This window comes from Pristiophorus japonicus, chromosome 11 (assembly GCF_044704955.1).
Source record: "Pristiophorus japonicus isolate sPriJap1 chromosome 11, sPriJap1.hap1, whole genome shotgun sequence".
Classification (NCBI taxonomy): Eukaryota; Metazoa; Chordata; class Chondrichthyes; family Pristiophoridae; genus Pristiophorus; species Pristiophorus japonicus.
This window is the reverse complement of record NC_091987.1, coordinates 99,485,730-100,062,445: the sequence shown is the minus strand read 5'-3', so window position 1 is coordinate 100,062,445 and position 576,716 is coordinate 99,485,730. Positions and strand designations below refer to the sequence as shown.

At 45.2% G+C, this 576,716-nt stretch overlaps 2 protein-coding genes, 1 long non-coding RNA gene and 1 pseudogene across 7 annotated transcripts; 2 read left to right on the top strand and 2 right to left on the bottom strand.

Moving 5' to 3' along the window:
• The first annotated feature begins 136,177 nt into the window (after positions 1 to 136,177).
• On the top strand, positions 136,178 to 157,686 carry LOC139275811 (chloride intracellular channel protein 4). Its single transcript, XM_070893020.1, has 6 exons — positions 136,178 to 136,240; positions 143,092 to 143,201; positions 151,149 to 151,274; positions 152,472 to 152,578; positions 154,837 to 155,018; positions 157,367 to 157,686. Exons 1-6 carry the CDS (start codon positions 136,178 to 136,180, stop codon positions 157,526 to 157,528), a joined length of 750 nt encoding a protein of 249 aa, XP_070749121.1. The 3' UTR covers positions 157,529 to 157,686.
• Positions 157,687 to 280,859: 123,173 nt separating this feature from the next.
• runx1 (RUNX family transcription factor 1) lies at positions 280,860 to 512,485 on the bottom strand. Of its 5 annotated transcripts, none has more exons than XM_070893788.1 (8): positions 512,365 to 512,485; positions 512,084 to 512,185; positions 332,774 to 333,018; positions 331,946 to 332,102; positions 330,730 to 330,834; positions 309,618 to 309,839; positions 290,921 to 291,082; positions 280,860 to 283,650 (listed from the first exon to the last, which is right to left on the bottom strand). In XM_070893788.1, the coding sequence occupies exons 2-8, from the start codon at positions 512,139 to 512,141 to the stop codon at positions 283,142 to 283,144; spliced, it is 1,458 nt and encodes a 485-aa protein (XP_070749889.1). In that variant the 5' UTR covers positions 512,142 to 512,185; positions 512,365 to 512,485; the 3' UTR covers positions 280,860 to 283,141. The 5 variants fall into 5 exon arrangements, with proteins under 5 accessions (XP_070749889.1, XP_070749890.1, XP_070749892.1 ...); XM_070893789.1 differs by having other exon boundaries at positions 309,618 to 309,809; XM_070893791.1 differs by lacking the exon at positions 309,618 to 309,839.
• On the top strand, positions 331,897 to 335,989 carry LOC139276188 (uncharacterized). The gene is made up of 2 exons (XR_011595844.1): positions 331,897 to 332,267; positions 335,397 to 335,989. It is a non-coding gene; the product is annotated as an uncharacterized lncRNA (long non-coding RNA).
• Positions 412,968 to 413,198, bottom strand: LOC139276547 (U2 spliceosomal RNA; annotated as a pseudogene).
• Positions 512,486 to 576,716: the final 64,231 nt, after the last annotated feature.

The following is a 576,716-nucleotide window of genomic DNA, read 5'->3' as shown; positions in this document are numbered from 1 at the left end:
GCTGTATATCAGCAGCCCTGTAATATTCGACTTGTAGTTATTCTTCATGTGTGATCTTAGACAATAAGTATAGACTGGCTGATCAACTTTACCTCAGCTCAGACTGATGGGATGAATGCCTCAGTTTGCTGGCTGTTACCGTCCGACGTGAAATGAATATGTACCACCTCACAGAGAGCTCCCGGGAGGATGGGTCCACTGCACAAAACTGACAATTACTGTCGTACAGTTGACAATTTCATTGAGAGCCCACAAATATGGAAAACAGAAAATTTCAACCTAATGCATATGGTGGTGCTCTTTGAAGTAGGGATTAAAATATTAACATATATAATGCCATTGACGTCGAAAATGTTTCTATGCGCTTCCCACCCCCACCACCCCCCCCAAAAAAAATGGATGCCAAGCCAAAGGAAGAGATATTAGGAAGATTGAGGGGTTTTAAGGAGAGTCTTAAAGGAGGAGAGGTGAAGAGGTGGAGGGGTTTAGCGAGGCAATTCTAGGGTGTGGTGCTTAGGCATGGCCCCTAATGATGGGGTGAAGGGAGGGAATACATCAGAGGTCGGAGAAAAATTGAAAGTTCTTTTTGGGGATGTTGGGGGTGGGTTTGGGGGATGGGGTGCTTGTTGGACCGGAAGAGATTACAGAGATAGAAACGGAGGAGGCAATGAAGAAGCTTAAACACAAAGGGCTGGATTTTCAGGCCCATTTTAGGCCACGTTTTGAACAGCCGTGGCAAAAAATGGGGTATTCAGCTGTTTTTCATCCAGTCACAATCCCCGGCTCGGTTTTTGAAGCGGCACTTAGAAGCACCATCGGGGAGAGCTGCGCCGGGGGTGCAACGGCTCGCTTTGTGACAACGCTGCGAGTTTCAACAATCACCCGACCCGTGCGCAGCGAAACACGCCCCGCGGTGACTGCCAAGTCAAACCTAGCGGTGCTGCCCTGCCGGTGACAGTGAGTTAGATAAACTGGAAAAACCGTAGGTTAAAGTTTTTTTTAAAATATTTTTGCAGCGATTTATCAGGTAAGAGTCTTGATAATGTTTTTTGAATGTTTTTTTTGAATTTTTTTGGCGCAGAGCAGAAATGACAAAAGTTAGGTCATTAATCGGCAACCTTGATTAGGCAGTAATTTTCTCCCCCTGCCTCCGTTTTCACTGCGAAAATGGAGAAGCCGAAAATCCAGCCCATTGATGAGAATGTTAAATTTGAACTGCTGGGGCTCTGGGAGCTAATTTAGGTCAGCAAGGACAAAGGTGATGAGTGATAACAACAACTTGCATTTATATAGCAACTTATCTTTATCATAGTAAAACGTCCCAAGGCACTTAGTGAGACTTGGTGCAAGACAGATTATAGACAACAGTGTTTGGGACGAATAGGACTTTTGATCTGAAGTTAACCTTTGCTTTATCTAGGCTAATAACACAATGCTGATACCACGCACCAAAAATGGAGAAGTGTTCCATTTACCAGATCCGATATTCCTCAACTCACCTTCCCATTTGAAGCCACCTTCTTCATTATTTACTAGGTTTCTGTTGTTCAGATGATTCACCAGGTTACTCCTGTCAATCAATTCTATTGTTTTACATAGGTGGAATAAGACTGCCATTGCCTGTGTCTGTTCTGTCCCCCTCTTTTGCAATATGGGCCTGTTTCTGGTCTACTGGTACTTCCCCAGTGTCTAATGGCTCTCCCAAAATGATTGTCAATGCCTCACAGATCTCCCTAGTCTCTTTCGCCACTCTAGGACAAATACCATTTGTCCCTGCGCATTAATTTGTTTTGAGCACATTTAGGCTGTCTAGGAATGTCATCACATTTATAATGAAGTTGCTGATTTTGCTTGGGATCACTTTATTTGAAGAGCATATTTTGGAGGAAATAGCCATTCAGAATATTGCCTGTTTTATGCTCATCATCAGGTTCAAGCTCATTTGCATCTTCTATTGTTGACGCCCCTTCCCTGACTGCTCTCTTGTGGAATTGAAATAATGTTTTACTGTTATGCTTAGCCTCCGCTGCTATGCCCTTTTCCAGGTCTTTCTTTGCCTGTCGTTTTGCCCTTTTAATGTGTTTCTGCATGCATTTTCTTAGTTATGCTTACGTCTTTTCTGTGGGGGAATGGCCAAAGAATCCCAACCTTGATATTAGCTAAGGAAGGAATGGAACAAATGCAAATATTCAGCAGCTGTTCACCCTCAGTGACATTGCATGCAAAGCATGGCGTTAACCAGATAACACTTTGGGCCCAAGTTTGCGCCTGATTTTTAGGAGCAACTGGTGGAGAACGGACTATCTTAGAAATCGCAATTCTCCACATTTTTTTTACTGCAGTTCTAGTCAGGTAGAACAGTTCTACTTTGGAACAGAATTTTTTCTTCAAAAGGGGGCGTGTCCGGCCACTGACGCCTGATTTCAAAGTTTCCACAGTGAAAACGTACTCCAAACTAACTTAGAATGGAGCAAGTGAAGATTTTTGTAGAACTGAAAAAACCTGTTCTACACATAAAAAAATCAGGCGCAGGTTACAAATTAGGCGTCCAGAACGAGGTGGGGGGGGTGGGGGGGGGCGGGGGGAAGGGAAGTCATTAACTTCTATAATAAATCCTTATTTATACTTATACAAATATTATACAAATAAATCCAACCTGAATAAACATTTATAAGCAAAGAAAAGATTAACTAAACCATCTTCCTACCTGTGTGAAAGTGCTTCAGCCAGCCTCACAAGTTCGTTCGTTCGTTCTCGACAGCAGGGGGTGGGGGGGGGAGGAAGACGTTCCAGACGGCGGGAGGGAGGGGAGTGCGGGCCCGCCCGCCCGAACGCAGCGGGGAGGGGGAGGAAGACGTTCCAGACGGCGGGAGGGAGGGAGTACGGGCCCGCCCGCCCGCCCGAACGCAGCGGGGGGGGGTGGGGAGGAAGACATTCCAGACGGCGGGCGGGAAGGAGACAGTGAGAAGGCTGCAGGAAGCCTCAGTGCTGATGTGCTGATGGCAATGTGCTTTTATTAAAAAATGTTCAAAAATTAAACAGCTACAAAGAACTACAAAATGCCAATGTTTTCCTTCACACTGCGCGTGCGCGAACGCTCCAACGCACACGCGCAGGGTTGCCGGCAGGAAAAAAACTAATTTAAATAGTACCCGCCCCCTCCCACTTACAAAATCGGCGCGAGTGTAGGCTCCGCCCCCTGGGTGCCGCGCCAAACAGACAAGGAGCTGCAGGGCTCTCCAGAATCGCGAGGTTTTTTTCCGGCGCCGTTTTAGGCGCGAAAAACGGGCGCCCAGCTTGGAGGGGCGCCCGTTTTTTATTGTGTGGAAACTTGGGCCCTTAATGATTCAGCCTCTATCCTTGCAAACTAGAGACAGATTTTTCCAGCCTGTATGCAAATTATAGACAGATCTTTGAGCGCTAAGGGAATAAAGGGTTATGGGGAGCGGGCAAGGAAGTGGAGCTGAGTCCCTGATCAGATCAGCCATGATCTTATTAAATGGCGGAGCAGGCTCGAAGGGCCAGATGGCCCACTCCTGCTCCTATTTCTTATGTTCTTATGTTCTACTGTCCCATCTCCAACCTCTCTTATAGATGAACGTACAACCATATGAACAAGGACAGACAGGAAACGACCAATGGTCCAACCAGCCTGTCCAACACAGCTGTGATAACCTCATACATCACAATATATACACTCCCCACCCCACTTGTAAGCCATGTTTTCTCCTGGGGGTAGCAAAAATAAACAGATTAAAAACCCGTGTCAATTAGAGAACAAAAGTCTGCAAAATTCCTCTCTGATCACCTTAGGCGATCGAAACTAGTCCAGGAGATCATTCTGGACATGATTAATGTTATACAGTCCCTATCTTTTTATGAGATGTTCTCTGCCCTGACCAGAAACAGATTCAGCTCTCCCTTGAAATAATTCAGCAAATCAGCATTCACTGCATGAGCCGGCAGTTTGTTTCACAGGCTCACTAGTCTCTGAGAAATGAACTACCTACTAACATCTAACCTGGCTCTGCCTTTACATAGCGAGATTCTAAACCTGGTCCTCCTTAAATTAGTAAATTGAAACAAACTATCTACACAAAAACAATCTAATCCCTTCATCATCTTATAAACCTCAATCAAATCACCCTTAAGTCTACACTTCTCAAAAGGGTAGAATCCCAGTTCTTTCATCCGAGCTTGTGTAATTTTTATTTTACAGCACAGAAGCAGGTTATTCAGCCCAATATGTCCATGCCAGTGTTTATGTTCCACACGAGCCATAACTAAGATGTTTTAAATTGTGAATTACTGTTGCAGCTCTGCTCTGCATGCTTTCCAAAGCATTAATATCACCCACCATGTGAGGAGACCAAAATTGGACGTAGTATTCTAACTGAGGGCTGATAAAATTCTTGTACAGGACAAAGTTCATTCCAAAGTCCTTGGGATCAGTTTCCACAGATACAATGAAAGACTTCAAAGAAAGAATTGCATTACACAGTGCCTTTCATGACCTCAGGACATCCCAAAGTGCTTTACAGACAAGAAGTACTTTTTGAAGAGTAGTCACTGTTGTAATGTAGAAAACGCAGCAACCAATTTGCACACAAGCTCTCACAAATAGCAATGTGATAATGACCAGATCATCTGTTTATAGTGATGTTGTTTAAGGGCTAAATATTGACCAAGATACTGGGGATAACTTCCCTGCTCTTCTTCGAAATAATGCAATGGGATCTTTTACATCCAGCTGAGAGGGCAGAAGGGGTCTCGGTTTAATGTCTCATCCGAAAATCAGCACCTGCAACAGTGCAGCACTCTTTCACTACTGCACTGCTCTGTCAGACCAGATTTTGTACTCAAGTCCCTGGAGTGGAACTTGAACCCACAACCTCTTGACTGAGACGAGAGTGCTACCATTGAGTTAAGGCTGACACACATTGACGACAACAAGCTCTACTTCTCCACGACTTCTCTCATCCTGTTCATTCCCCCTATGCTATCAGACCGCTTGTATGGCACCCAGTCTTGGATGTGCTACTATTTCCTCCAGTTAAACATTGGCAAGACCAAAGCCATATGGGGCTAGACTTCCCAGTAGATGGCCAAGGCCCCCAAAAAATGGGCCTTGTTCCAGCGATGTACGATGTCTCAGCCTTACTGATCGCTGGTACATGGCCCATTTTTTTTGCGATTTTCCACTCGGCTTTAGGCCGGCGATGTGGAATGGACAATCTCATTTTCAGCGAAGTCGCGTTCGCCCACCGAAAGAGGAAGTCAAAAAGCTTCCCTAGCAACGGTCTTGTGCGCATCTGTGAGATTTTTTTTTCCGGCCAGCTGGTTTTACCGCGTTTGAGAGGTCAGGGGTCATCACACATGCTCAGAAGGTACAGGGTGGGATTAGAGCGAGAGAGGAGAGAAGCTGGAAGGTTTGAGTGGACATAATTTGGAGTGATTCATATTGAAAACATAATTTGGAGTGATTCTTAGCAAAAACATAAAGTTAAATCTAATTAAAAATGAATATGGAGACTGAAAATGAGAGGAAAAGGGCCAAACCCTTTAGTGACGAGGCAAACGAAGCCCTGGTCAATGAGGTGCAGGCAAAGTGGGCCAAATTGACACGGGGTGTGTATGGCAAACCGCCTCCCTGTGTCTACCGTACAATCTGGGCGCAGATTGCAGCCGTAGTGTCTTCTGCATCCTTTGAGGCGAGGGGGAGAGACCAGTGCAGGAAATGCTGGAATAGCTTGGTGGCTGCAGCAAGAGTAAGTTGCATTTTATATTTTATAGATTATATTTTATATTTTACTGATGCATGCAAATTTTTATTAGAGCAATGAATCTCCTGCATTGAATCTAATTCTTGAATGTATTGGTTAAACCATGTTAACAGTAAGTTGCATTTTCTATTTCAAATTTAGATGTAATATGTTACTGATGCATGCATGCAAATTCTTAATATTACAATGAATCTACTTCATTGAAATTAAGTTTTGTCATTCGTAAATGTGTTACGTGAATCAGCAGCATGTAACATTTTAAACATTTTAAACTGTTGTGACCTCAAGATACTACCTAGTTCATTAGCTGATGCCATGCCATGCCATGCTCTTTTCTCGTTTGCAGAAGAAGATATCAATCAACCACGTCGAGCAACGGCGGACGGGGGGGCGGCATTGCTCAGCTCCAATCGTTAACCACAATTGAGGAGCGTGCGGCTGCGCTGGTTGGCCGTGAAAGCCGTTCGGCCACCACCCGCGGTCTTGCCGAACCCAGCAATGCGTCTCGTGAGTAATTTGTAATTTGTCGAACTATGTTAAAAACAGTATTAAAAACTTAAGTATGTAACTGATCTAATGTCCTGTAATTATAATGCAAAATGCAATATACTTGTAATGTGCTTATGATGTAATGTCATTTCATGTATGCATAAGAAGTAGGGCATATGAAACAGGGATTGCAGCAGCTACAGCTTTCTGGGGTAGTGAAAACTATTGATTTGTAACGTCTCTTGGTAATGTTCATTGATATGTTCTTATAAATGTCATCATTTCTGTTTTTTAGGTAAACCTGATACACTGGTACAGGTGCAGTCAGCACCAGCACCGTCAACATCTCCATCGGTGGAGCAGGAGGAACCTGAGGAAATTGAGCTGGAGGAACTATTTCCTCACCTAGAGGATGAGGAGGAACAGCAGGAGGATGAGGAGGAGCTGGAGCTCCTGCATGAAGTGCCTTTTGTTGTGTGGGGGGGGGGGGGGGGGAGGGGGGTGAACCTGCGGTCACCTCTATTGAGAGCGATGAGGCACTGGGACCAAGCAGTGTGCAGCTGGTGATGCCAATGCGCGACATATTGCACACGCCAACCCCACGGAGGCCAGGTCAGCAAGGTGAGAAATCGCCTACCTCGGAAGGGCAGACGGAGTGCTTGATCTCCATGTGCAGGGAGACGGTCGCGATAGGTCGAGAGCTAATCCAGGGGTTTCACCAGTTCTCCACAAACTTCTCCAAACTGAGTTAGCACGACAGACCTTGGAGGGGATCAGAGAGCAGACCGCCGCAACCAATGCCCTTCGGCATGCGTTGCTGGCTGGACACGGCGCTGCACCCCAAGGTGTCATGTCAGGTCAAAGTGCAATCCCAAGCACACAAGCGAGTACGGAGGATACAGTTCCTCCTGACTCGGAAGACGAACATCAACATGCTTCATCTTCCACTTCCACACCACCACCACGGCAGGAAGTCTTGTCGTTGCCCACTGCGTCTCAGTCTGCGGGGACCAAAATGGGCGGAAGGCGCTAAAAGACGGGGTGGGAAAGGACATGGAGGGAAACGTGTCGTAGGTAGGGAGGAAGTTGTTTTCTAATTGTTTTCTATATCAATGTTAAATTTTTTAAAGTTCAATTATTCATTACTGTTTTGGGTTGGGGTGGGGGGTTAGAGGGCATTGAAAGAAAAATTCATTGGTGTTAAATAACATTTTTTATTGAGTTTAACAATTGTTATGCATTCTCTTATAGTTACGTTAAGCATAACATTTAACAATTATTCTGCATTTGTTTTGCATTCTATTATTATAACAAAAGTTTAATTAAGTTAAGCATTAATGCAAATGCCAGGCCTGTGCAGGCAAGACAAAAATGTAACTCAACGCAAATGCAACTTTTGGAGAACCTTAACTGTAAATGTAAATGTGACTATCCACAATGTAAGTTCAGGAAAAGCATTCATAAATTAACTGCTAATGCAACAGCTTAGCAGCCGCCTAACTACCACTGGGTACTGGTCTTCAGGGAGAGGGAGCGGGTGGGACCAGGGCCAGATTACCAGGCTGATTGACCTCCCCTAGGTTCTCACCAGCCTCCTCTTCCGCTTCTTCCTCCTCTTCATCTCGCCAGCTGGCTCTTCCGTCTCCCCTCCTTCTGGAGCCCCATCTGGCATTAGTTGTCCTCGCCTTATAGCTAGGTTATGCAGCATGCAACACACCACAATAAACTCAGTGACCTGATCAGGGTGGTACTGTAGGCTACCACCAGAATGGTCCAGGCATCTGAAGCATTGGAAAATGACCACCAATGCACCCACTATTTCTAGGGCCACTTCCTTAATTACTCTGGGATGCAGACTATCAGGCCCTGGGGATTTATCAGCCTTCAATCCCATCAATTTCCTTAACACAATTTCCTGACTAATAAGGATTTCCTTCAGTTCCTCCTTCTCGCTAGACCCTTGGGCCCTTAGTAGTTCCGGAAGGTTATTTGTCTCTTTCTTAGTGAAGACAGAAACAAAGTATTTATTCAATTGGTCTGCCATTTCTTTGTTTCCCATTATAAATTCACCTGATTCTGACTGCAAGGGACCTACATTTGTCTTCACTAATTTTTTTTTCTTCACATATCTATAGAAGCTTTTGCAGTCAGTTTTTATGTTCCCTGCAAGCTTATTCTCATAATCTATTTTCCACCTCCTAATTAAGCCCTTTGTCCTCTTCTGCTGAATTCTAAATTTCTCCCAATCCTCAGGTTTGCTGCTTTTTCTGGCCAGTTTATGTGCCTCTTTCTTGGATTTAACACTATCTCTAATTTCCCTTGTTAGCCACGGTTGAGCCACCTTCTCCGTTTTATTTTTATGCGAGACAGGGATGTACAATTGATGAAGTTCATCCATGTGATCTTTAAATATTATTAAAAATCTGAGTAGATCTATCTATACAGGACTCATAAATCACTCACAACCATCTAAGCACGATTTTTGGGCTGTCTCCCCCTCCTTTCCTCCGATCTTCAAAATGGCGCCCGTTGTGCCCATTCCCTTCTGTAAGGCCCGGGAAAAGCAACTATATCTCATCGATGTTTTCGGCCTTCCATCAGCCCAGCCTTGTGCCGGCGATGTGCTGAAAGTTGGGATGGGCCTTGTGTGGATCAGCTCAGCGATCAGTTTGGCGAAGTGAGCCGAAACTTGGGGGCCTTTTTTACCAGCGATATTTCTTGACTAGTTTCCACTTTTTCCTCAAAATGGGATTTGAGGTCCGTTTTTGGCGATAGATGGGCCTTAGATGGGCGATGGGAAGTGGAATGTCTAGAAATTGTCTTCAGCCCTGAACATGACCATTACCCCAGTACTAATTCCATCCTCCTCTGTGGCCATTGTATCAGGTTGAACCAGCCTGTTTGCAACTTATTTTACACAAGTAGAGCTTCCAACCCCACATTCTCTCCATCACAAGGACTGCCTACTTCCACCTGTATAATATTGTTTGCCTCTGCTTCAGTCTCAACACTTCTGCTGCTGAAACTCTCATTTATGCCTTTGTCACCTCCAGACTCAATTATTCCAATGCTCTCCTGGCCAGTTTTTAACCCTCCATGCTCTGTAAACTTCAGTTCATACAAAACTTTGGTGTCCGTATCCTATCCCATACCTTTTCTTGCTCACCCATCACTCCTGTCCTTGCTGATCGACATCGGCTCCTGGTCCTGCAATGCCTTGATTTAAAATTCTCATCCTTGTGTTAAAATGGCCTCACCCCCTCCATATCTCTGTAAACTCCTCCAGCTCTGCAACTCCGTAGCTCTCTCCATTCCTCCGACTATGGCCTCTTTTCCTTCCTTCGCCCCATCATTGGCAGCCACGCCTTCGAACATATGACCCCTCGAGCCTGCTCCGCCATTCAATAATATTATGACTGATCTGATCTTGGCCTCAACTCCACTTCTCTGCCCACTCCCCATAATCCTTGACTCCCCTATTGTTCATAACCTGTCTATCTGCACCTTAAATATATTTAATGACCCAGCCTCCACAGGTTTCTGGGGTAGAGAATTCCAAAGATGCACGACCCTCTGAGAGAAGAAATTCCTCCTCATTTTAAATGTGCAACCCCTTATTCTGAAACAATGCCCCCTAGTTCTAGATCCCCCCATGAGGGGAAACATCCTCTCTGCAGCTACCCCGTTCAGCCCCCTCAGAATCTTATATGTTTCGATAAGATCACCTCTCATTCTTCTAAACTCCAATGAGTATAGGCACAACCTGCTCATCCTTTCTTCATAAGACAACCCCTTTGTCTCATGAATCAACCTAGTGAACCTTCTCTGAACTGCCCCCAATGCAAGTATATCCTTCCTTAAATAAGGAGACCAAAAAATGTACGTAGTATTCCAGATGTGGTCTCACCAATGCCTTGTACAATTATAGCAGGTCTTCTCTGCTTCTATACACCATTCCCCTTGCAATAAAGGCCAACATTCCATTTGCCTTCCTAATTATTTGCTGTACCTGCATGCTAACATTTTGTGTTTTCTGCACAAGGACCCCTAGATGCTTCTGTACCACAGCATTTTGTAGTCTCTCTCCATTATGCTTTTTTATTCTTCCTACCAAAGTGGATAACCTCACATTTTCCCACATTATACTCCATCTGCCAAATTTTTGCCCATTCACTTAACCTTATCCCTTTGCAAATTATTTGTGTCCTCTTCTCAACTTGCTTTCCCACCTATCTTTGTATCATCAGCAAATTTGGCTACATTGCACTTGGTCCCTTCCTCCAAGTCATTAATATAGATTGTAAATAGTTGAGGCCCCAGCATTGATCCCTGTGGCACCTTGCTAGTTACAGTTTACCAACCTGAAAATGACCCATTTATCCTGACTTCAGTCACCAAAGCCCTACACTCTGACATACCCTTAAACCCTTCTGACATACCAGCTGCCTCTCCTCCTTTAAAACCCGTTTTAAAACCCATCACTTTGACCAATCGTTTGGTCACCAATCTTTCATAGCTCCTTATTTGGCTTGATGCTCATTTTTGTCTGATTATACTTTTGTGGAGTGCCTTGGGATGTTTTTCTATTAGAAAGGTTCTATATAAATCAAATTGTTGTTCTTCTTAATTAAGTCAACTGGATTGCATTGTTTGATTGATTAATTGAACTTGAATTCAATGCAACTTGAATTGAGGGAATGGTTAAAAGAGTGAATTCCTGTGTGAGTCATGTAAGAATAAAAATGTTCAGTAATAAAATTGATTCTGTGTATGTATAAATGTTGAAAGTGTAGACTATACGAAAAGACAGTTTTGAAAGATTCAAAATGGAAGCTCACAGACCTCCAGCTTGGTGTTTATGTATTGTGTTCATTGGAAATCCATTAACCCAATCAAAGAATGCCTCCAGACAGACACATGGGTGAGGAGAGCCAATAAGGAAATGCCCTGGGACCAGGATCCAATCCAGGGGGGTTTCTAAGGAACAATGGCTTTGAGAGATCTAAGAACTCAAGCCAAAGATTTTTGTTGCTCTTCTCCTTCTCTCCTGAGCACTCACAGACCTCCTGCTGAAGGCCAGCCAAAACAGTAAGCTGTGTGCGCAGCCAGCCAGAGGAAAGTGACGTATACCTTTTTAATAAATCATTATTGTAACATTGTATCTGTTGCATCTGTAGGGTAACTGACGACTGCTGATAAATGTGCATGTGTTTAATAAACTATTCCAAATTGTTCGAAAAGAATCAGTCTCACTGTCAATTTAATGCCAGAGATTTAGAAATCTTACAAATTGGTGGAGAGTGCAGGCATCTGGCAAGACAGTTTTTTGATGATTCTTTTGAACAATTGGAAATTTTGAGAGTTACGATTCTAACTTATGTTGCAAAGCATAACTTATAAATGATTAAACGGATCAGGAGAAGTCACGTCTTAAAGAGCAGTCGACTCGATAGTTGTAATTGTTTAAGTGGGGACCCACCAGTGGTTATATTCAAAAGACACAGGATGAAGGGATCGGTCATGGACAGAAAGCCAACAATAAAAAGAAATGTTGAGCTAGTTTATCAGGAGAAATTGTCCAAAAAGTTCCCGATACAAGGCATAGAAGAGTTAAAGGCACGGTACCTCTGCAAGGGTCAACCTGTGTCCTTTGGGGAGCTGGTGGCACTTATCCAGGAGAAAGTAGATAAAGGAGAGCTAAGTAGATAAAGTAGATAAAGGAGAGCTAAGGTCAAAATGGGCAAACGGTCTTGTGGCATTCAGTGTATTTTATTGTGCCTGGAGAGAGGAGGAATTAATGAGGCAGGAGGCCAAAGTGATACAAGATTTAAAAGAATTACAAGTAAAAGAGATTCAACTAAAAGAAAGAGAGATCGAAGGTATAAAACAACAAAAGGAAGAAGGCCTCCAACTTGTGAAGCAGTTAAGAGGGAGAAATACAACATTTAAGACAAGAAATTGGTCAATTAAACCACAGTATTAGGCAATTAGAAAGAGGGGCCGAACAGGCAGCTTCATTGCTACAACAACAAGGCCTCTCAAATTTAAATGCCACAGCAGCCGTCATTGAAGCAAATGAAAACAAATTAGAGTTAAAAAATCTAAATTGGAAAACTTGGGGCTCCAGCAAGAGGTAGAAGATGCTAGAGGAGCATTAAGGGAAGTTATTAAGAAGCCACATAGGGAGGCAGATCACTCCCAGTGCCAACTAGAAATAGCGATGCTAAAAAGTAAGTTGGGGAAGCAGAAGGCCATGATATCCGCAGTAACACGGGGAGCCATAACAGAGACAGCAGAAGGGGACAAGTGGGAGACAGATTGGGAAGAGGAAGGAAGTCACTTTAATCCCCAGTGTGATGGTGTAGGATGGGATACCTTGGAGACACAACAACCAATCGTAACCATAGTAACCACTTCTTCACGACATAATGGCCACATCACCAGTAACCATACCGACTCACGGCCCATATCTGGCGCTGACACCACGGCGTGTAGCCATGAGTTGGGGCCCATTAATGATGGGGATGACCCACTGGAAGTTAATAGGAGGTGGGCAAATTTCAGGAAGGGTCACCCCGAGTTGTAAGAGAGTCTTAACACGAGTCCTCCTCTTGGCCTGTTTCACTTCCCTAAAAGATAATCTGCTAGTAGCAGTCCTCCAGCCTGAGGCAGCGGTCGATGCACTCATGACAGATCCTAAACCATTTAGGGATCCAAAACTTGAACTTAATGGCTCTGCTTAATCAGACCAAGCAGCGCCCAGAAGAGACCCCTAGAGCCTTCAGTAATCGCCTGTATGATATCTATCAACGTATGCAGAACCAGGCACCCGCAAATGCTACAGTAGGAAAGAATCAGGAACAATTTAAATCGATGTTCCTGACTCAACTCAACCATTTAGTTAAAACCATGCTGGACATAGCCATGAGGCTCACCAATCAGTGGACAGATATAAAGACCAATGCTCAAATAGCCTGTGAGATGGTAAAAGACAAGTTAAAGGTGAAATCACCACCCACTGCAAATAAACCAGTGTCAATGGTGGAGGGATCTCGAAACTACTCCTTTTAAGGGACAGTGCTTTAATTGTAAGAAGGTAGGCCACCTAACAAAAGACTGCAGCAGACCCAGACCAGCACCGATCCATGATGCAACGCATAGATATCTCCCGAGGGAGGAATCCAAGCCCTCTGGGACAGATCAATGATTGGATCAATTGATAACTCTCATACAAACCCCAAATTGCTATGGGGAGAATGCAAAATCATTTACCGGTGCACACAATCACTGATGCACACTCATTAGAGAGACCCATTCAAGGATCGACCCTATGACAGGGTTCGGCCCCCAATGATTGGTCGAAAGTGGGGTTCCGTCGTGATGGTAGCGGAAGACCAGTAGTCCTTGTTGTCTTAAAAGGGGGAAGGTAGCAGATGATGCTTATTGATACTGGCTCAGCCATTACCAACATCCACACCCCATACCCTGAACGCCATGCAGCGATGGGCAAGGGTTGTATGATCCTTAAAGGGATAAATGGTGATACAACCACCACGTATACAGGGGAGGCCACTGAACTTCAGTTGGGAGGCCTCACCTGTAAGGTCCTGGCGCAGATGCTGATGACCACCCCTGACAGAAAAGGAATTGTAGGGACTGATGTGTTGGATCAGTATGGCACGGTGATAGATTATAATCAGGACTGTGTTTGGATGAGATTGGGAGATAAGGCAGGAGTGATAGAAATTTCAGATGCTCTCTCGGTTTTTGCTATTAAAAAGCCATCTGAGTATGAAGCTCCAGGGAGCGAAAATGAAGCTGTGGCAAACCTAATTCAGGAACACCTAGCGGTGTTTGCCACATGCAAGCATGACTGTGGAAAAATGGCAGGCGAGGAATCTATTGAGGACCTCCCCCCCCCCCCACTCATTCACTAAACAGTACCCCATCCCAAGGGAGAGTCACCCTTACATCCGAGACACCATAAAATCCCTAGTCGAGCAGGGTGTTCTTAGGATAGGCACTTTCACGACCAATTCACCCACATGGCTGGTTAAAAACCCTGAGAGCAGCTGGCGACTGACTATTGATTACAGAAAGTTAAATTCTGTAACACCAGCCTGCTCACCGGTAGTAAGAGAAACTCCCACTATATTATCCCAAATTCCTGCTGGTTCCAAGTACTTCTCGACATCGCCAATGGATTCTGGAGCATCCCTGTTAAGAGGGAAGACCAGTACAAATTTGCATTCACATTGAGGACCAGAGTTACACCTGGACATGCTTGCCTCAGGGGTTCCACAATGCCCCCACGATATTCCACAAAATAATGGCTGCAATTTTAAAATACTTTTCCCACCCTACCTGCTTGCTACAGTATGTAGACAACCTGCTGGCAACTGAGCATGGAGGAGCAGCTGTCCCTTTTGCACAAACTTTTGACATTGTTGGCTCAGGCGGGACTAAAGGTGAATCCTCGTAAGGCTCAATTAGTAAAAGAACGAGTCACCTTTCTATGAGTGTCCATTTCTCCAGAGGGATCATCCCCCAACTCTCACAAGGTGGAGATAATGCAGCAACTGCCATTACCCACTTCCAAAACAGCCCTGTGATCATTCTTGGGTTTGGTGGGGTACCAAAGGAACTTTATCCCGGGGTTTGCAGATTGTGCAAAGCCCCTGTATGATTTAATAAAACTGCAGATGATGACATATGCCCAGCATGGACTGATGCCCACACCCAGTCCACGGCTAAATTAAAAACTGCAGTGATACAGGCCGCATGTCTGATCCCACCTGATCCCACGCAGCGCTTCCATTTGGAGGTCAGATCCACAGAGCAAAGCCTCATTGCAGTTCTATGCCAAATGCGAGCTGATCGACTACAGCCCATTGTATATGCGTCTCGAATTCTGCAGGGGGCAGAAAAGATGTATACCACATGCGAGCGTCACCTACTGGCCGTCTTCTGGTCGGTACATCACTTTACCTTTATTACTGGGTTACAAGCTACAATCCTGCACAGCGGACACACACCTCTGAAACTACTGATGAAACCTTGAGATTCGCTAGTTTCCTCGCAGCACCTCAGCAAATGGACATTGGAATTTGTGGAGAGAGACATTGATACCATTTTCAAACCCACCACATTGCTGCCACAATTTTTGATCTATGAGGGGGACCCGCATAAATGTCCATTACCCTGATTAACTTTGATACCCATCCTGTGCAGAAAGAGCCCATACAGGGTGCCCCAGATGTCTAATATCGATGGGTTCTCATATCATATCGAAGGACCCCCTCACACCGGATATGCTGTGGTATTGCCAGAAAGAACCATCCAGCGAAGATGCAACATACAGTCTTCACAATATGCAAAAATCACCGCACTTCTAACTGCTGTGAAGGAAACCTCAGATAGACGCGTGAATATTTGGTCAGATAGTGCCTATGCTATAAACACCTTGCTCTCCTTGCCCCTATACCACAAAAAAGACTATTGTATGATAGACTGTAAGGCCCTGGTCCATGGGCCCTGGTTACGCCTGCTCTGGTCATACCTTAAACAGAGATCCCAGCCCTGCTTCATAGGAAAGGTAGCAGCCCATAGAAAAGGGGGTCCACATAGTGAGGGAAATTCCAGAGCAGACAGAGCAGCCAAGGATGCTGCGATTGATGGGGAGATAGAGTTGTTGAGCTCTGCAATGCTGTTAGCAAGGCCTCCCCAACAGATCACCTAGATTTAAAATCCCTGCAGCAGCAATACTGGTCATATGCTGTTGTAAGCGCCTGGGACGAGGAAGGCAGACCCCTTCCTCAACCAACAGCCTGGGCTCCCAACACCATACTAGCCACTGTCCCTGACTCAGATGAGCAGTTGCTGATGTTCAATAGAAAGCCAAATGCCTGCCCGGTGGTTTGTGTTCCACCAGAGGTGGGTCAGGAATTGCTCTCCCTCTTTCACTCCCACGCCACAGCAGGGCACTATTCGGCCCTGGTAACCTTCTATAAGATAGCATCCACAACTTGGTGACCTTCCATGAGGGCCTTCCACGAGAGAAACAATCGATCAATACGTGGCACGATACAGATGATGTCATGAATTAGTGTACACAAACCAGAGGAGTTTCTTTGATTCCATGCATAGATAGTATCGATGATACATACAAATAATTAACATACGGTTAAATGACCAGCTACTCATTATTCTGAAGTCAATTCTCACTGCCATAAATCGAATTCCACCACGAAGTTCTGTAAACTCACAGGTGATCAGATATTTGAATGGCTAAGTGGCTCCATATCGTCTAGCAGCCTGTTTCGATCCAAACATCCTATTTTGATCCAAACTTCAAACTTCAACCTTCAACCCCTTCGATTTCTCCAGACTGCACTGAAGTGTTTCAGAAATATGGGCTCTCGCACGCACACCGGTCAGCTTCCATCCGGGTTATGCATAGGGGTGTCATGAGCCAGATGGTAAGGCCGTACACTTTGTCTCCCAGTAGCCAGCTCTGCCCTTCTGGCTGCTGCTGAAACATGGCAGATATAATGCTCTCGCGTAGGATGAACACATCATGTGTGCTCCCAGGGTATCTTGCATCAACTGACATGATGCGATGCATGTCGTCACACACGTGCTGCACATTAATGGAGTGGAAGCCTTTTCTGTTCTTGTACATCTCGGAATCCTCCAAAGGTGCTCGCAAGGCGATGTGGGTACAATCACTGCAGCCCTGTACCTTTGGGAAGCCAGCAATCCTGGTGAAGCCCACAGCCTTTCAAGCATTGCCAGGGCGGTCATGGGGAACTTTATGTGTCATTTCTCCGGGCATACAGACCCATGATGTGTTCATCTGCAGAATGCAGAAAAGTGTTGCATGTTGAGAAATGGAGCACACATCCCCAGTTGTAGCCTGGAATGATCCAGATGCATAGAATGAAAGTGCAGCTGTAACCATCACTTCAACTGACAAAGCAGTCCTCCTGACGCTTCTGCTTGCAGGTCTACTTTTACTAACTCACAGATCTCAGTTATAACTTGTTTGTGGAAACGCAGCCTTCTGACACAGTCTGCATCACTCAGGTGCAGGTATGAATGCCTGTCTCGATATACACGACGTGGGTAAGGCTTCCTGCCATCACCCTACATGCTCTGAGGTTCCTCATGCGAGGGAGTGCAGCAAAGGCTCACCAGACTGATTCCCGGGATAGCTGGACTGACATATGAAGAAAGACTGGATCGACTAGGTTTGTATTCAATGGAATTTAGAAGAATGAGAGGGGATCTCATAGAAACATATAAAATTCTGACGGGATTGGACAGGTTAGATGCAGGAAGAATGTTCCCGATGTTGGGGATGTCCAGAACCAGGGGTCACAGTCTAAGGGTAAAGCCATTTAGGACCGAGCTGAGGAGAAACTTCTTCACTCAGAGAGTTGTGGCATGTGGAATTCTCCACCACAGAAAGTTGTTGGGGCCAGTTCGTTAGATATATTCAAAAGGCAGTTAGATGTGGCCTCACAGCTAAAGGGATCAAGGGGCATGGAGAGAAAGCAGGAAAGGGGTACTGAGGTGAATGATTAGCCATGATCTTATTGAATGGCGGTACAGGCTCGAAGGGCCGAACGGCCTACTCCTGCACCTATTTTCTATGTTTCTATGTTTCTATGACGTTGAATCAATTATTTCCTCCACAGCACCATCATGCAGAAGGCTTGCACAAGGTATGGCATTGTCAGTGTTGCCCCCATGATTAAATTGTACCTTTGCAGAAGCTCAAAATGGAAGGCAGGACAATGTTCTTTGTTCTTTCTCCCCAAGGTCAACACCCTAATATGGACCACACCCAGGTCTGAGCAGGCGCAATGATCGGGAAACCCCCCCCAGGCTTCCTTTGATGCGTAGTGTTGGCATCTCATGCGTCCATTTGCCTTCCACCCCCCCTGCCCCCCGGGCTTATTTTGAAGCCGAGTCCCTGTGTCCGGGGCAAGGGACCGATTCCGATGGCTGACGCTCCGACTCTCGAGCCCGGTTTGGAGACATTCGGTTATGGCATGTCAGTTTTTAAAAAAAATGAAAACTTAAAGAATTCCATTAAACTTCCATTTCCTGCTTTTTAAGTTTGAAAAAAATTAAGCTTGATAATTCATATTTAATGTGTTCTTCACTCCCTCCAATACTTTGCATAAAAACAAGGCCATCTTTCTGTGCCGATTTTTTAATGTGCGCTCATTTTTCTTAAGTGCCCAGAAGGTTTTTCTGGAGTGGTGACATACGCCGCCCTAGGAGAAATATAAATTGGCCAAACTTCCCTAACTGAAAAATTGGCGCAGACATCAGATTACGCCCCCATGACGTAAAAAAAAACTAACCTAAAAAAATCGTAATTAACTGAGTTACGTTAGCGCACAAAGATTGGGAAAACTTGGATTTTAAAATTTAGGCCAAACAAAGCTTGCACGCCAAAAGAACGGCACAAATTGTAAAGTCCTGTCCCCTCACTGTAGAGTCCTGTCCCCTCAGTACAGATTCACACGAGGCATGTAGTAAAGTCAAGGTCACTCTGGACCTGCACCTTTATTTCACAGCTCTGGAATGCTGCACTTGCCTGAGACCTGTGCTTATATACCTGTCTCTTGCAAGTGCACCCCTGGTGGTAAGGTATGCTGGTGGTTACAGGTCATATCTTATTACAGTCATGGATAGCATGTTAGGATACAGTTATATATAATAATGTAAGATACATGACACAAATCACTGGGGAAAATTGAGCCCTCAGGGCCAGGACCCAGGTTACGTGTACTTTATCTTTAATTCCCAGTAGTTTGTTTTTGTGGTGATACTTCACCCATTTATATCTTTTTTTCCTGTCTTACTCCTGATATTTGCATTTTTGAATCTTGCTCCTAATTGTCTTTAGTCTCATCTGGTATGTCTGTACTATTTTTATGTTACGCCAGTGCTTCAAAGTACAATTTGGTGTCAAAACTTTTGTCTGATTACGTTCCTGTTGTGTGAGGTGCCTTGGGATGTTTTCCTACGTTAGATGCACTACATAACTGCAAGTTGATTTTCTCTATCTCTTTTTTACACTCTTGTATGGCTCTGCTATTTGTTTTCAGTCCCATTCTCAGTTGTTGTAATGTTAATCCAGGTATTTGTTTTTATTAGTGTTGCTCCTATGACTTGTGTTATTTACTGTTATGCAGTGATTGCAGTATTAACTACCTCTACTGCTCCCAGAATTTCTCTTTCTTTTAGCTGTGCTCTCACTCTGGTAGTTTTTAATTTCCTGCTCTATGACTACGATCTCGCTGTCTGGGGTGGTGACCTTGCTCTTGGCTCCAGCCTGCACTGTGAAGAATCTTCCTCAGATGGGACTTGTTAAGCCGCCCTGCAAGGTTCCCGGCCAATTAAAAGGAAGCGGGTCTGATGATTTAATCTGATGACGGGTCATCAGTCAGTTTCCATAAAGGGATCACGTCTACATTGATTGTGACAGTTGTTCTGTCAGCGTTATACAGCATTAAGGTGCTGCAAACACTGATAAGCACTGTACACGCTGCATGCAGGGAGGTTCTCATACCTGGCAATGGGTGGAAGAGACCTTCCCAGGGCACCAATGCAGCCTGGTTGCACATTGCACAGGAGGGCACAAGCAGGGATGAGTTGGCTGCACTGGCACAAACCTTTCAATGATCTCAGTAAATCACAAAACATAATTGCAGAGCCACACTCAACCACACCCTGCTGTGCCACTCATCACATCCCCATCACTCTGCTTTCCCGATCCTACTCCTGCACATTCTTACTCACACCAACTTAACCTTGCACCTCCACCCATTCCTCTCCATCTACATTATCACATCCCCATCTCACTAGCCACAGCTCACATGCCCCTTCATCCTTGCCCAATCATACCAACTAAGAACACACAAGGATACGCACTTGCGTTTTTTTTGCCAATGTTCATGTAGAGTTTCTGCTAATGTGTGTCAAACATTGAAATCTTTATTTTGAACATTTTCCGTTCTTGGACAGATTTGTGTGCACCATTGGAAGGGGCTTAGTGTGTTGTAATGAATGGTGAGACATAACGGTACCCCCTGCAATGGTGATCAGTATGAAAGGAATGACTTGGGCATTGCAGGGATGCTTAGTGAGGTGGTGCCAACCTGGCGCATCATGTGGCAGCAGGGTGTACAGCATCAAGCGAAGTAAATCTGGCCATGGTGAGGTCATCACTGGCCTCCTGGGCATCAATGTAGTTGGGTGCTGATGCCCTGTGCAGCATCAGGTGATTGTGGAGAAGGTTGGTGTTGCTTTTGGTGTGTTTTGTGTAGTGATGTTGGTGTTGGGACAGATCGTGGTGAAATTCTGAGGACCAACATGAGATTTTCTCAAGGGCACCGATGCTAATGGAATAGATAGCAGCTGAAGTTGAGATGACAGAAGTGATCCACTGTTACCTCCTTGGAGCAACCTTCTCTCACCATTGATAGATTGCTTCTTTAAAAACTCTTATGCTAGTAAAAGCAGGCCTTATGCTTGCTTTTACCAGGCGTAAGAGTTTGAAGGACATTTGCTGGGCAAATAGCCCAAATCTCCACCCGTGAAGGCTCTTCTCCTGGGGTTGCGTTGGAACTGTCTAAATAAATGTTGACAGTTCATAAGTGTCGGATTTCAGCGCATGCACATCGTGCACTGAGAACTGGCACTTGCGGGTCCTCTATGGGTCCGTGCGCACACATAGAGACCGCGACTTTTGGCTCAATGTGTCCAGTTTTGCTCTTGTCACCTGACGGGTGATTACTGAGGCTTTGGAAAGGTTGCAGAGGAGGGCCACTAGATTAATTCCCAGTTTGAAGTATCTTGGCTATCAAAATAGGCTAAAAGAGCAGTGAATCTACACTTTTGAGAAGCGTAGACTTAAGGGAGATTTGATGGTGTTTTATAAGATGATGAAGGGAATAGATTGTTTCAGTGCAGACAGTTTGTTTCAACTCAATAGATTCAAGAGGGTGAAGCTCTTTTAGCCTATCTTGATAACCAAGATGCTTTAAACTTGGAATTAATCTATTATATAAAGGCAGATATGTCAGGCTGTGGAAGCTGGGACATTGAATAAATTTAAGATAGAATAGGCAGTTTCTTGAGCAATAAGGGTTTATGGGGAGTGGGCGGGGAAGTGGAGCTGAGTCATGATCAGATTAGCCATGATCTTCTTGAATGGCGGAGCAGGCTCGAGGGGCCTTATGGACTACTCCTGCTCCTATTTCTTATGTTCTTTATGTTTCCCCAGAGAACAGTGCAGTGGATGCTGATTCGCTGAATTCCTTCGTGAGAGCTGGACCTGTTTCTGGTTGGGGTGGAGATCATCTTGTACAAAACGTAGGTACTGCATAACATTAATCATGGCCAGAGTGGTCGTGTGGACTAGTTTCAATCACCCAAGGGGATTGGAGAGGAATTTCCTCCAATTTTTTCCAGCTCTCTCAGGAAATCACATGGTTTCGGATGGGCTGGGGAGTGTATATATTGTGATGCACAAGGTATCACAGTTGTATGGGACAGGCTAGATGGACCAGAAAGTCTTTTCCTGTCAGTCAATGTTTTTAGTTTTTAGCCCTACTTTTTTCCAGTTCTCTTCAGTGTGACCCTGGCCTGCTCTTTCTCCATTTCTTCACTCCCTGCACCCCTGCCCTCCCTTGCTTGGCCCTGAAAGTATTACTCCTCAAACTACTCCCTCTGACTGTCACTTCACACATTTGAACGATAAGGGAATAAAGAGTTATGGGGAGCGGGCAGAAAAGTGGAGTTGAGGCCAAGATCAGATCAGCCATGATCTTATTGAATGGCGGAGCAGGCTCAAGGGGCCTAATGGCCTACTCCTGCTCCTTTTTCATATGTTCTTATTTTAATTTCTATTTGTCTCCAACATTACACATTCTTATTATACTATGTAACTTTCTTGGCTTTATCAAGCCATGTATTCTGCAACTTCCTGTGCACAGTGCTACAGGAGATTGACCAGTAATGTATTCAAAAGTTTTGCACTTTGTCAGCTTTTTCCTTTATAAATTCCTATATCCTCCTTTATAATGGAAACTTCCTATGTCCTTATGTAAACTTATTACACTGTAATTACACCCTCCCTTCCCCCAATGGAGATATTGCAACACCACCACTAGTGGAGAGTGTAATTACAATAATACAAATATACATAGGCCTTTCCATTATAAATGTGCACCTAGGCATTTAAAATGGAAATGTATAAATAAGGGGCGTATTGTGAAATGGAGACTGAACTACTCTTCCCCCAGCCTTTACGTCGTCCTTCAGACTACACTTGGATTTGACTCCTGTGTGCAATGTCATGAGCGATCGGTTTGTATGCAGGAAGTCTCAGTGCTAAACCTGAGGACCAGTCATGCTCTGAATTATACATGGGGAGGAAAAGTTTAATGAAAATTTATATTGGCAGCAACAGACTTCTGTAAGTGGGAGCTGACTGTCTCAATCATGCCAAATAGAGCAAAGTAATGAAGAAAGGAAGTGGGTGACTGCCTGAAAGAGGGAGGGAGGGAGGAGAAGTTGAGATGAACAAGTAAGACAAAACCCTGGCTTGTCCAATAGGTATATATTTTTCAACACCCAAGATGAGGACAATGATGGAGGTACAGCGCAGGGTAATCAAGAGCAAGATCAAATCACTGTGGAGCCAGGGATTACCTATCTGGGGGAAGAGAAGCTCTCTCAATGAGACTAGGAGCATGGTAATTGTGAGGATTTTATAATTAGGGGATAGTCACTCTGTTTTCCAGCTGTGCTGGGGAGCCCTGAATAGTATGTTACCTTCCATATGCCAAGGAAGGAAATATATTGGAGCAGTTGGAACACAGAATTCTGAAAAGGGAAGGAAACCAGACCGAAGTTATGGTTTGTACAGGAACCAAAGCTGCGATTGAATTTTTGTAGACAGCTGGAGGTCTTGGGTTCGAGACTAGAAGTCAAGACCTCAAGGGCAGTAATCTCAGGATTACATCCTGTAAAAAATGCTGGACAAATTAGGGAGATGCAGATTAGATATGTCAATCTGTGGCTAGAAAAATATTGTAGAGGGATGGTTTCAGATTCCTAGTGCTAGGTTCTGTGGTAGGGGGTAGTTTCATGATGGGACCTGTATCAATATCCTTGTAAAGAGGGAGAATAAAGGAGTTTAAAAAATGGATGTTATGGTACTGTATGGTGGTTGGCAGATGATGGTTCAAGTGTAGAACTTCATCATATCAGTATGTAGAGTACAAGGACATGCCCACACTGGGAAATAATATAACTAAACCCTAAACCCATCAGTCTGGAGAGTGGGGGAAAAGGATATCTCCGAACACCCCAGAATCAATTGCGTGCCACATTATTAATGCTGCAATTTATACCGACCAATTACTGTGCCCCCCTACTCTTTGGATTGACCGATAAACCTTTGATAAGTAAATATAATAGCATTCTACAGTCTGCAGTTGGGAGATTTCAAAATAAACATATTACGATTTTTAACATTTTCAGAGCATTTTTAACATGACCAGAGCAAACATCTGAACTCTAGCCTTAAACTCACCTCATGCTCCTGTCTTGTATCCTTATCACCGCCCCCGCCATCCCACACACCCACTAGAATTATGTCAAGCCCAAGGGGACAACCCTACTTGCGCCAGAAGAATGAGAGGTGATCTTATTGAAACATATAAGATAATGAGGGGGCTCGACAAGGTGGATGCAGAGAGGATATTTCCACTTGTGGGGGAACTATAACTAGGGGGCATAGTCTCATAATAAGGTGTCGCCCATTTAAAACTGAAATGAGGAGGAATTTTTTCTATGAGGGTTGTAAATCTATGGAATTCTCTGCCCCAGAGAGCTGTGGAGTTTGGGTGAATATATTTAAGGCAAAGATAGACAGATTTTTGAGCACTAAGGGAGTAAAGGGTTATGGGGAGTGGGCAGGGAAATGGAGCTGAATCCATGATCAGATCAGCCATGATCTTATTGAATGGTGGAGCAGGCACAAGGGGCAAAATGGTCTACTCCTGCTCCTATTTCTTATGTTCTTCTGTCACTGTAAGTGTAACTGTGGCATCAAGTTCATTGGTGTAACAGTGATTTTCCAAATGTGTGTGTGTGTTGGGAATCCTCTGCGAACATTAACACACTCCTGACCATCATGTTATGTATGTAATAACTCGATAGACTGAATATTTGTAAACTCACTCGGGTGCACATCTGGCTCAACTTTATTCGGGCCCAAAGTGCCCGTATTACATGGTGGCTTGCTTTTATATACCTGGCTCGCACACACGTGCGTACAGTACCAATGACCTCTGACAGTGGCACCCCTTGGTGGCAACTAACCCCAAGCATACATACATGACAACATCCCCCTTCAAGATCTTAGTATCAGTCTTTTTACAAGTTAAAACGGTCCGGGGCTTTCCGCTCATGAATTGATCGTCTCAGTTCAACTCCAGTTCTGGACGAGCGTTTGACTGGAGGCTGGGTAGCCGATCTGATGGGAGTGGCAATGTCCATGTCAGAGATTGAAAGTCCAGATTCATTGATGTCCTCTGATGAATGAATATAGGTTGGTTGGTCACTGATCGTATCTTCCTCAACTTTTTCCAGTTCATTCGTGTGCCGCAGCTTTATCTGATCAACATGTTTCCTGCATGTTTGCACATTCTTCAGCATGACAATAAACAGTCTGTTATTCTCCTTGGCCGTAACAGTACCGGTGATCACTTGGGACCGTGACCATAATTTAGCACATACACAGGATCGTTAACAGAGATGTCGCGTGACACAGCAGCACAATCATGATACCACTGCTGATTTTGACATCTGTTTTCAACACGATCGTTCAAGTCAGGATTGACGAGAGAGAGCTTGATCTTGAGACCTCTTCATCAATAGTTCAGCAGGGGAGACCCTGGTAAGCGTGTGGGGTCTTGTCCTGTAACTAAGCAATATGTATGACAAACGAGTCTGCAGTGAACCCTGAGTTACACGTTTCATACTCTGCTTGATTGTTTGGACAGCACGCTCTGCTTGACCATTAGAAGCAAGTTTGAATGGTGTTGACTTCACATGTTTAATACCATTGAGTTTCATGAACTGCAGGTTGTGACATCGCCATCTCTGGTGTGGACAAAAGCAGATGGCTCAATGCATCGGCACAATTCTCGGTGCCAGGTCTATGGCGAATGACATAATCATAGGCAGATAATATCAGCGCCCATCTCTGGATGCAGGATGATGCATTGGTATTGATACCTTTGTTTTCCGAAAACAATGAAATGAGTGGCTTGTGATCCGTTTCGAGTTCAAAACGAAGACCAAACAGGTACTGATGCATCTTTTTAACCCCATATACGCAGGCTAAAGCTTCTTTTTCTACTGCTGTAGGCTCTTTCCGCCTTTGACAAACTTTCTGAAGCATACGCAACAGGTTGTAGTTTACCCAACTCATTAGCTTGTTGGAGCATGCAGCAAACCCCATATGATGAAGCATCACAGGCCAATACTAGACACTTACACGGATCATAATGTACCAGCAACTTGTTAGAGCAAAGCAGATTTGTAGCTTTCTCGAAAGCTCTATCTTGAGACACACCCCAAACCCTGTTGTTGCCTTTTCTGAGCAGCATGTGCAGTGGCTCTAATAAAGTGCTCAATCTAGGTAAGAAATTACCGAAGTAATTGAGTAGACCAAGGAATGAATGCAGCTCCATCATATTCTGAGGCCTGGGTGCATTTTTGATGGACTTAGTTTTCGAGTCCATAGGCCTGATGCCATCAGCAGCAATCTTTCTCCCCAGAAATTTGACTTCCGGTGCCATGAAGACGCACTTCGAACATTTCAGCCTAAGTCTCACTTTGTCCAGACAATGTAGATCCTCTTCAAGGTTGTTCAGGTGTTCGGCAGTGTCACGACCTGTGACCAGAATGTCATCTTGAAACACGACGGTTCTAGGGACAGACTTCAGTAGACTCTACATGTTCCTCTGAAATATGGCTGCAGCCGAGCGAATTCCAAAAGGACACCTGTTGTAGATAAACAGTCCTTTATGAGTGTTGATGCACGTAAGTTTCTTCAATATGTCAACGAGTTCCTGTGTCATATAGGCCGACGTCAGATTCAGTTTAGTGACCGACTTCCCACCAGCTAGCATTGCAAACAGGTCATCAGCCTTCGGTAATGGGTACTGATCCTGTTTTGAAAATCGGTTGATCGTGACCTTGTAGTCTCCACAAATCCTGACAGTGCCAGCACTCTTCAACACAGGAACAATGAGACTGGCCCATTCGTTAAATTCGACTGGTGATATGACCCCTTCACTTAGGAGTCTGTCCAGCTCAATTTCGGCCTTCTCCCTCATCATGTACGGAACAGCCTGAGCTTTGTGATGGACGGGTCTTGCACCCAAGTCCAGGTGAATTTGCACCTTGGCTTCCGTGAAATTGCTGATACCCGGTTCAAACAGTGAGGGAAATTTGCTCAACACTTGAGCACACGAAATGTCATCCACCGATGACAACGCTTTGATATCATTCTAATTCCATTTGATTTTTGTAAGCCAATTCCTGCCGAACAGCGTTGGACCATTTCCTGGAACGATCCATAATGGTAGATCATGAACCGGACCATTATATGATACCTTGAGTACTGCACTGCCAATCACCAGTATGAGTTCTTTGGTGTAAGTACACAACTGACTGGACTCAGCTTAGGCTTCACAGCCTTAGTGTCCCACAGCTTGTCGAATGTCCTTTGGCCCATTATCGACTGACTCGCACCCATGTCCAATTCTGTCGATACTGGCACGCCATTTAGTTTCACATTAACCTTTGTCAGGAACGAATACAGTCCATACACTTCCTCCTTGAGTATCTCGGGTTGCATATTCAGGTCCTCGCTGGACTGATCGTCATCATCCACGTGGTGAGTCGCAGCACGCTTGCTCAGTTGTGGACACATTCACTGAAGATGCCCCACTTTCGAACAGCCTTTACAGATGTACTGTTTAAAATAACACTGATGATGCCAATGATTGCTCCCACAACACGAACAGGGTGAAATCGGATTCATACTCGTTGGCGGACTTTGAGCAGCTACAGGTTTCGCATACGCAGTCGAGTAGGCCCTGCCATAAGTAGCTCTAACACACGATGATACAATCTTGTTTACAATACTTGCCGTGGAGCTCTGACTCTTCGATGATATCTGCTTTAAATTATCATCCATCATCATGCATGCCTGGGCAATTGCGATGGCCTTGCTCAAATCCAACGTCTCCGCAGTCAATAACTTCCGGAGGATCACCTCGTGGTTGATTCCTATTATGAAGAAATCTCGCAGCATCTCTCCCAATGCATCTTCGAACTTACATGGCCCAGCAAGATGTCTTAGGTCACCGACGAATTCCGGCACATCCTGGCCCTCAGAACAAACATGCGTGTAGAACTGATAGCGTGAGATGGTGATGCCTTCTTTTGGTTTGAGATGATCACGTACCAGAGCACACAATTCCTCATAGTCCTTGTCCTTTGGATGTGCAGGTGAGAGGAGATTCTTCATGAGGCCATAGATTTTCGGACCGCAAAGAGTGAGAAAAACCGCCCTGCGCCTAACTGCATCAGTAGCTTCCTCCATTTTGTTGGCCACGAAGTACTGGTCCAGGCGATCGATAAAATCTGCCCAGTCCTCTCCCTCCATGAATCTCTCTAGAATTCCAATGGTGCTCATTTTGCATGCGAAGATTCTTGAGTTACCTCGTCGCCAAATGTTATGTATTTAATAACTCGATAGACAGAATACTGTAAACTCACTCAGGTGCAAACCTGGCTCAACTTTATTCGGGCCCAAAGTGCCCCTATTACATGGTGGCTTGTTTTATATACCTGGCCCGCACACGTGCGTACAGCCCAATGACCTCCGACAGTGGCGCCCCCTGGTGGCTAGTAACCCCAAGCATACATACATGACATATCCCCTGCCTTAACTTGTGGAAGACACAAAAGGTAAAGCTGCTTTCTGGGTATGCACCAACAGAAACAGCCATTTGATGTCAGATGGACAAAAATTGGATGATCTTGGGGACCCAATAGGATCTCCTCATGGAGCTTCTCGGGTTGGGGGCCCCAGTTTGAATTATTATGGAGTTAACAGGCCACTGCAGTGACTCTCTATGCTGTAAGATCCAAATAAAACTCTCTTTGCCTTGCGTGTCTCTCTCTCGCTGCTTGCTGTAATCCCCCTTGTCTCACTGGTATTAAACCTTGAGGAAAGGATTGGGGAAGCATGCGCAGTGTGTGCTGTGAGTGGCTAATCCATCCTTTCCTGGTTCAGTGAGCTGGGGAGCACTGGTTGCTTTCTCCTCCTCCGGCACCGTGAGCGGCAGAGGATGGCGGAGCACGATAGAGAGCTGGGGGTCGCCCTCAACTGCTGGCGAGAGAGGGAGCGCGGCAGACCCGCAGAGGAGGAAAAGGACTCCCAGCAAACGGGCGAAATAGAGGAGGGAGAGCAGGAGTGCGCCAGGGGCAACGGGCTGTTCAATGTCCACCGCAACATTTCAGAAGAATCAGATCATGAGGTCTCCCTGTTCGTGAAGGTACAGTTCCAGCTTGTGTTCTGCACAGAAAGTTATTAACTTACTACTTTTAACAATATGCGCTCTAATACTTAGTTTCACCCTCTTAAATAGAACAAAGAAAATCTCTTGCTGTATTTTCTGCCCTGAAGGAATCAGTGTGTTAAACTGTACGCATTAATGCGTCTGTGGCGCTTAAATCCATTCACTTGCAACTGGATTTGAAGCCACTCATGAGGCTTTCATGAAATGAAAATGTATTTTGCATTCTAAACGCAGGTTGTACAGCACCATCATACACTCGGTTAGTGTGTGTGTGTGTCACACTTACACCAAGCTCCCAGTAAGTGTGTGTTTGTCACCGTTACACCAAGCTCCCAGTAAGTGTGTGTTTGTCACCGTTACACCAAGCTCCCAGTAAGTGTGTGTTTGTCACCGTTACACCAAGCTCCCAGTAAGTGTGTGTGTGTCACTGTTACACCAAACTGCCAGTTAGATGGTTGGGCCTAGGACAGTGTCCAGAGGAACTCCTGCAGCGATGTCCTGGGGCTGAGATGATTGACCTCCAACAACCAATTTCCTTTAATTATATAAGTTCAAGATCTCAATAACTATTTAATTGATTGTTATAGTTATGCAGACATGTTAGTAGGTTTAATGAAAATGGTAGAATTTTATTTATTGAAGTTAATTGAAACTTTTTAAAAGTCTAATTATCTGCTTTGAAAGTAGAATATAGCAATGCAGTTGATGTTTTATTATCTGTAGTTGCCAGCTCTCCAAAATGTTACATCAAACTGAGTTAGTTCATACCTTCTATTTTGTGGGAATTTTGTTGAACTTTGGAAAATGTTTCATATGAACAAAGTTGACACAGCCTAGCCATTTCTTTTTTTAACGAACAGTGCATGTCCTTGAGTTCGATTATCTATAGGTTTTTAGGGGGTGAAATTCCGTTGTGCCCCGTTTGGGGGCGGTAACATCCGAGAGGCGGGACATTTTGTGGCAGGCGCGGAAGTCCCGCCCCACTCGCAAAGTTCGGGTTACCGACCCTGAAAGGAAGTGGGGCACAAAAGAACGTGCTCCACTTCCTTTCTGGGGCGGTCGGGAGCGGGGCGTAGTGCTATGCATTGGGCCACACAGCGCTGCCGCGTAGGAGGGGCTCTTCCCTTCATTAAATGGAAGGCCTCAAGCTGCAAACTCTGCAGTGAAGAAATGGGCCTCCCAGGACCACTGGGGAACAGGGGTGCCATGCCAACAGCCTGGCACTCGAGCGGATCGCGGCACGGACCCCGCGTTCAAAGCCGCAACAAGGCACAGAAGAAAATCATCAGATTTTTTTTAATGGCCTACTCCTCGCCTGTAAGTATCGCCCCGTGAGCGGTCGGCCGCCCTGTATGTGTCCCCTGAAGGTGTTGCTGGCATTGCCCGGCGCTGCTTCAGGGGATGATATCCAAGTTAGGGTCCGGGGCGATAATGGGGCGCTGGCCACAGTGATAACGTCGTCCTCGCCAGTGGAGCGGGACGCGATGGATTACCACCGCCGCGAAACTCCGGCGGAATTTAGGGGGAGTTGTTAGCGGTGCTGCACCTGGCCAAAAACTCATTTGCGCCCCATGAGCACGCTGACAGGAGGTGCAAACCATTCCAATTTCTTTGTTTCTCATTCTCATGTAACTGGCCACCTAGGCTGTAGTTATACTGCAGCTATCCGTGTTGGTCTGTTGTCTCTAGAATGCAATGCTGACTTGGCAGGGGCAGTTCTACCACTGGTTCCCATTGATGACCTATTCCAAGATCATACGCTTTCTTCTAACATGAAAAACATGAGCACTTTAGAACCTTAATTAAGTCCATTGGATCTCCCAGTGCTCTGGTGCATTTTGAAAATGCTGTTTTGCTGAAGTTAAACTGTACCCTCAACAGAAGGGCTCTCTTGCTCCTTACATAGAATGTACAGCACAGAAACTGGCCATTCGGCCCAACTGGTCTGTGCCGGTGTTTATGCTCCACATGAGCCTCCTCCCACCCTATTCCTAACCCTAACAGCCTAACCTTCTATTCCTTTCTCCCTCATGTGTTTATCCAGCTTCCCCTTAAACGTATATTTATGTCAGCTACTCCTTGTGGCAGCGAGTTCCACGTTCGAACTACTTTAAAGCATTTAAAGTTAATTTAATCATTAACCTGGCGTGAAGTTTGTGAGATTGGCATCAAGACCTAACTCCTTTAGTTGTCCTGTCTCTTTTTGCATCTGTGTGCTACTAAAAACAATTTGGCATCCACGCAGTGTAAATCTGTCTATTACAGAGTGGACCAGCAGGTTAGAGGTTTGTCTTAGCATTGTATGAATCCTTTAAAAACCTGTATTCTTGAAGTTGCAGTTTGACCCAGGGGAAAGTGTCACCTTTCCCATCACTTGAGTACGTACCCAGCAGGCCTTTCCGCTGTCAGAAGTCCCCTTCTGACCTTCCCACTCTCGTCAATTCCCGAGGCATTTATTATTTTCAGAACTGCTGCAGTTGCACTCCAAGAAGCATAAATGTCAAGAGGATAAATCCAGTTGATATGGATCCTCATTACATTGAAGCCAAAACTGCAGTAGAAATAAATGTATTTTAATAGTTAATGGCATTACCCCAGCAGCCACAGACCATTTACTGTAATTAGTGGCAATTTTTTCACTTAAAATGAAAGAGATAGATAGCATGATCAATTCTGTTCCAAACTAGTACAGCGCTTCACATATTTAACCACTCTAGTCAACAGATGCATGACTCTTTAAAAAGGTCCAAGGTGCAGCGGACTTTTTTTGGGGCCGTCCAGATATATTTGTGGAATAATGGCCCAGGAAAAAAATAACAGAATGTGAATGACACACATCGTTATTAATGTTGAAATCAGCCAGAAACTCATGGCGAGGAAGAGAAACCCCATAAGCTGCGAATCGCCACAAGTTGCTGGATGATTTGTAAGTACTCTTTTAACGGTGATAATTGTTAATGACTGCCAATTAACCTCTCTTTGGGGTTAATAAATTAAGTAAAAGTGTGGATACTCATTCCATCTGGTTGTGAATCATTGCGCCCAAATTTGCCCAGGAGTTGCTCCGTTTTTTTTGGAGTAACTTGATTTTCCTGGAGTATCTTAAAAATCTCCTTTCTGAACATTTAATTTGCGCCAGTGTAAGTGAGTTAGGATTTTTTTGTTTTTTTTTTCAAAAGGGGACATTACCAGCCACCTACGCCTGTTTTGGCCATTTAAGCCAGTTTGGACAGCTAATAGTTGCTCCAAACTAACGTAGGCCAGCGTATGTGGCCACTTGTGGCCGCACAGAAAACCCTTGTGGAGAGTTAAGAAATCAGCGCAGGTAGCCAGAGATGGGGAGGGAAGGGAAGCACAGAGGACCTTGCAAAGCACTAAGCACCTTTACAACAACATTCAAGAAGCATAAAAACCATCAATAATAAATACGTTTTTATTTATTTAATTTTTTAAGTCCTACCTTCATATTAAAACTCTCCTCCTCCCTGCCCCCACCCCCCCGCCTCCCCATCAAAACAAAGCACAACCATCAATAAATAAAAAACAAAACTCCAGTCCTACCTGGCCGGGGAAGTCAGCGGGCCAGGCCGGCCGGTGTGAGAGGCCGCTCGGCTGGGGATAGGGGCGGAAGAATGCACCGGCAAGCCCTTTGGCCAGTCCTTCTCCGAGGACTGGGCGTCTCCAAGGGACTTCTCTGAGGGTTTCTCCAGGGACCTTTCTGAGGTTGAGGATGTCTCCGAGGGACCTCCGGCTGGGGGCATGCGTTGAGTTGCAGGCACTGTTTTTCATGCAGGGCCCTAGCTCCGAAGCTAATGGACAGACCTGGCTGCACCAAGCCATAGGAGAGGCCACAGAGCGGGGAGAATACGGAGCTACATTTTCGGCGCCGTTTTGGGAGCAGAAAGTCGGCGCACCTCGGGTAAGTACGCCGAAAGAACCGGAGGGCCAAATTTGGGCCCATGGATTTTAAAAATGTCATTTTCTTTTGGTCTCTTTCTCTCTCTCCTCTCTCTCGCTCTCTCAATCCAATGTTTCTTTCCCTCTCTCTTCCCCTTCCTGTACCTGATTTGACATTGAATTTACCCACTCCAATTCACCCTGTTTCTCAGTCCTTCCTCTGATTATTGTTCACTCCTTAAATCCCATTGATTGAGGAGATGCACTTAGTCCTGTTGCTCACCAAGGTCCCAGATGTCCTGTTGCCGTCTTTGCGCTTTTACTAACTCTCACTTCCATCAACTCTGTGGGCAAAAAAACAAAACTTGCAAAAACAGGTCTAACTACTGGGGCATTCTGCGAGATACCGCACTCCAACAATATCGCGGGTAATGTTTCCATGTTATTGCAAGTGATGAGAGAATGAGACAGCAGCCGCAAATTCACCGTACGTGTGTAAATGTTTAAGAACTTTCTTCTTCCATTTAAAAAAACATTTGATTTCACCGATTCTTAACTTGAATGTATAAAGTGAGTTGTTTTGAAATAGCTGAACATCAATGGAATATTTTCTGCTGTTTTTTTTTCAAAAACTGCAAAACAAAATAAGCAGGGAATCCAAGAATATTATGACCCCTCTTGCTTCTCAAAAGCATTAGGAGCAATTGTTAGAAGGATCTTTAGTACAGGGGTAAGTGTGTACTTTTTCCAACGTAAATTGTTTTTTTCCCCTTTCCAATGTATTCAGAATATTTTACAGTATAATCTATTCTCCTGGGCTTTTTGCAAAATCACACTCTTCTGTCCACATATTTAAGTCTTGCCACGATTTACTTGTTGATCTTAAAGAAGCAGGAGGTGGTCAGTTAGTTTACTGAGGCCTTCCTTTTTATTGTGACCCTTGGCATTTACTTCCCTGCCCCCTCTTTTGTTAATTTCAGTAGTCCTTTAGTTTCCTCAGTGCAACAAACATCATTGCAGCTTTGAGATAGCAGGTGGGCAGCCTGTTTCCATGCCTTTGCCAATACCACCCTGTGTCAACTCTGAGCAGGTGTACGAGAGTTGACTTGAGAGCCTTGCACTCTTAATATTTTCTCACCACTTTAAGGAGGTGCTGAGTTGAGCCTCCATCTGTACTCGCCTGAGGGGCAGGTCAAGATTGGGACCTCTCCACATGCTGATCTTGGTGATGAGCATATGTCTTGCGACTGTGAGGCACGGTGCATTCTTCATGTAGTGAGGGAAATGGATTCTATGCATATTGAACAGATAAATTAATCATTCAAAAGCCTATTCATCAAGGTTGCAACTTTCCATGATCTATTATTGCTAAACAAATACAGCGATGAGTGCACGTGATCGTTAACTACAAATATACCGTATATACTCGCGTATCATGCGACTTTTGAAGACCTAAATTGTAACCTAAATTTGGGGGGTCGCATGATACGCGAGATACAAAATTTGCGGGTGTGAAGTGCTGGCCAAGATTAGGCTGTTAGGCTGATAAGCAGACCGTATCCACGCTGAATCTCGGCAGGTATCTCCTGGGCTGGATTGCAGCCTCTATTGTCGCTTGTACTGTATCGGGGGGGATGAGAGAGAGTCGCGGAGGTCGGGGGGGGGAGAAGAGAGAGTCGCGGAGGTCGGGGGGGGGGGGGGGAGGAAAGAGACCGGACCGGATCCCACCTGACCCCCGCTCTCCCTATCCCGGCGACTCAACCTCCGCTCCCCCAACTCCCCCCCCCCCCCCCACCCGGCAACCCGACCTCCGCTTCCCCCCGGTGACCCAACCCGACCTCCTCTTCACCCCCCCCCACCCCCCCGGCAACCCGACCTCCGCCACCCACAACTCCCTCTGAAGTTTGCTGCATTATTAGAGGCTCCATCTATCTCAGCCCATGCTCCTTTTACCCGCAAACACAGTAGAGGCTGTGGCTGAACGACGCTAGTCAAGCCAGCTGGAACGATTGCTGTATCGGTGTTCGATTCGCGAACAGCTTTCACAGCAGAATCCACTCGATGTTTCATGTTAAGGTCTGTATTCGATCTCAAAAAAGTGACTCGCGTGATACATGAGATATATGGTAAAATCATGTTTTGGGGACGAAAATTTAGGGGTCGCATGATACGCGAGATCGCAGGATACGCGAGTATATACGGGTAATCTGATTAGCTTGCGTCTGTAGCCGAGGCTGCATTATACAACCCATGAGATAATGCCCAGCATGAAGCATTTTCCAGGAATTAGTTTTGTTGTTCTTGCAGGCATAAAAGAATCAGGCAGCCCATAAATTTGAAATGGGCCATTCGTCTCCAATCCACACATTAGAAAGAATTGTACAATTAAAGATGTTTTATTTTCAGTCACTGCACTGCCACTGATAATAGCAGTGAAGACAGAAGACCAAAACTAACTGCTCTAACACATTATGTGGAATCACGGGTGCAATAACAATGAAGAATAATCCTGCACTGCCAATCTGGTAGGTTCTGATTCTGTGATACAATTATCACATTTTTGTAATGATGATCTATATGATTACACAGCGTAATGAACATCACCTGCATCCATGGCAAAACCGCCTTCAGTTCTGCTGATTTTGCTAAAGCACGAGGGGAAAATCTACTTGATCTCGTCCTCACCAGTCTCCCAGTCGCAGATGCATCTGGTCCATGACGGTATTGGTAGCAGTGAACACGCACAGCTCTTGTGGAGGCGAAATCCGTCCTTCACACTGAGGACATCCTCCATCGTGTTGTGCGGCACTACCACCGTGCTAAATGGGATCAATTCAGAACAGCTCGAGCAGCTCAAAGCTGGACATCCATGAGGCACTGTGGGCCATCAGGAGCAGGTGAATTGTATTCCAGCACAATCTGTAACCTTATGGCCCGGCATAGCTCACACTCTACCATTACCATCAAGCCAGGAAACAACCCTGGTTCAATGAGGAGTGCAGAAGAGCATGCCAGGAGCACCACCAGGTGTATGAGGTGCCAACTTGGGGAAGTTGCAACAGGACTACATGCATGCTAAACAGCGAAGCAGCATGCTATAGACGGGGCTAAGCGATCCCACAAACAACTGATCAGATCAAAGCTCTGCAGTCCTGCCACATCCGATTGTGAATGTTGCTGGAAAATTGAACAACTAACGGGAGAATATCCCATCCTCAGTGATGGCGGAGCCCAGCATGCGAGTGCAAAAGACAAGGCTTAAGTGTTTGCAACCATTTTCAGCCAGAAGTGCTGAGTGGATGATCCATCTCGGCCTCCTCCTGAGGTCCCTACTATTACAGAAGCCAGTCTTCAGCCAATTCGATTCACTTCATTTGATATCAAATGGCTGAGCGCACTGGATACAGCGAAGGTTCCAAGACAATATCTCAGCTGTCGTGCTGAAGACTTGTGCTCCAGAACTAGCTGCACCTCCAGCCAAGCTGTTCCAGTACAGCTACAAAACTGGTGTCTACCTGACGATGTGAAAAACTGCCCAGGGATGTCCTGTCCACAAAAAGCTGGACAAATCTAATCCTCATCATTCTACACTCAATCACCAGCAAAGTGATAGAAGGTGTCGTCGACAGTGCTATTAAACAACACTTACCAATAACCTGTTCACCACTTACCAATAACCTGCTCACCGATGCTCAGTTTGGATTCCACCAGGACCACTTGGCTCCAGAATTCATTACAGCCTTGGTCCAAACATGGACAAATGAGCTGAATTCCTGAGGTGAGAGCAACTGCCCTTGACATCAGGGCAGCATTTGACCAAGTGTGGCATCAAGGAACCCTAGTAAAATTGAAGTCAATGGGAATGAGGGGGAAAACTCTCCACTGGGTACAGTCATACCTAGCAAAAAGGAAGGTGGTTATTGGAGGCCAATCATCTCAGCCCCAGAACATCGCTGCAAGAGTTCCTCAGGGCAGTGTCCTAGGCCCAAACATCTTCAGCTGCTTCATCAATAACATTCCCTCCATCATAAGGTCAGAAGTGGGGATGTTCCTGATCATTGCACAGTGTTCAGTGCCATTCGCAACTCTTCAGATAATGAAGCAGTCCATGCCGGCATGCAGCAAAACCTGGACAACATTCAGGCTTGGGCCGATAAGTGGCAAGTAACATTCGCGCCGAACCAGTGCTAGGCAATGACTATCTCCAACAAGTGAGAATTTTAACATCGCCCCTTGACATTCAACACCATTATCATCGCCAAATCCCCCACCATCAACATTCTGGGGTTCACCATTGACTAGAAACTTAACTGGACCAGCCACATAAATACTGTGGCAACAAGCGCAGGTCAGAGGCTGGGTGTTATGCGGCGAGTGTTTCAAGTCCTGACTCCCCAAGGCAATTCCACCATCGACAAGGCACAAGTCAGGAGTGTGATGGAATATTCTCCACTTGCCTGGATGAGTACAGCTCCAACAACACTCAAGAAACTTGACACCATCCAGGACAAAGCAGCCCACTTGATTGGCACCCCATCCACCACCCTAAACATTCATTCCCTCCAGCACCAGCGCACCGCGGCTGCAGTGTGTACCATCTACAAGAAGCACTGCAGCAACTTGTCCAGCTTCGGCAGCACCTCCCAAACCCACGACCTCTACCACCTAGGAGGACAAGGGCAGTAGGCGCATAGGAACACCACCACCTCCACGTTCCCCTCCAAGTCGCACACCATCCTGACTTGGAAATATATTGCTGTTCCTTCAGCATCGCTGGGTCAAAATCCTGGAACTCCCTCCCTAACAGCACCGTGGGAGTACCTTCACCACACGGACTGCAGCAGTTCAAGAGGCGACTCACCACCACCTTCTTGAAGGCAATTGGGAATGGGCAATAAATGCTGGCCTTGCCAGCGACGCTGTGATATATTTACAGAGCACAGCGCACACAGCTTCTTAACATGGCAGGCAGCTCTCTCAGAAGTCTCCGGAAATCTGCCGGTTCTGTTTATTATTAACCCTGCACTTGCAGTACACAATAGGTCCACATCCACAGTGTGGAGCTACAAACATTACAAGCTTACAGACATTACACTTCTCCCTGTTTAATGAAGAAGCCATCATAACAAACATCATACATAACTTTCATGTTTATACATAAGAGTATAAATTTTTTTCCATATTTACAAATTTAACTTTACCACTTGTTTTCTGTTTTGAAGAGGATACCTTCGCTCTCAAACAGAACCTTCTAAACATGGTGTCAATTTCACACTCATTCGCGGCTCATCCTGAGGAACGTTTTCCTCCACGGAATTTCCTTGATTTTCATTTGAACTCACTCTAACTTCAGGCTCTTTTGTTTTCCTGACTCGGGCTTGGACTTTCATTCTGGTTCTCTCCTGGATTTGGATTTGTTTCCAGTACATTGGATTTAGGATCTGCTACTGGTATATCAAAACTATCTGACGAGTCAGAAATAATTGAATCATTCCCACCTTCAACTCCTTCCATGTCTGTAGATAAAATATGATCAATATGAACAAACCTAACCTGTCCATTATCAAACATCTTTATCAAATATGTGCGAGGACCACATCTTCACCACTCTTCCTGGTAACCACTTTAACCATTTATGGTGATGGTTCTTCACTCTCACCTTCTGGTTTAATTTCACACTTCTCTCTTTTACTCTACCTCTATCATGATTCTCTTTCTGTCTTAATTGTGTCTCTTCTATGGACTGTGCCAAATTTGGCTTTAACAACGAGAATCTGGTTCGTGGCTGTCGTTTGAGAAACAATTCTGCTGGTGTTCTACCAGTAGTTGTATGAGGAGTATTTCGATATGTAATCAAAAATTTAGCCAATTTGTGATCCAATGACAACTGTCGTTTCCTTGGATTTGGATCTAACATTTGTTTTATGAGGGCACGTTTTACAATTTGTATAGTGCGCTCTGCTGCACCATTTGAAGCAGGATGGTATGGTGGAACCTTGGTATGTTTCACACCATTTTTGCTCGCGAATTGTGCAAATTCTTCTGAACAAAGTTGTGGTCCATTATACGAAACAATCTCTTCAGGGAGGCCAAATGATGAAAATAATTTTCGCAAAATGTCCAATGTTTTACTTGTTGTTTTCCACATTGGAAACACCTCAACCCACTTCGAATGGCTATCAATCACAATGAACAATTGTTGTCCTTCTAACTCAGCAAAATCAATATGTAGCCTTTGCTACACCCTGGGAGGTCATTTCCATGGCTGTAATGGTACTGGTGGTGGTAGCTTGCTTACCGATTGACATGTTGTACACTGACTAACGATGTACTCTATATATCTTTATCAAGACCTGACTGCTATAAATAACTGCGTGCAAAACTCTTGGTCAAGCACATTCCCAGGTGTTGGTCATGGAGGTCTCCTAATAATTTGGACCTGAATTTATTTGGTATAACCACTCTTGCACCCCACATGATAAAATCTTTATCGACTGATAATTCATTTCTACGAATGAAGAATGGGTTTGTATCTTTGTCTGTTACCTGGTTTGGCCATCCATTTGCAATATAATCATACATCTTTGACATCACTGGGTCATGTTTGGTTGCTCTACCAATCTCTTCAGCTGTGACAGGCAGTTCATCAATGTATGAAAAATAAAAGACTTCTTCCCTATCGGGTGTAACTTGTGATGGGGAAGGCAATCTAGACATTGCATCAGCATTACTGTGATCAGCTGATCGTCTGTATTCAATATCCTATATATATGCTGACAAAATCAAAGCCCATCTCTGCATTCGGGCTGCAGCTAATGTTGGAACTGGGGACTTTGGCTGTTCGGGACTTATGGTCCGTAACGATGGTAAACTTACGACCATACAAGTATTTTTGAAACTTCTTGACCCCAAAAATTAATGCCAAAGCTTTCCTTTCAAGTTGCACATAATTACTCTCACTGGCACTGTGAAGCAAAAGCAATTGGTCTCTCCTCCCCACTACGTAATACATGAGATTACTGCCCCAACTCCATAGGGAGAATCATCGCATGCTAGCTTAATATCCTTAGATATGTCATAGTGAACTAACATGGTGCTCTCTACCAATTTGCTTTTACACTCCTTGAATGCTGTATCGCATTCTTTTGACCACTTCCAATGGACCTGTTTTTTCAATAGTTCATTCAGTGGATGTAATACTGTAGCTAAATTTGGTGGGAACTTCCCATAATAGTTCAAAAGACCCAAGAATGAACGAAGTTCAGTGACATTCCTGGGAGTGGGTGCATTTCTAATTGCATCCAATTTTTCCATGATTGGATGTAAACCATCTTTGTCTACTCTGTACCCTAAGTACTCCACTGAGTTTTTAAGTAACTCACACTTACGAGCAGACGCTCGTACTCTGTGCTTCTCTAGCCGTTTGAGAACTTCATTCATTATGTTATTATGAATTTGCCTATTTGGTGCTGAAATTAGTATCTCTTCCAAATAACATACTACCCCTTCAATAGCTTGCAAAATCTGGTTCATCACCCCTTGGAATGTGGCAGGGGCGGAAGACACTCCACACAGTAGCCTATTAAATGAGATAGACCCAAATGAGTACTTATAGTCAAACATGACTTGGACTCCTCCATCTAGTTCAAGCTGTAAGTAGGAATTCGTAAGATCCAGTTTTGAAAAGATCTGACCACCTGTCAGTGTTATGAACCAATCTTCTATATTTGGCAATGTATTGGGGACATTACCCTCTAGAACCTGGTTTACGGTTACTTTATAATCACCACACAATCTTACCTTACCATCGGACGTAGGTACAGCAACAATGGGTGTAGCCCAATTACATCGATCTATCTTACATATAATGTTCTCAGTCTCTAGTCTTTTGAGTTCTTGCTCAACTTTCTCCTTCAGTGCATATGATACGGAACGTGGCTTGTAGTAATACGATCTCACGTCCTTCTGTACCCTGACACTCACCTTGAAGCCTTGGATCGGACTGCCCGATTCACAGAACACCTTCGAATACTTCTTGATAACGTCATCCATTGATGAAAATCTCGCTTCCAAACAGAAAATCTTACTCCAATCCAGCTTCAGTGAGCTCAACCAATTTCTTCCTAGTAAGGCCGACTTGTCTCCTTTCACTACTATTAGAGGCAAGTTCTGAAATTGATCTTTATATTTCACTGGTACAGAGATACAACCTAACATAGGAATTTTCTCTCCCAAGTAGCCTCGCAGCTCTATCTTGGATTTCTCCAGTTGGAAATCACGCAATTTGTCACGGTACAGTGACTCCGGTACTACACTCACGGATGCACCCGTGTCAATTTCCATTGGTATCTTGAATCCCGCACCATCTATGTGGATTTTGATGCTTTCCGAATTGCTGTCTGTTAATCTCATGCTCCTGATGACGTGTAACTCTAACATCTCCTCGTCCTGTTGTTGTTCTTCCATGCTATGTAGTCTCTCGGGATTTCTACTCATAGCTTTGAACGCTGGACTCATAGCTTTAAAAGCTGGTTTACCCTTCAGTCGGCATGCCTTTGCAAGATGCCCAGTCTTTCTGCAGAAGAAACACTCTGTCTTCATGTATGGACAACTTTGAGCAATGTGTTGTCCCAGGCACCTATAGCACGACTTCGACGCTGTGTTAGAATTTCCAGTTTCTGAGACTTTGGGCCTCCACTGTCTTTTACTTTGAACCTGCAGGTGATTTACCTCGGTTGACTGACGACCGTAATTATTATTTAATTCTCGGGAATATTGTTCAGCCATGCCCATCGACCTCTCTGTTTGACAAGCAATCTCAAAAGTCAAGTCATCCCGTCGTCAATAACTTCCTTCTGATCGCATCATTTTTCACCCCACAAACAAAATGATCCCGTAATGGTCGGTTTTGAAAGTTTCCAAAATTATAGTGCATCGATAGCTTTTTTTAATGCTACGATGTAATCACAGATACTTTCATCAGCCTTTTGATTCCGAATCCTGAAACGATAGCTGTCAGCAATTTCTAACAGTTTGGGGTTATAGTGCTGCTCCAGCTTCGTTAATATCTCTTTAAGCGTTGTGTCCTTTGGCTCGTCGGGTACAAGCAGATTTACAAGAGTGTCATATCATGCCGGACCTGCCTCCGATAAGAAGGCCCGGTTCTGGACTGCATTGTCTGGAACTTCGATTATGTTATTTGCAATGATATACATTTCTAGCCGATTCACATATGCTTTAAAATGTTCCCAGTCGTGTCTATATTCCCCCAAATGTCCGATTACACCTGCCATTTTAATCTCTAGCTGTTCACAACGTGTGCTGTAATTTACCTCGGATTTTGTAGCTTTTTTCCAAAGACACAAACTTCCAAAGTGTCTCTGTCGGCTGGCTGAATCCTTCACCAACAACATTTAAGCTTTAAATCATCCGAAAAATTCCATCTTCCATCGCCAAATGTGATATATCCACAGAGCACAGCACACACAGCTTCCTAACATGGCAGGCAGCTCTCTCGGAAGTCTCCGGAAATCTGCCTGGTTCTGTTTATTATTAACCCTACACTTGCAGTACACAATACGTCCACATCCACAGTGTGGAGCTACAAACATTACAAGCTTACAGACATTACAGACGCCCAGATCCCATGAATGAATTTTTAAGAAAATGCCTAAAGATGCTCTTTTTGATATACATGTGTAAATTGAAAATGTATCAAGAGCCTATAAGATCCATGATATGCCCAATCATTATTGACTGCTTCAGAATAATAGTGATTTTCTCTAGTTTAGTCACTGGAGGCTTTTAATAACTTCAAAGAGATGAGATGGGGTAGACTTTGAACTTGCTACCCATGCCTAAACCTACTATTAGTGACCACCATTATCAAAATCATCTGAAATTGATGGAAATGAAAATCTAGCGGTTTCTATAACCATGGCCAATCTGTCAGGCCAGTTATACACTCAGACGCAAGTTGAAGATCTGCCTCATCTATGCAGCAAACTTTCTACAGCTGCCACTTTGGCCACCTGACATCAGAGAATTTTGAATTTACTTCTCCTGTTTGTTCCAAAAGCTGGTTTTATCCAATCGTATCCCTTTCACTAATTAAGATGTTGTACATCAACATTTCCAGGCAGATTACATGGATCAGAAATAATCCAGAGACCAGGACTAATAATCGAGAGAACACTCATTCAGATCCCACTATGGCAGTTTGAGAATTTGAATTCCAGTTTTTTTTTTAGACGTCAGGAAATAAAAATCTGGTACAGTATCAGTAAAAGTGACCATGGAGCTGTTGGATTGTCATGAACTCCCCACTGGTTCACTAATTCTCTTTATGGAAGGAAACCTGCATTCGGAGCTTGGTCTGGCCTATACCTCACTTGACTCTTAACCACCCTCTAGGTGGCAGAGCAAGTCACTTAGTTTAGAGTGCCCACTGTAATGGAGTATGCTCACGGGTTTGTAGTGCGATTGCATTGTGAGTGGCTTAGTCAGTCACGTGATGTTTACAAGACTCAATAAAACCCCAGTCAGTTGGATCTAGGTCATCCATGATGAGGCATGCGGTTGTGTAATCTTATGGATGAACTGGTAATGTGTAGTGTTATTGTTAAACCTTTGTTAATAAACCAACTAGTTCTCAATAGTAATGTGTTGCTATGAATTCTTAAGCTAAGAACCCATGAAGCAAATACATTACAACCACTTACTCGGCAACTAGGAATGGGGAATAACTGCTTGCCTTGCCAGTGATGCCCACATTCCAAGAATGAATTTGAGAAAAAAACATATATAAGTACTGCAACAAATTCAATTACTTTTTTTGTACTGCACAAGTAGTCTGTGCACAAAGCAATGCACAGGTTCCAACTAAATGTGCCTTTCCTCCTGATCCCAATTCCAATTCACCTTATTTTACATGCAGCACTGTGATGCATACTAATATTGGCCTTGACTTGAGAGGAATCCATGGAAATTGCCCACAAAAGTGATCTGCCACTCCTTCAATTTGTATTTAAATCTTCTCCTCTTGCACCATCATGGTCACTTGATAGTAAGCTTTTTAAAAAATGTTCATCTTTTCTGCTCCTTGTTGAATGAGCCAAATGCCCACGGGTATAGCAGCAGATTGCAGTGTAATCTTTGAGATTAGTTGCTGAATTACTTGGGCTTCACCCTTGTGGCTTATTATGTAAACTGGCTGGGTTATATCCTTGTTGCAATCTTTTTTTTCTTTCAATTACTCCATATTTTAAGGAAAACAAATGCAGTTGTAAATTTTTATGTTGGACAATTCCGAGGACAATGTACTTAAAGTGCAACCGTGCCTTCTAAAGTTGATAACTGTCAGAGGACTTGGACCAGTAGGCAAACAACATTACTTGCAGCGTCAGCCCTTGAGTAAATCCGGTATGGTGCTGCTCCCAGACCACACCAAGAGTTCCTAGAACGATTCAGATGGAGATTTCTGTGGGCCTGCACCCAAGTGCACTTGGAGCATACGCCTGGAAAGGAAAGGAAAATTGGGTGGGCTTCTTTACAATTGTGCACTCTTATCACTCAATTGTCTTTTCCCCTCTGATATTCGCTGTGCTCAGGAAATCGTGGGTGCTGACCCATGAAAATCTCCTCTCCAAAGTTCACAGCTACAACTGGCCAGACTGCCCCTTGATTTGATGTCGCATCCACCGACAGCGCAGCACTCCTTCAATTCTGCACTGGAGGCAGAACACTTGCACGCCTTGCTTTCTGTCAGCGTTAAAATGGCATCAGACGCGTACATGTCCGGTTGAGGTCGCGATTTGCGTTTTTTATGGTTTAACCGCACTCTGCCTGTTGTGGCAGGATTAATATCAAGGACTAAATATATATTTTTTATGCAATAGCAGATCTGCTAGTTTCAGGCAGTGGAAGTTTTAAGTGTCTGTTCAGATAGTGTTGGGATTGGAATTGGCTGATTTGTGGAGCACTAATAATGCTATATTTGAGGTTTATTTTTGTTAGAAACTGCAGACTGGTAGGCAGTCTTGCCATACTCCAAGGTGCTATTGATTATTGAACATGACTGGCAGAGTCGATCAGTCACTGGGGCTGGGATTATTCCCAAAGCCCTGAATGGCTAAGGTCGGCTTAGCTGGACAAGCAGCAGGAAGCTTAAGAGACCTCAGTGCCGCTTGTAATCAATTAAACTCTAGACATGACTACATGTTTGTAGCTCTCTAAGCCTTAAATCTTGCCAACCTGCGCTTATGTGAAATATTGACGTAAAGAGCTTGATTAAAAATCATGAGAGTAGGAAGTGCAGTTTTTAGACAGGAAATGCATGCATAAGGAGGAATATTAACATTATAAATAGATGAGTTTATAAACAAGTGGATATGGTTGTGGAGACGGAGGGGATTGAAGAGTTTCGGACAAGGCAGGAAAGTGTGGTTTAGATCAACCAAGTGGAGATAGGGCTGTTGAACCAGATTGCCCTTTCTGCTTTTAATGAGCAAAATAATTTTATGTTGACAGTCAAAGTTAGAGCATGGACGGTTATCGGCAGTCAAGAGCAGACGACAGATATTCTTGTGCCGTTTTTCAATTAAAAGCACATTCTGATAGACTATAACTATCAAGAAAGATTGAACAGACTGGACCTCTTAAAGAAGGCCTAATAAAGGTTTTAAAAGTATGAAAGGCTTCAATAGCGTAGATGTAGAGAAGTTGTTTCCACATGTGGATGAGTTTAAAACAAGGGGTCATAAATATAAGGTAGTCACTAATAAATCCATTGAAGAATTCGGGAGAAACTTCTTTACGCAGAATGTGGTGAGGATATGGAACTCACTACCACAGGGAGTAGTTGAAGATGCATTTAAGGGGAGGCTAGATAAGTTATGAGGGAGAAGGGAATAGAAGGGTATGCTGATAGTGTTAGATGAAGTAGGGTGAGAGGAATTTCATGTGGAGCATGGACCAGCTGGGCCAAATGGCCCATTGCTGTGCTGTAAATTCTATGTAAATGTTGTTGGGGCTTTGGTTAATGGACTTTGTTGCTTCAGGGAGATTCATGTCAGGCAATTGGAAACTCAGTTAACACGGGTTTCTTCGTTTGGTTTAGAAACTTGACTATGATAGTTTTCCATGAGATGTTGGACACCTAGCTGTCCAAAAATAAAAATGATATCCTTTTACGTTGCATATGGCAGCACAGCTGTGAGTGAGACCCCATTAAATCCTGGGTTAGAGAGAATACTTTGTAATGGCTATTATTTTAAATCTTATTAGAGTAAAGATTTTCATGTCAATTTAAAAACCCCATCATTTTTTCACACTGACTTTAATACAGGAGTTGTAATTGTTCTAAGTCACTCTTAAACAGTGATTAAATCAGGCTATTTCTCTATAAAATCCTGTATTGGCTCTTTGCCATGTAATTAAAGAAGGATTATATGGGTTTTTTCCCCTTCAGAATATAATTCCAATAAAACGCACAATGGCTCCCCACTTTCTGGTGCTGTGTGTGCAGCTGTTTGTCTGAAAGTAGAACTCTACTGGATATAAAGTGATATATGGAATTTTACATTTAATCTAAACTTTGGACTAATCTTGCAATGCTCTCCCTTTTTTGTATTAAGTCAATTATATTTAAAAAAAGAAAAATAGCCCACCAGTCTTCATAGGAATTGAGCCTGATTATTCGGGATAAAACATAAGGGCTTATTTTCCAGCTAGTGGGTTTGGTCCCACTGACTGGAACGTGTAACATAGAAACATAGAAAATAGATACAGGAGTATGCCATTCGGTCCTTTGAGCCTGCACCACCATTCAATAAGATCATGGCTGATCATTCCCTCAGTACCCCTTTCCTGCTTTCTCTCCATACTCCTTGATCCCCTTAGCCGTAAGCGCTATATCTAACTACTTCTTGAATATATCCAATGAACTGGCATCAACAACTCTCTGCGGCAGGGAATTCCACAGGTTAACAACTCTCTGAGTGAAGAAGTTTCTCATCTCAGTCCTAAATGGCCTACCCCTTATCCTAAGACTGTGTCCCCTGGTTCTGGACTTCCCCAACATCGGGAACATTCTACCCGCATCTAATCTGTCCCGTCCCGTCAGAATCTTATATGTTTATATGAGATCCCCTCTCATCCTTCTAAACTTCAATGTATAAAGGCCCAGTTGATCCAGTCTCTCCTCATATGTCAGTCCTGCCATCCCGGGAATCAGTCTGGTAAACCTTCGCTGCACTCCCTCAATAGCAAGAATGTCCTTCCTCAGATTAGGAGATCAAAACTGAACACAATATTCCAGGTGAGGCCTCACTAAGGCCCTGTACAACTGCAGTAAGACCTCCCTGCTCCTATACTCAAATCCCCTAGCTATGAAGGCCAACATACCATTTGCCGCCTTCGCTGCCTGTTGTACCTGTAAGCCAACTTTCAATGACTGATGAACCATGACACCCAGTTCTCGTTGCAGCTTCCCTTTTCCTAATCTGTCGCCATTCAGATAATATTCTGCCTTCCTGTTTTTGCCCCCAAAGTGGATAACCTCACATTTATCCACATTATACTGCATCTGCCATGCATTTGCCCACTCACCTAACCTGTCCAAATAACCCTGCAGCCTTCTAGCGTCCCCCTCACAGCTCACACCACCACCCAGTTTAGTGTCATCTGCAAAGTTGGAGATATTACACTCAATTCCTTCATCCAAATCATTAATATATATTGTAAAGAGCTGGGGTCCCAGCACTGAGCCCTGCGGCACTCCACTAGTCACTGCTTGCCATTCTGAAAAGGACCCGTTTATCCTGACTCTCTGCTTCCTGTCTGCCAACCAGTTCTCTATCCATGTCAGTATATTACCCCCAATACCATGCGCTTTGATTTTGCACACCAATCTCTTGTGTGGGACCTTGTCAAAAGCCTTTTGAAAGTCCAAATACACCACATCCACTGGTTCTCCCTTGTTCACTCTACTAGTTACATCCTCAAAAAATTCCAGAAGATTTGTCACGCGTGATTTCCCCTTCATAAATCCATGCTGACTTGGATCGATCCTGTCATTGCTATTTCATCCTTAATAATTGATTCCAAAATTTCCCCCACTATTGAGGTCAGGCTAACCGGTCTATAATTAACCGCTTTCTCTCTCTCTCTCCTTTTTTTAAAAAGTGGTGTTACATTAGCTACCCTCCAGTCCATAGGAACTGATCCAGAGTCGATAGACTGTTGGAAAATGATCACCAATGCATCCACTATTTCTAGGGCCACTTCCTTAAGTATTCTGGGATGCAGACTATCAGGTCCCAGGGATTTATCGGCCTTCAATCGCATCAATTTCCCTAACACAATTTCCCACCTAATAAGGATATCCTTCAGTTCCTCCTTCTCACTAGACCCTCGGACCCCTAGTACTTCCGGAAGGTTATTTGTGTCTTCCTTCGTGAAGACAGAACCAAAGTATTGGTTCAATTGGTCTGCCATTTCTTTGTTCCCCATTATAAATTCACCTGAATCCGACAGCAAGTGACCTACGTTTGTCTTCACTAATCTTTTTTCTCTCTTCACATATCTATAGAAGCTTTTGCAGTCAGTTTTTATGTTCCCGGCAAGCTTCTTCTCGTACTCTATTTCCTCTCTCTTAATTAAACCCTTTGTCCTCCTCTGCTGAATTCTAAATTTCTCCTCGTCCTCAGATTTGTTGCTTTTTCTGGCCAATTTATAAGCCTCTTCCTTGGATTTAACACGATCCTTAATTTCCCTTGTTAGCTACGATTGAGCCACCTTCCCCGTTTTATTTTTACTCCAGACAGGGATGCACAATTGCTGAAGTTCATCCATGTGATCTTTAAATGTTTGCCGTTGCCTATCCACCGTCAACCCTTTAACTGTCATTTGCCAGTCTATTCTAGCCAATTCACGCCTCAAACCATCAAAGTTACCTTTCCTTAAGTTCAGGACCCTAGTTTCTGAATTAACTGTGTCACTCTCCATCTTAATAAAGAATTCTACCATGTTATGGTCACTCTTCCCCAAGGGGCCTCGCACAACAAGATTGCTAATTAGTCCTTTCTCATTACACATTACCCAGTCTAGGATGGCCAGCTCCCTAGTTGGTTCCTCAAAATATTGGTCTCGAAAACCATCCCGACTACACTCCAGGAAATCCTCCTCCACCGTATTGCTACCAGTTTGGTTAGCCCAATCAATATGTAGAGTAAAGTCACCCATGATAACTGCTGTACCTTTATTCCATGCATCCCTAATTTCGAGTTTGATTTTGTCCCCAACCTTACTACTACTGTTTGGTGGTCTGTACACAACTCCCACTAGTGTTTTCTGCCCCTTGGTATTCCGTAGCTCCACCCATACCGATTCCACATCATCCAAGCTAATGTCCTTTCTTATTATTGCATTAATTTCCTCTTTAACCAGCAACGCCACCCCGCCTCCTTTTCCTTTCTGTCTATCCTTCCTAAATGTTGAATACCCCTGGATGTTGAGTTCCCAGCCTTGGTCACCCTGGAGCCATGTCTCCGTGATGCCAATTACATCATACCCGTTAACTGCTATCTGCGCAGTTAATTCGTCCACCTTATTCCGAATTCTCCTCGCTTCATGCTTGTCTTTCTAACACACTTTGCCCCTTTAGAATTTTGCTGTAATGTGGTCCTTTTTGGTTTTTGCCTTGGGTTTCTCTGCCCTCCACTTTTACTTTTCTTTCTATCTTTTGCTTCTGACTCCATTCTACTTCCCTCTGTCTCCCTGCATAGGTTCCCATCCTCCTGCCATATTCGTTTAACTCCTCCCCAACGGCACTAGCAAACATTCCCCCATAGACATTGGTTCCGGTCCTGCCCAGGTGCAGACGGTCCGGTTTGTACTGGTCTCACCTCCCCCAGAACCGGTTCCAATGTCCCTGGAATTTGAATCCCTCCCTTCTGCACCACTCCTCAAGCCACGTATTCATCTGAGCTATCCTGCGATTCCTACTCTGACTAGCATGTGGCACTGATAGCAATTCTGAGATTACTACTTTTGAGATCCTACTTTTTAATTTAGCTCCTAGCTCCCTAAATCCGTCTTGTAGGGCCTCATCCTGTTTTTTACCTATATCGTTGGTACCTATATGCACCACGACAACTGGCTGTTCATCCTCCTTTTTCAGAATGTCCTGCACCCGCTCCAAGACATCCTTGACTCTTGCACCAGGGAGGCAACATACTATCCTGGAGTCTCGGTTGCGGCTGCAGAGACGTCTATCTAATCCCCTATCACTATCGCTCGCCCACTCTTTTTCCTGCCCTCCTGTGCAGCAGAGTCAGCCATGGTGCCATGAACTTTTCTGCTGCTGCCCTCCCCTGATGAGTCATCCCCCTCAACAGTATCCAAAGCAGTGTTTCTGTTTTGCAGGGAGCAAGAAATTGGCAGTGAATCATTTTTGTTGAATCCCTACTTAATTCGCACATCAGTTTCCGACTCTGCTACTGGGAACGGTAGCATAGTGTTTATGTTACGGGACCAGTAATCCGGAGGTATGACATGAGTTTAAATTCCATCACGGCAGCTGGGGAATTTAAATACAGTTAATTAAATACATCTGGAATAAAAAGTTAGAATCTGTAATGGTTACCATATAACGACTGGATTGTTGTAAAAACCCATCTGGTTCATTAATGTCCTTTTAGGGAAGGACATCTGCCATCCTTACCCGGTCTGGCCTATATGTGACTCCAGACCCACAGCAATGTAGTTGACTCTTGATTGCCCTCTGAAATGGCCTAGTAAGCCAGTTGTCAAGAAGCTAGCATCACCTTCTCCAGGGCAATTATGGATGGGCAGTAAATGCTGACTTCCCCAGCAAAGCCCACATCCCATGAATTCATTTTTTTTAAATGGTTTTTGCTCATGTCCTGCATGGATCCTCTTCTCTTTAATTCTGGTCCATTAAAGGTAGGCGATGTATCTAATTTTGTGCTCCCCGCCACAATACACGCTGAAAACTTGTCTTGCATTCTAAATAAGGGCTGATCCTATAATACCTGCAGAGTTCAGGCCTATAAGTTAAAAGCTATCAGCACTCGAGTGCATCCACTTCAGCACTGGGACTGGAAAACGTACTGTATGATCAACCAAATTTACACAGGCACTCATTGGCTTCTTTGATAACCGAAGAGTTCTGTTTCTAGTTAAACAAATGGGAATAATTCCAGATATTGCAACTGATTGCCATAACATTGATTAAGGGCTTAATTTTCCCCAATGCCGTTTTTTGGCGTATTGCCAGAGTTACACCTGTTTTTTTTTGGCCCGCCTACTCCAAAAAAAAATAAGTAGCTAGTTTCCCCGTTCTATTTTTCGAAATTGCCGCCACGCAGCCTTTAGCTTCAGGGGGTGGAGCCTAATGTCTACGCCGAAAAATGTGCTCCCCCCCCTTCTGCGCATGCGCGGGGAAAAAAATGACGTTTTTGACGTGATTGCTATGGGCGCGCATGCCCAGTACAGCTCCCGGTCTAGATTCAGCCATTTTTAAAGAGCCAGTTGTGTGTGAGAACTTTAATTCTCATTGGAAAAATCGGAGCTGCAATACAAGATGCAACATGGCTCAAGGACCAAGAATTTCTTACAGGATGAAGTGGAGGCATTAGTTAATGTAACTGAGGCCAGATGGCATGAGCTGGACACCAGCAGAGGTCACATAAAAGTTTCACCAAAAGAAATGAAGAAACGCTGGAACCAACTTGCAGAAGATTACTGTGCAATGGTGATCACCCCGAGGTCTCGAGGTCTGGAGGCCAGTGCAAAAAGAAGTGTCAGGACCTTGGTCAAGTAGTTAGTGTAAGTAATATTTTCATTTATTCAATGCAATTGCAATTGTAAATGTGACCATCTGTATGTCCCACCCAGCAGAAAGACACCCTCTCTAAAAAGTTATATTTTCATCTTTGCAGAGGAAGGTGGCACACAAAAAAAGGGAAAGAACTCGAACAGGAGGAGGCCCGGAAAATCTGCAGCCACTGACACCCTTGGAAGAGAGGGTCGCTGCTTTGATGGGTCCTGCCTGGAGAAAAGAAACCACCACTGCACAAGCTGGGCCCACACTCGAGGGAGAGGGTAAATCCTGCACATTCCACAGTCTGGCTTTGCTAAATGTTAATGACTGCGCAGGTTAGCCATGCTTCGATTCATGGCGATGTCTCCGTCAGCTACGTTTCAGTTGATGCATGTGTTATCATTCATCATGGTCCTTCAAATCAGCCTACTGCCTGCGCTGTGTGAGCCTAATCATGTCACCCACTCTGCCCCCTCCTCTGTTGCTAAAAATGTGTTTGTTCTGTTATATTTTGCAGAACTTGAGGCCAGCCCTGATAATGCAGAAGAAGATTCAGATGCAGATGAGCCTGAAGAAAACATCTTCCAATCCCATCTTCCAGACCAAGAGCATGGGGGTGAGGGGCAGGGTAACAGTGTGTGTGTGGGGACGAAGCCCCCACTGTTGTACTCACTCTGGAGGAGGTGCATGTGCCACCCATTGAGGTGCCAGGCCCTTTCCTGAGTGGTACGAGTTGTTGGGACATTCCATGGTTTCCCACAGTCCGAGGCTGGGGATTCCAGTGGGGTGCAGCGAGGCACATTCAGGGCCCCACTGTCCGAGGCTGCAGGTCCCAGTGGGGTGCAGCGAGCCAGTTCGACAACGCTCGCCTGAGGTACAGGATCTAACAGATGTGGTTAAGATGATGGCAATGAGTGCGGAGAGCATTGACCTTACACGATCACTCCTGGACACCATCAGTGGGATGAATGATGACGTTTTGGGACTGTCGAGAGAAGTAACAGCGCACTCACGAGAAATGGGAATGCTGTCCGGGAACATTAGGGAGGGAATGTCGCAGGTATTGACACACTGTTGGTCAACATGAGGGTAGGAATGTCACAGGTAGCTGAGACACTGTCAGGGCACATGAGGGAGGGAACGTCTGAATTAGCTGCTGCAATAAGGGAACACGTCCAGACCCCACGCCCATTGACAGAATCAACTGCCACTCCCACTCAAATCCCCAGACCAGCCTCTGAAGAGGCCCAAGCCGGGCCTTTCACATTACCGCCTGCAGCACACAACAGTGAACTGGCTGACAATCTCAGGGTAGTATTGCAAGTAGCCTCCGGAATGGTCCAGGTATCGGAAACACTGTTTTCAAGATGCCAATGGTCCTCTCTCTTATACTGCGCGTCGCAATGTGCGACATGTTGTATTCCTGGTCAGCTTCCGTCCGGGTTATGTGTAGGAGCATCATGAGCCAGGTGGTGAGGCCGTACCCTTTGTCTCCCAGCAGCCAGCTCTGCCCTTCTGGCTGCTGCTGAAACATGGCTGATATTGTGCTCTCACGTAGGATGGGTGCTCCCAGGGTATCTTGCATCAACTGACATGTGCATGTCGTGACACAAGAGTTGCACATTAACGGAAACGCAGCCTTCTCACACAGTCTGCATCACTCAGGTGGAAGTATGAACACGTGTCTCGATAGAAAATATTGAAAAACATGAAAATAGGAGCAGTAGTAGGCCATTCGGCCCTTCGCGTCTGCACCGCCATTCAATATGATCATGGCTGATCCTCTATCTCAACACCATATTCTTGCTTTTTTCCCCATATCCCTTGATGTCTTTTTTGTTTCTAGAAATCTATCTATCTCCCTCTTTAAATATATTCAGTGACTTGGCCCCCACAGCCTTCTGTGGTAGAGAATTCCACGGGTTCATCACACTCTGAGTGAAAAAATTTCTCCTCATCTCGGTCCTAAATTTCCTACCCCGTATCCTGTGACCCCTTGTTCTAGACTTCTCAGCCAGGGGAAACATCCTCCCCGCATCCAGCCTATCCAACCCAATCAGAATTTTATATGTTTCAATGAGATCCCCTCTCATTCTTCTAAACTCTAGTGAATACAGGCTGAGTCGACCCAGTCTCTCCTTATATGGCAGTCCTGCTATCCCAGGAATCAGTCTGGTGAACCTTTGCTGCACTCCCTCTATGGCAAGTGTATCCTTAGGTAAGGAGACCAAAACTACGCACACTACTCCAGGTGCGCTCTCACCAAGACCCTTTATAACTGTAGTAAGACATCCTTGCTCCTGTACTCAAATCCTCTTGCAATGAAGGCCAACATACCATTGACCTTCCTAACTGCTTGCTGAACCTGCATGTTTGCTTTCAATGACTGGTGTACGAGGACACCCAGATCCCTCTGTACATTGACATGTCCCAAGCCATCACCATTTAAATAATACTTTGTCCTTATGTTTTTCCTATCAAAGTGGATAACTTCACATTTATCCATGTTATACTGCATCTGCCATGTGTTTGCCCACTCACTCAGCCTATTTAAATCGCCTTGCAGTGTCTTTGCATCCTTCTCACAACTCACAATCCCACCTAGTTTTGTGTTGTCAGCAAACTTGGAAATATTACATTTGGTTCCCTCGTCCAAATCATTTATATATATATATATATATTGTGAATAGCTGGGGCCCAAGCACTGATCCCTGTGGTACCCCACTAATCACTGCCCACCACCCTGAAAAAGACCTGTTTATTCCTACTCTCCGTTTCCTGTCAGTTAACCAATTTTCAATCCATGCGAATACATTACCCCCAATCCTATGTGCTTTAATTTTTCACACTAACCTCTTAAGTGGGACTTTATCAAAGGCCTTCTGAAAATCCAAATACATTACATCCACTGTTTCTCCCTTATCTATTCTATCAGTTACATTGTCCAAAAACTCCAGTAAGTTTGTCAAATGTGACTTTCCTTTCATAAATCCATGTTGACTTTGTTTAATCCTGTTGATATTATCTAAGTGTGCCATTATCAGATCCTTTATAATAGACTCTAGCATTTTCCCTACTACTGATGTCAGGCTAACCGGACTGTAGTTCCCTGTTTTCTCTCTCCCTCTTTTTTTAAATAGTGGGGTTACATTTGCCACCCTCCAATCTGCAGGAACTGTTCCATAATCTATAGAATTTTGAAGATGACAACCAATGCATCTGCTATTTCCATGGCTACCTCTTTTAGTACTCTGGGATGCAGATCATCAGGCCCTGGGGATTTATCGGCCTTCAGTCCCATTAGTTTCTCCAGCACTATTTTCTTACTATTAATCATTTCCTTTAATTCCTCTTGCTCACTAGACCCTTGATTCCCTAGCATTTCTGGGATGTTATTTGTGTCCTCTTCCGCGAAGATAGAATCGAAGTATTTCCTTGTTCCCCATTAAAAAATTATCCTGTTTCTGTCTGTAAAAGATTTACATTTGTCTTCACTAATCTTTTTCTTTTTACTTACTTGTAGAAACTTTTGCAGTCAGTTTTTATGTTCCTTGTAAGTTTACTTTCGTACTTTCTTTTTCCCCTCTTAATCAGTCTCTCTTGGTCCTTTTTTGCCGAATTCTAAACTGCTCCCAATCCTCAGGCTTGCTACTTTTCTGGCAACTTAGTATTAGATCCAAAGAGGAGTTATACAATCATTAATTTCGTTTGTTAGGCATGGTTTCCTTTTGTGTTGTTACGCCAGAAAGGAATGTATAACTGTTGCAATTCATGCATTCATTCTTTAAATATTAGCCATTCCCTATCCACTGTCATGCCTTTTAATGAATCTTCCCAATCTATCATAGCTAATTCATTCCTCCATACCTTCGTAGTTTCCTTTGTTTAGATTTAGGACTCTAGTTTTGGATTGGACTACTTCACTTTCCATCTTAAGAAATTCAATCATGTTATGGTCACTCTTCCCTAAAGGACCCCGCACAACAAGACTGTTGATTAACCCCTTCTCATTACACAATACCCAGTCTAGGATAGCCTGTTCCCTAGTAGGGTAAGGCCTCCTGTTCATCATCCTACGTGCTCTGAGGTTCCTCATGCGATGACATTGAATCAGTTGTCTCCTCCGCAGCACCATCATGCAGAAGGCTTGCACGAGGTATGACATTTAGTATTGCCCCCATGATTAAATTGTACCTTTGCAAGAAGCTCAAAACAGCAGGCAGGACAAGTTTCTTTGTTGTCTCTCTCCCCAAGGTCGACGCCCTAGTATGGACCACACTCGGGTCTGAGCATGCGCAGTAGGCTTGCTTAGATTGGGACACACCCCCTGATCCCTGCTCCACGGGCTTCATTTGATGTTGCCTGCTGCATAGTGTAATAGTTTTCATCCCTTCAGTTCAGCTTCCCCCACCTCCCCCCATCCCCCTGGGCTTCATTTGATGCTGCTTGCTGCATAGTATAAGGGTTCTCGTCCCTTTAGTTCGGCTACCACCCCCGGGCTTCTTTTGAAGTCAAACCCTGAGCCCCTGTGTCCGGGCGAGGGACCGATTCTGCCGACCGACGCTCTGACCCTCAAACCCGGTTTAGAGACCGGTGGTGGCATAGCATTTTATTTTTTTTAAAAAAATGCAAAATTAAAGAATTCCATGAAACTTCCATTTTCTCTGTTTTAGTTGAAAAAAATTAATCTTGATGCATATTTAATGTGTTCTTGATTCCCTCCAAAACTTCGCATAAAACTAATGGCGTCTTTCTGTGCCAATCTTTGGATGTGCGCTGGTTTTTCTTAAGTGCCCAGAAGGTTTTTTGGGAGTGGTCACATACGGCGTCCTAGGAGAAATGTAAGTTGGCCAAACTTGCATAAATATGAAAAACTGGCGCAGACATTAGGTTATGCCCCCTATGACGCAAAAAAAACAAGCCTAAGAAAATTGTAACTAACTGAGTTATGCTGGCGCACAATCTTTGGGGAAACTTAGATTTTTAAATTTAGGCCAAAAAAAGCGGCACGCGCCAAAATAGCAGTGCAAGTCACTGGGGAAAATTGAGCCCTATGTTCTGAGTCTGGAAATTCCTTTTGTCATAGATTGGAAAAACCTCCGAGTTCCTAAAACTCACTCGCCTCCTGCTCACTCAGCGCTGCATGTGAAATTCCTCCCTATAAATCTCCTTTTAAATACTGCTTGCTGATGGACCCTGTAGTAAATGTGCATAATGACTTAATCGGACCCATCTCAAACAGGAATTGAAGGTTCTCGCATGTTGGGACAGAATCGCTCAAGCTGGAATTTTTTTTTGTTTTTGCTGCCAAACACTTGCAAGCTATGGGGGACTGTTTTCTGTGCTATTCTTGCCAACCTCCATGACATTAGTTATGTATTTTGTTAAACTAATTTTCTAATTTCTGAGCTCCTTCTGAATCCACTGCAACTCCTAGTTTGATATCATTTGCAAATTTAATCATTTTGCCTTGAGTTTTTGAATCCAAGTCACTTTGTAAATTGGAATCAGTAGTGGTCTCAACGCCAAGCTGTTGGGGGAGGGGGGGGCAACACACGGAGTACATTTTGTCCTTCCACCCCAACATACTCCTCTAACAATAATACAAAAGCAAAATACTGCGGATGCTGGAATCTGAAATAAAAACAGAAAATGCTGGAAAACTCAGCGGGTCAGGCAGCATTTATGGAGAGAGAAACTCAGAGTTAACATTTCAGGTTGATGACCTTTCGTTAGAACTGGCAAAAGTTTGAAATGTAACAGATTCTTAAGGGAGTGCTGGGGCCCTGAAAGGGGGAGAGAGGAAAGAACAAAAGGGAAGGTCTGTGATAGGGTGGAAGGCAGGAGAGATTAGAGAGACAAGAGGGATGATGGCCCAAATTGAGGTGGTAATGGCGCAAGTTAGCAAACAAAAGATGAGTCTAGATAGTGTGTGAATGGCGGAATAATTACCAGCTGCCATGGGAAACAGAAATAAAAGAGTTGGGGGGGGGGGTTGTTTTTAAAAAAAAAAAGGGAGGAAAGGGAACAAAATGGGGGCAGAGGTTATGGTCTGAAATTGTTGAACTCGGTGTTCAGTCCGGAAGGCTGTAAAGTGCTGAAGCAAAAGATAAGTTGCTGTCCCTCGAGCTTCATTGGAACAGTGTAGGAGGCCGAGGACAGAGATGTCAGAGTGAGAGTGGAGCGGGGAATTAAAGTGACAGGCGACCCAAAGCTCGGGGTCACCCTTACGGACTGAACGGAAGTGTTCCGCAAAGCGATCACCCAATTTGCATTTGCTCTCCCCAACGTAGAGGAGATTGCATCGTGAGCAGCGAATACAGTATGCCAAATTGAAAGAAATACAAGTAAATCGCTGTTTCACCTGGAAGGAGTGTTTGGGACCCTGGAGGAGGTGGTAAAAGGGCAGGTGTTGCATCTCCTGCGCTTGCACGGGAAGGTGCCATGGGAAGGGGAGAAGGTGCTGGGGGTGACTGCAGAATGGACCAGGGTGTCGCGGAGGGAGCGGTCCCTTCGGAATGCTGAGGGGAGGGGAGGGGAAGATGTGATTGGTGGTGGGATCACGCCGGAGGTGGCGGATATAGCGGAGGATGATCCATTGAACGGTGGAGGCTGGTGGGGTGAAAGGTGAGGACAAAGGGAACCCTGTTGTGGTTCTGAGAGGGAGAGGAAGGGGTGAGAGCAGAGGTACGGGAAATAGAATGGACTTGGTCGAGGGCTATGTTAATCATGGTGGAGGGGAGTTCTCAGTTAAGGAAAAAGGAAGACATATCTGAGGTACTAATGTGGAAGGTGGCGTTTTCAGAACAGATACGACGGAGACGGTGAAACTAGGCGAATGGAATGGAGTCCTTGCTGGAAGAATGTTACACATATCCCACGAAACATTCTTGGTTCCAGTCCTACTCGGGTCCCTTCCCTCACCTCCTTTTCCGCTACATTGATGTCTGTATCGCTGCTGTTTCCTGCTCTCGCCCTGAACTAGAAAATGTCATTGACTTTACATGCAAGTTCCACCCATCCCTCACCTTCAAATAGTCCATCTCCGACTCTTCCCTTCCCTTCCTCGACTTCTCTGTTTCCATTTCTGGGGATAGACTATTGACAAATATTCACTATAAGCCCACCGATTCCCACAGCTACCTGGACTACACTTCATTCCACCCTGCATCCTGTAAGGATTCCATTGTTGGAGGTCAATCATCCCAGCCCCAGAACATCATTGCAGGAGCTCCTAAGGGCAGTGTCCTAGGCACAACTATCTTCAGCTGCTTCATCAATGATCTTCCCTGCTTCATAAGGTCAGAAGTGGGGTGTTTGCTGAGGATTTGCGCAGTGTTCAGTGCCATTCACAACCATTGACCTGAAACTTATCTGGACCTGCTACATAAATACTGTGGCTACAAGAGCAGGTCAGAGGCTGGGTATTCTCTGGCGAATGTCTCCTCTCCTATCTTCCCCAGAGCCTTTCCACCATCGACAAGTCAGAAGTGTGATGGAATATTCTCCACTTGCCTGGATGAGTGCAGCTCCAACAACACTCGAGAAGCTTTACACCATCCAGGACAAAGTAGCCCGCTTGATCAGCACCCCATCCACCACCTTAAACATTTACTTCCTGCACCACCATGACTGCAGTGTGTACCATCTACAAGATGCACTGCAGCAATTCTCCAAGGCTTCCTCAGCAGCACCTCCCAAACCTGTGACCTCTACCACCTAGAAGGACAAGGGTAGCAGGTGCAGGTGAACACCACCAACTCCAAGTTCCCCTCCAAGTTACACACCATCACTGGGTCAAAGTCTCGGAATTCCCTCTCTAACAGCACTGTGGGAGGAGCTTCACCACACGGACTGCAACCGTTTAAAAAGGCGGCTTATTACCACCTAATCGAGGGCAATTAGGGATAGATAATAAATGCTGGCCTGGCCTTGCCAGCAACGCCCACATCCCAGGAAGGAATATTAAAAAAATAAGTTGAGCAGGTTGGTCAGACAGGGTCTTTTCCTTTTTAAATCCATGTTAACCAGGTTGTTGTTGTACAGATGATTGGGTTTACTCCTGATAATGCCATTTTAACATGGAATGGAAGTAGACTTAAAAGTTTACATAAGAACATAAGAAATTGGAGCAGGAGTAGGCCATATGGCTCCTCGAGCCTGCTTTGCGATCACGGTTGATCTGATCACGGTCTCGGGTCCACTTCCCTGCCCGCTCCCCATACCCCCTTATTCCCTTATCGGTTAAGAAACTGTCTATCTCTCTCAAGTTTATTCAATGTCCCAGCTTCCACAGCTGTCTGAGGCAGCAAATTCCACAGATTTACAACCCTCAGAGAAGAAATTCTTCCTCATCTCGGTTTTAAATGAGCGGCTCCTTATTCTTAGATTATGCCCCCTAGTTCTAATCTCCCCTATCAGAGGAAACATCCTCTTTGCATCACCTTGTCAAACCCCCTCATAATATTATACGTTTCGATACGATCACACCTCATTCTTCTGAATTCCAATGAGTAGAAGCCCAACCTACTCAACCTTTCCTCTTAAGTCAACTCCCTCATCTCTGAAATCAACCTGGTGAACCTTCTCTGAACTGCCTCCAAAGCAAGTATATCCTTTCTTAAATATGGAAACCAAAACTGTATGTAATATTCCAGATGTGGTCTCACCAATACCTTGTATAACTATAGAAAGACTTCCCTGCTTTTATACTTCATCCCCATTGCAATAAAGGCCAAGATTCCATTGGCATTCCTGATCACTTGCTGTACTAACCTTTTGTGTTTCATGCACCAGAACCTCAAGGTCCCGCTGTACTGTAGCACTTTGCAATTTTTCTCCATTTAAATAATAATTTGCTCTTCGATTTTTTTTTTCTGCCAAAGTGCATGACCTCAAACTTTCCAACATTATACTCCATCTGCCAAATTTGTGTCCACTCACTTAGCCTGTCTATGTCCCTTGCAGGTTCTTTGTGTCCTCACACATTGCTTTTCCTCCCATCTTTGTATCGTCAGCAAACTTGGCTACGATACACTCCATCCATTCATTCAAGTCGTTAATATAGATTGTAAATAGTTGGGGTCCCAGCACGGATTCCTGTGGCACCCCACTAGTTACTGATTGCCAACCCAAGAATGAACCATTTATTCTGGCTCTCTGTTTTCTGTTAGTTAGCCAATCCTCTATCCATGCTAATATATTACCTCCAACCCTGTGAACTTTTATCATGTACAGTAACCTTTTACGTGGCACCTTATCAAATGCCTTCTGGAAGTCCAAATACACCACATCCACTGGTTCCCCTTTATCCACCCTGTTCATTACATCCTCAAAGAATTCCAGAAAATTTGTCAAACATGACTTCCCCTTCAGAAAACCATGCTAACTCTGCATGACTGCATTATGCTTTTCCAAATGTCCTGCTACTGCTTCTTTAATAATGGACTCCCAACATTTTTCCAACGACAGATGTTAGGCTAACTGGTCTATAGTTTCTTGCTTTTTGTCTGCCTCCTTTTTTAAATAGAGGTATTACATTTGCAGTTTTCCAATCTGCTGGGATCTCCCCAGAATCCAGGGAATTTTGGTAAATTACAACCAACGCGTCCACAATCCTGCCGCTACTTCTCTTAAGACCCTAGGATGCAAGCCATCAGGTCCAGGGGATTTATCCGCCTTTAGTCCCATTATCTTACTGAGTGCCACCACCTTAGTGATTGTGATTGTGTTGAGTTCCCCCACCCCCCAGCCCCTTGACTATCCACTGTTGGGATATTTTTAGTGTCCTCTACCGTAAAGACTGATGCAAAAATTTGCCGTTGTCTGTGTCTGTTTTGTCCACCCTTTATGAATGTGGGTATCACATTAGCCTGCTTCCAGTATACTGGTTTAATAGAGAATAAAACAAGATTTGTAAAAATTTAACTCAACTTCATGTTCTTTTAATCAAGAAATCTGGAAAACTTCCGATCCAGCAATGTTTTAATTGTAAGCAGTATGCCACACAAGTCCAGGGCCCGAGATTAATTTCATCTCCATTTGAATCATGAATATTGCTTGGCTTGTCATCAGAGCAAGGAGAAATTTGCTGTTTTTCTGAAATATGCAAATAATAGGGTTTGTTGTGATGATGCAGCAACTGTATCAATATGTAAATACATTGTGTTTCTGTGTCTAACCTACTTGGGTTACAGTGAAACAACTGTTAATCTCCAATTCAAAGGAGCAATGTGATGTAGGGAAGATTTAATTTGAATGGCTAATAACTCAATTCTACTATTTACCATCTCCAAAATTAAAAGAAGGTGGGAATAATCCCTTGGCCTTGCTGTAACTAATGGGGTACCGCAAGGATCAGTGCTGGGGCCTCAGCTATTTACAATCTATATTAATGACTTAGATGAAGGGATCGAGTGCATATATCCAAATTTGCTGATGATACAAAGCTAGTTGGGAAAGTAAGATGTGAGGAGGATGTAAAGAGCCTGCAAAGGGATATAGACAGGTTAAGTGAGTGGGCAATAAGGTGGCAGCTGGAATATAATATGGAGAAATGTGAGATTATTCACTTTGATAGGAAGAATAGAAAAACAGAATATTTTTTAAATAGTGAGAAACTATTAAATGCTGGTATTCAGCGAGATTTAGGTGTCCTAGTACAAGAAATACAGAGTTAGCATGCAGGTAAACAATTAGGAAGGCAAATGGCATGTTGGATTTTATTGCTAGAGGGTTGGAGTACAAGAGTAAATAAGTCTTGCTACAATCATATAGGGCTCTGGTGAGACTACACCTGGATTATTGTGCACAGTTTTGGTCTTATTTAAGGAATGATATACTTGCCTTAGAGGCAGTGCAACAAAGGTTCACCAGAATGGTCCCTGAGTGGAGAGGCGTGCCCTATGAGGAGAGATTAAGTAGATTGGGCCTATACTCTCTGGAGTTTAGATGGATGAGAGGTGATCTTATTGAAACATATAAGATTCTGAGGGGGATTGACCAGGTAGATGCTGAGAGATTGTTTCCTCTGGCTGAAGAGTCCAGAACTAGGGGACATAGTCTCAGGTTAGGGGACCGGCCTTTTAAGATTGAGATGAGGAATTTCTTCGCTTAGGGTTGTGAATCTTTGGAATTCTGCGCCCCAAAGTGCTATGGCTGCTCAGTCGTTGAGTATATTCATGGCTGAGATAGGTAGATTTTTGGACTCCAGAGGAATTAAGGGAAAAGGGGATAGGGCAGGAATGGAGTTGAGGTTGAAGATCAGCCATGATCTTATTGAATGGTGGAGCAGGCTCGAGGGATCTTATGGCCTACTCCTGCTCCTAATTCTATGTTATGTTCTCACCCCTCCTGAGTATATTTTCATTTGAACATAAATAGTCATATTTTAAAAATCATCAACCTGTACTAAGTTCCATATGATAAGTTAATCTTCTTTATCCGCGTAGGAAATGCTGTCTGAGAAATGAGGTCAGATGACAATTATCTCAAATTGTAGCTTGAAAACGATAGTCCTATGTGGCACTTGGTGGTGTGACACTGCACACTGCATTCGCTTAAACATGGGTTTGAGTCCATCTGTAAGGCTGTGAGCTGTAAGGCTCCAATATGAATTGGATTTGCGGAGTCTAGTGAGCACTAGTCTAGGTACTAAACTGTCCCTGATTTGGCACAAGTGTAACCCATTCACAGGCCAAAAGGGTGACTCGTGATGAAAATAGGAAAGTTTGCACTGGAGCAGTCTGGGCTGGTGTTCAGAGGCTGGGAATAAGGCAGATTTTGGGGGTAACGCAGCAGGAGTTATATTCTATATCCACCAATGCTGTATCTGACCCAAGAACATCCAATGCTGATTGTGCATATCTTAAATTGGAAGAATTTTATTTACCATCACTGATATCCTTTACTTTGATCAGTACAAAAGAAGAACAGTACTCGTCTTGCTTTTCATGAACTTTTATTGAAATCTATTTTCCGATTGTTAGCGGTATAATTTAAGATGGGAATTTCCTCAATGCAGCTCCCTCTCCGTTACCGTAACTTGGCCGAAGGAGTCCAAGGATTTGCCCCCAACACCCCCGTCCCCCAAATCTTCCTCTGATAGCCATCCTTATTCAGGCAAAAAATGGGTGGGTGGCAGCTGAGAATCGCCGCCCCTATCCCAAATTCTGCAGAGAAACCCGACTGTGTGCATTAATTAATAATGCTGCTTATATGTATAGTTTTGTTTAAAAAAAATTTATTTCAATTATTCTGCCTTAAAATTCACCTTGCGTACTATATTTACTCAATGCGTCCCACAGATGAGGCCACCTCATACCTTCCAGGCACGACATCTGAAAATAAATCTATGGCCCACACGAAACACTTTCCATCAGTCATCAGGTCTTCTGAGAATTTTAGCTATGTGGAATGACTGGATAGGCTGGGGCTGTTTTGTTTGGAGCTGAGGAGGCTGAGGGGGAGACCTTATTGTGTATAAAATTATAAGGGGCCTCGATAGAGTGGATAGGAAGGACCAATTTCCCTTAGCAGAGAGGTCACTAACCAGAGGGCATAGATTTAAAGTAATTGGTAGAAGGATTAGAGGGGAGTTGAGGAGAATCCTTTTCACTCAGAGGACAGTGAGGGTCTGGACCTCACTGCCTGAAAGGGCGGTAGAGACAGAAACCCTCATCACATTTAAAAAATACTTGGATGTGCACTTAAACTACTGTAACCTACAGGGCTATGGACCAAGAATTGGAAAGTGGAATTAGGCTGGCTAGCTCTTTTGCGGCCAGCATAGACACGATGGACCAAATGGCCTCCTTCTATGCTGAAAATTTCTATGGTTCCAGGACAACTCAGAAATTGCGGTTGATGTTCAATGTCACTGAAATTGGAAATCTTAGCAAAGTAAAGTGCGGAAATAGCTGACAGCATAAGTTCATAGATGTCTTGATTTTTGGACTATATTCTGGTAAGAGTCGCACTACCATCAAACAATTTGCCGATGCCATATGCTCACCAAGGTCATGCTAAATTAGCCAAAATAAAACTGAGAAAGTAACTTCTCTTCTGATGGAATACAAATGATAAAAGCCAAGTCTAAAGCTGTTGACGAGCCTGTGTTAATACAGGAGCATCGGTAGAAAATTACTCCCTATTCCACAGGTGTTAGGGTTGTGCAACATTCAAACCTGGATTTGTGCTCAATATTAAGAGAAAGCAAGTGCATGGGCTGTACCAAGCTGTGTGCCTTGGAGCCTGAGATCTAAACTGTAGCCACTCTGTCTCTCCTTGTGTAACAGCACTGCTCCTGAATCTGAAGACATCCATTTCTGCTTCATTCATCAGTTGTTACTTTTCTCCATTCCTTGCTTTTTCTGGGTGGGGGTGCAGAAGAATTCCTTACCTGTAAGTGAGATGGGGAGGTTATGCTGATGAACAACGATTCCAGGCAGCTCATGCTGCTGGCAATTGTACTTAAACCCCCAAGCTTGTGCTTCTGTGGTCATTATAGACAGTCCCTCGGAATCGAGGAAGACTTGCTTCCATTCCAAAAATTAGTCCTTAGGTGACTGAACTGTCCAATACGAGAACCACAGTCTCTGTTAAAAGTGAACAGACAGTCGTTGAGGGAAAGGATGGGTGGGATCTCACCAGAGGAGAGCATGTGGCTAACATTGGCTGTTGTCTCTACTTTGGGACAAAGACCTCGCTGGCTCTTATTAGCCCATCAGATAAAGTGCAGCTTGCATTTCTCATGGTGATGGCCAGAAAGCCATATCTAAACCGTTTCAAGTTTCAAGGTTTTTTCTGAGTACCCAGTGCAATGTGAATTACATTTTAATAAGTTGTTTTTTCCTGACCTTGGGATAACTCTTGTATTTTAATTTCATGCATCATTAACAACCAGAGCTGAACGTTTTCCTGCTTCTGTGTCAGCAAATTGAAGATGCGAGCGGCCCACTGTCTCCACACCTACATCAATTAATCCCAGAATGAAATACTCAATACTGTGAGATCGGGGTTCCATCTTGGTTAAATTAACTTGACTGGGGGGGCGGGCAGAGTGGGGTAAAGGAAAGGAGAAACAGCAAAGATGTTCCGTATAACTAGATCCAGTTCACTCTTTTTCTCCCTTCCTCACTAGGGGTGCAGAAAGTTATGGAATTAGCAGATTTTATTTGTGCCATTTACAGACTTGCAGTTAGGCTAAGATAATATACTTCAAACTCAAAGTATAAACTAATCACTGAATTAATCTGAGTATTTCATTCTGTCTGAGCTCCAAAGCAAATTCCCTGCAGTTGCTTTTAATCCCTATTTCGGCAAGCGGCTAGCGCGTGGTCTATAATCTACTTATAGGCTTCTCGCTTTGAGTACTGTTGAGGGGGATGACTCATCAGGGGGGAGCAGCAGCAGCCAAGTTCATGGCAACATGGCTGGCTCTGCTGCACAGGAGGGCAGGAAAATGAGTGGGAGAGCAATAGTGATAGGGGATTCGATTGTAAGGGGAATAGATAGGCCTTTCTGCGGCCGCAACCGAGACTCCAAGATGATATGTTGCCTCCCTGGTGCAAGGGTCAAGGATGTCTCGGAGCGGTTGCAGGACATTCTAAAAAGGGAGGGTGAACAGCTAGTTGTCGTGGTGCACATAGGTACCAATGACATAGGTAAAAAAACGGGATGAGGTCCTACAAGGCGAATTTAGGGAGCTAGGAGCTAAATTTAAAAAGTAGGACCTCAAAAGGAGTAATCTCAGGATTGCTACCAGTGCCACGTGCTAGTCAGAGTAGGAATCGCAGGATAGCTCCGATGAATACGTGGCTTAGGGAGGGATTCAAATTCCTGGGACATTGGAACCGGTTCTGGGGGAGTTGGGACCAGTACAAATCGGACGGTCTGCACCTGGGCAGGACGGAACCAATGTCCTTGGGGGAGTGTTTGCTAGTGCTGTTGGGGAGGAGTTAAACTAATATGGCAGGGGGATGGGAACCTATACAGGGAGACAGAGGGAAATAAAATGGAGTCAGAAGCAAAATATAGAAAGGAGAATAGTAAAAGTGGAAGGCAGAGAAACCCAAGGCAAAAAACAAAAAGGGCCACACGACAGCAAAATTCTAAAGGGTCAAAGTGTGTTTTTAAAAAAAACACGCCTGAAGACTCTGTGCCTCAATGCGAGGAGTATTCGGAATAAGGTGGATGAATTAACTGCGCAGATAGCAGTTAACGGATACAATGTGATTGGCATCACGGAGACATGACTCTAGGGGGACCAAGGCTGGGAACTCAACATCCAAGGGTATTCAGCATTTAGGAAGGATAGACAGAAAGGAAAAGGAGGCGGGGTGGCGTTGCTGGTTAAAGATGAAATCAATGTAATTATAAGGAAGGACATTAGCGTGGATGATGTGAAATCGGTATGGGTGGAGCTGCGGAATTCCAAAGGGCAGAAAATGCTAGCGGGAGTTGTGTATAGACCACCAAATAGTAGCAGTGAGGTTGGGGACAGCATCAAACAAGAAATAAAGGATGTGTGCAATAAAGGTACAGTAGTAATCATGGGCGACTTTAATCTACACATTGATTGGTCTAACCTAACTGGTAGCAATGCGGTGGAGGAGGATTTCCTGGAGTGTATTAGGGATGGTTTTCTAGACCAATATGTCGAGGAACCAACCAGGGAGCTGGCCATCCTAGACTGGGTGATGTGTAATGAGAAGGGGCTAATTAGCAATCTTGTGCGAGGCCCCTTGGGGAAAAGTGACCATAATATGGTAGAATTCCTTATTAAGATGGAGAGTTAATTCGGAAACTTGGGTCCTGAACTTAAGGAAAGGTAACTTCGACGGTATGAGGTGTGAATTGGCTAGAATAGACTGGCAAACGATACTCAAAGGGTTGACAGTGGATAAGCAATGGCAAATATTTAAAGATCACATGGATGAACTTCAGCAAATGTACATCCCTGGCTGGAGTAAAAATAAAACTGGGAAGGTGGCTCAACCATGGCTAACAAAGGAAATTAAGGATAGTATTAAAGCCAAGGAAGAGGCATATAAATTGGTTAGAAAAAGCAACAAACCTGAGGACTGGGAGAAATTTAGAATTCAACAGAGGAGGACTAAGGGTTTAATTAAGATGGGGAAAATAGAGTACGAGAGGAAGCTTGCAGGGAATATAAAAACTGACTGCAAAAGCTTCTATAAATATGTGAAGAGAAAAAGATTAGTAAAGACAAACATAGGTCCCTTGCAGTCGGATTCAGGTGAAATTATAATGGGGAACAAAGAAATGGCAGATTAATTGAACCAATACTTCGGTTCTGTCTTCATGAAGGAAGACACAAATAACCTTCCGAAGATACTAGGGGACAGTGGGTCTAGTGAGAAGGAGGAACTGAAGGATATCCTTATTAGGCGGGAAATTGTGTTAGGGAGATTGATGGGATTGAAGGCCGATAAATCCCCGGGGCCTGATAGTCTGCATCCCAGAATGCTCAAGAAAGTGGCCCTAGAAATAGTGGATGCATTGGTGATCATTTTCCAACAGTCTATCGACTCTGGATCAGTTGCTATGGACTGGAGGGTAGCTAATGTAACACCACTTTTTAAAAACGAGTGAGTGAGAAAAAGGGCAATTATAGACCGGTTAGCTTGACATCAGTAGTGGAGAAAATGTTGGAATCGATCATGAAGGATGAAATAGCAGCACATTTGGAAAGCAGTGACAGGATGCGACCAAGTCAGCATGGATTTATGAAAGGGAAATTATGCTTGACGAATCTTCTGGAATTTTTTGAGGATGTAACTAGCAGAGTGGACAAGGGAGAACCAGTGGATGTGGTGTATTTGGACTTTCAGAAGGCTTTTGACAAGGTCCCGCACAAGAAATTGTTGTGCAAAATCAAAGCACATGGTATTGGGGGTAATATACTGACGTGGACAGAGAACTGGTTGGCAGACAGGAAGCAGAGAGTCGGATAAAAGGGTCCTTTTCAGAATGGCAGGCAGTGACTAGTGGAGTGCCGCAGGGCTCAGTGCTGGGACCCCAGATCTTTACAATATATATTAACGATTTGGATGAAGGAATAGAGTGTAATATCTCCAAGTTTGCAAATGACACTAAACTGGGTGGCGGTGTGAGCAATGAGGAGGACGCTAAGAGGCTGCAGGGTTACTTGGACAGGTTAGGGGAGTGGGCAAATGCATGGCAGATGTGAGGTTATCCATTTTGGGGGCAAAAACACAAAGGCAGAATATTATCTGAATGGCGGCAGACTAGGAAAAGGGGAGGTGCAACGAAATCGGGGTGTCATGGTTCATCAGTCACTGAAAATGGGCACGCAGGTACAGCAGGTGGTGAAGAAGGCAAATGGTATGTTGGCCTTCATAGCTAGGGGATTTGAATGTAGAAGCAGGGAGGTCTTACTGCAGTTGTACAGGGCCTTAGCGAGGCCTCACCTGGAATATTGTGTTCAGTTTTGGTCTAGTCTGAGAAAGGACGTTCTTGCTATTGAGGGAGTGCAGCGAAGGTTCACCAGACTGATTCCAGGGATGGCTTGGCTGTCATATGAGGAGAGACTGGATCAACTGGGCCTTTATTCACTGGAGTTTAGAAGGATGAGAGGGGATCTCATAGAAACATATAAAATTCTGACGTGACTGGACAGGTTAGATGCAGGAAGAATGTTCCCGATGTTGGGGAAGTCCAGAACCAGGGGACATAGTCTTAGGATAAGGGGTAGGCCATTTAGGACTGAGATGAGGAGAAACTTCTTCACTCAGAGTTGTTAACCTGTGGAATTCTCTGCCGCAGAGAGTTGTTGATGCCAGTTCACTGGATATATTCAAGAGGGAGTTAGATATGGCTCTTATGGTTAAGGGGATCAAGGGGTATGAAGAGAAAGCAGGAAAGGGATACTGAAGAAGTGATCAGCCATTATCTTATTGAATGGCGGTGCAGGCTCGAAGGGCAGAATGGCCTACTCCTGCACCAATTTCCATATTTCTATGTTTTCCCTGTGCAAGTTACAAAGGGATTACATAAACCTCTGAGGGTTTGTATTGTCAGATCTTTCAATGGTGAATTTTCACAGGCAGAGAGGTTGTTCTCTTGAGCTAGCGGTTGAATGTTGGTCCTGAGGTAGATTTGCTCAATTAAAGCAACCCGAACAATTGATCTGAAACCTCTCCTAGGGCAATGTTTAATACGTTACAATTAAATCCCAGGTTTAGTGAGCTGTATAAAGATCATGGAAGAGGTCTGTATATTACAGGTACTTCAGCTAATGCTGATTTTTTTTATTATAGAGACCAGATCTGTGGACTTGGTCAAGGTGAATTGGGAGTTTATACAAATAGAGATGCTTTTGCCATGTACATGGAGTGTTCCCAAGGGCATTCGGCATTCGGCATTGGGGAGGCCTTGGGATCTGGGAACACAGCAGTCTGGCAGTACTGGGATGAGGTGTGAAAGCCTAGTAATACATTGAAGGGAGACTGGGAGCACTGGAGAGGTAGGTCTGGGTCCTGGTATTTGGGGAAGGAGACCTGAGCATTGGGATGGTCTTGGGATCAGGGAACACTGATCTAGAGTTTTGTGAGCATGGAGGAAGACGGTGGCAGGGGGGGGGTGGTGGCGGGGGAAGAGAAGGTCGTGGGATTTGGAAGTGGGAAGGGTTAGTTTGAGATCTTGTAGTCCAATCTTTATGGGTGTTCAGAGCTCAGGAGGGGAAGAACGGAGTCAGGCAGTATGGTTAAGGCGGGGTAAGCAAAATCTGTCAGCTTTTGGATCATTGGGCACCACCTTCCCACCATCTTACTGTTCATCCGTCTCCTCCACAACCCCTTTTGTGTCCTTGGGTGCCATCAACGATTATTGATTTAACATTTATGCTTGAAAGAATTTGAGTAAATTTCTGCTTCTGCGCTTATGTCTCATGTCAATACCATATCACCGTGGGAAACTGCTTACCTTCAGCCCATGATGTTGCATTCATTAAAATTAATTTGCACTTTATTGCACTCTTAGTGAGTTTGGCAACTTAAACAGACATTAATATGCATACCATTTCTCAAATGAATGCTCTCAAATACAAAAAGGTTCATTCTTCACCACAATTTTTGTATCCAAAAAAAATCTTTCAGCCTCAATTGTTTTTTAAATTGAATTTTCTATAAAAGTAAAAAGCAGGTGGCTAAATGGGCTGAAATTCCGTGTCCCTAGAGTGTACAGATGGTATTACAAAAGAACATAAAAACATAAGAAATAGGAGCAGGAGTATTCCATCTGGCTTCTCGAGCCTGCTCCGCCATTTAATAAGATCATGGCTGATCTGATCCTGGGCTCAGCTCCACTTCCCTGCCTGCTCCCCATAACCCTTTACGCCCTTATCGCTCATCTCCACCTTAAATATATTCAATGACCCAGCCTCCACAGCTCTCTGGGGCAGAGAATTCCACAGATTCACAACCCTCTGAGAGAAGAAATTCCTCCTCATCTCAGTTCTAAATAGGCAACCCCTTATTCTGAAATTATGCCCCCTAGTTCTAGATTCCCCCATGAGGGGAACCATCCTCTCTGCATCTACCTTGTCGAGCCCCCTCAGTATCTTATGTTTCAATAAGATCACCCCTCATTCTTCTAAACTCCAATGAGTATGCGTCCAACCTACTCAATCGATCTTCATAAGTCAACCTCTTCATCTCAGAAATCAACCTAGTGAACCTACTCGGAACTGCCTCCAATGCAAGTATATCCCTCCTTAAATAAGGAGACCAAAACTGTATGGAGTAGTCTATCTAGGTGTGGCCTCACCAATACCCTGTACAGTTGTAGCAGGACTTCCCTGCTTTTATACTCCATCCCCTTTGCAATAAAGGGCAACATTCTATTTGCCTTCCTGAAGAGTTGCTGTGCCTGCATACGAACTTTGTGTTTCATGCACAAGGTCCCCCAGGTTCCTCTGTACTACAACATTTTGTAATTTCTCTCCATTTAAATAATTTGTTGTTTTATTTTTCCTGCCAAAGTGGATAACTTCACACTTTCCCACATTATACTCCATCTGCCAAATTTTCACCCACTCAGTTAGCCTGCCTATATCCCTTTGCAGATTTTTTGTGTCTTCCTCTCAACTTGCTTTCCCACCCATGTTTGTGTCATCAGCATACTTGGCTATATTACACTCGGTCCCTTCATCCAAGTCATTAATATAGATTGTAAATAGTTGAGGTCCCAGCATCGATCCCTGTGGCATCCCTCTAGTTGCTGTTTTCCAACCGGAAAATGACTCGTTTATCCTGACTCTCTATTTTCTGTTAGAATGAATAGCGGATTGGCTAACTAATATATTACCCCCAACTCCCTGAGCTTTTATCTTGTGCAGTAGCCTTTTATGTGGCACCTTGTCAAATACCTTCTGGAAATTCAAATACATCACATCCACTGATTTCCCCCTTATCCACCCTGCTCGTTACATCCTCCAAGAACTCCAGTAAATTTGTCAAACATGATTTAACCATGCTGACTCTGCTTGACTGTGTTATGTTTTTCCAAATGCCCTGCTACTGCTTCCTTAATAATAGACTCCAGTATTTTCCCAACGACAGATGTTAGGCGAACTGGTCTATAGTTTCCTGCTTTTTGTCTGCCTCCTTTTTGCAGGCATTACATTTGCAGTTTTCCAATCTGCTGGGACCTCTGCAGAATCCAGGGAATTTTGGTAGATAACAATCAATGCACCCACTATCTCTGCAGCCACTTCTTTTAAGACTCTAGGATGCAAGCCATTAGGTCCAGGGGACTTGTCTGCCTTTAGTCCCATTATTTTACTGAGTACTTTTTAGTGATAGTGATTGTTTTAAGTTCCTCCCTCCCTATACCCCCTTGATTATCCATTATTGGGATATTTTTAGTGTCTTCTACCGTGAAGACCAATACAAAATATTAGTTCAAAGTCTCTGCCATTTCCCTGTCCCCCACTATTAATTCCCCAGTCTCATCCTCTAAGGAACCAACATTTACTTTAGCTAAACTCTTCATTTTTATATACCTGTAGAAACGCTTGCTGTCTGTCGTTATATTTCTTGCTAGTTTGCTCTCATAGAAACAGAGAAAAAAAGTGCAAGAGTAGGCCATTCGGCCCTTTGAGCCTGCACCACCATTCAATAAGATCATGGCTGATCATTCACCTCACTACCCCTTTCCTGTTTCTCTCCATACCTCTTGATCCCTTTAGCCATAAGGGCCATATGTAACTCTCTCTTGAATATATCCAATGAACTGGCACCAACAACACTCTGCGGGAGGGAATTCCACAGGTTAATAATTCTCTGAGTAAAGAAGTTTCTCCTCATCTCAGTCCTAAATGGCTTACCCCTTATCCTTAGACTGTGTCCTCTGGTTCTGGACTTCCCCAACATCGGGAACATTCTTCCTGCATCTAACCTGTCCAGTCCCGTCAGAATTTTATATGTTTCTATGAGATCCCCTCTCATCCTTCTAAACTCCAGTGAATACAGGTCCAGTCGATACAGTCCCTCAATAGCAAGAACGTCCTTCCTCAGATTCGGAGACCAAGACTGAACACACTATTCCAGACGAGGCCTCACCAAGGCCCTGTACAACTGCAGTAAGACCTCCCTGCTCTTATACTCAAATCCCTTAGCTATCTAAAGGCCAATATACCATTTGCCTTCTTCACCACCTGCTGTACCTGCATGCCAACTTTCAATGACTGATGAACCATGACACCCAGGTCTCGTTGCACCTCCTTTTCCTAATCTTCTGCCATTCAGGTAATACTCTGCCTTCGTGTTTTTGCCCCCAAAGTGGATAACCTCGCATTTATCCACATTATACTGCATCTGCTATGCATTTGCCCACTCACCTAACCTGTCCAAGTCACCCTGCAGCCTCTTATCGTCTTCCTCACAGCTCACACTGCCACCCAGCTTCGTGTCATCTGCAAACTTGGAGATATTACACTCAATTCTTTCATCTAAATCATTAATGTATGTTGTAAATAGCTGGGGTCCCAGCACTGAGCCCTGCGGCACCCCACTTGTTACTGCCTGCCATTCTGAAAAGGACCCATTTATCCTGACTTTCTGCTTCCTGTCTGCCAACCAGTTCTCTATCCGTGTCAGTACATTACCCCCAGTACCATGTGCTTTAATTTTGCACACCAATCTCTTGTGTGGGACCTTGTCAAATGCCTTTTGAAAGTCCAAATACACCACATCCACTGGTTCTCCTTTGTCCACTCTACTAGTTACATCCTCAAAAAATGCCAGAAGATTTGTCAAGCATGATTTCCCCTTCATAAATCCATGCTGACTTGGACTGATCCTTTCACTGCTTTCCAAATGCGCTGCTATTTCATCTTTAATAATTAATTCCAACATTTTCCCCACTACTGATGTCAGGCTTAACTGGTCTATAATTCCTTGTTTTCTTTCCCTCCCTTTTTAAAAAGTGGTGTTACATTAGCTCCAGTCCATAGGAACTGATCCAGAGTCGATAGAATGTTGGAAAATGATCAATAAATCATCCACTATTTCTAGGGCCACTTCCTTAAGTACTCTGGGATGCAGACTATCAGGCCCTGGGGATTTATAGGCCTTCAATCCCATTAATTTCTCTAACACAATTTCCCGCCTAATAAGGATTTCCTTCAGTTCCTCCTTCTCACTAGACCCTTGGTCCCCTAGTATTTCCGGAAGGTTATTTGTGTCTTCTTTCGTGAAGACAGAACCAAAATATTTGTTCAACTGGTCTGCCATTTCTTTGTTCCCCATTACAAATTCACCTGAATCTGACTGCAAGGGACCTATGTTTGTCTTCACTAATCTTTTTCTCTTCACATATCTATAGAAGCTTTTGCAATCAGTTTTTATGTTCCCGGCAAGCTTCCTCTCATACTCTATTTCCCCCCTCCTAATTAAACCCTTTGATCTCCTCTGCTGAATTCTAAATTTCTCCCAGTCCTCGGGTTTGCTGCTTTTTCTGGCCAATTTATATGCCTCTTTCTCAGATTTAACACTATCCTTAATTTCCTTTGTTAGCCACGGTTGAGCCACCTTCCCCGTCTTATTTTTACTCCAGACAGGGATGTACAATTGTTGAAGTTCATCCATGTGATCTTTAAATGTTTGCCATTGCCTATCCACCGCCAACCCTGAAAGTATCATTTTCCAGTCTAATCTAGCCAATTCACGTCACATACCATCAAAGTTACCTTTCGTTAATTTCAGAACCCCAGTCTCTGAATCAACTGTGTCACTCTCCATCTTAATAAAGAATTCTACCATATTATGGTCACTCTTCCCCAAAAGGGCCTCGCACAACAAGATTGCCAATTAGTTCTTTCTCATTACACATCACCCAGGCTAGGATGGCCAGCTCTCTAGTTGGTTCCTCGACATTTTGGTCCAGAAAACCATCCCGAATACACTCCAGAAAATCCTCCTCCACTGTATTGCTACCAGTTTGTTTAGCCCCATATATATGTAGATTAAAGTCGCCCACGATAACTGCTGTACCTTTATTGCACGCATCCCTAATTTCTTGGTAGATACTGTCCCCAACCCCTCTACTACCGTTTGGTGGTCTGTACACAACTCCCACTAGCGTTTTCTGCCCTTTGGTATTCCGCAGCTCCACCCATACAGATTCCACAGCATCCAAGCTGATGTTCTTCCTTACTATTGTGTTAATTTCCTCTTTAACCAGCAATGCTGCCCCACCTCCTTTTCCTTTCTGTCTATCCTTCCTGAATGTTGAATACCCCTGGATGTTGAGTTCCCAGCCTTGGTCACCCTGGAGCCATGTCTCCGTGATGCCAATTATATCATATTCATTTAGTGCTGCCTGTGCTCTCATAATCTATCTTCCTTTTTTTAATTGTTTTTGTAGTTGTCCTTTGGTTTTTTTAAATTTCCCAATCCTCTGGCCTCCCACTAATTTTGGCCACTTTGTATGCCCTTGTTTTCAATTTGATACCATCCTTTACTTCCTTAGTTAGCCACAGTTTATGCAAATTACCTTGGTGGGTGTAGGCACAGTCTGGGTTGGAAGTTATGCCAGGTGTCTGCGTTTTGTTTTTGCCCCCCCAGTGTGTTAAAATTCTGCTGGATGAGCGGTCAGGTATTATTTGTGTCCACTCCTTCTGTGTGGACGTCACTAAGTGGCAGGACTGAAAGGGCGATTCCTGTCGGTTATGCCTCACGTCAAGCCACCCTGCCCCACCGCCCCCCCCACAAAACAATGTACACTTCCATGATTAACCTGCCAGGACCTGATCGTGGAGGTAGTGACATTTGTGAAAACTGGTTTTCCTATGGCTAAACTGATTGATCCTTTTTTTTGAAGCAGTTTGGAAAGTGGCAAATTCCAAGCGATAATCTCCCCCCTCCCCTCACCATTTACTGAAAATAGCTGCCACCACATTACCGCTATATACTAATGTGCCTGATCCTGGGATTTGGGCCAGGATTCCAGATACACTGAGAAGTTCCCTGGGAATTTCTGGCTGCCATTCTCAGAACAATGTCTGTTTTCTAACCGTCGACATGATGTGACCATAATGAGGTCACGGACGTTGTCTGTGAGCAGTTCGTAACAGAAAAGCGCAATTGGCAATCTATATTTCTGTACAAAATTGAAGCTCTTGTGCCTGCGCGCACTTCCATCAATTTTTTTCCCTACATAAATTCTTCGGTCCACATAGATAATGAAAGCTGCTTATGCAAATTGTTGTGCTGGGAGAGGGGAGGAGCTGCTCTGCTCCCCCCCACCCCCCCTGCCCCCAGCCCTTCCTCACAACAACAAGCCTGCGGGTAGAGGGAAATAAATGGCAAGCATCAGGATGAAAGAGGAAGCAACAAGCAAATTCCATATTGTAAAGCGCAGATGGAAGATGTTAATCTGCCGTTGTCTCTTATGTTGGTTTATGGCGTTTACCTTCGGGCAGACCCTACAACTGTGTCGTGCAATTATGAGCAACCCCCTTTTTCCCATACCAGGAATGCCTGCCATGTTGCTGGTGTATGCAGCACCCAATCTATTGCAATTTCCCCCCTTCCCCCTGTTGTATTCATTACAATCAAACACTTCCACTACCTTACTGGTAAATTTATGAAATTATTTTAACAATCTATAGAAATATAGAAAATAGGTGCAGGAGTAGACCATTCGGCCCTTCGAGCCTGTACCACCATTCAATAAGATCATGGCTGATCATTCACCTCAGTACTCCTTTCCTGCTTTCTCTCCATACCCCTTGATCCCTTTAGCTGTAAGGGCCATATCTAACTCCCTCTTGAATATATCTAACGAACTGGCATCAACAACTCTGTGTGGTAGTGAAGAAGTTTCTCCTCATCTTGGTCCTAAATGGCTTACCCCTTATCCTTAAACTGTGACCCCTGGTTCTGGAATTCCCCAACATCGGGAACATTCTTCCTGCATCTAACCTGCCCAGTCCCGTCAGAATTTTATATACTTCTATGAGATCCCCTCTCATTCATCTAAAAGGAACTGACTGTTCGCAAGCGATATATTTTGGTAGGAATGATGGAGAGACAATATAAACTAAAGGGTTGAATCCTAACAGGAGTGCATGAATGGAGAGACCGGGGGTATGTGTACAAATCGTTGAAGGTGGCAGGGCAGGTTCAGAAAGCAGTTAAAAAGCATATGGGATCTTGGGCTTTATAAATAGAGGCATTGTGTACAAAAGCAAGGAAGTTTTGATGAACCTTTATAAAACACTGGTTCGGCATCAACTGGAGTATTGTGTCCAAATCTGGGCACCACACTTTCTCTCTTAGGCAGTCCCTCGGAGTCGAGGATGACTTGCTTCCACACTAAAAATGAGTTCTTAAGTGACTGATAAGTCGAATGCAGGACCTACAATCTCTGTCACAGGTGGAGCAGACGGTGGTTGGAGGAATGGGTGGGTGGGGTGCTTGTGTTGATGTGCGCTCCTTCCGCTGTCTACGATTGGCTTCAGCTTGCACCCGGCAAAGAGACTCTGTGTTCGGCGCCTTCCCAGCTGTTTTTCCTTCACTTTGTCCGGTCTTGGACCAGGGATTCTCAGGTGTCAGTGGGGATGTTGCACTTTTTCAAGGACGCTTTGAGGGACCACACTTTAGGAAGGATGTGAAGGTCTTGTAAAGGGAATAGGGACTTTAGTTACATGGATAAACTGGAGAAGCTGGGGTTGTTCTCCTTCGAGCAGAGAAGGTTGAAGGGAGATTTGGTGGAGGTGTTCAAAATCATGAGGGGTCTGGACAGAGTAGATCGAGAGAAACTGTTCCCATGGGTTGAAAACCAGAGGACACAGATTTAAGGTGATCATGAGGGGAACTTTTTTACACAGCGAGTGGTTAGGATCTGGAATGCACTGCCTGAAAGGATGGAGGAGGCAGACTCAATTGTGGCTTTCAAAAGGGAATTGGATAAGTACCTGAAGGAAAAAAAAATGCAGGGCTAAGAGGAAAGGGCAGGAGAGTGATACTAGCTGAAGTGCTCTTGCAGAGAGCCAGCACGGGCTCGACTGGCTGAATGGTCTCCTGTGCTGTAACCATTCTATGATTCTAAGTGCTGTGTATCTGTAAAGCATGCACTCCCATGTTCCGCCAGTGAGTGCATCCCCTGAAGTTCCAAGGGATCCCAGCATCCCTTAGGAGCACTGTATATAAGCCAGCCCCGAAGGCCTGTTCCTCACTCTGGAGTGTATTAATAAAGACTAAGGTCACTGTTACTTTAACCTCCCTGTGTGCAGTCTCATCTGTGTTAAGAACACAATAACTGGCGACGAGTATACGAATCCAACGCAAAGATGCAGCAAACTGTGGGCATCCTGGAGAAGTTCTCGGAGGGTGAGGACTGGAAAGCCTATGTCGAACGGCTAGACCAGTGTTTTGTAGCCAACGAGCTGGTTGGAGAAGGAAGCGCTGCAAAAACGAGAGCGGCCCTCCTCACAGTCTACGGGGCACCGACCTACAGCCTCATGAAGAATCTTCTGGCTCCGGTGAAACCCACAGATAAGTCATATGAGGAGCTGTGTACAGTGGTTCAGGAGCATCTTAAACCGAGGGAGAGTGTGCTGATGGCGAGGTATCTGTTCTACACGTGCCAGCGATCTGAAGGTCAGGAAGTGGTGAGCTATGTCGCCGAGCTAAGGCGACTTGCAGGACAATATGAGTTTGATGGCTACCTGCAGCAGATGCTCAGACTTTTTTGTACTGGACATTAGCCACGAGACCATCCTACGAAAATTTTTGACTGTAGAGACACCGACCCTCAGTAAGGCCATTGCGATAGCACAGGCCTTTATGTCCACCAGTGATAACACCAAATAAATCTCTCAGCACACAAATGCAAGCAATGTTCATAAATTAACTGGAACTGGGTTTGCAAGCAGAAATGTACAGGGCAGAAACCAAGAGTCTGCAACTGCCAGCAGGCCTCAGGTGACCCAGATGACTGAATCCCCAACAAAGGATGAATGCAAGGCAATTCACACCTTGTTGGCGTTGTGGAGGCTTCCATTCAGCCTATTCATGCCGCTTCAAATGGTATGTTTGCAAGAGCTGTGGAACAATGGGGCACCTCCAACGAGCTTGCAGGTGAGCTGCACGTTCACCACCACATGGCAGAGAAAGATCGGTCCATGGTGAATCAAAGCAATTTCGAGCCTCAGAGAGGAGGCAGATGCTGAAGTACACTGGGTGCACACACTTTCGACAAAATGTCCACCTGTAATGCTAAATGTAAAATTGAATGGCTTACCCGTAGCCATGGAACTGGACACTGCCGCTAGCCAATCCATCATGAGTAAAAAGATGTTTGAGAGACTGTGGTGCAACAAAGCACTCGGACCAGCCTTGAGCCTCATCCACACGAAACTGAGAACGTACAACAAAGAGCTTATCACTGTCCTGGGCAGCGCCATGGTCAAGGTCACCTATGAGGGCACGGTGCACGAACTGCCACTCTGGATTGTCCCAGGCGATGGCCCCACACTGCTTGGAAGGAGCTGGCTGAGCAAAATCTGCTGAAACTGGGATGACATCCGAGCGCTCTCACATGTCGATGAGACCTCATGTACCCAGGTTCTGAACAAATTTCCTTCCCTTTTTGAGCCAGGCATCGGAAACTTTTCCGGGGCGATGGTGCGGATCCACTTGGTCCCAGAGGCATGACCCATTCACCACAAGGCGCGAGCAGTACCTCACATGATGAGGGAGAGAGTGGAAATCGAGCTGGACAGGCTGCAACGCGAGGGCATCATCTCTCCAGTGGAATTCAGCGAGTGGGCCAGCCCGATTGTTCCAGTACTCAAAAGTGATGGCACGGTCAGGATTTGCAGCGATTTATAAAGTAACTATTAATCGTTTCTCGCTACAGGACCAATACCTGCTACCTTAGGCAGATGACCTATTTGCAACGCTGGCAGGAGGCAAGAAGTTCACCAAGCTCGACCTGACTTCAGCCTACATGACGCAGGAGCTGGAGGAGTCTTCGAAGGGCCTCACCTGCATCAACATGCACAAGGGACTGCTCATCTACAACAGATGCCCGTTTGGAAATCGGTCAGCTGCAGCGATCTTCCAGAGAAACATGGAGAGCCTACTTAAGTCGGTACCACACACGGTGGTTTTTCAGGATGACATATTGGCCACGGGTCGGGACACCGTCGAGCACCTACAAAACCTGGAGGAGGTTGCATAGAGCTGCGGCTGAAGAGGTCGAAATGCGTCTTCATGGCAACAGAAGTGGAGTTTTTGGGGAGAAAGATCGCGGCGGATGACATTCGGCCCACAGACGCCAAGACAGAAGCTATCAGGAACGCATCCAGGCCACAGAACGTCACGGAGCTGCGGTCGTTCCTGGGACTCCTCAACTATTTTGGTAACTTCCTACCGGGGTTAAGCACCCTTTTAGAGTCCCTACATGTGTTATTGCATAAAGGTGAGAACTGGGTATGGGGAAAAAAAACAAATAATTGCTTTTGAGAAAGCCAGAAACATTTTATGCTCCAACAAGCTGCTTGTATTGTATAACCCATGTAAAAGACTTGTGCTAGCATGTAATTCGTCGTCGTACGGAGTCGGATGTGTATTACAACAAGCCAATGTTGCGCAGAAGTTGCAACCTGTCGCCTATGCCTCCAGGAGCTTGTCTAAGGCCGAGAGGGCCTACAGCATGATTGAGAAAGAGGCATTAGCGTGTGTGTTCGGAGTAAAGAAAATGCATCAGTAACTGTTTGGCCTCAAATTTGAGCTGGAAACCGATCACAAGCCCCTCACATCGCTGTTCGCTGAAAACAAGGGAATAAATACGAATGCCTCAGCCCGCATACAAAGGTGGGCACTCACGCTATCAGCGTATAACTATACCATCTGCCACAGGCCAGGCACCGAGAACTGTGCGGATGCACTCAGTCGGCTACCATTGGCCACCACAGGGGTGGAAATGGCACAGCCTGCAAACTTGTTGATGGTGGCGCAGCCCGCAGACTTGTTGATGGTCATGGAAGTGTTTGAAAATGATAAATCACCTGTCACGGCCTGCCAGATTAGGACTTGGATCAGCCAAGATCCTCTGCTGTCCCTAGTAAAAAAACTCTGTACTGCATGGGAGCTGGGCCAGCATCCCCATTGAAATGCAAAAGCTAATCAAGCCGTTCCAGCAGCGAAAGGACGATCTGTCCATTCAGGCAGACTGCCTGTTGGGTAACCGCGTAGTACCACCCAAAAAGGGCAGGGAGATGTTCATCTCGGATCTCCACAACACACACCCGGATATAGTAATGATGATAGCGATAGCCAGATCCCACGTGTGGTGGCCCGGTATCGACTCTGACTTAGAGTCCTGTGTACGGCAATGCAGCGTGTGTGCTCAGTTGAGCAACGCGCCCAGAGAGGCACCACTAAGTTTGTGGTCCTGGCCCTCCAGACCATGGTCGAGGATCTATGTTGACTATGCGGGCCCGTTTCTCGATAAAATGTTCCTGGTGGTGGTGGATGCTTTATCAAAATGGATTGAATGTGAAATAATGTCGGGAAGCACAGCCACCACCACCATTGAAGGCCTGAGGGTCATGTTTGCCGCCCACGGCCTGCCTGACATACTGGTCAGTGAAAACGGGCCATGTTTCACCAGTGCCGAATTTAAAGAATTCATGACCCGCAATGCGATCAAACCTGTCACCTCGGCTCGGTTTAAACCAGCCTCCAATAGGCAGGCAGAGCGGGCAGTACAAACAATCAAACAGAGCCTTAAACGAGTCACAGAAGGCTCACTCCAAATCCGCCTGTCCCGAGTACTGCTCAGCTACCGCACGAGACCCCACTCACTCACAGGGGTGCCCCCGGCTGAGCTACTCATGAAAAGGACACTTAAAACCAGACTCTCGTTGGTTCACCCCAACCTGCATGATCAGGTAGAGAGCAGGCGGCAGCAACAAAATGTAAACGATGGTCGCGCCACTGTGTCACGGGAAATTGATCTGAATGACCCTGTGTATGTGCTAAACTATGGACATGGTCCCAAGTGGATCGCGGGCACGGTGATAGCTAAAGAAGGGAGTAGGGTGTTTGTAGTCAAACTAGACAATGGATACATTTGCAGAAAGCACCTGGACCAAACGAGGCTGCGGTTCACAGACTGCCCTGAACAACCCACTGCAGACACCACCTTATTCAAACCCACAACACCCACCCAAAGGATCAACGACACCACCCCGGACCAGGAGATCTAACCCATCACGCCCAGCAAGGCCAGGCTCACCCAGCAGCCCTGCAGGGCCAACAACAGGCCAGTCCAGCGAGGGCACAGCCAACACACCAGAACAGACATTTGTACCGAGGCGGTCCACCAGGGAAAGAAAGGCTCCCAACTGCCTCACCTTGTAAATAGTTTTCACTTTGACTTTGCGTGAGGAGTGATGTTGTGTATCTGTAAAGCATGCACTCCCATGTTCTGCCACCAGGGAGCGCATCCCCTGAAGTCCCAAGGGATCCCAGCATCCCTTGGGAGCATTGTATATAAACCGGCCCCTAAGGCCTGTTCCTCACTCTGGAGTGTCTGTTACTTTAACCTCCCTGTGTGCAGTCTCATCTGTGTTAGAAACACAATACTAAGGGCTAGAATTTCCCCAGTGTAATGCATGTTTTAACCCAATTTTTTCACGTTAAAAGTGCTTTTTTGTTCTTAAAATGAAGTGCACAAAATTCCCCAAAGCGAGAGCCGTTTTCAAAATATTACCGAAAGACTGATTGCCAATGTGCAACACGAAAATCCCCGCACCACCTAAGTTTCGCCTTTCGGCGAAGCCATACTCGGCTGGAAGACAAGCACACGAGAAAAACAGGTGCTGCAGCCTCAAACATCGGTATGTAGGAACACCTGCAAAAAAGATAAGTTAAAGTTTTTATTTATTCTTTTGCAGCGATCGATTTTTGATTTTTTTGTTTTTTGCAAATTTTTTAAATGTTATCTCCCCTCCCAAGGCCTGTGTTTTTGGCGTAGATAGGCCTCAGGCTAAAGTTGGTGAGATCGCAGTTTTCTTCGCGAATCCTCGTGCAATGCTGTTTTTTAACGACAGGCGTATTTTGTGGCCAAATTTACCCCCTTAAAAATGGTGACATTTTTATTCTTATTTCGTCACAAAATTGATGTTATTTATCAAATAACGACAGGGCTTGAAATTCCCCAGACCAAGTGTTTGATGGAGAATGAGAGCCAGCAGCATAATGGGTGAGATCACCACACCCAACTTCTCCCCTGTCCCCGAATACTGCTCTCTGATTGAAGCGACTGGCTAAAGTCGTTCAAGTACTTCTGTCATATTATCTGAAACAGTGCCTACTGCTTAAATCTGTGGAAAAAAATCTTACACTTACCTTAAATAATTATCTGCCTTTTTAATAAACGTTATATTCATGGCACCTTTTTGTGTATGTCTGGATTATTACCTGAGCCACAAGCAAATTTGAATAGGGTAAAAAAGATCACAGAGATAAATGCATGGCTCAAAGATTGGTGTGGAAGAAATGGATTTCAATTCATGGGACACTGCACCAGTACTGGGGTAAGAGGGAGCCGTTCTGTCGGGACGGGCTTCATTTGAACCAGGCTGGGACCAGTGTCCTGGCGAATCGAATAACTAGGAAATTAACTAAAATAAATTAGGAACGACAGGCAAAAAGGAAGAGGGGGTGGTGTAGCGTTGTTAGTAAAGGATGAAATCAGAGCAATTGTGAGAAAGGATATTGGCTCAGAAAATCAAGATGTAGAATCAGCCTGGGTGGAGCTAAAGAGCACCAAGGGGCAGAAAACATTGGAGGCCTATAGACAACTCCCACCAAACAGTAATGGTAGTGTAGGGGATGGTATCAAACAGGAAATTAGAGATGCATGTAACAAGGGTACTACAGTAATCGTAGGTGACTTTAATCGACATATAGACTGACTAAACCAACTTAGTAATAATACTGTGGCAAATGAATTCCTGGAGTGTGTACGAGATTTTTTTTAAACCAGTATGTTGAGGAGCCTACTGGGGAACAGGCTATCCTAGATTGGGTATTGTGTAATGAGAAGGGGTTAATTAACAGTCTTGTTGTGCGGGGTCCTTTAGGGAAGAGTGACTATAACATAATTGAATTTCTTATTAAGATGGAAAGTGAAATAGTCCAATCCAAAACTAGGGTCCTAAATCTAAAAAAAGGAAACTACGAAGGTATGAGGAATGAATTAGCAATGATAGATTGGGAAGATTCATTAAAAGGCATGACGGTGGATAGGCAATGGCTAATATTTAAGGAATGAATGCATGAATTGCAACAGTTATACATTCCTTTCTGGCATAAAAACACAAAAGGAAAAGTGGCCCAACCATGGTTAACAAAATAAATTAAGGATAGTATTAGATCCAAAGAGGAGTTACACAAAGTTGCCAGAAAAAGTAGCAAGCCCTGAGGATTGGGAGCAACTTAGAATTCAACAAAAAAGGACTAAGAGATTGATTTAAGAGGGGAAAAATAGAGTATGAGTGTAAATTTGCAAGGAACATAAAAACCGACTGCAAAAGTTTCTATAAGTACGTAAAAAGAAAAAGATTAGTGAAGGCAAATGTAGGTCCTTTACAGACAGAAATGGGAGAATTTGTAATGGGGAACAAGGAAATGGCAGAACAATTAAATAAATACTTTGGTTCTGTCTTCACGGAAGAGGACACAAATAATGTCCCAGAAATGCTAGGGAACCAAGAGAGCAAGAGGAATTAAAGGAAATGATAATTAGTAAGAAAATAGTGCTGGAGAAATTAATGAGATTGAAGGCAGATAAATCCCCAGGGCCTGATGATCTTCATCTCAGAGTACTAAAAGAGGTAGCCATGGAAATAGTAGATGCATTGGTTGTCATCTTCCAAAATTCTATAGATTATGGAACAATTCCTGCAGATTGGAGGGTGGCAAATGTAACCCCACTATTTAAAAAAGGAGGGAGAGAAAAAACAGGGAACTACAGTCCGGTTAGCCTGACATCAATAGTAGGGAAAATGCTGGCGTCTATTATAAAGGATGTGATAATGGCACACTTAGATAATAACAGGATTAAACAAAGCCAACATGGATTTATGAAAGGAAAATCATGTTTGACAAACCTGGAGTTTTTTGAGGATGTAACTGATAGAATAGATAAGGATGAACCAGAGGATGTAGTGTATTTGGATTTTCAGAAGGTCTTTGATTAAAGTCCCACATAAGAGGTTAGTGAGCAAAATTAAAGCACATAGGATTGGGGGTAATGGATTGAAAATTGGTTAACTGACAGGAAACAGAGAGTAGGAATAAACGGGTCTTTTTTGGGGTGGTGGGCAGGGACTAGTGGGGTACCACAGGGATCAGTGCTTGGGCCCCAGCTATTCACAATATATATATATAAATGATTTGGATGACGGAACCAAATATAATATTTCCAAGTTTGCTGAAGACACAAAACTAGGTGGGATTGTGAGTTGTGAGGAGGATGCAAAGACGCTGCAAGGTGATTTAGATAGGTCGAGTGAGTGGGCAAACACATGGCAGATGCAGTATAACGTGGATAAATGTGAAGTTATCCACTTTGGTAGGAAAAACATAAGGACAAAGTATTTAAATGGTGATGGCTTGGAAAGTGTCATTGTACAAAGGGACTTGGGTGTCCTCGTACACCAGTCATTGAAAGCAAACATGCAGGTGCAGCAAGCAGTTAGGAAGGCAAATGGTATGTTGGCCTTCATTGCAAGAGGATTTGAGTACAGGAGCAAGGATGTCTTACTACAGTTATACAGGGCTTTGGTGAGATCGCACCTGGAGTATTATGTGCAGTTTTGTTCTCCTTACCTAAGAAATTATAGACTTGCCATAGAGGGAGTGCAGCAAAGATTCACCAGACTGATTCCTGGGATGGCAGGACTGTCCTATGAGGAGAGATTAGGTCGACTAGGCCTGTATTCACTAGAGTTTAGAAGAATAAGAGGGGATCTCATTGAAACGTATAAAATTCTGATTGTGTTGGATAGACTGGATGCGGGGAGGATGTTTCCGCTGGCTGGGAAGTCTAGAACAAGGGGTCACGGTCTCAGGTTAAGGAGTAGGAAATTTAGGACCGAGATAAGGAGACATTTTTTCTCTGAGGGTGATGAACCTGTGGAATTCTCTACCACAGAAGGCTGTGGAGACCAAGTCACTGAATATATTTAAGAGGGCGATAGATAGATTTCTAGAAACAAAAGGCATTAAGGGGTATGGGGGAAAAAGCAGGAATATGGTGTTGAGAGAGGATCAGCCATGATATTGAATGGCGGTACAGATTCAAAGGGCCGAATGGTCGACTACTGTTATTTTCTATGTTTCTATGTTTCTAACTGAATTTAAATTCCCCCAGCTGCCGTGGTTGGGATTTGAACTCACGTCTCCAGATCATTAGTCGAGGCCTCTGGATTACTAGTCCAGTAACATTATCCTTAAGCTACCGTTCCCTCTATAATTGATGGCACGAGAGTGATACCGGGATAAGATCAAACATTTGTTTGTCAAAATGTGAAATGCAGTTTTAATTATTAATGTGCAGTTGAATACATGATTCTGTGTGTATGCCTGTCAATTTTTGCTATTCCACATTTCCTCCGGGTGCCGTTCCAAATGAGACACTCAGGTTCTACAACATCATCTAATTGGGGGGAAAAAGCATTTGCTACATTAATAAAGCATCAGATGAAGAATGGATATAACCCTTAGACCGTGGAAACAGGCCCTGTGCCTGTTGGCACCATTCGCCACATTTTTGTGCGTAGTTGGTGGGCACCGATTGCACGGTCAGGATTTAGTGCATGCTCCGCGAGTACGCCAACATACCCACCGCAAATTCTGGCCCGTTGAGGTTTTGGGCTGGATTTTCGTTTGGATTGCGCCTTTGATAACGCCTGGGCGGCCAACTTCCTACGCCCCGCCAGGAAATTTGGTGCTGGTTTTGCGGCGGCAGCGTCGCCCCCGGTTTTGACAGCGATGTGATATTTACTTGGAGCGGCACCCATAGCGCCCCATGGCGACAGCGCCTTTGAAAGCTGGTGTGTAGAGCTGTCCTGGGACGCTAAGGGAAGGAATGATTGAAAAAGGTAAGTGAAGTTGATATTTCTTTGGGGGTTTTTTGTGCTTCACCTTTATTTGGGGAGAATACTTTATCGGGAATGTTTTTTGTGATTTTTGTCCCGATATCCTCTTTGTAGGGAGGCCTCTCTTCGGGCGCTCCTGAAGCTGGCAGTTTAGCAACGGTTTTTCAGTTGCTCACCCGGTCTAGCACCCTAAGAGGCGTGGAACGCCTCCCTCAGCGCTCCACTTCACCTCGGGGCGCAGCAACCACATTTTTTGGCTGCTGTCGCAAACCATTTTCCGATGCAAAATTTACCGATCTGCTGCCATTCGTGCCCTCCGAAGCCTCCAACTGAAAATCCAGCCCAAACTGTGTCCTTGTGAATTTAAGTGACTGCATGCACACTCAGTGCCACTAGAGGGCAGAAGTACAGCAGCTTCCATTGACTGACATACCTGCATCACCATTTATGAATATACACAGATCTTCCCTGTAACAATTTTTGAAATATGGTTGAATGCTTTTTACTTCAGATTCCCTTTCTCATAAAGAAACAAAAGTGAAATGCCATCAATACACCTCACTTCATGCATAGTGAGTGCCTGTGCACCCACCCGATTACATCCTGTCCTATGTCCTATGCTTTGCCTGTTGTCGAATGTTAACCCTGCCTTCTTTCGGATGCGATGTTCATCTAAGCCCCTGTCTGTTCTCTCAGGTAAAAGATCCCTTGGCACTAGTTACAGCAGGGGAGCTCTCCCCGGTGTCCTGGCAAATATTTGTGTCTCAACCAACATTACTAAAAATACAGATAATTTGGTCATTATCTCATTGCTGTTTGTGGGAGCTGGCTGTGTGCAATTCGGCTGCCACATTTCCTATGTTACAGCAGTGACTACACTTCAAAAATACTTAATTGACTAAAGCAGTTTGAGTCGTCTGGAGATCTTGAACTGCGCTATATAAGTGCACTATCTGTACATGGGGGAAACCTTCCTTCATAGTAGAGCACATTTACTGAAATAGTCTGTACAACTTTGGAAGTTCTGCTAATCCACCTTGGCTAGTTTTAATATACTGTTACTTGATTATAACACCACATCTCTAGGATTGTGCATCACTTTTTTTTTCACTACTTATTTGTTAGCCAGTGCCTCATTTGGTAGCACTCTCGCCTCTGAGTGAGATGGTTGTGGGTTGAAGTCCCACTACAGAGACTTGACCACATAAATCTAGGCTGGCACTCCAGTGCAGTACTGAGGGAGTGCAGCATTGTCAGAGGTGCCGTCTTTCAGATGAGATGTTAAATCGAGGCCCTGTCTGCTCGCTCAGGTGGATGTAAAAGATCCCATGGCACTATTTCGAAGAAGAGCAGGGGAGTTATCCCCGGTATCCTGGCCTATATTAATCCCTCAATCAACATAACAAAAACAGATGATCTGATCGTTATCAGATTTCTGTTTGTGGGATCTTGCTAGCGCAAATTGGCTGTCGTATTTCCTACATTACAACAGTGACTAAACTCCAAAATTACTTCATTGGCTGTAAAGCGCTTTGGGAAGTCCGGATGTTGTGAAAGGTGCTAGAAAATGCAAGTCATTCTTTGTCTTTATTTTTTTCAGGGTATGAAGCTTAAACCACTTCTGTGTGCCACCACTTTCTTAGATCTATACCCCAGCACAGTCTGACCCCACTCTTCCTGTGGGCTTATTGGAGGCCGATCCCTAGGATGGGAACTAGTTACACTGCACGTGGATGCTTTTAATGTTTTATTAAGGAGTGGGATGACTGTCAGTGGCTAAGACTTTTTGCGGTGGATCTCTTGTCCCTGAGGTGACAGAATTGATTCCCTGGTAGATTGTAAGGTTTGAGGCAGGGAAATCAAAAATGCTCTTTAATCTGTAATAACAATAAACTGCATTTATAAGATGGTTTTAATGTAGAAAAACATCCCTGTGTGCTTCACGGGAGAGTCAGAGGACAATGGATGCTTAGCCAGAGGAGGAAATATTAAGAGGGGTGACTAAAAGTGTAATGTATGTACATAAGGTCTGCCTACCACCAGGGGGCACTACCGCCTGAGGTCCTAGGGTCATAGGTACACTCGTGCTGGGCCTGGTATATAACCTGAACTTCACCTTTGTATCTTTACTTCTGGAAGCCATTAAAGACTGACCAGGTTACATCTAGTCACTGGCTCACAGTACGGAGTTCAGTGTATCATTTCATACACCACAACTGGCGACGAGGAAAATACAAATCTACGCAAAAGTATGGCGAGCACAGCACAATCGAGTATTGTTCAAATTATCGAGAGATTCAATGAGGGAGAGAATTGGGGACATTTCACGGATCGTCTTGACCAGTACTTCAAGGCAAACGGCCTGAACAAAGACAAGGATGCAGGGCAGTTCTTCTCACTGTCTGTGGCCCCACGATCTATGCACTCATCAAGAATCTGCTCTCACCCACTCTTCCTATAGAAAAGGATTACAAAGAACTGTGTGCTCTAGTTCGGGAACACCTTAAACCCACGGAAGGAATCCTCATATCCAGATATCGCTTCTATATGCACGTTCGTCCAGAAGGCCAGGATGTAGCGGCATTTGTTGCCGACCAGAGACATCTTGCAAGGTCTTGCAAATTTGGGCCTGCGTTGGAAGACATGCTGCGTGACTTTTTCGTGATCGGCTTCAACCACGAGGCGATCTTAAGTAAGCTGCTGGCTGCGGAGACACCGGACCTTAGCAAGGTCATCACCATCGCCCAGGCTTGCGTGTCCATGCAGAAAAACACGAAGCAGATATCGCGACAAAACAGGAACTCCACGGCAAGTACTATGTACAAAATTGTATCGACGGCCGGCAGAGCTGCACATGGCAGGGCTTACTGGACTGCATCTGCAAGACCGGGAGCTGCTAAAAGTTCACCATCGAAGGCCTACTCGACTGCGTATGCGAGAACGGGAGCCGCTCAAAGCCCGCCATCGGGCACAAATCTGAGCTCAACATGTTGGCATTGCGGGGGCAATCACTGACCCCATCAGTGCCGTTTCAGGCAGCATGTATGCAGAGGATGTGCGAAGACGGAGCATCTTCAGTGGACGTGTCCGCAGCAGAGCAAGCGAGCTGCGACACACCACATGGATGATGATCAATTCAGCGTGGATCTGGCGATGCAGCCCAAGACATTTGAGAGCTCCGAGGCGGAAGTGTATAGCATACGTGCGTTCCTAACAAAGAGCCAACCGCTAATGATGGAGGTAAAATTAAACAGCGTGCCGGTGTCCATGGAATTAGACACGGGTGCGAGTCAATCGATAATGAGCCAGAGGACTTTCGAAAAGCTGTGGGAGATCAAAGCAGAGGGACCCAAGCTGAGTCCGATAAATGCGAAGTTGCGTACCTACACCAAAGAGCTCATACTCTTACTGCTGCACTACCGATCACTGGTGTCGTATGAGGGAGCGGTTCATGATCTATCATTGTGGATTATCCTGTGCAACGCCCATCGTTTTTCGGCAGGAGTTGGCTCGAGAAAATAAAATGGAAATGATACGATATCAAAGATCTGTCATCAACGGATGATTTTGTGTGCTCAAGTGCTGAGCAAATTTCCCTCACTGTTTTAACCGGGAATTGGCAGCTTCAAGGGAGCCAAGGTGCAGATTCATGTAGGCTCAGACGCAAGGCCCATCCATCACAAAGCCAGGGCGGTCCCGCACATGAAAGAAAAGGTCAAGCTCGAATTGGACAGGCTACAACGCGAGGGGGTCATCTCACCGGTCGAATTTAATGAATGGGCCAGTCCCATTGTTCTGGTGTTAAAGAGCAACGGCACGGTCAGGATTTGTGGAGACTACAAGGTCACGATCAACCAAGTTTCGAAACAAGATCAGTACCCGCTACCGAAAACTGATGACCTGTTTGCAATGCTAGCCGGGGAAAAATCGTTCACCAAATTGGATCTAACGTCGGCCTACATGACACAGGAACTGGTTGAATCATCAAAGAAACTTATGTGCATCAACACGCACAAAGGACTGTTTATTTACAACAGGTGCCCTTTTGGCATTCGTTCGGCGGCAGCCATATTTCAAAGAAACATGGAGAGCCTATTGAAATCCGTCCCCAGGACCAAGGTTTTCCAAGACGACATCCGAGGCACGTGCACAATCTGGAAAAGGTTCTGCATCGTCTGGACAAAGTGGGACTCAGGCTGAAACGTTTGAAGTGCGTTTTCACGGCACCAGAGGTCGAATTCCTTGGACGAAAGATTGCTGCAGACAGAATCAGGCCTACAGACGCGAAAACAGAGGCCATCAAAAATGCGCTCCGGCTAGAGAATGTGATGGAGTTGCATTCGTTCCTGGGTCTTCTCAACTACTTCGGTAACTTCTTACCCAAATTGAGCATAGTATTAGAGCCTTTGCACAAGTTGCTCAGGAAAGGAGATGACTGGGTGTGGGATGAACTTCAAGACAGAGCCTTTGAGAAGCTAGAAATCTGTTGGGTTCCCACAAACTACTGGTACTGTATGACCCATGCAAGGGTCTAGTTTTGACCTGTGATGCATTGTCCTATGGGGCCAATGAGTCAGGCAAACTGCAACCAGTTGCATATGCATCACAAAGCCTATCCAAGGCAGAAAAAGCCTACGGCATGGTAGAGAAAGAGGCTTTAGCATGTGTTTATGGGGGAAAAAAAATGCACCAGTACCTGTTTGGTCTTTGCTTCGAGCTGGAAACCGATCACAAGCCACTTATATCGTTGTTCTCGGAACATAAAGGTATCAATACCAAAGCGGCGTCCCGCATCCAGAGGTGGGCGCTGACTTTATCTGCCTATGATTATGTCATTCGCCATAGACCAGGCACCGACAATTGCGCTGATGCATTGAGCCGGTTACCGTTGCCCACACCGGAGGTGGAAACGTCAATGCCTGTAGAGCTACTCATGGTCATGGATTCCTTTGAGAGTGAAGGGTCGTCAATCACTGCTCAACAAATTAAGACCTGAACCAGCCAGGATCCGACCCTATCGGTTATAAAATGTGTTCTTAACGGGGACTGGTCGACCATCCCCAAGGAAATGGGTGATGAAAGCAAACCGTATAGTCGTTGCAAAGATGAGCTTTCCATCCAGTCTGACTGTTTACTGTGGGGTAATCGTGTTGTAATGCCCAAAAAAGGCAGGGCGAGATTTGTACGGGAGTTACATAATACACATCCCGGTATTGTCATGATGAAGGCCATCGCCAGGTCCCATGTTTGGTGGCCTGGCATTGACTCTGACTTAGTTATGTGTGCATCAGTGCAGCACTTGCATGCAGTTAAGTAATGCCCCAAAGGAAGCACCGCTCAGTCTGTGGTCATGGCCATCCAAACCGTGGTCTAGAATCCACATCGACTTTGCAGGCCCCTTCCTCGGTAAAATGTTTTTTGTGGTATTGGATGCATACTCCAAATGGATAGAATGTATGATCATGTCATCCAGCACTTCCACTGCCACCATTGGTAACCTGAGAGTCATGTTTGCCACACATGGTCTGCCAGACATAATTGTCAGCGACAGTGGACCATGTTTCACAAGCCTGGAGTTTCAAGAGTTCATGAAATGCAACGGCATAAAACACATGAGTTTAGCCCTGTTCAAACTGCATCCAATGGTCAAGAGGAGCGGGTAGTTCAAACCATCAAGCAGAGTCTGAAATGCGTAACTCACGGTTCCTTGCAGACACGCCCGTCACGCCATACTGCTCAGTTACAGGACAAGGCCACACACGTTAACCGGGGTCCCGCCTACGGAACTATTGATGAAGGGAGGCCTCAAATCCAGACTCTCTCGTCCATCCTGACCTTAACGATCATGTCGAAACCCGACATCAATGCCAGCAGTGGTATCATGACCGCGTTGCAGTGTCATGTGACGTATCTGTAAATGACCCAGTGTATGTACTTAACCATGGTCAAGGGTCCAAGTGGCTCCCGGGAGGGTAACCAGGTGTATATGGTTAAGCTCAAAAATGGGCAGATGTGCAGGAAACACATTGATCAAATCAAGCTAAGACACAATGATGAACCGGAACAGTTGGACGAAGACACCGCGAGCTTAGACGACCATCCAACTTGTGTCCAGCCATCAGAAGAACCCACTGTGGTCAACGCCCAGCCCCAAGTCGTGAGAGACTCGGAAAGCACTGGGATTGTACTGAGACGGTCAACCACGGAACGAAGGCCTCCGGACCATCTGAACTTGTAATATGGACTTGTGCCAAGAACTGGGCGGGGGGAGGGGAATGATGTAATGTATGTGCCCAAGGTCTGCCCACCACCAGGGGGCACTACGGTCGGAGGTCCTAGGGTCATGAGTACACTCGTGCTGGACCCGGTATATAACCTGAACTTCACCTTTGTATCTTCACTTCTGGAAGCCATTAAAGACTGACCAGGTTACACCTAGTCACTGGCTCACAGTACGGAGTTCATTGTATCATTTCACACACCACAAAAAGCTTGGTCAATGAGGTGGATCTTAAGGAGGCTCTTGAAGGAGGAGAGGGCTAGGAATAATATCCAGTTTCAGTTCTCTCTCTCTCCATTCCTGCAACATGATACATGAGCGCAGCTTGTTTTTGAGGCTGCATATTGCAAAGCTGACCTCGTTTTCTTTGAAGATACATTGGGTCTGAAATCCAGGGTCCGGATTTTGCGGCGGCCATGTGGCAGAATTAAGTGGCCGCGGCGTTCCAGTCGATTGGCCGCCGCGACCCATATTCAGCGTGGGAGTTTTTGGGGCGGTGTCCACTTCCACCCCAAACCCCCGACTTCTGCTGCGGTGTGGGTCCTGCGGCCATGATGATGTCATTACAGTGTGCACTGCTGCCACGCGGCCACGCCACCTATTTACACTATAAAAAAAGTCTGCTTTTTCCTGACAGTGTCCCCACCAGCTTTTTGGGTCGGTGCACTTTGCCGGGCTGCTCAAGAGCGCCAGAGGAGGCAAATGTACATTTAGTGCGATCCGGTATTTTTTGGGCAAACTTTTTCAGATTTTTCTGAGGGGATTTGGTAAACCTGCAGTGGACTTTTGAGAACTTTGAATGTTTAAAACACTTTTTCACTCTCTGATTAGTCGGGGCCTGTGGGCCTCATTCTCTGCTCCACACAGGGCTGCTTGTGAGGGTCGAGCCTACAGACAGAATGCAGGCCTTGTGCACATTGCAAGAGGCAGGGCGGCATGCAGGAGAAGGGGGTGCAGTCAGCAATGGGTATGGAGGCAGTGGCCAAGTGAGGCAACAGCTGTGGCTGCCCAATATGGAGAAGGGCCTGCAGAAGGCCGCAGAGCTCCACATAGAGAGGGTGGTCAGGAGGGAGATGGTGTGAGGAGGAGGGTCATGTACGCTGATCCCCTACACCATATACTGGGCCAGGAGCCTTGCCAGCAGCAGCCTGCAGGGGTTCCCAAACATCACCTGGAACAGGGAGAAGACGATCAGCCAGGTGCCATTGGAGGGGCCCAGCACAGACCTGGGGGAAGGAGGCCCTACCGTCCAAGGGCTTACTGACGTCAGTTTTCATTCCTGGAGCTCAGTGATGAGCAATGTTTGCGAAGGCTGTGATTTAGAAAGGACACAGTGAGGGAGCTGTGCAATGTCTTGCGGGCAGATCTGCCGCCTCACACAAGGCTCAGCACAGCTCTCAACTTTTACGCGACCGGCTCTTTCCGGTCTGCAACTGCAGACATCTCCAACATCTCAATTGTCCACCCATCGCTCCATTTGGCAGGTGACCAATGCTGCTTCCCGAAGACCAGGGAGAAGCCTGTGGAGCAGCAGGCCAGATTTGTCTGGATTGCAGGGTTCCCCAGGGGGCAGGGTGCCATCGATTACGCACACGTCGGCCTGAGGGCCCCAGTCACCCATCCCGAACTCTTTATGAACAGAAAGGGATTCCACTCCCTGAATGTGCAGCTGGTGTGCGACCACCAGCACAGGATCCTGGCAGTTGATGCCCAGTATCCAGGCAGCAGCCACAATGACTTCATCCTGCGCCAGAGCAGTGTGCCCTCCATCTTCACCGGGCTAAACCAGGATTGTGGATGGCTGCTTGGGGACAAGGGTTATCCCCTGTCCTCTTGGCTGCTGGCTCCCCTTCGGAACCCCAGGACTGCGGCCGAGCCATGCCTACAACAACGCTCATTCTGGCACCAGGTGCATCATCGAGCATTACATCGGGATCCTCAAACAGAGGTCCCATTGCTCTGGTGGCGCTTTGCAGTACTCTCCTGAATGGATCTCCATATTCGTGGTGGTCTGCATGGTGCAAAGCTGGCTCTCGGGAGGGGACAGGCACTGGAGGTAGAGCCAGCAGTACCACCTGAGGAGGAGGCGCAGCAGCAGGAGGAGGATGAGCAGGCGCAGGAGGATCAGGATTCCCCTCGCTACCCACCCAGGAGACGTCATCACTGTTGTATATGCAGACTATGGATGTACTCTGTGTAGTCACTGTGATTGCATAAGATGGAGACTTGTTTACCTGATGTACTATCAATAAGGTTTACATTGTTTACATACATGCTGGCACCACTAGAGGGTGCAACTGGTGGAGACTGGATGTTTCCTGCCCTGGTGGCTGGGCCCTGTATAAAAGGCTGCAATCCATGCTTGTAGAGCACTCGAGTTTGGAATGAAGGACCAAGGTCACTATAGTTTGAGTACAACACATTGCCTCGTGGAGTCATTCATAAGTACATCATAGACATAACAACTGCCGACGAGTATAAGGCTACCTTTAGCACACTAAAGGACTTTGCAGCGGGTGATGATTGAGATGCCTTCGCACAAAGGCTCGAGAAATATTTTGTGGCAAACGACTTGGCAAGGGAGACGGACACATTAGCGGAGAAGCGCAAGGCTATACTGCTGACCAGTTGTGGCCCACGGTCTACCGCCTCGTCAGGGACTTTCTGGCACTCATGAAGGCCAAGGATAAGACATACGATGAGCTGACTGAATTAATTCGCAACCAACTTAAACCAAAAGAGAGCATCCTCACGGCCAGGCACAGATTCTACATTCTCAGCAGACCTGGGGGCCAGGAGATTGCAAAATATGCTGCCGACCTCAGGAGACTTGTGGCACCGTGTGATTTTGGCATGCAACTCAACGAAGCATTGCGAGACATCTTCATTATAGGAATTGGCCACAAGAGCCTCCTTCACGAGCTATTATCTGCCAACACCACAGTCAACCTGCAGAAAACCATCAGCATCAGTCAGGCATTCCTGACCTCGACCTGCAGCACCAAGCAAATCGTTCATCCTGTGGACTCAAACCTGGCAAGTATTGCACACAGAATGGTGCCTTTCACAGGCAAGACTGTCGAACATGGCTCTGCCCAGGGCAGACAACACAGACTTCAGGGTTTCAGAACTCTGAGTCCGCCGAGGGGTGCTAATCGACCATGCTGGCGTTGTGGAGGAAACGATGGGGTTCACCAGTGTCGGTTTGCTGAGTATGTATGCAAGCCTATAACACAAAGGGCCACCTCCAGAGCATGTGTAAAAGAAATATAACTCGCCGTCTAGCAGAGGAGTCGGTAGATGACTTTGAATCCAGCGGGGAGTATGATGATTTGGCCAGAGGGCAACTCGGCCCCAAGAAGTGTAGAGTATATACCTGCACCACCGATTGTCCTCCAGTGAAGATGGAAGTCGAGATAAATGGCGTTCCCGTCTTCATGGAAGTTGACACGGGAGCAAGCCAGTCAATGATGAGCCAGGATGCCTTTGAGAGGCTATGGAACAAAAAAACGACCCGAGCTGGTTCCAGTACAGGAAAAGTTGCGCACCTACACCAAGGAGCTGATCCCAGTCCTTGGTAGTGCGGATGTAAGTGTAATCCATAATGGCGTGATGCACAAGTCACCTCTGTGGATTGTTGCAGGTGATGGTCTAACGCTATTCGGAAGAAGGTGGATGGGGAAGATCCAGTGGAAATGGGAAGACCTCTTCACTCCAGCAATCGATGTGCCCCATGCTCAGAGGCAGAGCAAAATCTCACCTTCACTTGGGCCAGGCACCAGAGAACAGGCCAGCACAGCACCTGAGGCACAGACCATCCATCACGACTGCGTGGCAATGATCCGACCGGAACAATCTAAAAATACCTTCCCGGTTCCAGTGGCAGGACTCCTGGGAGTGGGGGATCAAATTCATAGGTACCCTTCCAGCGATTGTGGCAGAATCGCGGGAGAGATGGATCAAGGCAGTCGACCTCGAGGACCGAGGCGGGGCGTTCCTGCTGCAGCGAGGGGCACCATGGCTGAAAAAAAAGATGGCCACAGCAATATCACGAGGTGCAATGCTGAGGGACCAACCAGTGGTGTTCAACAAAGGATTTGATTGGGGTAAAGCCAGCAGGATTCTCTTAAAGGGGACCTGCAACCAACTGACCAACTGAACTTAGAGACATTGTATGCATGGCAATGAATGTAACGAACCGATTAAGATTGTGAATGTCATGTATGTAACCACAATGTAACACCACTGTATTACTGTATACACTCAACCTAGATGCACACCTTGACCACAAGGGGTGAACTTGTGGGAGACACTCCTTACCTGATCACACAGGTATAAAAAGGGAGGTCCCATGCAGGGTCATCGTCTTTGGAGTCCTGTGAATAAAGAGTTAAGGTCACAGAGTGACCTTGTCTTCACAGCGTGCCTCGTGTAGTTTCATACTGTAGAGTAAGGACTTTACATTGGCAACGAGAAATGGGAATTCACGACCCACGAGAATGGCCACCGGTAGCACAGAGGAACGGTACTGTGTTGGGGAAGACTGTGACAATTTTTTCGAGAGGCTTCAGCAAAGCTTCATTACGAAAGAATGGCTGGGGGATGCAGTGGCCGACAAGCGAAGGGCTCATCTTTTGACCAGCTGCGGACCGAAGACTTACGCGCTCATGAAAGATTTACTAGCACCCGAAAAGCCGGCGGACAAAACCTTTGAAGAACTTGGCAAATTGATTGGGGAGCACCTCAAACCGGCGAGTAGCATACATATGGCCTGACACAGATTCTACACCCAACGACGTCACGAAGGACAGAGCATACCGGACTTCGTAGCGGACCACCGCCGTTTGGCCAGCCGCTGTAAGTTCACAGATGCCTGCAGGGGTGGAAATGCTATGGGACTTCTTTATTGAGGGCACCGGTCATTCGTGAATTTTCCGCAAATTAATTGAGACCAAGGATTTGACCTTGGAAGCGGCGGCATTGATAGCTCAAACTTACATGGCGGGGGAGGAAGAGACGAAAATAATATATGCGCGCAATTCTGTCTCTAACGCGGCGATGGATCAGGGAGTCAACATCATCAATGTGACTCAGAGCCCCGCAGACAGGCAGGGGCAGTCCAACACTCCCCAGGCAGCAATAGACCCCAGAGTAGGACTTCAACAGAGACAATGGCAGGCTGAACGGACACTCACGCCATCACAGTGGACATTGCGGCCCGGGATGGGACCATTGAGCAGTCAAAGGGACAGTCAGCGCGGAATGCCTGGCCATAGTCCCTTTGTTCCCAACAATGGAAACTTTAACTCATGCTGGAGGTGTGGGGGAAAACACTCAGCTGGATCTTTCAGATTTCAATAGTTTGTCTGCAGAAACTGAAATCTCAGTGGCTACTTAGCTCGAATGTGCAGGAAGTCTGCATCCAGACTAATATGAGACGGATGGACCAGAAGAGGGTTCTTTGAGGCAGGATGACTTTTGGGGCAAATCTATGGACGCCGAGGTTCAGCGGGTCCATGTGGCGAATATTCACAGTTCATACACCAAAACGCCACCAATGATGATGAGGGTTTTATTAAACGGTATCCCAGTATGCATGGAGCTGGACACTGGGGCCAGCCAGTCACTCATGGGCATTCAGCAATTTGAGAAGCTATGGCCACTTAAAGCCAGTAGACCCAAATTAGCACATATTGAGACACAATTACGGACTTACACTAAAGAAATCATTCTGGTGCTAGGCAGTGCAATGTTGGCTGTCACACACAATGGATTAGTGAATCGGCTGCCACTCTGGATTGTCCTGGGCAATGGTCCCGCACTGTTGGGAAGGAGCTGGTTAGCCGAGATGAACTAGAAATGGGGGGGATGTTGACGCAATATCATCTGTGGAGCGAAGTTCGTGCTCACAAGTTCGACAACAATTCGATTCACTATTCCAACCTGGTGTCGGTACTTTCAAAGGCACTAAAGTAGTGATACACATCACCCCGGATGCCAGGCCAGTGCACCACAAAGCCAGAGCGGTGCCGTATGTGATGCGGGAAAAGATCGAGAACGAATTGGACCGGCTGTTGCGAGAGGGCATCATCTCACCTGTTGAATTCAGCGACTGGGCGAGCCCCATCGTTCCCGTCCTAAAAGCGGATGGCTCTGTCAGGATCTGTGGCGACAAGGCCACCATCAATCGGGTGTCCCTACAAGATCAATACCCGCTCCCGAGAGCGGAGGACCTCTTCGCCACACTGGTAGGCGGCAAGCTGTTCACCAAGTTGGACCTCACTTCATGACTCAGGAACTGACCACCATCACCACGCACAAGGGACTGTTCGTTTATAACAGGTGCCCGTTTGGCATTCGATCAGCGGCTGCGATTTTTCAACGAAACATGGAAAGCCTGCTTAAATCCGTTCCTGGAACGATCGTATTCCAGGACGACATCCTCATCACGGGTCGAGACATCGAGGAACACCTCCACAACCTGGAGGAAGTGCTATGCCAACTGCGACTCAAGAAGTCTAAATGTGTGTTCTTAGCTCCTGAGGTTGAGTTTCTGGGCAGGAGGGTTGCTGCAGATGGGATTCGGCCCACCGAATCCAAAACAGAGGCGATTCAACGAGCACACCCAGGCCCTGCAACACATTGGAGTTGCGTTCATTCCTGGGACTGTTGAACTATTTCGGGAACTTTCTGCCGAACTTGAGCACGTTGTTGGAGCTGCTACACGTGCTCCTACGTAAGGGTTGCAATTGGTTTTGGGGGGACTGTCAGGAACGGGCTTTTGATCGGGCGCGAAACCTACTTTGTTCAAATAAGTTGTTGACCCTGTATGACCCCTGTTTAAAAAAAAAAATTTAAAAAAATTGGTTCTGACATGTGATGCATCGTCCTATGGAGTTGGGTGCGTGTTGTAGCAGGGCAATGCTGAGGGTCAACTACAACCTGTGGCTTATGCCTCCAGGTCGCGCGCTCAAGCAGAACCGGGATATGGGATGGTCGAGAAGGAAGTGCTTGCATGTGTCTATGGTGTAAAAAAAAATGCATCAGTACCTCCGTTAGGAAGTTTGAATTAGAGATGGACCACAAGCCATTAACATCCCTGTTGTCAGATAGCAAGGCTATCAATGCCAACGCATCAGCTCGCATACAGCGATGGGCTCTCACGCTGGCTGCTTATGACTACTCCATCCGGCACCGGAACTGAAAATTGCGCTGACGCGCTCAGCAGGCTTCCACTGGCCACCACTGAGGGGGCAGCAGAGCAAAGCACCGACATAGTCATGGCTGTCGATGCCTTTGATAGCGCAGGCTCCCCCATCACAGCCCGCCAGATCCAAACCTGGACAAATAGAGATCCCCTCCTATCCCTGATTAAGAAATGTGTCCTGACTGGGGATTGGGTGCCTGCACACGGAGCATGCCCTGAGGAGGTCAGACCGTTTCACAGACGGATGGATGAGCTCTCCATCCAAGCCGACTGCCTACTATGGGGCAGCCGGGTAGTTATGCCCCAGAAGGGCAGGGAGGCATTCATCAGGGAACTCCACAGCGAGCATCCCGGCATTGTGCTGATGAAGGCCATTGCCCAGTCACACGTTTGGTGGCCTGGAATTGATTCAGACCTGGAACACTGTGTTCACAGGTGCACGACGTGTGCCCAGCTGGGTAATGCCCCCAGGGAGGCCCCACTCAGCCCGTGGCCCTGGCCCACCAGGCCATGGTCACGCATTCATGTTGACTACGCGGGCCCGTTCATGGGTAAGATGTTCCTTATTGTGGTAGATGCGTACTCGAAATGGATCGAGTGCATCATTCTGAATTCATGCACGTCATTCACCACCGTGGAAAGCCTACGTGCGAGCTTTGCAACCCATGGCTTGCCGGACATCCTGGTTAGTGATAATGGCCCATGTTTCACAAGCTAAGAATTCCGAGAGCTCATGTCGGGCAATGGCTTCAAGCCGGCCTCCAATGGACTGGCGGAACGTGCGGTCCAAATCATTAAGCAAGGTATGTTCAGGATTCAAGGACCCTCGCTACAATGCCGCCTATCGCGTCTCCTGCTGGCCTATAGATCCCGACTGCACTCGCTCACGGGGGTCCCGCCCGCAGAGCTACTAATGAAATGGTCACTCAAAACTCTGTTATCCCTCATTCATCCAGTCCTGACCGACATAGTTGAGGGCAAGTGCAAGTCACAAAACGAGTACCATGACCGTAATTCGAGGGGGAGATGTATAGAAATAAATGATCCTGTATTTGTCCTCAATCATGCCATAGGGCCAAAATGGCTTGAGGGCACTGTAATTGACAAAGAGGGGAATGGGGTTATCGTGGTAAAACTCAGCAATGGTCAGATATGCTGTAAGCATCTGGACCAAGTAAAACAAAAAAGGTTCAGCATCGACACGGAGGAACCTGAAGAAGACCATGAGATGGAGCTCACAACACCGCAAGTGAACGAGCAACAAGAGCAATCAGAAGGATGCACAGTCCCTGAGGTCAGCCCGGACAGGCCAGAATCACCTCAGGTGACATACACTAATGTCAGTGTCCAACAACCAGAGCCCCAACTGCAACGCTCCACGAGGGAGCGTAGACCACCTGAAAGATTAAACCTAATGATCCCAGTAAGACTTCGGGGGGGGGGGGGCGGTGGAGGTGATGTCATGTATGTAACACCACTGTATTACTGTATACATTCAACCTAGATGCACACCTTGACCACAAGGGGTGAACTTGTGGGAGACACTCCTTACCTGATCACACAGGTATAAAAAGGGAGGTCCCAAGCAGGGTCATCGTCTTTGGAGTCCTGTGAATAAAGAGTTAATGTCACAGGGTGACCTTGTCCCCAGAATGTGCCTCGTGTGGTTTTATACTGTAGAGTAAGGACTTTACAGTGAACAAGATGTTGCGAGATATCGGCACTGTAAAGAACAAAATGCTGTTACGAGATGGCGGTAGCAGTCCTACTATAAAGAACAAAATATTGTTGCGAGATGTCGGGAATAGTGTAGCCTCAAAAGTAGCAAGCGAGCGAATTCGGGAGGGTAAAGGCGCTGATCCTGAGACCCTGCGCCAGGTCTATCCCACGCTACAGGCACCCGATGGCACCATTCGCCATGGACCTGGAAACTAAAGCGGCACCAATACGCGCAGTCGGCTGCCGTTGCCACAGGAGCATCCAGTCGTGCCCCGGTAACTGCCCTCAAAGGAAGAGGAGTGTGGGAAATTACAGGGGTGGTAAGGCCAATTCTGCGGCGGGAGCAGGACTTCCTCGCTGGGGGCTAAAATTACCTGCTCCAGAAGGTTACCGCCCCCAAGATGGGAACCTGTGCGGGGAGGCAGAGGGAAGTTGAGGGGAGACGGGGGCCGGGGATGGAGGGAAGAGTGGTGGAGGTGGGGGGCGGAGAAACCCAGGGCGGGGGACAGGAGGGGCCACATTGCAGCGGAGGTCTGGGGGGGCGGGGTGAAGTGTGTTGGAGGGGCGGGCCTGGGGGCTCTGTGCCTCGGTGCGGGGAGTGTTCAGGGTGGGGTGGACGGGTTGACTGCGCAGGTGGCAGTTGGTGGATGTGGTGTGGTTGGTGTCGCGGGGGCGTGGCTCCGGGGTGGCCGGGGCTGGGGGCTCAACATCCGGGGGTGTTCGGCATTTGGGAAGGATTCTGACAGGGCGGGTTGGGTGCCGGGGGGGAGTGTTCCCGGTGTTCGGTGGGTCCGGAGCCGGGGGGTGGCATGCTCTTGGGATGGGGGGTGGGCTGTTTGGGATTGGGAGAGACTTCTTCACTCGGGGAGTTGTTGGCCTGTGGGGTTCCCTGCCGCGGAGAGTTGTTGATGCCAGTTCATTGGATGTGTTCGGGAGGGAGCTGGATGTGGTCCTTGCAGCTGGGGGGCGGTGGGGTTGGGGGGTGTGGAGGGGGCGTGGCAGGGAGGTGCTGGGGTGGGTGATCAGCCATGATCTTGTTGAATGGCGGTGCAGACTCAAAGGGCCGAATGGCCTACTCTTGCACCTATTTTCTATGTTGCCCACCACCAGGGTGGAGACGGTGCAGCCCCCAGACCCAGTCACTACCTCGGCCATGTCCGGGAGTCAAAGGTCAGAACCAACGCATTCCCCAAACTCGACCTGGAACAGCCAGGTTCCCAACACCGTGAGAGAGCAGGCAGAAAACTCTGCAGCCCTCAAAGGAGGACAGGGACGCCACACACATTGGTGGCTATGTCCACCACTAGGCAACGGCAAAGGCCGAGAGTCCTGGCTAGGTGAGCAAACCAAGCCCACCCCGCCAGCAGGGGACGCAGCACCGCCATCAGACGACTAGGACCCCGGCCGGTTGCTTTGGAACTTGCATCCTCTCATACCTGTACTGCCTCAGTACTGACTAAACCATGAATGTAATCTACCCAATCCTGACGCACAACTGTAAAATGTAACGAATATAAGTCACTAAATCTTGACGTCACGATACAAACTGAAAAAAATATTTTCATCCTTTCTTTGTATTTGCACTGTGTCTGATCCTGTACGTTAATGTAACGGGCCAGCTGCATGATCTTGCTGTGGGGGGGCGGGGGGGGAGGGCGCGGAATGGATGTATGTAGCCATGGACACACACATAGATCACACCCAGAACCCACTGGAACTGCCACTGCATCATCGAACCATCCAATCTGATAACCACTACCCAACGTTGTGGCAAAAGGACTTGGGGTTAACAGGGAGAGAGCCAAGCCAAAGCACAGCCAAGGTGCAAGGACTATTGGCACTTAAGTCTGGGGAGAGCTAAGCCAGAGCACATAGTGCAAAGGTAATTGGCACAAAGGACTTGGGGGAGAGTGATTTTGTATTTGCTGACTATGGATGTACTCTATGTGTAGTCACTTTGTGACTGCATAAGATGGAGACTTGTTTACCTGATGTACTATCAAGAAGGTTTATACTGTGTACATACATGCTGGTACCACTAGAGGGTGCAATTGGTGGAGACCGGAGGGTCTCCTGCCCTGGTGGCAGGGCCCTGTATAAAAGGCTGTACACCATGCTTGTAGAGCACTCGAGTTTGGAATAAAGGACCAAGGTCACTACAGTTTGAGTGCAACACATTGCCTCGTGGAATCATTCATAAGTGCCATGCCAACCCTGAAAGGAGGTGCAGAGACATCCAGGGAGGGTTCAGTCTGGCTTGCCTCAGGCGAGGCCATGAGTGAAGGCACTGCCGGAGTGACAGGTCGGGGGCCAGGAATGCTGCGATCCTGAGGGAGCACATGATCCGTATCGTGGCCCGAGGAACCTGACCTCAAAAGTAGTAATCTCTGGATTGCTACCAGTGCCACGTGCTAGTCAGAGTAGGAATCACAGGATAGCGCAGATGAATACGTGGCTTGAGCAGTGGTGCAGCAGGGAGGGATTCAAATTCCTGGGGCATTGGAACCGGTTCTGGGTGAGGTGGGACCAGTACAAATAGGACCAGTGCACCTAGGGAGGACCGGAACTAGTGTCCTCGGGAGAGTGTTTGCTAGTGCTGTTGGGGAGGAGCTAAACTAATATGGCAGGGGGATGGGAACCAATGCAGGGAGACAGAGGGAAACAAAATGGAGACAGAAGCAAAAGAGAAAAAGGAGATGAGTAAAAGTGGAGGGCAGAGAAACCCAAAGCAAAAAACAAAAAGGGCCACTATACAGCAAAATTCGAAAGGGTCAAAGTGTAATAAAAAGGCAAGCCTGAAAGCTCTGTGCCTCAATGCGAGGAGTATTCGGAACCCAGGAGAGGGCTCTGAGCTAGTTAGAGTGGGTGAGAGCTCAGATGAACAGGACCCCAAGCAAGAATGCAAAAGGCAGGAGGCAACAGAGCAGAGTAGCACTAGGGTAAGTGTAAACCACAAGGTGATAGGAAGGGACAATATGTCTGAATATAAAAGGGCTGCAGGAGGGATCAAAACTCAAAATCATGGTTTAAAAACTGGTATTAAAACACTCTACCTAAACGCACGCAGCATTCAAAATAAAGTAAATGAGTTGACGGCACAAATCATTACAAATGGGTATGATTTGGTGGCCATTACAGAAACGTGATTGCAGGGTGGCCAAGACTGGGAATTAAACACACAGGGGGATCTGACAATTTGGAAGGATAGACAAGAAGGGAAAGGAGGTGGGGTAGCTCTGTTAATAAAGGATGATATCAGGGCAGTTGTGAGAGATGATATTGGCTCTAATGAACAAAATGTTGAATCATTGTGGGTGGAGATTAGAGATAGTAAGGGGAAAAAGTCACTGGTGGGCGTAATTTATAGGCCCCCAAATAATAACTTCACGGTGGGGCGGACAATAATCAAGGGAATGTGAAAAAGGAACGGCAGTAATCATGGGTGATTTTTATCCTGCATATCCATTGGTCAAATCAAATCACACTGGGTAGCCTGGAGGAGGAATTCATAGAATGCATACGGGATTGTTTCTTAGAACAGTATGTTACAGAACCTACAAGGGAGCAAGCTATCTTGTATCTGGTCCTGTGTAATGAGACAGGAATAATAAACGATCTCCTAGTAAAAGATCCTCTCGGAATGAGTGATCACAGTATGGTTGAATTTGTAATACAGATTGAGGGTGAGGAAGTAGTGTCTCAAACGAGCGTACTATGTTTAAACAAAGGGGACTACAGTGGGATGAGGGCAGAGTTGGCTAAAGTAGACTGGAAACACAGACTAAACGGTGGCACAATTGAGAAACAGTGGAGGACTTTTAAGGAGCTCTTTCATAGTGCTCAACAAAAATATATTCCAGTGAAAAAGAAGGGCGGTAAGAGAAGGGATAACCAGCCGTGGATAACCAATGAAATAAAGGAGAGTATCAAATTAAAAACCAATGCGTGTAAGGTGGCCAAGGTTAGTGGGAAACTAGAAGAGTGGGAAAATTTTAAACGAAAACAAAGAATGACTAAGAAAGCAATAAAGAAAGGAAAGATAGATTACAAAAGTAAACTTGCGCAAAACATAAAAACAGATAGTAAAAGCTTTTACCGATATATAAAACGGAAAAGAGTGACTAAAGTAAATGTTGGTCCCTTAGAAGATGAGAAGGGGGATTTAATAATGGAAACTGTGGAAATGGCTGAGACCTTAAACAATTATTTTGCTTCGGTCTTCACGGTGGAAGACACAAAAACCATGTCAAAAATTGCTGGTCACGGGAATGTGGGAAGGGAGGACGTTGAGACAATCACTATCACTAGCGGGGTATGCTGGACAGGCTAATGGGACTCAAGGTAGACAAGTCCCCTGGTCCTGACGAAATGCATCCCAGGGTAATAAAAGAGATGGCGGAAGTTATAGCAGATGCTTTCGTTATAATCTACCAAAATTCTCTGGACTCTGGGGAGGTACCAGCGGATTGGAAAGCAGCTAATTTAATGCCTCTGTTTAAAAAAGCGGGCAGACAAAAGGCAGGTAACTATCGGCCGGTTAGTTTAACATTTGTAGTGGGGAAAATGCTTGAAGCTATCATTAAGGAAGAAATAGCGGGACATCTAGATAGGAATAGTGCAATCAAGCAGACGCAGCATGGATTCATGAAGGGGAAATCATGTTTAACTAATTTACTGGAATTCTTTGAGGATATAACGAGCATGGTGGATTGAGGTGTACCGATGGATGTGGTGTATTTAGATTTCCAAAAGGCATTCGATAAGGTGCCACACAAAAGGTTACTGCAGAAGATAAAGGTACGCGGAGTCAGAGGAAATGTATCAGCATGGATCGAGAATTGGCTGGCTAACAGAAAGCAGAGAAGCGGGATAAATGGGTCCTTTTCGGGTTGGAAATCAGTGGTTAGTGGTGTGCCACAGGGATCGGTGCTGGGACCACAACTGTTTACAATATACATAGATGACCTGGAGGAGGGGACAGAGTGTAGTGTAACAAAATTTGCAGATGACACAAAGATTAGTGGGGAAGCGGGTTGTGTAGAGGACTCCGAGAGGCTGCAAAGAGATTTAGATAGGTTAAGCGAATGGGCTAAGGTTTGGCAAATGGAATACAATGTCGGAAAATGTGAGGTCATCCACCTTGGGGGAAAAAAAACAGTAAAAGGGAATATTATTTGAATGGGGAGAAATTACAACATGCTGAGGTGCAGAGGGACCTGGGGGTCCTTGTGCATGAATCCCAAAAAGTTAGTTTGCAGGTGCAGCAGGTAATCAGGAAGGCGAATGGAATGTTGGCCTTCATTGCGAGAGGAATGGAATTCAAAAGCAGGGAGGTCCTGCTGCAATTGTACAGGGTATTGGTGAGGCCGCACCTGGAGTACTGCGTGCAGTTTTGGTCACCTTACTTAAGGAAGGATATACTAGTCTTGGAGGGGGTACAGAGACGATTCACTAGGCTGATTCCGGAGATGAGGGGGTTACCTTATGATGATAGATTGAGTAGACTGGGTCTTTACTCGTTGGAGTTCAGAAGGATGAGGGGTGATCTTATAGAAACATTCAAAATAATGAAAGGGATAGACAAGATAGAGGCAGAGAGGTTGTTTCCACTGGTCGGGGTGACTAGAACTAGGGGGCACAGCCTCAAAATACGGGGGAGCCAATTTAAAACCGAGTTGAGAAGGAATTTCTTCTCCCAGAGGGTTGTGAATCTGTGGAACTCTCTGCCCAAGGAAGCAGTTGAGGCTAGCTCATTGAATGTATTCAAATCACAGATAGATAGATTTTTAACCAATAAGGGAATTAAGGGTTACGGGGAGCGGGCGCGTAAGTGGAGCTGAGTCCACGGCCAGATCAGCCATGATTTTTTTGAATGGCGGAGCAGGCTCGAGGGGCTAGATGGCCTACTCCTGCTCCTAATTCTCATGTTCTTATATGTTCTTATGAGTCACTCACCGAGTACCACCACCACCAATCTGAGCGAGCTCCGGTCGGGGCTGTAGGGCCACACCGAAAGTTCCCCTGTGGTCCGTGGTGGACCCAGCCGCAAAGGCAACACTGAGGTCTCTAGCTGAGACTACATGAGAGCAGCCAGAGTTTCAAAGCCAGCAGATATGGCAGCAGTTTGACGCTCCGTGGCCTGTTGGCCAGAGTGCATAAGAGCATTCTGCGCTTCCAGGGCCGCGGCCGTCCTCTCCAATCCAGCACCGATATGTTTATTCCCTCGCGCCCGTGCTGCAATGGCAGCTGCCACATCACCCACAGGTTGCGGCCTCACAGCTGGATCCACACAGTCTTTCTGGGCGTCCACTATCGCCTGCACACTGGCAATGATGGACCCTATGGTGTGCGCACGGGAGGAAGACTCTTCCATGCTCCTCACCACTTCCGACAGACTCTCTGGCACCCTTGCCAGTGCCCCCAACATTTGGGAATGCATGGCCTCCACCCTTCTCTCGTATGCCGCTACATCGATGGCATCATCTGAGTCCTCGTCTGCAGAACTCCGGTGCAGACTCGGCCCACCGGAGAGATGGCACCTGAAGTTGCCTTGCTCCGTCAGCATGCTGCAGCCCTCTATGCCCCGGTGCAACACCCAGTGCAGACCCCTGTACTATCTGCACGAGATCGGATCGCCCAGTATCTGAGCTGGCACGTTTGGGTAGAAGCAGTGATGCTGTACTGCTAGCAATGTCCTCCACTTCCTCATCACTAAGGTCCCCAAAAGATGGAGTGTGCTCCAGGGTGTCAGCAAGGCTGGAGCCCTCAATGTCCTCGATGCTGTCATTAGGCATTTCGGTACTGATGTCCTCAAGGGTGTTATCGAGGCCTGGCACTGGGCTGACAGGTGGTGCCCCTCTCTGTCCTGTGCTGCCATTCGGTTCCGGGGTTGTCTGCAAGCCTGGCATTGGGCTAACAGGTGGTGTCTTTTTCTGTCTCCTCGGCTGCCATTCGGCCTCTCATCTGCAAGCACAAATGTGAGAAGGGCTGCGGTGAGGGGGAGGTAGGGGATTGACACATGGAGGCTGCAACTAGCACACTTTTGGAAGGAAAGGCACAGTAGGCACTGGCGCATTTGGGGAGAGACAGCTTTAAAGGAGGACCTTCACTTACCCACTTTCAGGGAGAGAAACGATTAAAGGAGGGCCTCACTTACCCATGCTGCCCACATCGGCATCAGCAGTACCTGTTATGTCTTTAATACTCTTATGAATGACTCCACGAGGTCTAGTATTGTTCTTGAACTGTTGTGACCTTAGTCCCATTTATTGTAACTCCAGAGTGAAGCACAAGCATGGTGGGCAGCCTCTTTTATACTGGGCCCTACACACCTATGCAGGTGACCCTCAGGTCTCCCACCGCAGTGCCCTCTGGTGGCACACCTTATGTGACTATACATGATCTACATACATGACCGTACCGGTGGACACAGGGAAGGCAGCATATCTGCCAATAAGCACCTCCACCCTCTCCTCCAAGGGTGTAAGGATTTGGACATTGGGCTCACCATCATTAGTCCTCCTTTGCGCCATTCTATTATGAGTAATTTTGGCCTGCAAAACATAGAATGTTTGGTGAGTACCACTGTGATGTCGCATCAGAAATGAGGTACAAGTGTGTCGCTGACATGCAGCTGTAACTGTGAGATGAGAGGGAGCCTCCATTGTGCAAACCCACATATATATATTTTTTCTATATATTTTTTCTATATATATACACCTCAGCAATGAAATGTTGCTTCAGTGACTATACAGTGAAGGTGAGAAATAAGAGGATGAAGGAAGGAGAGGTTTGCAGATGGAAGGTCAGCAGTTGGTGGAACAGGTACTCACTTTCATCAGATGGATGATGTCGTTCAGCCGTTTTCTGCACTGCGTGGCGGTGTGGTTATGAATGGTGGTCCTGGAATGCTGCACAGCATTGGTAAAGACCTCGTGAGTGGGACTCCCCGAGTCTGGGTACAGGACACTCCTCCTTCCCTCCACAGCCTGCATCTGAAAATCAGCTTGTCCTTCTTGGTCCAGCAGCAACAGCCATCCTTCAACACAACTCCTTCCCTCCTCAGGGCCTTGCTGCAAACACTGGCCTTTAAGAAGGCCGGGGAACAACTGGCTCTTTAGCTGTAAATGACCAGAAGGGTGAATTTCCCCATGGTAATTCCACTCCAATCAACCTACCCACACCGTTGCAAACTCCCCATTCCCGCCGGTCATTACCGCCGGATGCCATTTTTTCCCCAAAATCTGTGAAAATGGATCGAGTGGCTGCTGCAAACATAATGGCGCCAAAAAGCTGGTAGGTGCGCCAGGTTTCTGGCAGGCTCGAATTTCAGCCCCATTCTCTCGGAGGGGAGGCAATTTCTGCGTTTTTTTTGTATGTCATTCTTTCTAGGGCAATGTATTTCTAGCCCCGCTGATTAATTTCCTTGCACAAACATGACTGGGTAGATGCAGAGAGAATGTTTCCCCTCATGGGAGAATCTGGAACTAGGGGGCACAGTTTCAGAATAAGGAGCCACCCGTTTCAAATAGAAATGAGGAGGAATTTCTTCTCTGAGGGTCGTAAATCTTTGGAATTCTCTGTCCCAGAGAGCTGTGGAGGCTGGGTCATTGAATATATTTAAGGTGGAGATAGACAGATTTTTGAATGATAAGGAAGTCAAGGGTTATGGGGAGTGGGCAGGGAAGTGGAGCTGAGTCTGTTAATACGGATTTTTTTTCCCTCGATCTGTTTCAGCGAATACACTGACGCGAACACCTTCTTGCCTTTTCTGTAAAAGACCTTTATTGAAGATTCTCCGGCCGGGACTTGTCAAGACAAAGGAACACTCTCAATCAGAGCCTGTTTACCTTCCTCTGGACAAGCCCCTTTACAGCGCGAAAAGCACAGTAGTTATACATTTTCAAAACAGAACACATTTGATTAGCACTTGGTCTATCCAATCCCTTTCTGCCTCCCCCCCGAGTACGTCCAATGGTAGGCAAGAAAGTCTCCCAATTAGGGCTGGTGTCAGGGTCAGGTTAGTTGTAGCTTCGCTACACTGTCTTCCCTTATCAGTAAAGAACCCAATTAGTTTCTCTTCCCCCTTATCAGTAAAAGCCATTACTTTTTCCCCTCCTATCTAGGATTGCTTTCTTTCTTTGTGCCGCCTTGCGTCTTTCTCATGACCCGTGTTTAACCTCAACCTCAACTCTTGGTAACCCCTTTTTTTTCTGTCAATTCTGCAGTTGTCTGCATCTTGACATTTCTTTAGCTATTTTCCCATGATTCCCTATCTCCATCCTTTTGCCACATTCTCTATCCTTCTATACACATCCTCAAGTCCATGATCAGATCAGCCATGATCTTATTGAATGGCAGAGCAGGCTTGAGGGGCCAAAATGTCCTACTCCTGCTCCTATTTCTTATGTTCTTATGTTATGTAAAATACGTATTTGACGCTTGAGAAGGAACCTGTTGCCTTTTCAGCTGACTTTGAGCAACTTACTGTCAAAGAATAAATCACTTCAAAATGGAAAAAGTAGTAAAGGTCAGAATAAATTGCACACGGTTTATTCATGATCAAAACCCGTGGGCCCCTCCTACTCTATCTGTACAGCTGTAATTGAATTGAATGCAAAACATTCAGATCAAATTGAATATCAAAGGGCTTTCTATAGGAATGAAAAAGAATAAATTCGGATTGCAATTATTGAAAAATGACCTTCCAATACTGTCTTTGGGGGTCATGCAAAAACGTCAAGGATATCTAGGAGAAAGACGCTAGTAATTTCCGTGGCAGTCCTCCTGGTCTCTCCCCGTAACTTGGGCGATAGATTGACGGAATCCTCAGCGGAAAGGTTGATGATGTAATTTCTCCCGCATTTTTGCAAAGTTACAACGGGACAGCAGAAAACTCCTGACGAAATTTTACCCCAATGTCTTTATATTGTTTCCTTATTTGTGAAGCAAACATTGGTTTATGTGGGATCAGATATGCTGGAATATGGTGTTTTGAGGGGAAGGAGTGGAGAAGTTATGTGTCTCGAATACGACCCATAAGCTTTGGGCAATTATTTTTCTCCTCGTTTTCTCCACAGAAGCAAAATATTATTTTGCTCTCCTCTGAATTGCCTTTTTTAATTTTCAGGGGCTTGCATTCATACCATCAAACATGTTGTTCACAAAATGCTCCCAGGAAGAATATATTGGGGGGAAAATTGCAGTCGAAGGCTTCCTCCCTACGAACGCTCCGACCCTTCATACAAAACTACCTGGTGGTCCCGGAGAAATGTAGAATTCCGGTCTGAGGCCTTCATTCGCTGCACAGCCTATGGGGATCTGTCTCCGACATACGGATGTCTATGTTGCAATCACGTGAGTCTGGACCACCAATCACTAGGTAACATTCTCATTGATAATAATGGGAACTCCGTTTGTACGAGTTCCCATTAATATGAATGAGAATAACCCCATAAAACACCAAAAGACAGCACAATAAACAAAAAAAACCTCACATATTTAAAATTAAATGCAATTAAATGTTTTATATAAAAAAAATATTTTGCCGATTTAAAAAAAAATGTATTTTAATAGGGTTAAAAATAAACTTACCTTAATGGACAGGGTTTTTAACATAAAATGAATGATTACATTTAATTTTTCTATGTTTTAAAAGTGTTATGCTGGTAAAAGTAAGCTATGCGCCTGCTTTTACCAGGCGTAAAAGTTTGAAGGGCATTCACTGGGCATGAGTTGGGCAACTAGCCCAATCTCTCCCGCGCGAATGTCCTTTTCCCGGGGATGCGGAGGATTTGTCAAGAGAAATCTTGACAGATCGGAAAAGCCGGTTCATGGCGCATGCGCATCGCGCCCCGAGAACTGGCATTTTGCGAGGCTTCGCCAGGTCCATGCGCACTTTGTACGCACCCAGCGAGGCTGGAATTTTCGGCCCAATGGGGTACTTGGCATGGTTGTGCACATACTGTGCAAGGACTGAAGTAATTTGTTTGTTTTTGGCCCTGGGATTTAGTTGGTTTGGGTAATGGGGAGGAGCAATAAGAAGGGGTCAGCCATGGCTCAGTGGGTAGCACTCTCGCCTCTGAATCAGAAGGCTGAGAGTTCAAATCTCACTCCAGGCACTTGTGCACAAAAATCTAGGCTGACACTCCAGTGCAGTGCTGAGTAAAAGCTCCACTGTCAGAAGTGCCGTCTTTCAGATGAGACATTAAACAGAGGCCCATCTAATCTGTCAGGTTGATGTAAAAGATCCCATGGCATTATTTTGAAGAGCAGGGGAGCTATCCCGAGTGTCCTGAACAGTATTTATCCCTCAATCAACATCACTAAAAACAGATTATCTGGTCATTATCACATTGCTATTTGTGGGAGCTTGCTTGTGTGCAAGTTGGCTGCTGCGTTTCCTACATTACAACAGTGACTACACTTCAAAAGTACTTTATTGGCTGTAAATTGGAACGTCCTGAGGTCATAAATGCGCTATATAAATGCAAGTCTTTTTCTTTTTACAAAATAATGGTTGTGTTGGTTGGGATCAGTGGATTTCCTGTCAAATGTTATTTATACTTTTGAAATGAATTGCTTCACAATTAAATTGCAATACCAATCCTGTATTTTAACAAATGCTAATGCTGCACAGAACAGATTTAAATGATCCTTGTTACATTTTGCTCACCTCACAGACTAAAGTGGGGAGAGAGAGAGAATAAGCTGCTTGACCATTACTTTTGTCAGGATCCATCTTTTGGATGGATGGAGAGATATGTAGATAGATAAATATAAATGATATAAAGGTATAAAAACAGACAGACAGAGACATAGACAGATATTTATCTTACTATATACATACCATTGGGCAAGCAGCACTGTATTGAAATGTACTTTTTAGTTAAATATTAAGAACGTATTTCTGACGAGAATATTATCTGAAGAACTGCAATGATCATAATCATCATAGGCAGTCCCTCGGAATCGAGGAAGACTTGCTTCCACTCCTGAAGTGAGTTCTTTGGTGGCTGAACAGTCCAATACGAGAGCCACAGACTCTGTCACAAGTGGGACAGATAGTTGTTGAGAGAAGGGGTGGTGGGACTGGTTTGCCGCACGCTCTTTCCGCTGTCTGTGTTTGTTTTCTGCATGCTCTTGGCGTTGAGACTCGAGGTGCTCAGCGCCCTCTCAGATGCACGTCCCCCACTTAGGGTGGTCTTGGGTCAGGGACTCCCAGGTGTCAGTAGGGATGTTGCACTTTATCAGGGAGGCTTTGAGGGTGTCCTTATAGTGTTTCTGCTGCCCACCTTTGGCTCATTTGCTGTGAAGGAGCTCCGCATCGAGCACTTGCTTTGGGAGTCTCGTGTCTGGCATGCGGACTATATGGCCTGCTCAGCGGAGCTGATCGAGTGTGGTCAGTGCTTCAATGCTGGGGATGTTAGCCTGAATGAGGACGTTGATGGTGCGCTTGATATTATGCTGTTGAAAGCAAATCTCTATCAGAAATCGGGGATAAGCTTTGGGTGGTGAACATTTTTGGGAACCGAGGATTGTTTAACATACACACAGTTTAGGATTGAGTGAGTTGCCAGTCACATCATAGGTAGTTTGTTTTCCATGGGTCATTACTGATCTAGCATGTGCTTTATTCGTATGACGTGAATATTCCTTTTGTTTCGGAACTATTACAATGATTTCTTTTCATTTAGAATGATGGAGTGTTTACTGAACTTGATTTATGTAGCCGTGGAATGACTGGTTTAATACATTAGTGTTGGTCATTAGCATCTGTTTGTGTGAGGTCTGTGGACGTTGTGACAGAGGAGAGCTCTGTGCTTTTACACAGTTCTCTCCAAGTGCCGGGACAGGACCATCCTGTTTAAAAAAATAAATAAAACGGGTAGATGCAGGGAAGTGCAAAGCTAGGATGATAAGCTGGAGTTTCCAGCGATGGGAAATAAACTGGGAGATGGGAGGCAGGAGGCCTAGAAGTAAGATTCCATCCAAAAAGGGACACGCACTCGGCTGGAGGCAAGTGTTGTGTGTCTGTAAAGCATGTACTCCCATGTTCTGCCACCAGGGAGCTCATCCCCTGAAGTCCCAAGGGATCCCAGCATCCCTTGAGAGCACTGTATATAAGCCGGCCCCTAAGGCCCGTTCCTCACTCTGGAGTGTCTTATTAAAAACTGAAGTCACTGTTACTTTAACCTCCCTGTGTGCAACCTCATCTGTGTTAGGAACACAATAACTGGCGATGAGAATACGAATCTAATGCAAAGATGCAGCAAACTGTGGGCATCCTGGAGAAGTTCTCGGAGGGTGAAGACTGGGAAGCCTATGTCGAACGGCTATACCAGTACTTTGTAGCCAACGAGCTGGACAGAGAAGGAAGCGCTGCAAAAAAGAGAGCGGTCCTCCTCACGGTCTGCGGGGCACCGACCTACAGCCTCATGAAGAATCTGCTGGCTCCGGTGAAACCCACAGATAAGTCGTATGAGGAGCTGTGTACACTGGTTCGGGAGCAGCTTAATCCGAGGGAGAGCGTGCTGATGGCGAGGTATCGGATCTAAACTTACCAGCGATCTGAAGGTCAGGAAGTGGCGAGCTACGTCGCCGAGCTAAGGCAACTTTCAGGACAATGTGAGTTTGATGGCTACCTGGAGCAAATGCTCAGAGACTTTTTTGTACTGGGCATTGGCCACGAGACCATCCTACGAAAACTTTTGACTGTAGAGACACCGAACCTCAGTAGGGCCATTGCGATAGCACAGGCGTTTCTGTCCACCAGTGATAAAACCAAACAAATCTCTCAGCACACAAGTGCAAGCAATGTTCATAAATTAACTAGAACTGTGTTTGCGAGCTGAAATGTACAGGGCAGAACCCACGAGTCTGCAACTGCCAGCGGGTTTCAGGTGACCCAAATCACTCAGATTCCGCAACAAAGGATGAATGCAAGGCAATTCACACCTTGTTGGCATTGTGGAGGCTTCCATTCCGCCTATTAATGCCACTTCAAAGGGTATGTTTGCAAGAGCTGTGGAACAATGGGGCACCTCCAATGAGCTTTCAAATGAGCTGCAAGCTCTGCAAAACCTGCTAACCACCATGTGGCAGAGGAAGATCGGTCCATGGTGGATCAAAGCAATTTCGAGCCTCAGAGAGAGGAGGCAGATGTTGAAGTACACTGGGTGCACACATTTTCGACAAAATATCCACTGAAAATGCTAAATGTAAAATTGAATGATTTACCCGTAGTCATGGAACTGGAAATTTGTGCTAGCCAATCCATCATGAGTAAAAAGATGTTTGAGAGACTGTGGTGCAACAAGGCATTCAGACCAGCCCTGAGCCCCATCCACACGAAACTGAGCGTACACCAAAGACCTACGAGGATACGGTGCACGAACTGCCACTCTGGATTGTCCCGGGCAATGGTTCCACGCTGCTTGGAAGGAGCTGGCTGGGCAAAATCCGTTGGAACTGGGATGACATCCGAGCGCGCTCTCATGTCGATGAGGCCTCAGGTACCCAGGTTCTTAACAAATTTCCTTCCCTTTTGAGCCAGGCATTGCAAACTTTTCCGGGGCGATGGTGCGGATCCACTTGATCCCAGAGGCACGAGCCATTCACCACAAGGCGTGAGCGGTACCTCACATGATGAGGGAGAGAGTGGAAATCGAGCTGGACAGGCTGCAACGCGAGGGCATCATCTCCCCAGTGGAACTCAGCGAGTGGGCCAGCCCAATTGTTCCAGTACTCAAAAGTGATGGCACAGTCATGATTTACGGCCATTATAAAGTAACTATTAATCGTTTCTCGCTACAGGACCAATACCCGCTACCGAAAGCAGACGACCAATTTGCGATGCTGGCAGGAAGCAAGACATTCACCAAGCTCGACCTGACTTCGACCTACATGACACAGGAGCTGGAGGAGTCTTAGAAGGGCCTCACCTGCATCAACACGCACAAGGGACTGTTCATCTACAACAGATGCCCATTTGGAATTCGGTCGGCTGCAGCGATCTTCCAGAGAAACATGGAGAGTCTACTCAAGTCGGTACCACACACAGTGGTCTTTCAGCACGACATATTGGTCATGGGTCGGGACACCTCCCAGCACCTACAAAACCTGGAGGAGGTCCTCCAGCGACTGGATCGCGTAGGGCTGCGGCTGAAGAGATCGAAATGCGTCTTCATGGCAACATAAATGGAGTTTTTGGGGAGAAAGATCGCGGCGGACGGCATTCGACCCACAGCCTCTGTCTTGGCGTCTATGAGGAACGTGCCCAGGCGACAGAACATCACGGAGCTGCGGTCGTTCCTGGGACTCCTCAACTATTTTGGGAACTTCCTACTGGAGTTAAGCACCCTTTTAGAGCCCCTACATGTGCTATTGCGCAAAGGTGAGAACTGGGTATGGGGAAAAAAAACAAGTAATTGCTTTTGAGAAAGCCAGAAACATTTTATGCTCCAATAAGCTGCTTGTATTGTATAACCCGTGTAAAAGACTTGTGCTAGCATGTGACACGTCATTGTATGGAGTCAGGTGTGTATTACGAGAAGCTAATGTTACAGGGTGTGATATATTCACAGAGCACAGCACACACAGCTTCCTAACATGGCAGGCAGCTCTCTCGGAAGTCTCCAGAATTGCCTGGTTCTGTTTATTATTAACTCTGCAATTGCAGTACACAATACGTCCACATCCACAGTGTGGAGCTACAAACATTACAAGCTTACAGACATTACACTTCTCCCTCCTTAATGAAGAAGCCATCATAACAAACATCATACATAACTTTCATGTTTATACATAACACAGGATATAGACATTTTTTTTTTCCATTTTTACAAATGTAACTTTACCACTTGTTTTCTGTTTCGAAGAGGATACCTTCACTCTCGAACAAAACCTTCCAAACATGATGTCAATTTCACCCTCATTCGAGGCTCATCCTGAGGAACGTTTTCCTCTACGGAATTTCCTTGATTTTCATTTGAACGCACTCTAACTTCAGGCTCTTCGTTTTCCTGACTCGGTCTCAGACTTTCATTCTGATTCTCTCCTGGATTTGTTTCCAGTACATTGGATTTAGGATTTGCTACTGGTGTTTCAATACTATCTGATGAGTCAGAAATAATTGAATCATTCCCACCTTCAACTCCTTCCATGTCTGTAGGTAAAATATGATCAATATGAATAAATCTAACCTGTCCATTATCAAACATCTTTACCAAATATGTGCGAGGACCACATATCTTCACCACTCTTCCTGGTAACCACTTTAACCATTTATGGTGATGGTTCTTCACTCTCGCCTTCTGGTTTAATTTCACACTTCTCTCTTTTACTCTACCTCTATCATGATTCTCTTTCTGTCTTAATTGTGTCTCTTCTACGGACTGTGCCAAATTTGGCTTTAACAATGAGAATCTGGTTCATGGCTGTATTTTGAAAAACAACTCTGCTGGTGTTCTACCAGCAGTTGTATGAGGAGTATTTCGATATGTAATCAAAAATTTAGCCAATTTGTGATCCAGTGACAACTGTCGTTTCCTTGGATTTGGATCTAACATTTGTTTTATGAGGGCATGTTTTACAATTTGTACAGTGCGCTCTGCTGTACCATTCGAAGCAGGATGTTATGGTGGAACCTTGATATGTTTTACACCATTTTTGCTCGTGAATTGTGCAAATTCTTCTAATGAAATTGTGGTCCATTATCCAAAACAATTTCTTCAGGGAGGCCAAATGAAGAAAATAATTTTCGCAAAATGTCCAATGTTTTACTTGTTGTTATTTTTCACATTGGAAACACCTCAACCCACTTCGAATGGCTATCAATCACAATGAACAATTGTTGTCCTTCTAACTCAGCAAAATCAATATGTAGCCTTTGCCACACCCTGAGAGGCCATTTCCATGGCTGTAATTGTACTGGTGGTGGTTGCTTGCTTACCGATTGACATGTTGTACACTGACTAACGATGTACTCTATATATCTTTATCAAGACCTGGCCACCATAAATAACTGCGGCAAAACTCTTGGTCAAGCACATTCCCAGGTGTTGGTCATGGAGGTCTCCTAATAATTTGGACCTGAATTTATTTGGTATAACCACTCTTGCACCCCACATGATACAATCTTTTAGCGACTGATAATTCATTCCTACGAATGAAGAATGGATGTGTATCTTTGTCTGTTACCTGATTTGGCCATCCATTTGCAATATAATCATACACCTTTGACATCACTGGGTCACGTTTGGTTGCTCTACCAATCTCTTCAGCTGTGACTGGCAGTTCATCAATGTATGAAAAATAAAACACTTCTTCCCTATCGGGTGTAACTTGTGATGGGGAAGGCAATCTAGACATTGCATCAGCATTACTGTGATCAGTTGATTGTCTATATTCAATATCATATGTATATGCTGACAAAATCAAAGCCCATCTCTACATTCGGGCTGCAGCTAATGTTGGAACTGGGGACTTTGGATGGAGGATTGCTGTTCGGGGCTTATGGTCCGTAACGATGGTAAACTTACGACCATACAAGTATTTGTGAAACCTCTTGACCCCAAAAATTAATGCCAAAGCTTCCCTTTCAATTTGCGCATAATTACGCTCACTGGCACTGAGAGTGCGTGAAGCAAAAGCAATTGGTGTCTCCTCCCCACTAAATACAAGAGAGATCACTGCCCCAACTCCATACGGAGAGGCATCACATGCTAGCTTAATCTCCTTAGATATGTCATAGTGAACTAACATGGTACTTTCTACCAATTTGCTTTTACACTCCTTGAATGCTGTATCGCATTCTTTTGACCACTTCCAATGGACCTGTTTTTTTCAAATGTTCATTCAGTGGATGTAATACTGTAGCCAAATTTGGTGGGAACTTCCCATAATAGTTCAAAAGACCCAAGAATGAACAAAGTTCAGTGACATTCCTGGGAGTGGGTGCATTTCTAATTGCATCCAATTTTTCCTTGGTTGGATGTAAACCATCTTTGTCTACTCTGTACCCTAAGTACTCCACTGAGTTTTTAAATAACTCTCACTTACGAGCAGACACTCGTACTCTGTGTTTCTCTAGCCGTTTGAGGACTTCATTCAATATGTTATTATGAATTTGCCTATTTGGTGCTGAAATTAGTATGTCATCCAAATAACATACTACCCCTTCAATACCTTGCAAAATCTGGTTCATCACCCCTTGGAATATGGCAGGGCGGAAGACACTCCAAACAGTAGCCTATTAAATTGCCTAGATGAGTATTTATAGTCAAACATGACTTGGACTCCTCATCTAGTTCAAGCTGTAAACAGGCATTCGTAAGTTCCAGTTTTGAGAAGATCTGACCACCTGTCAGTGTTGTGAACAAATCTTCTATATTCGGCAATGTATTGGGGACATTACCCTCTAGAACCTGGTTTATGGTTACTTTATAATCACCACACAATCTTACCTTACTATCGGACTTGGGTACAACAACAATGGGTGTAGCCCAATTACATCGATCTATCTTACAAATAATGTTCTCAGTCTCTAGTCTTTTGAGTTCTTGCTCAACTTTTTCCTTGAGTGCATATGGTACGGAACGTGGCTTGTAGTAAACCGATCTAGTGTCCTTCTGTACCCTGACACTCACCTTGAAGCCTTGGATCGGACTGCCTGTTTCGCAGAACACCTTCGGATACTGCTTGATAACCTCATCCGTTGATGAAAATCTCACTTCCACACAGAAAATCTTACTCCAATTCGGCTTCAGTGAGCTCAACCAATTTCTTCCTATTAAGGCCGACTTGTCTCCTTTCACTACTATTAGAGGCAAGTTCTGAAATTGATCTTTATATTTCACTGGTACGGTGATACGACCTACCACAGCAATTTTCTCTCCCGAGTAGCCTCGCAGCTCTATCTTGGATTTCTTCAGTTGGAAATCACGCAATTTGTCGTGGTACAGTGACTCCGGTACTACAATCACGGATGCACCCGATCAATTTCCATTGGCATCTTGAAACCCGCAACATCTATGTGGATTTTGATGCTTTCCGAATTGCTGTCCGTTAACCTCGTGCTCCTGATGACGTGTAACTCTAACATCTCCTCGTCCTGTTGTTGTTCTTCCATGCTATGTAGTCTCTCGGGATTTCTACTCATAGCTTTGAACGCTGGACTCGTAGCTTTAAAGGCTGCTTTACCCTTCAGTCGGCATGCCTTCGCAAGATGCCCAGTCTTTCTGCAGAAGAAACACTCTGCCTTCACGTATGGCCAATTTTGAGTAATGTGTTGGCCCAGGCACCTATAGCACGACTTCGACGCTCTGGTAGAATTTCTAGTTTCTGAGACTTTCGGCCATGCCCGTCTTTTACTTTGAACCTGCAGGTGATTTACCTCGGTTGACTGACGACCGTAATTATTATTTAATTCTCGGGAATATTGTTCGGCCATGCTCATCGACCTCGCTGTCTGACAAGCAATCTCAAAAGTCAAGTCATCCGTCGTCAATAACTTCCTTCTGATCGCATCATTTTTCACCCCACAAACAAAACAATCCCGTAATGCTCGATTTTGAAAGTTTCCAAAATTACAGTGCATCAATAGCTTTTTTAATGCTACAATGTAATCAGTGATACTTTCATCAGCCTTTTGATTCCGAATCCCGAAACGATAGCTTTCAGCAATTTCTAACGGTTTGAGCTGCTCCAGCTTCGTTAAAACCTCTAAGCGTTGTGTCCTTTGGCTCGTCAGGCACAAGCAGATTTACAAGAGTGTCATAGAATGCCAGACCTGCCTCTGATAAGAAGATCGCTTTCTTACGTTCCAACACAGCCTGGTTCTGGACTGCATTGTCTGGAAATTCGATTGTTATTTGCAGTGAAATACATTTCTAGCCGATCCACATATGCTTTAAAACGTTCCCGGTCATGTCTATATTCACCAAAATATCCCAATACACCTGCCATTTTAATCTCTAGCTGTTCACACCGTGTTCTGTATTTTACCTCGGATTTTGTAGCTTTTTCCAAAGACAGAAACTTCCAAAGTCTCTCTGTTGGCTGGCTGAATCCTTCACCAACAAAAATTAAGCTTTAAAGCATCCGAAAAATCCCATCTCAATCGCCAAATGTGATATATTCACAGAACATAGCACACACAGCTTCCTAACATGGCAGGCCGCTCTCTCGGAAGTCTCCGGAATTGCCCGGTTCTGTTTAATGATTAACTCTGCACTTGCAGTACACAATACGTCCACATTCACAATGTGGAGCTACAAACATTACAAGCTTACAGACATTACACGGGAAAGTTGCAACCTGTCGCCTATGCTTCCAGGAGCTTGTCTAAGGCCGAGAGGGCCTACAGCATGATTGAGAAAGAGGCATTAGCGTGTCATGTTCGGGGTAAAGAAAATGCATCAGTACCTGTTTGGCCTCAAATTTGAGCTGGAAACTGATCTCAAGCCCCTCACATTCCTGTTCGCTGAAAACAAGGAGATAAATACTAATGCCTCAGCCCGCATACAAAGGTGGGCACTCGCGCTATTAGCGTATAACTATACCATCCGCCACAAGCCAGGCACCGAGAACTGTGCGGATGCTCTCAGTCGGCTACCATTGCCCACCACTGGGGTGGAAATGGCACAGCCTGCAAACTTGTTGATGGTGGCGCAGCCCGCAGGCTTGTTGATGGCCATGGAAGCGTTTGAAAATTATAAATTATCTGTCACGGCCCGCCAGATTAGGACTTGGACCAGCCAACGGGGATGCTGTCCCTAGTAAAAAACTGTGTACTGCATGGGAGCTGGGCCAGCATCCCCGTTGAAATACAAGAGCCAATCAAGCCATTCCAGCAGCGAAAGGCTGAGCTGTCCATTCAGGCAGACTGCCTGTTGTGGAGTAACCGCGTAGTGCTACCAAAAAAGGGCAGGGAGACGTTCATCTCAGATCGCCACAGCTCACACCCGGGTATGGTAATGATGAAAGCGATAGCCAGATCCCACGTGAGGTGGCCTGGTAGCGACTCTGACTTGGAGTCCTGTGTACGGCAATGCAGCGTATGTGCTCAGTTGAGCAACGCGCCCAGAGAGGCACCACAAAGTTTGTGGTCCTGGCCTTCCAGACCATGGTCGAGGATCTATGTTGACTATGCGGGCCCATTTCTCGGTAAAATGTTCCTGGTGGTGGTGGATGCTTTTTCAAAATGGATTGAATGTGAAATAATGTCAGGAAGCACCGCCACTGCCACCATTGAAAGCCTGAAGGCCATGTTTGCCGCCCACGGCCTGCCTGACATACTGGTCAGTGACAACGGGCCATGTTTCACCAGTGCCGAATGTAAAGAATTCATGACCTACAATGGGATCAAACTTGTTACCTTGGCCCCGTTTGAACCAGCCTCCAATGGGCAGGTAGAACAGGCAGTACAAACCATCAAACAGAGCTTTAAACGAGTCACAGAAGGCTCACTCCAAACCCACCTGTCCCAAGTATTGCTCAGCTATTGCACGAGACCCCACTCACTCACAGGGGTGCCCCCGGCTGAGCTACTCATGAAAAGGACACTTAAAACCAGACTCTCGCTGGTTCACCCCAACCTGCATGATCAGGTAGAGAGCAGGCGGCAGCAACAAAATGTAAACGATGGTCGCGCCACTGTGTCACGGGAAATTGATCTGAATGACCCTGTGTATGTGCTAAACTATGGATATGGTCCCAAGTGGATTGCGGGCACGGTGATAGCTGAGGAAGGGAATAGGGTGTTTGTAGTCAAACTAGACAATGGGCAAATTTGCAGAAAGCACCTGGACCAAATGAGGCTATGGTTCACAGACTGCCCTGAACAACCCACAGCAGATACCACCTTTTTCGAGCCCACAACACACACCCAAAGGATCAACGACATCACGCCGGACCAGGAAATCGAACCCATCACGCCGAACAGCCCAGCAAGGCCAGGCTCACCTAGCAGCCCTGCAGGGCCAACGACACACCGACCCAGCGAGGGCACAGCCAACACACCAGAACAGACATTTGTACCGAGGCGGTCCACCAGGGAAAGAAAGGCTCCCGACCGCCTCACCTTGTAAATAGTTTTCACTTTGACTTTGGGGGGGAGTGATGTTGTGTATCTGTAAAGCATGCACTCCCATGTTCCGCCACCAAGGAGCTCATCCCCTGAAGTCCCAAGGGATCCCAGCATCCCTTGGGAGCACTGTATATAAGCCGGTCCCTAAGGCCTGTTCCTCACTCTGGAGTGTCTTATTAAAGACTGAGGTCACTGTTACTTTAACCTCCCTGTGTGCAGCCTCATTTGTGTTAGGAACACAACAGCAAGACCACGGTAAGTTGGTGCGCTGGCCTCATTGGGACGGTCCCAGTGAGCTGCGGGCATTGGGACAGTCCCAGCGAGCTGCGGGCATCATTCGCGGCCCCGGAGGCAGCTTGCCAGATGTGAGGAGCAGCAAGATCAGCAAGCTCAGACACGGGCCGAGCTCCTCTCGAGACTCTGGGGTGCGGAGAGAGAGAGATGGTACAAGGGGAAGGGTGGTACGAGTGCTCGTGAACACGTTAAGTGTAAAAATACAACTTGCCTTTCGGGTTCTAGCCTCCGGCGCTCCCTTTAAGGACCTATGTTTTGGCTGCTAAGTGCCTGAAGAAAATAACCACAGCACCCATGGCGCATGCATATGATCTATCAGCTGTTTTAGGCGTGTGGCCTGGACACCTACGGAGGAGTCCTAACCAGTTTGGCAGGCGCTGGATATCTGGCCTGGAATATTGGTACCTTAGGCGTCCACTTTATACCTGCAAAGCAAGCACAGCGTGATCCAATTTCTAGGCCAGAATGTGGTGGAGGTATCATTTTGTATGTTCATTGATGGAGAAATCCAGTAAGTAGCAATATTGCACCACACATATATGGCAAAATCTTCTTGTGATTCTTTTGTGATGCAGGTAAGTCAAAGCACCTGAAAACCAGTCCCCCTTTATAACTATATTAACTCATCCCTGGTATGTTTGAGCCCAATCCTACATGGGAGTGTGAAATACTGTCTTTAGTGAATGTAAGAGGGCACAACCTCAGGGTTCTCACTCGAGGAAGTTAGACTTTTCATTCCACACAACATTATTAGGACATCAGGGGCCAATTTTCATCAAGGCCTCCGCCCGCCCAAGTGCCGCCCAAAGTGCCTGCGATGGCCGTCGAGGTACCGGATGATACTTTGGGCGTGATATTCATCGCCGAGGTCCCCCGAAGGTTGGCGGATGGCAAATGGACAACGTACACCGCCAATCTGGGTGGCAGCGGGCGGTAGGGTCTCCTTCTCGGTGGCAAAGATGCTTGCCACACAAGTGCCGCCGAGGATGGAGTCGGGCCCACGGAAGGTCGAAGACCTGGAAAAGAAATTCAGCAGTAAAAAAATTTTTAAAAACTATCCAAAGAACTCCAGGGGACCCCATGCAGGTAAGTCGCTGTGGAAATTGAAAAAAAAAAATGTTCACTTACCTTTTTTTTTTCAGGTTCTTCATACTTACCGTCGGGGACAGTCCAGCCTCCTCGCAGCGGTCCACCCCCATTCTGCCGCCGACTCCCACCCACAGGAATCTGGGAGCTCGGCGGGTGGGGGGTCACTTGCACCACTCGGCCGTCCGCTAATGTCAGCGGGCAGTTCCCGACAGCTCTCCTCTCCTGCCTGCTCCAGACCACCTCCCAAGTGGCTGTGGGCGCATCAAGAGCAACAATGTCGGCTGCAGTGGGTGGTGAGTGATGAAATTTGGCCACTCATGCCTATCGAGGCAGAGCCTAATTTGAAATGTAATTGGATAAGTATTTGAAAGGAAGGATATAAAAGGTTGTGGAAAATTATAATGGGAATTTGGATTCAAAGCATTCGATCAATCTGAATACGGAGCTCCGAACTATAATGCATTGAGTCCCCAACCTCCATTATAAGAACAATAGAAATAGAAGCAGGAGTAGGCCATTTGGCCTCTCGAGCCTGCTCCACCATTCAATAAGATCATAGCTGATCTGATCCTGGCCTCAATGCTACTTCCCTGCCCGCTCCCCATAACCCTCCACTCCCTATCATTCAAAAATCTGTCTATCTCCGCCTTAAATATATTCAATGACCCAGCCTCCACAGCTCTCTGGGGCAGATAAATCCAAAAATTCACGAGCCTCAGAGGAAAAACTTCCTCCTCATTTCTATTTTAAATGGGCGACCCCTTATTCTGAAACTATGCCCCCTAGATCTAGATACTCCCACGAGGGGAAACATCCTCTCTGCATCTATCGTGTCAAGCTCCCTCAGAATCTTTATATGTTTCAGTAAGATCACCTCTCATTCTTCTAAACTCCAATGAGTATAGGCCCAATCTGCTCAACCTTTCTTCATAAGACAAGATAACTCCTTCATCTCAGGAATCAACCTAGTGAACCTTCTCTGATCTACCTCCAATGCAAGTATATCCTTAAATACGGAGACCAAAACTGTACGCAGTACTCCAGGTGTGGTCTCACCAATACCCTGTACAGTTGTAGCAGGACTTCTCTACTTTTATACTCTATCCCCCTTGCAATAAAGGTCAATATTTCATTTGCCTTCCTAATTACTTGCTGTACCTGCATGCTAACTTTTTGTGTTTCATGTACAAGGACCCCCAGATTCCTCTGTTCTGCAGCATTTTGTAATCTCTCTCCATTTAAATAATAATTAGCTTTTTTATTTTTCCTACCAAAGTGGACAACCTCACATTTTCCCACATTATAGTCCACCTGCCAAATTTTTGCCCACTCACTGAGCCTGTCTATATCCCTTTGTAGAATCTTTGCATTCTCACAACTTGCTTTCCCACCCATCTTTGTATCATCAGTAACTTTGACTATATTGCACTCGGTCCCTTCATCCAAGTCATTAATGTAGACTGTAAATAGTTGAGGCCCAGCAGTGGCACCTCACTAGTTACAGTTTGCCAACCTGAAAATGAACATTGCCTGGCGTGTGTGGTTTCAAATACTTTTGCATATAGTTAATAAATGTGCGAACATTTGACATCAAACAATGATATTGCACTCCACTTCCTGTGAGGGGCGGTAATCTGAATTTTCGGCCGATGCGGGACTTCTGCGCGGGGCGCAGGAAGTCCCGCCATGACTCGGTTAACCCCCCCCTCCCCAAATAGTGTGTAACCTAATTTCGCCCCCCATATCTCTATCAAGGCTGTTGCTATATTTTCCAATATCAAATCCTGGATCAGTTGAAATTCACTGAAGTTGAGGTCAATGCTGAAGCCAAATGCCTCAAATTTGCTGACATTGAGGTGAAGTAAATTTCAATGATCCGGGATTCAACATCAGTTGAAAGGTACAGCAACCACAGTGTCAGCTGTGGCTCAGTGGGTAGCACACTTACTTCTGAGCCAGAAGGTTGTGGGTTCAAGTCCCACTCTGGGGAATTGAGCACAAAAATACCTAGCCTGATTCTCCAGTGCAGTGCTGAGGGAATGCTGCACTGTTGTAGGTGCTGTTTTCTGGATGAGACATTAAACCGAGGCCCAGTCTGCTGTCTCAGGTGGATGTAAAAGATCCCATGGCACTATTTCGAAGAAGTGCAAGGGAGTTATCCCTGGTGTCCTAACCGATATTTATCCCTCAATCAACATAACAAAAAAACAGATTATCTGGTTGTTATCACATTGCTGTTTGTGGGAGCTTGCTGTGCACAAATTGCCTGTAGCGTTTCCTACAATACTTCAACAGTGACTATACTTCAAAAGTACTTCATTGGCTTAAAAGCGCTTTGTGATGTCTGGTAGTCATGAAAGCACTATATAAATGCAAGTCTTTCTTGTTCAACGTTCAAATAAAAAACTAAGATTTTGATTTTTGCAATTAATTTATTTTGTGGCTGTTTTTGGATTAAAAGTGTGTTGATAAGGAGTACATTTTTCAGTGTGTTTCCAGCCCACTGAGAGAACATATCTGAACCTGCGTACGTTTAAAATGATGATAGCAAAATTGCGTGTGGCTTTGATTAAAGAATCTGTAATATGGTTTTCACTGGGCGGTGATCCTCACTGGGAGTACAAATTCAGACAATCGCCCCTTATTAGCACGGACTCAGTGACATGGCTCAGAGACATGGACCATGTACAGCAGACACCTCAAGTCGCTGGAGAAATATCACGAACGATGTCTTCCCAAGATCCTACAAATCCCCTGGGAGGACAGGCGCACCAAAATCAGTGTCCTCGTCCAGGCCAACATCCCCAGAATTGAAGCACTGATCACACTCGATCAGCTCCGCTGGGCAGGCCACATAGTTCACATGCCAGACACGAGACTCCCAAAGCAAGTGTTCTACTCTGACCTTCTTCACGGCAAACAAGCCAAAGGTGGGCAGTGGAAACGTTACAGGACATCCCTCCCTGATAAAGTGCGACCTCCCCACTGACACCTGGGAGTCCCTGGCCCAAGACCGTCCTAAGTGGAGGAAGTGCATCCGAGAGGGCGCTGAGCACCTTGAGTTTCAACGCCGAGAGCATGCAGAAATCAAGCACAGGCAGCAGAAAGAGCATACGGCAAACCAGTCCCACCCATACCTTCCCTCAACGACTATTTGTGGCTCTTGTATTAGACTGTTCAACCACCAAGGAACTCACTTCAGGAGCGGAAGCAAGTCTTCCTCGATTCCGAGGGATTGCCTATGATGATGATGATGATGATTAGCACGAGCGAGGAATAATACCTGAGCAGTACTTTTAATCTATGCCAAGGACAGGGGAAGACAATCATCACAATGTGCAGGGTTTCTGGAGAGGCAGTGCCCAATTTGTCATCCTGGTTTAATAAGATTTTGATGGACTCATTGTCTGCGACTCTTTTCGTCCTACCATGGTAACATGTCTGTCTTCATCTCTATTCATGTCCCATGTGATGGAAAGTTACGCAGCGGAACTGTACAGCACTGGCAGTTCTGGCTCGTGAAATTTGCTGTTGTCGTGGCAACGGTGGGTAAACAGGAAATGTCAGAATTCTCTGGTCATGTATTTCTAGAGCGTGACTGTGATATGCTGCATCATTGTAAGAATCGCCAACCCGGCACCAGAAAAGCAGTTCATTTTATGCAAATAAAGACCTTGCTTGACCCAACCATGTGTAGTTTCGATGACTTTTAAGCAAGCTCAGTGAATATGGAAAGGGCTCCTTCACTCAACATCAGCAAAAAGGCGGGGGGAGTGGGGGAGGTGGTGGTGCAGGGAAAAACAAAGTTTAGAGATGTCTCAATTTTTAAATTCCAATTCCTTTGTGTACTAAGGCAGACTGCGAACCACACTCTAATTAACAGATCGTTCAAACCCAGGCTAACATTTATATTTTCCCTTCCCTACCTAGTTCAACTCAATTGCAGGAGGCCTGTCACCACCCAGGCTGAGAACAGCTAACGCAGCATTGACTGAAAGTCAAACCTAGACCTTCCTTCGTCTGTCGGCTTCAGTTATGAACTGGTTAATGTTAGGAAAATTCAATTCTCCTGTTTCTATCGTATACCCTCATTCACTTCCTCTCCATTTTACATCACATTAATTACCATTCATGTCTCGTTCACAATATCTGGAGGAGCTTTAATGTCTAATACAATATTGAAGATAGAAACCATAGATCAAATGTTCTCACTTGGTTCATCAACACATTTTCACACAAACTACATATATTCCACTCAGCAAATTTTGTGTTTTATTTCTCTCGGCACAAAAGCTAAAACTTCCGTGCCGGTTCCATTTTCTTTTTTTTTTAATTGTCGTCTCCGCAACTTATTTTCTAATTCCCAGTTTTTTTCCTTCCTTTGCTGAGTAATCAGATGGGCTAAAACGCAGCTTAGATCTTTTCCCCCCTGTTATCTCCAAAACCCTCTCCCGCCTGCTTAGACTGCTTGTGACTTTTTCTCGATAATAAATACCATCCATTTCGTGTTAGGCTTCACCTATCTGACACGCTCTCTCCCTCTCCCTCCTTTCAGAGAGTAACTCACTCAGCCTAATCAACGATCACGTGTGTTTGACTAAGTTCCCTGGTCTCCTTAAAACTCCTAAGCACTGTGGGGCCACAATTCGGCCTCCCGATAAGGCCTCTTGCCGCCTGAAAGTGGCGGCCTCGGTGCAGTGTGGAATGACCGCCGATTTGCGGCAGACTGGCCGACATTCGTGAAATTCAGTGCAGCGGAGTGACAATCTGTCCTGCTCCCCCCCCACTTCCGTCCCGCTCCTGCAGATGCATCCTTAACGACGTCATCAGCGTGCGCACCGCAACGGAGCCGCCCCAGGAGGTAAATTCACCTCCAAAAATCTTCTGGCCCCCGACAACTTTTTGTGTCGGTGCGCTCCTTGTTGGCCCTTGTTGGTTGGCGGCGCGGGAAAGGGGAGATGGCGCTGTCGCGGCCGCCATTTTATTTTTTATTGATAATTATGTCCCCGGGTTCAGCTGGGCCGCCAACAGGCAGCCTGGCAGCCCCTCTTGGTCCAGTGGACCTAACTTAGAAATATGCAGAGCTCGCAGCAGCTCTCCCCTTTAACTGCAGGGGAGAGAAGTTGCGGCGCGTCAGTGCCATAATGTCATTAGCGTGGCGCAGATGACTGACTGAGGTGGACACTCCGCCCCGCCCCCACTTCCACTCCGCTAGTGACCCCCACTCCGCTCTGCCCCCATGATGAAGTCACTTCGGCCCTGCTGGATAAAAAAAAGTACGAAGAGTGAATTTGGACCGATAGGCCGCTGCATCCATTGCGGCGACCAGAACACTTTGAAAACAGTAGGTGCCCCCCCCCCCCCCGTTTTGGGTGGTGGTGAATTTCTACCCCTGTGTATCCCACTTCTGACACCACTGGAAGGTTAGGATCACAGGTCAAACACCGATAACCAAAGGGTCTTAAGAGTTATAAGGCATTTTATTAAGGGAGCGGTAGTTCCAATATAATCAAAAACAACACACAATCAGGATAGACTTAGTAGACATACAACTGTGACAAGTATCTGTTATTCGTCCCGATCCGACAGACGGCTGGTGGCACGAACAGTTCTTATCTTCACCGTCTTCCCTGAAATCATTTTAGACATCCCTTTTATTGTCTTTGTAGGGGTGAGCTTGGGGGAACGTGACCGGGGTGCCCAATGGCCTTTCGAGTTCTTTATCTCCTCTCTGAGGTGAAACCCTCCCTTTCACATGCCTTTCCTGTTTATACTTTCAGACAGGCCATTCTTGGCCTTCTGATGTTTGGAGCTGCCTGTTATCAGTTATTTATGTTCACCCTGTTCGAGTCGCTTTAGCCATTGTATCCTGGAATGAATCTTTTAATTCTAACACCAGTCTGAAGAGACTTTTTGGTCACAAGTTATTTCTCCCAATTCACAATTTCTTACACGGTTGAGCGTGAGTTGTGATGCTATGACTGGCCTTAGAATTCCTAGGACAAGGAGGGGTAAAATTAACCAGACTTCCCACTCCCGAGTGCTAACCAGTAAACTCCTGCCGCAAGGCATGGGAGCATCGGCCTTGGGTTAGAACAGGATCAGATCAGCTGTACTGCCTTCCATAGTTGAATGTCCTGCTGTCACTCACTAACTACGTCTCGTGTGAAGAATGGTTCCCGGGTTACTGGAGAGAGCCCATGAAACGATACTTCAACTAAGGTTGTACCTTCAGGAGAGAAGGGAATGACAGAAATTGAACGAGATATTAATCAAAAAAGCGACCCTGTTAACTTTTTAATCTGCAAATATTCTGTCACAGCATCAGTTTATTCTCTTCATACCGGCCTGAAGGACTGCATTGTACACTCAGTATCGGTGGGTAGTTTAATGTGTTCTGAAACAGAACTGTGCGCAACAGTTCAATGCGCAAGAATAGCTTTGTTCAAAGTAGCATTTTTCCATTAGCTAGTTATGTTGGCAGAGAGGTTCTCAACTGCTGAATACGAGGTAAACAAAAGAGTTGTTTCTTGAAGTTATTAGCATATGTTGTGAGACCTAAAATCGCAAATAATGGTTGTTCTGTTTTTGCGTGTGTGTGGGAAGAGGGCCTGATGTAGATTTAGTCTCGGACTGAGAAATATATGAAGCACTTTAATGGAGACAAGCAGCATTGGCAATAAATCATCTGTTGTTCTACAAAGACATTTTATATCTCTGGAGAGCCATGTGTGAATGTATTCATACTATAATATTCTTCAACCTGCCCTTATTCCTCATACAGTTATTCCTCATATGTTCTTCAAGCTGTTCTGTTTGACCTTTGAATTCTTCATGTATTTGTTCGGGCTTGGAAAAGCTGGCCAACCAATTACATTTGCCCCTCCGATCCACTCAGCATGTTTTTTTTATAGATTAACTGAATAATTGAGAATAGATTCTGTTTCAATTTAAGGTACGAGTGCATGTTAAATGTTTAATGGAGCATATTCAAATCTTTTTGGAAAAAGAATATCCAGAATGGTGGAGATATAAAAGCAAATTGTCCTAGAGAAATTTCTACAAACTCAGATAGCAAGAGTTTCAAGTTCTTGATTTTTTGTATTCTATCTCCTCATATTTTTAATGTCCTGCACGAGGTAGAAAAGGCCATCCATCAGCTCAAGAACAACAAGGCAACAGGAGTGAATGGAGTCCCCGCTGAGGTGCTAAAGTATGGCAGAGAGGCACTATTGGCACGAATGCATGACCTCAGCTCTCTCATCTGGAAGGAGGAGAGCATGCCGGGAGATCTCAGAGATGCAATAATCGTGACCATCTTTAAAAAAGGGGACAAGTCTGACTGTGGCAACTACAGAGAGAGTGCAGCGAAGGTTCACCAGACTGATTCCTGGGATGGCAGGACTGTCATATGAAGAAAGACTGGATCCATTAGGCTTATATTCACTGGAATTTAGAAGAATGAGAGGGGATCTCATAGAAACATATAAAATTCTGACGGGATTGGACAGGTTAGATGCAGAAAGAATGTTCCTGTTGTTGGGGAAGTCCAGAACCAGGGTTCACAGTCTAAGGATATGGGGTAAGCCATTTAGGACTGAGATGAGGGGAAACTTTTTCACTCAGAGAGTTGTTAATCTGTGGACTGCTCTACCACAGAAAGTTGTTGAAGCCAGTTCGTTAGATATATTCAAAAAGGAATTAGATGTGGCCCTTACAGCTAAAGGGATCAAAGGGTATGAAGAGAAAGCAGGAATGGGTTACTGAAGTTGCATGATCAGCCATGATCATATTGAATGGTGGTGCAGGCTCGAAGGGCCGAATGGCCTACTCCTGCACCTATTTTCTATGATTTCTCTTTGTTTTCTTTGAATCTCCCTGTTATCAGCCACTGGAAAAGTCATCACAAAAATCCTCTTCAACTGTTATCTCCCTGTGGCTGAGGAACTCCTCCCAGAGTCACAGTGCGGATTTCGTCCTCTACGGGGTACAACGGACATGATCTTCACGGTGCAACAGCTGCAAGAAAAATGCAGGAAACAGCACCAACTCTTGTACATGACCTTCTTTGACCTTACAAAGGCCTTTGACAATGCCAACCGCGAGGGTCAATGGAGCATCCTCCTCCGTTTCGACTGCCCCCAAAAGTTCGTCACCATCCTTCACCTGCTCCACGACGACATGCAAGCAGTGATACTGACCAATGGATCCATTACAGACCCAATCCACATCCGGACCAGGGTCAAGCAGGGCTGCGTCATCACGCCAACCCTCTTCTCGATCTTCCTCGCTGCCATGTTACTGGAGACCATCCAAGGACAGACTCTTTCTTTACTCTCGTTTTCTCCATTTTCCTCATGCCCTGAAGGCATTCACTCCATGCTGAGGTATGTTCAGTCGTTGCCCTTCACACTCTTCACTCTTACCCAAATGGCTATTGGTTATATCCTGAGTGAGCCTAACAGTAAGTGTCAGTGAGCAGCTCAACACTGGGTGACATCGAAGCTGAACCTGATCCTAGCCTCTCCAGAATTCCACATTTGTGCTTTCCTAGCTGTGGTTATTGATTAGCAAATCAGTGGTGCCAATGATACTGTCTTCTCCCCTCCCCAACTCTCTCTTCCTCTTCCACCAGCACCCCAGCTGAGATCCGCTAACTCTGCTCAGACTGCTTGGTAACTGGGACCTTCCTGCTCTGTGTGGCATTATCTACTCACTAAATTATAAACTTGCTGCACCACTGAAGGGGGAATAGCATCCAGCCTTTGCTGTAGAGCTGCACCCATTCCCTTCAGTAAATGGTGTGTTCTAAGATTATTTTGCTCTACTCTTGAGAATTTGGATCAAGGTACGTGTCTGGCTGACAGGATCTCACTTCTAGATCAGCAGATCTTATTAGGGGAGTCAATGGTCAATACCCCACCACTCTTTGCTGCAGTTCTCACTCCTGTTACTGCACTCCCGCTCGGGCCTCCAACTAAAATAGCAGATCGGGTCCCGATATTTAAAGAAGGACCTGTTGCCTTCCTGAAGGTGTCCTGCTCAAAAGTTCCCGTTAACATTGGGAGACACGGTGGGAAGGCAGTGAGATCAGAGGGGGTGAGTCGCTAGCCTTATTTTAACCGTCCACCCCCACCTGGTTTCTATCAGGTTGTGGGTGGCAGGAGGGAGGGGAACAGGGACTTAAAATCGGAGCCAGTGTGTTTGTTTTAACTATTGACTACTGGTAATGTTGTTAAAACTGGATGGGGGAAGTAGAGTTACAAAGGCTGACAGTATGAAGGGCGGTAAACTAATGTTCTAACCAAGCTGTGAGCGCGTCTTCCAATTTCTGAGCTATGTTGAATAAAGCGGCCTCTTCGTGCTGACCAGAATGTACCTTTTTGTGTGGACTGAGCACCTGAGCTCTGTTTCGAATTATGGCGCATCACCTTGTATCTGCAGACAGCAGTACATGGTTGGACATATGCAGAGGAACTCTGATTTTCAGAGGAAGCTGGAGTATTCTGCACACAAACACGAGCAGGACCTAACTGGGACACGTCTTAGTTTGCACACCCTCCACTATTTATCAGCCGAAGGAGTTGGGCCTGCATAAAGAGTATTCTTTACGGATGTTTCAACTTTTTAGCACGTATTGGGTTATGGAATGTTGGGCCTACTCACGGTGCTCCTAGACCATTACCTGGGCGCAGTGCGTTTAAGTAAGCATGTAAGCTCCCGTTGAGCATTATGAAACTTACAGATGTAGACAGTTGTAAATTAAAGTGCATCAAGTTGGCCAAAGACTAGTTGTTGACGTCACCCTCCTCCCTTTGTATTCAGCTTTAAGTTATGAACTTACGCCTACTCACAGCAGCTACGCATTTATTGGCGGCTTTGCTCCATGTCACATCCAGTGAACGCTGCCAATGCTTTCAACAAGTGTTTGTCTCTCAGATACAATGAAAATACAAAGTTACAGCAAGTTCCATATTCTTCTGACGAGGGGTGGGGGTGGTGGTTGGGGAAGTTGAAAAAAGTTTGAGTAATGGTGCTCGCTATTTGAGCTAAAGGCACTGAGTTGTGGTACTTTACAGCTGTTGTGCAAGCTGGCAATTGGCTTACCTAACAGTGCTTTGCCACCAGTATGGCTGCAACTAACTCAACAGAAAGCGAACACACATATCCAGAGATTGAATTGTTTGTCAAGGTAAGTTTTTATGAATAAAAGCAGACTTAAATTGACATTTTTATTCGTAGACATTTTTATTCATAGTCTATTTCAGCATTTTAAGCATGTCTTGCCGACATCACTTTGTGCACCTTAAATGTCGAGCTCTGTTTATATGTGAACAATGTCCGTCTTTCAGTACATGCTGCGCTAGTTGTGTTACTCTTTACTTGCAAATGAAACAATCGCTCTTCGGAATGTTCCTCAGGACTTAAGTTGCTAAAGCAAGTGACTCTCTAGAAAGGAAAAGCATTGCTTGGTTGTTGGGCAACAGATTAATATAAAAATGCTGACGTATCAGCTTTGTGCTGTTTATGTATAGAAAACGCGACTGCTTGTACTTTGGAGCTCAAACAGAAGAGATAACAATTAACAATCAGTTTATTATGCAACATCTGACTGTGATTCCTTTTAATTTGCAGTTCTGGTAATCTTTTGCTTTAACATGATTTTTCTTCTGAGATGAAATGCTGACTTTCTTTAAGGTCTGTCCATGAGTTTAATCAGGCTAAAAATTCGCCGACCTCGCTACTGGTTTTTCGGCAATATTTTGCCGTTTTTGGCGAAAAACGATGCGGCAGGAAATTCGGAGAAGTCTTGCGGCGGCCCTTTTCAAATACTGCTGGAGAGAGGAGCGCCGACGTGCAAGACTCGAAATATTGCTTTCGCCAAAAATGTTGGCTCTGAGCGCTCCCGTATTTAGGACGGAAAAAATCGGCAAGGAAAAAGCTGTGTTGCAGCCTTTGGATCAGCGGTAGGTATGAAGACCTGCAAAAAACCTAAGTTAAAGTTTTTATTTTTTAATTCTTTTGCAGCGATTCGCTAGTTAAGTGTCTTGCGAAATGTTTAGTGATATTTAATTTTTTTGTTTTTTGCGATTTATTTTTAGGTGATTTTCCGCCCTCCCTAGGCCCAACGCGCAGCGCTATCGGCCTCGGAGTAAAGTTGGCGAGGATTGGGGTTTGCGCCGTGAATCCTCGTGCAACACAGATTTTTACCGCTGCACAAATTGAAGCTCGAATTTACTGCCTCATAGCCATAGCGTTGCCATAACGAAAATTTTGGCGAAAAAATACAATTCTCGTCGAGAACTGAATTTCTAGCCCGATGAAGTTTTAACATAGTGCCAGTTCATATATTGAAGTTGATGTACAATTATGCTACTCATTGACGATGGTCCTCACATTTTGAAAGAGCCCTACAGTTATGTCTGGCCAATTGTTGGAATGTTGCTTTTGTGCAAGATTTATTAGAACAGTCTGCTCCCAGTAGTAAAACTCAGGATGACATTATTATTGAAGGTTCATCAATGGATTACATTTGTTTGCTGGCATTGCAGCATTGGTTTTAAAAAAACAACTTTTGTCTCCCTTAGCTATATTGCTATAAATCAATAATTCTTTTTAAAAAGAAAGGAAATAGTCCACTGTAATGGCATAGTGAGGTACAATATGAAATTACTTCTTGGATTGATGTGCAATTCTTCTTTAGAACTACCATTGGATTGCATAAAGACAGCATTTGGAGCAGAATAAGGACAGCCTAGCTTTGAAAGGAGGGATTTGGCAAACGGATCTCATGTTGCGTAGCCCTCTATTTTGCAGTATACTGGTCGTTGGAGTTCCCAAGTGAGATCTGTTGGCTGTCGATGTGCTTCTCTCCTACAGCAGGAATGCGTGTTCAGAGGTGTCTGCCCGGTAAAGGGCTACACATTTGCATGAGTTACACAGATACACGGGCACAATCAGTGTACAAATATTGCATGCAAATTCTATCTGCAGGAATACTTCTGAAGTTTGCTGAACCAATAGTTATTGTTTTGTTTCTCCCTTGCAAAAATGTTCCATTGTATGATGAATTGATTAAACTTTGAAAAGAAGTCCAACTGAATCCTTCAAGCTTCTATTTTAAAGTAGTGTCGCCACTTTCTTTGATGACGCTTGCTGCTTGTCAGTAGGAAATGCTGCACCAGGTTACAACAACTACTTGCATTTGTAGAGTGCCTTTAGCTGCGCTTCACAGGAGCGGTATCAGACACAGTTTGGCACCGAAACAAAAGGAAATTTTAGGGCAGGTGACCAAAAGCTTGGTCAAAGAGGTATGTCTTAAATGAGGAGAGAGAGACAGAGAGGTTTAGGGAGGAAATTCCAGAGCTTAGAGTCTAGACAACTGAATGGTGGAGTGATGAAAATCAGGGATGCTCAAGACGCCAGAATTAGAGGCACACAGAGATCTCGGAGGGTTGTAGGGTTGCAGGAGGTTACAGAGATGGGGAGGAGCAAGACCATGGAGGGATTTGAACACAAGGATGAAAATTTCAATGTAGGTCAGCGAGAACAGGGGTGATGGGTGAATAGGACTTGGTGCGAGTTAAAATACAGGAAGCAGAGTTTTAAATAGAAACATAGGAAGAGGAATAGGTCATTCAGCCCCTTGGGCCTGTTCCACCATTCAATGAGATCATGCTGATCTGTAACCTAACTCCATATACCCGCCTTTTCCCCATATCCCTTAATATCTTTGATTAACAAAAAGCTCTCAATCTCAGATTTTACATTAACAGTTGATCTAGCATCAATTGCCATTTGTGGAGGGGAGCTCCGAACTTATACCACCCACCCTTTGTGTGTAGAAGTGTTTCCTAGTTTCACTCTTGAAAGGCCTGGCTCTAATTTTTAGACTCTGCCCCCTCGTCCTAGAATCACCAACTAGCAGAAATGGTTTCTCTGCATCTACCCTATCTGTTCCCCTTAATATCCTGAAAACTTCAATCAATTCACCCCTAAATTCTAGGGAATACAACCCTAATTTGTGTAATCTCTCCTCGTAACTTAACCCTTGAAGTCCAGGTATCTTTCTGGTAAACCTACGCTGCACTCCCTCCAAGGCCAATATATCCTTCCTCAGGTGTGGTGCCAGAACTGCTCATAGTACTCCAGGTGTGGTCTAACCAGGGTTTGGTATAGCTGCAGCATAACTTCTGCCCCCTTGCACCCTCGTGCTCTAGATACAAAGGCCAGCATTCCATTAGCCTTTTTGATGTGACATTTCCTGTTCGTGACATTTTAATCTTTTGAACTGAAACCCCAAATCTCTTTGGACACCTAGGGGCCGAAGTTGCCCCTTTCCTTAAAGCCTGTTACCACCGCAAACCGGTGGCCACACTGCGAAATGGAGTGGCTGCCAACTTTTAGTGGAATAGCCGCTGATAGCCCAAATGTCCTCCTGAGTTTTCCCAGGGATGCCCCGATCCTCCCCTTACCGCTCTGCTGCTGCCGATCCGAGGTATACGTGTCATCACCGTGCGCACGGCCGATCTATCCCCCCCCGCCCCCGACGGCAACATTCCCCTCGGAAAATCTTCGGCCCGCCCAGCGGTGCTAAAACAGGCTTTTGCCCGATCGTCCAGTCAGGCTGTGGCCTTCTACAGCAGCGGTGCGGCTTCCCTTAAAGGGGAGGGCCTACTGCCGCTGCCGCCATGTTTATTTTTCAGCCGACTGCCAGGTCGACCCGACAGATATGCCCCTGGATTCAGACAGGCCGCCAACAGACAGCCTGGCACCACCTCTTGGGTGTCAGGCCACTGGACCGGCCGAAACCCTCCCTGGTGGCCCAATGGGCTGAAGTTTAAAAATCGCGGAGGCCCTCCCCTTTAAGTGAAGGGGAGAGCCGTGGTGATGCGGCGCCGTGTTGTCATCATTGCGGCAGTCACTCTGCACCCGCCCCCAACCTCCGCCCCTCAGTTGCTGTCACCGCTGCGTCCTTGCCCCTCAGGTGTAGTCACTGACTTCCGGATCAAAACAATAAAAAAAAAACAAAGAGCGCAATTTTGCGAAAGCGTCGGCCTGAACAGCAGCTGCAGTAAAAAAACACCAAAACGTGGTAGGAAAGCCCCATTTCGGGCGGGGGGCAGTTTGTACCCCCTACTGTTTTTAGCTTTTTACCATTTAGAAAATACCCTGTTCTATCCTCCTTCGGTCCAAAGTGGATGACCTCACATTTTCTCATCATAAACATCCATTTGCCACTATTTTGCCCATTCACTTAATCTATCAATATCCCTTTGTAACTTTATGCTTTCCATCTACACTGTTGTCTGGTGTCAGCTGTGGCTCAGTGGGTAGCACACTCGCCTCCGAGTCCAGAAGATTTTGGGTTCAAGTCGCACTCCAGGGACTTACACAAAAATCTCGGCTGACATTCCAGTGCAGTGCTGAGAGAGTGCTGCACTGTTAGAGGTGCCGTCTTTGAGATGAAATGTTAAACCGAGGCCCTGACTGCCCTCTCACTTGGACGTAAATGATCCCGTGGCAATATTTCGAAGAAGAGTAAGGGAATTATTCCTGGTCTCCTGGCCAACATTTATCCCTCAATCAACATAACAAAACAGATTATCTGGTCGTTATCACATTGCTGTTTGTGGGAGTTTGTTGTGCGCAAGTTAGCTGCCGCGTTTCCTACATTACATCGACAGTGACGGCACTTCAAAAGTACTTCACTGGCTGTAAAGTGCTTTTCGATGTCCGGTGGTCATGAAAGGCGCTGTATAAATGCAAGTCTTTCTTTCTTCTATTTTTGTGTCATCGGTAAATTTGGATATGTGACTTTCTATGCCATCATCTAAGTCGTTAATAAATATTGTGAATCATTATCATAGGCAGTCCCTCGGAACCGAGGCAGACTTGCTTCCAATCCTGAAGTGAGTTCTTTGGTGGCTGAACAGTCCAATACGAGAGCCACAGACTCTGTCACAGGTGGGACAGATAGTCGTTGAGGGAAGGGGTGGGTGAGACTAGTTTGCCGCATGCTCTTTCCACTGCCTGCGCTTGATTTCAGCATGCTCTCGCGTTGAGACTCAGGGTGCTCAGCGTCATCCCGGATGCACTTCCTCCACTTAGGGCAGTCTTGGGCCAGGGTCTCCCAGGTGTCAGTGGGGATGTTGCACTTTATCATGGAGGCTTTGAGGGTGTTCTTGTAGCGTTTCCGCTGCCCACCTTTGGCTTGTTTGCCGTGAAGGAGCTCCGAGTAGAGCACTTGCTTTGGGAGTCTCGTGTCTGGCATGCGAACAATGTGGCCTGCTCAGTGGAGCTGATCGAATGTGGTCAGTGCTTCAATGCTGGGGATGTTGGCCTGGATGAGAACGCTGATGTTGGTGCGCCTGTCCTCCTAGGGGATTGGTAGGATCTTACGGAGACATCGTTGGTGATATTTCTCCAGCAAATTGAGGTGTCTACTGTACATGGTCCATGTATCTGAGCCATACAGGAGGGCAGGTACTACTACAGCCCTCTAGTCCATGAGCTTGGTGACAGTTTTGAGGGCCTGGTCTTCAAACACTCTTTTCCTCAGGTGGAGGAAAGCTGCACTGGCGCACTGGAGGCGGTGTTGGATCTGGTGAATAGCTGAGGCTCGAAAACAGATCGCTGCGGGACACCACTAGTCACATCCTACCAATTTGAGTACCTACCCACTATCCCTACTGTCTGGGTCCTGCCGCTCATATAATTTACTAACCAGGTCAATCATTTGCCCTCAACTCCGTGGGCTTCTACCTTAGTTAACAATCTATTTTGTGGGACTTTATCAAATGCCTTCTGGAAATCCATATAAATAACATCCATAGACATTCCCCTGGTCCACTACTTTAGTCACTGCTTCAAAAAATTCAATCTGGTTTGCCAGGCATGACCTACCTTTTAAAAATCCATGCTGGCTCCCTCTGACCAATTGAAAATTTTAGAGGTGTTCCGTCACCCTATCCTTACCCGCAACAGATGTTGGGCTAACTGGTCTATAATTCCCTGGTTTCCCTCTCTCACCATTCTTAAAAAGCGGAGTGACATGCGCAATTTTCCAATCTAAAGGGACGGATCCTGAATCGAGAGAACTTGGGAAGATTATAGTTAGGCCATCTGCAATGTGCTCACCTACTTCCTTTAAAACGCTGGGATGGAAACCATCTGGCTCTGGGGATTTATCACGGTTTAGTGCCATTATTTTCTTCATTACTGTTATTTTACTTATGTTCATTTTATTGAGTCCCTGTCCCTGATTCAATATTAATTTATTTGGGATTTGCGGCATGCTATCCTCTTTTAATTATTCAACATGTCCTCCATTTCCCCATTGTCATTCACAATATCAGCGCTTTCCGTTTTTAAGGGGCCAACATTGCTCCTGACCAACCTCTTCTTCCTAATGTAACTGTAAAAATTCTTTGTATTGATTTTGATTTTGAAAGAAAAAGAAAGACTTATAGGTATATAGTGCCTTTCATGACGTCGGGACGACCAAAATTGCTTTACAGCCAAATAAGTACTTTTGAAGTGCAGTCACTGTTGTGAGGTAGGGAAGGGAAATGCAGCAGCCATTTTGTGCACAGCAAGATCTCACAAACAGCAATGAGATAATGACCAGATAATTTGTTTTAGTGATGCGGGTTGAGGGATAAATGTTGGCCAGGGTATGAGCGGATGTTTACTGAAGGCGAAAGATGGGAAGCCGGCTTGGGGTCTGACCTGATTTGAGAATGTCCCTGTGACTCATTTGACCAGTGACAATTTCCTCTTCCATATGTTTCTCTAAAGTCGTCTGCACAATATTTAACAATTAGTAAATTATAGAACGTCGTCTTTACAGCCATACAAGGTGCCTATTTTGGAAGAGATATGTGCCACCCAAAAGGTTCCTGGGCGGTAAGAAATTGCAAGTGCTGTTTGTTGCTTTTTGCAAGGGCTTGAATTTGTTGCAGTCAATCATCCAACTAACAACTGTTCAGAAAAGCAAAATGACGGCCTATTTATGACCTTTCTTTATATTGTGTTGCACAGGCTGGGAGTGACGGGGAAAGCATTGGAAACTGCCCATTTTCCCAGCGGCTCTTTATGATCCTTTGGCTGAAAGGCGTGATATTTAATGTCACAACAGTAGACCTAAAGAGGTAAAAGTTTTACAAAGCTATCCTGACCTTTGTTTTTATTATGCTTAATTAGAATGGAAATTAAATACTAACAGCATGATTTTAGAAATTAGTTTAAAATCAAAAATTGTTCTTGTGGAGATGTATTAAATTTCACCAGCATGGAAGTGGTACACCTAAAGAGATGCTTTGAGGTTAATGTAATCTCTTGCACAACAGGAGTGCAGCCGACCACACGGTGTGGGTCTTGCTCCATCAGCTGTACTCGCAGTGTAACTGAGCCCCCAAGTTCAAGCACTGTGAGAAGTGTAGCATGCTTGCGAAGAAAAAATGGCTCCTGAAGCTTTCCACCACTGGAGTTTTCTTCATGTCATTTCTGGGTCTGTTGTAGACTAATGGATAAAGATTGCTTGCTATGATTAGTCAGCAACACCATTATCATTGTATCACGCAACTACCAGAATAGCAGAAGGCAAACTAGTTGGACCATGGTCTCTTTTTGGTCTAGCAATTCCTATGTTCCTAACTGATGGCGTTGTAAGAACATAAGAATTCGGAGTAGGAGAAGGCTATATGGTCCCTTGAGCCTGCTCCGCTGTTCAACAAGATCATGGCTGATCTTTGATCTCAACTTCACTTTCCCGCCCAATCCCCATATCCCTTGATTCCCTTCGAGTCCAAAAATCTAGCGATCTCAGCCTTGAATATACTCAATGGCTCAGCATTCACAACCCTTTGGGGTAGAGAATTCCAAAGTAGTTCCATAAGGATTCTGCCTTTTGATACAAGATTAGTCTGTAAACCCAGAATGGGTCCCACTGATATGTTGTCCAATGTATCTGCATTAACAGTGGAGCACAGTGTGTCTCAAAAGACCAGCTCCCAACTCCCAATTGTAAAAGCAGGAGAGCAGCACACAAAAGCCCCGAGCATATGTGCAGAATGAAAATGCGGTTAGAAACACAGAAAATAGGTGCAGGAGCAGACCATTTGACCCTTCGAGCTTGTACCACCATTCAATATGATCATGGCTAATCATGCAACGTCAGTACCCCACTCCTGCCTTCTCTCCATACCCCCTGATCCCTTTAGCCGTAAGGGACACACCTAACTCCCTTTTGAATGTATCCAATGAACTGGACTCAACAACTTTCTGTGGTAGAGAATTCCACAGGTTCACCACTCTCTGGGTGAAGAAGTTCCTCCTCCTCTCGGTCCTATATGACTTACCCCTTATCCTTAGACTGTGACCCCTGGTTCTGGACTTCCCCAACATCGGGAACATTCTTCCTGCATCTAACCTGTCCAATCCCGTCAGAATTTTATATGCTTCGATGAGATCCCCTCTCATTCTTCTAAATTCCAGTGAATATAAGCCTAGTCGATCCAGTCTTTTTTCATATGTCAGTCCTGCCATCCCGGGAATCAGTCTGGTGAACCTTCGCTGCACTCCCTCAATAGCAAGAATGTCCTTCCTCAGATTAGGAGACCAAAACTGTACACAATATTCAAGATGTGGCCTCACCAAGGCCCTGTACAACTGCAGTAAGACCTCCCTGCTCCTATACTCAAATCCTCTCGCTATGAAGGCCAGCATGCCATTTGCCTTCTTTACTGCCTGCTGTACTTGCATGCCAACTTTCAATGACTGATGTATCATGACACCCAGGTCATGTTGCACCTCCCCTTTTACTAATCTGTCACCATTCAGATAATCTGCCTTCCTGTTTTTGCCACCAAAGTGGATAACCTTACAATTATCCACACATACTGCATCTGCCATGCATTTGTCCACTCAGCTAATCTGTCCAAGTCACCCTGCAACCTCTTAGCATCCTCCTCACAGCTCACACTGCCATCCAGCTTAGTGTCATCTGCAAACTTGGTGATATTATATTCAATTCCTTCGTCTAAATCATTAATATATATTGTAAATAGCTGGGGTCCCAGCACTGAACCTTGCGGTACCCCACTAGTCACTGCCTGCCATTCTGAAAAGGACCCGTTTATTCCCACTCTTTGCTTCCTGTCTGACAACCAGTTCTCTATCCACGTCAATACATTACCCCCAATCCAATGTGCCTTAATTTTGCACACTAATCTCTTGTGTAGGACCTTGTCACAAACGTTTTCAAAATCCAAATACACCACATCCACTGGTTCTCCCTTGTCCACGCTACTAGTTACATCCTCAAAAAATTCTAGAAGATTTGTCAAGCATGATTTCCCTTTCAATAAATCCATGCTGACTTGGACCGATCCTGTCACTGCTTTCCAAATGTGCTGCTATTACATCTTTAATAATTGATTCCAGCATTTTCTCCACTACCGATGTCAGGCTAACAGGTCTATAATCCACTGTTTTCTCTCTCCTTTTTTAAAAAGTGGGGTTACATTAGCTGCCCTCCAATCCATAGGAACTGAACCAGACTCCATGGAATGTTGGAAAATGATCACCAATGCATCCACTATTTCTAGGGCCACTTCCTTAAGTACTCTGGGATGCAGACTATCAGGCCCTGGGGATTTATCGGCCTTCAATCCCATCAATTTCCCTAACACCATTTCCTGACTAATAAGGATTTTCCTCAGTTCCTCCTTCTTGCTAGACCCTTGGTTCCCTAATATTTTCAGGAGATGATGCAGCTGGCAGGTGCATTGCCCAGTGGTGGAATGGAACCATACAAAGCAAGGCATCCCAGGTTTGGGCATTATTTGTCTTGCCTTTTCGATCTTGAATCTCACTCCTAACAGTTTCTGTTGCAGGTCAGAGCTTAGTGGCAGCTGTTGGCTGATCTCACTTGGGGAGTGGGGGAATCAATATCTGTTAATGTATTCAGACAATCGCAGGTACATTTCACCCATCGTCTGCAAAATTGTTTACAGGAAATGTGACGTTCCCTGTTGTGCACAGTGTGTTTTGCTTTATTTGCATTATTGAAATAGAAGCTCGAACTAGTTTAATCGCGGACAAACCAGGCTTGTTAAGTCTCACTCATACCGGTTTTAAAGTGAAACCTGTTCTGATGTACAGTCTATTGTTTTATTTGAAATCGCTTACTTTGAACTATTGGATCATTGTATGATTTTTTTTTTAGGGCAGAAATGATTTAGAATTATCAAGAGTAGATTGTACCTTACTCTTAAAACAAAAAGCCCCATACATTTATATAGTTTCACAATTTGTCTTGCCTTTTCGATCTTGAATCTCACTCCTAACAGTTTCTGTTGCAGGTCAGAGCTTAGGGGCAGTTGTTCTCAAAACATGTGTTAGTTAAACAGAAGTAAGATGTCGCTAGTATGCCTTTGCAGTGCCGCATTCTGCTGTAGCCTGCGTTCAAAGGATAATAGTGACATCTAGGGATAATAAATGATAGTTAATCAAGTTAGTTTGTGACTGTGATCCTGATAGCTGTATAGCAGTTCTGTTCTACAACCTATTCCTCCCGCCCCCCCCCCCCCCGCCCCAAACTTTCCATTCACCCTCTTATGCCCCCTCCTTAAAACTCACCACCTTGGCCCAAGTTTCTGGTCACCTGTCCTAATTTCTCTTTCTTTTGCTCAGTGTCCACTTTCATGATGCCTCTTTGAAGCACCGTGGGATATTTTCCTATGTTAAAGGAGCATTGTTGTAAATTGCCATTCTGTTTGGAATTGATTTTTCTCAAGTTTCTTTGGGCTCTATTTTCGCCTCCATTAGGTGCCATTTTTTTGGCGTCTGCTGATTTTTTTGGAGCAATCGTGAATTTTGCAATTTTGCTGAAAGTTTATATGCTGGTGGCGACTGTCAGTGCCGGTTTTTTTGTACCCCATATTTTTTGGTGCAGGTCTGGTTGAAAACTGATTTCTGCGCCTTTTAACTGATTATCAGCAACAACGATTTTTTTTCAGGACGGCACACAGTAGCCTTAAGTACCGATCAGAATAACCCTACGGTAACTTAAGGAAATCGGCACTGAGTATATTTGAGTTTTTGTAGCGAGGAAAGAAGACAATTTAAAACACAAATTCATGATGATTTTTTCAGAGGGAACTCGGAAAATTCATTTTTCCCACAGAATATTTCGAGAATGGGCAATTTGCGATTCCACTCCACCACACCACTGAATCTCTGCTCACGGGACTCCAGACACAAGTCGGAGGAGTGCCGGCCAGCCGAAGGATCGCTCCCTTGGCTGGACACAAGCACAGGAGCTCGGAGCATGGATTCCACCCGCCTCTCCCACCCCACCCCAGACTCAGCTTGAAAAGAAGTCAGGGGCGGGGGGCGGTGGGGTGGGGTGTGGAATCCAAGTGCCGAGCTCCTGTGTTTCTGTCTGGCCGAGGGAGCGATGCTGCCGGCATGCACTCCGAACTGTGTATCGGAGATGGCACAACACAGCAGCAAACATAAGCATTTCAGCACAAGCTATAATTAAAGTGCCATAAATCTCTGTGCATCGCGTCTCCATAGAAACAGAGCTTAGTGTTGCGCATGCGCGCAGACCAGGGTATGGTCCGCTCTGCTAGGGCGTCACCCAGCAAAGTTGTGTGTGCTGCGCTTCAGTAAATCTCACAAAAGCAAGAATAACAAAGTGAAGAATAAGAATTATGGGTTACTATGCCTCATATAGTAAGGTTGGTTTATATGCATGGCATATGGAGGCAACGGATAATACCATGACACCGTCGTCACACAACCAGATCATTCGAGCATTAATGGGGAGGAGGCCATACCTTGATCGAATCTATAGGGACAGGCGCTTATACCTACATCTGAGTGAGGCAGACTGCATTTGCAGGCTGCGATTTAGAAAGGAGGTCATCACCAAGATCTGCCAGCTAGTCAGGTCAGCCATCCAGCCAAGAATTGGCAGGAGGACTGCCCTACCTGTGGAAGTGAAGGTCACTGCAGTACTTGCCTTCTATGCTTCTGGCTCATTTCAAGCAGTAACTCAGGACATGTGCTGCATCTCGCAGCACGCTGCACATTGCTGCATTCGACAGGTGACTGCTGCACTGTATGACCATGCAGGCAATGCGAAACAGTGCTGTGGGGTTCTTCAGAATTGCTGGCTTCCCAAAAGTACAAGGTGTGACCGACTGTACCCACATCGCCTTGAGAGCACCTTTGGATGACTCCGAAGTTTATCGGAACAGGAAAGGGTTCCATTCCCTAAATGTTCAACTCTTGTGCGACGATCTGCATCGGATCATAGCAGTGGATGCCAAATACCCAGGTAGGACCCATGATGCTTTCGTCTTATGTGAGAGCATTATATCTACCATGTTTCAGGAGCTGCTAGAAGGGCAGAGCTGGTTGCTCGGGGACAAAGGGTACGGGCTCGCCACCTGGCTTATGAATCCCCTACGCAATCCCCGCACTGAGCCAGAACGTCGGCACAACATGTCGCACGAAACGACATGGAGCATCATAGCGCGGACAATTGGCATACTGAAGCAGCGTTCCGATACCTGGACCACTCTGGAGGCTAACTGTAATACGCCCCTCACCACGTCGGTCAGTTCACTGTCATGTGATGCATGCTGCACAACTTGGCCATCATGAGGGGCCACGGCTTGGACATTGAAGATCCTCCTGAGGGGGTGGGGGAGGAAGAGGAGGTGAGGAGGCTGACAACAAGGTTGAGGAGGAAAATGAGGAGGAGGAATGTTGTGTTGATTTATATTGCATTAATTTAAAAAAATAATGTACATGATGTACATAATGTGTTGGTTTATGTTGCTTTAATTCAAAAAATAATGTGCAGGATTCTCCTTAAATTTAAAAAATAATTAGATTTATTAAACATTTGTACAGTTTTACTTAACTTTAATAAAAAATGTTGTATCAAACTTTAAACTTTTCAATGAAGAAAACAACAAGTAGCAGCAACAAACAAACTCTAGCTGCAGCCATCTCTCCTCTCCTTATTCAAGGACCTTAGCGCTGTCCGCCCCTCTTGCCCCTGTTGTTGCCACGACCCCTACCCGTGCCCATTGTCCCAGACTTCTGCTTCCTCCCCTCGACCCCAAGGTTTTTTGTGCTTTCTGTGCGAAGGCACATTTGTTGTTGGTGGGGTTGGACAGGGACAGACCTAGCAGACAGCATTGTGGAAGGCCTCCTTTCATTGTCAGACTCTTCTTCAGCCTGTGGATGAACGCCCGGCACACTACCTGACTTTGGTCTGGGGATTGGAAAGTGAGTGTCAGCAGTTGATGCTGCCAATTGCTGTTGGGCAATGACAGCCTGGGTGTGTCCACTTATTGCAGCAGCTGCCTCCGACATTCCCTCCCTAATCTGTCCTGATAGTGCACCAGCTGCCTCCGACATTCCTTCCCTCATCTCCGACATTCCCTCCCTCATCTCCGACATACCCGCTCTCATCTCCGACATTCCCTCCCTCATCTGCGATATCCCCTCCCTCATCTGTCCCGACACTGCTCCCATTCCTCCAGGCAGTGTTGCTACTTCTACTGAAAGCCCCCTGCTAATTCTACCCTCACCCCACCCATGGTGGCCAGGAGCAATCTGGTTAGTTCAATGCTCTCCCTACTCATTCCCATGATCTGTCCTATGTCCCCTGCATCCTGTGTTTCAGGTTGAGTTCTCCTTCCCACCCTCCTCGGCCGTCTCCCAGGTGTGGCTTGCTGCAACCCACTGGGACCCGCAGCCTCAGACTCTACCCAATGAAATGTTGTGTCGGTTGTATCGCTCAGCAAAGGGCTTGACATCCTCACGGAGTTCACCCACTCCAGTTGCAATGTGACCATGTCATCATTGGGGTCTTACTGCTGCCCTTCATTGTCCAGCTCATCCTCGTCCTGAAGTGGGTGAAGAATATCTGGACTGACGGCTTCCTGATCTTCTGCTTCAGCTTCTGTCTCTTCCTGCTGCGCAACATCTGCAAAACATAACAGAGCAGATGTTTGGTTAGCAGCAGGGGAGGGGGCAGAGGGGGCAGGGTGACATGAGTACGTGGCAGGGTTTACCCTCTCTCGGTAACCTGGGCCCAGCGTGCACATTGGTGGTTGATCTTATCTTGTGAGATTGAATCATATCAGAGATCCTCTGTTCCACGGCTGTTAGTTGCAGCTTACTTGGCGCACCTCCTCCAGGTTTTGACCTTTCTCGGTTGAGCTGTGACACCTTCCTCTGCAAAGATGAAAATAGAACTTTTTAAGAGAGGGTCCTTCTGCTGTGGTGTCCACACGCATGTCTCACACATGCACCTATGTCACACTTACAAATGTAATTGCAGTGCATAAATACTTACAGTAACTGTTTGGCCAAGGTCTAGCTACGTTTTTTTGACCTGCACGCTGCTTCTCGGGGTTGTAGCCATTGCATTGAACTCTTCTGCAACTTGTTCCCAAAGTTTTGCTCGTAGAGAGGGTTTCAGTTTCTTTTGTCCCATTCTTCCTTTGTTCTCGAGCACATCCCATCTCCTCTCAATGATGTCTAACACGGGCTCAACTTCTGCTTGAAATCTCTTCCCATTTTCCCCTTCCCCCTTCCCCTTCCCCTTCTCCTTGTCCTTCTCCTTCCCTTTCCCTTGGATATATCGTTTGCAGCTAAAATGTAAATGTCCAGATCCAGCTCCGATCCCAATGTGTTCTCACAAGCTGCTGATCCAGACCAGGAAGTTCACCGTGGATACACAGACACACCTGTCACATGAAAAAAGCTTTTTTTTCCCCGGCGCATGTTCACTGATGTTTTGGCGCACACTTGAAGTTCCACTCCCAGATTTAACTTCGGGTACCACAGCATCAAAATTAAATTTTACTTTGGCGAAAATTGTATTTTTTTTCCCGCCGCACACAGGCACAAAAATATCAGCCGTACATCCTCCTGGGTGCCAAAAATCATCAAAGAGGAAAATAGAGCCAATTGACGTTAATGACAGCAGTTCTAGCAGTAGTTGTTGATATTTTGTCTACGCTACTTCATCAGTAAAAATCTTGCATCCTACTCTGTCCCTATAGGAAGCCTGTTGACTTGCAAAATCTGGCCCCTGGCACCAATCCTCCATTTTTGACCTTCAATGGAGAGGTCAAAACAGATGTTAACAAGATAGAAGAATTCCTAGAAGACAAGTTGGTACCACCAAGGTCTGTCTCTGCGTATTGTGCATAAAATTAATTTGAATTTTTAGCAGTACTCTGGCGGACGACCTTTCAATGAACAACTGAATAATTCAAGGAAGGTCCCTCAGCACATTTATAAATGAGTTTGTATGAAGCAAAATCCTTATTAGAAAAGGATACGGGGACAAAATGTTGCTGGAGTGGGGCATCTAGAGCCAAGCACCATTAGTTAGACTTTTCTCCACCCTTCAACTCGAAATGTTTTGCCCTGCGAGTTGCTGCAAGTGCGAGCTGATACTGAGATGACGAAGGTAGCGAGGGACAACGGTCTGTCTCCTTAAACAAGGAGATTTAAGGATTGGGAAAGAAACCGAGGAATGACAGTGAAGGAATTAGGGTGAATTAGAGTTAAATCATGTACAGAAAGAGAAGGAAAGAAAGATTGGATGACGAGAGAGAAAAAAGAGACAGAAAGGAATAGTAAGAAAACAATTTTTAAAAAATGCAAAATTTGAAATTTTTTAAATCTCCAAGAAGAATTTAGTACATGCAGAAATAGATACAACCATTTAAATTGTTCCCTTTCTGGGCCGGAGAGATTGATTGGTATTTCATTAATAATTATCACACGGTTAAATGGGTACTTGTGTTATTAAATGAGCCCTAACTTTCTGTGGAAAGATTAATGGACAATTGTGCAAATCCAACATGATCTTAAAAATAACGGGGAAGTGAAGGACGAGATGACGCTTATGCGAAGCAAATGGCGTAGCGGGGGCATAAATCAACAAGTTACGGAGATTCGCAGCTCACAGGGCATCTCTTCATCCCCTGAACATGCTGGCCGATCTGTGCATTAATAATAGCGTGTGTCGTAAACTCACCATTATTTTTCCAGGAAGATTTAGTCCAATGAAATCCAAGCAGTTCCTCAGTGCAGAAGTGATCCACACACACTGTCAAGCTCCCAGCGTCTATCTCTGGTTAGTCACACTTACAATTGGCGATACTACCATTGGTCTTAGAGTCCCAGAGCTAAGAGGGATTGGCCAGTCACTCCTTTGCTAGAAGTTCCCATGAAGACATTGAGTGGTTACGGATCTTCTGTGAAGTGAGTTCTTTCAGTTAGCGTGGTGCAATGTCCCCACCAGTAAATAAACATGTTACCGAAAGGTGTTTGTTCTGAAAGATGTGTAGTAACAATAACAATGTATTTCCCAGGTATCCAAAGCTTTCTGCCAGATATCCAGAATCTAATTCAGCAGGAAATGATGTGTTTGCCAAGTTCTCAGCGTACATTAAGAACGTCAAGAAAGATACAAATGAAAGTAAGTAAGATGAAATATTAAAACAAAGTGCTGGAAATATACAAGCAGGTCAGTCAGCACATGCAAAGAGAAGAACAGGGTACGCCGTTTTGAGTGTGTACACCTTCATTAATTATTTTGCTTTTAATTTACTACAACAGCACTCTGGCTGAACTACAGACCATTATTTCTTAATTTGAAACAGAAAACTGGTGAGGCAGATTGACGATATGTATTTGTTGTGTTTAAGGTGAAAGATATTAGTGCTGGTGAATGGAACACATTTCCAATGTGGGGTTCCCCCCCCCCCCCCCACCATCAGGCCGGGGCCATTGGAGGGAGCAGTGTGCAGCGGCCCGGCCCGGAAATCGGCACAGTCCCGGCCTGTAAGACCATCAGCAGACCGGGGCCATTGGAGGGAGCAGCATGCGGCGGCATACCACTGCAGGGAACAGCATGTGCTGCTGCAGGAGGGCGACGGCTACGAAGCCAGGGCGCTGATTGCAGTGCGGGCAGGCACAGCAGGAGGGCCAAAGGAGCGGCAAGAGTCTGTAGAGGAAAGTGATCGCGGCCCAGGAGAGGCATGAATCTGGGGCCCAGAAGAGGCGCGGGCCCAGGGGCAGCACAGGCCAGCTCACACTGCGATATGTGTGCAGGCTCTGTCTGTGCAGCAGAGCTGGTCTCCAGTTAGTCTTGGGTAATCTGTTATATATGTGGACTTGTATTTACTTTGTACAGCCACCAGAGGGCTCATTCCCCGGAGTCCCAAGGATTTAAGAAGGCTTCACAGCACTCTGGAGACCTGCAATAAAAGACTACGGTCACACTTTACTTTGAGCTGACAGTGTTCAGTCTGACTCTTTCTCCATACACAACATAATCCTTGCCACTGGACCGAGACCTAGCTCTGTCAAGCCCGTGTGGTGGCTGGTGTGCAACGGCCACCACACGTTAAAAAAATCCATGCACAGGCATCTTCCACCCTTCACGATGTAGTTCGTGATCTGGAATATTAGGTCCTTCATTGAAACACCTGTGAACTCATCCTTTTTTGGCGTGGAAGCAAGTCATCCTCGCTTCGAGGAACTGCCTGTGATGAGAAACAGAAGTAGGTCATTCAGCCTCTCAAACCTGTTCCGCCATTCTGTACCTCAACTCCATTTACCCACCTTTGTTCCATATCCCTTGATAGCCTTACCTAACGCAAATCTATCGATCTCAGTCTTAAAGTCTTGTCCCAACATTCACAGCCTTTTGGGGGAAGAGACATAGTTCCAGGTCAGACACGGCTTGTCCTAGATGGAAAAGAAAGCAACCTGTACCTTAACACTAACCTCAGCAAAGCACCGCTACTGCACCTGTTTCCTAATTCTCTCACCAGCGATCCTCATGGTCTCTTTGATACTTTATTATAGTAGAAACAGGCAGCAAATGTTGGTAAGCAGAAGTAGAAGGTGGGTAAATGAATATCTGATCTTTCAGCCTCTCCTGCTTATGATGAATGTCTTACTGTACCTATAATCTAGCGTCCGGCAATGTATTTTCTATCTGGAGGTGCCCAGTGTGTGTGTATTACTGGATGATGAACAACAATGACGAGTAATATTGCTTTTATCCCTATTTTACAGAGTAACAGTACAAGGCATCAGAATGTCTCAGGGTTGAGATGCTTATTGATTTAAGCTTTTCTCTTGTATTATATGATATCTCTACCCTTCGTTGCTACTTCGTTAGCAAACTCTGTCGACTGTTCTACGTAAAATTTGATTGTTTTTACATGACTCCACCAAGCAGCTTCAGAGTATAATCGGAGTTTTGGACAGTGCCACCAAGTGGCTGAAGTTGTACGATAACACCATATTACATTTCAGTATATTGCAGAAATGTGTTTCCAGTTCCCTAAGTGATGAAAGTTACTGTTCTGTAGAATCTTCGATGGTGGAAAAAATAGTCAGGCTTTGGACCGATGGAGCTTTCAACCCGTGTGTAGTAGGATTTTATTGGCTGGTGTCGGAGGAGAATTGTTGTGAAGAGGAAGGGGGAGAAAACCTAAGCAAATAGAACCAGAAGGGAAGGAAAGATAATGCAAGAAAGAAGGTGGATAGGACTTAAGAGAAGAATAAAGAAAAGATGAAAGGAGAGGAAAATCTGAAATTAGGAGGAAAGGAATGAATTTGCCTCTTTTTCACGGAGTCAGGTAGCTGAAAAATGAGCACGGTTTTCCACTTACTACTCCTTTATTGCTGATCCCTATCTTCATTTCTCTCTCATTTCTTCAGGTTTGGAAAAGGCCTTATTGAAAGCTCTGAAGAAATTAGATGATTATTTAAACACACCTTTACCTGAAGAGATTGACGCTAATAGCGCAGAGGAAGATATTTGTTCTAACAGAAAGTATGTAGATGGAGATGATTTGACCCTGGCGGATTGTAATCTCCTGCCAAAGCTCCACATTATCAAGGTTTGTGTTGTTACCTATTAGCACTGGATGGAGGTTAAGTTCATATTTAATTATGTTCCTGAGCTTGTCTTGTTTAATGTATGCATCTCTGTGTTTTCGCAAACTAAAGATATCCCACTTTGGACCATTTAGATACTTTCTGTGCAAATTTTAAAGTCTATAACACTAGTACTTCATATATTTTCCAGCATTTATTGGACTTGGCCAAAGAGAGTCATTATCAATGTTGGGCTATTGTATTGACATTCAATAGGGAGTAAAAATACAGAAGAGTTGAGATGTATTGTTCACGCACACACATAATACTAAAGGCATTGATTCTTTTTGGTAGGAATAAATTCTGAGCATAGAATCATAGAATAGTACAGCACAGAAGGAGGCCATTCGGCCCATCGAGTCTGTGATGAGCAATGCAGTTAGTTCCACCGCCCCCCCCAGTCTTTCCTCATATCCTTGCAATTTTTTTCTCCTTCAAGTATTTATCTAATTCCATGTTGAAGGCTAATATTGAATCAGTTTCAACCATCCTATCAGGTGTTGCATTCCAAATCCTAACCACCCGTTACATTAAAAAAGTTTATCCTCATGGCGCCTCTGGTTCTTTTGCCAGTCATCTTAAATCTGAGCCCTCTCATTGACAACCCTTCAGCCATTGAAAAGGTTTCTCTTTATTTGTTCCATCTAAACCCTTCATGATTTTAAACAACTTTGTCAAATCTTCTCTTAGCCTTCTCTGCTATAAGGAGAACTACCCCAGCTTCTCCAATCTATCCACATAACTCTAATCATCCCTGCTAGTAAATCTCTTTTGTACCCTCTGATTTTTTTTTGCAATTTGTATGTGTGAGATTGAAATAAACTGTATTGTTGAAGGGAAGGCAATTGCATTTAACTGGATGTCAAACAATTAAGTGCTAGAAATTTAGAAGCACAAAAGATCTAATGTTTCAAATATTTCATTGATGACCGTCACAAAGTACTAAAATGTTGGACTTTTATGCCCCAGTTTTTCTCCCACCCAACATTTTCCACATTATCACTTGGGGAGGCTGAGACCAACCAACCCATGATCAATCTCAGTCAGCCTTCAGTGCTGTTTTTTTAACCTGTCAAAGAAATATTCTTATTCTCTACCCATATTCTTACCCCAGATTTCCACACATGGGGAATGGAACCCTGTTTTTGCTATTTAAGGTCTCCAGCAATTGGCATCAGCATCCCAGGTCAGGTAGAGGCACAAGTAGCAAAACATACCTCCTTCCACTCTGCGTCCAACAACTCTGACATCAGAGGATCACCCCATTCCTCAATTAAAGGGTTTGATAGGGTAAAGATAAAGTATTTCCTCTGGTGAGAACAAGAAGGCATAACCTTAACATTAGAGCTAGGCTATCAGGGTTGATGTCAGAACGCACTTCTTCACACAAAGTGTAGTGGAAATCTGGAACTCGTCCTCAAAAATACATTGAAGCAGGAGGTCAATTGAACATTTCAAAACTGGGATTGATAGTTTCTTGTTAACCAAGGGTATGAAGGGTTACGGAACCAAGGCGGGTAGATGGAGTTAAGATACAGATCAACCATGATCTAATTGAATAGTGTAACAGACTTGAGGGGCTGAATGGCCGACTCCTGTTCCTATGTAACACTCCAATGTGATACCTTAACTTCCTACACCAGTCATACCTGCAGACTTTCTGAAATTGTAAAATATGGGGACGTCTTATACGGCGAGTCCAGATGTATTGAGGATCTGCTTTAAGATGTATCTAAAGACATTTCATGTTGCACCTTTGCAGTCTGCAGAGTTATCCCAACAGTTTGGGCTGGAACTGACTTGAAAGGTCACTGTTTAAGAAAGGAGAGAGAGAGAAAAAGGGGAACTACAGACCAGTTAGCCTGACGTCAGTAGTAACGAAAATACTAGAATCTATTATTAATTTAGTACTGAGATGAGGATAAATTTTTTCATTCAGAGAGTGGTGAATCTTTGGAATTCTCTACCCCAGAGGGCTGTGAATGCTCAGTCGTTGAGCATATTCAAGACAGAGTTCGATAGATTTTTGGACATTAAGAGAATCAAGGGGTATGGGGATAATGCGGGAAAGTGGCGTTGCGGTAGAAGATCAGCCATGATCTCATTGAATGGCAGAGCAGGCTCCAGGTGGCCAAATGACCTACTCCTGCTCCTGTTTCTTTATGTTCTTATGTTCTGTGAACAATCTAGTCCCCTTCTCGTCATTTACATTTGAACAGAAAAATTGTTTTTGTTACGTTAAGTTGCACTGCCTGCATATCCGTTGCAGTATATCAATCAAATAAATGTTTTGTCTCTTTCCTTAATTTAGATCGTAGCAATGAAATACCGAAATTTTGAGATCCCAGTGGAAATGACTGGAATTTGGAGATACCTGAACAATGCTTATGAAAGGGAAGAATTTGTAAACACATGCCCTGCTAATCGTGAGATTCAGGTTGCATACTTAGATGTTGCAAAGAGAATGAAATAAGTCCATTTATACAGCCCAGAATGTACATATGAAGTGTTGCATGTTAAAGTGAGTAAGAGGGCGGTTTATTGCTAAATAATGAATCAAAGTTCATCAATTTCCAAAATGTTTAACAATGCTGCAGATTTTTCACTCTTTGTACTTGAAATATAATTAAAGATGACCATAAAGCAATGATATTAGTTTATAATAACGTGGTTGATCATTTTAGTTTCAAGGGGCCATATTTCCTCCTTTCTCTCATTTTATTGCAAAAGTGGAGCAGTTAAAAGGCGTAATATTGGCAGAAATGAAAACAGGTCATTCAGAATGTGTAGCGCTGCCATGATTGTTCCAATTCAAAAATGGGTTTGTGAAAAGTGAGATTAAAAAGCACATTTTTATTTAAGACCTTGTTAAAAGCCAATCATGAAAGACAATAAGTTAAAAGTGAGTATTTAACATGCAGTTGGTGACCTTGGAGAATGAACTTGAAATATCACCACAGCAGTGATCAAATTGAATTGTACAGAGAAGCCTTCTGCCCCAGGACATGAGCATAGCGGCCAATGCTGTGCATCTTGAGGCAGGAGGAGGAGTTGTCTTGGGCGTGCAAACAACAACAACCTGTATTTATATAGCACCTTTAACATAGTGAAATGTCCCAAGGCGCTGCACAGGAGTATTATGAGATAAAAATTTGACAGCGAGCCGCATAAGTAGACATTAGTGCAAGTGACCAAAAGCTTGGTCCAAGAGATATGAAGGAGGAAAAAGAGGTAGAGAGGCGGAGAGGTTTAGGCAGGGAGTTCCAGATATTGGGGCCTAGGCAACAGAAGGCACGGCCACCAATGTTTGAGCGATTATAATCAGGGAAGCTCAAGAGGGCAGAATTATAGGAGCGCAGACATTTTAGGAGCTAGTAGGGCTGGAGGAGATTACAGAGATAGGGAGGGGGCGAGGCCATGGAGGGATTTGAAAATAAGGATGAGAATTTTGAAATTGAGGCATTGCTTAACTGGGAGCCAATGTAGGTCAGCAAGCACAGGGGAGATGGGTGAGTGGGACTTGGTGCGAGTTAGGACACGGGCAGCTGAGTTTTGGATCACCTCAAGTTTATGTAGAGTAGAATGTGGGAGGCCAGCCAGGCGTATTTTGGAATAGTCAAGTCTAGAGGTAACAAAGGCATGGATGAGACCTTTTGCAGCAGATGAGCTGAGGCAAAGGCGGAGATGGGTGATGTTATGGAGGTGGAAATAGAGGGTAAAAGTGGTAAAAAACATGAGGGTGCACTATGTCAGAAGCTGTTTCTCACCAGAGAGTGACGTACTTGGGCATGATGAGGGAGCAGTCCGAGAGTAGACTCTGGATCAGCATGCAGTCTGTGATTGATTGAGGTATGCCATCTGATTGAAGACTGTCCCTACTTTTACTGTACACACCGGCAGTTCAACTCACCATTACCCTCGAACTTTATGCAACAAAGTCCTTCTAGTTACTCGTAGGGAACCTTAAACATCAGTTGCTTTGTGGTGCCATATTTGAAGGATGAACTGAAGCTCTATATCACCAGTCACCCAGCACCCAGCCACGCGATCTTCAATGTTGACCAGCAGAGCTAGCTAGAGCATTACCAAATGGATGGGTTCTCCAAGATACAGGGTATCACTGATTGTGTGCTATTTCACCAAATCTACTGCAGATTAAATAAAAAAGACTATTATTTCATTAATATGCAAATTGTATGCAGCCAGTCCAAAACAAAAGTACTGCACGCCTATGCCCAAATCCCAGGAGATGCGCATGTTTCCATTCTAAGGCAATCAACCCTGTTGCAGCTCTTTGCATAAAGGAGGAAGGATGGAGAGCCGGATCCTTGGAGATAATAGATTATGTGCTGCAATCGAGGCTGCTGATAGCTCTGTGCTCCAGCTACCCCTCCCTTACCCCAGCAGCTAAAACAAGCACATGAACAGGCAGCTCAGGGGGCTTTACAATATGCCCCGGTAAAAGTCTGCATAATGATAGCAGCGTGCTGTGTAACATTGCTATGGACAGAGGTATGGTCATGGACTTGGATACTGAGCAGCTGTGAGATGTGGAAGAGCGGGAGCAGGCACAGCTCCGACAGCAGCAGATCATTAAAGGCTGGGAGTTAGGTGTGTGGGGAGTTAGGTACGTGTGAGGTTAAGTGTGGTTAGATGTGTGGGGAGCTTGTTTTGCAGGTCATTCAGTGAGCTATGCTGTTGGATGTTATGCTTTCTATTGGATAAATTTAGAATGATGGAAAAGCTATTAGCTTTACCTGTACATCTGTTGTAGACAACTGCATGCATTCAGTCGGATTACTTTAAACAACTATTCCTTTTCGTTTCCTGCGCAATGAAAACATGACAGACTGAGGTATATTGAACGTGAATAAATTTTATTTTGCATTTAGTACTTTGGTGTTTGTGTTTAATTGTACTTTCTCCTTCTTGAAGTTCACCACACACGTTTGGTTTTGATTTCCCCACCTCTGTAACCTCCCCCAAGTTGAGCCAACACGACTGGTGGGCACAGCCAGCAAGCGGCCTGACGTATCTGCCATGGCGCCATGCTCTGCTTTGTTGCCGTTGCCGTGGGCTGTTTGCTTTGATGCAGCATCTAATGTCACTTGTACAGAGATCTGTGACGGCGCAGAAGTGTTGTTGACTTAAACAGTAACTGGCAGCTACTTTGATAGTCCACACATGCTCCTTTTTTGGAAAGCATTTCCTTGCACAGTCTACTGTTCTGTGTGAACAGAGAATAATAACATTAACGAGCGGGGTAAGTGTAACCTAACTTGCCCGAGGGGCAACTGATTGATTGGGATCAGCTACCTGTTTAATACTGCCCCCTCCCCCGGGTTTTACTTTCCATTGACTTCAATTGGTGTAATTCTACTGAAGCTTCAACTCACTCTTCCCATGCCAAACATCCACTACAAGCCCACCAACTCTGACAACTACCTGCACTACACATCCTCCTACCCCCCTTGCTGTAAGGACTCCATTCCATTCCCCCAGTTTCTACGTCTCCGCCGCATCTGTTCTGACGACGCCACCTTCCATACGAGTAATTCCGCTATGTCTTCCTTTTTGCTCAACCGAGGATGTCCATCTACTGTTGTTTGACATGGCCCTCGACCGTGTCTGTTCTATTTACCGCACTTCTGCTCTCACCCCTTCACCTCCCTCCCAAAACCACGATAGGGTTCCCCTTGTCCTCACCTTTCATCCCACCAGCCTCCACGTTCAACAATTCATCCTCTGCCATTTCCGCCACCTCCAGCATGATCCCACCACCAAATACATCGTCCTCTCCCCTCCCCTTTCAGCATTCCAAAGGGACCGCTTCCTCTGTGACAGCCTGATCCATTCCTTAATCACCCATCGCACCCCTTCCCCTTCCCATGACACCTTCCCGTGCAAGCGCAGGAGATGCAACACCTGCCCTTTTATCTCCTCCCTTCCTACTGTCCAGGGCCTCAAAAACTCCTTCCAGTATTTAGTATACTGTACTCGCTGCTCACAATGTGGTTTCCTCTACATTGGGGAGACTAAGCGTAGATTGGGTGGCTGCTTTGCAGAATACCTCCGTTCAATCTGTAAGGTTGACCCCCGAGCTTCCAGTCACCTGTCACTTTTAATTCTCCACCACTCCCACCCTGAGTTCTTCGTCCTCGGCCTCTTACACTGTTCAAACAAAAGCTCAACGCGAGCTCGAGGAACAGCACCTCATCTTTCTATTAGGCACTTTACAGCCTTCTGGACTCAACATCGAGTTCAACAGTTTTAGGCTATAAGCTCTGCTCCTATTTTTTCAGACGGCAGTTGTTAATAGTTCTACCAGTCCCATTTGCAGCATTTAATCACTCCTGCTTCCACCCTATCACAGACCGTCCCTTTTGTTCTTTCTGGCCCCTGCCCCCCCCCCCCCCCCACCCCCATCAGCATTCCCTGCCTCTGCACCTGGTTAAAATCTGTGACATCTCCAACATTTTTCAGTTCTGACGAAGGGTCATTGACTTGAAACGTTAACTCTATTTCTCTCTCCACAGATGCTGCCTGACCTGCTGAGTAGTTCTAGCATTTTCTGTTTTAACTTCTCTTGACTTTGATATCCTTCCTATTGTTGTGTATTGTCCAGAACTGCACCCAGTAGTTCAACTGGGGTCTAAAAATATCTTTAGCAAGTTTAATATTGCTTCCCTGCTTTTATATACGTTTCTCTGCAGTGAACTGCATCTCCCTTCTATCTGCTCGCTTTGCTAATTGTCTGACCTCTTGCAATCTTCCTCGTGCTTTGTCATGCCCCCTCATTTGGTATCATCAGTAAATTTAATATAATTCCTTTTGTGCCTATGCCCAATTAATTTTAACAAACTCAAAACAGAAGAGGCACCTGGGCACATCGCTAAACCTATCCTGCCAATCTGATGAACATCCATTTATTCCTACTCTTTGCTTTTTTCTCCTTAGCCATCTCAACCATGCTTCAATATGATTTGCCTTAATTTTCATCCGTTTTGTGGAGCCCTGTCAAATATCTTCAGAATTAAAAAAAAATTTGTTTCCGGAATGTGAGCGTTTCTGCCAAGGCCAGCATTTATTGCCTATCCCTAATTGCCCTTGAGAAGGTGGTGGTGAGCTGCCTTCTTGAACCGCTGCAGTCCGTGTGGTGAAGGGAGGATGTTCCAGGATTTTGACCCAGCGATGATGAAGGAATGGCAATATATTTTTAAGTCAGGATGGTGTGTAACTTGGAGGGGAACTTGCAGGTGATGGTGTCCCCATGCTCCTGCTGCTCCCGTCCTTCTAGGTGGTAGAGGTCGTGGGTTTGGGAGGTGCTACCGAAGAAGCCGTGGCGAGTTGCTGCAGTGCATCTTATAAGTGGTACATACTGCAGCCACAGTGTGAAGATGGTGGAGGGAGAGAATCAAGTGGGCCGCTTTGTCCTGGATGGTGTTGAGCTTCTTGAGTGTTGTTGGAGCTGCACTCATCCAGGCAAGTGGAGAGTATTCCATCACAGTCCTGACTTGTGCCTTGTAGATGGTGGAAAGGCTTTTGGGAGTCAGGATGTGAGACACTCTCTGCAGAATACCCAGCCTCCGACCCACACTTGTTGCCACAGTGTTTATGTACAGTATCCACTGTGTTCACTTCAGATACTCAGGTTTTCTTTTATAAAGTGTTTTTAAAAAATCAAGCACATCCTGTCCTTCACAATCCATGTTGACTGCCACTGATTTTTCCATGACTCTCTGTGTTCACTAATTTCATCTAGCATTTAGGCCTGACGGCTTTTCTAATTTTAGTGGATCTGCACATCCCCCTCAGATAGTCCTGTGGTTCCACTTTCAAATTTCTCTATAAAATCTTGGGCAATATATTAAGCATTCCCTCATTCTCAATTGGCCTCTTCATTTTGAGGTGACCTCATCCAATTCTTTGACAAATACAAAAGTAAAATACTGTGAATGCTAGAAATCTGAAATAAAAACATAACATGCTGGACATAAAACAAAAACCTGACATCAGTTATCAGAAAAATGCTGGAATCCATTATTAAGGAAGTAGTAACAAGGCACTTAGAAAATCATATGATTAGGCAGAGTCAACATTGTTGTATGAAAGGGAAATCATGTTTGACAAATTTATTCGAGTCTTTTGAGGATATAGATTGTAGTATATTTGAATTTCCAAAAGGCATTTGATAAGGTGCCACATAAAAGGTTGTTACGCAAGATAAAGGCTCATAGGGTGGGGGTTAATATTTTAGCATGGATTGAGGATTGGTTAATGGACAGAAACCAGAGAGTTGGGATAAACGGGTTATTTTCAGGTTGGTAGGCTGTAACTAGTGGGGTGCTGCAAGGATCAATGCTGGGGCCTCAGCTCTTAACAATCTATATTAATGACTTAGATGAGGGGAGCAAGTGTAATGTATCCACATTTGCTAACAATACAAAGCTAGGTGAGACGATAAGATGTGAGGATAGACAAAGAGTGTGCACAGGAATATAGACAGGTTAAGTGAGTGGGCAATAAAGTGGCAGATGGAGTACAATGTGGGGAAATGTGAGGTTATTCACTTTGGTAGGAAAAATAGAATAAACAGAATATATTTTAAATGGTGAGAAACTTTAAAATATTTGTGTTCAAAGAGACCTGGAGGTCCTCATACAGGAAACACAGAACGTTAACATGCAGGTGCAAATGTTATGTTGGCCTTTATTGCAAGGGGGTTGGAGTACAAGAGTCTTATTACAATTGTACAGGGCTTTGGTGAGCCCATATCTGGAATACTGTGCACAGTTTTGGTCTCATTTATCCAAGGAAGGATATACTTGCCTTGGAGGTGATGCAACAAAGGTTCACTAGATTGATTTGTGGGATAAGAGGGTTGTCCTATGATAAGAAATTGAGTAGAATGGGCTCTCTGGAGTTTAGAAGAATGAGAGTTGATCTCATTGAAACATGCGCAATTCTGAGGGGGCTTGACTCGGTAGATGCTGAGAGGTGGTTCTTCTGGCTGGAGAGTCTAGAACTAGGAGGCATAGTCTCAGGATAAGGGGTCGGTCATTTAAGATTGAGATGAGGAGGAATTTCTTCACTCAAATGTTTGTGAATCTTTGAATTTCTCTATCCCAGAGGATTATGGATGCACAGTCAGGCTGAGATCAATAGATTTTTGGACTCTAATGGAATCAAGGGATATGGGGCTCGGGGGATAGTGGAGCTGAGGTTGAAGATCAGCCATGATATTGAATTGCAGAGCAGACTTGAGGGGCTGCATGGCCTACTCCTGGTTGTATTTGGATAGGAAGCACTGAAACCATGCAAGGGCAGTCCCACAGACCTGGATGACGAAGAAGAGGCATTGGAGGAAGGTGGTGTGGTTAATTGTATTGAATGCTGCTGAAAAGTTGAAGAGAAATAATGCTATGAAGAGAGATTGAGTAGACTAGGTCTATATTCTCTAGAGTTTAGAAGAGAGATGATCTCATTGAAACATACAACATTCTTACAGGGTTTGACAGGGTAGATGCAGGGAGGATATTTCCTCTGGCTGGGGTGTCTAGAACCAGGGTCACAGTCTCAGAATAAGGGGTCAGTCATTTAGGACTGAGATGAGGAGAAATGTCTTCACTCAGAGGGTGGTGAATCTTTGGAATTCTCTGCACCAGAGGGCTGTGGAGTCTCAGTCGTTGAGCATATTCAAGACAGAGATCAATAGATTTTTGGATATTAAGGGAATTAAGGGATATGGGGATAGTGAGGGAAGTGGAGTTGAGGTAGAAGATTAGCCATGAACTTACTGAAGGGTGGAGCAGGCTCGAGGGGCCGCATGGCCTACTCCTGCTCCTATTTCTTATGTTCTTATGTTCCTGCCTTTTCCCATTTTGCACTTCACCACTGTCACTTCCGCATTGTTTCGTCACACTTCCTGAAGGAAGAAAATATATTACCCGCCAACTCCCTTGACTTCTTTCAACCGAACTCTTGACCCTTCTCGATGTGTACGTGTCACTTTCCTTTCTTGCTCTGCCACTTTGATCCTCCCCTGTTTGGTTGGATGGAAGGTCATGCCCATGAGATACCATGCAGTGAAATAGCTCTATTAAAGTAGAACTTTTTTGGTACTAGAAACATAGAAATCTACAGCGCAGAAGGAGGCCATTTCGACCCATTGTGTCCGCACCAGCCGACAAAGAGCCACACAGCCCTCGGTCAGCAGCCCTAAAGGTTACATATAAACCTATGAACAATGGCGGAAAGATAAAGAGCACTCAGCCCAACCAGTCCGCCCCACACAACTGCGACACCACTTGCACCGATACATTCTATACTCCACCCCAACCAGAGCCATGTGATCTCCTGGGAGAGGCAAAAACCAGATAAATTCCCAGGCCAATTGGGGGGAAAAAAAACTGGGAAAATTCCTCTCCGACCCATCCAGGCAATCGAAACTAGTCCAGGAGATCACCCTGCCATACTCGATTCCCTGCAGTACTTACCATTGTATCTGTGCCAGCCAACAAGAGGTTATCCAGTCTTAATTCCACTTACCAGCTCTAGGCCCATAGCGCTGCAGGTCACGGCATTTTAAGTGCCGATCCAAGCACCTCTTAAAAGTGGTGAGGGTTTCTGCATCCACCACCCTTCCAGGCAGTGAGTTCCAGACCCCCACAACCCTCTGCGTGAAGAAGTCCCCCCTCAAATCCCTTCTGAACCTTCCACCAACCATCTTAAAACTATGCCTCCATCGTAATTGACCCCTCCACCAAGGGAAATAGGCCCTTGCTATCCACTATATCCAGGCCCCTCAAAATTTTGTACACCTCAATGAGGTCTCCTCTCAACCTCCTCTGTTCCAATGAGAACAAACCCAGCCTATCCAACCTCATAGCTACGATTTTCCATTCCAGGCAGTATCCTAATAAATCTCCTCTGCACCCTCTCTAGTGCAATCATGTACTTCCTATAATATGGCGACCAGAACTGCACAAACTGTACTCTCGACCCTACAGTGGCCCTTCCCTTCCCATGGGGCCTGCACTGATATCACCTCCCCATGTTTGAAGTCAAGAGCAGGAAAAATGAAGACGTAGCCCCAGAGCAGATGATTGGCTGGAACTGTAGCTCTTGATTAGAAAAAGGGAAGAACCCTTATTATTGACTTTTTCTTGATTTGAGACCTTTTCTATAATTAACATTTTACCAGAATTGTTGTTTTAACTTTTCACATTTTGGCATAGATTTTCTTTGAAATAAAAAAGCTTTTTGATTTGTTTTTAATAATACATGAGGCTCTTGCAGTATATTTTACTCTCTAAATGTGGAATATACGTCAATAGCATTTTTACCAATGATATTTTAATATTTAATTCCTTTCTGAGTCAATGTTATGCTGAAATTCAACAATTATTTCATTTTGAACATATATTTATTACAGTTCTATAACTGTTTCAGTTGTAAGAAAGACTTGCATTTATATAGCGCCTTTCATGACCACTGGATGTCCCAAAGCGCTTTACAGCCAATGAAGTACTATTTTTTTTGAAGTGTAGTCACTGTTATAATGTAATACGCAAAATAAACCAATATGTTAAGTTTACATCATCCTTCATGAGGTGTTTTATATTTCACGAAGCTATTTGCCTGTGTTTTAATTTTTCTTTTGTGTGAAAACTACACAGATGTGCACCACAGAGCGGGTATCTTGGTTGACTCGTGTGGTGAGTTGCTACTGGGAGAGGCCCTGAGAGGAGTTGATGTGCTTTCCCCAGAAGGAGGGAGAAAGGGAGGTCAAGTTACCTCAAGCCACTCCTGCGAGCAGAATGTAGGCAACTGGTTGCTTACCCATCCTGCCACCTAGGGTGGTGTTTTGGCGGGGAAAACTAAAAACGGGGAAGAAAGAAAGGATAGCAACTCAAAATAACATTGACAGAAAAAGATGTTGAGGTGCAGCTGTAAATTGCCACCTCAGTAAAAGGTTTCTATAGCAACAAATGGATAAAGAAGTGATGTTTCACTTAGCTTTAAAACACAGTTTTATAGTTCCTGGAAGCTTGTATCCCTCATATGGAAGAAATGTCTTCACACGCTAACTGGCTCAGTTTTTATGTAAAAGCTGAAATTTCTATGCCTAAGTAAATTCAAGAGTTACAGGAAGTATTCACAAAGGAGCCCTTTTAGTTTGAAAGGTAAATGTCAGGATTTTGTACCTAGGAAACCAGAGTGGAATCCGAATGTTAATATATGTTTATATGTATTGTGTAGAGTGCTTTGAAAACCAAGTGCTTAAGCTAACTTGGTAAAAAAAAAGTAAACTTTTATTTCAATAGGGTAATTTAAATACACATAGTTAACTATATTCTTAGATATAATTTTTACACAAGGCAAAAACAATAGTCTGATTAGATGTTTATTCTGTTATTTAAAGGATAATGTTGAAAGTTTTAAAGGTGAAACTTCCGTTGTCAAATGTTTCAATTTCCTTGGTCGCCGATTGGGTCCGTCCGAAATGCAGTTAACCTGGTGCCTTCTAGATGCAGTATTTCCAAAAACATGCTGAAATATAAGGATAAAGCTTTTGAATCATTTGAACATTGCGTTAAGTTATAAGAAACCCATTACTTAACTCTTAAAACTGAATGTCAAAATTATTAATATTAAAAGTCCTGGTTTGTTCCGAATGATTTCTTGATAGGTTTTTAACATTAAATATGTGTACATTTGAGGACTATATCCCAAGGGCTTTGTTGACTGGGGGAAAATAGTAGAGGGTGGAATTTTGACAGGAGGGTTTCACTTGAATGGGAAGAAAAATGTCGGTGAAAATGTTCAGTCCAAATCACAAACTCATCAGGGACAACATTGTTTACTGTGCTAACAGTGTACAAGTTCCAAGACAGTGGATTATATGTACAATACAAAAATTGAACAAGTTAGAATGAGGCCTTTTCTTAGCAGACATCGTAATTACAAATTTACAAAGAGACCATAGTAGAAAGTGTAGTGGGAACATACCAATCATTCATCTGCATGAATTTATCGAGTTTGTTTTACGAGTTATCATTTTCTTTTAATGCACTTCAACCACATTGGATGTGAAATATGAAAGGATTCTGCAATCTATTTAAAGCATTTCTTATTCTCCTTATGTTCCAGAGGAAATGCTATCATATTGGAATTCCAGGGACTATTGGTTGCAGAAAGTTTACTATGTCTAGCATCAATATGATACTTTTTATTCAAAAGGCTATATAGGATATCAGTTGCAAATCTTAAAGTAATTTTATAAATGGCACGCAGGATGACCCCATAAAACTGAACTCCATATCAATATCTGATATTCAACCCCTGAATTGAGCTAATGTAAAACAGACGCCTTTGAGTCAAGCTAAAAGCCTAACATTAATTGACAAAAACAAGAACAAAATAATTTGACTCAAATAATTTGGTATCGGTGAATGACAATTGAATGTACTTTGGCTGACAGGATAACCCCATCTTACAACAGCAAAATAGTCTTGTCCATCAGTACCGCACACATAATAAATCATGGGTTAATTTGAATTGAATATATTCAAGGTGGAGATAGACAGATTTTTGAACTACAGGGGAGTCAAGAGTTATGGGGAACAGGCAGGAAAATGGAGTTGAGGCCAAGATCAGATCAGCCATGATCTTATTGAATGGCAGAGCAGGCTCGTGGGGCCGAATAGCCTACTCCTGCTCCTAATTCTTATGTTCTTACGAAGAAATGCCATTCAGCCTGTCCAACCTGCTCATTTCTCACATCATGTACAATTTGCCTTATCACAGATTTTAAACTAATTTAATCTCTTGAGGGAAAATTCTGCATCGTTTCACTCTGCCCATTATAGGTCATATTTATCCAACTATATAGACCACAGTAGATTGGGCCTATACTCTCTGGAGTTTAGAAGAATGAGAGGTGATCTCATTGAAACATATAATATTCTGAAGGGGATTGACAGGGTAGATGTTGAGAGGTTGTTTCCTCTGGCTGGAAAGTCTAGAACTAGGCGGCATAGTCTCAGGATAAGGAATCGGCCATTTAAGACCAAGATAAGGAAGAATTTCTTCACTCGGAGTGTTAAGAATCTTTGGAATTCTCTTCTCCAAAAGGCCATGGTTGCTGAGTCATTGAGTATATTCAAGGCTGAGATAGATAGATTTTTGGACTCTAGAGGAATCGAGAGATATGGAGATTGGGCGGAAAAGTGGAGTGGAGGTTGAAGATCAGCCATGATCTTAGTGATTGTCAGAGCAGACTTGAGGGGCCATATGGCCTGCTCCTGCCCCTAATTCTTATGTTCTTATCAAAGTATTCTGTCAAGCTACGTTGTGTTCAAGTACTCCAACTGGTCCCGGTATCCTGATCAAAACAATTGACCACGTGGAGCACAGGCAGGTTTTCACATTTGCCTTGAAGGCTAAAGGCAGCTGATTAATCATTTGAGAGATAACTTTAGAAAGTACCTATGTAAAGGTGTTAAAGTGATAGTTCAGTGGGTAACAATTCATCATTCTAAATGAAAGGGGAACGGAAGCAAATTTTCAAAGATCAAGATGTCGTGAGTGAGAGCCAGAATTATTACAATCCCGCAGGCAAAGAGCAAGTTACAGAACTCTCCTTACCAGCGAGTATAATATCAGTTCTTTCAATGGCTACAGATAGGTCAGAAGGAAGAAAACAGCAATTGGACCAGGGAAATGTAGCAAAGAATTTTCAACGTTTGTCCTAGTTGACTGACTTATAGTTACCAAATAAGACATGGGCTGGTTTAAAATGAGATATCTGGTAGATATGAAACAACCAGCGGTGCCGAGACACATGCAAAAGGATTAGAGTTGAGGTTGAGATCTATGAGATTAGCTGAATTACCTGGATGACTTGGGATACAGGAAAGAAGACTGAACAATGGTTTGAGGTTATTGAGGATAGCAAAGGACTTGGCATTTGCTAAAATGTGGCCTTGGCACCCTGGAACAGGGAAGGGAAAAACTGTCGGAGGTTGCCCGGCTGAACTCTCTCCATTGACCCCTGCTAGAAGTGCACATGTATTGGTGATGGCTCAGCTGTGATGTCTCCTGCAGTCAACTAGCCTGGAAAGGCATGATTTAGAAATAATGATACTATAGGGCATCCATGGAACCATATCCCAGAAAGAAATCACTGCTGTCGAAAGAGGAGAGCAATTTATGAGAGAATAAAAGTTGCCATAAAATCCAGCAGAGACTGCCTGTCTCACGTACCTCGCTTGTTCGATTTCTTCCCGCCTTGCTTCTTTGTTTTTTTGGGGTCTTTCTCTTTCAAAGGATTTGCAGCAACTGGTTCATCTTGCATTTCTTCTTCTTTGTCAGGAAGCAGAGCTCCATCTTGAATTTCTTCTACAAATTCCTAAAGAATGATCAAGCCAAACAAAGTTTGGAAATGTAAGAAATGCTTAAGTTTCAGTATTTAATTTTAAGATGGGGGAAGAGGTTCCATTAAAGGGGATCATCACTCTTTTGTGGAATGAGAGCTGTGCTGGGACCCCAGCTATTTACAATATACATTAATGATTTAGACGAAGGAATTGAATGTAATATCTCCAAGTTTGCAGATGACACTAAGCTGGGTGGCGGTGTGAGCTGTGAGGAGGATGTTAAGAGGCTGCAGGGTGACTTGGACAGGTTAGGTGAGTGGGCAGATGCAGTATAATGTAAATAAATGTGGGGTTATACACTTTGGTGGCAAAAACAGGAAGGCAGAATATTATCTGAATGGTGACAGATTGAAAAAGGGGAGGTGCAATGAGACCTGGGTGTCATGGTACATCAGTCATTGAAAGTTGGTATGCAGGTACAGCAGGCGGTGAAGAAGGCAAATGGCATGTTGGCCTTCAAAACGAGAGGATTTGAATATAGGAGCGGGGGGGGGGGGCGGTCTTACTGCAGTTGTACAGGGCCGTGGTGAGGCTACATCTTGAATATTGTGTACAGTTTTGGTCTCCTAATCTGAGGAAGAACATTCTTGCTATTGAGGGAGTGCAGCGAAGGTTCACCAGACTGATTCCCGGGATGACAGGACTGACATATGAAGAAAGGTTGGATCGACTAGGCTTATATTCACTGGAATTTAGAAGAATGAGAGGGGATCTCATAGAAACATATAAAATTCTGACGGGATTGGACAGGTTAGATGCAGGAAGAATGTTCCCGATGTTGGGGAAGTCCAGAACCAGGGGTCATAGTCTAGGGATAAGAGGTAAGCCCTTTAGAATCGAGATGAGGAGAAATTTCTTCACTTAGAGAATTGTGAACCTGTGGAATTCTCTACGACAGAAAGTTGTTGAGGTTAATTCATTAGAAATATTCAAAAGGGATTTAGATGTGGCCCTTATGGCTAAAGGGGTATGGAGAGAAAGCAGGTATGTTGCATGATCATATTGAATGGTGATGGTGGTGCAGGCTCGAAGGGCCGAATAGCCTACTCCTGCACCTATTTTCTATGTTTCTATGAACCTGACTTATCAATGATATATGGGGTAATGGAATGTTACTGGACTAGTAATCCGGGAGGCTTGGGTTAATGATCTGGAGACGTGAGTTTAAATTCCACCACAGCAGCAGTGGTATTTAAATTCAGGGCAGTAAATAAATGTGGAATAAAAAGCTAGTGACTTTTGGTTGTCATTAAAACCCAATCTAGTTCACTAATGTCCTTTAGGGAAGGAAATCTGGCCTATATGTGACTGCAGACCCACACCAATGTGGTTGACTCTTAACTGTTCTCTACGCTTCATGAAGGCAGCTCACCACCACCTTCTCAAAGGCAATTAGCTATGGGCAATGCCCCTGCCAGTGATGCCCACAACCCAAGAATGAATTTTTAAAAATACAAGTGGTGCAATTTTGTATTTGATACAAATTATGGGACCACATTTATAGAACACAAAGAAACTTTGCAAATTAAACTTTTAAGTGATAAGGTTGTGATTAAAATTAATGGGCAGTGCAATCTATATATATATATATTTAAAGCCTTCCCTTTATAATATTGTTCATGAAAGCCACTCCCCCCCCCCCCTCCCTCATGCTGGCTGTCTCTCCAAGGCCAGCTCTTGCTGCTTCTCATTCTCAGCCGTAAGATGTCACAGTCTCCCTGCTTCCTCCTAAACCATGCTCTTTCCTGACACAAACCCACTGCTTGAAAGAGGGACTAATGCGAAGAGAGGGAAGGAAAGTGACAATGAATCAGAGGCAAACATCGAGGTGCACAGATGACAATGACAGAAGTTGTGTTACAGTCATACAATGAGACATAGAAACATAGAAAATAGGGGCAGGAGAGGTTGTCAAACAAAAAGGTAGACGGACTAAGACAGTGGGATATAAACGGGGACAGTTACAGGAAGAGGGCAACCTTGTATTTCTAAATTTTCCATAAACAACACCACAGAATATCAACAACAGCAGCTTGCATTTATATAGTGCCTTTAATGTAGTCAAATTTCCATGGCGCTTCACAGAATTGTAATTAAACAAAAATGGATACTGTGACAAAGGAGGAGATATTAGATAAGGTGACCAAAAGCTTGGTCAAAGAGGTGGGTTATAAGGAGGGATTAAAAGAAACGAGGGGCTGGTGAGGTATAGGAGTTTAGGGAAGGAATTCCAGAGCGTGGGTATAGACAGCTGAAGGCATGAGCTCCAATGCTGAGGAAAGGGGTGGGGAGGGAGGGAGGTGGGGGGGAGGTGAGGCGGGGCGGGGCAGTGGGTACATGAGGCCAAAGTCAGAGTAACTGAGAGTTTGAGGGGTTGTAGGGCTGGAGGAGATAACAGAGATAGGAAGGGACAATTATAATTATATATATTAACAAGATATAGATGAGGAAGGCCATGTGGTCCCTCTTAGCTCATCCATTGAGAAAGATCTGAGACTCCCACCTGTCATGGTATCCAATCATTTCTTAAATGATTTCAGGGATTTGGACTCCACTATTCTAACTGAATGTCCGTTGTATAAGGTAACTTTTCAGTCACTTTCATTCACGTCTGAAAAATCTGGTGTCTACAGTCTATTAATACTTCAGTTCTGAGTCTAAGGATCAGTTTCATGGCTCTTCTTTGATACAGGGAGCTCAGAAACACAAATCTGAGAACCAGCAAGGTGAGATGGAAGGAAAAAATTGGCAATGGTGACGGCAGAGAACTTAGGACAGTTGTAATGAGATAGCTAGAGAAGAACGAGACAGCTGGAAAATATTAATGCGAAGATCAGCAGAAGGACCTGGAGAAAATCTCGAAGCCCAGCACAAAGCTTCGGTTGGTGGTATGTCACCAAAAGATGGCTTTCCTTGTGCTGATAGTGCTCCTTTTTGGTGCAGATGCAACACGTGGACCAACAATGGAGGAGGTCCATTAAAGAATGCATAAAATGAGATTTTGGGCTTTAGTGTCTGATTTTAGTTTGGTGTCCAGAGCTGGGCGCTACACTCAGGCTATGAATGACCAGGGCATGCTTAAACTTCTTCCATTTCATGCTCTACTTTTTCCCATATGGTTTATCATTGTTGCTTTGTTGATCGCTGCTCTACAGTAATTGGTTATATTGAGCATCCATCTAGTAATACCTGTATCCTCCGATCTCATTTAGCTTCACCCCTTGGCTATCACCGCGCCATTCAATGGAGCCCATCGTTACTTGACACTTGCGACAAATTTTATTTCCCATTGTTTTTTTTTTAACATTGTTGTCAAATGCATCTGGTTCCCTATAAACTTCTCACAAAATGAAAAGCGTGATGGTCAGCATTACTCTGTATATCTAGATTTCATCGACTTTGGATATTAATAAAAATTCAAAAAAGGAAACCCACTGTTTGTCTCTCAATGCCTCTCAAACATCACTCATGCATCCTCACCGCCACCAATACAGGGAAACACTGCACTCTGGTCCATATTCGTTCAAAGGTGTTTCTGTTGTAATCACTATAGTGGCTGTGAGATGTGGCAATAAGAGTATGGGATGGCGTTTTACCGAGAGACTAGAAAACCTCAGAAACTATGCGTTATATATTACACATTATTTGTATCATTGATTATCTATCTATTATTCATAATACATTACATATTAAGATGTATATGTTACCTATTGCTTATGCAAAATGTTCCCTGAATTTGGATGGTGCCTAGTTTGTCTTGGAGCCACAAGGGAACCAGAGCTCAGCACTGTACTAATACTGGGTAAGTTTCAGATCTAAACTTTCTTCACATCCATGCAGATCAGTATTTTAATTTCTTACCGTGTCACCTCTTCCTTCAGCTCTCTTCCCGCTGGCTGAAATAAAGTTAGAAACATATAAAACCTCAGAGTAACATTGTGGGCATAAAATATATTTTAAACACCTCCATCGCCTGAAGTGTCATGACCTCTGTCCATCTATGAAACCTTTCAACCTTATTCATATTGGAGTTTTTTTTATGTCATCAAACATGTTGCACACATCTCTTTCTGTAACTTTTTGTTTTACTTCAATTCTAAAGTTGGGCTTCTCTAAAGTGGTGTGAAAGATTTCTGTAGTGCCTGAACAAGTGTTTCTGAAACATCCTAAAGCGCCTCGCATCCAAATGCATTTTTTGGAGAGCGGTGGTGCGCGTATGTGTACCTATCTACTGACAATGTTGTCATTCTATGATGTTGCTGCAATGGAAGCCCATTGAATGACAGTACCATACAATGACAGAATACGTGTGTCTGTCTGTGTTGGCACATGCGGTGGAGCCTGGTCTCCAGTGGTCTTGGATTCCCTTACCACTGGACCAAGACCTTGCTCCGTCAAGCCCTTGTGGTGGCTGGTGTGCAACAGCTACCCCACGTTAAAAGAATTCACAGACAGGCATCTTCCACCATTTAAAATGAGTTCATCAGTCGCCTGAGTAGTCATTCTTAGTGTGGAAGCAAGTCATCCTCGGCCCCGAGGGACTGCCTATAATGATGATGATGATGATGATGATGAATGACAGAATGGCCAGCATTTCTTTGTGCCTGAGTCTCATCCCTTGTGAAATGGTGCCGAGTGGCCGGCTGGAGTGTCTCCCCATTCAGTCTCTAACGTGTATGTTTTCACATTCCTTCTTTTACTTAGCCCTGTATCGCAGCAATAGAGTTATTTCAAGCACTCAAACCCAAAAACATTATTTCTTGAGTATTTACTTATTCCTAAATCTCCGGACAAATGAAGTTAGGACATCTTCCGCCCTGTTTCATTCTCTTTCACTTGGTCCCTGCCACTTAGGTTTTAGATCGATCCTGTCGATTGCCCCTCTCCGAGCCTGGTGCTTTGAAACATTTACATCTCTTCATTTTTCCCCTCTTCAACTCGACTTTTTAACCTGTTCAAATATATTTCTTTTGAATGTCTTTGAAGGTCAGTTCTCAATTATTGCTAATATTTTTGTTACCAGCAAGGTACATTGTGCCCACAATTATAGCATCAATTTTGTTTACTTCCAAATGGAAAGTTGTTGCTATTTAATAATAAAAGCAAAATGAATTAACTCTAAACTTCATGACCAATCAATAAAAACCGCAATCAAGATTCCATATGTTGTCTCCTCCCTCACATTCCTCCCTCCTTCCCTCCCTCACACTCGCTCTCTCCCTCCCTCACACTCACTCACTCCCTCCCTTCCTCACACCCCTCCCTCCCTCACACTCACTCGCTCCCTTCCTCCCTCACACTCACTTGCTCCCTCCCTCGCACTCTTCCCACCCTCCCTCACACTCACTCGCTCATTCCCTCACACTCCTTCCCTCACACTCCTCCCTCCCTCACACACACTCCCGCTCTCCCTCATACTCGCTCCATCCCTCACACACGCTCCCTCCCTCACACTCACTCGCTCCCTCCATCACTCACTCCCTCCTTTACACTCGCTCCCTTCCTCACACTTTTCCCTCCCTCCCTCACACTCCTCCCACCCTCCCTCACATTCACTCACTCCTTCCCTCACACTCCTTCCCTCACACTCCTCCCTCACTCGCTCCCTCACAGTCACTCGCTCCCTCCCTCCCTCACGCTCGCTCCCTCCCTCACATTCACTCCCTCACACACACTCCCTCCCTCACACTCACTCACTCTCTCCCTCCCTCACTCCTCCCTCACATGCTCCCTCGCTCGCTTGCTCCCTCCCTCACACTCGCTCCCTCCCTCCCTCACACTCGCTCCCTCACACTCTTACCTCCCTCTCACACACTCCCTTCCCTCCCTCACACACACTCCCTTCCCTCCTTCATATTCATTCACTCCCTCCCTCACACTCGCTCCCTCCCTCACACTCACTCCTCCCTCCCCCACACACACTCCCCTCCCTCACTCACTCACTGATTCACTCCCTCTCACTCACTCACTCCCTCCATCACACTCACTCCTCCCTCACTCCCTCCATCATACTCACTCCTCCCTCACACTCCTCTCCCTCACCCCCCCTCCCCCCCCCCTCACACTAACTCGCTCCTTCTTCCTCCCACCTCTCTCGCACACACACAGCTCCACTATCCATACCTCTGCTTCTTGTTATTTGAGTTCGGATTCTACCTGTCGCATCTTTTCGTGCTTGGTCAAAAATAGTCAGGAACTTCATAATGTCCTCGCGTCCTTCCGAAGTTAATTCTCCAACAGCGGGCCTCGCAATCTCTTTCAAACACAAATATAAAAAAGAAAGTTGCACATTTAAACTCTGATACACAGTATTCCGTTTGTATATTTGTAAACACTCAGCATCACTTGAGAATAATGATATTGCATCCCTGCTCAGTGTTTGTAGTTCTATCGAATTCGTTTACTGAGACTCCGAAGATTGAGGATTTAGATCAATTCTAATTCTAATCAAAGTCAAGCAGGTAGAACGAATGTTCCCACTGCCAACTTACCCTGGCGGCGCTGGACTTGGTCAGAAGGTATGGGGTTCGATTGGACACGGTGAGCTGCTGCAACACCAAGGATGAGAAGACTCAGCAAGACATTGGGACTCATTCTAACAAACTTTTTCTTTGCTTAATCTCTAGTTCTGTGCGCGCCTTTCAACAAGGCTTGTCAGTGTTTCTGGTCTAGTCTGTCTCCTTTAACTTACCGAGGTCCCCCATATTTAAACCCTGTGGATCATCATTCACACACACAGAGGGGGGAAAAAAACTCAATCAAATCCCACTCTACAAATCTGTACCTTGACATTTGGCGACGTGTCTTTGCGAATTCTGTGGTTGGCTGTGTAACTGGTTGGAGATGGAGCTCCCGCGTCACGTCTCTTGTCTAGCCTAGAGCAAACACATTAAATGTGCGTTATCGCTGCTTGAACAGGACAAACCTACAAATATTTAGGTACACTCTCGCTCACACACTAAAGGAAGAGCATCAGCGTTGTCCACATTCAGAATTGCTGAGCTATCTGCCGGGATTGTCTCCATCCTTGCATGCTAATGATGATGTTAATTACAAAGTTGGCTTCCAACTTTTGGGTGACGTCGGCGGTTGGCAAAGCAAATGTGGAAGGCGGCAGAATAAATAGCAAGCCTCAATGGGCGCCGTTTACCCACCTCATCTCAATTCAACTGGAATTGGAGATGAGAAGTGAGTGACTGTACGAGGGAAACGAATTATCAAACGTGTGTCACCCAAAGTAACCCATCAGTGCAACACAGCATTGTGAAGAATGAGATTGGAAACATTATCTCCCAATTGTTTTAATTAATTTTGCTGGATTTACATGATAAAACGAGAGATTTTTTTTTGGGGGGGGGGTGCGAGGAGAAGGTGGGAAAGGGAGTTTTAAAATAACGAAAAACGGAATTAATCCGATATCAGAAGGGAAAAGATGAAGGGAATAAGACATTGAAATCTTAATTCCAGACAATTTGTGAATGTGGAGCTGTGAGTTTAAGTTTGCCATTTCTGGCAATGGTTGTACGAGGCCACCTTCTTATGCCCAAAGGGATGCCATTTATTGTGTTTTGGGGCGAGACTTTCTCAAAACGAACGAGTTGTTCCTCAAGTCAGAAGCTCCTTGTGGAGCACGCGCTGTTTTCAGGTCAACGCTTGGATCAGTCAGAGAGAAGGACTTGCGAAACCCTTCAACATCTGCATGGAAATCGCTATTACAGTGTAACCATGGAGCAGCTGGATTGCAATGACGTGAATAAGCCAACGTCACCCCCGGCGATTCATCCTTAAAATGAATGGATGGCAAACACACCTCGAAAAGGGAGTTGGAAGAGCAGCAGGTGTCATCAATGGATTAAAACAATGGCACCGCCGCTATGCAAACAGTTCAAGCGGACGTGGATAGACCGAAAAGAAATACTTGTATTTATATAGCGCCTTTCACGACCACCGGACATCCCAAAGCACTTTACAACAAATGAAGTACTTTTGGAGTGTAGTCACTGTTGTAGGAAACGTCACAACCAATTGCATAATAAGTTCCCACAAACAGCAATGTGACAATGAGCAGATAATCTGTTTTTCTTACTTGATTGAGGGATAAATATTGGCCAGAACACTGTGGATAACTCCCCTGCTCTTCTTCTAAATAGTGCCATGGGATATTTTACATCCACCTGAGAGAGCAGACAGGACCTCAGTTTAATGTCTCATCTGAAAGACAGCACCTTGGACAGTGCAGCGCTCTCTCAGCACTGCACTGCAACGTCAGCTGAGGTTTAAAGGCTCAAGTCCCTGGAGTGGGACTTGAACCCACAACCTTCTGACACGAAGGTTAGTGTGCTACCCACTGAGCCACAGCTGACAAAAGTAGTGAATAGGCCTTGAGGGAAAGGACATGGATGCTTAGGAGAGCGGACAGGTACCTGAATAAAGCACTATCTGTGTTGAACCATGTTGGACAAGCTTTGCATTGAACATTGAATGTGATTGATACTAAACCCAACGGGCTCTGACTGCAGTTATATTGAATTGCAGGTAAAGGATGAAAAGTTGCGACTTAACTGGTGATTAAATGTCTTGGAAAGCCTATTGCCCCAATTTTCCTGATGGTTTTCTAAAAGGTCCGAATTTGAGACATTTGCTGTTATATCATGTCCTTTATCTGCTTGCTGTTTGTGGGAGTTTGCTGTGTGCAAATTGTCTGCCACCTTTCCCTACATCACAACAGTGACTACACTTCTAAAGTCTTCATTGACTGTGAAGAGCTTTGAGAGGTGTTGAGGTTGTGATCACTGGAGAATAATGGGTGATCGCCACATTCTCCTGCTTCTTCCAAAAAGTAGAAAATAAAAATGCAGTCAGACCAATTCAGATAGATTTCTTCAATGGGTTAAATTATACATAGGATCAGTAAGACATAGTAAGATGATGAAATGACACAATACTTTAAAAATCCAATAAAATAGAATTTATCCAAAAGGAATTATTTTGCCCTTTTCAGAATGAATTGATTGCAGATTCTAATAAGTAACTGGACTTCTGGATGAAACAGCTTTGTTTACTTTTAGATTACCATCATCATCATCATAGGCAGTACCTCGAATCGAGGATGACTTGCTTCCACATCAAAAAGTTCACAAGTGTTTCAATGAAGGACCTAAAATTCCAGGTCCCGAACTAAATCTTGAAGGGTGGAAAATGCCTGTGCTTGGATTTTTTTAATGTGTGGTGAGCATTGCACACCAGCCACCACACGGGCTTGACAGAGCTAGGTCTTGGTCCAGTAGCAAGGATTAACCAAGACGACTGGAGACCAGCTCTGCTGCATGGACCTTGTGTGCACACATATCACAATGTGGGCTGGCCCGTGCTGCCCCTGGGCCCTCCCCTCTTCTGGGCCCCGAACTCACGCCTCTCCTGGGCCCAGTCATGTCGCTCTGCAATCCCTTGCCGCTCTTTTGCCACGACCTCGTCGCTCCTGCTGTATCTGCCCACACTTCAATCACCGACCTGGACTTTGATGACGTCCCTTTTCGCTGCTGTTGCTCTCCTACTCCAGCACGTGCTGCTTCCTGGAGTGGTAGGCCGCCACACTTATCCTTCCGCTCCCCGGCATGCTCCGATGGTGCTCGAAGGCTGGGGGCCACGCAGATTACCAAGATACAATGAAGTGGCAAATACTGAAAACACATAGTGGGTCAGTCAACATTTATGGGGAGATTAGACAGGCCAGCAATTTGGGCTGAGCCCTTCTCAGAACTGACAGCCTTTACGATGAAGTATTGTGTGTACTTGACATGAATTCCAGTTCACCCCTGGAGTTTGTAACTCATGCTCAAACTAAAGACCGCAGCTAAAACCCACAGTTCTTGTCCATGCAAGAGCCTAATAAGTCACAATCAAATGGCGCAATAAGAGGGACATTTTATGAAATGTTAGTGTACACTTTGCCACTCCTCAGCTGTGCCCCAAATACCTGTTAAGGCCCTAACAATGCACCTCGAACTAAGAGCCTTTAACCTTACTTGGTTCTGTAGATAATCGGACTCCTATCCATAATTTTGAAACATGGTGAGGGAAGATAGTTTCCATTTTAACTCAACATTTTATAAAATAAAAACAGTAATTTTCCTAATTGTTGCACTCTTCCCATTAGTGCCTATAAGTTTTTTAATCCAAAGTTTTCCGCTATTAATGTCAGCCATGACTCAGTGGGTAGCACACTTGCCTCTGAGTTAAAAGTTTGTGGGTTCAAGTCCCACTCCAGAGACTTGAACACAAAAATCTCGGCTGACACTCCAGTGCAGTGCTGAGGGAGCGCTGCACTGTTGGAGGTGCCGTCTTTTGGATGAGATGTTAAACCGAGGCTCAGTCTGCTCTCTCAGCAGGCACTATTTCAAAAAAGAGCAGGGGAGTTCTCGCTGATGTCCTGGCCAATATTTATTCCTCAATCAACATCACTAAAACAGATTATCTGGTCATTATCGCGTTACTGTTTGTAGGAGCTTGCTGTGCACAAATTGTCTGTCACATTTCCTACATTACGACAGTGCCTACACTTCAAAAAGTAGTTCATTGGCTGTAAAACGCTTTGGGATGCCGGTGGACGTGAAAGGTGCTATATAAATGCAAGTCTTTCTTTCTACTTCATGATTTACTTTGTCTTCTATTGAACCTGGTGACATCCTGCATCAACCCTACACCTAGGGGGCTTCTCAATAAAACAAAATGATAACATAAACAGTACTATTTATTTTCTAAAGTTCAAAGTACTGAATACCCTATGTATAGAAAGAACTTGCATTTATACAGCACCTCTTCGCAAATCTCAGAAACGGCCTAAAGTAACATGGTTACTTTGAAGTGTAGCTTTTATATAGGCAAACACAGCTGCCATTTTAAACACATCAAGGGCCTACAACCAGCACTTTGCATTTAGGTGCTTACTGCCCTGTTGCTTCTTTGCTAACATTAAAAGATTCAAACTGAAATTTAAAACATTCTGAACTGTCCAGTAATTGCAGTTATTTTTGTATTTTTTTATTCGTTCCAGGGATGTAGGCATCGCTGGTAAGGCCAGCATTTGTTGCCCATCCCTAATTGCCCTTGAAAATGTGGCAGTGAGCCACCTTCTTGAACTGTTGCAGTCCTTGTGGTGAAGGGAGGGAGTTGCAGGGTTTCGACCCAGCGACGATGAAGGAAGGGCGATATATTTCCAAGTCAGGATGGTGTGTGACTTGGAGGGGAAGTTGCAGGTGTTTTCATGCGCCTGCTGCCCTTGTCCTTCTAGGTGGTAGAGGTTGTGGGTTTAGGAGGTGCTGCCTTGGTGAGTTGCTGCAGTGCATCATGTAGATGGTACACACTGCAGCCAAGATGTGCCGATGGTGGAGGGAGTGAATGTTTAAGGTGGTGGATGGCATGTCAATCAAGCGGGCTGCGTTGTCCTGAATGGTGTCAAGCTTCTTGAGTGCTGTTGGAACTGCACTCATCCAGGTAAGTGGAGAGTATTCTATCACATTCCTGACTTGTGCCTTGTAGATGGTGGGACTCAAGGTCGACAAGTCCCCTGGTCCTGATGAAATGCATCCCAGGGTATTAAAAGAGATGGCGGAAGTTATAGCAGATGCATTGGTTATAATTTACAAAATTCTCTGGACTCTGGGGAGGTACCAGCGGATTGGAAAGCAGCTAATGTAACGCCTCTGTTTAAAAAAGGGGGCAGACAAAAGGCAGGTAACTATAGGCCGGTTAGTTTAACATCTGTAGTGGGGAAAATGCTTGAAGCTATCATTAAGGAAGAAATAGCGGGACATCTAGATCGGAATAGTGCAATCAAGCAGACGCAATATGGATTCATGAAGGGGAAATCATGTTTAACTAATTTACTGGAATTCTTTGAGGATATAACGAGCATGGTGGATAGAGGTGTACCGATGGATGTGGTGTATTTAGATTTCCAAAAGGCATTCGATAAGGTGCCACACAAAAGGTTACTGCAGAAGATAAAGGTACGCGGAGTCAGAGGAAATGTATTAGTATGGATAGAGAATTGGCTGGCTAACAGAAAGCAGAGAGTTGGGATAAATGGGTCCTTTTCAGGTTGGAAATCGGTGGTTAGTGGTGTGCCACAGGGATCGGTGCTGGGACCACAACTGTTTACAATATACATAGATGACCTGGAGGAGGGGACAGAGTGTAGTGCAACAAAATTTGCAGATGACACAAAGATTAGTGGGGAAGCGGGTTGTGTAGAGGACACAGAGAGGCTGCAAAGAGATTTAGATAGGTTAAGCGAATGGGCTAAGGTTTGGCAGATGGAATACAATGTCGGAAAATGTGAGGTCATCCACCGTGGAAAAAAAAACAGTAAAAGGGAATATTATTTGAATGGGGAGAAATTACAACATGCTGCAGTGCAGAGGGACCTGGGGGTCCTTGTGCATGAATCCCAAAAAGTTAGTTTGCAGGTACAGCAGGTAATCAGGAAGGCGAATGGAATGTTGGCCTTCATTGCAAGAGGGATGGAGTACAAAAGCAGGGAGGTCCTGCTGCAACTGTACAGAGTATTAGTGAGGCCGCACCTGGAGTACTGCGTGCAATTTTGCTCACCTTATTTAAGGAAGGATATACTAGCTTTGGAGGGGGTACAGAGACGATTCACTAGGCTGATTCCGGAGATGAGGGGCTTACCTTATGATGATAGATTGAGTAGACTGGGTCTTTACTTGTTGGAGTTCAGAAGGATGAGGGGTGATCTTATAGAAACATTTAAAATTATGAAAGGGATATATAAGATAGAGGCAGAGAGGTTGTTTCCACTAGTCAGGGAGACTAGAACTAGGGGGCACAGCCTCAAAATACGGGGGAGCCAATTTAAAACCGAGTTGAGAAGGAATTTCTTCTCCCAGAGGGTTGTGAATCTGTGGAATTCTCTGCCCAGGGAAGCAGTTGAGGCTAGCTCATTGAATGTATTCAAATCACAGATAGATACATTTTTAACCAATAATGGAATTAAGGGTTATGGGGAGTGGGCGGGAAAGTGGAGCTGAGTCCACGGCCAGATCAGCCATGATCTTTTTGAATGGTGGAGCAGGCTCGAGGGGCTAGATGGCCTACTCCTGTTCCTAATTCTTATGTTCTTATGAAAGGCTTTGGGGAGTCAGGAGGTGAGTCACTCGCCGCAGAATACCCAGCCTCTGACCCGTTCTTGTAACCACAATATTTATGTGGCTGGTCCAGTTAAGTTTCTGATAAATGATATCTCCCAGAGTGTTGATGATGGGGGATCCGGTGATGGTAATGCTGTTGAATGTCAAAAGAAGGTGATTAGACTCTCGTTTGTTGGAGATAGTCATTGCCTGGCACTTGTGTGGCATGAATGTTAATTGCCATTTTTCAGCACAAAATTTTTATTACCACAAAAAATATGAAACCAAATTGGTGTGAAACTACCTCACTTTTTTTCTAAGTGTCCATTAAATGATCTCACACCCAAATGACATTAAACAGTTTGCGCTGATGAGAAACAAAAATCACATGGAACTCCCATCTGCCACAGTTTTGCCCGCTCACTTAATCAGTCTATGCCTCTTTGTAAATTCCTGATCCCATCTGCACAACTTACTGTGCCTCCTAACTTAGTGTCATCTGTAACTGTGGATATACAACTCTCTGTTCCTTCACCCAAGTCATTAATATATATGGTAAAAAGCTGAGGCCCCAGAACAGATCCCTGGGGAACACCACTTGACATATCCCACCAATCATCTCTACTCTCTGTCTCCTGTCCCCCAATCAATTTGCAACCCATGTTGCAAGATTGCCTCCAATAAACTTTCATTTTTGCTAATAATTTCTTGTGCGGAACCATATCAAATGCCACTTGTAGTTACCTGGTACCACAAAAATAAATACAGATAGGCAGGGGTGGGGGTTATCTGTCTTATCTGTTCATAGAAATCTATGATCCTCCTGTCACTGCATCTAACTGTCACTAATGATTCCAAAGTTTTTACCTCCACTGCCCTACCCAGAAGATGATTTGAGACTCTTTGTGTGAAGAAGTACTCCTGACATCAGTCATAGAGGAATTTAACCAGTTTGTACTTATGGTCTTGTCCTGCTGTTGTGCTTTGACTTGAAGCGGTGTTCTGCATTAACATTTTTTACTCTACTTAGTATCTTATATACCTCCATAAGGTTCCCTTTCATTAGTTCCTTGCAAGAGTGAAGAAATGGATTTTTTCCAATCCTTCATGATATCTCAGTCCCCTAACACCACTTCCAGGCTTAAGTGTCTCTTTTGTGCTTCTGTCACTAGAACTGAACACAGTACTCAAGGTGCAGCTCAACCAGAGATTTTACCCTCCTGATTTAGTAATATTACGCAGGATTACATAGGATATATGGCACAGAAACAGGCCGTTCGGCTCAACCACTCCATGTTGGAGTTCATGCTCCACTCGAGCCTCCTCCTGTCTTCCCTCATTTAACTCTGTCGGCATAACCCTTTAGTCCCTTCTCCCTCATATGCTTTTCTATCCTCCTCTTAAATTCCTCTATACTATTCGCTTCAACCACTCCCTGTGATAGCGAGTTCCACATTCTCACCACTCCCTCACACTCTGAATTCCCTATTTGATTCCTTGATGACGATCTTATATTGATGGCCCTAGTTTTGCTCTTCCCCACAAGTGGAAACACTCTCTCTCTCTATCTACTCTATCAAACCCTTCCATAACTTTAAAGACCTCTATTGGGTCACCCCTCAGTCTTCTCTTTTCAAGAGAAAAGAGACCCAGCTTGTTCATCCTTTCCTAATAGGTGTTACCTTGCATTTCTGGTATCATCCTTGTTAATCTATTTTGCACTCTTTCCAGTGTCAGCATTCAGGTGGCTTTGTTGTTTCCTGCCCTACAATAAGAAGACATCTCCTATCATTTCCAGATCTCTTTCAACCTCTTCTAGCGAGTTCAATGCCATCTTCACTGAATACGTATTAGGTAAGTTGGAACGCCACCCCCTACACTCCACCATTAACTTTTCTGATTGTACATACCTTCTTTGTCTTTTCATGGAGTAACTTGCCCTCTTTGTTTTAGCATGGTACTTTATAGAAAATTTCTTTGCACTACATTTTTCTAGCTTGTTGGAAAGCTTATCTTGTACCAACGACTATACTTTCTTTACCTGCACATACAGAGTTATTGTACCTTTTTTCCTGTCTCATTAGCCTTCCTAAACACTCTCCACCCTTGAAGGTTGTCCTAGCATCACTGGGGGTTAACCATGTTGGTGAGATTCCTAGGACACTGAAGTTCTCAACTGTCACAAAAGAACATAAGAACATAAGAACTAGGAACAGGAGTAGGCCATTCGGCCCCTCGAGCCTGCTTTTCCATTAATGAGATCATGGCTGATCTTCGACCTCAACTCTATTTGCCTGCACTGTCCCCATATTCCTTGATTCTTTTAATATCCATAAATCTATCGATCTCTGTCTTGAATATACTCAATGACTGAGCCTCCACAGCCTTCTGGGGTAGAGAATTCCAAAGATTCACCACCCTCTGAGTGAAGAAGTTTCTCCTCATCTTAGTCCTAAATGGCCAATCCCTAATTCTGAGACTGTGACCCCTGGCAGTCCGAGAGGCGGGAGTGCGTGGTGTCAGAGCGGCCTATAAAAGGCCCAGCGGCAGCGAGAGGCGGCGGCACTCCGAGAGGCGGGAGTGCGTGGTGTCGGAGCGGCCTATAAAAGGCCCAGCGGCAGCGAGAGGCGGCGGCACTCCGAGAGGCGGGAGTGCGTGGTGTCGGAGCGGCCTATAAAAGGCCCAGCGGCAGCGAGAGGCGGCGGCACTCCGAGAGGCGGGAGTGCGTGGTGTCGGAGCGGCCTATAAAAGGCCCAGCAGCAGCGAGAGGTGTACTTGTGCAGCTACAGGGAGAAGGCAAAAAAGAAGTAGAAAGAAACAGAAAGGTGACGTCACAGCCAAGTGGGTAAGTGATTGGCTGGTGATTGGTGAGTAGTTTTTCTTTTTTCTCTTCTATAACAGTGAGTAAACTTTAGCACTGTTGTTGCCTATCTAAGGGTTAAGTCATGGCAGGACAGCTCGGTCACGTGTTATGCTCCTCCTGTACCATGTGGGAACTCAGGGACGACTCCAGTGTCCCTGACGACTACGTGTGCGGGAAGTGTATCCGCCTCCAGCTCCTGACAGACCACGTTGCGGAGTTGGAGCTGAGGGTGGATTCACTCTGGAGCATCCACGATGCTGAGAATGACGTGAGGAGCATGTGCAGCGAGTTGGTCGTACCGCAGGTAAAGGGTCCACAGCCAGATAGGGAATGGAAGACCAGCAGAAAGAGCAGTGCAAGGAAGGTAGTGCAGGGGTCCTCTGTGGTCATCCCCCTGCAAAACAGATACACTGATTTGAGTACTGTTGAGGGGGATGACTCATCAGGGGAGGGCAGCAGCAGCCAAGTTCATGGCACCGTGGCTGGCTCTGCTGCACAGGAGGGCAGGAAAAAGAGTGGGAGAGCGATAGTGATAGGGGATTCAATTGTAAGGGGAATAGATAGGCGTTTCTGCGGCCGCAACCGAGACTCCAGGATGGTATGTTGCCTCCCTGGTGCAAGGGTCAAGGATGTCTCGGAGCGGGTGCAGGACATTCTCAAAAGGGAGGGAGAACAGCCAGTTGTCGTGGTGCACATTGGTACCAACGACATAGGTAAAAAAAAGGGATGAGGTCCTACGAAACGAATTTAAGGAGCTAGGAGCTAAATTAAAAAGTAGGACCTCAAAAGTAGCAATCTCGGGATTGCTACCAGTGCCACGTGCTAGTCAGAGTAGGAATCGCAGGATAGCGCAGATGAATACGTGGCTTCAGCAGTGGTGCAGCAGGGAGGGATTCAAATTCCTGGGGCATTGGAACCGGTTCTGGGGGAGGTGGGACCAGTACAAACCGGACGGTCTGCACCTGGGCAGGACCGGAACCAATGTCCTAGGGGGAGTGTTTGCTAGTGCTGTTGGGGAGGAGTTAAACTAATATGGCAGGGGGATGGGAACCAATGCAGGGAGACAGAGGGAAACAAAAAGGAGACAAAAGCAAAAGAAAGAAAGGAGATGAGGAAAAGTAGAGGGCAGAGAAACCCAAGACAAAGAACAAAAAGGGCCACTGTACAGCAAAATTCTAAAAGGACAAAGGGTGTTAAAAAAACAAGTGCAGCAGTTATAATGGGTGACTTTAATATGCACATAGATTGGGCTAACCAAACTGGAAGCAATACGGTGGAAGAGGATTTCCTGGAGTGCATAAGGGATGGTTTTCTGGACCAATATGTCGAGGAACCAACCAGGAGGGAGGCCATCTTAGACTGGGTGTTGTGTAATGAGAGAGGATTAATTAGCAATCTCGTTGTGCGAGGCCCCTTGGGGAAGAGTGACCATAATATGGTGGAATTCTGCATTAGGATGGAGAATGAAACAGTTAATTCACAGACCATGGTCCAGAACTTAAAGAAGGTAACTTTGAAGGTATGAGGCGTGAATTGGCTAGGATTGATTGGCGAATGATACTTAAGGGGTTGACTGGGGATGGGCAATGGCAGACATTTAGAGACCGCATGGATGAACTACAACAATTGTACATTCCTGTCTGGCGTAAAAATAAAAAAGGGAAGGTAGCTCAACCATGGCTATCAAGGGAAATCAGGGATAGTATTAAAGCCAAGGAAGTGGCATACAAATTGACCAGAAATAGCAGCGAACCCGGAGACTGGGAGAAATTTAGAACTCAGCAGAGGAGGACAAAGGGTTTGATTAGGGCAGGGAAAATGGAGTACGAGAAGAAGCTTGCAAGGAACATTAAGACGGATTGCAAAAGTTTCTATAGATATGTAAAGAGAAAAAGGTTAGTAAAGACAAACGTAGGTCCCCTGCAGTCAGAATCAGGGGAAGTCATAACGGGGAACAAAGAAATGGCGGACCAATTGAACAAGTACTTTGGTTCGGTATTCACTAAGGAGGACACAAACAACCTTCCGGATATAAAAGAGGTCAGAGGTTCTAGTAAGGAGGAGGAACTGAGGGAAATCCTTATTAGTCGGGAAATTGTGTTGGGGAAATTGATGGGATTGAAGGCCGATAAAACCCCAGGGCCTGATGGACTGCATCCCAGAGTACTTAAGGAGGTGGCCTTGGAAATAGCGGATGCATTGACAGTCATTTTCCAACATTCCATAGACTCTGGATCAGTTCCTATGGAGTGGAGGGTAGCCAATGTAACCCCACTTTTTAAAAAAGGAGGGAGAGAGAAAACAGGGAATTATAGACCGGTCAGCCTGACATCGGTTGTGGGTAAGATGATGGAATCAATTATTAAGGATGTCACAGCAGCGCATTTGGAAAGAGGTGACATGATAGGTCCAAGTCAGCATGGATTTGTGAAAGGGAAATCATGCTTGACAAATCTTCTGGAATTTTTTGAGGATGTTTCCAGTAGAGTGGACAAGGGAGAACCAGTTGATGTGGTATATTTGGACTTTCAGAAGGCTTTCGACAAGGTCCCACACAAGAGATTAATGTGCAAAGTTAAAGCACATGGGATTGGGGGTAGTATGCTGACATGGATTGAGAGCTGGTTGTCAGACAGGAAGCAGAGAGTAGGAGTAAATGGGTACTTTTCAGAATGGCAGGTGGTGACTAGTGGGATACCGCAAGGTTCTGTGCTGGGACCCCAGCTGTTTACACTGTACATTAATGATTTAGATGAGGGGATTAAATGTAGTATCTCCAAATTTGCAGATGACACTAAGTTAGGTGGCAGTGTGAGCTGCGAGGAGGATGCTATGAGGCTGCAGAGCGACTTGGATAGGTTAGGTGAGTGGGCAAATGCATGGCAGATGAAGTATAATGTGGATAAATGTGAGGTTATCCACTTTGGTGGTAAAAACAGAGAGACAGACTATTATCTGAATGGTGACAGATTAGGAAAAGGGGAGGTGCAACGAGACCTGGGTGTCATGGTACATCAGTCATTGAAGGTTGGCATGCAGGTACAGCAGGCGGTTAAGAAAGCAAATGGCATGTTTGCCTTCATAGCGAGGGGATTTGAGTACAGGGGCAGGGAGGTGTTGCTACAGTTGTACAGGGCCTTGGTGAGGCCACACCTGGAGTATTGTGTACAGTTTTGGTCTCCTAACCTGAGGAAGGACATTCTTGCTATTGAGGGAGTGCAGCGAAGGTTCACCAGACTGATTCCCGGGATGGCGGGACTGACCTATCAAGAAAGACTGGATCAACTGGGCTTGTATTCACTGGAGTTCAGAAGAATGAGAGGGGACCTCATAGAAACGTTTAAAATTCTGATGGGTTTAGACAGGTTAGATGCAGGAAGAATGTTCCCAATGTTGGGGAAGTCCAGAACCAGGGGTCACAGTCTAAGAATAAGGGGTAAGCCATTTAGGACCGAGATGAGGAGAAACTTCTTCACCCAGAGAGTGGTGAACCTGTGGAATTCTCTACCACAGAAAGTTGTTGAGGCCAATTCACTAAATATATTCAAAAAGGAGTTAGATGTAGTCCTTACTACTCGGGAGATCAAGGGGTATGGCGAGAAAGCAGGAATGGGGTACTGAAGTTGCATGTTCAGCCATGAACTCATTGAATGGCGGTGCAGGCTAGAAGGGCCGAATGGCCTACTCTTGCACCTATTTTCTATGTTTTCTATGTTTTTCTATGTTCTAGACTCCCCAGTCAGAGGAAACATCCTCCCTGCATCTACCCTGTCAAGCCCTGTAAGAATTTTGTATGTTTCAATGAGATCATCTTTCATTCTTCAAAACTCGAGAGAATATAGGCCTAGTCTACTCAATATCCCCTCATAGGACAATCCCCCCATCCCAGGAATCGGTCTGGTGATCCTTCATTGCACTCCCTCTATGGCAAGTATATCCTTCCTTAGGTAAGGAGACCAAAACTATACACAATAGTCCAGGGGGCTGAAATTGGTCGGCATACCACCCCCTACCACCCGTGTACCACCCAAAAATGCGATTTTGGTCGAAAAACACCGACATACCTCCAACATACCGCTCGGCGGAATATTCATCATTGACATACTGCCGAGCGGTATGCACACCGTCCGCCGTGCAGGACCGTCCGCATACTGCCGAAAAAGTCCGATTTTCATCGCTTACCGCCGACATACCACCAGAGTTGCAGATTGTCCTGGAAAAGGTGGTTTTACGCGATGTTAAGTGGGCGGGAATGGGCGGTAGTGCTCGGAGCTGCCATTTTTTAATCGGGAACAGCCAGCTAAAGCAGCACCTCTGTATTACTGAGGTAAACAGAGATTTTACAGTGCAATTTAGTGGAAAAGGTATTTTTATTGTTACTGAGTAACTTATTAAGATAGAAGGCATTTTAGTTTTTTTTTTCATCAAAAAATATTGCGGAGATTTAAAAAGAATGGGGTCTGTACTATCTCAGTCTATATTGCTGACAACCTGCCTAATGGAGGAAGCAGATGTGAGAAGATTTATTGAGCAGAGTTATAAGGATAATGGAGGACTCCGCAGACATGAGGAGGAGGAGGAGGAGGAGGAGGAGGCCTTAACCTCAAAGGATTTTCAGGGAAAAGTGTTCATATTTGGACCTGACCAATCGACAGTGCGTTTGAAGGCTGCGCTTCCGAAAAGAGGTGATCACTGAGATTTGCTCATTAAGGCAGACCTGTAGCCCAGTACCAGCATCATTACTGCACTCTCTGTCGAGTTGAAGGTGACTGCGGCACTTTCCTTTTATGTATGTGGCTCTTTTCAGGCATCAGCTGGGGACATATGCTGTATTTCTCAGCACGCTACTCATCGCTGCATTCAACAAGTAACTGAAGCACTGTGCATGCTGGATGGAATTTATAAACTTCCCAATAACCAGGGAGGCACAGAGTGACAGGGCTTTGGGATTTGCACGTATTGCCGGTTTCCCCAAGGTGCAGGGTGCTGTTGACTGTGCCCATATTGCCCTGCGAGCACCATTACAGGAGGCGGAGGTATCCAGAAACCATAAGGGATTTCACTCCCTCAACGTGCAGCTTGTATGCGACCATACACAGTGCATAATGGCAGTGAATGCCAACTTTCCAGGGAGCATCCATGATTAACTCATCTTGCGTGAGAGCACTGTGTCCGACCTGTTGAAGTCTGAGCCACAAGGTAAATGCTGGATGCTGGGGGAACAAAGGGCACAACCTTGCCACCTGGCTCTTGACTCCCCTTCGGAACCCTCACACAGAAGCCGAGCAACGATATAATAAGAGCCATATAGCCACACATAATATAATCGAAAAGACAATTGGAGTGCTGAAGCAGCGCTTTCGATGCTTGGACCACTCGGGAGGCAGGCTGCAATACCACCCTGAGCAGGTTGCTCAGTTCACAGTGGTGTGCTGCGTGTTGCATAATTTAGCAATCATGTGGGACAGGAATTGCCACAGGGGGACTGCGGGACCACCTGAGGAGAGAGTGCAGGATATGGAGGAGTAAGAAGAGAAAAATGAGGGGCAGGAAGATGACAAAGAGCTTCCAGATGAACCCATGGCACCACCCAGCTCATAAATGAACACTTTGCTTGAATGTGGAGAGCTGTGTTTTGGGACCCTAATGATTGTTACCCCAAAAGTTTGACACTGTACAAGAGTGCTTAAATTCAATTCAAATGTTTTGTAAAAATCTCAAAAATATACAACAATTTTAAAACTTTCTAAAACTTATAACTAAAAAACAACTTTAACAACTTTAATAACAACTTTAACAAAACTTTAACAACTTTAATAATATTTTTAACAAAACCTTTACAACTTTAATAAACTTTTACAAATCAAACTTCAATTATTCAATGAACAAGTACAACAAAAAGACCCTTTACTGTCCTCGGCCACGACCTCAGCCCCGTCCTCGACCGTGTGCTACACCACCCTTGGGACTGTTCCCCGCTTTCTTATTCCCGCCCTTCCCTTTCCCACTGCCCCTGAGCCCAGACCTCCCGTGTTGATACCAAGCTGGCGTGCAGCACTGCACCTCGAGTGCTGTTGCTGTCATTGGGGATCAGACATTGCAGGCGCAATAAATGGGGCCTCAGTGATCATATGCGACATATCCTCTGACTGCCGCTCTGATAGAGCCGCGATGTTTGCGGCTATCGTAGTCATGGCCCTGAGCAGTTCTCGACCTATGTCGACGCTGGCCTGTGACAGACGCACCATGTCCTGGTACACGCCTACAGCAACCGACCTTCCCTACAACAACCTCCGTCGCTGCAGCAAAGACGCTGCAACACTGGGGGTGCCTTGCTGCACACCACTTGGTCCCGCAGAATCAGAGGAGCCATAGGGGAATCCCCTGAATACAGACTCCGTGCTGGAGGATGTTCCAGCTGGCCCACATGGAGCTGGTGTATCCTCCTCCATCTCCACTCCCACCTCCACCTCCACTGGCTCCAGGATCAGCGGCTCTTCCTCTTCGTCTTCCTCATCTTTGCCAGTGGTGAGGTCGGGAGAGGGCTGGGTGATGTCAGAGGTGAAGACAGTGGGTCTGTCATCTGGTTTCTCTGTGTCGGTGTGGTCTGAATCATCCGAGTCTGGAAGTACAAAACAACAATTTAAAAAAAGCTTGGCACCAGGGGAGGGGTCAGGGTTACGTGAGTACATAGTACAGTGACTTATTGCAGTCTTACTTAAATGTCCACCACTGCTGCAGTACTGCATTACATATCACAGACAGACAATACATATAAGCATTGCATTACATACCCCCAACATTGCAATATATCACATGAGGCCAACATTACAATGCAATAAACTTACATTACATTACATCAGGCCAATATTACAGTTACAGTTACATTACATGACATGACAGACCGCAATACAGACTGGATTGTATTCAACTTACCATCCTGTGTGAGTGGGTCAGCTCCAATGCCAGTGGTGGCACGGTTGCTGTCCCCAACCAGGGACAGGGCACGGATCTCGATGTCAGTCAGAGGCTCCTGGGTTGTGGGTCCTCCCCCCGTATGCCGCTGATCGGCTGCTATTGTAGATGTCTTCTTTTGCAGAAAGTAAAGTAAATCAAAGTAAAAATCTTCAATCCAATTAACATTGCAGACCCACAGGGTCACACACACGCCCACACACACACTAAAAAACATTGCATTGATCCTCTTGTCATTGCCTGAAAGCACGAATACATTGTCGTAACCTTAAGATAAATAACATCATCTGTGTAACACTGAACCTACATTTACATGGTACATGGCACATGGGGGGTGCATAAATGAAATCATTACTTACTCCTACTAACCTCACCGGGTCGTTCCACCTCTTACGACACCTTTCCCCGGTGCGTACCATGGTACTTGTGGAGGACACAGCCTCCCTGATCTCGTCCCATATTCTGTTGTACTCCTTTGGGGGGGCTTTCCACAACCACCCTTCATTAGCTCGGAGTACTTCTCTGTTATATGCTCGAGAAGGGCAGGTAACTCCGTCTCGTTGAAGGTGGACGCCCTCAGCCTCCCATCCTTTTCAATGTTCCTGCACTTTGACTTTTTTTCACATTTCCATATTATTTCTGTTGTTATGATTTTTGCTTTGTAAAATATGTCTTCTTACACTTCAAACTGTAGAATTATTAGTTGTTATGAATATTTTTTAACTCTGTAATATATTTTTAAAGTAACTGCCCATCAACCATTTTGCTGCTCATTTTCACTCTCTCTCCCTCGACTTCAAACTCACTACACATGCGCTGGTGACCCCTGACCCCCAAAATTGCAGGTAAAATGCTTCTGTGAAAAAAGCAGGGGAAAAAAAATCGCACATGCGCAGTTCAGTACCACACTATCCATCGAAGAGAAAGTCGATCTGGATTACCTACTAGGTAACATACCGCCCGCTGCAGACTGCTGACATACCATCAACATAATGGCGAAAAAATGTTGTCCTCTTTGGTCTCAGCGGTATGCCAGTGGTTTGAAATGACGCACCGTCGGCATACCGCCAAGAAATGGGTGGACCTTACGCATTGACCAATTTCGGGCCCCTGCTGTGCTCTCACCAGAGCCTTATATAATTGCAGTAAGACATCTTTCCTCTTATACTCAAATCCTCTTGTAATAAAGGCCAACATACCATTTGCTTTCCTAATTGCTCCCTGTACCTGCATGTTAACTTTCAGTGGCACCAACATTTCCCAATCTCTCACCATTTAAAAATGCTCTGCTTTTCTATTTTTCCTACCAAAGTGGATAACTTCACATTTCTCCACATTATATTCCATTTTCCGTGTTCTTGCCCATTCACTTAGCCTGTCTATATCCCCTTGAAGCCTACTTGCATCCTCCTCACAAGAACTTTGAGTTTATTTCTCAACCATAATAATTTGTCTACCATTTTATTATTGGTTTATCTCTATGATTATTTGTAATGGAATGATAACACTAGAAATCCATTATATTAAGTTAAACATCAAAGAAATATTGTTTTTTTCTTTGTGTCTTACAGACTGTGTACATTTTAATTCCACTCTCAACAGAAGGGAAAATTTATTTTAAAGAATTGCCTCCAGACTACATTTGACTGGCACTGCCACCTAACAAATGGCTGAGTTAGCAGTTTAGACATGGTTCATAAAAACCTTTCAACCAAATAAACGCAGGGCTAAAATTTGGAGCAGTGAAATAATTACAACATTTTTTATCGGGTCGTCTCTTAATTTTCTGAGTCTAATGGACAAAAACTTCAACTTCACATGTCTTATTTTATAACTGTAACTTTTCACTCTGGGTAGCATCCTAGTGAAATTACACTGCACCCTTTCCAATGCATTTTGCATCCTTTCTATAATGTAGTTCACAAGAACTGCAGACAATACTCCAACTGGACTCTAACCAAGTTCAACATTACCTCCTCACTTTCGTATTCCATGCTTCTGGATACCCAACCAAGGATTCCATTTGCCTTTTTTTTATGGCCTTAACTATGTGCGCTGGCACTTTTAAAGACCTGTGTATTGGCACACCAAGGTCCCTCTGATCCTCCATGTCATAGAAACATTGAAAATAGGTGCAGGAGTAGGCCATTCGGCCCTCCGAGCCTGCACCACCATTCAATAAGATCATGGCTGATCATTCATCTTAGTACCCCTTTCCTGCTTTCTCTCCATACCCCTTGATCCCTTTAGCCGTAAGGGCCATATCTAACTCTCTCTTGAATATATCTAATGAACTGGCATCAACAACTTTCTGCGGTGGAGAATTCCACAGGTTAACAACTCTCTGAGTGAAGAAGTTTCTCCTCATCTTGGTCCTAAATGGCTTACCCCTTATCCTTAGACTGTGACCCCTGGTTCTGGACGTCCCCAGTATCGGGAACATTCTTCCTGCCTCTAACCTGTCCAATCCTGTCAGAATTTTATATGTTTCTATGAGATCCCCTCTTATTCTTCTAAACTCCAGTGAATACAGACCCAGTCAATGCCATTTAAAAGGTTACCACTTAAAATGTATTTCCTTTCCCTAATTTTACATCTAAAATGTATCACTTCACATTATGGTCCAGGAATTTTGATTCAATGTCACCAATGTCACCAAAATCAATGTCGCTGATTGCAGGGCGGGCAGTTACAGCAGGAGCAGCGAGGTCGGGGCGAAGGAGCGGCGAGAGATTGTAGAGGGATGTGATCGGGGCCCAGGAGAGGTGAGAGTTTGGGGCCCAGAAGAGGCGAGGGCCCAGGGGCAGCACGGGCCAGCTCATACTGCGGTATGTGTGCGCACTAGGTCCGTGCAGCAGAGCTGGTCTCCAGTCGTCTTGGTTCATTCTTGCCACTGGGACAAGACCTAGCTCTGTCAAGCACACGTTAAAAAAATCCACGTGCAGGCATCTTACACCCTTCAACAATTAGTTCGTGACCTGGAATGTAAGATCCTTCATTGAAACACCTGTGAACTCATCCCTTTTGGGTGTGAAAGCAAGTCATCCTCGATACAAGGGACCACCTAAGAAGAAGAAGAAGAAGGTACAGGAAGTGAACACCAGTCCCATAAAGTGTGTGCCTCCACTTGCTGTTTTCTTGCAGTAGTGCTGACAGTACCTGGGCTTTCGGGCTGATTTTTCTTACTCACTGCTATTTCAGGAGCTTAATTGCTTACAGCTAACAATGAGGATTACTTCTCCCTTTTTCTCATTTACATGCTGCCCCTTGGCGACATCATCTGGAGACACAGCATCAGTTTCCACATGTACGCCGATGACACCCAGCTCTACCACCCAGCCGGGAGATTCAAACAGCGTGAGATCGGAGGGAGATTAAAGGAACTAACTGGGAGCAGCTGAAACAGATCTATGAGGGGAGGGAAGTAAAAAGAAATCAATGCGGACATCACAGGAAAGCATCCATTACAGAGGCATGGTTTCAAGGTGACCAAGTCGGAGGAGTCAGCTGGTGTAGGGGCAGAAGGTAAACAAATAAATAAAAATAAATCAAAATGTGACGTCACAGCCAAGAGAGTAAGTGATTGGCTGGTGGATTGATGAGTATTTATTTTTTTTTCTTTTTCTTTTTCTTTTCTGATCAGTAAGAAACCTTTGGCATTGTTATCAATTAGGTTAATTTAAGGGTTAAGTCATGGCAGGAGAGTCCAGACCTGTGTCATGCTCCTCCTGTGCTATGTGGGAAGTTCGGGACGCTTCTAGTGTCCCTGACGACTACATGTGCAGGAAGTGTATCCAGCTGCAGCTCCTGAAAGACCGCATTGCGGCACTGGAGCTGCGCATGGATTCACTCTGGAGCATCTGCGATGCTGAGGATGTCGTGAATAGCACGTTTAGTGAGTTGGTCACACTGCAGGTAAAGGTTACATAGCCAGATAAGGAATGGGTGACCATCAGGCAGAACAGTGGAAAGAAGGTAGTGCAGGGGTCCTCTGCGGTCATCTCCCTCCAAAACAGACACACCACCTTGAGTATTGTTGGGGGAGATGGCTCATCAGGGGAAGGCAGCGGCAGCCAAGTCCATGGCACCAGGGGTGGACCTGTGGAATTCTCTACCACAGAAAGTTGTTGAGGCCAATTCACTAAATATATTCAAAAAGGAGTTAGATATAGTCCTTACTACTAGGGGGATCAAGGGGTATGCCGAGAAAGCAAGAATGGGGTACTGAAGTTGCATGTTCAGCCATGAACTCATTGAATGGCAGTGCAGGCTTGAAGGGCCGAATGGCCTACTCCTGCGCCTATTTTCTATGTCTATGTTTCTATGCTGCACAGGAGGGCAGGAAAAAGAATGGGAGAGCTATAATGATAGGGGATTCTATTGGAAGGGGAATAGATAGGCATTTCTGCAGCCGCAAACGAGACTCCAAGATGGTACGTTGCCTCCCTAGTGCAAGGGTCAAGGATGTCTCGGAGCAGCTGCAGCGCATTCTGGAGGGGAAGGGTGAACAGCCAGCTGTCGTGGTGCATATAGGTACCAACGATATAGGTAAAAAAATGGGATAAGGTCCAACAAGCTGAATTTAGGGAGCTAGGAGTTAAATTAAAAAGTAGGACCTCAAAGGTCGTAATCTCAGGATTGCTACCAGTGCCATGTGCTGGTCAGACTAGGAATTTCAGGATAGCTCAGATGAATATGTGGCTTGAAAAATGGTGCAAGTGGGAGGGATTCAAATTCCTGCGACATTGGAACCGGTTCTGGGGAAGGTGGGATCAGTACAAACCAGACGGTCTGCATCTGAGCAGGACCAGAACTGATGTCCTAGGCGGAGTGTTTGCTAGTGCTGTTGGGGAGAGTTTAAACTAAAAAGGTAGGGGGATGGGAATATATACAGGGAGGCAGAGGGAAGTAAAAAGGGGGCAGAAGCAAAAGATAGGAAGGAGAAAAGCAAGTGTGGAGGGCAGAGAAATCAAGGGCACAAATCAAAAAGGGCCACATTACAACATAATTCTAAAAGACAAAGGCCCCAAGTTTCCACATGAGTTGCTCCTGATTTTTAGGAGCAACTGGTGTAGAATGGAGAATCTTAGAAATTGGAATTCTCCACATTTAGTTTTCTGCAGTTCTAGTCAGGTAGAACAGTTTCACTTTTGAACAGAATTTTTTTTCAAAAGGGGGCGTGTCCGGCCACTGACGCCTGATTTCAAAGTTTCCACAGTGAAAACGTACTCCAAACTAACTTAGAATGGAGTAAGTGAAGCTTTTTGTACGCTTGAAAAAACCTTGTCTACACTTTAAAAAATCAGGCGCAGGTTACAAATTAGGCGTAAGGAACGAGGTGGGGGGGCGGGGGGAGGGGGGGGAAGGGAAGTCATTAAATTCTACAATCAATCCTTAGTTAGACTTATACAAATATTATACAAATAAATCCAACCTGAATAAAAATTTATAAGCAAAGAAAAAATTAAATAAACCATGCTCCTACCTGTGTGAAAGTGCTTCAGGCAGGCCTTTCAGGCAGTGGTGTGGTGTCAGTGTCTCGTCTCGACGGCAGCGGCAGGCAGCAAGCAGCCTTCGAGCTGAGCTGCGGTGCTTGAGGCAGGCCTTCATTCCCCGCGAAAATGCAGCACCCGGACGGACTTGAGGCCATTCGGCCATGGGATTGCAGCGGCGTCAGTGGCTGGTCGGGAGCCGAAGAAAGAACAGCAGCAGCCTTCGAGCTGTGAGGGGGACTGACTGAGGCCATTTGGACAGGGAGAGGCAGCCACATCGACATCTTTATATTTAAATTTGCAGAATGGGTGCACCACATATTATGCAATGGTTTGCTTCCTCATGAAAGAAATTCTTTGTTCTTGGTGGAAGTTGATCCATTGCAAAGTTTAATTGGCATTTTTATTTCTCCAAACACACAGTCCTTAATTTGCAGGCATCGGTTCTGCAAGTTTAGCAGTGAAAAGCTGAACTCACTGATTTCAGCAGGTGATTTATTCAGCAGTGCTGCTAAAAGCACTCCCTCACACACAGAAATATCAAGAAAATTAAAATACAAGCCTTTGCAGGGGTCCAAGAAACAAATCTTCACTTTTTCTGCAGTACTTTTAAAAATGGCCGAGTGCCAATGTTTACTTCAGACTGCGCGTGCGCGAACGCTCCAACGCGCACGCGCAGGGTTGCCGGCACCAAGAAACCTCATTTCAATTGTACCTGCCCCCTCCTACTCACAAAATCTGCGTGAGTGGTAGGCTCCGCCCCCTGTGCGCCGCGCCAAGCAGACATTGAGCTCCAAGGAGCTCGAGAATACCGCCCTTTTTTTCCGGCGCCGTCTTCGGCGCGAAAAACAGCCGCCCAGCTCTGAGGTGCGCCTTTTTCACCACGTGTGGAAACTTGGGGCCAAAGAGTGTTAAAAAAACAAGACTGAAGGCTCTGAGTCTCAATGCGAGGAGCATTCGTAATAAGGTGGATGAATTGATTGTGCAGATAGCTGGTAACGGATATGATGTAATTGGGATTACGGAGACATGGCTCCAAGGTAATCAAGTCTGGGAACTCAACATCCAGGGGTATTCAATATTCAGGAAGGACAGACAGGAAGGAAAAGGAGGTGAGGTTGCGTTACTGGTTAAAGAGGAGATTAACGCAATAAGTAAGGAAGGACATTAGCGTGATGATGTGGAATCTATAAAGGTAGAGCTGCGAAACACCAAAGGACAGAAAACGTTAGTGGGAGTTGTGTACAGATCACCAAACAGTAGTAGCGAGGTTGGGGATGGTATCAAACAGGAAATTAGGGAAGTGTGCAATAAGGGTACAGCAGTTATCATGGGTGACTTTAATCTGCATATTGATTGGGCTAACCAAACTGGTAGCAATACTAGGGAGGAGGATTTCCTGGCATGTATAACGGATGGTTTTCTCGACCAATATTTCGAGGAACCAACTAGAGAGCAGGCCATCCTAGACTGGGTCTTGTGTAACGAGAGAGGATTAATTAGCAATCTGGTCATACGGGGCCACTTGGGGAAGAGTGTCCATAATATGTTCGAATTCTTCATTAAGATGGAGAGTGACACAGTTAATTCAGAGACCAGGATCCTGAACTTAAAGAAAGGAAACTTTGACAGTATGAGATGTGAATTGGCTAGGATAGACTGGAGAATGATACTTAAAGGGTTGACGGTGGATAGGCAATGGCAGACATTTAAATATCACATGGATGAACTACAACAATTGTACATCCTTGTGTGGCATAAGAATAAAAAAGGAAAGGTGGCTCAACCGTGGCTAACAAGGGAAATTAGGGAAAGTGTTAAATCCAAGGAAGAGGTTTATAAATTGGCCAGAAAAAGCAACAAACCTGAGGACTGGGAGAAATTTAGGACTCAGCAGAGGAGGACAAAGGGTTTAATTAGGAGGGGGGAAATAGAGTACGAGAGGAAGCTTGCCGGGAACATAAAAACCGACTGCAAAAGCTTCCATAGATATGTGAAGAGAAAAAGATTAGTGAAGACAAACGGAGGTCCCTTGCAGTTGGACTCAGGTGAAATTATAATGGGGAACAAAGAAAAGGCAGACCAATTGAACAAATACATTGGTTCTGTCTTCACAAAGGAAGACACAAATAACCTTCCAGAGGTACTAGGGGACCGAGGGTCTAGTGAGAAGGAGGACCTGAAGGATATCCTTATTAGGTGAGAAATTGTGTTGGGGAAATTGATGGGATTGAAGGCTGATAAATCCCCGGAGTACTTAGGGAAGTGGCCCTAGAAATAATAGATGCATTGCTGGTCATTTTCCAGCATTCTATGGACTCTGGTTCAGTTCCTATGGATTGGAGGGTAACTAATGTAACCCCACTTTTTAAAAAAGGAGGGAGAGAGAAAACAGGGAATTATAGACTGGTTAGCCTGTCATTGGTGGTGGGGAAAATGCTGGAATCAATTAAAGATGTAATAGCAGCGCATTTGGAAAGCAGTGACAGGATCGGTCCAAGTCAGCATGGATTTATGAAAGGGAAATCATGCTTGTCAAATCTTCTAGAGTTTATTGAGGATGTAACTGGTAGAGTGGATACGGGAGAACCAGTGGATGTGGTGTAGTTGGACTTTCAAAAAGCTTTTGACAAGGTCCCACACAAGAGATTAGTGTGCAAAATTAAGGCACATGGTATTGGGGGTAATGTATTGACGTGGATAGAGAACTGGTTGACAGACAGGAAGCAAAGAGTGGGAGTAAATGGGTCCTTTGCAGAATGGCAGGCTGTGACTAGTGGGGTGCCGCAGGGTTCAGTGTGGGACCTCAGCTATTTACATTATACATTAATGATTTAAATGAAGGAATTTAATGTAATATCTCCAACTTTGCAGATGACACTAAGCTGGGTGGCAGTGTGAGCTGTGAGGAGGATGCTAGGAGGCTGCAGGGGGACATGGACAGGTTAGGTGAGTGGGCAAATGTATGGCAGATGCAGCATAATGTGGATAAGTGTGAGGCTATTCACTTTGGTTGCAAAAACAGGAAGGCAGATTATTATCTGAATGGTAACAGATTAGTAAAAGGGAAGGTGCAACGAGACCTGGGTGTCATGGTACATCAGTCATTGAAAGTTGGCATGCAGGTACAGCAGGCAGTAAAGAAGGCAAAGGCATGCTGGCCTTCATAGCGAGGGGCTTTGAGTATAGGAGCAGTGGGGTCTTACTGCAGTTGTGTAGGGCCTTGGTGAGACCACACCTTGAGTATTGTGTGCAGTTTTGGTCTCCTAATCTGAGGAAAGACATTCTTGCTATTGAGGGAGTGCAGCGAAGGTTCACCAGACTGATTCCCGGGATGGCAGGACTGACATATGAAGAAAGACTGGATCGACTAGGCTTATAGTCACTGAAATTTAGAAGAATGAAAAGGGATCTCATAGAAACATATAAAATTCTGATGGGTTTAGACAGGTTAGATGCAGGAAGAATGTTCCCGATGCTGGGGAAGTCCAGAATCAGGGGTCACAGTCTAAGGATAAGGGGTAAGCCATTTAGGACTGAGATGAGGAGAAACTTCTTCACTCAGAGAATTGTGAGCCTGTGGAATTCTCTACCACTGAAAGTTAAATATTGGGAAGACCGAAGCTATAGGCTCTGAAATTCCAGTCGAGGCTTCCTTTGTACAAATGCCTCTGACCCGAAGCTTCTCTACGAAAGTACCTGGTGGTCCCGGTGGCGCCTTTATTCCAGTCGGAGGCCTTCTCTTCCCACGCTTTGCAGCGCATCCACATCTTGGGGATAGGGATGGAGAAGCTGGAGTCACGTGGGACTGGACAACCAATCACGGTACAGTATTCTTATTGATAGTAATGGGAACTCCGATTTTACGAGTTCCCGTTACTATCATTGAGAAAAAAAAAAACACTCAAATACAACATAATAAATTAAAAAACACCTCACATATTGAAAATTAATTGAAATTAAAGTTAATTAAATGTTTTTGAAAAAAATATATTTTTTAGATTTTTTAAATATGTTTTAATAAGGTTTAAACTTAACTTACCTTAGTGAACAGGGTTTTTACTATAAAAATATGTATTTAAATGTTATTTTTATATGTATTAAATCTCATATGCTGGTAAAAGTAAGCCAATTTATATGCCTCTTCCTTGGATCTAACACTATCCTTAATTTCCCTTGTTAGCCACAGTTGAACCATCTTCCCCATTTTATTTTTACTCCAGACAGGGATGTACAATTGTTGAAGTTCATCCATGTGATCTTTAAATGTTTGCCATTGCCTATCCACCGTCAACCCTTTAAATATAATTTGCCAGTCTATTCTAGCCAATTCACGTCTCATACCATCGAAGTTACCTTTCCTTAAGTTCAGGACCCTAGTCTCTGAATTAACTCTCCATCTTAATAAAGAATTCTAACATATTATGGGCACTCTTTCCCAAGGGGCCTCGTACAGCAAGATTTCTAATTAGTCTTTCCTCATTACACATCACCCAGTCTAGGATGGCCAGCTCTCTAGTTGGTTCCTCGAAATATTGGTCAAGAAAACTATCCCTAATACACTCCAGGAAATCCTCCTCCACCATGTTGCTACCATTTTGGTTAGCCCAATCTATATGTAGATTAAAGTCGCCCATGATAACTTCTGTACTTTATTGCACGCATCCCTAATTTCTTGTTTGATGCTGTCCCCAACCTCACTGCTACTGTTTTCTGCCCTTTGGTATTCCGCAGCTCCATCCATACAGATTCCACATCATCCAAGCTAATGCCCTTCCTTACTATTGCGTTAATTTCCTCTTTAACCAGCAATGCTACTCCACCTCCTTTTTCTTTCTGTCTGTCCTTCCTGAATGTTGAATACCCCTGGATGTTGAGTTCCCAGCCTTGGTCACCCTGGTGCCATGTCTCCGTAATCCCAATTATATCATATTCATTAATAGCTGCCTGCGCAGTTAATTCGTCCACCTTATTACGAATACTCCTCGCATTAAGGCACAGAGCCTTCAGGCTTGTCTTTTTAACACACTTTGTCCCTTTAGAATTTTGCTGTAATGTGATAAGATTGGTTTACATGCATGGCATATGGAGGTGATGGATAATACCACAACACTGTCGTCACACAAACCAGATCGCTCGGGCATGAATGGGGAGGAGGCCATACCCTGATCGAATCTACAGGGACAGGCGCTCATACCTACACCTGAGTGAGGCAGACTGCATTCGCAGACTGCGATTTAGAAAGGAGGTCATCACCAAGATTTGCCAGCTAACTGGGCAGACATACAGCGAAGAAGTGGGAGGAGGACTGCCCTGCCTGTGGAAGTGAAGGTCACTGCAGCACTTGCCTTCTATGCTTCTGGCTCATTTCAAGCAGCAACTGGGGACATGTGCCGCATCTTGCAGCATGCCACACATTGCTGCTTTCGACAGGTAACTGCTGTACTGTTTGCCAAAAGGGACCAGTTCATCAATTTCCCTCTGACCATGCAAGCAATGCGAGATAGGGCTGTGGGGTTCTCCAGAACTGCTGGCTTCCCAAAGGTACAGGGTGTGACCGACTGTACCCACATCGCCTTGAGAGCACCTTTCGACGACTCCGAGGTTTATCGGATCAGGAAAGGGTTCAATTCCCTAAATGTGCAGCTTATCTGCGACGATCTGCATCGGATCATAGCAGTGGATGCCAAATACTCAGGTAGCATCCATGATGCTTTCATCTTATGCGAGAGCATTATATCTACCATGTTTCAGGAGCTGGTTGCTCGGGGACAAAGGGTACAGGCTCACCCCCCCTACGCAATCCACGCACTGAGCCAGAGCGTCGGTACAGCATGTCGCACATAATGACACGGAGCATCATAGAGTGGACAATTGGCATACTGAAGCAGCATTCTGATGCCTGGACCACTCTGGCAGCTACTTGCAATATGCCCCTCACCACGTGAGTCAGTTCACTGTCATGTGCTGCACAACTTGGCCATCATGAGGTGCCAGGTCCTGGACATTGAAGATCCTCCTGAGTGGATAAGGGTGGGGGGGGGAGCTAGGGAGGAAGAGGAGGATGCAGAGGCTGACAACGAGGTCGAGGAGGAGGTGCATCAGCAGCAGCAGGAGAATGAGGAGGACCAGCAGCAGGAGGAGGAGGATGAACTCATGCCACCACCTCAACCAGCAGGACGACGGCGGAGGAGACGGCCTCGTGCACCTATAGCCATAGCTCGAGAGTTGCGTCAGCGGCTAATCCATGATCCCCACATTAGTAAAGAAGCAGGAGCAGGACATTTGGATAAACAAAATTCGATCAGGCAGAGTCAGCATGGATTTATGAAGGGGAAGTCAAGTTTGACAAATTTGCTGGAGTTCTTTGAGGATGTAACAAACAGGGTGGATAAAGGAGAACCAGTGGATGTGGTGTATTTGGATTTCCAGAATGCATTTGACAAAGTGCCACATAAAAGGTTACTGCACAAGATAAAAGTTCACGGGGTTGGGGGTAATATATTATCATGGATAGAGGATTGGTTAACTAACAGAAAACAGAGAGTCGGGATAAATGGTTCATTTTCTGGATAGTATTCAGGTACAGCAGGTGATCAGGAAGGCCAATGGTATCTTGGCCTTTATTGCAAAGGGGATGGAGGAGAAACACAGGGAAGTCTTGCTGCAGATATACAAGGTGTTGGTGATGCCACACCTGGAATAATGTGTACAGTTTTGGTTTCTATATTTCCGAAAGGATACACTTGCTTTGGAGGCAGTTCAGAAAAGGGTCACTAGGTTGATTCCGGGGATGACGGGGTTGACTTATGAGGAAAGGTTGAGTAGGTTGGGCCTCTACTCATTGGAGTTCAGAAAAATGAGAGGTGATCTTATTGAAACGTATAAGATTATGAGGGGGCTTGACAAGGTGGATGCAGAGAGGATGTTTCCATTGATGGGGAGACTAGAATTAGAGTACATGATCTTAGAATAAGGGACCACCTATTTAAAACGGAGATGAGGAGGAATTTCTTCTCTCAGAGGGTTGTAAATCTGTGGAATTTGCTGCCTCGGAGAGCTGTGGAAACTGGGACATTGAATAAAATTAAGACAGAAATATACAGTTTCTTGAACGATAAGGGGATAAGGGGTTATGGGGAGCGGGCGGAGAAGTGGAGCTGAGTCCATGATCAGATCAGCCACGATCTTATTGAATAGCGGAGCAGACTCGAGGGGCCGTATGGCCTACTCCTGTTCCTATTTCTTATGTTCTTACGTTCTTATGTTCTTATGATCGCTTTGCTGCCTGAAGGCTAAATGGTCTGACAGTGTTGAGTCTTTGCACCTGTTCGTGTGACAAATTAATATGCATCATATTACATGATGTTGTGTTGGGTTATTGTTATGTATTAATGCTTGGGGGTCACCAGACACCAGAGGGCGCCGTGGTCAGCTGTCATCGGGCTGTACACATGTGGCATGTGTGCTTGGTCACCTGTATAGAAGCTGCGTGTCTTTGTCACACAGACACTCTCGGGCTAGAATAAAGATGATCAGGTTGCACCTGAGTGAGTTTACAGTAACCAGATTCTTGAGTCATTACAATTGGCAACAAGGTAATTTAAGAACCTTCGCATGCACAATGGGCACAGTTGGAATCCTGGAGAGATTCGTGGAGGACGAGGCTTGGGCGTATTTTGTCGATCGCCTGGATCGGTATTTTGTGGCCAACGGCATGGAGACAGCGGCCTGCGTAGTTAAGCGCAGGGCAGTTCTCCTCACCGTTTGTGGTCTGAAAATTTACGGCCTCATGAAGAATCTTCTCTCACCTGTACATCCGGTGGTAAAAGGGTACGAGGAATTGTGTATGCTGGTGGGTAACCATCTGAAGCCACAAGAGGGGATCATCATATCACGCTACCGTTTCTAGACACATGTTTGTGCTGAGGGCCAGGTCATGTCGGGATTTGTTGCCGACCTGCGATGTCTTGCTGAGCCGTATAACTTCGGGAACATGCTGGAAGACATGTTGCATGATGTCTTTGTGATAGGCATCAGCCATGATGCGATCCTCAGGAAGCTGTTGGCTGCAGAGACGCTGGATTTGAAAAAGGCTATCGTGACTGCCCAGGCATGCATGACAACGGATGATAATTTGAGGCAGATATCATCGACGAGTCGGAGTTCCATGGCAATTACTGTAAACAAGATGGCGTCATTTTCGGGCAGAGCTGCTTACACGAAACCTGCCGCTGCTCAGAGCCTGCCAACTGGTTCGAACCAAATTTCACCCTGTTGGCGTTGTGGGGGCAATCATCGGCCTCATTAGTGTCGGTTTAGACAATACTCATGCAATGGATGTTTGAAAGTGGGGCATCTTCACAGGATGTGTCCACAGCGGAGCAAGCGTGGTGCAGCTCACCATGTGGTTGATGAGGATCAGTTCAGTGATGGCCCGGATATGCAACCTGAAGAGGAAGTGCATGGACTGTATTCGTTCCTGAGCAAGAGCCAGCCGATAGTCGTTAATGTGAAGCTGAATGGCGTGCCTGTATCAATGGAGCTGGACACTGGTGTGAACCAGTCGATAATGAGCCAAAGGACATTTGACAAGCTGTGAGACACTAAGGTTGCGAACCCGAAGCTGAGTCCAGTCAACGCCAGGTTGCATACTTACACTAAGGAGCTCATACCGGTGCTCGACAGTGCAGCATTCGAGGTGTCATATGATGGTGTGGTTCATGAGCTACCATTATGGATCATCCCAGGTAATGGTCCAACGCTGTTCGGCAGGAATTGGCTCAAGAAAATCAAGCTGAAAACTGGAATGATGTAAAGATGTTGTCCGGTGGATGATACTTCGTGAGCTCAAGGATTGAAAAAGTTTCCTTCTTTGTTTGAACCGGGCATTGGTAATTTTACGGGAGCCAAGGTGCAGATTCACCTGGACTCCAATGCAAGCACTGTCTATCACAAAGCTCTGTCTGTTCCGAACATGATGAGGGAGAAGGTTGAAATTGAGCTTGACAGACTCCAGCGTGAAGGGCTCATATCACCGGTCGAGTTTAACAAGTGGGCTAGTTCCATTGTTCCTGTGTAAGAGAGTGATGGCACTGTCAGGATTTGTGGAGATTACAAGGTTATGATTAACTGATTTTCAAAACAGGATCAGTATCCATTACTGAGGGCTGATGACCTGTTCGCCATGGTAGCTGGTGGAAAGTCATTCACGAAACTGGATCTGATGTCGGCCAATATGACCCAGGAGTTTGTCGACACTTCAAAGAAACTCACCTGCATCAACATCCATAAAGGATTGTTCATCTACAACAGTTGTCCTTTTGGGATTCGTTCTGCTGTAGCCATATTTCAGGGGAATATGGAGAGTTTACTGAAGTCCGTTCCTAGAACTGCCATGTTTCAAGATGACATTCTGTTTACAGGTTGTGACACTGTTGAACATCTGAATAATCTTGAAGAAGTCCTACAGCGTCTGGACAAAGTGGGACTCAGGCTGAAACGCTCGAAGTGTGTATTCATGGTACCTGAATTCAAATTGCTCGGGAGGAAGATTGCTACTGATGGCATCAAGCCCACTGATTCAAAAATCAAGGCCATCAAAAATGCACCCAGGCCTCAGAATGTGACGGAGCTGTGTTCGTTCCTTGGGCTACTCAACTACTTTGGTAATTTCTTACCCAGATTGAGCACTTTACTAGAGCCACTGCATGTGTTACTAAGAAAAGGCAACAACTGGGTCTGGGGTGCATCGCAAGATATAACCTTTGAGAAAGCCAAGAATTTGCTATGTTCAAACAAGGAGCAGTCAGTCGAGGAGGCGGGAGCTCGGAGCAGCGCGAGTCCGGGGTCGGCAAGAGGCCTATAAAGGCCAGCGGGAGTCGGGCAGTTCGAGCAGTCAGTCGAGGAGGCGGGAGCTTGGAGCAGCGCGAGTCCGGGGTCGGCGAGAGGCCTATAAAGGCCAGCGGGAGTCGGGCAGTTCGAGCAGTCAGTCGAGGAGGCGGGAGCTTGGAGCAGCGCGAGTCCGGGGTCTTCGAGAGGCGTACAGGTGCAGCGGCAGTGGGGATAGAAGGCAAAAAAGTAAAAGAAATCGAAAGGTGATGTCACAGCCAAGAGGGTAAGTGATTGACTGGTGATTGGTGAGTAGTTTTTCTTTTTCTTTTCTATTTCAGTAAGTAACATTTAGCATTGTTGTTGCCAAATTAAGGGTTAAGTCATGGCAGGACAGCTCGGATACGTGTTATGCTCCTCCTGTACGATGTGGGAAATCAGGGACGCTTCCGGAGTCCCTGACGACTATGTGTGCGGGAAATGTGCATTGCAGCTGAGAGTGGATTCACTCTGGAGCATCCACGATGCTGAGAATGACGTGAATAGCACGTTTAGCGAGTTGGTCTTACCGCAGGTAAAGGGTACTCAGCCAGATAGGGAATGGAAGACCAACAGGAAGAGCAGTGCAAGGAAGGTAGTGCAGGGGTCCCCTGCGGTCATCCCCCTGCAAAACAGATACACCGTTTTGGGTACTGTTGAGGGGGATGACTCATCAGGGGAGACCAGCAGCAGCTAGGTTCATGGCACCGTGGCGAGCTCTGCTGCATAGGAGGGCAGGAAAAAGAGTGGGAGAGCAATAGTGATAGGGGATTCGATTGTAAGGGGAATAGAAAGGTGTTTCTGTGGCCGCAACTGAGACTCCAGGATTGTATTTTGCCTCCCTGGTGCAAGGGTCAAGGATGTCTCGGAGCAGGTGCAGGACATTCTGAAAAGGGAGGGTGAACAGCCAGTTGTCGTGGTGCATATAGGTACCAACGATATAGGTAAAAAAACGGGATGAGGTCCTACGAGATGAATTTAAGGAGCTAGGAGCTAAATTAAAAAGTAGGACCTCAAAAGTAGTAATCTCGGGATTGCTACCAGTGCCACGTGCTAGTCAGAGTAGGAATCGCAGGATAGCTCAGATGAATACGTGGCTTGAGCAGTGGTGCAGCAGGGAGGGATTCAAATTCCTGGGGCATTGGGACCGGTTCTGGGGGAGGTGGGACCAGTACAAACCGGACGGTCTGCACCTGGGTAGGACCGGAACCAATGTCCTAGGGGGAGTGTTTGCTAGTGCTGTTGCGAAGGAGTTAAACTAATATGGCAGGGGGATGGGAACCAATGCAGGGAGACAGAGGGAAACAAAATGGAGACAGAAGCAAAAGACAGAAAGGAGATGAGTAAAAGTGGAGAGCAGAGAAACCCAAGGCAAAAAACAAAAAGGGCCCTGTACAGCAAAATTCTAAAGGGTCAAAGTGTAATAAAAAGGCAAGCCTGAAAGTTCTGTGCCTCAATGCGAGGAGTATTCGGAACCCAAGAGAGGGCTCTGAGCTAGTAAAAGTGGGTGAGAGCTCAGATGAACAGGACCCTACGAAAGAATACAAAAGGCAGGAGGCAGAGTAGCACTGGGGTAAGGGTAAACCACAAGGTGATAGGAAGGGACAATATGTGTGAATATAAGGGGGCTGCAGGAGGGGTCAAAACTAAAATCATGGTTTAAAAACTAGTATTAAAACACTCTACGTAAACACATGCAGCATTCGAAATAAAGTAAATGAGTTGACGGCACAAATCATTACAAATGGGTATGATTTGGTGGCCATTACAGAAACATGGTTGCAGGGTGGCCAAGACTGGGAATTAAACATATAGGGGTATCTGACAATTCGGAAGGATAGACAAGAAGGGAAAGGAGGTGGGGTAGCTCTATTAATAAAGGATGATATCAGGGCAGTTGTGAGAGATGATATTGGCGCTAATGAACAAAATGTTGAATCATTGTGGGTGGAGATTAGAGATAGTAAGGGGAAAAAGTCACTGGTGAGCGTAGTTTATAGGACCCCAAATAATAACTTCACGGTGGAGCGGACAATAATCAAGGGAATAATGGAGGCATGTGAAAAAGGAACGGCAGTAATCATGGGGGATTTTAACCTACATATCGATTGGTCAAATCAAATTGCACGGGGTAGCCTGGAGGAGGAATTCATAGAATGCATACGGGATTGTTTCTTAGAACAGTATGTTACAGAACCTACAAGGGAGCAAGCTATCTTATATCTTGTCCTGTGTAATGAGTCAGGAATAATAAACGATCTCCTAGTAAAAGATCCTCTCAGAATGAGTGATCACAGTATGGTTGAATTTGTAATTCAGATTGAGGGTGAGGAAGTAGTGTCTGAAACGAGCGTACTATGCTTAAACAAAGGGGACTACAGTGGGATGAGGGCAAAGTTGGCTAAAGTAGACTGGGAACACAGACTAAACGGTGGCACAATTGAGGAACAGTGGAGGACTTTGAAGGAGCTCTTTCATAGTGCTCAACAAAAATATATTCCAGTGAAAAAGAAGGGCGGTAAGAGAAGGGATAACCAGCCGTGGCTAACCAAGGAAATAAAGGAGAGTATCAAATTAAAAACCAATGCGTATAAGGTGGCCAAGGTTAGTGGGAAACTAGAAGATTGGGAAAATTTTAAATGACAGCAAAGAATGACTAAGAAAGCAATAAAGAAAGGAAAGATAGATTACGAAGGTAAACTTGCGCAAAACATAAAAACAGATAGTAAAAGCTTTTACCGATATATAAAATGGAAGAGAGTGACTAAAGTAAATGTTGGTCCCTTAGAAGATGAGAAGGGGGATTTAATAATGGGAATTGTGGAAATGGCTGAGACCTTAAACAATTATTTTGCTTCGGTCTTCACAGTGGAAGACACAAAAACCATGCCAAAAATTGCTGGTCACGGGAATGTGGGAAGGGAGGACCTTGAGACAATCACTATCACTAGGGAGGTAGTGCTGGACAGACTAATGGGACTCAAGGTAGACAAGTCCCCTGGTCCTGATGAAATGCATCCCAGGGTATTAAAAGAGATGGCGGAAGTTATAGCAGATGCATTGGTTATAATCTACCAAAATTCTCTGGACTCTGGGGAGGTACCAGCGGATTGGAAAGCAGCTAATATAACGCCTCTGTTTAAAAAAGGAGGCAGACAAAAGGCAGGTAACTATAGGCCGGTTAGTTTAACATCTGCAGTGGGGAAAATGCTTGAAGCTATCATTAAGGAAGAAATAGCGGGACATCTAGATAGGAATAGTGCAATCAAGCAGACGCAACATGGATTCATGAAGGGAAAATCATGTTTAACTAATTTACTGGAATTCTTTGAGGATATAACGAGCATGGTGGATAGAAGTGTACCGATGGATGTGGTGTATTTAGATTTCCAAAAGGCATTCGATAAGGTGCCACACAAAAGGTTACTGCAGAAGATAAAGGTATGCGGAGTCAGATGAAATGTATTAGCATGGATAGAGAATTGGCTGGCTAACAGAAAGCAGAGAGTCGGGATAAATGGGTCCTTTTCGGGTTGGAAATCGGTGGTTAGTGGTGTACCACAGGGATCGGTGCTGGGACCACAACTGTTTACAATATACGTAGATGACCTGGAAGAGGGGACAGAGTGTAGTGTAACAAAATTTGCAGATGACACAAAGATTAGTGGGAAAGCGGGTTGTGTGGAGGACACAGAGAGGCTGCAAAGAGATTTAGATAGGTTAAGCGAATGGGCTAAGGTTTGGCAGATGGAATACAATGTCAGAAAATGTGAGGTCATCCACCGTGGAAAAAAACACAGTAAAAGGGAATATTATTTGAATGGGGAGAAATTACAACATGCTGCGCTGCAGAGGGACCTGGGGGTCCTTGTGCATGAATCCCAAAAAGTTAGTTTGCAGGTACAGCAGGTAATCAGGAAGGCGAATGGAATGTTGGCCTTCATTGCGAGAGGGATGGTGTATAAAAGCAGGGAGGTCCTGCTGCAACTGTACAGGGTATTGGTGAGGCCACACCTGGAGTACTGCGTGCAGTTTTGGTCACCTTACTTCAGGAAGGATATTCTAGCTTTGGAGGGGGTACAGAGATGATTCACTAGGCTGATTCCGGAGATGAGGGGGTTACCTTATGATGATAGATTGAGTAGACTGGGTCTTTACTCGTTGGAGTTCAGAAGGATGAGGGGTGATCTTATAGAAACATTTAAAATAATGAAAGGGATAGACAAGATAGAGGCAGAGAGGTTGTTTCCACTGGTCGGGGAGACTAGAACTAGGGGGCACAGCCTCAAAATACGGGGGAGCCAATTTAAAACCGAGTTGAGAAGGAATTTCTTCTCCCAGAGGGTTGTGAATCTGTGGAATTCTCTGCCCAAGGAAGCAGTTGAGGCTAGCTCATTGAATGTATTCAAGTCACAGATAGATAGATTTTTAACTAATAAGGGAATTAAGGGTTATGGGGAGCGGGCGGGTAAGTGGAGCTGAGTCCACGGCCAGATCAGCCATGATCTTGTTGAATGGCGGAGCAGGCTCGAGGGGCTAGATGGCCTACTCCTGTTCCTAATTCTTATGTTCTTATAATTTTGATCTATGTAAGCGTCTTGCATTGGCCTGTGATGCTTCATCATATGGGGTTGGCTGCATACTCCAACAAGCAAATGAATCGGGCAAGCTACAACCTGTTGCGCATGTTTCGAGATGTCTGTCTAAAGCGGAAAGAGCTTACAGTATGGTAGAGAAAGAAGCTTTGGCCTATGTATATGGGGTAAAAAAAATGCACCAGTCCCTGTTTGGTCTTCGTTTTGAACTCGAAATGGATCACAAGCCACTAATTTCATTGTTTGCGTAAAACAAAGGTATTAATACCAATGCATCGTCCCGCATTCAGTGGTGGGTGCTGACATTGTCTGCCTATGATTACGTCATCCATCACAAATCTGGTACTGAGAATTGTGCCGATGCACTGAGTTGTCTGCCCTTACCCACAACTGAGATGGAGACGCCTCAACCTGCAGATCTACTGCAGTACGCATGTGGCATGTGTGCTTGGCCACCTGTGTCTTTGTCACACAGGCACTCTCGGGCTGGAATAAAGATGAATCAGGTTGCACCTGAGTGAGTTTACAGTAACCAGACTCTTGAGTCATTACAGTTCTATTGCTTTAATTCAGAAAATAATGTTGTGTTGGTTTATGCTGCTTTAATTCAAAAAATGACATGCAGAATACTGCTTAAATTTAAAAAATAATTAGGTGTATTAAAAATTTGTACAGTTTTACTTAACTTTAATAAAAAAATTTGTGTCAAACTTTAAAATTTTCATTCAAGAAAACAGCAAGTAGCAGCAACAAATAAACAAACAAACCCTCGCTGCAGCCATCTCTCCTCCCCCTTATTCAAAGACCTGACGCTGTGCGCCCCTCCTGCCCCTGTTGTTGCCTCTACCCCTATCTGTGCCCATTGTCCCAGAATTCTGCTTCCTCCCCTCAACCCCAAGGCTTTTTCTGCTTTCTGCTCAAAGGCGCATTTGTTGTTGATGGGGTTGGACAGAGGCAGATCTAGCACACAGCATTGTGGAAGGCCCGGGTTCATCGTCAGACTCTTCTTCGGCCTGTGGATGAACCTCCGGTATACTACCTGACTTTGGTCTGGGGATTGTAAAGTGAGTGTCAGCAGTTGATGCAGCCAATTGCTGTTGGGCAATGACAGCCTGGGTGTGTCCACTTATTGCAGCAGCTGCCTCCGACATTTCCTCCCTAATCTGTCCTGATAGTGCACCAGCTGCCTCCGACAATCTCTCCCTAATCTCCGACATCCCCTCCCTCATGTGTCCCGACACTGCTCCCATTCTTATAGACAGTTTTGCTACATTTACTGACAGTCCTGCTAATTCTTCCCTCACCCCACCCATGGTGGCCAGGAGCAATCTGGTTAGCACAATGCTCTCCCTACTCATTCCCATGACCTGTCCTATTTCCCGTGCATCCTACATTTCAGGTTGAGCTCTACTTCCCACCCTCCTCGGCCGTCTCCCATGTGTGGCTTGTTACAATCCACTGGGACCTGCAGTGTCATGTAATGTTGCGTCGGTTGTATTGCTCATAAAAGGGCTTGGCATCCTCAGGGGATTCACCGGCACCAGTTGCAATGTGACCATGTCATCATTGGGGCCTTCCTGCTGCCCTCCATTGTCCAGCTCATCCTCGTCCTGAAGTGGATGAAGAATATCTGGACTGACGGCTTCCTGATCTTCTGCTTCAGCTTCTGTCTCTTCCTGGTGCGCAACATCTGCAAAACATAACTGAGCAGATGTTTGGTTAGCAGCAGGGGAGGGGGCAGAGGGGGCAGGGTGACATGAGTACATGGCAGGGTTTACCCTCTCTCGGTAACCTGGGCCCAGCGTCCATGTTGGTGGTTGATCTTTTCTTGCGAGATTGAATCATATCAGCAATCCTCTGTTCCACGGCTGTTTGTTGCAGCTTACTTGGCGCACCTCCTCCAGTTTTTGACCTTTCTCGGTTCATCAGTGACACCTTCTTCTGCAAGGATGAAAATAGAACTTTTGAAGAGAGGGTCCTTCTGCTATGGTGGCCACACACACACACACGTTAGTCACATTTACAAATGTAATAGCAGTGCATAAATATTTACAGTAACTGCTTGGCCAAGGTCCTGCCGCTTCTTTTTGACCTCCACGCCGCTTCTCGGGGTCATGGCCACTGCAGTGAACTCTGCTGCAACTTGGTCCCAAAGTTTTGCTAGTAGAGAGGGTTTCGATTTCTTTTGTCCCATTCTTCCTTTGTTCTCGAGCACATCCCATCTCCTCTTAATGATGTCTAACACGGGCTCAATTTCTTCTGCTTGAAATCTCCTGGCCCTTCCCCCTCCCCTTCTCCTTGTACTTGTCCTTCTCCTTGTCTTTCCCCTTCCCTTGGATCCATCTTTTGCAGATAAAATTTAAATGTCCAGATCCAGCTTTGATCCCAATGTGTTCTCACAAGCTGTTGATCCAGATCAGGAAGTTCACCGTGGATGCCCATCACATGGAAAAAGTTTTTTTTTCCGGTGCATGTTCACTGACTTTTCAGTGCACACTTGAAGCCCCACCCCCATATTTAACTTCGGGTATCGCTGCGCCAAAATTACATTTTACTTTGGCGAAAATTGTATTTTTTCTCTGGAGCAATCGGGCACAAAAAAGTCGGCCGTACATCCTCCGGGGCGGCAAAAATCGTCAAAAAGGAAAATAGACCCCTATTTTTAAGCTGGATGAACTTTCCCCAGCATTGTGACGAAAGGTCATTGACCTGAAACTTTAACTCTGTTTATCACCGCACAGAAGAGTGTTTCCAGCATTTTCCATTTTTATTTAAGAAAAAAAGATTTATTTTTGAATTGAAATAGTTTAACTTTTGGATTCCTGTACAGAGTAAATCCTTTCACATGTGAGCCCATTTGTCAATTTAATTATTAATTAAAAGAGAAAAGGCCTTATTTTGCTGATGTTTTTCTGCTGCCCTCATGTGGATAGCTGCATGTTACTGCATCCGAATCCTACATTGTTACAAATTAAGGTTTCAATATTAAGCAGTTGTTGCTTTGAGTGCAGATGCTGTGGAGGTGTCACAATGGCCTCGTGTAGGGACACTTGTGCCTTGGATGAGTCAGGTGAGGTTCAATGTTCTGTTATCCCTGTGCTGCTTTCTCCTGCTCCTATCGGAACATCGGCAGGCAGAAGCTGGGCTCCTCCTCATCGGGAGTGAGAAGAAATGTTTCATCCTAGAATGTCCTTGTACACCTCCCAGCGGCGAGTTATCAAACAGCATTGAAAGGAGCCTGGGAGCGAGTGGCTTAATTGGAGACCTAAGGGCACCCAGAAGAGGGAGAGCAGGCAGCTGGAAGTCGAAGGATTAAAAAAATACATTTTGAAAAGGGAATATATACCAGTTCCCTGGGGTAGTATTGAAAGAAAACAGAAAGGCTTGAATTTATATAACACCTTTCATGACCTCAGGATGTCCCACAGTGCTTTACAGCCAATGAAGAACTGTTTTAATTTGAAGTTGTAATGTAGGGAATGCGACAGCTAATTTGTGCACAGCAAGTTTCCCACACATGAAAATGTGATAATGACCAGATAATCTGTTTTAGTGATGTTATTGAGGGATAAATATTGGCCTGGACACCAGAGATAACTCCCCTACTCTTCTTCAAAATAATGCCATGGGATCTTTTACGTCCACCTGTGAGGCAGATGGGATCTCGGGCACGTTATCATGGGCCTCAGCACCCCTGGTTTAGGAAAGAAAATAATTTGATTTTGTTCCCTCTCTTGTTTATAGAATCATAGAAATTTACAGCACGGAAGGAGGCCATTTCGGCCCATCATGTCCGCGCCGACCAACCAAGAGCTATCCAGCTTAATCCCACTTTTCAGCTCTTGGTCCGTAGCCCTGTAGGTTACGGCACTTTAAGTGCACATCCAAGTATTTTTTAAATGTGGTGAGGCTTTCTGTCTCTACCACCCTTTCAAGCAGTGAGTTCCAGACACCCACCACCCTCTGGATGAATAAAATTCCCCTCATATCTCCTCTAAACGTCCCCCCAATTACTTTAAATTTATGCCCCTGGTTGTTGACCCCTCTGCCAAGGAAAACAGCTCCTTCCTATCCACTCTATCCAGGCCCCTGCCGCACAGCACTGCCCTCCAATCATCAAAATTCACACCGCGGCCCTCGACAACGTGAACCATTTCCCATATCTCAGGAGCCTCTTATCAACAAAGGCAGACATTGATGCGGAGATTCAACATCGCCTCCAGTGCACCAGTGCAGCCTTCGGCCGTCTGAGGAAAAGAGTATTTGAAGACCTGTCCCTCAAATCTACCACCAAGTTCATGGTCTATAGGGCTGTAGCAATACCCGCCCTCCTGTATGGATCTGAGGCATGGACGATGTATAGAAGGCACCTCAAGTCGCTGGAGATATATCAGCAACGATGTCTCTGCAAGATCCTGCGAATCCCCTGGAAGGACAGGCGCACCAACATCAGTGTCCTCGTCCAGGCTAACATCCCCAGTATTGAAGCACTGCCCACACTCGATCAGCTTCGCTGCGCAGGCCACATAGTTCGCATGCCAGATACAAGACTCCCTAAGCAAATGCTTTATGCGGAGCTCCTTCATGGTAAACAAGCCAAAAGTGGACAGTGGAAGTGTTACAAGGACACCCTCAAAGCCTCACTGGTAAAGTGCAACATCATCACTGACACCTGGGAGACCCTGGCCGAAGACCACCCGAGGTGGAAAAAGTGCATCCGGGAGAGCGTTGAGTTCTTCGAGTCTCAACACAAAGATTGAGAAGAGATCAAGCGCAGACAGCGGAAAGATTGTGCGGCAAACCAGCCCCACCCACCCCTTCCCTCGACAAATGTCTGTCCCACCTGTGACAGGGTCTGTGGCTCTCGTGTTGGACCTTTCAGCCACCAGACAACTCACTTTGGGAGTGGAAGCAAGTCTTCCTCAATTCCGAGGGACTGCCTATGATGATGAATTTTATACGCCTCAATCAGGTCTCCAATTAGCCTCCTCTGTTCCAAAAAAAACCAGACCCAGCATCTCCAGTCTTTTCTCATAGCCAAAATTCTCCAGTCCATGCAATATTCTTGTAAATCTCCTTTGCACCCTTTCCAGTGCAATCACATATTTCCTGTAATGTGGTGACCAGAACTGCACGTAGTACTCCAGCTGCGGCCTAACCAGTGGTTTATACACTTCAAGCATAACCTCTTTGCACTTGAATTCCATGCCTTGACGAATAAAGGCACGTATTCCATATGCCTGCTGAACACAAGAACATAAGAATATAAGAAATAGGAGCAGGAGTAGGGCATATGGCCCCTCGAGCCTGCTCCGCCTTTGAATAGGATCATGGCTGATCCGATCATGGACTCAGGTCCACTTCCCTGTCCGCTCTCCATAACCCCTTATTCCCTTATCGTTTAAGAAACTGTCTATTTCTGTCTTAAATTTATACAATGTCCCAGCTTCCACAACTCTCTGAGACAGCGAATTCCACAGATCCACAACCCTCTGAGCGAAGAAATTTCTCCTCATCTTAGTTTTAAATGGCTGGCCCCTTATTCTAAGATTATGCCCTCTAGTTCTAGTCTCCCTTATCAGTGGAAACATCCTCTCTGCATCCACCTTGTCAAGCCCCTTCATAATCTTATACGTTTCGATAAGATCACCTCTCATTCTTCTAAATTCCAGTGAGTAGAGGCCCAACCTATTCAACCTTTCCTCATAAGTCAACCCCTTCATCTCTGGAATCAACCTTGTAAACCTTCTCTGAACTGCCTCCAAAACAAGTATATCCTTTCGTAAATATGCACGCAGTATTCCAGGTGTGGCCTCACCAATACTCTGTACAACTGTAGCAAGACTGCCCTGCTTTTATACTCCATCCCCTTTGCAATAAAGGCCAAGATTCCAATGGTCTTCCTGATCACCTGCTGTACCTGCATACTGACCTTTTGTGTTTCATGCACAAGTACCTCCAGGTCCTGCTGTACTACAGCACTTTGCAATCTTTCTCCATTTAAATAATAACTTGCTCTTTGATTTTTTTTCTGCCAAAGTGCATGACCTCACACTTTCCAACATTATACTCCATCTACCAAATTTTTGCCCACTCACTTAGCCTGTCTATGTCCTTTTACAGATTTTTTGTGTTCTCCTCACACATTGCTTTTCCTCCCATCTTTGTATTGTCGGCCAACTTGGCTACGTTACACTCGGTCCCTTCCTCCAAGTCATTAATATAGATTGTAAATAGTCTCAGCACTGATCCCTGCGGCACCCCACTGGTTACTGATTGCCAACCCGAGAATGAACCATTTATCCCTACGCTCTGTTTTCTGTTAGTTAGCCAATCCTCTATCCATGCTAATATATTACCCCCAACCCCATGAACTTTTATCGTGCAGTAACCTTTTATGTGGCACCTTGTCAAATGCCTTCTGGAAGTCCAAATACACCACATCCACTGGTTCTCCTTTATCCACCCTGTTCATTACATCCTCAAAGAATTCTAGCAAATTTGTCAAACATGACTTCCCCTTCATAAATACATGCTGAGTCTGCCTGACTGAATTTTGCTTTTCCAAATGTTCTGCTACTGCTTCTTTAATAATGGACTCTAATATCTTCCCAACCACAGATGTTAGGCTAACTGGTCTATAGTTTCCTGCTTTTTGTCTGCCTCCTTTTTTAAATAGGGTTGTTACATTTGCAGCTTTCTAATCTGTTGGGACCTCACCAGAATCCAGGGAATTTTGGTAAATTACAACCAATGCATCCACTATCCCTGCCGTTACTTCTCTTAAGACCCTAGGATGCAAGCCATCAGGTCCAAGGGATTTATCTGCCTTTAGTCCCATTATCTTACTGAGTACTACCTCCTTAGTGATTGTGATTGTGTTAAGTTCCTTTCCCCCCAAAAGCCCCTTGACTATCCACTGTTGGAATATTATTAATGTCCTCTACCGTAAAAACTGATACAAAATATTTGTTCAGAGTTTCTGCCATCTCCATGTTCCCCATTACTAATTCCCTAATCTCGTCCTCTAAGGGACCAACATTTACTCTAGCCACTCTTTTCCTTTTTATATACCTACCTTATCTAGCTGGCCTGATACCTTAAGCGATTTGTGGACCTGCACTCCAAGGTCCCTTTGTTCCTCTACACTTTTCAGTGTTGTACCATTTAATGTGTATTCCCTTGACTTGTTAGACCTCCCCAAATGTATTACCTCACACTTAACTGGATTGCATTCCATTTGCCACTGTTCTGCCCACTTGACCAGTACATTGATATCTTCCTGCTGTCCGCAGCTTTCTTCTTCATTATCAACCACACAGCCTATTTTAGTGTTATCTGCAAACTTCTTAATCATACCCCCAACATGCAAGTTCAGTCATTGATATATACCACAAAAAGCAAGGGACCAGCACTGAGCCCTGCGGAACCCCACTGGATACAGCCTTCCGGTCACAAAAACACCTATCAACCATTACCGTTTGCTTCCTGCCTCTGAGCCAGTTTTGGATCCAACTTGCCACTTTGCCCTGGATCCCATGGGTTTTTACTTTTGTGACCAGTCTGCCATGTGGGACCTTATCAAAAGCTTTGCTAAAATCCATATATACTACATCATAATTACTGCCCTCATCGAACCTCCTGGTTACCTCTTCGAAAAATTCAACCAAGTTAGTCAGACACGACCTTCCCTTAACAAATCCATGCTGACTGTCCTTGATTAATCCCTGTCTTTCTAAATGAAGATTTATCTTGTCCTTCAGGATTTTTTCCAATAATTTCCTACTACCGAGGTTAGGCTGTCTGGCCTATAATTAATCGGTCTATCCCTTCCTCCTTTTTTAAACAAAGGTACAACATTTGTAGTCCTCCAGTCCTCTGGCCCCACACCTGTAGCCAGACAGGACTGAAAAATGATGGTCAGAGCCTCTGCTATTTCCTCTTTTGCTTCTCTTAAAAAGCCTGGGATACATTTCATCTGGGGATTTATCCACTTTCAAAGCTGTGAAGAGTCCCTTAATACTTCCTCTCTCAATATTTCACACTCCTTCTCCCTCATTGCAAAGTCTGCATCTCCCCCCTCTTTTGTGAAAATAGATGCAAAGTATTCATTAAGAATCATACGCATGTCTTCTGCCTCCACGCACAGATTTCCTTTATGAACGCTAATAGGCCCCATTCTTTCTCTAGTTATCCTCTTACTCTTAATGTATTTATAAAACATCTTTGAATTTTCCCTGATTTTACTTGACAACATTCTTTCATGCTCTCTTTTTACTTTCCTGATATCTTTTCAATTACACCCCTGCACTTCTAATACTCCTCTATGTTCCTGTAGTATTAAGTTCTTGGTATCGGTCATAAGTTTCCCTTTTTTTCTTTATCTTACCCTATATGTCCCTTGACATCCAGGGGGCTGTAGATTTGTTAGCCCCACCCTTTTTTTTAAGGGAATATACTTGCTCTGTACCCTCAGGATCTCCTCCTTGAACGTCTCCCACTGCTCTGACACTGATTTACCATCAAGTAGCTGTTTCCAGTCCACTTTGGCCAAATTGCAACCCAGATCAACAAAATTGGCTTTATCCCAATTGAGAACTTTCTTTCCTGGTCCATCTTTTCCTTTTCCATAACTACCCTAAATCTTACTGAATTATGATCATTAACACCAAAATATTCTCCCACTGATACTCCTTCCACCTGCCCCACTTCATTTCCCAAAACCAAGTCCAGAACTGCCCCCTCCCTTGTTGAGCTTGTTACATACTGGCTAAAGAAGTTCTCCTAAATGCATTTTATGAATTCCGCACCGTCTGTACTCTTAAACCAGTTAATATTAGGGTAGTTGAAATTCCCCAGTATTATAGCTCTATAGTTTTTGCACATTGCAGCAATTTGTCCACATATTTGTTCTTATATCTCTCTCTGACTGCTTGGGGGTCTATAGTACACTCCCAGCAGTGTGATCGCCCCTTTCTTGTTCTTCAATTCAACACATATGGCCTCGTTTGATGACCTCTCTAACATATCGTCTCTTCATACAGCTGTAATTGTTTCTTTAATTAATACTGCGATGCCCCTCCTTTTTTACCCCCCTCTCTATCCTGTCTGAAAACCCTGCAACCAGGAATGTTGAGCTGCCATATCTGTCCTTCTTTCGGCCTTGTCTTAGTAATAGCTATAATATCGTTCTCCCAAGTGTCTATCTGAGCTTTCAGTTAGTCTGCCTTTTTGCCATACTCCTTGCATTGAAGGATATACCATTTAATGGTGCCAAACTCCCTTGTTGTGCATTTTCCAGCCCTTGTTTCCTCTGTCTTCCAAATTCACTTTCTACTTTTCTGCTGCCCAATTCCAGCTTTGTTTCTCTCCCCACTGAATCTATTGTCCTGCTCCCATCCCCATGCCAAACTAGTTTAAACCCTCCCCAACAGCACTATCAAACCCTTGTTCATTGCCTTGTGACCTCTGCTGGAAAATGCAAATGCATAGATGTCCAGTGAAGACAGGAATAGTCAGATTGCTTGCCCATATTCATCATCCAGGTTCACACATGAAGAATAGCTATTTGGGCAATTACTGAAGGGCTCCTGGCACATGTGGAACTGTATCCCAGCACATGTGGAATTGTATCCTGGCACCTGTGGAATTGTATCCTAGCAACTGTGGAACTGTATCCTGGCACCTGTGGAACTGTATCCCAGCACCTGTGGAATTGTATCCCAGCACCTGTGGAATGGTATCCCAGCACATATGGAACTGTATCCCAGCTCATGTGGAATTGTATCCCGGTACCTGTGGAACTGTATCCCAGCACACGTGGAACTGTATCCTGGCACCTCTGGAAATGTATCCCAGCACCTGTGGAATTGCATCCCAGCATCTGTGGAACTGTATCCCAGCACATGTGGAACTGTACACCGCACCTGTGGAATTGTATCCCAGCACATGTGGAACTGTACACAGCACCTGTGGAATTGTATCCCAGCACCTGTGGAACTGTATCCCAGCATATGTGGAACTGTACATAGCACCTGTGGAATTGTATCCCAGCACATGTGGAACTGTATCCCAGCACATCTGGAACTGTATCCCAGCACCTGTGGAATTGTATCCCAGCACCTGTGGAACGGTACCCCAGCACATGTGGAACTGTATTCCAGCACATGTGGAATTGTATCCCAGCACCTGTGGAACGGTACCCCAGCACATGTGGAATTGTATCCCAGCACATGTGGAACTGTATTCCAGCACATGTGGAACTGTACCCCAGCACATGTGGAATTGTATCCCAGCACATGTGGAACTGTATTCCAGCACATGTGGAATTGTATCCCAGCACCTGTGGAACGGTACCCCAGCACATGTGGAACTGTATTCCAGCACCTGTGGAATTGTATCCCAGCACCTGTGGAACGGTACCCCAGCACACGTGGAATTGTATCCCAGCACATGTGGAACTGTATTTCAGCACATGTGGAATTGTATCCCAGCACCTGTGGAACGGTACCCCAGCACATGTGGAATTGTATCCCAGCACATGTGGAACTGTATTCCAGCACATGTGGAATAGTATCCCAGCACATGTGGAACTGTATTCCAGCACATGTGGAATTGTATCCCAGCACCTGTGGAACTGTATCCCAGCACATGTGGAACTGTATCCCAGCACATGTGGAACTGTGCCCCAGCACATGTGGAACTGTATCCCAGCACATGTGGAACTGTACCCCAGCACATGTGGAACTGTATCCCAGCATATGTGGAATGGTATCTCAGCATATGTGGAATGGTATCCCAGCATATGTGGAACTGTATCCCAGCACATGTGGAACTGTATCCCAGCACATGTGGAACGATATCCCAGCACATATGGAACTGTATTCCAGCACATGTGGAATTGTATCCCAGCACCTGTGGAACGGTACCCCAGCACATGTGGAATTGTATCCCAGCACATGTGGAACTGTATTTCAGCACATGTGGAATTGTATCCCAGCACCTGTGGAACGGTACCCCAGCACATGTGGAATTGTATCCCAGCACATGTGGAACTGTATTCCAGCACATGTGGAATTGTATCCCAGCACATGTGGAACAGTATTCCAGCACATGTGGAATTGTATCCCAGCACCTGTGGAACTGTATCCCAGCACATGTGGAACTGTGCCCCAGCACATGTGGAACTGTATCCCAGCACATGTGGAACTGTACCCCAGCACATGTGGAACTGTATCCCAGCACATGTGGAATGGTATCCCAGCACATGTGGAATGGTATCCCAGCACATGTGGAATGGTATCCAAGCACATGTGAAACTGTATCCTGGCACATGTGGAACTGTATCCCAGCATATGTGGAACTGTATCCCAGCACATGTGGAACTGTATCCAAGCACATGTGAAACTGTATCCTGGCACATGTGGAACGATATCCCAGCACCTGTGTAACGGTACCCCAGCACATGTGGAACTGTATCCCAGCACATGTGGAATTGTATCCCAGCATCTGTGGAACGGTACCCCAGCACATGTGGAACTGTATCCCAGCACATGTTTAACTGTACCCCAGCACCTGTGGAATTGTATCCCAGCACATGTGGAACTGTATCCCAACACCTGTGGAACTGTACCCCAGCACGTGTGGACCTGTACACAGCACATGTGGAACTGTACCCCGGCTCAAGTCATCACATTCAGAACAGGACAGTGAATATAAGTATATAAGAATTAGGAGCAGGAGTAGGCCATATAGCCCCTCATGCTTGCTCCTCCATCCAGTAAGTTCATGACTGATCTTTGACCTCAACTCCACTTTCCCACCCCATCCCCATATCGCCGGATTCTCTAATCCAAAAATCTATCTATCTCAGCCTTGAATATACTCAATGACTCAGCATCCACAACCCTTTGGGGTAGAGAATTCTAAAGATTCACAACCTTCTGAGTGAAGAAATTCCTCCTCATCCCAGTCTTAAATGGCCGACCCCTTATCCTGAGACTGTGCCCCCAGTTCTAGACTCTCCAGCCAGGGGAAACAACCTCTCAGCATCTACCCTGTCAATCTCCTTCAGAATTGTGTATGTTTCAATGAAATCACCTCTCATTCTTCTAAACTCCAGAGAGTACAGGCCCAATCTACTCAATCTCTCCTCATAGGACAACCCTCTGATCAATCTCGAGCGGAGAAAATTGGGGGAACAGAAAGTTAATTTGATTCCTTCTCAACAACACCAAGAAAGTTATATGGTGATAGTATCTCACTTGTCTAGACTTTAAAGTGTGCCTAACAAATTGCATTAACTTCCATTGTGATCAGTTTAATGGCATTTTGTGTAGGTTTTCATTTTTAATTTAAAAAAAAACTGAAGGGACCAAATCAGCTATCACATTTCTACAGCTTCATAACTGCAGTTCCCTTACAATTACTTCTGTTCATATCAACAGGGCATGCCAAAATCCATCACTGGTTTCGAAACCACGGCCTCAATCTGTTTAGTGTTTAAAGTATTGAAATGGAAAGTTTTCTATATTGAATTGCACGCAGTTTCTTTTTACTTTTGCGATGTTCCACCATCCAGTCTGTCTATCACGACCTCATTGCATGTCGTGGAGAAGAGCCAAAGGGAATGTTTTTTTTAACAGGAAACACATGCTAGATTATTGCTGTGATGTGTCTGGCGGGCCTAAGAGCTTACAGCGGGAATGTCTGTTTGGGAGAATATAAACAGAGAGCTGCTGTGGTGAAACCCTGCAAATGTTTCGTGGCTATTTTCGCAGAATTTAACTAATGATGTTGGTTAAAGTGGCACCGACCTTTTGCTCAATTGTGTCGGGGTAGCTTCAATAGATGGGACGACCTGCTCCCTAAACTCGGCCACCAGCACACTGGACACTACAACAGCAACAACAAAAACCAGCTTGCATTTATATAGCTCCTTTAGCGTAGTAAAACGTCCTACAGTTGTGTAATCAAGCAAAAAAATCGACACCAAGCCAAAGAAACAGTCTCAGGATAAGGGATCGGCCATTTAGGACTGAGATGAGGAGACATTTTTTCATTCAGAGGGTGGTGAATCTTTGGAATCCTCTACCCCAAAGGACTGTGGAGGCTCAGTCGTTGAGTATATTCAAGGCTGAGATTGATACATTTTTGGATATTAATGGAGTCAAGGAACATGGAGATCGGGCAGGAAAGTGGAGTTGAGGTCGAAGATCAGCCATGATCTCGTTGAATGGCGCAGCAAGCTCGAGGGGTCAAATGGCCTGCTCCTGCTCCTATTTCTTATGTTCTTATGTTCTCATGTAAATATTTGGACAAGTGACCAAACGCAGAGGTAGGTTTTAAGCTGAGTCTTAAAGGCCGTGAGAAGGGTCAAGTGGCGAAGGAGGGAGGGAATTCCAGAGCTGATGGCCTTAGATGGCTGAAGGCATGGGCGTCAATGCTGGAGTGAAGGAGGTGGGGGATGCACAAGAGACCAGAGTTGGATGAACGTAGAGTTCCCGGAGGGTCGCAGGGCTGAAGGAGGTTACAGAGATTGGGAGGGGGCAACGCCACAGAGGGATCTGAACACGATGATGAGAATTTAAAATCTAAACATTCGTGGACCAGCAGCCAATGTAGGTGAGCAAGCACAGTAGCAAATATTTCCACCACCACCACGTGATGCCACCACCAAACACATCTTCCCCTCCCATCCCCTTTCAGCATTCTGAAGGGACCGCCCCCTCCACGATATCCTGGTCCACTCTCACCTCCAACAACCCCTCTCCTTCCCACGGCATTTTTCCAAGCAAGCACAGGAGATGCAACACCTGCCCTTTTACCTCCTCCATACCCACCGTCCAGGGCCCCAAACACTCCCAGGTGAAACAGCGATTTACTTGTACTTCTTGCAATTTCTTCGCTGTATTCGCTGCTCATAATGTGGTCTCCTCTACATTGGGGAGACCAAACACAGATTGGGTGACCGCTTTGCCGAACACCTCTGTTCAGTCCGTAAGTGTGACCCTGAGCTTCCGGTCGCCTGTCACTTTAATTTTCCACTCCATTCCCACTCTGACCTCTCCATCCTCGGCCTCTTACACTGTTCCAACAAAGCTTAACGCAAGCTCAAGAAACAGCACCTCATCTTTCGTTTAGGCACTTTATAGCCTTCTGGACAACAGCGAGTTCAACAATTTCAGACTATAACCTCTGCCCCCATTTCTTTCACTTGGCAGCTGTTGATGACTCTACCATTCCCGTTTACACCTCTTCGAGACTCATCTTTTGTTTCTTAACTTGTGTTATTACCATCTCCTTTTGCTTTGTACTATCATACCTTTTGTCATTTAATCACTTCTGCCTTCCACTCTTCCCTTTTGTTCTTTCCCCCTTTCCCAGCCTCTGCACCTGCTTAAAATCTGTTACATCTCTAACTTTTTCCAATTCTGACAAAGGGTCATTGACCTGAAACGTTAACTCTGTTTCTCGCCACAAATGCTGCCTGACCTGCTGAGTATTTCCAGCATTTTCTGTTTTTATCTCTCGTGGACCTGTGGGACTGATTGCTGCTGTTACTCCATTTATTACATAGAAATATATAAAATGTGTTACACAGAAATAGGCCATTTGGCCCAACTGCTTTATTCCAGTATTATTACTCCACACAAGCCTCCCCCACTTTAAAAATGAACTAAAATTTAAATTCATAGGTAAAGAAATATATAGTAATAATTGAGGTCAGTCAATTGCAGCTTTTTGCAAAAAACGAGACAGTCATGGAATTTGTCCCCCATATTACAGACCTTCCCTTGTGTTCTTTCTTCCGCTCCCCCTTTCCCCCGCCTCTGCACCTGCTCAGGGATAGACCGAGAAATTACAGGCCAGTAGGCCTAACCTCAGTGGTGGGGAAATTATTGGGAAAAATCCTGAGAGACAGGATAACTCTTCACTTAGAAAGACACGGATTAATAAAGAACAGTTAGCACGAGTTTGTTAAGGGAAGGTCGTGTCTGACTAACTTGATTGAATTTTTCGAGGAGGTAACCAGGAGGGTCGATGAGGGCAGTTCGTATGATATAGTGTATATGGATTTTAGCAAAGCGTTTGATAAAGTCCCATATGGCAAATTGGTCACAAAAATAAAAGCCCATGGAATCCAGGGCAAAGTGGCAAGTTGGATCCAAAATTGGCTCAGAGGCAGGAAGCAAAGGGTAATGATTGATGTGTGTTTTTGCGACGGGCAGGATGTTTCCAGTGGGATTCCTCAGGACTCAGTACTAGATCTCTTGCTTTTTGTGGTATACATCAATGATCTAGACTTGAATATAAGGGGTATGATTTAGAAGTTTGTAGATGATACTAAAATAGGCTGTGTGGTTGATAATGAAGAAGAAAGCTGCGGACTGCAGGAAGGTATCAATCAATTGGTCAGGTGGGCAGAAGAACAGTGGCAAATGGAATTTAATCTGGAGAAGTGTGAGTTAATGCACTTTGGGAGGGCTAATAAGGAAAGGGAATACACATTAAGCGGTAGGCCACTTAATAGTGTAGATGAACAAAGGGACCTGGAGTGCTTGTCCACAGATCCCTGAAAGTAGCAGGCCAGTTGATAAGGTGGTTAAGAAGGCATACGGGATACTTGCCTTTATTAGCCGAGGCATAGACTATAAGAGCAGGTGGGTTATGCTTGAACTGTATAAAACACTGGTTAGGCCACAGCTGGAGTACTGCGTGCAGTTCTGGTCACCGCATTACAGGAAGGACGTGATTGCACTGGAGAGGGTACAGAGGAGATTTACGAGGATGTTGCCGGGAGTGGAGAATCTAAGCTATGAGGACAGATTGGATAGGCTGGAATTGTTTTCATTGGAACAGAGGAGGCTGAGGGGAGACCTCATTAAGGTGTATAAAATTATGAGTGGCCTAGATATAGTGGATAGAAATACCTATTTCCCTTAGCAGATGTGTTAACAACCCGGGGGCATAAATTTAAAGTAATTGCGGGGAGGTTTAGAGGGGATTTGAGGGGAAATTTCTTCACCCAGAGGGCTGTGGGATCTGGAACTCACCACAGTTTAAAAGTACTTGGATGTGCAGCTGAAGTGCTGTAACCTGCAGGGTTACGGACTTAGAGCTGGAAAGTGGGATTAGGCTGGATAGACTCTTGTTGGCCAACATGGACACGATGGGCCAAAATGGCCTCCTTCCGTGCTGTAAATTTCTATGATTCTATGATATTCTTTCAAATCACCATGAGCATTGTATTGCCATGATAGATTTACTTTAATCTGTGATGAGTGACTTACCTAGTAACCCCTCAAAGACGCTTGACCATCTACAAGACTCAAGCTGGGAGTGTATTCCATCGCATTCCTGTTGACTGGTCTGTGGTGAGATGCTTTGCTGAGTCAGAAGGTGAGCCACTTGCCCCTGAATATCCCGCCTCTGACCTGCTCTTGTAGCCACTGCATTTATGTGGCTGCTTTCTGGTCAATGGTGGCCCACAGGATGTTGATGGTGAGGGATGGTAATACAATTGAATGTCCAAGGAAGGTGCTTAGTCTCGCTCTTGTTGGGGATGGTCATTGGCTGTCACAAATATTGCTGTTCCTTCATTGTCATTGGGCCAATATCTTCGAATTCCGTACCTAACCCCATTGTCAAGGACCTTCAACACAAGGACAGCAACAATTCAAGGAGAAGTCCCACCTTCTCAGGGAAACTGCAACAAATGCAGCCTTGCTAGCTGAACACAGCCATTCTATGGCAACTTTTCTGTTGTGGGGTAATAAACGCCATTCAAATTCACTTCCAGTCCACGATATGAGAATTCTTTAATACAAGCATGCAGGGGAGAGCGTTTAGCAGCCTGAATTCAAGTCTCGAAGTCTCTCAACTTTACAGCACTCGTGGCAATGTATTTATACATAATCTATCAGAAGCGAAACTCGACTGTTGACAAGCTAACATGATCAACAATCAAGCAACAGTCAATTCATCACATAAGCTCTCAGCAGATGTATTCTGCGGAGAGCTTATGTGATGAATCAACTGTCTTATGTTTGCCCATTGCCTCTGTAACAAGGTTTCATCGTACCTTGTAACATAGCTACAGTGTTTTAAAACAACATTCACATTAACCCCATGCTTCCCACATTACTTTCCGACCCCTTCTTTCTAAAAGCATTGATGCAATGTGAGCAATGCCATGGAAGAACTGTTAGTGTATAAAAACAAACTACTTGAAGCAAAAGAAAAAGGAAAGACTTGAATTTCTATAGCGCCTTTCACAACCCCCGGGGACGTCCCAAAGCACTTTACAGACAATGAAGTACTTTTGGCGTGTAGTCACTGTTGTAATGTAGGAAATGCGGCAGCCAATTTGCATATAGCAAGCTCCCACAAGCAGCAATATGATAATGACCGGATAATCTATTTTAATGATGTTAGTTGAGGGATGAATTGTCTGATGAATTATATTCAGTGCTTCTTTAACAAATAATCAGAATTTTACATTTTGGTGCAGTTATTGTCCATCTTTGCACAGATGCATTGAGTCTTTTAGCATATGTGTATGTATTGGCATAATAATGTTATACACTTCAGCATATTTTATTGAGGGCAATTCTATCTTTTTGCTTAATTAATAATTTGATAACATTTCTTTGTGGTTTACGAGGCTACAAATCAGGACACAGCTATATAATTTTAGTTTTCTTAAATTTGCACCTTTTGTTGTGCCTGCAGGGAATTCTTCAATCTTGACTCCTGTGTCCAAGTGCACATTACGATGCAATTTCATTGTTTGCAGATGTGCTTGAATACTGTTTTATAACTTCCATCCGCCTCTCATCTGAAAACTCAGGAAATGAAATTCACTTTGGCATTAAATGGAAATTCTTTGGACATCTTTCGAAGGAGAGGGCTGGATGTGAAGATTAAGCACTGACAGACAATCTGCCTTTTTGCACTCCAACATGGACAATGACTATAAAAAGCCATTCACGTTTTTCTTGGTATTCTGCTAAGTTACTGGCCTGTAATCACACTAATGTGTGTGGTGCATGTGACTAAATGGATCAAACACTCAGTTCTGGGAATGTTCATCAGCATTCCTAAAGCACATGATGAATTGACCCATTGCAAACCATGGTGTGCGTGTCTACAGAGGACATGTATTTTCCACTTTTCCAGTAATATTTATCCAGATCCTGCAAAAGCTATTTCCTTGCCAGGTCTGGCGAACAAGATTTTAACATTGAAAAAGATATGTTGGGATTAGTTGGGCATATGTATGAATGGTCAACACATTTTTTTATATCAGAGTGGGAGCGCTGGACATTCCTCAGCTAATCCTATATTACTTTAACTCTTTGGATGCATATTCCCTAAAGATACACATAACCATGGATGTGCATCAACCTGATTTGTTGAGGTTTGGCCCTTTTCAATTCGAATTTCCTACACGCATTCTCTTTAGGAATTCAGTCCAAAGCCAAGTCTAAAGGCAGGTGACGTGCCTCAACCTGTCACACTATGCACTGTGTAAGGGCGAATGTCAGGGTCCAGATTGCTGTAAGTAAAAAAAAGAAAGACTTGCATTTATAAAGCGCTTTTCACGACCACCGGACATCTTAAAGCGCTTTACAGCCAATTGGAGTCTAGCCAATGTTGTCATGTAGGTAATATAGGAAACCCTGGAAATCGGCATGGTCCCGGCCTACAAGACCATCAGCAGGCCGGGACCATTGGAGGGAGCAGCGTGCCGCGACATACCACTGCAGAGAGCAGCGCGTATTGCTGCAGGAGGGTGATGGCTGACTGCAATGTGGGCAGGGTACAGCAGAAGGGGCAAAGGAGCGGCAAGAGCTTGTAGAGGGATATGATCGGGGCCCAAGAGAGGCGAGAGTTTGGGGCCAGAAGAGGCGAGGGCCCAGGGGCAGCACGGGCCAGCCCACACTGCGATATGTGTGCGCACTAGGTCCGTGCGGCAGAGCTGGTCTCCAGTTGTCTTGGTTAATCCTTGCCACTGGACCAAGACTGGTTCTGTCAAGCCCGTGTGGTGGCTGGTGTGCAACGGCCACCATCATCATCATAGGCAGTCTCTCGGAATCGAGGAAGACTTGCTTCCAGTCCCAAAGTGAGTTCTTTGGTGGCTGAACAGTGCAATACGAGAGCCACAGACCCTGTTACAGGTGGGACAGACATTCGTCGAGGGAAGGGGGGGGTGCGACTGGTTTGCCGGATGCTTCTTCCACTGCCTGCGCTTGACCTCTTCACGCTCTTTGCGTTGAGACTTGAAGTGTTCAGCGCCCTCCCAGATGCAGTTTCTCCACCTCGGGCGGTCTTCGGCCAGGGTTCCCCAGATGTCAGTGCTGATATCGCACTTTACCAGGAAGGCTTTGAGGGTGTCCTTGTAATATTTCCGCTGCCCACCTTTGGCTCATTTACCATATGCGTGTATTGGAAAAATCCACACACAGGCATCTTCCACCCTTCAAGATGTAGTTCTGGATCTGTAATATTAGGTCTTTCATTGAAACACCTGTGAACTCATCCATTTTTGGCGTGGAAGCAAATCATCCTCGCTTCGAGGGACTGCCTATGATGATGATGATGATAATGTAGGACATGTGGCAGCTAATTTGTACACAAGCAAACTCCCACAAACAGCAATGTGATAATGACTAGATAATCTGGTTTTTTTTTTGTTATGTTGATTGAGAGATAAATATTGGCCAGGACACCGGGGATAACTGTAAGAATAAAAGTGTATATTAATGATTAAAATTGATTCTGTGTATGCATAAATGTTAAAAGTAGGTTATATGGAAAGGCCTGTTTGTGTTGAAACAAAATGGAAGCCCACAGAGCTGTCGCATGGGTTTTGTGTATTGGAAAGGCATTGAATCTAATCAAGAGATGGCTGAGCCAGGCCAGACAGCCACATGTGTAAGGAGAGTCAATAAGGAACTGCCCTGGAACCAAGGTCCAGTCGTGAGGCTTTCGGAGGGACAATGGTTTTGAGAGGTATAAAGAACTCAGCCAAAGACTTTTCTCGCTCTCCTGAACCAGCCAGCCAAAGGAAAGTAATGTATATCACTCTTTATTATAACCTCATTGTATCTGTTGTAACTAAGGTGGATGTGCATTTGTGAGTGTTTTTTTTAATAAACTGTTCCAATTGTTTTAGAAGAATTGTCCCATTGTCAAATTTAATGCCAGAGATTTAGAAATCTCACAATTGGTGGAGAATGCGGGCAACTGGCGAGACAGCTTTTTGATAATTCCTTTGAACAATTGGAAATCTCGGGAGTTGCAATTCGAATCTGTGTTGCGAATTATAAGCTAGAAACGATTAAACGGATCGGGAGTTGCGTCTCAAGGAGCAGTCGTCTCGATAGTTGTAACTGTTTAAGCGGGGTAGGTTGTAACTGTTTAAGTGGGTGGGTTGTAACTGTTTAAGTGGGGACCCACCAGTAGTTATATTCAAAAGACACAGGATGAAGGGATCGGTCATGGACAGAAAGCCAATAATAAAAAGTAATGTTGAGCTAGTTTATCAGGAGAAGTTGTTCAAAAAGTTCGCAATACAAGAATTAGAAGAGTTACAGGCACAGGCACAGCACATCCACAAGGGTCAACCGGCGTCATTTGGGGAGATGGTGAAACTTATTCAGGAAAACCTAAGTTAGTAGAGCAGCAGGCCCTGGTATCGCAGTAACACAGGGAGCCATAACATAGACAGCAGAAAGGGACAAGTGGGAGGCAGATTGGGAAGAGGAAGGAAGTCAGTATAATCCCCAGGAGAGTGGTGTAGAATGGGATACCGTGGAGACACAAGAGCCAATCGTAGCTGTAGTAACCACTTCTTCACGATGTAATGCGCACGGCTACATCACCAGTAACCATACCGACTCACGACCCATATCTGGTGTTGACGCCACGAGTTGGGGCCCATTAATGATTGGGACGACCCACTGGAAGTTAATAGGAGGTGGACAAATTTCAGGAGGGGTCACCCCGAGTTGGAAGAGAGAGACTTAGCACGAGACCTCCTCTTGGCCTGTTCCACTTCCCTAAAAGATAATCTGCCAGAAGCAATCCTCCAGCCTGCCGCAGCGACTGTTGCACTCATGACCGACATCCTAAACCATTTAGGGATCCAAAACTTGAACTTAGTGGCTCTGCTTAATCAGACCAAGCAGCGCCCAGAAGAGACCCCGAGAGCCTTCAGTAATCGCCTGTATGATATCGATCAACGTACGCAGAACCAGGCACCCACAAATGCTACAGTAGGAAAGAATCAGGAACAATTTAAATCGATGTTCCTGAACCAACTCCACCCTTTAATTAAAACCACCCTGGAAATAGCCATGAGGCCCAACAATCAGTGGACAGATATAGAGAACAACGCTCAAAGAGCCTGGGAGATGGATAAAAGACCAGTTAAAGGTGAAATCACCACCCCCTGCAAATAAACCAGTGTCAATGGTGGCGGGATCTCGAAACTACCCCTTTAAGGGACAGTGCTTTAATTGTAAGAAGGTTGGCCACCTAGCAAAAGATTGCAGCAGACCCAGACCAGCACCGAACCATGTTGCAACACATAGATACCTCCCAAGGGACGAATCCAAGCCCTCTGGGACAGATCAATGATTGGATCAATTGATCACATCATACAAACCCAAATTGCCTCGGGGAGGATGCAAAATCATTGACCGGTGCACGTAATCGACAATGCACACTCTAGAGCGACCCATTCCAGGATCGACCCTATGACAGGGTTCGGCCCCCAAAGATTGGTCAGAAGTGGGGTTCCGACGTGATGGTAGTGGGAGACCAGTAGTCCTTGTTGTCTTAAAAGGGTGCAGACAGCAGATTATGCTCAGCCATTACCATCATCCACACCCCATACCCTGAACGCCATGCAGTGGCGGGCAAGGGTTATATGACCCTTAAAGGGTTTAACGGTGATACAACCATCGCGTATACAGGGAAGGCCACTGAACTTCAGTAGGGAGGCCTCACCTGTAAGATCCCAGCACCTATGCTGATGACCACCCCCGATGGAAGGGGAATTTTAGGGACTGATGTGTTGGATTAGTATGGCACGGTGATAGATTATAATCAGGACTGTGTTTGGATGGGATTGAGAGATAAGGCAGGAGTGATAGAAATTTCAGATGCGCACTCGGCTTTTGCTATTAAAAAGCCATCTGAGTATGACCTTCCGGGGAGCGAAAATGAAGCTGTGGCAAAACTAATTCAGGAACACCTAGCGGTGTTTGCCACATGCAAGCATGGCTGTGGAAAAATGGCAGGCGAGGAATCTATTGAGGGCCCCCCCCCACTCATTCACTAAACAGTACCCCATCCCAAGGGAGAGTCACTCTTACATCCGAGACACCATAAAATCCCTAGTCAAGCACGGTGTTCTTAGGATAGGCACTTTCACGATCAATTCACCCCATGGCTGGTTAAAAAGCCTGAGAGCAGCTGGCGACTGACTATTGATTACAGAAAGTTAAATTCTGTAACACCAGCCTGCTCACCGGTAGTAAGAGAAACTCCCACCATATTATCTCAAATTCCTGTTGGTTCCAAGTACTTCTCGACCCTCAATATTGCCAATGGATTCTGGAATATCCCTGTTAAAGGGGAAGACCAGTACAAATTTGCATTCACATTTGAGGACCAGAGCTTCACCTGGACATGCTTGTCTCAGGTGTTCCACAATGCCTCCACGATATTCCACAAACGAATGGCTGCAATTTTAAAGACTTTTCTCAACCTACCTGTTTGCTGCAGTACGTAGATGACCTATTGTTGGCAACCTGTCCCTTTTGAATTAACTTTTGACATTGTTGGCTCAGGCGGGACTAAAAGTGAATCCTCGTAAGACTCAATTAGTAAAAGAACGAGTCACCTTTCTAGGAGTGTCCATTTCTCCAGAGGGATCATACCCCGACTCTCACAAGGTGGAGATAATGCAGCGACTGCCATTACCCACTTCTAAAACAGCCCTAAGATCATTCTTGTTTTGGTGAGGTACCAAAGGAACTTTATCCCAGGCTTTGCAAATTGTGCAAAGCCCCTGTATGATATAATAAAACTGCAGGGTGATGACATATACCCAGCATGGACTGATGCCCACACTCAGTCCACGGCTAAATTAAAAACTGCAGTGATACAGGCCACATGTCTGATCTCTCCTGATCCCATGCAAATCCTCACTGCAGTTCTGTGCCAAATGTGAGCTGATCGATTACAGCCCATTGTATATGCGTCTCGAATCCTGCAGGGGGCAGAAAAGACGTGTACCACATGCGAGCGCCACCTACTGGCCATCTTCTGGTCGGTACATCACTTTACCATTATTACTGGGTTACAGGCTACAATCCTGCACAGCGGACACACACCTCTGAAACTACTGATGAAACCTGGAGATTCGCTAGTTTCCTCACAGCGCCTCAGCACATGGATATTGGAATTTATGGAAAGAGACATTGATATCATTTCCAAACCCATCACATTGCTGCCACAATTTCTGATCTATGAGGGGGACCCGCATGAATGTCCGTTACCCTGATTAACTTTGAGACCCATTCTGTGCAGAAAGAGCCCATACAGGGTGCCCCAGATGTCTATATCGGTGGGTCCTCATATCACATTGAGGGATCCCCTCACACCGGATATGCTGTGGTTTTGCCAGAAAGAACCATCCAGCGAGGATGCAACAGACAGTCTTCACAATATGCAGAAATTGCCGCACTTCTAACTGCTGTGAAGGAAACCTCAGATAGACCCGTGAATATTTGGTCAGATAGTGCCTATGCTATAAACACCATGCTCTCCTTGTCCCTATACCACAAAAAAGACTATTGTACAATAGACAGTAAGGCCCTGGTCCATGGGCCCTGGTTACACCTGCTCTGGTCATACCTTAAACAGCGATCCCAGCCCTGCTTCATAGGAAAGGTAGCAACCCATAGAAAAGGGGGTCTACATAGTGAGGGAAATTCCAGAGCAGACAGAGCAGCCAAGGATGCTGCGATTGATGGGGAGATAGAGGATATAGTTGTTGAGCCCTGCAATGCTGTTAGCAAGGCCTCTCCAACAGATCACCTAGATTTAAAATCCCTGCAGCAGCAATACTGGTCATATGCTGTTGTAAGCAGCTGGCACGAGGAAGGCAGACCCCTTCCTCAACCAACAGCCTGGGCTCCCAGTACCATACTAGCCACTGTCCCTGACTCAGATGAGCAGTTGCTGATGTTCAAAAGAAAGCCAAATGCCTGCCCGGTGGTGGGTGTTTCACCAGGGGTGGGTCAGGAACTGCTCTCCCTCTTTCACTCCCACCCCACAGCAGGGCACTATTCGGCCCTGGTAACCTTCTATAAGGTAGTATCCACAGCTTGGTGGCCTTCCATGAGGGAAACAATCGACCAATACATGGTACGATGCCTACCGTGCCTGAAGCACAATCCTCCCACATGCACTAACCGAGCCTTGCTTCAAAGTGCACCCCCCACCTCAAGGGCCATGGACTCACCTCCAGATAGACTTCATTGGGCCACTTCCACAGGCGCAAGGCAATTTTCAGCATGCCCTAGTGGTGGTGGATCAATTCACTAAATGGATCGAAACATTCCCCTGCCGCTCCAACACCGCAATCATGGCAGCCAAAACACTATTGAATCATGTGTTTTGTAGGTGGGGAGTACCAGTACAAGTGGACAGCGATCAAGGTTCACACTTTACCGGTAACATTTTTACCCATCTGCAAAAAATGTTGGGGATAAACACAAATTACATATTGCTCACCACCCCCAGTCGTCCGGAAGGTCAAAAGGGGGGAACAGGACCTTGAAGTTAATGTTAAAAAAATTGTGCGCGGACCACCCCATTCAATGTGCTAACATGCTGCCAATGTGTTTAATGGCAACGAGGTCCACACCTCATAGAACAACAGGGGTCTCCCCATATCAGGCCATGATGGGGAGGCTCATGAAAACACCAGGCCAGCTAACACCAACAGGGATGAGTTCCCTGACAATGAAAACATGTAGTTCCAAGTGGCTGGAAGAAGTGGTAGATCACACAGATCAGATCAATCGATTTGTGGCCACCAAATTGGGGAAGTCAAAAAGAAAAATTAAAAGGTACTTTGACAAAAAAGTATGTCACTTTGAATACGAGGTGGGAGACTCAGTTATGATTCCGAATTATGGGAAAAAGAAGCATGTCTTGAGCCCAGGTGGTGGGGACCGCATAAGATTATAGACCGATTGAACTTCGCGGTTTATTTGATTCAGTTACCGGGGAAAAAGGGAGTTAAGTACAAGAAATGGTTTCACATTAATCAGTTAAAAACTGCCAAAGAGTAAATACTGCACTGATCTTGTTTCCCACAGACCATGTTACGGATCCTCACGATTGTCAGGACGATACTGGTCACGACTGAAGCCGAGGGAAGAAGGAGAAGCGGGAGCTGCAGCATGACTCATGAACATCATCAATCATCAATGTGCTTTGAGAAGTGACGGTGCACTGAAGATTGTACTATAGTAAATCCCCTACGTGGCCTACACCTTACGAGGTGGGGACCAAGTCAGGCCATCCACTTTTCTCTCTCTCCCTCTCAATGTCTATGATATTTGATCCCTGAGGGGATAAACCATATGAGGGGTCAATAAGGATATTTCCCCCTCAAGGTGGGGAGTTTGTAAGAATAAAAGTGTTTATTAATAATTAAAATTGATTCTGTATATGTATAAATGTAAAAAATGTAGGTTATATGGAAAAGCCTGTTTGTGTTGAAACAAAATGGAAGCCCACAGAGCTGCCGCATGGGTTTTGTGTAATGGAAAGGCATTTAAACTAATCAAGAGATGGCTGAGCCAGGCCAGACAGCCACATGTGTAAGGAGAGCCAATAAGGAACTGCCCTGGAACCAAGGTCCAATCGTGAGGCTTTCAGAGGGACAATGGTTTTGAGAGGTATAAAGAACTCAGCAAAAGACTTCTCTCTCCCTCCTGAACCAGCCAGCCAAAGTGAAGTAACGTATATCACTCTTTATTATAACCTCATTGTATCTGTTGTAACTAAGGTGTGTGTGTTTTTTTAATGAACTGTTCCAATTGTTTTAGAAGAATTGTCTCACTGTCAAATTTAATGCCAGAGATTTATAACTCTTACATAACTCCCCTGCTCTTCTTTGAAATAATGCTATAGGATCTTTTGCGTCCACTTGAGAGGGCAGATGTTTAACATCTCACCCGAAATATGGCACCTCCAACAGTGCGGCACTCCCTCAGCACTGCACTGGAGTGTCAGCCTAGATTTATGTGCTTAAGTCCCTGGAGTGCAACTTGAGCCCACAACCTTCTGACTTAGGTGAGGGTGCTAACCACTGAGCCACAGCTGACACTAATAAAAACATTGTAATGGAATATCAAAGCAGATTGAAATGCCAGAATGTGTTATGTTTTAGCTCTGATGGATACGTTTTGAAAAATAAAGTGGGCTTCTTAAACTGGCTTTTAAAATGGTGCTGAGTCCAGTGATTTAAAGTGTTCATTTCCATTTGGAGGCTGATCCACAGTAGTCAGCAACATACACTAGCCATTATTCATTGCCAGACTAGGGGATTATAGCAGTTACTTCATGGAAGGAAGCTGGCAAGTGCTGAGGACAACAACTGTTTCTCTCTCTCTGCTTGGCCGACGTTGCCTTTCTGTCAAAGGGGGAAAGCCGTAGACTCAGTATCAAAGAATCACTTAACGGGAGAAATCAATAAACCTGCAAAACCTGACATTTGGATTGGTTGAGAAAACAAATAAAATTTATTAGACTTGTGGTCTATTTAAGTGACATAAAAACAAGGTGGAAATGTCAAACATGGGAGTGTTGGCCATTAACATTCAATCACTCCTCAGTCTGCTGCTAGATTGGTTTAATGTTTCTCTTAGAGAGGACTTGAAGCATCACCATTACTTTGCAATCATGCTGCCCTGGAATACACTATCAAAGTGATGTAAGAAATATTGATCACGCTCATGTTTTATTGCACAGTGTGACATCTTTTGCCTTTTGTTTTTTCTCTCCAAGAAGCCCAGCTCCACGTTGGCCCAAGGTCTCCACTCATGCTGCTAGTCATTATACGAGTGGCTAAGACACATTTGGGGCACTCATCCTCCGAGCCCCAGACTCTGCCTTTTCCATGAACAGCCTGTTGTCTATAATCGCTGTGTCTGAAAGAGAGGGAAACCACGCACAACATATTAAAACTTGAAATAAATTTCTGGGTGACCTAGGCAATACCAGGAGCAAAGAGTAGGGCTAGATTGTTTCTATATGGTTTGGTAATAGGCTGGAGGATCCATTCTTAATAGCTGGAAGTTCCCTGCAGTTCCGACTCTGGATGCTTAATTGAAGGAGTTATGGGAGGCTGCAACACCAGAGAGGGCAGCCCTATGGTCAAGGGTGTATATCTGGGATATCAGAGTTTGGTCGCTTCACTCAAGCTCTTGCGTCATCCAGGGTCGTTTACTCTTTCACTGATAGCTGACAGCTCATCCCTATTGCTGTTATTATGGATTTTGTTCCGGTTAACCCAGCAACAACCCGGCTAACTTTTTTTTCTTTGGATATAGAAAACAGATGAGCTTCTAACAGTCCTTCTGTGTGAGACAGCAATTTATGCGCTGCTCCTCCAATCTATTGTGGTGTATCTGCTGCTTACAGTGTGGTCTCCTCTACACTCGGAAACCAAATACAGATTAATGACCCTATGTTCCCGGTAAAAAAAAAATTGTCCCTGCACGGCCCTTTAAGGGGCTGTGTGGGCCATTCAAAATTCCGCGCACGCGCAGTTTGTACAATGCAATGCCAGAAACATAGAAACATAGAAACTGTCATGTGTGTACATGCTGTTTGAGCCACCAGATGGTGTCATAGTTGGAGGCCACTGAGCAGCATGCACATGGTGCTGCTCTGGTATAAAAGGCCAGCCATTTTGTGAGTCAGGCACTTTGGGTCTAAATAAAACAGAGCCAAGGTTGTACCTTGCTTAGTTAAACAGTACTCAGTTTGAACCTTTATTGCATGCATAACATTTGGCGGTGAGAATACAAGAACCTTTGTTTGCAAAATGAGCATGATTGTATTTCTAGAGCGATTCGTGGAGGGAGAAGATTGGGCAGACTTTGTGAGCCGTTTGAACCAGTACTTCGTGGCCAACAAAATGAAGGGGGTCGACGATGCAGATCGGTGATGGGCCATGTTCCTCACTGTGTGCGGTTCAAAGATCTACGGTCTGATAAAGAATCTACTCATACCTAGTGATCCAACAGAGAAAACATACGAGGAGTTGTGTACATAGGTACGGGAGCACCTCAAGCCAGACGACGGCATCATCATCTTGAGATATAGGTTTTATACACACGTTCGATCGGAGGGCCAGAGTGTGGCGGAATTCGTTGCCGACCTGAGATGTCTGGTAGGACTGTGCAAGTTTGTGACGGTGTTGGCAGACATGCTGCGGGACTTCTTCATTATCAGTCTGAACCACGAGGTGATCCTGCGCAAACTTCTGGCGGTGGAGGAGTTGAATTTTAAAAGGGCCATCGGATCGCTCAATTATGTATGATGATGGACAGCAGTTTAAAGCAAATATCGGTGAAGAACCAAACTTCGGCAAGTACTGTAAATGCGATTGATTTGGCGTTCGGCAGAGCAGCACATGGCAGGGCCTGACAGCTGCGTTCGTGAATGATTCGGCGTTTGGCAGAGCGGCACATGGCAGGGCCTATCCATTGCATTCGCGAACCTGTGGCTGCCAAAGTCCGCCAACTTCTCCGTGTTGGCGTTGTGAGGGAAATCATCGGCACCAGCAATGCCGATTTAAGCAACATAGTTGCAACGGCTGTCTGAGAGTGGGGCATCTCCAGCGCAAGTGTCCGCAGATGAGCAAGCGAGCTGCGACACACCACGTGGAGGATGAGAGTCAGACTAGCGCGGATCTGGATACGCAATCCAAGATGCTAGAGGAGGGAGTGTATGGACTGTGCTCTTTCATAACCAAGAGTAAACCAATTTTGATTAATGTGAAGTTTAACAGGATACCGGTATCGAGTCAATCGATCATGAGCGAGAGGGAATTTAATAAGCTGTGGGATACTAAGACTGTGAGGCCCAGGCTGAGCCCTGTTAATGCCAAGCTGCGCACATACACCAAACACACACAAAGGACTATTTAGTTACCACAGGTGCCCATTTGGAATTCGCTCGGCTGCAGCAATATTCCATGGAATATGGAAAGTCTACTGTAGTCCGTTCCCAGAACCGTCGTGTTCCAAGATGACATCCTGATCACCGGTCATGACTCCAAGGTACATCTGAACAACCTTGAAGAGGTTCTATTGTGTTTGGACCGAGTGAGACTCAGACTTAAATGCTCGAAGTGTGTCTTCATGGCACCGGAGGTCGAATTCCTCGGGAGGAAAATCGCCGCTGATGGCATCAGACCTACTGACGTGAAAATCAAAGCCATCAAGAATGCACCCAAGCCGCAGAACGTGACAGAGCTGCATTCATTCCTGGGTCTACTTAACTACTTTGGTAACTTCATACCTAAATTGAGCACTGCACATGCTATTGAGAAAAGGCAACAACTGGGTGTGGGGCGCATTGCAAGACAGAGCTTTCGAGAAAGCCACCGATCTGCTTTGCTCGAACAAGCTGCTGGTACATTATGACCCATGTAAACGTTTAGCTTTGGTCTGTGACGCATCGTCATATGGAATTGGTTATGTGTTACAACAAGCCAATGAGTCGGGGAAACTTCAACCTGTCGCGTATGCATCCAAAAGTTTGTCTAAAGCAGAAAGAGCCTACAGTATGGTAGAAAAATAAGGTTTAGCGCCTGTGTACGGTGTTAAAAAGATGCATCAATACCTGTTCGGTCTGAAATTCAAATTAGAGACCGATCACAAGCCGCTCATTTTGTTGTTTTCCGCGAGCAAAGGTATCAATACCAACGCTTCATCCCACATCCAAAGGTGGGCGCTGACATTATCTGCCTATGATTATGTCATTCACTACAGACCTAGCACAGAGAATTGTGCCCAAGCTTTGAGCCGGTTGCTGTTGCCCACACCGGAGGTGGAAATGCCACAACCGTCAGATTTAATGTTAATCATGGATGCTTTTGAGAGTGAAGGTACACTGTCACGGCTCAACAAGTTAAGACCTGGACCAGCCAGGACCCGATATTATTGGTGGTAAAGGGTTGCATCCTGAAAGGGGATTGGGCTGCCATACCTAAGCAAATGTGTGAGGAGGCCAAACCGTAGATTCGTTGTAAGGACGAACTGTCTATTCAAGCAGATTGCATATTGTGGGGCAATCGAGTTGTAATGCCTAAGAAAGGGAGAGAGAAGTTTGTGCATGTGTTACACAGCACACGTCCTGGTATAGTGATGATGAAGGCCATCGCCAGGTCCCACATATGGTGGCCAGGAATTGATTCTGAGCTGGAAGCTTGCGTGCATCAGTGCAACAGCTGCATGCAGCTCAGCCAAGCACCAGCAGAATCGCCACTGAGTCTGTGGTCATGGCCATCCAAACCTTGGTCCAGGATCGATGTAGATTTTGCAGGTCCCTTCCTGGGCAAGATGTTTTTAGTGGTGGTGGATGTTTATTCGAAGTGGATAGAATGCATAATCATGTCATCCAGTATGTCCACAGCAACCATAGAGAATCTCAATGTCATGTTCGCGTCACATGGTCTGCCTGACAGAGAGGTGAGCGACAATGGGTCATGCTTCACCAGTCAGGAGTTTTAGGAGTTTGTAAAACTTAACGGCATAAAACATGTAAGGTCAGCACCGTTCAAGCCTGCGTCCAACGGGCAAGCAGAACGTGCAGTACAAATTATCAAGCAAAGCATGAGGAGAGTAACCCAAGGGTCACTGCAGACCCGCTTGTCTTGCATACTGCTGAATTACAGGACAAGACCCCACACACTCACAGGGATCTTGCCTGCTGAACTCATGATGAAAAGAGGTCTTAAGACCAAGTTATCTCTTGTACACCCGGATTTAAGTAATCATGTTGAATACAGAAAACAGAGTGAACAAGGGTACCACAATCGCACAACTGTGTCACGCGAGATTTCTGTTAATGATCCTGTATACGTGTTGAATTATGGTCAGGGTCCCAAATGGATCGCTGGTACGGTCATGGCCAAGGAGGGCAACAGAGTATTTGTTATTAAGCTCAAGAATGGGCAAACTTGCAGGAAACACATGGATCAAACAAAGCTGAGGCACACAGACAAGCCAGAGCAGTTGGATGAAGAAACCGTCGACAACCAACCAACCTACCAGCAGCCTTCAGTGGACTCAATAGTCATCAGTGAACTCGGAATTTCCATCACGGACTTGTTCAATAAAAATGGACTTGAAATTCTTGACATGGCCACTGCCATCCCCAACAAGTCAGCCATCCAGCCACCAGTCACAACAGACTCTGCACATTCACCTAAGGCCGGAATCGAACAGAGACGGTCAACCCAGGAGCGTAAAGCACTGGACCGTCTCAACCTGTGAAAGACTGTGATAAGATCTCAGAGGAAGGTATTGTCACGTATGTACATGCTGTTTGTAGCCACCAGATGGTGTCATTGTTGGAGGCCACTGAGCAGCACGCACATGGTGCTGCTCTGGTATAAAAGGCCAGCCATTTTGTGAGTCAGGCACTTTAGGCCTAAATAAAGCAGAGCCAAGGTTATACCTTGCTTTGTTAAACAGTACTCAGTTTGAACCTTTATTGCATACATAACAGAAACATAGAAAATAGGAGCAGTAGTAGGCCATTCAGTCCTTCGAGCCTGCACCGCCATTCAATATGATCATGGCTGATCCTCTATCTCAACACCATATTCCCGTTTTTTCCCCATACCCCTTGATGTCTTTTATGTCTAGAAATCTATCTATCTCCCTCTTTAATATATTCAGTGACTTGGTCTCCACAGCCTTCTGTGGTAGAGAATGCCACAGGTTCACCACCCTCTGAGTGAAAAATTTTCTCCTCGTCTCGGTCCTAAATTTCCTACCCCGTATCCTGAGACTGTGACCTCTTGTTCTAGACTTCCCAGCCAGGGGAAACATCCTCCCCGCATCCAGTCTTTCCAACCCAGTCAGAATTTTATATGTTTCAATGAGATATCCTCCCATTCTTCTAAACTCTAATGAATACAGGCCTAGTCGACCCAGTCTCTCCTCATACGACAGTCCTGCCATTCCAGGAATCAGTCTGGTGAAACTTTGCTGCACTCCCTCTATGATAAGTATATCCTTTTTTAGGTAAGACCAAAACTGCACACAATACTCCAGGTGCGGTCTTACCAAGGCCCTGTATTACTGTAGTAAGACATCCTTGTTCCTGTACTTAAATCCTCTTGCAATGAAGGCCAACATACCATTTGCCTTCCTAACTGCTTGATGCACCTGCATGTTTGTTCTCATTGACTGGTGTACAAGGACACCCAGGTCCCTCTGTACATCGACACTTCCCCAAAGTGGATAACTTCACATTTATCCATGTTATACAGCATCTGCCATGTGTTTGCCCACTCACTCAATCTATCTAAATCGCCCTGCAACGTCTTTGCATTCTCCTCACAACTCACAATCCCACCTAGTTTTGTGTCATCAGCAAACTTGGAAATATTACATTTGGTTCCCTCATCCAAATCATTTATATATATTGTGAATAGGTGGGGCCCCAGCACTGATCCCTGTGGTACCCAACTAGTCACTGCCCACCACCCCGAAAAAGACCAGTTTATTCCTACTCTCTGTTTCCTGTCAGTTAACCAATTTTCAATCCATGCCAATACATTACCCCTAATCCTATGTGCTTTAATTTTGCACACTAACCTCTTATGTGGGACTTTATCAAAGACCTTCTGAAAATCCAAATATACTACATCCACTGGTTCTCCCTTATCTATTCTATCAGTAACATCCTCAAAAAACTCCAGTAGGTTTGATCGAACATGACTTTCCTTTCATAAATCCATGTTGACTTTGTCTAATCCTGTTGATATTATCTAAGTGTGCCGTTATCGCATCCTTTATAATAGACTCTAACATTTTCCCGACTACTGATGTTAGGCTAACCGATCTGTAGTTCCCTGTTTTCTCTCTCACTCCTTTTTTAAATAGTGGGGTTACATTTGCCACCCTCCAATATGCAGGAACTGTTTCATAATCTATAGAATTTTGGAAGATGGCAACCAATGCATCTACTATTTCCATGGCTACCTCTTTTAGTACTCTGGGATGCAGGTCATCAGGCCCTGGGGATTTATCAGTCTTCTGTCTCATTAGTTTCTCCAGCACTATTTTCATACTAATAATCATTTCCTTTAATTCCTCTTGCTCACTAGGTTTTCCCTAGCATTTCTGGGACGTTATTGGTGTTCACTTCCGTGAAGACATAACCGAAGTATTTATTTAATTGTTCTTACATTTCCTTGTTCCCCATTATAAATTCTCCCGTTTCTGTCTGTAAAGGACCTACATTTGTCTTCACTAATCTTTTTCTTTTTACGTACTTGTAGAAACATTTGCAGTCAGTTTTTATGTTCCTTGCAAGTTTACTCTCATACTCTATTTTTCCTCCATAATCAATCTCTTGGTCCTTTTTTGCTGAATTCTAAACTGCTCCCAATCCTTAAGCTTGCTACTTTTTCTGCCAACTTTGTATAACTCCTCTTTGGATCTAATACTATCCTTCATTTCTTTTGGCTGGCTGCATGGGTTCCCTGGAGCAGTGCAATGCCACATGGCCACGCAGCTTATAGAGAACACTGATGTGACCTTGAGCTTCCTGTGGCTCATGACCTTAACTCTCCCCCTCAATTCCCACACCCACATCACTGTCACATCCAAAGCTTCAAGAGCAGTATGTCATCTTTATCTTAGACACGTGGGAACCCTCTGATCTGAACATTGACTTTAGTAACTTTAGCTCTATCTTATTTTCAAACCTGTTTTAATTTCATACCTGCCCACACCTCCCCCCCACCCCCCACCCTTCCCATGTTTTCCATCTTTCCCATTTTCTCCCATTTCCTCAGACCTTCCATTCCTTTAGCTTATTACACATTCCCTTGTTTCTTTAATGTTTTAACACTTCCATCCATGACTTAACTGCAATGATCTGTTGTATCATTCCACTCATGGTTTCTGTCTGGATTTATAAAACAATATATTTATTTGTTCCCCCTCAGCCCTTTTCTTTATTTCTGACTGTATGAATAGACCTGTCCTCCTCTTATTTTTCAGTTCAGAACAAAGTTCTGCAGCCTAAACATGGAATCACCTGTTCTCTGCACAGATGCGGACTGACTGGCTGAATGGCTCGAGCATGGCTTTGCTCTTGTTTCAGTTTTCCACAGCTACAGTATTTTTTTTTTTCCTGATAAAATCATTTACTTTGATGAACGCAGTACATAAATGGTTGTATTTTAACTGTGGTTTTAATAACATTTAAAAAGTAAATCAAGGGAATAAAATATTTGAGAAATGGTGAATGCCATATAAAAGGGATGCTTTCTAATTGTTTCAACTGTAAAACATTCAGCAGACAGAATCACCTTTTTGGAATTCCTCTTCTGAAAGTTTGGATTAAGCGTCCAACTTTTAGGGCAAAAGCAAGTTATTCTCAGTATACAGATATCATCTGAAGAAGCCAACTCATTAAAATAGTTTCTTCCAAAGCCAGCTGTGTGAAGCTGTTTAACTTTCCCCCCATTATTCTTTCTTCCTCTCCTATTGAGGCTGACTTCTGCTCCTGTACAGTCCATGGTTATGGGCAGATCTCTAGTACACAGCCCAGGTGGCCTATTCCTCATGTTTACGAGTGAGCGCGAGCAGGATACTTGGCTGAGGGCATCCTAGCTGAGCACAAGTCTAACCTCAGCTAATGTTCGCCCATGGGCAAAGCCATCAGCAGATGGAACCTTAGCTCAGAGGTGCTCAGGCCAGTTGCAATGCTCTTACTGCTACTAGAACTAGAGGGCATGATCTTAGAGTAAGAGGCCGCCTATTTAAAACTGAGATGAGGAGGAAGTTCTTCTTTCAGAGGGTTGTAAATATGTGGAATTCGCTGCCTCAGGGAAATGTGGAAGCTGGGACATTGAATATATTTAAGACAGAGATTGACAGTTTCTTAACTGATAAGGGGTTATGGGGAGCGGGCAGTGAAGTGGACCTGAGTCCATGATCGGATCAGCCATGATCTTATTAAATGGCAGAGCAGGCTCGAGGGGCCGTATGGCCTACTCCTGCTCCTATTTCTTAAGATATGCTGCAGAGCTGACAGCCAGGTAGACCGGTCGAATATACCAACATGGCTGCCTTTGCTCTTCATCAAGGCTAATCTCACAAGTGGGTGAGAGGCCAGAAGTCAATGGGTGAGCTGACAAATTGGGCGATCCTGAGACCAGGGTTCCGTCGTGAAAATTGAGGGTGTTCACAATGGGCCGCACTAGGGAGTCTCCTACCTACACAATGGGACGCACTAGGGAGTCTCCTACCTACACAATGGGCCACACTAAGGAGTCTCCTACCTACACAATGGGCCACACAAAGGAGTCTCCTACCTACACAATGGGACGCACTAGGGTGTCTCCTACCTACACAATGGGACGCACTAGGGAGTCTCCTACCTACACAATGGGACGCACTAGGGAGTCTCCTACCTACACAATGGGCCGCACTAGGGTGTCTGCTATCTACACAATGGGCCGCACTAGGGTGTCTCCTACCTACACAATGGGACGCACTAGGGTGTCTCCTACCTACACAATGGGACGCACTAGGGTGTCTCCTACCTACACAATGGGACGCACTAGGGTGTCTCCTACCTATACAATGGGACGCACTAGGGTGTCTCCTACCTACACAATGGGACGCACTAGGGTGTCTCCTACCTACACAATGGGACGCACTAGGGTGTCTCCTACCTACACAATGGGCCACATTAGGGAGTCTCCTACCTACACAATAGGCCGCACTAGGGAGTCTCCTACCTACACAATGGGCCACACTAGGTAATCTCCTACCTACATATAGCAGAAGAAACTAATATTGTTGTGGAAGAGTTAACAAAGACTGTGTTCCCCAGACACACCGTGCCATTAATGCTTGTATAACCAAATCAATGACAGAATGCACAATACAGTAGGGTGTAAGGGTGGTGGTGGTGTAGCCTATCGGTGTGTCAGAGTGCTGTGCCATGGGTTGGGTCTGACATGGGTTCATGACGTACCCTGTTCACAGCCATGGTTGCTGGGGGAGGCACTGAGCGGAAGCCAAGCAGAGAGAAAAGGAAACTAAGAGGCTTGGGGCTAGAATTTGCACTCTTTCATTGCCCGGTTTCTCGGCAGTATTGGCCGTTTTGGGCGAGAACCGGGTCGGCGAAAAATTCCTCAGCTGAGTGACGTCGGCGGTTTCAAAGTACTGCTGGGGAGCGGACTGCCGGCGTGCAACGTCCGCAGATCGCCTTGGCGCGATCTTTGGCTGAGCGGGGACCAGTAGGTAAGTATAAAAAAAAATGCAAATACCGCCCACAAGGATCAGCGGAGCTGGGCGGTCGGTAAGTAGGTCTGCAAGGAAAAGGTAAGTGGTTGGTTTTTTACTATTTCTTTTCAAAATCTGTTGGGGTGATTTAATGTAAAAGTGTTTTGGGAATGTTTTTTGGATTTTTTTAGTTAGCCTTTTTAAAAAATCATTTTTATTCTTTTTTTGGTGTTAGGTAAATTTTTATAGATTTTTTTATTTTTCGGCCATTTCCTTTAGGCAGCGACCAGTCTAGCCAAAGTTGTACTTTTCCGCCCAGATTGGGGGTGCAAGGCCCATAGTTTTCGCTGAGTGGATTTTTTTTTTCGGGCAGTTTTCGACGGCGATAACCTTCCCAGCCTTAGCGTTTTTTTGGGCGGCAATCGGGCGCTGGCGGGCTTTGGGGAAATTCTAGCTCTCAGTCTCTCCTGTCAGGCTAACCATCAGAGTGAACAGTGACATTAACAGAAGCCAACAGAATAACTTCGCATTCACAGGAGGAACAGTCGGAGGGCATTCAGCCCCTCGAGCCTGTTCCGCCATTCAATTAGATCATGGCTGATCTGCATCCTCGCTCCATCTACCCGCCTTGGTTCCATAACGCTTAATACTCTTACCTAACAAAAATATATCAATCTCAATTTAGAAATTTTCAGTTGAACCCCCTAGTCTCAAAAGCTTTTTGCAGAAAGGGACTTGCGGATTTCCTTAACCCTTTGCGTGAAAAAGTGATTCCTGGGTATAGTATGTGCATGGTATAGTATAGACTTAAAAAATGGAGAAGGAAAATCAATAAGGTAGGCGAGAGGAAAAATAATAGAAAATAATAGAAAAAGAAAATAATAAATAGAAACAGCACTTTCATTTTCTGATGGCTTATTTACCTTGACAGCAAATCATTCCACTTTGAGCCAGACGAGGGCGCTCTTGCAACATGCAGCTTGACAAGTACCACAGTGATTTCGTGTATGATCTGATCTTTTATTATTAAGGCAATTTAAAAATGTATATTCCAAGAACTGAAACAACTTTCTATACTATTCAGTAGAAGCATTCCGAATAAAAATATTCTGAGCTGTTATTGGACAGTATGTTATCATTTAATGGATTATAATTAAATACTGCATAAGTTTCCCAGCAAATTATTTCCCAGTTATTTCTGTGATGCGGATCATCTGCCATTTTGGAGTGTCTTTTACTATCAATGATCCCTCAACAGAGTGTTGTACTTTAGGTGGTCAGAGTTCTTTTAGACTCCAGTTATACTTTCACTTACGCATCAATGTGAAAGGGTTTCAGGGAGATACTGATATGAAAGTGGTTTGCTGGTGTTATCTAGCATCAAGAAGCACTGCTTCTTCGCCCAGTATGTGAAAGCTTAAACTGGGTGAGATAGGCAGAAAAAGACGGAAACAAGCAATCTCCAAGCTCAAAAATCCCTTGGAAATCCGCGAAACACAATAGTGGACAGATCTCAATGCTCAGAGTGGCTGTAGCTGAGTGCCCCTTTAAATAGTGCTTCCAGTGAGTCAGTCAGTGGCTGGAGCCAATCCCGCAAGCTCTTAGGAGGCTGGCTGAAGACCTGTCCAGTTAGAATTACACGGGGCCCTATTCACATCACGGAAGCACGCTTTGCGTGCATTTATGAGGCTACTTCCTGCCTGCTTCAGGTGTCCACTTCAGCCACGTTAGTGAAGTGAGCAGTTAAAATGGCGGCCAGCATGATTACAGCATGGGGCAGTAAACCAAATCGTTCGATTTTAATGCCCGCTGTCTCATTCCCACCGCACAAGGTGGCTTAAATTTGGCCCCACTGTTTGTTTTTTTGCCTTCTCCAGTGGATTGCTTGGCTGCGTGTGTGTGGAAGGCGGGGCGGGGGGGAGAAAGGGAGTGGGAGATGGGGAGAAGGGGAGAAGGGGAGGGGGAGGGGGGAGGGGGGAGAAGGGGAGGCAGGAATAGGGGTGCTGCAGTACAGAGGTTACACCATGCCTGGATAGGACAGTCTCTTGGACCAGCTGGACTTATCCTTTATTTTGTACAGTTGTATGCTGTATTTTGAGATGTTGCTGCCACCTACAGACCGTAGAACCTGAAGGCCAGGTGAAATATTAAAGTGACACTATCGTCATGAACACATTTTTTGGCAGCTGTTATTTGGTTTACAAACATGTGAGACATCAATAAACTGTGTTGACATGCATCATGGTGCTGCTTGTTTGTGATAAAGTGATGAAAATAATGCAAAGCCTTTTCTTAAAAGATGTTTTGCAAACCCTTTTTCATAGAGGCAGTGGCCCTTTAAAGGGGAGTGCACTGTATCTGGAGGATGCTGTAACATAAATCATGCCAGAAATTGGATTGGAGCGTAACATATTGTAAACTAATCAGAAATAGTTCTACAGGCAGCAATTGTAACACATCAACAATCAGGGGAATACATGTTATTGAACCGAGCCATAGCCCCGAGCTGCTCCAAATTGGACTTATTTCCATTTAGAGAATAATAGAAATTTATGGCACAAAAGAAGACCATTTGGCCCATCGTGTCTGTGCCAGCTGAAAAAGAGCTTTCCAGCCTAATCCCACTTTCCAGCTCTTGATCATTGTAGGTTACAGCATTTCAAGTTGTACATCCAAGTACTTTTTAAATGTGATGAGGATTTCTGCCTCTACCACCCTTTCAGGCAGTGAGTTCCAGACCCCAACCACCCTCTGGGTGAAAAAACTTCTCCTCAACTCCCCACTAATCCTTCTCCAATTACTTTAAATCTATGCCCCCTGGTTCTTGACCTCTCTGCTGGGGGAAATAAGTCCTTCCTATCCACTCTATCTAGGCCCCTTAGAATTTTATACACCTCAATCAAGTCTCCCCTCTGCCTCCTCTGTTCCAAAGAAAATAATTCCAGCCTGTCCAATCTTTCCTCATAGCTAAAATTCTCCAGTCTTGGCAACATCCTCATAAATCTCCTCTGCACCTTCTCTAGTACAATCACAGCTTTCCTGTAATGTGGTGACCAGAACTGCACGCAGGACTCTCGCTGTGACCTGACTAGTGTTTATACAGTTCAAGCAGAACTGCCCTGCTTTCATATTCTATGCCTCGGCTAATACTCTATTGTACTTTCTCTGCAAATGTCTGATTTCCCCCGTCCCACTTTGGACCATATTGTGCTTAACGTACACAGCAGACGCTTAACGTGCAGCAGACACATGAGTGGCACACAATCAGCATCAGTGTCGCCTAAATGCTAATACCACTGTACACGTTGCTGCTACAATGATGGGAAGTGACTCCCTAGTTTGTGAGACTGTAGCCAAAGTAGTCGAAGCGGAGACAGGGTGGGAGTGTGTCTGAACCTTTGGAGTGTGTGTTGAGGGGATAATCTGATTACTAATAATCAAGTGGAGGGAGAGATTAGTTCTGCGATAGTCATAACTTTCAACTACCATCTACTTACAGGTGTTATCTTCTCACTGGCCATATCATTGAATCATAGAACCTTACAGTACAGAAGGAGGCCATTTAGCCCATTGTGCCGGCTCTTTGAAAGAGCTGTCCAATCAGAGCCACTCCCCTGCTCTTTCTCCCAAACCCCTACAAATGATTCCTTTCAAGTATATATATGTTAAGATGTAATGGGTGGTTTTTCTGCATTCGCAACTTTATAGCCAATGTATGTGCTTCCCGCTAGAAAAAATGCCACAAATGCCGGAAAATCTGAGAATCAATAGCACACTACATACTGGCTTCCAGACCACTGCCAATGAAGTACGTACTGAAGTGTAGTCACTGTTGTAATGTAGAAAAACGCAGCAGCCAATTTGTGTACAGCATGCTCCCACAAACAGCAATGTGATCATGACCAGATGATCTGGTTTAGTGATGTTGGTTGGGGATAAATATTGGCCAGAACAAGTCCCCTGCTCTTCATTAAAAAAAATCCTTTCCATCCGGCTGAGAGGATAGACAGAAACCCGGTTCAATCTCTCATTTGAAGGACAGATGTGCTGACACTTCAGCACTCCCTCGGTGCTGCACTGGAGCATCAGCTTAGATTATGTGGCCAAATTTCTGGAATAGGACTTGAACCCACAACCTTCTAACTTAGAGGCAAGACACCCTCGAACTGAGCTAAGACTGGCATGCTCTCATGGGCTATGGATGGAATACTTGATGGAGAATTGGTTTTGACGAGATCTCACATATAATACTATAAAGTCAGCCCATTCATAGAATATAAGGGTAAATGCTGCAAAATATGCAGAGTAGGTGTTGGCTGAACAGAAAGAGCTTGCATTTATACATAAGAACATAATAAATAGGGACAGGAGTAGGCCATACAGCCTCTCGAGCCTGCTTCACTATTTAATATGATCATGGCTGATCCGATCATGGACTCAAGCCCACTTCCCCGCCCGCTCCCCATAACCTTATTCCCTTATCGGTTAAAATACAGCGCCATTCATGACCTCAGGATATCCCAAAGCGCCTAACAGTCAATGAAATACTTTTGAAGTGTAGTCACTGTTGTAATGTAAAGAATGCAGCAGCCAATTTGCGCACGGCGCGCTCCCACAAAAAGCAATGTGATAATGACCAGATATTCTGTTTTATGGTAAGTTGGTTAGTAAGAAAAGAGGGGATATGTTCAATTTTAGAAATATTATACTAGCAGGGTGGCAGCTTGATTGTGATTTAATCTGCGAGTCATGGCGAGGAAAGATGCTCGGACCCATTTTTTTCATACCAGTTCATCTCAGAGTAGAGTCCGTCTTAATAATGACTAAACATTGTGGACATGTTTACCTGTATCGCCATTTATTCCACTTAGTGGAATGGCTGATCAGTAAGGATTTGTTTTGATTTCCATTTCTATTTACACCATAGTGTGCACTGTGAACTCCTGTTAATGAATGTTTTTGTTAAAACCCTCAAATTGCATGTTACAGCCATCAGTTGCACAATATTCTGCATGGGTTCTGTCACAGCCACAACTAACGACAACAAAGTGAAAGGAAGCACTATATGAGAGTTCTGTGAATAGGATTATCAACTCTGGTTTGACATATTCCTGGGGATTTGATCATGTGACATTTGATCACATAGCATTCGATCACATGACACTGCTCATGTGACGTTCAATCACATGATATTTGATCACATGACTTTCCCCCAGTGTTTGAGTGTCTCTGTATCACCAAGCCCTGAGAAAAATATTTGACCTTTTGTTTTATAGTGAGATGAATAACATAATTTATAAATCAAGCAAAAAACACAAAAGAATAGAAAGATATTGTAATGTTTAAATCAAATCTAATTCTGTGACATTTCGATAATATCGACTGCAATAAGAAACACCAATTACCACTGATCCAACCAAAACATCATCGATATAAGTACTCTCTAACTAAAGTTTTCGTAAAATTTCATGACTTTTTATAAGATATAGTAAGTTATAAAAACAATAAATAAAACCAACCCAACCCTAATTCAATTTTAATATATTTATGCTTGGGGTCACCTGACACCAGAGGTCGTCACTGTCGGATATCATGCAGGTAATACAGGAAATCAACTCTTGTACTTATCCGAAGTGGGAATAAAAGAGATCGGGTACACACCCGAGGCAGTTTATAATAACAGGCCTCTTGTGTTATTACATTGGCAACGAGGTAAACGAAGAAATTTCCTATTTACAATGGGCATTATTGGAATTCTGCACAAATTCGTGGATAGCGAGGATTGGGTGGATTTTGTCGACTGCCTGCATCAATATTTTGTTGCCAACAAAATGGAGGGGGAGGCTGATGCTGTCCGTCGCAGGGTGGTTCTCCTCACCGTCTATGGCCAGAAGGTTTACGGCATCATGAACAACCTTCTCTCGCCTTTATGTCCAACTGCTAAGTCTTAGGAGAAATTGTGTGATTTGGTGCGTGACCATCTAAAGCCAAAGGAAGGAATCATCATCTCACGCTATCGCTTCTACACGCATGACCATGCTGAGGGCTGGGATGTTTCAGGAATCATCGCTGACCTACGATGTCTTGCTGAGCCATGTAATACGTTCGGGAACATGCAGGAAAACATGTTGAGAAACTTTTTCATGATAGGCATCAACCATGATGTGATTCTTCGGAAGTTATTGGCCGAAGAGAAACTGCACTTGGAAAAAGGCCATCGCGATTGCCCAGGCATGCATGATGACTGATGAGAACTTGAGGCAGATATCATTCAAAGGTTGGAGCTCCAAGGCAGGCTTGTCAGGTACTGTAAACAGGATTATGTCGTCTTCTGGCAAAGCTGCTCATTGCAGGGCCAAGGCAACTGTTTATGCGAGACCTGTAGCTGCTCAGAGCCCAACAACTGGTACGAAGCTGAGTTCACCCTGCTGGCATTGTGGGGGCAATCATCGGCCTCATCAGTGTCGGTTTAAACAATACTCCAGTAATGGCTGTTCGAAAGTGGGACATCTCCAGAAAATGTGCCCACAACTGAGCAAGCGTGCTGCTGCTCATCACATTGCTGATGATGACCAGTCCAGTGCTGACTTTGATGCACAACCAGAGGAGGAAGTGTATAGTTTGTATTCGTTCTCATCAAAGAGCCAGCCGATAACTGTTAATGTGAAGCTGAATGGCGTGCCTGTATCAATGGAGCTGGACACGGTTGTGAGTCAGTCAATCATGAGCCAAGTGACATTTGACAAGCTGTGGGACACTGAGGTTGTGAAGCCTAAGCTGAGTCTAGTCAAGGCCAAGTTGCGTACTTATACGAAGGAACTCATACCTGTGATTGGCAATGCAGTAGTCAAGGTGTCGTATGATGGTGTGATCCAAGATTTACCATTATGGATCGTCCCAGGTAATGGTCCAGCGCTGTTCAGTCGGAATTGGCTCGAGAACATCAAGCTGAACTGGAGTGATGTAAAGCGTTGTCCTCGGTGGATGACACTTCTTGTGCTCAAGTGTTGAAGAAGTTTCCTTCTTTGTTTGAACCTGGCATTGGTAATTTTATTGGAGCCAAGGTGCAGATTCACCTGGATTCTGATGCAAGACCTGTCAATCACAAAGCTTGATCTATCCTTATATGATGAGGGAGAAGATTAAGATTGAGCTTGACAGACTCCAACGTGAAGGGGTCATATCACCGGTCGAATTCAATGAGTGAGCCAGCCCTATTGTTCCTCTGTTGAAGAGTGATGGCACTGTCAGGATTTGCGGAGACTACAAGGTTACGATTAACCAATTCTCGAAACAGGTTCAGTACACATTACCGAAGGCTGATGACCTATTCGCCATGCTAGCTGGTGGAAAGTCATTCACTAAGCTAGATCTGATGTCATCCTACCTGACACAGGAGCTCGTCGATAATTTGAAGAAACTGACCTGCATCAACACCCATAAAGGACTGTTTGTCTACAACAGGTGTCCTTTCGGAATTAGTTCGGCTGCAGCCATATTCCAGAGGAATATGGAGAGTCTACTGATGTCCGTATCTCAAACTGTCGTGTTCCAAGATGACATTCTGATTACAGGTTGCGACACTGTTGAACATCTGAACAATCTTGAGGAAGTTCTACATCATCTGGACAAAGTGGGACTCAGGCTGAAACGTTCGAAGTGTGCCTTCATGGCACCTGAAGTTGAATTCCTGGGGAGGAAGATTGCTGCTGATGGCATCAGGCCTACTGATTCAAAAACCAAGGCCATCAAAATTGCACCCCTGCCTCAGAATGTGATAGAGCTGCGTTCGTTCCTTGGGCTACTCAATTACTTTGGTAATTTCTTACCCAGATTGAGCACTTTATTAGAGCCACTGTATTTGCTACTCAGAAAAGGTAACAATTGCGTCTGGGGTATGTCTCAATATGGAGCCTTTGAGAAAGCTAAAAGTCTGCTCTGCTCAGACAAGTTGCTTGTTCATTATGATCCGTGTAAAAGTCTTGTGTTAGCCTGTGATGTTTCATCATATTGTGTTGTCTGTGTACTGCAACAAGCCAATGAGTTGGGTAAGCTACAACCTGTTGCGTATGCTTCGAGATGTTTATCAAAAGTGGAAAGAGCTTACAGCATGGTACACTTGTGTGTATGGTGTAACAAAGATGCATCAGTACCTGTTTGGTCTCCGTTTTGAACTCGAAACGGATCACAAGCCACTCATTTAATTGTTTTCTGAAAACAAAGGTATTAATATCAATGCATCGTCCCATATTCAGAGATGGGCGTTGACATTGTCTGCCTATGATTATATTATTTGTCACAGACCGGGTACTGAGAATTGTGCCAATGCACTGAGTCGTCTGCCTTTGCCCACACCTGACATGGAGACACCTCAACCTGCAGATCTACTGTTAGTAATGGAGGCTTTTGAGAGTGAAGGAACTCTTGTCATTGCTCAACAAGTTAGGATCTGGACCAGCCATGACCCTATTTTGTCGGTTGTGAAACGTTGTGTCCTCAGTGGTGATTGGTCTGAAATACCTGTGGAGATGTGTGAAGAGACCAAACCTTACACCCATCGCAAGGATGAGCTGTCCATTCAGTCAGATTGTTTACTGTGGGGTAATCATGTCATCATGCCTAAGAAAGGTAGAGAAATATTTGTACGTGAGCTACATAGCACTCATCCCAGTATTGTTATGATGAAAGCCATTGCTAGGTCTCATGTATAGTGGCCTGGAATTGATTCTGATCTGGAATCATATGTGCATCAGTGTAATACTTGCATGCAGCTAAGTAAAGTACCAGCGGAATCTCTTTGGTCGTGGCCATCTAAACCATGGTCGAGGATCCACATCGATTTTGCGGGTCCATTCCTGGGAAAGATGTTTTTTGTTGTGGTGGATGCATATTCAAAGTGGATAGAGTGTGTTATTATGTCATCCTGTATATCTACAGCCACTACTAAGAGCCTTCGTGTCATGTTTGCTACTCATGGTTTGCCTGACATTGTTGTGAGTGATCTTGTTTCACAAGTCTTGAGTTTCTGGAGTTCATGAAACTCAATGGTATTAGACATGTGAGGTCAGTTCCATTCAAACCTGCTTCTAATGGTCAAGCAGAGCGTTCTGTTCAAACTATCAAACAAAGTATGAAACGTGTAACTCAGAGTTCACTTCAAACTCGTTTGTCATGTATATTGCTCAGTTATAGAACAAAATCTCATACTGTTACTGGTGTTTCCCCTGCTGAACTACTGATGAAGAGAAATCTCAAGACCAAGCTTTCACTTGTTCATCCTGATTTGAATGATTGTGTTGAAATCAGACGTCAAAGTCAGCAATTGTATCATGATCGTACTGCTGTGTCACGAGATATCTCTGTCAATGATCCAGTGTTTGAACTGAACTATGGTCGAGGTCCAAAATGGATCGCTGGTACTGTTACAACTAAGGAGAGTAACAGATTGTTCATTGTCATACTCAAGAATGGCCAAACATGCAAAAAACATGTTGACCAGGTAAAGCTGCAGCACACAGATGAACTGGAACCGTTTGAGGAAGATCTAGTCAGTGAACCATAGTTCATTCACCAGAGGCCTCTGTTGTCATTCCTGAACCCGGACAACAGTCTCGGATGTTGTTATTACTAGTCCCACCAGAGCTGTTACTCAACCTCCAGTCACAACTGACTTAGAACATTCACCTAGAACTAATGTTGAACTGAGACGATCAACTCATGAGCGGAAAGCCCTAGATCGCCTTGTATTGTAAAGTGACTGATACTAAGATCTTGAAAGAGGGATGTTATAATATATTTATGCTTACGGTCACCTGACACCAGAGGGCGCCACTGTCGATGTCATGCAGTTAATACAGGAAGTCAACTCTTGTACTTATCCGAAGTGGGAATAAAAGAGATCGGGTACACACCCGAGGCAGTTTATAATAACAGGACTCTTGTGTTATTACACAATTCACTGCTTCTCACACCCCACCGCTAAAGCCCAGCTTCAGGGAAGTAAGGCTTAGTCCTCAACGATAAACACTGAGCTGTAAATTTCTATGATTCTATGAAACACCAAACCTCCTGATCCTGTAATAAAACACATCATACATCAGTGCACATCACAGGCCAACATGAACTCTCCCTCCCTCCAGTTTGTGTTTCTCTTTCTCTCTCTCTCCTTCCCCCAGTTTGTGTTTCTCTCTCCTTCCCCCAGTTTGTTTTTCTCTCCCTCCCTCCAGTTTGTGTTTTTCTCTCTCCTTCCCCCAGTTCATGTTTCTCTCTCTCAGGGGGGCTGAAATTGCCCCTTCCCTTAAGGCCTGCTAACACCGGAAATCCGCAGCCACGCTGCAAAGTGCAATGGCTGCCACTTTTTTGTGTAATGACTGTCGTTATCAAAATTCCACTCCTGCAGTATCCTGGCGGTGACCTGCTCCACCCACCACTCCGCTGCTGCCGAGCCGTCCTAAGTGCATCATCACTGCCGATGTTTCCTCCGACGGCGAAATTCTGCTGAGAAAACCATCCTCCTGCCGGGCGGTGCCACAACATGCTTTTGTGAGAAAGTGCAGTGAAGCTGAGGTCCTCTGCAATGGTGGTGCGGCTTCCATTAAACAGGAGGACGCACTGCCGCTGCCGCCATGTTTTTTTCTTTTGTCAGACGACTGTCATGTTGGGCTGACAATTATGCCCCAGAGTTCGGCCTGGCCGCCAACAGGCAGGCTGCCCCACCCCCCACCCCTCTTGGGTGCCAGGCCGCTGGCCCAGCTGACACCCTCCCTGCTGGCCCAGTGGACTGAGCTTTTAAAACTGCGCAGGCTCTCCCCTTTAAGTGAAGGGGAGAGCCATGGTAATGTCTTCAGTGCTACGGTTATGACTGACTGCGGCAGACACCACACGCCACCCCAATTTCCACCCCTCTAGTGTGCTCACCCCCCCCACTATGGTACACATCCCCCCCCCACTACCCTCTCAAGTGTATTCACCCCCCCCCCCACTACCCCCCCTCTATGGTACTCATCGCCCCCCACTACCCCCCCTCGAGTGTGCTTACCCCCCCCCACTACCCCCCCACTAACCCCCCTCTAGTGTGCTCACCCCCCCACTATGGTACTCATCCCCCCCCCACTACCCTCTCAAGTGTACTCAACCCCCCCCCCCCCACTACCCCCCCTCTATGGTACTCATCGCCCCCCACTACCCCCCCTCGAGTGTGCTTACCCCCCCCACTAACCCCCCTCTAGTGTGCTCACCCACCCACTACCCCACTCTAGTGTGCTCACTCACCCACTATCCACCTCTAGTGTGCTCATCCCCCCCACTACCCTCCTCTAGTGTGCTCATCACCCCCCACCAACCCCCTCTAGTGTGCTCACCCACCCACTAACCCCCTCTAGTGTGCTCAACCCCCACTACCCCCCTCTAGTATGCTCACTCTCCCCCCACTACTCCACTCTAATGTGCTCACACCCCCCCCCCACTACTCCCCCTCTAGTGTGCTCACCCCCCCCCCCCCACTACCCCCCTCTAGTGTGTTCACCTGCCCACTACCCCCCTCTAGTGCGCTCACCCCTCCACTACCCCCCTCTAGTGTGCTCATCACCCCCCACCAACCCCCTCTAGTGTGCCCATCCACCCACTACCCCCCTCTAGTGCGCTCACCCCCCCACTACCTCTCCTCTAGTGTGTTCACCCCCCCACTACCCCCTCTAGTGTGTTCACCCCTCCACTACCCCCCTCTAGTGTGCACACCCCCCCACTACCCCCCTCTAGTGTGCACACCCCCCCACTACCCCCCTGTAGTGTGCTCACACCCACCTACCCCCCTCTAGTATGCTCAACCCCCCCACTATAGCCCCTCTAGTATGCTCAACCCCCCCACTATAGCCCCTCGAGTGTGCTCACCCCCCCACTATAGCCCCTCTAGTGTGCTCACTCCCCCACTACCTCCTCTCTAGTGTGTTCACCCCCCCCACTACCCCCTCTAGTGTGCTCACCCCCCCCCCCCACTACCCCCCTCTAGTGTGTTCACCCCCCCCCACTACCCCCCTCTAGTGTGTTCACCCCCCACTACCCCCCTCTAGTGTGCACACCCCCCCACTACCCCCCTCTAGTGTGCACACCCCCCACTACCCCTCTGTAGTGTGCTCACACCCACCTACCCCCCTCTAGTATGCTCAACCCCACTATAGCCCCTCTAGTGTGCTCATCCCCCACTATAGCCTCTCTAGTATGCTCAACCCCCCCACTATAACCCCTCGAGTATGGTCAACCCCCCAATATAGCCCCTCGAGTGTGCTCAACCCCCCCACTATAGCCCCTCTAGTGTGCACACTCCCCCACTATAGCCCCTCTAGTATGCTCAACCCCTCCACTATAGCCCCTCTAGTGTGCTCAACCCCCCCACTATAGCCCCTCTAGTGTGCTCACCCCCCCCCCACTATAGCCCCTCTAGTGTGCACACTCCCCCACTATAGCCCCTCTAGTGTGCCCATCCCTCCCCCATTACCCCCCTCTAGTGTTCCCATCCCCCCCACTACCCCCCTCTAGTGTGCTCACCCCCCCCACTACCCCCCTCTAGTGTGCTTAACCCCCCTCGAGTGTGCCCATCCCCCCCCATTACCCCCCTCTAGTGTGCCCATCCCCCCCACTACCCCCCCTCTAGTGTGCTCACCCCCCCCCCACCACCCCCCTCTAGTGTGCCCATCCCCCCCCACTACCCCCCCTCTAGTGTGCTCACCCCCCCCCCACCACCCCCCTCTAGTGTGCTCAACCCCCATTACCCCCCCTCTAGTGTGTTCACCTGCCCACTATCCTCTCTAGTGTGCACACCCCCCACCTACCCCCCTCTAGTGTGCACACCCCCCCACCTACCCCCCTCTAGTGTGCACACCCCCCACCTACCCCCTCTAGTGTGCACACCCCCCACCTACCCCCCTCTAGTGTGCACACCCCCCCACCTACCCCCCTCTAGTGTGCACACCCCCCCACTATAGCCCCTCTAGTGTGCACACCCCCCACTATAGCCCCTCTAATATGCTCAACCCCCCCCACTATAGCCCCTCTAGTGTGCTCACCCCCCCACTATAGCCCCTCTAGTGTGCTCAGACCCCACTATAGCCCCTCTAGTATGCTCAACCTCCCCCACTATAGCCCCTCTAGTGTGCTCACCCCCCACTATAGCCCCTCTAGTATGCTCAACCCCCCCCCACTATAGCCCCTCTAGTGTGCTCACCCCCCACTATAGCCCCTCTAGTATGCTCAACCCCCCCCACTATAGCCCCTCTAGTGTGCTCACCCCCCACTACCACACCTCTAGTGTGCCCATCCCCGCCCATTACCCCCCTCGAGTGTGCCCATCCCCCCCCACTACCCCCCTCTAGTGTGCTCACGCCCCCACTACCCCCCTCTAGTGTGCTCACGCCCCCACTACCCCCCCTCTAGTGTGCTCACCCCCCCCACTACACCCCCCTCTAGTGTGCTCACCCCCCCACTACCCCCTCTCTAATGTGTTCCCCCCCCACTACGCCCCTCTAGTGTGCTCACCCCTCCCCCCACTACCCCCTCTCTAATGTGCTCCCCCCCCACTACGCCCCTCTAGTGTGCTCACCCCTCCCCCCACTACTCCCCCTCTAGTGTGCTCACCCCCCGCACTACCCCCCCTTGAGTGTGCTCACCCCCCCCCACTACGCCCCTCTAGTGTGCTCACCCCTCCCTCCACTACCCCCCCTCTAGTGTGCACACCCCCCCCACTACCCACGCTGTAGTGTGCTCACCCCACCACTACCCCCCTCTAGTGTGCTCACCACCCCACTATAGCCCCTATAGTGTGCTCAACCCCCCACTACCCCCCTCTAGTGTGCTTACCCCCCCTCGAGTGTGCCCATCCCCCCCCTCTACCACCCCACTAGTGTGCTCACCCCCCACTACCACGCCTCTAGTGTGCCCACCCCCCCCCATTACCCCCCTCTAGTGTGCCCATCCCCCCCACTACCCCCCTCTAGTGTGCTCACCCCCCCACTACCCCCCTCTAGTGTGCTTACCCCCCCTCGAGTGTGCCCATCCCCCCCCACTACCCCCCCTCTAGTGTGCTCACCCACCACTACCACGCCTCTAGTGTGCCCATCCCCCCCATTACCCCCCTCTAGTGTGCCCATCCCCCCCACTACCCCCCTCTAGTGTGCTCACCTCCCCCCCACTACCCCCCTCTAGTGTGCTCAACCCCCATTACCCCCCCTCTAGTGTGTTCACCTGCCCACTACCCCCTCTAGAGTGCACACCCCCCCACCTACCCCCCTCTAGTGTGTACACCCCCCACCTACCCCCTCTAGTGTGCACACCCCCCCACCTACCCCCCTCTAGTGTGCACACCCCCCACCTACCCCCCTCTAGTGTGCACACCCCCCCACCTACCCCCCTCTAGTGTGCACACCCCCCCACCTACCCCCCTCTAGTGTGCACCACCCCACCTACCCGCCTCTAGTGTGCACACCCCCCCACTATAGCCCCTCTAGTGTGCACACCCCCCACTATAGCCCCTCTAGTGTGCTCACCCCCCACTATAGCCCCTCTAGTGTGCTCACCCCCCCCACTATAGCCCCTCTAGTATGCTCACCCCCCACTATAGCTCCTCTAGTATGCTCAACCCCCCCACTATAGCCCCTCTAGTGTGCTCACCCCCCACTATAGCCCCTCTAGTGTGCCCACCCCCCACTATAGCCCCTCTAGTATGCTCAACCCCCCCACTATAGCCCCTCTAGTGTGCTCACCCCCCACTACCACACCTCTAGTGTGCCCATCCCCCCCATTACCCCCCTCGAGTGTGCCCATCCCCCCCCACTACCCCACTCTAGTGTGCCCACCCCCCCACTACCCCCCCTCTAGTGTGCTCAAACCCCATTACCCCCCCTCTAGTGTGCTCACCCCCCCCCACTACCCCCTCTAGTGCGCTCGCCCCCACTACCCCCCTCTAGTGTGCTCACCCCCCCACTACCCCCCCTCTAGTGTGCCCACCCCCCCCACTATCCCCCCTCTAGTGTACTCACCCCCCCACTACCCCTCCTCTCGTGTGCTCACGCCCCCACTACCCCCTCTAGTGTGCTCACCCCCCCACTACACCCCCCTCTAGTGTGCTCACCCCTCCCACTACCCCCTCTCTAATGTGCTCCCCCCCCACTACGCCCCTCTAGTGTGCTAACCCCTCCCCCCACTACCCCCTCTCTAATGTGCTTCCCCCCCACTACACCCCTCTAGTGTGCTCACCCCCCCCCACTACCCCCTCTCTAATGTGCTCCCCCCCCACTACCCCCTCTAGTGTGTTCACCCCTCCACTACCCCCCTCTAGTGTGCACACCCCCCCACTACCCCCCTCTAGTGTGCACACCCCCCCACTACCCCTCTGTAGTGTGCTCACACCCACCTACCCCCCTCTAGTATGCTCAACCCCCCACTATAGCCCCTCTAGTATGCTCAACCCCCCCACTATAGCCCCTCGAGTGTGCTCACCCCCCCCACTATAGCCCCTCTAGTGCGCTCACTCCCCCACTACCTCCTCTCTAGTGTGTTCACCCCCCCCACTACCCCCCTCTAGTGTGTTCACCCCCCCCCACTACCCCCCTCTAGTGTGTTCACCCCCCACTACCCCCTTCTAGTGTGCACACCCCCCCACTACCCCCCTCTAGTGTGCACACCCCCCCACTACCCCTCTGTAGTGTGCTCACACCCACCTACCCCCCTCTAGTATGTTCAACCCCACTATAGCCCCTCTAGTGTGCTCACCCCCCCACTATAGCCCCTCTAGTATGCTCAACCCCCCCACTATAACCCCTCTAGTATGGTCAACCCCCCCACTATAGCCCCTCGAGTGTGCTCAACCCCCCCCACTATAGCCCCTCTAGTGTGCACACTCCCCCACTATAGCCCCTCTAGTATGCTCAACCCCTCCACTATAGCCCCTCTAGTGTGCTCAACCCCCCCACTATAGCCCCTCTAGTGTGCTCACCCCCCCCACTATAGCCCCTCTAGTGTGCACACTCCCCCACTATAGCCCCTCTAGTATGCTCAACCCCCTCACTATAGCCCCTCTAGTGTGCCCAACCCCCCCACTATAGCCCCTCTAGTGTGCTCAACCCCCCCACTATAGCCCCTCTAGTATGCTCAACCCCCCTACTATAGCCCCTCGAGTGTGCTCACCCCCCCCACTATAGCCCCTCTAGTGTGCTCACCCCACCCCACTACCCCCCTCTAGTGTGCCTCCCCCCCCCCCATTACCCCCCTCTAGGGTGCCCATCCCCCCCACTACCCCCCTCTAGTGTGCTCACCCCCCCCACTACCCCCCTCTAGTGTGCTTAACCCCCATTACCCCCCTCTAGTGTGTTCACCTGCCCACTATCCTCTCTAGTGTGCACACCCCCCACCTACCACCCTCTAGTGTGCACACCCCCCCACCTACCCCCCTCTAGTGTGCACACCCCCCCACCTACCCCCCTCTAGTGTGCACACCCCCCACCTACCCCCCTCTAGTGTGCACACCCCCCACCTACCACCCTCTAGTGTGCACACCCCCCCATCTACCCCCCTCTTGTGTGCACACCCCCCACCTACCCCCCTCTAGTGTGCTCAACCCCCATTACCCCCCCTCTAGTGTGTTCACCTGCCCACTATCCTCTCTAGTGTGCACACCCCCCACCTACCCCCCTCTAGTGTGCACACCCCCCCACCTACCCCCCTCTAGTGTGCACACCCCCCACCTACCCCCTCTAGTGTGCACACCCCCCACCTACCGCCCTCTAGTGTGCTTAACCCCCCTCGAGTGTGCCCATCCCCCCCCATTACCCCCCTCTAGTGTGCCCATCCCCCCCACTACCCCCCCTCTAGTGTGCTCACCCCCCCCCCACCACCCCCCTCTAGTGTGCCCATCCCCCCCCACTACCCCCCCTCTAGTGTGCTCACCCCCCCCACCACCCCCCTCTAGTGTGCTCAACCCCCATTACCCCCCTCTAGTGTGTTCACCTGCCCACTATCCTCTCTAGTGTGCACACCCCCCACCTACCCCCCTCTAGTGTGCACACCCCCCCACCTACCCCCCTCTAGTGTGCACACCCCCCACCTACCCCCTCTAGTGTGCACACCCCCCACCTACCCCCCTCTAGTGTGCACACCCCCCCACCTACCCCCCTCTAGTGTGCACACCCCCCCACTATAGCCCCTCTAGTGTGCACACCCCCCACTACAGCCCCTCTAATATGCTCAACCCCCCCCACTATAGCCCCTCTAGTGTGCTCACCCCCCCACTATAGCCCCTCTAGTGTGCTCACCCCCCCACTATAGCCCCTCTAGTATGCTCAACCTCCCCCACTATAGCCCCTCTAGTGTGCTCACCCCCCACTATAGCCCCTCTAGTATGCTCAACCCCCCCCCACTATAGCCCCTCTAGTGTGCTCACCCCCCACTATAGCCCCTCTAGTATGCTCAACCCCCCCCACTATAGCCCCTCTAGTGTGCTCACCCCCCACTACCACACCTCTAGTGTGCCCATCCCCCCCCATTACCCCCCTCGAGTGTGCCCATCCCCCCCCACTACCCCCCTCTAGTGTGCTCACGCCACCACTACCCCCCCTCTAGTGTGCTCACGCCCCCACTACCCCCCCTCTAGTGTGCTCACCCCCCCCACTACACCCCCCTCTAGTGTGCTCACCCCCCCACTACCCCCTCTCTAATGTGTTCCCCCCCCACTACGCCCCTCTAGTGTGCTCACCCCTCCCCCCACTACCCCCTCTCTAATGTGCTCCCCCCCCACTACGCCCCTCTAGTGTGCTCACCCCTCCCCCCACTACTCCCCCTCTAGTGTGCTCACCCCCCGCACTACCCCCCCTCGAGTGTGCTCACCCCCCCCACTACGCCCCTCTAGTGTGCTCACCCCTCCCTCCACTACCCCCCCTCTAGTGTGCACACCCCCCCCACTACCCACGCTGTAGTGTGCTCACCCCACCACTACCCCCCTCTAGTGTGCTCACCACCCCACTATAGCCCCTATAGTGTGCTCAACCCCCCACTACCCCCCTCTAGTGTGCTTACCCCCCTCGAGTGTGCCCATCCCCCCCCTCTACCACCCCACTAGTGTGCTCACCCCCCACTACCACGCCTCTAGTGTGCCCCCCCCCATTACCCCCCTCTAGTGTGCCCATCCCCCCCACTACCCCCCCCTCTAGTGTGCTCACCCCCCCACTACCCCCCTCTAGTGTGCTCACCCCCCACTACCCCCCTCTAGTGTGCTTACCCCCCCTCGAGTGTGCCCATCCCCCCCCACTACCCCCCCTCTAGTGTGCTCACCCACCACTACCACGCCTCTAGTGTGCCCATCCCCCCCATTACCCCCCTCTAGTGTGCCCATCCCCCCCACTACCCCCCTCTAGTGTGCTCACCTCCCCCCCACTACCCCCCTCTAGTGTGCTCAACCCCCATTACCCCCCCTCTAGTGTGTTCACCTGCCCACTACCCCCTCTAGAGTGCACACCCCCCCACCTACCCCCCTCTAGTGTGTACACCCCCCACCTACCCCCTCTAGTGTGCACACCCCCCCACCTACCCCCCTCTAGTGTGCACACCCCCCACCTACCCCCCTCTAGTGTGCACACCCCCCCACCTACCCCCCTCTAGTGTGCACACCCCCCCACCTACCCCCCTCTAGTGTGCACCACCCCACCTACCCGCCTCTAGTGTGCACACCCCCCCACTATAGCCCCTCTAGTGTGCACACCCCCCACTATAGCCCCTCTAGTGTGCTCACCCCCCACTATAGCCCCTCTAGTGTGCTCACCCCCCCACTATAGCCCCTCTAGTATGCTCACCCCCCACTATAGCCCCTCTAGTATGCTCAACCCCCCCACTATAGCCCCTCTAGTGTGCTCACCCCCCACTATAGCCCCTCTAGTGTGCCCACCCCCCACTATAGCCCCTCTAGTATGCTCAACCCCCCCACTATAGCCCCTCTAGTGTGCTCACCCCCCACTACCACACCTCTAGTGTGCCCATCCCCCCCATTACCCCCCTCGAGTGTGCCCATCCCCCCCCACTACCCCACTCTAGTGTGCCCACCCCCCCACTACCCCCCCTCTAGTGTGCTCAAACCCCATTACCCCCCCCTCTAATGTGCTCACCCCCCCCCACTACCCCCTCTAGTGCGCTCGCCCCCACTACCCCCCTCTAGTGTGCTCACCCCCTCACTACCCCCCTCTAGTGTGCCCACCCCCCCCACTATCCCCCCTCTAGTGTACTCACCCCCCCACTACCCCTCCTCTCGTGTGCTCACGCCCCCACTACCCCCCTCTAGTGTGCTCACCCCCCCACTACACCCCCCTCTAGTGTGCTCACCCCTCCCACTACCCCCTCTCTAATGTGCTCCCCCCCCCACTACGCCCCTCTAGTGTGCTCACCCCTCCCCCCACTACCCCCTCTCTAATGTGCTTCCCCCCCACTACACCCCTCTAGTGTGCTCACCCCCCCCCACTACCCCCTCTCTAATGTGCTCCCCCCCCACTACCCCCTCTAGTGTGTTCACCCCTCCACTACCCCCCTCTAGTGTGCACACCCCCCCACTACCCCCCTCTAGTGTGCACACCCCCCCACTACCCCTCTGTAGTGTGCTCACACCCACCTACCCCCCTCTAGTATGCTCAACCCCCCACTATAGCCCCTCTAGTATGCTCAACCCCCCCACTATAGCCCCTCGAGTGTGCTCACCCCCCCCACTATAGCCCCTCTAGTGCGCTCACTCCCCCACTACCTCCTCTCTAGTGTGTTCACCCCCCCCACTACCCCCCTCTAGTGTGTTCACCCCCCCCCACTACCCCCCTCTAGTGTGTTCACCCCCCCACTACCCCCTTCTAGTGTGCACACCCCCCCACTACCCCCCTCTAGTGTGCACACCCCCCCACTACCCCTCTGTAGTGTGCTCACACCCACCTACCCCCCTCTAGTATGCTCAACCCCCACTATAGCCCCTCTAGTGTGCTCACCCCCCCACTATAGCCCCTCTAGTATGCTCAACCCCCCCACTATAACCCCTCTAGTATGGTCAACCCCCCCACTATAGCCCCTCGAGTGTGCTCAACCCCCCCCACTATAGCCCCTCTAGTGTGCACACTCCCCCACTATAGCCCCTCTAGTATGCTCAACCCCTCCACTATAGCCCCTCTAGTGTGCTCAACCCCCCCACTATAGCCCCTCTAGTGTGCTCACCCTCCCCACTACAGCCCCTCTAGTGTGCACACTCCCCCACTATAGCCCCTCTAGTATGCTCAACCCCCTCACTATAGCCCCTCTAGTGTGCCCAACCCCCCCACTATAGCCCCTCTAGTGTGCTCAACCCCCCCACTATAGCCCCTCTAGTATGCTCAACCCCCCTACTATAGCCCCTCGAGTGTGCTCACCCCCCCCACTATAGCCCCTCTAGTGTGCTCACCCCACCCCACTACCCCCCTCTAGTGTGCCTCCCCCCCCATTACCCCCCTCTAGTGTGCCCATCCCCCCCACTACCCCCCTCTAGTGTGCTCACCCCCCCCACTACCCCCCTCTAGTGTGCTTAACCCCCATTACCCCCCTCTAGTGTGTTCACCTGCCCACTATCCTCTCTAGTGTGCACACCCCCCACCTACCACCCTCTAGTGTGCACACCCCCCCACCTACCCCCCTCTAGTGTGCACACCCCCCCACCTACTCCCCTCTAGTGTGCACACCCCCCACCTACCCCCCTCTAGTGTGCACACCCCCCACCTACCACCCTCTAGTGTGCACACCCCCCCACCTACCCCCCTCTTGTGTGCACACCCCCCACCTACCCCCCTCTAGTGTGCACACCCCCCCACCTACCCCCCTCTAGTGTGCACACCCCCCCTCTATAACCCCTCTAGTGTGCACACCCCCCAATATAGCCCCTCTAGTGTGCTCACCCCCACTATAGCCCCTCTAGTGTGCTCACCCCCCCCACTATAGCCCCTCTAGTGTGCTCACCCCCCCACCATAGCCCCTCTAGTATGCTCAACCCCCCCCACTATAGCCCCTCTAGTGTGCTCACCCCCCACTATAGCCCCTCTAGTATGCTCAACCCCCCCCACTATAGCCCCTCTAGTGTGCTCACCCCCCACTATAGCCCCTCTAGTATGCTCAACCCCCCCCACTATAGCCCCTCTAGTGTGCTCACCCCCCACTACCACACCTCTAGTGTGCCCATCCCCCCCCATTACCCCCCTCGAGTGTGCCCATCCCCCCCCCACTACCCCCCCTCTAGTGTGCTCAACCCCCCATTACCCCCCCTCTAGTGTGCTCAACCCCCCCACTAACCCCCTCTAGTTTGCCCACCCCCCCACTGCCCCCCTCTAGTGTGCTCACGCCCCCACTACCCCCCCTCTAGTGTGCTCACGCCCCCACTACCCCCCCTCTAGTGTGCTCACCCCCCCCCACTACACCCCCCTCTAGTGTGCTCACCCCCCCCACTACCCCCTCTCTAATGTGCTCCCCCCCCCACTACGCCCCCTAGTGTGCTCACCCCTCCCCCCACTACCCCCTCTCTAATGTGCTCCCCCCCCCACTACGCCCCTCTAGTGTGCTCACCCATCCCCCCACTACTCCCCCCCAATGTGCTCACCCCCCGCACTACCCCCCCTCGAGTGTGCTCACCCCCCCCACTACGCCCCTCTAGTGTGCTCACCCCTCCCTCCACTACCCCCCCTCTAGTGTGCACACCCCCCCCACTACCCACGCTGTAGTGTGCTCACCCCACCACTACCCCCCTCTAGTGTGCTCACCACCCAACTATAGCCCCTCTAGTGTGCTCACCCCCCCACTACCCCCCTCTAGTGTGCTTACCCCCCCTCGAGTGTGCCCATCCCCCCCCTCTACCACCCCACTAGTGTGCTCACTCCCCACTACCACGCCTCTAGTGTGCCCATCCCACCTCCCATTACCCCCCTCTAGTGTGCCCATCCCCCCCACAACCCCCCCTCTAGTGTGCTCACCCCCGCACTACCCCCCTCTAGTGTGCTTACCCCCCCTCGAGTGTGCCCATCCCCCCCCACTACCCCCCTCTAGTGTGCTCACCCACCACTACCACGCCTCTAGTGTGCCCATCCCCCCCATTACCCCCCTCTAGTGTGCCCATCCCCCCCACTACCCACCTCTAGTGTGCTCACCTCCCCCCCACTACCCCCCTCTAGTGTGCTCAACCCCCATTACCCCCCCTCTAGTGTGTTCACCTGCCCACTACCCCCTCTAGTGTGCACACCCCCCCACCTACCCCCCTCTAGTGTGCACACCCCCCACCTACCCCCTCTAGTGTGCACACCCCCCCACCTACCCCCCTCTAGTGTGCACACCCCCCACCTACCCCCCTCTAGTGTGCACACCCCCCCACCTACCCCCCTCTAGTGTGCACCCCCCACCTACCCGCCTCTAGTGTGCACACCCCCCCACTATAGCCCCTCTAGTGTGCACACCCCCCACTATAGCCCCTCTAGTGTGCTCACCCCCCACTATAGCCCCTCTAGTGTGCTCAACCCCCCCACTATAGCCCCTCTAGTATGCTCACCCCCCACTATAGCCCCTCTAGTATGCTCAACCCCCCACCCCCACTATAGCCCCTCTAGTATGCTCACCCCCCACTATAGCCCCTCTAGTATGCTCAACCCCCCCACTATAGCCCCTCCAGTGTGCTCACCCCCCACTATAGCCCCTCTAGTATGCTCAAACCCCCCACTATAGCCCCTCTAGTGTGCTCACCCCCCACTATAGCCCCTCTAGTGTGCCCACCCCCCACTATAGCCCCTCTAGTATGCTCAACCCCCCCCACTATAGCCCCTCTAGTGTGCTCACCCCCCACTACCACACCTCTAGTGTGCCCATCCCCCCCATTACCCCCCTCGAGTGTGCCCATCCCCCCCCACTACCCCACTCTAGTGTGCCCACCCCCCCACTACCCCCCCTCTAGTGTGCTCAAACCCCATTACCCCCCCCTCTAGTGTGCTCACCCCCCCACTACCCCTCCTCTAGTGTGCTCACGCCCCCACTACCCCCCTCTAGTGTGCTCACCCCCCCCCACTACCCCCTCTAGTGCGCTCGCCCCCACTACCCCCCTCTAGTGTGCTCACCCCCCCCACTACCCCCTCTCTAATGTGCTCCCCCCCCCACTACGCCCCTCTAGTGTGCTCACCCCTCCCCCCACTACCCCCTCTCTAATGTGCTTCCCCCCCACTACACCCCTCTAGTGTGCTCACCCCCCCCCCCACTACCCCCTCTCTAATGTGCTCCCCCCCCCACTACCCCCTCTAGTGTGTTCACCCCTCCACTACCCCCCTCTAGTGTGCACACACCCCCACTACCCCCCTCTAGTGTGCACACCCCCCCACTACCCCCCTGTAGTGTGCTCACACCCACCTACCCCCCTCTAGTATGCTCAACCCCCCACTATAGCCCCTCTAGTATGCTCAACCCCCCCACTATAGCCCCTCGAGTGTGCTCACCCCCCCCACTATAGCCCCTCTAGTGCGCTCACTCCCCCACTACCTCCTCTCTAGTGTGTTCACCCCCCCCACTACCCCCCTCTAGTGTGTTCACCCCCCCCACTACCCCCCTCTAGTGTGTTCACCCCCCCCCCCACTACCCCCCTCTAGTGTGTTCACCCCCCACTACCCCCTTCTAGTGTGCACACCTCCCCACTACCCCCCTCTAGTGTGCACACCCCCCCACTACCCCTCTGTAGTGTGCTCACACCCACCTACCCCCCTCTAGTATGCTCAACACCCACTATAGCCCCTCTAGTGTGCTCACCCCCCCACTATAGCCCCTCTAGTATGCTCAACCCCCCCACTATAACCCCTCTAGTATGGTCAACCCCCCCACTATAGCCCCTCGAGTGTGCTCAACCCCCCCACTATAGCCCCTCTAGTGTGCACACTCCCCCACTATAGCCCCTCTAGTATGCTCAACCCCTCCACTATAGCCCCTCTAGTGTGCTCAACCCCCCCACCTACCCCCTCTAGTGTGCACACCCCCCCACCTACCCCCCTCTAGTGTGCACACCCCCCCACCTACCCCCCTCTAGTGTGCACACCCCCCACTACCCCCCCACTATAGCCCCTCTAGTGTGCTCAACCCCCCCACTATAGCCCCTCTAGTATGCTCAACCCCCCTACTATAGCCCCTCGAGTGTGCTCACCCCCCCCCACTATAGCCCCTCTAGTGTGCTCACCCCCCACTACCCCCCTCTAGTGTGCTTAACCCCCCTCGAGTGTGCCCATCCCCCCCCCATTACACCCCTCTAGTGTGCCCATCCAACCCCACTACCCCCCCTCTAGTGTGCTCACTCCCCCCCCCACCACCCCCCTTAGTGTGCTCAACCCCCATTACCCCCCTCTAGTGTGTTCACCTGCCCACTATCCTCTCTAGTGTGCACACCCCCCACCTACCCCCCTCTAGTGTGCACACCCCCCCACCTACCCCCCTCAAATGTGCACACCCCCCACCTACCCCCTCTAGTGTGCACACCCCCCACCTACCCCCCTCTAGTGTGCACACCCCCACACCTACCCCCCTCTAGTGTGCACACCCCCCACTATAGCCCTCTAGTGTGCACACCCCCCAATATAGCCCCTCTAGTGTGCTCACCCCCACTATAGCCCCTCTAGTATGCTCAACCCCGCCCACTATAGCCCCCTAGTGTGCTCACCCCCCACTATAAGCCCCTCTAGTATGCTCAACCCCCCCACTATAGCCCCTCTAGTGTGCTCACCCCCCACTACCACACCTCTAGTGTGCCCATCCCCCCCCATTACCCCCCTCGAGTGTGCCCATCCCCCCCACTACCCCCCTCTAGTGTGCTCAACCCCCCATTACCCCCCCTCTAGTGTGCCTCACGCCCCCACTACCCCCCCTCTAGTGTGCTCACGCCCCCACTACCCCCCCTCTAGTGTGCACACCCCCCACCTACCCCCCTCTAGTGTGCACATCCCCCACCTACCCCCCTCTAGTGTGCACCCCCCCACCTACCCGCCTCTAGTGTGCACACCCCCCCACTATAGCCCCTCTAGTGTGCACACCCCCCACTATAGCCCCTCTAGTGTGCTCACCCCCCACTATAGCCCCTCTAGTGTGCTCACCCCCCCCCCACTATAGCCCCTCTAGTATGCTCACCCCCCACTATAGCCCCTCTAGTATGCTCAACCCCCCCACTATAGCCCCTCTAGTATGCTCACCCCCCACTATAGCCCCTCTAGTATGCTCAACCCCCCCACTATAGCCCCTCTAGTGTGCTCACCCCCCACTATAGCCCCTCTAGTATGCTCAAACCCCCCACTATAGCCCCTCTAGTGTGCTCACCCCCCACTATAGCCCCTCTAGTGTGCCCACCCCCCACTATAGCCCCTCTAGTATGCTCAACCCCCCCCCACTATAGCCCCTCTAGTGTGCTCACCCCCCACTACCCCACTCTAGTGTGCCCACCCCCCCACTACCCCCCCTCTAGTGTGCTCAACCCCCCATTACCCCCCCCTCTAGTGTGCTCACCCCCCCCACTACCCCCTCTAGTGCGCTCGCCCCCACTACCCCCCTCTAGAGTGCTCACCCCCCCACTACCCCCCCTCTAGTGTGCTCATGCCCCCACTACCCCCCTCTAGTGTGCTCACCCCCCCACTACACCCCCCTCTAGTGTGCTCACCCCCCCCACAACCCCCTCTCTAATGTGTTCCCCCCCCCACTGCGACCCTCTAGTGTGCTCACCCCTCCCCCCACTACCCCCTCTCTAATGTGCTCCCACCCCCACTACACCCCTCTAGTGTGCTCACCCCTGCCCCCACTACCCCCCCTCTAGTGTGCTCACCTCCCGCACTACCCCCCCCTCGATTGTGCTCACCCCCCCCCACTACGCCCCTCTAGTGTGCTCACCCGTCCCCCCACTACCCCACCTCTAGTGTGCACACCCCCCCCCCACTACCCACGCTGTAGTGTGCTCACCCCACCACTACCCCCCTCTAGTGTGCTCACCACCCCACTATAGCCCTTCTAGTGTGCTCACCCTGCACTACCACGCCTCTAGTGTGCCCATCCCCCCCCATTACCAACCTCTAGTGTGCTCACCCCCCACTACCCCCCCTCTAGTGTGCTTACCCCCCCTCTAGTGTGCTCAACCCCCCATTACCTCCCCTCTCTAGTGTGCTCACCCCCCACTACCCCCTCTAGTGTGCTCACCCCCCCCACTACCCCCCCTCTAGTGTGCTCAACCCCCCCACTACACCCCTCTAGTGTGCTCACTCCCCCACTACCCCCCCTCTAGTGTGCTCACTACCTCCCCTCTAGTGTGCTCACCCCCCCCACTACACCCCTCTGGTGTGCTCACCCCCCACTACCCCCCCTCTAGTGTGCTCACCCCCCACTACCCCCCTCTTGTGTGCTCACCCACCCACTACCCCCCCTCTAGTGTGCTCACCCCCCCACTACCCCCCCTCTAGTGTACTCACCCCCCCCACTACCCCCCCTCTAGTGTGCTCACCCCCCCCCCACTACCCCCCCTCTAGTGTGCTCACCCCCCCACTACCCCCCCCCTCTAGTGTGCTCACCCCCCCCCCCACTACCCCCCCTCTAGTGTGCTCACCCCCCCTCTAGTGTGCTCACCCCCCCACTACCCCCTCTAGTATGCTCACCCCCACTACCCCCCCTCTAGTGTGCTCACGCCCCCACTACCCCCCCTCTAGTGTTCTCACCCCCCCCACTACCCCCCCTCTAGTGTGCTCACCCCCCCCCACTACACCCCCCTCTAGTGTGCTCACCCCCCCCACTATCCACTCTCTAATGTGCTCCCCCCCACTACCCCCCTCTAGTATGCTCAGCCCCCCCACTACCCCCCCTCTAGTGTGCTCACCCCCCCACTACCCATCTCTAGTGTGCTCACCCCCCCCACTACCCCCCCTCTAGTGTGCTCACCCCCCCACTACCCCCCTCTAGTGTGCTCACCCCCCCCACTACCCCCCCTCTAGTGTGCACACATCCCCACTACCCCTCTGTAGTGTGCTCACCCCCCCACTATCCCCCCTCTAGTGTGCTCACCCCCCCCACTACCCACCTGTAATGTGCTCACCCCCCACTACCCCCCCTCTAGTGTGCTCACCCCCCTCAACCCCCTCTAGTGTGCTCACCCCCCCACTGTAGCCCCTCTAGTGTGCTCACCCCCCCACTACCCCCCCTCTAGTGTGCTCCCCCCCACTATAGCCCCTCTAGTGTGGTCACCCCCCCTCTATAGCCCCTCTAGTGTGCTCACCCCCCCACTATAGCCCCTCTAGTGTGCTCACCCCCCCACTTCCCCCCTCTAGTGTGCTCACCCCCCCACTATAGCCCCTCTAGTGTGCTCACCCCCCCACTATAGCCCCTCTAGTGTGCTCACCCCCCCACTACCCCCCCTCTAGTGTGCTCACCCCCCCACTATAGCCCCTCTAGTGTGCTCACCCCCCCACTACCCCTCCTCTAGTGTGCTCACCCCCCCACTATAGCCCCTCTAGTGTGCTCACCCCCCCACTATAGCCCCTCTAGTGTGCTCACCCACCCCTCCACTACCGACCCTCTAGTGTACTCACCCCACCCCACCCCATTATGAGCGACTTCCGGCCCACCTGAAAAAAAAGCCAAAAAGCTGAATTTTGCTCAAGAGGCCACCTCAACTACCGCGGCGGTAAAAACAATAGAAACTGGATGCGTGCGACCTTCCAGTGGTGGGCAATTTCAGCCCCAGGGAGTTTCCAGGCGATTTTCACTGGCCTCAATGCCATCATGCATTGAAGCAGTGTTTCATGATAAGGGGAGACCAGTTGGGCTTACCTCCATCTCCAGATTTACCTTGTTGCCGGCAGCCTCATACTGATGCCAGTAGGTGGTTTCTGGGTCAATTATCATTCTTCCCCGGAGGTCGGCTCTGGCTCTCTGCTGGAAATGGCCGAGCAGCTGACTGGCAGAATTCACATGGGGCCCAGTAATTAAAAGCTGCCGGCCCACCCACTCCCACGTGAGGTACCCGCTGGGTATTCAATCTGCCCTTATGTTGCATTAATATGGAAGTATCCAGGAGAGGGAGCCATGTTCTGGATGTAATGCTGCCATTTATTTGGTCAGGTCCTGGCCAGATGGAAGAAGATGAAAGAGAGCATATTGTACGGAAAGGCTGAGTGGAAGAGGAATGGCGCAGGGGTATATTTCCACCTCTGCCATAACCATGGTGGAAGATCTGCAGTAACTCCAGAGACGTGGCATCAAAGGTTGCTTCTGCCATTTCACCAAAGTTATGATAGACCTGGCAATTCTATCAGATCATTTTAAACCATGAGACTACAGTCCAGTTAGTTTATAACTGTCACCCGAGCGCCACGATGCTTTGAAAACAATCACTTTTGACTCACATTTAGGCCACATCTCGTAGTTATTACTAATGGTGGTGAGGGTCGTGTGATTGCAGGCTGTTGTGTAAGTTCCGACATCCAGTTCAGGATGAGCAGAAATTTTCTCCAATTCAATATTGGGAAGACCAAAGCCATTGTCTTTGGCCCCGTCACAAACTCCGTTCCCTAGCGACCGACTCCATCCCTCTGCCTAGCATCTGTCTGAGGCTCAACCAGACTGTTCGCAACCTTGGTGTCATATTTGACCCTGAAATTAGCTTCCAACCACATATCCACGGTATAACTAAAACCGCCCATTTCCACCTCCGTAACATTGGTCATCTCCACTCCTGCCGCAGTTCATCTGCTGCTGAAGCCCTCATCCATGCCTTTGTTACCTCTATACTTGACTATTCCAACGCACTCCTGGCTGGCCTCCCACATTCTACACTGTGTAAGCCCGTGTCCTAACTTACACCAAGTCCCGCTTACCCATCACCCCTGTACTCACTGCCCTACATTGGCTCCAGGTTCAGCAACACTTTGATTTCAAAATTCTCACCCTTGTTTACAAATCCCTCCATGGCCTTGCTCCTCCCTATCTCTGTAATCTCTTTCAGCCTTACAACCCCCGAGATACCTGCGCTCTTCAAATTCTGTCCTCTTGAGCATCCGATTATAATCGCTCAACCATCGGTGGCCGTGCCTTCAGCTGCTTAGGCCCTAAACTCTGGAACTCACTGCCTCAATCGCTCCGCCTCTCTACCTCTCTTTCCTCCTTTCAGACTCTCGTTAAAACCCACCTCTTTGACCAAGCTTTTGGTCATCTGCCGTAATTTCTTCTTATGCATCTTGATGTCAAATTCTTGTATTATAACACTCCTATGAAGCGCCTTGGTACGTTTTACTTCGTTAAAGTCGCTATATAAATACAAGTTTTGTTGTTGAATGATCGGTGGTGGAAAGGAGACCTGGGATGTGAAAAGGATTTTGGAAGGGCTGTGCCGAGAAATTTGATTCAACCAGAAAAACTTGACAGATTTTGTTTTGTAACATGGACACATTTAAAGGGTTACTTACAATATATACAGGACTCTTCTTAGATTGTAAATGTTTACTGTAAATTTCACAGGCCTTGATTTTGAATTATTTTGCCCTGACAAGAGCTCACAGAGATGATGCTGATGGGCATTGTGCTGAACAATGAGCAACTGCGACAGAATCATTGGCACGTTTCATTGAGAAATACAGTCGCTAGCAATAGATTACCAGGAATAACTATGGCCACTCTCTGTGTAAGTAACAGAAAAGCTTCCCACATGGCCCCACCCCGACTCTTTGCTGGATTTGGGGGAGGGAATGTTGAAGTAGCTTCAACAACACTTCACACAACTTCAGTGTTCCGAGGCTAAAGAGGGGAAAAATCAGCCAGGGTCCCTCCTCTGAAGCGATGCCATGTGATAACTGCTAGAATGTGCATAATGAGCATTGGGTAAGAAGAGGATTGGGCTCAGCTCTGTCACTTCCATAGTCAAGGTTAGGAGAAGAAAGTTGAAAGTACGGAGGAGTGGGGAGGACGGAGGGGAAGGAGAATGGAGAGAGGATGGAGGGAGAGAGGGGAGGGAGGGAGGGTGAGGGGGAAGGGGAGAGGGTGGAGGGAGAGAGGGTGGGGGGAAGAGGAGAGGGTGGAGGGGGAAGGGGTGCAGGGAAGGGGAGAGAGGGAAGGGGAGAGGGAGAAAAGGAATTGGAGAGTGTGTGAGGGGGGAAGGAGAGAGGGGAAGGACAGGGAGGGGGAGAGGGAGGAGGGGAAGAGGGAAGGGTGGAGGGAGGAGGGGGAAGATAAGAGGGAGAGAGGTTGGGGGAAGGGGACAGGGGAAAGGGTGGAGGGAGAGGGGGAAGATAAGAGGGGGGGGAAATATTGGAGGGAGAAAATGAGGGGGAGAGGGGGTGGGGGAGGTGAGAAGGAAAGGGAAATGGGGTAGGGGAGAGGGTGGAGGGAGGTGGGGCAGGGGAAGAATAGGAAGGGAGGAGGGGAAGGGGAGAGAGGAGTGTGGAGGGGAAGGGGAGAGAGTGTGGAGGGGAAGGGGAGTGTGGAGGGGAAGGGGAGAGAAAGGGGAGAGGGGAAGGGGAGAGTGAAGAGGGGAAGGGGAGAGGGAGAGAGGAGTGTGGAGGGGGAAGGGGAGAGAGTGTGGAGGGGGAAGGGGAGAGAGTGTGGAGGGGGAAGGGAGAGTGTGGAGGGAGAAGGGGAAGGGGAGAGTGAAGAGGGGAAGGGTAGAGGGGGAAGAGGAGGTTAGGGTCGAGGGAAGGAGAGAATGTGGAGGGTGGAGGGGAAGGGGTGGGGGGAGAGGGTGGGGGGAAGGAGAGAGGGTGGAGGGGAAGGGGTGGGGGGAGAGAAAGGTGGAAATCAAGTACCATAAGGATAATAAACGGATGCAAGTCAATATTTGTCCAACAAACTAATTTATTAGCCAGCCACAATATAACTATGAAATTGTTCAACAAACTTTGGTACAAAGAGTATGAATGTCAATATGTTCATCAGAAAACCTGCAGCAGTCCAGCCGCTCTGGATACCATTCACCGCGAGAGTTATCTGCTGTACTGAAAAGAAGGCGTCTAATAGCTGGGTTGCAGTGAACAGGAAGTGCTTTCTTAATGCGTGTAACTTTACACCTACAACATCTAGGTTTGAAAAAACAGCAACAAAAACTTTTTGCGAATGCAATTGAGAAGTTGTTTGACAAAAAAAAGTCTCTGGAAAACAATAAGTCTGAAGCGGAGTGGTGTCTGTACAATTACTAGCAACGACTAGCTGGAAGATTTCTTTTGAGAAACAAAAACTCTTGCTTATTTACAAATATAGATACAATAATGAGCTTGACTCAAGAAACTGATAACATTTTCAGCTTATCAGAATCACGTAAATTATCCAGTCTTTTGTCAACACACTGCATACATATTTAAGACAGCTGACATATCTTAATATTGTAAGGTAGCAAATAGACATATATGCCCCTTATATATTGTTTTAAAGAATCAATAAGGAACTCTTGGAAACCAAAGGTTTAAATAACAAATCCAGCTGTTTTGCTGCCTGCAGCCCTAGACCTTCCTCATTTGAATCATGTCCCAGTCTTTGAAACACTGATTTAAAGTCCTGCTTTCCCATGATCTTTTGTGTTGACCAGCAAATGAAATAATAAATTCACAATGTAAATTAAATAACATTCAACCAATTACTATAAAAGCCACGACTTGTTGGCAATTGGGTCCAGTGACCAGAGCAAGACGCGGGTGGATCTGAGATTTAATGCCCCCGCACCTGTCTTCCTCTGGTGCCTGACACGTCTGGAGCCATTTTGATATCGCAGTGTTGGCTGACCATCTTTCTTCGTTCAAATATATGTTTGCAAAGCTTAACGGGCCCACTGTGGTTTAAGTGCCAACTGGCGACCACCTGAAAATGCTACTTACTCGTCTCTACCAGCACTATTAACAGCCACTGGCTGCTGGGGCAAACAAAGTTTAGATGCGTGAGATGTCTCCTTGGGAGGCAAACATCTGAGTGTGGAAGGAGGACGGAAACCAACTGACATAAGGGCCAACTCCAACGCCTCTTCATTCTGCATCAACCCACTTTACAATTCCATACTGCCAAATCCACCCAACGCATGTGCAAGATTTAAAGCTCTCGAGTGCACCAATGTACTTTCCTCCATTGTCGGTGTCACTGTGATCATTTGTTCTGTACCAAATGGGCACAGAACAACCGCTCTCAGAAAATGGGGAAGATGTGCATATGATTCTCGTTGTATTCTACAGTGTGTCTGGGCGGGGACTGCTTCAAGCTCGCCTCAAGGATGGAAACCCCGCCCTCTCTCACAACCAGTGAGTTGCTAAAGACACAGTGTGGGCTGGATATCTGTCCACGCTCTCCCAGGGGGAGGCAGCCATCATTTCATTTTTAAAAAAGACGCTTGGAAAACATATAAAAATACATTTTTAATGTTAATGAACCTGGTGCATTTCAGGCAATCGCTACCGGTCTGAATGTGATGTGCCAGTAGAAAAGTTAAGTAACTAACACCAATGTCGAAATGAAGCACAAAATAACGTCAAGCTTTGCTGCATATATTTGTGGCTATGCAAATTTGTCCCATTTCGGTTGCAAGAGTGTTTTCTGCCTCTTTTTTTGGCTTTTTATTTTAATCAAAAAGGCAATTCAACGTTAAAAAAAAACTATCTGCCCTGCTTGCATTACTGGCTGCACAGTAGTCAATTCAACGGAAAACTGGAGCTGTAACTTTATGAGAAAGGAAAACAGTGACAGACAAAAAGGTAAGCTGGCTATTTCCTTTCGATCTGAAGGCAACAACATCAGTTTATTTTCTCAATGTCAACAGCAGGACGGAAAATGCAAATCAGGCAAAAAAAAAGACAAAAAAACTGCTTTGCTTCATACAAGGTAAGGTGCGAGGCAAATGCCAGTAGATGCAAAACATCGCAGGTGAACCTTAAAGGACGGACAAAAGCTTTGTTTGACTGCACGAATTTGGCAAAGGGTAACCAAACAAATGCAGTATTTTTCTTTCATACCGAATGATCCTGATCAAGGCTTTCGCAGTGTCACCAGTGTTCCCGAATCGAATGAGAATCTTGCACTTTGCTTTGTCATTGATGAAGGGATCGCTAGACTTTCTGATTTGAGTTGAAGATGCGTCATAGTCAATATGGCCGCCACACTGCTTCCTCAAGTCTTCCCGTGGTGCTCATGTTTGTTGGAGAGTTGCTATGGCTACCATCTGCGTCCACCACGTCGCTTTGATTGGGAAGGTTTGGGTTGAGTAGGCTGGATCCTGTTGATGCATTAGTGCAGGGTGGTAGAATCCGGGGCGGTGAGCGGTCTCCCCCTGTCATCATAGAAAACTGGTAGGACCCAGCGGAGGCACCGTAGTATAGATGGTAAGGAGAGGAGCTGGTCTGGAAGGGTCCAGCTTGACCCTGGGCAGAGCCTGGGTAAGGGGGGGGAAGATAGGTGTGGTAGCGCGCTGCAGTTGTCATAGCAGACATGCCAATGCCGATGCCAGTAGTGACTGGAGTGGGCGTGTATGCAAAAGCTCCTGGGTAGTGCATTCGAGGATCTGGGAAGCGGCCATCAGAGAGAGAAGGAAGGCCCGAGAATTGACGGTCGATGCCCATCCTTGGGTCTCCAAATGCTGTGAGCTCAGAGGCACCTGCAAGGAAATATAGACCCAGTTAGTTCACCGCTGACAATCATACATTCACCGCGCCTGAGACCTAACTGTGGTAGTCTTCCTGCTATTTGATGTAAATAGCTTCTTGCAGCCATCATCAACATACACGGGTTAACCTTCTAAGGTCTCAAAACATTCTCATAAGGTGCAAGAATGAAAAAATGTTGCAACTAATCACTCAGCACTGGAATAAGCAATGGCTATGTGACCAAGAATTGCCGACGAGTTATCCAGACATGCAGGTCTGATCCACCACTGCGCTCATGCTCTCTTATGGATTCTGATTATTGAAAATGTGCAATGGACAGGACAGCACAGCACCGCAGTGCACTAGCGTAGGTTCATGCATGTGATTCCACGACTGATGTCCCCTACCTCGGTCATATCACTGCCAGAGTAAAGGGCAACAGAGGTCAGGTGTTTTCCATTGCACGACAAGGGAAAATCAACGGGGAGACAATGCTGGACTTCTGTTAGGGCAGAGTCCCACGGGCAGGTGATCCAGTCATGTACACGGAACCAAATGGCATGCGGTGGCACGAGACCAAGGAAAATTAATGGGGAATTACTTTAAAAGAAGAGCAGGTTGAAATGTTGCTAAGAAAAACCATGGTAGAGATTTGTTTCTCCTTGACCAAACCTACTAAATACCATCAAGTGTGAACATTTTACAGCTGACTCTGGTGGGGTAGAGAGTGGATCATTTGTGACTATAGACAGCCAAACCATGCATGGGAGCGATTTGAATGTGAGGACCACTTCGTCCACAGTGGATAATGCACACAAGGGCAGAATTGAAATCAGATGCTCAATCAGACAAACCAGCACACACAGATTTCCCCCGCCCCTACCCCTGACTGCACAGGTGTGACTAAGGAAAATAACTCTCTGGGTTCCTATACAGTATTTTATTTCAGATCCCATAACACTGAGTAACATTTAACCTACACCAACAGCTATCTGTGTCTGAGGCGAGTTGTCCTTAAATGTCTTTGAGAGTTCAATCTTATGTTTAAGATTGCTCGTATTTGGAATAAATGGACGCTGAATAACTACAGCAGAAAACCTTTAAAGAAATAGACCAAATCAAACCAAAAAGCCTGTAGTTTTATTTTCTCAATGTGCTGCACTCATGCCAGAAATTCTCTGAAATAAGGACAGGCAAGAGCAAAGGCCTGCAAGATTTTAATGGTGCTGTTTACTTCTCTAAACAAATCCCAACCTGTTATAGCAGCATAACGCATACAGATCAGCTGTTCAGTTTGCTTTCTCTCAGAGTCAGCTGTGGTACAACAAAGAACTTGCTTAACTCTCCTGAGTCTCCAATACCTTTATTCAGTTTGCAAACGTTTTCTCTTGAGCAAGGATTAAGGATTTTCTCTGCATTTCTAATATTTATTATTAAGCAGAAAAGTACAAAGAGATTGATATTGAAATATATATTAGTAGCTGGCATGTTAATATATTTGGGGGCGAAATACCCTCCTTCCCCCCCCTGTTAGCTTAACAATGTTATGGGTTTTGTTAAATTAGTGGACAAAGGAGTTTAATTCAAAAGCATTCTTAGCTAATATTGCACAGTGTGATCTAAAGATAAAATCCTCCTGCAGCGCTCCTCATGCCATGCCCAGTGCCCAATCTAAGTGACAAATGCTCCTGCTGACTGCTGGTGAATATTGTGCACTCACACTTTATCACCCTCAGCCTGGCTGAGGCTGTGGCTATATTTTTAATTGTTCTAGGGACGTGGGCCACACTGACAAGGTAGTATTTATGGGCCATCCCTATTTGCCTGTAATGTGGGATGAGAATCTCATTTAGGACAGACCATATAGGAATTAGTGAAACATTGGAATTTGACTACTTTCTGGTAGTTTTCAGCGTTATTTTTTTTGCCGTCAGCCCACAAATTACCAGAATCTATTGAATGACAGAATTCTGGTTTGCTCGTCAACTACAATAACCACATGCTACCATATATCAATAGTCACTATGTGACCATCAACATCCTGGGGGTCACTATTGACCAGAAACTTAACTGGACCAGCCACATAAATACTGTGACAACAAGAGCAGGTCATCGGCTGGGTATTCTGCGGCGAGTGTCTCACCTCCTGACTCCCCAAAGCCTTTCCACCATCTACAAGGCACAAGTCAGGAATGTGATGGAATACTCTCCACTTGCCTGGATGAGTGCAGCTCCAACAACACTCAAGAAGCTCGACACCATCCAGGACAAAGCAGCTCGCTTGATTGGGACTCCATCCACCACCTACAACATTCACTCCCTCCATCACCAGCGCACCGTGGGTGCAGTGTGTACCATCTATAAGATGCACTGCAGCAACTCGCCACGGCTTTTCGGTAGCACCCCTCAAACCCGCAATCTCTACCACCTAGAAAGACAAGGGCAGCAGGCGCATGGGAGCACCACCACCTCCACGTTCCCCTCCAAGTTACACACCATCCTGACTTGGAAATATATCGCTGTTCCTTCATTGTCACTGGGTCAAAATCCCGGAACTCCCTCCCTAACAGCACTGTGGGAGTACCTTCACCACACAGACTGCAGTGGTTCAAGGAGGCGGCTCACCACCACCTTCTCAAGGGCAATTAGGGATGGGCAATAAATGCTGGCCTTGCCAGCGATGCCCACATCCTGGAACAAATATTTTTAAAAAGCCTAATAGTCACTACGTGATCATATCCAATAGTCACTAGTCTACCGTGCACTATGTAGAAGGAGAATTGTAGGTTGCTCAAACTACATTCTAATGCAGACATTGCTAAAGTCACTGCATTTTACAAGCAACCCATTACCTTTTCTCCTCCTCTCCATTAAAATAATCATACTGTGATCTAGGTAAAGTTTAGCTTTTGCTACTCCAGTCTGCAAAGGGTTAAGTCAGGTACACATTTTCAGTTTAGTTCGTTGTTAACAATGCACTGAGGTAGAAAGTGATTCAACTGGCTGAGCCACTTTGTGTATTTGCAATATTTTCAAAGTTTACATTGCCACGCTGACAGTGTGATTTTGGGACAATTGACTGCACTATGAAACGGAGCAATCAGGTAAGAGGTCCGCATGTGTGTGTGTGAGAATCTGATGCTAAATTCCAAATAAACCCTTCTAGCCAGGCCCGGCAACTAACAAATGAAGAGCTGTTCTAACCTACATTGCAGTGTAAATGAATCTAAAATACATGTTGTTAATGTGTGGTTTGTCATTCTCCATCCGAGTGTTTCTGGACAGTACACGGTTGTTTGCTAGCATGGGCTACCTGCACTTGTTTACAGCTCTGGCGAAGACAGCGCTCATTCCAGCTGGATCCTCAGTGAGCTCTGCACCTTTTTGAAGAGGAATTCTCTCAACGTTTGACAGAGATCAACTTGCACCGATCTACATAACTCGCACTGGTTTACCTGCACTCAAAGGACTAGAGGCTGTTTTTTTTTAAGCAGCCAGTTGGACAGAATTTCCAGTATGACTCAGATTAATATGATCTGCCGTAACTATGATTTGGCAGGAAGGTGAAAATGTTTTTTTCACAGGTGACAAGTCCTGGAGATGTCTGTCAGACAAGGTGTGGCGGCTTTGTTAAAGCAGCCAGACTGTTGAAACAGACACAGTGAAACGAGTCAAGTTATGACTTCTACAACAGTGTCTAGCAGACTGTTTCAGACTTTAATGAATCTTGGCTTTATCTTTGAATGACAATTGGTAATAAAAGTGAAGATTGTCTGAAATATAAGCATCTCTTCTGGGCCTGCGCAAAGTCTCAGCTATCGATGAGAATTACTTTTCCCTTGGGAAAAGACCCTATTCTTGATTTTCTTGTCTCTTATTTCACGGATCGAACTCTGATCTGTAGGTGCACCATTCCTTTAAAACTGTTAGTTTCCTACCAATGGCTAACTTTGAAAATGATCTTACAACTCTTGGCTCGATAAATTCTTGAGATTGTCCACTTTATGAAGGGGACTTGTCCCCAAGCTGTGATGAACTGTTTGGGTTGAACTGAGGAATATACTTGCATTGGAGGCAGTTCAGAGATGAACATAAGAACATAAGGAATAGGAGCAGAAGTAGGCCATTTGGCCCTTTGAGCCTACTCCGCCATTTAATAAGATCATGGCTGATCTGATCATGGACTCAGTTCCACATCCCTGCCCAGAATTGATGAGGAAGTTCTTCTCTCAGAGGGTTGTGAATCTTTGGAATTCTCTGCCCCAGAGAGCTGTGGAGGTTGGGTCATTGAATATATTTAAGGTGGAGTTGGACAAATTTTTGAACGAAAAGGGAGTGAAGGGTTATGGGGAGAATGCAGGGAAGTGGAGTTGAGGCCAAGATCAGATCAGCCATGATCTTATTGAATGGCAGAGCAGGCTCGAGGGGCCAAATATGGCCTTCTCCTGCTCCTATTTGTTATGCTATGTGTTCTTATGAATAGTTGAGACCGGAGGTGGCAAAGGTATGGCGGGAGAAACACGGGAGAATGACTCACTACACGTTGCTCTTGTACATCTCTTAGTGCCTGGATTTGGAGCACTGCTGCCTGTAGTCTGACAGCAGCTAGATTAATTCTCCTTTGGCTGGGGAGTCCGTGTGCTTTTGAAAGAGGCCTATAGATAGGGGCTGAGTACAATATTTCTTGACCAATTAAGTCGCCTCCCTTTGGAGTCAGCCACCACACACTGCGAGGCTTAAGATGTTGACAAAATCTTTGCCTGTTACCATGGTGCATTTTTACTCTTCATCCTCTAAACAGCTTCTGAAATGGTCGACCACACTATCCTCCTCCAACGCCTTTCCTTTGTTGTCCAGCTCAGTAGGATGGCGCTCCCTTGGTTTGACTCTTACCTGTCCTGTTGTAGCCAGAGCATCTCCAGCAATGGCCTCTTTTTCGTGCCCTGCAGCATTACCTAACTGGAGTTCCCCGCAAGGACTTCACCTCTTCCTCATCTACGTGCTGCCCCTTGGCAGAACCATCCAAAGACATAGGGTCAGCTTCCACAAGTATATGGATGACAACTAGCTTTAGCACTCCGCCACCTCACCCAGCCCCTACTGTCTCTGTGCTGTCAGACTATTGACCTGATATTTGATTTTTTATGAGCTGCAATTCCACCAGTTAACCACTGGGAAGACTGAAGCCATTGTCTTTCATATCCCAACACAAATGCTATCCTAGCCACCGATTCCACCCTATCCCTGGCCGCTGTCTCGGGTTTGCTACCGATCCCATGTACCCCATCACAGAAACCACCAACTTCCATTGCCCGTGCCTCAGCCTATCTGCTGCTGAAACTCTCATCCATGCCTTTGTCACCCTCACAATCAACTATTCCAATGATCTCCTGGCTGCCCTTCTATCCTCCATGTTCTGCAAACTTCCCTCTGCGGCCTGTATCCTATCCTGCAACAAGTCCTGCTCACCCATCACTCTGGACTTTGCTAATCTCCATTGGCTTCTGGTCCCTCAAGGGCTCCAATTTAAACCCCTGCATGGCTTTGTCCCTTCCTATCTCTGTCACTTCCTTCAGACCTACAACCACCCTCCCCAGACTACTCCGCCTCTGGCCTCATGCGTTTTACTGTCTCACCACTGGTGGCCATCCCTTCAGTCGTCTAGGCCGCACACTCTGGAATTCCTCCCTAAACCCTTCCATCTCTCCACCTCCTTTAAGCCCTCCTTAAAACCCATCTCCTAAACCAAGCTTTTAACCACACCTCCTAATATCTCCTTCTTTAGCATGGTGTCCATTTCTGTCTGATTAGGCCGCTGCAGAGTGCCGTGGGACAATTTTCTATGTTAAAAGGTGCTATACAAATGCAAGTTGTTGTTGTTCTCATTGGCTGGCTTTCTTTCCCTGCATTTTATTTACTTAACTGAGATTGGGATCTCACCGAAATTAAAGATACAAATTCCCATCTACTCAGCCCTTTCATTTTTTAAATTCACAATGGCCCCAGAATAGTTCCATTAAAGGCTGAATATTCAATTACATCAATGACAGCAATCCTGAGAGCACACATAACCTCCAGTGCAGAAATCTTCTTCACAGACTCGACCTGCCCTCAAACACTTGACTTTTGAAGCATCTGCCCCACACCTTACTGGCACATCTGTTCAACATCCTGCATGTGATAAATCCTGTTTAGGCTTTTTAACAAACTAAGACACGAAGGATCCAAATTTTAGCAGCTCTTTGCGGTTACTGATCTAATAAGGGATGAAATTCTGCTGCCAATTATTTTCCTCCGTTATTGATAAGCTGCTCCAGATGTAGGAGGTGAAATTGCCCTGCGCCCCGATTGGGGGCAGTAACAAGCTGGGGCCGGGACTTCCTGTGCCTGGCGTAGAAGTCCCGCTCCCGCTGAATTGGGATTACTGCCCCTCAAAGGAAGTGGAGCGCAATCGCGGCTCCCCACTTTCTTTCAGGGTGGGTTCTGGGACACGACTGAGTAGCGACCCGCGGAGCTGGTGTTGACATCCACTCGCGCCAGTGTCGCAGCCTGCGGGGCAGTAAGGGGTCATCGTGGACTGTGATGATGTCAGTGCCGGTTGGGCGGTGGCCTGGGGCACTAACTGCAGGGAGCGGCGCTGCCATGGCAATGCCTCCACAAACCCCCGGGTAACTTCCCGGGAGCCGGTAGCGCCCCCCCCCCCCCTCCCCTGGGCAAAATGTCTCTCCTGCCCCTGTTAGTGCCTCCCTGGAGGCACTAACGGGGCTTTAAAAAAGGGGCAATATCGCCCCTTAGCATTCTCAGCAGTCACACAATTAAAATCTGCGCGGCACAATCATTTTGTTAGTAGATTGTCAACTAAGGAGAAAAATAGCTTTCTCCTGTTCCTCACGAAGATGGATTTCAACTCCTTTAATTATTTATTTATCAAAGCCGGTTTCAGACTTAATGACTACTCTGAGGCCTTTTAAATTTAGTTTATCATTAAGATACTAATTTGTTTTACTGGAGCTCCAGCATAAACATTATAATAGGTACATATTGAAATGTGTCATGATCATCAGAGCTCATTAGGGTAGTCTGAGTGAGTAAAGTACCTCAGTGCTTTTCTAAATAAGTACACACATTTAATCTGGTGTACATTAGCCAGCCGTCACTCCGATTTAATATGCAACCTGCACTACCTGCAGTAAGCTCATGGGGGCAACCTTGCCCAGAACATTTGTAACTTCTGTGCTTTTTTCCCCCCAACAGTTTAATCTCCGAGGACTTGCTGCTCACCTGAAAGCCTGCTGGAAATTTCTGCTGTGATTGTCGGCATCCCACTGGCTCGGCCGGGGGAGATGGGTGTCGCAGGATGAACAGAGGGTGTTGAGATCTGCCCAAGGTAGGGGTACGACTGGTCATAGGTCCACGGCGGAGAAGGCTGTATGTGCCTGGTATCTGTGAAGAGAGGGGCAAGGGTGGGGGTGGAAGGAGGGGAAAACACAAAAGTATTGGCTTGTTTTACAACTGAAACTTCAGCAGACACTTTGTAGAAAGAAAATCAAGGGACATAATCTACTTGAATTCTAACATAGGAATGGCAGCAACCATAAGAGAAAACATCGAGGTTTTTGTGTATGACATTTGGAAAGGTCTGCTGCCCTTGTTATTTTTAGAAGTTACATAAGGAACACGCGGTGTTCCGGTTGATGCATTTCAGTCAAGGACCACCTGCATGAGGTAAGCTCATCAATTCCATTGCAAGAGCCTCACACATTCCACACGGCACTGATTAGATCGAGTTATCCCAGGCAGCAGTAGGACTGACTGTTAATTTCACCCAGCTGAAAGCGACCAAGGGAGGGAGGGATGAATTCGACGTGGGCTTAGCGGAAAGTCAATTTAATGACACTTCTATCACCCTGCACCAATGTTCCCTCACAGATGTGCGGCCACGTGGATGCACAGTGTCTATGAGGTCCCGCGCAGGGTGCTCGCCGGCTTTTGCATTGTAAAAACCGCGAGTGTACAGAATTGGAATGGCCCGCACATCAAATTTCAGGGAACATTGCCCTGCACTATTTGTAAAAATAGCAATGAAACCTTGTTAGTGGAGACAGAGGGGGGGGAGAAATTTGTTTGCGCCAAAAACAGGCACCACGGGGACGCAGCGAACGATCCCGGTGCACGACTGGATAGGCCGGAGGCGCACCTAATATTGGGCCTCGGGGCCTCATCATCATCGAACCGGTGAGCTGTGGACATCTAATGGGGCATCCTCAGGCAGCTCGCCGGAGAAATAAGCCTCAAAAATCAGGCCACTGCGTTGCCGGCAGTGGCCCCCAGTTAGGTACTTATAGGGGAACCAGGAGAGGGGAACGATAGGGAGGAAGGGTACTGGTGCCTGGGATCGGGGAGGGTGCTGGCGGCTGTGATCATGGGGGCAGGGTCAAGATCCTAATCGGCGGGGGAGGGCGGGCGGTTCCAAATTAAGGTGAGTACTTTTGGTGGCTGCAGCGGCCCCTTTAAGGGCCACATATTTTCCTGAATGCCGCTGGTGCTGGTACCGTCTGCCTCAGGGCAAACCAATATTGCAGAAGAGGGCCTCACACTGGCCTGAGACCTCTTATGTGCAAATACAAAGAGCCTAGCACCTGTTTCAGGTGCAAGCACTGGATACCTATTTTTTTTGCCTATACCAATATGGCGGGCTTCTAAGAAGCTTTCGTTTCCTGCCCGCCATATTGGAGGCCAAGGCGCTGGCTTAGTGCACAGAGCACAGGTGTGGAGCCTTCGAATTTCTAGGCCAGAGTCTCTAGCTGAATGAATAGCTTTGGGCTGGTTGCTCTCACCCTTTGGCTCACACCTAAATGGCGGATGAAGTACACAATCCCTTAACTACAATGCACATTTGCAGTCTACACTGAACCCTGTCACTTTATATGAAGACACTATGCTCGTCCAAGCAAAGAATACTAAAAATGTAAAAAAAAACACCACATATGTTGCCAAAATATATATATAAATCTGCTCGGGGGCGAACAATTTAATGCTTGTAATCCAGTAAAGTACCACACCTAGACTCTGGCATACAGAATGGCTGAACAAACACAAAAAAAACATTCTCATGAGCTGTCTGAGAATATCTGTCCATCTATCTATATATGATCCCTCCTAATATTGCCTCTTATCAGAGCTCTGTTCAAATACACTGGCATGCTGAATTAATCTTGTGCCAAATGTACAGAGTGTACACCAAAATACATCAATCAGAGCTTCTGGTTGCCAAAAGGACAGGATTTTGACTCTCAACCTAAATTCTCAAGAGTCCCGCCAAAGACGTACAGGAGTCACACGCAATATTGTAACAGTTTGCCCTGAAGATAAGCAGCAGAGACTCAGAATATGTACAACCCTGCATCAAAGGGGCTCAGTTCTTGAAACGTTAAGAGGATGAGCTAAAAAGATCGGGAGAGCCAGGGGTCCTGAGCCTTCCACTCTTGTTGTCGGCCACATTTATTCTAATGTTCTTTAACCGTTTCATGGAGCACTAAAAAAAATCTCTTGATGCTTTGTTTTTTCCAGACATGCGTTTTTCGGAAGTACGGACGGCAGGTTTGTTTTTACTTTATGAACATATGTATTTTTATTCTATCCAAGCAAGAGTGCGATTTACTGCTGTCAACTAACACAAACTGCCTCTGAGCTGACAGTGTTAACAAAAGGAACGTTTCCTACAATCTGCCAGACACGGCCAATCACAGAGTGGTAGTCTAAGCAGATTCACCAGTAAGTGGAGCAGGAATGAGGAGACTAGATACAGTTAACCATGCCACCTAAATGCTGCAGCCAAATCGACTCCTCAGAAGGAGTGGCAACGTGTTGAAGTTGGTACTTGTACACTTCTGCTGATACAGCGGTGCGAACGGAGTCTACTTATGGTCTGTGTTTGGAAGCTAAATATGGATTGAAAAAATATGGGGCCGAAATTCCCCTGTTCTGCACCTCCCGTTAGAGCCTCCGGGGGGGGCGCAAAAGTGTTTTCGCCTGCCGGGGGTGGGGTTCCTGGCACCCATGAAATTGCGCGGGAGTTAGCGGAGGGGCGAACACGGTAGTGCCGCTCCCCCGCTGGTAGCGCCCCCGCGCCTCCAGCGATGACGTCATCACCGTGCGTGGCGACCCCTTTTTGCCTCGCAGCAGAAATTGGCTCGCGCCCCGTGAGGCTGCCGTGGCCAATGCCCGCACCAGCCGAGAACCACACCAGCCTCGCAGACCGTGAACCGGGCCGGTGACCCATTGCGGTGGAAGCTTAAAGGGGAGGTTCGCTGCGCCGCGTGCCACCATCTTTTGTTTCTTCCCAACTCACTGGACGGGCCAATCGCCGCTCCTTTCTCGGGGTCCGGGCCACCATCCTGCACCCGGCACACCGTCTCGGGGAAGCCATGTAGCGCTCCCGAACCCGTCCCAAAGGGAAGTGGAGCGCACAACATTATTTTAATGTCACGGTTTAAAATATATAGGCTTAAGCTGGAGTTTAAATAACACCACTTGGAAAATCCAGGCAGTGCGGCATGATTTAGATCTCATAAGTGATCTGATGACTCGCAACCAATGAATTTACGAGATATGTTCATGGTTAGGAGCAGGATATTGATCCGATCTGTACCATTTGTCAGGCGTTCCGGTTAAAGCACGTAGTGCTGATTTTCCTGCCCTCTGTGCCAGAAAATGTCTAGTTCCCCAGGAAAAAAGCTCAATTACAAGGGATGGAAGCCTAAATGGCCCTTTTTAAACTGCCCGAGGATTTCTGGGGCTTTCGTGCAGGGACCAAGCTTGGCCTGCACTTGCAATGGGCACAGGCCCAACAGAACGACATGAATGAGGTTGTAGGCGTGTTTCCGGCCTCCCACCTCCCTTCTCTGTGTGACTGCTTGCCAAGCACCCCAAGGCAGGGACATGCACGGAACACGGTGCTGAGGCCTATTCCAGACCCCCACCGACGGCAGTGTCTCCGGGGATCCGGGGGCAGGCCGACAATCTTAAAGGGAGTTTAATTTGGTTAGCTCCTCCTCCACAGCAAAGAATGTGTTGCAGTTGACAGGTTGTTCCAAATAAATAGGTTAGGGAGGACCAAGGGTCACCATTTTAAGTTGTGCAAGGCCAGATCTAGGTTCGATGTCAGGAGGTGGTTCATTCCCCAGAGAAGAGTGGACCTCTGGAACAGGCTGCCGTCTCGTGCAGTGGATGCTGATTCGCTAAATTCCTGCAAGTGAGAGCGGGACCTGTTTCTGGCTGGGGCTGACATCACCTCTTTCAGAAAATATTTAATTCAGAGAATTCAGTTCCAGAGTGATCTCCTGGACCATTTTCGGTTACCTAGGTGGGTCGGAGAGGAATTTCCCAGATCCGCCCCCCCCCGCCCAATTAACCTGGGCTTTCATTTGGTTTTTCGCCTCTCCCAGGAAATCACTTGGTTTCAGGTGGGGTGGGGAGCGTATATCATAGAACCATAGAATGGTTACAACACAGAAGGAGGCCATTCAGCCCATCGAGCCCGTGCCAGCTCTCTGCAAGAGCACTTCAGCTAGTCCCACTCCCCCACCCTTTCCCCGTAGCCCTGCTATATATTGGCTCGTTCGTACGTTGAAGTATTATTGGGACCCTTTGCATGCCGATGGAGATTGGCCAGAAAGTCCCGATCTCCCAGGCCGCAACACACAGCTTGGGTCAACACGTTAACCCCGAGTGGCCTGCGGTTGTGGCTCATTTCTCTGCCCTTACAACTGGCTCTAGGCCCTGCCAGGGAGGTCCAGGCATGCAAACGTCCCTGGACAGGAAACTCTGCCGCTTCTCTCCAGCGGTGGGGTGGGTGAGAAACAGGAGAATCTGCCCAAGTATTAGATAAATGTCAAAAATTTTAAGACCAAAAGGAACATGTTTTCCTTTTAAGCAAGACTGTGTGGGTTGCAGACATTGTGTGGGTGATGTCGCTGTAGACTGATATACTCGTGGCGCCATCTATTCTGAAGGAAGTAATCGCCAAGAAATATGAAAAATATTTTATCATCATTTGTGGTTAAAATTCTTTTGACACTAATTTAACAGCACCCACAATTTTAATGAGAGAATGTAGTAATCTCAAAGGATTATTTGGTAACAGCATCGAAATCACAAACTATTGCTTTAGGCACAGACAAGATTACGACTGACTCATTGATGATAATGAAAGAGCAAGTCATATTTGTGTCTTCAATTTTAGGGGAAAGCCTATTGCAAACAACCTGGATTTAGTCGTATACAACCTGGACGCTTTGTAGCCAGGGTGAAAGAAAATCTTGCATTTATCTAGCGCCTTATCTCAGAAACATCTCAAAATGCTTCATGTGCATTGAATTATTTTGAAGTACAGTGACTCTTGCAGGCACTTTGTGCACAAGAGTCTGCAAGCAGCGGTAATGAATGGCCAACTCATCTATTTCTGGGGTAAGAATCAATGCTGGCCAGAATAATGAAAAGGAGTCAGGACATTTATAAATGCCATAGTTAGCGATTGATGGCGCCATGAGAAAAACACCATCGTTGCATATAAATACATTAAAACCGATGTTCAGGACTCCTCAATGGATAGATCACTTCACTACAGTGATCTCTTCCCATCTTTCAGATGAGATGTTAAAGTAAGTATCTGTTCAGGTAGATATAAAAGATCCCATGCCACTATTTAAAAACGAGCAGGGGAATTCTCCCAGTCTTGGCCAAACATTTATCTCGCAACCAACATCACCAAAACTAGATTAACTGCTCATTTATCTCACTGTTGTTTGGGGGACCTTGCTGTGTGCAAATTTCGCTGCTGCATTTGCCTACATTACAACAGAGACTGCAGTTCAGGACCATTTCATTTGCTGAGAGGCCTTTAGTAAGTCCCGATGATGTGAGAAGGGCTATATTAAAGCAAGTTTTTTCTTTCTTTTTTATGTTAGTCACAACATTGACCACAAATTGGATTTAAACCTTTACTCGGAGCCCAACACACTATAAACATCAGACTAAGTCCACCCTGCAGATGTACAAAACTGTGTATGTACAAAACTGCTTTACTCATCATAGGCAGTCCCTTGAAATCGAGAAAGATTTGCTTCCACTCTAAAAGTGAGTTCTCAGGTGACTGTACAGGCCAATACGGGAATTACAGTCTCTGTTGTAAAGTCCTTACTCTACAGCATGAAACCACACGAGGCACATTCCAGAAACAAGGCCACTCAGTGACCTTAACTCTTTATTCAGCACTCCAGAAGTGATGACCCTGGGCGGGGCCTCCCTTTAAATACCTGAGTGATCAGATAAGGAGTGTCTCCCACAAGTTCACCCCCTGTGGTCAAGGTGTGCATCTGTGTTGAGTGTATACAGTAATACAGTGGTGTTACATTGTAGTTACAAACATGACATCTGTCACAGGTGGGACAGACAATCGTTGAAGGAAAGGGTGGGTGGGACTGGTTTGCCGCACGCTCCTTCCGCTGCCTACGCTTGTTTTCTGCATGCTCTCGGCGACAAGACTCGAGGTGCTCAGCGCCCTCCCAGATGGTCTTCCTCCACTTAGGGCGGTCTTTAGCCAGGGATTCCCAGGTGTCGGTGGGGATATTGCATTTTATCATGGAGGCTTTGAGGGTGTCCTTGAAACATTTCCTCTGCCCACCTGGGGCTCGCTTGCCGTGTCGGAGTTCCGAGTAGAGTGCTTGCTTTACTAATCTCTTGCCAATTGACATATGCCTTGAAATTATGCTGTTGGACATATTTGTCTGAAATTCCTCTCCCGAGTATTTTAGTGTAGTCATTAATCCAATTAAAATAAATTTGTGAGTGCCTCCCTTAAAATAGAGGAGACAAACATTTTAGGCAAGTGCGTTAGGTTTTATGCACTAGTATCCCACAAGGCAATCTCAGATCCAAAATGTTTATGGTATAAATTGACAGAATTGCCCTCTGGTTTAAGAATCTATTCCCTCTATTCTTTCTCTCGCCCACACACACAAATTTACAGTTCTGTGGACACGAGGCACTCTCCAAACTATACTCTCACATCTAAGAGAAAACATTTCGATTTGTACAACAAACATTGAAAGATTGATTGGTATTGAATGATCCCACTGGAATATATGCACCTGTGAGGATGCTCACAGGTTTGTAGAGCTGTTGCATCACCCCCGGCAACCAAATTTTAATTTGATTTTATATGTTTTAAAGTTTAATTTGTTTTATTGCCGATTTTAGTGTCCCCCTCCGCTTTTATAGGGGGCACTTGTAAAATGTATGATTTTAGTGCCCAAAAAACCACCACAAAAAACAAAAAAAAGAAAGTGCCTTGAAAATTTTTTGGAGTGTCCCCCAGATCGGGGGGCACTTGACTTAACTGTTTTATTTTATCCAACCAAAAGTGTTGTAGAGCTGTTGCATCACCCCTGGCAACCAAATTTTAATTTGATTTTATATGTTTTAAAGTTTAATTTGTTTTTATTGCCGATTTTAGTGTCCCCCTCCCCTTTTATAGGGGGCACCTGTAAATTTATGGTTTTAGTGCCCAAAAAAAAACACAAAAAAAGAACAAAAAAACCCCTAAAAAACAAAAAAAAAGGACCTTGAAAAATGTTTGAAGTGTCCCCCAGATCGGGGGGTACTTGATTTAACTGTTTTATTTTTGTCCAACCAAAAGTGTTGTAGAGCTGTTGCATCACCTCCGGCAAACAAACTTTAATTTGATTTTATATGTTTTAAAGTTTAATTTGTTTTTATTGCCGATTTTAGTGTCCCCCACCTTTTAGCCAGGGGACACTTGTATAATTTATGGTTTTAGTGCCCAAAAAAACCCACAAAAAAAAAGGGCATTGAAAAGTGTTTGGAGTGTCTCCCCCTCCCCCCCCCCTTCCTTGTATTCAGGGGGCACTTGAACTAATTGTTTCTTTTGTTTCACAACTAAAAGAGTTGTAGAGCTGTTGTATTGTGAGTGGCTTAGCCAGTCACGTGATGTTCACAAGACTCATAACCCCCCAGTTAATTGGGTCCTGGTCATCTACGATGAGGTATGCAGTTGTGAGCCTAGTGGATGAACTGGTAATGCGTAGTGTGATTGCTAAACCTTTGTTAATAAACCAATTAGTTCATAATAGCAATATGTTGCTATGAATTCTTAAGCAAGAACTCATGAAGCAAATACATTACACCCACTAACCTCACTCACTCTACAGCTGAATAGCACAGTATATTACACAGGAACAGCAGGAGGCCATTCAGCCCCTCAAGCCTGTTCCACCATTCACTTAGATCATGGCTGATCTGTAGATGGCTGATGTTAGTGCATAACCATGTTCTGTAGATGGTAGGAGTTGGGTATATGTCCAGGATTCCTCACATAGTGACTTCCCACTCGCAGTTTCACCTTCATAGGGTGGTGCTGAGCAGTTCTGAAGCAATTCCCTGCAGGACGGGAGAATAAGTTGGAAGGTGGGCCAATTTACTCTGGTGCTTATCGACCGTCTAGAAGCAGGGCCACAGGCAACGAGTAATTCATCGTCTCGCTCGACTGGGAATTGATGTGTGGCATGGGAAGGGATATATCTCACCTGCTCTTCCTTCCTAATTTATCTTTTGCTTTGAAGGAAGGCATCTGCTTTTTTTTACTGTTGCCTTTTCACAGCATGGCAGTCTCTGAATTTGTGAACTGCTGCTTTTGCACTCCTCCCTCTGCCACCACCTGTAACACTAGAGAAATAGACTGAATCCTGGCTTTCACTGTTTGGATCAAACATCTGAAGCCTCCTGTTAAGAAGTGCTTTGTTATCTGGAGCAATTGGATGGTACTGAGGAACGTTATATATCACCCCCGCCAGCCTTTTGGATACACATCCTACGGCTCAAGTAGCTCATTATTAGCGACTACTTCTAATCGAGAAATGGCTTATAAGGGCCGTGCGGTTTATGGCTTCTATTTATAATTGAGAGATGGAGGTAAGGGTACTGCTGTTACAATTGTAATGGATGTCAGTGCTGGAGCACGTAAGGCGTATTAAACTGTTTAACTTCACTCATGCCTGCTCATAATGGTGCTCTTGTGGTTTGCTCCAGATTTTACAGCACTATTGCTTGTCTGTAGCTAGAACCAGGCTGGCACATGTGCAATAGCACCCTGAATTTCATGGAAAATAAGAGCATGCTTTACCCAGATGCACGGACTGAAATTTGCCTTAGTGCTTTGCGTTTACTGGCCGAAAGGGTGGGCTCCTGGCTCAAGGCTCCTTGTTCACAAGCTTTTCCACAGTTGTTCTACAAGAGGTCCTCTTTTGTCCGACTACTTGTGGAAGAAGTGCAGCAAACCTTACCTTTGTACATGAAAACAGCGCAGTGAAACGATCCTGATCATAATGCAAGAACACGAGGCTTCCCCCCGTAGCTCAATTGACCTCAGTGAGCAGCTGAGCCATGGCGATCAGCAAGGGCCCACGCCCGATCCCTGCAAACCTGCTCTCAGCCACGAGAGTGGCAGCAGCACTCATAGTGGCATCTCGGCTCAGTTGGTAGCAGTCTCACCCTGAGTCAGAAGATCATTGGTTCAAACCCCCCATCAGGACTTGAGCATATGATCTAAGTAAGTGTTGCATTGTTCAAGATGCCTCTCTTTCTGATTCTGAGGGGGATTGACCGGGCAGATGCTGAGAGGTTGTTTCCCCTGGCTGGAGTGTCTAGAACTAGGGATTACAGCCTCAGGATAAGTAGTAGGCCATTTAAGACATAGACGAGGAGGAATTTCTTCATTTAGAGGACTGTGAATCTTTGGAATTCTATGCCCAAGAGGGCTGTGGATGCTGAGTCTCTGAATATATTCAAAGCTGAGATAGATAGATTTATGGAGTTTAGGGGAATCGAGGAATATGGGGACAGTGCAGGAAGGTGCAGTTGAGGTTGATGATCAGCCATGATCATATTAAATGGCGGAGCAGGTATAAGGGTCCATAGGACCTCCTCCTGCTCCTATTTCTTATGTTCTTATGTTCTTTGTTTTCAGGTGGACTTAAAAGATCCAATGGTGCAATTCAAAGAAGAGCAGCAAGTTCGCTTGATGTCCTAACCAACATTCCCCATCCCTGTAACCAACCACTCGCCCCCCCCAAAAAAGACTACACAATTGGCGGCTGTGCTTGCTTAGGTAACAACAATGATTGCGCTTCAAAAATAACTCATTGGGTGTGGTTGTAAGTCTCTTTGAGATACTCTGGGGAAATAATATGGTGCAAGTGTTTCATTCTATCTGGCCTCACTGCCATGACTGGGTTAAGGAGGGGACATCGGGCCTGCTCCTGATCATTATCCAGTGACCCCTGCATGCCCCGCTGGATGTACACGTGTGTAAATGTTGGATGAGGACAGGATCCGTCTTGGCAGTGAAGTAACTTGTTGACATTTACTGTCAAGACTCACACATGAATAATGAGCAGCTTGGCCTAGTAATGGAGGGTGCCTGATGGCAGTGAAACTGTATCCCAGCAAGGAGTGAACATCTTTGAAACAGGAAGGGAGGGAACCACAAACAAACTGCCATAGAACATAAGGGAGTGCGGGGGGGTGGGGGGGGGGGGGGGTGGAGGTGGAAAATCAAGGCAGCAATGGTAATTAAAAGTGGTCTTACAGAACTTTGCTGACGCAGATTGAAGTGTTCAACAGGACACCTGCATCCTCTGTGTGCTGCTCTCCCAGATTTACCTTCTGATCTGCCATTGTTCGTGGTACAGACTCATTGAGGGCTGATTTTGGAATGGAAACCTGACATTGCATGCGTCTGCAATTTTGGTGGTGACACGTGCATGAATTTGAAAGCACCATGATGTCTTGCCGCAGAAGGCACTGCCTCCAGCCCCTAGCCCCGATTTCATCTCCCATGCGGTTTGTGAACACTTTGGAGACGGGATCAAATGTGGAAGGCTGCTGCCATTCATTAGTCCTCACGTAAGCTCAGGCACAAGAGAACGTGAAAATTAGGAATCAGGAAGAGGATCTTCTACACCCCATCAAACTTCCAAAACCTCCCTCCTCGGAGAGATCTATCTGCCCCCATGTTACCAAACAAGTAACCTCATGTACTTTGAGCCCAGTTCAGGGCAGGCTTTACAATCATTCCCATCATGACGCTATTTAAATACTGAAGCAGGTAGAGGTGAAATAGACGCTGCGTGTTTATTCCTGCAGGTAGAGGAAGTACAGAATTCAGCGCCAGCCTACAGGGCCCACGAAAATATGCGTTTGGAAGGCAGAGGTTGGATTCTGTAAAGAGTATTTTCAATGGCAGGAATACCACACACCTGCCATCAAAAGCACTCTCTCAAAGTAAAAGTGCCGTTGGATTCGCCACATGATGCCCCTCCCCATCCCAGGGCAAACAGCAGAATATAGCCCTGGGTTTCCCTCATACACGGTGAGCCTGTGAAAAAAGCCAGGGACTGATCTCCACCTCACTGCTATCAGCTTCTACTAAATGCAGTGACTAAAATATCAATTTGATGATGAAATGCTTGGATTCAAAGTATACCCTTATAATTGCTTTTCAAATCTATCTCATTTAGATTCACAAAAGGAAAACTGCCTGTTGCATTCATAATTGAAGGTTTATTTTCCTGCTGTAACTTTCACTCAGCTCGTTTGTTGCTGGTTTCAGATATTCCACCACTCTGAGAAGTTTACCTCAAAACTTAGTGCCAGTTACCTTATAATTCTTTTTTTACCTATTTTCCTTTTTTTTTTACTTTTCCAAACGGTACAAATATGACCCCCAAAACACAGACAGCTAACAAGACGTTCATTGTCTCAGACAGGTGTTAAATTTGAGTTGATTGGGAGCCAAGGCACAGATCTCGGCCAAATCTCTGAGCTAAAACATGCACCAATCATCCGGTGCTGTTGCTACAGCCAGCCAGAGACTCAACAATTTAAAGCTTAACACACACACATAAATCAGACAGAGATGGTACCAGCCAACAGACCGCTTCTTGGCAAACACCTGCAGACTGTCTGTAAAAGTCAGACCATGCCTGTTTGGCTACTCCCCTCCTACCAAGTTAAATGAACCCCCTCCGAGGTCTAATAATGAATGTAATAAGAGACCGCAAATCTACGCAAAAGACTTTTCTAAATTTCTGATTTGAAAAAATATATATTTTTTAATAAAAGAAAGACCTGAAGGACTTACATTTATATAGTGTCTTTCATGACCACTGGATGTTTCAAAGCGCTTTACAGTCAATTAAGTACTTTTGGAGTGTATTCACTGTTGTAATGTGGGAAATGCGGTACCCAATATGCACACAGCAAGGGCCCACAAACAGCAATGTGATAATGACCAGATAATCTGTTTTTGTTATATTTATTGAGGGATAAATATTGGCCAGGACATCGGGGATAACTCCCCTGCTCTTCTTCAAAATAGTGCCATGGGATCTTTTACGTCCACCTGAGAGAGCAGACGGGGCCTCGGTTTAATGTCTCGTCTGAAAGACGGCACCTCCGACAGTGCAGCACCGCACTGGAGTGTCAGCCTAGATTTTTTTTGTGCTCAAGTCCCTGGATGAGACCTGAACCCACAACCTTCTGACTCAGAGACGAGAGTGCTACTCATTGAGCCACGGCTAGCACTAATGACATTGATAAGCTTTCTTTTTTTTCACTGTGCATCGAAAATCTATGGGTTTCTTCTCTTTTTGTTCTTCTCTGTTCTGCTCTCATCTTTCTATTAAGTTTTGATTGTAAGCAAAGATAAGTAAACATTATTAACTAAAGAAATTGTCTTCATAGAATCTGCAAAATAAACTACAGGTTGGACCTCTCTGGTCCGGCACCCTCGGGACCCAACCGGTGCCGGAACAGAGAATTTTCCGAACCACGGGAGGTCACGCTTACCAGTATCCAGTGACAGCGCACGGACTCCTGTGTGTGTGTGTGCGTGCTGGCAGCCTGTGAGCGGCTCCCTCAGCACCCGCGCACACACTCACTGATTGACAGCCGCTCCAGCCGATCGCCTAACACACTCACTGACTGACAGCCGCTCCAGCCAATCACCGAACACACTCACTGACTGACAGCCGCTCCAGCCAATCAAAACTTAAAAAAAATTAAACCCTCCTGTCCCTCAGGCCCAACTAATGCCGAACCACGGATGTTTCTGGATTAGAGAGTCCCGGACTGGAGATGTATAACCTGTACTAAACAATCTAAAGATTATGGCCCTGAAAGAACACCCTGGGATACTGGCATGGAATGATCAGACTCGGTTATCAGAAATTCCTCTCACTGCTATTTTAGTAGAGGTGTTAACCCATTTAAAATAAATTGCTTAATGACTCTGGTGAAATAGTGGAGAGGAATGCAGATGAACATATTAAATATTTGAGCACTAGAATTGTGGGATGATTTCAGGCCTGTTTATTTTAGTTTGAATCTTTGGTTTAAGATGCACAACATAATTTGTAAATGTCAAACACATTTAAATATAAACTTTGCAAGTGAAAATAAACCCTGAAAATGTACCATTGGTGGAAGTTAGGTACAATTTATATTGGGAAGTTAGTTACAGTAGATCCTCAATTATCCAAATACTATGCAACCGCAGAACATCCCAAAATGCTTTGCAGCCAATTTAAGTGTAGCCACTGTTGTAATGTAGGGAAATGGGGCAGTCAATCTGCCCACAGCAAGGTTCCACAAACGTCAGTGAAATAATGACCAGATAATCTGTTTTTAGGTGTTGATTGAGGGATAAATATTGGCCAGAACACCAGGGAGAACTCTCCTGCTCTTCTTTGAAATAGTGCCATAGGATTTTTTTACATCCACCTGAGAGAGCAGACAGGGCCTCAGTTTTATCGTCTCATCCGAAAGACTGCACCTCTGACAGTGCAGCACTCCCTCAGTACTGCACTGAAGTGTCACCCTGGATTATGTGCTCAGATTTCTGGAGTGGGACTTGAACCGACAACCTTCTGAATCAGAGGCGAGAGTGCTACCAACACGTTGAAGTGTCAGTATATATGGCAAAGATATAGGATTTTAAAAAGTATTACTAAGCTGCCTTAATGGTGGAGAAATTAACTGTATGGTTTGATACTGAGCCATGTAGACCATAAGATCCCAGTTTAAATTCCTGGTACTGTGCTGAGTTAGCGAAACTCAGTCAGAACAGTTATGGGGTTCTACAACATAGCCTCAGCTCTCTTGTGGTGGAAGGGCAGCAAAAGATTTGCCAACATTCCCAGCCCTGATCGGAGTCCAAACCTCTGCTGGGAAGTGTGAGTGTGGACAGGATTGGGCCTGGCTGCAATGTCCTCTCTGACAAAGTAGCCTGCCGACACTCACTGATACTGGAGGAATGAAGACTTGGGAGTGGTGTCGAGAGACTGCCAGAATCAGCGGAACCACATCCTGACCAGGGTTGGCTCCTTCAGGAGATAAGGGGAGAACAGAAATGGGAGGAAAACTATTTCTGATGACAGCATGCTTTCAAATACAGTAAATGCCCAAACCTATCAAAGAAACGATTTACGTGGCACTGCAGTAAGCATTAAAATACAGCGCAGTACTGCACATTGCTATAAAAACTTGCTGAAAGCCAAATGCTGTTTGTTACACTGTATATCCCGTAACTCTGAAGTTACGACATGCTACAATATTACGATTTGATTATTTTTAATCCATAAATATATTTGCATGACTGGTATATAAGAGCATCAGAATTAGGAGCAGGTGTAGGCCATACGTCCTCTTGAGGCTGCTCCGCCATTCAATAAGATCATGGCTGATCATCGACCTCAACTCCACTTTCCTGCCCGATCCGTATCCCTTGATTCCCCTAGACTCCAAAAATCTATCTATATCAGCCTTGAATACACTCAAAGACTTGACAATCACAGCTCTCTGGGGCAGTGAAATTCAAAGATTCACAACCCTCTGAGTGAAGAAATTCCTCCTCACCTGAGTCCTAAATGACCGACCCCTTAGCCTGAGACTGTGTCCCCTAGTTCTAGACTCTCCAGCCAGGGGATACAACCTCTCAGCATCTACCCTGTCAATCCCTGTAAGAATCTTATATGTTTCAATGAAATCACCTCGCATTCTTCTAAACTCCAGAGAGTACAGGTCCAATCTCACTTAATAGGACAACCCTCTCATCCCAGGAATCAATCTAGTGAACCTTAGAAATAGCTTGCTTTAGTTTAGCTAGTTCTTGCAAGTCCATTCATAAAAGACAATAGCAGTTTGACAATAAATCTGTTTCCTTTGGTCTTTTTACATATGATTTAAATTATCCAATTTGAAGTCAGTACAGTGAAAAGCATTGCTTCAAAAACTGCTTTTCTGGTTCAAACAGAAAAAAAATCCCTACAGATAAAATCTGAGTGTTTTTATTAAGACATTTTTAAAATATTTTTTAAAACTCAAAACATATTGAGGCTGAATAAGTAAAAGAGAAAACGGTGTGAACTTTTCCTTGTTAACATTTAAAAAAGTGTTATTTCCAACTTTTCCCTCTTCTAAAAGTGCGGATTCCTGCTGGGTAATAATTCGATGAGTGCCAGCAGCCCTGTGGCATCATGCCCATGTGGCCATTCTTTATATGTCACGCCATCACAAGATAAGTATGGATGAGAAAGACCATTTGGCCCATCTTAGCTCGTTCATTTTGAAAGAAACCTAAAACTCTTAACCCCAGCACAGCATCAATAGAACTATAGAGCTTTACAGTGTAGAAGGAGGCCATTTGTTAGAGCAATCTGAAATTAATCCCGCTGTCCTGTTTGCTCCGCATGGCCCTGTATCTTCCTCTGTTTCAAATGTTTATCTACCCTCCCCTTAAAAGGCACAACGGTCTTGGTCTTAACTGCTCCCTGTGGCAAAGCATTCAATACTATATAAAATCTCTGTATAAAGAATGTTCTGCTAACCTCGCTCCTCACTCTCTTAGTGACAGTTATAACTTGATGACTGCTCCTTACTAATTTCTGAATGAGAGGAAATAATTTTTTCCTATTCACCCAGCTAAACCCTTCATGACTTTAAAATCCTCTATTAAAACTCCACCCGTTATACACTGTGTGATATTTAGCTCCACTGCAGACAATGGACCAGAATCTCAGGCGCTGCGTATAACGAGCGGCAGATTCGATACTGCCCGTTTTGCGACACCGCCCAGACAAATTTCTAACCCCCCATGAGTTTTAATCTGTATTTTCAACAATTCTTGTATTGCAAAGACAATTTTTCAGAATGCATTTGCTGAAGATTCATACATATACACATATTGTATGTATGAATGAATATGTACACACACGGACACACAAGTTGCAGCCCATTTAGATCTGAGGTGTCACTGACTTTTTTTTAGATCTTTGAAAGTTCTCTCAACAATAATCACTGGATCGTAAAATATGAACACATTGTGGAATTCCCCAACATCCCAGTACACACAAAGGCAGACAACTGAACAACAAATGCCTGTCGGTCACAATCCACTGATAGAGATGCAAAACTAAGCCTCTGATTTTACGGCCCCCCCCCCCCCCCCACCTCACCTGATGGACACCAAAGCGGGGCAGTTAACATGGAGTGGGGGGCTTACCCACCCTCTTCGGGCCTCAGCATGCAAGCTTGCTACTCATCCTCACACAGACTGATCCTGCCCCATGATAAAATCGGGGCCCAAATGAGACAAAAATGATTGAAAACATGTACAATTCCAGTGAATATAGCACTTTTGGAATTGGGGTAGCAGTCAGATTCAGAAAAGGATTGTACTTGTGCCTTCCTGGTCATGGACACACTTGAATGGAAATGGGGGTAAATAGAAGAAATATTGAACTCAGCCTCAGCAATGTGGCACAAAGCTTCATAGGAAATTGCCCAACTTAATCCATCAAAACGAGGTATCAAATTAAATTGCGTAAGTATGATGAAAAGAAAGAGTTTTGAGATAAAGGCGATCTTTCATCTGCTGGCTTGTGTGATGTGGTGGACAATCGGTGCTACAACCAGGTAACAACTTGTTTGGTTGAGTTATTGAATGAACAGGTGCTTTTGCTTCAATGGATTAACAGAAACAGAGGGCTGGCATTTAGTGCAGGATTCACTTGTCTGAGCACGTATCAATCAAAGAGACCTTGCTTTGCAAGTAAGCTTTGTCCAGCGTTTGCTCCACATTGTTTTATTGGAATAATAAAAGCAATGGTTTCATTATGTATTGATAAATGTGGATAAAAGGTGGAGAACCAATATTGCTATTGAATATAGATTGCGAAACCATTAACATCCATATTGCCATGTTTTTCTCTCTTCCACATAGATGCGTAATCTTATTAAAGACTGAATTTTATATATAAAACTGGATGTTGGACAATGCATTTGATAGTTGAGCAGCCACATACTACTGTGTGTAGTAAAGTGTGCACAGGTTGTGGAACAGAATCCATCAATCTGCCAGCTGATCCCCAGCTCCTCACTACAAGGGCATGTGCAATCATGTTCCCACTGTTCAATCATACCTTTGATATGATGGAAGGAATTTTTTATTTTTTATTTTTATTTTTTTAAATTTTTCGTTGCCAATCTTTCCAATTCTTTGTCAAATCACAAACGCCAGAGGTCACCTTGCACACATCAAGGATCACTCTGCGCCAATGCTCTTAGCCAAAAGGCCGAGAGCCACTGCACCGTTCCTGGAAGTACTGCAATACCAGGTTCGTGCCATGGAGGTGGATGGGTCTTCAACCAATCAGACTGAAGAATCCTCACTGAACCACGCAGAGTCCAAACCAGGAAGTATAAAGCAAGAAATATAAATTCGACTTAAATGATGTAGAGAAAGCAAAATAAAGAATGTGGAATACAAATGGGTTTAAGGGAGAGAGATAAAAGAGACAAATAGAAAATGTTAAAAAAAAAAAATTAAATCTGCATCATCAATTGCCCTGTCCACAGACGCGATGGATTCCCGGCGACAGGAAGTCTATGCTCTAAAGCCTGTCAAAACTTTGTGGGCACCTGTTAAGAGGTGAATGGCGAACACCGTGACTTTGCCGCTAACAGAAATATCCGGGCCAACATCACACTGATGCAGTAAGGAATGCTCAGTTGGAGCTGAGGCACATTGTTGAGACAAGAAGGAACTTTACTCTGCATCCATCTGAGCAATACCATATCTGAGAGAGTCTGATGCTGATACTGAGAGAACTATAATTTCATCTTGATGATTCTAAAATATGCCAGAAAAAAAATCTACAGCTAGGAACAACTGTTGGTATCAATGCTGTTGAAATGTTTGTGATGTATCTTTCTCCCTGGTATATTAATGGCTTAATTCCTCCATTAATATAATGAGGAGGAATTTGATAAGAGCCCACAAAGTGCTCGTTGCGCACAAAAGCTCCTACTCTCTAATTTGAAAGCTAAAAGCTTATGCAGATTTTTAAGTTTTGTGCATCTAACAGTGAAAATTACATACTGGTGCAAGATTAGGTGCAAATGTCACAGCTCATTCATCGCACACAATGACACCAAAAACAATAGCGTTGGGGCAAACACCTCATGACAGATTACATTGAAATTTTAGGATAGAGAAGAGTAATTGAGACTTGAGGCTAGAAATTACATTTGACAATGTTGTTGTAGCAAAATTTAACACATTCCTACCAAATTCCTCTCTCCGCTAGCCCTTAAAATAGCGGAGAGAGGAACTTGGTAGGAGTACGTGTATGATAAAATTATTGACAGTAATTTCTACCTTTCTCGAGATAAAATCGCCTTTCTCGAGATAAAATAGACTAGATACATTACAACAGCTGCAGATATTTATAACAGATCGAAAAGCTACTTTAGAAAGATAGTTCAACATAGTACTCAAAAAAAAATGATCAGAGAATCTAATCTTGCCATGCCTCAGTCTGCGGAGCTCTCGTGTACCTACCTTGAATGTGGCTCTGTGCCTGAGGGTTAAAGGCGGTTGTGGGGTTCAGTGAGGGCCGCGGATTGGGAGCGGTAGTGGGGTGATGAGGGCTGAGCCTCATGGCCGAGCGACGAAGCTGCTCTAATTCACTGAGCCGTTCTGAGAAGGCCAGGCCGGCACTTTTACTCTGCTCTTCCAACTTCTGTCTATGTCCTGCAGGACACAGGAAAACATTCGGTCTTACTTTAAAGGAAAAGGAAAATAACGTCTCGATCATTTGTGCTGCAGGATTACAACTTCAAACAAAGACTTTGCTGAAAAATTAGAGCCATTTTTTTTCACTCTGTAAGCTTGCTTTGATTCTCTCACAAGAAAGGTTGTTTTTTTTTAACCTCCTATGAATTTGTCTCCTTTATTTTATGACTTTTTTTTTTGCCTGAGTTGGCGAACATTGCACTAACTACCTGCCTGACTCTGTCAAAACTTAAAAGAAAACATTAAACCTAATTTCCATATCAGGATGTGTGGTAAAAGCTAGATCATAAAACACCTTGCTGCAATTCCTGATTCCTTTTGTTTGTTGCCTGAAGTCAAGAAGACAGGGCAGTGTTACGAGATGAAAAAGGAGAGAGCACTGATTCACGACCCAGACAGTTTACGCAGGTGCCAGAATTCAGGTGTTCTCCTGGACAACCTCCAGAGCAGCAATGAGCAAAAAACAACCTCTATTCAGATATTTAGTTTGGCTCGATCCAAATCAGAGTCGGGGGGAGGATCCAGATTCAGAACTGACTCACTAAACATCTGCTTCCCAGTCAGGGGCAAGGTATAGGTTTGTCAGATATCCTTATCTTCCTGTTGCAATATTATAATAATTGGATTTTCTGCTACTGCTAAATCCAGATGTATTCTCGGTGGTGAATGACTTTTGCCGGCCTGTTTTTCCGTGGTTCGGGTCACTTGCATTAATAGGTAAGCTGCCCAACTGAGGTTGGTGAGTTCAACTGTGGGTTGGGTGGTGGGGGAGGGGAGGGGAGACGGATGGAGGGTGGGAAGGTGTTGGAGATTGGCTACAGCAGAGCTGCTACCGCTTGTTGCAATTTGGAAACAAACTGATTGCATTGGCCTTTTGGGGCCTTTCCGCCAAATTGGCATCCCTTATGCCCAGCATTGCCATGTTGCAAAGGATGGAAAATACATCTGATGATTATTTCTGTCGCTTGCATAGCATTCCAATAGGCCCCTCCATGTAGCGTGAAATCCCTGTGGTAGCGGGGTAGGTGGAGTGATAGCAGAAAGGCCTTGAAAGAAGTCTCTGCCTCTGCTTGCCAAGTAATGTTAAGGAGGCCAATGAAAGGTGAGGGGAAATTCTAGCCCAATAGGTCGAGCATGCACATCCTGTCCCCCACATTCCAGATGTCACTTACTATCAACCGGCCCAATGTTTACTGAATGCAAATTAGACTTTGTAACGTTAAAAGAACACAGGTTCACTGTGGCAGCAGAATAATATGCTGTGCATTGCATGGTGTAATGCCCGTCTCCTTATAAAACATCATATCTTGCAGCTTACTATGATAATGCCACAGGAGATCCATGACAGTCACGTTAAAGAACTATTGCTTCCCTGCTTCATGATCAAGTATATACTGTTGCTTATACTGCTTTTTATGATAGCACCTCTTTCTCTGCTTATTTATTTGATACTTTCTTCACAGCAGACCCAGTCCATTTATCAGTAGGTTTCCACACAGATATTTTCTGCAGGATTTAACTGGGCCGCATTATAGAGTGCGAAAACTGGCTGATTTTTTTCTCTTTTATCTAATAGTGGCGCTATCACTGCCTTGGTTTAGATCAGCTAATTCAGTAAAAAGAAAGACTGCATTTCACGACCACTGGACGTCGCAAAGCACTTTACAGTCAATTAAGCACTTTTAAAGTGTGGTCACTGTTGTAATGTAGGAAACGTGGCAGCCCATTTGCACACACCAAGCTCCCACAAACAGCAATGTGATAATCTGTCTTTGTTATGTTGATTGAGGGATAAATATTGGCCAGGACACCGGGGATAACTCCTCCTGCTCTTCTTCGAAATAGTGCCATTGGCTTTTTTACATCCACCTGAGAGAGAGCAGACGGGACCTCACTTTAACATCTCATCCAAAAGAGAGCACAGCACAGCACTGCACTGGCATGTCAGCCTAGATTCTTGTGCTTGAGTCTCTGGAGTGGGACTTGAACCCACAATCTTCTGACTCTGTGTTACTCATTGAGCCACAGCTGCCACAATAAGTGAGGGATCAAACAGGAGATCTTCTTGGCTGGAAGGCTCAGTGACATACTTGATGGTGGATTTAAGCAATGGACCATATCTTAATCATATCTTTTTTAAGTGCCTTTCTCTCAATTTGTTAACTGTCAGATAACGTCAGTTAAAGTGGCAGCTTCCTGTGTTCACTCCACTTTCTCTTTGTCATGTGTCCTGTTTTACCCAGTGTTATTTACTCTACATGTTTATTACAGCCGTGATGACAAATGTTCCTTCGGTGCTGACTGCAAAATCCGGGCCATGATGTTTCTACATGTAGTGTGCTGAACTGCGCACCAGAGTCGCATAACTTGAAATTCCAAACTCAACTGATGTTGAAACTCAGCCAGCCTCATCGGGGGTATGTTTCCTCACTTTGCAGTAAGACAATGCACTTTGTGGCTGATCAGCATCACTCATGGGCCATTGAGAAGCCGTCCTTTTTGGTCAAAAGCAGATGACGATGGCCATGGAGTAGCCCATGGCCCAGAGCTCATCCTCCTCTCCTAGATGAAGAAGGGAGTGCAGAAACAGCAGGAAGTGTGGCACCTTGGAACATAAAAGTGCTTGGTTGTGTGCGGGTGTGTGGGTGTGCGGGATTGTAGAATCTACAACCAAAATCTGGAAGTCCCTATCAGATTTCCGGCATTACTCACTCACAGAGATGATATTTGCGAAAGCCAACTGAGATAATTACCTACTGCAAGACCTGTCCTTTCATGAGGTGTGATGAGTCATCAAAAGTTGTGGCTCAGTCCACCAACTCACAATCCTGAACAGACATGCTTTTCTTGCCGTTAGAATGCAGACGTTGAGGAACCAGTCGGGCCAGAGGTGAATCAGTGGCGCCTACTGTAGCAAAATGTACATCTGATGGGCTATCAGTAGAAAGAAAGCGCAGGTACTTCACTTGTATCACTCGCATCCAAGGGTCTAATAATACTGCTACTTTAGCATTGATGGGATTGTTTTTTAAGCACATGTGATATACAAACTGGCAGTACAATCGGTTCTAATATGACCCCTGAGCACACTAAACTCAAGTGGTGTGAGATCTTCTCCGAGAATACTACCTTGCACCAGTCTGATTTAGTTTGTTCCGTCAGCCTAAATAAACCTCTGATTGTAAAAAGTATTTTTTTAACAGTTTCCTCAGTCAACCGAGGAATTTTTTTGCTGTTGAATAAAATTCTATAGCAAGTTGTCTCTCGCTCGGCAGAAATTCACTTTTGAATTGATGTTAATATTTGTTCAATATCATGCAGATCATTGAGCACAAGAGCTCTCTCTCAAGAAAGCCTCAACTCAATGTGGCAACATTCCCCAGTGCTGTGAGGCTCCACAGGTCTCTTCCTAACCTTATATTACAACAGTAAATGATCTGTGTAATTTTTTCCCCCCAAAGTCAGGCCCAAGCTGGTGAAATCTCTCTAACTATGTATCGTGTCTAACAGTTTTAAACCAATGGCTTATCTGTTACGTAGGCAGCTGATCTCAAATCTTACATCATCATTGCTGGTAAAAATGACTATTTCAAAGGCAATTTGGCTGCCTCACTCTTTTCTGAAGCAGTTACAAAGCTTAACGTCTCTGAGAAGTTAGTGTTGTAGTGCTGGGACCAGCCGATGCTCTCATTGTAACAAGACACATTTTGTTGGTAAGTTCCCCGAATGGAGGGTGGAGCCCAAAGATAGTGAATGATGACACAGTGGGTGTGGAGAGTGAAAAAACAGGAACAGATAAATAAAAAAATAAACAGCGATGGTGGAGAAAGAGAAAAATAGCAGGGAAATAAATAGAGACAAATAACAAGAAAATGTAATGGCCGGGACTGGGGGGAGGGTCATGGAAAGAAAACATAACAGAGTACAAGAAAGAAAAGGAAGAAGAAGAGAATATGAAAGAATGAGAAATGGAAAAACGTGTGAAGGGAATGAAAAAGATACGGAGGAAAATGAAAACGAAAGTGAAGAATAAAGAGACAGAAATAAGGAGCTAATGAATATATGAAAAGAATAAACAGTGAAATGAAAACAAAAGAAAAATATTTGTGCGTGTAAGAGGGAGATGGAGGGAGACAGAGATATCGAAGCAAGTCTCACAGTGGTTTGGTGTTAGACCAACTTCCTATTTCTGGTCCTCATTTTCATGGGCTTTCTCTGTGGGAAAAACACATTTCCAGAGAAAACAAAGTTCAAATTTCACCATCAAAGAATACAGCATGAGCTCAAAATGGGCAAAATCTAGTAGGGCCTGTGCTATCAAGCATATCAGGTTCAGATTGGCTCTAGTTTCTAGTCTGGCTTTAAGCTTAAATCTGTTTCAAATTAGTTTATAAACAGTTAAAATTGTGTCCGGCGGCTCCTGGACAGCGTGGCGGCCCCGACCTGCGAGAGACCATCAGCTGCAGGTGGGGGCCCTAAAAGGAGCGGAGTGCAGCAGCCCCTGGACAGTGTACCACTGGAAGGTGCAGCGTGAGCCAGTCCGGGAGGGCGACGGCTGTGAAGGGGGCGACTGAATTGGACTTCACCATAACCCAGGTTGGTGATTGGAGCGTGGGCAGGTACAGCAGGAGCGGCAAGAGATTGCAGAGCGACGTGATCGGGGCCCAGGAGAGGCGTGAGTTTGGGCTCCAGAAGAGACGTGGAGCCAAGGACAGCACGGGCCAGCCCACACTGCGATATGTGTGTGCACTAGGTCCGTGCAGCAGAGCTTGGTCTCTAGTCGTCTTGGTTAATCATTGCTACTAGACCAAGACCTAGCTCTGTCAAGTCCGTGGGGTGGCTGGTGTGCAACGGCCACCACACGTTAAAAAAATCCACGCACACGCATCTTCCACCCTTCAACATGTAGTTCGGGACCTGGAATATTAGGTCCTTCATTGAAACACCTGTGAACTCATCTCTTTTTGGCGTGGAAGCAAGTCATCCTCGATATGAGGGACTGCCTAAGAGAGACCAAGTTCAGATGGGCTCTAGTTTCTAGCCTGGCTTTGAGCTTGAATCTGTTTCAAATTAGTTTATAAACAGTTAAAATTGTGCAAAGTTAATCTCTCCTCACATTATAGTGAGGGTAAAAACCTGCACTTGTGAGTAATTCATAAAACTCCATGAGGCAACAGAGCATCAGAGTATTCATTGACAATGACATGGTACATGGATAAGATTGCAGTTCATTTTCAGAATTAACATCCTGTATATAAAACAACTCTTACAGGCCTTCTACTTCAAAAATAGTTTTTATTTGCTGATCATTGTAAATGTCATAGAGTTAGTGTTTTTTCACAGAAAGACCCAGAATATTTTCTCCCCAATGTGCAACAATCTTTACTTTGGCCCATATCCATCGATGGATTTGAGCAGTGATGCATGCAAGTCTCAACATTATGCAAACAAGTCACTTAACCGTTATATGTGATATATATGAAGTGACTTATAAAAGGAGTTGCACATATGGCAACAGGAAATGGCTGCATTGGTATTTGGCAATCTGGGACAAACTGGAACTTGGCAGCAAAAATTTGCTGTGATTGGGACTAGATTCAGTTTTTCCTAAAACACTAATAAGTTTAAGGTTTAGTTTTCTTAGCTAAAATATTTAGGAATTGCCTTACATTAATTTGTTCTTTCAGCTCTTTTGGGTACCAATTGAAGAGAGAAATATTTGTGCTTGTTGAAAAGGAATGAATTGATATATTGACCCTTTTGGTACAAGAGGGCAAATGACCCACTTTTGCACACTTGGCATCGAGCTGTGCCTGTGTCCGAATACTGGGCACAGAAGACAGCATGCCCGTTACACAGCCCGCTGAATCTTCCAATCATTTCAATTAAAGAACAGAAAACTGCATAACAGAGTTACGATCCTCTGTGCCTAATATTCTGATATGCACTCTCAGCATGCGCTACTCAATGCTCGGAGCACAAGAGCAAAAATTACACCTTAAATAGTAGTTTACTTATCCACAGAATGCCTGTTATGTAGCCTCTAAAATGGTCTTCAGTGAGGCCAGTGTGATTGCTAAGGAGATGGTACAGGTTGAACCTCCCTTATCCAGAACTCCCTTATCCAGAACCACCCCTCTTCCGGAACCATTCCCGGCCACCGGATGGCACATGCGCAGAACTCTGACTTGAACAAATTGAAGTCCTTCCTCGCTGCCGACTCCCGCGATACCATGATCTCTCTGCCGCACTCCCAGCCCCAAGCTAGCCAGCCCCGATATCCCCTTGCTCAGTACCTGTACCATCCAATTTAACGTGACCAAACCTCATCTGGAAAAATCCCTTATCCAGAACAGGCCAAGTCCCGAGGATTCCGGATAAGGGAGGTTTAACCTGTATCATGACAGGGCATTCACATTGTTGCAGCAATGATTATACTTTTACTGAGCCTACACCTATGCATTAAGAGTGAAGTTCCTCTGGTTCACTCTTTCAACAAAGGCCTTTAACATAATTAAAAGAACACAAAAGACTTTAACCATGTGTTGCAGATGTTGCTCATTGAAAATTCAACTCTGCTTTTAAGATTTTTTGTTGGGAGTCAAACTAACAAACAAGAGGCCACCAGAGGGCAGTTACAGCAGTTTAATATATTTTCAGACTTCTCACAGATGAGATACAGTAAACTCTCGCTTACCCGGAAAACCCGCCATAATGGAATTTAAAATATTGCGAGATTCGGGACAAAATCAGTTAGCGTGAATGTGGAGGAGTTGTGTTTTGTGTGTGTTTCCATGTGTGTGTCTCTGTATAGACACATGTTCAGCACCAGTAGACTGCGCCCAATTGTAGTGACCTCGGAAAAGAAGAAGTGAATGAGTTTCAGAAGAAATGAATTCCAACTGATCGCTCGGTTAAGGGGCCACATGGGGAATTCCACTGAAGAGGGGCTGGGTGAAGTTGACTGATCCCTGCGGACAGCATCAGTTTGGATCCGTGAGTGAGGAGCACATGGTTCTTTGTCATGTCCCGTCAGTGTGAGAAGTGGCGTGCTGTGAACACAGGACAGGAGTGTGTTGGTGGGTGAGAGATGAGTGGGATAGTTGTGTTGGGATGTACAATAATCACCGACGAATGAAGAAAGTCCGATAAAACTCTCAAAATGGACGATAGAAGCCAGTGAGACAGTTTGGGATTGGCCATCCGGACCCAGAAACTGAAGGGGTGGAACAGATACCCAATGGATGGAGGAAGAGTTACAGACAAATAATAACTGAACACACAGCCCGAACAGTTCAATTAAACTTTCTGTTCCATTGTTGCAGTTAGTAAATTCGCCCTATCGGAAAATTTGTTTACCCGGAGTTTCCGAATCCCCAAACAATCTGAATAAACTAGAGTTTACTGTATTTGCAAAGTGTCCATGATAAATAAAAAATATTGTTTCTGAAGCTTGCACTGAGCTTGGTTGGCCAAAGATGGGAGATCTCAGAATAGGAATGGGAGAGGAGGTAAAGTGTGAGACATATGGAGGTCTGGGCCACACTTGTGGGCAGAACAGCAGGGTTTGGCAAGGTGGATATGGAATGGGTGCACTGGTGTCCGCGGGAGTAAAGCTAAGTTGGTATGTTGTCAGAGCCCAGCTCCAACAGGGGATTTTGTGTCTGGGGCGTTGTCCTTTGTTGTTCTTTTCACGACTGGTGGATCTACCAGGCGATTTCACCATATCCTGTTCTCATTTCAGACCTGGTGCCTTTCCTGTGTTTTTCATCATCTTAGTTATTTGCATAATCTTGTTTTTCTAATGCCTGTCATTGCATCACTGGGATGATTTTTTATACCATTTAACAGGTTCCTGCTTCTACATTAAGCAATTTGCAGCTCATTTAACTCAATGTCTTCCTCTCAATAATAAACAGCAAATGAAAGAATGACCAGTTAATCTGTTTTTGCTGGTATTGGTTCAGGTTGGCCAAGATACCAAGAGAACTTCTCAATCTTCTTTGAATAATCCTGTGGCATCATTCTGAGTCTATTGGTTTAATCTCTCATCTGAAACAGGGCACCTCAGACAATGCAGCAATTCCTCAGTGCAGCCTAAATTATGTGCTCAAGTATTGGGACAACTGCACTAGGGAAAGGAAAAGAATAATTCATGGTTTCTGCTCCTGACTGCACTTCAGTGGCTCCCTACTAGAACGTGTGTGTTTGTACATGTTGGGTGGAGATAGGATTGAGTTTTACTGTGATACATCCTGCAGTCAAATAGCCTGTTGATACTCAAAAGAGGGACAACCACTTAGGTGAGAGACCAGAGGGTTGTTCGCCCCAGCAGAACTGTACATAAGAACATAAGAAATAGGAGCAGGAGTTGGCATATGGCCCCTCGAGCATGCTCCGCCATTCAATAAGATCATGGCTGATCTGATCTTGGCCTCAACTCCACTTTCCTGCCTGTTCCCCACAACCCTTGACTCCCCTATAGTTCAAGAGTCTGTCTATCTCAGCCTTGAATATATTCAATGACTCAGCCTCCACAGCTCTCTGGGGTAGAGAATTGAAAAGATTCACGACCCTCTGAGAGAAGAAATTCCTTCTCATCTCCATCTTAAATGGGCAACCCCTTATTCTGAAACTATGCCTCCTAGTTCTAGATTCCCCAACGAGCAGGAACATCCTCTCAGCATCTACCCTGTCGAGCCCCCTCAGAATCTTATATATTAGATATGGCTCTTACGGCTAAAGGAATCAAGGGGTATGGAGAGAAAGCAGGAATGGGGTACTGAGGTGAATGATCAGCCATGATAGTGAATGGTGGTGCAGGCTCGAAGGGCCGAATGGCCTACTCCTGCACCTATTTTCTATGTTTCTATATTTCAATAAGATCACCTCTCATTCACCTAAACTCCAATGAGTACAGACCCAACCTGCTCAACCTTTCCTCATAAGACAACCCCTTCATCCCAGGAATCAACCTAGTGAAACTTCTCTGAACTGCCTCCAATGCATACCCATTTATTTCTATTTGTGCCATCAATCCATCTATCTTGTTACGAATGCTGCGTGCATTCAGATAAAGAGCCTTTAATTTTGTCTTTTTACCACTTTTCCCTAATCTGACCCTGTTTGCTGGTGCGCTCTTATGTTTGTACCATATAATGATTCTGCAGCTTCAGGAGAAAAGCTGTAAAAAATCGGACAATCCCCAAAATTTCCTTAAGCAATTAACTTAAAGAAATCCAAAGAGAGACCGTTTCTGTACTTGCAACTGAAAATTGTGACTGACTGTCCCACAGATCAGTAATAGCCCCTGGTGCACAGTTTCAGTACTCAACCATGCTCCGACTCATTTTTAGTTAGTATTGAGATCTAAAATACGATTACTAAATCAACAACAACTTGTATTTATATTGCGCCTTTCACATAATAAAAAGTCCCAAGGTGCTTCACAGGAGCATTGTAATACAAAATTTGATGCTGTGTCACATAAGGAGATAGTAGGTGAAAGAGGTAGGTTTTAAAGGAGCATCTTAAAGGAGAAGAGAGAGGTAGAGAGACGAAAAGGCGTAAGGAGGGCCCAGGCAGCTGAAATGAGGGCCTGCAATGATGGTGCGATAACATTGAGGATGTGCAAGAGGCCAGAATTGGAGAAGCACAGAGCTCTTGGTGGGTTGTAGGGGATGGAGGAGGTTACAGAAATAGGGAGGGGAGAAGCCATGGAGGGATTTGAAAACAAGGATGTGAATTTTTAAATCGAGGTGTTGCCAGACTGGCAGCCAATATAAGTCAGTGAGCATAGGGGTGATGGGTGAGCGGGACTTGGTGCGAGTTAGGACAAGGGCTGCCAGGTTTTGCTGTACATTCTGCATCGTTACAAAGTGATGTTGGCTTGGTGTCAACACCAATGAGCAGCATAACTCGCTGTAGCCAAACTTGCGTCAGTTCAGGATTTAACGTCAGTTCTAAGACCACCTCGAGGAAGCTGTCTCACACCAAGTAGGCTTCACACCTGCTGTAGCGTAGCTGCAACCGGTGCAAAGCCACCTTTTCAAGGATAAAACTAGACTTTAAAAAGTTCCCAGGCAGATCACCTATACATTGTCAATGCTAGAACAGAACCAACTGTTCTGTTGGCACTTTCCTAAATTTTCAACAATGCTGTTAGCTGGTTAGCAGCGGTCTGCGTGCACGTTAATACACGCAAGCAAAGAGCACTGCTTTCTTCCGACTGGAGAGCAGTGCAGAGCTTGCAGTATAGCTCAGAACTGCCCAATCCCATTCTGGAGTTATACCACAGGTTTAAGATTTTTTTAAATTATTTGTTCCTGGGATGTGGGCATCATTGGCAATGCCAGCCTTCTCAAGGGCAATTAGGGATGGGCAATAAATGCTGGCCTTGCCAACAACGCCCAAATCCCAGGAACTAATCATTTAAAAAATCTGAAACCTGTGGTGTAACTCCAGAATAAGCCTGAAGCAGATGCTCAGGTAACTCCAAAGCAAGGATAGTGTGGTTTATTGTCTCGGACATATGTAAAATGTTGTTCATGCCAACAGACCATTGGAGCACAACAACCAGTTTAAACACAAACATACTTCTATTCACGCAAGCTGTGCATATAATGAAGATCTTTTTACCAAAATCTCAGTTCAAGGCATTTGTGCAGATATGCCCAAAGTAAAGAGGGTGGCCTTTGAAAGAAAAAGTTAGCCATTATTGCAGTAGTGATCTTTTATAATATAGTTGAAAGAAATATGTTTAAATTACTAAAAGATAATGATGCTCTTCAATTTAGTAAGAATGTATCATATTGCTTGGATGGGCTCCAGTTGGCTTTGCAACTAGATCCAGATGAATCTTTGTTGCTGTATAAATCTCAACATTAACCTTGTGAGAACTGAGCGAGTTTTTTAAAGTTTGTGAGAACCAAACATTACTCGTCATCTGTTTGTTTACCCTTTCTGCTTTCATAAACACCCACACACCACACACAGCCACATCTGCCCACACATAAAGCCACGCCACACACACATATACATACACACACAACTGCGTACACATGCAGCCAAGCCACACACATATCTGCCCCCACATAAAAGCCACACCACACACATATACATACACACACGTTCCCCCCCCCCCCCGCCACACACACACATATATGCAGACACATACATAAAGACACAGACAATCTGAATATATATCAGAATATGATCAGAATTATTCTCCTCAGTTCACTATTTTAATGCAAGCATTTACCCATTTATTTTTAATAGATTCCACCAGAATGGAAAAAGAATGTTTTATTAGCCAATATCAGCAACAGTAGATTCTAAGCTATATTGTATTTCCACTGGCCAGGATTTTATGGTTAGAGACGAAGGGACGGCGCTCGCCGCTGACCTCGGAAAAAGCCACCCACAAACATTTAGCGGGCTCTCGAGCATTGATTTCCCCATCTCCAATGTGACTTTCAATCTGGCGCCATCTATAGGGATCTGTGGCGTCCAGAAACAGTGAAGTCATCAAGCAGGCTGAGCAGCCAAACAGACTGAAGTATTCTCACAGACAGCAAAGCAGGAAGTAAAAAGCAGGGATTATACTACACAATATAATCATTGTACAGAAAGCGAAATAAAGATTGGGACATATACATAGGATTAAGGGAGAAGCTAAAATATCAAAAACAAACCTTAAAAAACTAAAATAAAAATTATTTTTCATTTTAAAAATCATGCAATTTTTAAATGTTATTGTGAGGGACTAAGACTCCGCACTTCTAAAATTTGTTTTCAGGGTTAAAGAGGCTGTTCAACAGTAATTATAACTTAGTACGCCGGTAAAAACTCAGCTACTCCTGATCGAACAAGGCTTAGCATATTCATTGGTTTTTGCAGCAAGAATAGTGCATAAAAAGTTGAAGTTCACGTCAAATCACTGGTTCTGTATTTAATGCATCTGCGAAGACTGCAAAAACGCACCCCTTGGAGGAGTAGGGCATCACTGACAGCAACTTCTGGATTTCCGCATGTGCGGATGACAGAAGTTGCTGTGAGTTTTACACAATAATGACGACGAACGCTGACAGTTGCCGTCATTACTACTGCAAATTCTGGGCCAATATGTTTAATGTATGCCATTCCCTTGTCCACTATTTTAACAGAGACCCTATTTTTTAAATTTCAAATGGTTTTATAGCAGACAAAGAAATGCTATATGAATGTGTTAAGTATCTGTGTGCCACTATCACAAGGCTTATGTTATCTATCTGTGCATAAGTAAACCAGGTCTGTTATTAATACTGTGTGGAAATTCTTCCAGGATTTTCAATTCAATAACAGTAGAGGCAAAACCTCCTGGTAGATGTTTGTTTTAATGTAATCACCATCAATCGAACTTTATTTAAAAGAGAAAGCTATTTTCTGTCACTTACGATGACAATTGTATTGTTCATGCAGAGCATACAGAAACAAGCTGCCTGATATTAGCTCATTCATTGATGCTTTTTGGCAGTGATGTGACTGACAGCTTGTACAGAAATGAATAATATCCCTGACACCAAAAATATGTTTGTACATTTAACTAATGTTGACTGGATCCTTCAAGTGATATACACATAGTGTAGTGCTTTCTAGGCAAAATGCAATGGAGCAGACACTAATATGACAATTTCATTGCGGTTACAATCACAGAATGGGTCTTAAATCCAAATCCAATTTGTTTTGAAGTAATTTGTCATTTCTAAAAGAATTGCAAATAAAAATAAGATGAGGAGAAAAATGTTGGGGGTTATGAAAGCATAGCAGTAAAGTTCAAAAGGTGTGGCTTTATATTCAATGCTATAATGATGTGAACTATACAATACAAGAGTAGGAGAGGTATGGAGTGTAGCTAACACTGGCTGTTTTAAGAGTTAGTGAAATTACTCACTTTGGTCAGGGTACCTTTTAATGATCACATATTATAGTTGGCAATTATGCTTTTATGCAAAATTACAAGCTTAGCCTAGAAATACAAGGAGAGTGATTAATCATCAATGTTTATCACTTAGTCTGGAGGGCATTAAACCATCCTGCTCTGTGGTGCGCTATAATGAATTATGTGGTGAGCTAGTAATCCTTCCAGATGGTTCAACCAACAGATACCGTATAAGGAAAGTCAGAAATGTTTCACCCTGAAGATGAAGTCTTACTGCAATTATATAGGGCTCTGCTGAGACCACACCTGGAGTATTGTGTACAGTTTTGGTCACCTTACCTAAGGAAAGATATACTTGCCAAAGACAGAGTGCAACGAATGTTCACCAGACTGATTCCTAGGATGTGGGGGATTGTACTATGAGGAGAGATTGAGTAGACTAGGTCTATATTCTCTAGAGTTTAGAAGAATGAGAGGTGATCTCATTGAAACATACAAAATTCTTACAGGGCTTGACAGAGTAGATCCAGGGAGGTTGTTTCCTCTGGCTGGGAGTCTAGATCCAGGGGTCACAGTCTCAGAATAAGTGGTCGGCCATTTAGGACTGAGATGAGGAGAAATCTCTTCACTCGGAGGGTTGTGAATCTTTGAAATTCTCTACCCCAGAGGGCTGTGGAAGCTCAGTCATTGAGTATTTTCAAGACAGAGATCGATAGATTTTTGGATATCAAGGGAATCAAGGAATATGGGACTAGTGCAGGAAAGTGGAGTTGAGGTAGAAGATCAGCCATGATCCCAGTGAATGGTGGAGCAAGCTCGAGGGGAAAATGGCCTATTCTTGCTTCTATTTCTTATGTTTTTATGAGCCAGTAGATGAGGAAGTGGGGAGGGACAATGTGGGAAGTGGATTAGTAAGGTGTCCTTTCTCCTTCTGGAAGCTTATGTTGAATTTAGCCTCTTTGATAGTTGCTAAAGATTCTAGATACAAAATAGCTCCCCACCCCCATGACATCCTAATCTGATGGATTGTAGACTGTATGTCACTTGCAGGTATGATCACGAAAATACAATCAATTTTAAAGCCGTGGTTTCACATTGCTGAAAAACTATTTTTCAAGATACTGCCCAGCAATTCTGCAGAACATAACTTGCCTAAAAATCTGTGATGTCATATTTTTCTGCCTAATAGCCCCTTATTAAGTAAAAACTGTTTTTAACAAATGAACGCTCCTGTTAAATAATTCTAATCTTCTAGTTATCATAATTAATTGTGTAAATGTCACCAATGTATGGTACTACAAGGCCAGCATTTATTACGCATCCCTTGTTGCCCTCGAAAAGATAGTGGTGGGCCTTCTTCTCGAACTGCTGCAGTCGGTGTGGTGAAGGTACTCCCACGGTGCTGTTAGGGATGGAGTTCCAGGATTTTGACCCAGCGATGATGAAGGAATGGTGATATAGTTCTGTCAGAATTGTGTGGGACTTAGAGGGGAACTTGGAGTTGATGGTGTTTCAATGCACCCGCTTGTCCTTCTAGGTGGTAGAGGTCCAGGGTTTGGTAGATGCTGCTGAAGAAGTCTTGGCGAGTTTCCGCTGTGACAGTACACACTGCAGCCATGGCTGGCGGTGGTGAAGGGGGTGGATGTTTAGGCTAGTGGACGAAGTGCAGATCAAGGGGATTGCTCTTCCCACTTTAGTGTTGTTGCAGCTGCACACATCCAGGCAAGTGGAGAGCATTTCATTACACTCCTAACTTGTGCCTCGTCAATGGTAGAGAAGCTTTGAGGAGTCAGGAAGTGAGCCACTCACCACAGAACATCCAGCCTCTGACCTGCTCTAGTAGCCACAGTATTTATATGGCTGGTCCAGTTGAGTTTCTGGTCAATAGTGATCCCCAGGGTGTTGATGGTGGGGGACTTGGCCATGGTAATGCCGTTGAATGTCAAGGGGAGTTGGGCCAAGGATGCTGCTCTGAGGAACTCCTGCAGCAATGTCCTGGGGCTGAGATGATTGACCTCCAAGAATCACAACCATTTTCCTTTGTGACTGGTATGACTCCAGCCACTGACTTCAGGTTTACTGGGGCTCCTAGAACTTCTATGAAAGGTTTGATTTTTGCTGTGTTCAAAGGCTTTGTAAGTAATAGTAATATGTAATATATGCTATTAATTTTCAGAGAGTAAAACCACCTCCATTATTATAGTGGAAATATCACAACAGCCTGAATCCAGTTCTACAGTGTAAAATTGTTTTACGTGTGTTTTTTGACCCATTTTTCATATTAATTTCTTAATGTAATTTTTTTTCTATCATTCCTTATCTCCTAGATTACCTTTGGATTTGCACTATTTTATAGCTGAGAGAACAGGCCTGTGCCTGGTCATCACAAATTGCTCTTAACGTTGACCCTCCAAAGTGCATTAGATTGGCTGAGGCTGATTTGTCCAGCCACTGTCCCTGGTGAGAAAGGTTCCACTATTCCCTACTCTACCTCTGCTGTGAAATTAGGAATATTCCATGAGTGTCTACATGTGAGGTAGCTTGGTCAGGAGCTTAAATATGTCTTTAATATTGCAGCATACTTGAGCAGTAACATGCTAAATATTGGACTGGATATGATTTTAATATCAAACTTACTTACACCCCATCAGATATTTGGCACTATTGAAGTAAATGGGGCTGAATATCGGGTGGGACATATAACAGGCGATCGACGTGTTACAGCCTGTTTCTGCACTACCGCCCGAGGAATTTCTACCCCTACTGCTCCAAGACATTAGAAACCGATGTAACATAATAGATGGTGCTAATATTACTTTGAAAGAATTGTCCTGCTACAGGCAAATTTACATGCGCAGTGTGCTCTTCCATCTACTTTTAACAGAAATTATCGAGAATAGATCCTCCCCCCTCCCCCCACCATGCACCATGTGTGACTAAATCACAAAGCCCTTTATAAGAACAGGATAATGATTTGTTGCACATTGAGATAGGAAATCTTCCCTATAAAGATAGTTCTCTATTTCGTCTTGGAATCACCATTTTAATGTAAATGTTTGAGCTGCACATCTTTATTATAATTTGTTCAGCAAGCATAACATTTGTGAGCCAAAAGTAGGTTTTCTGAAACGTAAAGAGATAAGTAAAATTTGAATCGCCAAAAAATTTCATTCATAGGGAAAAAAAGGGCAAGATTCAAATGTATACTATCTTGCTTATTTAACACTTCATAGAAGTCAAAGTTCATGCAATTAAAATACCTAACTGCTGCACTGCCTGTTGTCAGTAACCAAGCAATGACACTGAACCATAATCGTTTACAGCACAGAAGGAGGCCTTTTGGCCCACTGTGCCTATGCAGCCTCTTTGCTACAGAAATCCTAAACTAACCCCACTGTCTTGCTCTCTCCTCATAGCCTTGTCTCTTCCTCTCATTGAAATGTTTATGAACTATCCATTCACAGAGCTGAAACTTGAAACAGCATGTTTGTGAAAGTACTGAAAGTGCATCAAGTTTATCCAGTGAGTTGCTGAAGGTCCTAGGTTCAATCTCCAGTCCATGCTAAATTACATAATCTCAGTCAAGGAGCTGATTGGGCCCTACAAATGATCTCAGTCTTCCCTGGACTATGGAGAAAAAATCAGCTAGGTCTCTGTTGGATATACGTGTGTGTGTATATGTGCGTGCATGCGTGTGTAGAGTGAGGACAGGATTAAGCTCAGCTATAGACAAATACCCTGCCATATACTCACTATGAAAACTCACGTGTGAAAAATTACCATTGGGTGAGCTACCTGGAGCTAAATGGCACCCATGGAACCACACCCCAGTGAGCAGTTAATATCTTCAGGGGAGGAAGAATAAAGAATACGGACACAAATAGAATGTAACAAATATTGTATTCATTTTCCCAGTTGCAAGCGCCTCAGTACAGTATCTCTAGATATATATACTTATAAAAAAACTGCAAATAGAAATTTGACTGAACGACATTAAATAATTCACAGAGCTTGAGTTAATGAGTCCCATAAATCAATCAATGGCAATGGGAGTTAAACAGTTTTATAGATTTTGTCTTGTGTAAAAGTGTCAAACACTGACCTAATCCATAAATCAGTTCAAATTTGTACATGTGCTTGTGTAGCAGAAATATAACATCAGTGAACTGCTCAGATCTCACATTGCTGAAAATCTAATAAAATAGCAGGAATCAAGGGCTAAATATTATCATTCCTGGTATTAATATTAATGTTGAATTTGGCAAAAGTTGTGATTTAAACATCGAAATGTATAAAATTGTTGCATTGTTTTTAAACTGAATGGCTATTCTGGTGCTGCTCATATATTGCAGCCCAAAAAGTTTAATATCGGGATCAGAGTTAATATGCATCTTGTGTTTGAAATGGGCTTCTGTGATCAACAGGAGCAATTTCAGGGAAAAGATAAAAATAAGTAAAGTACTATTGTTATTCTTTAAAAAAAATACCATTACGTTTTAGAATATTTAAATGCCATTTTGATTAATTTCCTCATACTGAATTTTAGTAATAATTTCTGTTAAAATATCTCGATGTTTCACATTAGGTTACACTTGACGCTATGACTGCCTGGTTCCAAGTACTGTATTATTTTTTAATCACAGCATTATGAAATTGCCCTGTAAGATCCTGCAAGCCATAGCAAAAATCTCCAAGTCATTCCAACTTGTCCTGCTATTCGAGCAAGTCATTTGGTGTGATATGACATTCTGCAAATTTCTACACTTACCTGTCTACCGTAGGTTGCTGCCTGAGTCATGCAATTTTACATGAAAAGACCGAGAGGCATTGAAAATGCCAGGTTTTTACAAGCAGATCTGAATGATAACAAGTCACTTGCTCTGACTACTGTTTATGTTACTTCTGTTTTCATATTGAAAGTATTTTGAAGATAAAGCAATTACCCAGTGAGTGAAATTGTTGAAAATACATGATGATTCTGTACCTTCCTACAGGATTTTATATATATATCTATCTTAAAAATATCCAGTAAAGAATAACATTTTCAAATTGAAAGGTGCAAACCGTGGATTATAATATTGATTATCAAATCATAATTTCCTCCATTAATAATCATTTAATAAATGCCTGTTTAGCTGATCAGGTACACAAATTGAAGTCGCCTTGTTGGTGAAGCTGCCACAGCCCCATGCAGTTATAGAGATTACTTTGACTCGGCTCTGTGGTTTGGCTGGGAGGTGAGCCGAAGCTTTATCAGAAATCTGTTGGTTTTTCTGATGTTCACCAAACACGAGATCAAAGGTAATTTTGTGGTTTGGATGAATGGGTGAGAAGATAATCTTCTGCTATTCACAAATAAAGAGACTAATTCCACCCTCCACCCCCGCCCTCCCGCCACTGCCTCGTAATTTATTGTAATTGCCTATAGATAAAAAACTTTATAGTCAGATAATGTTGGAGTGTTTTTTTATTCTTACAGAGATTATTTTCAAATTAAAGACTAATTTATATTTCGTGAAACAGAATCTACAAGTCCAATTCAGATTAATATTCTAAGTACAGGAAATAAATTATTGATTGTTTACTAAATAAATACCACTAACAAGTGTAACTGGAAATTCAACCAAATCATTTCATTAATCAAACACTACGATAATGAATTATGATAATTATTTTGTTTCAAATTTTAATTTTGATACTCCCAGAGACAGGTATAATAAGTTTTAGTATATTCCTTTGATTGTGAAAATAACGCCACCCATTTGACCTCTATCCTACACAAATAAACGTAAAATGTCTAGATATGCAGCATTAAACATTTCTAACTAGATATAATGGCCTGGCAAAGAGAGAAATAGAAGAGGAAACAAAGTAATGAAGTTGAGGAAAAAGGAAGGATCTACTGGGAATTACTAGTATGTCTTGTCTTTTTTTTAACCAAAAATAGCCCGAGTATTCCAGCTCACATCAGTTTTGCAATGATTCATTTTGTTAGCTACAATAAACGTGGCCAAAGATTGGCTTTAAAAATCAGAACAAAACAGATGCCTGTTTAAAAAAAATATTTGCGGTGGTCAAAACTATTAAATATAAAATTATATTTGTGCCAGATATGCATTTTAAAAGCAGAGTGTATAAAGAAACATAGCAAAATTAATAACACTTGCATTTTAAATAGACTTATCATATCAAATCATCACAAAATAATGAAAGTACACTAATGGCTGTTGCTGTGTAGTATCTCATAACGATACCTTCCTTATGATTGTACTACTTTATTACTAGGGCACTCAAAATTGTTACTTGTGACAAATTTTGAATGTAATACCTTTGTAAAATACTTCTACATAACTCTATGTTAAAGGTTACAGTTTTAATCTTTCGTTAAAAAATAACCAAACACCCACAAATAATTCCAATCAGTATTTAATGATTAAAATAGAAAAGATGTGTTTAGTTTAATTTGGTGTTCAACGCCTAATCTCATTCATGCATTTACTGAATTTGCAGTCACCTCAGTGCCATTCAGTTTTTGTATCCACGTCGTAGTGTAATACCTACTTCATGGAAACTGTGAAAAAATCGGATAGATCTTAGCTCTTTATCAGATAACTCTGGGAAAAGAAAATTACTAGTCTTTTTGATATACTGCTTTTATATATTATTGACTCATGGCAGCTGAATATATCATGTTTCTTTATTAACTCGAACCAGTATTTTGTGAGGATAATAAGAAACGTGTGCAAATAATTCCTACTGTATTCATTTATATTAATCTTAATACTTTTAGTTACCAATTTTTAATTGTTATTAATTAATTAGTAATAATACTACATCCTCGCAGTGTTTACAATTTGACACAATATTATTAATTCTTTGTGAACAACCTATACAATATGTTTTGCAAATAACTGCAACTGCTCCAGAACTGATCCAAGTGGGCTAGAAGTGTTTAAATTGTACCATACATTAGGCTGTTTGATGTTAACCGGTCTAATTTCCTTAATATTATATTACTGGATCCTGTCTTACTGCTGCACTCGAAAGTAACAAATCCTGAATGTAACCCCATTTATAAAGTCGCACAAAATCTTCCAGTAACCAAATTTACCTGAAGAGTTCTGGTCTGATACCCTTCTTAAAATAACTAAGTACGCACAAATAATTCCTAGCAATATTTGATTACTTAAATAGAAAGAATGTGTGTGTATGTATGTTTATATATATGTGTGTATATTTTTGTTTTAAATGACAATGAGGTATGAAATTGATTTAATAAATGCTCAGGTTTCATATTTTTTAAAGTATTGCTACAAGTATGGTTTAAATACTAATGCCATTAACGGTTCTTTTCAATAATTAATGACTAAAAATGTTTATATTGAAGTATTAAACTAACAATCAGACAGTCCCATAGAATCATGCAGAAAGGGCCAATGTTGCAAATTTCTCAGCCGCAAAAAGGATTGTATTGTTTTGATGGGAAAATTATTTAAAATATTCACTATAAATTAGAATATTTGTTGAATGTAACACTAATTCACTTGAACGCTATCTATACAACCTATGAATTTTATTTTTTTGTTTCCCCGACTATATGCGCTCCAACTATGCATTGTAAAACTACCAGTGTGAACCAAGAAGCGATTTGGTTGAACAAAACATTCCGTTTATCTGTGCAAATCCCACCCCTAAAAATCATCCGTTTCTAGAGTTCGCCAACTGTACCGAAGCTACAATTGCTTTCCCGTGTATTTATATTGCCGGTACAATTGCAGCGTGTGTGGGGCGGCTACGAGGTCCCAGGACAAAAAGACACAAATGCAAAAAGAAGGTGTTCAGCCAATGAGATTACCCAGCCGGTAATATTAAAAAGGTTATAGGGTGGAAAGGTGGTGCAGGACAGAATGACCACTTCCCGTCCGTTCTCATTAAAGAAATGACAACTGAGGTACTCACTTCTGGGCTCCCTGGGTCCGTCCACCGTGATTTTGATGGCTCTGTGGTAAGTAGCGACTTGTGGCGGGTTTGTAAACACTGTGATTGTCAGCGTAAAACTTTTCCCTGCAATGGCACAACAACAAATGAGCAGGTTCCAAAGACGACTGGGCGATGAGAAATAAAGAAAACATTATTTGTTTTTCATACAATTGATTCACAAATGTAGTAGAAATGAAATGCATTAATCCACGGGGTCAATATTTACTATTTAACTCTAACTGGCATCTGAATTACTTCGGAGTTAAGACCGATTGTTACAACATGGTATCATCACATTTTCAGTTCTTAGTTTCTTTATATTTGTACATTTTTCTATTAGTTCAGGCAGTGTATATTTTCTGTGGTATTAGAAGGCTGAATTCTAATTTATAGTGCAATAACAGCATAGGCTGCCTAGAATTCATAGAATTTATACTCAAGGGATGCCAATGTGTTTTTAAAAGATAACCTGAATCTTACAGTAAACAGTGTTTGCACTCTTTAAAAAAAAACTTTTTTAACATGTGTATTTTAAAAATGTGTTGATGTCATTGAAATGTAGCAGTGAACTGTACTGCTGAATATGTGGCAATTTTGAGTGGTTTAAATTGATCTGCAGTGGGTTGAAATTCAGTGTGACCTGTAAAGATGCTAAATATTTGGAGGAGCCGTCTTCAGTTTGTGTGTTATTGGGGCCACTTGTGAGTCCTCCGAGCGGGCTAAAGGAGAGGGAGCCAAAAGGCCAACCGATCTGCTGAAACTATGTAACCTCGCAGACTAAATCGCCCCTTTGTTTCCCCTCCCTCCTCCCACCACAAAAAAAATCGCTGTGTTGATCTGAGAGCCCCTCTCACCCAAATACACACACAAAAAAATCAAAAACAACTTTTGTGCAAAATAACACCATCAGTCACCAGGGCCCTCAGTAGAGAGTCAACAGCCCCAGATATTATACAGGCTAGCTCCGTTTGACTCGATATAGAATCAACAAAATCTGATGTAATCTATACTTGGAGAATATTTTTGAATGTACTTATCAGCCTAGATCACTTTGCTACTTGATACTTTCGGTGCGGGTATTTACTTTGAAGGAGGGTGTAAAAAAACACACACGATCAGGGCGTGGACGATTGAGACAATCTGCAAAAGAAAACAAGTTTTTTGAAAGATTAGTTTCTGCGATGCTTTGCAGTACCTCGTCCGCTTCGTCCCACGAATCGCAGATCGTTGAAGCGGGCGACTTGATTTTTCATGACGGCCGTGGCGTTTCGCAGCTCGGCCGAGTAGTTCTCGTCGTTGCCGGCCAAGACGGTGACCAGGGTCCCGTCAGGAACATCCCCCAGGCCCACCACCTACACCCGGCAGAGGAACACAGGTCAGACAACGCAGCACACACACACACACAGCAGAGCCGGGAGCGGGTAGAAATAGGAAGCTCCACTGAACCTTCAAACAACTTCCAATACCAAAGATCCCTCAGCAAGTCGATTCTTCCAAATATTCCTCTTTTTTTACAGGTCAGTGTTTCCCTCACTTTATTAACTGTTTCCCATACTGACCCCGTGCTGTCTAGTAAAACAATTGGCCTGGAAGATGGTGAGACTTTGCTGTACAGCACTCTGTGTGTGAAGCCACTGGTTCTCCTGACTGCTGGGGCAGGTCTAGGAGGGGAGAACCCGGCGTGCGAGGTTAAATATTAATTCTCGTCTGAATGTGCATTACTCAGCGTGTATCCTTCAAATACAGGGCAGCCTCGTCAGCGACCACTGCAGGACTGGAAACTGGACCAACACATCCCACATCATTTAACTCCTTTTTTTTAAGTCACTCCAATAATATGCACCAAATATAATTATTAATATATATATATATATAGTAGCTATGTAAAATGCTCCCACTTTAAATAATAAATCCCGCTCTATAAATCCAAGTCTTTCTTTCAATTGAAGACTCCAATGCTAGCAGTTGAAAGGCACGTTTAATGACAGGAGAGAGAAGCTGCCGACGCACACGCGGGATTTACCTTGAAGGCGATGGGCAGGGTTTTGTTGCACCTCCAGTGAGTGGGGAGCACGGAGCAGAGGAAGTTGGGACTGTCGGTCCGGACCAACTCTCCGGGATGATCGGCTAAAACGTCGACCATGTTGCGGTCGGCGGATCGGAGTTTGCTGAGGGCGCTCTCCGGCGGCGCCAGCGGCAGAGAATCGGTCATCTTCCCCGTGGGCAGCGTGGTGGAAGGCGGCGTGAACCGGCGGCTGGTGTTCGTATCTACAGGGATACGCATCACAACACAACTTAACAATCTCAAGAAGGGGGGAAAAAAATGGAATGAGAACGACAACAGGCGGGCGGCAACACAAACTTCGGTCTTGTGGGATCGTCTCCCCTGCCCCCCTCAGTCCACCTGCAGTGGAGCGCAGGTCACCATGTATTGGGATATTCACCTTTAACTCGAGAGTTTCAGCGGACTCCCCCCCCCCCCCTCCCTCAAAAAAAAACACCCAAAGCCCACAAGTGCCAGGCTTATTGTTTTTTGCTGGGTGCGGGGTCAGTCACGGATTAAAACAACCAAGTGTCCACCTGTAGAGTTTCTGCTGTTGGCCCCCTCCCCACCGCCCTTTCTTTTCACTTTTCAGTCTCATAGCACGTTTCTGACAGCCGGCTGCTTTGCATGATCCTACAGTTCACACAGGAGATAGTTCTCTCAAACTGTCCCCGCGATCGCGCGGAAGGCCGATTCAAAACCAAGACTTGTCTTTTGAAGAGGGGGTAAAAATAGAAATTGCACGGTAGTTTTATCCAGCGATCAGATTGGCCTTTGGAAAACAAAAATAAGACCAGACAGCTCGGTCCGTTTCAAATGGAATTTTTTTTTTAAATCCAAGAGGCTGTCCTCCTCTCTTTACGGTTTCAGTCACAGTTTGCAGCTTTCGCTTTCGAGATCTTTATTTTTGGGTGCACTTGCAGCGTGGTTTTCGCAGCTCGGTCAGACTTGCGGCTCTTCTGTGGTTGCAGACGCGCGAACACCACACATATATAATCTCCCGACCGAAATTCAAAGCGCACAGAGAGCTGAACGTGAACTTCACACAAGAGACACCCGCCCTGAAGATGACTCTGTGCCAAATAACTCCCAACAAAAAAAATCTTGCAAGTTTTTCCAAAAAAGAAACCTTGGAGCGACTTTTTTTTGTTGCAAAAAAAGTATTAAAAGCTGCAGAAAACCTCTCGGGCTGAAGAAGAAATTAAAATGTTTTTTTTTGATTCATAAATAATTTGTTTCTTCTTCTCTGTATCGGCATTCCTCCTCTTAAACGTCCTGTCTTTCTTGTTACACAAAAAAAGTATATATTGAACAGGCGAGCACACTCCCAGGCACAAGCAGGAGCACTTCAGCCCCTTTATGAATGAGCCTCTCTCACTCACTCTCCTCTATGATTTAAGGTGAATGCCTCGGAATTTCGCCACACAAAAAGCCGCGGCGATTCCTTCTGTCCGCAGGAACCCAGCTCATTTGCATATCGCATGATGCGAACCAATCCGCTGCGCGTTCCAGAATCCGGGCCCGGGCCGGATAATGGGGAGGGGGGGAGTAGGAGGTGGAGCTTTTGTGCATTTACAGCCAATCAGAGAGAGAGAGAGGCCGGACAATTTATTACAATCAAAGTCAGCGCGCCTTTGTGCTTTTGCGGAGCTCGTGCACGAGCTAGCCCTGCTTCCGTCAATGGGATTCCTCTGCGCGCGCCGCCGCCGCCACCTCAACCTCGCGCCCCGCAGTGCAAAAGAGTTGCAAGCGCCTGACTTCTTACACTATCTATTATTATGTTTTTAAAAAGATTGCTTAAAAATAGAAAACCCATTTAATATCCTATCTTCCTCGTCCCTTCTTGATTGACGAGAAAAAAAACAAGAACAACTGAGAATGTCTCTTTATTTCATGTTTCTTTTCCTAAAATATGAAATATGTTTCAATTACCCTTCAATAAACAGGGAAATATTTAGTTTATTCAGCCTCTATTGGTGACCTCTTTTTTCCCCGACGGACTGTGCTGTTTACATACTGACAGCTAAATATTTACACATAAATTCGATTAGGAGTTTATATCAGTGATTTTAGCTCTTTTTGTTTCTAAATATTATGCTATTCGGGATTTCAGGTTTTTAATTTTAACTCCACAACTGTCAGTCTTACACACAAACAGACATGCAATTTAGGGTTGACAAGAGCGCGGGTGCGCCTGCTGGACTACTGTCTCTAGGAATTAGTTTACATAAATTTGTGTCCAGCATAAATATCACTATTTTAAAGTTGTAGAAACCGTCATTTATAATATCTATGCCGAATGAATGCAACTATATATAATATATATAAATATTTCCCCAGACGTGCATGGCATCAAGACACACGCCCTAAAATAGATCAGATGTGACTTAAAGATCAAAAGCGGTTAATTCTCGCACATTATTCTAAAGTTTCAAATATTTCAGGGATCCCAGTGTGCAAAACACAGAGCTCTATATTTTTTCCCACCGATTTCCCACTCTAGGTTGCAGCCACTTCCTGGTCGCTGTTTATTTTTGATTGTGATATTAATGGTCTGGGTGCTGACTGATAATCAAACAGGTATGATTTCAATCCCACACAGGCAGTGGTTTGTGACCCTTTGGAAACCGCAGGAATCCAGCGACTGTCTGCACCACGAACAGCGACAATATAGCAAGACAGCGTGAGACTCTAATGACAGCCGATTCATGGGGCAATGGGCTGAAATCGCACTCCTTTCCTGACGTGGAGGCGAATTTAATAAATAAACCAGATGAAAAAAAAATACACATATCCAGTTTTCTTCGGTTAGGCGTACAGCCAAAGAAAAGCGGCTGTACATGAACAACAGTGCCGACTGATGAGCTCCAGGGGGCAGCAATGGACCTTCAAGAGGAGCTGTTTAGACTGCAATGAGGCCTGGCAACTCGAAAATAACTGGAGTTCTGGTTTTGGCTGTTGGATTATTTTTTTTGCAGGGCAAGCAATACCTTAAAAAAAACCAGAACGTGCATTAACCCCATCCACGTCGTGGGCGACTTTATCTCCTGACAGATTGTACACTAACTGTGTATTTTTATTCCACGTGTCATACATATCATGTGAGCGAACGATGTCTGCATGTCTTGGCAGTACATTTTAGTTTCTGTAACTAAACAGGAAGAGTCTCAATAAAGATATGAGTATTAAGAAAAATGCAGCGACAGCCTTTAAAAAAAATATATTTTCCAGTAGATTTCACAGAATATAACTCTTTGAGGGCTGCATCGCCGAACGTTCAAAAATAACAAGACAATTAGAATTATTGATTTTATTTAACTTCGGAGTTTCACATGAATTAAATTATGTTCATAAGATTGAATTATTATTTGGCAAAATGCACAAGGCGGCAGGATAAATGTCTACTGACAAAATTGTAATAGATTTTTTTTGAAATACCATAGCCAGTCTTTCTAAATTGAATGATTTTATATTGTGACTGTCCATCTCCGTCTTTTCCCCTTTCCCCCTGTTCTTTCGGTATTACCTAAAACCATCCTAATGTAAGGATTTAAATGCTATTTTCATTTATGCAGTCCGTGTAGTGAAGGGCAGTTGCCGATTAGCTGGAAATCAAGTCGTTTTTTACAGTACCTACAATGGCTTTTTAATTCATTTTTTCGTGAATAGCGATTCGCGCAATCGTGTTACATTTTTTCTATTGTGTATTTGATTCAATCCTTCATGGAATCAAAAATAAGCGTTGAATAATTATTTCACATACTCCTCATACGTATAACGCCGGTTCTTAATTATTTTTATTCATAATTGAAAATGGACTTCCAAATTAAATGACTGTCTCAAACACCCAAGGTCCCCGTGGATTTAAGCCACCCACATAAGCTAAATATCAATACTGAACTTCCAAATATAGAATTACAGGATCTCAGATATATTTCCTGGCCAGTATTAAAACGAAGTGGGCATTGGGTACGGCGGCAGTTTAAATGGCAGTCTTGCCATCGAAGTAAGAAATAACAAAAACAACAGTTTAGGATTATTGGAGACAGTGCTGCTTTATTGCAAATTAGTAGTCTAGGCCAAAACAATCAAAACTCTAAGGTTATCAGAAACAGCAGTCTGGGGTTAGGGTTAGATTCAGTGTTAACAGATAGTAGTGGCTTGTGTGAAATAGGTTAGGTTAACTGAAGCTACCAGGATTAGGGTCAGCAAAGAACGGCAGCTAAGATAGGGTCATCAGAAACGGTGAGGGTTATGTTTAGCAGAAAGGACAATTTTGAATTAAGAGTTTTAAGAATCAGCAGAAACCGATTCACCTATAATACTCCCGAAATCCATAGCCTGTCAATATCTCTGATCACTACTGGTCGCCTAACCCCATCCTTTCTCGCCCAACGTATTCCTGAAGGTTTAACGGTTTATTGATAACACCGAAACGACTTACACGACTTTGGCAATATACCTGAATCAAAAACACATAAATATATCCGAAACCAGAGCTTTTCACATGAATTGATGTTGTCCGTTATCACGGAGATATCTGGGTTTAGTGATGTGCACAGAATCAAAGGAACAGCAATGTTCACGTTAGTAGAATTGATATTTTCGTAATTGGAAGGTGTCTTTATAAAAATCAACTGGTGGAACCGGTTATACACCGATAATCTGGAAATTTGTTAATATCATTATTTAATTAATATCGCGGAATTTATGAAGGATTGTAAGACGCATGCAGATTAATACTGTTTGAAGATAACATATTAAAATACATCAACTATATTACCAGAAATTATTTCAATATGCTACCACTGGTTTGACTGAAAATAATGTAAAATAACACAAATTAAAGATTAAGTAATGTTTATTTTGTCTGTTGTTAGCCTATTACCGCCTTTAAGTATCCTATATATAAATATGGACACCAAGGCCTTGTTGTCCTTAATGAGAGGACTGTTTCGTCTGGGGATTATTAAATATTTCCCGATAGATCACACGGTATCTATAAATATTTGATTATTTTGTCCGTGTCCCTCTCTCTGGTCTTTCGTGTGTAAGGAATGTGGAGAAATTACCCCACAATCCAAGCTCGCTTAATCGATTTTCAATAATCCCATTGCCTGGAATAGTTTAACCTCTTACAGAGGAACCAACAATGTAGGTAAAATAGAGAAAGGCAGAGACAGCATCGTTGACGGTTCAGACAAAAAAACCCCACAGGAAATCTGAAAATGCAATTGCTAGATTCTCTCACATGCAACTTGCCCAAATCTACATTTTCAAAGTGGACCACCGGGTCTGATCATTTTAAAACCAAATTTATTTTAAATATGACCACTCAGAGTTTTTCTGGAATCAGTCGAACGTACATATAGTGTAATGTTGCTCTCCCTAAATGGATGGGCACAGCGCAGAGTGAGACAAAACCTTTGCTTTATTTATTTAAGTTTTGTTGAATCTAAAAAGGTCGACCATGATTTTTCAATAAAAAATAATTTAAAATACAATTCTCAGTAGTTATCCTTCGGTAACCATAAATTTGAAATACTTGTACTAGCACATTCTGAGAGTTTTACAGTATAATTTACAATGGGAGAATCGTTTTGTTAGAAGCGTTTAAAACATTTGCCTGATAAATTGCAAATGGCTCAATGGGTAACAACTACAGTTACCAAACCCATTGATTATTATTGATTCAAACATTTCTGTCATCCTGCGCTCAAGTAGCTATTAAATCTGGAACCCTGTTTCAAATACAAAGCTACCTTCTGGTTTTACAACAGTAGAAATCGTGTATATAATTCTGCAGTAGAAATAAGTAAATACATGGGGTTAGCTTTCTTAATATATCTGTCCAGTCCTCTTCCAGATCCGTTTAATTTGCAACTCACTTGCCCGTTCCCTGGAGGGTTTGAATAGATCATCTGTTTCAAACACTCCCTTTACAATGGCCATCTCACTTTTAAGCACGAGAGTTATATAGTTATGATTTTTTAATGAAATATGTCTAACTTTTTGATAACTATGTCCACAATATGATATCAGTGATTGTGTTTGTCATAATACTGCAAAACCATTGCAATGACACCGCCATTCTACATTTTAATTCTAATAGTATTCTGATTACATTTCTCTGCGTACATTGCAGATAAACCAGATGGAAAAGAATGTAACAGGTTCATAATTTAGCACTGGCAGATAACAGCATCATTTGTAAAAAGTCTACGTTGGTATGTTTAAATATCTCTTTTGAACCTACGAGATATATCTCCAATTCGTGTTTATGTATTGCATGAGGAGATCCACGGAGTAAAACCTGTCGTGGAGCGGCTCCAGTTGGAGACGGATTTACAGACCACAAACCCATTGTAAAAGTAAGATTCAATATACATATACCCTGCACAAAAATCCACTTCCAAAGCAATACTGGATTAGATTTCTCCCGTCCCTTCCCCAGCCTGCAACAAGAATTGGTTGGGGAATCTCATCATTTGTCATTAGTAACAAAAAAGACCATTGAGAATTGTATTACAAGCAGCTTATTGGCTTAATAGAACGACCATGGAAGAACGTTTTGAAGATGGCTCATACAAAACAACGATTAGTGTAACATGTTAGCGTACAGCTAGCAATCGTTTCATTCCATCCCGTTATTCTCTTACAGCCAACCTTTCGCTGGCCATGGTACTTGTTTTTTCCCCCCACACGGGTGTTACCTAAGCCGTGAAATATATGAAACTCGTGTTTGATTTTGAGTAGCGAATTACACTTGGCAGTAGGAAAAACATAAAATCACGGGGCCAGTGGCAGTGACAGCTTGTCCCGGGAGATATTTGGCATGTCATTTATCGTGTCAATGTTGATGCAGCGTTTGGAGTCCAGAGCTGCGGGTCCATCCACAGGAGATGTGGCTCGCTCCTGCTCAAATGTGCTACTCCCGGTGTTACATGTCACACCTCAATCGTGGCCAATCTTAAAACTCGAAACACTTACACTTTAATTGTTCTTATTCGATTATCGAGGGAGTGCTGAAGTGGGGATGAGATATTGGAGCTAATTTATATCCTTCGGGGGGAAAAAATCATCAGGTAGCCGTTTCTAAACTCACAGAACAGCGATTTGATCACTGATATTAATTTATTAATTTCCCAGAGTCAGAAACAGAGAAAATATTGGGAAAATGTTTTCGAACGATCCCTAACATCTAATTCCTTCGGAAATATTTCTCGTTCTGGGCATTGAGACAGGTTTAGTCCTAAATTACTAGGAAGTGTTATTCTATAGTTACTAACTATAGTTATGGCCACGGTTTCCGTGTTTGGCCTTCCTAGACTATTTAATATTCTATCAATTTCTGGTTACATACCTGAATTCTTTCCATTTGTTACCACCCACCCTGAACCGTGGGTGTGCTTAAAACAACAGCATTTTGTACGTCTCTTTGAAATGAATACGTCCCATTTTAGTTTTATTTTTCGTAACTTATAGCGGCCCTGTCATTCACAGTGTAATCTGACTTCACTTCCACATACTGCTCGGTAAGGATAAAGACAAAGGGCAAAACATAAAGGTCGCATTACAGCAGCAAATTCAGAAGCAGAGTTGCAACAGTTACTGCTTTATCAAACAGTGGCGTTTAAAATTCTTTAATCCGTGCATGTTTCCTCTTTAATGCAGTTTGTCATCCAACTGCGAGAGTTTCTGTGTAGCGCCATTGAGAGCCCGGGTGTTCACATAGTTCCCCAAACCTCACAGAAATAAATAATCAGTAGCCTTGCCAAAGTTGGAGCTTGTGGCCATGATGGCACACTCTAGGTTACTCCTGCAGCTGAAAAGCAAATATTGAATACTATTGCAAGGAAGTTGCTTTCACAGTTTTTTCCGGTGTGAACTTGAGCTACAAATCTTACCTTGGCCATGAACAGGGCAACATAGCCAGTGAATGCGGAGGACATGGCTATACTATTCTCTAAATTATATTACAGAGTATGCTATTTTCCTTTTGTTACACTGATATTATGCATCGCAAATTAGTACAAATGTGCGAATGATTTAGCAAGCTGTAGTAATGACTGTTTCAATATTATTTTCGCCCAGGGTGCACTGCAGTAATACCTGCTACAATATATTATTATGTTAAACAAAACGCCTTGACATCTGTTATTTAGCTCCTCTGGTCTTCAAGAACTGCATTTGTGATACACCGCAGTCACATCTGATTGAACTGAAGATATTGGGAGGCGAGCTGAAGTGGAAAGGCCTATTAACCACGATCAGCTCCGCTAATGCATCATCACAGCCACAGTTAAAGCCACAAGTTAATCTCATAAACTGTTCTTTCCACTTAACAGACCGATTGCAAGGGCTTTCCAAGAAACGTGTCTCTGATTGTAGTTTAGCCAATCGGAGATTATAGCTGCTTTTAGGTTGTGGTAAACTATTAACACCTTTTCCCCTGTGCACATGCGTGCTCGGAATATGTTTTAACCACCCCCACCCCCCCCAAAAAAATTCTCAGCATCTCCAGATTAAGTTGCGCCTGAAGTCGTGTGAGAGGTACAATAAACAAAGCAAACCATTTGGCCCAGCGTGACATCCCGCGACAAATCCTGTGCATTTGTACACTGAGTACATGTATTACGATTTGATTCCCAAGTACTGCAAGCAGCAGGCAGTGAAAATGCTAGCTTTTAAGCAGATCTGTGCTGAAAGAAGTCACTTGGCCCAAAATAAAGTAATGTGCAAATTACCAACACTTAATTCGAAGAATAATATCATTAAAATGTTGCGATATGTAGTCCCTACATTGCCAATTTTAAACAAAAAAGATCTGTTATTTATGCCATATATTTTAGACAAAGTCACATAATATCAATTTGAATAGTTGGAATTTAACAATTTCAAGCTCCAAGAAAGTAATGAGAAAAAAACAATTAAATTCCACTCTACCGAAGATGCCGGTTGTAGCTCTGCTTTCTCGCATCAGGTACATAGCCCAGGACAGGTGAGAGGGCAAACCAAACTGCCCTTCATTCATTGTGAAGACCAGCAAGTGCAGAAGGTGCTCAGTGAGGGACCAGCTCCGAGTGCTCAGTGCTGGGGCAAGGTGCTCGCTTTTACTGGGTCTCCCACCACCCCTGAGATTATTAAATACTGGCAAATTGGAAAATGACATGCAGTCATGCTTAATAAGCTTTTCACTTACCAAACTCACCAGAGAGTTTGATTCATTTTTGCCTGAGGCATTTAAAACCTAGTAATTTCATTTAAGCACTAAAATGATGTTCACATTTTCCATCATATTAGTTAAAGTTGAGTTGCAAAGTCGAATATCAATTTTTATTCATACTCATGAAAAGATCTTTCAAGAATAATTCTGACAGCTGTTGTGTTGAAACATCTAAAGCAGAGAAAGACTTTCTTGGCAATGCAGTGCAATATTTATCCCATTCACTTTTATAGCCCATTTTACCAATACAAGAATAAGAACTACTGCCAGCATTACTAAAGGATGAGTGCTTCACACATCTTTATGGGGTTCTCTTTTTTAAATTTTTTCATGGGATGTGGGTGTTGCTGGCATTTATTGCCCATTCCTAATTGCCTTCGAGAAGATGGTGGTGAGCTGCCTTCTTGAATACAACTGAGTGGCTTCCTCAACCATTTCGGAGGGCTGTTAAGAGTCAACCATCTTGGTGTGGTCAAATATAGGCCAGACCGGGTAAGGCTGTCAGATTGCCTTCCCCTAAAGGACATTAGTGAACCAGATGGATTAATTACGACAATCCAATAGTTTCATGGTCACCATTACTGATATTAGCTTTTAATTTTTTTAAGGTGATTGGCAAAAGAACCAAAGGCGACATGAGGAAAAACTTCTGGGATGCACTGCCTAAAAGGGTGGTGACAGACTCAATCGCGGCTTTTAAAAGGGAATTGAATAAGTAGCTAAAGGAAAATAATTTGCAGGGTTACAGGGAAAGGGCAGGGGATTGAAACTAGCTGAAGTGCTCTTGCACAGAGTCAGCATGGGCCTGATGGCCTCCTTCTGTGCCATTCTATGATTGCAGATTTATTTAATTGAATTTAAATTCTCCAGCTGCTGTGGCAGGATTTGAACTCCTATTGCTAGATCATTAGTTCAGGCTTTTGGATTACTAGCCCAGTAACAACCATTATGCTACCGATCCTCTATCCACTGCTTCAATAGAGATGTAGGTCTATTTAGAATAAATGGGTTAATGGTGCTGTTAAAACAGCAAAAGGGGAATGTCCTAAAAAGTGCTAAGCATTCAACCATGCTTATTGCCAACAGTAATTTCTAGGGTATAGATTACCAAAATAAGTTGGTGATCTTAGGATTTGCCAGTTGAAATCATTCATTATTGGCAATTTTTTAAAGGGCCAGTGTCTTTACCAATGATGTCATTGAGAAAACCAGCAATGCTGAGTCTTGAAAGAAAGAAAGAGCTTGCATTTATTTAGCGCCTTTCACAACCTCAGGAAATCCCAAAGCACTTTACAGGCAATCAAGTTCTCTCAAATCCGTGCCCAACTTTCCCGCAACTCCATGTTTGAATCCCTCCATCTGGTTTCCGCGCCTGCCACAGTACCTCATCAAAGTCTCATTAAAATCACAAATAGCATCCTTTGTGACTGTGACAAAGACAGATTATCCCTCCTCATCCTTCTTGACTTGTTTGCAGCCTTTGGCACCATTGACCACTCTATCCTTCTCCAACGCCTCTCCACAGTCGTCCAGCTGGGTGGGACTGCACTCGCCTGGTTCCATTCTTATCTACCTAATCGTAGTCAGACAATCACCTGCAACGACTTCTTTTCCCGCTCCACATCGTTACGTCTGATGTCCCCCAAAGATCTATCCTTGGCCCCCTCCTATTTCTCATTTATGTGGTGCTCCTTGGCGACATCATCTGAAAATATAGCGTCAGTTTCTACATGTACACTAATCATAGACAGTCCCTCGAATCGAGGATGACTTGCTTCCACATCAAACAGTTCACAGGTGTTTCAATGATGGACCTAAAATTCCAGGTCCGAACTGAATCTTGAAGGGTGGAAGATGCCTGTGCTTGGATTTTTTTAATGTGTGGTGACCGTTGCACACTAACCACCACACGGGCTTGACAGAGCTAGGTCTTGGTCCAATAGCAAGGATTAACCAAGATGACTGGAGACCAGCTCTGCTGCACAGACCTAGAGCGCACAAATATCGCAGTGTGGGCTGGCCCGTGCTGCCCCTGGGTCCTCGCCTATTCTGGGCCCCGAACTCACACCTCTCCTGGGCCCCGATCATGTCCCTCTACAATCTCTCGCTGCTCCTTCGCCCCGACCTCGCCGCTCCTGCAGTACCTGCCCACGCTCCAATCACCGACCTGGATCTTGATGACATCACTCTTCACTGCCGTTGCTCCCCTGCTCCGCACGTGCTGCTCCCTGGAGTGGTATGCCGCCACACTGCTCCTTCTGCTCCCCGGCCTGCTCCGATGGTGCTCACAGGCCAGGGGTCGCTTAGACTGCTGGGCTAGGCCACCACGCTGCTTCTTCCAAGGCAGTGCTGCCCTCTCAGTCCCTGATAAAGATGATGATGATGACCTCACTATCACTTCTCTCGACCCCTCCATGTTCTCTAAATTGTCAGACTGTTTGTCCGACATCGAGTTCTGAATGAGCAGAAATTTTCTCCAATTAACTATTGGGAAGACTGAAGCGATTGTTTTTGTGTCCCTGCTACAAACGCCGTTCCTTAGCCAATCACTCCATCCCTCCCCCAACCTCTGTCTGAGGCTGAACCACACTGTTTGCAAACTTGGTGTCATATTTGACCCTGAAATGAGGGTTTGACCATATATCTGCAGTATAACGAAGACCGCCTATTTCTACCTCCATAACATCGCCAATCTCCATCCTTGCTTCAGCTCATCCGCTGCTGAAACCCTCAACCATGCCTTTGTTACATCTAGACTTGACTATTCCAAAATACTCCTGGCTGGCCTCCCACATTCTACTCTACATAAACTTGAGGTGATCCAAAACTCAGTTGCCCATGTCCTAACTCGCACCAAGTCTCGCTCATTCATCACCCCTGTGTTCACTGACCTACTTTGACTTCCGGTTAAGCAATGCCTCGATTTCAAAATTCTCATTCTCGTTTTCAAATCCCTCCATGGCCTCGCCCCTCCCTATCTCTGTAATCTCCTTCAGCCCCACAACCCCCCGAGATATCTGCACTCCTCTAATTCTGCCCTCTTGAACATCCCTGATTATAATCGCTGAACCATTGGTGGCCGTGCCTTCTGTTGCCTAGGCCCTAAGCTCTGGAACTCCCTGCCTAAACCTCTCCACCTCGCTACCTCTCTTTCCTCCTTTAAGATACTCCGTAAAACCTACCTCTTTGACCAAGTTTTTGGTCACCTGCCCTAATTTCTCCTTATGTGGCTCAGTGTCAAATTTTTTGTTTCATAATAATCCTGTGAAGCGCCTTGGGACATTTCACTATGTTAAAGGTGCTATATAAATACAAATTGTTGTTGTTCTTGTTTTGAACTGTAGTCCCTGTTGTAATGTAGGGAATCAATTTGATTTCAACAAAGAGAAGACTGTAACAAGGGTGAGCATGTAGGGCAGCACATTTGTAGCTTAGGAAGAACAAAAGAAGAAAGTTCAGGGAGCAATGAGTTGAGTAGTATCATAAAATAGAGAACATCATAATGTTAGGATGGAGAGAGAAAGATCACTGTTGCATGATAAGATTTTACTGCATGGCCCTCAAAAAAGTACAGTTCTGGATGAGATGAAGTTTGATGGCACGATTATTTTATAGCTGTTGCAACTATTATGAGACTCTGCAGACTGATAATAGGAATATGGAATGCAGTTATAGTACAATATATCCTAAGTAAGATTGTCTCTGGTCTGTGCTGAGTTAATTCATCTCAGTGGAGTAGCAATTGGGATTCTACATTTGATTATTGCAAAAAGACAAAAGAAAGAGAAATAGAAAAAGAAAACAAAACAGGTTACACCCCTGCCCAATGCTCTTAGCCATGTTCTTGGATGCAATTGAAGTTGGGTTGTCCAGTGATTCCAAGATCTGGCCAGCTCATTTTATTTTCCTTGGAGTTGTGGGGGTAAAATTGTTTTAAGTCTGTTTTCAGGCACAGAATAAGCGCATGCTTGGGGTGAGGTCCAATCACATTGGATGCAACTAATCATGTCAGTGTAGGATGTCAACATTGGGCATTGCTAACACCAGTTAAAGGCAGCCTGCACCTCTTAACGGGGATGTACAGTTTGGCTGCAGGCAACAGTGACTGAAAATTGTTGATAAAGACAGGCAAAGGACAAGCTGCCAGGACTCCCCATTTTTCTGATGCTGCATTGGAGGTATTGATGGAGGAGGTTGGCAGGAGGAGGAACATCTTCTTTTCACCAGGTGGCAGGAAGATATCAAAATAAACTTCCCAACATGAGTGGGCAGAGATGGCAGATTGGGTGAGCGCCAGAAGCTTCGGCCCAGGACATAGCTGCAATGCCCAAAAAAATTCAATGACCTCACAAGGCTATCTAAGGTAAATCTCCTAACTCATACTTCCCATTACTCTCTGCTTAATCTACGTGTTGCCCCAACATCCCTTCCCTGATTATCAGCACTCTGCTCCAATCATTGAAGCAAACTTCATTCCACCTCATTCTGCTGCAACTGCAGAACTCTTCACCTTCTACCCACCTCACTATTACATCCTTCGCCTCCTCACACCTCTGTCATCTTACACACACCAGCAGCACTATTCTACCCTGATGTGCACTGTTCTAACACTGACACAATCCCTTCTTTATTGCAGGCTATATTTGCACACAAAACAGGGAGTATGTCTGCACAGGAAGGGAGAAAGAAAGAAAAAAAATTGCATTTATATAGTACCTTTCACAACCACCGGACATCTCAAAGTACTTGTGAAGTCACTGTTCAAGGACAAGCTGCGTATGAAATGCAGCAGCAAACTTGCGCATAGCAAACTCCCACAAACAGCAATGCGATAATGACCAGTTAATACTATTTTTTTGTTATGTTTATTGAGGGATAAATATTGGCCAGGACACTGGGGATAACTCACCTGCTCTTCTTTCAAATAGTGCCATGGGATTTTTTATGTCCACCTGAGAGGGCAGATGGGGCCTCAGTTTAACATCTCATTTGACAACAGCACCTCTATCAATGCAGCACTCCCTCAGCACTGCACTGGAGTGTCAGCTTAGATTTGTGCTCAAGTTTCTGGAGCAGGACTTGAACCCACAACCTTCTGACTCAGAGACAAGTGTGCTACCCACTGAGCCACAGCAGGACACCACTCACCCATGTGCTGTCTCCACCTGAAAAACATGAGATTAACAATGTGGGCAGGGAACGTATCAGGATAGTGGCATCTGATGAAACTCGATGACAAGTCCTGCAGGGTTTTCCATCATCTTTCCCTTGTTCCTTTCTCACTTACACCCCACTCTCACACACTATGCCACTCATTGCTTCTGAAAGGAACAGTATTTGTCACGCATAGTGTGTGAGGATGGGATGTAAGGGAGAAAGGAACGAGGGAAAGATGATAGAAACATATAAAATTCTGACAGAACTGGACAGGTTAGATGCAGGAAGAATGTTCCCGATGTTGGGGAAGTCCAGAACCAGGGGACATAGTCGAAGGATAAGGGGTAAGCCATTTAGGACTGAGATGGAGAGAAACTTCTTCACTCAGAGAGTTGTTAACCTGTGGAATTCCCTACCGCAGAGAGTTGTTGATACCAGTTCATTGGATATATTCAAGAGGGAGTTACAGCTAAAGGGATCAAGGGTTATGGAGAGAAAGCAGGAAAGGGGTACTGAGGTGAATGATCAGCCTTGATCTTATTGAATGGTGTTGCAGGCTCGAAGGGCCGAATGGCCTACTCCTGCACCTATTTTCTATGTTTCTATGTTACCCAAGCTATTAAATGCTAACCCTTCTCCCTGTCTACCATTTCAGATCCTGAAGCACCACACAAACCGAAGCAGAAGAAGAAGAGAGCAGCACCACAGAAGAGGAAACGTCACTCATCCTTACACTTCCAGATACCAGCTCAAAGACTGGCAACTGGCGTATTTCAGAGAGCAGGCTAAAGGAGTCTCGACGTGGAGATGCACCCAGCACTAGTGGGCAGAAACAAGCGTGGGGGGGGGGATAGGAAAACCTGGGAATCAGCTATATGTGTGCAGTTTGATGCTGTGTGCCTGCGTGAATCCAACAATGCGGGAAAATCCTGCTGCTTTTGTCTCCTGCTGGTCAGCCTCCATGAGGAAGCTAATGAACTGTTGTATACAATACATCGATGATCTCCCAGATCGCCATGTGCACAACAAACTGACTGACGGCTCTGATGCTATAAGAGCAGTTTGGAAGGAGCAAGAGGCATACAAGTTTAGAGTCATGGCAGCTTTCGCAGGGATCGGTGCTGGGGTCTCAACTATTTACAATCTGTATTAATGACTTGGATGAAGGGACCGAGTGTAATGTTTGCTGATGATACAAAGATGGGTAGGAAAGCAAATTGTGAGGAGGACACAAAAAATCTGCAAAGGGATATAGACAGGCTAAGTGAGTGGGCAAAAATTTGGCAGATGGAGTATAATGTGGGAAAATGTGAGGTTATCCACTTTGGCAGAAAAAATAGAAAAGCAAATTAAAATTTAAATGGAGAAAAATTGCAAAGTGCTGCAGTACAGAAGGACCTGAAGGTCCTTGTGCATGAAACACAAAAAAAAATTAGTATGCAGGTACAGCAAGTAATCAGAAAGGCAATTGGAATGTTGGCCTTTATTGCAAGGGGGATAGAGTATAAAAGCAGAGAAGTCCTGCGACAACTGTACAGGATATTGGTGAGGCCACACCTGGAGTACTGTGTGCAGTTTTGGTCTCTGTATTTAAGGAAGATATACTTGCATTGGAGGTTGTTCAGAGAAGGTTCACTAGGTTGATTCCGGAGATGAGGGGATTGACTTATGAAGATAGGCTGAGTAGGTTGGGACTATACTCATTGGAGTTGAGAAGATTGAGAGCTGATCTTATCAAAACATATAAGATAATGAGAGGGCTCGACAAGGATGCAGAGAGGATATTTCCACTCATAGGGGAAACTAAAACTTAGGGGCATATTCTCAGAATAAGGGGCTGCCCATTTTAAACTGAGATGAGGTGGAATTTCTTCTCTCAGAGGGTTGTAAATCTGTGGAATTCTCTGCCCCAGAGAGCTGTGGAAGCTGGGTCATTGAATATATTTAAGGTGGAGATAAATAGATTTTTGAGCGATAAGGGAGTGAAGGGTTATGGGGAACAGGCAGGGAAGTGGAACTGAGTCCATGATCAGATCTTATTAAATGGCGGAGCAGGCTCGACGGGTCAATTGGCCGACTTCTGCTTCTATTTCTTATGCTTCTTATGTTTGTTTCTATTGTGTTCCTACACAGATGAGGCTGCATACATGGAGGTTAAAGTAACAGTGACCTCAGTCTTTAATAAGACACTCCAGAGTGAGGAACAGGCCTTAGGTACCGGCTTATATACAGTGCTCCCAAGTGCTGGGATCCCTTGGGACTTCAGGGGATGAGCTCCCTGGTGGCGGAACATGGGAGTGCATGCTTTACAGATATACAACATCACTCCTCCCCCAAAGTCAAAGTTAAAACTATTTACAAGGTGAGGCGGTCGGGAGCCTTTCTTTCCCTGGTGGACCGCCTCGGTACAAGTGTCTGTTCTGGTATGTTGGCTGTGCCCTTGCTGGGCTGGCATGTTGTTGGCCCTGCAGGGCTGCTAGGTGAGCCTGGCCTTGCTGGGCTGTTGGGCATGATGGGTTCGCTTTCCTGGTCCGGCGTGGTGTCGTTGATCCTTTGGGTGTGTGTTGTGGGCTCGAAAAAGATGGAGTCTGCTGTGGGTTGTTCAGGGCAGTCTGTGAACCACAGCCTCGTTTGGTCCAGGTGCTTTCTGCAAATTTGTCCATTGTCTAGTTTGACTACAAACACCCTATTCCCTTCTTTAGCTATCACCGTGTCCGCGATTCACTTGGGACCATGTCCATAGTTTAGCACATACACAGGGTCATTCAGTGGTGCAACCATCGTTTACATTTTGTTGCTGCCGCCTGCTCTCTACCTGACCATGCAGGTTGGTTTTAAGTATCCTTTTCATGAGTAGCTCAGCCGGGGGCACCCCTGTAAGCGAGTGGGGTATCGTGCGGTAGCTGAGCAGTACTCGGGACAGGCGGGTTTGGAGTGAGCCTTCTGTGACTTGTTTAAGGCTCTGTTTGATGGTTTGTACCGCCCGCTCTGCCTGCCCATTGGAGGCTGGTTTAAACGGAGCCGAGGTGACATGTTTGATCCCATTGCGGGTCATGAATTCTTTAAAATCGGCACTGGTGAAACATGGCGCGTTGTCACTGACCAGTATGTCAGGCAGGCTGTGGGTGGCAAACATGGCACTCAGGCTTTCAATGGTGGCGGTGGCGGTGCTTCCCGACATTATTTCACATTCAATCCATTTTGAAAAAGCATCCACCACCACCACGAACATTTTACCGAGAAACGGGCCCGCATAGTCGACATGGATCCTCGACCATGGTCTGGAGGGCCAGGACCACAAACTTAGTGGTGCCTCTCTGGGCACGTTGCTCAACTGAGCATATACGCTGCATTGCCGTACACAGGACTCTAAGTCAGAGTCGATACCGGGCCATCACACGTGGGATCTGGCTATCGCTTTCATTATTACTATACCCCAGGTGTGTGCTGTGGAGATCCGAGATGAACGTCTCCCTGCCCTTTTTTGGTAGCACTACGCGGTTACCCCACAACAGGCAGTCTGCCTGAATGGACAGCTCATTCTTTTGCCGCTGGAACGGCTTGATTGGCTCTTGCATTTCAACGGGGTTGCTGGCCCACCTCCCATGCAGTAAACAGTTTTTTACTCGGGACAACAGAGGATCTTGGCTGGTCCAAGTCCTAATCTGGCGGGCCATGACAGGTGATTTATCATTTTCCATTGCTTTCATGACCATCAACAAGTCTGCGGGCTGTGCCACCATCAACAAGTTTGCAGGCTACGCCATTTCCGCCCCCGTGGTGGGCAATGGTAGCCGACTGAGAGCATCTGCACAGTTCTCGGTGCCTGGCCTGTGGCGGATGGTATAGTTATATGCTGATAGCGCGAGTGCTCACCTTTGTATGCGGGCTGAGGTATTAGTATTTATCCCCTTGTTTTCAGTGAACAGGGATGTGAGGGGCTTGTGATCGGTTCCAGCTCAAAGTTGAGGCCAGACAGGTACTGATGCATTTTCTTTACCCCGAACACCACACGCTAATGCCTCTTTCTCAATCATGCTGTAGGCCCTCTTGGCCTTAGACAATCTCCTGGAAGCATAGGCGACAGGTTGCAACTTCCCCGCAATGTTAGCTTGTTGTAATACACACCCGACTCCATACAACAACACGTCACATGCTAGCACAAGTCTTTTACACGGGTTATACAATACAAGCAGCTTGTAGGAGCATAAAATGTTTCTGGCTTTCTCAAAAGCAATTACTTGTTTTTTTTCCCCATACCCAGTTCTCACCTTTACGCAATAACACATGTAGGGGCTCTAAAAGGGTGCTTAACCCCGGTAGGAAGTTACCAAAATAGTTGAGGAGTCCCAGGAACGACCGCAGCTCCGTGACGTTCTGTGGCCTGGACGCGTTCATGATAGCCTCTGTCTTGGCATCTGTGGGCCGAATGCCGTCCGCCATGATCTTTCTCCCAAAAACTCCACTTCTGTTGCCATGAAGACGCATTTCGATCTCTTCAGCCACAGCTCTATGCGATCCAGTCACTGGAGCATCGCCTCCAGGTTTTGTAGGTGCTCGGCGATGTCCCGACCCGTGACCAATATGTCGTCCACAAAGACCACCGTGTGTGGTACCGACTTGAGTAGGCTCTCCTTGTTTCTCTGGAAGATCACTGCAGCCGACCGAATTCCAAACAGGCATCTGTTGTAGATGAACAGACCCTCGTGCGTGTTGATGAAGGTGAAGCCCTTCGAAGACTCCTCCAGCTCCTGCGTCATGTAGGTCGAAGTCAGGTCGAGCTTGGTGAATGTCTTGCCTCCTGCTAGCATCGCAACTCGGTAGTGGGTATTGGTCCTGTAGTGAGAAACGATTAATAGTTACTTTATAATTGCCGCAAATCCTGACCGTGCCATCACTTTTGAGCACTGGAACAATTGGGCTGGCCCACTCACTGAATTCCACTGGGGAGATGATGCCCTCGCGTTGCAACCTGTCCAGCTCGATTTCCACTCTCTCCCTCATCATGTAAGGTACCGCTCGCGCCTTGTGGTGAATGGATCGTGCCTCTGGGACCAAGTGGATCCGCACCTTCACCCCGGAAAAGTTTCCAATGCCTGGCTCAAAAAGGGAAGGAAATTTGTTAAGAACCTGGACACATGAGGCCTGATCAACATGTGATAGCGCTCGGATGTCATCCCAGTTCCAGCGGATTTTGCCCAGCCAGCAACTTCCAAACAGTGTGGGGCCATCGCTCGGGACAATCCAGAGTGGCAGTTTGTGCACCATGCCCTCGTAGGTGACCTTGACCATGGAGCTGCCCAGGACAGTGATAAGCTCTTTGGTGTACATTCTCAGTTTCGTGTGGATGGGGCTCAGGGCTGGTCTAAATGCCTTGTTGCACCATAGTCTCTCAAACATCTTTTTATTCATGATGGATTGGCTAGCGTCAGTGTCCAGTTCCATGGCTATGGGTAAGCCATTCAATTTTATGTTCAGCATTATAGGTGGACATTTCATCGAAAATGTGTGCAACCGTGTACTTCAGCATCTGCCTCCTCTCTCTGAGGCTCGAAATTGCTTTGATCCACCATGGACCGATCTTCCTCTGCCATGTGGTGGTTAGCAGGTTTTGCAGAGCTTGCAGCTTGTTTGCCCCATTGTTCCACAGCTCTTGCAAACACACCCATTGAAGCGGCATGAATAGGCTGAATGGAAGCCTCCACAATGCCAACAAGGTGTCAATTGCCTTGCATTCATCCTTTATTGGGGACTCTGAGTCATCTGGGTCACCTGAGGCCTGCTGGCAGTTGCAGACTCGTCGGTTCTGCCCTGTACATTTCTGCTCGCAATCACAGATCCAGTTAATTTATGGACATTGCTAGCACTTGTGTGCTGAGAGATTTGTTTGGTGTTATCACTGGTGGACATAAACACCTGTGCTATCACAATGGCCTTACTGACGGTCGGTGTCTCTACAGTCAAATGTTTTCCTAGCATGGTCTCGTGGCCAATGCCCAGAACATAAAAGTCTCTGAGCATTTGCTCCTGGTAGCCATCAAACTCACATTGTCCTGCAAGTCGCCTTAGCTCGGCGATGTAGCTCGCCACTTCCTGACCTTCAGATCGCTGGCACATGTAGAACCAATACCTCGCCATCAGCACACTCTCCCTCGGTTTAAGATGCTCATGAGCCAGTGTACACAGCTCCTTATACGACTTATCTGTGGGTTTCACTGGAGCCAGAAGATTCTTCATGAGGCTGTAGGTCGATGCCCCACAGACCATGAGGAGAACCGCTCTTCTTTTTGCAGCGCTTTCTTCTCTGTTCAGCTCGTTGGCTACCAAGTACTAGCCTAGCCATTCGACATAGGCTTCCCAGTCCTCACCCTCTGAGAACTTCTCCAGTATGCCCACAGTTTGCTGCATCTTTGCGTTGGATTCGTATTCTCATCGCCAGTTGTTGTATTACTAACACAGATGAGGCTGCACACAGGGAGGTTAAAGTAACAGTGACCTCAGTCTTTAATAAGACACTCCAGAGTGAGAAACAGGCCTTCGGGGCTGGCTTATATACAGTGCTCCCAAGTGCTGGGATCCCTTGGGACTTCAGGGGATGAGCTCCCTGGTGGCGGAACATGGGAGTGCATGCTTTACAGATACACAACATTTTCACTGCCATGGGCAGTGCAGTGCCTACCCTAGTATTTGGCTCCAATTCTCACTCCATCAGCTGGCATAGGTAAGTGACTGTCTCCCTGTTGACACACAGCTCCTCTGTGAGATTCAGCAATGATCTTCTGTTTTTGAAGACGTGCATGCTCTGAGGCCTCCTGTGCCCTTGTCTCGTTTGCCTCCAGGTCTTTGCTGACTTCCTCATTGCTGCCCTTCCACTGATTTGGCAGCCTCAAGGGTAAGACCATCAGCATCCCCATGCATCCCCATGTTCACCAATTCTGAAGAAGCAAATCCTGGGGAAGAGTTCAGTGAAAATGGCCGTGTGATAAAGAGTGATATTTACACTGTGGCTATTTCAGCAATACTCCTCTTTGCTTATGAATTGATTCCTTGCTGCCTCTTTTTCCTGCTGGCTTGCTTCACTTCGCTGAATGTGCTATTTATTTAAGTCTGCTATTTAGTTAGCAACTTAATTGGAAACAAGAACAGAAGATTAAAAGTAGGAATGAGAATAGGCCATTCAGCCCATCCAGCTCACCTTAGGTAACATTTTGGACCAGAACAGACCATTTAATCTTCTTGCTTCTGGCAAACTCATATCCCTCTATTACCTGTTTAATTAGGAATTTGTCCAGTTCTTGTTTCAATGCTTCATTCATGTAAATATTAATAAATATATGTAGTTGTTTGCCAGTTTCACATAGCCTGGGCACAGAAGTTAGAACATCATTGACACAAGATGCGGAGTGTATTAAGTTATACTGTGTAGGTTATAGTTATTACAGCAAGAGGAAAGCTATTTTGTAGCAAGACATTATATGGCAAAGCAAATTTAATTGCAATTGTTGCATACTGTGTTCCTGGTACTGTATACTGTCTACATGGCACAGTGAAAATCGTACAGTATGATAAAGAGTGACATTTACAGAGCTTGGTTTACAGGGAGTGGCAATAGCATTAGAGGGTACACCATTGCACTTGCCATTTAGTCGATTTCTGGTGGGTTTTGGCTATGCTTTATGAATGACCATATTCAGTCCCCAACCTCGGAAATATATGATGCTTCAGCTCCTTTCAAATCTTAGATTGTTCTGGGTCCTGGCACAGGTCAGGCATATGCCAGCAGAATTCCACGCCTGCAGCAGTGTGGCACCCTAATTTCTTCTGAAACTCAGAGAAACTGCTGAGGACCAGCAGATGTGTGTATGAGGCAGTGATATCACATGTACATGCCTGTGTGTTGGCGTTCAGTGACTTGGAAAAAACTGTAGTGCCCAGTTCATTTGGCTATTTGGCTTGGCTTCATGGATACTTTGCTTAAAAATTCATAGCAACATGTTGCTATTAAGAACTAGTTGGTTTATTAGCAAAGGTTTAACAATCACACTACATAGTACCAGTTCATCCACTGAGCTCACAACTGTATACCTCATCGTGGATCCCCTAGACTCAACTGACTGGGGTTTTATTGAGTCTTGTGAACATCACATGACTGGCTAAGCCACTCACAATGCAACTATTACAGCACCTGGCTACTTACTTGAATGGAGGAGCTCAGAGGTGCAAAATTACTCAGGCTTTCCTCTCATGATCGCTATCCAGTGACTACTGCTGGAATGAGCATGCCTGCCGATGTGAGCATAGAATTGGTCTTGGCTCCATACTGTGGATAGCTGATTGACACATACTGTCTGGGCTTAAGAATAAGGACTGACCACTTGGGTCAGTTACTCATAGGCAGTCCCTCGAAATGAGGATGACTTGCTTCCATGCCAAAAAAGGACGAGTTCACAGGTGTTTCAATGAAAGACCCAAACTACATCCTGAAGGGTGGAAGATGCCTGTGCGTGGATTCTTTTAACGTGTGGTGACCGTTGCACACCAGCCACCACACGGGCTTGACAGAGCTAGGTCTTGGTCCAGTGGCAAGGATTAACCAAGACAACTGGAGACCAGCTCTGCTGCACGGACCTAGTGCACACATATATCGCAGTGTGGGCTGGCCCGTGCAGTGTGGGCTGGCCAGTTACTAGAGGCAGATAGCACCTGTCGAATTACACTGCAGAAAAAAACTTCAGGAAAGAAGGGGAGGTCACTGGGACAAGAGGGGGAAATAAACATAAGAGAGAAATTTAAAAAAACACATCAACCACAAAATCTAAAATGTGCATTGCACTTGGGTGCTAAATCCCATCATAACATCACATTCATTAACTCCTGCACCAGCTCTTTATCCAATATTAATGGAGAAATGTTAACTCACAAGTTAATTTATAAAGAAACAAGTCACGAACAAACAGTGTTATTAGAAATGCACCAAGGAGACACTGTGGAATGGTTGGCTAGATGGACCAAAGGTCCTGTCCTGCCTGAAAATGTCACTATTAAACTATTACTGTATAAACTATACAGCAATAAATGACAGCAGTTTGCTCTCTTTAACGCCATCTTTTGCAATCTTTTCATTTTAATCTGGTGGGTGAAGCAATATTATTTGGTAATGTGTGTTATTGTGTCAGTTCTGCTACTGAATGTCAGTCTAATGTTTCAGCAACTTATAAACAAGGTGTTTCCTGATGGCTAGAGAAGCACAGTGGTCAGCCTGAGCTGTCTTTGGTTGTGTTTAAATGAGATAAAAGGCTTCTGCCAGACACAATCTCGACACATCGTCACCATGAGAAGTAGGATAAGGTTATCATTGTCGTAGTTTGACATCCAGCGCCCCCCACCCCCGCACTCCTCAGCATACGCAGCGTTACTGATAGTCTTTCAGCCTGTCCAATAATTCTGATGGGGCTGGAGGGCACATGGAGCTTTTTGCACTTTATTTTGAGTCAGAATTTCAGATTGAAAAACTCAGCCTTTGTTCTGTTTAATAATTCAAATGGGAGTATTGTGTGGATACTCTTAACTGCTACTTAAAAGTAATTAATTGATTTTCTGACATATCACTTAACAATATATTGCACTGACATGAAGTTGGAATCTTCTGTTGATTGGAATGGATAATTTGATGGTTGCTCAGGCATTAGTTTAGCATAGAAAGTCTAGAAAACCCTATTTCATTGCGGCTGGAAGAAAGGCGCAGATTTTGGAAATGGTAACTTCTTTCTACTTGCTTGTGAAGCTGAGAATATTTTTCTGCAGATTCTGTACTATCCGTGTGCCTGTGATTGAGATGCATTTGGTTTTGGGACCGACTGGATAGATAGCAGAGTCCTGTACTTAATCTTAAGTTCCAAATATTGATATGTGGACAAGTGTAACGTGCATGTTTCTTGTACAAAGATGATAACACTGTTTGGGTTTGGAGAACAATGATCTGCTATCTTACAAGGCATTACGATAAGGTACTGCAATGTAGGGTCAGGAGATTTGATCATGGATTGTGCAAACAGGAAAATTGATGAAGTCTTTGAGAGCCGCAGTAGCTTTTTGCATTAGACTAGTTTAAGAATAAACAAACTAGGGTAAGGGAATTGAGTAGTGCAGTGGGTTAGATACTGGCCTTTCACCAGTGAGACCTGAGTTGATATCTTGCTGCAGACTAATGGCATGAAAGCCTCTATTGTTTGCTGACTGTAAAGGTCCTATCAACTTTCTTTCAGGGTCCTATGTGAAATGACTTTGAACAACCTCAATCCAGTCCCTAAAAAACAATGTCCCTTCACAACAAAACGGACCCTAATTTGGTAATAATTGCTATTGTCAATTGATTATGCCATAGGTGTGGGGAATAGGGAAGAACGTCACACTGATACAGAAGGATACTCTTCAGAAGTTGGTACAGAATAATATTAATTTACTCTACTTCTGACTGCAATACCTGACCTTGCATGATGCTAACACTGCGTGCCTGAGTTCCATTGCCCAGCATCTAGATTTAACTAACAAAAAAAAGAGAAAATAAAATTTGCAATTCTGATAAATTATCCTTCAATTTATACAATTTGCATTCGATATGTACTCAGTGTGACCAAATCGTAAACTTGCTTATAAAGAACCTTTATGAATTTGTTTCATAAACCACAAGATAAATCTTTCCTTTGTACTGGACAATGATTGTTCTGAAATTCTATTTGCAGAACAATAATCTTCTGGTGTGTTTTTAACCAAAAGGAAACAGAATAACTAGTCATTAACCTCATTGGTTTTTGTGGGACATCACTGGCATACAATAGTTGCCACATTTGCCCACACAACAGCACTCACTGTATTTTGAGAGTGGTTCATTATGTGAAGCGCTTTTATTGATGTGATATGGTGCTGTATAAATGTAAGTCATTCTTCTTGCAAATTCAGGAAGTATTGTTACACAACTTACTGATTATTGGAAGTAGCCAACAATGGCAGACGCAGGCCTGAATGATGCATTGAGTTAGATGGTTTCTAAAATCTAATTTCATATGTTCTATGTTACATAGGAACAGGAGTAAGCCATTCAGCCCTCCGTCCCCCGAACCTGCTCACTTTTCTTGCAACAATGGAAAAGCAAGGACAATTGAATAAAATCATTTAAAATATATGCAATGATTTGTTTTATTTGTTCATGGAATGTGGGCATTGCTGGCAAGGCCAGCATTCATTGCACATCCATAATTACCTTTGAGAAGGTGGTGGTGAGCCATCTTCTCGAGCTGCTGCAGTCCATATGGTGAAGGCACTCCCACAGTGCTGTTACGAAGGGAGTTCCAGGATTTTGACCCAGCGATGATGAAGGAACGGCAATATATTTCCAAGTCTGGATGGTGTGTAACTTGGAAGGGAACTTGCAGGTGATTGTGCTCTTATGCGCCTGCTGTCCTTGTCCTTCTAGAGGTAGAGGTCACGGGTTTGGGAGGTGCTGTCAAAGAAGACTTGGCAAGTTGCTGCAGTGCATCTTGTAGATGGTACACACTGCAGCCACGGTGTGGCGGTAGTGGAGGGAGTGAATGTTTAAGGTGGTGGATGGGGTGCCAATCAAGTGGGCTGCTTTGTCCTGGATGGTATCGAGCTTCTTGAGTGTTGTTGGAGCTGCACTCATCCAGGCAAGTGGAGAGTATTCCATCACACTCCAGACTTGTGCCTTGTAGATGGTGGAGAGGTTTTGGGAAGTCAGGAGGTGAGATACTCACTGCCGAAGACCCAGCTTCTGACCCGCAGTTGTTGCCACAGTATTTATGTGGCTGGTTCAGTTAACTTTCTGGTCAATAGTGACCTCCAGGATGATGATGGTAGGGGATTTGGCGATGGTAATGACATTGACTGTCAAGGAGTGGTGGTTAGACTCTCACTTGAAAGTCATTGCCTGGCACTTGTGTGGTGCGAATGTTACTTGCCACTTATCAGCCTGAATGCTTTCGGGGTCTTGCTGAATGTGGGCATGGACTGCTTCATTATCTGAGGCGTTCCGATTCTGCATTAATTTTAAACCTGGCAGCTCTGCTGAGATTGGCACTGTGGAGTTTGTCAAGCGGCTTGGTGGAGGTGCTAAGGTTGGTGACGGGGGAACATTTTTGGCTGCTGTCTCTCTCTGATCCGTGGCAAGCCCAGTGCTGGAGTAGTGGTAGAAGCATGGGAGAAGCCGTAAGCTGACAATTCATTGGTTGTGCAGCACCAGTTATCATGCAGGTACGAACAGCGTGCTCAGAAATGAACAACAAAAAGATGCTGGTCTCCCAGTATCTGCAAATATTCCCAGAGATAATAGAGAATGTTGATTAACAGAGGCAGTGACAATCCAGATTCTACTGTTATTGTAATTTGATTTATAAAACACGACTTATTGATGTAAAGAAATAATTGCAGTCATTTTGCAGCAACTTTAGAAATCTCATCACACATCGATGAAAGAATACACAGAAACTGCCCAAAAAACCCTTTTAAATGCAAGATTGAACTTCCCACTTGACATACACTAGCTCCCTGAGATTTCTTGCTTGAAGTGACAAAGGACGCACGATATGTCCATATAGGATCGTATGTACAATTTTCAAGAAGAAGAGCAGGGGAGTTCTGCCCGGTGTCACAGACAATATTTATTCTACAACCAACATCACTAAAAAAAAATGATTTACTCATATATCACATTGCTGTTTGTGGGAGCTTGCTGTGCGAAAATTGGCTGCTGCGTTTCCTACATTACAACACTGACTGCACTTCAAATTATTTAATTGTCTGTAAAGAACTTTGGGATGTCTTGAGGTCGTGAAAAGTGCTATACAAGTGCAAATTCTTTCCTTTACTTTTTACTGCAACAATATGCCAACGAGGGAAATACATCATCCCCTAAATGCTGGGCACAAGGGATGCCTGTTTGTTCCTGGCCGCGGAGGCCAGTCGTAGCCTTTCTCTGGCCCCGTTTCAGATCGACTCCTGGGCGGAGCCCGGGAAACCTGCCAAAATTCTGCAAATGACCTAAAGGCTACAAAAATCATCCAGGGTCGGCATCGCGTCTTGCTGGTGGGTGAAAGTTCTGTCATGCTGATGAGGTGCCTGATTCCACTGCAGCTGAAAATATAGGCTGCAGTCATCTTATCTCGTTCTGTACTTAGTGGTGCAATAGATCTGTGCACCAGAAAGAATTTCAGTGGACTAAAATCTAGAAATCCCTACTCTCTATTATCCATTTACTTTCGTTAGATGATTAAAACCGTTTAATTAGTTTGAAAAGGCTGACATCCGGATCTGCATTTGTCAGTTCAAACACTGCAAGGTATTTGGGTTAAGAATAGAGCATCACTGAGGGAAGAAAAAAACCTGTGGTTAATAATTTACAAGCTAGTGTAGATGGAGAAAGTATCACGATTTTGCTGAAGTAATTGATTGATTTTCTGACACAACAGCTGAAGTTGCAAAGCAGTTGCTTGCAGCAAGAGTGTTCGAAATTCGAGCCATCCCACTCTTGAAAGGATTTTATCTCTTGTGTTTTTTAGTCTCCCACTACAAAAAAAAACTTGAGAACAGCGGCTAAAAGTAGATTGTGAATGATAAAATAGTGTGTGCTTTGTTCAGCCGATGGTTCTGTATCGTTTCAGGTGAATGTTTTGATTTATGAATTTGGGACAGTTTAAGAAGTCACAGTGCACGGTACTTGCCTACTGATCTTCCACATTCTTAAACCTCAGGCTTAAAGACCAAATACAAATGAGATCACAGCATGGATTGTAGTGACATTTATGGCAGTTTTTCACTGTGACCATTGGGTATTAGGAATCTTTGGCAGCACCTCCCAAACCCGTGACCTCTACCACCGAGAAGGACATGGGCAGCAGGCGCATGGGAGCACCACCACCTACAAGTTCTCCTCCAAGTCACACACCATCCTGACTTGGAAATAGATCGCCATTCCTTCATCGTCATTGGGTCAAAATCCTTCTCAAAGGCAATTGGGGTGGGCAATAAATGCAGGCCTTGCCAGTGATGCCCACATCCCGTGAACAAATTATAAAAAAGAAATGTTTTGCAATTCTGTACAGTTCGACAGTTCCATTTGCTAAAAATATTTGACACTTCTAAGATAGATTTTTTTGCACAGGTCAAGTCAATGTTAGTGTCTTATGAAAGCTACAGAAGGAACATCTCAGGTGATTAATCAATATGCTGTATGAGAATCAGCACAAATAATGAATTATACGTACAGCTTAAAAGTATCAGAATTATGCTGGAAAAATGGTGTCAACTACCAAGAATAGACACTGTTGAAAGTATTTAATGAAGGGGAACTTGTCCTTTTTTGTTATCGAGTGACCCCTGTTGGAAAGGACACGTCTATGGATGAGTGGCTGGTTTTTATGGCTCGGTTGCACGCTGGCTTTTAACAAAACTACTACAAGAGCTACAACTCTTTTTTTTAAATATAAGCCAAGCTGAGACAATGAATGTTAGCAGGCTAGAAAACATCTGTGAGGTCCATCACAGCTGAGTATGATACTATTCCCTCACCCAACCAAGCACAATGTCCTGGACAACATTCCTCCCTCAGCCAATGTCACTTCATTGCTGTTTGTGGGATGTTACTGGTGCGAAATGATTGACAACACTACAACACTCCCTATGCTGCAAAAAATAATTCATTGTTTAACACGTCTTGGGAGAAGGTGCTATATATATGCAAGTGTTTTGTTTCAAAATCTCATAATGCATGTGTTTTGTTCGAACTACATTGTTGGCTGATTTTACAAGTATTTTTAAAAATAAATTGAGACAAGGTGATGACTTCACTCTATGGGGAATTTCTGCAGCAGAAGGCTGCTTCATGCTTGGTGGGAGAGAGCTACTCTACTCTGATATGGAGTGTCAAGGCTGGCTGCTATGTTCATCATGGAGTCTGAGAAAATAGTGGTCCACATTTCCAGTGCTTTGTATTTTCCTCACTGTGTAACTTTTGAGAAATGCATGTTGCAATAGAGATTAAATAATCCTAACCATTTTAAACAGAATTAGGGTGAATCGTGATTCATTTAATAGAGGTTTATTTTTAATTATGAAGAATTGTGACAGGGTGAACAGGGAGAAACTATTTCCTTTGGTTGTGGAGTCAGTAATGAAGGAGTCATCCATTTAAAACTAACAGTAGGAGAGTGAGAAGAGAGCTCAGGAGAGTATGTTTTATGGAGTTGGTTATCAGAGTATGAAATGCATTGATAGGGAATAGTTGAGGCAGAGGACATTGCATCTTAAAGGAGATAAATATTCGAAGCAGAGGAAGATATGTGACCACAGGGAGAGACCGGGACAGTGGAATTAGTTGTGGATCACTGCAGCAAATTGCCAGCACAGCCGCGATGGGCCGAATGACATCACTCTGAGCCATAATCTTCGATGTTACTGTTCTAGGGTGGATGCATTTTAGATCAAAATTCACCACTGAAATAAGAAAAAAGTCTGCTGCATGATGTGCCTATGTCAGCTGTTGTGTATCTGTAAAGCATGCACGCCCATGTTCCGCCACCAGGGAGCTCATCCCCTGAAGTCACAAGGAATCCCAGCATCCCTTGGGAGCACTGTATATATGCCGGCCTCTAAGGCCTGTTCCTCACTCTGGAGTGACTTATTAAAGACTGAGGTCACTGTTACTTTAACCTCCCTGTGTGCAGCCTCATCTGTGTTAGGAACACAATAACTGGTGACGAGAATACGAATCCAACGCAAAGATACAGCAAACTGTGGGCATCCTGGAGAAGTTCTCGGAGGATGAGGACTGGGAAGCCTATGTCGAAAGGTTATAGACCAGTACTTTGTAGCCAACGAGCTGGACGGAGAAGGAAGCGCTGCAAAAAGGAGAGCGGTCCTCCTCACAGTCTGCGGGGCATCGACCTACAGTCTCATGAAGAATCTTTTGGCTCCAGTGAAACCCACGAATAAGTCGTATGAGGAGCTGTGTACACTGGTTCGTGAGCATCTTAACCCAAGGGAGAGCGTGCTGATGGCGAGGTATCAGTTCTACACGTGCCAGCGATCTGAAGGTCAGGAAGTGGCGAGCTACGTCGCCGAGCTAAGGCAACTTGCAGGACAATGTGAGTTTGATGGCTGCATGGAGCAAATGCTCAGAGACGTTTTTGTACTGGGCATTGGCCACGAGACCATCCTATGAAAACTTTTGACTGTAGAGACACCGACCCTCAGTAAGGCCATTGTGATAGCACAGGCATTTATGTCCACCAGTTATAACACCAAACAAATCTCTCAGCACACAAGTGCTAGCAATGTTCATAAATTAACTGGAACTGTGTTTGCGAGCAGAAATGTACAGGGCAGAAACCACGAGTCTGCAACTGCCAGCAGGCCTCAGGTGACCCAGATGACTCAGAGTTCCCAACAAAGGATGAATGCAAGGCAATTCACACCTTGTTGGCATTGTGGAGGCTTCCATTCAGCCTATTCATGCTGCTTCAAAGGATATATTTGCAAGAGCTGTGGAACAATGGGGCACCTCCAATGAGCTTGCAAACAAGCTGCAAGCTCTGCAAAACCTGCTAACCACCACGCGGCAGAGGAAGATCGGTCCATGGTGGATCAAAGCAATTTCAGGCCTGAGAGAGAGAAGGCAGATGCTGAAGTACACGGAGTGCACATATTTTAGACGAAATGTCCACCTATAATGCTAAATATAAAATTGAATGGCTTACCCGTAGCCATGGAACTCATACTGGCGCATGAGTAAAAAGATGTTTGAGAGACTGTGGTGCAACAAGGCATTCAGACCAGCCCTGAGCCCCATCCACACGAAACTGAGAACGTACACCAAAGAGCTTATCACTGTCCTGGGCAGCGCCATGGTCAAGGTCACCTACGAGGGCATGGTGCACAAACTGCCACTCTGGATTGTCCTGGGCGATGGCCCCACACTGCTTGGAAGGAGCTGGCTGGGCAAAATCCGCTGGAACTGGGATGACATCCGAGCGCTATCACATGTCAATCAGGCCTCATGTACTCAGGTTTTGAACAAATTTCCTTCCCTTTTTGAGCCAGGTATTGGAAACTTTTCCGGGGCGAAGGTGCGGATCCACTTGGTCCCAGAGGCATGACCCATTCACCACAAGGCGCGAGCGGTACCTCACATGATGAGGGAGAGAGTGGAAATCGAGCTGGACAGGCTGCAACGCAAGGGCATTATCTCCCCAGTGGAATTCAGCGAGTGGGCCAGCCCGATTGTTCCAGTACTCAAAAGTGATGGCACGGTCAGGATTTGCGGTGATTATAAAGTAACTATTAATTGTTTCTCGCTACAGGACCAATACCCACTACCTAAGGCAGACGACCTATTTGCGACGCTGGCAGGAGGCAAGACATCCACCAAGCTCGACCTGACTTTGGCCTACATGACGCAGGAGCTGGAGGAGTTTTCGAAGGGCCTCACCTGCATCAACACACACAAGGGACTGTTCATCGACAACAGATGCCTGTTTGGAATTCGGTCGGCTGCAGCGATCTTCCAGAGAAACATGGAGAGCCTACTCAAGTCGGTACCACACACGGTGGTCTTTGAGGACGACATATTGGTCACAGGTTGGGACACCGCCGAGCACCTACAAAACCTGGAGGAGGTCCTCCAGCGACTGGATCGTGTAGGCCTGCGGCTGAAGAGGTCGAAATGCATCTTCATGGCAACAGAAGTGGAGTTTTGGGGAAGAAAGATTGCGGTGGACGACATTCGGCCCACAGATGCCAAGACAGAAGCTATCAGGAACGCGCCCAGGCCACAGAATGTCATGGAGCTGTGGTCGTTCCTGGGACTCCTCATCTATTTTGGTAACTTCCTACCGGAGTTAAGCACCCTTTTAGAGCCCCTACATGTGTTATTGCGCAAAGGTGAGAATTGGGTATGGGGAAAAAACCAAGTAATTGCTTTTGAGAAGGCCAGAAACATTTTATGCTCCAACAAGCTGCTTGTATTGTATAACCCATGTAAAAGACTTGTGCTAGCATGTGACGCGTCGTCGTACGGAGTCTGGTGCGTATTACAACAAGCTAACGTTGTGGTGAAGTTGCAATCTGTCGCCTATCCTTCCAAGAGCTTGTCTAAGGCCGAGAGGGCATACAGCATGATTGAGAAAGAGGCGTTAGCGTGTGTGTTCGGGGTAAAGAAAATGCATCAGCAACTGTTTGGCCTCAAATTTGAGCTGGAAACCGATCACAAGCCCCTCACATCCCTGTTCACTGAAATCAAGGGGATAAATACTAATGCCTCAGCCCACATACAAAGGTGGGCACTCGCGTTATCAGCGTATAACTATACCATCCGCCATAGGCCAGGCACCGAGAACTGTGCGGGTGCTCTCAGTCGGCTACCATTGCCCACCACGGGGGTGGAAATGGCACAGTCTGCAAACTTGTTGATGGTGGTGCAGCCCGCAGACTTGTTGATGGTCATGAAAGCGTTTGAAAATGATAAATCACCTGTCACAGCCTGCCAGATTAGGACTTGGATCAGGCAAGATCCTCTGTTGTCCCGAGTAAAAAACTGTGTACGGCATGGGAGCTGGGCGAGCATCCCCATTGAAATGCAAGGGCCAATCAAGTCGTTCCAGCAGCGAAAGGACGATCTGTCCATTCACGCAGACTGCCTGTTGTGGGGTAACCGCGTAGTGCTACCAAAAAAGGGCAGGGAGACGTTCATCTCGGATCTCCACAGCACACACCTGGGGTATAGTAATGATGAAAGCGATAGCCAGATCCCACGTGTGGTGGCCCGGTATCGACTCTGACTTAGAGTCCTGTGTACGGCAATGCAGCGTGTGTGCTCAGTTGAGCAACGTGCCCAGAGAGGCACCACTAAGTTTGTGGTTCTGGCCCTCCAGACCATGGTCGAGGATCCATGTCGACTATGCGGGCCCGCTTCTCAGTAAAATGTTCCTGGTGGTGGTGGATGCTTTTTCAAAATGGATTGAATGTGAAATAATGTCGGTAAGCACCGCCACCACCACCATTGAAAGCTTGAGGGCCATGTTTGCCACCCACGGCCTGCCTAACATACTGGTCAGTGACAACGGGCCATGTTTCACCAGTGCCGAATTTAAAGAATTCATGACCCGCAATGGAATCAAACATGTCACCTCAGCCCCGTTTAAACCAGCCTCCAATGGGCAGGCAGAGCGGGCAGTACAAACCATCAAACAGAGCCTTAAACGAGTCACAGAAGGCTCACTCCAAACCTGCCTGTCCCGAGTACTGCTCAGCTACCGCACGAGACCCCACTCGCTCACAGGGTACCCCCGGCTGATCTACTCATGAAAGGGACACTTAAAACCAGACTCTCGCTGGTTCAACCCAACCTGCATGATCAGGTAGAGAGCAGGCGGCAGCAACAAAATGTAAACGATGTTCGTGAACCTGTGTCACGGGAAATTGATCTGAATGACCCTGTGTATGTGCTAAACTATGGACATGGTCCCAAGTGGATCGCGGGCACGGTGATAGCTAAAGAAAGGAATAGGGTGTTTGTAGTCAAACTAGACAATGGACAAATTTGCAGAAAGCACCTGGACCAAACGAGGCTGCGGTTCACAGACTGCCCTGAACAACCCACAGCAGACACCACCTTTTTCGAGCCCACAACACACACTCAAAGGATCAACGACACCACGCCGGATCAGGAAAGCGAACCCATTACGCCCAACAGCCCAGCAAGGCCAGGCTCACCCAGCAGCCCTGCAGGGCCAACAACACGCCAGCCCAGCGAGGGTACAGCCAACATACCAAAACAGACATTTGTACCGAGGCGGTCCACCAGGGAAAGAAAGGCTCCCGACTGCCTCACCTTGTAAATAGTTTTCACTTTGACTTTGGGCGGGGGAGTGATGTTGTGTATCTGTAAAGCATGCACTCCCATGTTCCGCCACCAGGGAGCGCACCCCTGAAGTCCCAAGGAATCACAGCATCCCTTGGGAGCACTGTATATAAGCCGGCCCCTAACGCCTGATCCTCACTCTGGAGTGCCTTAATAAAGACTAAGGTCACTGTTACTTTAACCTCCCTGTGTGCAGCCTCATCTGTGTTAGGAACACAATATCAGCAGTGGTTGTTGCTGTGTTTTAAAGCACAGTAATGGGAGGTTTGAGGAAGAAGTACTGAGATGATATGAGGTGCTCAATGACGAGTGTGCAAGTACTGGAATCTGGGGCAACAATTCAGTGCAAATAGCTCACAAAGTAGTTGCTAGCCTGTTTGAAAATAATGATAAGTACCAGCTGCCATTTTCAGTTAAACTTAATTTCATAATCCCTGTTTGGATCTACCTTTTATTCATGCTTTACTCGCATCACGAGATCAGACAAAGTAGCTGTGTGTTTTCCAATGGCCAACATAGCTCTAGCAATGGGATGCAGTCTACCCCCCCCCCCCCCCCCCCGGTGTTCACAGGACCACTGAGCAGAGATTAGTAACTTCCCTCAAGTTGGGTGAGGAGGATGAAGAAGGAGAGGTGGGGAGGGATAAACGGAGGACGAATCACCACTAGCATGTTCATGTGTATTTACTACGAAGTGGCTCAGGGCAGCTGTGGCAGATCCTCAGGAGTTGGCCTCTGACCTGTCTGTTTGATTACCATTGGTGCGATAGTTAGGAAACTAAGAAAAATGAGAGGCGGGGAATATTACGGTAAAAAGAGGAATTCATATCATCATCCAATTTTTTAAAATCCTGATCCTACCAAAAAGGCTTAATTGCAAACTAGCTATTTTCAGATTAATTAAGGAATTTTCAGTAGAGATTTAAAATAAGTAAATCGCAGCTCCCCCGATTGCTTTGAGGTAAATACATCAGCCCTGAATTTCCACCGGGGTTCTGCTAGACTGTTGCTGTAACTTCTGTGATACTGACGCAAATACTGTAAAATGACATGGACCTGGTTGTGCCATAGTTTCCATGATTTTCCGGCCTACCTTGTACGGGGCAGAACCTCTGCCCGCCCCTTACTAGGTTAAGTCCTGGGATGAGAGGGTTGTCCTACAAGGACAGGTTGAGTAGAATGGGCCTATATTCTCTGGAGTTTAGAAGAACAAGAGGTGATCACATTGAAATGTCAACATTCTTCGAGGACTTGACAGGGTAGATGCTGAGAGGCTGTTTCCCCTGGCTGGAGAATCTAGAACTAGGGGGCATAGTCTCAGGATAAGGGGTTGGCCATGTAGGACTGGTATGAGGAGAAATTTCTTGTCAATCTTTGGAATTCTCTATCCCTGTGGATGCTCAATCATTGAGTATATGTCAGCTGTGGCTCAGTTAGTAGCACTCTCGCCTCTGGGTCAGAAGGTTGTGGGTTTAAGTCCCACTCCAGGCAGTAGAGCACAAAAATCTAGGCTGACACTCCAGTGCAATACTGAGGGAGTGCTGCACTGTTGAAGGTGCTGTCTTTTGAATGAAACGTTAAACCAAGGCCCCATCTGCTCTCTCAGGTAGTTTTAAAAGATCCCATAGCACTATTTTGAAGATGAGCAGAGGAGTTATCCCTGATATCTTGGCTAATATTTATCTCTCAATCAACTTCATTAAAAACAGACGATCTGGTCATTGCTGCTTGTGGGAGCTTGCTGTGCACAAATTGGCTGTTGTGTTTCCTAAATTACAAGAGTGAGTACACTTTAAAAAAAACTACTGAATTGGCTGTAAAGCGCTTTGTGACGTCTAGTGGCCATGTAAGACGCTATATAAATGTAAGTCTTTCTATATTCAAGACTGAGGTTGATTGATTTTTTTGGACTCTAAGGGATAGGACAGGACAGTGGAGTTGAGGCTGAAGATCAGCCATGATCTTATTGAATACTGGAGCAGGCTCGACGGGGCCGAATGGCCTACTCCAGTTTCTATTTCTTATGTTCTTATGTTCTTGCAAAACAATTGTCAGTAAGGACACAGAGTTGGGAACAGGGATTCCCTACAACAGGAGCTCTCACTTTCCTATCACTTTTGGCACCCAGTGTAGAATAGGAGAGCAGTATGCTCAGTGAGATGAGGCACACCAACCTCCAGATGGGCATAAGTGGGCATCACTGAAGTACCAACATCATTTTGTTTTAAATTGCTACATGGCCTCTATCCCTCTCCACTGGAGGAAAATCCAGTCTCATTGTCTTAAATTCATCTTTTCCACATCCTTCTGCGCCTTATGTTGTTAATAAATTAGTTATGAAGGATGTCAATTAAATTTCTTCTTTGAGCGTAGAAACTCAACCATGTCGCCCAGTTTCTATCCTACTGTCCGCTCCAGTTTTGGGTAAATGTAAGCAGTCTAACCCCCACCTCATGGGATGGCAGAGAGAAGCGGCCTGGGTAGGGTAGTGTAATAGTGATTGACTGGACTATTAATCCAGAGAACGTGAGTTCAAATCCCACCATGGCAGTTTGAGAATTTGAATTCAATTTATAAAAATTGGGAACTAATAAGCTGGTATTGGTAAAAGTAACAATGAAGCTGTCGGATTGCCATAAAAACCAAACTACTTCACTAATGTCCTTTAGGGAAGGAAACCGTTCTTACCTGGTCTGGCCGACATGTGACTCCAGTCCCACACCAACCTGGTTGACGCTTAACTGCCCTCTGAGGCAGCCGAGCTACCAATGGTTCAGTGCGAAGACTCACCACGACCATCTCAGGGCAACTGGGGGTTGCCAGTAAGTGCCGAGAATGAATTGAGAAAAAATCAACTGTGATATTCAGGAAGCCTAGTGCTACTGATGCACTGCTCATCAATTATGGACCTGTTCTTGCCACAGTTCTCTATCCTTTCCAGAAGCTTTCATTTCCAATGACTTCATTGACTGTCACATGCAATAATTTCTTTAGATCTTTCATTTGTCTCTATTTCCTGTCAAAGTTTCGACTGTGCAACAAAAATAATATTACAGAACAAGTTGCTCCTTCAATACGTGGCTTGAGGAGTGGGGCAAAAGGGAGGGATTCAAATTCCTGGGACATTGGAACCGGTTCTGGGGGAGGTGGGACCAGTACAAACAGGACGGTCTGCACCTGGGCATGATCGGAACCAGTGTCCCAGGGGGAGTGTTTGCTAGTGCTGTTGGGGAGGAGTTAAACTAACATGGCAGGGGGATGGGAACCTATGCAGGGAGACAGAGGGAAATAAAATGGAGGCAGAAGCAAAAGATAGAAAGGAGAATAGTAAAAGTGGAGGGCAGAGAAAGCCAAGGCAAAAAACAAAAAGGGCCACATTACAGCAAAATTCTAAAAGGACAAAGTGTGTTAAAAAGACAAGCCTGAAGGCTCTGTGCCTCAATGCGAGGAGTATTCGGAATAAAGTGGATGAATTAACTGTGCAGATAGCAGTTAACGGATATGATGTAATTGGCATCACGGAGACATGGCTCCAGGGTGACCAAGGCTGGGAACTCAACATCCAGGGGTATTCAACATTTAGGAAGGATAGGCAGAGAGGAAAAGGATGCGGGGTGGCATTGCTGGTTAAAGAGGAAATGAATGCAATAGTAAGGAGGGACATTAGATTAGATGATGTGGAATTGGTATGGGTGGAGCTGCGGAATACTAAAGGGCAGAAAACACTAGTGGGAGTTGTGTACAGACCACCAAACAGTAGTAGTGAGGTTGGGGACAGCATCAAACAGGAAATTAGGGATGCGTGCAATAAAGGTACAGCAGTTATCATGGGTGACTTTAATCTACATATTGATTGGGCTAACCAAACTGGTAGTAATGCGTTGGAGGAGGATTTCCTAGAGTGTACTAGGGAGGTTTTCTCGACCAATCTGTCGAGGAACCAACTAGAGAACTGGCCATCCTAGACTGGGTGATGTGTAATGAGAAGGGACTAGTTGTGCGAGGCCCCTTGGGGAAGAGTGACCATAATATGGTGGAATTCTTTATTAAGATGGAGAGTGACACAGTTATTTTGGAAACTAGGGTTCTGAACCTAAGGAAAGGTAACTTCGACGGTATGAGATGTGAATTGGCTAGAATAGACTGGAAAAGGATACTTAAAGGAGTGACAGTGGATAAGCAATGGCAAACATTTAAAGATCACATGGATGAACTGCAGCAATTGTACATCCCTGTCTGGAGTAAAAAATAAAACAGGGAAGGTGGCTCAACCGTGGCTAACAAGGGAAATTAAGGATAGTGTTAAAACCAAGGAAGAGGCATATAAATTGGCAAGAAAAAGTAACAAACCTGATGACTGGGAGAAATTTAGAATTCAACAGAGGAGGATTAAGGGTTTAATTAAGAGGGGGAAAATAGAGTACGAGAGGAAGCTTGCAGGGAACATAAAAACTGATGCAAAAACTTCTATAAATTTGTGAAGAGAAAAAGATTAGTGATGACAAATGTAGGTCCCTTGCAGTCGGATTCAGGTGAATTTATAATGGGGAACAAAGAAATGGCAGATCAATTGAAAAAATACTTTGGTTCTGTCTTCACGAAGGAAGACACCGAATAACCTTCCGAATGTGCTAGGGGACAGTGGGTCTAGTGAGAAGGAGGAACTGAAGGATATCCTTATTAGGCGGGAAATTGTGTGAGGGTAATTGATGGGATTGAAGGCTGATAAATCCCCAGGGCCTGATAGGCTGCATCCCAGAGTACTTAAGGAAGTGGCCCTAGAAATAGTGGATGCATTGGTGATCATTTTCCAATAGTCTATCGACTCTGGATCAGTTCCTATGGACTGGAGGGTAGCTAATGTAACACCATTTTTTAAAAAAGGAGGGAGAGAGAAAATGGGTAATTATAGACCGGTTAGTCTGACATCAATAGTGGGGAAAATGTTGGAATCAATCATTAAGTATGAAATAGCAGTGCATTTGGAAAGCAGTGACAGGATCGGTCCAAATCAGCATGGATTCATGAAAGTGAAATCATGCTTGACGAATCTTCTGGAATTTTTTGAGGATGTAACTAGCAGAGTGGACAAGGGAGAACCAGTGGATGTGGTGTATTTGGACTTTCAAAAGGCTTTTGACAAGGTCCCGCGCAAGAGATTGGTGTGCAAAGTCAAAGCGCATGGTATTGGGGGTAATGTACTGGTGTGGATTGAGAACTGGTTGGCAGACAGGAAGCAGAGAGTTGGGATAAACGGGTCCTTTTCAGAATTGCAGGCAGTGACTAGTGGAGTGCCGCAGGGCTCAGCGCTGGGGCTCCAGCTCTTTACAATATACATTAACGATTTGGATGAAGAAATTGAGCGTAATATCTCCAAGTTTGCAGATGACACTAAGCTGGGTGGCGGTGTGAGCTGTGAGGGGGATGCTAAGAAGCTGCAGGGTGACTTGGACAGGTTAGGTGAGTGGGCAAATGCATGGCAGATGCAGTATAATGTGGGTAAATGTGAGGTTATCCATTTTGGGAGCAAAAACACGAAGGCAGAATATTATCTGTATGGCGGCAGATTAGGAAAAGGGGAGGTGCAACGAGAACTGGGTGTCATGGCTCATCAGTCATTGAAGGTTGGCATGCAGGTACAAAATGGTATGTTGGCCTTCATAGCTAGGGGATTTGAGTATCGGAGCAAGGAGGTCTTAGTGCAGTTGTACAGGGCCTTAGTGAGGCCTCACCAGGAATATTGTGTTCAGTTTTGGTCTCCTAATCTGAGGAAGGACGTTCTTGCTATTGAGGGAGTGCAGCGAAGATTCACCAGACTAATTCCAGGGATGGCTGGACTGTGATATGAGGAGAGACTGGATCAACTGGGCCTTTATTCAGTTTAGAAAGATGAGAGGGGATCTCATAGAAACGTATAAGATTCTGACGGGACTGAACAGGTTAGATGCGGGAAGAATGTTCCCGATGTTGGGGTGGTCCAGAACCAGGGGACATAGTCTTAGGAGTAGGCCATTTAGGACTGAGATGAGGAGAAACCTCTTCACTCAGAGAGTTGTTAACCTGTGGAATTCTCTGCCGCAGAGAGTTGTTGATGCCAGTTCATTGGATATATTCAGGAGGGAGTTAGATATGGCCCTTATGGCTAAGGGGATCAAGGGGTATGGAGAGAAAGCAGGAAAGGTGTACTGAGGGAATGATCAGCCATGATATTGAATGGCGGTGCAGGCTCGAAGGGCCGAATGGCCTACTCCTGCACCTATTTTCTATGTTTCTATGTTTACACTGAATTAAAGAACGGCGCCAGCTAATTCTCGGCCTTTGCAAACTGTTTTCCCACGGCACCACACTCACGCTCAGCCACCCGTTTTGTCCTGCAGTATCGTGATTCCATTTGGTAAAGGGGTTATATTCCAGGGATCCATCTGAGATTGCTACATGGACAGAGTGATGTGGGACTGGCAGACCCAAGTTATACTGCCAGTTCTGTGTCACTCTCTGACTAGGAGTAAATGGAGCTCTGTGCATTAATTTTTCTACGCAATAATTTGAGACATGATAATATCATCGATTCATAGGAATATGGAGGGCTGGATTTTCCCACTACCGACCCGCCCGGAGCGGGGTGGGAGGGGGGACGGGGGCGCGGGTAGTAGACCCCTCACACTGTAAGGTGCTCCTACACCTCCCAGCCGACAAGGATTGCATCCGACACTGTGCTCGCCTCGCTGCAGCTATCGAGAATGGCGAAGACCGGATTCCTCGGCCGTCTGTCGTAAAACCTGCATAGCAGGCTAAAATGCCAACCCGTTTCCTGGCAGTGAATGCCAACCCGTTTCCTGGCAGTGGGTTGGCTGCCTGCCCCCTGTCCTGCCTGAGTAAAAGTTGAATGTGGGCGGATCGGGGGCGGGTTGGGGTCAGGATTTAGATTTTTAAAACTTTAACTCCCCCCCCTCCCCTCACCCCCTACCCCACCTCCAACCCACCTGTTTTTCTGTGTGAAAATCCCCCCCAGAATCTTATAGCATAGAAGGAGGCTATTTGGCCCATTATGCCTCTTTAAATGAGCTATTCAATTCGTCCCCACTCCCCTGCTCTTTCCCCATAGCCCTGCAATTTATTTTCAGTTTCAAGTGTATATCCTATTCCCTCGAGTGCATCCCAGATAGAAACATAGAAACATAGAAAATAGATGCAGTAGTAGGCCATTCGGTCCTTCGAGCCTGCACCACCATTCAATAAGATCATGGCTGATCATTCCCTCAGTACCCGTTTCCTGCTTTCTCTCCATACCCCTTGATCCCTTTAGCCTTAAGGGCCATATCTCACTCCCTCTTGAATATATCATAACAATTCACTGCATTAAAAAAATCCTCATCTCCATCCTTCTTCTTTTGTCACTGATCTTAAATCTGTGCACTCCTGCCTCGCGACTCTATCAAAACTCTTCAGAATTTTGAACACCTCTACTGAATCTCCCCATAACTTTCTCGGCTCAAAGTAGAACATATAGGATGCTTGGGAGGAAAAAGGTGACTTTGGATCTATGGTGCCCAAATCTCTCCACTGGGGGTTTTCCTCACCTCATGTCCGAATCTGTTGTAGACCAATGGATGGAAATTGATTGTTGTGATTAGTCAACGTCCATTATCATTGTATCATGTGACTATCAGGATAGATAGAAGGCAAACTAGATGGACTTTGGCCTTTTTCCTAGCGATTCCTATGTTTCATGTGCAGCATGCTGCTCACTAGCATCTGATTTATTTTTTCATAACACAACTGCCAGAAACCTGAGAACATTTAAAATGTATAATTAAAAGCAAGTTAACACTGTTGAAATGTAATCATGCTGTGTAATATTGGTGCACGAATGCCCAATGCATTTGACTGGAATTCCACCGCCTGCTATTTCAATAGAGACCATTAACCATCAAATGTCTGTATGTGGCAGAGATGTTTTTAAATTTATTTGAGATAAATGTTTAAGAATTATGAACTTGTCTCTCGAGCATTATTTGTTGGCCAGGGCTGCTCCTTGCTCCTCCATGGGATCTTTAACATCAACCAAGCAGGCAATAAGTCCTCACGTTTCCTACATTACAACAGTGACTACACTCCAAAAGTACTTCATTGGCTATAAAGCGCTTTGAGACATCCGGTGTCTTTCTTTCTTTCTTTCTTTCTTTCTTTCTTTCTTTCTTTCTTTCTTTCTTTCTTTCTTTCTTGGTGTCTTTCTTTCTTTCTTTCTCCTCACCCAAAGCACAGCAACTCTGACAATACAGCAATCCCTCAGCACTGGATGTCAACCTGGATTAAGTGCACAAGTCCTCAGGATGGAACTGTGCCAAACTGACACATTGATAACAAGTAGAATGCAGACAGACAGCAATGATAGAAAGCAGAATGGGCAATGAGAGATGAGCTGGCTGGAGCACAGAATTGGATTTAATGGTTGATTTTAACATTCATATTGATTGGACAAAGCAAATTGGCCAGGGTAGCTTTCAGGAAGAGTTCATAGAATGTATCCGGGATAGTTTGTTTGAACAGTACGTTGTGGAACCAACCAGGGAGCAGGCTATCTTAGATCAGGTACTGTGTAATGAGACAGGATTAATAACCAATCTCCTAGTAAAGAATCCTCTAAGAATGAGTGACCATAACATGATTGAATTTCAAATTCAGTTGGAGGGTGTGAAAGTTGGATCTCTAACCAATGTCCTAAGCTTAAATAACAGAGACTACAAAGGTATGAAGGCAGAGTTAGCTAAAGTGGACTGGGAAAATAGATTAAAGAGTGGGTCGGTTGATGAGCAGTGGCAGGCATTTAAGGAGATAATTCAGCAACTCGCAACAAAAATATATCCCAATGTGAAGAAAAGGCTGTAAGAGAAGAGATAATCATCCGTGGCTAACTAAGGAAATAAAGGATGGTATCAAATTGAAAACAAGGGCATACGATGTGGCCAAGACTAGTGGGAGGCCAGATGATTGGGAACATTTTAAAAGTCAGCAAAGAACGACAAAAAAAATAAAGAGAGGGAAGATAGATTATGAAAGTAAACTAGCAAGAAATATAAAAATAGGTAGTAAGAGTTTCTACGGGTACATAAAAAGGAAAAGAGTGGCTAAAGTAAATGTTGGTCCCTTAGAGGATGAGACTGGGAAATTAATAATGGGGAACAGGGAAATGTCAGAGACTTTGAACAAATATTTTGTATCAGTCTTCACAGCAGCAGACACTAAAAACATCCCAATAACGGATAATCAAGAGGGTATAGGGAGGGAGGAACTTAATACAATCACTATCACGAAAGAAGAAGTACTCGGTAAAATACTAGGACTAAAGGCGGACAAGTGCCTCATAGGACAACCCTCTCATCCCAGGAATCAATCCAGTAAACCTTCACGTAATCAGGAAGACAAATGGAATGTTGGCCTTTATTGCAAGGGGGATAGAGTATAAAAGCAGAGAAGTCCTGCTACAACTGTGCAGGGTATTGGTGAGACCAGACCTGGAGTACTGGGTACAGTTTTGGTCTCCGTATTTAAGGAAGGATATACTTGCATTGGAGGCTGTTCAGAGAAGGTTCACTAGGTTGATTCCGGAGATGAGGGCGTTGACTTATGAAGATAGGTTGAGCAGGTTGGGACTATACACATTGGAGTTCAGAAGAATGAGAGGTGATCTTATCAAAATATATAAGATAATGAGAGGGCTCGGCAAGTTGGATGCAGAGAGGATATTTCCACTCCTAGGGGGCATATTCTCAGAAATATCCTATTTATTGTGTTCTTGTGTTCCTGTGTACACATTATGGGGGTAAAATTCAACTTCGGTGTGGGGGAGGTGTGCAAAAAAATGGGTGGTTATACATCACGCCTGATTTTCCTAAACTCATAGGCCCCAGGTACGTCCTCTGAAGATGGGCAGGTGGTTCCAAGGCAGAGTGAGGCAGCCAACAGTATTTTAATGGAGTCAGGAAGATCGCTCCCTGCTCCTTCCGGCTTCACAAAACAATTTTCTCTTAAAATTCAAATCGGGATCCTAACTATGTCAGTAGGCCCCTGATTTGCATGGGAAAGAGGACTGCTGCCTGTTTCAGGCAGATGCTTTGGCTGCCCAGCAGTAGGGCCGGGGTTACGGAGTGGTAAAGCTACCAATATTATTTTTAGGCCCTCACTGTGCTGTTAGCACCAATTTTCCAAAGTGAAAATCGCCTGCGATATCTCTGTGAGATGACCAAGAGGCAGCTGTCATTATGTGTGCGAAGATACCTATGAGCTGGACTGTGCCCACCTTCTGTCCAGGCAGGATGAAGAATATAAGGAATAAACTGGAGGGGTCAGGCTTAGGGGTGGATTATGGTTAAAGAAAACCTGACCTTATTTCCTTCCCACTGAACATTTAAATGACAATTTTTCAAAGTGCGAGATCTGTTCTAAACAACTCAAGTATAAATGAATCACTGGCTGGATACAAATTATATTGGCAGAGTAATGCTCAGCACGATGACCTACTGTTTGATTAACAGTAAACTTGTCCGCAAGTGAAAGGCAAAATATAAAAGCTATAAAACATTTATAGTTCACGTTTTATGCATTTTGAGAACTTTGCCAAAGTGTTAACTGTGGTATTCAAGGCTAGAAATTTAGCATTTAAACCCAGGCTGTCAGCAAATGCTTTTAGACTGCGGTAATTACTGTACCATATTTAATGGAGTATAAGCTGCAGTTTTGAACTGCATCCATAGGGGGTGCTAACGATCAGTGACTCTTGCCTGAGTCCTTTCCTGTGCATATTATCTTTGACCCAAAATACTATATTTGAACAGTATTCTCGATTTACTAAAGCTGGATTGCTTTACAAAGCAGAAGATTTACTGTGTTTGTTTCTGACTAGCTGCAAGACAGCCTGCACTACTTTCAACTATTGGGGATAATACCAATAGTCTAACATAGCCACCTTAAACCACTCAGCCTTCCTTTCTTTCTAAAGGCTTTTAGAACCCTAATTTGGAATTACCTAACCACTAAATCTGGATTTATATCATCCTCTCTCTTTTTTAATTTGGTGCTGTCTTGAAGGCCACTGACCTTCACCTCAATTTAACAGTGGAAAGTAGACACGACGATCTAGTACCTTTGCTATATTTTCTATTTAGTCCTTCGTCATATCACCCTGGAGATGTTGGAAATCGTAATGAACAGTGTGAGGCGTGCGGGTCACTGATTATAGGCTAGCCACCTTTGACCCCAAATCCCAAGCTGTAGGGGTCGAGGGCCGGAGCAGGTGTGGGGCAGGAGCTGGGCAGTCTTGGAACTTCCATCTTCGCTTGGTTAACAATGAAAATCTTAATAACTATTGCCTCGATGTCATTAGTACATGGGAGGAAAAAAAATCAACTATTTAAAAAAAATGTTTTGGTGTCCAGTTTCAATGTTTGGATTTTCCAGACAGCCTGCTCAAAAACAGCATGGTCCAAATAAGTGGTGATCGGAGACTGGATTTTCAGATGATATAGGTATGTATTTCATGTGTAGTGTACATTGCTATCATAAATTTTGCACCCATTTATAAAGGTGCCACCTTTACATTGTCTCCTGCACAGTGTTATTGCACTGTAATTCAAGGAGTATCAGAACAAGTAACTGGGGGTTTAAGTTAAAGGCCAGTGGGGTTCTATTTTCCTTCAGGGTTGCTTTGAACAATTAGAATCGAGTAAACAAGTGAACTAGGTGGGTAGGAAGTTGTAATGAACTTTTCCTTCATTTTTCCCACGCCTGTGAGTATTGCCCACAGCTTGAAATGGGCGCCCCAACAGCCCAATCTGGAATTTCCCGAAGGACCACTGCCGGCGAGACAACCCTAAAAGGACTTTTCCTGTGGGGCGAGCTGCCTGTGGAGGTGTGCCCAGTGCCTGGAGCTGGCCTTGAGTATGCAGATGAGTCTCGAGGACCAGTTTCTGGCCATCCTCGGGCCTCTTGCTTCTGGCTTGCTCTGCTCGTGTATCACCGAGTCTGGGCCCAAAAACGTCCGAGGCTAATTTACACATTTGAACTCTTCAAGCGGGCCATCTATTACTCCCATGCCCTGGTGAACAAATCATAATTTACGATTTGGAGGGCCAGACAGTAAAACAAAGTTAACAGTTTAGAAGTGCGAAGAGAACATTATTACTCGTGCACCATGATTGGTTGATGTTTTGCTGACCCTACTGTTGATTTGTATCTCACAGATTCAATCACAGAAACACCATGACCAGCCGTTATTTTGATTGATGGCTATTTAAAAAAAACTATTTCTTACCAAAATTGGCAAATATAACCTAATTGCTTTTTCCAGAAACTTTCATGTGTTTTTATCTGTTGACATAAACATTTGTTGCAACGCACGAGGGGAAAATTCCATCCCAATGTTTGTTTGTAAGTGTGTCACTTTGTGTGGTTGTGAAGAATCACCCATACATGAGTGAAAAAATTAAATATAAATGAACGATTTAAAGAGAGAGCTGTTCGTCTGTAAATTGAAAGGCATCGTATGTCTATTTGTATAAACAAATAAACAGAAATGGCAACTAAGTCATTTCATTAATTTAAGATGACTATCACCTCGGTACCCCTGAAATCTACTTTTTCTAGCCAGCATTGTGCAGGTAATCGCTCCATCAAGATAACATGAATACTAGAAAAGTTAAAGCCAGAAAAGACTTACATTTATGTAGCTTCCTTCACGACCTCAATACATCTCAAAGCGTTTTACAGCCAATGAATGATTTCTGAAGTGTAGTCATGTAGGGAAACACGGCAGCCAAGTTGCACACAGCAAGATCCCATAAACAGCAATGTGGTAAATACCGGATAATCTGTTTTTAGTGATGTTGGTTGAGGGATAAATATTGACCAGGTCACCAGAGAGAACTCCCCCGCTCTTCTTCAAATAGTGCCATGGGATCTTTTACGTCCAAGTGAGAGAGCAAACGGGGCCTCTGTTTAACATCTCATCCGAAAGACGGCACCTCGAAGAATGGCCCACCTGAAACATTAACCTCGCTTTCTGCTTCAAATATAAGCTGACTTGCTGCACTTTTCCATTATTTTTTGTTTTGGATTCTATCAAAAGTATACGCTTTCTGTCACTTACTCAGGCTAATACTACAGTTTAGCAATAGACCTGTGGCAGTTAATCATTTCAGGCTGATATAGGTCATTTGTTCAAACATAATAATTGCACTCACACAGGCCCTGTGTTACTACTTTTATGCAAAACTACTGCACTTTGCAAAAAATAAAAGGCTCTGTTCAGATTGGACGATTTTACAGAGCAGTCATAAATATATGGAATTTCATGGAATTTACATTTGCCTACATTTACATAAAATATTTGTGACATCACACCAAGGTGAAAATATATAAATTAAAAAGCTGTTTACGTAAGGCATATTTCCAAATAATCAAGTCTAGTTCAAAGAATGTCATTCTCTAAAGACCGACGTGTATCACTGTCTTTGCATTGACACCAGCACCTCAGTCTCTGCATTGAGATTTGCACCTCAGTTTTGGCATCAAGGTTAGTACCTCAATCTTTACACTGGGACTAGCACCATCTCTGTGATGAGACTAATACCTCCGCCTCAGCCTTGAGGCTAGGACCTTAGTCTCTGTATTAAGACTAGCACCAAATCTGTGCATTGCGTCTCGCTGTGCAGTCTCTGTATTGAGAAGAGGATCTCAGTCTCTATAGTAACATGAGTACCTCAGATTCTGCACCAAAGTCACTCTCTTAGTTTCTGAATTGACATCAGTACCTTAGTGCTGAATTGGGGTACTACTTCAGTTTTTGCACTGACATGTCTGATACGCACTGACACCAGTTTCATAGACTCCGAATTAACATTAGTACCTCAATAGTCAATGTACCATTACCATCCAACCATAATCAACTAACTACCCAAAAACCAGCAATCAAGCTTGGGGACCTTCCTGCCTTAAGTACAATGGCCTGGATTTTGAGGTCAGCGGGGGAGGAACGGCTCTCACCTTCTATCACGCAGACAGCTACCCACAGACATATCGCGAGCTTTGGAGTGGCAACTTACTGTCATCGGGGATATGATCCAGCGCAGCTCCCTCTACAGGGGATCTGTGGCGTGTGTGAGCAGGTCAAGCAACAATGTGTCTCTTCAACTAATCAGATTGAAAATTCCTCACTGAGACATCCAGGGGGGAGTTTTTACTTACCGATGGGCTGGGGGTGAGGGGTGGGGGGGGGGGGGGGGGCGGTGATCCAGTAGTGAAGGGTTATGGGGAGTGGACAGGGAAGAGGAGCTGGGACCAGGATCAGATCAGCTATGATCTTATTAAATGGTGGAGCAGGCTCGAGGGGCCAATGGCTTACTCCTGCTCCTATTTCTTATATGTGTGGGAAGCCTGAAAGTCTGGGTCTCCCCGCACAGAGTGGAGGTTTAACTTTTGTCATTGACAGGTTCATCGACTGGAAGTCAGCATGATTGACAGGTGTGGCTTCCGTCGGGCAGAGAACACTCCGGAGGAGGCTGCAGGACCAGGTAGGCCCTAACTCAGACAAATCGGACTGCAACTTCCAGATTTCTACATTTAACTGCACATTTTCAGACTCAGGAAGTTGCTGTCTAATTTACTCCATAAAAGTGGTGAGCACTGTTCGTGTCAATAAAATTTAGTCCAATATATTCCACTGAGACATAACAGCTTATTTTATTATGTAAAATTAATGTGCAAAGTTAGAGCACATGGGATTGGGGGTAGTGTACTGACATGGATTGAGAACTGGTTGTCAGACAGGAAGCAAAGAGTAGGAGTAAATGGGTACTTTTCAGAATGGCAGGCAGTGACTAGTGGGGTACCGCAAGGTTCTGTGCTGGGGCCCCAGCTGTTTACACTGTACATTAATGATTTAGACGAGGGGATTAAATGTAGTATCTCCAAATTTGCGGATGACACTAAGTTGGGTGGCAGTGTGAGCTGCGAGGAGGATGCTGTGAGGCTGCAGAGCGACTTGGATAGGTTAGGTGAGTTGGCAAATGCATGGCAGATGAAGTATAATGTGGATAAATGTGAGGTTATCCACTTTGGTGGTAAAAACAGAGAGACAGACTATTATCTGAATGGTGACAGATTAGGAAAAGGGGAGGTGCAAAGAGACCTGGGTGTCATGGTACATCAGTCATTGAAGGTTGGCATGCAGGTGCAGCAGGCGGTTAAGAAAGCAAATGGCACGTTGGCCTTCATAGCAAGGGGATTTGAGTACAGGGGCAGGGAGGTGTTGCTACAGTTGTACAGGGCATTGGTGAGGCCACACCTGGAGTATTGTGTACAGTTTTGGTCTCCTAACCTGAGGAAGGACATTCTTGCTATTGAGGGAGTGCAGCGAAGGTTCACCAGACTGATTCCCGGGATGGCGGGACTGACCTATCAAGAAAGACTGGATCAACTGGGCTTGTATTCACTGGAGTTCAGAAGAATGAGAGGGGACCTCATAGAAACATATAAAATTCTGACGGGGTTAGACAGGTTAGATGCAGGAAGAATGTTCCCAATGTTGGGGAAGTCCAGAACCAGGGGTCACAGTCTAAGGATAAGGGGTAAGCCATTTAGGACCGAGATGCGGAGGAACTTCTTCACCCAGAGAGTGGTGAACCTGTGGAATTCTCTACCACAGAAAGTTGTTGAGGCCAATTCACTAAATATATTCAAAAAGGAGTTAGATGAGGTCCTTACTGCTAGGGGGATCAAGGGGTATGGCGAGAAAGCAGGAATGGGGTACTGAAGTTGAATGTTCAGCCATGAACTCATTGAATGGCGGTGCAGGCTAGAAGGGCCGAATGGCCTACTCCTGCACCTATTTTCTATGTTTCTATGTCTATGTTTCTTCCCACTTTATATAATTTTCCGGGAGATGTTAATAATCACTAATAAGAATTCCAAGAATTCCAAGAAATTTGACATTTCTGCTTTAATCCACAGAGGTCATTGGGCAAAAACTCTAGAACATTAATGCAAGATTATAGTTTACGTTATTCAACTTGGAGTGCCTACTACACAGTCAAGGGAGCAAAAAGTATAGAGCCTATAGTGATCCACAAAGTATACAATCGTCTCTGATCTTCCTTCCTTTGATTCTTCAATATCATTATTAAGCTGATGTAGTCCAGCACCTTGGTAAAAGAATGAAAGAATGAAGGAGCTTGCATCTATGTATGCGCCTTTCATGATGCCCCAAAGCACTTCAAAGCCAATGGAATAGTTTTAAATTGCACTCACTGGTGTAATGTAAGGAAACATGGCAATTACATTGTACACAGCAAGATAACACAAGCTATAATGAGATAAATGTTTTAATTATTTAATTGAGCCTGCCACCAGGATAACTCTCCTGCTCTTCTTCAAATAGTGCAATGGGATCTTCCCATCTACCCGAGATGGCAGACGGGCCTTCGGGTTAACGTTGCATCCATAAGACAGCACCTCTGACCGTGTAGCACCTCCTCACTAATGCACTGAAGTGTCAGCTAAGGTCACGTGCTTAAGTCTCTGAAATGAGGCTTGAACCTTAAACCTTTTGACTCAGAATTGAGAATGCTACCACTGATTCAAGTTAGCTCCTTTCGGGTTTTCACCTGCAACACTCGTGCACATTTTCCAGTTTTTAATACTGATGAACTTATTATACTTAAAGGTATTTTTTTTATTTTATTTTGTGAAATGAACTATATTTGTTGTGAATCTATTCCACACATCTATTGTGCTTGAGCCCAGTGATAGTTCTAGAGGTGAATATTTTTGACTTAATCCTGAATCTAAAAAAATGTAACGCTATTATTTTTGTAAAGTTGATATTCATTTTGTTAAAATGTGCTTTTAAATAACAATATTAACAGTGCTGCTCTGGGAAGATTGATTCTGAATTCATGTTGTTTTACAGGCTTTGACATGCTCATGGTGGTTGTATTGGCAGTTAAATTATATAACTTATTGTGCAATTATGATACATGGTGGGTAAATTACTAAGGCGATATAGCTGACTGGACAGGCATACCTGTGTTAATTGAATAATTTTGACTTGTTAACATATCTTCTGCTTCTATTCACAGGCACCAATGTCCTTAAAGGAGAATGCACTTCTCCTCCCTTATAAGCCATAGCGAGGGAAAATATTTGGAGCATTTTCCAGGATCTTATCAATAGTAATGTGATGACGAACAGGGCATAAACAATAGTTTGTATAGTCTTAAAATCAACTAGTCATGCCTCATGAATAGCCTTTAATTCTTTCAGGAGTTACTCAATATATGTAGCTTGTTTTCATTTATAGAAGAGGAAAGAAAGCACGATTTGCATCAATACAGCACCTTTCATAACCTCTGGCTGTCACAAAGGGCTTTATAGCCAATTTAGTACTTTTGAAGTGTAGTCACTGTTGCAATGTAGGAAATTTAAATGCGAGGTTTCCAATGAAGATTTAGGATTGTGAAATTAATGATTAACTAGCTAGCTGGACTGAAAATTGGCTTAGCAATAGAAATAGAAAGTAAGGGTAACTATCTCTGGAGGGGTGGTTATTGTTCACAGGGGTCGGTACTTGATCTACTATTATTTACATTATTAACATTTACTGATTATATTAATAGTATTTAAATTAAGCGGGTGGACTTGGGATTAGGTGTTGGATTTTAAAATGGATAAATGTCAGGTGATGTGAAATAACACCAGATGCGAGGAATATGCGCAGTCAATGGATGGGTCATATAGTAAAGTAATCTAACCCTATCAGGGTACATCAAGTACTTTGTCTTAAAGGGGAAACATCACTGCCCACCCAAACTAGAAACCATGAAAAGGTCTCCAAAACATAAAATAGGCAGCTGGGAATTGTGGAAGTGGGATAAGCCAAAACCCATCAGGATACAACAAGTGCTTCCTTCCCCTTAAAGGGGTGAACACTATTAAAAGGAGTGGTGCCCCATCCAAGCCAGCTTTAAACACAAAGTCACTAAAATAAAAAAAAACATACTGATCAAATTGAAATAGCCGGAAAAGGAAATGGATTCAAATGTATTTATTATCCATGCTCTATCCAGACATTTTTAAGCAACCTTCACCAAGGTAATCAACTGTAGGTTACATCTCAAGGGGATTTGGTTATAAGTCAACAGGTTATGATAATACTGCACAATTCATATTTAGAATATTATGTGTAGTTTTTGGCATCTGTTTTCAAAAGAACATTGAACATTGGAGACATTTAGAGAAAAGTGGTAATTCCAGGACTTAAGAATCTAAATAAAGAAAATTGAGAGCGTACATGAGCCAAGCTAGTTAAATGAAGAAGGGCTTGTAGGTTTTATGTAACTTTGTTTCTGGCTGCAATAATAGTGGCAATGCTGACTACAACTCACTATTGACTCCATTATTCATGAGTTATCCGGCCCGCATACACTCAAACAAGAATTGGCCTGCGTGTTATTTCTGCCACGGTCAGATTGCAGAGCCACTGACCATGATGTCATAAGCGACCTTTCATCTTCTTCCCAGTTATAAATATTACTTGCATGCAGCTTTGTTTCCAGAGTAAGAAAACCAGATGAAGGCCCAAGGTCCATAGTGCATCGGCTGAAAGGAGTAGGAGAGAATACAAGATCAAGCAAGAAATAGAGGTTAGATGCCACCGTCTGGGTTTTCAAAGCTTGTAGGAAAAGGGACGATTGAGTGAGGCGCTGATCCCGTCTAATCAAGTATCCTTGTATACATACAAAGGAAATGCAAGTAAGCACCCTACGTATTTATTAGCATTCTCCTTGAAAGATTGAGACATCAGAGGCATTCATGCACTCATACACCAGCATTCCTCCTTCCAGAGTGATGGGATAGCAGGTACCTCCCCAGCACATCGTCATAATAAAGACACAATGAACGAGACTTTCAGTTGGCAAATACGTTGTGTCACAGCCCATTAGACAATTACGACTGAGAAGACATCTCAATATGCTGCACCGGAGGCATCTGTTTACCTTTATTGTGACTTCAAAGCAACCTCCTGAAAAACTTAACAAACCCACTACAAATGGAGTCTGTGTTAAAAGCAGTTTTCTGAATCTACCATTAACTTTTGTACTTTCACTTGTGTATTTCTGAAAATGTTTATTTTTAAGCAATAAATTATATTGAATATCATAATGTAAGAAATCTTTCCCTTCTAATTTTCATCCCTGAAGGCACTGATTTATGTTGGGGCACAGTTCTGCTTTCACTACGTGGCCCAAGAAGCCATTCTTTATATGTGGCCCTTGATAGTAAGTCTCCACAAGCTATTTGTTTTTAAGGGATTGTCACAATTGAGCTGCATCCTGACATGTACATTATCCTGCAGAGATCCTAGGATACCAGCTGGGGGCTAGGAACTCCAGCTAATTTTTCTCCTGCTTAACCGGTGGTCGATTTGGCAAATTGTTGGAATGCTTACTTGCTGCTCTGGCCAAATATGAGATCTTAAGAAACACTTGCAGCAGTTAAGAGTATGAGGCCAATTTTCTTGACTTTTTTCCCCAGGAGAACACCTATTTCCTTGGGCATTAAGGTCCAAAAAAGGAGCAGTGACCTGTTTTGCATTACTCAGCTTGAAAACAGAGTATCTTAAAATCTTTCAGTTAAGAAAAACACAATAATCACTGACTAAATAATAGAATCATAGAATAGTGCAGCGCAGAAGGAGGCCATTCAGCCTACTGAGTCTAATCCGGCTTGTTTGAAGAGCAATCCAGTTATTCTCACTCTCCTGTTCTTTCCTCATATCCCTGCAAATTTATCCAATTCCTGTTTGAAAGTTACAATTGAAACTGTTTCCACTACCCTATCAGGCAATGAATTCCGAATCTTAATCAATCATTATGTAAAAAAGTTTTTCCGCATGTCATCTTTGGTTCTTTTGCCAATCGCCTTAAATCTGTGTCTTCTGGTTATCGACTCTTCCACCATTGGAAATCGTTCCTCTTTAGTTACTCTGTCTAAACTCTTCAATATTTTGAACACCTCTATCAAATTTCCTTTCGACCTTTTCTGCTCTAAGGAGAACAACCCCAGCTTCTCCAGTCTATCCACGTAATTATAATCCCTCATCCCTGGAACCATTCGAGTCAATCTCTTCTGTATCCTCGCAAAAGCCTTCACATCCTTTCTAAAGTGTTGCGCCCAGAATTGGACACAATACTCCAGCTCAGTAAACTACTGAATTCTGCAAGCAAACCTGAAAGTCACATTGGGATAAATCTTGACTTTGTGCGCTAGTGTAAAACAGGTAATAGTGAGCTGGCAGCCCGATTTATATCTCTCCCGAATTTTATTTCCACAACGGAAATAAAAATCGGAAGTGATGTAAAACGAGCTGCCAATTCGTTATCACCGTTTTACACTATCGTACAAAGTCAAGATCTACCCCATGTGACTTTTAATTCCAGGCTAAGCAATGGAATTGGTTTTAGGGACATAGTGTTGCAAGGAACAATGTCTTTCAGTTAAAGAATGTACTATGGATTTTCCCAGGTCCAGACCCGCACGGTGTGGGGGGAATCCCAGAGACAGCGGGAAACCCGGAAGTTCGTGTTTCCAGAGATGTTCGTGCCTGCGACATGAAGGGTGGGTTTTGTACCCCGAAGTCGTGTGGGGAATGTAGATCAGGACATTGCAGGCGCAGTATGCTGAGGGGATGGGGTTCGAACCCATGGGGGGGTGGGAGGTCCAATCCCCAACCCTGGGGCTGAATAGCGATCCCGGGAAGGGTCCGATCCCTATCCCCAGGATTGGGGGGGGGGGTGGAATTGCGATCTCTGGGGGGGGGGGTTCCGATCCGCGATCCCGAGGCTGAATCATGATCGATCCCAGGTGTGTTCCAGGCCGGCTGCGGTGCGGGGGGGGTGGGGGGGCGTCCGATCCCTGCAAGTCCGACCCTCGACCCCGTGGGGGGGGTGGGTGCAGGCTGCTGCTGGTGGGGGAGGTTGGGGAACCGGAAGGAAGCACTCCTGCTTCTCCCGGCCCACAAGGATTGATCCCTGAGGCTGACTGCACCTCATTGCAGCCACCGAGAAGCCCGAGCAGGTTAAAGTATAGGCTTCAGGCCTCATTACAATATTTAAATTGGCAACCCGTCTCCTGGCAGCAAGTTGGCAGTCTGCACCCCCATCTCGCCTGAGTGAACAGTGAAAGTGGGTGGGTTAGAGGTGGGTTGCGGTCGAGTTTTACATTTGTACAATTTTCCCTTCGCCCCCGGCCTCCAACCCACCTGTTCTTACCTGTGAAAATTACGGCCAATGTCAGATAAAAGGTAAATTCAGTGATCCCACTGCTCCCATCAGTGAAGTCACTCTCGAAGGGAGTGCAGATTAGAGATACAGTTCAACATCCTAACCTCGATTCTCTGACACATACTCCCACTGAGTGAAGCTTGCCATTGAAACTTACTCAAAATTCTACATTATCAATTCAATTCAAAGTCAAACTTCTGATCCTTTCTGGGGGCTATTTATATGAAGCTACCAAAGAGTTACTTTTCTGTTCTTATTCAATCTGTCACCTAATTTCCTGAGGCTAGTGTGCACGTGGTAAGATTTTGTAACATTATGGGACAGAGTGATAATCTGCAAAAAGAAGAAAAGGAAAAGAACTGGAAATTCTGGGTGGCGTTCCATACCCAAGAGGGCTGCGGCGGCTCAGTCAATAAGTATATTCAAGACTGAGATCGCTAGAATTTTGGATACTAAGGGAATCAAGGGATATCGGGATCGGATGGGAAAGTGGAGTTGATGTAGAAGTTCAGCCATGATTGTATTAAATGGCGGAGTAGGCCCGAGAGGCTGTATGGCCTACTCTTGCTCTTAATTTTTATGTTCTTAAATTTCATAAATATTGCAGACCCACCGAAGAGATACCAAAGTGCGGACTGCATTATCTGTCTGAGATGACAGCTGATGATACGGTATTTAAAATAAAACAATGAGATGTTCAATCTGCAAGCTCGGGTAGATAATTGAGTAATTGCTGACTAGTTTGGGACAGAATTAGGTGCTACCATCAGGAAATTTCCATCGCGGTTGTCCCAATCGTCTGCCATAATTTTGGCAGAAACCCCAGATTATGTTTTTATTCGTTCCGGGATGTGGGTGTAGCTGGCAAGGCCAGCATTTATTACCCATGCCTCGTGTAAACAGATTGACGTATAAACAAGATTCCTGCCAATCTTCTGCCGGAGTTACGAAACTTCTGGTGTAGGCGCATATTGGATATGTGGTTCCCGAATTAAATGATGCAAGGAGTTGAATCAATTCGGATGACGGGTACGCTCCTGAAACCTCATAACCTGCTTTTTCTCTTTATGGATGGTGATCGACCTTCTGCACATTTCTAGCTGTCCTTGTTGGTTTCTCAAACTCCCTTCTGTATAACATTGCTCGACCAAAACTACCCCACCTTCATCCAATCCCTACGTAAGGGAATAAGGGGTTATGGGGAGCGGGCAGGGAAGTGAACCTGAGTACATGATCAGATCAGCCATGATCGTATTAAATGGCGGAGCAGGCTCGAAGGGCTCTATGGCCTACTCCTGCTCCTATTTCTTATGTTCTTAAGTCATGCTTGTTCAACCCTCCGATTCTTACTGATCGGCACTGCTTCTTGACCCCTAAAATGTAAGGGATAATTTTCATCCTCACTGTTTGGGGAGGGGGTAAACTGATGGAATAAATTGTATGCCCATTATGGAAATGCCCACATTTTCATCGGGCAGGTTCTATTATGGGCGGGCAATGCGCACTGTCAATTTAACACTCACCGTGTGAAAATGACTCCCACTGAATTTAAAATCCTCAAACCTCATTTTCAAACCCTCGATGACTTCGCCCCACACTACCTGTCCAATCGCCCCCTCCCATGCCATTGGTGGCACAGCCTTCAGCCGCATCTGCCCTACTCTCTGGAACTTTCTCCCTAAAGAATTCTGTTTCTCTACCTCACTCTTCATCTTTATAAACCATCTCAAAACCCATCTCTTCAGCCAGGCCTTTGATAAGCTCTCCTAGTTCTAATGCTCCCACATCTTGACTTCTATACCTTTCCTTTTCTGTGAAACTCTTTGAGATATTTTTCTACCTAAAGGAACTATATAAGGGACATATAAGCAATGTTAATGACCATAACTCGCTCATAGCTTCATCTCTTTGAAGAATGCAGCTAACCTCGGAGACATTCAGCAGTCTCTGTTAGCTGGTGCATGAGTAACTTGATCAAGCAGTTTAAAGATGAAATTTCTGCATAAAACACAATCAAACACAAATGTTGCATTTCATAACAACCTGCATTTACTCAGTTTATGTTTCAGAGCTTGTTCGCATGATTTTAAAATTGCAATTTTTCATGTTTTATTTTTGGGGTGGGTCAAAAATGTAATTCCAAATATGTTTTGACATCAAAGTCTCATTATTGCACACATGACAGGACATTGTTTAAGTTTACCATGTCAAATTATCAATGGGCCCATGTATATATTTGTGAAATAAATAAATAGCAGTAATAATTTTAATGTTCTCATATTGTTTTTTGTTTTTTTATTAATTACATAGAATTTACAGTGCAGAAACTGACCATTTGACCCAAATGGTTGGGGTCGGTGTTTATGCTCCACACAAGCCTCCTCCCTCCCTGCACCAGTTCAAGAAGGCAGTTCAAGAAGCCACTACCTTCTCAAGGAAAATTAGGGATGGGCATAAATGCTGGCTTTGTCAGCGACGTCCACATCTCATGAATGAATTTAAAGAAACTTCATCTGACCCTAACATCATGTTCTGATACTTTCATACTAAGTGATAAATACATGTTTTTTTCTTTCTAATTGGACAAGGCACCGCGCTGTCTTAGCTGCCAGGGTGGGGCGGAGGTGGGGGCGGGGAGGAGGTGGTGGGCAGCTGGCAGTAACTGGCAGCTAGGAGATAGCTAAAAGTGTTCCGGGCCTAGGGTAACTCTAACGTTTATTTCTCTTCCCAGTTAATAGAAATGTGCAATCTTTATTTGTTGCCACCTCGTCTGGAGGCCAGCAGGTGCAAGTTTACAAGCACTAACCCAACAAGCTCTGTGCTACTGCACCACCCTTTAACAAATGCACGCTTTAAATAAATGTCTCTAATCAGACAGTCAGCACTGTTTAAGTTTAATTAGTAGGAATGCCGGTCTCCTTTTAATTACTTTCTCTCCACCTTTATTGAAAAGAGGAGGGATGAGTTAATTTAAGAAGTGGTGGTTAGGTGATGTCAAGCTTGTTTTTTATACGGCTGCAGTTTGTAGGCAAAAGAGTGTTATGAAGTTCTGTTGTTTTGAGGCTCTGGTAAATAATAGAATAGGTCACTATGCAACAACAATGTATGTTTATATAGCGCCTTTAATACAGTAAAATGTCACAAGATGCTTCACAGGAATGTAATCAGACAATCAGCCAAAGAAGGAGACATTAGGACAAATGACCAAAAGCTTGGTCAAAGAGGTAGGTTTTAAGGAGTGTCTTAAAGGAGGAGATGTGGGGAGGTGACGAGATTTAGGGAGGGAATTCCAGAGTTTAAGGCCTAGACAGCTGAAGGCACGGCCACCAATGGCGGGATGAAGAAAGCGGGGGTTGCTCAAGAGGCCAGAATTGGAGGAACGCAGAGATCTTGGAGGATTGTAGGGCTGAAGGAGGTTACAGAAATAGGGAGAGGGTGAGGCCATAGAGGGATTTGAACATGAGGATGAGAATCATTGTACCATGATTTCAACATGGTGAGGAGTCAGGGAGGTGGCTCAGGGTAAGATGACATATTTGCAGCTAAGGAGGGAGACAGGAAAAAATGAATAAAAGTATATCATTGCATTTTTACTAACTATTCAAAAGACTACTCAATAAAATGAATACTCACAATAAATTAACAAACTATCAAGTGTTATTAAATGGATGAGTTTGAATAAGTTGATCTTTCTGCCTATGTCAGCAGGTTAAATGCTGTGTAATTATTATTAGCAGATTTTCTGACTGCGAGCATATTTACAGTGGTATGTTGATACATTATCTTAGTGCTTTGAAGCTTTCCTCTTCCATGATGGATTCAAGGCCTCCTAAAGCCCTATGGAGGAGTAAGATGTTTCGGTTAGGCTGAGAGCATTCAGGTTGTAGGTTATTGGTATTCTGTCCCACATTAAATCCCGTGTGTCCATTACCCCCCTTCTCACTGACCTACATTTGCTCCCTGACCCTTGAATTTAAATTCCTAATTATCATCTTCAAATCCTCGCATGGCATTGGCCTGCTCTGCCTCTGCAACTTTCTCCAGCCTTATATCTGCTCACAAACCTTTTGGTCCTCAAACCTGGCCTTCTGTACAAGCTGCTGTTCCTTGCTTCTCCACATCATTGGTAACAGAGCCATCAGCTGCCTCGGCCCTACTCTCTGACTGTTCCTCCCTAAACCCTCTACCTCTCTACTTCACTCTCCACCCTTAAAAAAATTCTCAAAGCCCATTATTTTGAGCTTTCAATCACCTCTACTAAGTTTCCCAGCAATGGCTCAGCAACTGTTCCTTTGGTGGGGGGGGGGGCAACTTTAACCGTACTTTCCTGGCAGACACTGGACGGGTGGTTAGTTAAAACTGCCCGGGTCTCTTACTCGGCCTGGAGCCCACCGGGAGTTGACCTTCTGTGGTCAGGTGGCAAGGACACCCACACAAAGCCAGCAAGGTCCTCTCCAATTTATGCATGGCTGGACCTAATGACTGCAGTTTTTACCCGGCGGCCTGAGTGGGAAGCGGCAGTGATGATCCCGCCAGGATAACCCAGTGAGGAAAAGGATCAGGGCCAGAAGAGGCCCAAAATGGTAAGGTGTGACATTTTTCTTTTTATTATTTTCCTTCTGGGGCCAGGAGGAGCAGGTTTGTGGGCGGCTTTGGAATTTCCACTGGATCGGGTAGGAAGTCGTTCGGCGGGAGTTAAATCAGGTCAGAGTGTTTAGATACCCCGGGCCTCATTTGTGGAGCAGTGGGTGAGTGTCTAGCTCACTCACTGAAAACTGACTGGAGTTAAAATCAGGCCCTTTATCTATTCTTTTTTTTAACTCCATGCTTTGTAAAGTGCCTTGGGACATTTTCTACGTTAAAGGTGTTTTATAAATGGAAAATTCTTGTTTTTGTGCTTTTCTCATCCAACAAATGTCATCATCAGACGACCATTTAGGGAGATATCTTCAGACAATAGTTAAACCTGCAGCTGCTCTTAATACGAAGCTCCCGTTCCAGCGCTTTATGTATGGTTTCATCCTGAAAAAATTATTGATCTCTTCCACGAGTGAGTGCACTTAAATGTTTTGCTGTCAGTATATAAAAAAGTAGCAGCCCTTCAAAATAATTATTTCAACACAAGTTTCAAATTGTCTATAAGTTAAAAGAAAAGCAGAATTGATGTCATTGTAGACCTGAGTTAATGCAAGGCCTTTTGGCTGCATTGGATTCACCACACTTGTATCTAAACCATAAAGGATTATTAGAGTCACATACACTACACGGCAGTACGACACAGGAGAACAAGGCAATGGTTGCAGCTTTCAGCTCATTAAACACATGATTAGCGGATTAACAGGTGACTTAGCAGCATTACCAGGGTGTGTTCTGACTGACTCTGAAAGTACATCGAGTAAGTTTCTGCAAACCTGCCACTATGCTAACCAGAAGGCAGTAAAAACAAATTCATATTTAATGCACTGGAGGAAATTAAAAGCCAAAAGGCACACTGCAACATCGTTATATTTGTGTATTTTTCAACAAATGCTGCACTGACGATTTAATGAGTCGCTGTAACAAATATGATTATGGTGAAATAATTTCATGAGATTTTCCCCTAATTAGAAACTTAAAAAATACTATTAGTTCAAAGCTATGAAGAGTCTCCTCAAACACAGGATGAGTTATAACAGATTAAAACTCCAGTGATTTGCACAGTGATTTGCTACGCATTTTTCATATTTCAGTACCATGTTATGGTTAAGTATCTAGACTAAAAATAATTTACAGATTTGATAGTCTATGGGCAAAGTTATGCCCAGACTATCACTGTGCAATATATATATATGCAGCATATATGTGCAGCACACAAACACACATATACAGCATGCACACACACACACGCACACATATACACACACACACACAAACACACACACATATACATACACACACAAACATATATATATATTCTTTCTGTTGTCTTCACTGCTGCACAATTTTTTAAAATTTTAAATCACAATTCTTATTGATTTGAGATCTGTCTTTTATAAAAAGGTAAAATAAATTCAAAATTATATGCGTAAAAAAGACAATTTTCTCAGTGGGTGCACATTGAACAAAATCTACCCAAGTGTTCCCACACGAGTTAATCACTTTCCCCCCTCTGTTTGGGGGCACTTTGTCAGCTCAATAAACCGTCATTAGCAAGTCGGAAAATCAATTAATGACTCTACATGTTACTTATTGTTTGTTTTGTCTGCTGCTCTGAAATGCGCTATTCACTATTTTGCATAGAAATTAGTTTAGGATGTAGCTTTTTCCAAATTCATCGCTAAAAGACTACTTGATTGACATTGCTCTATATTAGCAGGCAGAGCAGTGAATTCCTCACTGCATTTAATTGACATTCTGATTAAGATCTTAAAGTGAAAAACACGATTTGGAAACTTCAGAGTAACATGATACGAGTCCTGATGTAAAATTCCATGACTTGGTGAGTATTGAACAGGGAAAAACATGCTCAAACGTTTCCGCAAATTGCAGATGAAAAGGTCATTCACATATCAGGCAAATCCCAAAAGATTCCAAGTTCTTCGATGGACATGTTTCTCAATGTTGATGGAAGTGCACTAAATTGACTAGGTAGAGTTGACTACTAGACCTGAAGCCTACCAAGAAGATTATTGACAGCTATATTGCTTACCCCTATAGCAGTTTGGAAGTGACTGAAATGACTGTTTTACTCATGTAATTGCATTAAAACCACTGAGATTAGATCCTGTCAGCTTTACCGAAGACTGTTCCTGTGAAGACAAATACAATTAGTTCTTTGTTGGACTGCCAAGTATGATCGTGTTCAAAATGGCTGCCGGAACTAGAAGTTTGGCATTAAAGACAACAGATAATTGCAGTGTAGACATTTGAAACTAGTTAAAAATGTGATTTGCCTTGATGCAAAATAGTCTTCTACCAACCCATCATCTTCTCTCTAACCTTCAATATTTTCCCGATCAACTCTGCAAACTACATTATTAACCTTAATATGAACCATTAGTGAAAAAGGAAGAGTTAACTTTAAAAAAAGGAAATAAAAAAATATTCATCATTGTGGTCTTTCACATCAACCCCACAATAAAGCCCAACAATGCTGAAAGATGCTTTTTATACAAGAATTAATGGTAAAACTTGCACCTTGCAGTTTCTACCCCTGCTGTTTTATCTACATCAAACAGCCACTACATTTCAAAGTAATTCATTAAACGTGATGCATTTTCAGACATTTGTGAGACACAGGACCCGAAATTCACCATCCCCGAAGGGACAGCTACCATGGGGTTTGGGCAGCTCCCGAAGTCCGATGATTTTCCCTCCCCGAGCCAAATTATCAGCTCGGGGAGGATTTGAGCGGAAACGGTGAGGTGAAACCGCTGTGAAGGTGAGTTTCCAGTGGAGAGGGGAGCAGCATGCAAGCTGCTGGAAAGGGATTACCACAGCTAAATACTGCGGGTGATGGGATATGACATAAATTCACTACAGCTAAATTCACCGAGGAAAAGGTAGGACTTTTCCTGCAGTGCCCGGCGAGGTTTTCGATGCAGTGCTCGAACGCGACACACTGGGGCCCTTTGGTAGGTAAATAGGTTTATTACTTAGTAGTGTTTTTAATGTCATTTTCCATGGTCCGCAGTATTTAGCTTTTCATATAGTTATATTAATTATTAGTGTTTTTATGTCATATCCCATCACCCGCAGTATTTAGCTTTTCATACAGTTATATTAATTATTAGTGTTTTTATATCATATCCCATCATCCACATTATGTAGCTTTTCATATAGTTTTATTAATTGTTTTATAAGAACATAAGAACATAAGAAATAGGAGCAGGAGTAGGCCATACGGCCCTTTGAGCCTGCTCCGCCATTCAATAAAATCACAGCTGATCTGATCATGGACTCAGCTTCATTTCCCTGCTCGCTCCTCATAACCCCTTATCCCCTTATCATTTAAGAAACTGTCTATTTGTGTCTTAAATTTATTCAATGTCCCAGCTTCCACAGCTCTCTGAGGCAGCAAATTCCACAGATTTACAACCCTCTGAGAGAAGAAATTTCTCCTCATCTCAGTTTTAAATGGGCGTCCCCTTATTCTAAGATCATGCCCTCTAGTTCTAGTCTCTCCCACCAGTGGAAACATCCTCTCTGCATCCACCTTGTCAAGCCCCCTCATAATCTTATACGTTTCGATAAGATTACCTCTCATTTTTTTGAATTCCAATGAGTAGAGGCCCAACCTACTCAACCTTTCCTCATAAGTCAACCCCCTCATTCCCGGAATCAACCTCATGAACCTTCTCTGAACTGCCTCCAAAGCAAGTACATCCTTTCTTAAATATGGAAACCAAAACTGCACGCAGTATTCCAGGTGTGGCCTTACCAATACCCTATATAGCTGAAGCAAGACTTCCTTGCTTTTATACTCCATCTCCTTTGCAATAAAGGCCATGATTTCTTAGCCTTCCTGATCATTTGCTGTACCTGCATACTATCCTTTTGTGTTTCATGCACAAGTACCCCCGGGTCCTGTTGTACTGCAGCACTTTGCAATCTTTCTCCATTTAAATAATAACTTGCTCTTTGATTTTTTTTCTGCCAAAGTGCATGACCTCACACTTTCCAACATTATACTCCATCTGCCAAATTTTTGCCCACTCACTTAGCCTGTCTATGTCCTTTTACAGATTTTTTGTGTCCTCCTCACACATTGCTTTTCCTTCCATTTTTGTATCGTCAGCAAACTTGGCTACGTTACACTCGGTCCCTTCTTCCAAGTCGTTAATATAGATTGTGAAGAGTTGGGGTCCCAGCACTGATCCCTGCAGCACCCCACTAGTTACTGGTTGCCAACCCGAGAATGAACCATTGATCCCGACTCTCTGTATTCTGTTCGTTAGCCAATCCTCTATCCATGCTAATATATTACCCCCAACCATGTGAACTTTTATCTTGTGCAGTAACCTTTTATGTGGCACCTTGTCAAATGCCTTCTGGAAGTCCAAATACACCACATCCACTGGTTCCCCTTTATCTACCCTGTTCATTACATCCTCAAAGAATTCCAGCAAATTTGTCAAACATGACTTCCCCTTCATAAATCCATGCTGACTCTGCCTGACCGAATTTTACTTTTCCAAATGTCCTGCTACTGCTTCCTTAGTAATGGACTCCAACATCTTCCCAACCACAGATGTTATGCTAACTGGTCTATAGTTTCCTGCTTTTTGTCTGTCTCCTTTTTTAAATAGGGGCATTACATTTACAGTTTTCCAATCTGCTGGGACCTCCCCAGAATCCAGGGAATTTTGGTAAATTACAACCAATGCATCCACTATCCCTGCCGTTACTTCTCTTAAGACCCTAGGATGCAAGCCATCAGGTCCAGGGGATTTATCTGCCTTTAGTCCCATTATCTTACTGAGTACCACCTCCTTAGTGATTGTGATTGTGTTAAGTTTCTCCCCCCTATAGCCCCTTGACTATCCACTGTTGGAATATTGTTAGTGTCCTCTATCGTAAAGACGTTTTGGCTCCATTAAACCTGCTGAGTGCTGCTCAGAGATTTTCACATAATTTTGTACAACTTTCAGGTCTGACTCCTTAGTGGAGGCCTGTGGGCTGCAGAGATCTGCTTGGCAGGGTTTACCCTGAGGATGGGAGGAGTGTCGGGAGGGCGGAACCTGGTACACCTGCTCAGAAGCAAAGCAGCATGCAGGAGAAGGCGTCGCCATCAACACCGTGCAGTGAGGCAGCGGGCAAGGGAGGTAGCAGCCATGATTTGTTTATTCTGCGCCAGATCAGCGTGCCCGCCGTCTTCACCAGCCCAAATCAGGATTGTGGTTGGCTGCTTGGGGGCAAGGGATATCCCCTGTCTACTTGGCTGCTCACTCCATTGTGGAACCTCAGGACAGCGCCAGAGAATGCATACAGTGATGCTCGTTGTACCACCAGGTACATCATGGAACAGTGCATAGGCATCCTTAAGCAGAGGTTCTGGTGCCTGGACCGTTCTGGTGGCACCTTGTAGTACTCTCCTCAATGGGTTTCCATCATCGTCATGGTCTGCTGCATGCTGCACAACCTGGCCATCATGAGGGGACAGCCGCTGAAGGCCGAGCCAGCAGTACCTCCTGAGGAGGAGGAGGTGCAGGAGGAGGAAGAAAAGGCGCAGTAGGAGGAGGAGGAAGCGCAGGAGGAGGAGGAGGATCCCCGTCGCCACAGAGCTAGGAGGGGTTGACCCATCGCCACTCTGGAAGGGCCGGGTGCAGACTGGCCACCACCCTCCTGGGAGGATGTGTCCTCACATATATGGAGGTGCCTGACAGCTCCCCTATAATCTCCCTCCATGCATTATGTACTGGTGATCTGCCAGGTCTCCCCACGCCAGGAAACAGTATTCTTCTTCTGTCCTCCACATCGTCCATCAGTGTCTCCAGCTCCATATCATTGAACCTGTTGGCTCTCCTTGCACCTCTTACACCAGCCATCCTTCCAACCTCCTTCCCACCTCAGGGCCTTGCTGCAAACCTTGGTCTTTAAAAAGGCCAGGGAGCAGCTGGCTCATTAGAAACCCTGACCTGCATGCTGAATTTCTCAGTGGTGATAACGCTCAAATTAAAACAGGCACACCACTGAAAAATTCACTTTGGAAGGGTTCATTAGCGTTGGAACCTATTTGTTCACTTTTGGAGCTGAATATGGGGTGGCCCAGCCACAAAAACATTTTGGCGCTAATGGCCACAAAAAGGTGGGGGGAGCACCAGCTTTCCAGCGGTACTGAATTTCGGGCCCATAATACGATGCTATATAAATGTAAATCCTTCTTTTCCTTCCTACGAATCACTGGAGTAAATAGGATCATATCTGTATAATCATAGAGTGATACAGGCATTCAGCCCATTGTGCCTGTGCCGGCTCTGTGAAAGTGCTACCTACTTAGTCCCATTCCGCTCTTTCTCCATAGCCCTGCACATTTTTCCCCTCAAGTAAATTCCCAGCCTATTGTAACCCAACCTCTTCTAGCTTATTATTTGAAGTTGTGGGTTCAAGTCCCACTCCAGGGACTTAAACACAAAAATCTAGGCTGACACTCCAGTGCAGTGCTGAGGGAGTGCTGCACTGTCGGAGGTGCCATCTTTTGGATGAGACGTTAAACCGAGGCCCTGTCTACTCTCTCAGGTGGATTTAAAAGATTCCATGGCACTATTTCGAAGATGAGCAGGGGAGTTATCCCCCATGTCCTGACCAATATTTATCTCTCAATCAACATAACAAAAACAAATTATCTGGTCATTATCACATTGTTGTTTGTGGGAGCTTGCTGTGTGCAAATTGGCTGCCACGATTCCTACATTATAACAATGACTACACTTCAAAAGGACTTCATTAGCTGTAAAGTACTTTGAGATGTCCAGTGTGGTCGTGAAAGGTGCTATATAAATGTAAGTCTTTCTTTCTTTTCAGTTCAAGGCCTTGTTCTGCTTGTTTTTCCCAATGCAGCAACCAATATTGCGTCTCACAAGCACACTGGGCTAGATTGACCGTGCAGCCGGCTGGTAAAACGTGCTGGCCATCTGACCGACAGTGCTGGGGGGGAGATTAGGCCCCTTTGGATGATCGAGCCATATTAACTTACACGATGTGAGCTGCACACTTCAAAATGGGCCTCTCGATGCAAGTCACCGGCTTTTGGCCGGCGCAATATTGGGCCGCGCAGAGGACCGACCCAGCCAGGAAAAAGGAAAGCCTTGGAGCGGATTTGTGATTGTGGGAGGGGGAAGCCCAGGGGACCTGTGCCCCACATAGTTCTTGTGGAGACCAGTGTAATTCCCAGGGGAAAATGGCGACAGTGCAGGAACAGGGCGGTAAATCCTCCATTTTCCATTTTAACTCTGCTAACCGTTCCAATTCTGCTGGGCGGAGGGAGTTAAAATCTTTTCCTTTGTCTCAAATGACTGAAGACCCAGCAAGGTTTGTTTTGCATTCACAATTCATTATTTTGCGCCATGTAATATTGCTAGCCACCCTAACCCCAGGTGGTCCTCCCTACTGTTTGATAGCTTGGCATTCTGATGTTATTTCCTTGTGACCTTCAGTGAACCCTGATAATATTAAATGCACAAATTGTAAATGTGTTTTTTGGTTGTGTGTGCCTTTAAATTCAATGCTTAATTGACATTCTGAAGAATTGTATGATGGACCAATGTGACAAAATAAAGTATACAATTTTAATCACATGCTGCATTTGCTATGTACTCAACGACTTCATTTAAAGTTCTTTACAATTTATACAATTACATTCATTGCTAGGTATCATCTAATTTGCACTATTAAGGTATCCTTTTGTTCAGGCTCTATAGAGATTTTTTTTTCCCACTATATTGTAAAAGTTGTATAAATGCTTTTTGACAATGCCGAGAGCAATGAATGACAAACACTGGGAGAAACAAAATCAATGAACTACTTCAGGAAAACCTGATCTATAATTTCCAATAATTCATGATCCCCTATCCTGTATTGCTTCACAAATGCTGTGTTATTGAAGGTTATTAAACTGCTGTGCCAATTGACTTTAAACCATTAATTTTGCAGAATGCATGCAGATATTTCTGACTTGTATATTAGGTTTGCTATTTTTCTGATATATATGTATCTCAATCACAGCTATGCAGGAAGCAATGGACATAACAGATATATTCTTGACTTTATGGACTTCATTAACCTGTTTACATTTCCGTTATTTTAAATAAGTAAAATGCAAGTTCCGTTTCCATGATCTTCATGCTGATTATTGATAAGTTACAGCACATAACATAAATCCTGATAAAATCAATAGATGGAGGTAATACAACTTCTCCGGTGAACTGCCTTGGTTATAAGTAGCCTTCGCTAGGTACTCTATCATATGAAGTGAATGGTTCAAAGTCAGAAAACCTGCCTCTAAATGAAATGCATTAGATAAATTGACAATATTTGGGGAAGGAATATGTAGAAATGTGGAAAAATTCTACGCCTTGATCCCAAGTGATAATCAAGCAAAATTCACCCATCTTCACATCTTCCTTGATCAATCCCACCTATAATATTTTACCTGGGCCTGCACCCAGATGCATTAAATTGCCTGGACACAGAAAATATCTGAAAATTGGATAGGTTGGCATGCATGCCTGTAAAGGAACTCACCTAATTTTCCTCCATTCAGATCAATGGAAGGAAAATTAACTGTGCTCCTTTACAGGCATGTGCTCTAGTTTGCTTGATTTTTCGATATTTGCGGAGCCCAGACAATCTACTGCATCGGAGCCCAGACCCAGGGAAATCTCTCCTGAAGTTTCCTGCCCCCTTTCCTTGGCTCCAGTAGTAATGCATTATCATGTCTAGTGGAGGTATCTGATCATCTCAGACTATACCTGTTCCTTTACTCTCCAAAACAGTTTGAAATTAGATATTTATCTAAAGGTTATAGTACAGCTGTGAGTGAAAGGATGGAAATGAGCTTACGTCCTTGATGGATCCCTACAAAACAGATAGAGACAGTGCGATAAAGACTGATTCTGATTATCATAGGAGGCCACCCAAGAGGAGATAAATTGAAGGCAGGAAGGATTAGAGTATACGAGGGGCAAATGAAAACACTTGAAACAGTGAATATCCTCATTAATTATCCGTTTAAAATTCATATACTGTTTCAAAGAAATGTGATTAACTTTAATATATTTTTGCTTCTTTCTATTTCTAATGTTTAAATGTTTTTCTTGATGTAGTGATTGCCAATAACGTCACTGGGAGATAGGCTTGGAAGAGTGCACTATATCTTATGTTGTTGTTGTACTGGGACATTAGGATCATACTCATGCTCATAACAAGATAATTGTTACATGAAAGTCTCAATATAGAATTGCCACATCAAAAGCAGCTGCAACTGGGTCGACTCTGCTCTGATCCACCCAACAGACAGGGGTCATATTACCTTCCCCACTCTGACATAATGCCATATAATGATGCAAATTAAAGCCACCATTTGTACTAAGCTACGTTTGCAAGCCTGACATTTCAGGTTGGTTGGTAATCCATCAGGGGATCGATATTATATGTTCGCTCAAGATGTATTGGTGCATCTGTAAGACTCTTCCACATAGTGATGCTGGGTTACAATGGGCCAACAATTCCGGCCACCCCAGGTCCATGCGGAGTTCCTACGGACCCGGGAAAGCATCGGAAATGCCGGTTTCCAGTGCACAATGCGCACGCACTGGAAACCGGCATTTCCGATCTGTCAAGTTTCTGGCTTGACAGATGGCTGCATCTCGGGAGCGAGGACATTTATAAGTGTAAATTTCCGATTTTTACGCTTACAAATGTCCTCAAAAATCTTGCGCCTGAAAAAGCAGGTGCATAGCCTACTTTTACAGGCGCAGGTGTTTTAAAAAACACAAACATAAAAATAAAGTTATTAAAACATATTTCATCATTAAAAACCCTCCCCACAACAGTAAGTTCATTTTTAAAAACTTTTAAAACAATTGGGAAATTATTTTTTTTTAAGACATTAATAACTTTAATTTAAATGAATGTAGTATAATTATTTTCTATTTTTTATTCGTGTTTTGGGTGTTTGGGGCTGTGTTTTGGGTGTTTCGGGCTCTATCACAATCATAGTAATAGGAGTTTAGGACCCTGCGGAACTCCTATTACTATGATACGTTACCTGATTGGCTGCCCAGAGCCATGTGACTCCAGCTGTAGGCCTGCGCACAAGTCGATGTGCACGCGCTGCGACTGGCAGTCAGGAGAGGCCTCAACCTCGGAAAGTCGAACGTGGGCAGCAGCTTAAGGTAGGTGCGTATTTTTTCTCTAAAATGCCCGCGGGAAGGCCAAAACGGAATTTCAGGGCCAATATATGCTTAAGACTTAAAGTCACTCGTCCCAATCCTAACTGTAGCAGAGGGTGATATTTCAACTTACTGACATACAGACCTAGTTAGTAACAGGGGTTACGTTGGTGGGGTTGGGTGAAGTTTTGCATGGGAAACCTGGAAATTCGGGTTTCATCGCATGCTCTTGAGTTTTAACTCCACGGCGTGCATCTTTTGTACTTGACAGGTGCCCCGCCCAGAGATCAGCCTGATTGACAGGCTTGGCTTCCAGTCTGGCGGGGAGGGTTCCGGAGCAGGCCGCAGAAACAGCTAGGCCCGATCAATGACCCGGGGGTGGTGGCCTGATGCCGGGGGGTTCCGTTTCTGACCCTGGTGATCTTTGTATGGGGGGAGGAGCGTGGGGACCAGGAGTAAGCACTCCTTCTCCTCCTGGCCCACAAGCAGTGCCGTAAAGGCACTACCTTCTCCCTCAAGCTGTCCTTGCCTCCTTTCAACTGCCGGGTTTCCCGAGGCTTGGGAAAACTGGCCGGCCACTTTTAAACCTGCAGAGCAGGTTAAATCAAAGGCTGCCAGCCTCATTAAAATATTTAAATTGCCAAACCGCCTCCTGGGAGTGGATTGGCTGCCCACCCCTTGTCCCGCCTTCATAAAATCCTGAATTGGGCGGGTTGGAGGTGGGTTTCAGATTTAACATTTTTTTACATCTGACCTGACCTCAACCCACCTGAGTTTGGGTGTTAAAATTCACCCCACAATGTGTCTGACAATACTGAGCTATGCTGCTTAGTAGACAGTATATCCTAATGTTTGATAAAATAGAAAGAATGAAAGAAACAAAGAAATAAATAAAAAAAAAGATAGACTTGCATTTATATAGCTCCTTTCATGATCTCAGGACATCCCAAAGTGCTTTAAAGGCAATTAAGTACTTTTTGAAGTGTCACTGTTGTAATGTAGGTAATGCAGCAGCCAGTTTGCGCTCAGCGAGCTCCCATTAATAGCAATGTGATAATGACCAGATAATCTGCTGGTGATGTTGGTTGAGTGATAAATATTGGTATTAGCAGTGGAGGCCCCGACCTGCGAGAGACCATCAGCGGCAGGTTTGGGCCATAAAAGGAGTGGTGAGCGCCAGCTATGGGCAGCGTGGAGACATGCCACTACAGGGCACAGTGCGAGCTGGTGCAGGAGGGCAACGGCAGCAAAGAGTGATGTCAGCAAGGTCCAGGTTGGTGATTGGAGCGTGGGCAGATGCAGCAGGAGCGGCGAGATCGGGGTGAAGGAGCTGTGAGAGACTGTGGAGAGATGTGATCGGGGCCCAGGGGAGGCATGGGTTTGGGGCCAGGGACCATGGGGCAACACGGGCCAGCCCACACTGCGATATGTGTGCGCACTAGGTCCGTGCAGCAGAGCAGGTCTCCAGTTGTCTTGGGTAATCCTTGCCACTGCACCAAGACCTAGCGCTGTCAAGCCCGTGTGGTGGCTGGTGTGCAGCGGCCACCACACGTTAAAAAAATCCACGCACAGGCATCTTCCACCCTTGAGGATGTAGTTCGGGTTCTTCATTCGAAACACCTGTGAACTCATCCTTTTTTTTGGTGTGGAAGCAAGTCATCCTCGTTTCGAGGGACTGCCTATGATGATGATGAAATATTGGTCAGGACACCAGGCTGAACTCCTCTGTTCTTGTTCGAAATAGTGTCTTGGGATCTTTCAGCTGAGAGAGCAGACGGGGCCTCGGCTTAACGTCTCATCCGAAAGACGGCACCTCCGACAGTGCAGCGCTCCCTCAGCACTGCACTGGAGTGTCAGCCTGGACTTTGTGCTTATAGTTCATGGCCTATACCTATCCCCAAAATATGGTAAATGAACAGAGTGTGTGTTAGCTCCACTTATAGTCCAATGCACACATGCACTGGTTAGTATGGTGCTAACCCCTACAGCGTGTTGTTAGTTTGATTATTGAATTAGCTGATGAAATCTTGGTCAGTAAAAGGAGCTCTACAATTGGCCTTAGCGGCCCTTGGGCTGGGGAGGGGGTAGGAAATCAGTCAAGATTCCCTCTGCTTATTGCAGGAAACAAATGAGAAAAATACTTCTATCGATATCGGGTCAGGGCTGCGATGCCCTACGTGGACTGACTAGCCTGCCAGCACTCACTGTCAACTCACCATCTGACACTTGGGTGGTCATTTTAAGCTAACCCACCCGGATATCTGTTGGGATCACATTAGCTGCCAGATATTACTTTCCATTTGGAAGTACTGCGTGAATTTAAAGCTCCATTTAATACATGTTTATATAATTAATATATGCAATTTAAATGTTGAGAGTGTCCCCGAAGACTCCCTTTAAACAAGCAATTCTCAACCACAGTCAGTTGAAAATACACTTGTAAAAATTGAGGTAAATACTTGCCACAATGATCGAGAGCCAAAATATGTCTTACTTATTATAATAAATTAGAAGTGCTTTCTAAATATTAATTTTTCCTCTCCTGTGCTGAGGGTGCTAACTCTTGCTGGTATACGATTCCACTCATACCAGCTTCCATTCACTAGCAGCCCTCGTAACCATTCTTCATAAATGATTCCAGAAGGGAGTATCACAAAATGATTTGGTCATGAAGGGCATCACAACTGAGCCTCATTCTTTCCTTTTCCAGTGTCTGCACACACACACATGTGCTTTTCAGCAAAAATAACTCGATAGTGATTGTGAACATAGGAACAGAAGAATTAGGATCTTTCGAGTCTGCTCCGCCATTCAATAAGATGGTGGATGATCTTTGACCTCGACTCCACTTTCCTGTGAAGTCTGGAGGATTTCTCTACTCATCGGCCAAGGATCCTGAGGCCCTTGTGTCATCTCAATTGCCTATCTTGCTGGAATCAACTAACTCAAAGAAAGATTGGAAATCAAATCTATGTCTCTGATTTTAGTTGTCAGCCGTGGCTCAGTTGTAACACTCACACCTCTGAGTCAGAAGGTCATGGGTTCAAGTACCACTTCAGAGGCTGGAACATAAAATCTAAGCTGACACTTCAGTACAATGCTGAGGGTGTGCTGCATTGTTGGAAGTGCATAAGACATTAAACCAGGTGGCTTATATCCTCTCAGCTGGATATCAATGATCCCATTGCACTATTTGAAATATGAGCAGGGAAATTATCCCCAGTGTCCTGGCCAATATTTATGGTCACTAAAACAGAAATAAAGAAAGGAAAAAGAAAAAAGGAAAGACTTGCATTTATATAGCTTCTTTATAGTCACTAAAAACAGATTATCTGATCATTTTCACATTGTGGAGCCTTGTTGAGTGCAATTTGGCTGCTGCGTTTTCCACATTATTATAGTGACTGTACTTCGAAAGTACTTCATTGGCTGTAAAGTGCTTTGAGGTATCCTGAGGTTATGAAAGGCGCAAGTTTTTCTTACTTTAATACAGCGATTCCTCACTCATCCCAACATTAATTACACTGATATAATTTTAACAGCAACACATTAATAACATATCACATTGCAGATACTTGGTTAGTGGGCTGTGATAGCAGGGAGACAATAATAGCAGGCACATACAAGCTACTTTCTGTTGTTTGATGTATTTTGGCTCTCTTTAGTTACAGTTGTTTGACTTTTACTCACTCTTATAGTCTTCTCTCGCATTATTTTTGATGTATTAGAGCAGATGTAATTTTACCTGTACAAATGCACTCTACCTTGTAAATAATCTATTTATCATCGCCGACATAATGACCATGTGATCTTGCTGTGCGCAAATTGGCAGCCGGGTTTCCTACACTACAACAGTGACTACACTTCAGAAGTATTTCATTGGCTGTGAAGCACTTTGGGACATCCTGAGGCAGTGAAAGGCGCTATATAAATGTAAGTCTTTCTTTCACATTGAATACAAAGTATTTTGCTTTTGAATAATTGAGATTGGCGTCCTGCTCAAAGCTGGTGGGAATTACGTCAAGGCCAACGGGCGGGAGCAGGAACTGAGGCCAGCTGCAACCAGGGCCCGAAGGGAATGGGCCCTAACATAAGTTAAGTGCTGGGGTTGTGCGTGTGTGTTTGTGGGGGGGGGGGATTCCCAAACAGTGTGGGAAGGGTGTGGGAGTGTCGAGGCAGGAGAGGTTTGATGATTTCTTCCTGCTCCTCCTATCTTGGCCTCTACTTACCACTCTGCTGCATCCCGCTAGGTGACTCTGATCGTTTTGGCACCGGGTGGGCCTCCCCCTACAGGACCAGGCACTAAGTGTTAGCGCCATCACTAAAACCATACTGAAGTTCGCAGCCGGCGCTAAAATCACTGTGCCCGGTCGCAAAGGCATGAGGCGCAAATGCGTTGAATCTCTAGACCCCGAGTAAGAAGGAAAAGTTGAACAGAACTTTTTTACTCAAAGGGTTACCAATTTTTGGAAGAAGTAATTAGGAAAGGCCATTAAAATGACCAACATAAACATGCTCAATAATACTTTTCTGAAGAGAGAAGGGATTGATGTCCATGGCGAGAAGGCGGGTTGGCTGGGTCAGGATCAATCAAAAAAAAGAAAGAACAAACTTGCATTTACATCACAACTTTCCTGACCTCAGGACCTCCCAAAGTGCTTCACAGCCAATGTATTGCTTTTGAAGTGCGCTCTGTTGGTTTTGCAGCCAATTTGCACATAGCAAGGTTCCATAAATAGCAGTGAAATAAATGACCAGATAAACTGCTTCAGCGTTTTCACGATTTCAGACGAAAGCCTTACATTTAGTGTGAAAAGGTGCGCATTATCGGTATTGCATCACTCATGTTAAAGAGCAGTAAAGTTAAAAGAATAATCTCTTGGAGATCTGGAGAACTAAGATCTCTTTCCAGCCGTAATTAGTCAGAAGAAAAGAATGGGCTTTCAAATGGTGAGCGAAAAGCAAAACCATATGAAAAGAGAGTTCAAGAGGAAGATGTGAGTAATATCAACATGTGTTTATTTTTAGATTTCTATTTTTTTCCCCTAATGTTTTGAAAAAAAATAACAGTGACTTTAATGTAACCATCAAACAGGCCGAGGATTCTGCACGCACTCACTGCTGAGTGCACGACCTCACACAGGCACTTCAATTATAAATCATTGTACTCTTTCTGAAAAATACCTGTGCACGAAGCACCTCCCAACTCCATGGTGAATTCCAACTATGCTGAACCTTCAAGCAACCTTCTACTGCCGGCAACTGCCTTCCAGTAGAGTCAAGGCAGGGCAAATGAGAGAATGGAGATTAGCACCTTTCGTCAACCTGCTTAATTTAAATTAAAAATCAATAGCTCATCCAATGACTTAGGGCGTAGATGCACCATCTGGCTTGGTGGTGAGCCTTACAGAACAGAAAATCTTACAGGTATCAATGTTAACACCACGACCCCCACCGCACCGCACCACCCCCGTCCAACAAGAATGGGGTGTGGGTTAGAGGTTACGATCAGGCCGAACCACTGAGGTCACTGTGTTCCCGCCCAATGACATCTTTTCCTCGCTGACTTTAAAGAAGGCTGAGGCTCCTGCTGCAGGCGAACGAGGGCATAATTTCAGTGTCGCATTCGTTGCCCAATGATGTCGCTGAAACAGTGAGGTCAATGACGGCGCATCATCCTGGTAATATTGCTTTTCTTCAAAATAGTGCCATGGGATCTGTTACATCCACCTGAGAGAGGAGACGGGGCCTCGGTTTAACGTCTCATCCAAAAGATGGCACCTCTGACAGTGCAGCACTTCCTCAGCACTGCACTGGATGTCTGTCTAGATTTTTGTGCTCAAGTCCCTGGAGTGGGACTTAGAACCCACAAACTTCTGACTCAGAGGCAAGAGTGCTATCAACTGTGCCACTAGCTGACACTCCTGGAAGAATGAGGAGTGACAATACATGTTAAATGGTACTGTTTTAAAGGGGATGCAAGAAGAGAGAAAGATCTGGAGATGCTTGTGCACAAATCTTTGAAGGTGGAAGGACAGATTAACAAAGCAGTTAATAAAGCATATGGGATCCTGGGCTTTACAAATGGAGACATAAAGTACAAAAGCAGGAAGTTATGTTAAACCTATACAAAACACTAGTTTGGCCCCAGTTGGAGTATTGTGTATAATTCTGGGCACCACACTTCAGGAAGGATGTGAAGGCTTTGGAGAGGGCACAGAAGATATTTACCAGAATGGTTCCAGGAATGAGGGATTACAGTTACGAGGATAGACTGAGGAAGCTGGGGTTGTTCTCCTGAGAGCAGAGAAGACTTAGAGAGGATTTGATAGAGGTGTTCAAAATCATGAAGGATTCAGATAGAGTAAATAAAGAAAAACTATTTCCAATGGCTGAAGGGTTAATGACAATAGGGCACAGAGTTAAGGTGATTCCAGTATGGATCAGTTTTATTCCATTATGGATTAGTTTTAAGATGATTGGCAAAAGAACCCGAGGCGACATTGAATGTATTCAAATCACAGATAGATAGATTTTTAACCAATAAGTGAATTAAGGGTTATGGGGAGCGGGCGGGTAAGTGGAGCTGAGTCCACGGTCAGATCAGCCATGATCTTATTGACTGGCGGAGCAGGCTCGAGGGGCTAGATGGCCTACTCCTGTTCCTAATTCTTATGTTCTTATGTTCTTATGTTCTTATGAGGAAAAACTTTTTTACACAAGTGGTTAGGATTTGGAATGCACTACCTGATCGGGCGGTGGATGCAGATTCAATAGTGGCCTTCAAAAGGGAATTGGATAAATACTTGAAGGAGAAAAATGTCCAGTGAAATCAGGAAAGAGCGGGGGAGTGGGAATCACTGGATTGCTCTTCGAAAGAGCCGGCGCGGACTCGATGGGTCGAATGGCCTCCTTCTGTGCTGTACTATTCTATGATTCTACGAGGCCTTTAATTTATTTATTCAATATTCTATATTACTTTACCCCCTCAGGATTATCATGCACCATTGTCAAGCTAAAAGGATGGGCCTGTCTCCGAGGTTTGCTCTGTCACTAGCACTCTCGATGATGCACTAAGATGCCTATGAGCAGGTTACAGGGTGACACCTCCTTTGATTTTCTCTCCCATGTCTAACTTTCACCTGGTCCTCTGGCTGAGATCTGGAACATCCAAAAGAGCCCTCTTTAGTTTTGAAACAGAAAAACGCAAGGGCTGTATTTGAAAAATGAAGCTGGTTAATTGGTTTCCCTTTGGCTACAAAAAAAGAAGCACAAAAAAGTTGCTTCGAAGCTATATATAGAAATAGTTCAAAAAAACTAGATAAGCCACTTAATACCAGCATGGTAACAGTATATCCATTTACTTATTTGTTATAATCCTTATATAAAGAACACATGTTTGGTCTCGTTTAATCTGGAAACTGATTTATTAATTTGAGATCTAAGCATTCTAATTGTGTTGCCTAATTACAATTTTATTTTATTTTTCATTTCTCTTCCTCTATATATAATTTCTTGATTTGATTTAGTTATCTGCTTTTCGATCATTGGTTAACCATGCAGGCACAGCTTTGCCGCAGTATTATGTCTCTCCTGCATTCTTTACTCTCACTCTTCTGACAGCGGAGCCCTGACATGCTCTTTTGCCACGTGGTGTGTGTAGGCGGTCATGTTTTACAAGACACGGTCTGGTTGAGATGTTAACTCTCAGGTATATATCAACGATTTAGATTTGAATATAGGGAGTATGATTAAGACGTTTGCAGACAACACTAAAATTGGCTGTGTGGTTGATAATGAAGAGGAAAGTCATGGGCTGCAGGAGGATATCAATCTACTGGTCAGGTGGGCAGAGCAGTGGCAAATGGAATTTAATTCAGAGAAGTGTGAGGTAATGTACTTTGGGTGGGCTAATAAGGAAAGGGTATACACATTAAGCGGTAGGCCACTTAATAGTGTAGATGAACAAACGGTCCTTGGAGTGCTTGACCACAGATCCCTGAAAGTAACAGGCCAGGTGGATAAGGTGGTTAAGAAGGCATACGGAATGCTTGCATTTATTGGCCGAGGCATAGAATACAAGAGCAGGGAGATTATGCTTAAATTGTATAATACTTCGGTTAGACCACAGCTGGATTATTGCGTGCAATTCTGGTCGTCGTATTATAGGAAGGACGTGATTGCACTAGAGAGGGTGCAGAGGAGATTTACTAGCATGCTGCCAGGAATGGAGAATCTTAGTTATGAAGACAGATTGGATAGGCTGGGTTTGTTCTCAATGGAACAGAGGAGGTTGAGAGGAGACATCATTGAGGTGTACAAAATAATGAGGGGCCTGGACATAGTGGATAGTAAAGGTCTATTTCCATTGGTGGCGGGGTCTATTACGAGGGGGCATAGTTTTAAGATGGTTGGTAGAAGGTTTAGAGGGGATTTGAGGGGGGGCTTCTTTACGCAGTGGGTTGTGGGAATCTGGAACTCACTGCCTGGAAGAGCGGTGGATGCAGAAACCCTCACCACTTTTAAGAGATGGTTGGATGGGCACTTGAAGTGCCGTAACCTGCAGGGTTACAGACCTAGCGCTGGTAATTGGGATTAGACTGGATGTTCTTTTGTTGGACAGAGCAGATATAATGGTAAGTACTGCAGGGAATAGAATACGGCCAGGGTGATCTCCTGGACTAGTTTCGATCACCTGGATGGGTCGGAGAGGAATTTTCCGAGATTTTTTTCTCCCTAAATTGGCCTGGGTTTTTATCTGTTTTTTGCCTCTCCCAGGAGATCACATGGCTCCGGTTGGGGTGGAGTGTAGAATGTTTCAGTATAAGGGGGTGTCGCAGTTGTGGTGAGGCGGATTGGTTGGGCTGGGTGCTCTTTGCCTTTCCGTCATTGTTCATAGGTTTATATGTAACCTTTAGGGTTGCTGACCAAGGGCCGTGTGGCTCTTTGTCGGCCGGTGCGGACATGATGGGCCGAAATGGGCTCCTTCTGCACTGTAAATTTCTACGTTTCTATGTTTCTAGGTGGTCGGTTGGCAATAGTGGGCCAAATCCCTCCGGCAGGAGACCCAGTCTCTTTTGAGGATGGTGGGGGGGGGGGGGTCTCATTAAGATGCTGCCGGCGAGCTGCACGTTCCAGCTAGGCATCTCGCTGCACTTCGCCAGCCCCAGATTTGCCAGCCGGTTGGTGAGGAGTTCAGGAGCACGATCCAGGGCTTGGGAGAGGGTGGTGCGGGGTGATGGAGCCCATGGCGGCAATGACCTACATTATTCTTGCGGAGCCTGCAGGAACAATCCTCCTCTTGGCCCCACAAAAATAAATTTGGACTTACTTTTTTTTTTGAGGGGGTGGGGGGCCCTCTTCCTCATCACCACCAGATTTTACCAAGCAGTGCACCGGCGGTGCAGGCTTCCCCTTGGTAGGCTCTCCAAATTGCACGGGGGAGTCCTAAGTAGGTTACAGGCTGCGCAGCAGAATGCCTGAATTAGCACAGCGGTGGAACGGACACGGGGGTGGTATGCCTGCTGCCTTGGCTTTTTTTTTTTTTTTTAAATTCGTAGCCAATCGTTCCAATTCTTTGTCAAATCACAAACGCCAGAGGTCACCTTGCACATGCCAAGGATCACTCTGCGCCAATGCTCTTAGCCAAAAGGCCTAGAGCCACTGCACCGTTCCTGGAAGTACTGCAATACCAGGTTCGTGCCATGGAGGTGGATGGGTCAGGTCCCCCACACACCTCCGTGGAGGTGGATGGGTCAGACCTCCCCACCCACCTCCTGTTTCCAAAAATGCAAGCATATACCTTCCTGACCAGGGAGAAACCACCCGGAGGTCATGGTGGCTGGTCAGAAACGGTACTACACTTGATCTTAGCCAAAAGGCCTGCCTTGGCTTTAACCTACTACCGGCCTGTTTACGTTGGGCGGAGGGAGGTCAAAATCGCATCTTTGTGCCTCTTCTTTCCTGAGTCAGTCACTTGCCAGTTAGTGTAACCGGCCCCATCGTTTGGTGAGCAAGCTTCGGCAGAGATTAACCGTCAGGGGCTACAAGAGTAATCTCGTGCTCCCGGCAAGGAATTAACATTGGCAGGGAGCGTGGTTCAGGGACAGGGCTAAACGGTTGCAGCCCCAATTCTCCGAATGGCATTCCTTATGAGAGCAGCCTCCTGCTGCGAGCGCAAAATCAGGAACAGTTTCTTCTTTCCAAAGGCAATTATTGTAGCCAGGATGGCAGCTAGAGGCTCTGTAATTGGGCTCAGTGCCCTTAATCTAGGGAAGGGAAAAAACTCAGCTTCCTCCTGATCATTATCCATGGATGATGGGCGAAAAGAAAAGAAGAAAAGAATGCACTTGCATTTACATAGCACCTTTTACGACCACTGGACAGCCCAATGAGCTTTACAGCCAATGAAATACTTTCAGAGTATAGTCACTGTTGTAATGCAGGAAACGTGGCAGCCAATTTGCACGCAGCAAGCTCCCACAATCAGCAATGTGATAATGACCAGATAATCTGTTTTTGTTCTGTTGATTGAGGGATAAATATTGGCCAAGACACCGGGGATAACTCCTCTGCTCTTCTTCGAAATAGTGCCATGGGATCTTTTACCTTAGAGAGCAAATGGGAATGCGGTTTAACATCTCATCCGAAGGACGACACCTCCAACATTGCAGCACTCCCTCAGCCCTGCACTGGAGTGTCAGCCTAGATTTTTTGTTCTCACATCTCTGGAGTGGGACTTGAACCCACAACCTTCTGACTCGGAGATGAGAGTGCTACCCACTGAGCCACAGCTGACAGAAGAGGCCAGAAGAGGTTGGGGAATTGCCCCTCATGATTGACTAGCTTACTGAGGCCCAGTGTTTGGGCAGGTGCCCGGTGGAGTATGTAGGCTGCCCCATAGTCTTTACGGGAGGCCCGGTCGTTTGAGGGCCAGGCTTGATTGGCATAGGGCGGAAAACGTGCCTGCAGATGGTAGGTCCGGGGGAATCCATTCTTGGGAGGGGTATAATCCGATGCGGCAGGGGCCTAGGTTGTTCCTGTGGCACCTGGATGAGCGCTCCTGCTCCCCCCTCAGACACCCGCTGAACCACCAGCTGAAATTGTAGGTAGTGCATGCTCTACCCAGGATGCCCTCAAATGAGAATCAGGGTCCAATGTGGATCATAGAACCCCGGTTTGCATAGTTAAAGGACCTACCACCTGACTCAGGTAGGCACCTTGGCCATCCAGCACTAGACCCTGAGCAAGGTCAGAACAGTGACACCGTCAGTGAGGAACAGGCGGTACATCATTTCCCCCCATTTTCGGGGTGTCACCGCCCTGTTTCTGCTGGAAAGAAGGCCTCAAAATCTCTCCATTACTTCTTTGGCTGACACATGAAGAATGATAACCTGGGTGAGGGACAGAGGGCTGCCAGCACCCCATGGGACCACATATGGACACGCCTTCAGGAGAGGACAGAAAATACAGTCATTTTTCAGTCCATAACTGCAAATCTTGCTGAATCATATTGTATTTAGGTAGTGGCCCTATGTTTAGAGTGCTTTTCTGTAGCTTTTTTTAAATTGAAGATCACAATTCAAACAGTGTCTTGCTGAAGAGGCATTATGAGGAATGCTCCAACATTCTAAGCTGTGAAATGGTGTGATGCAGTTCCACAGTTCCTCACATGCTGAGCTTCTGATTTAACACATGCTACCCTGGATAGTTGCCCAGTGGAAGCCAGGCACTTTCCCACAGGAAGACTGAAAGAAAACCCTGTAGCACCATTCAAACTACAGGCCCCATGCTTTTCACAGAACCCTTTCATTTGCTCTCTGGATGTTGGGATAACCCTGACTCCCATTAGCATTCCCTGTTTTTCTTTCTCACCGGACAGCAAGAGAAGGAGAGAGAAGGAATCACCACTGACATTCATGAAAGGAGGCCAAGACATGCCTGAAACAGCAAATCGGCCAAGAGCTACAGAAGATGGGTTGCAAGTGGCCTTTGGATTATGTTAAAAGTACTTCAGGGGTAGAGGGAGCATGCTATTGCCTTTAATTATTCTGGCCAGATCAATTAATAATTCCTGCATTCTTTTCCTTTTGAGAAGGGGGTAAATTAAGTTCCTTCTGGTTGGGACAACACTGACAGCTGGCCCAGTGGACCTTTTGTTGCTCAGTGATAGACCAACGTTAACAACAGTTCACAGCACAGCCCAACTTAGAGAATCTTTGGAATTCTGCACCCCAGAGGGCTGCGGAGGCTCAGTCGTCGAATATATTCAAGACGGAGATCGATAGATTTTTGGATATGGGGATAGTGTTGGAAAGTGTTGAGGTAGAAGGTCAGCCAGGATCTCTTTGAATGGTGGAGCAGGCTCGAGAGGCCGAATGGCCTACTCCTGCTCCTAATTCTTATGTTTTGATGTCCTTATGTTACCTCTCATGCTTGGAGAAGAATGCATGATAATGTGATTCAATTCTCACTAGAAATTCGGTATCACCCCCATTGGGGCAGTAACTTTTGAAAATTTGGAAGTTTAGCGCCAGGCGCTAATCAATCTCGCTGCCCGCTAAATTCAGCCTCAGCATTTAAAGAATGCAGGGGAGCGCTAAATCAGGCACTAATGGCGTAGGTGAGTGACGTTAGGCTCCAAGCGATAACGAATACGAGGTGTCGTGTAATCGGTAGTGAGCAATGGCGAAGGCGCCTTCCAGCCATTAAAGGGGAGGGTCACTGGAGTCTGCACACCAGCCCCCAATGATTCGGGGAGTGCAGAATGGTGGTAAGCTGTGGGATGAAATGCAAAGTCCTTTGATGGCCTGCAACACTCCGAGGACTAAGCAGCCGTTATTTGGCTGTAGATACATCCTGCGCTCTCTGCCATTCATAACTGACCTTTGGAACAGAGGTTCCTTGACAGCGAGGGCACATCCCTTTAAGTAGCGCTCCGCCAGCCACCAGCCGGCTGGTTCGCACCTCCGCTCCCTGGCACTGTTGGCGCGTGGCAGTAAGGCGGGGGAGGGGGGTGAGTGGGGGGGCGCTATTGAAATTTGCAGATCGGGCGCCCAGTGAGCGTTGCATGCTCACTGACATCATAATCTGCATGGTCTTATCGGCGTGCTACGGGACGTGATGTCCGGCCTGAGTGCCCCGTTAACGTCCTTGGCAGGTGCTAACTGGTGGTGTTAACATGCCGAATTTCTCACCCATAGTCCTTGCCCTTCTAGTTGCATTCCTTATCTTCCTCATTACAATCAGACATTTGACCTTCAGCATTAAACAGACATAAACGTGTGCGCGACCGCATGACTCGTGCCCACACTCACGCACAATATCTATCACAGAAATGCGCTACATGTGTCTATGCGCATGTGTATTGCAGGATGGAGCTGTTGAACGTCTTCCCCTGTCATGCTGGGTTTATCTTGGTGTCAGCGAGGTTGTTTGCATTTCACTGCCCCCAGAAATGCAAAGCTTCTTGCAGCTGGTAGCGAACCCAACGTTAAGCCGACTAGATTCGCTAAGACTGGCTTCCTGGAAAGGCCTCGACAGAACCAGACCTCGGAACATTAGTGACAGGAGTAGGCCCCAGTTCAGCCCCTCGAGCTAGCTCCGCCAATCAAATCTTTCTAGACTGGCTTTAGAGCAGCGAACAGGTTTGCCACTCATGGCCTGTGGAAGATTACTGCAAACATTCCGCCCCTGCCAATATCAAAGCAGCTTTAATTGACAGGCGTATACTTTTATTTAAAAGAAGAAGAGCAACAGAAAAAAATGTAGCACTGATGTATGTAATGAATTATTGTTTTGGCAATAAGATAAAGGGCAATATTAGCAACAGGAGAGACTGGAAGATATTTATAAAAAAAAAGAGTTGCAAGTTAACGGAAACTCATCTCCTGTCCTCGCCTTCATTGCTTGCAGCTGACTCTGAGCTAACAGGACCCAACTGAGCGAACAAACATTAAAAGGAGAGAAGTAGGAAACGGAAATGAATCGAGCTTTATTAGAGCATTTCTTTTTCCCCCCTGCTTGACCCAATTATCAGATTTTACATTTCAGCTTAAGACAGTAGATCAAACGACAAGAGCCACTTTGTACTGCAGCCAGGAGACCATATGATGCTTCTCATTGACTCTCTCGCCTGCCAAGAAATTGTGCCTTTAAGTTACTTTGCTGTATCTGCAGCAGTAGCATGATTTGTGATGAAACTGGTGCCGTGGAAATCATCCCAGGATTTTATTGTGCTTCGTAAACATTTTCGACCGAACAAAAAAAGACATAAGGACAAAATTAGGAAAGAAGCTCATCACAAATACACAGGGAGACGTGTGCCAAAATGTTCTGTGTATTGTGGTAAAACACCCAGCTTTTGTTAACCCCCCCCCCCCAACTGAAATATTAAACATGCTTGCAAACAATTTTTTTTCTGTTTGCAGATCATTTAACTTCAAAGCTGCAAAAATAGATTGATATTTATATCGCACCTTATCGCATTTCACAGAAATTTCCCCAAAGGACTCCATATAACACAAATTACTTTGAAGTGCCGTTGCTGTTGTGCAGGCAAATGGAACAGCCATTTTGTACACAATAAGATCTCATGAACGGCAATAACGTGAATTACCGGTTTAGCTGTTTATGGTGGATTCGATTAAGGGAATAATGTTGGCCTATACATTAGGAAACCTCCCTGCTTTTCTTCAAATAGCGCCATAGAGTCTCTGACGTGCACTTCAACCACCGGAAAAGGCACAATGGGGCGTGCAGATACGATACCAATACTGATTCAAGGGTCTTGCCTTTAATTCCCTCCCCTCGCCAATGTGCGAGAGAGGGTCGGGGGTGGGGGGGGGAGAGAAAATATCTCGATTGAGCAACCCGACCCCATATCTGCCCATTTAAAATGTAACAAACACAAATCAGGTCATTGAAAAGTCTCCTGCAAAAGGCAGGTGGGTGCCTAATTACTATTCAAAAGTTGGGGCCCGACGACATCTGCGGTGCCAAGACTTAAATTTAACAGTAAACGAGGGGGAGGTCGGTGCTGTGGGAGTCACAGCAGCAGATCTGAGGCGGGAGCTGCAGACTGGCCCAGGTAAGTGCTGAGGATCAGCTCCTTATACAACTCTTTGTGGACCAGGAAAAGCAGGAGTGCTCCTCCCCAGGCCTGACCAGGAAGTCTCCGGCCTCCCCCAGCCCTGACTGCGATTTCGATGTCCTCACTTACCCCCTCCCTCCCCCACCCCACCCCAGCCCCGACTGTGACCTCAATTGTCTACCCCCTCCCCCTGTGGTGTCCTTACACCTTACTATAGAATCACACGAGGCATGTACTGCAGACAAGGTCACTCTGTGACCCGAACCTTTATTCCCAGGACCAACAAGTGCTGACCCTGCGTGGGACTTCCCTTTATATACCTGGATGACCAGGTGAGGAGTGTCTCCCACAAGTTCACCCCCTGTGGTCAAGGTCTGCATTACTCAGGTGTATACAGTGTACAGTGTTGTTACATAAAGGTTACAGTTATGTGAAGGTTACAAACATGGCACCCCCCTCCTGATGGCCTGGATCACGGCCCCAATGCCCACACTAACCCCCTCTCTCCCCATCTCCCCCCCGCCCCTTGCCCAGACCTGCAACCTCGATGTCCTACTCCCCCTCCTGATGGCCTGGATCACGGCCCTGATGACCTCACTCCCCAACCCCTCCCCCACCCCCGACTGCGACCTCGATGTCCTACTCCCCCTCCTGATGACTTGGATCACGGCCCAGATGTCCTCATTCCCCCTCTCCTTCTCCCCCTCCTCCATTTCCCCACCCGCTCCCCAGCCCCGATTGCTGCCCCGAGTCCTCAACCTCTACTGACTGCCGTGGATCATCCCATCGGGTTCCCGGCTGCGGCCTCCTGCTCCTTGGCTGTGTTCCCGCCCGCTAACTAGGCTGTCAATTTGGCCAGCTGTCCTTCGGGAGTCTGTGGCAGATTATTTAAATAAGGCACTGCCATTAATATCGGCAGGGCTGCCATGTCCCTAGTCTTGTCAGGCTTTCCCCGCGTACCGTGCTCCCCCGCACGCTCCCCGTGTCCCTGTGAATAGTGGGGTCAAGGTGTCAGCTGGGGCTCAGTGGATAGCACTCTCACCTCTGAGTCAGAAGTTCGTGGGTTCAAGATTCACTCAAGAGACTTGAGCACATAATCCAGGCTGACACTCCAGTGCAATGCTCAGGGAGTCTTTTAGATGAGATGTTAAACTGAGATGTCTGCTCTCTCAGGTTACCATAAAAGATCCCGTGGCACTCTTTCGAAGAAGAGTAGGGGAGTTCTCCCTGCTGTCACGGCCAATATTTATCACTCATCCAACATCACTAAATCCGATTATCTGGTCATTGCTATCTGTGGGAACTTGCTGTGTGCAAATTGGTTGTGTCTCCTACATTACAACAGTGACTACACTTAAAAAGTATTTAATTTCCTCCAACTACAAAGTAATTCATTTCCTCCAACTAAATACTGGGAAGACCGAAGCCATTGTCATCGGTCCCCAGCACAAACTCCATTCCATAGCCACCACTTTCACCCCTCTCCACAGCAATTGTCTGAGACTGAAGGTTCACAACCTTGGTGTTATATTTGACCCTGAAATTAGCTTCCGACCACATATCTGCAGCATAACTAAGACTGCCTATTTCCACCTCCGTAACATCACCCGTCTCCGTCCCTGCCCCAGCTCATCCACTGCTGAAACCCTCATCCATGCCTTTATTACCTCTAGACTTGACTATTCCAAAACGCTCCTGATTGGCCTCCCACGTTCTACCCTACGTAAATTTGAGGTCATCCAAAACTCAGCTGCTCGTGACCTAACTCGCACCAAGTCCCGTTCACCCATCACTACTATGCTTGCAATGTCTTGATTTAAAAATTCTCATTCTTGTTTTCAAATCCCTCCAGGGCCTCGCCCCTCCCCATCTCTGCACCCACCTCCAGCCCCACAACCTCCCGTGATATCTGCGCTCCTCTAATTCTGGCCTCTTGAGCACCCCTGATTATAATCGCTCAACCATTGGTGGCCATACCTTCAGCTGCTTAGACCCTAAGCTCTGGAATTCCCTCCCTAAACCGCTCCTTCTGTCTACCTCTCTTTCCTCCTTTAAGACACTCCTTAAAACTTACCTATTTGACCAAGCTTTAGGTCATCTGCCCTAATATCGCCTTATGGTGGCTTGGTGTCAAATTTTGTTTGATAATGTTCCTGTGAAGCGCCTTGGGTTGTTTTACTACGTTAAAGGCACTATATAAATACAAGTTGTTGTTGTTATTGGCTGTAAAACAGTTTGGGACATCGTCAAGACACTGTATAAATGCAAGTCTTTCTTTCTATCTTTCTTTTACCGAAAGGGTGCCTTTGGTAGCCATTGTGTGTGTGTCCCAGGATAGAAATCTAGCTACTGATTGTGACCCAGTCAACCCTGATGGAGTTGAGGGCTTGATGTCAGGAACCACTCTTTAATCTGGTTCCCCATTTGCACTCCTGGCTTTTGCTTTTTAAATTGGCAAGAAAGAGTCAATGAGGTTCCAGTGCCTTGAAAAGTTGTGAAGTCAGCCTCCGAACACCGTGTGTTATCGCATGACACAACAACGTTTCTCGCATTGCGATGATACAATTCATGTAAAAAACATCATCACGTGGCGAAAATGTCATCCTGTCACCTGCACGCGGTGCCATTGTGATGGAAGTGGTGAGCAGCTCTTCTGAGTTCCCTCTCCCCCCGGAAACACAGGACTTGCATGAGTGTGCAATGTCGGCAAACGCAATCGGATGCATTACTACCTGGCATTACAATAAGAATGGTCTTCCCCAGTGTGAACTCGCTGGTGTATCAGCAGGTTGGATGACTGAGTGAATCCCTTCCCACACTCAGAGCAGGTGAATGGTCTCTCCCTTCAGTGAGAATTGAAACACCTGTGAACTCATCCCTTTTTGGTGTGGAAGCAAGTCATCCTCGATACGAGGGACTGCTTAATACTATACAATAAGAACATAAGAAATTGGAGCAGGAGTAGGCCATATGGCCCCTCGAGCCTGCTCCGCCATTTAATAAGATCATGGCTGATCTGATCATGGACTCAGGTCCACTTCCCTGCCCGCTCCCCATAACCCCTTACTTCCTTAGCGGTTAAGAAATTGTCTATCTCTGCCTTAAATTTATTCAATGACTCAGCTTGAATGTGCCGTAGATCTGTCCCACACCTCTTGACAGATACACTTAGGCTGATCTTACATTGCATTGGTTTTGGGAGACTCTTTCGACACATTGCCTCACTATTAAAGAAAGAAAGAACTTGCACAATATAGGGCCTCATCGCATCTCTCAGAAACATCTTAAAAACAGTTTAATCTTTCACTTGGTGCCACAAAATGGTCAGTGCCAGTGAACACTGTGCCAGCTCGCAAGAGCTAGGAAAGAATGGGTCTCTGTGACCACTTAAAACAAGATCCCATGGCACTATTCGAAGATGAGCAGGGGCGTTCTCCTCGGTGTCCTGGCCGATATTTATCCCTCAACCAGTATCAATAAAACAGATTGTTTGCTCATATATTTTATTGCTGTTTCTTGCTGAGCTCAAATTGACTGCTGCAATTGCCTACATTTCAACAGTGACTACACTTCAAAAAGTACTTCAATAAGCTGTAAAGTGCTTTGGGACGTCCTGAGGCCGTGAAAGGTGATATATAAATGCAAGACTTTATTTCTATCTTTTTACCCTCAACTGGCCACCAGCTGTGGGAGACCGGGGTTACAGGAGGTGGTGGCTGAAGATCAGTACGCAAGTGGCTCTAGGTAAGACTCTCAGGGACTCCAACAGCAATCCATTTTTTGTTGTTCAATGGAAAGCAAGCTGGACTGGAGAGGAATAGACAGATACTTTGAGCATCACCTATTGCAGTGTATACAAGGATTATAAAAGTAGACAAAGAACCCCAGGCCAAGTCTAACTCCACTGATCGGGCAATCTTTTGAAGTGAACTCACATTCACTGTTGGAAAATGAGTTGCAACATAAAGAACAACATACCATTTCTGAAGTGTTTAACATCATAATTCTATAACCAAGGGCAAACATCAGACAACGGACACAAATAAATCAGTCATCTCTTACAATGGTAAATAGCCATTAACGTATTTATTTAGCAATGACATGTGTCATTGAAAAATCAAACACTTTGAAGACAAAGTGCATTATATCAAGTTGTCAGGCCGCCCAAATATTATTTGCCTGCGTGTAACAGTGGCCACTTGTTACGATATCTTATACTTTAGAATTGCTGATTTAGAGCCAGCTTGAGAGCAGGCATTTTGTGGGGAACAGCCATCATGTGACATCATTGATTCTGTTACACTGACAGCTTTGGATGGGGGGGGGGCGGTGTGCAGAGGGTGGTGGGGGAGGGGGTGGGGGGGTGGGATTGGGGGGGGGAGGTGTGTCCACAAACTTCTGAATGTTAACGTCATCATCGTCATAGGCAGTCCCTCGGAATCGAGGAAGACTTGCTTCCACTCCTGAAATGAGTTCTTTGGTGGCTGAACAGTCCAATACGAGAGCCACAGACCCTGTCACAGGTGGAGCAGATAGTCATTGAGAGAAGGGATGGGTGGGACTGTGTTATGTATAAAATAAAGGTTCAAACTGAGTACTGTTTAACTAAGCAAAGTACAACCTTGGCTCTGCTTTATTTAGGCCCAAAGTGCCTGACTTTCAAAATGGCTGACCTTTTATACCAGAGCAGCACCATGTGCGTGCTGCTCAGTGGCCTCCAACAATGACGCCATATGGTGGCTACAAACAGAATGACAATACCCCCCCTCTGAGATCTTGACACAGTCTTTCACAGGTTGAGACGGTCCGATGCTTTGCACTCCCGGGTTGACCATCTCAGTTCGATTCCAGCCTTGGTTGAGTGTGCAGGGTCTGTTGTGGCTGATAGCTGGATGACTGACTTGTTGGGTGTGCAGTGGCCATGTCAGGAATTGCAAGTCCATTTTTATTGAACAGGTCCGTGATGGAAATTCCAGGTTCACTGATGATCCTTGAGTCCTCTGAAGACTGCTGGTAGGCTGGTTGGTCGTCGCTGGTTTCTTCATCTGACTGTTCTGGCTCATCTGTGTGCCTCAGCTTTGTCTGATCCATGTGTTGCCTGCAAGTTTGCCCATTCTTGAGCTTAATAACGAATACTCTGTTGCCTTCCTTGGCCATGACTGTACCAGCGATCCATTTGGGACCCTGACCATAATTCAACACATATACAGGATCATTAACAGAAATCTCGCGTGAGACAGTTGTGCGATTGTGGTGCCCTTGTTGACTTTGTTTTCTGTATTCAACATGATTATTTAAATCCGCGTGTACCAGAGATAGCTTGGTCTTAAGTCCTCTTTTCATCATGAGTTCAGCAGGCGAGACCCCTGTGAGTGTGTGGGGTCTTGTCCTGTAACTCAGCAGTATGCAGGACAAGCGGGTCTGCAGTGACCCTTGGGTTACTCTCCTCATGCTGTGTTTGATAATTTGTACTGCATGTTCAGCTTGCCCGTTGGACGCAGGTTTGAACGGTGCTGACCTTACATGTTTTATGCCATTAAGTTTCACAAACTCCTGAAACTCCTGACTGGTGAAGCATGACCCATTGTCACTCACCAATATGTCAGGCAGACCATGTGTCACAAACATGACATTGAGATTCTCTATGGTTGCCATGGACGTGCTGGATGACATGATTATGCATTCTATGAATAAACGACCACCACCACTAAAAACATCTTGTCCAGGTAGGGACCTGCAAAATCTACATGGATCCTGGACAAAGGTTTGGATGACCACGACCACAGACTCAGCGGCGATTCCGCTGGTGCAATGCTGAGCTGCATGCAAGTGTTACACTGATGCATGCATGCTTGCAGTTCAGAATCAATTCCTGGCCACCATACATGGGACCTGGCGATGGCCTTCATCATCACTATACCAGGATGTGTGCTGTGTAACTCACGCATGAACTTCTCTCTCCCTTTCTTGGGCATTCAAACGCGATTGCCCCACAATATGCAATCTGCTTGAATAGACAGTTTGTCCTTGCGACAAATATCTGGTTTGGCCTCCTCGCACATTGCTTAGGTATGGCAGACCAATCCCCTTTGAGGATGCAACCCTTTACCACCGATAAAATCGGGTCCTGGCTGGTCCAGGTCTTAACTTGTTGAGCCGTAACAGGGGTTCCTTCACTCTCAAAAGCATCCATGATTAACATTAGATCCACCGGTTGTGGTATTTCTACCTCCGGTGTGGGCAACGGCAACTGGCTCAAAGCATCGGCACAATTCTCTGTGCTAGGTCTGTAGCGAATGACATAATCATAGGTAGATAATGTCAGCGCCCACCTTTGGATGCGGGATGAAGCGTTGGTATTGATACCTTTGCTCTCGGAAAACAACGAAATGAGCGGCTTGTGATCAGTCTCTAATTCGAACCTCAGACTGAACAGGTATTTATGCATCTTTTTAACACCGTACACAGGCGCTAAAGCATCTTTTTCTACCATGTTGTATGCTCTTTCTGCTTTAGACAAACTTTTGGATGCATATGCAACAGGTTGCAGTTTCCCCGACTCATTGGCTTGTTGGAGTACGCAACCAATTCCATATGACGATGCGTCACAGGCCAAAACAAAATGTTTACAATGGGTCATAATGTACCAGCAGCTTGTTCGAGCAAAGCAGATTGGTGGCTTTCTCGAAAGCTCTGTCTTGCGATGCGCCCCACACCCCGTTGTCGCCTTTTCTCAATAGCATGTGCAGTGGTTCTAGTAAGGTGCTCAATTTAGATAGGAAGATACCAAAGTAGTTGAGTAGACCCAAGAACAAACGCAGCTCTGTCACATTCTGCAGCTTGGGTGCATTCTTGATGGCCTTGGTTTTCACGTCAGTAGGTCTGATGCCATCAGCGGCAATTTTCCTCCTGAGGAATTCGACCTCCGCTGCCATGAAGATGTTGTTCAGATGTTCCTTGGAGTCACGACCGGTGATCAGGATGTCATCTTAGAACACAACGGTTCTGGGAACGGACTTCTGTAGACTTTCCTGGAATATTGCTGCAGCCGAGCGAATTCTGAAAGGGCAGCTGTGGTAAATAAACAGTCCTTTTTACGTGTTAATGCACGTAAATACCTTCGACGTCTCGACCAACTCCTGTGTCATATAGGCCAATGTCAAGTGCAGTTTTGTGAATGACTTCCCTCCGGCTAGCATCGCAAATAAGTCATCAGCCTTCGGTAAAGGGTACTGATCTTGTTTCGAAACCTTGTTGATCGTAGTCTTATAGTCTCCACACTTTTCAGCACAGGAACAATGGGGCTGGCCCATTCATTAAATTTGACCGGTGATATGATCCCTTCATGCTGGAGTCTGTCCAGTTCAATTTCGATCTTCTCCCTCATCATATACGGCACTGCCCGAGCTTTGTAATGGATGGGTCTTGCATCTGAGTCCAAGTGGATTTGCGCCTTGGCTCCCGTGAAGTTGACGATACCCGATTCTAACAGCGAGGGGATCTTGCTCAATACTTGGGCACATGTATCTTCCTCCGATGACAACGCCTTTATGTCATTCCAGTCGTATTTCATTTTCTCCAACCAGCTCCTGCCAAGCTGCATTGGGCCATTGCCTGGAACAATCCACAACGGTAACTCGTGAACCGCACCATTATATGACACATTAATTTGTGCACTGACAATCACCTTGATCAGTTCTTTGGTGTATGTGCGCAGCTTGGTGTTAACAGGGCTCAGCCTGGGCCTCACAGTCTTAGTATCCCACAGCCTATTAAATGCCCTCTCGTTCACGATTGATTGACTCGCCCCCGTGTCCCGTTCCATCGATACCGGTATCCTGTTAAACTTCACGTTAATCAAAATTGGTTTACTCTTGGTTATGAAGGAGTACAGTCCATACACTTCCTCCTCTGGCATCTCAGTTTGCATATCCAGATCTGCCCTAGTCTGACTCTCATCCTCCACATGGTGTGTCGCAGCTCACTTGCATCTTGCGCTGAAGATGCCCCACTCCAAGACAGTCTTTGCAACTATATTGCTTAAATTGGCACTGCTGGTGCCGATGATTTCCCCCACAACGCCAACACAGAGAAGTCAGATACATTCCCACTGGTGGACTTTGGGCAGCCGCACGTTTCGCGAACGCAGCCGGATAGGCCCTGCTATGTGCTGCACTGCCGAATCAATCGCATTTACAGTACTTGCCGAGCTCCGGTTCTTCACCGCTATTTGCTTTAGACTCCTGTCTGTCATCGTACATGATTGAGCGATCTGGATGGCCCTTTTTAAATCCAACTCCTCCGTCAGAAGTTTGCGCAGGATCACCTTGTGGTTGATACTGATAACAAAGAAGTCCTGCAGCATGTCTGCCAACATCGTCCCGAACTTGCACGGTCCCGCTAGACGTCTCAGGTCGGCAACGAATTCCGTCGTGCTCTGGCACTCCGATCGAACGTGTGTATAAAACCTGTATCTCGAGATGATGATACCGTCGACTGGCTTGAGGTGCTCCCGCACCAATGTACACAACTCCTCGTACGTTTTCTCTGTTGGATCACCAGGCATGAGTAGATTCTTTATCAGACGGTAGATCTTTGAACCACACACAGTGAGGAACATGGCCCGGCGCCGATCTGCATTGTCGACCTCCTTCATTTTGTTGGCCGCGAAGTACTGGTTCAAACGGCTCACAAAGTCTGCCCAATCTTCTCCCTCCACAGATCGCTTTAAAAATCCAATTGTGCTCATTTTGCAAACAAAGGTTCTTGTATTCTCGTCGCCAAATATTATGTATGCAATAAAGGTTCAAACTGAGTACTGTCTAACGAAGCAAGGTACGACCTTGGCTCTGCACCCAAAGTGCCTGACTCTCAAAATGGCTGGCCTTTTATACCTGAGCAGCACCATGTGCATGCTGCTCAGTGGCCTTCAACAATGATGCAAATCTGGTGGCTACAAACAGAATGTACATACATGACAGACTGATTTGCCACACGCTCTTTCCGCTGCCTGCGCTTGTTTTCTGCACGCTCTCGCCGTTGAGACTCGAAGTGCTCAACTCCCTCCCAGATGCACTTTCTCTACTTAGGGCGGTCTTTGGCCAGGGACACCCAGGTGTCAGTGGTGATCTCACACTTTTTCATGGAAGCTTTGAGGGTGCCCTTGTAACATTTCCGTTGCCCACCTTTGGCTTGTTTGTTGTGAAGGAGCTCCACAAAGAGCACTTACTTTGAGAGTCACATGTCTGGCATGCAAACCATGTGGCCTGCCCAGCGATGCTGATTGAGTGTGGTCAGTGCTGCAGTGCTGGGGATGTTAACAAGTACTTACTTGTAGGATGTTGTGCATGTGGCAAATGCGGCCTTGAAAACCGCTCAAAATGCTTCTCAGTCCAATGTATATGCACAGCTGGACTCTTTCATTGTAAGCACGATCTTTCCTTTTGATTTCCTATCTTTACCCCTCTTTTCTCCCAAAGAAAGTGGGGCTGAAGTATTTCACACAACTCCTATTGAATTTCAGCCCCAGTGATTCTTGCAGGATATGGCTCCACAGATACTGGCATCCCTCTGGTGCCTTGCCCAGGTAGCCATTCCTCATTCGTGAGCCAAGTTATGTGTATTAGCAAGCTAATCAATCATAGGAGCCATTAGAGCCAAGTACACTTGCTTCAGTACCACAGTACGTGCAGTTTTATACATGATTTTATGAAAGCTAATTGGAGAATGGGTAAAACTGTTTCAAATTATGAAGGACTTTTGACACAGCAAGTTGGGAAAAGCTATTTCAAATGGTCAATGAGTCAGTACTTCGAAGGCATAAATGTAAGATCATCAAAAGAAAAAAGAGAAGTTAGAAAGCAGAATCCATAATAGCTTTTAAAAGGGAAATGAATAAATATTTGAAAAATTAAAAATTAAATGGTATCACGGAAAGGGCCGTGATTGGGACTAAGTGAATCGCTCTTTCAGAGAGCCAGCACAAAGCATTATAGACCAAATGGTCCCTTCCTGTGCTGTAAAATTCTTTTATGAGAATTGATTGTCTTACGGATTATTTTTCATGAGACCTGGACCAGAATTGGGGGAGACCCTCTCCCACCAATAGCACCCAAGCTCTAATGTCGCCAATCGCACAATCCTGCAGCCTGTCACATTCCTTTTATTGGATGCTTGAATATGGCAGGCAGAAGAATACTGCCATTTCACCATGTGAAACACTGAAGGAATGTATGCAGTTGAACCATAAGAACAGAATGAACCCTGAGCAGAATGAATCTTGTGAACAGAATGAACCCTAAGTACAGAATAAACCCTAAGATGAGCCGTACGAGGAGAATGAACCCTAATAGCGGAATGAACCCAAATAGCGGAATGAACCCTATGTGTGGAATGAATCCCAATAACGGAATGAACCTTATGAACAGAATGAACCCTAAGAGCAGAATGAACCTTACGAACAGAATGAACCCTAAGTGCGGAATGAACCCTATGTGTGGAATGAACCCCAATAACGGAATGAACCTTACGAACAGAATGAACCCTAAGAGCAGAATGAACCTTACAAACAGAATGAACCCTAAGTGCAGAATGAACCCTATGTATGGAATGAACCCCAATAACGGAATGAACCTTACGAACAGAATGAACTCTAAGTGCAGAATGAACCATGCATTTTCCGCTTGCCAGGTGCTAATGGTTTCCAAATGCTTTCTTTTCATTTTTATTGAATTAAAAAATGGACCAATAAGCCTTTTTACTTTAGTTGAACTGTCTGTATGTTTGGATTGTTTGATGATGCTTTATTAAGTGCTGTTTTGTAATACCCTGTACTATAAAGTACAGCAGGAGCGGCAAGGGCGGGGCGAAGGTGCGGCGAGATATTGCAGAGCGTTGTGATCGGGACCCAGGAGAGGCGTGAGTTCGGGGCCCAGAAGAGGCGAGGGTCCAGGGGCAGCACTGCCATATGTGTGTGCTAGGTCCGTGCAGCAGAGCTGGTCTCCAGTTGTCTTGGTTAGCCCTTGCCACTGGATCAAGACCTAGCTCTGTCAAGCCCATGTGGTGGCTGATGTGCAACGGCCACCACATGTTAAAAAAATCCACGCACAGGCATCTTCCACTCTTCAATATGCAGTTCGGGACCTGGAATATTAGGTCTTTCATTGAACCACCTGTGAACTAATTGAACTCATCCCTTTTTGGCGTGGAAGCAAGTCATCCTCGATCTGAGGGACTGCCTAAGAAGAAGACTATAAAGAGATAATGAGAAGCAACCTGCACATGTGGAAAGATTTTGTTCTGACTGTCTCTGCAACAGAAAAAGTGAAATGGGACAAATCTCAAAACTCCCACTATAAATTTTAAGCATGGGGTAGCATATGTGCAGAATACTAGTCTCCATGTATCCTCTTCCACCTCCTGTAGCAGGAGTTTCAGTTCAAGGTGGACTGGGTCAGATACAACTGTTAGTTGCTTCAGAAATGAATCAGCTAGCTTCTATTTAACCTTGTTTCCCTACCAAGAAAAGATTGTGACTTGTTCTTCCCCAAGATATCAATCTCTGTAGTAAGAGTTCCTCCCTCAATCTTATCTTCCTCCTACAGGCCATAGGTTTTTAAATTGTAAGCTTGGTGCCACATCAACTAATTACCACTGCTCAGTTGATTGGGCCCAAGTTTCCACATGATTTGCGCCTGATTTTTAGGAGCAACTGGTGGAGAACGGACTATCTTAGGAATCGCAATTCTCCACATTTTTTTTCTGCAGTTCTAGTCAGGTAGAACAGTTCTACTTTGGAACAGAATTTTTTCTTCAACGCCTGATTTCAAAGTTTCCACAGTGAAAACGTACTCCAAACTAAGTTAGAATGGAGCAAGTGAAGATTTTTGTACAACTGAAAAAACCTGTTCTACACATTAAAAAATCAGGCGCAGGTTACAAATTAGGCGTCCAGAACGAGGTGGGGGGGGAAGGGAACTCATTAAATTCTATAATAAATCCTTATTTATACTTCTACAAATATTATACAAATAAATCCAACCAGAATGAACATTTATAAGCAAAGAAAAGATTAAATAAACCATCTTCCTACCTGAGTGAAAGTGCTTCAGGCACGGAGAATGCTGCAGTCAGCCTGAGGCGCCCGTTCTTCCCGCGGAGGGGGGGGGAGGCGCCGTTCTCCCCGTGGTGGGGGGGGGGTAGGAGGCGCCCATTCTTCCCGCGGGGGGGGGGGAGGGGAGAGGAGGCGCCTGTTCTTTCCCGCGGGGGGGAGGCGCCCGTTCTTTCCCGTGGGGAGGGGGGAGGCGCCCGTTCTTCCCGCGGGGGGGGGAAGAGGAGGCGCTCGTTCTTTCCCGCGGGGGTGCGGGGGGGGAGGTGCCCGTTCTTTCCCGCGGGGTGGGGGGGGGGAGGTGCCCGTTCTTTCCCGCGGGGAGGGAGGGGTAGGAGGCGCCCGTTCTTTCCCACGGGGGGGGGGGTGAGGCACCCGTTCTTCCCGCGGGGGGGGGAGGAGGCGCCCGTTTTTCCCGCGGGGGGAGGCGCCCGTTCTTTCCCGCGGGGGGGGGAGGCGCCCGTTCTTTCCCGCGGGGAGGGGGGAGGCGCCCGTTCTTCCCGCGGTGGGGGGGGGGTAGGGGGCGCCCGTTCTTTCCCGCGGGGGGGGGGGAGGGGAGAGGAGCCGCCCGTTCTTCCCGCGGGGGGGAGAGGAGGTGCCCGTTCTTTCCCGCGGGGGGGGGAGAGGAGGCGCCCGTTCTTTCCCGCGGGGGGGGGGGGAGGCGCCCGTTGTTTCCCGCGGGGGGTGGGGAGGCGCCCGTTCTTTTCCGCGGGGAGGGGGGAGGCGCCCGTTCTTCCCACGGGGAGTGGGGTAGGAGGCGCCCGTTCTTTCCTGCGGGGGAGGGGGGGGAGGGGAGAGGAGCCGCCCGTTCTTTCCCGCGGGGGGGGGGGGGAGGAGACGCCCGTTCTTCCCGCGGGGGGGGGGGGGAAGGAGACAGTGAAAAGGCTGCAAGTGCTGATGTGCTGATGGCAATGTGCTTTTATTAAAAAATGTTCAAAAATTAAACAGCTACAAAGAACTACAAAAATGGCCGAGTGCCAATGTTTTTTTCACATTGAGCATGCGCGAACGCTCCAACGCGCACGCGCAGCGTTGCTGACAGGAAAAAATCTAATTTAAATAGTACCCGCCCCCTCCCACTTACAAAATCGGCACGAGTGTAGGCTCCGCCCCCCTGGGCTCCGCGCCAGGCAGACAAGGAGCTGCAGAACGCTCCAGAATCATGATTTTTTTTTTAGACGCCGTTTTAGTCGCGAAAAACGGGCGCCCAGCTCGGAGGGGCGCCCGTTTTTTATCGTGTGGAAACTTGGGCCCATAATATTTTCTTTCCTACTCTTTTCAACATTGAAGTATTTCTTCACCTACTTTTCTCAATAATAAAAGAAAAATGAGAGACATTTTGGGGCTGAAATTGCCCTCCGCCAGAAACGGAGTGGTCTCACCACTGTTGACCGTCCGTAACCACCGATACGATTGCGGTGATAATAAGATCGAAATTGCCCTTTTTTTGATCATAAACAGAGCGTAGTCTTAATTCCTGGTGCTAAGGGCTATTTTCAGTGGTGTGGTGTTTGCACTGAGAAATTCCCCTCCTATCCAGTTGATGCAAAACCATCATGCTAACGATGCAGCTGCTCCCGGGCCTTCTTAAAGGGCAGGTTTTGCAGCTGTGTCTTCAGTTGGTCTTAACCTTTCTCTGCAAAAGGATGGCCACTGCCCTGGAAGCTTAGAATGCTCTCATGCACTCTGGGCAACAGGGCATGGAGCATTTGATGGCTTCCTGAGTGTGGCTGCTGTCATGCAGTGTCAGCTGCAGGCTGGTGCTGCCCAGCATCTGGCTCTGCTGCAGGCTGCCTCCTGGGCTGCTCGCCCATTACCTGCTGGAGGGGGTCGGCGAACCTGACTCTCCTCCTTGGGGGAGACCCTTCCTGAGGGGCTTCGTGTGCCAGCTCTCTTGCTTGTCCTCTGTGGCCATCTCCCTGACCCTCTCCATCATGCTCCCTAATGATGCCTGCGGCCCCTGCCTGCTGCCTCTGCATCCCTTGCCCCCCCCCCCCCCCCCGCCTCGGTGGCACACACAATGCGCAGGAGGTGTAACCTGCAAGCACTGTCCCCATCTGAAGACCCGTCACCAGCGCAGCCTCCTCGAAGTGGCCTCCCTCTGCTACAGCTGGAAGGCACCTCCAGCGCTCGGCAAGCAGTGCACACTGAAGACAGCAGTGCAAATATATAGAAAACAACGGAGTTTAAAAGGGGGAAAAAGCTCCTCAGGCCGATTAATAATTCGACGTAGAGAGATGCTTAAAAACAACATAAAGGTGTGAACCCACTCTGGTTGTCTTTCCCCCTCAGCCGGCACGAAATTCTGGTAAATCAACAAGCCTTTAAGAGGCTCTGGCGGTGAGCATCCTCAACAATGCAACACTGGAAAAATGGCACTCATCGCACCGCCAAGCGGCCGCATGACTTCGGAAGGGGAATCTCGCTTCCTTCCCAGGACCTCGGGGCTGCGCGGAGTGATGACGCACTGAGTGCTGTCAATCACCGGCGCGGGAGTGAAGGGGAAGAGGTGCGGAACTGTAGACCAGTGCAAGACTGCGTCAGGGGAATTGCGATGTTGCTGGTCATTTGCCAGGAGCTCGCCGGCTGCTGGACTCTGCAGCGTGGCGCTGGGTTCAGGTGCAAACGGGCATTTCTCAGAGGGGCAATTTCAGCCCCTTTATGCTTGATTTATGGTCACCATTCATCCCTCAACACAAGCCACCCAAATCAGATTACCTGGTTATTCATCTCATTGCTGTTTCTGAGATTTTACACACTGCATTGCAAAGTAATTAATTGCATGTGAAGCACTCTGAGATGTGTTAAAGTGCTCGATAACTGCAAGTCTTTCTTTGATGACTTTTATAGACTACTTATAGATAAATTAATTTGTATTAATTGTATCGTGGTCCATTTAATCACTTTTGTTGCAACTGAACTGAAACTAGAACATTATAATATATATATATATATGTATATATTACGTTTACCCTGAATGTTGAATCAGTTGCAGATTATTTCTCAATAAAAATATGATAACAATGTCACAGTTGTTAATCTCTCTTGGTCACTGAGATCTGATGATCCCTCAACCTGTTTTGAGTTGCGATCCAACAAAGTTGGTGGATCCACTCTCTTCCTCACGCTATTTTCCTTTCATAGAAACATACAAACATAGAAAATAGGTGCAGGAGTAGGCCATTCGGCCCTTCGAGCCTGCACCGCCATTCAATAAGATCATGGCTGATCATTCACCTCAGTACACCTTTCCTGCTTTCTCTCCATACCCCTTGATCCACTTAGCCGTAAGGGCCATATCTAACTCCCTCTTGAATATATCCAATGAACTGGAATCAACAACTCTATGCGGCAGAGAATTCCACAGGTTAACAACTCTCTTAGTGAAGAAGTTTCTCCTCATCTCAGTCCTAAATGGCCTACCCCTTATCCTAAGACTATGTCCCCTGGTTCTGGACTTCCCCAACATTGGGAACATTCTTCCCGCATCTAACCTGTCCAGTCCCACCAGAATTTCAGACGTTTCTATGAAATCCCCTCTCATCCTTCTAAACTCCAGTGAATAAATGCCCAGTTGATCCAGTCTCTCCTCCTATGACAGTCCAGCCATCCCTGGAATTAGTCTGGCGAACCTTTGCTGCACTCCCTCAATAGCAAGAACGTCCTTCCTCAGATTAGGAGACCAAAACTGAACACAATATTCCAGGTGAGAACTGCAGTAAGACCTCCCTGCTCCTATACTCAAGTCCCCTAGCTATGAAGGCCAACATACCATTTGCCTTCTTCACTGCCTGCTGTACCTGCATACCAACCTTCAATGACTGATGAACCATGACACCCAGATCTCGTTGCACCTCCCCTTTTCCTAATCTGTCACCATTCAGATAATATTCTGCCTTTGTGGTTTTGCCCCCAACATGGATAACCTCATATTTATTCACATTATACTGCATCTGCCATGCATTTGCCCACTCACCTAACCTGTCCAAGTCACCCTGCAGTCTCTTAGTGTTCCCCTCACAGCTCACACTGCCACCCAGTTTAGTGTCATCTGCAAACTTGGAGATATTACACTCAATTCCTTCATCCAAATCGTTAATGTATATTGTAAAGAACTGGGGTCCCAGCACTGAGCCCTGCGGCACTCCACTAGTCGATGCCTGCCATTATGAAAAGGACCCGTTTATCCTGACTCTCTACTTCCTGTCTGCCAACCAGTTCTCTATCCACATCAGTGCATTACCCCAATAACATGCGCTTTGGTTTTGCACACCAATCTCTTGTGCGGGACCTTGTCAAAAGCCTTTTGAAAATCCAAATATTTCACATCCACTGGTTCTCCCTTGTCCACTCTGCTAGTTACATCCTCAAAAAATTCCAGAAGATTCATCAAGCATGATTTTCCTTTCATAAATCCATGCTGACTTGGACCGATCTCGTCACTGCTCTCCAAATGCGCTGCTATTTCATCCTTAATGATTGATTCCAACATTTTCCCCACTACTGATGTCAGGCTAACCAGTCTATAATTACTCGTTTCCTCTCTCCCTCCTTTTTTAAAAAGTGGTGTTACATTAGCTACCCTCCAGTCCATAGGAACTGATCCAGAGTCGATAGACTGTTGGAAAATGATCACCAATGCATCCACTATTTCTAAGGCCACTTGCTTTCATCCCTCAACTGCCCACGTGAGATGACTCATAGATATCTGGGATTATTTGATATCGCCCCCTCCCCAAGCTTCGGCTCGACCACATGTCTGTGTGTTCCCACCTTGCATCCCGGTGTTCTGCCCTATTTTATCCAACCCTCTTCATCCTGAGTATATGATATTGCACCAATAATGTTTAGCTTGGCGAGTCTGTAAATGCACCTTATGCCTTGATGCCTAAAATTGTATAATTATTACACATAGAATTACGTAGAATTTTGTAGCACAGAAACAGGCCATTTGGCCCAACAGGTCTATACTGGTGTTTTGCTCCACAGTAGCCTTCTCCCACCTTACTGAATCTCACAGGATAATATTGCTATTGTTCTTTTCTGGGCAAAAATTCCTTATATTGCTTTTTCTTATTTTTGAATGCCAAAATCCTAAAAACGAAGCGTTAAAAACAGAATTATTGCATGTATTTGGAATTTTATAAATTGGGAATAAATGTAATCCTGTTTACTGCCTGTAGCGAAGATATAGAAGCTACGCTTGTGCTAGGTCGGATGACAGGGGCACTGTTTATCAGTCAGATTGAGAGTATGGTGAGGTTTTCGGGATGCGAACCAATTTCCAGTTGATCTGCCTACGGAAACTACCCATGCTGCTTTGCAAAGGGCAACAGTGTGTGGGCGGATGTTGTCACTGGGCCACCACATCCCTGATGTGTGTTGATATAATGGGAGTGAAAAGGAAGTGATTTGGTCTTTTGGAATTCTCCACTTGGATCAGGTGTATGTTTATCTGGAGCTGGATTTATTTATATTTTGCTGAAAAAATGCTACTTTAGTCTGTGAGGGGATAAAAGCATCTTTATTTTGCCCTTAGTATGGTCCCCCAGCTGAAAAAATACTCTATCCCTTCCCTTTGGCTTAAAAAAAATCGCACAATGAAATAGTGTGCCTGTGAGGTGTGCAGCGGAGATGTGTCAAGCATTAAAAAAAGATTCAAATCTGCATGGCCATTGAGCAATCAAGTCTTGAGTGGGATATGCGGGCTGAGTTATACTTACACCATGAGAGTAATGACAAATATCGACATTGTCCAAATTTTGAATTTTGATCTTGGGGCTCACATCCATTGAGACAGATGTTGTCTGGTGAAGCACAGAGATGAATGTGGTATCCATGCACAATTCAGACTATATTTAGACAAGTATTGTTCCATAGAAATTTGGTCCATGTCCATCTGCCCATCAATCTGTAAGAAGTTTTGTGCCATTTGTGAATGTCATGACCAAAGTGTCTTTCATGAACATCTGTCAATTTTCTTAGGAACATAGGAATGTATAGGATTGGAAAAGCCTATTATGATGCATCAGGCCAGTCCCAATGCCGAGGAAATTTCATATCCCACAAAACTTCATACATCCCTCCAACAAATATTTCTCCAGATATTTCTCCAACTCTCTCCTGAATTTGTTGTTATAATTGGCTGACACTGCCTTCCTTAGCAGTTCATTCATTACATTCACCACTATCTGTGTAATTAAGTCAAACTGTATTTTCACCCTTTCTTTTCTAAATTTAAGGCTACGCCCTGTTGTAGAATCTTCTTTGAACGTCTTCAATCTTCAGTGGTTAAGTGTCTCCTTCCTCTTTGGTTAAGTCTTGTTTCTAATGAGTTATTTTCTACTTTTATTATCCATCAATTATATTGTGCAAAACCTTTTCATTTCTCACACTCAACAGAAAAATTCTATCCAATTCCTTAAAAAAATTGCAGAGATACAGTTGCCACAATAGTTCCTCACCTGCTCCACTATATGCTCTTAAAAATAACATTTCTACCCTATTAACAGTATGGACAAGTTAAATGTCCTTATCATTCATCCCACTTTGTATCGAGAAAATATTCATGTAAGTCTCATTCTCAGGCTCCCCACTGTGAGGACGTTTCAATCCTATTCCACTTTTCTTGTGTTTCAAATTTATAGGCCCCACTCAATCGACTCTTGCCTACCATATAAACCCGAATACCATTGATCTCAATTCTAATATGAGCCATGATCCTGCCACTCTTCAGATACTAGCCCAATATTAACTCCAGGCCTCTCATTATTCTTCACCACTCTTGCTTTCTGCCCTGTTCCAGGTCTGGACTTCATTGCTCACTCTCTTGTCTCCCTTCTTTTATTTAAAAATGTATTAGTTGCTTTAACTAAAACAAGATTTAATTCTATGCTGTTAGATAGTAAGGATGACATTTAAAAACACACAATCCAAAGAAGGAAGGATAATTACATTGATTTAAAAAATAAACTGAGTATTGCAAGCCAAATATTAAAGAAAAAAATAAGATTAAAAACAAATAGACTGGTGGATCTCCCACAGCACGAATCATGGTAAGCCCGAGGATATGTTGCTTTATAACAGGTGTCTTATACCACATAACACACAATTTCACTGCCAAGGTGGAACTGTGTTTAACTTAGTTTGTTTCTTTAAGGCCTGATAGTCTAATTGCTGTAACTAGGTACATTCTAAAGTCAATTTGAGGCTAATTGCTGTTGCTGAAGGAAATTTGTCAGTTAGCAGCTGCTGGTAACTTCAAAGTTCTGGCCCTCGGGGCGGGGCCAGGGTATCAAGGTCATACTAAGATAGGATTGCCTTTGTTTATCCTTTTAAAAAACATGGGCCAGAATTTGCGGTCGGGATGACAGTGTACTCTCAGAGTAGGCCGTCAAGCTGCTTTTGAAATGGATCGTAAGTTTGGGGTTTCCACATGCACTTGCACATGTGCTAAATCTCAAACTTGTGATGATTGACAGATCATCCACTCTACCTTGGAAATCCCAATTGCTGGCACAACGTCGGGCTAATTGCCCACCAACTGCCCAGCAATTACGTACAAAGATTTTACGACAGATGCAAGGGAATACCACAAAAGATCCAAAACATCCTTCGGTATGTATTCAGCTTATTTAGCCCACATAAAAGTGAAATTGTTAGTTTGTTTTGTCTACACATTTTATTGAAATCCTTATGTTGAAGCTTGGTGCTGTCATTTTGCCAGTTTTTCTGTGTGGGGCAATCTGAATTCAACCCATACTAAATCCCAAATAAAGAACAAAATGTAAAAGCTAACTATCTTATTTCCTGACATTAAAGCTTTTAAAGTCACCATACTGTGCTGTTGCCATTGACCATGCCTGTTCTGTGAGTGGATTCAGCGGGTCAGGTGCCAGTCTGTACTCTCCTTTCCCCTCTATCGCCTTATTCCCCCTTGTATTAGTTATCATTTCCAACTTGACACTGTAACTTAATTTCGCTATGTACCAGTTATCATGTCCCATTGAACAATTACCTTTAAAAGCCTGATGTTGGTTCCCACATATCTGTCAAGAGGAAAGTCTGCGCTGCCACTGATTGGAGCACCAGCCCCACATGATCCCAGGTACGCTCTCGCACATGTTACACCCCTGAGCTCTGTGGGCCATTACACTGCCCTTGAGTACACAGTGGCAAAGAGAAAGTTTGTGAAGGATGGTCCCCATCAGGTAAGTTCGTGTTCTATTCAGATGCCCATTCCATAGGTACGCCGCTGACCACAAAACCTGCCCCTATATATTTTTTAAGATGTTACTACATCATTGATAGTTTTCTATCTGTTCTGTTGTGATTTGTGGCTATTTTATGTATATAATATTTGATTCAATCAGGTTGAAGTTTGATACAGATTTTGCATGCGTGACACTCTGTAGATGGCTATATGTCAAGCAAAGAACATGCAAATAATTAGGCAATGAAATAATAGATTATTTTTAATACTCTTTCTAAGAAGAAGAATTTGTATGTATAGAATGCCTTTCACATCTTCAGAACATTACAATACGCTTCTCAGCAAATGAGTTACTTTTAATGTATAATCACTGTTATGCAGGCAAATATTTGGAGGGAAAAATTGGCCTGGTTTGCGCCTCCTGTTAGCGCCTCCGGGGGCAGTAACGGGGCACTAAGGGGTTACTGACCGGGCGCGGCAAAATCACCGATGCTCGCGAACTTCCCCGGCAGTTTTGTGCTGAAGCTAACACTTACCGCCTTGCTCTCTTGCACCCCAGAGATTGTGATGTCATCTGGTGCGCAGCGCCCTATTACTGTCCCGGGTGCAATATTTGCTTCCTCCCTCTGCAGCATCGCCGGGCTTCAACAACGGCAGCTGCAGGAAGTGATGTCAGCTTGGCTGGTCACTTGGGGAGTGCTAATTAAAGTAATGGTTGTCAGGTAGGGCAAAATTTATTCAGCTCCATATTCTGGACCCTCCTGATTTCCTTTGCCCCTGCGATTGCTCAGCCCTGCACTCTGGAGTGTTTGGGGATGCTATGCACGTAGCACAGGTGCCGTGGCCCAGGAAAACTCATTCACCCCTGCATTTGCCCTTCCCTTTAAGGGAGGTGAGGAACCTGTCCAGACAGCAGCGCTGCACTGAACATTGCTCAGCGCTCTGCCAATACCGTCCTTCTCACTCCCTTTACCGCTCTAAGGGAAGTGGTAGCGTTCCACTTCCCTCTTGGAGCACTAAAGCGGAAGTTCCCGTCAGCTGCAAATCGTTTTCACCTGGGGATACTTTTGCGCTCCCTGAAAAGTTAGCACCCTTGGGGCGTTACGCAATTTCTAGCCCTAGATATAGTAATAATATTTAATATTTAAAAATAATATTTTCATATTTTTGTTTGTGTATAATGGTGTGGGAGATCAAGTATTTTATATAAAATTAATATTCTTAGTAATGATAATGTCAAATGTACAAACTCAATAAACCAATTACAGTTAAGTATAATATATGTGCCAAAAATTGCGGGCTCGCCGGGTGCGTGCGAAGTGGGCACAGACCCAGCGAGGCCTCATAAAGGCCGGTTTTCGGGGTTAGATGCGCATGCGCCGAAAACTAACTTTTCCAAACAGTCAAGGTTTCTCTAGACCGATCCTCGGCATCCCCGGAAGAAGGACATCCGCGCAGGAGAGATTGGGCTATTTGCCCATCCCTTGTCCAGCGAATGTCCTTCAAACTTTTATGCCTGGTGAAAGCAGCGTAAGAGTTTTGAAACATATAAAAATTAAATGTAATCATACACTTTTAAGTTAAAAATCCTGTCCATTAAGGTAAGTTTATTTTTAACCCTATTAAACCCTAATAAAACATATTAAAAACAATTCCAAAAAACATTTAATTACATTTAAGTTCAATTATGTGAGGTGTTTTTTTATTTATTATGCTGTGTTTCTTGTTTTAGGAAGGTTTTCTCATTGATAGTAATGGGAACTCGCAAAAACGGAAATTCCATTTTTATCAATGAGAATACTACCTAGTGATTGGTGGTCCAGGACCACGTGTCTCCAGCGTGTACATACGTATGGGGAAGTCATCTCTTGCTACACTACGCATCGAATGAAGGCCTCCGACCGGAAATGAAGGTGCCTCTGGGACCACCAGTTATTTTCGCAAATTTTTTTCGGGGGGAGGCGTTCATCCAAAGGAAGCCGCCGACCACAAATTTCCCCCCATTATATATGTATTGAACTGACAAATAATAAATTAACATAAGATTAACAAGAAAGATTCAGCTGAGGAAATAATTTTGCCTCATCTGAGCTCACCCATCCAGGAAGACCCTAATTCCTCCATCTTAAATCATTCCTCTGTAACTGTCTTCGTTACCAACTTGTTAGTTTATTCGTGTCTTCAGCTGCCTAGGCCCTAAGCTCTGGAATTCCCACCCTAAATCTCTCCGCCTCTCCACTTCTCTTTCCTCCTTTAAGACGCTCCTTTGACCAATCTTTTGGTCATCTGCCTTAAAACCTCCTTATATGGCTTGGTGTAATTTTTTTTGGTAACACTCCTGGGGTGATTTATTATGTTAAAGGTGCTAAATAAATAGAAGTTATTGTTGTTGTTATTCTACATGTTGATCGTTACATGAAGAACTTCCCTACATCAATCCCAGATTGAACAACGCCACTAGAAAAGAAAGAAAGACTTGGATTTATATAGCACCTTTCATGATCATTAGATGTCTCAAAGCGCTTTACAGCCAATCAAGTACTGTTGGAGTGTAATGACTGTTGTAATGTGGGAAATGCGGCAGCCAATTTGCACACAAGAAATGTGATAATGACCAGATAATCCATTTTTGTTATGTTGATTGAGGGATAAATATTACATAAGAACATAAGAACAGAGGAAATCGGAGCAGGAGAAGGCCATACGGCCCCTCGAGCCTGCTCCGCCATTTAATACGATCATGGCTGATCTGATCATGGACTCAGGTCCACTTCCCTGCCCGTTCTCCATAACCCCTTATTCCCTTATCATTTAGGAAACTGTCTATTTCTGTCTTAAATTTATTCAGTGTCCCAGCTTCCACAGCTTTCTGAGGCAGTGAATTCCACAGATCCACAACCCTCTGAGAGAAGAAATGTCTCCTCATCTCAGTTTTAAATGGGCGGCCCCTTATTCTAAGATTATGCCCTCTAGTTCTAGTCTCCCCTATCAGTGGAAACATCCTCTCTGCATCTACCATGTCAAGCCCCGTCATAATCTTATATGTTTCGATAAAATCACCTCATTCTTCTGAATTCCAATGAGTAGAGGCCCAACTTACTCAACCTTTCCTCGTAAGTCATCCCCCTCATCCCCGGAATCAACCTAATGAACCTTCTCTGAACTGCCTCCACAGCAAGTATATTCTTTCGGAAATTTGGAAACCAATACTGCACGCAATATTCCAGGTGTGGCCTCACCAATACCCTGTACAACTGTGGCAAAACTTCCTTGCTTTTATACTCAAACCCCTTTGCAATAAAGACCAAGATTCCATTGGCCTTCCTGATCACTTGCTTACTTGCATACTAATCTTTTGTGTTTCATGCACAAATACCCTCAGGTCCCATTGTACTGCAGCACTTTGCAATCTTTCTCCATTTAAGTAATAACTTGCTCTTTGATTTTTTTCTGCCAAAGTGCATGACCTCACACTTTCCAACATTATACTCCATCTGCCAAATTTTTGCCCACTCACTTAGCCTGTCTATGTCCTTTTGCAGATTTTGTGTCCTCCTCACACATTGCTTTTCCCCCCATCTTTGTATCGTCGGCAAACTTGGCTATGTTACACTCAGTCCCTTCTTCCAAGTCATTAATATAGATTGTAAACAATTGGGATCCCAGCACTGATCCCTGCAGCACCCCACTGGTTACTGGTTGCCAACCTGTGAATGAACCATTTATCCCTACTCTCTGTTTTCTGTTCGTTAGCCAATCCTCTATCCATGCTAATATATTACCCCCAACCCCGTGAACTTTTAGATTGTGCAGTAACCTTTTATGTGGCACCTTGTCAGATGCCTTCTGGAAGTCCAAATACACTACATCCACTGGTTCCCCTTTAACCATCTTGTTTGTTACATCCTCAAAGAATTCTAGCAAATTTGTCAAACATGACTTCCCCTTCATAAATCCATGCTGACTCTGTCCGATCGAATTTTGCTTTTCCAAATGTCCTGCTACTGCTTCTTTAATAATGGACTCCAACATCTTCCCAACCACAGATGTTAGGCTAACTGGTCTATAGTTTCCTGCTTTTTGTCTGCCTCCTTTTTTAAATAGCGGCATTACATTTGCAGTTTTCCAATCTGGTGGGACATCCCCAGAATCCAGGGAATTTTGGTAAATTATAACCATTGCACCCACTATCCCTGCCACTACTTTTCTTAAGAAGCTAGGATGCAAGCCATCAGGCCCAGGGGATTTATCCTCCTTTAGTCCCATTATCTTACTGAGTACCACCTCTTTAGCGATTGTGGTTGTGTTAAGTTCCTCCCCCCCCATAGCCTCTTGATTATCCACTGTTGGAATATTATTAGTGTCCTCTACTTTAAAGACTGCTGCAAAATATTTGTTCAGAGTTTCTGCCATCTCCATGTTGGCAGGACACTGGGGTAACTCCCCTGCTCTTCTTCGAAATAGTGCCATGAGATCTTTTCCATCCACTTGAGAGAGCAGACAGGGCCTCGGTTTAACGTCTAATCCGAAAGTTCAAAAATGACCTAAAATAAAAGCTCATCGTTCAATAAATGTAGAAAGAGAAAAGCCCAATCTTTGCAATTGTAGGCTGCTATGGTGGGACACTGAAGGAAAATCAAATTTCTTGGGAGGAGTCCGGAGCGGGGGCTCCTGGGTATTCTGCAGCTTTCCCCTTCAGGAATTGGGAAAAGCAAAGGAAACCAAAGTAGCTTCCTTCTTTTCCAGCCTCCTTTGGGATACTTTCCGTTCACCTCCAAGAAGGAGTGGTCGATGGAGTGGTGGAAGGTGAGCCGGGAAGGCAGAGAGATTGCGATTTATTTGTCTTTAATAGCACTGTCAGGTTGAACTTCCTGTGTGGGCCATATTTTTAGCACACCGACTAATGTAATCCCATCAAATCCCTATATATGTTAGATTAACACAGTTGATAACCCAGTTAAAATAAATTTGGCAACAGTGTGAAAATAGTAAAAGCTGAACGTTAATTGGTGCAGTAAAAAGTAGAACACAGGAAACAAAACCAATTTAAGTTTGGATAGGTATTTATGTTGTTTTCAGAGTATTCAGATGCTTATCAGGTAATACTGAGAAAAATACATTTTTAATAAATTCTTAATTTCCAAATTCAACACAGTCGTGAAGGTGTCAAACTATACTTCACTGATTCAATTCAAACTCAAGAAAAACTATAGCCTTGATGTGCTTTTTGGTTTTTAAAAAATGTTCTTGTTGCCAGAAATCTTAGGGGCTGAAATTGCCCTTTTTGAAGAGCAGTTACCGCCGGGGTGGAAATGCATGTCCGCCCCAGGACTCTGTGGTGATTGGAACATTGCCCTTTTGATTTTTTGAGGCAGAGAAGGTATCCGCTCCGCTCCTGTGCGAACGGCGGTCATGACGCCATTAGAGCCTGGTCTCCGCCCCAGAGGCGACATTGCCCTCAAATAGTCGAGCGACCACTTGTCGGTGCCCCCGACAGCTTTGCACGGCGGGAAGCTACCTGTGGCTGGGCGGCGTGTCGCCCTTAAAGGGGCGGGCACACTGCCGCAGCCGCCATTTTATTTTAATTGTCGGCCAACTCTGCAGTTGGCCCGATAATGGCGGCCATGGGTTCAGCTGGGCCGCCAACAGACAACCTGGCATCCCCTCTTGGGTGCCGGGCCATTGGCCCGGCCGAAACATTCACTGGTGGCCCAGTAGGCGCCAAGTAGGCCTCACAGTGTCCCTCCCCTTTAAGTGAAAGGGATGGACATTGCTAAGCTGATGTTCAGCGCGGCGCTGACAACACTGCCCGCCTTCCGTCTCGCTCCCGACTCACTTCCGCCCCTCTACCGCCCAAACACCGTCCCAATAATTTTTGAGAAGAAAAGAGAGCAATTTCCGTCTAGTCGATTTGGGCAATAATTCACCAGATAATTCTAATTATCTGCCCCAAACGGGGTGAAGGGTTATTTCGGCCCCCTGAAGGCTTAGTCTGTGTTTCTCAAGTAGATTATTTGAAACATGTTGACATTTATCATAATTGTAATATATATTGCAATCTATAATAGAATTACAATTGCATTCAATTATAAGCACATAAAGTAGAAGTAAATGTTATCCTATAAAGAGTGAATTCTTTGCCCTGGGATTAACTTGAACCAACTGGCTCTTAAGGTGAGGTGCAGGTTGGAGATGTACGCTTTATGTAGCGTGGGTACCCTCAGACTTATTATTGACAGCACTGTGAATTATTTCCTCCACTATTTGCATTCCAGCAGCTGCTCTTGCAGTTACTTCCTCGTTGCTGATGCTCAGGACTATTGCGGTCAGATCCCAGACAAAACACTGTGCTCATGTCTAATTACTGCTTTCGATATAAAATTTCATTTTGCAGGTGAGCTGTCCGGTTAACTCTTAGCACTCTCACCCCCGAGGAAATACTTTTTGGCAGTTATACAGTCCAGTGTTTTACTTAACCTCCCAAATCATATTAAAGTGAAACGGCCACAAATAGCCACATATTGGCCGCTATAAACTAGATTCTTTAGTTACACACTTAGCCGTGGGATGCAGACTGCTTGTAATGGCGCCTAATTAATTTATTGCAGCCTTTCCCATTCCATACCTCCATCCCTACACCACGCACGCATACACACTGGAATTAAGGGTATCGCTGCACCTTATTGTGCAAAGTTAAAGTGTGAGCCATTTAGATTGTTAAACCAGAGGCTCATCAGCTTTTATTTTTTGAACTGTGGTATCATATTTTCTGGAAGCAACAGATCTTTAGATCTTTACATCTGTCTCACATATGACAATTAAAGAAACGCAGTAGAGTTCATTACAAGTTAAGACGGAGAAACTTAGGTGACAGATCGAAGCCCATAATGAGGACAAGACCAAGGTTGAAAAGATTTAGAGAAAAGACATGATGAATCAAGTAGTTGTATTTAGATGAGCTAGGATTTTAAAAAAAACCTGTAAACAGCAATAGGAATGTGGTAAAGAGCTGTGTAGTTTCGAGGCCTGGGAAAGAATAAATTAAAGTAGAAAATTGTACAATGAATCTACATTTTAACACAGTTAAGTTGAAATAGCACTGTTCAATGCTATTTTAATTAAACAGTTTTGTTTGAAATGAAACGAAGATATTAAAGCACAATGCAGTTTTAACCCTTGTGGGAATTTGTGATTGCTATAAGAGTTCGCTCGCTATCAGAAGGGGTTAATTTCAGAAACTCCCCAAGAAATTTCTGTTTTCAAACTTTGACGACACCTCTGTAAATGTTGTTTTCATGCAATATAATTGTCTGTGTTATTTGCTGCTGTGGCTGCATTATCAGGATAGAGTATGTGCATTCTTTACCTGTGATCGTTTTCTTTACACACCATACACAGAGATAGGGTTAAATACCAGATTGATAAATTTAGGCTGAGTGGAAAATAACTGCCCGCATTCCACTGCCTAGCTCTGCCAAACCCCAGGCTCCATCTTCACAGTGCTGGCAAAACACAAGACCTATCCCTTCTTCCATGCTGCTGAACCCCGGGAGAGCCATCCCACTCGTACCAAACCCCAGCAGTCCCACTGCATCGGTGCCAAATCCTAGGACCATTCCCCAGCCCTCGCCCCCGTCATGAACCACCCCACCCCCGCTTTGATGCTGCTAAACACCAGGGGGTGAAAATTCACAGCCTTTCCATAAGTCCGGAGAGTCAGAATAGCTGGAAATTAAACCAGGATCTGGACATGCCAAGTCCTGGCCTTTCCCACTAATTTCTGTGCGTTGTTTGCTGACAGGGTAACCCTCTGTTGCAGGGAGTGCAAATGGCGTCCATTTGAGGACTCAGGCCTATGACTGAACCTAAATCCTTGAAGATTTTAAAGGTTTGTACATTTTTTGTTAACCCCTTATAAAATCACATCTCTTGGGGGGGGGGGGCACAAGGCATTATTACCCTCCCCCCTCCCCCCAAGAAAGGGCAGCCTCCACTGTATTTTGTGGCCTTCCCCATCGGGCAGATAGTCAAGATACATCCATAGTGGCGTCGGCAATATTTGGGTGAGGTGACAGCCCCTCGACACTGCAGACTCTGGCTGGGTCAGTTGTGATCTATGGCAGGCACGTCCCAGCACTTACACTAGGGTGTCACCCCCACAGGTTTCTGGCGTCCAGATACCCACCTCAAACTGCTACATCTTACACATCATCCTCAGTTTTATAAAGGTTAAAGGTTAACATTTAAAAGCATAGCTAAAGCAAAGGATGAAATAAAAACCATTCATTTATGAAGGTAAGAATAATCAAGGCCGCTGACGTACAGTTTTAGCAGAGAAATTCAATGTAAAAACACCAATAAAACCATGCAGTACAAATGCAATTTGACTCATTGCATCACTGTAAATCGCTAAACACCAGGGGGTGAAAATTCACAGCCTTTCCGTAAGTCCGCAGAGTCAGAATAGCTGGTCGCTGATAATACATTGTGCGTTAGGTGGCATAACTCCCCTACTGTTATGAAGCAGTGTATCGTGTGACTCACCTTGAGCAATGTCATGGGAAATCTATTTGCACAGTATAGTTTTGAGATGCTTTTCAATTACGACACACAAGCAAATTTCTGTGTCCATTTAAGAAAAAGTATTCAAAAAAAGAAAGAAAGCCACCCTTTTGCAATGTAAAGAGAAATTTGTCCACCGACTGAAAATATAACGGATGGCACTTTGTCAAAGTACACTCAATGCTTTTATTACTCATCTCCGAAGGAATAAGATTTCCTACTGTCCCCAAGAACTTGCCAATGTTACATGACAGAAAATATCAACAACTATAAACCTCGCTGTCACTAACTAAGCAATGACAAGGACTTCAACCAAACCCCGAGCATTAAACAGATCTTGAGGAAGGACACCACAGAAGACAACCCAGGTTTCATAGATCTCCTGTTTTGGACTTGAGTCAGTGAATTCCAAGCATAAAAGTGGAAAGAAAATCTCAATCCCACAAACCACTGCTCAAGTCTGTGCAGGCAACCAGCAAACGCAAGTGCATTCAAGAAATATGGATATATGTGTAGGGATTCAACATGAACACTGCTACACCACCAGAGGTCAAAAGGAGATAATCCCCCTGCCCATGCCCCAGGATGAGTCGTTGCTATCACACTGAGAAATCCTACCCACTGGACCATCAGGGAGAACAAACACTAACTTTGTCAATAGTACAGTGGATGCGGCACCCAATAAAATGCCAGCATGTATTTAAAGATAAAACCTATTGCAACCTCAGACCGCAAACCAAGCCACCATTAAAAGATATCTGGGGTGAGAGAACAGATAAGGTCGAAATTTAAAGGAAAACCTCTGTCTATTAACTTATATAGAAGCAGTAATTCCATCTTTTTTATATATTGCTGCAGGAATTTTGAAAGCAAGAAGAATGGAGTAATTCTATTGAGAAGCTTGGAATATTAACAGAAAAACTTGTCAATTGGCTACATCTAATGAGCAGCTAACTGAATGTTTACACCCCACCTCAACAAAGGCAATGGTTAAAACAGTTTCATTTTACACTAGAGTTCGGTTTTGTTTATTAATTTATTCCAGGCACTTTTCAAGCATAAAAACACTTTCAATATTAAAAAAAAACCCCAAAGCATCCTAGCTGATAAAGACCTGGATTTTCCTCTTGCTTGTAAATGTGTGACATGATACCTGAATGAGTTTAGTTGATAGATGTTAAGGCTGTGTACTGTTGACTGCCAGTTGGAAGGGACGGAAGATGTGCAGTTGGTGAAGAAATTGAGGAATGATATTCACTTCTTCTGTATTTTGTCCAATAAAAAGTATATGTTTAAACATGATTGGATTTTATAGTAGGGTAAAAGTGTAGTTGGATGCACAAACGGTACTGGGGAGCATTGTGAAACCATGCATTAATAGTTGGAAACTAGGCTACACTTACCATCGGGGGGCAGATATCCTGCTTTCTCTTTATTGCTGTTGGTGGCTCAGATTGTGGTTTAAGCATTGCCAGATGGTTGCTTGAATATTTTAATCTGCTGGTTACTGCCAGGGAATAAACTAAGCAGCAGGAAAGTAGATTTGCTGCTGGCGAAAACGCATTGCCACCAATGGCCAAGGTGCATAGCGTGCCGCAAGAAATAATTAAGTGGAAAATTATATTTGCTGATTTTTGATTATTAGAAGACCATCGGTTCCAATCAGCATTTAATCCAACTGAGTGTCCCCTAAAGTGCAGCGCATTCCTTCAGGTGTTTTATATGATATATCACTGTCTTTGCTGCAAGTATTGAAAGAAAAACTGTACTCAAAAGTGCAATAAAAGTGTCTGTGTAAACTGGGAACTGTTAATAATCACTATCTTGTGCCAAAAAGCTACTTTAGGAAGTTAAGGGTCAATAGTTTGGATATGCTCCCTGAATACAGTCTGGTCTAATCATTGGACACAGCCAGAAAATGTAGAATGTTCACACTGCCTCTCTGTCACAAGAGGATATCTCAATTATACAATGAATCTTTCCAAACTGCTTCTATATAATTTAATAGGTGGGAGATTTTCCTTTAAAGACAACCCATTAACTCACCTATTTATGTTACATAATAGAAAGCAGAACACAGGCAGGAGAACCATTTATTCTGATTTACGTGAATCATAATTTAAACATCCAGTGGAATCACTCTTCATTCACAGTGTTTGTGATAGAACGCTGTCCAGTGTGTCACACCTTAATTAGCGTCAGACTTAGAACCCGCCCCCGCCTCCCCCCCCACCTCCAACCTCACCTAAAGGTTCAGAGACTGCATCCAGTGAATAGCAGACCAGGAAGGTCCCAGATTCGATCCCTGATCTGTGCTGAGTTAGCTGACCTTAGGCAAGGTGGCGGCAGAACGGGTGCTATAATTGGCCTCGGTAACCCTGGGTTAAGAAGAGGAAAAATTGTCAGGGACCTTGGTCCTGATTGCTATCCAGCAACCTCTGATGAAAGTGCGTGTGTGAGGACCTTGGGTGAGATGCCGATCAGGCTTGGCTGTAATGGTCCTGTGATTGAATAGCCTGACAACTCTCGTTGTCAAGGTTCCCACATAAATAATGGCCAGGCCCTCAGGACAGAAAAGGAAAAGGAAAGAAATGGTGAGAACAAAACTCAGACTTCATATAGCATTCCAATACAACACAACGTGTTATTGTGGAGCATGGGGGTAATTTTGACTTTGAACCATTGACTTCAATGGAAATCAAAATTGGGACAGTTGCGTAACAGGCGACTGAATCGATACCAACCGTTTTATACATCAACCAAGGTCAAAATAGCTCCATTGCTCTTCAAATGAATTCCAAACTGTGTTATTCTCAGAAGCTGGAGTTTTGGATTGGTTTGATGCCATTTTTGATGAGGCTTTTTGTCTCAGCGGCATGGTCTTGCCAAAAAGCAACAAACGACAAGCTTCCACTATCAAATCACATGATTGAACAGAAATCCTTTCACATTCTGTGATTTTAACTGCAATGTTATCTGAGCTTTATTTCATTGAGTGTTACAAGCACAATAGTGCACTTTGTATGTAATGGAAATTATTTACAGAAACAGCCACACTCACTGTCAAGTTTACATATGAACAAAGTCTTACATAGAAACATAGAAAATAGGTGCAGGAGTAGGCCATTCGGCCCTTCGAATCTGCACCACCATTCGATAAGATCATGGCTGATCATTCACTCAGTACACCTTTCCTGCTTTCACTCCATACCCCTTGATCCCTTTAGCCGCAAGGACCATATCTAACTTCCTCTTGAATATATCCAATGAAGTGGCATCAACAACTCTCTGCGGTAGGGAATTCCACAGGTTAACAACTCTCTGAGTGAAGAAGTTTCTCCTCATCTCAGTCCTAAATGGCCTACCTCTTATCCTAAGATTGTGTCCCCTGGTTCTGGACTTCCCCAACATCGGGAACAATCTACCCGCATTTAACCTATCCCGTCCCGTCAGAATCTTGTATGTTTCTATGAGACCCCCTCTCATTCTTCCAAACTCCAATATATAAAGGCCCAGTTGATCCAGTCTCTCCTCATATGTCAGTCCAGCCATCCCGGGAATCAGTCTGGTGAACCTTCGCTGCACTCCCTCAATAGCAAGAACGTCCTTCCTCAGATTAGGAGACCAAAACGGAACACAATATTCCAGGTGAGGCCTCACCAAGGCCCTGCACAACTGCAGTAAGACCTCCCTGCTCCTATACTCAAATCCCCTAGCTATGAAGGCCAACATACCATTTGCCTTCTTTACCGCCTGCTGTACCTGTATGCCAACTTTCAATGACTGATGAACCATGACACCCAGGTCTCGTTGCACCTCCCCTTTTCCTAATCTGCCACCATTCAGATAATATCCTGTCTTTGCGTTTTTGCCCCCAAAGTGGATAACTTCACATTTATCCACATTATATTGCATCTGCCATGCATTTGCCCACTCACCTAACCTGTCAAGTCACCCTGCAGCCTCTTAGCATCCCCGTCACAGCTCACACCGCCACCCAGTTTAGTGTCATCTGCAAACGTGTAGATATTACACTCAATTCCTTCATCCAAATCATTGATGTATATTATAAAGAGCTGGGGTCCCAGCACTGAGCCCTGCTGCACTCCACTAGTCACTGCCTGCCATTCTGAAAAGGACCCATTTATCCCAACTCTCTGCTTCATGTCTGCCAACCAGTTCTCTATCCACGTCAGTATATTACCCCCAATACCATGTGCTTTGATTTTGCACACCAATCTCTTGTGTGGGACCTTGTCAAAATCCTCTTGAAAGTCCAAATACACCACATCCACTGGTTCTCCCTTGTCCACTCTACTAGTTACATCCTCAAAAAATTCCAGAAGATTTGTCAAGCATGATTTCCCCTTCATAAATCCATGCTGATTTGGACCGATCCTGTCACTGCTTTCCAAATGCCCTGCTATTTCATCCTTAATGATTGATTCCAACATTTTTCCCACTACTGATGTCAGGCTAACCGGTCTATAATTACCCGCTTTCTCTCTCCCTCCCTTTTTAAAAAGTGTTGTTACATTAGCTACCCTCCAGTCCATAGGAACTGATCCCGAGTCGATAGACTGTTGGAAAATGATCACCAATGCATCCACTATTTCTAGGACCACTTCCTTAAGTACTCTGGGATGCAGCCTATCTGGCCCTGGGGATTTATCGGCCTTCAATCCCATCAATATCCCTAACACAATTTCCCGCCTAATAAGGATTTCCTTCAGTTCTTCCTTCTCACTAGACCCTCGGTCCCCTAGCACTTCTGGAAGATTATTTGTGTCTTCCTTCGTGAAGACAGAACCAAAGTATTTGTTCAATTGGTCTGCCATTTCTTTCTTCCCCATTATAAATTCACCTGACTCTGAATGCAAGGGATCTACGGTTGTCTTCACTAATCTTTTTCTCTTCACATATCTATAGAAGCTTTTACAGTCAATTTTTATGTTCCCGGCAAGCTTCTTCTCGTAATCTATTTTTCCCCTCTTAATTAAACCCTTTGTCCTCCTCTGCTGAATTCTAAATTTCTCCCAGTCCTCAGGTCTGCTGCTTTTTCTGGCCAATTTATATGCCTCTTCCTTGGATTTAACACTATCCTTAATTTCCTTTTTAGCCACGGTTGAGCCACCTTCCCCATTTTATTTTTACTCCAGACAGGGATGCACAATTGCTGGAGTTCATCATGTGAGCTTTAAATGTTTGCCATTGCCTATCCACCGTCAACCCTTTAAGTATCATTTGCCAGTCTATTCTAGCCAATTCACGCCTCAAACCATCGAAGTTACCTTTCCTTAAGTTCAGGACCCTAGTTTCTGAATTAACTGTGTCACTCTCCATCCTAATAAAGAATTCTACCATATTATGGTCACTCTTCCCCAAGGGGTCTCGCACATCAAGATTGCTAATTAGTCCTTTCTCATTACACATCACCCAGTATAGGATGGCCAGCTCCCTGGTTGGTTCCTCGACATATTGGGTGAGGGGCTGCAGAACCTCTGATGCCTGTGAAGCTGTACCCATGACAGAGTCAACACCTTCAATGTAAGAGAGGTGAGGAGGTGAGAGTGAATAATCAGTGAAAAAATACATCAATGAATATGACTATAATCATCACTTTTCCATGCATGTTCACTGCATTGAACCCATGGCACCATTTTTTACTCTAACTCAATTTTTCTCAGGAACTTTCTAACCTCCCTAGTTTTCCCTTCCTCTTCCAATCTTTAGGCTTTTACAAAGTTAGTGTCACCTAACTATTACTTATTTCCTTTTCTCTTATTCTTCAACACTTCTATATAAACAGATACCTTGAATGGAATGTTATTATTTCACAGACTCACAAAGTAATATAACAGCCGGTCACTTCTGTCATATATCATTGTGGGATTCCTTTTTAAAATTTCTTCATGGGATGTGGGCGTCGCTGGCAAAGGAGCCACCTTGTTGGACTGGTGCAGTCTTTGTAGCAATTTGTTACAACTGAGTGTCTTGCTAGGCCATTTCAGAGGGTAGTTAAGAGTCAACCAAATTGCTGTGGGCCTGGAGTCACATATAGGCCAGACCGTGTAAGGATGGCAGATTTCCTCCCCTAAAGGGCATTAGTGAGCCAGATGGGTTTTTATGACAATCTGGTAGTTTGATGGTCACCATTACTGATGCTAGTTTTTTAATTTCAGATTTATTTAATTAACTGAATTTAAATTCCCCAGCTGCCATGGTGGGATTTGAACTCATGTCTCTCGATCATTAGTCCAGGCTTCTGGATTATGAGCCCAGTAACATAACCACTATGCTATTGTACTCCTATATCCTTTTGAAATGATACCTTGAAACTGGCATTCTAATAGATTTGGAGCATTGATTGATGCCCTTTCTCTGCCGACACTAGGTGCCAGTTTTACCCTGGTGTCGGCTTGGAAAAATGAATGCCTGATGCTGCTGCCTGTCAGGTCCCACGGTAAGCGGTGCTCTGTATTGTGTCAGCTCCAGTGTACGATCTGATGCTTGTCATGGCACTACAAAGTGTTGATGTACATGGAACTCCTGTCAAATGAGTTACAGGCACAATCCCAGCCCTTCCAGTCGCCATATTATAAAAAGGATATAGAGGCACTGGAGAGGGTGCAGAGAGGATTTACAAAGCTGATACCAACAATGCGAGGTTATACATATCAGTAAAGGATGAACAAGCTGGGTCTCTTTACTCTTGAAAAATGCAGGCTGAGGGGTGACCTAATAGAGGTCTTTAAAATCATGAAAGGTTTGGATAGAGTGGATACAAAGAGAATGTTTCCACTTGTGGGGAAGAGCATAAATAGAGGCCATCAATATAAAATAATCATCAAGAAATCCAATAGGGAACTCAGAAGAAATTTTTTTACCCAAAGAGTGGTGAGAATGTGGAACTCGCTACCACAGGGAGTGGTTGAAGTGAATAGTACAGATGCATTTAAGGGGAGGCTAGACAAGCACATGAGGGAGAAGGGAATAGAGGATTATAGATTGCTGATAGATTGAGATGAGGGAAGATGGGAGGAGGCTCGAGTGGAGCATAAACGCCGGCATGGACTGGTTGGGCCGAATAACCTGTTTCTGGGCCATATATCCTAGGTAATCTTATGTAGTCCAATGTAAGCCCTCTTAAGCCAGTTCCGCTCGCAGTGGTATATAGACTTCAATGTGCACAGTTGGGTGAAACGGTGCCCATGCACATGCACAGGCAACTATGCAGCGCAATGATTGCAGCTCCACTGATCTTGTATCTGATAAAACCCAGCCCCTGTAGGTAAGGTGCATTCTTCAATCTGTCTCACTCGCCTCAGGGATTGCATTCACCATTATAAGAACTGTATAAACTGACCCCAGTATTTAGTCAGCCCAGGTACATGTAATCCCAGTGCTTAGTTAAGGTGTCTGGTACATCACCTTGAAAAACATTGAAATAGTTCTCAGCATTCTGGTTTTGTCAATGGACAGAATGCTGATTCCAGCACCGATGCCCGTCTAACCCGACTATCAGACAGGAAACACATATGATCGAAATGAACAAATGCTAAATATGAGAAAACTCCAGATGGTCACTTTGACGTTCTGCTGCCGTGACATACTGGCACCTATATAAAGCTCCATTCAATATGTGCATGCACTCGACTAAAAGGAGGAGGAAGAGGCTTACTTTAACCCATGTGACACAGTACTTTGGCGTTCCGGTTTCCTTAACCCTTTACATAGTGCGTGGCTTGCAGCCATTTCCAGCATCTGTCATACATGCATGCCAACAATGTTTAAATGTGGTATGTTGGTCTGTGGGTGGAGAGTGGGGCACACATTCCTGGTATCAGTATTTGGCATTGATGTGAATTACCATAAATCCAGTAAATCTCCAAGACTTACATTCTGGTAATGACAGATGAAAGAACATTAAATCCCTTTCCGTACTTTTGCACACTACACACTCGTGGTAAATCCATGCTTCTCCTGCAGTGGGATCTTGTGTCTTTTCCATAAATTACTGGAAGCACTGAGAGAGAGAGAGAGACTAACAGTTCACATTTCATACTTCAACTGCTAGACTAAACAACCCACACAATAATATTTGACACGTGTCATATTTAGTGGACTGAGCACATTATTATTTATTGATGCATTGACTATAAAATCAATTAGTATGTTTAAGCCTGACTGACCACTCGGGCAACGGTAGTTGTTCTGCTTGTGTGTGGTAGTTACTCCACATTTTAAATCGGAAAATGATACCTTTTTTTGTTCAAATGTCTCTGCCTTTCTCATCCTCTTCTAAAGGCATTGACTCTAACTGGGATATAGGCCCACAGGCTCAGGCCTGGTGTAGGTACCTCATCGAAGTGCTCATTCTCATATGCGGCCTAAACAGCGAATGCTGATGGCTTATTGAGTCTGCCCTCACCCGACATCCACGTGCATGCAGCTTCCAGTAGGGGGCGACACTGGGTTGCGGTCAGGAGTAGAAACTTTAGCCCATTTTTATCTCCCTTATCCAAGAGACACTGAGACCAGATCTTATTAATTAGATCAGCTAAATCAACACAGCTCAGAAATTGAACCTGGGACATTCTGGTCTTTTTTGGTCGGTTGTACAAGGCCTTTACCAACCGACCTATCAGAAAAGCTTGAATATTTCTGGACTATGTTGCCTATTGGTTAAATCTGTGAGTTTAGACAGAGATGATTAAATAAGGCTTGGTGTGAGTAAATGCTATTAAATAAAAATTGTCTGATATCATTTCAATCTTTTCATTGAAGAATTATCTTATTCTTTCAACTAACTTATTTCTGATCCCAAAATATGGCAAAGCTGGCTGAGCTTCACATGTTAAAATGTGTCCTGTTTTCATCACTGTTTTAAAATTTAACGAGCAACATTCCTCTGTTACTAGTTTTAGCAAAAGGTAGGTATGAGTAAAGAATAAAGATAATTGGACAGCTCTTTCAGGGGGTCGCCACAGGCATGATGGGACAAATGCCCTCCTTCTGTGCTGTAAGCCGGTAGAAGAGGCTGTGTTAAAAGTAATTAATGATGGCCTTTTATAGCATTCCACAGCTACACAATCAAGCCAAAAAGTCTTACTTCAGATCAGAACTGCTGGAGTTAGTAAAGGAAAGATTTGTAAGAGTAGTGAAAGGGCTGAATAGCACAGAGGTGTTTTCTGCCCAAGGGCATGCATGTAACAACCATTTTTGGTATATCGATATAGAGCAGGAGTAGGAGACAGTCTGAGAGGGCTGATGGTATCAGAGATGGAAGAATCACAATCGGCATTTCCTTTTATGGTTGGTCTATAGCAACAGAGTCTGCTATCTGAGTTTGGTGAAGAAACAATGCCTGCGGAGATTCAGATTTACTGGGAAGTTGTGACTGTGGTTTGTCACTTGTTCAGGAAGACCTGAAGGGGCATGCACCTATTTACCATGCAGTACCAGTAGCAGTGATGGTTAGTGCTGCCATTATCGTTTATGCCACAGGAACCTCCTAGAGACCCACAAGGGACATCACATGAGTCAACCACTTTGGTACTGCCTTTTGGACAATTGTCCCTTTCTTTTCTGTGCAATGAAAGAATGACAGACTGCAAGATATATCAACAGGGAATTATTTTAATTTACATTTTGCAATATTATGGTTAAAGTGTTTACTGTGTTAGCTCCTGAATTTGTCCATGTGCTTTGTGAACGTCACCATTTTGGTTGCCCACGTTCACTCTGACTAAGATGCTCCTAAAGGTATAGCACTAGTAGGCAGCTGCACAGGGAACGGTGAGCTGCAAGGAATACAGAGGGCCTGCTGTCTGTATATTTGACTAATCCTGATGCAGCTTCATCAGTGTGAGGTGTGTCCTTTGCCTGATTTGTTTGTGGACCACTGGTTGGACCACTTGAGGGCCCAGTGCAACTGTGCGGAGCATGCATGGTCCACACTCTGCCTACAGAAATTGCAGTCGGGGTTCCACAACCGATGTAGGACATGGATTTGCAGATTTAAGCATCCTTCCACTGGAAACAGCCAGGCATGCTGCTCAACCATTTCCTAATCCACCTGAAAATGGCCACGGTGTCTTCTCCTAATTTTCAACTGCTAGCCACCGATTTTTCAGGTGAGAAATGGTCATTGAAAATCCCCTCCATGCCCAAGGCAATTCATTCTACAATATATTCCCTTTCACAGCACATCATATATAATGCAATTTGCGTGACCCTGCTCTTTTCACTTCCAATACATTACTCGCTATGTCCTGGCTAACAGTGCTGAGTCAGTACAGCATCTTTTACAATCACTACGTGTTTTCATGTCCATATACGTCATCATAGAATCATAAAATCAGAGAATGATGCAGCACAGACGGAGGTCATTTGGTCTATCGTGCCATTGTTGGCTCTTTCATAGAATAGAATCATAGGATCAGAGAATGGTTACAGCTCAGAAGGAGGTCATTCGGCCTCTCTGCAAGAGCACTTCAGCTAATCCCACTCCCCCGCTCTTACCCTGTAACCCTGCAAATTTTTTTCAGGTATTTATCCAATTCTTTTTTTGAGTGTTACTATTGAATCTGCTTCCACCACCCTTACAGACAGTGTATTCCAGATCACAACAACTTGCTGTGTAAAAAAATGTTTCCTGTGCTGCTACTTTGTGGTAATATTCACGTCTAAGCCCTGTGCCCTGTTTTGCCGGGTTCTCATTGTAGTTGAGACGGAGTTCATTCTTTGAGTGCCAGATTGCCATGCCTGGCCCTGCATTTTCATGGATGGGAGCTGTTCTCCCTTGCCAAAAATCCATTCATATCTCTCCATAATTGAGGTTAACATTACATGTAGGGCCTTGTCAGTAAGTCAGGCTTTTCTTAATTGTCATTCAGCCATATCTACAAAATGTGCACACTCCAGCACCTTACAGTTGGGAGACAGTTTGACATTTATACTGTGTAAATGCTTCGTTAGCTACTTGAGAACATTTCAAGATCATTACTGCAGGTACACCATGTTTGACGAGCATTTTTTCTTCATTTTTTCTTGTATCCAACGCTTTGCCAAAACTGCTTTCATATAATTTTTCTGAGAGTCATTAATTACCATAAAAAGGGCATTTCTCCAGCACATTTTGATTTTAAAATGGTAAAAGTTAGCTCTCAAGAACTGTAAAGCATCAATTTTCTTTTCAAGACATGGGTTTTATATCAGCCAACAAATTCCCCGATTCCCATTCCCGTGGGGAACTGCACTTGAAGGGCGCGGAGGTCAGAGTTGGGCTACAACACTAGGGCCCATTCATTGATCCTTTGATTCAAACAGAGTGCAGAGTTGATCGATCGCAGTCAGGAATCAGCAACAAAAACTGAAAGGGAGAAGGTAAGTTTTTACTTTACTTATCTCGGCCACCTCGATCGCCCCCGAAACAGCCGGCCGCCCGATACACACCTCCTGCCGGTGCCGGTGTTTTCTCCCGCTGCTGCTGCAGGGGGCGGAACTCAATTTCGGGTCCGCGGTGCTACCGGGGCGATGCGCACGGCGATGACGTCATGATCTCTGGGTCACAACGCCGTTAAGCTACCGCAAAACTCCCGCCGATTATGGCGGGAGTCGATGTTATCGCCGTGTCCGGTCACAAAGCCATTTGCGCCCCGGTACCCAATTTCGCCTCTGCCCCCTTTCTTATTCCAGATTGATTTAATTAACTGAATTAAAATTACACAGCTGCCGTGGTGAGATTTGAACTCAACTTCTCCAGATTATTAGTCCAGGCCTCTGGATTACTAGTCCATAACATAACCACTATGTTCCCTTAAAGTGAAATGCAGTCACTGTCTTGCAAGCAATGCAGCAGCCAATTAGCACATAGTAAGATCCCACAGACAGCTATGAGATAATAACCATTTAATCTGTTGTTGGTGGTTTTGGCCAAGGGATAAATATTGACCAGAATACTGGGTGAACCTGCTTTTCTTTGGAAAAAGTGCCAGGGGATCCTTTATGCCTACCTGATGAGTCCTCGGTTTAACAACCCATCCACAAGACAACACCTCTGACAATACTCCATTCGTATTACACTGAAATATCAGCCTAGCTTATGTGCTCAAAATCACAACTTTGTGATTCAAAGTTGAGAGTGAGTGAGTCAAGCTGACATTTATACTTTTAGATTTAAAATATTTAATCAAGCAGGTGCATTTTTGGTTCTGACTATTTGACTGGATATGCAAATCTGAAACAGCCAAACCAATTGCTAGGTGAAAAAGTAACAAAGTATAAAACTTCTGCATTGTCTACCACTATTGATTTGAGAATGAAACATGAACTCAACCATTCAGAGCAGCATAGAAGGTTATTTGGCCCTTTGCAGAGAGGGGTGCCTTTTTCCACTTTCCAGGGGCAACAGATCATTAAAAACTGGAGCTTACATACTGCTGTTTGCAATGTTAGTGAGTGACTGTTTCTATATGACATTCCGCTGTCTGGAGACAAGGGAATGTAATACAAGTGTGTTAAGTGTTCCTCCATTAATATCACAAACAGCAACTTCAAGGCCTGTATAATTTTATCTTGCCTTGATTTCTGTTTCACACTTTGCCACAAGGAAATCAGTGAACAAATGGTGAATTTTAGATGACATAGTTAAATCCTGACTTTATTTTTTGTGGAGAAATGAGTCAATATTTGGGTTTATCTTTTTTATTAAGTTTAATTTTCATTTCTTAGCTCACCTTCCCTCTTTTGGTTCCCTGCAGGAGTAGCTTGGCTTCGTGGAGCTTAGGGTAGGCAACGCTGGTTGGATGCATTCCTGGAGTTTTATCGCATGGCCTCTCATTGGCTCGCCTGCCTCCCCATGCACCCACTATTGGTCGTCCAACATGTCCATTCTCGTCCTTCCCACGGCAATTGGAAAATGAGCAGACTCGATTGGATGATTTTAAGCTATTAAGGGGAACAGTTGGGTAGGTAGAAACTATTGTCCCTGGTTGGGGATTCTAGGACTAGGGGGTATAGTCTAAAAATTAGAGCCAGACCTTTCAGGAGTGAAATTAGAAAACACTTCTACATACAAAGGGTGGTAGAAGATTGCAACTTTGTTAACCAAAGGTATTACGGGATATGGGCCAAAGGCAGGTATATGAAGTTAGATCGCAGATCAGCTATGATCTCATTGAATAGCAGATCAGGCTCGAGGGGCTGAATGGCCTCCTCCCATTCCTATGTTCCTATGTTCTTTCCTATGTTCCTATGATTCTTGACTGTCAGGCCAACAAGCTTTTTTTTCATTTCCACTATTTTTATAACTAATAAACAAAAGTTTTCAAAGAATATATATTTTTAAATACACAGGGGTAGAGTTTCCGCTTTGGGTGCAATCGGTGAATATGGTACAAATTGCGCCCAAAATTGCGCCTATTTTGAAAAGTGTATTTTGCCCCCGAGTTTCAGCTCAAACTCATTTGCATATCACCGAACGCAAAATCTGCCATGAACCATCGCAATCGGGCTGCATTTTAAAACGTAATTTATTTTAAGTTGTGCTTAAAAAAATTTACCTTCATATGTTTAAAAGTGGTTACTTTGATTAATAGAGCTGAAAAAAGCTTTATCACAAAATATAAGCCTTTTTAATCACTGTGAGTAACCCGATTTTCTTTTAATTTATAAAACTATTTTCGAGTGACATTAGGGTGCATTAGCCAGTTTCTTAGTAAATTGAAACAAAAATCACATTTAAAAGCTTTTAAAATATACCCTTTAGTGGCCTTGCGCCAAAGAGAATCAACTACATTTTTAAAGCCTCCCTGAAGGCCTGCACACGAGTGCAATTAATGGAAACGCTGGATGGTGATTAATTCACCTTGAGGGTGTGGCCAGTTTTGTGGGACCTGCTTCCAGCGCGAGGTTTTAAAAACGAGCGCAAAAGATCGTGGAAACACGTGTTGCATCGAATGTAAATTGCGCTTAAGTTTCTGCACTCCTTTACACCAGTTACTCCAATTTCAGCAGAATTGGGCCAAGAAAATCGCACGGAAATTCCAGGCCACAATATTTTTATGATATCTCCCCTGATTGCTCACAGCAGTGTCCAGCAGATGAATCCTTAATTCCTGGAGACTCCAGTTCAATCCTGGAGAGTTGGCAATCCTAGTGGAGCTATACAAAGCCCCTGGTTAAACCACAGCTGGAGTACTGTGAGCAGTTCTGGGCACCATAACTTAGGAAGGATATATTGGCCTTGGAGGGAGTGCAGCGTAGGTTTACCAGAATGATATCCGACTTCAGGGGTTAAATTACAAGGAGAGATTACACAGATTAGGGTTCTCTTCCGTAGAAGATTAAGGGGTGATCTGATCGAAGTTTTCAAAATATTAAGGGGAACAAGATAAACTATTTCTGCTGGTTAGGGAGTTTAGGACTAGGGGCGTAGTTTAAAAATTAGTGCCAAATCTTTCAGGAATGAAATTAGGAAACACTTCTACACGATTTTAACCTGACCCTTCAATGGAGTGTAAAGTCAGGTGGGAGTAACATGGACATCCGGACCCAAACCTGCCCCATTCCCGCCAGGCTGGTTCGATTAAAATTGCGGGCTTGCGTAGCTTAGTAAAAACGTTCCTGATCTTTATGGCTCAGTTCCAAGCCATCTACTCACTGAGCCATCAGTGAAACAGTTTCAGCTCATGAAATAGCATACCTGATCTAGGTGAAATTCTGCGGACATACAAAACGCTTTAGTTCTCCTTTCCAGTTCACCTTCCCTAAGTTTCTAATATTTCACTTAAGAAAGAAAAGAAAGAAAGACTTGCATTTATAGAGCGCCTTTCACGACCACCGGACGTCTCAAAGCGTTTTACAGCCAATGAAGTACCTTTTGGAGTGCAGTCACTGTTGTAATGTGGGAAACATTAAAATATTGAGCATCAGCATTGTTGTGTCATCTAACATTCCCATGTTGTCACCTTCACCGTCACTGCTTGAGTGGTAAACTGGCAGAGCAGATTGTCCACCCCGTTAAAAAAAACAATCGCTTGATTTCAGTGGATGTGAAAATTGTGTGGGTTGTACAGTGGGTGGGCTATCGCTCTGCTAGTTTATCCCCCGCTGAGTCTTTGGGGAGTTTTCCACCCTACCCGTTCAGCAAACACCTGGCGGGTGGGCGGATAAAATTGCCCTGGCTATTACCTGTCCGAAAGCTGCCATGATTGCAACATCGGCAATTTTAACCTGGTCTCCTGAGTAGGCAGCAAGGACAGACACCTGGAGCCAACAGGGTCTTTCTTTACATATACATGTTGCGGCCCAGATCTTTGGCCTATAAAACGATCCAGTTTATGAGTGCAGCTATGCATAACTTGATAAACAGTAGTAGGCCACATGGAGGGAGGGTCCTGTCAGTAAAAGTCCAGCATTTGAAAGCGTTTTAACCTTCTACAAGCCTCTAATGCCCCAGAGATCGATCTGGAAAATCAGTATATTATATAACTTCTGAAAATATGTTCTTTCCCAGCTATTGCAAGACTTTGACCTTTTTGAGAATTGCCAGAGTGGAATCAGTTATAGAAAAACTCCTGGATGGGAATAGACCAGTGATGGTGGAAGAGATGGCCTTTGAGTGATGTGATAGAAATTTAAAAGAACAACAGAACCAGTACCACTATGATGAAAACATTGTTAGACGGTGCACGCGATATTTTGCACCCTTCACAAACCAATGATAATTAGCCAGATATCATGGAAATTAACAAATCAAAATCAAAATGGAGGTCGCAACAGTTTTATTTCTGATTTAATGAATGTAAAATGGACAATCAAAACCCGACTATATTTCTTTCCCCGCTTCTCAAGCATCTAAATTTGCACGTAACTGGGAAAAACTGACAAAAATGTCTTTAATTCAGCTGTGAAATGCACAATATTTAGTTAAAAGATGTAATGATGGTTTTGTGGGTCCCCGATGAATTGCTGTTGCCAGTCTTGATTCGAGTCAACACCTACTGGTAACTTATACACTCACTGGATCCTACAGATGACAAGCCTGCCACACTTAATACAGTGAGGATTGACTCAATTCAATTGAATGTGTGAACATTTTCATTATTTCATTCCTATTTTAAACTACTGCGATCTATAACTTCATCTTCCCTATATGGACATCTTTTCAACAATAAAATGGTGGACTGCAAGTTCATTCATTTGAATCTGTGAATTACCAGCGCGTTGCTTCAGTTTGGAGCTAACAGTTTAACTCAGGTAAACAAGGGGATCCAGTTGGATCATATCCCCTGTAGCCCCTTAAAATCAGCACTGGTCTGTCACTACGCTGTTTAAACTTTGCCACCTTTCCCTTCCTTTGCAAGGCATCTGCGCACCGAGGTCCCTCTGGTAGTTTTACAATTTCAATATTTACTTTCTCTGTGAAAACGGAAACAAAGTACTTATTTAGTTTCTCTGCCATTCCCTCAACTCCCTACATTACACGTTTGCTTCCTCCATCTCCTCGCAGCCCTCCCCCTACCTTAATTATCCTCTTACTGCTCATGCGCTTACAGGAAGCCATTTCATCCTCATTTATGCTTTTGTTCCCATTTCTCTCATACTCCCTCTTAGTCTTTCGAACCTCCCATTTTGTGGTTTTCCTATATTATATATACTCTTTATATTTCTTCCAGAAATTATTTCAATGTATCTGCCCTATAATGTTTTTTTTAAGTTTCAAATTTGATCTAGCCTCCCTATTTATCCACAGAACGTTAGTCATCAATATATTGGGGAGACCAAGCAGAGATTGGGTGACCGCTTTGCGGAGCACCTCCGTTGAGTCCGCAAGTGTGACCCTGAGCTTCCGGTCGCCTGTCACTTTAATTCTCCACTCCATTCCCACTCTGACCTCTCTATCCTCGGTCTCCTACACTGTTCCAACGAAGCTCAACGCAAGCTCGAGGAACAGCATCTCATCTTTCCTTTAGGCACTTTACAGCCTTCTGGACTCAATATCGAGTTCAAAAAAATCGCAGCGTTACTGTTGCCAATCTTTGGCTCCCTTTCCCGTGCCCCCTCCTGCCCCCACCATGAGCCTGTTTCTTTCTTTTGTTTTCCTTGTCTCCAATGGCAGTTGGTCATTATCCCACTATTCACACAATATCTTGACTAATATTTTTCTAACTCCTGGCATTACCATTTCAATTTGAGCCATCATCTATATTGTCTCTCTAATTTCTTCTGTCTTCCACCCTATCACAGACCTTCCCTTTTGTTCTTTCTTCCCCTCCCCCTTTCAGTACTTGTTAAGATTCTGTTATTTCCGAACACTCTCTAGTTCTGAAGAAGGGTCGTCGACCCAAAACGTTAACTCTGCTTTCTTTCCACAGATGCTGCCTGACTTGCTGAGATTTCCAGCCTTTTCTGTTTTTATTCCAGATTCCAGCATCCACAGCATTTTGCTTTTGTGTAGCCTTCAATACATTCCTTTTTCTCCTTACTGGAATATATCTGATTTGTAAAATTTTCTTCTCCCGTTTAAATATTTCTCATTGCTAATCTATACCTTCTGTTGCATAGGTCCTAAGCTCTGGAATTCCCTGCCTAACTTCTCCACCTCTTCACCACTCATTCCTCCTTCAAGACGCTCCATAAAACCTACCTCTTTGACCAAGCTTTTGGTCACCTGCCCTGATTTCTCCTTATGTGGTTCGGTGTCAAATTGTTTTACTTGTCTTTTACTTTGTTCTTTTACTTTCTATTCCTACACTGATCCTAATTATGTTGTGGCTATTCTTTCCCAAACATTCCCAAGCCTTTTCATTTCCCAGTTGATTTGCTTCATTACCCAGAACCAGCTGCTTTCCTCCTTGCTGGAGTAGTAACGTAGTGACTGAGAAAGCTGTCCAGAATATATGGGACAGAAAATTTCCCTTTCTCAGCGGAGCGGACACGATGGACCGAAATGGCCTCCTTCCGTGCTGTAAATTTCTATGATTCTATGAAACACTTTCCTACCCCAGTATATTTTTTGATTAATATCAATTGTAACTATACTATCCATTCTTCTTATTATTATTACTTTATTACACTCCGAAATAACTGGAACAGACACGATGTGCTGAATGGCCTCCTTCTGAGTTCTATGGGGGGAAAATTGCCTAGCGGGTCACGAAGCTGACCGACATCCCCTCTCGGAGCAGTGCTTAAAGAGGAGGGCGCCAGCTCCTCGGGCCACCATCATTTTTGTTGACCGACTCTCGGTTCGGCTTGACGATGTTGGTCCGAGGGGGCCGGTCGCACGCTGCCCTGGTGGCTCAGTGGAGGCCATCAGAGGCTGTGCAGAGTGTGCAGCGGCCCTCCTCTTTAATTCCCTTGACTCTCCTCTCCAGTAGCACTCTGGTTACCGCCCTTAAAGGGAGTTGAGCGCGGGAGATTGCTCTCCGTTTACTTTCAGGGACGCTAAAGGCGCTAAAGATCCCGGCCCCAGAAGGTTACTGCCCCCAATCGGGGCACGGGGCAATTTCACCCCTAATGATTCTAATAACACATTACTTAATATCCTTTCCACTGTTCAGAAGCCTATAATAGGGGCACTGTAGCATAGTGGTTATGTCACTGGAATAGTAATCGAGAGGCCTGGACTAATGATCCAGAGATGTGAGTTCAAATCCCACCATGGTGGCTTGGAATTTAAATTAAATAAATCTGGAATAAAAAGCTAGTATCAGTAATGGTGACCATGAAACTGCTGGATTGTCATTAAAAATCCATCTGGTTCACAAATCCCCTTTAGGGAAGGAAATCTGCTGTCCTTACCTGGTCTGGCCTATATGTGATTCCTGACCCACAGCAATGTGGTTGACCCTTAACTGCCCTCTGAAATAGCCTTGCAAGACACTCAGACATCATATGAAACCACGACAAAGAAGGTGGCTCAACACCACCTTCTCAAGTGCAATTAGGGATGGCCAATAAATGCTGGCCTTGCCAGCGATGTCCACATCCTGTGAACAAAAAAAAATACTCCATGCAATATGGGTACGGTAACAAATAGTAAGAGTTTCTATATGTATATAAAAAGAAAAAGAGTGGATAAAGTAAATGTTGGTCCCTTAGAGAATGAGACCGGGGAATTAGTAATGGGGAACATGGAGATGGCAGAAACATAGAAAAATTGGTGCAGGAGTCGGCCATTCGGCCCTTTGAGCCTGAACCACCATTCAATAAGATCATGGCTGATCATTCACCTCAGTACCCCTTTCCTGCTTTCTCTCCATACTCCTTGATCCCTTTAGCCGTAAGGGCCATATCTAACTCCCTCTTCAAATATCCAATGAACTGGCATCAACAACTCTCTGCAGTAGGGAATTCCACAGGTTAACAACTCTCTGAGTGAAGAAGTTTCTCCTCATCTCAGTCCTAAATGGCTTACCCCTTATCCTTAGACTATGTCAACTGGTTCTGGACTTCCCCAACATTGGGAACATTCTTCCTGCATCTAACCTGTCCAGTCCCATCAGAATTTTATATGTTTCTATGAGATCCCCTCTCATCCTTCTAAACTCCAGTGAATTCAGGCCCAGTCGATCCAGTCTCTCCTCATATGTCAGTCCTGTCATCCCGGGAACCTTCGCTGCACTCCCTCAATATCAAGAACGTCCTTCCTCAGATTAGGAGACCAAAACGGAACACAATATTCCAGGTGAGGCCTCACTAAGGCCCTGTACAACTGCAGTAAGACCTCCCTGCTCCTATACTCAAATCCACTAGCTATGAAGGCAAACATACCATTTGCCTTCTTCACCGCCTGCTGTACCTTAATGCCAACTTTCAATGACTGATGTACCATGACACCCAGGTCTCGTTGCACCTCCCCTTTTCCTAATCTGCCGCCATTCAGATAATATTCTGCCTTCGTGTTTTTGCCACCAAAGTGGATAACCTCACATTTATCCACATTATACTGCATCTGCCATGCGTTTGCCCACTCACCTAACCTGTCCATGTCACCCTGCAGCCTCTTAGCATCCTCCTCACAGCTTACACCGCCACCCAGCTTAGTGTCATCTGCAAACTTGGAGATATTACACTCAATTCCTTCATCTAAATCATTAATATATATTGTAAAGAGCTGGGGTCCCAGCACTGAGCCCTGCGGCACCCCACTAGTCACTGCCTGCCATTCTGAAAAGGATTCATTTATCCCGACTCTCTGCTTCCTGTCTGCCAACGAGTTCTCTATCCATGTCAGTACATTACCCCCAATACCATGTGCTTTCATTTTGCACACCAATCTCTTGTGTGGGACCTTGTCAAAAGCCTTTTGAAAGTCCGAATACACCACATTCACTGGTTCTCCCTTGTCCACTCTACCAGTTACATCCTCAAAAAATTCTAGAAGATTTGTCAAGCATGATTTCCCTTTCATAAATCCACGCTGACTTGGACTGATCCTGTCACTGCTTTTCAAATACGCTGCTATTTCATCTTTAATAATTGATTCCAACATTTTCCCCACTACTGATGTCAGGCTAACCGGTCTATAATTACCCATTTTCTCTCTCCCCTCCTTTCTTAAAAAGTAGTGTTACATTAGCTACCTTCCAGTCCATAGGAACTGATCCAGAGTCGATAGACTGTTGGAAAATGATCACCAATGCATCCACTATTTCAAGGGCTACTTCCTTAAGTACTCTGGGATGCAGACTATCAGGCCCCGGGGATTTATCGGCCTTCAATCCCATCAATTTCCCTAACGCAATTTCCCGCCTAATAAGGATTTCCTTCAGTTCCTCCTTCTCACTAGACCCTCGGTCCCCTAGTATTTCCAGAAGGTTATTTGTGTCTTCCTTCGTGAAGACAGAACCAAAGTATTTGTTTAACTGGTCCACCATTTCCTTGTTCCCATTATGAATTCACCTGACTCTGACTGCAAAGGACCTATGTTTGTCTTCACTAATCTTTTTCTCTTCACATATCTATAGAAGCTTTTGCAGTCAGTTTTTATGTTCCCAGCAAGCTTCCTCTCATACTCTATTTCCCCCCTCCTGATTAAACCCTTTGTCCTCCTCTGCTGAATTGTAAAATTCTCCCAGTCCTCAGGTTTGCTGCTTTTTCTGGCCAATTTATATGCCTCTTCCTTGGATTTAACACTAAACAAGTATTTTGTGTCAGTTTTTATGGTAGAGGACACGAACAATATTCCAACAGTGGATAGTCAAGGGGCTATAAGGAGGGAGGACTTCCAGAAGGCATTTGACAAGGTGCCACACAAAAGGTTACTGCACAAGATAAACGTTCACGGGGTTTGGGGGCAATATATTAGCATGGATAGAAGATCGGCTGACAAACAGAAAATAGAGAGTCGGGATAAATGGTTCATTCTCAGGTTGGCAATCAGTAATGAGTGGGGTGCCGCAGGGAACAGTGCTGGGACCCCAACTATTTACAATCTATATTAACGACTTGGAAGAGGGGACTGAGTGTAACGTAGCCAAGTTTGCTGATGATACAAAGATGGGAGGAAGGGCAATGTGTGAGGAGGACATAAAGAGGCTGCAGGAGGACATAGACAGGCTAAGTGAATGGGCAAGAATTTGGCAGATGGAGTATAATGTTGGAAAATGTGAGGTCATGTATTTTGGCGGAAAAAAATCAAAGAGTAAGTTATTATTTAAATGGAGAAAGATTGCAAAGTGCTGCAGTACAGCGGGACCTGGGGTACTTGTGCATGAAACACAAAAGAATAGTATGCAGGTACAGCAAGTGATCAGAAAGGCCAATGGAATCTTGGCCTTTATTGCAAAGGTGATGGAGTATAAAAGCAGGGAAGTCTTGTTACAGCTGTACAGGGTATTGGTGAGGCCACACCTGGAATACTGCATGCAGTTTTGGTTTCCACATTTACAAAAGGATATACTTTCTGTGGAGGCAGTTCAGAGAAGGTTCACTAAGTTGATCCTGGGGATGAGTGGATTGACTTATGAGGAAAGGTTGAGTAGGTTGGGCCTCTACTCATGGGAATTCAGAAGAATGAGAGGTGATCTTGTAGAAATGTATAAGATTATGAGGGGGCTTAACAAGGCAGATGCAGAGAGGATGTTTCCACTGGTGAGGAAGACTAGAACTAGAGGGCATGATCTTAGGATAAGGGGCTTCCCATTTGGAACTGAGATGAGGAGAAATTTCTTCTCTCGGAGAGTTGTGAATCTGTGGAATTTGCTGCCTCAGTGAGCTGTGGAAGCTGGGTCATTAAATAAATTTAAGACAGAAATAGACAGTTTCTTAAATGATAAGGGGTTATGGGGAGCGGGCAGGGAAGTGGAACTGAGTCCATGATCAGATCACCCATGATCTTATTGAATGGCGGAGCAGGCTCGAGAAGCCTTATGGCCTACTCCTGCTCCTACTTCTTATCTTCGTATGTTCTTATGTAACTGAGTGGTTATGGTCTATAACAAACTCCCAATAATGTGGAAACAGTATCATAAAGGTTACGGTCAGCAGTTTATTCCCAGTAACAGGTCACAGTATCCTAATGGTTATGGTCTATTATCTACTTCCAATGATAAATTACGATAATCTAGCAGTTACATAGTATTGTAACAACCCAGAGGTCGGAAGTTCAAATCGCACTATGGCATGTAGTGAATTGAAGAATCTGGCGATATGTGGGTTAGTACCATGATAAATGACCACAAAACTGCCAGATTGTCAAAAGAACCCAACTGCTTCACTAATGTTTTTCAGGGAAGGGAACCTACCACCCCTACCTGGCTGGTCTGCATGTGAATCCAGTGCTGGATGATTGACTCTTAATGCCCTCAGAGCAACCAAAGGTGGGCAATATTTGCTGTCTTGCCAATGTTACCCACACCCTGAGAACAAATTTAGAAATGCCATCAATCTCTCTTATTGTTCCTCAGAGCAATTCAAAAGGGATTTTATTCGGACCACTTCTCGATTTAAATCCTTACGCTCTGGTGTTATGTCATTGGGGGTGAAATTCAACTTCGATGGAGATACAAAACCAACGGTGGTGGATCGGCCGCACATTACATACCCCCTCTGATTTTCCTTTCCATTGACAGTGAGCTGGAATGTAGGCACAACAAGGGCACAAGGCATTCGTAGATTCACACAATTGTGTAGCACAGAAGGAGGTCATCCAGCCTGCTCTGGCTTTCTGAAAGAGCGATCCTTTTAGTTACACTCTCTTGCTCTTTGCCCATACTCTGAAGATCCATAGAATTAATGATTACTCTCCACTCTGAGTGATGGACTGGTTCTAAAGTTCCCAATGTCTTGCGACTGATTGAAATTTGCTGATTAGGAAAACTATAGTGGAAAGTTCCCCTAATTCATAAACTTGTGTCTAATTTCCTAAGCCAAGCATTAAAAATGCACAGATGTAGCGAGGATTCCTACATCGTTCCTCGTCCTGCTTTGTAAGTAAGCAAATCCAACAAACATTTTGAGGAGAATTGAGGAATCTGGCAATATGTGGGTTAGTAGCAGTCCTGGCAATATTTATTAGCCGCACGTAGTCCAAAACACCAGTCACTAGCCTCTAAGTGCGTAGATAGTGGGAGTATCAGTCTCCCAACTCTCATACATCGGTGGAATTACCAATAGGCTCAACAGGGCAACAATCCACGATTGATAATGCTCTCCATTTCTGCGTGCACTATTTCTACTGATTTGGATAAATACTGGCAGGTGGGTATTTTCTCTCACAGCTGCTGTCAGTTAAAAGTGTGATGCCTGGAAATAGTGGAGTCCTCTGAAATTTGAGTAACCACAGGACCAGCAGCTGGTCTGGAAGTAGCGCAATCTCCCATTGCTCCTACAAGCCCAAAATGCTTTACCTTGTTTCCAGATATTATTTGTTATCAAGCCATGAGTTACTCTCACTTATCTTACCTGTACTCCCATTGAGAATATCACTGGACAGTACAATCGTCCTGGCAACGTAAGGTCATGGTACACGTCATCTTTTCCTTTATTGCCTTATGGTTTTGTTCCATTGGAGTGACCTCCTGGGCCATAGCAGGTAACAGTGAAACTTATGATTGTTTTTAAACTCCTAGTCGCTTTTCCATGAGCCAAGGCAGCAGCCAAGGAATGAATTTTTAAAAATACAATATTTGCATCACACTGCAGAATAACAATTTAATTTTTAATTTTTTTTTAAACTGAGGACTAAAATCAATTGGAACTGTAGAAGGGGAATAACAAGCTGTGTTCCCAGCACTCATTGGGATTGCTATCCAGTGACCACTGCTGGAAAAAAAAAGCATTTATATAGCGCCTTTCACAACCACCGGATATTTCAAAGTGCTTTACAGCCAATGAAGTACTTCGGGAATGTAGTCACTGTTGTAATGTGGGAAACGCGGCACCCAACTTGCGCATAGCGAGCTCCCACAAGCAGCAAAGTGATAATGACCAGATAATCTGTTTTTGTTATGTTGATTGAGGGATAAATATTGGCCAGGACACCAAGGGATATAGTGCCATGGCATCTTTTGCGTCCACCTGAGAAATCAGACAGGACCTTGGTGTAATGTCTCATCCGAAAGAAAGCACCTCCAACAGTGCAACACTCCCTCAGCACTACACTGGAGTATCAGCCTGGAGTGGGACTTGAACCCCCAACCATTTGACTCAGAGGCACATGTGCTACCCACTGAGCCACAGCTGAGAAGTCAAAGGAAGATGAACAGGGGTGGACAGTGTGTGAACACTGGCGCCTACTCGACTGTAATACTCCTCTCAGCCCAATGACACCCACTTGTACGCTCTCCCATGAAGATCAGCTACTTGCTTGAGGTACAGAAGGGGAGCCGGAGTCCTTCCAGTAACACTCCAGCATGAATCAGTGCCTTCAGGATAATAAATTGGGAGAAAAATATTTTTTAACAATTCATTCCTTGAGTACAGAGTTTCCTGACTCAGATGCGGTTAAAATTCTTTATAGATTGTCTCAACTTGTTTGAATCTTCAAACCTTCCCTCAATGTTTCAAAAACTATAACCTACTCACGCCAACCCTCCCCACCACCCCCCAAATGATTAGTATCACAATCAGCCAAAGCCAAATAAAAAATAGATTTGTCTCTATATTGATGAGTTGGTTAATCTGTCATTATGAACAGATAATCCAGCGTAAAAATGAATGGAAGTGGGTCAGCTATAGGACACGCACATCCTACACCAGAAGTAGCCTGTTACTCATGCCAGTTAAGAGAGATAATGCAACTACCACAATCTGATGTTTGTAGGAGCTTCCTGCACGCAGATTGCTGCCTCGTTTTCTACATTACAACAGTGACTGCACTTCAAAAGTACTTCATTGGCTGTAAAGCGCTTTGTGGCATCTCGAGGTCGTGAAAGGTGCTATATAAATGCAAACTTTCTTTTCTTTTTCTGATAAGAATTCCAATTGTTGCAGTATGTAGCTATGAAGTGACATGCAGCTAACCACTGAAAAGCATTTGCCCAAAGCTTTAGTTAGTATATTTATGTTGTAATGGAAAACTTCAATACATTATTAGTTTAAAACACCCATACATTGGTGTCACAGTTATGAACTTGGCAAAAAAGTGTGACACTCATCCATAAAATGGTCCCTAATGCCAATCTTATTGCAAGAGGTAACTGGATTTAAATAATCTCCACAAAGTTCTGCATGAAAGTTGATCGATTCACACTATTGCACATTCAAATATTGTTAATTTATTCAGAAATCTGTTGTAATCCTGCTCTTCCATTCAAGATTCATGGTTGCTGAAGCACCCGAGCAGTCTGCATTGATCAGCAGATAAAATCAAACCATTAATCAAACAATATTTGCTTTTATCTTTTCTTTTTGGAAATATTTGCACTCATTTCGGATTATTTGGAGGAACCTTTACCCATTGTTCCGCTCCCTGAAATCAAAGCTTAAAACTTGAATTGTTCCTTTGTTCATTTTGCTGTCATTGAAAAAAATCCCAGAATATTTCCACGCTACCGTTCGATCCTGCCTACTTAATTAATTAGAAGCACCCATGTCCATTATGTCGGCGATGATGAATAGATTTTTAACAGGCTAGAGTGCATTTGTACCAGATAAAATTACACCTGTTCTAATACATCAAAAATAAAGCGTAAAGGACTATATGAGTGAGTAAAAGTCAAACAACCGTAATTAAAGTGAGCCGAAATACATTAAACAACAGAAAGTAGCCTGCTATTATTGTCTCCCTGCTATCACAGCCCACTAATCAAGTAGCTGTAACGTGATATGTTATTAATGTATTGCTGTAAAAATTATATGTGTAATTAATGTTGGGGTGAGTGAGGAACAACTGTATTAAAGAAAGAAGAAAGAAAGACTTGCATTTACATAGCATTTTTTACAACTTCAGGATGTCCCAAAGCACTTTACAGCCAATGAAGTACTTTTTGAAGTGTAGTCACTGTTATAATGTAGGAAACATGGCAGCCAATTTGAAAACAGCAATGTGATAATGACCAGATAATCTGTTTTAATGATGTTGTTAAGTGATAAATATTGGCCAGAACACCAGGGGGCGCTCTCCTGCTCTTCTTCAAAATAGTACCATGAGGTCTTTCACATCCACTTGAGAGGGCAGACGGGGTCTCTGTTTAATGTCTCATCCGAAAGACGGCGCCTCCGACAGTGCAGCACTCCCTCAGTACTACACTGAAATGTCAACCTAGATTATGTGCTCAGGTACAAAAGCAAAACACTGCGGATGCTGGATTCTGAAATAAAAGCAGAAAATGCTGGAAATCTCAGCGGGTCAGGCAGCATCTGTGGAGAGAAAGCAGAATTAACATTTCAGGTCGATGAGCCCATGCCTGACGAAGGCTCATCGACCGAAACATTAACTCTGCTTTCTCTCCATAGATGCTGCCTGACCCGCTGAGATTTACACCATTTTCTATTATGTGCTCAGGTCTCTGGAGTGGGACTGAGAATATAAAAGCAAACGAAATAGGAGCAGGAGTAGGCCATATGGCCCCTCAAGCCTGCTCCACCATTTAATACAATTATTGCTGATCCAATCATGGACTCAGGTCCACTTCCCTGCCCACTCCCCATAACCCCTTATTGGACTTGAACCCACAACCTTCTGACCTAGAGAGGAGATTGCTACCACTGAGCCATGGACATGGACAGGTTGGTCTCTGCTGTGACAAGCCAGACTTTAAAAAATATACTGTTCTCAAGTATAGTTTGCAATTCATTAGACTTTCAGTACTTTAGTGAGGGAGTGCTGCACTGTTAGACTTTCCAACCTCTGGATGAAATGTTTAAACAAGGCTCCTCTGCCTATTCCTATGGCTCAGTTGGGCATTACAGATCCCTTGACAGTACTTCAGGACCAGAAGGATCACCCGGTGAACTGGCCAATATTACTCCTTCAACAAAACCATCAAAGCAAGATTTGTTGGTTATTCATCTCATTCTGTGTGTGGGGTCTTGCTGTGTGAATAATGTCTGGTAGTTTGCCGATACAACACCAGTAACTGCATTTCAAGGTCATTCTTTGTATGTAAAGCACTTTAGAATGTTTCTGAAAGACACAATAAGGTGCCAAATAAAATGTGCTGAGTAAAGTTCTTCCCTCAACCAACATCGTCAAAAACGCAGATTATTTGTTCCTTCATTTATTTGCTGTTTTGGGGAATTTCTATCTTCAAAATTGGTTGGCACGTTTACCTAAAGTATTGGAGAAACAGTGCCTGTACTTCAAAAGTATTTGAATGGCTGTGGCATTTCAGTGAGGATTGAAAAATGCTGTATTAACGCAAGTCCATCCTTTCTATATAAATGCATTTTCTCTTTCTTTCTTTAGTATGTGCTAAGGCAGGTGGGATGACCTAATTCTGCTGGCCCTATCCCCAGTCCTCTCAACCTGCAATGTGGGATGCCCTTATAGTGGAACTGAGGCTTTCTGTACTCACAGCAAGGGGACTGAGGTTGCTGTTTGGGAATCTTCCTCAGCAACTAGTGCTGCTACCTTTCTCAGCTGTGCTGGTCAACATCAGGAACTGTCACTTAACATAGGGCAGTGGAGAAGCCAGCCTCTGCCTGACTATTACCTGCCTATAGGTGGCCAGCCATGGACCTCCATGTGGGTGCCATCTGTAAGTATGATGCCATGTTAAAAATTGGAAAATAAGATGGAAAATACATCAACTGCTGGAAATCCAAGGCAAAATATTTAAAATACACCAAAATAATGTCCCTGCATCATAAATATAAAGGAAGATATATTTAGGAATGATAGATAAATATATATATATAAAAATGTGCAGTAGATTTTCCTTTTAACATCCATCATGCAAATGTAACCTAACTGTAATGGAATCCTTTGTGTATGCTTGAGTCTGTGTGGATCTGTTGCAGGGTGCGATGATATAAATGGAATGTAATCTACACTCCCGGTATTCTTTATATGACTGAAACCCCATTCAGCAGGTGGACATAAATCTTTCTCAATTTGTCACTGCATCAGCCTTTCCACTACTGTGGTTTTGTTCATAGTGGGTGCATTCAGCTCTGTCAAAAAGCATCCCATCTGCCCCTGTGCTTGTTGTTAGCTGCTTATGAGGTGACCTTAGATCACTTTCCCCAAAGTAAAACCTGTCCAGATGATTCTGGACTCCCAGCTGCCTTGTAATTTTCAGCTCAAAAGCTGAGGTCCCTCTGGTTTGTTTTAAAAAAAATTTTTGTGCGTGTATATGTCTTCTTCTTAGGCAGTCCCTCGGAGTCGAGGATGACTTGCTTCCACACTAATATGAGTTCTCAGGTGACTGATGAGACCAGTGCGGCATCTACAATCTCTGTCACAGGTGGGGCAGACAGTGGTTGAAGGGACAGGTAGGTGGGGTGCTTGGGTTGTCGTGCACTCCTTCCGCTGTTTGCGCTTGGCTTCCGTGTGCTCCTGGCGAAGAGACCCGAAGTGTTTGGTGCCCTCCCGGATGCTTCTCCTCCACTTTGAGCGGTCTTGAACCGGGGATTCCCAGGTGTCGGTGGGGATGTTGCACTTTTTCAAGGAGGCTTTGAGGATGTCCTTGAAGCGTTTCCTCTGCCCACCTGGGACTTACTTGCCGTGTCGGAGCTCTGAGTAGAGTAATTGCTTTGGGATTCTAGTATCGGGCATGCAGACAATGTGGCCCATCCATCAGAGCTGATCGAGCATAGTCAATGCTTCGATGCTGGGGATTTTAGCCTGAGTGAGGACACTGACGTTGGTGCGCCTATCCTGCCAATAGATTTGCAGGATCTTGCATGTATGTGTGCGCATGTTGAATAAATGACTGTACGTACAATTATACAAAGCTTAATTTAATATCAGTTAAAAAAGAAACAGCCTGAAGATGGATTTTACATTGACCTGTCTATTTTAATATATGTTTTTCCCCATCCCTGCTAGTTAGAAACATAGAAGCATAGAAAATAGGTGCAGGAGTAGGCCATTCGGCCCTTCGAGCCTGCACCATCATTCAATATGATCATGGCTGATCATGCAACTTCAGTACCCCATTCCTGCTTTCTCTCCATACCCCTTGATCCCTTTAGCCATAAGGGCCATATCTAACTCCCTCTTGAATATATCTAATGAACTGGCCTCAACAACTTTCTGTGGTAGAGAAATCCACAGGTTCACAATTCTCTGAGTGAAGAAGTTTCTCCTCATCTAGGTCCTAAATGGCTTACCACTTATCCTTAGACTGTGACCCCTGGTTCTGGACTTACCCAACATCAGGAACATTTTTCCTGCATCTAACCTTACCAATCCTGTCAGAATCTTATATGTTTCTATGAGATCCCCTCTCATTCTTCTAAATTCCAGTGTTGATTCTTATGAAATCTTTTATGCACTTAATTTGTTCATATACACCAATCTTTGCAGGTAGCAGGACAAGTTGAAAAAGACATCAAGGCCATGGAGGAGGTGCAGAGGAGATATACAAGAATAGCACCAGGGATGACGGGTTTCGGTTATCGGGAGAGAATTGAGAAACTCGGATTGTTCTACTTAGAGCAGATAAAGTTGTAGGGAAATTTAACAGAAGTATTCAAAATTATGAGGGGTTTTGATAGAGTAGATAGGGAGAAACTGTCTTCATTGGCAGGAGGGTGGGTAACCAAAGAACATATATTTAAAATAGTTGACAAAAAAGCCAGGGAGAGATGAAGAGAAATCCTTTTACTCAGCGAGTTGTTCTGATCTGGAATGCACTACCTGAAAGGATGCTGGAAGCAGATTCATTAGTATATTTCAAAAGGGACTTGGATATATACTTAAAAAGAAAATATTTGCAGGGCTATGTGGAACTAATAGAAAACAGAGAGTTGGGATAAATGGTTCATTCTCGGGTTGGCAATCAGTAACTAGTGGGGTGCCACAGGTATCAGTGCTTGGACCCCAACTATTTACAATGTATATTAACAACTTGGATGAAGGGACCGAATGTAACATAGCCAAGTTTGCTGATGATACAAAGATGGAAGGAAAAACAATGTGTGAGGACACAAAAAACCTGCAAAAAGACATAGACAGGCTAAGTGAGTGGGCAAAAATTTGGCAAATGGAGTATAATGTTGGAAAGTGTGAGGTTATGCACTTTGACAGAAAAAAATCGAAGAGCAAGTTATTATTTAAATGGAGAAAAATTGCAAAGTGCTGTAGTACAGCAGGACCTGGGGTCCTGGTGCATGAAACACAAAAGGTTAGTAGGTAGGTACAACAAGTGATCAGGAAGGCCAATGGAATCTTGGCCTTTATTACAAAGGGGATGGAGTATAAAAACAGGGATGTCTTGTTACAGTTATACAGGATATTGGTGAGGCCACACCTGAAATACTGCAACCAGTTTTGGTTTCCATTATTAAGAAAGGATATACTTGCTTTGGAAGTTCACTAGGTTGATTCTGGAGGTGAGGGGGTTGACTTATGAGGAAAGGTTGAGTAGGTTGGGCCTCTACTCATTGGCGTTCAGAAGAATGAGAGGTGATCTTATTGAAATATATAAGATTATGAGGGGGCTTGACAAGGTGGACGCAGAGAGGATGTTTCCACTGATGGGGGAGACTAGAACTAGAGGGCATGATCTTAGAATAAGGGGCTGCCCTTTTAAAACAGAGATGAGGAGAAATTTCTTCTCTCAGAGGGTTGTAAATCTGTGGAATTCACTGCCTCAGAGAGCTGTGGAAGCTGGGACATTGAATACATTTAAGACAGTTTCTTAACCAATAAGGGAATAAGGAGTTATGGGGAACGGGCAGGGAAGTGGACCTGAGTCCATAATCGGATTAGCTATGATCGTAATAAATGGCAGAGCAGGTTCGAGGGGCTGTATAGCCGACTCCTGCTCCTATTTCTTATGTTCTTATGAAAGAACAGGGAAGTAGGAGTAAATGGTAGCTCTTTCAGGCAGCTAGCACAGGCACAGTGGGCTAAATGGACTCCTTCTGTCCTGTATGATTCTATGATCCTATGATTCTAAGGGTCTGTTTGGTTCTGCTGGTAACACTCTCACCTCTGAATCAGAAAGTTATAGGTTCAAGTTCCACTGCAGATTTCAGCACATAATCTGGACTGTCACTTCAATGCAGTATTGAGGAGGGAGTGCATTATCCTTTTGATGAGATGTTAAACTGTGTCTTGTATGCCTGCTAAAGTGGATATTAAAGAGCTCATGGAACTATTCAAAGAAGAACAGGGACTTTTCCCCGTGTCTTGACCAACATTCCTCTGTCAACCAACACATAAATTTTCTGGTAATTTGGGTGAGCTTGTTGTGTGCACATTGGCTGTTGCATTTGTCTACCTAAGAACAGCACTTTGGGATGTCCTGAGGACATAGAAGATGTTCTATAATTGCAAGTTCTTTATTTCTTTCCAATCCTTATTGTGTAATTATTGATAATCAACAAAGTGAAATTTAGAACTGGTATGTGTAGGAGACTAGGATAGATCCAGAGCACAATCTGGGATACATGTAAGCTCAAATCGAGAGGGATGACGACGAAAAATGTGCTGGAGCAAACAAAGATGTGATGACTTTGACCCTCAGAGTGGGATGTGTGGTGGGAGTGTTGGTTTTAATGGTGTGTATAGCTTGCACCGTATTGGGACAGGAAAGGCTAGATGGACCAGCTGATCTTTTCCCATCCTTTTTCACCCATTTGTATCAAACTGGACCCTGGTAGAGAAGAATAAAAGACTTGCATTTATATAGCACCTTTCCCGACCACCAGACATCTCAAAGCGCTTTACAGCCAATGAAGTACTTTTGAGGTGTAGTCACTGTTATAATGAGGGAAACACAGCAGCCAACTTGCATACAGCCAGCTCCCATAAACAGCAATGTGATAATGATCAGATAATCTGTTTTTTGTTATGTTGATTGAGGGATAAATATTGGTCAGGACACCAGGGGTAACTCTCCTGCTCTTCTTTGAAATAACACCATGGGATCTTTTACATCCACCTGAGAGAGCAGACAGGGCCTTGGTTTAACGTCTCATCCGAAAGACAGCACCTCCAGCAGTGTAGCGCTCCCTCAGTACTGCACTGGAGTATCAGCCTAGATTTATGTGATTAAGACTCTGGAGTGGGATTTGAACCCACAACCTTCTGGCTCAGAAGTGAGTGTGCTACCCACTGAGCCACAGCTGACAAGAGCCAGTGGATGTACCTTGACTCTAGAAGAGAGGGGTTCATAGGCCAGGTTGCTATGAGAAAGGACTTGGCACAGAGGATCATAAACTGGGAGAAAGAAACTGGTGCATAGAAATGGACCCTGGCTGAAAACATTTGCACCCTGGGATCTGAGCCTAGGAAAGGGAGAAGCATGGAGTATCAAAGCTAACTCTGTGAGAGCAGAGTTGTTGGATATGACAAAACCCTTGTGGAACAGAACTGCTGCATACAGCTGCTCTGTAGAAGAGAGCTAAAGAGGGGGAGAGAGAGAGCTACTGTTTTCTTGCTGTTACAAGATTATTTTACCCAGAACAGAGGGACTGCTGAATGTTCTGCACATGGTGGGCGTCTTTGGGTCTTCTCTATTGGGCATTTCTGAATATAAACATTTTATTTATGTAACACAGAGGAAGTTTGTACTGGTTTGTTTATTTTACTTTGCAACATTTTGGCATCTTAATCTGAGTATGAAGAAAGGAAGGAACTGTAGGAGAACATTCCAGCACCTTTTTGAAAGAAGACAGAAGAGGACCCACTCCATAGGTGTCTGGAATAAAAATACCATTAGAAAGAAGAAAGAAAGAAAAACTTGCATTTATATAGCGCCTTTCATGACCTCAGGACGTCTCAAATTGCTTTACAGTCAATGAAGTATTATTTATGAAGTGTTGTAATATAGGAAACTCAGCAGCCAGTTTAGACTTAATCTTTGAATTTAGACTAAGCTACAAGGTCGATTTCCCCATCAAGCATCCCATGATGGCAATCCAGTTTGTATGGCTGTGTGTGTTAGTATGGGGACCCTGCCTGATTCCCATGGGCTACCCATTGTTCAATATTGTAGGTGCGCCAAACTGTGGAAATGCCAAAACACATAGTGCTTGCAGAGCATGGGTAAGCTTCCGGCCCCTATAGGGCCTGACCATATGGAATAGGAAATCATATGTGAGCTGATGGGCTGCCTATATAAGGTGATAACTGTTCTGTATCTGTAAAGCATGCACTCCCATGTTCTGCCACCAGGGAACGCATCCCCTGAAGTCCCAAGGAATCCCAGCATCCCTTGGGAGCAATGCATATAAGCCAGCCCCTAAGGCCTGTTCCTCACTCTGGAGTGTCTTAATAAAGACTGAGGTCACTGTTACTTTAACCTCCCTGTGTGCAGTCTCATCTGTGTTAGGAACACAATAATAACGTTTCAAAGACACCCTCAAAACCTCCTTGATAAAATGCAACATCCCCACCGACACCTGGGAATCCCTGGCCAAACACTGCCCGAAGTGGAGGAAGAGTATTCGGAAGGGCGCTGAGCACCTCGAGTCTCGTCGCCGAGAGCAAGCGCAGGCAGCGGAAGGAGCAAACCAGTCCCACCCACCCTTTCCTTCAACCACTGACTGCCCCACCTGTGACAGAGACTGTAATTCCCATATTCAATCACCTGAGAACTCACTTTTAGAGTGAAAGCAAGTCTTCCTCGATTTCGAGGGACTGTCTATAATGATGATATATAGGGTGATGGCAACATTTGAAGGAATGTAGCCGCTTAAAGATAAATTGCTGTATATGGCAAAAGAAATGTTAGTAGGCTTCACAAAGGCTTTGAATATTTGTATTGTATATGTCAATCTTTGCAAAGGCTAGTTGGGCAGCAAACATGACTCGCAAATTATTGTGGCGGACACAATAAAGAAACAATGGGGGCAAAATTGAGTTATGCCCCATTTGGGGGCGGTAACCGAGTTGGGGCTGGACTTCCTGTGCTCGGCGCAGAAATCTGTCGCTGGCTATGAAATCCCCGTTACTGCCCCTCACAAGAAGTGGAGCGCAATCACCATCACTACAAAAAACCAATTATCTGGTCCTTATCAATTGCTGTTTGTGGGTGCTTGGTGAGTTCAAGTTGGCTGCCGCGTTTCCTACATTACAACAATGACTGCACTTCAAAAGTACTTCATTGGCTGTAAAGCGCTTTGGGCCGTCCTGAGTTCGTGAAAGGCACTATAGAAATGCAATTCTTTCTTTTTTACCTTTCTTTCTTCATATCCTAAATGGAAAGATATTTAAAATTCCAAATATTATCTGCAGCTTTCAGAAATTATAGTACTTGTAAACCACCCATTGTGCCATTTTCCTTTGCGTAGAATTTTCTTCTTGCTATAAATTTATTTTTTCTTCCATAGATGTTGTATCACACCCGCTTGCGCATGGGCCAGATGGTGCTGGAATAGGATAATAGGATCATTTAGGACCAGTTTAAGACTCTTAGAAGTTTGATATTCTTACACAGTGGCCAGACTGCAGCAGTTAATGAATAATGAGGTGTTAAACTGACCTGCTGGATGAACAATTAAGGGATTAGCATTTGCAAAAGTGGGAATTGGGCCATTAATCTGCGGTTGATGAGTGAAATGTGTGAGTACAACGCTGCAAACACGACACACTGAACAATCAAAGTACTCAAGTTCAAGTACTGAACAGCACCAACACAAAACAAAAATGTCAGAAGTAAATATTCAGTGACATGAAAAGTTAACTGACTCCTTTGATCCAGATCCTTGCCTAGAATGCTAACATGCGGCAAATTCATGCTTTATAACACACTGCACATCACAACAGATATGATTTGGCTTGGATGTTCAGAGTAAGTTTGGGGACATTTGAGCTAATTTCAGCCCACAGAGATGGTAACTAAACCCTTACTTGTGTTTTCTATTACTTACAGACGTTTGTTGAGAGGGGCAGAAGGATTTTCTCTGTGCGTTGGGTGCAGTGAAGCTGCAGATGCTTTTACAAAATTGATATATTTTTGAAGGCATTGAGCGATATAAAAACAGTTCAAAGTAAACCACAGTGTTATGCACTTTGAGACGCTTGAGATAGGAACAGGTGCTGTATTGATGCAATGCTTTGGAAAACTCTTTAAAAAGTACACCATTTTTTAAAAACAATATTATTGTTTTAAAGGCATGCGCATGATGGCTTGTGAGGTGACGGTTTGGTTTACAACGTGGAGCACTGGGCTCAGGCTCCTCTTCCCCACATTCCAGATTTTATTAAGGTGCTCAGCAAAGCACAAAGCAAAGACCTTCCTTAACCAGGGGTGCGAAGGTAAACCAGAAAGAGTGAGTCACATTAGGCCACGACTGTGTATCTCGAATACTGTGTACAGTTCTGGCCACTGAGACACATTTCGATGTCCAAGTCCTGAAAGCAGTGTGGAGATATTCTGTGAGGCTGATGCCTAGATCAGTCAGAAGATTGGAGTTATGAGGAAGGACCGGAGAAACTTGGGCTCTTTGGATATGAAAGGAGGTAATCTTATAGAGCTATCTAATAACAACCCGGATTTATATAGCACCTTTGATGTAAAGAAGATTCCCATGGTACTTCACATGTAAGATAATAAACTACATAGAAAATGTCAAGTATAAATGCTGGAAATACTCATCAGAAAATGTCAATTCTGGAACATTATTGCACGTTGTTGCACGACAAAGGCAATAGAAACCTGAAAGGGTGGTAGAGGCAGAAACCCTCACCACGTTTAAAAAGTACTTGGATGTGCACTTGAAGGCTACGGATCAAGAACTGAAACGTGGGATTAAGTTGGATAGCTCTTTGTTGGTCGGTGCGGACACGATGGGCTGAAATGGCCTCCTTCCGTGCTGTTAATTTATATGATTCTATGATAAACAAACTGGTGAAAGACATATTTAGGAGCAATGACATGCGAAGAGTGATCAACACTTAGAATACAGCTCTGGGTTGGGTAGTGAATCCAGAAACTATGGCAGCATGCAAGCAGGATGTATACCGCACTTTAAGATGGGCTCATCCTTCCATAAAAAATGTACTGCACCAACTGTTGCTTAAACAACATAACGTGCAATATACATCCTGCTTGCGTGCTGGCATAGTCCTATTTATTGTGTATCAGGAAGCACTTTTTTCACACCCAGGGTTCTAGAGATTTGAAATTCTCTCCCCCAAAAGTATATGGGTGCTGGGACAAGTGATGCTTTCAAGATCGAGAGAGAAAGATTTTTATTAGGTAAGGATGTCAAATAAAAGGCAGGAAAACGGAGTTGAGGTGCAGAAGGGCTATGACCTAATTGAATGGTGGATCAGGCCCAAGGGGCTGAATGGCGTGGCTCAGTGTGTAGCACACTCACCTCTCAGTCAGAAGGTTGTGGGTTCATAGTCCCACTCCAGAGACTGGAGCACATAAATCTAGTCTGACACTCCAGTACAGCACTGAGGGAGTGCTGCACTGTCAGAGGTGCCATCATTTGGATGAAATGTTAAACTGAGGCCTTGTCTGCTCTCTCAGGTGGATGTAAAAGATCCCATGGCACTATTTTGAAGAAAAGCAGGGCAGTTATTCTCAGTGTCCTGGCCAATATTCATTCCTCAATTAACATAACAAAAAACAGTTTATCTGGTCATTATCACATTGCTGATTGTGGGAGCTTGCTGTACGCAAATTGGCTGCCGCGTTTCCTACATTACAACAGTGATTACATTTCAGAAGTACTTCATTGGTTGTAAAGTGTTTTGAAACATCCGGTGGTTGTGAAAGGTGCTATATAAATGCAAGTCTCTTTTCTTTCATGTTCCTAATGTTCGTATATTGCATCGGCGGATATCTGAGAGCAGCTACGTGCTCACTTTCTAGGCTGGGGTGGAAATAGTACGTAATAGATAAGGGGCATTCCTAACAGGATAGGAAATGCACGTAAAAAAAAAAGAGAGAAGATATCATTAAAGAAAGGAAAGTACATTCCATTTGGATGGCCATATTTTGAAAGTCTGAAACTCTGTGACATAAAGTATCAAAGCCTCAAGCTGTTGCAGGCAGACAAGCAAATGTAAACAATTGAATTAAACCTATAAAGATATTAATTCCTGAGGATTCCCGTTTTCAGTTTGCCACGAAAAGGTACCTGTCTAAGTCCCCGCATTCCTCAGCAGCACATTTGTTCAGCAAAGAAGCAATGCACGAATCAGTTTTATTCCATTATGGATTAGCTTTAAGGAGATTAGCAAAAGAACCAGAGACGACATGAGGAAAAACTTTTTTATGCAACGAGTGGTTAGGATTTGGAATGCACTGGCTGATAGGGCGGTGGATACAGATTCAATAGTAGCCTTCGAAAGGGAATTGGATAAATACTTGAAGGAGAAAAATTTGCAGGGATATGGGGAAGGAGCGAGGGGAGTGGGACTAACTGAATTGCTCTTCGAAAGAGCCGGCACAGACTCGATGGGCCGAATGGCCTCCTTCTGTGCTGTAGTATTCTATGATTCTATAATTCTATGAGTATAAACAATAGGCATCAGTACTCATTGTCCAGGGCCTTTCAACAAGGAACAGATGGGTATTCATGAAGCCAAAGTCCAACTCAAGCTTTCTTGTAGCTCTCAGTATTAAAATTGACCACTACAACTCAAAGTCTACCATTAACAAAAATAATCGGGTCTCTAACTCCAAACATTGAGAAGTTGACTTGCTGATAAACAAACACAAAATGGAAGTGCCCCAGCAATGGTAAATAATGGAGTACTGCCACTGGCCATCACAAGCTCTAGAACGAGCTTTATGCCAATGTTTATAATAAGTTTGCTGGGGCTTTAGTAGGCCCAGTATTGGGATGTGCCACTTATGACTCTTGCTTTAGAATACTCTATACTGGCTCTGTTACCTGGCTGTGAGGGATGAATGCCAAAACAAACTGTAAAACCAGAGTATTGCAAATTTGCCCATTTCAGGATTATTTGGAAGATCTGAACTTGACCAAAATTCAAACCATTTTCTGCTCAATTTCCATTTTACAAGAAAAAGCTTTGAATAATATTGACAAGTTATTTCGCCCTGTACACACTGCACCATTTCCCATGTCTCACTGCAAGCGTTTTGTGGTGACTACTGGCAAATGCTTGGCAGCATAGTCAAGGTTAATGTGGGTGGGTTCAAAAATAAAGATTTTGAAAATATTTGCTCCCTGGTAGCATGCAGCAGGATGTATACTACATTTTCCATTAAGGAAACAATTATGACACCCCCTTTGATTTTGCTTCAAGGCCTGCGGTTCCCGTTGTGTATAAGGGGCCATACATTTCCAAGCTGTATTGCTGATAAGCAAACAGTAGATGGAAAGGCCCCAGCAATGGTAAATAATGGAGAACTGCCACTGGAGCTCTGGAACATCTAGTTTCCTTGATGGGGAAATATTGTTACATTTTTGAACTTATCAAGAACATGAGTTCACTAAACAATAGATGTTTATGCGCATCTTCCTTCCCAATGCCCTGAAGACACAGAATTTGGATCACATGTGTCTTGCTGATCTAGTGTTGAGCACCCATCTGGTGGTGGACATCCAAATCCCTGCCAGTCTCATTAGTAAGCAAATATTACTCCAGGAACTTCTGGTAGAAAGGTGGTGTGTATTAATTAAACTTCATTGCATCACTTTGGCTAGTCTCTGCTAGTAAACTAACATGTATGAATCTGATCACTGACTGTCTAACATACTATGATGGTTCCATGATTTTAAGTTGTTTTTTAGCTTCATGAATAGCCACCTTTTCTTTACTGAAAGGCGCCAGACAATGAGTACTGATGCCTATTGGCTATACTAATCATTAATGTTGTAATATAAGGCTGTCTAAAGACAAATAACTTGAGCGAGCTGGAGGTAGAAATGTTACTGTTAAATGAGTTAAGTGCCTTAAGTTCCATTCCCATTGTTGTGGGAAAGGAAAGTTGGAGGAGTATAAAGATAGAACAAATTTGTACCTTGGGTGAGGAGTATCTGATTTAAGATGGATCTGTTAGTTTTGAATAGGCCTGTTAGCATTTGTAAAAATAGAACCAGGATAATTGTATATGAGATCACAGTCGGAGACAGGAGACTTTATACAAAAACAAAATACTGCGGATGCTGGAATCTGGAATAAAAACAGAAAATGCTGGAAATCTCAGCAGGTCAGGCAGCATCTGTGGAGAGAAAGCAGAGTTAACGTTTCGGGTCGATGACCCTTCGTCAGAACTGGAGAGTGTTTGGAAAGAACAGATTCTTAACAAGCACTGAAAGGGGGAGGGGAAGAAAGAACAAATGGGAAGGTCTGTGATAGGGTGGAAGGCAGGAGAGATTAGAGAGACAAAAGGGATGATGGGCCAAATTGAAATGATAATGGCAGGAGTTCGAAAAACATTAGTCAAGATAGGGTGTGAACGGCACGGGATAATGACCAACTACCATTAGAGACAAGGAGAAAAGAAGAAACAGGCTCGGAGGGAGGGTGGGGGGGGGGGGGGCGGCGGAATTGGGGGGGGGGGCGGGGGGGAAAGGAGCCAAAGATTGGCAACAGTTACACTCTGAAATTGTTGAGTCCAGAAGGCTGTAAAGTGCCTAAATGAAAGATGAGGTGCTATTCCATGAGCTTGTGTTGAGCTTCATTGGAACAATGTCGGAGGCCGAGGATGGAGATGTCGGAGTGGGAGTGAAGTGGAGAATTAAAGTGACAGATGACTGGAAGCTCAGGGTACACTGAACGGAGGTACTCCGCAAAGCAGTCACCCAATCTACACTCGGTCTCTCTAATGTAGAGGAGACCACATCATGAGCAGCGAATATAGTTTACTAAATTGAAAGATGTACAAGTAAATTGCTGTTTCACCTGGAAGGAGTGTTTGGGGCCCTGGATAGTGGGAAGGGAGGAGGTAAAAGGGCAGGTATTGCATCTCCCGCGCTTGCACGGAAAGGTGCCGTAGAAAGGGGAGGGGGTGTTAGGGGTGACTGCGGAATGGACCAGGATGTCGCGGAGGGAGCGGTCCCTTCAGAATGCTGAGAGGAGAGTGGAGGGGAAGATGTGATTGGTGGTGGGATCACGCTGGAGGTGGCATAAATGGCTGAGGATGATCCATCGATGATCCAACGTAGAGGCTGGTGGGTGAAAGGTGAGGACAAGGGGAACCCTGTTATGGTTCTGAGAGGGAGGGAAGGGGTGAGAGCAGAGGTGTGGAAAGTAGAACGGACACGGTCGAGGGCCATGTTAACCATGGCGGAGGGGAATCTTCTGTTGAGGAAAAAGGAAGACATGTCAGATGCACTAGTGTGAAAGGTGGCGTCGTCAGACCAGATGTGACAGAGACGGAGAAACTGGGAGAATGGAATGGAGTCCTTACAGGATGTGGGATGGGAGGAAGTGTAGTGCAGGTAGCTGTAGGAGTCAGAGGGCTTATAGTAGATACTGGTCAAAAGCCTATCCCCAGAAATGGAGACAGAGAAGTCGAGGAAGGGAAGGGAAATGTCTGAGATGGGCCATGTGAAGGTGAGGGAAGGGTGGAAATTGGATGCAAAATTAATGACATTTTCAAGTTCAGGGCAAGAGCAGGAAACGACACCGACACAGTCATCAATGTACTGGAAAAAAAGGTGAGGGAGGGGACCCGAGTAGGACTGGAACAAAGAATGTTCCACATATCCCACGAAAAGGCAGGCATACCTCGGACCCATGCGGGTTCCCATAGCAACACCTTTAATTTGGAAGAAGTGAGTGGAGTTAAAGGGGAAGTTGTTCAATGTGAGAACAAGTTTAGCCAGTGGGAGGAGGTGGTGGGGGATGGGGACTGGTTGGGCCTCTGCTCGAGGAAGAAGCGGAGCACCCTCAGGCCATCCTGGTGGGGGATAGAAGTGCTGAAGGATTGGACGTCCTTGGTGAAAAGGAGACGGTTGAGGCCGGGAAACTGGAAACTGTTAAAGTGATGGAGGGCGTCGGAGGAGTCGTGGATGTAGGTGGGAAGAGAGTGGACAAGGGGAGATAAAATAGGGTCGGGATAGGAAGAAATAAGTTCTGTGGGGCAAGAACAGGCTGAAACGACGGGTCTACCGGGGCAGTCCTGTTTGTGGATCTGGGGAAGGAGATAGAAGCGGGCTGTGCGGGGCTGGGGAACTATGAGGTTGGTGGCTGTGGAGGGAAGATCTCCAGAGGAGATGAGGTCAGTGACGGTCTGGGAAATGATGGCTGAATGTTCAGTGGTGGGGTAGGAGGAGGTATTGGAGAGTTGGTGATCAGCCTCTGCGAGGTAGAGATCGGTTGGCTAAACAACAACAGTGCCACCCTTGTCAGCAGGTTTGATGACTAGGTTGGGGTTGGATCTGAGCGAGCGGAGTGCTGCAAGTTCAGAGGGAGGTAGGTTGGAGTGAGTGAGGGGAGCAGAGAAATTGAGACGTCTGATGTCCCGTCGGCAGTTTGCAATGAAGAGGTCTAGAGAGGGTAAGAGGCCAAAGGGAGGGGTCCAGGTAGAGCGAGAATTCTGACAATGGGAGAAAGGGTCAGCTGTGCGGGGGGAAGACTTCTGGCCGAAGGAGTGAAGGAGTGGGCACGGAGACGAAGGTAGAGAAAAAGAGCTCAACATCATGCCGAGCTCGAAATTCATTGAGGTGGGGCGTAAGGGAATGAAGCTCAGGCCTTTGCTGAGGACTGATTGTTCGGGGTCAGAGAAGGGAGGTGACTTTATACTCCAGCCCCAACTTTACACTCCAGCTGCTTTTACATTTAGTGCTTCTGGACTTCTGATTTCAGGAGATCAATGTCTGTGTGCAGACTCATACGAACATATAAATAAGGCGGACAGGAAAAGATTCTCAGGTCCATCCAGCCTGTCCCATACAATTATGGTACCTTGTGTATCACAATATATACAGCCCTGCCCCACCCAAAACCATGTGATCTCCTGGGAGAGCGAAAAAACAGATAAAAACCAAGGCCAATTTGGGGGGAAACAAGCTGGGAAGTTCCTCGCCCTCTATTTCCATTGCTAAACTGGTTCCATTGTGACTATGGTAGAATCGTAGATCCGCATCTTAGAAATGTGGAGCTGGCATACAAACATCATCTCACCATGAAACAAATGACAGAAACACTAATCATAACCATCTCATCTTCCTGGTGAGGTCAGCTCCAAACCTCAAGTCCTTGGTCCATCTCCAAAATACCTCCATAATTATGCCATTGGCTGTCCTTACTCACAGAACCCCAGCTGCAACTGCTTCTTGTGTAGTCACATTGTGTACAGAATTTCCAACGAAGAGTTAGCTATCACCTGTTGTTGGAGCATACACATGGGTGTGTCCCTTGCCATCCTGCACAAAAGGTGCTTTTATATTTGCAGTTTCTGCAAGTTTGAATCGCAAGAGACTGACTGATTTCCTGTATTTACATAGCTGAAACCAACTCCCTCATCTGAATGGCACAATCTCAGGCCCACATTTTTAGCAACGTAAACATGGGAACTGGAGCATGGGCTTCAATCTTCTGCGATCCAAACAAGAGATAACCTAAATGAAGAAGCATCTAAATTCTCCGGGGCTTCGAAGACTGTCGGTAACCACCACAATCAAGTTTGAGAGACATCTAACATTTTGCATCATGATATCCAAAGACAGCAGGTGCATCCATTTAAATTCATTTGGTATCCTCTTCAAAACAGTAAATTAGTGGTTAAGTTTGATTTGTAAATATGGCAAAATAAGTCCATATCTTTTGTTATGTATAACCATGCAAGTTATGTATGATGATTGTTTGTTATAATTACTTCTTCATTAAGGAGGGAGAAGTGTAATATGTAGATCCACCTAGTGGACTACTGTGGTAATGCACCCATTGCTGTTTACAAGAATAAAAAGGAATGGAGCCATCTTGGGAAGTCTGTGTGTTTGTGATGTTGTAAGGAATATATCACAGTTTTTGGGGATGTTTCAACACAAAAGTGGAACATAGGAATAGGAATAGGCCATTCAGCCCCTTGAGCCCGTTCTGCCATTCAATTAGATAATATTCACAGAGAGAGTGTTTCGACACAGAGAGAATGTTTCCAATTGTGGGTAAGAGCATAGCCAGAGGCATCACTTTTAGATAGTCACAAAGAAATCCAATAGTGAATTCAGAAGAAACTTTTTTACTCAGAGAGTGGTGAGAATGTGGAACTCGCTACAGCAGGAAGTGGTTGAAGTGAGGGGAGGCTGACAAGCATATGAAGGAGAAGGGAATAGAGGGTTATGCTGATAGATTTAGATGAGGAAAGATGGGAGGAGGCTCGAGTGCAGCATAAATGCTGGCATAGACAATTGAGCCAAATGGCCAGTTTCTGTGCTGTTTATCCTAGGTAAATGGATGATCTGTATCTTAATTCCATCTACCTGCCTTGGTTCTGTAACCCTTACTACCCTTTCCACAAAAATCTTTTAATTTCAGTTTTTAATGTTTCAACTCACCTAGCCACAACAGCTTTTTGGGGAAGGTAGTTCTAGATTTTCCGAACAATACCCCGAACGGTCTCTCTCTAATTATAAGGTTCTGCCCCCTTGTTCTGTTCTCCCCACCACAGGAAATCGTTTCTCTCAATTTACCCTATCAAATCCTTTAATTATCTTAAGCACCTCAATTAGATCACCACTTAATCTTCGACACTCAAGGAATACAAGTCTAGTTTACGCAACCTGTCCTCATAATTTAACCCTTGTATCATTCTGGCACAATAGTGAATCGCATTCTATGGAGGGACAGCTTTTGGATTGGAGAATGGAGACGAGATCTGTAACAGGGCCATACCATTTCAAAATGCTTTCTGTAAATCTATATACAATTGTATTGAGATTGAACCTTGTGCATACACAAGTGTTTGAGTGTTACTAAACCTGCGCCGTAGCATAATTGGGGCAAATTCCCCATCCAGGCAATTGGTTCATATTCTGACAAAGGGACTCTATCTGAAATGTTAACTTGCCTTTTCTTACAGATGTGGATAAATGTGAGGTTATCCACTTTGGGGGCAAAAACACGTAGGCAGAATATTATCTGAATGGCGGCAGATTAGGAAAAGGGGAGGTGCAGCGAGACCTGGATGTCATGGTTCATCAGTCCTTGAAAGCTGGCATGCAGGTACAGCAGGCGGTGAAGAAGGCAAATGGTATGTTGGCCTTCATAGCAAGGGGATTTGAGTATAGGAGCAGGGAAGTCTTACTGCAGTTGTACAGAGCCTTGGTGAGGCCCCACCTGGAATATTGTGTTCAGTTTTGGTCTCCTAATCTGAGGAAAGACATTCTTGCTATTGAGGGAATGCAGCGAAGGTTCACCAGACTGATTCCAGGGATGGCTGGACTGACATATGAGGAGAGACTGGATCAACTGGGCCTTTATACACTGGAGTTTAGAAGGATGAGAGGGGATCTCATAGAAACATATAAGATTCTGACTGGACTGGACAGGTTAGATGTGGGAAGAATGTTCCCGATGTTGGGGAAGTCCAGAACCAGGGGACACAGTCTTAGGATAAGGGGCTGAGATGAGGAGAAACTTCTTCACTCAGAGAGTTGTTAACCTGTGGAATTCCCTGCCGCAGAGAGTTGTTGATGCCAGTTCATTGGATATTTGAAGAGGGAGTTAGATATGGCCCTTACGGCTAAAGGGATCAAGGAGTATGGAGAGAAAGCAGGAAAGGGGTACTGAGGGAATGATCAGCCATGATCTTATTGAATGGTGGTGCCGGCTCGAAGGGCCGAATGGCCTACACCTGCACCTATTTTCTATGTTTCTATGTTTCTATGTTAGGGGTTTGGACAGAATAGATGGAGAGAAACTGTTCTCACTGGTAGAGGGTCGAAAACCAGAGGGCACAGATTTAAGGTGATTGGCAAAAGAACTAAAGAAGACATAAGAAAAAACTTTTTTACCCAGAAAGTGGTTTGTATTTGGACTGCACTGCCTGAAAGGGTGGTGGAGGCAGACTCCATCACTGCTTTCAAAAGGGAATTGGATAAGTACCTGAAAGAAAAAAAATGAGGGCTATGGGGAAAGCTGAGGGACTGGGACTAGCTAAGAGTCGGCACGGGCTCAACGGGCCGAATGGCCTTCTTCCAATAATGTAACCATTCTATCATTCTATGTTGGCAAACTATGCTGCGTATTCTCAGCATTTTTTTTTAAGTAGCTAAATCATTGCCATTTGGAAATGCTTCCATCACCCGGTATGAATAGCTAGGACACGTAGAATCCCAAACGGTTAAAACTGAACTGCCAGTACAGAATGGGAAAGATCCCCTGCTAATAACAGACTGACTCCAGGCCAGCTATGCGTCCTTCATTTTCCAGCATCTGATTCATAAGTTAGGAATTATTGAGGGAAGCACTTTTTCGCGGCACTTTGCCAATTTGGTGCTGCCAGTGGGGCACCTCACCCACTGAGAACACATATTCTTGCCTGCTCTGGAATTACAAATCTACAGTCTCGGCAGGCAAGACTCCTCACTGGGAGCGCCTTTTCAGGAAATGTCCCCCCCTTTTATTTTTACTTTAACTGGAGTAAGAGAAGTGTACTTCAATTTTTTCCTGAGGGAAAAGTGGTTGAATGATTATACCTGAAACAGTGCTACGGTCATGCTGCCAGCAGTGGCTCAGTAGTAGCACACTCGCCCTCGAGTATTGTGAAAGTTGGCCGTTCAAGTCCTACTCCAGAAACTTGAGCCGGAAATCTAGGCTGATACTCCTGTGCAGTACTGAGGGAGCGCTGCACTGTCGGAGGTGCCGTCTTTCGGATCAGATGTTAAACCAAGGCCATATCTGCTTTCTCAGGTGGCTGTAAAAGATCCCATGGTGTTATTTGAGGACAAGTAGGAGAATTCTCCCTGATGCCCTGGCCAATATTTACCCCTCAACCAACATCACGCTCATCTCAGTACTTCGTATGGGACCTTGGTGAGTGCAAATTGGCTGCCGTGTTTCCTACATTACCACTACAACATTGACTACACTTCAAAAGTACTTAATTGGCCGTAAAGTGCTTTGGGACATCCTGGCTGGCAAAGACAATTCTTTCTTACTTTTTCTCTTTGCAGATGCTGGCTGACACTGCTTTGCATTTATGGCATTTTCTGTTTCTTATTCTTTTTATTTTTCAAACTTTCAACAAAATTACTGGCGACAGCTGATTGAGGTTGAGCTCTGATGATTTATGGTGGAGGTAAAGAATTCATCTGGACAATGTAGCAGATAATTACCTTGATCAAGACTGGATGTGCAATCTGCCAAGGAATGTTTGAACTGTGTAATAGCAAATGAACTGTTGCTTCACATTATCGACTGTTGCTTTTCACCTCTGCTAATGTCAGTGAGAAATTGTAACAATCACTTTCATTATGAAGTCCAGCTTTGATTTTGTTTGGTTTATATTCTCAGTCCATTTAACGTAAGCATGGCTTAGACTGGTAGGCAATGCATATGTTGTTTATTTGATGTTCACACTGCGAGTTTCAGCTTGGGATTGGAGTTTAATTAAATACATAAGGTAATTGTAATGTGATTCAGGATACATTTAAAATTAAAACAAAAATGGTTTAGATTTCAGTCTTCACCACCTGGGTGGTAATCTGCTGGAGAGGATCAACCATCCATCATAGAACCTGCTCCATTTTCATTCCGTTGAAACCAATGGAGTGAAAATCAGGTGGGTTCTATAAAAGGCAGATAATCCATTCGGCCACATGTTGAAGATAAAACTCTGCCCCCCATTTCTGGAAGGTTTGGGAATTTTCCAGTGTTGTCTCCTCTCCCGATGACAGTGATTCACTGGGTTTTGAAAGGACCGCCAAAACTCCTCTACCTCACCCAAAGGAACATACCTGAAGCATGGGCCTCGTTAATACGTGTTGGTAGCCCATTCCACAGTGGTGGCATCACAGCCGAGCCCAGGGCTGCCCTCACCCGATAGCCACATTTTCAAGTCAGAGTCATTGTACAGCGATAAAGTAATAGAACTGTGATGATTTTTTGTCTTCCTAGCACACAGGCCAATTGTAGCACCCCAACTGCCGCCTTGGCTGAGATCAGTTAACTCAGAACAGACTTGGGGTTGGGGTGGGGGGGCGTCAAACCTGGGATCTTTCTGGTCTGTAAGTTATTGATTAAGCTTTGTTGACCCACTCCTGCTTGCTAGCACCTAGCACAGTTCAACACTGACTCAGGTTAAAAAAAAACCGGTGCATTACTTCACTGTATGTCAGACACTGATCAGCAAATTATAAAAGGTGCTTACAGGAAAAGAACAACTGTGTGTGTGTCTCTTTTCGTGGGTAATTTGTAGGGACGCAAATTCTGCAACAGTTACTCGATCTCTTATCAGTTTGACACAGGTTTGTGGTTTTTTTGGTTCTTGCAAGCCCACTTTAACTGCCAGTCCTTGCAACAAATGCTGTGCCCCTATCATGGCTAACAACTTCCCCATCGTTTCACAAAAGCTTGCTGCACAGTTAGCCTGGACTTGTTACCCACCATCCAATGACTATTTTAGGCTTACTTCCGAAATGTGTTGAAATTTAGTTGAAAAAAATGAACAACACAAGGAAATGCTGTTGCAGGTGCATAGATTCACATATCTTAATTTTAGCATGATAATTTTACTCGCTGATATACATTTAAGAACATAAGAATTAGGAACAGGAGTAGGCCATCTAGCCCCTCGAGCCTGCTCCGCCATTCAACAAGATCATGGCTGACCTGGCCGTGGACTCAGCTCCACTTACCCACCCGCTCCCCATAACCCTTAATTTCCTTATTGGTTAAAAATCTATTATCATTTATTATCTATTATTATTTGAATAATAATAATGAGCCTTGCCTTCCATTGAGTACCTAACCTTTCTGTTCTCTGTACTGGTTATATACAGTAGTATATCAAGTACCAATTAGCAAGGAATAAATCCTCAACAAATTTACAGGCTAGTTATATGTATTGGCCCTGAAACCCCGGCCTCTCCGGGTCCATATGGAGCGTGTACGGACCCGGGAAGACATCACAAAAGCCGGTTTTCGGCGCGCGATGCGCATGTGCTGAAAACTGGCTTTTCCGATTTGTCAAGCTTGACAGATCGCAAGCATCTCGGCAGCCAGAATATTCGCATGGGCGAGATTGCGGTATTTTCCCATCTCTTGTCCTGCAAATGTCCTTAAACCTCTTGCACCTGGTAAAAGCAGGCACATAGCTTACTTTTACCAGCATGAGTTTTAAAACACACAGAAACATATAAAAATAAAATTTAAAACACACATTTTAATGTTAATAATCCTGCCCACTAAGGTAAGTTTATTTTAAACCATAATTTAAAAACTTTTAAAAAATCGAAAAATATATATTTTTTCTAAGACATTTATTAACTTTAATTTAAATTAATGTTAAATATGTGATTTTTTTCCCCTATTTTTTTTGGTGTTTGGGTGTTTGGGGAGGTGTTTCTCAATCATAATAATGAGAACTCCTACTTACGGAGTTCCCATTGTTATGAATGAGAAATACTGTACTTGGATTGGTTGCCCAGTGCCATGTGACTCCAGCTCTAGCTCGATGTCCATCCCGACGTGCACGCGCTGCGATGCGCAGGGATAGGAGGCCTCAGGACTGGGAACGCTGGTGGGCGCAGCAGCAAAAGGTAAGTGCGCATCTTTTCTCTAGAATTGAGTCGAATACCCGCGAGAAGAAGGAACTGGGATTTCAGGGCCAATACAAAAATAGAAAATGCTGGAAATACTCAGCAGGTCAGGCAGCATCTGTGGAGAGAGATACAGAGTTAATGTTTTAGGTCGGTGACCTTTCAGCAGAACTGGCGAAGGGTCATCGACCTGAAACATTAACACTGTTTCTCTCTCCACAGAAGTTGCCTGATTCACTGTTTTGTTTCCAGCATTTTTTTGTGTATATTTCATATTTCCAGCATCGGCAGTATTTTGCTTTTAGGCCACTTATATAGTTTGTCCTGATACAAAGCGTTCTCGGCTTATTTTAAACTGTGAAATACATTTGGTCTGAACTCACTCATCGAGGCAAGCGTTATAAGGTCATCTCCTGGGGGACAATCGGGGCACTTTTGTCTTACTGATGAGTTAATGTTGATTTTGGCAAAACAATGAAAGCCTGACATCCGTGGAGTGCAGGCCAGGATGTGGGGATATGGGGAATTGTTCAGATACTTTGAGGGAAGACCAAACGGTTCTTGAGATTGATGCACTGGTGCATTGGGATTGGTGGAGCTTGGCCTGGATGGGGTGATAGGTACGTGGGATTTTGTGCAAAATAAGACTTGGGCTGTGGAGTTGTGGATCGACTAGAGTTTGTGAAGGGTGGAGGGTAAGAGATTGGCCAGGGAGGAGTAGAGGAATCTATTCTGGAAGTAACAGAAGCATGGAATAAGTTGTCAGTGGTGAAGGAAGATTTGGTAGAATTGTAATGCTGTGGAGACAGAGACATTCAGTCTTGGTGAATGGCCAGATAAGACAGGACACTGTGGTTGCACACCACCTAGTTAAGCCTGAGCAGGTCCAGCAGGGAGGAGGGGCTGGAGCCGGAGGTTTGTCACTGCTGGCAGGGACCAACAATATTGTCATTTCTACTGGCCATAGTATTTATCTAATTAGAAACGCATTAATCAGTTGAAATTCTAACTATATTATAGAAGGCCACTTAAGACTAAAATACCTTCATGGCCTCGCTATTCCTTATCTCTATAACCTCCTCCAGCCTTAGAAGCCCCTCTCAGAAGTCTCCATTCCTCTGATTATGGTCACTTGTGCATCCTACCTGGCTTTGCCCCACAATTGGAGGCCGGGTTGTCAGACACTTGGGCTTTAGAATCCCCCCCTAAACTCCTTTGTCTCTCCACCTATCCTTCTTTAAAACTCATCTTAACAAAACAGCTACTTGACCAAGCTCTTGGTCACCCCTCCTAATATTTCCTTCTTTGGCTCAGCATCCATTTTTAAGCCTTTGTGATTCGCCTTGAGGTGTTTAAGGTTTTACTTGAATACAAGTCATCGATGTTGTATATCCTCATGATTATGAACACATTTCTGTATTTCAATCCATTTGAATCCACGCGTGCAAAACAAGTAGATATTATATCACTTTTTAAGAAAACGAGGCAGTTTGTAACCTGTTTAGTTTGATTGTTTTTGGTTCCACTATAATTTCTCAATCTTGATGCCAAAATCTAAATACGATCATTCACAATTTTTCCAGTTCATTGTTTCTGGAATTTGCTGAGTTACTGCGGAATCATAGGGGTGTCCAGTTTATTTTTAACACTGTACACCGCTATGTGAACGAATTATGGTTTCACTGAAAAATAAACTAAATTTGCTTGACCTTTTAAGGAAGGATATACTTACATTGGAGGCAGTTCAGGGAAGGTTCACTAGGTTGATTCCGGAGATGAAGGGGATGAGCAGGTTGGACCGATACTCATTAGAGTTCAGAAGAATGAGAGGTGATCTTATCAAAACATATAAGATACTGAGGGGGCTCGACAAGGTGGATGCAGGGAGGATATTTCCGCTCATAGGGAAACTAAAACTAGGGAGCATAGTCTCAGAATAAGGGGCCACCCATTTAAAACTGAGATGAGGAGGAATTTCTTCTCTCAGAGGGTTGTAAACCTATGGAATTCTCTGCCCCAAGGAGCTGTAGAGGCTGGGTCAGTGAATATATTTAAGGCGGAGATAGACAGATTTTTGAGCAATGTGAATAAAAGGTTATAGGGAGTGGGCAGCCCATCCAGTGCAAACTGGGCATGTGGGCAGTTAAGATCACCTGGGAGACCTATCTGTCAATATCCTGCCATCTGTCAACAGAAGGATATACTTGTCATAGAGTGAATGCAAAGGTTCACCAAACTGATTCCTGGGATGGGGGATTGTCCTATGAGGAGAGATTGAGTAGACAAGGCCTATATTCTCTCGAGTTTAGAAGAATGAGAGGTGGGTGATCTCATTGAAACATACAAAATTCTTACAGGGCTTGACAGAATAGATGCAGGGAGGATATTTCCTCTGGCTGGGGAGTCTAGAACCAGGGACCACAGTCTCAGAATAAGGGGTCGGCCATTTAGGACTGAGATGAGGTGAAATTTCTTCACTCAGAGAATGGCGAAAGACAAATTGTTTTGGATATTAAGAGAATCAAGGGATATGGGGATAGTGCAGGAAAGTGGAGTTGAGGTAGAGGGGCCAAATGACCTACTCCTGCTCCTATTTCCTATGTTCTATGTTCCTGTGCCCTTCCAATGGTCTTTTTCTACCTTTCTGTGCAGGCAGGAAGGACAGCCACTGGAAACCAGCAGGGTCTTTCTTTGAGTCTGCAGACTGGGTTCCAGTGACATAATTGGGGCCTGACTGCTATTTTAACGAGTGATTTGAGCATTGTGGCTTTGGTGTCAGGTGATACTAGTGGATGGAAAAGTCGGGGCTGGAAAAGGCCCGAAGATGTAAGTTTCAAAACTTTTTTTTTCTTTCCTTGTGGAGCCAAAAGGAGCAAGAGTGCTCCTCCAGACCACAAGGAGCAGTTAGGCCTCCCTTACCCTGGGCTCCCTGCGCCCTCTCCACTTTCCGATCGCAATGTACCGACCAAATTATCCTCCCAGCGTCTGACCTGAGTGCAATTTTTACTGCATCCCCCGATTAATATAGCCTGACATTCAGACTGTAATGTCCAACATATTCACAATGTTACTTTAATGATGTTCTGGGATCATTACATCATGTCTAATTGCCACACAGGTAATCTATATGTTTTCCTTAAATACATGACTGCAGAGAACAGGTTCAAATCAGTTGTATAGTAAATTCAACAACATTTATATAACGCCTCAAACATAGTAAAATGTCCCACGGCACTTCACAGGTGCGTTATCAGCCAAAATTTGACACCAAGCCACATAAGGAGAGAAAAGCTAAGTGAGATGGGTTTTAAGGAGCATCTTAAAGGAGGAGAGAGGTAAAAATGGGCGGAGCTTTAGGGAAGGAATTCCACAGCTTAGGGCCGCGACAGCTAAAACCACAGCCGCCAATGGTGGGGAAAAGGGAAATCAGGGAGGCGCAAGAGGCCAGAGTTGGAGGAACGCAGAGATCTCAGTGGGTTGTAGGGCTGCAGCAGTTTATAGAGAGGGCCGAGACCATACAGGGAAAGAAAAGGGCAAAGGACACATGCTTCACAACTTGTAGCGCCTGTATTAAAAAGAAACATAACTCCATATGTGTGCAGAAAGAGCTGAAACTAAACCACACAAACCAGGAAGGTCTTCTCCTCAATTCCCCTTATTGTACTAAATTAGCATCTCGCAGTTGGCACAGTGCTACAGTTGGGCTTAGCGATCCCAAGACAAGCAGCAGAAAAGAAGCAGCAAGGATTCGCATTCCTGACCGTTATCCAGCGACCCACCAGGAAAAGGACGCTGGTGTGTCTGTCAGGTTAGGCAGCCTCGGCAGCAGCAGTATCACCTGTTTTGTTTTGGACTGGGCAGTGGGGTTTTTTTTGAGTGATGTGATTGGAGATTTCAAAAATGATAAGTAGGACAAAAGTCCAGTGTTTAGATCAGGGCTTCAGCTTTTTTTCCCCATTTATATCTGTGTCCTAGGCTCTGACATTTTAGTGCTCCACCATGGAGCCTCTCTTCATGGGAGGCCATCTTGTGCTGGAGTTCAGAGCAACTAATTCATGGTCCCTCCGAATTTCTCAGCCATCAGGAAATTGGGAGGGTTGCGAGTCGGGCATGCCCAACTTCCACCCCCATTGTTCAATCCGCGTTCCCGCCAGGACTGAGATGTTTCGCCAAGAGCACCAAGTGAAAAGTCCTACCCTGTCTAAATCTAAAAATGTTTCACAATAAACAAAGCAGTGCAAACATCAGAGCCCACCTTTACTGATTCCTGGTCAACTGTGAGATACCTCGCAACTGTCCCAGGACTTGGAACGCTTACCCTCACAACTCAAGCCACAATCTCACCCCGTGACACCCTGACTGGCTTTCGACACGGCAAAACCGTCAATCCTACTTGGCTGTGAGACCCACTTTGTTCCAGACACTCACACATAAAGAATGGCCACCTTTTAAAAAAATCATTTCTGGGACGTGGGCATCGCTGGCAAGGCCAGCATTTATTGGCCATCCCTAATGAGAAGGTGAGCCGCCTTCTTGAACTGCTGCAGTCTGTACGGTGAAGGTGCTCCCACAGTGCTGTTAGGGAGGGAGTTCCAGGATTTTGACCCAGCAATGATGAAGGATCGACGATATACTTCCAAGTCAGGATGGTTTGTGAATTGAGGGGAACTTGCAGGTGATGGTGTTCCTATGTGCCTGCTGCCTTTGTCCTTCTAGGTGGTAGAGGTCACGGGTTTGTGAAATGCTGTCGAAGAAGCCTTGGCGAGTTGCTGCAGTGCATCTTGTAGAAGGAACACACTGCAGCCACGGTGTGCCGGTGGTGGAGGGAGTGAATGTTTAAGGTGGTGGAGGAGGTGCCAATCAAGCGGGCTGCTTTGCCTTGGATGGTGTCGAGCTTCCTGAGTGTGAGGTGCCAGTGGGAACTGCTGCCCATCAACCTCATCCCACTTCGTGCCCTCAGGAAAAGAGGGATGTAATTGGAGAAGGGAAATGAATTAAGTGACTTATATTAAAGAAATATATTATGTAGGGATTTAAAATATATAATTACATCAATAAAGGCCAACAAAACCAATATTGTCTCTTTTAAGATAACGCCTCCATACTGGTCATCATAAAGATTCATTGTCTTTTGACACTTGCAACTACAATAATAGTGGCTGGCACTGGATCTGAGCAGCTGCAATTGAAAGGATCCGCATGTGGCATTCTGCTGGAATGGAAGCACACCCAGGAAATGGAGAAGGATTGGCCGTTATGTAATACCGTCCAGCCAGCAAGCTGCATGAAACCTGAATCCTCACAAAGGACAAAGGAATTTTTATTCACAGGCTATCATAGCCAGTGAGCATTAAAAGGGAAGGTGTTTTACAAGAGCGTGTAAGGGCATTACAAACACATGTAAAATGTACAAAGATCACAAAGAATGGCCTTTGTGTTAAGTATTTAACACCTTTCTAATCGAGTGGTTGAGGTAGGTTTGATGCTTTTTGAAATGGGGACTAATTGTGCCACTTAGGGATAAATGCCTTATAATAGTTCAGGCAATGAGAAGTTAAATTAAGTTAGAGTTTGGAAATAGCTGTCAGTGATATTAGTAGCCGAACGCTTAATGCATTTGTGTAACATTTCTGTATCTGTTACGTTAACGCAGGCATTGACATTTATTTTCAATGGATTGGTGCCACCACTAAAACAGTGGACTGAGGATGAGGACACTGATGTTGGTGCACCTGTCCTCCCAGGGGGTTTGCAGGATCTGACACCTTCAAAGCCTCCCTGATAAAGTGCGACATCACCACTGACACCTGGGAGTCCTTGGCCAAAGACCGCCCTAGGTGAAGGAAGTGCATCCGGGAGGGCGTTGAGCTCTTCGAATCTCAACGCCGAGAGTGTGAAGAGGTCAAGTGCAGGCAGCGGAAAGAGCGTGTGGCAAACCAGTCCCACCCAACCCTTCCCTCGACGAATGTCTGTCCCACACGACAGGGTATTGGACTGTTCAGCCACCAAAGAACTCACTTCAGGAGTGGAAGCAAGTCTTCCTCGATTCCGAGAGACTGCCTGTGATGATGATGAGGACTGAGGAATGTAATTCTAATGTGTTATGCGCTCGGCCAGTAATATCGCTAAAGGTAACTTCGAGATTCATATGGCCACCAGGTAAACCTGGGCATTCATTGAGCCACTCAAAAAGTAAAAATAACCTACTTTTTCTCAAATGGGTTCAACACATATTTTTTAATCGCAAGTAAAAACTGAAATTGCTGGAAACACACAGCAGGTCAGGCAGCATCTGTGGGCACGGCAGACAAGAGAAGAAGGGTCAGCAGCAGAAACATTAACTTGCCCGTTCTCTCAACAGAGGCTGACTGACCTGTTGTGACTTTCTGTTTTTGTATCAGATGTAGACCCTCAGCCAGGCATTCTGATGAAGGGTTGTCCAGAAGGAAGCAGAAGGAAGTAGGAAAGAAAGACTTGCATTTATATACACTTGCATTTGCCATTCACAACTTCAGGACGGCCCAAAATGCTTCACAACCAATGAAGTGCTTCTGAAGTCACTGTTGTAATGCAGGGAAACCAGACATCCAATTTTGCGCACAGCAAGGTCCCATAAACAGCAATGAAACAAAGGACCAGATTATCTGTTTTGATGATGTTGGTTGAGGAATGAATATTGGCCAGGGCACTGTGGCGAACTCCTCTGCTCTTCCTCCTTTAATGCCCACCCGAGAGGACAGTTGGGACCTTGATTTAACGTCTCATCTGAAAGACGGCACCTCTGACAGTGCAACACTCCCTTAGTACTAGACTGAAGTGTCAGCTTAGATTCTTCTGCTCAAGTCTCTGGGGTGGGACTTGAACTCACAACCTTGTGACTCCGAGGCGAGGGTGCTACCCACTAAAGTACCAAATAGATTTTTAACTTGCCGCCCAGACGTAACACCGTCCTTGTGGATTGGCAGCTCGAAAAGGCAACTGCGGTTTTGTGCCAGGGTAAAATTTCCTCTTTCGGATGCTGACAGACCTGCAGTGTGAGTTGAGCATTATGCACTTTTAATCCAGATTTACAGCACCTGCTCTTTATAATGCACCGCTCCAAGTGTGGAATCGATGGCATGATGTTCGTACAGGTATTATTCAGCCTCTGTATTTCTGAATAATTGTGTGAACCTTCAATGAAATACATTCTCATTTACATTTTGGGCAGGTATGCAAAACAAAAATTATATCGACTGTTTTTGAATACTGGCCTCAGGGAGATCGTGATTGACAGGTTTAGAAAGGAAACGCCTTCAATGGTGCAGTATTTAGACTAAGCTACATACTGTTCTCACTGAATTTAAATGTGTCTAGCTCACAGGAGACTTATCGCTCCCACCGTTATCATAAAACCATCCCACAAGGCAGCTTTTTATTTTGAATGGTTTTAAAGTGACCATTTGTTGCTTTGAAAATAGAAACTTGAAATAGAAATCGACTTGGATGAGCATTTCTGTGTTGTAAAGGCATCTTTCTGAATTGATTATGGCGAGTGTTTAAAGGGCCAGCACTACACGCTCAGAAGACATTTGAATTTTTTTCTATTTAGTAATTCCACCATGTTCAACGCTGTGGGGGGGGGGGCGGGTTACGGTGCGGTGCGGTGGGGCAATTTAAGTTATGCTGTGCAATCTGCCCTGTTCATTCTGTGGGCCGCATTCAGCAGCACCAGCAGCAACATTATTGATTTGGATTCTGAGGCTCAATGTAAACCTTTCAAATGCACACCTTTGAATCCGAGGAAGCAACTCAAGGGGCTACAAGATGAATTTGACAAAGTACATCAGTCGGCGAAAAATGGCGGATGTGTTGAATTTGGACAAAGGTGAATTACCAAACATAAAGAAATGGGCAACAGGAAAAAGTATATGAATGGTGCTGAAGTCGCCCAGGGAGAGGTTGAAATAGATCGAGGAGCATCAGCAGACTTCGCACTGAATGGGGCTGATTTCATTCCTCTGTCAGGCTGGGGAATGGATATGATGGAGCATCAATATGCAGATTATTCTCGAAAGATCTCTGTCTAATTTGTACACTGTTATTTCCCAGAAGGCTTGGAGTGGGCAGCGGGAACCTCTGTCTGAACTCAGCAGGAGCTTCATAGCGATATCGAAATGATCAGGAAATGGGGTCAATTAGACATCAACATGGTTTTGCATAATTTATGACATGATTACACTTGTTGCTCATCATGGTCACATAACTTGGGTGTCCACAGATCCAAAGCTTATCATTTGCGTACCAAACCATTGAAAAGGGCAAAGATGTGTTTATGAATGTGAAGGGATTTTGTCGAAAGGATCTTGGTGATGAGCTTTGTAAGCTTCCTAGCTCTTTAGACTGTGTGCTCCCCTGTATGACTCCCCAGTCACAATTTTTTGCAAGAAGAGGAGGACCAATAAGAACCAAGTAGAGCTGGTTGTATCGGTCGGTTATTGCAGCCTAAAATACGCTATAATGTTCATTTTAAATCGAGATGACTAGCATAGATGCATTTAAGGTGAAGCTAGATAAACACATGAGGGGGAAAGGAATAGTAGGGTTAGATGAAGAAGGGGAGGAGGCTTGCATGGAGCATAACCACCAGCATGGACCTGTTTGGATCGAATGGCCTGTTTCTGCGCTATAAATACTACGTAATTCAGGATAATTGACCATATTAACTTGGCTCAGCCTGAGTCAGAAGATTGTGGACTCAAGGTCTGTTCCTTGATCTTATTTTCTCGGCTGATATTTCGGTGCAATACTGAAAGAGTGTTGCATTATCAGAGGTACTGTCTTTCAGATGAGGCATTCAACTGAGGTCCTGTCTGCCTATTCTGATAAGTCGAGAGAATGTTAAAGGTCCCCAGGAACCATTTGAAGAAGAACCAGGAGTTCTCCAGGAGTTTTGGCTAAGAATCCTATTTCCGCTAACACCATTAAAACAGGCTAACTGGTTATTCAGCTGAAGACTGGTTGTGGGTTCCTGCTGTTCCCAAAATGACTGTCATATTTGCCAACATAACAACAGCATTATCTTGAGACTGATAAAATCCTTTATAGATGCAAAACTTTCTTTCTGTATCTTGCACCCAGTCAGCACATAGAAATGACCATAGGAGCAGTTACAGTTTCAGTATTCTTATGGGCTTGCCTAATAATGCTGCAACCTTCCATATGGACGAGTGTATGGGGCGAAGGGAAGAGCTGAGGTCAGTTGTCCTGTTATATTTGGTACGACTGTAAAAATGGAGACTGCCCAGCTCCCAAGTAATATCAGCACTGCGGGTACCATGGACCTGACCTGCAGGTTGAAATGCTGTCTCATAACTCTTTGGGAGTTTACCGTGAAGCAGAAATCCCATATATATCCTTAAGCTACCATCTAAGCAAAGATAAAGTTTAAGGCCATCTAGATCCTCCTTCTGCAGAACCCTACTTTGAATGACTCTAGAGTTGTTGCCGACCCAGAAGACAATTACAGTTGTACTCACCCTCTATGACGTAGTGCGTCCCGATATCATTCCTGAACCTGTCTTTTACCAGTTTGTATCTATGTCCCTTTATCCTACATTAGTGCAATGAGAAATATTGCTCAGGATTAACATATTCTATTCCACTTATTGTATTATATGCCTCCATAAGGTTCCCCTGATATGCCCTGACCTGTCAGAGGCCCAACATTCAAATGGCAGACAGTATGCCTGGTGAGAAGCATAGGCATACAGTTAGCTGCTACCCACTGGAAATAGGAACCCCTTGGGGCATCTAGGCCAGGGAAGTAGGTTGGATTCCCAAAGATTCACTGACGGTTTGTTGTTGAATATGGCTCCCTTACAATGGAAGCTGCTTGGGGCTAAATTAGTCGGTTACTGGAAAAGAGGGTGCACTGATACTCCCCACTCCTGTGCAGCTCCAGTCCAAATTTCCCAGCATTTTGGGGCAGGCCGGTACTTGAGATTCATTTCTGGGGCCTTGGTGTTTTGATGTTGGTTGAGAGAGAGAGAGGGAGGGAGAGAACTGTGCACCAACATTATAAACCTGCACTCAAATGCTTACTTGAGGTTTGAACCCAATTGGTCACATTCTTTCAAATCGAACTGATAGCTCAGCACAATGCATCACGATACTCTGATTCACCCTCTCCCACTCACAGCAGCTGAACATGGTCATTATATCATCTCACTCAGCTTCCGACTGAATATTTTGTAAACAATTAAAATCACAATTTCAACTTTTCCTTGTCTTCAACTGTATCCTTTTTTTTTCTTATTCTTTCTCGCTTAAGTTTCTTTGCATTTGCACTTTAATTTCCACAGCCAAGATCTGTCCCCGACTCCTGCCGTGTTTGTGTACATGTTTTGGAGAAAGGACTGCATGTGGTGGGAGAGAATTAGAGAAGCAAGGGCACCAAGTGGATACTACGGAAACACACTAGAGGGACTCAGGAGGGCAGGAAGCTGCAGTATATTTGGAAACACATAAAGAAAAAAAGACTTGCTTTTGTATGGCACTTTTCACAACCTCAGGCCGTCCGCAAACACTTTACAGTCAATGAAGTACTTGTATTTACAGTGTACTCACTGTTGCAATGTAAGAAATGCAGCAGCCAATTTGTGCACAGCAGGGCTGCGCAAGCGGCAATGTAACAATGACCAGATCATCTGTTTTTAGTGATGTTGGGTGAGAGATAAATCTTGGACCAGGACACCAGGAAGAACGCTCCTGCTCTTCTTCAAAATAGCACAGTGGAATCTTTTACATCCACTTGAGAGAGCAGACGGGGCCTGGGTTTATTGTCACATCCGAAAGGTGGCACCTCCAACAGTGCAGCGCCCACTCAGCACTGCACTGGAGCCCAGGTTTTCTGCTTAATTTTCTAGTGTGGGACTAGAACCCCACAGCCTTTTGACTCAGAGGTGAGTGTGCTACCCACTAAGCCACAGCTGCCACTTGGAGCACTGTATGGACAGTAGCTGCAGGAGAACAAATGCACAAGTCGGAACCACAGCAACCTGCTTCGGGCACGACTCATCCCTGCTCATATATAACTCTATATAAAAAAACAAAGTTCTTTTGACTCAACTCAAGCTGCCTCAAACTCCCCTTGGGCCATCCACCTCCACATGCTGGCAATAATTTGAGTTTGCTCTTTCGGGGATTAGGATATTACTATTGGAAAACCATATGGTGGGAGAGGGTTAACAAATTACGCACAGTTTCTTAAATTCAGAACAGATCCTGACTGCGCTTCTATTTGGTTAAAGGTCCTTGCTTTTACATTCAATCTTGAATTAGAAAACTAATATAAGCCAGTTCACATCAACATCTGGAGTGTGCAACGACAGTCCTTCTGCACAGCCTTCTCAAGTATCTTGGTGATGATAAAACACCCACACACTGATATCAGAAATGCATGATGCCATTGCATTGTTGTCTGCCCCACGTGCAATGCCATAACAGTGAACTAGAGTCAAATGTCATGCCGGCTGAATGATAAGTAAGTGACCCTGACTGAGGATGGTATGGCAAAGTGGAGTTAAAGGAGGCGACTCTGTAAAGGTTGCACCTATGGTCTTCAGAATACAGTGCCTGTGAGACTCCATTCTCTGCTATAGGATAATTCCAACACTGTGCCCATTACCAGCACATTCACATGTGAGCTTTTACAGCAGGCATGGGTTCACAATGAAACAAGTTGAAGCATCCCTTCACCGTGAATATCGATTAATTGATGCAACATTCTCCAAGAGTACATGGCCAAAAATGGACTCTCGATTATTTTTTTAAATGTTATAGCTCCCAAGTACTAATCACACATTGAGAAAAGGTTTTTGGGTCCTTTGTGATCTGCGCAACATCATGGCGGTTGAACCATTGCCGATGTTGCTTCATGCCAATACACAAAGTTGCCACTTTATCCAATCTGACACTGAGAAATGAGCCAGCCTGTTTACTCAGGAGGGTGTGGGTTAATATTTACGGAAGCAAAGATTAGTTTGAGCGATATTTATAACAGCTTTGGGGAGAGAATCTGTCTAAATGAACACATTCACTCAATTAAACATAAATATGGGTTTATATGTAAACTAGCCAAATGTTTACCACTTACCAGCTGATATTTATGTTGTAAGTTCTACACAAGAGTCATTGTTTTTTGAGTGCTATGATAGAGATTATTCACTTAAACCATTTAAAAATAAATGAACACATCCAGCTGCTAGACAGAAGTTACGCTCAGCTTAGGTTATAGGTGTTGTATTTGTAAGGGAGTTTTGCCCTGTGTCCTGGCCATTGTTTATCCCTGAACCAACCTTCCAAACAGGTGACCTGATCATTTAACGCGTTACTGTTTGCGGGATCTTGCTGTGCACACATTAGATGTAGTGTTTTCAACAGTGACTCCACTTCAAAAGTACTGCATTGGCTGTTAAGTGCTTTGGGATGTCCTGAGCTCGTGAAAGGCGCTATATAAATGCAAGTTCTTCCTGTCTTTAAAAAAATTCTGTTGAACATTCTGTGAACATAAGGCTCCTTTATGGTACAGTTGGCTCGACATGTGCGTGCAAAACATATTTCCTGGAGGATAACTGTTTATTATATTAACACATTTAATGTTTCTAGAGTAAATATTACACAGATGATAACGGAAAGGTTGCCAGTGAAGAGAATTAAGTAGAGAATCTAGACAATTTTATTCCATAATTCAATTTTCAACTTCCTGAGTATGGGTAGTGTTAGATTTAATACTTTTTCTGTTCTCAGTCTTTTAGCGAAATACCTGTATTAATTCACAAAGTGAGAGCACGGTGACTATATTCACTACTTTCAAGTCGAGCTTGGGCTGTGGAATCTTGCAGTCCTGTGGTAGTCAGTACTTGACCTTAAACCAGGCAGTCTCCAAGCTTCCCTCAGCCTATCCCACCCTGCCTTTGCTCATACTACAGACTTTAGTGATTCACATTATGAAATGCCTCACTGTTAGTTAAGTACCTGCATGGATACCTTCAAAAGTGCTTGCACATTGTCTGGTCCTGCAGTGAAACATAATGGATACAGCAACAGCAGCATTTCATGAAATCCAGGATTTAAGTCAACACTACTGGGAAAGGTGATCGGATCGAGGACTTGCATTGATACAACGGGAGATAAATACGCCCTTTTAGAATTGTCTGTGAATTTTTGAACAGAAGGATCGGGAAAATTGAAGCCTGGGTGCAAGGTATGCATCGTCCTTCGGATGGGACGTTAAACCGAGGCCCCGTCTGCTCTCTCAGGTGGACGTAAAAGATCCCATGGCACTATTTCGAAGAAGAACAGGGGAGTTATCCCCGGTGTCCTAGCCAATAGTTATCCCTCAATCAACATCACTAAACCAAATTACTTAGTCATTATCACATTGTTGTTTGTGGGAGTTTCTTGTGCGCAAGTTGGCTGCCGCATTGCCCACATTTTAACAGTGACTACACTTCAAAAGTACTTCATTAGCTGTAAAGCGCTTTGGGACATCCCGTGGTCATGAAAGGTGCTCTATAAATGCAAGTGGTTTCTTGCTTTTCTTTTACACCCCTTTGGCAGCTGGACTGTGAATTTTATGAAATGAAAAGGTGACCAGCACACAGGGGAAGGTCTGCTGGAACACAATGTAGCATTGAGTGATATATTACCAGATCACTTAGGCTGCGCTCACATTCACCGACTAGGATTAATGTTTAAACTCACTGTAAACTGAAAACATCCGTCCTCTTGGGGCGCAATGTTTCATCGGAAGGTGCGAGTTCAGCAGTTTCCTTGTCGGAGCGCATAAGGGAGAGCCTGGTGTGGTATGATAGAAAAGACCCATATCCTTTGTGGTGTACCACACTCAATTCATGTGTCAGCTTTCTTCCAGTGCTTTCTTAGAATAGAACAATTGCTTTTTTTCTCCCTTCTCATTTTTAACACGGTTATCGTGCTTACAAGAATTATGGATTTCCTTCTGAGGGGACTGCAAGGACAGATAAAGTGAAATATATGGGATGAGAACCACTTGTTATTTCCCCGCAGCTGACGACTTGGGGCTGGCTGGCAGAGCCAGGGTAATAAATTTCAGCAGTGTTTTTGCAAAAAAAAAGGAGAGCGCGGTGCCTGAGATGTTCCTGACGACCGGTCCATGCAAACAGCTGGGAGAAAGTTGCAGCAGAAACAGTTTGCCCGCAGACCTGATTATTTATCTAGCTTGCATGCGTCTGGGAGGTATTCTGTTTCTGCCTGGTATCTCGAAGCTGAGCAGAGTTCAGTGCACCGGCGAGGAAAAAGGGGAAGCCCGACCAAAGAAACAAAACCAAGCTAGCACAAGTACAAGTGGATTAACTATGCCCGTTTCCTCATCAACGTTATGGCTCTTTTATATGCATACTTATTATGACTCTACTCCTAACGTCTATTCAAGTTCTATTGAACGGCGACGCCATTTGCATACGGTAACTGCTCCTTTTATTTTTGGCTTTGCCGTCAATTGGCAAGACCAATCAACGGTGGTCTGCCTGCTTCCTGCTCTTCTCTTTGTCTTTTTGCATAGCCCCAGCGTGCTAGGTTAAAAATGGCGCCTTAACTACTGCCCTCAACCCCTGCACCGTTCGACGGTCCGTGCCTCAGCAGCCTGCATTCTGCCGGAGTGAAGCAGGATTATTTATACATCGCTCTTTATTACCTTATCAAACTCGTGAAAAAAGTTCCTCAATAAGTTTTCCTGTAGATACGGCTGGAAACAAAACATGAAAACCGAATCCAGGAAGGTCGCTCTTGCTATTTGATTAATATTGTTTCCTCTGGCTGTTAACAGCACTGAGGAAGCAGTTGTTCAGCGAGCCAAGGGAGCTGTTAGCAAGTTTGCACTGGGACTCTGGCCATCCGATGGAGCTGAATGATGCTGCAAGAATGCACAAATCATCCAACCACCATGAGTCGATGGTACACAATCTCTCCCTTTAGGTGCACAGAAAGCAGCGACGTGTTAAGAAAAATTGAGCAGCAGTTTAGGAAGAGAGACATCTATGTTTGCCTCATGGAGTTTCTCATGCATTTATCATTGTCTTTTACTTAATCATAATAATTTTTTTTGTAGACAAGCAGCCTGACTCTGACAACTGTTAGTGACTCAAAGTGACATAAGCTTCTAAACATGTATCTCGTCCTTCTGTTTCCTCACTGTCGTGAGTGACTAATTCAATGTGTTCAAAACTACTTAACCAAAGACTCCAGTGTTTCTTCAGTCAGCCCTAAAGACTGCAAGCTCCCCTCACAGAAACCATCCGACAAGCCTCACACCATATTGTGTGAAAAGTTGTTTAAGACAGATGCGTTTCAGTTTTCTGTGGCGATTTTGTTTCTTCAGCAATGCGTTTATTACACTGGAGAAAATTGACAACTAAAATACTTACAAAAAAAAAACTTTTTATGCATCAGCTCTGAGCCCAGTAAGTACTCATCATGCAGCCACGAAAGAACAGCATCTTTCTCGCGTTTAGGTTCGAAGGACTCATTTCTCAACATGCACTCGAGTGAATCATTTTAAACAGTGGCACTTACCTCTCATGAAGCACTGCTGATATGAAGGAAATGACTCAAATATGCTGTTCGAAGCCATGGTGTCCCGTGAAGCCGTCCTAACTGGTTGCACAGGTCTCCCACCTTTTCAAAGGAAAACCAACAGAGTTTAAGCGTCGCACTCTCCACTGTACCGTTCATCTTTGGCAATTTCCTTTTACCTTATCACACAGCTTCTGCAGCGCTGCAAACAGCACGATAAGGTACTTTTTGAGGTCTGAAATGTAAAAATAGTGGATTGGTTGTGGTTAGATGATGCTTACCACTGTACGAAATGCTTGGCACTCTGTGGTTTAAATCAGAATGAGTTGCTGTTTGCTGACCAATATCCCGGACCCACTGTTGTGTGACTGGTCTGCACCCAACTTGTGGTTCTGTGGTTGTTTATGAGGCCCAAAGAGTTTCACACAACCTAAATTACAAATTTATCTGTTCCTCTTTGATAATTCAACCTAATTGGCTGTCGCCGGTCATGTGTCCCGTGTGATGTCGCCTTTTTTTCTTATTGTAGCATGCCCTTCCCGCCCCACCTGCCCTCCCCTTGGCTCAGTCAGGAAATAGCAGAGGCGAGAGTTTGCAAAACTGACTCACAGTCCCTTTTTTGCTTATTATGCAAATAAAACGATATGATTTTGTACAAATGGAGCCTGTGTTGCTTTAAGGGCAGCAGAGCTGTTTAAATCTATCATTGAAATATCACTGTTGCTTTTGTTTTGTGTGTGTGTGTGTGTGTTGTTGAAAGAAACAAAAACTTTGAAAGATTGGTTACTTCTTTGTTATGAATATCAAAAAAAAAGATTTTCCTCGTGCAGGGAGAAACCGATAAGATGTCATCATGACTTTGTTTTAACCCTGTTCAGTATAAGGTGCACACTCTCAATTTATGGGCAGTATGTTTGCCAGTTACTTAACATGCCTTTGAGATACTTTATTCCCCTCAATCTTAAATCAAGCGCAGATCATTTATTTTAGTTGTTGAAATATGTGCAATCCTGAAAACTATTTAAGATTAAAATTCTGAATACTATTTACAATTAAAAGATTGAAGTGAGAATCCTAGCTGATATCTCCCTCGCAACCGTCCCGACCCCTCTGCCATCCTTTCCGAAACTTGCTCAAAGTGTGTGCAGGCTGGCCATTTGGTGAGGGAGATCAGGCTTGTCTGCGATCTCCCTTCACAGCAGAATTACCTGCCAACACTTAACGTCTAGGCTCCCACATGAAGAGTGGGCACTGAGGCAAGGTATCGGAGAATCAGCACTTCCCGGAGAGGAGCCAAAGCAAACTAGAAAAAAATATATATATTGAGCTTCAGAACCTTTAACCGGGAGCTCTTGTATATAAGATCGATTGATGTATTAACTAAACTCTAAGTGGAATACCTTGATATCAAAAAGTACTCAGTTAAAAACAGGGAACCTGCAAGTTAGAGAAAGTGCAGGGACTCACCTTGGACAGGGTATCACCGGTCGGTAACTGTCGCAGCACTTTTCACAACGTCCTATTCCAAGCAGTTATTTCTAAAAAACAAATACATTCATGCCTTTATATTCTAATTGCAGTCCACAGATTTGAAAGGCAAATCAATCAATTTATTCTCCGTTGGAAAATGGCACATTATTCTATGTGTTGTCCGCTTATTACTGGCTCACGTTGCCTTTTTTCAATCGGACAATGCGAATGTTTGAGACTCCTAATTGTTAGGTTGGAGCGGGGCTAGTTATACAGCAGCTGGCTCACTGCAAGTATTCTGTGCACAAAGTTTTGAATTTCCTTTGCAGTTAACCACATCGCTATTTAACCGATCCATCTGCTGTTAACTTTTTTGTTTATTCCTACACATATATATAATCTCCCCAAATTTAAAAAAAAATCTTTAATCTCTGGTGATAAGCTGCATCTTTCAGCAAAGAACTTGTAGTCCGTTAGCGTGATGGTTTGGACGCATGTCCATAAATAAGATCAGCATGTGTGTGCGAGATGTACACTATGAATTCTTCCTTGTATTTTCAGGCTATTATGCTTTGCGAAGCCTGGTGCTCATTTCCATGCAATTGGTGCCACAGTCTTCAGAATCATTTGATGTTATATTAGAAGAAATGAAAGCAAAGAGGGCGGAAAGAAAAAAAAGAGTGTTTGTCTCTCTTTCCCTCTTGAGTGGTGTTTAGACATAGCCATTGGCAAGGCTGAGGTAGTCAAAGAATAAGAACTCCCCCCCCAACCCCCCCCCCCCCCGCACCTCCCCATCCAACAGAATATCGCTGTTAATTGTTCCCAGCCCACCACATGGCTCCTTTCCACAAGAGGATGCTTCTTCGGAGGTCTGCTAGCTCTTCAACATCAAGGGATGTGCAGGGATGTTAAAAATGCATGTGGAAGCATTGTGAGGAAGTCAGGAACAGGCAACGTGCTCCGGAGAAGCCTTGCGAGTTAAATATCAGTCAGTAACAATCAATCTGCATGGGATTATTCCCATCACTGCTGTCCTGGGTCCTTTCATCACTTAGTGTGTTTTCCAGCAGTGTATTTTAAAATATTCTGGAAAAAAAAAGTACCCCTGCCAATGGGCCAGTTAGTCAAATACTTCCTGTAGTATGTTATTAAATCATAAAGATCAGATGATCCCAGGTGTTTCTGCCTAACCTAGGCTGAGCTGATATATCTCAGCTGAGGCAGCAGTTAGGGTGTTACAATTGATCTCAATGTATCTAGGTCAAGAAGGGAATATCAGCCATTTGTGATTGAGAAAAGCCTGCTGGGTGGTGCAGTTGAGATGAGCTCTGATGAGGAGCCGATTGGGCTTCACTGTGACCCCAACCTGGTCACAGAGCCCGCCGGCACTCACTGACAGATGAGGAAGGGTCAGGCGGGCGAGATAGCTGTCGGCCCAGGAATAGCGCTGCCACCCTGAGTCAGCAAGCCTGTAGGTACAAGCCCCACTGCACAAATTTCGCCACAGAATCCAGGCTGACTGTCGGAGGTCCGTCTTTCAGATGGGACCTTAAACCGAGGTCCCATCTGCCTTCTCAGTTGGGTGTTAAATACCTCGTGGCACTAGCTGAGGAAGTGCAGGGGAGTTCTCCTGGTGTCCTGGCCGATATTTATCCCTCAAACAACATTATTAAAAAATAAACAGATTATCTGGTCATTTGCTGTTTGTGCGATCTTGCTGTGCACAAGTTGGCTGCCGTGTTTCTTTATATTACTACATCATCCTGAGGGTATGAAAGGCTTTGTATAAATGGTTGCCAGTGCCTGTGAAGTGATACCAAAACAAGAATTAGCACCATCAGGGGCTGACGAAGGAGGAGAAAAGATATGAAAACGTGAAGTAGAGTCAGTTACTGTTGTGGGATTAACCAGTTTGCCACACAATATTATTTCTATTACCAGATGGATTCACTTATCAGGAAGTCAGACTAAACTTCACAATATCTATACAATTATAACGGCAAGTGCTGCCCTTTCTGAAATCCACACAGTTTCAAATTATGACTTTAATATGTGGCATTTTGGTCAATTGTAGGAATTCTAGCAGTCACACAGTTCATATTGAAGATAATTATACAGTTTGAATTTTAAACACAGTAAAATGTATAATTTGTGCTGAAGAATTGAGAAGAACCTTGTTTGGTAGAAGGAGTCAGTGTGCTAGACATAAATAGAAAATGATTCAGAGATTTTTAATTTCTATTTATTTAACAGCACAAACTACATCATTGAATTCATTACATGTCAGACACTCATGTCCAGTGGAGCTGATTGTATTCCCAGTGTCCATGCTGGCTGTGCGGTCAGTAGGGACAAACCTCTGTAGGGTTTTGGCTTTAGATGGTTAAAGCCAAATGTTAGAGGTCTGCATTTTGTCCTTGCAAAGCTGAGTCACTGAGGAAATACAAAGCTTGGCCACAGATTCAAATTCAAATTAGTCACGTTTCAGCGACACTGAATTGCGAAGGTGAGTGGGAAGTGGAATTCCAGATACACATTCCCAAGGAGGATCAGGCGGAAATAGGAGAACGCACGTTCTCGCAGTGATGTTTTAAAACTGCAAACAGACAGTGTAAAATCATTTAAATCCCTTTTTTCTCCTGTGCCCTGCTGAAGGGTGCGGACTCGTGCTGAGGTATTGCTCCCGTAGGCAGATTCCCCTTTGCACGTTCCCGTGACCAAGCGATGGTTCTACACATGTGTGTCGGCCTCGACAGTGCGCGTCAGCAGACCATGCAACAGCTGAACCTGATCATGGTCTCACCAGACCTCCTGCATTGGCTAGTTCCTGGCCCCGAAACCAAGTGGAGTGCCCCACTGCAACCAAGGCTGCGATCAGCTCACTCAGCACAGGCCAGTGTTCAAACCAGGCATCTTACTGGCCTGTATTTCTTAGCACCAAACTGGATAGTGCACTTATATACCAAGCCGGGAGTTAAAATGGTCTGGGCCTCAAGTTGGCAAGTCAGATGCTCGCCCCGCTCGCCCCAGTTAAAATCAGGACCATACTGAAAGAAAGAAGGGTTACAAGCAGTGGAATGGAAGGAACGGGACACAAGAATCAATCTGGTCTTGGAGGATGTGTGTGAGGACATGGGGTTTGTCAAGTTGGGGTATGGTGAGGCTTTGGAAGGATTGAAAACAAGGTTGAGGATTTTATAATCAATCTGCTGGCATTCATTGAATTGTTAGTGGTTAAAATGGAGAGTGCAAATCTTCCACTGTGTTCTGATGTGGGGCAAAAATGCAATCAGAATTCTGAAAAAGTTACTGGCGTTAAGCAGAGTTACAATGGAGCACGATTCCTCAGCAGATCAAGGCATACTTCTCACAACGCATGGAAACTGTTGGCGTGCGAGGAAAAGTATAATTTCTATGAAACATCGCAAGCTGCTTACACTGGATTGAACTTGGGCAGTGCAGCCAGAAAATCAAACGGCTATGAGAAATTCTCAAATAACCACATATACATGCGAAACATATTTTAAAATGCAAATCGCACTATAATGATAGGTTGTGTTGCAGCTAAGATGCCTTTCATGTTTAATTCGGAAATTTTGTATATTGGAATAATAAAATACAATCAAATTCCGACAGAAAAATATTAATGTTTTGTTCATGTGTAACTAATTTATGAGGAATGTCATTTTTTTTGTTTCAATTCTTTATATTTCAGCTATTGATGAGCCTTACTCAGAAACATGCATGTTTGTTTGCTCCAGGGTGCCTCTCGACCGGCAACGTGTTGGAAGGGCAGCATTTGGGTTGGTACTCGGGGCGGGCACAGGGTTTTTCTGGAGGACTGGGTGATCGCATGTGTTTTGCTGGCATGGCCTGCCGCTTTTCTCAGCGATTGGGGAAGTTACTGAGGTGAAAATAAAGAGATTTCAGAACCTTTCTCCAATATCAGCAGTTTGTGTGCAAGCCTCTGCAAGCTGACACGGGATAAACCACCATGAAGACAAGGGGGACAAGTGACCCCCCTCATTAACCTCACCACCCCCATCCCCTCTCTCTCCCCCCGCCTCCCCACTCACCCAAAGACTCCCATGACCTATGACCTCTTGGTGCCAAACAACCAAACTTGGCCATGCAAGAGTGAGAAATTCCCCTCGACTCTTCACATGTGGTTTAGCCTTGGGCAGTTGGCACTTAGAGGAGCTGCACTGCTTCTCATAAGAACATAAGAAATAGGAGCAGGAGCAGGCCATTCGGCCCCTTGAACCTGCTTCGCCATTCAATAAGATCATGGCTGATCTTCGACCTCAATTCCATTTTCTTGCACTGTCCCCATATCTCTTGATTCTCTTAATATCCAAAAATCTACCGATCTCTGTCTTGAATGTGCTCAACGACTGAGCCTCCACAGCTCTCTGGGATAGGGAATTCCAAAGATTCACCATCCTCTGAGTGAAGCGATTTCTCCTCATCTCAGTCCTAAATGGCCGACCCCTTATTCTGAGACTGACCCCTGTAAGCCGTCTAAGATTTATAATGGCAATTAGAAACTTGAAACAGATGAGTTATAGCATTATAGAATTATAGTTGTTTCTGTACTTGAAGGCTGATGCTGCTATCTGTCCGATGCGTTGTGCATAAGAGAAATACGTTGTGAGACGGAGAATTATTGTTTTTCACAATCCAGCTGTCCGGGTTCCATTTTTTTTGCTTTGAGCTTCCTTACTTATTGCCATAAAGTGAAAGTGCTGAAGCAGGGAACAAAATACGGAAGAGTCCACGGAGATGAGAAATTTTCCCCAAAGCAGGCAGTAGGCCATGTTTTGGGGGATAACCAGGTTGAATTCAACCTTTAGGCGCAAATTGCCTGCTACCACTGGAGCGATATTACTGCAAAGACCAACATTAGTCAGACATAACACTGTGATGGTAGTCCTGCTTATGTACATGCGGAGATTACATTTTAGGCTGATTTAGCAGTTGTTGCTTTGTACATCTGGCTTGCAGTAGCTACGCACACCACTCGGGTTAAAATATGGGGAATTTGCAATTTCTGTCACCTTAGGGGCCAATATTTGGCTGCATCATCTCCTGATGCCCCTCGAGAAATTGCATATTCCAGTCCGTGATCTTAGGCCCATTAAATGAATTGCTGCGAAAGTCATTGGCTGGGAGTGGGCAACTTCCCAATGTGTACTCTGAGTGTGGGCTAGCAGCCTGCACAGTGGAATTTTTATTCCTTATATCACTGCCTGGGGAAAATTCCTGTCGGGGTCTTCTGGCAAAGAACGGTTATTGAATGAAGGCAGGGGAAAGTTCCAGTTGGCTGGCTGTGATTGGACAATATTCTCGGCAATAAACAGTCGTACATCTTGTTGATAGGCAGTCGACAAAAAGTGCAGCAGATTTCACCATAATTCCAAAGCACCAGCTTGTAAATATTAACATTCAAACTCTGGAAATGAGCACTGTTTTTTAAAACAATTTTCTATCCTTTCAGCATTCAAAATGTCTTAGAATTAAAATAGATTAAAGTACAAGTGGTCCAAATGAATGAGCTCCTATTATTGTTAGCCTTGCTCAGAGGGTAGCACCCTCAACTCTAAGTCAGACAATTGTGGGTGCACGTCCTACTCCAGGGACTTCAACACAAAAATCTAGGCTGACACCCCAGTGCAGTGCTGAGGGAGTGCTGCATTGTCGGAGGTGCCGTCTTTGGGATGAGACGTTAAACCGAGGCCCCGTCTGCCCTATCAGGTGGATGTAAAAGATCCCATGACACTCTTTGAAGAAGAGCTGGGGAGTTCTCCCTGGTTTAACCCTCAACCAACACCACGAAAACAGATTATCTGGTCTATCACATTGCTGTTTGTGGGAGCTTGCTGGGTGCAAATTAGCTGCTGAATTTCATACATTACAAAAGTGGCTACACTTCAAAAAGTACTTAAGTTGCTGTAATGCACTTTAGGGCGTCCTGAGGTCGGGAAAGGCGTTATGTAAATGCAAGTTTTTCTTTTATTGGGGCTGAATTGCGGAGTCCCTGAACCAGAAGCACAGTAGGGATGGGACATTGTCTGCCTGTTGGAGAAGCCAGTGACCTCACCTCAAATCCAAGAGACAAATATCAATTTGCATCTGTATAGGTGCTACAGAGGAACCTGCTCTGAGTGCTGGGTGGAAATCCGAGCAGCACCCTGCCGATTCGATGGGGGCAGGATGGGGGGGGGGCGTTGGGGAGCGGCGGTGGAGAGGCAGGGTGGTGGGAGTGTGGGAGTCAGGGGTCCTTATTGGAACCAAAGAGGTCTTTAAGAAATGTTATCCTCATGGCCTGCTTTCTCAGGCTATAGATCTCCTTTGGGATTGATTACCTTAGCTCAGAAACATTTTCAAGGCTTTTGGAAGGCTCCAGCGTGGAACCCGTGTCTGTTCTCAGCAGACAATGGAATCTGCTGGGCCTAAGCGTGAACGCAATTCTTCGTTTAATCCTGGGAATGCTCCCGGACGAGCTCCATTGAAAGACGTAGGCAGAGCAGACTGAAGAAATGCCCATTCCCCACCATTCCCAACCCCTTCCACAATCAAGATCTTTAGGTACAATGCAACCCCAGTGGATCCAGGCTTTGCTACAAATTCCTGGACCCCACGACCGACCCGTCCAATTTCCACCCTCCCCAGCCCATGAATTTGGAATCATTTGACCCGGTGTCCCGGCCAATAGTTATCCCTGAATCAACATCACTAAAACAGATTATCTCGTTGTAATATAAAGCTCCCCCTAGTGGACTAATTCTCCACCTAATGGACTACTGTGGTAATGCAATACCTGATGCATAATAATAAAAGGGTCATGTGGCACGGTCACATGATGACAGTTTCCAGTAAGAGCCATCTTGTGTAATGTGTGTGTTAGTGATATCATGAAGAATATATCACCCTGGTCATTATCACATTGCTTCCTGTGGGAGCTTGCTGTGCACAAATTAGCTGCCGCGTTTTCTACATTACAACAGTGACTACACTTCCAAAAGTACTTAATTGACTGTAAAGAGCTTTGGGGCGTCCGATGATTGTGAGAGACGCTATAGAAATGCATGTCTTTCTTTCTTAGGAATTTTGACTCATTTATTTTTGTTTGTTTGAGAAACCTAGGTGAAGGTCCAAGACCCACATTGTAGGACACTAGCAAGGTTGATGAACTCCGAGAACACAAGAGCACTGAATTACAGTAGATAAATGCTAACACTTGGTGTTAACCCATCTAAAATAAGTGAGTTAATAACTCCACTAAAATAGCAAGGAGAGGAATTTCAGACATAAGTGTTAGCGTTTGTATGCTTGTAACCCACACCATAATTTCAGAGCAAATAGTTTGGCAGTGCCAAGGTTGGGATTTAAACACTTGCAAACTGTAAGGGGAGGGCACGACTGAAGAAGTGAAAGATTCCCATCCTTTCTGAGCTTCCCAGATGCAGGAGCTGAGTAGGAAGCAGTGCGATGAGGTCGTGTGTGGGTTGGAAGGGGTTGACATGAGAAAACTTTATTTCAAGCAAGAGTTTGAGAGGCATTTTCAACAAACCGAAAAGAGAAATAAGTTGAGATCATAGGGCTGCTTTCTCCAAGCAGGGGCTGCTTGGTGGGAAATCTTGGTCTCAAGGAGTTTGATTTGCTGTCCATTAATGGGGGGGAAAGTCAGACACTGTAGGCCTGCAGTTCTCTGAACGATGCTCCCCGTGCGTGCCCCTCCCCACTTGGAGTGAAGCGCCTCTTAAAAAGAAAAATAAAGCGTGCAAATCTCAAACAGTAATGGCTGCAAACATGCAGAGAGCTAGAGCTGGGTTAAAGTTTGCGATGGAGAACCTGCGTCAGAACCCCCGAGAAATAAGCAGCTTGCGTGGCTGCAATTCCCGAACTCCAGTCACCTCTCACCGTGTCAAGTGTTGCTGTGTAACCGATTGTGGTTTCTTTCGACTCTATCAAAGGGGAAAAATAACATTTTTTAAGTCCTGTTATGTGTCACGTTTTCTTTTATCACCATTGCCAACGCTTTCAATAGGGGATGATGTGTATCAGTTATTTTTCTTATGATTAAGAGTTAATATTCTTCTCACGGATCTCTTTTCAGGTGTTGTTTAGTAAGGCAGTGACAGAGGGAAGGTTTTTTTTTAATTAAAGTTTATTTTCCCCTTCCCTTTCCCACAGTGATTCCCAACACACGGACCTTGGGCTTGACTTCCTGCCCCCTTCATTATTTTTTTTTTGTGCTTGCTTCTAGGTTTACAGACTAACTTTGAAACCATTGTGTCGGGCTCATAATTAAGCCATGAGTCAGTAGGCCACAAGCATAACCACTGGTGCCAGACATGTTCAGCCGAGCTGTTTTACCACCTGTTAACATTAGTTCCTTGTGTGGGTGGAAAGACAGCGAGGTACAGCAGGATTCACTGGAATGACATAAACATATCCCAAGGACGACTGGAGCACACTGCAGAGAATTGTGCATTCTTACTTTGAGCTGTTGATGTGTAAGGGCTAGACATTCTATCATTGGCAACTTACCAGTGCTGATCAAATTAAGATTTGCTTTTATTGTACATTTTTTCCCATACAAAGAGGTTCTTTAGTTGAAAGTCTTTTTTTTTGATGTCCTCCAATTCCCTCCTCTCCTGAAGGCACTAATTGCTTTGCTGGGGTAAGTTTTCACCATTGCTGGCTGTCCTCCAGTATCTCACCCATTCTTCATGCAAGAGCCCAGACAGCAAGTGTTGGGAGGCTATTGAAGTTTGGGAAACATCACAAGCCCAGTCTGTCCTCACCACAAGTCTACACACATGCACATTTGAGGGTCACTGGACAATGATCAGAAGCAGGGACCCATGTTGATATCTTTCCCCCCTTTCCCTAAGCTAGGGTCACTGTGGCTAATTGTAGCCTACTGGTGGACACTGGTAACTCAGCACAGATCGGGGATCAAACCAGTGTTTTCATAGTTTTGGCTTAGAACTGGGCGTTCTCCTGGTATTTTTGGACACAGAGAATGTTTCCACTTGTGAGGAAGAGCATAACTAGAGGCCATCAATATAAGATAATCACCAAGAAATCCAATAGGGAATTCAGAAGAAACTTCTTTACCCAGAGAGTGGTGAGAATATGGAACTCACTACCACAGGGAGTGGTTGAAGCGAATAGTATAGATGCATTTAAGCAGAGGCCAGACAAGCATATGAGGGAGAAGGGAATAGAGGGTTATGCTGATCGATTTAGATGAGGAAAGACAGGAGGAGGCTTGAATGGAGCATAAATGCCGGCATGGACTGGTTGGGCCAAATGGCCTGATTCTGTGCCGTATATCCTATGTAATCCTATATAATATCTCCTCTGCATGTTACTATAACTCTGGCTGATTCTGTATTTTATCCCCTCCCTCACGCTCTCAGTCCATGCCCGGGCCAGTCTGCTTGTAGCAGCAAATCAGTTCATAACCTGTCAGATTCCCCAAACAGGAAAGGAATTTGGGCGAATAACAAAGTTCCAAACCCTTTTGTGACAGATCTTATGGATCACAAATTATTTCAAAAAAAAAATCAACACAACTGGACAGGAAAAGAAAAAAAAGGTGTTAATCAAAATGTATTGTAAATTATTTATTTTTATTGAATAGACAACTAATGGTAAGACTGCCTCGTTAAAGAAAGGAAAGTAAATGGTTACAGCAATTAAAAAAAAAGATTATTGACTGGGATTGCACCTTGAACGGTCTGTGGTTTGGCTTTCATCCCAAGCCGAGATGCCTGGAAGTACTGTACTCCTGATGGCAGACATTTTATGTATACCAGCATTTTACAGCATTAAGCACAGGAACAAAGGAAGGCTGCTGCTGTTTTTATACTGGGTGTCTGATTTAAAATCAATGGCTTCAAAGTGCTCTTGTGCAGCTGTCACTCCGTCTCCTGTCATACCAGCTGTAGCAAACCAAAGATGGAGGGCGCTGGTCAGCAACATGGCCAACTACAACTTACTGAGCTTTGCTCTCCCCGCAGGACACAGCGGAATATACACTACATTGAAGAAAGCAGGCAAAAACAAAAATACAGAGAAATTGTTCTTTTCACATTTCCAAGGGGGAGAAATTGGGTGTACTTGCGCCTCCCGTTAGCGCCCCCGGGGTGCAATTGCCTTTGCAACCAGGCGTGGAGCTGACATTGACTCCCGCCACATTGGGTGGGAGTTTAGCGGTGGTGCTAGGCCTTGCGCCCTGATCTCCTGCACCCAGAGATTGTGACGTCATCTCCGTGCACATCGCCCGAGATCCGAAATTCACTTTCGCCCCCTGCAGCAGCACCGGGCGAAAACACCGGCAGCTGCAGAAGGCGTGGATTGGGCGGCTGGCCGCTACCGGGGCGATGATTAAAGGCGAGGTAAGTAAAAAAAAAACTTTAAAAAAAATTGTTACAGAATGTGAGCGTCGCTGACAAGGCCAGCATTTATTGCCAATCCCTAATTGCCCTTGAGAAGGTGGTGGTGAGCCATCTTCTTGAACCGCTACAATCCTTGTGATGAAGGTACTCGCATAATGCTGTTAGGGAGGGAGTTCCAGGATTGTGACCCAGTGACGATGAAGGAATGGCGATATACTTCCAAGTCAGGATGGTGTGTAACTTGGAGGGGAACTTGCAGGTAATGGTGTTCCATGCGCCTGCTTCCCTTGTCCTTCTAGGTGGTAGAGGTCGTGGGTTTGGGAGGTGCTGCGACGAAGCCATGGCGAGTTGCTGCAGTGCATCTTGCAGCCATGGTGCGCCGGTGATGGAGGGAGTGAATATTGAAGATGGTGGATGAGTTGCCAATAAAGCAGGTTGCTTTGTCCTGGATGGTGTTGAGTTTCTTGAGTGTTGTTGGAGTTGCACTCATCCATAAAGTGGAGAGTATTCCATCACACGCCTGACTTGTGCCTTGTAGATGGTGGAAAGGCTTTGGGGAGTCAGGAGGTGAGACACTCGCTGCAGAATACCCAGCCTCTGACCCGCTCTTGTTGCCACAGTATTTATGTGGCTGGTCCAACTAAATTTCAGGTCAATGGTGACCCCTACGCTGTTGATGGTGGAGGATTCAGCGATGGTAATGCCATTGAACATCAAGGGGAGGTGGTTAGACTCTTTCTTCGTGGGTCCTGCCCGCGATCCTTCAGCCCAACACTTTGATTGACTGCCGGGCTGATCGCGCGGGATCAACGCTCCCTTGGTGGTCCAGGTTAAATCACAGAGCCTGCAGCGATGGCCCTTCCCTTTATGGGAGGGAAGGGCACATTGAACGCAGCAACGCTGCACGGCCCAGTGTGCAGCACTGCTGAGGTTTCTGCCTGCCTGCTGCCGTTAGAGTTCCAGGAAGGAATAATGGATTATGAATTTCACCCTCCAATTCTTTAAATCATGAAAAGGATTTCAAACACTATCAATCTATTTCCCCAATTCTTTCTCTAGTACAGCAGCTGATGACCAACAATCTGCCGGCTCCTCAGATTCTACCAGAGCTGGCAGCCTGTGTTGAGTCACTGCTTTCAGTGGGTCTAGTTCACAAAGCATTTGATGTGCCTCTTCTCGGTTTGGCTGTGCTTGTCTGTGAACCCAGTGGAACACATAGGGTTGATAGAGACAAACTATTTCTGCGGGTTGCGGATTCTAGGACTAGGGGGCATAGTCTAAAAATTAGAGCCAGTACTTTCAGGAGGGAAATTAGGAAACACTTCTACACACAAAGCATGGTAGAAGTTTGGAACTCATTTCCGCAAAAGGCAACTGATGCTAGATCAATTGTTAATTTTATGTCGGAGATTGCTAGCTTTTTATTAACCAAAGTTATGAAGGGATCTGGGCCAAAGGCCAAAGGAGTTAGGTCGCAGATCAGCCATGATCTCATTGAATGGCAGAACAAGCTCGAGGGGCTCAATGGCGTAGTCCTGTTCCTATGTTCCTATGTGAACTTATGCCCGTAACAGCACTAATTCATCAAATTCATAGTGTAACAACAGCATAAATAAATAGATAGTTGAGATTGAATTCGAGGTTTAAATTTGAATTTGATCAATATTGAGCGGTGATAAAGAAGAGAAGTGTGAGGAATATAAAAGGTGCAGAACGTGAGATTGGCATGGTTAAGTAGGAATGTGAAAGAAGACTGGTCGGCAACATAAAAGGAAACAACAAGGGCATTTATAAGCGTGTAAGAAGTAAAAGGATAATAAAAATATTTCACCTCAGTTTTTGCAGGGGAAGATGAAAATGGAAATATAGGAGCATCTGAGGAGGATGTGAAAAAACATTACTGGAGATTAGTATTCTAAAGGAAATAGTATTAAAATAGTTAATGGTATACCTCCCAGAATACTGAAGGGTGTTGGGGAGGAGATAGCAGAGATAGCATCAGCCCTACTACTCTCGCTGGACATGGGTAAATCATTTGACCGAGTAGAGCGACAATTCCTTCTTGTACTAATCAAAAGAATGGACTTTGCTGTGACGTTCCAGAAGTGGATTACAATCCAATGCTCTAACCCTACACCAGCATGTGTACAATTTGGCAACAGCCCTCCTGAAATCCGTCCACCAAACAAGGGTGTCCCTTATCCTACCCCCTCTTTGTGCTGGCTTCTGAAAACATCAGAATGAGCTTGGGCACCATTAGAGAAGGGGATGGAGGAGCCAAACTCAAAATAGGCTGATTATGTTCTACTTTATGGAACTGACCTTTCAACTCACTCCCCAAAGTTGTGTTCATACTCTCTTTGTTTGTTACATGAACCCTCACTAGACATGCAGAGGAGAGGTGGGAGTTTGAGGTGCATGGAGAGATCTATAAAGGCCCAGCGGCAGCGGGAGGCAGCGGCAGAGGAGAGGCGGGAGTTCGAGGTGCGTCGAGAGGCCTATAAAGGCCCAGCGGCAGCTGGAAGAGAAGGCAAAAAAGAAGTAGAAAGAAATCGAAAGGTGACATCACAGCCAAGGGGGTAAGTGATTGGCTGGTGATTGGTGAGTAGTTTTTCTTTTTCTTTTCTATATCAGTAAGTAACATTTAGCATTGTTGTTGCCCAATTAAGTTTATCTAAGGGTTAAATCATGGCAGGACAGTTTGGACACGTGTTATGCTCCTCCTGTACTATGTGGGAAGTCAGGGACGCTTCCGGTGTCCCTGACGACTATGTGTGCAGGAAGTGCATCCACCTCCAGCTCCTGACAGACCGCATTGCGGCACTGGAGCTGTGGGTGGATGAACTCTGGAGCATCCACGATGCTGAGAATGATGTGAATAGCACGTTTAGCGAGTTGGTCACGCTGCAGGTAAAGGGTACACAGCCAGATAGTAAATGGGTGACCAACAGGAAGAGCAGTGCAAGGAAGGTAGTGCAGGGGTCCCCTGCGGTCATCCCCCTGCAAAGCAGATACACCGCTTTGGGTACTGTTGGGGGGGGGTGACTCATCAGGGGAGGGCATCAGGAGCCTAGTTCATGGCACCGAGGGTGGCTCTGCTGCACAGGAGGGCAGGAAAAAGAGTGGGAGAGCGATAGTGATAGGGGATTCGATTGTAAGGGGAATAGATAGGCGTTTCTGCGGCCGCAACCGAGATTCCAGGATGGTATGTTGCCTCGCTGGTGCAAGGGTCAAGGATGTCTTGGAGCGGGTGCAGGACATTCTGAAAAGGGAAGGTGAACAGCCAGTTGTCGTGGTGCACATAGGTACCAAAGATATAGGTAAAAAACGGGATGAGGTCCTATGAGACGAATTTAGGGAGCTAGGAGCTAAATTAAAAAGTAGGACCTCAAAAGTAGTAACCACAGGATTGCTACCAGTGCCACGTGCTAGACAGAGTAGAAATCGCAGAATAGCCCAGATGAATACGTGGCTTGAGGAGTGGTGCAAAAGGGAGGTATTCAAATTCCTGGGACTTTGGAACCGGCTCTGGGAGAGGTGGGACCAGTACAAACCGAACGGTCTGCACCTGGGCAGGACCGGAACCAATGTCCTGGGGGGGTGTTTGCTAGTGCTGTTGGGGAGGAGTTAACCTAACATGGCAGGGGGATGGGAACCTAGGCAGGGAGACAGAGAGAATTAAAATGGAGGCAGAAGCAAAATATAGAAAGGAGAATAGTAAATGTGGAGGGCAGAGAAAGCCAAGGCAAAAAACAAAAAGGGCCACATTACAGCAAAATTCTAAAGGGACAAAGTGTGTTAAAAAGACAAGCCTGAAGGCTCTGTGCCTCAATGCGAGGAGTATTCGGAATAAGGTGGACGAATTAACTGCGCAGACAGCAGTTAACGGATATGATGTAATTGGCATCACGGAGACATGGCTCCAGGGTGACCAAGGCTGGGAACTCAACATCCAGGGGTATTCAACATTTAGGAAGGATAGGCAGAGAGGAAAAGGAGGCGGGGTGGCGTTGCTGGTTAAAGAGGAAATTAATGCAATAGTAAGGAGGGACATTAGCCTGGATGATGTGGAATTGGTATGGGTGGAGCTGCAGAATACCAAAGGGCAGAAAATGCTAGTGGGAGTTGTGTACAGATCACCAAACATTAGTAGTGAGGTTGGGGAAAGCATCAAATAAGAAATAAGAGATGTGTGCAATAAAGGTACAGCTGTTATCATGGGCGACTTTAATCTACATATTGATTGGGCTAACCAAACTGGTAGCATTACGGTGGAGGAGGATTTCCTGGAGTGTATGAGGGATGGTTTTCGAGACGAATATGTCGAGGAACCAACGAGAGAGCTGGCCTAGACTGGGTGATGTGAAATGAGAAGGGATGAATTAGCAATCTTGTTGTGCAAGGCCCCTTGGGGAAGAGTGACCATAATATGGTAGAATTCTTTATTAAGATGGAGAGTGACAGAGTTAATTCGGAAACTACGGTCCTAAACTTAAGGAAAGGTAACTTTGACGGTATGAGACGTGAATTGGCTGGAATAGACTGGCAAAGGATACTTAAAGGGTTGACGGTGGATAAGCAATGGCAAACAATTAAAGATCACATGGATGAACATCTGCAATTGGACATCCCTCTCTGGAGTAAAAATAAAATGGGGAAGGTGGCTCAACCGTGGCCAACAAGGGAAATTAAGGATAGTGTTAAAACCAAGGAAGAGGCATATAAATTGGCCAGAAAAAGCAGCAAACCTGAGGACCGGGAGAAATTTAAAATTCAACAGAGGAGGACAAAGGGTTTAATTAAGAGGGGGTAAATAGAGTATGAGAGGAAGCTTGCAAGGAACATAAAAACTGACTGCAAAAGCTTCTATAAATATGTGAAGAGAAAAAGATTAGTGAAGACAAACGTAGGTCCCTTGCAGTCGGATGCAGGTGAACTTATTATGGGGAACAAAGAAATGGCAGACCAGTTGAACAAATACTTCGGTTCTGTGTTCACGAAGGAAGACACAAATAACCTTCCGAATGTCCTAGGGGACAGTGGGTCTAGTGAGAAGGAGGAACTAAAGGATATCCTTATTAGGCGGGAAATTGTGTTCGGGAAATTGATGGGATTGAAGGCCGATAAATCCCCGGGGCCTGATAGTATGCATCCCAGAGTAGTTAAGGAAGTGGCCCTGGAATTAGTGGATGCATTGGTGATCATTTTCCAACAGTGTATCGACTCTGGATCAGTTCCAATGGACTGGAGGGTAGCTAATGTAACACCACTTTTTAAAAAGGGAGGGAGAGAGAAAATGGGTAATTATAGACCAGTTAGCCTGACATCAGTAGTGGGGAAAATGTTGGAATCAATCATTAAGGATGAAATAGCAGCGCATTTGGAAAGCAGTCACAGGATCGGTCCAATTCAGTATGGAGTTATGAAAGGGAAATCATGCTTGGCGAATCTTCTGGAACTTTTTGAGGATGTCACTAGCAGAGTGGACAAGGGAGAACTAGTGGATGTGGTGTATTTGGACTTTCAAACGACTTTTGACAAGGTCCCGCACAAGAGATTGGTGTGCAAAATCAAAGCGCATGGTATTGTGGGTAATGTACTGACGGGGATAGAGAACTGGTTGGCAGACAGGAAGCAGAGAGTCGGGTTAAACGGGTCCATTTCAGAATGGCAGGCAGTGACTCGTGGAGTGCTGCAGGGCTCAGTGCTGGGACCCCAGCTCTTTACAATATACATTAACGATTTGGATGAAGGAATTGAGTGTAATATCTCCAAGTTTGCAGATGACACTAAACTGGGTGGTGGTGTGAGCTGTGAGGGGGACGCTAAGAGGCTGCAGGTTGACTTAGATAGGTTTGGTGAGTGGGCAAATGCATGGCAGATGCAGTATAATGTGGATAAATGTGAGGTTATCCATTTTGGGGGCAAAAACAGGAAGGCAGAATATTATCTGAATGGTGGCAGATTAGGAAAAGGGGAGGTGCAACGAGATCTGGGTGTCATGGTTCATCAGTCATTGAAGGTTGGCATGCAGGTACAGTAGGCAATGAAGAAGGCAAATGGTATGTTGGCCTTCATAGCTAGGGGATTTGAGTATAGGAGCAGGGAGGTTTTACTACAGTTGTACAGGGCCTTAATGAGGCCGCATCTGGAATATTGTGTTCAGTTTTGGTCTCCTAATCTGAGGAAGGATGTTCTTGCTATTGAGGGAGTGCAGCGAAGGTTCACCAGACTAATTCCAGGGATGGTTGGACTGTCATGTGGGTGGCTCTGCTGCACAGAAGGGCGGGAAAAAGAGTGGGAAAGCTACAGTGATAGGGGACTCTATTGTAAGGGGGATAGATAGGAATTTCTGCGGCCGCAACCGAGACTCCAGGATGGTATGTTGCCTCCCTGGTGCAAGGGTTAAGGATGTCTCGGAGCGGCTGCAGAGCATTCTGGAGAGGGAGGGTGAACAGCCAGTTGTCGTGGAACATGTATGTACCAACGATATAGGTAAGAAGCGGGAAGAGGTTCTACAAGCTGAATTTAGGGAGCTAGGAGTTATATTAAAAAGTAGGACCACAAAGGTAGTAATCTCTGGATTGCTACCAGTGCCACGTGCTAATCAGAGTAGAGGGAGCAGGATAGTTAGAATAAATTCGTGGCTTGAGCAGTGGTGCAAAAGGGAGAGATTCAAATTCCTGAGACATTGGAACCAGTTCTGGGGGAAGTGGGACCTGTACAAAAGGGACGGTCTGCACGTGGGCAGGACTGGAACTGATGTCCTAGGGGTAACATTTGCTAATGCATTTCGGGAGTGTTTAAACTAATATGGCAGGGGGATGGGAACCTATGCAATGAGACAGGTCGAAGTAATATGGAGTCAGAAACAGATGGTAGAAAGGTAAAAAGCAATAGTGGAAGGCTGAGTAAACAAAGGCAAGAAATAAAAAGGGCTACACTACATCATAATTCTAAAAGGACAAAGGGTGTTAAAAAAACAAGCCTGAAGGCTTTGTATCTTAATGCAAGGAGTATCCGTAATAAGGTGGATGAATTAGCTGTGCAAATAGATGTTAGCAGATATGATGTGATTGGGATTACAGAGACGTGGCTCCAGGATGATCAGGGCTGGGAACTCAACATCCAAGGGTATTCAACATTCAGGAAGGATAGAATAAAAGGAAAAGGAGGTGGGGTAGCATTGCTGGTTAAAGAGGAGATTAATGCAACAGTTAGGAAGGACATTAGCTTGGATGATGTGGAATTTATATGGGTAGAGCTGCAGAACACCAAAGGGCAAAAAACGTGAGTGGGAGTTGTGTACAGACCTCCAAACAGTAGTAGTGATGTTGGGGAGGGCATCAAACAGGAAATTAAGGGTGCATGCAATAAAGGTGCAGCAGTTATAATGGGTGACTTTAATATGCACATAGATTGGGCTAGCCAAACTGGAAGCAATACGGGGGAGGAGGATTTCCTGGAGTGCATAAGGGATGGTTTTCTAGACCAATATGTCGAGGAACCAACTAGGGGGGGAGGCCATCTTAGACTGGGTGTTGTGTAATGAGAGAGGATTAATTAGCAATCTCGCGAGGCCCCTTGGGGAAGAGTGACCATAATATGGAGGAATTCTACATTAGGATGGAGAATGAAACAGTTAATTCAGAGACCATGGTCCAGAACTTAAAGAAGGGTAATTTTGAAGGTATAGGCGTGAATTGGCTAGGATAGATTGGCGAATGATACTGAAGGGGTTGACTGTGGATGGGCAATGGCAGCTATTTAGAGACCGCATGGATGAACTACAACAATTGTACATCCCTGTCTGGAGTAAAAATAAACTCATTGAATGTTGGTGCAGGCTCGAAGGGCTGAACATGCAACTTCAGTACCCCATTCCTGCTTTCTCGCCATACCCCTTGATCCCTCGAGTAGTAAGGACTTCATCTAACTCCGTTTTGAATATATTTAGTGAACTGGCCTCAAATACTTTCTGTGGTAGAGAATTCCACAGGTTCACCACTCTCTGGGTGAAGAAGTTTCTCCTCATCTCGGTCCTAAATGGCTTACCCCTTATCCTTAGACTGTGACCCCTGGTTCTGGACTTCCCCAACATTGGGAACATTCTTCCTGCATTGAACCTGTCTAAACCCGTCAGAATTTTAAACGTTTCTATGAGGTCCCCTCTCATTCTTCTGAACTTCAGTGAATACAAGCCCAGTTGATCCAATCTTTCTTGATAGGTCAGTCCCACCATCCTGGGAATCAGTCTGGTGAACCTTCGCTGCACTCCCTCAATAGCAAGAATGTCCTTCCTCAAGTTAGGAGACCAAAACTGTACACAATACTCCAGGTGTGGCCTCACCAAGGCTCTGTACAACTGTAGCAACACCTCCCTGCCCCTGTACTCAAATCCCCTCGCTATGAAGGCCAACATGCCATTTGCTTTCTTAACCGCCTGCTGTACCTGCATGCCAACCTTCAATGACTGATGTACCATGACACCCAGGTCTCGTTGCATCTCTCCTTTTCCTAATCTGTCACCATTCAGATAATAGTCTGTCTCTCTGTTTTTACCACCAAAGTGGATAACCTCACATTTATCCACATTATACTTCATCTGCCATGCATTTGCCCACTCACCTAACCTATCCAAGTCACTCTGCAGCCTCATAGCATCCTCCTCGCAGCTCACACTGCCACCCTCGTCTAAATCATTAATGTACAGTGTAAACAGCTGAGGCCCCAGCACAGAACCCTGCGGTACCCCACTAGTCACTGCCTGCCATTCTGAAAAGTACCTATTTACTCCTACTCTTTGCTTCCTGTCTGACAACCAGTTCTCAATCCATGTCAGCACACTACCCCCAAATTATGTGCTTTAACTTTGCACATTAATCTCTTGTGTGGGACCTTGTCGAAAGCCTTCTGAAAGTCCAAATATACCACATCAAGTGGTTCTCCCTTGTCCACTCTACTGGAAACATCCTCAAAAAATTCCAGAAGATTTGTCAAGCATGATTTCCCTTTCACAAATCCATGCTGACTTGGACCTATCATGTCACCTCTTTCCAAATGCGCTGCTATGACATCCTTAATAATTGATTCCATAATTTTACCCACTACTGAGGTCAGGCCGACCGGTCTATAATTCCCTGTTTTCTCTCTCCCTCCTTTTTTAAAAAGTAGGGTTACATTGGCTACCCTCCACTCGATAGGAACTGATCCAGAGTCAATGGAATGTTGGAAAATGTCTGTCAATGCATCCACTCTTTCCAAGGCCACCTCCTTAAGTACTCTGGGATGCAGTCCATCAGGCCCTGGGGATTTATCGGCCTTCAATCCCATCAATTTCCCCAACACAATTTCCCGACTAATAAGGATTTCCCTCAGTTCCTCCTCCTTACTAGACCCTCTGACCCCTTTTATATCCGGAAGGTTGTTTGTGTCCTCCTTAGTGAATACAGATCCAAAGTACTTGTTCAATTGGTCTGCCATTTCTTTGTTCCCTGTTATGACTTCCACCTATCTGACTGCAGGGGACCTACGTTTGTCTTTACTAACTTTTTTCTCTTTACATATCCATAGAAACTTTTGCAATCCGTCTTAATGTTCCCTGCAAGCTTCTTCTCGTACTCCATTTTCCCTGCCCTAATCAAACCCTTTGTCCTCCTCTGCTGAGTTCTAAATTTCTCCCAGTCCCTGGGTTCGCTGTTATTTCTGGCTAATTTGTATGCCACCTCCTTGGCTTTAATACTATCCCTGATTCCCCTTGATAGCCACGGTTGAGCCACCTTCCCTTTTTTATTTTTACGCCAGACCGGGATGTACAATTGTTGTAGTTCATCCATGCGGTCTCTAAATGTCTGCCATTGCCCATCCACAGTCAACCCCTTAAGTATAATTCGCCAATCTATCCTAGCCAATTCACGCCTCATACCTTCAAAGTTACCCTTCTTTAAGTTCTGGACCATGGTCTCTGAATTAACTGTTTCATTCTCCATCCTAATGCAGAATTCCACCATATTATGGTCACTCTTCCCCAGGGGCCTCGCACAACGAGATTGCTAATTAATCCTCTCTCATTACACAACACCCAGTCTAAGATGGCCTCCCCCCTAGTTGGTTCCTCGACATATTGGTCGAGAAAACCATCCCTTATGCACTCCAGGAAATCCTCCTCCCCCGTATTGCTTCCAGTTTGGCTAGCCCAATCTACGTGCATATTAAAGTCACCCATTATAACTGCTGCATCTTTATTGCATGCACCCCTAATTTCCTGTTTGATGCCCTCCCCAACATCACTACTACTGTTTGGTGGTCTGTACACAACCCCACTAACGTTTTTTGCCCTTTGGTGTTTTGTAGCTTTACCCATATAGATTCCACATCATCCAATCTAATGTCCTTCCTAACTATTGCATTAATCTCCTCTTTAACCAGCAATGCTAGCCCACCTCCTTTTCCTTTTATTCTATCCTTCCTGAATGTTGAATACCCCTGGATGTTGAGTTCCCAGCCCTGATCATCCTGGAGCCACGTCTCCGTATTCCCGATCATATGTGTTAACATCTATTTGCACAGTTAATTCATCCACCTTATTACGGATACTCCTTGCATTAAGACACAAAGCCTTCAGGCTTGTTTTTTTAACACCCTTCGTCCTTTTAGAATTTTGCTGTACAGTGGCCCTTTTTGTTCTTTGCCTTGGGTTTCTCTGCCCTCCACTTTTCCTCATCTCCTTTCTGTCTTTTGCTTTTGTCTCCTTTTTGTTTCCCTCTGTCTCCCTGCATTGGTTCCCATCCCCTTGCCATATTAGTTTAACTCCTCCCCAACAGCACTAGCAAACACTCCCCCTAGGACATAGGTTCTGGTCCTGCCCAGGTGCAGACCGTCCGGTTTGTACTGGTCCCACCTCCCCCAGAACCGGTTCCAATGCCCCAGGAATTTGAATCCCTCCCTGCTGCACCACTGCTCAAGCCACGTATTCATCTGCGCTATCCTGCGATTCCTACTCTGACTAGCACGTGGCATTGGTAGCAATCCCGAGATTACTACTTTTGAGGTCCTACTTTTTAATTTAGCTCCGAGCTCCTTAAATTCGTTTTGTAGGACCTCATCCCTTTTTTTACCTATGTCGTTGGTACCAATGTGCACCACGACAACTGGCTGTTCTACCTCCCTTTTTAGAATGTCCTGCCACCGCTCCGAGACATCCTTGACCCTTGCACCAGGGAGGCAACATACCATCCTGGAGTCTCGGTTGCGGCCGCAGAAACGCCTATCTATTCCCCTCACAATTGAATCCCCTATCACTATCGCTCTCCCATTCTTTTTCATGCCCTCCTGTGCAACCGAACCAGCCACGGTGCCATGAACTTGGCTGCTGCTGCCCTCCCCTGATGAGTCATCCCCCTCAACAGTACTCAAAACGGTGTATCTGTTTTGCAGGGGGATGACTGTAGGGGACCCCTGCACTACCTTCCTTGCACTGCTCTTCCTGCTGGTCTTCCATTCCCTATCTGGCTGTGGACCCTTCACCTGCGATAAGACCAACTCGCCACACGTGCTACTCATGTCATTCTCAGCATCGTGGATGCTCCAGAATGAATCCACCCTCAGCTCCAACTCCGCAACATGGTCCGTCAGGAGCTGGAGGCGGATACACTTCCCGCACACGTAGTCGTCAGGGACACTGATGTCGTCCCTGAGTTCCCACATGATACAGGAGGAGCATATCACGTGACTGAGCTCTCCTGCCATGACTTAACCCTTAGATACCCTTAAATTGACAACAACAATGTTAAAAGTTACTGACTGATATAAAAAAGAAAAAGAAAAACTACTCACCAATCACCAGCCAATCACTTACTCCCTTGGCTGTGACTTCACCTTTTGATTTCTTTCTACTTCTTTTTGCTTTCTCTCCCAGCTGGAGCTGTACAAGCTCCGCCTCTCTCCCCGGACTGTCCGACTGCTGAGCCTTTATAGGCCGCTGCCTCTCGCCGACTCCCGCCTCTCTCGCTGCTCCCCGGACTGCCCGACTGCTGAGCCTTTATAGGCCGCTGCCTCTCGCCGACTCCCGCCTCTCTCGCTGCTCCCCGGACTGCCCGACTGCTGAGCCTTTATAGGCCGCTGCCTGTCACCGACTCCCGCCTCTCTCGCTGCTCCCCGGACTGCCCGACTGCTGAGCCTTTATAGGCCGCTGCCTCTCGCCGACTCCCGCCTCTCTCGCTGCTCCCCGGACTGCCCGACTGCTGAGCCTTTATAGGCCGCTGCCTGTCACCGACTCCCGCCTCTCTCGCTGCTCCCCGGACTGCCCGACTGCTGAGACTTTATAGGCCGCTGCCTCTCGCCGACTCCCGCCTCTCTCGACACTCCCCGGACTGCCCGACTGCTGAGACTTTATAGGCCGCTGCCTCTCGCCGACTCCCGCCTCTCTCCCCGGACTGCCCGACTGCTGAGCCTTTATAGGCCGCTGCCTCTCGCCGACTCCCGCCTCTCACCCCGGACTGCCCGACTGCTGAGACTTTATAGGCCGCTGCCTCTCGCCGACTCCCGCCTCTCACCCCGGACTGCCCGACTGCTGAGACTTTATAGGCCGCTGCATCTCGCCGACTCCCGCCTCTCTCGCTGCTCCCCGGACTGTCCGACTGCTGAGACTTTATAGGCCGCTGCCTCTCACCGACTCCCGCCTCTCTCTCGCCTCTCTTGAACGACTATAATCAGGGATACTCAGGGGGGCAGAATTTGAGAAGTGCAGACATCTCTGGGGGTTGTGACACAAGTTAACTGTTGCAAATGGAAGGATGCCCCTATCTTCGGATATCTCCGAATATATTCGGGAGAACTATCACTCGACGTGGTAAAGATCTTGCTTCAATATCTCGGGATAAAAGTGGGGTAGAAATTGAACCTTGTTATGGCCATTTTACACCGGTACAACAGGCTTGAGGAGGGCCAATTTCGGGGACCAATGTCCTGCGCCCCAAGGACGCCTGATAGACGTCCGAACTGATAGTGAAACGAGCCGTTTTCCAGGCATCTGACTGCCTAAAACAGGCATTGAGCTCAATGAATATGCTAATCAGGGACCTAGCACTTGTCTTCGAACCCCTCCGGGAAATGAGACTCTGTTGAGCAGGCCAGGCACTGAGTCTGCCCTGCTCAGTTTTTCCTGGTATGGATGTGACCTCGCAAGCAGGGTCACCAAAAGAGTAAGTCATTTTTTTTTACGATTGATACTGGAGTTGTGAATCGATGGAAAAAAGTTAAGATTTGCATTTATAGCACTTTTCATGATGTCTCAAAGCACTTTACAGCCAATGAAGTACTTTTTGAAGTGTAGTTACTGTTGTAATGTAGGAAATGCGGCAGCCAATTTGTGCACAGCAAACTCCCACAAACAGCAATGTGGTAATTGTTATGTATGTAAACATTATAACTGTGTAAGACTTGCCACCAGAGGGTGCACCTGTTGGAGGCACACCTCATGCAAGCGAGTATAAAAGGTTGTCTGCCATGCTGCTTTGGCACTCTGGAGTTTTATTAAAGAGACTAAGGTCACATCAGTTTAAGCTCACAGTACTCAGTCTTGTGGAGTTATTCTAAACATAACAATTGGCGACGAGTAACAGATTATGAACTTTCACGCGGTTAAGGCTGCCGTTGGTATTCTTGAGTGATTTATAGAGGGTGATGATTGGGAAGCTTTCGTTGATCGTCTCGACCAGTATTTCGTGGCCAACGAGCTGGATGCGGACGATAAAGCGATCAAGCGCAGGGCAATTATCCTCACCGTTACTCATCAAGCATCTGCTAGCACCGACGAAACCAACAGAAAAGACACATGCAGAGTTGTGTACGCTGGTTCGGGAACACCTCAAGCCGAAGGAGAGCATCTTGATGGCCAGGTATTGCTTCTATACGCACCATCACTCCGAGGGCCAGGACGTGGCGAGTTATGTCGCTGACCTAAGATGCCTTGCTGGACCTTGTGACTTTGCTGGATATTTGGGGGAAATGCTGTGGGACTTTTTCGTGCTTGGAATCAGCCACGAGTTCATTCTTCGCAAACTGCTGTCTGCTGAATCCCCAGACCTGAACAAGGCCATCACAATAGCCCAAGCTTTCATGTCCACGAACGATAATACTAAACTGATACCTTCTCAGCATCGAAGCTTACCGGCAAGTACTGTGTCTAAAATAATGCCATTAACACGCAGAACTGTACGTGGCAGGGCTTACATGTAGGCAGCTGCAAGACCTAGGATGAATCAGAGTCCACCGTGGGGCATGAATGCAAATCCATTAACACCATGTTGGCGCTGCGGGGGTAATCATAGAGCCCATCAATGTCGATTCAAACACTACGTGTGCAAAGGCTGCGAAACAATGGGGCACCTCCAGCGAATGTGCAAATGTGCTGCAACTCACCATGTGGCAAAGTCGGCAGAAGGTGGTCAATCGAAAGTGGACTACGCAGAATGAGTATGAGAGGCAATTCCACCCGAGGCCGAGGAAGAAGTGTATGGGGTACACACCTCCTATAATGCTGAAAGTCAAATTAAATGCATTCCAGTTTCCATGGAGTTGGACACGGGGGCGAGTCAGTCAATTATGAGCCAGAAGGCTTTTGAGAAACTGTGGAGCAACAAGGCACAAAGGCCAAAACTGAGCCCGATTTATACAAAGCTGAGAACTTACACCAAAGAGATCACACCAGTCATTGGCAGTGCGGCAGTGAAGGTATTGTACGATGGAGCTGTGCAAGACATCACTGTGGATTGTACCAGGCGATGGCCCAATGCTGTTCAGCAGAAGCTGGCTAGGAAAGATTCGATGGAACTGGGATGACATCAAAGCACTGTCTTCAGCGGATGATGCCTCGTGCGCCCAAATGCTGAGCAAATTTCCGTCATTCTTTGAACCAGGCATCAGCAACTTCACAGGCGTCAAGGTGCAGATCCATCTAGTCCCTGATGCAAGGCCCATTCATCACAAGGCTCGAGCAGTTCCATATATAATGAGGGAGAAAGTCAAGATCAAACTGGACAGACTTCAATGAAAGGGAATCATATCGCCAGTTGAGTTTAACGAGTGGGCCAGCCCAATTGTTCCAGTGTTGAAAAGCGATGGCACGATCAGAATCTGCGGAAACTACAAGGTAACAATCAACCGAGTCTCGTTACAAGACCCGTATCCACTAGCCAAGGCGGATGATCTGTTCGCAATGTTAGCAGTGGGGAAGTTGTTCACCAAATTCGATCTAACCTCCGCTTACATGACACAGGCTCTGGCTGAATTTTTGAAAAGATTGATGTGCATCAACACGCACAAAGGACTGTTTATATACCACAGATGCCCTTTCGGGATTCGCTCAGCTGCTGCCATTTTCCAGAAGAATATGGAGAGTCTGCTGAAATCGGTTCTGTGCACCGTCGTGTTTCAAGACAACATCCTGATCACCAGTCGTGACACCATCGAACACCTGTACAACCTGGAAGAAGTTCTAAGTCGACTAGACAGAGTGGGACTCGGGCTGAAACATTCCAAGTGTGTTTTCCTGGTGCCAGAGGTCGAATTTTTGGGGAGAAAGATTGCGGCAGACGGCATCAGACCCATGGACTTTAAGATGGGGGCCATCAAGATCGCACCCAGACCACAGAATGTGACAGAGCTGCGTTCATTCCTGGGACTCCTCAACTGTTTTGTTAACTTTCTACCAGGATTGAGCACTTTGCTGGAACCATTGCACATGTTGTTACATCAGGGCGATGACTGGGTTTGGGGTAAATCTCAAGAGACAGCCTTTGAGAAGGCCAGAAACCTGCTATGTTCTATCAAGTTACTTGTATTGTATGACCCATGTTAACGTTTAGTGCTAGCTTGTGATGCATCTTCGTACGGGGTAGGGTGTGTGTTACAGTAAACCAATGTATCAGGCAAACTGCAACTGGTTGCATAAGCGTCTAGAAGTCTATCTAAGGCTGAAAGAACCTACAGTATGGCTGAGAAAGAGGCGTTAGCATGCGTATACGGGGTTAAGAAAATGCACCAATACCTATTTAGACTCCGGTTCGAGCTTGAAACCGACCACAAACCGCTCATTTCGCTGTTTTCAGAAAGCAAAGGTATAAACACAAATGTTTCATCCCGCATCCATAGATGGGCACCTTCATTGTCCGCCCTTGACTATGTTATCCGCCACAGACCAGGCACGGAGAACTGTGCTAATGCCCTCAGTCGGCTACCATTGCCCACCAGTGGGGTGCAACCCGCAGGCTTGCTTCTGGTCATGGATGTTTTTGAGAGTGAGGGGTCACCTGTCACAGCTTACCAGATCAGGACCTTTAGTAGCCTGGACCCTGTGCTATCACAAGTAAAAAGTTGTGTCCTCAATGGGAGCTGGTCGGCTGTTCTCGGGGAAATGCAAGATGAAATCAAGCCGTTTCACCGATGCAAAGATGAAATGTTCATCCAATCGGATTGTCTCTTATGGTGTAATTGCATGATTTTGCCAAAAAAAGGCAGGGAAACGTTTAAACGCAACCTGCACAGTACCCACCCAGGCATTGTCATGATGAAGTCTATCTCAGGTCGCACATTTGGTGGCCTGGCATTGACTGGGATTTGGAGTCATGTGTACACCAATGTAACACTAGCTCACAGTTGAGCAATGCACCAAGGGAGGCTCCACTGAGTCTGTGGTCATAGTCCTCCAAACCGTGGTCCAGGATCCACGTAGATTTAGCTGACTCCCTGCTAGGAAAGATGTTCTTAGTAATAGTGGACGCTTACTCTAAATGGATTGAATGTGTAATCATGTCATCCTGCATGTCTACTGCCACCATTGAAAGCCTCCGGGCCATGTTCACCATCCATGGCTTGCCCGATGACCTTGTCAGTGACAATGGACCGTGTTTCACCAGCCCGGAATTCAACGAGTTTATGACCCGTAATGGCATTAAGCATGTCAGGTCTGCCCCGTTTAAGCTTGCATCCAATGGTCAAGTGTAACGGGCAGTCCAAACTATCAAGCAGAGCTTGAAACGCATGACGGATGGCTCCCTGCAGACCTGTTTATCTTGGGTTCTGCTCAGCTACCGGACGCGACCCCACTCGCTTACCGGGGTTCCCTCAGCAGAATTGTTAATGAAGAGAGCACTCAAAACCAGGCTCTCCTTAGTCCACCCGGATCTTAATGATTACGTGGCAACACGGCATCACCGGCAAAACATACACTACGATTGCGCAGCTGTATCGCGTGACATTGATGTAAACGACCCTGTGTTTGTCCTTAATTACAGTCATGGTCCCAAATGGGTTGCTGGCACTGTCTTGGCCAAGGAGGGGAATAAAGTGTTTATTGTCAAACTATGTAATGGACTAACGTGCAGAAAGCATTTGGATCAGACCAAATTGCGATTCACACACAACCAGGAACAACTTGAAGAGGACATCACCATCATCGATCCACCAACACACACCCAACCAGCAATCGACCTTGCCATCAATCAAGAGGATGAACCCACCATGCCCAACAGTGTGGTCAGACCAGCTGCGCTGCAGTGCAGCAATAGCCCGACCAACTCACCCATGCCAGGGTTCGAACCTAGGCATTCAACCAGGGAGCGAAGGGCCCCGGACCTCCTCAACTTGTAAATAACTTGTATCAAAGACTTTGGGGGGAGTGATGTTATGTATGTAAACATTATAACCGTGTAAGACTTGCCACCAGAGGACGCACCTGTTGGAGGCCCAAGGGTCACCTGCACACCTCATGCAAGTGAGTATAAAAGGTTGTCTGTCATGCTGCTTTGGCACTCTGGAGTTTTATTAAAAAGACTAAGGTCACATCAGTTTAAGCTCACAGTACTCAGTCTTGTGGAGTTATTCTAAAGGTAACAGTAATGACCAGATAATCTGCTTTAGTGATGTTGATTGAGGGATAAATATTGGCCAGGACACCGGGGATAACCCTCCTGTTCTTCTTCGAAATAGTGCCATAGATTGATACAAAAATTAGCTGTGTGGTTGATAATGAAAATGAAAGCTGTAGACTGCAGGAAGATATCAATGAACTGGTCAGATAGGCAGAACAGTGTAAATTGAATTCAATCTGGAGGAGTGTGAGGTAATGTATTTGGGGAGGGCTAACAAGGCAAGGGAATACACAATAAATGGTAGGACACTGAGAAGTGTAGAGGAACAAAGGGACCTTGGAGTGCATGACCACAGATCCCTGAAGATAGCAGGCCAGGTAGATACGGTGGTTAAGAAGGCATATGGAATACTTGCCGTTATTAGCCAAGGCATAGAATAGAAGAGCAGGGAGGTTATGCTTGAACTGTATAAAACACTAGTTAGGCCACAGCTGGAGTCCTGCGTGCAGTTCTGGTCACCACATTACAGGAAAGATGTGATTGCACTAGAGAGGGTACAGAGGAGATTTACGAGGATGTTGCCAGGACTGGATAATTTTAGCTATGAGGAAAGATTGGATAGGCTGGAGTTGTTTTCTTTGGAACAGAGGATGCTGGGTGGAGACCTCATTGAGGTGTATAAAATTATGAGGGGCCTAGATAGAGTGGATAGGAAGGATCTATTTCCCTTAGCAGAGGGATCAACAACCAGGGGGCATACATTTAAAGTAATTGGTAGAAGGTTTAGAGGCGATTTGAGGGAAAATATTTTCACCCAGAGGGTGGTGGGGGTCTGGAACTCACTGCCTGAAAGGGTGGTAGAGGCAGAAACTCTCACCACATTTAAAAAGGATTTGGATATGCACTTGAAGTGCCGTAACCTAAAGGGCTACGGACCAAGAGCTGGAAAGTGCGATTAGGCTGGATAGCTCTTTGTCGGCCGGCACGGACACAATGAGTCAAATAGCCTCCTTCCATGTTGTAAATTTCTATGATTCTTTTATGTCCACCTGAAGGAGCAAATCTGAAAGACAAGCACCTCCAACAGTGCAGCATTCCCTCAGTACTGCACTAGAGAGTAAGCCTAGATTTCTGGACTTAAGTCTCTGGGGTGGGATTTGAACTCACACATTCTAACTCAGCATGCAAGGGTGCTACCACCTGAGCCACAACTGACACTGTGGAATTGTCAGTAAAGAGCTTTACTCCTGACCTTCTGAAGCAGCAGATGATTGAGCCGAGGACATTTCCTTGAGGAACTCTTGCTGTGATGTCTGGGGCTGTAGTGATTGACCCTCAATATCCACAACCATCTTCCCTTGTGCCAGGTGACTGCAGCCACCAAAAGGCTTTATCTTTCATCCCACTGACCTCAGTTTTTCTGAAGTTCCCTGATGCCATAATCCGTTGGGACCATGTTTGGAATGGACAAAATTTCTGCTCAAAACCCACATATCCAGGCCCCAGCCTAATTTACCAGCATTCTGCCTTACTCCAGGAGTCGACCAGGAATGCCCAGGGATTTTCAAGGCAAGAGACGATAACATAATTTAAAAGGAAGTTGTACAATTATTTGAAAAGGAAGCATATAAAAGGACACAAAGAACAACAAGAAAATTAGATTAGAGTAGGGAGCTCTATTTGAATAAATAGGCACAGAGATAATGGTCTAAATAACTACCCTCTGTGCTGCAATTTCAGTGATTCTATTATAGACATCAGTACATGTACAGGTATATTCCTTTTATTGTATACAGGATTTATAGTAATATGGTTGAATATTTTTGGCCTTTAAATAACATTTCACATTTTAAAGCATTAAAAATACCTCTTTAAACAATATGGCCCCAAAAATAGCTGTCAAAATAAGTGCGAGGCTAATAGCACTCGCTGATATTTAAGTGCAACTGCTACAACAATTTCAGGTGAGGTCAGATGCACGATTAATCACGGAAAGCGAGAAGTTACTGTTGGAGATGCACCGCTCCGCCGTTAGCTTTGTGAAAGCACCATCTCCCTGTCTGGCTCCCCATTTAAATGTATTGATGACTGGAAGTTCCTGTATTTGCACATTAGATACGAATTAACTCATCACAGAAAGTTAAGTTAAGTCATTGCAAGTCTAATTACCCTTTTCATGATCATAGACTGTTCCTCGAAATCGAGGAAGACTTGCTTCCACTTTAAAAGTGAGTTCTCAGATGACTGTACGGTCCAATATGGGAATTGCAGTCTCTGTCACAGGTGGGACAGGGTGGGGGGGGGAGTCTGGTTTGCCGCACTCTCCTTCTGCTGTCTGCGCTTGCTTTCTGTATGCTCTCGACGACGAGACTCGAGGTGCTCAGCGCCCTTTTAACTAATTACCCTTTTAATGAAGTGATAAGTGCCATTAAAGCTCTCTGGCACTGAAAATTGCCTAATACAAGTATGGAGTCTCAATCCTTCAGGTTTTAATTGTTGTCGATTAAAACTATTTTTTTTAAATTAATTGAAATTTCTTTCTTTCTGTCTCTTTTCTCTCTCTCTTTCTTTCCCTCTCTTTATTTCTCTTTCTGTACTTGTTTCACAACTCTCAAGAAAAATATATTCCAGTGAGGAGGAAAGGGTGTAAGAGAAAAGATAGCCATCCGTGGCGAACTAAAGAAATAAAGGATGGTATCCAATTAAAAACAAGGGCATACAAAGTGGCCAAAACTAGTGGGAGGACAGAAGACTGGGAAGCTTTCAAAAGCCAGCAAAAAAACGACTAAAAAATGATTAAAAAAAAGAAAATAAAGTATGAAAGTAGACTAGCGCAAAATATAAAAACAGATAGCAAGAGTTTCTATCGGTATATAAAAAGGAAAAGAGTGGCTAAAGTAAATGTTGGTCTCTTAGAGGACGAGACCGGGGAATTAGTAATGGGGAATATGGAGATGGCAGAAACTCTGAACAAATATTTTGTATCAGTCTTTACGTAGAGGACATTAACAATATTCCAACATTGGATAGTCTAGGGGCTATGGGGGGGAGGAACTTAACACAATCATAATCACTAAGGAGGTGGTATTCAGTAAGATAATGGGACTAAAGGCAGATAAGTTCCCCGGATCTGATGGCTTGCATCCTAGGGTCTTAAGAGAAGTAGCGGCAGAGATTGTGGATGCATTGGTTGTAATTTACCAAAATTCCCTAGATTCTGGGGAGATCCCAGCAGATTGGAAAACTGCAAATGTAACGCCCCTATTTATAAAAGGCGGCAGACAAAAAGCAGGAAACTATAGACCAGTTAGCCTAACATCTATGGTTGGGAAAACGTTGGAGTCCATTATCAAAGAAGCAGTAGCAGGACATTTGGAAAAGCAAAATTCGGTCAGGCAGAGTCAGTTTGGATTTATGAAGGGGAAATCATGTTTGGCAAATTTGCTGGAGTTCTTTGAGGATGTAACGAACAGGGTGGATAAAGGGGAACCAGTGGATGTAGTGTATTTGGATATCCAGAAGGCATTTGACAAGGTGCCACACAAGATAAAAGTTCACGGGGTTGGGGATAGAGGATTGGGGATAGAGGATTGGCTAACTAACAGAGTACAGAGAGTCGGGATAAATGTTTCATTCTCTGGTTGGCAACCAGTAACTAGTGGGGTGCCGCAGAGATCAGTGCTATATAATCTATATTAACGACTTGGAAGAAGGGACTGAGTGTAACATAGCCAAGTTTGCTGATGATACAAAGATGAGAGGAAAAGCAATGTGTGAGGAGGACACAAAAATTCTGCAAATGGACATAGACAGGCTAAGTGAGTGGGCAAAAATTTGGCAGATGGAGAACAATGTTAGAAAGTGTGAGGTCATGCACTTTGGCAGAAAAAATCAAAGAGCAAGTTATTATTGAAATGGAGAAAGATTGCAAAGTGCTGCAGTACAGTGGGACCTGGGGGTACTTGTGCATGAAACACAAAAGGATAGTATGCAGGTACAGCAAGTGATCAGGAAGCCAATTGTATCTTGGCCTTTATTGCAAAGGGGATGGAGTATAAAAGCAGGGAAGTCTTGCTACAGCTGTATAAGGTCTTAGTGAGTCCACACCTGGAATACTGCGTGCAGTTTTGGTTTCCATATTTACGAAAGGATATACTTGCTTTGGAGACAGTTCAGAGAAGGTACACTAGGTTGATTCCTGGCATGAGGGGGTTGACTTATGAGGAAAAGTTGAGTAGGTTGGGCCTCTACTCATTGGAATTCAGAAGAATGAGAGGTGATCTTATTGAAACGTATAAGATTATGAGGGGCCTTGACAAGGTGGATGCAAAGAGGATGTTTCCACTGATGGGGGAGACTAGAACTAGAGGGCACAATCTTAGAATAAGTGGCAGCCCATTTAAAACTGAGATGAGGAGAAATTTCTTCTCTCAGAGAGTTATGAATATGTGGAATTCGCTGCCTCAGTGAGCTGCGGAAGCTGGGACATTGAATAAATTTAAGACAGAAATAGACAGTTTCTTAAACAATAAGGGGATAAGGGGTTATGGGGAGCGGGCGGGGAAGTGGAGCTGAGTCCATGATCAGATCAGCCATGATCTTATTGAATGGCGGAGCAGGCTCAAGGGGCCGTATGGCCTACTCCTGTTCCTATTTCTTATGTTCTTATTTGACATTGAATTCACCCACTTTACTTTACACTTCCTTCTCAATCCTTGCTCAGTTAATTTCACAGTACTTCAGTCTGATTGGTTAAGGAAGTACACAGTTGCTTTCCCTGTTCACTCAGGCCCAGATGCCCTGTGGAGAGCGATGCGTTGTTTCCATCTCAGACTTCTAGCTACTGGCAGGGGAAAATGTCGTCGACATTAAAGGGGCAAGAGCAAGTCTAAGGTCTAGAACCTTCTTCTTTGTTTGCATGCTTAACGCACACATAACACCCATTTTACCGCTGAAATGACGGAGAACGCCCATATATTGCCCATTTTGGCACAAAATGGAAACTGACGGGCATTTTTAGGAAACTTATCGCCGAGCGTTACTTTCCCCATGTGCTTAACGATGGGAAAAAATATCACTGCCCATCCACATTTTTGGGTGGAATCCTCAGAATGGGCGAAATCAACGGCCATGATATCACCCAGCGTTACTTTCCGCACTGATTTAACGCCGAGATTCAATATTAACACCCGCTCACTGTTTTTTGTCGTAAAGAGCATATTTACCCAAACTAGCGGCCATGAGATCGCCCAGCGTCAATTTCATCATCTCGCACACATATCGCCCACAATATCGCTTGCCCCAAAAAATGCCCACAAAAAGTGGAACTGTTCTGAACGAATGCCAGCGGTGTGGCTGGCATTTGTTAAATCCCACTCTTATGTGAGGAGCTGATATCTGAAAGATTTGCCTGAAAGAGCGCTGATGTAAATGACAACGCTGACACACTGCTGTGTGTGTGCAGCTCAGACATCAATGGTGCCCATCACCTTGGTGGCAGTTAAAGTTTACGTTGATTGATGTTAAGTTGTATTTAACCCTTTCATGTTAAGGAATCACCAGTGTGTAACGGTCCAGCTATCTGAGACAATGCGCAACAAGGTTATGTTCAATGACAAAAATTTAATACCAACATTGGTCTGAAATCATAAATATCACAGCCAATAAAACCCAAACCCGGCCCACACCCCACATTTTCCACTATTGACATAAATCACATGTCCAACATGTCCAGCAACACAGAATACAAAGACAAAGCAGGTCTCCAGCCCCCATACATTACAACAAATTGCATACACCCAGATGGAGATATAACACAGCCATCACCTGCAGACATACACCTCACTTTCCTTCCCCCCCCCCGCCCCTTCTTCTCCCCACCTCTACCCCTTCCCCTCCTCGCTCCACGGTGCTTGGTCAAAGAGCTCCTCAGGCGGCCCCACATTGTGGGGGGGATGAAGGCAGATGCGGTGGTTGCACGGGTACGGGAGCTGGGGTGCCGAGGGGGCAATATTCTCTGATGCAGAAGCAGGATCTTGGTCCTTGCTCTCATCTGTCGTTCGCAGTGGTGGTGTGGAACCTAGGGGTGGAGTGCCACACTTGAGGACCACTGGGAGGCCTGTGGCAGCAGTGTTCCTGGCTATCGCAGCCAGGGTCTCCGCCATGCACGGAATGTACTCCGTCATGGTGGCCAGCTGTTGGAATATGCCCCCCAATGCTTCGATGAGCTGGTCACCAATGTCTACAGTCCTCCTAGACCGATGTACCATCTCTCCGATGTCATGTAGCGCTCGTGGAACAGACCTGCCGTGTCCACGAGGCCTCCGCGGGGTTGGCATCGTCCTGGGGACAAATGGGCTGCCTTGTGGTGAGGTGCTTGGGGCCAGTACCTCCAGAGTGGAGGCGGGAATGACTGGAGGACCACTAGATGGTGTCTGGGGTGGAATGGCTTCTGGAGCATGGCGATACAGGTTCTTCGAAATCCGCGCTCTCATCCGTGGAGAATAGACCCAGCGCATTGACGGCTGAGAATCGGAGATCCTCAGCACCAGATGTAGTAGGATCGTCCACTGACTCCTGCCCCACGCTCCCACCTTCTGGCCTCTGTGGTCTTGCTTGGGGTCACGCTGCTAGCTGAGCTGCAAAGCACAAATGAGGTTATTAGAGGAGAAGGGGGTGCTAGGGTGACAAGGAGAGTCCAGCGCTACACACAGCATATGCACGACAAAAGCACCGCCGCTATCAAAAGCATCACTGACATCACATTTCATGACCATCAACACATTTGCATTGCAATGATTTTCATTAGGCCAGCATTATTTCGATGACAATTTTAGAAATCATCAATCGTATATGATTGTTCGGATATGAGTGGGTGTGGCATCTATAGACTTCACATGATACAATGGTGTAAGCTTTAGGGAGGTCTTACTGCAATTGTACAGGGCCTTGGTGAGGCCTCACCTGGAATATTATGTTCAGTTTTCATCTCCTAATCTGAGGAAGGACATTCTTGCTATTGAGGGAGTGCAGCGAAGGTTCACCAGACTGATTCCAGGGATGGCTGGATTGACGTATGAGGAGAGACTGGATCAACTGGGCCTTTATACACTGGAGTTTAGAAGGATGAGAGGGGATCTCATAGAAACATATAAGATTCTGACAGGACGGGACAGGTTAGATGCAGGAAGAATGTTCCTGATGTTGGGGAAGTCCAGAACCAGGGGACACAATCTTAGGATAAGGGGTAGGCCATTTAGGACTGAGATGAGGAGAAACTTCTTCACTCAGAGAGTTGTTAAACTGTGGAATTCCCTGCCGCAGAGAGTTGTTGATGCCAGCTCATTGGATATATTCAAGGGGGAGTTAGATCTGGCCCTTACGGCTAAAGGGATCGAGGAGTATGGAGAGAAAGCATGAAAGGGGTACTGAGGTGAATGATCAGCTATGATCTTACTGAATGGTGGTGCAGGCTCGAAGGGCCGAATGGCCTACTCCTGCACCGATTTTCTATGTTTACTGTTGTGGCATCACTTCAGTGTCTGCAGATGCGTCCGTGGCTGTCCGGGGTTGCTTCCCCACGAGTGCGAGCACACGCTCCTCCATGTTAGTGATGTCGCTGGGGACTGGTCGCCCCCCTCCATCTGTTCGCCTCTGCACAGACCTCATCATCAATAGCTTCTTCTGTAAAAGGTGACAGGATGACATGGCATGAGGTCATTGCATGATATCATTGCTAGGTACTGTCACAGAGACTGATACAACACATAACCGACAGATGTAATCATGATTATTATGATAATTATCATTCTTTACCTAACGACGTACACCGTGACCGCAGGCTTTGAGTAAAACATTCCCGGTAAAAGTGCAAGACCTCACATCTGTTGATAGTCACTCATGACTTTTAAAATTCAAATTATATAAATACAAAAGTACATGTAAATCAATGTAATACTTACTCTTGCGGATCCCATAAGGTCGTTTATGGCATTGGTTGCCCTCACGCACCTGGTTGGTCTCCGACGAGACCACCTCTGCTATCTCAGCCCATATCTTCTGGCTTCCCATATCCTCTCTGTGCCAAATCACCCCAGCGTAACTCGATCTCCTGCAGGAGAGAGGCATTTGCCTCATCCGAGAACTTCCTGGCTCTTTTGCACCCTCCAATGTGCTCCTCGCCCAGCTCACTGCTCTCTCCAACGTCAGTCTCCACAGCCTGCTGTGTTGCCTCCTCGTCTCTCTCCATTATAGGTCAAATTTGGTCAAATATGTGGCTGGTAACACCTGCTTTTTGTTTGCCTACTTGCTGTGAAGCTCTAAAGTCTCCCTCCTTCCTCCCAAAGCAGCCACACCACACCCAGCCACGCCTTCAGTCCCTCTGAGCACCCTCTCTCTCTGTCTCCTCTTCTGCGCATGACATGGTGACCCTTGACCTCCAGCATCGTGGGAATCGAGTGTTGCCATGCCGTTGCTAAGGACGACCACACTTTATGGCAGAAGGTCAAAAAAATGTAATGCTACTGCCCATTTTATATCGCTCGTGGTAACGCCCATTTTCAAAAGTGGAGACTAGATGGTTTGAGAGTGGGCAAGAAGCCAGCGATCTGAAAACTCTCTTTTACTGCCCACGCCGGAAATATGGGCGAGAACCACAAAAGTGGAGGTTCTAGCCCTAAGTACCAGTTTGTTGGCCAACCACAGCAAACTTTTGGGCCATTGTTGAGAAATAGAATCTTACATTAGTACTGTATTTATTTAATTTGTGCGGACTTCACAGTTCATTCAAACCTATACTGTTTATGGATTTTGGGCCTTTCAAACTTGCGTGAAAGGAACTTGGTAAAATGCAGTTACCAGCTTAGGCCTCTCAGTTTTGAGCAGTGTAAATATCCTGTGGATCCAGGTGTTTGAAATAAAACCTTGTTGGCCTCCACTATGTTGGATTGTGGGATGGTAGGTTTCAGGCTTGTATATATAGTCCCTCTCGTGGTGTGGTGTGATGGATGATTAAGCCTGCATAGCTCCTGCTCTGAGCTGGCTCAAGTTGAGAGGCTCCAAGTGGGATGATGGTGTCTTTCAGCATAGGAGAGGGCAGCGAAAGGGGAAACTTAGAGGGGACAGCTATACTTAGGTCAATCCCAGGCAATTTCCTCAGGGTTGGTTTACAAAGAAAACATTGGCAACAGTCTGGAACCGTCAGGCACCAGCACTCTGGGCCAAAATGTGTCAGCCTCGACAGATGAGGAAAAGAAAGTGACAAAAATGACAAGAAAGAAAGGGATCCATACCCGAAAACAATAAGCCCCACTGAAGAAAGAAAATAAAGAAAATTCTCATTATGTGAGCACGTTATCTCAGCCATGTCATCAGGGGTCAGGAGCAAAGGCCAAGTATTTCTGTCCAGGAAAGCAGACAAAGTACTCCAACTCCACTTCACTTCCTATGAGTCACAAAAGCGGGTTACCTCCCCACCCTCACGTGGTGCAGGATGAACTGAGAACAGGGAGACAAATAGTGTGAATATTGAATCATAGAATCTTACAGCACAGAAGCTGGCCATTCAGCCCCTTGTGTCTGTGCTGGCTCTTGAAAAATTAGTCCCACTCACCTGCTCTTTCCCCATAGCCCTGCAGACCAACCCCCCTGCCAGTGAGAACAGATTCCCCCTATCTACTCTATCAAAATCCAGGATAATTTTGAACACCACTATTAAATCTCCCCTTAACCTTCTCAGCTCTAAGGAGAACAACCCCAGCTTCTCCAGTCTCTCCACACAATTAAAGTAGCTCATCCCTAGTACCATTCTGTTACATCCCCTCTGTACTCTCTCTAAGGCCTTGACATGCTTCCTAAAGTGCGATGCCCAAAATTGGACACAATTCTCTAGCTGAGGCCTAACCAGTGATTCAGAAAGGTTTAGTGTAACTTCCTTGCTTTTGTACTCTATTCCTCTATTAATGAAACCAAGGATGCTTTTTTAACAGCCTTATCAACTTGTCCTGACACATTCAAATATGTGCATGTGAACCCCCGGATCTTTCTGTTTCAGCTCCCCTTGTAATTACTATTTAATTTATATTGCCTCTCCGCATTTTTCCTTCCAAAATGTATCCTTCACATTTCTCTGCATTAAATGTCATCTCCCATTTCACCAGTCTGTCTCTGTCCTCCTGAAGACTGCTACTATCCACTCACTACATTTCCAAACTTTGTGTCATCTGCAAACTTTGAAATTGTATCCCCTATACCTAAGTCCATGTCATTGACATATATCTAAAAGAGCTGTGGTCCTAATACCAAACACGACTAAACACTTCCCTCCAGTCTGATAAACAACTGTTCACCACTACTCCCTGCTTTCTGTCGCTTAGCCAAGTTTGTATCCCAGCTGCCACTGCCCCTTTAATCCTATGGGCTAACAAGTTTATTATGTGGCACTTCATTAAACGCCTTCTGTAAGTTCATATACACAACATCAGCTGCATTTCCCTCATCAACCATCTCCACTCTTCATGTTTGTCAGACACTGAAAATAGTGAAAGGTTCCCCTTTCACCATCACAGTAAAGGATTGTGTAGAAAGGTTTAAAATGAGGGAATTAAAAAAAATAGACATAAAGATATATTTTTACATGTACAATCTGTGTTGTAAATATATCAAAGAAGAAAAAATTGCATCTGGCAATGGTTTGAAAATAATGAATTACTATTCACCAGAGGATATTGAGAAAAGAGCTGGGTAAACCTGTTTAAAACTTTAGAAAGTATATGTGGTTAAAAAGTCTGTGTTTACTTCCTAATTATGGCTATTAGTGGGGTTGACCAAATGATGTAATTAAGGATTAAGCGTTCCCACAGGCTGACTGTACAAAGCTGTAATATCTGAGGTTTTTCTGTAAGCATGTGGATATCATACTGAGAAAATTCCCTTCCGTACTACAGTACTAATGAATACAGTTCCATCATTAATGGTGTATGGGCTATCCAGATTCACCTTTGCAAATGTCAACTGTGGCTCAGTGGGTAGCCCACTTGCCTCTAAGTCAGAAGGTTGTGGGTTCAAGTCCCACTCCAGGGACTGGAGCATGGAGTTGCTGTGCTGTGTTTTGGATGAGATGTTAAATCTCTTCACTTCCTTTATTCATGTGCTTTTAAAGCCCAGGTTTGATGTCACCTAACCATTAATTCTTGTGTGCGTTGGGGCTGGGGTGGGGAAGGTTCACAAGGTCAGGTGTGAGGGGTCACGTTAGGTTTTATAAATATTTTGAGAGGCTTGAGTACAGGCTCCAACTCCTAAACCCACATTTACGGTCTCAGAAGACAAACCTTCATTCCAATTGCTCACTACTCTGAATGAGAATGTTCCAAACCCACACTGTGCTAAAAAAAAAACAGCACAAAAGGCATAATTACAGTCTCTGAACAGACAGGCTTGAGTGCCTAAGTACGACTAAACACCAGACTTTGCTCAGAGGCAGCACTTTTACTTCTGACTCAGAGACTGAGCATTCGAAGTCCCACTTCAGAGACTTGAGCACATTGTCTAGGCTGACACTTCAGTGCAGTCTCGGGCGTGCTGCATTGCTGGAGGTGCCGTCTTTTGGACGAGATGTTATGCAGAGGTCCTGTCTGCTTGCTTAGATGGACGTAAAAAATGGCACCAAGCCAGAGAAGAAGAATGCACAACTTCGCTCCCTCAGACCTCCAATCCCGCCTTGATGAGATTGAAGGCAGGCAGCACATACTCCTGAGTTTTGGTGTCATCAAGCCCTGCCGCCTCTTTATTCATGGAGATTATGGTCATAAAGGAAAGGATTCACTCATCTGGTGCTGACTTATTTGGGTAGATCTCAACTTTATCTGGGAGTGTAAAATGGGTGATCGCAAGTTGGCATTGCATTGCACATCTCTCTGACTTCAATGGAAATAAAAATCGGGAGAGATATAAACGGGGCTGCTGACTTGTTGGTAGCTGTTTTATACTATCGCACAAAGTCAAGATCTACCTCTTTCAATCAGGTGGTGATTATTGGCACAATCATGTCAAGGGCTGAAGTGTTGTCATGTGGTTGGATGGGTAGTAGATTGCGGTAATGTCTCTTTATTTATAAGTGGACGAGAAGGTCAGGCGGTCTAAGGTAGAGGGGATTTGATAGAGGTGTTCAAAATCAGGGGGAGAGTCTAGACATAGTAGATAGAGAGAAACTGTTCCCATTGGCGGCAGGGTCAAGAACCAGAGGACACAGATTTAAGGTGACTGGCAGAAGTTCCAAAGATGACATGAGGAAAAACTTCTTTACGTAGCGAGCGGTTATGACCTGGAATGCACTGCCTGAAACGGTGATGGAGGCAGTCTCACTTGTGGCTTTCAAAAGGGAATTAGATAAGCAGCTGAAAGAAAAAAATTGCAGGGCTACGGAGAAAGGGCCTGGGAGTGGGGCTAGCTGAGCTGCTCTTCCAGAGCACCGGCATGGGCTCGACTGGCCGAATGGCCGATTGTGCTGAAACAATTCTATGATTCTATGACTCTATGAGTTTGACGGAGGAGAAGACTTCTGAGAGGATCTGTGCTTTGATGACCCTTGCAGCAGTCAGCCAGCAGTATTCCGAATGCATGTCATCCAGACGGTTTGCCCGCTGTAGTTCTACTAGTGCCAGGACCTCCTCCTCAGCCCTGTGAAGGTGCAGACCTTCCTGAATGGCAGTTATGAAAGACACAGTAGGCTGTCACTATTCTGGACATACGATCTGGAGCATCCTGCAGAACCCCACCTGACCTGAACAGGCAGCGAATGCGCACTTTCAACACTCTGATGGTCCTCTCGATCACCAGCCTCATTGTGCCTCACTATAGTGTGCCTCTACTACTGTGGTAGATCACTCTGATTGTGGCATCAGCCATGGGAGTAGGGGTAATGCTTTGTCACCCCGAAGCCATCCACGGATCTGATTCTCTTTGCTGAACAGGTCAGCGAGTGCTGACTGCCAAAGGATGAAGACACCATGGTAACTTCCTGCCGATTGGACCTGGAGATTGAGGATCCTCTAACTGCTGACACACAATATCTTGTCATTGAATGAATGGAATTCCACCCTGGTCATGTAGCTGAGTGCGTGTTCTGGGGGTCCCGTCAATGCAATGCGGGTGCCATTGAGTGCACGCTGGACCACTGGGAAGCAAGCTACCCCACAGAACTGGATGGCCCTTTCTCCCTGGTGCCTTGCTGAAATGCCAAAGGTTATGAATGGGCCTGCTCTGCGGTGAAAGATGTCAGTGACCTGACGAACGAGTGCCCCTCCTGCTCTCTGGTTGAAGTTGCAGAGATCACCCCACCATGGCTGCCTGAAATGACCCTGTGCATTTAAAGTTGAGGGCAGTGTCACCTTCATCACTACTGAGAAAGCAGTGCTGACTGATGACCAAGGCTGCAGGTCTTCCCAGAGATGACCAATTGTGATAAACCATAATACAAAAGCAAAATACTGCGGATGCTAGAATCTGAAATAAAAACAGAAAATACTGGAAAACTCACCGGGTCAGGCAGCATCTGTGGAGAGAGAAACAGAGTTAATGTTTCAGGTCGATGACCCTTTCTCAGAACCATATCCTTCTTATACAAAGTTCCTCAGAGAGGTTCTCATCTGACCTGTGCTGACTGTATATTCTCGGGGGGGGTGAGGAAGTAATATATTGTAGGCCGCATCCTGCTTGAATGGTGCTTGACTCATCCTTGCTTCATCATGTGCTGCTCTTCCACCCCCATCACAAAGTGCAACATGCCATTCCTGCCCTTGACTGTGGGTGGGGAGATTGGATGGGGGCAGTGGGTGATGATGGCGTCTGAAAATCCTCTGGTGCACTTGACCCTGTGAGAGGAAATCAGAATCAAGTGCACAAACAATGCAACAAAAAAAGGCTTTCAAAAAACCTTACTAAGCTACAGAAATCCCTCACCAAAGTTGCCAGTCTCTTTAGCCTCACAAACTCCTCACTTCCCCCTTGATCAGGTGATCCTGGCTGTTGCTGTGCCTCACTTATTTCTGTCTAACATACCCAGCGTGCATTAGCAGGGCAAACCCAGGAAACATGGAGCTGCCACCCCACAGGCTCCCACTCTAACATATGCAAGTGAGGCCAGACGGGACTCGGCGGGTTGTATCATGGGAAGGGTCAGTGAGTGCGAGGCAACCTCGGGGGAAGCCTTTTAATAGCGTACAAGGGGCAGAAACAACTTCCGCCCAGATTTCCTCACTATAATTTTCCTGTGCTGTTCCTGCACACTAACTTCGCTGAAAATGGCAAGGAATTTGCCCCCATCATCTGGTCAGCTATCTGCTTCTTTGGCTGTGAAATGTTTTGAGATGTTCTGACAACATGAAAGGCACTATATTCCAAACATTTGTTTTAAAAACCTCCGGGGCGGAAATTCGGGGTCCTGATAAGGCCCGTTGCCGCCAATTTGCGGTGGACAAGCAGTGGAATTGAGCGGCCACCGCGTTGCAGTCGATTGGCCGCCATGACCCAAATTCAGCGCGGAGATTTTTTGGGCGGTCCTCACTTCCGCCCCGCTGCTGCTGACCACCCCAAGCCTGTCACCAAAGCATGCACCGCTGCTATCCCGCGCCTACATCTGACTCCGCGTGAAATTTACCTGAAAAAATTCACGATCCACCGCGCGGTGCCCCCGACAGCTTTTTATGTCGGAGTACCTTATCCTGTGTGTGTGGCCCAACAGTGCAGCAGCCCTTCAACGGGAGGGCGCACTGCCGTGGCCGGCATGTTTTTTGTTTGCCAGCCGACTTCCTGATCGGCTGGACAATTATGTCCCCAGTTCGGATGAGCTGCCCAACAGGCAGCCTGGCGCCCCCTCTTGGGTGCCAGGCTGCTGGCCCGGCCGAAACCCTCCCTGGTGGCCTAGTGGCCAAACCTAAAAAATCGCTGGTTCTCTCCCCTTTAAATGAGGGGAGCGATGTGGTGACGCACACGCGCAGTGACGTCATCACCGCTCCGCTGCTGAGTGACAGCGGTAGAGACTCCGTCCCGCTCCCACTTCCGCCCCTCACCAGCACTTACCGCCGCACTTCCGCCCCCATTATGACCGACTTCCGGTCCGCTCAAAAAAAATTGCCAAAGAGATGAAAGTGGATCAAGAGTCCGTCTCGTCGGACCCGACGGTAGAAACATCTCGAAACAGGTAGGTACGGCAATTTTCTGGCGTGCCTGAAGTTCGGCCTCTTCATCTTTAGCAGATTCTTTCCCAAATTTGTTTTATATTTTTCCTGTCCTATTTCAGATCCTGCCTATCCCATGCTGTGCAACAGTATTTTAACCGAAGACAGAGGGTAAGTGACCCTTGCTCCGAGATCTCTCTCTGTCACATGTTGCAACGGGGTGCATGAGAATGGTATGCTACCCTACTCTCCTTCCCTGCTGGAGAAGCACCCACTCTGGCTGTGTCAGCTGTGGCTCAGTGGGTAGCACTCCCACTTCTGTAATTCAAAGGTTGTGGGTTCAAGTCCTACTCCATGGGACTTGTAGCACAAAAAAAATCTAGGCTGACACTCTAGGGGAGTGCTGTGCTGTCGGAGGTGCTGTCTTTTGGACGAGACGTTAGACCAAAGTCCTGTCTGCTCTCTCAAGTGGACATAAAAGATTCCATGGCACTACTTCGAAGAAGAGCAGGGAAATTATTCCTGGTGTCCTGTCCAATATTTATCCCTCAATCAACATAACAAGAACAGATTATCTGGTCATTATCACATTGCTGTTTGTGAGACCTTGCTGTGTGCAAGTTGGCTGCTACATTACAATAGTGATTGCACTCCAAAAGTACTTTAGTGGCTGTAAAGCACTTTGAGACGTCCGGTGGTTATGAAAGGTGCTATATAAATGCAAGTCTTTCTTTCTTTTAGCCTAAGGCAGAGGGCAAGTGACCCTTGCTCCTAAATCTCTGTCTGCTTTCTGTCACGTGTTGCGAAGGGGTGCATGAGAATGACGTGCTGCCGTACTCTCCTTCGCTGCCGGAGAATCATCCACTCCTTCCTGACTGAGATGAAGCAATGTGGAGAAGCTATGGCCATCAGCCCTCAGCTTAAAATCCCATGGTTCCTGTTGATTCCTATTGTCGCTATCTCCTACAATCCTGTTATGTATGCAATAAAGGTTCAAACTGAGTACTGTTTAACTAAGCAAGATGCAACCTTGCTTCTGCTTTATTCAGGCCCAAAGTGTTTGACTCACAAAATGGCTTGCCTTTTATACCAGAGCAGCACCATGTGCGTGCTGCTCAGTGGCATCCAACAATGACACCATCTGGTGGCTTCAAACAGCATGTACATACATGACAAGTCCTTTGACAACAATACGAGCAAGAGTTGGCAAAAGGGGAAAGGTTAATAGGAATTGTTCCCACCACCAAAGTAGAGGTTGGCGTCAATCTTTTTCTGCAGTGGCCTCACAAATTTTGGTCAGTGCGAACAGTGAAAAGAACAGTTGCAGTATTCTTAGTTGAGAGTCTATGTTCGATCGACATAAAGGCTAAGAAAGAAAATGACACATGGACTGCTGCCCCTCTCTTAGCCTCCTGCTCCCCGACAATTGTTTGAACGGATACTTTTTGATCAGCAGTGACTCTATTAGTAAAGCAGAATAAAGACTTTGCTGATTTGCAATTAGAAATTAAGATATATGAAAAAATTGTTGGTCGGGTCAGGAATGGCCTGTTATTGTGCGCCAACAACAACTTGCATTTATATAGCGCCTTTAAACTGGTAAAACATCCCAAGGCGCTTCACAGGAGCGTTATCAAACAAAATGCAAGACTTTTTTTGAAACCCAATACCATAAAAATGGAAAACAAATGTCCATAAAGTTCTCCCTTTTGCATTCGCTACTTTATTTGGAGATGACCAATGGTCTCTGGGTATCTCGGGGAGTCCCGAGCGATGGTGTCCTTCCTCGAACGTTAACTGCCATCCGACCGAGTGTCACCCTCTGACAGTATATCACAGCAGAAAGGTTTTCGAGCCGTTTCCCGCCAACCCCCCACCCCCCGTCCACCTCCTCAGACCAAATAAATCTTTCCATCAGAAAATAACATGCAAAAAACATCAAGTGGAAATAATGAAGGAAGGAAACCCACAAATTGCTGCATTCTCATGCCACAAAGAAGACATGTGTGTGTCACAATATGAAGACATGCCAGGAGTCCTGCTGTCCTGCTGCCTGCAGCTTGCTGCGTAAGTGCAATGGGAAAGTGGGCACGACACCCAGGAGGCTAAATAACAGTTAAAAAAAATATATATAAAAATTGCACGAGTAATTGTACCCAAAACTTGTTGAAGACTAATTGGTGTGGGGATATTTTTTTACCCGTCTCCTCCCTGAGTTGTTTTCTCAGTTACTCCTGAGACTGATGGCTATATATGATGATGTAACTGAGTGAAGGAAAGGGAAAGGGAAAAGACTTGGGGGGGGGGGGGGGGTGGGGGCGGGCGGGGGATGAGCAGAAAATTTTGCTTAGTCGTTTCCCTTCCTTTATCTTGCATTGCACAACTTGATATGAAAAAAAATTGAACCCAGCAGCTGCAGCAAAGCTTCTATTTTGTTGGATTAATGTCAGCCACGAACATAAAATGAACAGACAGGAAAACAGAGGGATCGAATTTCACGTGAGCAAGATAGCTCTCAGAAGCGCGTGACTGCCATGGCTGCGCTGCCCACCAACAACAAACTGTTAACATGAGGCTCCAAAAAGCCCTCAAATCCCCCCTCCCCACCCTGACCCCCTTTCATGTCGGGGGAACACACTGCGTCAGGTATACTGTCGGTAATCAGAACCTTTGCGGGCTTTCATCTCTCAGTATTGCACACGCTGCCCATCCACTCCCACCAGTTTCCACCACTTAAGCTCAGTCTTTGGGAGCAACCCTGTGCAGGGTCCTGATTTACAGGTTCGGCAGCATGTGTTTTTTTTTCCCTCGGCACAAAGCCAAGGGTATAAGACCACCCTCGAGGCAGCGATCTTGTTGCAAAGGGTGGCCTGCAATGCAGAGCCGAAGTAATGTTATACAGTTGCTGCATGTGTTTATCTACTGGTGGTCCTGTAATAGACCATTATAGATTGTTCTAACATTATTTGCCAATCGGATGTTTGCGGATGCCGCAAGTTGATTGGCGAGCCTGCATGGAGGCGTTCCTGTGATGTGCATGTTTGCTTCACGGCCCATCTGTTTCTCAGAAGCTTTTAATCATTGCCTGGTTATCTTCTTTTTTTTAAACAACTTTTCTACACTCTTTAAGATCCTTGCATCTCTCGCTCCCTTATCCACATGTTACACGCTCTTCCGTTTAATCAAAGGACAAGTGGGGTGACCTCCTGACAGCCTGTTGAGGGCAATGTTAAGGGAAAATGTTGAACAACATATCAGACAAATTCTCTAGCCCTTTTCAGAAGGGCTTAGGTTTAACAGCTGTCCAAAGGCCAGCACAATGTTGTCTTCTATCTAGCCGTGCAAAGGTGCTTCTAGAATCATTGAATCATACAGCACAGAAGGAGGCCATTCGGTCCATCGTGCCTGTGTCATTTCTTTGAAGGAGCCATCCATTGGTCCCATTCCCCTGCTCTATCCCCATAGCCCTGCAAGTTTTTCCCCTTCAGTTATTTATTGAATTTCCCTTTCAAAGTTATTATTGAATCTGCTTCCACCACCCATTCCAGATCATAAAAACTCACTGCTTAAAAAGAATTCTCCTCATCTCCCTTCTGGTTGTTTTGCCCATTACCTTAATTCTGTGTACTCATCATCATCATCATCATCATAGGCAGTCCCTCGAAATCGAGGAAGACTTGCTTCCACTCTTAGCATGAGTCCTTAGGTGACTGAACAGTCCAATACGAGAACCACAGTCTCTGTCATAGATGGGACAGACAGTGGTTGAAGGAAAGGGTGGGCGGGGAATCTGGTTTGCCGCACACTCCTTCCGCTGCCTGCGCTTGATTTCTGCACGCAATCGGTGACGAGACTCGAGGAGCTCAGCGCCCTCCCGGATGCACTTCCTCCACTTAGGGTGGTCTTTGGCCAGGGACTCCCAGGTGTCAGTGGGGATGTCACATTTTATCAGGGAGGCTTTGAGGGTGTCCTTGTTACGTTTCTGCTGCCCATCTTTGGCTCGTTTGCTGTGGACGAGTTCCGAGTAGAGCGCTTGCATTGGGAGTCTCGTGTCTGGCATGCGAACTATGTGGCCTGCCCAGTGGAGCTGATCAAGTGTGGTCAGTACTTCAATTCTGGGGCTGTTGGCCTGGACGAGGACGCAAACATTGGTGCATCTGTCCTCCCAAGGGATCTGCAGGATCTTGAGGAGACATCGCTGGTGGTATTTCTCCAGCGACTTGATGTGTCTACTGTACATGGTCCACGTGTCTGAGCCATACAGGATGGGTATTACTACAGCCCTGTAGACCATGAGCTTGGTGACAGTTTTGAGGGCCTGGTTTTCAAACACTCTTTTCCTCAGGCAGACGAAGGCTGCACTGGCGCACTGGAGGATCTCGTTGTCAATACCTGCTCTTGTTGATAGGAGGCTCCCGAGATAAGGGAAGTGGTCCACGTTGTCCAGGGCCACGCCATGGATCTTGATGACTCTGGTTACCATCTCTCCTACCAGTGGAAACAGTTTCTCCCTCTTTACTCTGTCAAAATCCCTAATAATTTTGAACACCTCTATTAACTCTCCCCTTAATCTTCTCTGCTCGAAGGAGTACAATCCCAGCTTCTCTAGTCGCCCTCATCCCTGATACCAGTCCAGGTTAACTCCCCAGCACATATTTCTTCCCACTCTCTTTTTGAGGGGCAAAGCACTTGGACTGCACTTTGGTTTCCTTTCTGATGCTTTGCCCGAGATCGACAAGCTGCTGTGTGAGGAATCACAAGGCCTGTTCTATGGCACAGTCGATGGCAATGCCCATAAAACGCTGCTTCCAGGACCTTTACATTTTCAGAAAATGGGGGCGTTCAGGCGATCAATAACAAAACTCTAAAAAGAATTCCAAATTTGGCTGAATTGGACCAATTTAACTTTATTGAGGAAAAAAAATGTCAAATCTAAATTTGTGTCCAGTTCTGGGCTATCCTTCTTCAGAAGGCTTTGGCATTCAGGCGCGCCAACCGTACTGCTTCTCTGTTTCTGCCTGTTTCACAACATTAGTACAAAAAGCCACAAAAAAAAACAGCACATCACTGCGAGCTACAGGTTTCCTTTGGTAACAAGCAGAGAGGGCCCGAAGGGAAGTGGTTATTTAAAAAAGTTATTCTTAATGTGACAAGGATTCACCAAACTTCCAGCAACTAGATCTGACTCCTCCAATCTGAATACACATCTTGGGATCGGGGGAAGGGGAGGGCGAGTGGGGAGAAACCAAAATAATAATGCAAAACTGATGAGAAACACATGAGGCAGTTTAAAGAATGGCTCCTAAAAGTCCAAGTTTATTGTACATTCCAAATGGAGAGAGTTATTGCAAGATGTGGCACTTTGGCTCATTTGGTAGCACTTTTAGCTTTGAATTAAAAGGTCGTGGGTTCAAACCCCACTACATATTCTAGGCTTGATACTTCAGCGTGATAATGAGGGAGTGCTGATTTGTCAGGTGTGCTAGGGCCTTCTGAAGAAGGCCAAAAAGTTTGCGTGACATTTTTTTCAACGTTTTGCCCGTAATTAACACAGTGTGATATCGACGGTTCAGAATGCTGACGCTGTCTTTTCCCACGTAACAATTGCTCCAAATGTAATTCATTATGCAGGAGTACTATGAGGAGCCATGGATTTACAAGCAGCTGCCAATGTAGAGTCAAACGCCCTTCAGCGACAGCAAAAGGACGTGCCGATTAACAGCAATTGTATCCTTAAAGGAACAGGCCAGGTAAACACAGCTCCACTTATTAGCAGAATAACACATTGTGCATTACTTGGTATAACCTTCCTGTCAGCGTTAAACAGAATTGGCAAGAAGTTCTCTCGATCAGCTGCCAGAACTTCAGTGGAAGATTGACAGAAACCCAGTTTATGCACTTATCCGGGGTTACCACCGAACCTCCGGCAAAGTTATAGCAGCGGATAGGGAAAACCCTCAAATAAATGCCCAGTGCATATCTTCTGACTCAATGTGAACAACGGTTGATCTTTAAATGGTTGCCTAAATCACTCCTTGCATAATTAATTGCTTTTGAAATGCAGGCCAAGCCATTCTGAATCCTCTAAAGGTCAGAACAGCGATGATTTTGAGCTATCCTTTTCAGCATCGAGTGTCAATCAGGGAAGATAGGGTTAGCATCTTCATCCAAATCTCAAATTGGGAGGGGCACAGTCCAGGGTTCAGGTAGAGGGGTGAGACCATGAGAGCAGCTCTGATTTTAAGTTTTTCCGCTCGTGAAAATTCCTTGACACCTCAGAAACTGTACAAACTAACGGCTGGAGGTTTCCAATTCTGTGATTACCAGCCCGTGGTTTCCTGTCCATTCACTACCAGTGGAGGGAAAATTGCAGGCCGGAGGTGCAGAAGCAGAAACCCCCCAGCAATGTCTCTGACGCAGAAGTGGGAAAAATTCAACTTCTGTTTTACAAGTCAGACTTTTGGTGTCTGGCTTTCATTTTTGAAACTTCCAGATGCACCCCTCAACAACCAAACAGCGCAATCCAAAGTTGGATGGATAGCAACTTATATGGGAGCAAGGATGACTCCGTGACTCACAATCACTAAGGAGGTGGTACTCAGTAAGATAATGGGACTAAAGGCAGATAAATCCCCTGGACCTGATGGCTTGCATCCTAGGGTCTTAAGAGAAGTAGTGACAGGGATAGTGGATACACTGGTTGAAATTTACCAAAATTCCCTGGATTCTGGGGAGATCCCAACAGATTGGAAAACTGCAATGTAATGCCCCTATTTAAAAAAGGAGGCAGACAAAAAGCAGGAAACGATAGACCAGTTAGACTAACATCTGTGGTTGGGAAAATGTTGGAGTCCTTTATTAAAGAAGCAATAGCAGGACATTTAGAAAAGCAAAATTCGGTAAGGCAGAATCAGTAGGGAGTTATGAAGGGGAAATCATGTTTGACAATTTTGCTGGAATTCTTTGAGGAAGTAACGAACAGGGTGGATAAAGAGGAACCAGTAGATGTGGTGTATTTGGACTTGCAGAAGGCATTTGACAAGGTGCCACGTAAAAGGTTACTGCACAAGATAAAAGTTCATGGGGTTGGGGGTAATATATTAGCATGGATAGAGGATTGGCTAACTAACAGAAAATAGAGAGTCAAGATAAATGGTTCATTCTCGGGTTGGTAATCAGTAACTAGTGGGGTGCCACAGCGATCAGTGCTGGGACCCAACTATTTATAATCTATATTAACAACTTGGATGAAGGGACCAAGTGTAATGTAGTCAAGTTTGCTGATGATACAAAGATGGGAGAAAAAGAAATGTGTGAGGAGGACACAAAAAATCTGCAAAAGGACATAGACAGGCTAAGTGAGTGGGCAAAAATTTGGCAGATGGAGTATAATGTTGAAATGCACTTTGGCAGAAAAAAAATCAAAGAGCAAGTTATTATTTAAATGGAGAAAAATTGCAAAGTGCTGCATCACAGAGGGACCTGGGGGTCCTGGTACATGAAACATAAAAGGTTAGCATGCAGGTACAGCAAGTGATCAGGAAGGCCAACGGAATCTGAGCATTTATTGCAAAGGGGATAGAGTATAAAAGCAGAGAAGCCTTGCTACAGATATACAGGGTATTGGTGAGGCCACACCTGGGATACTGCGTGCAGTTTTGGTTTGATATTTACGAAAGGATCATCATGGGCGGTCGAAATGAAGATGACTTGCTTCCACGCCAAAAAAAGGACGAGTTCATAGGTGTTTCAATGAAGGACCTGAGCCACAACCTGAAGAGTATAAGATGTCTGTGCATGCATTTTTTTAATGTGGGGTGGCCGTTGCACACCAGCCACCACACGGGCTTGACAGAGCTAGGTCTTGGTCCAGTGGCAAGGATTACCCAAGAGAATTGTAGACCAGCTCTGCTGCGTGGATCTAGTGCGCACACATATCGCAGTGTGTGCTGGTCCATGCTGCCTCTGAGGCCCTGGCCCGGAACCCTCCGCCTCCCCTGGGCCACGATCACATCCCTCCACAGTCTCTCGCCGCTCCTTCGCCCCGACCTCGATGCTCATAGAAGCATAGAAACAGAGAAAATAGGTGGAGGAGTACGCCATTCAGCCATTCGAGCCTGCACCACCATTCAATATGATCATGGCTTATCATGCAACTTTAGTACCCATTCCTGCTTTCTCGCCATACCCCTTGATCCCTTTAGCCATAAGGGCCACATCGAACTCCCTTTTGAATATTTCTAACATAGAAACATAGAAACTTAGAAAATAGGTGCAGGAGTAGGCCATTCAGCCCTTCGAGCCTGCACCGCCATTCAATAAGATCATGGCTGATCATTCCCTCAGTACCCCTTTCCTGCTTTCTCTCCATACCCCTTGATCCCCTTAGCCGTAAGCGCCATATCTAACTCCCTCTTGAATATATCCAATTAACTGGCATCAACAACTCTCTGCGGCAGGGAATTCCACAGGTTAACAACTCTCTGAGTGAAGAAGTTTCTCCTCATCTCAGTCCTAAATGGCCGACCCCTTATCCTAAGACTATGTCCCCTGGTTCTGGACTTCCCCAACACCGGGAACATTCTTCCTGCATCTAACCTGTCCAGTCCCATCAGAATCTTATACATTTCTGAGATCCCCTCTCATCCTTCTAAACTCCAGTGAATAAAGGCCCAGTTGATCCAGTCTCTCCTCATATGACAGTCCAGCCATCCCTGGAATCAGTCTGGTGAACCTTCGCTGCACTCCCTCAATAGCAAGAACGCCCTTCTTCAGATTAGGAGACCAAAACTGAACACAATATTCCAGGTGAGGCCTCACTAAGGCCCTGTACAAATGCAGTAAGATCTCCCTGCTTCTATACTCAAATTCCCTAGCTATGAAGGCCAACATACCATTTGCCTTCTTCACCGCCTGCTGTACCTGCATGCCCACTTTCAATGACTGATGTACCATGACACCCAGGTCTCGTTGCCCCTCCCCTTTTCCTAACCTGCCGCCATTCAGATAATATTCTGCCTTCGTGTTTTTGCCCCCAACATGGATAACTTCACATTTATCCACATTATACTGCATCTGCCATGCATTTGCCCACTCACCTAACCTGTCCAAGTCACCCTGCAGCCTCTGAGCATCCCCTTCACAGCTCACACCGCCACCCAGTTTAGTGTCATCTCCAAATTTGGAGATATTACACTCAATTCCTTCATTTAAATCGTTAATGTATATTGTAAAATGCTGGGGTCCCAGCACTGAGCCTTGCGGCACTCCACTAATCACTGCCTGCCATTCTGAAAACGACCCATTTATCCCGACTCTCTGCTTCCTGTCTGCCAACCAGTTCTCTATCCACGTCAGTACATTACCCCCAATATCACGCACTTTGATTTTGCACACCAATCTCTTGTGTGGGACCTTGTCAAAAGCCTTTTAAAAGTCGAAATACACCACATCCACTGGTTCTCCCTTGTCCACTCTGCTAGTTACATCCTCAAAAAATTCCAGAAGATTCGTCGAGCATGATTTCCCTTTCATAAATCTATGCTGACTTGGACTGATCCTGTCACTGCTTTCCAAATGCACTGCTATTTCATCCTTAATGATTGATTCCAACATTTTCCCCACTACTGATGTCAGGCTAACCGGTCTATAATTACCTTTTTCTCTCTCCCTCCCTTTTTAAAAAGTGGTGTTACATTAGCTACCCTCCAGTCCATAGGAACTGATCCCGAGTCGAACCACTGTTGGAAAATGATCACCAATGCATCCACTATTTCTGGGGCCACTTCCTTAAGTACTCTGGGATGCAGACTATCAGGTCCCGGGGATTTATCGGCCTTCAATCCCATCAGTTTCCCGAACACAATTTCCCACCTAATAAGGATATCCTTCCGTTCCTCCTTCTCACTAGACCCACTGTTCCCGATTACATTCAGAAGATTATTTGTGTCTTCCTTCATGAAGACAGAACTGAAGTATTTGTTCAATTGGTCTGCCATTTCTTTGTTCCCCATTATAAATTCACCTGAATCCGACTGCAAGGGACCTACATTTGTCTTCACTAATCTTTTTCTCTTCACATATTTATAGAAGCTTTTGCAGTCAGTTTTTATGTTCACTGCAAGTTTCCTCTCGTACTCTATTTCCCCCCCTCTTAATTAAACCCTTCGTCCTCCTCTGTTGAATTCTATATTTCTCCCAGTCTTCAGGTTTGTTGCTTTTATTAGCCAATTTATATGCCTCTTTCTTGGTTTTAAAACTATCCTTAATTTCCCTTGTTATCCACGGTTGAGCCACCTTCCCCGTTTTATTTTTACTCCAGACAGGGATGTACAATTGCTGAAGTTCATCCATGTGATCTTTAAATGTTTGCCATTGCTTAACCAACCTCAACCCTTTAAGTATCCTTTGCCAGTCTATTCTAGCCAATTCATGCCTCATACCGTCGAAGTTACCTTTCCTTAAGTTCAGGACCCTAGTTTCCAAATTAACTGTGTCACTCTCCATCTTAAAAAAGAATTTTACCATATTATGATCACTCTTCCCCAAGGGGCCTCGCACAACAAGATTGCTAATTAGTTCCTTCTCATTACACATCACCCAGTCTAAGATGGCCAGCTCTCTAGTTGGTTCCTCGACATATTGGTCCAGAAAACCATCCCTAATACACTCCAGGAAATCCTCCTCCACTGCATTGCTACCAGTTTGGTTAGCCCAATCAATATATAGATTGAAGCCGCCCATGATAACTGCTGTACCTTTATTGCACACATCCCTTATTTCTTGTTTGATGCTGTCCCCAAACTCACTATACTGTTTGGTGGTCTGTACACAACTCCCACTAGCGTTTTTTGCCCTTTGGTATTCCGCAGCTCCACCCATACCGATTCTACATTGTCCAGGCTAATGTCCCTTCTTACTATTGCATTCATTTCCTCTTTAACCAGCAATGCCACCCCACCTCCTTTTCCTCTCTGCCTATCCTTCCTAAATGTTGAATACCCCTGGATGTTGAGTTCCCAGCCTTGGTCAACCTGAAGCCATGTCTCCGTGATGCCAATTACATCATATCCGTTAACTGCTATCTGCGCAGTTAATTTGTCCACCTTATTCCGAATACTCCTCGCATTGAGGCACAGAGCCTTCAGGCTTGTCTTTTTAGAATTTTGCTATAATGTGGCCCTTTTTGTTTTTTGCCTTGGTTTTCTCTGCCCTCCACTTTTACTATTCTCCTTTCTATCTTTTGCTTCTGCCTCCATTTTATTTCCCTCTGTCTCCCTGCATAGGTTCCTATCCCCCTGCCATGTTAGTTTAACTCCTCCCCAACAGCACTAGCAAACACTCCTTTTCGGACATTGGTTCCGTCCTGCCCAGGTGCAGACCGTCCGGTTTGTAATGGTCCCACCTCCCCCAGAAGCGGTTCCAATGTCCCAGGAATTTGAATCCCTCCCATTTGCACCACTCCTCAAGCCACGAATTCATCTGAGCTATCCTGCGATTTCTACTCTGACTAGCACGTGGCACTGGTAGCAATCCTGAGATTACTACTTTTGAGGTCCTATTTTTTAATTTAGCTGCTAGCTTCCTAAATTTGTCTCATAGGACCTCATCCCATTTTTTACCGATATCTTTGGTACTTAGATGCACCACGACAACTGGCTGTTCACCCTCCCTTTTCAGAATGTCCTGCACCCGCTCCGAGACATCCTTGACCCTTGCACCAGGGAGGCAACATACCATTCTCCAGTCTCGGTTGCGGCCGCAGAAATGCCTATCTATTCCCCTTACAATTGAATCCCCTATCACTATAGCTCTCCCACTCTTTTTCCTGCCCTCCTGTGCAGCAGAGCCAGCCACGGTGCCATGAACTTGGCTGCTGCTGCTCCTCCCCTGATGAGTCATCCCCCTCAACAGTACTCAAAGCAGTGTATCTGTTTTGCAGGGAGATGACCGCAGGGCACATCTGCACTACCTTCCTTGCACTGCTCTTCCTGTTGGTCACCCATTTACAAACGAACTGGCCTCAACAATTTTCTGTGGTAGAGATTTCCACAGGTTCACAGTTATCCGAGTGAAGAAGTTTCTTCTCATATCAGTCCTAAATGGCCTACCCCTTATCCTAAGTCTGTGTCCCCTGGTTCTGGACTTCCCCAACATCGGGAACATTCTTCCTGCATCTAACCTGTCCAATCCTGTCAAAATTTTATATGTTTCTATGAGATCCCCTCTCATTCTTCTAAATTCCAGTGAATATACGCCTAGTCGATCTAGTCTTTCTTCATATGTCAGTCCTGCCATCCCGGGAATCAGTCTGGTGAATCTTCGCTGCACTGCCTCAATAGCAAGAATGTCCTTCCTCAGATTAGGAGACCAAAACTGTACACAATACTCAAGGTGTGGCCTCACCAAGGCCCTGTACAAATGCAGTAAGACCTCCCTGCTTCTATACTCAAATCTTTTCGCTATGAAGGCCAACATGCCATTTGCCTTCTTTACCGCCTGCTGTACCTGCATGCCAACTTTCAATGATTGATGTACCATGACACCCAGGTCTCGTTGCACCTCCCCTTTTACTAATCTGTCACCATTCAGATAATATTCTGCCTTCCTGTTTTTGCCACCAAAGTGGATAACCTCACATTTATCCACATTATACTGCATTTGCCATGCGTTTGCCCACTCACCTAACCTGTCCAAGTCACCCTGCAGCCTCTTAGCATCCTCCTCACAGCTCACACTGCCACCCAGCCTAGTGTCATCTGCAAACTTGGAGATATTACATTTAATTCCTTCGTCTAAATCATTAATGTATATTGTAAATAGTTGGGTTCCCAGCACTGAACCTTATGGTATCCCACTAGTCACTGCCTGCCATTCTGAAAAGGACCCGTTTATTCCTACTCCTTGTTTCCTGTCTGCCAACCAGTTCTCTATCACTCGATTTCACTCTTCACAACCGTTGCCCTCCTGCACCAGCTCACGCCGTACCTTGCAGTGGCATGCCTTCACGCTGCCCATGGCCGCCACTCACCGCTCCTTTTATGGCCCCACCTGACGCTGATGTTCCCTCACAGGACGGGGCCGCCACGCTACCCATGGCCGCCGTCTGCTGCTCCTTTTATGCCATACTTGCTTTGGAGGCAGTTCAGAGAAGGTTCACTAGGTTAATCCCGGAGATGAGAGGGTTGACTTATGAGGAATGGTTGAGTAGTTTGGGCCTCTACTCGTTGGAATTCAGAAGAATGAGAGGTGATCTTATCGAAATGTATACGATTATGAGGGGGCTGGACAAAATGGAATCAGAGAGGATGTTTTCACTGATAGGGGAGACTGGAACTAGAGGGCATCATCTTAGAATAAGGGGCCGCTTATTTAAAACTGAGATGAGGAGAAATTTCTTCTCTCAGATGTAAATCTGTGGAATTCGCTGTCTCAGAGAGCTGTGGAAGCTGGGACACTGACTAAATTTAAGACAGAAATAGACAGTTTCTTAAACGATAAGCGAATAAGGGGTTAAGGGGAGCAGGCAGGAAGTGGACCTGAGTCCATAATTGGATTAGCCATGATCGTATTAAGTGGCAGAGCAGGCTCGAGGAGCCGTATGGCCTACTCCTGCTCCTTTTTCTTATGTTCTTATATTCTTATAACGTCATACCGATCTTTCTGCTAAACTGGTGGGACTCTACTCATTGCAAGTGTAGAGCGAAGCTAGCTGGTTATGACGTCTCGAAGGAATCTGGCTGATAGAACTAGATACTGAGCATGTCTGCATTAAAACTGCCATTCTTTATTTCCCAGTCAAATGAACCAGGCTTGGGAGTTTTGTTGAACTAGAGGCCACCAATATAAGAATTGAGTATCAATCCGGGATATAGGGCTAGCACCTTTACCCAAGTCCATCAATATAATTCAGAAGAAACTTCTTTACGCAGAGAGTAGTGAGAATGTAGAACTCACTACCTCAGGGACTGGTTGAGGCGAATACTATAGATGCATTTAAGGGGAGGCTAGATAAGCATATGAAGGAGAAGGAATTGAGGGTTATGCTGTTAGGGATAGAGTTAGATGAGAGAAGACAGGAGAAGGCTTGAGTGGAGCATGGACTGGTTGGGCCGAATTATTTTTTTCTGTGTATATATCCTATGTAATCCTATGTAATGTAATAATCCAGTGACATCATCCTCATTTCATTGATGGCAAGGCAACGTATCTTCAGACAATTTTGAAAAATACAAAATTAACAGATATTCGGATTGTTGGACGTTTGCTTTGTTTGTGGCTACATCGTACTTCTGAGGTCAAAGGCAGCATTCATACAAGTGGTGACACTTATGACTAAGAGAAAGAGACAGGAGGATCTATTCCCTTGGGAAATGCGTAAACATGTGGATACCTGAAGAGAGAACAAGTGCTCATATATATGATCACAATGCATTCAACACAGTTAACATTGGAATCTTTTATTATTTTGACAGTTTTCTATAAAAGTAAGTAAGATTACCTTAATACCAACATTTGAAAAAAAATAGGCCAGGAAATTGGACCTCTGCTGTTTTGGGCATAAAACCTAAATTATCCTAATTTTACCTCTGGCTCTTTTGCCAATGACCTTAAATGTCCTCTAGTTACTTACTCTCCTGCCAGTGAAAACAGTTTCTCCTTATTCACTCTATCAAAACTCTTCACAATTTTGAATGCCTCTATTAAATCTCCCCTTTCGCTTGGCTTTGGTTATGTCGGAAAATTAATTAATTTATGTTGAAAAATGCTGCAAGTATAACTATAGAAATGTGATGTAATGCAAATTGTGTCAGAAATATTACACACGCCAGCAATAAAGATATAATGCATCATCATGTGTCAGTATGATTTTAGCACTTAATGTACAAGGAAATTATGTCAAGTAGACAAAACATTATTACATTAAAATTAAAACTATTGGCATTACTAAAGCCTGGCCTAAGTGACAATTACAGTATAGGCGAAGTAAAGGCTTAGTACTATTAGAGAATAGAGCCGTAAGGTATTGAGATCCACCCGTAAAAATTGGCTCACTTGACGCTTCTGTATAAGAACATAAGAAATAGGAGCAGGAGTAGGCCATTTGGACCCTCGAGCCTGCTGCACCATTCAATAAGTTCATGGCCGACCTGATCTTGGCCTCAGCTCCACTTCCTTGCCCGCTCCCCACTCCTTATCGTTCTATTCCAACAATATTAAGCATTTACTGCTGTGTTAAACTCATATCCGAAAAGGCATCAGGCCGTTAAAACCATCAAAAGGAGCTTTAAAGTGGAGAATAGAATGTTCTGCCTAACAGTCCCAACTTCTATCACGTTTAGTGGCTGTGTAACCCGCCCTTAAATGGGAAGGGCTTCATTTAGGAGTTTTCAGCCAGTGTCAGTTCCTGAACCAGCTTGTGCCTAAAGCCTTGGTCATCAAGGATGCAGTAAGTGCATCTATGCTGTGCCTTCTGCAGCATGGACCAACGCAATGTAACTGATGTTATTTCAACATGTGTATCAGCCGAAAAATTATTGTTGGTGGCATTAGAGGACAAACATTTAATACACTTGTATGACATTCCTTTGGCATTTTAAAGTTATGTTATAAGAACAAGAACAGCAATGAATTACATTTATATAGCACCTTTAATGTAGTAAAAAGTCCCAGGTGCTTCACAGGAGCGTAATTGGACAAAAACTGACACCGAGCCAAAGAAGGAGATATTAGTGCGATATCGGCTGCCAACTGAGCCATGGCTGACACTTAAATAACACGTAATAAGTGTTAATCCTTCATGAAAAGTAAGTTAAAAAATATCAACTATTTAAAAAAAATGTACCTTTTGGTCTGGATTGTATACTTCCAACTAGCAGTGCATTAGAGCCATAGAAAAATAGATGCTTACGGCACAGAAAGAGGCCATTTGACAAATCATGCCTGTGCTGGCTCTTTGCTTGAGCAATCCAAAACTAATCCCACTACCCTGCTCTCTCCCCATAGCCCTGTACCGTCCTCTGATTCAAATGTTTATCCAATTTTCCCTTAAACGATGCAATGGTCTCCGCCTCAACCACTCCCTGTGGAAACGCATGTGTTTGAAATAAACAATTTTTTAGTTTTAAGTAACTCCAGAAGGGATATGGGTGAGGCAATATCACTGGAACAAAACCTTAGAACTGAGTTGTGATGAAGGATCACACAAAACATCAAAGCCCCAGTTTTAATCCAGCCCACCCAGTGAGAACGGTATGAGCAGGAGGCGGGGGTTAAAATGACGTCTGTGTACAAGCTGCTGCTTTCCTGCAGTGTTCCCGCACCCCGCCATTTTAACTGCCAGGTTTCCGGGAGTGCGGAGGCGCTGAAATGTTGGCGTCTGCTGACTTAATTCGAACCCTGGCGTAATTTTAACTCAGGGATGCGCAAATCAGTCGCCAAGCCGTCAGCATAAACCAGTGGCAAGCAGCACGAGCCAAAAGGTCCCAGGTAAGTATTAAACGTTCCCCATGTCCCAACAACAACAACAATGTGTATTTATATAGAGCCTTTAATGCAGTAAAACATCCCAAGGCACTTAACAAGAGCATTATCAATAACAAGCATTGTTGACATCGAGATACAGAAGGAGTTATCAGGACAGGAGACCAAAAGCTTGGTCAAAGATGTGGGTTTTAAGGAGCATGTTAAAGGAGGAGAGAGGTAGAGAGGTGGGGAGGTTTAGGGAGGGAGTTCCGAGCTTAGGGCCCAGGCAGCTGAAAGCAGGGCCGCCAATGGTAAAGTGATTAGAATCGTAGATGTTTAAGAGGCCAAAATTGGAGGAGCGCAGAGATTTCGAAGGCTTGTAGGATTAGAGAAGGTTACAGATATAGGTCTCAATTTTGCCCAAAGCCGTTCTTTGGCATATTGCCAGAGTTACACCCATTTTTCTAGGCCACAACTGCTCCAAAAATAAATATGCCAAGTTTCCCCGCTCTATTTTTTAAAATTGGCGCCGTGCAGCCTGTCCAGTCGCCTTGGGGGGCTGGAGCCTAATGTCTGCTCCGAAAAAACGATGTCGCCCCTTCTGCGCATGCGCAAAAAAAAGGATGTTTTTAATGTGATCCCAATGGGCACACATGCGCAGCACAGCTCTGGGTCTGCAATCGGCCATTTTTAAAAAGCCAGTTGTGTGTGTGAGAACATTGAGTGCTGTGTGAGAACTTTAATTATCATTGGAAAAATCGGAGCTGCAGTACAAGATGCAATGCAGTGCAAGGACCAAGAATTTCTTACAGGATGAAATGGAGGCACTAGTTACTGTGATTGAGGGCAGATGGCACGAGCTGGACACCAGCAGAGGTCACATAAATTTCCACCCAAAGAAATGAAGAAACGCTGGAACCAACTTGCAGAAGATTACTGTGCAATGGTGATCACCCCGAGGTCTGGAGGCCAGTGCAAAAAGAAATGGCAGGACCTTGGTCAAGTAGTTAGTGTAAGTAATATTTTCATTTTTCAATAGAATTGCAATTGTAAATGTGACCATCTGTATATGTCCCACCCAGCAGAAAGACACCCTCTCTAAAAAGTTATATTTTCATCTTTGCAGAGGAAAGTGGCACACAACGAATGAGAAAGAACTCAAATAGGAGGAGCCCCGGCAAATCTGCACCCACTGACACCCTTGGAAAAGAGGGTCGCTGCTTTGATGGGTCCTGCCTCGAGAAAAGCAACCACCACTGCACAAGCTGGGCCCACACTCAAGGGTAAGTCCTGCAAATTCCACAGTCTGGCTTTCCTAAATGTTAAGTACTGTGCAGGCTAGCTATGCTTCGCTTCATGGGAATGTCTCCCTCAGCTACGCTTCGGCTAATGCAATGTGTTATCATTCATCATGGTCCTTCAAATCAGCCTGCTGCCTGTGCTGTGTGAGCCTACTCATGCCACCCACCCTGCCCCCTCCTCTGCTGCTCACCATTTGTCTGTGTTCTGTTATATTTTGCAGAACTTGAGGCCAACCCTGACGATGCAGAAGAAGATTCAGATGAGGACGAACCTGAAGAAGAGAACATCTTCCAATCCCACCTTCCAGACCAAGAGCATGGGGATGAAGGGAGGGGGAGGGGGAGGGGATGGATGAAGCTCCCACTGTTGTACTCACTTTGGAGGAGGTGCAGGTGCCGCCCATTGAGTTACCAGCGCCTTCCCTAAGTAATGGTTGACGTGTTGGTGGGGCATTCCATGATTTTCTACCGTCCGAGGCTGCAGGTCCCAATGGGATGCAGCGAGGCACACCCAGGGCCCCACTGTCCGAGGCTGCGGGTCCCACTGGGGTGCAACGAGACACACCCAGGACCCCACTGTCCTAGGCTGCGGGTCCAAGTGGGATACAGTGAGGCACGCCCAGGGCCCCACCATCCGAGGCTGCAGGTCCCACTGGGATGCAACGAGACACACCCAGGACCCCACTGTCCTAGGCTGCGGGTCCAAGTGGGATACAGTGAGGCACGCCCAGGGCCCCACCATCCGAGGCTGCAGGTCCCAGTGGGATGCAACGAGCCACACCCAGGGTGAGGAGGGGAAGGAGAGCTCGACCACGCTCTCCTGGGGTGCAGGATCTAACAGATGTGGTTAACATGACGGCAATGAGTGCAGAGAGCATTGACCTATCGCGATCACTCCTGGACACCATCAGTGGGCTGGGTGATGAGGTATCGGGACTGTCGGGAGAAGTAACACAAGAAATGGAAATGCTGTCTGGGAACATGAGGGAAGGAATATCTCAGTCAGCAGAAACAATGTCAGTGCACATGAGGAAGGGAATGTCGCAGGTAGCTGATGCGCTGTCAGTGAACATGAGTGAGGGAATGTTGCAGGTAGTTGACACACTTTTGCTCAACATGAGGGAGGGCATATCAGGTAGGTGAGACACTGTTGGCGAACATGAGGGAGGGAATGTTGCAGGTAGTTGACTCACTGTTGGGGAACATGAGGGAGGGAATATCGGAGTTAGCTGCTGCAATCAGGGAACATGCCCAGACCCTGCAGCCATTGATAGAATCAACTGCCACTCTCACTCCAATTCCCAGACCAGCCTCTGACGAGGCCCAAGCACCAACCCGAGAAACGCTGAACCACCGCCTGTGGGCAGGGGTGGAGTCACCAAGACCAAGTGCAGCGGGCGGTCTTAGATTAAGGTGGAGGAGAGATGGTTGCAGCCTTTCTTTGCTACTGTTGTTATTACTATTGCTGTTACTGTTGTAACTATTTTCAAATTAAAAGTTTTTTGTAAGTTGTGTACATTTACAAGTTAATAAAAGTTAGTAAGTGATCTTAAAGTTTTTAAGTTATCTAAGAGTTTGTAAGTGATCTTAAAGTTTTAAGTGATCTTAAGTAAAAATTTTAAAGTTTGATACAAGAATATGTTTATTAAAGTTAAATTAAGTACAAACAAATGTTTGTTAAACTTTTGAATAAAATATATTTTAAATTATAACTGAATAATTTTCATTATTTGTTCCATTATTAACACAACTTTTGGAACTCAAGGAGAATCATTTCCATTATTTGTTCCATTAACACAACACAACATTACAGAACAGGTCCAAACAGTAAACATGGTCCATGTAGAGTAGTTGCCGCTGAGCCTTCAGGCAGAAAAGCGTTCACGAATGAGCTGCTGGCGCAAGGCTCGAGCAATCGTTAAAGGGGCATGACGGCCCACCCT

Excerpts from the sequence above, each read along its gene's own strand:
- LOC139275811 (XM_070893020.1), top strand. The coding sequence starts at position 136,178 with ATGGCTGCAACTAACTCAACAGAAAGCGAACACACATATCCAGAGATT. Across the intron at positions 143,202-151,148 it reads ACAACAGTAGACCTAAAGAG|GAAGCCTGTTGACTTGCAAA; the intron begins GTAAAAGTTTTA and ends CTGTCCCTATAG. Across the intron at positions 155,019-157,366 it reads CAAAGCTCCACATTATCAAG|ATCGTAGCAATGAAATACCG; the intron begins GTTTGTGTTGTT and ends TCCTTAATTTAG.
- runx1 (XM_070893788.1), bottom strand. The coding sequence starts at position 512,141 with ATGGCTTCGAACAGCATATTTGAGTCATTTCCTTCATATCAGCAGTGC. Across the intron at positions 330,835-331,945 it reads CGTGGGACGAAGCGGACGAG|GGAAAAGTTTTACGCTGACA; the intron begins GTACTGCAAAGC and ends GTGCCATTGCAG. Across the intron at positions 291,083-309,617 it reads GGCACAGAGCCACATTCAAG|ATACCAGGCACATACAGCCT; the intron begins GTAGGTACACGA and ends CTCTCTTCACAG.